General features: G+C 41.6%; 2 protein-coding genes and 1 pseudogene across 14 annotated transcripts; 2 read left to right on the top strand and 1 right to left on the bottom strand.

The window, feature by feature from the left end:
• The first annotated feature begins 23,347 nt into the window (after window positions 1-23,347).
• AKAP13 (A-kinase anchoring protein 13) lies at window positions 23,348-350,081 on the top strand. 13 transcript variants are annotated; one of them, XM_047797872.1, is made up of 40 exons: window positions 23,370-23,607; window positions 64,974-65,141; window positions 65,262-65,331; window positions 111,092-111,135; window positions 146,465-146,612; window positions 159,110-159,406; window positions 168,499-168,682; window positions 194,043-194,241; window positions 195,443-198,530; window positions 202,396-202,529; window positions 254,438-254,513; window positions 259,491-259,627; window positions 270,318-270,688; window positions 273,147-273,200; window positions 276,826-276,891; window positions 278,701-278,887; window positions 282,327-282,435; window positions 291,878-291,920; window positions 293,499-293,631; window positions 300,587-300,761; window positions 314,638-314,705; window positions 317,170-317,236; window positions 321,085-321,220; window positions 322,314-322,426; window positions 323,016-323,168; window positions 323,753-324,003; window positions 326,212-326,337; window positions 326,454-326,571; window positions 327,526-327,774; window positions 330,792-330,868; window positions 331,466-331,647; window positions 331,768-331,850; window positions 334,337-334,531; window positions 337,738-337,899; window positions 338,346-338,416; window positions 338,858-338,902; window positions 342,003-342,053; window positions 342,761-343,180; window positions 344,401-344,740; window positions 345,551-350,081. In XM_047797872.1, exons 4-40 carry the CDS (start codon window positions 111,103-111,105, stop codon window positions 345,598-345,600), a joined length of 8,391 nt encoding a protein of 2,796 aa, XP_047653828.1. In that variant the 5' UTR covers window positions 23,370-23,607; window positions 64,974-65,141; window positions 65,262-65,331; window positions 111,092-111,102; the 3' UTR covers window positions 345,601-350,081. The 13 variants fall into 13 exon arrangements, with proteins under 13 accessions (XP_047653827.1, XP_047653833.1, XP_047653832.1 ...); XM_047797875.1 differs by lacking the exon at window positions 64,974-65,141; XM_047797871.1 differs by lacking the exons at window positions 64,974-65,141; window positions 65,262-65,331 and having other exon boundaries at window positions 23,348-23,607.
• A 26,118-nt stretch (window positions 350,082-376,199) lies between these two features.
• On the bottom strand, window positions 376,200-392,947 carry KLHL25 (kelch like family member 25). The gene is made up of 2 exons (XM_047797890.1): window positions 391,090-392,947; window positions 376,200-378,018 (listed from the first exon to the last, which is right to left on the bottom strand). Exon 1 carries the CDS (start codon window positions 392,881-392,883, stop codon window positions 391,114-391,116), a length of 1,770 nt encoding a protein of 589 aa, XP_047653846.1. The 5' UTR covers window positions 392,884-392,947; the 3' UTR covers window positions 376,200-378,018; window positions 391,090-391,113.
• A 96,375-nt stretch (window positions 392,948-489,322) lies between these two features.
• On the top strand, window positions 489,323-489,913 carry LOC125136934 (60S ribosomal protein L19-like; annotated as a pseudogene).
• The last annotated feature ends 35,774 nt before the right edge of the window (window positions 489,914-525,687 follow it).

Consider the following 525,687-nt stretch of genomic DNA (forward strand, 5'->3'; position numbering starts at 1 on the left):
GGTGCCTCTCTCTTCCCTTCTGGGTGTGAACCTGGCAGAATATTGACCTACAATTGACAGCAGCGATTTCACCTCTGTGTGGAGCTAAAGAACAAAGTCACTACAGAAGAAAACAGAGATACTGCAATGGATTCAATGTTTGTGTCCCCCAAAATGTGTATATTGAAATCTTGACCTCAGTGTGATGGTATCAGTTGGTAGGGCCTTTAGAGAAAGATTGGGTCATGAGGCTGGAGTGCTAATCAGTGGATATACCTTTGATGCCTTTATGAAGGAGACCCAGAGAGCTCTCTTGCTCCTTCTTCTATATGATGACACAGCAAGAAGACAGCCATCTAAGAACCAGGAAACAGGCCCACATCACACACTGAAGTTGCCGGCACCTTGATCTTTGATATCCCAGCCTTCAGAAATGGGAGAAATAAATGTTTGTTGTGTAAGCCACCCAGTTTATGATATTTTTGTTACAGCAGTTCAAGCAGAATAAGACAGATACAAATGAAGACGGTTTTGTCCTAATGACACTGTGGGACCCCTGAATCCAGCCTGGACTGGGCTTTTCAGTTTCCTGGGATAATATATTCACACTTTTTGCTAAAGTCCATTTGAGTCTATTTTTGTACCACTTGCAAGAGAAAAAGTCCTGACACCATGGCTTTTCAAAAAAAAAAAGCTACTCCAAGTTTTGGGGGCTTCAGACTTAATGACAGTCTGGTAGAACTTAATCTTTATCTGAGTTCCCATCAAGGCTCAGTGGTTAACAGATCTGACTAGCATCCATGAGGACGCAGGTTCGATCTCTGGCCTTGCTCAATGGGTTAAGGAGCTGGTATAGCGGTGAGCTGTCGTGTAGGTCACAGATGCAGCTCAGAACCTGCGTTGCTGTGGCTGTGGCAGAGGCCAGCGGCTACAGCTCCAATTTGACCCCTAGCATGTGAACCTCCATATGCTGAAAGTATGGCCCTAAAAAGAAAAAAAAAATTAATCTTTTTCACCCCTTTACCAAAGTGTCCCCTCGGTAAGGCCTTTCCTGACCAATGTGTTTTCAATCATGACTTCCTCTAACCCAGTAATCCTTGTCCCCCTCCCTTCTCTATTTTTTATGTATCACCATGTGATATACTATTTATTTTTACTTGTTTTATTCGTTGTCTGTCTTCCATAACTTGAAAGTAAATCATAAGGGCAGAGATTTTTTTTGGTCTGTTTTATTTCTTACTGTATCTCCATTGTCTATGCAGAGCCTGGCACATTGGACAAGTGGTACAAGAAAGGACTCTGGAAACATCAAAATCTTCCCAGAGCCTCTGGACTCAGGTAGACTTGGATTCAAATCTGAACATCCAATTACTGGTTACCTGCTATAAAAATTACTGGTCTCAGAGTTCCTGCTGTGGCACAGTGGAAGCAAATCCAACTAGGAACCATGAGGTTGTGGGTTCGATCCCTGACCTCACTCAGTGGGTTAACAATCCGGCATTGCCATGAGCTGTGGTATAGGTCACAGACACGGCTCGGATCTGGTGTTGCTGTGGCTGTGATGTAGGCCGGCAGCTGTAGCTCTGATTTGATCCCTAGCCTGGGAACCTCCATATGCCACAGCTGCAGCCCTAAAATGCAAACAACAACAAAAAAATTACTGGTCTCATTGAAATTCAGTTTCTCACATTAAAAAAAGGTATAATAATTTATATTCTCAGGATTATTGTGGAATTAGGTGAGATTATAACACCCAGCATGTGTCCACCACATTGTAGGCTGCCATTATAGGTTGTCTTCACATAGGGTAGCAATCCAGAATGAGAAAGAGAACTCACCAAAATGGGAGTCACATGGGCTCATCAAGAGACCTTGCTCATCTTTTGTGAATCCATGATAACTGAAGAACAACAAAGGATATATATTTGGCTCAGGCTGACAACCAAGATTTTTCATGTAATGCTAGCATGTCTACCTAGTTTTAGAATGGCTGACCCAAGAAAGGAGACTTTTGGATGGTGTGGGAATTCTTGTAGGTCACAGATGATAAATTGCTGGCTCCTGACAAAGGATGACATGATTTGTATCATCTGCTTATTTATTTAGTGCTATAATAGGCTGAATGTTTTGTGTCCACCCCCAAATTCCTATGTTGAAGTCCTACCCCCAAATGTAATGGTATTTGGAGATATGGACTTCAGTAGGTGATAGAGTTAGATGAGATCATAAGGTTGGGGCTCTCATGTTGGGATTAATACCCTTCGAAGGAGAGACACCAGAGAGCTTGCTTGTTTTCTCTCCTCTGCCACCCCATGAGGAAACGGCAAGAAGCTGATCATCTGCAAGTCAGGAAGAATGATCCCACCAGAACCTGACCATGCTGATACCCTGACCTCAGACTTCCAGCCCACAGAACTGTGAGAAAATAAATGCCTTGTTTAAGCTACCTAGTCTATTTTGTTATGGCAGACTAACGCAGAGTCATATTTAAATAAGACCTTAATAAATGCATCATGATGAAAGAGAAGCAATAAGTTTAATTAAGTCTTTATGTTCTATTACATACCTAGGAAACCCACCCTTAAACAATATTCAAGGTAGAAGGGCATGTAGTTAGTTGAATTTATCCTCAGTATATCAATGAAATGCTCTTCCTGGATTTTCATTGGTTGACTTTAAAGTAGGTTTGAATAGTAATCCCAGGAAAGGAAACTTTTGATCTAACCAGATGAAGAAATAATCCCATTAGCGTTAAAGCAAGGAAGACATCACTTGTTCTCACAGCCAGCATCCACTAGATGGATGCCTAGTGATGCTGGATATTGTGGTAGATTCTAAGATACACTAATAAGATGCAGCCCCTGCCCTCAGAGAGCTCGTAGTCTAGATGGAGAGACAAACAAATCAAACATGGACTGATCTTGCTATATTGTGTGGGCACAGGTGCTATGGGAGCCCAGAGAAAAGGAATAAAATCCAGCCTAAGGTAGTCAAGAGGAGAGAAAGGGGCAGAGCTAAGAGCTTAAGGATGAGTTGGAGTTAGTGATAAGGTAATTCAAGCGCAAAGACTAAATCACATGTGGGAAAGCATCTTAATGAAGAGCACTACGATGGAATCGGGGACCGATTGAATCAGGCTAAACGAGGAGTTTGGTCTGGCTTAAGTGAAGAAGGGGAGAAAAAGTTCAAGACGAAGATGGACCAGATGATGACAAGCCTAACTAACCAGCTTATCCTGGGAGCTCTAGGAGCCATTTGAAGGTTGTAAGCAGAGGAGACTTGGATTGCTTGACAGTGGCTGCCAGGAATCCCCTGTGAGGGCTGCTCATCTCCATTCTTAGGACTTTCCCTGAATGCATTTGGCACCAGAGCAGCAGCTGCGATTACTGACGGCTAGAAAACAGGGTCTCTCTGGCATGTTATTCGGACGACTGTAATTACAGATAATGGACCTCAATTTGCCCGTCAGGAATTTGCACAGTTGGCTCCATCACTGGAATTTGAATATTTCACGTCCTGCTTGTGCACCAGGGTTAGACAGCAGAAGAAGCAGAAATGGCCATGGTTTCTCAGCAACTCATATGTTGACCCTGGAAGCAGTCCCATGCCTTTCTGAAGCAGTGGCCCTTCCTTGAAGATCGAACTTTCCCTGAGCAAACCCATCCCCTCAGAAAAGGTTTGGAGCTACTTTCCTCAGGCAATGGCTCTGGGAAGCAAAGCAAGCAGGACCTGCAATTAGAGTGAGGCCATGATACTCTCCTGGAATCCATGACTAGTTGGAAGGACTGTGTCCACTCAGATCCTGGTCTTTAACCAAGGCTGACATATCCTCACACTTCACTGCCTGCAACCAATTTAAAAAAAAAAAAAAAAAAAGTGCCTTGAATGTGAATATTTCAGCTCCACTTAGAGCAATTGCCTTGGAAGCTCTTGCTTCATTACTGCTTTTGTTCTTTATGCCCCTTTCTGGACCAGGGTCAACCAATTTTGTTTTCTACTGCTCTGGTGGTGTCTTCTGTTCTTGTTCCACTGATAGCCCCTTTATCTGTTTAACAAATATTTGTGTAGTATTTGGCTATATACCAAGTAATGTTCTAAATGCTTGATGTGTATTAACTCATTTATTCCTCATAAAAAAGTATGTAATAAATACAGATAAGAAAGCTACTATTATACCCATTTTACAGCTGAGAAAATAAAGCAGGCAGTAGTGGAAGTCAGATTTCAACCAGGCAGTTTTTTGTTTGTTTTTTTTTTAAGTTTTTGTATGTTTTTTTGTTTGTTTGTTTGTTTTTTGTCTTTTTGCCATTTCTTAGGCCACTCCCGCAGCATATGGGAGGTTCCCAGGCTAGGGGTCAAATCGGAGCTGTAACCACCAGCCTATGCCAGGGCCACAGCAACTCGGGATCCGAGCCGCGTCTGCGACCTACACCACAGCTCATGGCAACACCGGATCGTTAACCCACTGAGCAAGGGCAGGGATCGAACCCACAACCTCATGGTTCCTAGTCGGATTCGTTAACCACTGCGCCACGACAGGAACTCCCCAGGCAGTTTTGCTTCAAAATCTGTGCCAAACTTCACTTGAACTGAATCCAGCTTGTCTCTCTTTAACACCTAAGATAATTTTTTTTTTTTTGTCTTTTTAGTGCCACACCTGCAGCATATGGAGGTTCCCAGACTAGGAGTCGAATCAGAGCTGTAGCTGCTGGCCTACACCACAGCTCACAGCAGTGCCAGATCCTTAACCCACTAAGTGAGGCCAGGGGTCGAACCTGCATCCTCATAGATGCTAGTCAGATTCATTTCCACTGAGCCATGACGGGAACTCCTCGGATAATTTTTTACTAAGAACTTTTTTTTGCTTGAGTGACCCCCTCTAATCCTCAGGATAACCCAAAAGGACAGATGCAAATAAAAGAACTAAGTCATAGGAGTTCCCCTTGTGGCTCACTAGTATCGACGAGGACTCAGGTTTGATCTCTGGCCCCACTCAGTGGGTTAAGGATCCAGCATTGCAGTGAGCTATGGTGTAGGCGGCAAACGCGGCTTTGATCCAGCATTGCTATGGCTGTGGTGTGGCTCTGATGTGACCCCTAGCCTGGGAACTTCCATATGCAGCCCTAAAAATAAAAAAAGTCGTTGTGATTTAAACAACTTGCTCAAGATAATTTTGGTAGTAAGTGGGAGAACTGCTAGCCACTGAGCCAGATAGAGCTCTTTACCACCCACCCCCCATCTATTACTAATTCTCTCCCATACTGATTGTTTTGGGTATTCTCACAACTTGAGTCAGTCCTTGGGACCCTACTACCATGGCACTCGGGGGGAGCATATGCCACAACCTGCCACAGTCTCAGAGGAAGGAAATGTAAATTCACAGTCTACTGTGTGAGGCCTCATTCTCACTGCTTCAAAGGGCCTCAATAAAAATAGCTACAACAATTATCTTTGCCATTTATGAAATGCTTTCTAATGTGCCAGGCACCTTCTATACAATAGTCCTAACCAGTATGGCAGTCCTACAGGGTCAGTATTATTGCTGTTTTACAGATGAGGAAACAGAGGTTCAAAGCGATCAATTTGCCCACCATCACACGATTATTCAGATATGCTGACTCGAAAATCCATACTTTTTCTACTACACCTGGCTTCTTTTCTTGTGAACTAGATCCAGAACCAGCTTTTTAAGGGCTGAGAGAAAATATAGAAGGTGGACGAGAATAGATTTCAGCGTGGGTTGTTGACAAACTCCTTCGGTGCATTCCAGTCACGTCAAGGCCATGTAATCCACTCACTGCAAAGTTCCTGCAACAAAATCCATGACAGTCAGCTAGTGTTTATTAGCACACTTCTGGTGATGGTGGGATTTCTCTCCTCTTGTTTTGAGAGAGGCCATTCTAATTGTTTGTTTCTCTCTTTCGGCCGCACCCACAGGCATACAGAAATTTCCTGGGCCAGGGATTGAATCTAAACTGAAGCAGCAGCAACACCACATCCTTAGCCCACTGTGATATAGCAGGAACTCCTGAGGGACATTTTTTAATTTTCTTTTTCCTTCCTCCCTCCGTGCCTCCCTTCTTTCCTTCCCTCTTCTTTTCAATTAAGAAAAGTGACCCAGTGAATAACAAAGCTAACAGAAGCCCTAGACTTAACCTCCCATCATCTTTAAAATCCAAGTTCCACCCATGCACAATTATGACTGCTGACAATAAAATCCCAGCCCAGTGTGAATCAGCATGGAGAAAGAGCAAAAGAAGGCAGGGTTAGGGCTTGGTGCTCAGAGTTAGCCCCAAAGTTATGAGTCAGAGAAGTCTCAGGATAACCTCCTGCCAAGTTAATCCCAGGCCAGGGCTTGCCAAGGTGCAGCTGCTCTCACAAACTCCAGAGGACCAAAGTGGACTGCCCTGGGGAGAAAGGGTGGTTCTAGTAGGCCTGAGAGAGACCACTGGGCAGGGCACTGGAAGTGTTGTCATTGACTAAACTTCATTGGTGCCTCTGTGGCAGAAGACAGTCCTACAGTCACATAGGTGGTAGTATACCTGTTTAATTCTCCTCGCCACTATACCCAAGTACTCAGTAAAGGTATGTATAATGCATCCAAAATGGAGGCACAGATTTATTTATATTGTTGCATAACACCAGCAATGTAGATTAGCCAAAAATAAACTGTCAATACAGTGCCTGCCTAGTATTCTAAAAACAATGGCATGGGTTTGTAGAGGCTTAAACAAAAAGAAAAAAGGTTTATTTATTTATTTGGTCTTTTTAGGGTCACACCCATGACATATGGAAGTTCCCAGACTAGGGGTTGAATCAGAGCTGTAGCTGCCGGCCTACACCACAGCCTCAGCCACAGCAATACCAGATCCGAGCCATGTCTGTGGCCTACACCACAGCTCATAGCAACACCAGATCCTTAACCCACTGAGCAAGGCCAGGGGTCGAACCCGAGTCCTCATGGGTACTAGTCGGGTTTGTTAACCACTGAGCCATGATAGGAACTCCAGAAAAAGGTTTATGATAGCTAGTCCTTGGTCCAGGTTCTCCCCCATGATCTCCAGGTCCACCTCAGGATCTGAAATTTGTGAGTAAATTCTGGAGTCAGATATTGTTAGGTCCCCTTGTGTTCCAATCCCAGGCAAACCTAGACTCTTGTAGACTTCAATAATCTGCACTTCTTTCTTTCAAAACACAGAAATCAGGAAATTTTCTATTCACTCAGATCTTCCCAGAGAAATAAGAGGGACTTATGCATCCATGCTACATGTAAAGAGAAGACGATTAGAACGATGAAGATCTGGAAACAAACTCTGCTACTTCCCACCTCCATAGGCTTTGGGCAGCTTTTTTGTTCTTTTTTTGTTTTGTTTTGTTTTTTAAGGGCTATATGTCCAGCATATGGAAGTTTTCAAGGTAGGGGTCGAGTTGGAGCTGCGGCTGCCAGCCTACACCACAGCCACAGCCACAGCAACTCGGGATCCAAGCTGCATCTGTGACCTATGCTGCAGATAGTGGCAACACTGGCTCCTTAACCCAGTGAGTAAGGCCAAGGATCAAACCTGCATCCTCATGGATACTAGTTTGGGTCATTACTACTGAGCCAAAATGGCAACTCCTGGGAAGCTTATTTATATGTAACAATGGAGAAAACAAGACTTACATTGGAAAGTTGCTAAGAAGGCTAAGTGAGAACATGCATGTTTCAGTGCCCAGGACAGTGTCTGGCTCATAGTTAATTAGATCTTGGTCACCAAATCTGGGGCTGAGCTGTGTGCTTTTTGCTGTATTACCAAGTCCTTCTGAGAGCCCTAGGGCCACTTATTCCTTCTAACATTGATCGTTGATCAAAAATGCACTGAGGCAAGTTCCCATTGTGGCTCAGTGGTAATGAACCTGACTAGTATCCATGAGGACATGGGTTTGAACCCTGGCCCCACTTGGTGGGTTAAGGATCTGGCATTGCTGTGAGCTGTGGTGCAGGTCACAGATGTGGCTTGGATCTGGTAGTGCTGTGGATGTTGGCATAAGCCACCAGCTGCAGCTCCGATTCAGTCCCTAGCTTGGGAACTTCCATATGCTGAAGGTGCGGCCCTAAAAAGAAAAAAAAAAAAGAAGAAGACAGAAATGCACTGAAGTCTAGTCCAGAATACTCTGTGTTCCAGAAACTGAAATGGGCAATTTGATTATTCTTGGATTCCATAAAATGAATTCTGTGTTAGGGATGTATTCTGTGTTAGGCATGTATTCTGTGTTAGGGATCGAACCAGGAGCTGGGGATATACATAAATGAGTTGTGGGGCTCAGTTCAGAGGGAAAAACAGAAATATAAGACTGGAGTTGTGAAATCTATAAGGACAAAGATAGACTCTGGGCATGTCCCAGGAAGAGTATCTTAAATGAGGTGTGTGTGTGTGTTGGGAAGTAAGTCGAGAAGGGGAGTGGAGCATGTGGGGGCCTGAAAGGGCAAGAAAGATTAGAGCAGGTGAGAAAGGAAGGTGAAATTGGCTCTGCCTGCCAAGGGAACAGCATATGTCTAGGCACAGAATATGAAACCAAAGGGACCAGGGGATTGTGGGGGACGGGGCCAGGGCAGAGGCTGGAGAGTTTGGGTCAGACCACAAACAGTCTGGGGGGGCTAAGCTATGAAATGTATAATGAGTCCTTGAAGCATTCGAAGCAGGAGGGTAACACGATCAGATTTGCTTTTCTAAATTGCCATGACAATTCATGTCCACAAATTTGACTTGTTTTTATGAGCCCCTGACACTACCTACCCCACCACCTCCCCTTCCCCACTGAAAGAGAAAATTATATCTTTAAAAATTTATATTGTCAAAAAGCCACATGCTAGCAGTTCCTGTTGTGGTTAAGAATCCTACTCGTATCCATGAAGATGCAGATTCGATCCCTGGCCTCACTCAGTGGGTTAAGGATCTGGCATTGCCTGGAGCTGTGGTGTAGATCGCAGACTCTGCTCAGATCTGGCATTGTTGTGGCTGTGGTGTAGGCGGGCAGATGCAGCTCCAATTCAACCCCTAGCCTGGGAACTTCCATATGCTGAGGATGCAGCCCTAAAAGACAACAACAAAAACAAACAAACAAACCCCACATGCTAGATGGGAATTTGATCTTGTGTTGACGGTGCTGTTAGGGGTGGAAGAAATTTGATTTAAACAGGAATATTGACAATGACCATTTGGCTCCCCTTTTACCTGCAGAGCCAATTCCATGGTTCTCACAATATTAACAGGAGTTTTGAGACTTTTACCAAATCTGGAGACAATGATCTTCACTCCAACAGACAAGTTCTCAGAGGCCTCTCAGGAGTGAAGAAGCAGGAGGGCTGTAACCCAGCCCTGAAATTTATTAGCAGAAGCAGTTTACGACTATAAAGTCTCACAGTTGAGGCACCCCAGTGCGTGCCTTCTATTTCTGGCCCTAACCAAAGCTGTCAGCTTCTCACTTTCAAATGCATTTAGTTCATTTAATTTAAAAAGCATTATGAGTGTGTGAAATCTATAGAACTGCCCTGAAAATCTGATGACCTCATCTTTTGGTAGCTCCACAACATTTGTGGACATTTGTTTTTAATCACTGTTACTTCTTTTGATCAAATTTACTGTCAGGGTTTTGGAGTTTCAAGGGCAGTTTGTTCTACGAATCAGGACCCATTTATCTGAGGCTCTGTCTCTGTGGCTTAAACACAACACGCCTGCATATAATAAAAATCCCACCAACCTCAGCAGCAGGCAAGATCTGGAAAGCAGACTTAGAAAGTGGATTAAAAGAAAAAGCTAGACTTTTCTGTGTTGCAATCCTATATTGCCCTCATTCACTGGAAGGCGTTTCTAATATGACATTTGTCTTGGCAGATAAAGTGTCACATACTAAGCAGGTGATAAGTGGCATAACTCAATGGAAGCATTTGGAAAAGCAAGTCAAGTCAGAAACAAATGAGTAGCTGGAATGTGTAACCATCAGCACAGACAGGCAAGGTCCCAACAAAAGTTATTGTGAAGGCTCCTCTCTGATTTGGCAACCCTGCTGAAGTTGGACAGGTTTGAGCTTTCTTTTAAAATCAGTCTTTTCGTGTGTGTGTGTGTGAGTGTGTGTGTGTGTGTGTATCACACAGCTGCTGTCTTTTTGTCACTGAATTCTTAAAGTAGAAAATCAGGAGGTAGTGTTGTCCTTGAAAAGAGAGAGAGAAACAAAGAGAAAAACAAAAAGAAGTAAAGCAGATTTCTACATAGACCTGATATCTACTTCAAGAGAACAGCTAAAATTACCCCAGCTAAATCAGAGTGTCTTGTGTCACAAGTTTTGTCCCTAACATTCGCTGAGGCCAAGGCCTACCCAAGTAATGTTCTAGTCACAGCTCAGCTGGGAATTATACACCCTCTGGGGTCTGCAGGTCAAGATTTAAGTACATTAACAGAGGGCCTCCTCCAGCTAGTGTGACAGAGACCATCAAATCTGAATGGAAGCCAGAAAGGGGAAAGAAAACAAGATTAAATAGTTCTTTCATAAGCTTCATGGACGTTTCATGAAGTGAGACACAGATGTGAAATATTTTAAAAATATTCTCAGATGCCTTCATTCTGGATGAATAGGTTTCTACATTTAGGCAAATTGGGCATTTGCAAGGCATTTGCTTTGCGTGAGGGGGAAGTAAATGTGTGGAGAGGAAAAAGAGAAGAGAGAGGTGAAAGGCCAGTTTTTTCCCTGTACCTGGTTCCAAGCTTTCCTAAGTTCCAAAGGTCTTGGTTTAAGAGCTCTGTTTAATTGTGAGAGTAGCTCCCAAATAAAAGTGAGACCCAGAACTATCTTCCTATAAGTCGGTGACTAACCTGACTCCTCCTAAGTTGGGAATTTCATGGAGGTGGTGTTCTTGAGCTGGCTTTTAAGACTTGTGGAATTAGCCAGGCAGTGATGCAGTGGGAGGAGATTCTGGGTAGAGGTAACCATAGCAATAAGGGCGGGAAAGAAGAAACCTGAGGACATGTACTGGACATGTGAAGATAGAGAATTAAAAGGACTTGGCATCAGTCTGGATGTTTGGGGCCCAGCAGAGCGAAGTGTCCGAGGTGACTTGGCAGTTTTCAGTCCAAGTGGTGACCTTGACTGAAGGATGGAACAAAGGAAAAGGAATGAATTTGGAAGGGGAGGTGATTGAGGTGGATATCTACTAATTTTGCCTTCTCGGTGTCCAACCCACTTGCTTCTGTCCACAGTACTTCAGTTTTCCTTGAAACACACACCCATCCTGCAACCTTTATTCATATGGCTCAGAAGTAACTGACACCCTCTTTGGGTCAAAGGATGGAAACATGACCCAGGCCTGACTAATCAGAACATTTCATCTTCTAGGCCATCAATGTCGATTCTATATATTTTACATAGAATTGCTTATGAATACTAATATAATGGTGGGATGGTTGAACTTTAAGTTGTGTTTGCATAGCAATTTAAGATTAACCAAAAACAGAAGGATGATACTATTAGAAGGGAGCCAAGTCTTCTCTCTTTTTTTTTTAATGTGGAATTTCCTGGGCCAGAGATTGAACCCACACCACAACAGTGACCCTAGCCACTGCAATGACAACTGGAGATCCTTAACTTACTGCACCACTAGGGAACTCCAGAGCTAAGTCTTCTTTAGTAACCTACCCGTAGCACTATGGTGCCATTACTATTGATTCAGGGATGAACATGCAATCAAACTTGGACCAGTGAAAGAGAGCCCTGAGACTTTTGATCAAAGTATTGGGATACAGAAACCCTCATTTCATTCAGGGTACAAAGCTGATACAATAGGGGCCTGGAGCTTCTGGTAGTTGTATTGTTACTACAAGTGAAGAGCTTTCTGAGGAAAAAAAAAAAAAAAAGGCATTGGAGAGCAGAGCTAAGAGGAGATGGGGAGAGACAAAGAAGGTGATGGGGAGAAACAGATTCATAATGACATCACTGAATCACTAAGGACCAGACTTGATTGAAATCTATCTCTGGATTTAATTTCCCTTTTTCTTTTTCCCTTGAGCCAGTGAACCAAAAGAGTCTTAATGAATATAAAGATACTATTTTTGGATATATATTTTTTAGATACTAGGAGTCATCCACACATTTAAAAAAGAAAAACTATTGCCCTGAACACTAGATAAAGTGTCTTGAGCACTAAGATAAAGTTTTACGAGTCATTCACATGGTTAAAACAATATTAAGAGCCAAAAGTCACATTTTTCCTAGATGTTAAGGGTTGTTCTAAAGGGAGTATTTATTCTAAATGAAAATATTTATTCTCTCATTTCACCTCACAGCAACTATGTGAGTTAAAAACTGTTATTTGTGTTTTTACAGATGAGGACATTAATGCACACACAGGAGAGGTTAAGTGGTTTGCTTTGGTGGCCAGATGCCAAGATGACACTAATGAAATCTGCTTCTTGGTTATTGGTGCCATTATTTCATCCCCTCCCCTTTGGGTTGGACCAGTGACTTGCTTCTGATGAATAGAATAAGACAGAAGTGATGGTGTGGAACTTGGAGATAATCATTAGAGTAGAGTAGCTTCCACTATTTGCTCTCTCCCTCTCTCTCTCTTTCTCTCTCATCAATCACTCTGAGGAAAGCCATGCTGTGATCAGCTCTATGAAATGTCTCATGAGGTGAAAAACTGAGGTCTCTGGCCAACAGCCACAGAAGTGAGTTTGGAAGGGGATCTCCCAACCCTAGTCAAGTCTTCAGAGACTACAGCTCCTACCAACAGCTTCCCCTCTTGATAAATTCTGAGCCAGAACCACTCAGCTAAGTCATTCTCAATTCCTGACCCTCACCATTACTGTGTGAAATAATAAATATTTGTTGTTTTAAGCTAATGGGTTTATGGATAATTTGCCACACAGTAGCAGATAATTAACACAGATTTCGTACCAAGAATGGGGTGCTAATACAATAAAAATCCAAGATGTTCAAGTTGTTTTGGAAACACAAAATGAGTGGAGACTGGAAATGCTGTAAGGATTTTGAGGAGCATGTTAGGGAAAGCTTAAAGTGCTTTAAACATACTATTTGAGAATTATAGACTTCAAAGAGCCCATCAGAAAAGGCTTAAAGAAAAATGGAGAAAATCTTATTAGACACTGTATAAAAGGAGATCTTTATTATGCAATAGCAGAAAGTTCAGCAATATTGCTGTCTATAATGACGTGGGTGGTAGAAAATGTACCTGATTAACTGGGTGATCAAATTAGGGACATTTCCAGTCAGTGTGTTGAAGATGCCACTTAGTTTCTCTTTGCTGCTTACAGTAAAATGCAAGTGGGTGGGATAAACTAAAGGGATGATTGTTAATCCAAAAACAAACTGAAAGGTTTGAAGATTGTCATTATCTCGATATGGCAAATGATGTTAAAATTTTAAAATGACTTCTGAGAAAAGATAAAATCCAGAGTACTGCTGGGAAAGACTGGTCCAAAGATAAAGCCAAGGGTATATCTGCAAAATGCTTTGTTAATATACTTCAAAAGCCTAAAAATGTTGCCTCACAGTAGATTCAGGCAAACAGAAAGCTCGCTAAGATGTTAAGGGTGTGACTAAGAGATCCTCTTAATCAATCAGACTTGTAAGAAATTTAGGTTATTGTCTTTCTTCCGTAGAAGTCCAAAGTAGAGAAGAACTATATCAAAGAGATTTGTGAGTGTGGCTTTATTTTAAGGTAGTGGAGCCCCTCCCCCAATAAGATGCACAGGAGACCCACTAAGTATTTAAAATAATTATATCAGCTTGGACTAAAAGAGGTAAATACGGTATGAAATGTAGAAAGGACTTTGGGCTCTTGAAATTCAACTAGATAGAAACAAGACAAGGAAACTGCTTAGTTGCAGATTCATGCTACTGTTCATAAAAAAGGAAAATAACTCAGACAGTGGAACCAAGAGCTATGAGAATCATTCCTAGGTAGAAATAGGACTGGGTCCTAATTTAGGAACTCACAGTATTTTTCAAGAATTGCTATGGACCAGCAATGACTTTATGCCCCTCATTTCCTCCCTTTCTGAGCAGCTCATCTGTAATGAAATCCTATGCTTCTTTCACCATACTACATTGGAGGTGTACTTTGTAGGAGGACAGATAACGTGTCTATATCATAAGATTTTCACAACTTTAAAGATTAAGAACTGTACTCAAGGAGCTATACTTAAGGACTACATCTAAAGAGCCACAATCAGGAGTTCCCATCGTGGCTCAGTGGTTAACGAATCCAACTAGGAACCATGAGGTTTCAGGTTCGGTCCAGGGCCTTGCTCAGTGGGTTAAGGATCTGGTGTTGCCGTGAGCTGTGGTGTAGGTTGCAGATGCGGCTCGGGGCTCGGATCCCATGTTTCTGTGGCTCTGGCCTAGGCTGCTGGCTACAGCTCCAATTAGACCCCTAGCCTTGGACACTCCATATGCTGAGGGAGCAGCCCAAGAAATGGCAAAAAGTCAAAAAAATAAAATAATAAAATAAAATAAAGAGCCACAATCACACACATGGATTTCATTTAAATTATGAAATTCTGGGTTTTAATGTTACAACGGTCTGGAGATTTCTGAGGGCCTTGAAATGTTATGAATATGTTTTTCTCAGCCTTGGGATATAATGAATATATTTTTCACATGAGAAGAATGTGAGTAAATGGGAGGTTGGAGAACAGAATATATATGTGTATGTATGTATAGCAGTACAGTTGAACATAACATCATCTATGTAGTATTCTTTTTTCTTTCTTTTTATGGCTGCACCTGTGGCATATGGATGTCCCCAGACTAGGGGTCAAATCAGAGCTTCAGCTGAGTTTTATGCCACAGCCACAGCCACAGCCACAGCCACACCGGATCTGAGCCACACCTGCAACCTACACCACAGCTGGTGGCAATACCAGATCCTTAACCCACTCAGCGAGGCCAGGGATCAAACCCACATCCTCACGGGGACTACGTCAGGTCCTTAACCCAGTGAGCTACAATGGGAATTCCTTTATGTAGCATTCTTGCAGAAAAAGTTACCTGATTCTACCAAAGAGGGACCAATCAAACAAATCTAAATTGTGCAAACTGACTACAAAACAATTGACCTAGACTCTTCAAATAAGTCAATGTCATGGAAGACCAAAAGAAAAAGAAAAAAATGAGGAAAGCTTTCTAAATTACAGAAGTCTAAAGAAATATTATTATTATTATTATTTTAGGGCCACACCTGCAGCATATGAAAGTTCCCAAGCTAGGGGTCAAATTGAAGCTGCAGTTGCCAGCCTACACCACAGCTACAGCAACCCTAGATGTGAGCCATGTTTGCGACCTACACAACAGCTCACGGCAATGCTGGATCCTTAACCTACTGGGCGAGGTCAGGGATCGAACACACATCCTGATGGATACTAGTGAAGTTTGTTACTACTGAGCCACAATGGGAACTCCTAAAGAAATATTATTAATAAATGCAATCATGAGCCTTGATCAGATCCTCTAGGGGGAAAAAATAAGCACAGCTATAAAGATCCTTACTGGAACAACTGGAGAATTTGAGTATAGCTGCACATTGGATAATATAAAACAGGGAAAAAAGATTCTGATCAATTACATTCTATTGACCAGGTCTTTCCCAAATTATCTGGGAATCCATGTACTATAAGACCTAAAAGCATGAAAATTATATGATACCTTTGCCGCATTAAAAAAAAAAAGTGACTTAAGCTGTTCTGAAACTGAAGTTATTGGTAATAGCTGTGTGCAAATAAATATGTCTTTAATATTGCAAATTCCATATAATTTAGGGGAAAAATAGTATTAAGAATGAAAAATTAAAAAAAAAAATCTGCCCAAGAAAACCTGAATTTAGGCCTCACATGAATTGTTGGAGTCCTTTTCTATTAAATAGTGTTTAAGTCTCAAAAAACATGGTGTTTCTTTAACTCCAGCCTCAGAAACCTACCATTATAAATAATTGAGGATAATTATGAGTGCAGCTGAATAAACTGGAAAAGCCTGGGCATAAAGAGTAAAGCAATAGGATGAAATGTGCAGTCCTTGAGCCAGCCCATAAATCTCTCTGGAGTCAGAATAACAGTCCCCACCTTCTCCAAACTGGCACCTACATTTAAAGTAAACATCAGACCAAATCTAACTGAATCAAAACTATGTTACCTCCAAAAGTGAGTCAGTTTTTTTTTTTTTTTTTTTACAGTTATAGGGCGAGAATCTCTAGACCCTAAAATTAAATCCCCTTGACTCCAGACTAAGAAATATGGCAGTAACATTTTTTGAGGTTAGGGTGCTCCTTTTGTGATTCCCTTCCTTTCATCAACCTAGCAGCCCCCTAACTCTACTACAATTGGAAATGTAATGACTTCAGAAGTTTAATTTGACCCCTTGAGCAGCCATCAGCAAACCTATTGCTGGAAGGGTCATTATGGAAAAAATCAAGGGTTTCAGAAATTAAATTGTTTCTATCATTAAGGGGTGCATCTGACCTATATTAATGAAAGATTAGGAAACTCTGCGGTAAGAGACTAGGTGGCTGCCACATCTATTGGAAAGGTCAATACATGACAATATTCCAATTAGTTGGAAATTCTCTATTACAAGTGAGGCAGGGTCCTTGTTTCTCTAAATTTCTCTAACAGCGTTTTTTTCTGCATGATCAGATCTACGTCTGGGGTGTGGTTTCCTTCTTGTCTCTAAAGAGAGAAGAGGAGGAGGGAGTTAAAGTGGGCAGAGCACTTGGCTTGTGCCAGGCAACGTGCTAAGGGTTCTGCACAGGGTTATTTTTATGTATTTGTCATTGTGTGGCTATTGGATTGAGGTGATCACTTTACAAAGATTCTGAGCATCCAGGATCTAAACCCAGAACTGGATACTTCTAAAGTATCTTTTTCTTGAATACAAAAAAGAGAAGAACTTAAATCAGGGAGTTTAGGCTCTCCAACACCCTAACAAGCACAATCTTTCTGGAGGACTATTTATAATTAATGGACATCAAGGTCTCTAAAAATGTTAATACTATCTGAGCTTGTAATGATCATAAGGATAAATGCCTTTTTCTATGCATTTATCTGTTATCCAGCAAATAGCTCTAATCCTTTTTTTTTTTTTGACATTGTTTTGTTTGTACCTGTAAAATTCTGAAATGTGTTAGAGGAATATATTCTGAACTAGGAATTTCTTGCTTAAATAGCCCTTTACTGAGGACTTACTGTGGAGTTAGGCTAAGCACTCACAATTCTAAATGGAGAAAGGGAGGGGAGGAGCTAAGGGAGCCCAAGTTGGGGATGATCCTAGCCAGTGTGCCATTCTAAAGCGGATTTAGCAATTTTCCCCTAGTTTTCAACCCTTGGAAGACAAGTTGTGTCAGTTAGTAGCTATGTGATTTGGAGAAAGTTTTTTAAATCTCCCTAACTGCAAGTTACCTTTAAATGTGAATAATAGTACCAGCCCAGGGTTGTGAAAAATAAATGAGATAATCAAAGTGAAAGAAGTATGGTGAAGGAATTATGGCTCAGGCACATGCTATGGTTTGGAACAAACACTCAGAAACTCTATCAGAATCAATCAACCAGAACTATGCTCTTCAGAACAGTAGGCACCAGCCACATGTTTTTGGACATTTGAAAGGAGGCTAGCCTGAATTGAGATGTGTGGTAAGTGTAAAACACACACTGGATTATTTTGAAGACTTAGTTTGCTAAAAAAAAGAAAAAAAAGTATTACCCAGAGTTCCCACTGTGGCCCAACGAGATTGGCAGAGTCTTGGGAGTGCTCAGACACAGGCTCAATCTCCTGCCTGGCACAGTGGGTTAAGGATCTACCATTGCCTCAGTTGTGGCTTAGGTCTGCAACTGCAGCTTGGGTCTAATCCCTGGCCTGGGAACTCCATATGCCCCTGGGCAGCCAAAAAGAAAGGAGAAGAAAAAAAAAAAAAAAACCTGTTGAAACTACAATGTTTGCAATATATTTGGTTAAATAAAAATACCACTAAAATTAATTTTACCTATTTCCTTTTTTATTTTTTGGGTTTTTGTTTGTTTGTTTTTCGGCCATGCAGTGCACGCAGTGGCTTGATGTGGCATCCCAGTTCCCAGACCAGGGATTGAACCCGGGCCACAGCAGTGAAAGCACTAAATCCTAATCACTAGACCATCGGGGAATTCCCCTCACCTGTTTCTCTTTACTTTTAAAATGTGGCTTTTGGAGGATTTCCTGTTGTGGCACAGTGGATTAAGAATCCCACTAGTATCCATGAGGATGGGGGTTGGATCCCTGGCCTCACTCAGTGGGTTAAAGGATCCAGCGTTGCAGCTAGTTGCAGAGAAGATTGCAGACACGGATAGGATCTGGTGTTGCTGTGGCTGTGACGTAGGCCGGCAGCTGCAGGTACAATTTGACCCCTAACCTGGGAACTTCCATAAGTCAGGAGTACGACCCTAAAGAGACAACAACAACAACAACAACAACAAAAAAAGTGGCTACTGGAAAATTTTTTTTTCCATTTTTTTTTATTACTCAAATGCTACTGGAAAATTTTAAATCACACGTGTAACTCACCATATATTTCTATTGGATAGCTTTGGGCTTGATATTGAGAAAGGTTCTCTCTGCCACCCAGGAAGTGAAAACTCAGCTCTGGACTGTAAAACCTCCTACCTGGAGCCAGGTTTGTCTTAGAGATGCCTCTCTCCCTGGCCCCATCTTCATTCTCTACTTAAATTCAGCTTAAGCACATGGTTCAAAGGTGATCTTTCAAGATGAAAATCTGGTCTCATCCTTGTTCCATGGCTTAAAATCTTTCGAAGATTCTTCTTGGCCTTTCAGGCTAAAGGCCACACTCCTGAGCAAAGCAGTGTAAACTAGCTGTGGCTAATTCCCTTCAGCTTCACCTCTTACCCCTTCTCGCTCCAGTGTCATGTGTGTTTCTGATACCTCCATGTCTTTGGATTGACTCTTTCTTTCCCTGGGAATGTCCTCTGCTACCTGTGCACCCACACCCAAGCCTCCTGCGCAAACTATACTACCATTCTTTACCCCTTTGGATTGTCTTCCAAGACCTGGATGCCTCCCCTGGACTTTCACCCTCTAAATAGAGGTATTCCTCTCTGTGCCCCCAGTACCCTGCATCCACCTCTGTGGGGGTCCTTACACTTCTGATTTCCTGCTGGTTTGCTCACTTGTTTCCCTCATTTGACTGAGTTCCTTAAAGGCAAGAACTTTATTCTTTATTTTGAATCCCAGGACCAAGCCTAAGCCTTGAACACAGTAAACTCTCAATAGCTACTTTCTAATTGAATTGAAAGGCAGTCAGAGAATTGACCAGGGATCATCCACACCTGGGTGGTGTATCAGTTAGGACTCTTTCAGATGCAAGTGATAGAAACCTCCCCTCCGACTGAATTTATTGACATATAATTGAAAAGTCTGTGGGTTGTTCTAGCTTCAGGAACTGCTGGATTCAGCCATCCAATCAATGTCACCAAAACATCTTTTTTCTTTGTTTCTCTACCTTTCCACTGTGCTGACTCCACGTTAAAGAGATTCTGTCCACATGGTGACCAGATGTCTCATAAGCATATCTTCCTTTTCAGCTGAGAAAAATAATGTCAGCTACCCTGATAGTTTAAACAGAGGGTAGAATTAATTAATTAATTAATTAATTTTGCTTTTTAGTTTCCAGATGAGGGGTTGAATTGAAGCTGTAGCTGCTGGCCTATGCCAATACCACCAGATCTGAGCCACATCTACACCACAGCTCACGGCAAAGCCAGATCCTTAACCCACTGATCAAGGACTGAGATTGAACCCTCATCTTCAAAAACACTAATTGAGTTCGTAACCCATTGAGCTACAGTGAGAACTCCCCAGAGGGCAGAATTTACTCTTTTGCCCCTAATTGGCTTGGCTGGCATCATGTGCCCAACTCTGAATTAATAATTGTTGACCTGTGGATAGGATGCTTTGATTGGCTCAGGTTTAGATCAAATGCTGAAGCCACGGAATTGAGGTTATGGTGGAGTTGGCTTCTCTCCAAGCAAGGGGCCAAAAGTGGAATTTCCCTAGGGCAACAGCAGGGTATTATTTGTACCACAAAAGGAAGATAGTGTCTACTGCTATGAAAGAAGAACCCTGGGGCAAGTTGGTTTCAATGCTCCTCCTTTTACAAAAGTAGACATTTTAGGGACTATGGGTCTCAAGAGAAATTTGTGTTCTTATAACTGTGTTGGTTTATGTTTCCCTTGCTTTGGCATTTCCAGAGGCTCTCTGTAAAATGGGGTTTATCCTTGCTATATTTATAGGTATTATATCCTGTGTAAATCAACTGGAGAGCTATAAGTTGACTGGAGAGACAGGTTAGAGATGGTTGAGAGAGGCAAAATCCTATTGCTTCTTGATAAGGCCCTGATATCTTTCCTGGCTTGAAAACTTACTCAGGAAAAGAGAGAAAATTACTAAACCCCAATCTCTTTCTGGTTAAGAGGGGTATGCTGGATAGAGACATTTGGTGTCCCTCGGAAGAACAAGTCTTTAGTATCAGGCACTGTCAGTTTGAGGGCACCCTCACAGTAGCTCCTTCTGTACAAATTCATTCATGCAAAACTTCTGAGTGCTACTGTTCCCACAGGCGCTCTGATAGGAGTTGGAGGAGGGGTTAAACAAAACAAACTTTGGGAGCTTACATTACAGAGGAGGAGAGAGCCAACAAACAAAATAAGGTACTTTCAGACTGGGATAAATGCTATGAGAAGATTTGAGTAATATGAATGAGAGGAACCAGGTGAAAGTTATTTCAGATAGACGTTTTCTGTGAGTTGGTGCCTGGATAATGAAAAAGTACCAGCCATGTCGATAACTACTTAGGACTTCCCAAGATAGAGGGTTTAGCTGTCTGGGGTATGCAGAGTAGACCTATGCTCCTCAAAGCAGGGTCCCAGACCAGGAGTATCAGGATCTCCACCTGGGTGATTGTTAGAAATTTAGAATCCCAGATCCCACCCTAGACCTACGGACTCAGAATTCACATTTAACAAATTTCCCAGGTGGTTTGTAGACTCGGTAAACTGAAAAAATGCTAGACTCTTGAACTTTTCTGCAGCTCACTAGGAAGGTATAAATCCTGCTGAGGCAGAGAGCAGGGAATGTTGTTGTCAGCAGTCACTAGAAAGATGACATAGTAACATTTGTTGCTGCTTCTGTAACAGACCAGCCAGGTTCCAGCAGAAGACCATGATTTTCTAGGTCTTCTCTGCTTTACAGGAGACATTCTTTGAGAAGGGGTGGAACAGAGTCAGAGCTAGGATCTAGGAGTCTCCTGTCTCTGGGCCACCTTTCAAACATTGACAGGACAGATTAAAGCGAGTGTGGAGGAGGGAATGATCAGGTGGTTGGGAAATAATTTCACATGAGGCACTGGAAAAGTTTGGCCTCAGTTTTTCATTCTGTGAGTGTGAACTAAGAAAATACATGTGAGAACCAGGTTCACTTCTTACAGGGAAGCAAATTTCAGTTCAAAGCTAGAATTACTTCTAAGATTTAGAGCCAAACAACAATGCAAGTACCTGATACAGGCAGTAATTATTCACATTACCCCCTTTTGGGTATTCAGTCACTGGTAGGGAGCTTTCCTGGATCAGAGTTTGCCAAAAGGCATTTGCCTATATCTTCGCATTTTTGGGGGAGGGCATATCCTATAAAAAGTATTTTAAGTTGATATGACATACATATATAAAATGTGTAAAGTGCACTAATCTTAAACATACAGCTGAATTAACTTTCATATGTCTATACCTTTGTAATCCACCATTCAGATCAAAATACAGAACATGCCTTACACCTCCCCTGCTCCTTCCCAGCCAATAATGCTTCTAGAACAATCTAGATAATCACTGTTCTCACTCCAGTTACTATCAATTTGCATGTTTTTTGTTTTGTTTTGCCCCCTCTGCCAAATGTGGAAATTCCTGGGTCAGGCATTAAACTCATGCCACAGCACCTGTGGAGCCACTGCAGTGACAACACTGGATCCTTAACCCGATGGGCCACAAAGAAAAGCCAGTCTGCACGTTCTTGAACTTCATTTAAAGTGTGCCCAGTTTTGACTTAATTTTTTTTTTGATCTTTTTATGGCGGCTCCCAGGCTAGGGGTCCAATTAGAGCTGTAGCTGCTGGCCTAAGCCAGAGCCACAGCAACTCAGGATCTGAGCCATGTAGGGCAACACTGGATCCTTAACCCACTGAGTAAGGCCAGGGATCTAACCGAGCCCTCATGGATGCTAGTTGGGTTCGTTAACTGCTGAGCCACGATGGGAACTCTTTACTTGAATTTTTTTTTTTTTTCTTTTCTTTTAGGGCCACACTTGGGGCATATGGAAGTTCCCAGGCTAGGGGTCTAATCCAAGCTGCAGTTGCCAGCCTACATCATAGAAACTTGGGATCCCAGCTGCATCTGCGACCTACACCAGGGCTCACAGGATGCTGGATTCTTAACCCACTGAGCAAGACCAGGGATTGAAACTGCATCCTTATGGATACTAGTTGGGTTCACTACTGCTGAGTCACAATGGGAACTCCTAAATTTTTTAAGTAGATTCACTCTTACAACTTCATATTTCATCTAAAAAATAACATCAATGAAATAATTGTTTGATGTGACAGGCATTCTCCCTCAATACACATTGAAATAAACGAACACCGATGAAAATGAGTTTCTTCGTGTACCAACAGACCATACTTTGTTTCTCAAAAGCCACCAAGGTGATTTCAGAGGTCCTTGCAAATTGAAGATTGCATGATTTTGCGGTGATTGAAAAGCCAAAGGTTTATGGAATGACTTGCCATAATCCTGATGCCACCATCGAGCCTTTCATCTATGCTTCCAACCATGTAACTAAAAATATGTTGAATATTTAGCAATGATTCTTTTAGGCACAGGACACAGAAAAGACCCACTTTCTAATTTCAAGTGGAGGGAAATAAAGAGTAAATGATTTCACTTGTGTTACAGCAAGTGCTACATTTTAGGTAAGCATCTCCCCCCGACACACACACACACACACAGAGGAAGGGCGGTTTCCCGAAACAGGGCAGAGAGGTGAGGGTGGATGAGCATTTCAGTCAGGCACCTCTACACGGTACCCGACTTTGATCACTTTACCGCAGCGGAGCGGCGGCGGTCAACCTCAGCCTTCCTTAGCAACCTGAGGGCACCGCCCATGTACCTCACTATTGGTCTCACGGATCTTGATGGGCAGCTCTGCCGTGCAATCCCAGCTCGCGGCCCCTGGCTCCGCGCTTATTCATGGGAGGGCGCTTAAGCCTTACCGTCCTCCTCCGGTGCCCCGCCCATTCCCGAGCGGCTTGTGGCGCATGCGCGGGCGGGTTGGGGCTGTGTGCAGGGCCAGCCCCGAGCCGGAGCCGCCGCGGTGAAACGCCCGCGCTCCGCCGAGACCACCGTGCCGGCTCTTTGCCTCGGTCGCCGCAGTTTCGGGCCGTCGCCACCACCGCTGCTGCTGCCGCCGGAAGAGCGGCTAACTATTGTCTTTCTCCGCGGCGAGGGTGCGGAGCTGCTCCGGCTTGGCCCGCGGGGGAGCCCCGGGGCGCCTCACGGTGAGAGTGCAACTTAGTTGGCGGAGTTGGGGGAAGTTTTGTGATTTGAGGAGGGGTCGCGGGCGGGGGCCTGGGCCCCTCCCCTTGCGGCCGCTCCTCGGGGCGGGGGCGGGGGCCCGGAGCTGCCGGGGTGGGGCGGGGGCGCGCGCCGGCGGGCGGGGATGAATGAGCGGCTGGGGAGTGCCCCCCGGCTCTGCAGCCCCCGCCTCCCTACGCGGCCCCCTTCACGCATTGTCTGTCCCGGGGCTGGGGCGCTCCTTCGCGCTCCCAAAGTTCATCTTTGGGGCCGCCTCCACTCCCGGAATAGGAGGCGCATCCGCCCCACACAGCTGGGATGCCCCCTCAGGCGACCCCACAGCCCGCAAGGCTTGGAACCCCGGCCCCGGCTTCCTCGGTCGGCCTCTCTGGGAGCAGGGGCCGGGATCGCCTGGGAGCTGCAGCTGCTCTGTGGGTCCCTCCTGTCCGATGGAGTCGGCGAACAAGTGCTGCGGACGCGAGGGAGCGGCTCCCGGGGGCCAGCGCCGGCGGTAAACACGCCGGGCCGCGCCCACCTTTGGGGGGCGCTCTCGGCGCCTGTTCCCGGGGGCGCGGCCGGGGGACCTGCGCGGGTCGGGGACTTGCAGCCGGAGGGGACCCGCTTTGGGACCGTGCCACGGCCTCAACGTTGTCGAGTTCAAGTGCAGCCATACTTTCAGACCAAACAAAACTTTTTTTTTTTTTTTTTTGATAAATCTGGTTTAGTGAACTTCTCTCCGTTCTCCTTTTTTCACACAAAGTCAACTAGTGTGTGATTTTTTTTTTTTTTTAATACGGGGGAAATCCAACTTTTTCCATCAGAAGAAAGGATAGACTTTTTGTTTTTGCTTTTTGGAATGGTTCTTAACAGCAAAATGATTCAGTCACACTTAAAGTCTCTAGATCTTACTGTGAACTGAGGAGCTCACAGTGTTAAGTTGGATTGAGCAATATTTTTGGTGTTCGTCGTCTTAGCTTTTACTCTCAGTGAAGTTATTTTGAGTTTGTTGCTGCAGGCATATAGAACTAAAAGGAAAAGCAGTGTACTTTTTTTTTTTTTTTAATTCAACAACTACCCCCCGCTCCCCCAGCCTCATTTTCAGAATAAACTTTTTTTTTAATCGTTGGGTTTTCCAGATCAGGACAAATGCTGGCAGTTTTGGAGAGGTTTTTTTGTTTTTTGGTTTTGTTTTTTTTGCAAGTTTGTAAAGGAGTTCTGATCAGCTGAGATAAATAATTGTTACAGTCCTGTAAGCTTTCATGGTCTCTGGGGATTTGCAGGCTGCAAGAAGTACAAGCCTTGTCAAGCTTTGGGTACATCGGTTCTGCCAAATTCAGTTCCTTTGGATGTGAGAATGATTCTGTATAACACGCCCCCCCGCGGCCTCCCCCCCCCCCACCGCGCGCAGGTGGAACAAGCCTAAATGTCTGTCAAATTGCGTGGTGGAACAAAAGGACCAGAATGTGTTGCTTTCAGTTGTTGTGTCTCTTTGCCATTTGCTAAATTAACAAGAAAAATATGAGCATTACCGTGTGGGTCGTTATCGTTGATTGGTTTCTTATGTTCAGTGAGCAATGTAGAGAAGTGTTACGTGGGTTTTTCTAGTTTGGTCAGCTTCATTTTGCTTTGAAAAGCCAATTTTCTTCACCTGACAAAGCTAAAGAGAAATTCTCTGATGGCATAAGCTTGTACTTTTAAAGTACAATAACAAGGTCATTTTTAGGAATCATAATCCTTGCACTTAGGGCTTTCCTTCCTGGTTGTGTGGTTGTGTGTGCCTGCGTTGGTGGTGGTGGGGGTTGTGGAAAGGGAGGTTGACAAGGTTGGAAGGGGTTGTCAGGGAGGAACAAAATATAAACAAATACTATTTAGAACCTAATGTGGCAAGTGGGCCGGTTGCTTACCTTCTCTGATAGCATTGTTTTTTTGTTTTAGGATTTCTCACACTTCATTTATTTGCTTAATAGTAACTGTATAAGTAAGTGTAAATGGACTCCTCTTCTAGTCTTCTAGTCTGGTAACTCCTGGAGGTCTGTGGTGGGTCTTACCTCACCCAGCTCTGTGCCCTCTCTGCCAGGAAGGAGTCTTTAACACTGCGCAGGTGCTCAGGATGCATTTGAATTGAGTGAAGTGCTTGATACCTCACCCTTGGTCCTTTGCAAGAGAACCTCTACCTCTGGGGACTTGTCCACAATGACAGTTCACTTGCAGGTCTGTGATGAAATTTGATGTACTCCATAAGGATTTCTGATCTTTCTTTTTAACCTGTTAATTACTTCTTGAAAATGATTGAGGTTTAAATAGTGCACTGCAGATTTCAGAAAGTGGTCCTGTTTTAGGAAATTTCTCCCTTTTTTGGTGAAATGATTAAGACTGTTGGATAAATCCATGAGCTCTTCTGCCTCTTCGTTCCTGCACTGTGAAATGGGGCAGTAGCACAGTTTAGGAAATGTATATTCTTAGAACCAGATACGTTTGGGTTGAAATCTCCACTCTTCTGTTGACTAGTTGGGTAGCCTTGAGCAGGTCACTTATCCTTTCAGAGCTTCAGAGTCCTGTAAGGTGTGGTAACATACTTTGCAGCGTTCTTAGGAATAAATGAAACTATGTGATGTACATACTTAATAGTGTGCAGAACATTAAGTAGGTACCTGTTACCTGCTTAACTGTAATGACAATAATTTGGATACTTTTTTTTTTTTTTGCTTTTTAGGGCTGCATCAGCGGCATATGGAGGTTCCCAGGCTACAGCTGCCGGCCTAGGCCACAGCCACAGCAGTGCAGGATCCAGGCTGCATCTGTGACCTTCACCACAGCTCACAGCAATGCCAGATCTTTAACCTACTGATCGAGGCCAGGGATCAAACACGCAACCTCATGGTTCCTAGTTGGATCTGTTTATGCTGCCCTGTGACGGGAACCCCTGGATACATTTTTATATGGCAAGAAAGCATTTTTTGAAAGTCTGATGCTTCTGAGTATAGTGGTTCAGTTATTTTCTTTCATAAAGAAGGAATGTTTTGAAAATTGGGAGTCTTAAATGCATTTTTTTTGTTTTTTTTCTTTCTTTCCTTTTTTGGCCACCTCGGAGCATATGGAGTTTCTGGGCCAGGGATCACATCCAAGCCACAACTGCAGCAATGCTGGATCCTTTAACCCACTGTGCTGGGCTGGGGATGGAACCTGCATCCTGGTGCCGCCAATCCCATTGCACCACAGTGGGAACTCCTTAAATGCAATTTTTTAAAGGTGCTGATTGAACTGAATGTTAATAGAAAACAGCTGTTTTAGTTTCTTAATCAGCTGTTAGTCTTTGAGTGGGCTTGCAGCATGGCTTAGGCTAGAACTCTGCATTTATAGTGTTTAGGAAATGGTGAGAAATGGGTTGTTTTCTACACTTGTAATAGAATATCTGAGTTATAGTTCCAGCTTTTCTTCCTTATTTTAACTTCCTTTTGAAAAACACTAGATATGAGTTATGACTACATTTTTCCAACTTAAGATGAAACTGGGCTGTGGGTTTATATAGTGTTAATACAATTCAGAGGCTTGAGCAAATCATTCACTTCCCCTTCAAGGTAACACATTTGAAGGTGCCACCATTTGGGGAAGGAAACTGATTTAAATCAGTTTTACCAGCTTAGTTTAGAATATTCACAATACCGAGTAGAATATACATATTCTAGAAATACTCATCTGTAATGGACATTTTTGTATATTGAATCTCATCTTTCCATAAATAAGCGTAAAAAGTTAAGCATAAAGGATTATTATAGTGAATCTTTAAAAATTATATTTGACCAGGCTCACAGATTGAGGAAAAAAACAAAGCTGGCAAAGTTAGATGTACAGACTTGGATGTTTGATAATCCCCTCTTTTATTTTACTTTATTTTTTGGTCTTTTTTTTGTCTTTTCTAGGGCTGCACCCTCGGTATATGGAGGTTCCTAGGCTAGGGATCCAGTCGGAGCTACACCACAGCCACGGCAATGCAGGATCCGAGCCGCGTCTGTGACCTACACCACGGCTCATGGCAACGCTGGATCCTTAACCCTCTGAGCGAGGCCAGGGATCCAACCTGCAACCTCATGGTTCCTAGTCGGATTCGTTAACCTCTGAGCCACGACGGGAACTCCACCACCAGGCTTTCTTACCTGTTCATGGAAGAAGGTTTGTTTCTTCCTATGTCCTCATGTTTATGATCTTGTAGTCCACCTCTGGGCTGACTGGGACGTAATAAGTAGAAGATGGGTAGATAACACATTTTTGTCAGTCCTTGCTCAGAGGATGGACCAGCAGACCCAATGCTGAGATACTGTGATTGTATGAATAGTTATGTGGGATAGTGGTGTGTTTTCCTTTTTTCATTCAAGAACTGTGTTCAGAAACTGGGGCAGGTGAATGTTAGTGTGTGTGATGTGACTGTTGTGGTGGGGAGAAGGAAACAGTCTGAGGGATTTACCATTTATGCCACACTGTAGGCTCTTCTATTAGAAATTAGTCCTCTGAGATTTTCACTTCTGATCATATAAGCCCATATTTAGCCATAGAAATAGCCTTTACCACCCCAAAGGCTAGTTATTCCTGAATGTTTAGGAGTTAAGTATGTCACACTGTAACAAATTAGTCTTTTAGACACCCAAAGATGTCAAGGGAGGGAAAAGCACCTAGGAGTTAGGTAGCGTTTCACAGAACCCAAGATAACTAACTCTGTGATGGTGATGTCTGCTGAAAGCTCGTGATAGGGAGCCACATGTATGACTTCACATCTGAACTTTGCCAGTTACTGGCAGTGTGTTCTTGAGCATGCCCCTTCATCTGTCTCAAACTGAACATCCTGACTAACAAAACAAGAACACATTTGATAGAAGTCATCCCATCTACTATATAGTGCTACTATAAGAAATACAAGATAAAGCACTATACAAATGCTGTGTCATTTTGTAGGGTTTTTTTGTTTGTTGTTTGTTTTTGCTTTTTAGGGCTGCACCTGAAGCATATGGAAGTTTCCAGGCTAAGGGTCAAGTCAGAGCTGCAGCTGCCGGCCTATACTACGTCTCGACAATACGGGATCCGAGCCTCGTCTGTGACCTACATCACAGCTCACGGCAACGCCAGATCCTTAACTCACTGAGCGAGGCCAGGGGTTGAACCCACATCCGCATGGTTACTAGTTGGGTTTGTTACCACTGTGCCACCATGGAAACTCCATGTCATTTTGTAGTTTTATTGGTTGGCTGTTGGTTTGGTTAAAATTCAAATCTTAATCTATAAAAGGGGAAAACATCTAAGTTTATTGGTTTTTCTTTATAAATATTATACCATTTCTTTAAAGAAATTTTTTTTATTGAAGTTTAGTTGATTTACAATATTATACCATTTCTACTGGCCTTCTCCTTACTTGGGAAAATGAATACTTTTTTTTTTTTTTGCTTTTTAGGTCCCCACCCTTGGCATATGGAGGTTCCCAGGCTAGGGGTCTAATCAAAACTGTTGCTGCCTGCCTCCACCACAGCCACAGCAACGCGGGATCCAAGCCACATCAGCTACCTACACCACAGCTCATGGCAAACCAGATCCTTAACCAACCGAGCAAGGCTAGGGATTGAACCCGAAACCTCATGGTTCCTAGTCGGATTTGTTTCCACTGCACCACAATGGGAACTCCGATACTTCTTCCTTTTGGCTTTTGTCTTCTTAGATTTCCTTTTATAATATATTTGTCATGGAATATTTTTCTAAACTCAGTGCTTGCTGTGAGACCTAAGTTACTCTGAAATCACAGGAGCTGACATTGGATGCTAGTGCCTAAAGTCAGGTGAAACCACAATAAACAGTAGGCAAAGAATGTTAGAGTATTTCAGCAGAGAACAAGAGAAGCTAGTGTAGTTGTCTGATCTTTACTGACTCATTTTCTTGAATTCTTAAAAAATTGGTTTACTCAGATCAGGGGAGTATGCCCCTTATGTGCCAGATCTTATACAGTGTATATTTATTTATATTCTTACATACACTTATTTCATTGTTTTTTAATATATGAAAATATATTTTATTATTACTATATAACATGTTAGTTAATATACCCAATTATATTTTCTCAAATGGCACATGAGATGCAGGGTAACATTTCTCTTTGATTCCTTAAAACTTCAGTATCTGTTTTTTGGAGGATTCACTTTCCTACGATGTCTGTGATAGGTTTTGAACTGTCCACAGAAGGGTGATAGCATGTTATTGTCCTACCATCAGATGTCAGAGCAAGCTCTACTTTGCAGTTATAGTCATCCGGAAGAGAAGAATATGTAGATGTATGACAAAAACAATATGAGGCTCCATTTTGAATTAGAAATGTTTCAAGATAGTTCTGCTTGGTATCACCCATTTTACTGCTGCCAGTGGCATGGTGAATCAGGGTGCTTTCAGGTGGTATGGAAGAAGATGATTTAAAGAGGAACTAAACTTTTTAAAGTCTGTTTTTGGGTATTTTCGTCTCTTGACTGATGCTCATCACTAGCCTGCCATCTTGCCTCAATCACGTTTATTTCATTTTAGAAACAAACCTATGAGGTAAGAATTATTAACCTGTTTTGATTTAACCTGTGTCAAATCAGCCACAAAAATGATTTGACAGTGGTCACATAGCTGTTAAACTTTGGTGCTAAAATTTGAACTGAGATTATTCTGGCTCCAAAGGGCATCCTTTTCACATCACTGACGCTATCGCCTGCAAAGGGTACATTTTAAAACAAGGAGTTCCCATCGTGGCTCAGTGGTTAACGAATCTGACTAGGAACCATGAGGTTGTGGGTTTGATCCCTGGCCTCACTCGGTGGGTTAAGGATCTGGCGTTGCCGTGAGCTGTGGTGTAGGTCGCAGATGTGGCTTGGATCCTGCGTTGCTGTGGCATAGGCCAACCTGCCTCAGCTCTGACTGGACCCCTAGCCTGGGAACCTCCATATGCCATGGGTTCGGCCCTAGAAAAGAAAAAAAAAAAAAAAAACAAGTTATTGAGTTATTACTTGCATGATAAAATACACCCGTTTTAAGCATATAGGGTTTGATGAGCTTTGACAAATGTATCCATGCCTGTCATTTAACAGCACAGTCAAGGTATAGAACATTTCCATCACTCTGAAAAAGTTTCTTTGTGCTGTTCTCCAGGCAGTTCCTCCCCTCAACCCTTACCTTGCTGTCTACCTCACCATAGGCAGCCATTAATCTCTCTGTCACTGTAGTTTTGTCTACATCAGGGGGTTCTCAGACTGTGGCCTGCAGGCCAATACTGCCTTTTTTTTTTTTAAATGAAGTTTTGCTGGAACACAGATTCATTTGTTTTCATATTGTCTGTGGCTGTTCTGGTGCTACAGTGACAGAGCCATTATAAGACACCTTGTTAAAAAGTTTAAAAAAAAAAAAAGTTCACACTGTGGCACAGCAGGATCCTTGGTGTCTGGGTAGTGCTGCAATGCAAGTTCCATCCCCAGCTTGGCACAAAAAAAAGCTTTGGACGTGCTGGATCCTTAACCCACTGTGCCAGGTTGGGGGTAAAACCTGCATCTTAGCACTGCAGAGAGGCTGCCTATCCTGTTGTGCCACAGTGAGAACACCTTATCTCACTTTTTATAGAAAAAGTTTGTTGATCCTTGTTCTACATAACCACATTAATGATAATATCTAAAAAAATTTAACAGTTCTATATTATTCAGTCATATTCAACTCTCCCTATTCGCCCTTCAGATATCTTTTTGTAGTTGATTAAAATTAAAAAAAAAAAAAGGGTAATACTCCATTTTGTGTATGTATGTGTAAGATATCGCATCTTTTTAAACCAGTTGTCTGTTGATGGGCACTTGGATTGTTTCCATGTCTTGATTACTGTGAAAAGTGCTGCTATGAACATTGGGGTGCATGTATCTTTCTGAATTAGAGTTTTCGTCTTTTGGAGTTAGAGTTGTTTGCTTTCATTTTAATGTCCCATCTAAGAGCACAATGACTGCATGTATCTTTCTTTTTTTTTTTTTTGTCTTTTGTTGTTGTTGTTATTTCTTGGGCCGCTCCCTCGGCATATGGAGGTTCCCAGGCTAGGGGTCAAATCGGAGCTGTAGCCACCAGCCTACGCCAGAGCCACAGCAATGCGGGATCCGAGCCGAGTCTGCAACCTACACCACAGCTCACGGCAACGCCGGATCGTTAACCCACTGAGCAAGGGCAGGGACCCAACCCACAACCTCATGGTTCCTAGTCGGATTCGTTAACCACTGCGCCACGACAGGAACTCCTAGCTAGCCCGTATTCTTTAGGGATATCTACAAACGATACCCGGAAGAGTAGGTATCCTCTAGTTGACGAGGTATTTATATAGTACCCACCTGAGATTAATCAAAGATGTGAAATATCTAGTGATGAGAAGAAAGATTACTGTGATTGGATGTTTTTGTGTAGAAATGCTTTCTTATGCATTTTTGTTTCCTAGCCTATGTTTAGAATTCCCTTTTAGGGGACAAAATGGAGTGGGTCAGTGGGTAGAGTACTGGCTCTTTCATGTACTTTTGGTGACTTACTTGCTCTGTGGCTTTAGGTAAATTATTTGTCTCTGAAGCTCAGTTTTCTCTTGTAAAATCAGCATGTGACATATCTTGTAGCGTTGTTTGTTAATTTATGCACATATTTGGGTACCTTTTGTACATCAGGCATTGTTCTGAGCAATAGGGATTCAGTGGCAAATCAAGGGACTGCTATTATAGAGAGAAAAGCAGAAAACAGGTGAAAAAACAATTTCGGTGATGTCTGGTTGTGATAATTGTAGAGGAATATGAAGAGTGTTAGCAAAATTTGGGCGGGGGGAGGTCAAGCAGTACCTTTCTGAGGAGATGAGATTTGAGAGAGACCTGAAGGAAGTGAAGAGAGCAAACCACCTGAAGGTCTCTGGATGGTCCAAGTGGAAGGAACATCAAGGGCAAAGAGCTTAAGATGGGAGTGTGAGTAAGGGAGGCTAGTGTGGCTGGAATAGGGCAAGAAAGGAGAACAATAGGAGATAATGTATATGTAGGTAGAGGGTCCATCAAATAGGCTTAAGTAAAATGGGAAGCAACTGAAGGACTTCAGCAAAGAATGACAAGAGCTGATTTAGGTTGTAAAAGTTTCACTCTGGGTGTAGGGAGCAGGAGCGGAAACAGGAAGACTAGTTAAGAGTTTTGTACTCATCACTCTAGAGTAGGTTGGTGGCTTGGATTAAGGTATGGCAATGAAAGTCTGAGAAGCAACATACCTTTGAAGATAGAACTGATAGGCTTACTTATGGATTGGAAAGAGGGTTTTGCACAAAGAAAGGAATCAAGGATGTCTCTTAGGTGTTTTGTTTCAAAAACTGGATGAGTGGTGGTGTGGTTTCCTGAGTGGAAGAAGTGGAGTGGTTTTGCTGGGAGGAAGAAATTGCAATGCCACTTCAAATTCATGCTAAGTTTGAGATCTGTGTGAAGATTCCAGTTAGCATTTAGATACTCAAATCTGGAGTTCAGGGCTGAAGCCTGGACTTGAATATATAAATTAAATTGGAGCACTGTAGCTGGAGAGGGAGGATGGGGGTTATTGTGTAAGAGATATACAAAGCTCTTGGCACATAGTAGGGTCACATACATTGGCAGGTAGTAGCAATAATGCCAGCAGCAAACAACTGAGTATGACGAAGGAGGGCTAAATGTGAATGAAAGAAGATGGCATTTAGATGACCTAAAACAACACCTAGTGTATTCTACTAGGTTAGTTAGGACTCCAGACCTGCTGAACATTTTTTCCTCTGAGCACAAGAATACTATTAGTGAAATCTGTTGTATAGTTTCAGTCTCTAAGGATATCTGTGATCTTAAATTTGATGCAGGGGTGTCATTGTGTGTACTTTCTTTATACATGTAATATTACAAGGTAGTTTGGAAGGGAGCTTTCACAAAGTGTTAACTGTAATTTTGTTTGAGGAGTGACATGATGGTGGGGTATTTCTTGATTTTTCTAAATACTTTGCAATGGGTATATATATATATTTTTAATTTAAAAAAATTTTTTTTTTTGTCTTTTTGCCTTTTTCTAGGGCTGCTCCTGAGGCATATGGAGGTTCCCAGGCTAGGGGTCTAATCGGAGCTGTAGCTGCTGGCCTACGCCATAGCCACAGCAACACGGGATCCGAGCCGTGTCTGTGACCTACACCACAGCTCACAGGAATGCCTTAACCCACTGAGTGAGGCCAGGGATCAAACCCGCAACCTCTGGTTCCTAGTCGGATTTGTTAACCACGACGGGAACTCCCGCAATGTGTATATTTTTAATATTCTTTTTCTAATAGAGAGTGAATACATTTGGAGAGTCTACTCAGTTGGTTAGCTGGTCTGATGTGTTTGTGCTTGCTGACACTACTTCTTCCTGCAGATGGGTCTTTGACTGTGGTCTCTTGTCTAGAAAATGTGAGTCTTTTATCACGGGGCAGAATCAGGGGAAAGCGTTTGGGTGGTTTTTAAATGAATCCGCAATAGCTCCAGGGTAAATTGTTAGCATGTGTTCTTCCCACCAGGCTAGTTTTGGCACCCTTTTGTTCTAAGGAGACATGTTGCATTTGCATTGTGGTGGGCAGATTACTTCAAAAAATTGAACTGAGCATGCATTTTTTTTTACCCCCAAGTCTAAATTGTAACTATCCTCATTAAACTTAGATTTTTTTACCTTTTCCCAGGTGAACTGTGCCAGTGGTGACAGGGACTTTTCACAGTTTTGACATTTTCTGTAATTTATGAGTCACTTCTAAAAGCACACTTAGTACAAAGTATAATTTGAAATGATATCTGTAAATTAATCCATCTACTTGATGTTGCCAGTTGAGTTCTCTCCTGTTTAAAATAGTTGTGTGTCTGGAGTTGGAGAAAGGAGACCCACTGTGGCATTGCATGGATTAATTTCTGATACTTTTCATGAGCTGGAGGAAGCCTCTGGGATAATTTGTGCACTGAGTGGCTGGACTCAGAATACAAAGGAACTCTGGATGTGGCTTTGCAGTTTGGGAGTTACTTAGGGGGAAAATGTGGCAGCAAAATTTGAGAAGCAGAGTTCTAATTGTTCATTTGGTCACATGAAGCCTTGGGGCCTGGCTGAGGTGCTTTCTCTGTGTGAGGATTAAGGATGTATATGGGTCAGTGGACAGGAATGACCAGAGCTTTTGCCTGGGCCCTCCTGCTAAAACAGTGCTGTATGGATGCTTAGAGCATAGGGTAGTGTGTATTTAAAGGACTTTTTCAGTTTAGAGAGATCTTTTCCTAAAGATCAGGCCATTTCCTAAAAGATGTTTTCTAAAAAGTCACTAAGGGAAAGAAGAAACTTTAACTGGGTGCCTACCTGTGTATTGGGTGTTCATTTACATTCTCTCAGTTCTTTACAGTAACCCTATAAAATAGGTATTATCCTTCCTGTGTTTTTTGATGAGAAAACTGTGGTTCAGATATTTCATTTTAAAATTATAATTTTTTCTTTTTTTTTTACTGTGCCCGTGGCATATGGAAGTTCCCAGACCTGGGATTGAATCTGAGCCACAACTGTGACCTGTACTGCAGCTGCAGCAATGCTGGGTATTTAACCCATTGTGCCACAGCAGAAACTCCTGTGGTTCAGAGATTTTAGGTTCTTTCAGGTCAATGGACTATAATTTTTATCCAGGACTCTGTGACTATAAACATACGCTAGTTTTATTATATAAGCCACAAGTCACTTTTTTTTTTTTTCCCTCTTTTGTCTTTTTAGGGCCACACCCATGGCATATGGAGGTTGCCAGGCTAGTAATCAAATCGGAGCTGAAGCCCCCGGCCTGTGCCAGCACAGGATCCGAACAGCATCTGCAACCTACGATGCTGCATCCTTAACCCACTGAGCAAGGCCAGGGATCCAACCTGCATCCTCATGGATGCCAGTCAGATTTGCTAACCACTGAGCCACAATGGGAACTCTCCATAATTCACATTTTTAAATTCACTCTGGTGTGATTATATCCAAAATAGCCAGCTTAGAATTCCAGCTTGTTCTTGATGTAAATAGAAGTCATTGTGGTCTGCCTGTAAAGTTTTCCTAGAATTCTTAAAAACATGCTGGGCTTCCATATTTGTGCCTTGAAAGCAGCAGAAACTTTGCCAGAAGAACTGTGTTTTACTTCACATGGAGGAACTTCATGGATCATATTAATAATTAACATTTACATACTCTTTGACATCTTCAAGGTGTTTTACAGTTAATTAGTTCATCTTTAACTTATATTGGAAGTTGAAAAACCAGTTTTTTAGGTGTGTTTTAGCAGTACTGAAATGTTAGGGGGATAAGGAGTAAGTCTTCATTCAGTAAGAAAAGTGTAGGTATGCACCGTGCAGTACTAGATATCTTTCCTCAATCCCCCAGCGTTGTGCCCAATTTAGCTCAATTCAGACATGTATTTTGGATGCACACATCTCCTGCTTAATGCAAGGGAATGGAATTATTTGGACTGAAGGAAAGACACAAGATTCAGGATTACTGGGAAAGGACCTGGATGATTTAATGGACTGTATTGCAACTTTCTTTTCTGTAGTCCCTTAAGTGGGAATTGTCCTTAATTCTTAATGGGGATTTTGACAGAAGGGAAGTGATTGGCCCAGAGACTTAGGCAAGTGGACGGAGTCATATACATGCTAATTTCTGGGAAAAACTTTTTTCACTCTGGCTTAAGAGATAATAACTCTGTAGTGGAATACTTTGCTAATTTCCTCACTTGTCACCTGATTCCATCTCCTCTCCCCTCCACCCCCAATAAAACGGCTTTTGCTTGGGAAGGTTGTGGGTTGGAAAACGATTTGGAATGAGACACATTAGTCTCAGTTCAGCTTTGTTGCTGTCACCTAACTAGCTGTGTGACCTTGAGCAGGTTACTGCTTTTCTGTTGCCCTTGAGTTCTTCTTTGAAATAATGTGTTAAATTCACCTTTCATCGAGTCCTTGGAGGGGTGACTGGAGGAAGGAATAAAACTTATTGTGTTCGTGGACATAAAATGGAACAGGGTTCCCCCCCCCCAAGTGAAGATTCTTCAGTTTACAATGACTTCTTCCTTCCTACTTTGGAGTTTGTAATTTATTTTCTTACTATTGTTGTCAGCCACATTGCTATACTTTAAATATCTTTTTTTTTTTTCTTTCTAGTATAGAGCAATAAATAGAATGCTTTGATAAATATTGTGTCTCAGTGATTTCCTAAGACAGGACATGCAAGTTCCTTTTCATCATTGCTTTATAGCCCTGCCATTCAGAGGGACGTGTTCATGGATTTTTGTCTAGATGACCTTGCCAGAGAAACCTTAGTGTGGATGACAGAAAGGAGAAGGATCCTGAGAGCTGGGCATATTTATTGAGTAACATTTTTCTCATGAATGGGAATCTGTTATTGTAATGGGGCAGAGAGGAATGGCCCTGAGTTTTCCCCTCTGTCACATAGTGTTGTTTCAAATCTTTGTCTCCCCCCCACCATTGCCCTTTTCCTTCACTTCTTGAAAATCTGAAAACTTAGAAGTGAGATGAGTTGGCTTTTGAACCTTTTTGTAACATTAAATACACTCAGGTTTAAGCTTTTTATCCTTTTCTATCAAGATTTATGGTAACTTGGAAGGAATGTTATACATCTGGACCTTGAATAATAATGCTCTAGGTGAACTTTGAATAATTGATGTAATTAAATGTTTAAAGTCACCTTTTTATTTTAGAGGAAGTCTGTAGTTACCATATATTTACATTTTTGAAAAAGACTTGGCCAGGTTTTATGTAAATTACACAAGATCGAAGTTTTCTTCTAGAAACACTTAACAGATATCTTAAATTACAGAAATAAATGGTATTTCTGAGAGATTCTGCCAGTAACTAGGATAAATGATTATTTTTCCTATTTAGGTTAGGTATCTCGGGTGGTAGATTTTCAGTTACCTCTTTAATTTTTCTGTATTGTCCCCTCTCCCAGTTAGTTCAGTAGGATTCATTTATACATTGCTCACTTAGCAGGTGCAGATTAGGTAAGCCCACATGTCTGTATTTTCTTTTAGATTATAAGGTCCTGGAGGACAGATTTTATCTGTTTTGTTCATTGCTGTATTCCCAGCACCTGGCATTGTGCGTGGCACACAGCAGTTAGTTGCTATTCAGGAAATATTTGGATTGATGGATGAATGACAATTATATATAAATAATAATGCATATTATTAAAATATTAATCAAATCTATTTTTTGAGAATAAATCAACATAATTTATTTTATTTTTTTCTCCCAGCATCAATTGTAGTTTGATTTTGGTGAGTTAATAAGTCGGCCCTCTTTGGGGAAGAGAAGATAACATGTTAAGTGGAAGACCAGGTCTGGCAGTAAAATTTGTTCAACCAATCCCTGGTTTTTGTGCTTGGGTGGTGTTGGTCTCCGTCTGTCACTTTTAACATTTTACCCAGTTCACCAGCTTCATAAGTGACATGTTAGTGTGCCTCACATATACATGTAGGTGTGGCTTGCTGGCCTACTTTTTTAAAAATGTAGTTAAAAACCATTCAAAATAGTACAGTGGAATTGACATTACTCAGATTCTTGGGAATTAGGAAAATCCTGCCATTCTCTGCAACATCATTTTTTAAATAATAGTCGTATTGTGATATAAACTGTATATGATGACATTTACCCCTGTCGCACTTTAATGTGTTTATTCTAGTTGTTTTGAAAGTTACTACCAAACTACTATTTAATAGGGACTCTTAAATTTTTTTTTTTTTTCACTCCAGTGTTCAATACTAAGCCACGAAATGTCTCTCTAAATCTTGGCATGATACGTTTCTAGGATACAGAGCAGACAACTTTAACTCAAAGCAAAGGAGTGCTGAATAGCCTTTTTTCCTTTTAACAGAATCATTACAGAAATAGGACCATAAACCTTCTATTAATCACTTTTATATGAAATCTGAGGTTTCTGTCAAATTAGACATGGAAAATTAAACAAAGCTGCACAAATTACTGATCTGTGCAATTTTTGAGCTCTCCCCTATGTTAGGCTTTCCCTCCCTTTCCTTTGGATGATTGTTTCTCTTAAACACTAGTACAGGAATGTTACAATGTATACAAAATTGTTTTTGGTTTCATGTGGGTAGTTTTTCACCCCCCTATAGCATTTAATGATTCTTTTTTCTTTTGAAAATCTATTTTTCTTCCTAAAATGCATTCTTGTTTATTTTGATTTTTGTGAAGCAAATACTTTTTAGGTAATTGAACACCTTCATAAATTTAGTACTTCCTTAATTCATTTGGCAATGTGCATAAAATAGTGTTGATTTTTCTCATGCTTCCTAATTCAGATCATCATCTTAAAAGCTTTCTTTTGAAGCCCCAAGAACAATTGATCTACTGTTTTTCATGGTCCCTATTTGTATATATTATGTCCTAACCTCCTGAATTGTCTGAAATATCATACTCTTCTCCCTCCCCCCCCATAAAGTACTATTTGACTTGCTTTGCCAAAAGTGCTTGTGGCTGTTTAAAGATTACCATTTTAGTAGTTGACTCTCTAGGATGTGTGCCTGTAAATGGAGAACTTTCTTGAATCTAAATAAAAGTAATGGTTTAACCATAAGATACCCAAATACTAAAGGAAATTCAGAGGGGAAATTAACTCTCTTTTCTCCCTTCAGGCTTGATGCCTGTTGAACTCTATAGGGCCAAGTTCACTAAGTCAACAGATAGCCTTTTTTGGAAATCTCTCTTGAACTAGGTGTCTTATATTTATCAATCCTCACCTCTGCAAGGTGTTTTTATGATTTTGCCAGAGAAGGAAATTGAGGTGCAAGGAGGTTGTAAAATATATATATATATGTGTGTGTATATACACACATACATATATATATATTTTTATTACTCAAATGAATTTATCACATCTGTAGTTATATAATGATTATCACAATCCAATTTCACAGGATTTCCATCCCACAACCCAAGCACATGGCCCCACCCCCCAAACTGTTTCCTCTGGAGACCATCAGTTTTTCAATGTCTTTGAGTCGGCATCTGTTCTGCAAAGAAGTTCCGTCTGTCCTTTTTTCAGATTCCACATGTCAGTGAAAGCATTGGATGTTGGTGTCTCATTGTACGGCTGACTTCATTTAGCATGATAATTTCTAGGTCCATCCATGTTGCTAAAAATGCTGGTATTTCATTCCTTTTAATGGCTGAGTAATATTCCATTGTGTATATGTACCACATCTTCTGGATCCACTCCTCCGTTGATGGACATTTAGGTTGTTTCCATGTCTTGGCTATTGAAAATAGTGCTGCAATGAACATTGGAGTACATGTGTTTTTGCGAGTCGTGGTTTTCTCTGGGTAGATGCCCAGGAGTGTTATTACTGGATCAAATGGTAGTTCTATGTTTAGTTTTCTGAGGAATCTCCATCCTGTTTTCTACAGTGGTTGCACCAATTTACAATCCCACCAACAGTGTACTAGTGTTCCTTTTTTTCCACACCCTCTCCAGCACTTCTTGTTTGTAGACTTTTGGATGATGGCCATTCTGGCCGGTGTGAGGTGGTACCTCATCGTGGTTTTGATTTGCATTTCTCTAATAATGAGTGATGTTGAACATCTTTTCATGTGTTTTTTGAAGGCCTGCTATATGTTTAAGGTCACTGCTAGGTGCTGGGATCCAAAAATAAGACGTGGTCCCTGCTCTTAAAGTGCTTGTGATGTTTGTTTCTTTTCTCTTTTTCTTTCTTTCTTTTTTTCTTTTCTTTTCTTTTTTTTAAAGGGACTCACATACCTGTGGTATGTGGAAATTCCCAGGCTAGGGGTCAAATAGGAGCTGCAGCTGCCGGCCTACACCACAGCAATGCAGAATCTGAGCCGTTTCTGAGACCCACACTACAGCTCATGCAACACTGGATCCTTAACCCATCAGGTGAGGCCAGGGATCAAACCTGTGTCCTTATGGATACTAGTCGGGTTCATTACTGCTGAGCCACAATGGGAACTCCCATGCTTTTGTTTCTTCATTAATATGATAGTAATAATAATAGTAACAGCTGCCATTATTTATCACTACTTTACACGTGGCAAGCTTAGTGCTATGTGCTCTATACACCCTTATTTCATTTTAATCCCCACAGCACTGAGAAATAGGGTCTGTTATCCATATTTCATGGATGAGGAGACCAAGGATTGGGGAGGCTAGATAACTTGCTCAGGGTCTCACAGCATGTGGCAGAGTTGGGACTTGAATATGGAGCTCTGACTGTAGGGCCCAAACCCTTCATGCATCAAGAACATTTTAGCAAGAGTTGAAATAAGTAATTATGTAAAAGGAACATCCACTGTGAGCTGTGATTTTGGCAGAACTTCATGTAACTTTGACTTTGCCAGAAGATTTATTTTTATAGTTAATTTTCTGCTATATAATCTCTTATTCTAGAAGTCAAGAGATATTTTTCATGATTGAGAGATATTTTTATCTCTTATTTTTGTTAACAACAGTGATGTATAGTCCCTCCAGAAATTCAGGAATTACGTGTAAACAAAAATAGTACATGTATGAATAAATGACACTACTTGGACAATTTTTTTTTGGTACAATTAGTGTTTTTCTTTCCCAACTAAATTTGTAGAGGGTGTGCCTGTGTTGATCATATTTTATGTTCTTGAGTGTGAGTAGATTATAAAACATTTCATGATTATACCTCTATGTGGTATCAAATAACCTACCTAATCATTTTAATGGCTTTATAGTATTTCATTATCTGGATTTAGATTTATCCTCAGATCACTCATTACCTTCTTATTTGAATATTTAGGTTGTATTTCTTTTCTTTCCCTTCCCTTCCCTCTCTCTCTTCTTCTTCCTGCAGTTGTAAACATTGCTGTGATGAACGACCATGTACATAATCTTTGAATTTTTTTTTTTTTAATTTTTTTGAAATTAAAATTTTTTATGGCTGCATCTCTGGCATGTGGAAGTTCCTGGGCCAGGGACTGAATCTGAGCTGAAGGTGTGACCCACACTGCAGCTGTGACTTGTGATCAGCTGCTGCAATGCCATATCCTTTAACCCACTACACCACACCCAAGCCTCCCCAGTGACCCAAGCTGCATCTTTTTTTTTTTTTTTTCCTCTTTTTAGGGCTGCATTCGAGGCATATGGAAGTTCCCAGGCTAGGGGTCAAATTGGAGCTACAGCTGCTAGCCCACGCCACAGCCATAGCATGTGAGCCATGTCTGCGACCTACTCTACAGTTCATGGCAACGCCCGATCCATAACCCACAGAGTGAGGCCAGAGATCGAACCCACATCCTCATGGATACTAGTCAGATTCATTTCTGCTGAGCTACAATAGGAACTCCCTGCAGTGGGATTCTTAACCTACTGTGCCATAGCAGGAACTCCTTAATCTTTGTATTCTTGTTTACTTCTTTCTCACAGAAATGAAATTGCAAAGAAAAGGCTCTGTTTCAACAGCTTTTAATAGATACTGTCAGGTTGTCTACAAAAAGCTTATTGCATTTACACTTCCATTGGTAGAGTGTGCCTGTTTACTGTTTATTTCTCCATTATCTTTAGAAAGTTGAAAAAAATCCAGCATTTAAAAGGACATTTTAAATGCTATAACAGAATTACTAGTAGAATTACTGGACTACTGGCAACCAGTTATAAATAAAAGAACTCTGCATTCCTGAAAGAATACAAAGAAACTCATGAAGCCTAGTCCCTATTCTCTTAAGTGCTGAAAGTTAATCTAAGATCAGTTCTCAGCATTCAGAGTCACATGAGGGAAGTTTCAAGTAAAAAAAGTCACTGATAATCATATTCTTTTGGCTACTCCTTAACTTCCAGTTCTAATTAACTTCAACAGTAAGATAGAGATGTGTTTGAGATGAGATATAAAGGTGATAAGGAGTAAGGTACTCTTCGGCACAAAGTGCTCTGTGAGAGAAGATCTGTGGCCATTCTCTTCCACAGCAGATGCATGTAAGAAGCTATAAAAATTAATATTACATCTAATTTAATTAAGAACATGTAAAATTCACGTGTTCCCCAAATCACAAACGTGTTGATACTGTGGTTTAAATAACCAAGAAAATAATCAAACATTGGTCTGTGCTCTGACTTACTAATACAGCTAAATATTTTGCTTTGAGACAGAGTTAACTGGTCTCAACTATGATAGCAGTGATTTTTTTTTTTTCTTTTTGCTCTTTAGGGCTGTGCCGTGGCATGTGGGGGTTCGTAGGCTACGGGTCAAATGGGAGCTGTAGCTGCTGGACTACACCACAACCACAGTAATTCAGAATCCGAGCTGTGTCTGCAACCTATACCACAGCTCACGGCAGCACTGGCTTTTGAACCCACTGAGCGAGGCCAGGGATCGAACCCTAAACCTCATGGTTTCTAGTTGGATTTGTTTCTGCTGCGTCACATTGGGAACTTTGATAGCAGTGATTTTTAAGCAGATAATGTTTGTCAGGATTTTCTGTACTATAGGTAGGGAGAAGCAGTTGCATAGCAAGTTATAAGTCAGATTAGGTGCATAAGCTTCTCTCCTGACTCTCTTGATAACACTGAAGTGTCTCTGTTGTATTGGGCGTTCTTAGGGTTTCGATCGTTAGCCTACTCCTGGTTATGGGGAAAGATTTGCTGGTTAATTTAGTAGATATATTGTATCACCAGACATAGAAGAATTGATTTTTGATGGCTGTGTAACAGTGTTGTCCTGGAACATAGAGGTGGTTATTCATTTGTGGGAGGACTTCTGTGGTCCTCTTGGAAACACCCAAGTTTTTGTGTAACGCACCTGAATCTTTAACTGTTCAGATTTCATTGATGTGTCTGGGTGTTACTTTGGTTTGGTAGGAACACGCTTATGTGGAATTTTGGGGACATTCGCTCTGCTAACCTGAATTTTCAAAGGTCCTCTGTTTTGGAAATCTTTTGAGATCAGAGGAGCTTTCTACTTCTTCTCCCTCTCCTCCCTCTCCTCCCTCTCCCCCCTCTCCCCCTTCTCCCTTCTCCTCCTCCCTCTCCTCCCCCTTCTCCCTCTCCTCCTCCCCCCTCCCCCCTCCTCCTCCTTCTCCCTCCCCCCTCCTCCTCCTTCTCCCTCCCCCCTCCTCCCCCTTCTCCCTCCCCCCTCCTCCCCCTTCTCCCTCCCCCCTCCTCCCCCTTCTCCCTCCCCCCCTACTCCCCCTTCTCCCTCCCCCCTCCTCCCCTTCTTCCTCTCCCCCTCCTCCCCCTTCTTCCTCTCCCCCTCCTCCTATTTCTCCCCTCCCCCTTCTCCCTCCCCCTTCTTCCCCTCCCCCTTCTCCCCCTTCTCCCCCTTCTCCCCCCTCCCCCTTTTCCTTCTCCCCCTCCTCCTATTTCTCCCCCTCCTATTTTCTCCCCCTCCTCCTATTTCTCTCCCTCCTCCCCCTCCCCCTCCCTCTCCCCCCCCTCCCTCCTCCTCCCCCTCCTCCTCCCCCTCCCCCTCCCCCTCCCCCTCCTCCTCCCCCTCCCCCTCCCCCTCCTCTTCCCCCTCCTCCTCCTTCTCCTCCTCCCTTGAGTTGTAATCTGTTTACCAAAGAAGCTAGTCATTTTTATCCCAGCATTCTTTTGACAAACTGCCCTTTGGAGATAGGAGGGGGAGTAATAACATTTAGCAGGTCAGACAAGGAATAGGATCTCAGCCTCTAACATTTCAGAGGATTCTCCCTTTGAGTCTCAGCATCTCTTTCTTTCTTGGCTTGTGAAGAATCTGGCATTAACATAATAGGCTTGGTAATACAGCAGTCCTAGGAGTTAAATGTTTCACTGCAGTTGTTCTGGGACACATGACAATATTAATGGGGAACAAAGTAATATGAGAATGTAATATGAAGTTAATAGAATAATAAGAAAGTGAGGAAGTCAGATATAAAATCAGAATTGAAACTCAATGTGATAAAGATGATAAGGTGTGGTAAATTTTGATACAGAACATTCTTTGGCTGAGAAAAACTTGATAGTGAACAGTCACTGGATTCTGATTCAATATACTTGGGTTCTAGACTTAGTTTGCTCCTGATAGCCTTGGGCAGGTTACTTTGATGCACTCTTCCCATCCCATTTCTGCTATTAAAAAAAGTGCTTTAGATTATGCCAAGGACTGTTAATTTTAGGGCAGACATGATTTGATCAGACCAAATATATATTCTTTATCTCTTATCTCCTTGTAAATGAGGAATAAATGAGACATTTATCAGATGAGAGCAGGATGAGATAACCTGTATGAAAGCTTGGAAATTATTCTTGAAAGATAATAAGTATGAAAACCAAAAAAAAAGTGTATGATAGATGATGCTAAATTCTTTAAAGTCGGAGTTCCCGTCATAGCATAGTGGAAACAAACCCAACTAGGAACCATGAGATTGCGGGTTCGCTCCCTGGCCTCGATCAGTGGGTTAAGGATCTGGTGTTGCTGTGGGCTGTGTTGTAGATTGCAGACACGGCTTGGATCTGGCATTGCTATGGCTCTGTCGTAGGCCAGCAGCAACAGCTCTGATTAGACCCCTAGCCTGGGAACCTCCATGTGCTGCAGGTATGGCCCTAAAAGGACAAAAGACCAAAAAAAAAAAAAAAGAAAAATTCTTTAAAGTCAGTGAACTTTGGTCAGATTAGATTGTTTCATAATCAGTATGGTATTCATGATATCTGTAAGGCCACATGGGAAGTTTGGTGATAATTTTGATGCTATGAACAGGTTTACTTTGATGGTACCTAATTGCAAAGATACTGGACATTTCTTTTTCTTCAAAATGTAAGAGTTGGAGTTCTCTGATGGCCTTGCAGTTAAGGATCTGGAGTTGTCAGTGCTGTGGTTTGGGTTTGATCCCTGGCCTGGGAACTTCCATGTGCCACTGGTGCGACCAAAAAAAAAAAAAAAAGTAATAGTTTATTACTGGGCATTGTAAAGACATTGTATTGTGATGGCCATTAGTGCTGCTAACCAAGGTTTCTGGTTCTCCTTTCATGTTAAGGATCCATTGCCCAGTCTCTTTCAAGTCCATGTAGCCATGTGACTTGCTCTGTCCAGTGAAATGTGAGCAGAAATGGCATGTGTTACTTTTGAATGGAGGTATTTAAAAGCTGCTTTGAAATCCCCTCTCTCTTTTTCCCTGCTGATGGGATCATACCATTGACTAAAGCAGATTGAATGCTGAGTTAAGGCATGAAGGACAGCTGCTCTAGAGTTTCCTGGAGCCATGGTGATTTCTGAGTACGAGAAGTAAACTTTGTTGAGTTTACCCTCTAATACCTTCTGGTTGGTGGTTTCCATAACAACATCCTAACCTATGCTGATGCTACCACATGCATTGTCAATACTCATTAGTATAACAGATTGCTAAGGAGAGGGACTGATCAAGCAAAATTACTTTGAATGTACATAAGCTTCCTGACATTTAATATATATTAAATGGTACGGTTTCTCTTTCAGTTATCATTTGTTTTATATTCTGTCAATTTATTCTTCCCCAAAGTGCGGCTTTGGTCATATAACTGCCCTGTTTGAAAACATTAATAGTTCCTCACTGCTCACAGAATAAAATCTGAGTAAGGCCTGCAACATGCTTTTAAAATTGTTCCTCCAGCATGCGCCTTTGCCCATCCATGAGCCTTTGCCCATCCATGCATTTGAGAAACACTTGTTGATCACTTTGCCTGCCAGCACAGAGATTGGACTCTGGGGACACACAGAATGTTCCTTCCCATCTCTGTATGTCCACATTTGAGTTAGCCTTATGATATGAGCCTTGAAGGATATTTCCCTTCATTCTTAGAGTTGGATATAATTTTATTTCTGACTTCTTAAGCTTTTTTTTGGCATACTGCTTTCTTTCCTGTGTTATAAATTTTTATGTTATGTCTTACTCCTTATCCTGGGGCACTGTCATGCCCTTCCCTGGCACCTAGCTCCCAGCATAACTCAGAAATATTTACCAAGGGAATGGTTGTTAGATTATCATTGTGTTGGAAAGTCAATCACTGGTTAATTTGCTTTTGTTTGACAAATTGTGTTTAAGTTCTGTCTTCCTTGCTTGGGCTTGCTTCCTTCTGCCTGTTATCATTGTATTTGAATATTGTTAGCAACTTATGTAGGGTTGTATAGGGCCTTATGTGGCAGTAGCATTAAAAAAGTATCTAGAATTTTGTATCTTAGAGCACATTGACACACTGATGAGTCTTCTTTACCATTGGGTGAGGTCTGTTTTGTACGTTTTTTTAAAGAGTTACTTTTTTTTTTTTTTTTGCTTTGTAGGGCTGCACCCACAGCATATGGAGGTTCCCAGGCTAGGGATCCAGTCGGAGCTACAGCTGCCGGCCACAGCCATAGCAATGCCAGGATCTGAGCTGTGTCTGTGACCTACACCACAACTCATGGCAACACTGGATCCTTAACCCAGTGAGCGAGGCCAGGGGTTGAACCTGCAACTTCATGGTTTCTAGTTGGATTCATTTTCACTGCGCCATGATGGGAACTTCCACCATAGAGTTTCTTAATGTGACATATGGGGTAATCTACGGCATAAGAATGTATGGGTCAAATGTTTTAAGCAATTCAAATTGTTTTGTCTTGATTGTTCTGCTATTTCTACTGACCATCTCCTGAAAGATGTGTGCCCTTGATTAAAAATTTTGAAATGGGTAGTTAAAAAGACCCAGATTCTTGTCTGGTTGGCTGTTAGCTAACTTTGTTAGCTTTAGTTGTGAACTTTGTAACCACAAAACAGGTGGGTTTGACAAGAATCAGTGATTCTCTCCCTAATTTTACAGAGAACCAAGTATGTTATTTGAATTCTAATCTAGTATGCAAAAATTGGAGACAGCATTGTGGTAGGGTTGGGATAGGCTGAAAGAGACCTTAGGTTTATTGAGTGCTTACCACATGCTGGATGCTGTTTATTCACTTTATTCACTCTCTTGTGAGGGAGTTTTTATTTCCATGTTTCAGTTAAGGAATCTGAGGCTCAGAGAAGCTAAGAATCCTTGTATATGCTGCATAGCTGGTAAGAGCAAGGATCCAGAACATTGGCCAAAATCAATCTCACTCCAAAGCCAAGGTTCTTTTTGTTGTGAATCTCACCAGTAGCAGAGTAGCCTGTGGGAAAAATGAAGGATGGTTTGGGTGTGTCTTGAAGAAAGCGCTGGATATTGCATATAATACTGTTTGTAGACTAATCTTATGATACAAAGGGGAGTGACTGGATAAACTTTTCCTGGATTTTCTGTTAAGTACTCTATAATAGTGGAATAGTTCCTTTTGTTTTTGTTCATGTGCTTTATGCCCTGAGATGAAGGGACTTGACTGAAATTCCCAAGCATTATGTGGTTTCATGAGTGTGGGTTCAAGTCTTGCTTGCTCTTAATTGGTTTTTGTGACCTTGGACTAGATACTTAGCCTTTTTGAACTGCAGTTCTCTTGTGTGTGTATATATATCTGTTGCTGGATTTCATCTGTAGTTGTAGCTGTTACTGGGAAGAATTTTTTAAGTGCAGATTGTGATAGAGGATTTCGGAAGGTAAAAGAAGACTTACACATCAGGCACTGACCTTCCCAGTGTGCATTCCTCTTAAGGAGTAGGTTAGTTATGATGTTTGTGTTTTCCTGTTTTAGGATAGTGCATTGTCTAGTGCTCTAATAAGTTGTTTTGTAACTTTGTTTCTTTGCTGATTTTTGTAAATGCAATTAAATTTCATAATCAACATTTTAAAGCAAAGCATAGACACTTTGAGGGGAAAATATATAAACTTGAAGTTAATTTGTCTTGTCTTAGGAGCAAATTATCTTGGGATTCTGTTCAGCATGTTATGGGCTAGGCTCAAAGAATCAGTGGAGAGTAGTGCATAGTCCCATTTCACTAAAAGCTTATCTCTGGAGGATAAGCATCTTACAAAATAAAAACAATGTTTTCCCAGTTATAAGTACCAAGAGTATTCATTGAAAAAAAAAATGAGCAAAATGAAAGGAGCCAGTCAGTAGGAATGCAAAGATCATCTTTGGGCGAGGTTGAAATTTGGGTATAACCGTGATATATAAAAAGTTCCAAGGCACACAGATGAGGGATGTGACATTTGGATTGGATCTTAAAGCATGAGTATAGGAGTTTGTCAGGCGTGGCGAGGACATGGAGAGGAGAGAAGGAATGGAAGAGTGGTCCTGCAGGGGTTGGGTCTGCAAAGAATGGTCCTGCAGGGGTTGAGTGGAGTGGTGTGCTTGAACAGAGTGAGCAGTTGGTGGGGTTATGTAGTGTGGGTGGGGCGTATCACAGAATTAGTTGAAAAGTTAAGGTGGAATGGGAGGAGTGTCTGTGTGTTTGTTCTTCTGAAGCTAAAGGGAGGATTGTCTGTTTCTATTTTGGACAGTTCATTCAGGGAGCAGTATGGATAGTGACTTGGTGGGCGACAGGAGCACTGCTCCTTAAGAGGTGGGAGAGACGGTTATAATAGTTTAGGACAGAGGTGATGAGGGCCTGGATAGAGCACTGAGAAGTGTGTCAGCAGATCTACTGGACTTTGTCATGGTCCGGTGGATTAAGGTTGGTGAGTAGAGGGTGGGAAGGAAGGGGTAATGGTTGTTCAGGAAGACTGGAAGTTTCCAGCTTAGGCTGCTGAGTGAATGATTTTGTACTTAGGGGCATGATTCATTCTGGCATCGTGGGTGTGGAGGAGTAGGCTTCATGGAGGAGGTAGCTTTTGAGCTTAGAATACCTCTTTCAAAGTGGTTTTTGTTTCTGCTTCAGTCTGTTTTGCAGTTCATTTATTTACTCAGAAAACACCATCTGCTTACTGTGTGCCAGTAATTTTTATTTTTGAAATTAAAAAGTCTTTGAAGTACATGAAATTGAAATACACATAACATGAAATTTACCATTTTAACCATATTTAGGTGTACAGTTGAGAGGTATTAAGTGTATTTACACTGTTATGCAACCATCATCACCATCCATCTTCAGAACTGAAACTCTGTACCCATTAAATAGTAGCTATCCATTTTCTCCTAAACCCCAGGCCCTGGCAACCTCATCACTTTCATCCTCTCTTAATTTGGCTGTTCTAGGTACCTTACATAAGAGGAATCATTAAGTATTTGTCTTTTTGTGACTGGTTTACTTAGCATAATGTCCTCAAAGTTCACTCATGTGTCAGAATATATTTCTCTTTTGAGACTGAATAGTAGGGATATACCATATTTTGTTTATTCATTCATCAGTTGATAGACACTTTGGTTGCTTTTGCCTTTTGGCCATTGTGAATAATGCTGCCGTGAACATGAGTATGTAAATATCTCTTCAAGTCCTGGTTTTCAGTTCTTTGGGTGTGTGTAACTATAAGTGGAATTGGTATATGGTAGTTATATTTTTAGAGTTCTATTTTTAATTTCTTAAGGAACCACCATACTATTTTACATAATGGCTGCACCATTTCATATTCCTATCAGCAGTGCACAAGAATTCCAGTTTCTCCACATCCTCTCCAACACTTATTTCCTGTTTTTTTTTTTTTTTTTTTAAACAGTAGTCATCCTAATGGGTGTGAGGTGGTATCTCATTATGGTTTTGGTTTATATTTCTCTAATAATTAGTGATATTCAGCATATTTTCATGTGTTTATTGGCTATTTGCATATCTTTGGAGAAATGTCTGTTCAAGTTCTTTGTCCATTTTTAAGAAGTTGGGTTGATTGAATTTTTGTTACTGAGTAGAAAGTTTTTTTTTTTTTTTTTTTTGCTATTTCTTGGGCCGCTCCCACGGCCTATGGAGGTTCCCAGGCTAGGGGTCAAATCGGAGCTGCAGCCACCGGCCTACGCCAGAGCCACAGCAACGCGGGATCCAAGCCGCGTCTGCAACCTACACCACAGCTCACGGCAACGCCAGATCGTTAACCCACTGAGCAAGGGCAGGGACCGAACCCGCAACCTCATGGTTCCTAGTCAGATTCATTAACCACTGTGCCACCACGGGAACTCCAGTAGAAAGAGTTTTGTATGTATGTTGGCTATTAACCCCTTATTGGAGATAAGATTTACAATTGTTTTCTCCCTTTTTTTTTTTTTTTTTTTGATTGTGGTCTTTGATGTAGCCAGTGTTCTTTTAATTTATGTTAAATTATGAGAGAGAATTGTTGATTCTGGAGAGGTAAGTTTACTGACTTCAAACCAAGTTGTCAGTTTCATCCCCTTTCCTTTAGAGGAGGATGTATTTTAGAATTTGGTTGGAGATGGATTGGAGTTCTCTTTTTCTGGAATGTTGCTTTCCAGATGTGGTTTACTGACCTAGTATCTATTGAATGGTGTTGCTTCTTTTTCTTTTTCATGGCCCATAGTTATGGTGGTTAGAATAAGCATCGCAACGTATATCTTTGGCTGGACCAGCTACTCAGTTAGAACCAAGTCCTGCCATAGCTTCTTTTGTGTAACATGCTTTTACTGTTGTAGTTGGCTTGAGGTCTGCTCATGCCTTCCTCATTAACTTTCACCTGATCATGGCACAGGCTTCCAAACTGATCTTCTGAATCAGATTTCTTTTACCTTTATTCTTACCTGTGTGTTTTGTTTAGACTGGCCTTGCCAAAACACCTCAGAAATTCAGATTGAACCTCTTTCAGGGGGTTTGTGATGCTTCCAGGATCAAGTTCAAACTACTAAGCTTGGCACTCAGACTCCTTCCTCCTTAACCAGATAATCTTCCTTTCCAGCCTTTTGACTTCCCAGGTCACTATTCTGTTGGAGTTTTTCCGTCAAGGCATTTTATTTTCGTTGGCTGGGCTAAGGAGCTTGACAACCGGGATGTTTGTCCTTGTCTTGGACTTCAGATTTCCCCACTAGGCCCTGAGCATGCCTCTGCCCTCTGCTTGCAGTGCTCTCACCTCTTCCTCTTGCCTTGCTTTTCAAAGTCTGGTTCAAATCCGTTTCCTCCCTGAATCCTTTTACTGCTGCTGCCACCCATAGGGATCATCGCCCTTCTTGAGAATAATTATGGCATTTTCTGTACTCTTTCATCAGGCAGTTGATTTTAACTGTGTTTATTAGCTTTTCACACGTAAGTATGTGTGTGTGCACGTACACATGTGCATATCTTCTGTCCTTTTTAGTTTCTTGAGGTAGTAATCATGTCTTATTATACTCTATACAGTCCTTTATACATAGGTCTTTGATAGCTATTTATTGATCTGTAACATTGGTTCTCAAAGTAAGAAGTGGGTGACCCTGGAGGATTCCTGAGACCCTTTCAGTGGGTCTGTGAGATCAACACTATTTTCATAATATTAAAATCTTATTTACCTCTTTATACTGTGCAGACATATGTATTTACCTTTCTCTACTGTGCAGACATATGCACTGGCAGTGCAAAAGCAGCACTGGGTGAAACTGCTGATGTGCCAAGGCGGGGGCACTCAGCTGAACTTGAATAGTCGTGGTAATCAAATAGTTGTGTACTTGGAGTGAAAAATAAAGCCAGTTTCACTTAATATTCTTGAAGGAGCAGTGACAATTATGAACTTTATCAAATCTCAGTCTTTTAGCACTCATTTTTTTAATGGCCTCTGTGACAAAAAGGGAAGTTTGCACAAAGCACTCTGCACACAGAAGTGTTACAATTGTCTAGAGGAAAAGCTCTTGTGTGATTGTTTAACTTGGGAGGTGAACTAACTGCTTTTTTTCATGAAACACCATTTTTCCATGAAGGGAGGACTGAAACTATGGTCATTTAGCACTTGGGTATTTAACAGATATTTTCTTGAACATGAATGAGAAGCATGGGCAGCATTTGTTGCTAATGATGAAAATTGAGCTTTCAAGTGAAAATCAGAAATTTGGAAAACTTGCACTTGCCACCATGAGCTCGATGGCCTTCCACTATTGAAAAGTTTCTTATGAGTTGGTAATGGTATTAACAAATGTACTTTTTAAATATTGTATAATGAGAGGCGTTGATGTTTGGAGGATCTGCATGACTCAGAGAACCAGTATTTTCCAAATGATCAATATGCGATGTTGGAAAAATCACACATGGGTGTAAAAGATTCATTCACAGTGAAAGAGAGACCAGCGATTTTGATGTAATGGAGTACATATCACAGCTAACTTGAGAAACTACACTTGTCAAGTTTTAGTATAATATCAAAGAATAATATTGGTAATTATTTGAAAAGGCTGTTAAAATACTCCCCACTTTTGCAGCTGTGTATCTTGAGGCTTATTTTTTTTTTTTTTAAATATACACTTCAACCAGAACATTGTATGTTACAAGTTGAATGCAAAAGCAACTATGAGAATCCAGCTGTCTTCTATTAAGCCAGACATTAAAGAGATTTGCAAACATGTGAAAGTGTCACTTTCTTATTAAACTTCTGTTTTGTTTTGGAAAATATAATTATTTTTCCTAAGAATATCATGAGTTCATTGATATTTTTAAATTAATTGATATTTTATAAATTTCTCAGTTTTAAATTCTGATATAGTAATTACCAATGAGTATAACTCACATAAAAGCTCTTTGGGATCTTCAATTTATAAAAGTAAAAAGTGCCTCAGAAAACCAAGAAGTTTGAAACCACTGATTATAGGCTATAGCGAGTTGAATGAAATAAGCTTCTGAGGAAATGCCTCAGATTCTGGTTTATTTAAAAAATCTTGGAGTTCCCGTCATGGCTCAGTGGTTAACAAATCCGACTAGGAACCATGGGGTTACAGGTTCGATCCCTGACCTTGCTCAGTGGGTTAAGGATCCCGCATTGCTGTGGCTCTGGTGTAGGCCAGCGGCTACAGCTCCGATTGGACCCCTAGCCTGGGAACCTCCATATGCCGCGGGAGCGGCCGTAGAAATGGCAAAAAGATTAAAAAATATATATATATATAGGAACAATACATAAGAAAAGAGAAATAATTCATTTCTATTTGTATTGTACTGAGTTATTGGACACTTAACACATGTCTGGCCCTGTGCCAACTAAGTATCTATAATTCTCTAAGCTTTATTTTGCAAATGTATATGTATATTCTCAGTTTCACAAATCAGGGAGCAAAGGCATAGAAAGAAGTTAAGTTATTGGCTCAGACTTACTCAGCAGGTAAGTAGCAGAGCCAAGTTTTAGGCCTAGTTCAAGTCGGAGTGAAAAGCCTGAGCTCTTTGTCATGCTCTACTACCTTACAGAGAAGTGTGTTATAAATTAATACTGGATATGCACTACTGATCAGTCATTAGAATAAAAGTGCATAATCTGAAGGTGGTTCACACAGGGTTCAAGCAGTGGCTTGCCGGTATTTTCTTCTTTTTTCTATTTTTTTTGTCTTTTCTAGGGCCGCCCCTGAAGCATGTGGGGGTTCCCAGGCTAGGGGTCCAATTGGAGCTGTAGCCGCCGGCCTACGCCACAGCCACAGCAACGTGGGATCTGAGCTACATCTGCGACCAACACCACAGCTCATGACAACGCTGGATCCTTAACCCACTGAGCAAGGCCAGGGATCGAACCTCAGTCCTCATGGATGCTAGTCAGATTTGTTAATCACTGAACCACGACGGGAACTCCTGATATTTTCTTTTTAATCCAAGCTGTAGTCTTGTACTGTTTTGTGGAACCACCTTAGAAGGTGAGCAGTACTTCACAGCAGATCCTTACTAGAAGCCTGAAAGAAGGCTTTACGTCTTATAGATTGGTAGTAGTTAGTGTGTAAATATAGTTGGGGAGATTTACAGGATGGCTGAAGTTCTGAGGCCACTGCTTGGGTTAGTAGCCCTTTTTGATTTCATTCGGGGATCCAGAAACCTTAGGCCATTTGAAAGAGTTATTTTGGATCAGAAAGGAGTTCCACCACTGGCAGAAAAGGAAACAGGAATGGAGGTGAAGGCAGGTGAGTGTGAGTATATATAGTACAGTCTGTCTGACCCCAGGCTCCTGGGTTATTTGCTAAGAGCATCAGGTGGCTGAGAGGAAAGCAGGTGTGAAAGCAGATTGTGAAAAGGGGAAGCTACCCCACCCAGGCACGCTGTACAGGATCGTGCTTTGCCATGGTTGCCACCCCAGATGGTGTGTGGTCAGGCCTTCTCATTTGAGGTCATCTGCAGAACACTTGTGTTTCTGTTTGGTAGGTTTGCTGACTGAGAGACGTCAAGTGTCCCAAATGCTCTATCTGCTTGACTTTCTGCTTTTTAGATACTACAAAATTGTCTCTAAGTTTTTTGTTCGTTTATTTGTTTCTTGTTTTTTGTTTTTGCCTTTTCTAGGGCCGCTTCCTTGGCACATGGAGGTTTCCAGGCTAGGGGTCTAATCGGAGCTGTAGCTGCCGGCCTACCCCACAGCCACAGCAACATGGGATCCGAGCTGCATCTGCGACCTACACTACAGCTCATGGCAATGCTGGATCCTTAACCCACTGAGCAAGGCCAGGAATCAAACCTGCAACCTCATTGTTCCTAGTTGGATTCGTTAACCACTGAGCCACAACGGGAACTCCTGGAAGTTTGTTTTGAAATTAGTTACATGAACAACTTTACTTATATTACACATTAACACTTCTTTAGTAAAGAATATGTATATTTTTATTATACTTTATTATAATTATTAAATGCTTATTGTTTTTCCTTTAAACCACTTCAGTAGAAATGGAAATATGAATACTTCTTTTAGCTCAAAAAGCTAAGGAAAGGAGATGTAATTCTTTTTTTTCATATTTTGAACTTGACCAGCTCAAGGTTTAGTCCCACATTTCTCTCTGACATTTATACTGTGCCTTCAAACCCAGGTCTTCCCTTTGCTCATCACTGCTCTGGCCAGTAATTGGAACTTGTCTTTTGGATTTGCATTGTGTAAATAGGCTTTGACAGGGGGCAAATTTAAACTGTTGTAAAGATTGCCTATTCATTTCTAAAACTGTATTTTGTGGTAGAATTGAATTGCTAATTCTGTTGAGGGAGTTTTAAAATGAGGGGAAAACAAAAAGAACTTATGGAATAGTTGCACATTACAAAAAATAGAATAGGAATATGAACATTGTGGGGTCTTTTTTTCTGAACTAGTCAGTAGCTGTTTATTCTAATGATAATTAACAAAAAAGATTCCCAGAAATAAATGAAAATGAGTTTTAGTATGATGTAGCTGATTATATATAGAGTGGAGATGGAAAATGTACTATAAATACAAATGATTTGGCCTCAGTGTTCCTTTATTTAGTAATTTGGGAAGAGTTAGGGAGCTCCAGAACTGGATAAGCAAGTTGATGGACTACATGTTTTGTTAAATCTCAGAATGCCTTTTCTTGGTGTGGATGCATCTAAGATGAATGGTTAATTTGTTCTTGGTTCTTTTCAATGACTGTCGTTGAGCAATGACAAATTGAAAAGATGTCCTAACTCTGAGACTGTTGGCATCTACTCCAGCCTTCTTTCAGCCTTCCCATTGTATTTGGGAAGTATGTGACTGAATGTGGCCTGGGAGGAGGGTTATTTTCTGTTTTCTAAAGTTAATTCTGGGCTTGTGTTATGTAGAATTGCAGCTTTTTGATAAGAAAAAAAAAAATCTATGTGTAACCTCAGTGTGACAAGGCAGATGCCTGTGACTTTTTTGGCTGGATTCTCTGGAGTCGGAATTTTTTATTTGTTAAATTTTACCTTCAGGTTTGGGGTAGTAGTCAAGTTATGGGTCATTTTTCTTTGGTTAGTCTCCTGAGAAATTTCAGAGAGAAATGACTTTTTAAAGTGAGACATGAGTAGATGAATATTAGCTTCTAAAACATGACAAGAGGTTTATAAGAGAGCTGATGCTTTGAGTAAGCTCAAAATTCATGGATCAAGGCAGATTTGTAAACAAAATGTTAAGTTAGTATGGTAAAAGGCTTTAGAAAGATTTAAACAAAGGTGGAAACAGATAATAGAGAAACTGTATCCACTTGAGGAGTTGGAAGAGGGAAGAAGTAGAGTTGACCCTTGAACTACACTGGTTTGAACTATGAGGGTCCACTTGTATGTGGATTTTTTCAGTAGTAAATGTTACAGCACTGCATGGTCCATGAATGTGGGAACCATGGATACTGAGGAATGTGTATGGTGGCCAGCTGTAAGTTATATGTGGATTTCAGCTTTGTGCCCCCAACCTGTGCATTGTTTAAGGGTCACCTGTACAGTCTAAAACTTGAGAGTGTTAAAGAAGAATGGGATGAAGTTACCCTTTTATAAACTCAGAGTTCACTGGACTGCCTATTTATGCGAGCAGACAATTTAAAATTAGTCTAAACAGGTATTCGTTGTGCAGTTTATGTTTAGCTCTGTGATAGGTGCTTGTGGAGGGAGTTAAAAAAGAAATGTATGGTGGTCCTACTTCAGTAATTTTGCGGGGGAGCCACCTGTGAGCAGCCTGATGAACTTTTGGTTTAAGACCCAGGTGTGGGTAGCCAGGTACTGTGGCAGGCTGGTGCCTTTTTGTTCATTCTGTGAATCTCCCACTTCCTGCTGTTAAATCACTTTGGAAACAACCATCTCATTAATGTAAAGTCATACCTTGTACCTCTTCCCATTAGTGCACGTGGGTATGACTGGTAGCTGCAGTAATTTGGGGACTCCGGTAGTCAATGAGTATGTCCAGGGTGCTTAATTTCTTCTATGGCTAGGTAATTTTTCAGTGGGGAAAAGGAAATCTGAGAGCATTTTTGTAGTTTACTATAACTTGAAGGACATGTGAGGTATCACATCATATCATAATAGATTATGGGAATTTCAGTTGTATTGGAACGTTAGGGTCAAAGTCATTGAAAACTGAGCCATCTGAGAACCATTATGTGCACTCTAGTTCATCCTCTCCAAGGCCATAGTTTCCTTGTCACGCTTGTTCGTTTCCTCTCCTGCCCTCTCCATTAAAAGATAGTAAACTTGAGGCATCCTACACACACGCTTCTTAAAATTGTACCATAACGTGCAGGATGACCTCTCCTCTGAGGGTTATAAACATGAATTGACATTTGTTATCCATGCTGGAGTCTGATATGTTAGCATCATGTGTTTCAATATGAAATATGGGATTTTATTCACCGGTCAAACTTCCTTCCTTTCTTCCCCCAAAGAATACCAATTAACTCTAAAGTTGAACAATTTAAACTCGATTTTTTGTAATAGGTTTTTCTTATAACCTTGCTAAGTTACAAACAGCAGGTTACTTTTTCTTGCTTTCTGTTTTTTTGCTGATTAAGTTCTAGAATGGTGGTATTAGAAATATTAATATGTTCATCCTCCATAGGAGCCAAGCTTTTCTTTTTCTTTTTAAATGTATTCCAGGTGAGGTTCCAATAGCTTTTGGACTTTCTGAGATTTTGAATTTTAAAAATTTCATTTTTGAGAGGGGTTTTTACTTTTCTTTGTCTCAGTTTAAAATTGCTATGTATGACCAGTTAACATGGTCAGCTCTGATATGATTCTTTTTGGTAAAATTGGAACTGCATTCAAACAACAGACCTTTAAGTTTAAAAATATTATTTTGTAAAAATAAACCAGAAATCATTGAAATATTTTGGCGTATTGGAGTCAATGTCGTAGAGTTAATTAGTATGATTCAAGGGTATTTGTCAGAAATAGAAATGTTGAAATGTAATGACAAATCATGCAGTGTTAAAGAATAGTTCTTTGTTAACCCATTGACAGACTTTTTTCCTTTTTTTTTGTCTTTTTAGGGCCGCACCCTCGGCATATGGAAGTTCCTAGGCTAGGGGTTAAATTGGAGCTGTAGCTGCCAGCCTGTGCCACAGCAATGTGGGATCCAAGCAATCTACACCATAATTCATAGTAACGCCTGATCCATAACCCCCTGAGCAAGGCCAGGGATTGAACCCGCATTCTCATGGATACTAGTCAGGTTCGTTACTGCTGAGCCACAATGGGAACTCCACAGACAGACTTTTGATAATCATTTGAGTGTAGTGGCATCATTGGCAGAATTTGTTATATCTTTTTTTTTTTTCTTACTGCCATTTATTGAGTTTCTACTATGTGTTAGCTATTATATGCTCACCATGTGCTCATTATTCCTCACTATGACCCAGTGAAGGTGACATTGTTTTCGTTTTACAGATGGGGAAATAAAGTTCAGATATTAATCAGCTGTTCAGATGGAACAAAGCCAAGGGAATTACTGGTATTAGGACTTGAGCCCAGATCTGTCTCACTCTAGCTTAGCACTGTCCAGTAGAAATATAATGTGAGCCATATATGTAATTTCAAATTTTCTAATTGCTTCTTAGCCACATTAAAAACTAAAAAGAAGCAAATCATACTTTTTTTTTTGTCTTTTTGCCATTTCTTGGGCTGCTCCCAAGGCATATGGAGGTTCCCAGGCTAGGGGTCTAATCGGAGCTGTAGCTGCTGGCCTATGCCACAGTCACAGCTACGCCAGATCCGAGCCTCATCTGCAACCTACACCACAGCTCACGGCAACACTGGATCCTTAACCCACTGAGCAAGGCCAGGGGTCGAACCTGCAACTTCATGGTTCGTTAACTACTGAGCCACGATGGGAACTCCAAATCATATTAATTTTAATATTTTCTTTAACTTGAAATTTACAAAATATTTCAAAATACAAAATAGCATAATATGTAAAGTATAAAAATTGAGATATTTTACATTCTTTTTTTGTACTAACTCTGGAAGTCAGTGTGTACTTTGCACATCTCAGTTTGGAATCTGGGCTTTTCTAGAGTTCATTATCCTCATGTAGCTGGTGGCTACTGTAGTGGACAGTGAGGTCCTAGCACTTGTGCTGTTGCTACTGCTCCATTCCACTTGAGTATAAGGGAATGAAGAGAGTTCAGTGTCAACTTGTGTTTTGCCTGGTTTTGATTGATTGCAGCTTACAGCATATAGTTATAGCATTGGCTAGTTTAATAAAATCTGATCTTAGAAAAAGTGGCAGAGTAGCCTTGTGGTAATGCTTTTTGGTTGTCTTTCCCATACTTAGAAATTCTCCTCTGAACAGAAGTAGATGATGTGAGTTATAAAAGTCAAGTAGTATTTGGAGTTCCCGTCGTAGCTCGGTAGTTAACAAATCCGATCAGGAACCATGAGGTTGCGGGTTTGATCCCTGGCCTTGGTCAGTGGGATAAGGCTCTGGCGTTGCTGTGAGCTGTGGTGTAGGTTGCAGACGCGGCTCGGATCCCGCGTTGCTGTGGCTCTGGTGTAGGCTGGTGGCTACGACTCCGATTGGACCCCTAGCCTGGGAACCTCCATATGCTGCGGGAACGGCCCTAGAAAAGGTAGAAAGACAAAAAAAAAAAAAAAGTCAAGTAGTATTTAAAAAGCAAGTAATTGCACTGAGGCTGGAGATTTTAAGGAATTCAACCAGATGGTTATCCTTAATAATAAAGGCCACAAGTGGCTATGGACACTTTTAATCACAAAAGGGAAATAGTTGAGATAGTATACATGGGTTTAAGGTAAATAATTAAATTCAGCACTCTCATTTCAGTGCCTGCTACGTGCCAGGTATTTTTAGTTAGGCATTGAAGTAAGAAAGGGACCCTTATTCAAGAGTTTCAAGGTTTTAATTAGAACACTTGTTTTCAGGAAGGTATATTTTCCCCCCATCCGATTGGTGTTGAGAAGAAAAACTGGAGAGTGATGGGAAGAGTCAAACTATATGTCTTTTGGGGACATTTCATCTTGATGGGTATTTGCTTTAGTTACAAGTTTTGTCCCACAGCATTGTAGGATTTCAGGAAGGTACTTTGCAAACGTCTTTGTGTGCATTTTAAGAAAGAGGGTTAAATTGTAAGAGCCCCAGAACAAGTTTAAAATATACTCTCCTTTGACAGTCTGTGACTTGCCTTTTTCTTTTCACATTTCTGTTCCCTTTTTTTCCTTCACATTCCTGATAAAGACCCATTGATCATGCTCATTAACTTGGTATGCATTTTTGACCAAGATTTTCATACAAGTAATATCACCTGGAATATGACTGTATGTCAGTATTGAACTGGATATTATTATGTATAAAATTGCATGTATAAGTTGTAAGATAGATAGAAACATAGACATTTAATCATTTAAAGTTAAAAGTTTGTTGACATTCTAGTTTATTTGGGTTGCAAAAGAGAATAATGTTTTTCCAAGTTCAGTGATTTTTGGGGTGGGGGAGAAATGGAGAGAATTGATTAGTGAACTAGTGTTGTTGTTTCAGAAAATTGAAAGCTCTTAAAGGTAATATATGCCTTTTGTCAGTGACAAATATGTATGTATGTCATATTTTCTGTTGCTAAAGGTCATTGCCTTCAGGGTTAATGGGGCAGTGAGAAGGGAACTTGTTTTCTTTCTGGGGTCTCAGAGTGAAGACGATAGGAGAAAGAAGACACTTTTTATATTGTCATTTCTAGCTGCTTAAGCATGTCTGACGATTGAAACAATGTGCTTGCAGAGCAGTGGTACCTTCATCAGGCAGACTCTTATCACTTCATCTTTATGATGATCTGCAGAACAACTTCTTGGAAAGTCTGACCCATGACTTTGGATGCAGTTATTGGGCTAGTTAGCTCAGTCTTCCTGCTTGAAAGAATGGATGCAAGGTCGTGAACCTCTTATCTAATGTGAGGAACATTGCCCGCCCAGTTATTTATAAAGTTATCAGTTGACCATCTCCTGAGATAGAAAAGGCAAATAAATACAAGTTGAAAGTTGACACTTAAAACTTATATCTTAACTGGAACATGAGGAGGAATACCTTATTTTACCAGAATATAATACGAGAAAATTTCGTTGAGGGTAAAAATGTAGGGACTGGAGCTACTTTTTTTTTTTTTTTTTTTGGTCTTTCTTTTTAGGGCCACACCTGTGGCATAAGGAGGTTCCCAGGCTAGGCGTCCAGTTGGAGCTGTAGCCACCAGCCTACACCAGGGCCACAGCAACACCGGATCTGAGCTGTGTCTGCGACCTACACCACAGCTCACGGCGAGGCCAAGTCCTTAACCAGCTCAGCGAGGCCAGGGATTGAACCTGTGTCCTCATGGATGCCAATCAGGTTCGTTAACTGCTGAACCATCATGGGATCTCCCGGAGCTACATTTTGAAGGGGCTCAGGAGCTAGCTATTTTATGTGAGGGAAGTTATGTGATCAGCATGGAATTGTAGGAAAGGAAGCTGAAATATGGAAGAACTTTTCTTTCCACTCTCATCTTCAGTATTAGAAAAAAATTTTAAAGGGCTACACCTAAAAAATTAGATTTCACATTTAAAGGGGTTGTGACCTATTCCTTGCTGCATAGATTAGGAAACAAATTCTGTGGAAGTCTGCAAACTTTCCAACAAAATCTCATAAAACAAAGGTGCAGACGGACAATGATAATGATTTTGATTATGTTTGTGTGATTTTTCATGTTTTAAAAAATGGAGATCTCCCCCAAATAGGGTGACAGTCTCATAAGTCTTTGGTGAGATATCTGGGTGTCCATGGTCACATAGAATTGGGATAAATTAAGGTAGCATCGTTTTAGATTGAGTTGGAGCTCTTGTCAGTGTGCTAGAAACTTTTAGAGGGTGGGCAGAGCTAAACCTAAAAATAGATGTAGGCTTATCTGCACATTTGAACTTTGGGAGCAGCTGGAACGGGTCTCTTAACTCCCTTACCCCTCCCAGCTAAATAATTCTCCCTTTCTGATAGCAGCTTTATGGAGAAGTCTTCACTGGCTCTGAGGGTGTTTTTGAGAAAGATGTGAAAGGGACTTGGACTAAAGCACAGAAAATAGAATGAATAAATAGCATGGAACATTTGATGATTTCTTCTACTGTCAAAATAAAAGTAAAATTTGACTGAAGAGTTTGGGAGAGAGTAGCAGCCCATGTTTTGATGGAGGGGCGTGTATGTTCATGTTTATATTCTTTTTCTTTACTTTTCTCTCCTCCAGTCTAAGACTCTTGTCCAGACTTTGACAAGGTAGTAGAAGAGGCAAAGACTCTCCTTCCTGTGTAAATGAGTTACAGACTTTCGCAGGTCTAAGGAGGGTAACAGAGGGAACTTTTTACTTTATAGTGTTTTTAAAAATATTTTTTAATGTTGTAATAGAAGTTCATTTTCAAGATTCTGTTTTTCAGTTTGTATACATTGTTAAATGACTGCAGATCAATCGAGGAATATTTATTTTAGTGATGCTGCTTTTGCTGCTCTGAGTGAGGTCTCCACTCTCCCCCACCCCTTTTTATATTCAGTGCCTAGAAAGCACTACCTGGGCACTGAAATAGATGCTTCAGTATATATCAGCATTTCTAAGGGCTTTGTTGCAACTAAAGCTAGAGGACTGATACCAGTAACTCAATGATAGAGGGCTCTGTTATTGTCCATCTCTGCAGGTAACTCATCCACAGCCATTTGATTGCTATATACCAATCAGAGTGTGTGGTCCTGGGGATATGCATTTTTGAGACCTAATCTCACCCTCAGGGAACTTATATTTTAATAGGAGAGGCTAGACTAGTCAACTAACAACTATAGTATGGAGGTACTGTGTTAAGTTTGAGAGTGCTTTGGAGAGTGTGGAGGAGGGCCTACTTGACCCAGTTTTTTCATGCATTGAGAGTTTTAGGTGATTGTTTTCTTGAAGGAGGTGATATTATTATTACCATGTTCTAAAGGATGGGAGGAGTTAGATAGGAAAAAGTTGAAGTTAGAATAGAAAAGGCTTGGAGGCACCTGTCCCTTGAAATGTACAAGTATTATATTCAATTTTCAGGTTTTGCACCATTTTGACTTATTTGTAAGGAAGAATAATTGGCTTACTTCAGATTTAACTCCTCTTATAATTTGAACAAAGTTTTTTTTTTTTTTATGGAGCAGTTTAAGAAAACTTAATTTTATCAATCCTACCCTAATCTAATCTCACTTCACCTCATCAAACCAAACCAAATGTTGCATCCTTCCCAGTATATTTCTGTACATGATTCTAAATTAAGGAAAAAAACCCATCTCAACATTATTACAGATAGAAATTGACGTTACTGTACAGTTTCTTCCTCCCTCCCTCCCTCCCTCCCTTTCTTCCCTCCTTCCTTCCCTTGTTTCTTGCCACATCTGCTGCATAAGGAAGTTCCTGGACCAGGGATTGAATCCACGCTGCTGCAGAGACAGTGCCAGATCCTTAAACTGCAGCACCACAAAAGGAATTCCTAAAATTTCTCATATTGGCAACAAATCCATCTCAGTAATACAAATGCTCTGTAGTAAAATGGATGGCTGAAAAATACTTCACATTTTATTAATACAGTGTTTTCTTATTTATACCTTATTAATTGCCATATATTGCATGGCCAACATACAGGTGAGCTACTTCCATATAGTACAACATAATATTTTCAGATTTATTGTATTTTTATTGAAATTGCCTTTATTGAAATTGCATTTATAAAGAAAAGCCTGGTTATAAATGATACTTTTCTGGGCATGTTTAAATTTTGAAAGATGAAAACTTTCAGTTCTTGGGAAGTAATTCTTAGAATATCAGACAATATTTGTTCATTTAAACAAAGCCCTCTAAAGGACTTAACATTAGGAGGGCTCATCATCTTCATTCCAGGACAAAGGTCTTTTGAAAGTATTGATATTAACTGGTGGGATAGATAGTCTTTTGGGGGTGAGAGATAGTTTTGGTTTTTAAAAATAGCCCCTAAAATATTTAGAAACAAGATTGATAATAAATTGCAAAAAACTGTTCTGTGTGAAAAAAGAAAATAAGAGACATATCTATAAATAGCTAATGCTATTTAAAGATCCTTATAAACCAGACGCAACTCCAAAAATACTTTGAACAATGGCAGTGTTGGTAGAATAGGCCTCCCCAAAAGACTTAGAATAGATAAATCCTTGGTTCATTCTGTAATTTCCAATTTTGACTCTTAAGTGCTTGGCATGGTAAATGGCTAGTTTGCAAATCAAGTGTGGTTCTCCAAAAGGCTTCCCATTTCTATTATAATTCTGTATTATCAAAATGTTTAATAGTCTCTGGGTTTAGTGAGTAATGTTAACAGGTTGTCCCCTTAATCTAAATGTAAGGTTTCACTATTGTATGAAACCTTGATAATTATTAAGCCAGGTGCTAATTAGGGCAGTGGGCAAAACAGTGTTCAGCCAGTGAGGTGAGAACTTAATCATTTCTTACAGAGAATGAATAAGCCTTTACTGTTTGAGCCTGCAGCCTTACCATCAAGGATCGTCTAAGATGAAAATGGGTAAACACCTAAGAGAATTAGGTTTTCATTTAGGTACTTGTATTTATATCTTGAGTTAACAGTCTGTGGATAATTTTTTTTTTTTTTTAATTTTTTAGTGTAACCAAAACAACTGCACAAAGTTGAAGTGTATTTTCACATTTGGGCTAAGGAAAACATCAAGTGATCATGAAAATGTAAAGAAGAAAAAATATTCTGAGTTCTCACTGCCACTCAGGGGAAACTTGGTGGAAGATCATACATGATGATTTAGGCTTACCTGACTAGTGAGTGCAGTTTCTACTCAGTTACCATGTTTTTTCATTTTAAAATCCTAAGAGGAAAGATATTCTAGCTGCCATCCTGTTCCTGCCCCTAAATGTTTTTTTTTTTTTTTTTTTTCAAAGGAGGAGTTTTTGCCATCCTTCCAGATCATACCCTCTCCTTCATGACCATCTCTGAGGAATTTTCTTTTAGGTAATTCTTGTGGCTGTCACTTACATATATAGAGTCATGTAGACTAGAGATTTAGATTGTACATGTTTGAAATCCTGTTTCAACATGATCTCTGCTTTATAGGAGTTAAAACCTTGTTCTTCATTCCTCCATGCCTTCATCTATTCTGCTTTAATATGAGTAAAGAAACCTAGTCATTAGAAATGTTGGAGTTTGTTGTTCTTCCTTTTTCCAGTGCTTGAGGTTTTCAGAAAGCTATGCTATCCTGAACTAAAAGCTTGGTAAGGTGGTTTTATGACAGGAGCACGAGTGGCATGCAAAGATAATGACTCCTTTAGGCAAAAATGTGTAGCCATTTGTGGTTTGAAGAAAAAAAGTCCATTGAAAATCCAGGTGGAATAAAATTGCTTTGAAAGTAAAATATTAGCCATAAATGTTTGGTAAATGTCTGGGTATAATTTTAAAATTGGAAGGAATCATTGAAATGATCTTGTCCAGTTTGTTTATTTAATAATGAGAAACCTGAGGGTCAAAGAGGTGGAAAGAAACTGAAATTCAGCTTGCTAGATCTGATAAGACTAATTGTAGTAGAAAAATGTAGAAAGTAGAAGATCTGCATTTGGTTCCAAAAAACCAGTTATGCAAGTGTAGATGAAGGAGGTCATGATTTAATGAGAGCATTAATTGAACATAATAGACATATTTTAGTCATGAGTGATGTGCCCCTCAGAGTTGCTGAATTGATCTTGAGTTGCAATAATAATAAAAGTATAATGTCAAAAAAGAGGATATTGGTGATCTCTTAGAGAAGAATACATCTGAAGATTCAGACTATTATTGTGTTTATCAGACTATTAATATGTTCGGTCCTGGATTATCTGTTTCCAGAGTAACATTGACAGATTAGTGTGTCTCATCCATCCAATTTGTATTCCTGAGCACTGTTTGAAACCACAGGTAGCTAACTTCCATTGTTTATTCCCGGCCACATGAGTGAGGCTGGCTTTTTACCTGTTTACCTTAACATTATCCCTTTGCCTTTCCTACTGACTAAACACTACAGTAACACTTTTTACTTTCCTCCAGGTCTGCTTAGGACGTGGTACCTTTATTTAAAGCTGTGAAGGATCTAAGTGGTTGTTTGGCAGTATCTTGCAAAGACAAGCCCTGAGCCTCAGTAAAATGAGGCTTCTCTTTTTTTCAGAATAGCTTGAGGGGGTTTAAACGGTCATTTGTGGGTTTGTACTTAGACTATTAAGGTTTTGTTTCTAAAAAGGACTTAAAAGATTTATGTGTCCTACATTTAATTTTCAGCTTTCCTGTGACTTTGCATAGATCAGAGATGGTAGCTGAAGATAGCACCAAGGGCTACGCAACTATAGGAATTAAAAAGACAACAAACACCTAAGAAGGCTTACATTAAAAAATGGTGCTAGAATGACCAAACAGTCCTTTTCTACTAGGTTATTATCATTTTTATTATCTTACTTTCTGGGTTTCCACCTGAGGAGGAAGGGAATTAATCTTTATTGAATACCTAGATAATGACCTAGATGCTTTGCACCTATCTCTTTTTCCTTAAGTTATATATAGTAAGGGGGTAAGATAAAGAAACAGCGCATGAATGAAGTAATGTCATATGGCTGATGGAACTGGAATTTGAATATAGTTGTGACTTGAGTCAGAAGATCTTGTGCGACAATTTATTTTATGACCACAGAAGACAAATTAGTATATTTTTCTTGTTTAGAATGGCTGAACAACAGCATTCTTTTCTATTTGATTATTTACTTTTATACTTAGGCCCTTTATCTGTGTTTCCCCTTTTTCCCTAGTGGATTTTCTTGAGTTCTCAATTTTATTGAGTTTCTAATTTAGGATCATGTGCAGCTTCTAGAGTTTCCCCAGGTGAAGTTCTCCCTTGTTAGACCAGTGGTTCATGTGGAAGTTGTTTTTCAGGACAGGGAAGAAGGAAGCATGGCAGGTAATTTCCTAAACTGCTTCTTAGTATTTTGTTTCTATAAGACTAATTGAGTATCTCTTAGAGTGCTTCTTATTGACATGATTTGGTGAGAGGTGCCCAGAAAAATAGTAACCTCCCTTCTGGCCCTGAGGAGATGTAGGTTTTAATTTGGGAGCTCAAGTTTGCACAGCTGGAATTGTGATAGTGTCACAAGGCCGTAGATTGTCCAACCAACCAACCCACCAGCCCACCCACCTAAAACCAAACAAAACACTGTCTGTTTAGAAGCGGGAGAGAGCACAAATTTATATAGATGTTATAGGGAGGCTGTGGTTCTCAATACTGGCTCAGGATCAGAATATCCTGGAGAGATTTTTAATTCAGTATGTCTGGGATGGGTCAGGAATCTGTGATTCTGAGATACACAGTAATTTATGCCAACAAGGGGAACTCTTATTTACTTAGTTCTCAGAAACTGGTTTGTTCTTCTGAATAAACCTTTGCCTTTTCCCCAGTCTTGATCCTGTACTTGAAAGTGGGAATAATTGGACTTGGGTGCATTTTGACTCATTCCCCTTGTCTCGTCAGTAGATCTGTGAATATAACCTGTAATTGACTTAAGCAGAATTTCCAAAATAGAAGTAGTAAATTCAGTCTTTCTAGGAGTTACTTATAAAACCTAGTATAGTTCATTTATTTGTATATCTTTTGGGATAAATTTGTGTATTTAATAGCTAAGTACTATCATATTCTGCAAAATCTCATTAATTTGGACTCAATTTAAATTTGTATGTTGTAGGCAGATGAGCTCCATTGTTTACTGAGTGTGCTTGATTACATTTAATCATTGTAGCAGGTCAGAGAGAATAGAATGTATTATTGGCTTCCCATTTCAAGTTATCTACTTGAAAATAGTAAAAATTTTCTAATTCATTAACATTTGCCACTAAATCATCTTTCCCAAGCAGTTTGAAATTGAAGCTATAAACTGTTTTCTGTATAGAAATAGGCTGATTTCTCCTCAGCTGTAGAGAGTGATTGTGTATGACTCAGAACCTCTCCGTCAGGGGGAGATAAGTGATATGTATTCTGGTGGCTATGGTGGATTTGTTTTTTTTTTTTGCTTTTTAGGGCTTCTTCTGCAGCAAATGGAAGTTCCCAGGTTTGGGGTTGAATCAGGGCCGCAGCTGCCGGCCTATGTCATAGCGATGGCAACACAGGATCTGAGTCTGCAGCCTAAGCTACAGCTCACGTCACTGCCAGATCCTTGACCCACTGAGAGAGGCTCAGGATCGAACCTGCATCCTCATGGATACTAATCAGGTTCATTTCCGTTGCGCCACAATGGGAACTCCCTGGATTTGTTTCTTAAAAGCTCTAAGTTGTATTTCACTGAACCAGCCTGTCTGATTTCCGTTTGTACAGTTGTCTCCAAGTTCCTAGTCATTTCTACCCTTCTGCTTAAAGTGATAGTGTAGTGTTTCTGCTTTTCATCCTGTTTTAACATGTCTGACAGTTACTGTTTATCTAGCCTTCTTCATTCCTTTCCTACATTATCATTATATGTAACAACTAGCATTTGAATACTTACCATATACCAGACATCGTGCTTGATGGCTTTACACTTATTAGCTTAATATTTGTAACAGTACTTAGGTGAGTGGTACAGTTATTCATATTTTGCATATGAGAAGGTTTTAAATGCTTGCATTAGGTCACAGAGCTAACAAATTAAAAGAGCCTAGATGCAAATCCACATCTGCATTAGGAACCCATCCATAGTTTTAACTTGATTATACGACGACCAGGCCAGATCCTCACCATCAAGCTTTCTCTTTTCTGATCAAATTGGTAAACACCTATGCTTCTTCCAAGTGGGTTCTGATGACACTGACAGGGAAAGATCAGAGTCTATGACAAGTCAGTTAGCATTTTTTATAATCACTAGGGATTGAAATGGGGTATCATTAAGTGTAGTACTTCCCCAGACATTCATACTGCTAGTGTAGAGGCTCATACTCAGCCGAGGACAGCCACCATTTATAAAAGTTTTTAGATGCATATTTGTTATGAATTTAGGAACCAGATGTATCAGGAAAACCTAAAATGCCACTGGTCATACCATTGTAGTGATTAAGAGCTTAGACTGGGAGCTGGACTGTTTACACTAAACTTTAGCTCTGCCGGCTCTGTGACCCCAGGCATGTGATTCAACCTTTCCAGTCCTTGGTCTCCTTACCTATAAAACAAGGGTAGTACTAGTACTTTCCTCCAGAGAGAGATTGTGAGGATGAGGTAAGACAGTATGAAGTACCTAGCAGAATATCTTACAAATAATAAGCTTCAAAGGTTGCCTTACTGTTGTGAGCCAATAGGAAAATCATAGTAGCATTAAATTTAGGAGTTCCCATTGTGGCCCAGTGGAAATTAATCCGACTAGGAACCACGAGGTTGCAGGTTCGATCCCTGGGCCACGCTCAGGCGTTGCCCTGAGCTGTGGTGTAGATTGCAGACCTGGCTTGGATCTGATGTTGCTGTAGCTGTGGTGTAGGCTGGCAGCCATAGCTCCGATTCAACCCCTAGCCTGGGAACCTACATATGCTGCTGGTACAGCCCTAAAAAGCAAAAAGAAAAAAAAATTAGATTATATGAAAGCTCTGAGGTGGAGATGATCAAGTAATGAAGTGCTGGTTACTTTGACCCTTAGGGTTTAGCAGACTGTGTTAATGATCTTGCAGTCTGTTTCCACCCTAGATAATTACTTCAGGAATGTGAAAATTGCAAGTTCTGAAATACTTGAGAAAATTTAAAAATGATTTTTGTTTTAAAATATTCTAGCTAATATGAAACTGAAGTAGATGATAAGAAAGTTGATTACCAGATTATTTTAGCAGATTGACTTTAGGATAGATAAAACCTGAAAAATATGAGGTAGAGTTGTATGTGCTTGTATGCTTATGTTTGGTTGGAGGGATGCAGGTAGAAGGGGTATCAAATGATGATGATTATTTTTTTCTTTCTTTGGCTGCACCCAAGTCATATGGAAGTTCCTGGGCCAGGGATTGAATCTGAGCTGCAGCTGCAGCCATAACCTATGCCAGGTCCTTAACCCACTGCACCAGGCCAGGGACTCAATGCAAGCCGTTGCAGAGACAGTGTCAGATCATTAACCCGCTGTGCCACATCGGGAACTCTCTCAAGTGACAGTTGTTGATCAGAAGGAAATTATTGATGTAATTGTGCAGATCTCGTTTTGGTGTATGAAAAGATGCCTTTAATGTTAAAATGACTTTGAGAAATAGCATTTATCTAACCAAATGCTGTCTTGTTTAGTCTTCTCTGTAATATTTAAATACATAAGTTTTCAGAAGAAAACCATTAAGGAAAACTTTTCGTGTTTGCATGAGGTAGGGGTGAGAAACCATTTACTTTTTGATGAAAGCCTCTGAACTGTGCAAAAATTCATTGTAGGATCTCTGAAATAAATGATTTAATTGATGAGTATTTCAATTTCCATTTTTGAATTTAGGAACATAGACTGTTGAAAACTATTTAAGGAGCAATGTACTTATGTTATATATTCTGGTGAGGTCAGGGAGAAGGAAGTGGAGGGTGAGGTGGGTAGATTGTTGGAAACTGTTGAGTAAGTTTTCTGTAGAATGGTATATGTATTCACAACCTTCTCCTGGGTAACTTTTCTGTAGAGTGGCATTCTCGGGACCGAAACGTGAGATGGTGCAATTACTCCCATCTTAAGGTCTTTTGTATTTAAATTTATGTTGCATTTTTACAACTACTGGAAAAGTGACATTCTTCTTTAGTTGTATCTGGATCAGCTGATGAGCTGAAGCAGATGGTTTCTAAGAATTTTTCTAGGTCTGAGATTTTATGATTCTTTGTCATCATTTGATGGAGGTAATGGCTGAAATAATAGCTGAGCACTTGAAAATTCCAAAGTTCTTCAATTGATAGAATACTTCTTTTATTAATTATTTCTGAATTTCACTGGAAGGCAGTTTACATGCAACTCTATTTCTGAGATTTTGGGTTTCTGAGTATTGAATGTTATATAGCAGATTAGTTTTCATTTTTTCCTTTTCCGGTAGAATATGTTCTTTACCTAAGAACAATAGAAAACAGCTTTTGCTTTTAGCTGTTTCAACTCATTCTAACCTCCTAACTTAGCCTAGCTTTGCAGTTTATTTTGGCTGCAAAATCCTGCCCACTTTTTATCTACTATAAAAATGTATTTTTTCTTCGATGAGGGGAAAAAATACAAGCTAACACATTTATCTTGGATTATCTTTTTTCCTTATTATTTTCCTAACCCCTTGAGCTCTGTTCATGCCTCTGCCAGTCTTTAAAAAAGGTTGGTTGAATTCGAGGATAGCTGAAACAATTTTTATGTAGGAATGGTTTGTAAAATGTGGGAGAATTCTACTGAATTGCCTCTCAGGGCATCAGTCAGTAGCAGTTTATTGGTGACAGAGATTACGGTTGATGGCTTTACTATGCTAGGATAGTTCTAGATTTTGAAGAGTCTCTGAGACTTTCACTTCAATAGAGAAACCATCTGTTTACTTTGTCATTTGAAAGAGACCTAGGTGGATATAAGCCTCATTATGTGACTATAGTGATTGTCATTCAGTCTGACAGTTTGGACTTTATGGAGGTGAAAAAGTAATCTACAGTCCTGCCAGTGTTGCCACAGACTGAACTCTGTCAGGCAGAATCATATTACTCTAAAAGAGCAGTAAACTGTTGAGAGAGTCTCTGGGCAGCTTTTCAACAACTTTGTTTCTTATGGTGGAAAGTATTTGCCATCATACTTTTATAAGGTGCTGGTGGTGGGGATCTCTCCTCCCCCTGCCACCTCTCAATTATATAAGTGATACATAGAATTTGGCACATATATAAAAGAGGAAATAATTATCCATAACGCCATTACCTAGAGATAGTATTTTGGTTTTCTTCTAGTCTTTTCCTAATACATGGTTTAAAAAATATATTGTTGGAGTTCCCCTTCTGATGCAGTGGAAATGAATCCGACTAGAAACTGTGAGGTTGCAGGTTCGATCCCTGGCCTTGCCCAGTGGGCTAAGGATCCGGCATTTCCATGAGCTGTGGTGTAGGCTGGCAGCTACAGGTCCGATTAGACCCTTAGCCTGGGAACCTCCATATGCCATGGGTGTGGCCCTAAAAAGACAAAATAAATAAATAAAATAAAGTGTAAAAAAAAATACATTGTTGATCAGATTATATGTACAGTTTTCTGCTTTTTTTTCATTTAATAGCATGTTCGCATGTAATACAGGTTTTGAATATTATTTTAAAGGATGGCGTAATTCTAGCACTTGGAGCTGTCACTTTTAACTAATTCTGTTAAGAAAACCAGGTTGTCACTGAATAGTTAGGCAAGCATTTGGAAATTCCCTGTGAAGGAAGAAGAATACCCAACAAAGCTGTCCATGTTTATGGTGTTCTGTACTCATCCTTATATATAGTTAGCAATTACTTTGGCTGAACCAGTTTGTGCATCCAGAAGAACCAGTCCAGATGTCTCCACCCTTCTTCTCATCAAAGCAAACACCTGGTCATCCTCTTCTATTGCCTTTTTCTTCTGACTGTGACTAGCAGGTTCCCAGTTAGCTTACAGGTTACATACCAACTTGTTTATTCAACTTTAACTCCACATTTTTTAGGCATCTTTCTGTTTTATAGGTGAAACTCAATTAAAATTTCTCGTTTTCTGGAATTTATTCATGTATTCTGAAATGCTTCTTTTATTGTAACTGAGAGTATTGTAAACTCATGGATTCTACCCAGGAGGGACTTGACTTTGATACTGAGGAGAGAGCTGATGCAGAATCTTAAAACAGGCAGTTGTTGTAGAGATAGAATAGCTTTCTTCAATGTTCATCAGTATAAATGAATTCCTATCTGGTATTGCTCAGGTGGATCTTTTCTTTAACCTGTTTTCACTTACCTTGAGGTCAGTTAAGCCCCAAAAAGGAAGGGGAGGTCTAAACTGTCACAAAGGTGTCAACATGTTGGTGGATCAAAGCTCTCGCACACTTTTCTTTATTGTGGGAAAACTACTTCCTCAGAGCTATTCTGTCGTTTATGCAATTTGAAGAAGGTTAGTTACCTCTTTTCCCAGCCTCTAGCAAAGTAATGGTAGCCATTCAGAAGCCAAGGGTTATGTTCAGGGAAGGAAGAAGAATACTACCGCTACTACACTAAGCCTTCTTAGTGTAGTAGAGGTTATAAAAAGAAACTCTAGAGCGGTTTAAGCAATGCAGGTGGGTTTCACTACAGGGGCTGAAATAGTCATAAGAGCCAACGGTTTGATAGCGACAGAAACTGCAAAAAGCATACTTAAGAACTCTAAAGCTCACTCAGTAGTCTGGTGCCATTTGAAAGTTTGAAATTTCTGTTCAGGTCTTTGTGTGGTTATGTTTTCACATATGTAGATATTTAGGAATGAATTGCTGGGTTAGACTTTTCCACCGTGGCTATACCATTTTACATTCCCACTGGCAGTGTTCGAGGTTTCCATTCCCCCCCCACCACCACATTTTTGGCTAATACTTGGTATTTGTTAGTTGTTTTCATTATAGCCATCTGGTGGGTGTGTATTGGTAATGACTATTGGTGTTGAGCATTTTTTCTTATGTTTATTTGCCATTTAAAAATTTTTTTTGGTGAATTGCCTATTCAGGTTTTTTGCCCATTAAATTGTTGTTGAATTGAGTTCTTTATATATTCTGGATACAGATTTTTTTCTGAGATTTTGATTTGCAAATATTTTCTCCTTGTCTGTGGCTTGTCTTAATGGTGTCTTTTGAAGAGGAAAAGTTTTTAATTTTGAACAAGACTAGTTTTATCATATTTTCTTTTGTGGATTATACTTTGATGTCATTATCTAAGAGATCTTTGGCTTAGCCAAGATCAAAGATTTTCTCTCACAATTCTTCTAAAAGTTTTATCCTTTGAGCTGTTACATTTATGTATGTGATCCATTTTGGGGTTAAATTTGTGTGTGCTGTGTGAGCTAAGGGTTTAAGTCCCCCTTTTTGCATGTGGATATTTGTTCTTGTGCTGTTTGTTGACAAATTTATAAAAGTTCTTTTAAGTTTTGTTACTACCTCTCAGTCTTGGATATGCTAATGAGAAGAAGCCTTTATTTTCTGTCTGTGTTAGAGAAAGGGAGAAGGAAAGGATTTGTCTTGAGTCTTGGCCTTATTGTAGGGTGGTCTTGTACCATAGTTTGCTTTGCTTGATTCTGATTCTATCTGTTAAGACATCCACAGAGTCTTTGTAAACAGTGAGTAGAGTTTTAGCCAGCCTGGCTTTGGTTAAGACGATGCCCTGTTATCTTTTCCCTCTAACTTTGTAAGTAAAACATGTTTATTACAGAAACCTGGAAATTAATGAAGTATAAAGAAGAACCTTTCTTTCCTCATCACTACCATCCTAATTTTGGTGCAGCAATACTTAAAATTTTGTGTGGTATATGGACTCTGTGTAGTAGCATAGTTTCTTGGAATAATGTTTTGATCTACTGATGGATTCAGGCCTGATTTCTTACATTTCTCATGGTAAGGGAAAGGTTAGGAGCCAGTATTTAATGAGCATCTATTGTGAGCCAATTCTTGTACCTCCTAAAGCTCCATGAAGTATTAGAATTATAATATTTAAAATATTAATTAAATTAAAACATTTAATATTAAAAATGTATTCTCTCGCCATATTCCCTGCTTTCTCACAGGCTCGGGTTAAATAATTTGCCCAATGTCATTCTGCTAGTGTGATAGATCTGAAAATTGGAGAAAATGTATGCATCTTTCATTTAATAAAATAGTTAACTTGTGTTTTTGTTTATGGTTTGAAAGTCTTTAAAAGAAGAGAGGATGAAATAGTTTTTTTCGTTTCTGGCTTATGTGGTTTCCCCTTGTATTCTCTATCAGAATTAGAAATTCCAAGATCTCCTTACTTTGTGCTCAAAATAAGGGCTTATTTCTTTCTCTTCCTGTGCTGTGCTTTCAGCTCCAAGAACCTTAGTGGGTTTGGGGTTTTTTGTTTTTGTTTTGTATTTTCTAGGGCTGTGCCCTCGGCATATGGAGGTTCCCAGCCTAGGGGTCTAATTGGAGCTGTAGCTGCTGGCCTTCGCCACAGCAGCGCAGGATCCAAGCCATGTCTGCAGCCTGCACCATAGCTCCTTAACAACACCAGATCCTTAACCCACTGATTGAGGCCAGGGATCGAACCCGAAACCTCATGGTTCCTAGTTGGATTCGCTAACCACTAAGCCACGACGGCAACTCCAGTGTTTTTTATTTTATTTTATTTTATTTTTTGGTTTGTTTGAGAGCTGTGGTTTTTAACAAGGAAAATCCTTTGACTTAGATTGATTGCATTAGCAATTTTAATGTATTGAGCGTTAACTAAATGAGGATTACCACAAAGAGGAAACTGCTCAGTTTCTTCATCTCTAAAATGAACTCAACAAAGATTTTTCTATGGTTTATCAACATTTCTAACTTTTTGTGTTAGTGGAACCACGAAATAAGTTTCTGGTGATAGGGTCAGGAGTAATGCCGTAGGGATCAGTATTAAAAGGGACCTCTGTTTTGTCCTAAATATTCTTAATTCTCAAATCATCAAACCATTTGCATTGGAGTTAAAGGGTAAGAAGCATCAATTGTATTGTACTCTGTGTGTTGTGTGTATGTGTATGTATGTGTGTTGGGTATTTGTAAACCTCCTTCCTCTTTGTAGGAGGTGTTTATGACTTATCAAGGCCTTCTTGACAGCCAGAACTTGCCGTTGACACCCTCACTTTATCCAATAGCGTAACTTATTCTAATCTGTTGCTTATGTTGTTGCCATAGTATCCCGTCTGGAAACAAAACGATGGTTGATATGTTTGTACAGAAATTTAGATTTTATTCCCCCCTCATTGATATTTGCCAGCAGAAATTTTTTTCTTGTGATTCAGGTTTAGGCTTGGGGGGTATAATGAGTGCAGAGGGAAGTGGGATGGTTGGACTCTGGACAGTTAAAAGCAGAGTTCTTTATATTAACCCACTCTGTTAATATCTAAACTGTTTCGTTTAGTAATTTAAGGCTTTCCACTTGAGCCAGCTACCTGTTATATCAATTGTATTCCTGACAAATGTTATGTTTGGCCTGAATGTAGAACGCAGTCTAGAGCACAGCATCTTATTGCTTCATTAGGCTCATTAAAACAAACAAACAAACCAGAAACCAGCCGAAGGTGGCAGCTTCCAGTGATCATCTTAACATATTTGGACCAATGAATCAGGGTGAAAATGATAAAAGGTGGCTTAGGGAGTGTGGAAAAGAAATCCTAAAGGAAATAAAAAGTGAATACTTTTCTCTCTGTTAATTCTAGTGCCACTGACTTGGTTGCAGATGAAATCCACAAAGGAGTAGGAAGTTTAGAATGAAATCTTCACTTTGCATTGATTGTTATTTTTGCTTTTCTCATGTACAGAAAAATTGGAAAGAAAAGCTGTTAGTGGTTGAGTGAAATACCAACAAACAAAACATTATTCTTTTAGGATATCTGAAGGGAAGTGTAGAATCAAGTTTTATCTGTTTTAGAAAACATAGACTTTGTGGGAAAGATATAACAATTTAGTTAAATTTTAGTGAGGTTAACACCAGGATTCCAGCAACACTTCCTGGTGAGTGGATTTTGTTCTGGGCAACCTTCTACTTTCCATTTTGGACCTTTTTAACTTCCCTGAGGCTCTCTCCCCCAGCTCCCTTGCCTTGCGGAATTCTGTTACTACAGAATAGTTAACTCTTCATATGGTACAATCATCAATCAGCTGTTTAGAAAACTGTCCCATAGCTGAGGAAATTAAGGTAGAGAGAATTTCTACAATGTAATGCATATTGTTTTTCCATTTAATGTTTTGTCTTCTCTTAAAGTATGTGAGACTTTAAGTGAACTCTTCCTTTCTTTCCCCTCACCCTTCCTATGCTTACCCAGCCAAAGAGCCTGTATCTGGTGATCTCTGATAAGTACTGGGAAATTATCTGATCAAAACAGTTCTTTGGAATGAGCCTCTTTGAGGTTATTTACATTTTTTAAAGATGTTGGATAGTTTTAATGAATACTCAGGATAGTTTTAATGAATACTCAGCATAGTTTGTGGGCCTTGTTTTTGAGCTGGCGGTGGGGTGGGGAGTAGGTGCTTGGAAAGGTGGGACAGGTGACATGGAGGGGACAGGGCCTGCGCTGCAGTCCCCTCTCTGCTCACGTAGTGCCTGGTGCCTGGGACACCTCCAAATTTCTCTTTTTGTGCACTTCTTCAGTTAAAAGAAACCCTTTGCTTGTGAAAATACACAAAACTCTTGAAAACTAGCCTTCTGGAAACCATGATCTCTGCTTTTTGCTTGGCAATGGTGGCCACCTCCATAGCTCAGTCCACCTTCTTGCAGATCTTGTTGGCATGCAAGGTGATGAAGTTCTTGCACCAAAGAAAATGGTTAACTACTTGGCACTTGACCACTGAAAGGCACTTCATCTGTAATCCTACACTTCTAGAGCTCACAGCAAAGTTAGAGGTTTTGATGACATCCAGAGAGGCAGCCTAGAGAAAACTGATTGATGTGTTCTAATTTTTGGAGACAGAACGGTAAAGCGATATATATCTTAGGATTTTTAGTGATCATTGATGCAAGAAATTTGTTATATAAGGTGATTAATGTCCTGAAATGTCATTAGATTCTATTATCCGCCTGTCATATTATGGAGGTAATTTATATAGAAGTGTGCTCTGATATAAGTTCATTTGATTACATCTTCCTCTGCGCTCCCATAGTACCGTGATTTACCTTAATTGTAGTATTTACTTATAGACTGACTTGGGGAGAAAGATATTATCAACTGTGGGAAAAAAAGCCAGTTTATAATTAAGTTAAATAAGGCAGGGACAGAGAGAGCCAAAAATCATTCATAACTGTCTCACTGTAATGGCACTGTACTTAAAGTTTTTCTGTTTTCTTGCCTTAGTTGTAGAAGTGCCATGATTGGTGAGCAGCCTGGTATTGCCAGCATTGTGATGGCAGCAGGATATAAAGATATAGAAATAATTTGAGTCCAGGAAGTTTGATCTTATTATGGAGAAAGCAAGGGATCCTTGGAAGGATTTGATCAGGGAATCGACATACAAATCATATCTAAATTGTGGGGGAATTGAGCATTGAGGTGACGTGGGAGAACAGTAGGGAAGCTGTATGATATAGTCCAGGAGAGAGGATGAAGACTTGGGCAGTTGGAACAGATAAAGAGACATTGTAGAAGTAAAATAAATAGGGTTTGTTGAGATACATGTAGGAGGTAAAGGAGAAGGAAATAATTACATGAGAGTTTGAGGTAAGGCCACGAATGAGGATGTAGGACAGAGAATGAGGATACAAAAGATGGGTTTGGTGCAAAGCATCCATGGGGAATAGGATGTCTAGCAGGCAGTTGGCAGTTAGGGTGTGGAACTTAGGAGGGAAGTTAGAGCTAGAGGGTCAGGGCTGAGAGCAGTCTGCTTATGAGTGGTAGTTGGAACTGGAAATGGAGTGGAAAACTGTTGGAAGTGAGGGCTCTCTGGAGGTATTAAGTTGCCTAGGTTTTTTGGCCGTTTAATCATGCCTTTTCTTACCTCCTACTTTACCCAGCCCTTCCTAAAGAGCTGGGCTCTGATGAAGAGAATTTAACTTAAAATATATCCTATCATCAAACATTGTATAAATATATGATAGCATAAATATTTGGGTTTCACAATATATACTGTGAGAGGCCGTACTGCATGGTGAGTAAGAGTGTAAATTCTAGAGCCAGAATGCCTAGGTTTCTAAACCTTCCTCTGTTCCTTATGAGCCTCTTCTTACTAGTTGTGTATCTTGGACAGTGTGTTGCTGCATTGCCTCTTTTGTAAAGCTGAGACAGCCTTTATGGTTACTGTGAGGATTAAATGATCTCTTATTTTAAAGCACTTATAAAAGAGCTTGATATGTCATAAGCTCAAGTTATAGTTATTAGCTGTTATTATCATATACACTTATATCTGTTTTAAATGGTTCCAGATAGTAATTTGGTACATTTAGAGTCCAGTAACTCATCGTTAAAAATTCTCTACCCAAATCTTAACCTTTGCTACCAGTAATTTTACAACTAATGAGCAGAAGTTGATTTGAATTTCTTTTCCTCTTTTCCTTGCTCTGGCTTTGGGGGAATTTGGAGCAGCTTTGTTCACTTTTTGGTTGTAGATGAGATAGGAAGTGTAGCCATAGCAGTAGTAGAATTTGAGCCTTTTGCTTTCTTCTCATCCTACCTTATTCTGCTCATAGCTGTGTGAATGCTGTTGTCAGTGCCCCACATGGGTTGTATTGGGGCTTGAAGATGAACTGCAGTTCATTGAACTTCCTATTTCCAATCCTCCAGCCAGCTGCTATAATCATTAGAAATTTTTAGAAGGAGGCAATTAAGTAAAAGTAATATTTTATGCTGGACAGACTTGCCTTGGCAGTATGTGTGGGGGGAGGGTGGGGGGGGACTGGGCTGTTTCATCCAGCTCTACCACTTGAAAAAGTTACCTCTTAGAGCCTCAATTTCCTTCCCGATAAGAGAAAAGGGACTGGACCTTTATTATCAACATTTCCTTTTAGCTCTGATAATGTCATTCCTAGAAACAGATCTCAAAAGTTAAGTGTATTCTAGCAGTATGCATAGGAAACAAAGGACATTTAAGCACAAAAGTAAAATGATTAGTGTTTTAAATTTTTATTAGAGAATGTCACAATAGCTTGATTATTTAGTATAAGAAAGAAGATGGTTTGGGGCACGAGGTAGAGTGCTGGCAGCAGAACTCCAGCGTATGAAACTTTATGGTTCTCTGGTGTTTTGGGGGGATACACTTGGAATTTTTAGTGTGTGCTTTTATGAGGCATGCCTTTAAAACTGCAAAGTATGATAGTCACTCAGCTTTAGTTCAGTTTTAAAGTTGTTTTCATGGAGTTCCCATTGTGGCTAAGTGGTTAAAGAACCCGACTAGCATCTATGAGGACGTGGGTTCGATCCCTGGCCTTGCTCAGTGGGATAAGGATCCAGCTTTGCTGTGGCTCTGGCGTAGGCTGGCAGCTACAGCTCCAATTGGACCCCTAGCTTGGGAACCTGCATATGCAACAGGTGCGGCCCTAAAAAGACCAAAAAATAAAAAAATAAAGTAGTTTTCATGAAAACTCTTTTCTGTTGAGCAGCTAGAATTTTTCAGAATATTGACTCAGAGAAAAATCACTTAGGGCTCTTGTAATTAGCATTTGGGGATCCATTTTGTGACTATCATAGAGTCAAAAGTTTTACTGGGGAAAAAGACAGACCCACATGAATTCATGAGTCTTTCTTTTCCACTCTTGATAGATGGCACCCCATTAGTCTATGTCATGAGAGGCAGAAATCTAGACATCATCCTTGGTAGTCCTTTTTTCTTAATCCCTACACATACTATGTTTAACCTCCAAATATCTGTTATTTACTCCCTTCTTTCCATCTCCATCGCTGATGTGAGCCCTAGCTGTTCCCTCATACCTGAATTATTGCCACAGCTTTCTAGCTGGAATCTCTGTATCCACTTCCTGCTTTCACTCTTCTGTCCATTATATGAACAAATGATCCTTAAAAACCTAATTGTGACCTTTACTTTTAAAATAAAGACCAAACAAAAAACAACAAAAGGAAAGTGGAGTTCCCTGGTGGCTCGGTGGCTTAAGCATCTGGCATTGTTACTGCAGTGGTTTGGGTTGCTGTTGTAGCATGGGTTCTCTCCGTGGATTGAGGACTTCTTCATGCTGAGGGTGCAGCCAAAACAAGTAAATATGCCAAAATGAAATAAAGGCCAAAATAGTTGACAGGATCTAGTAGGCCCTAAATGGTCTGGTGCCTATACTCTTTTCCAGCCTCATTTCACACAATATGCCCCTCCCCAACCCGTTCTCTTTACTCTAGTCATGTTTGATTTCTTTAAATCCTTCATATTTACCTACTCTCTTTTGCTAAGGTCTGTGTTATTTTGTTTCTTAGCTCTCAGTCCAGACATTCACTTCTCAGGGAAGTTTTTCCTTGACTTCTCTGAAGAGTTAAAATCTCCCTGTTATTTGTTTTCATAATATGGTGTACCTCATCTTTGTGATACTACTGTTGCACTTCTCTATTTATTTGTGTGATTATTTGATTTTTGTCCCTCAGTAGACTCTAAGCCCTCTGAGAGCACAGAGGACCCATCATTGTCTCCACACTACCTGGTGTTTCTCCTAGCAGGTAGTAAGAACTCTGTAATTATAGGTTAAATGGATGTGTGAGGTTTAACTAATTAGAGGCCACATTATGTAAAAAGTACAAAATTATGTGTTTTGGATGGAAGTGGAGTTGGGGGATAGCGGCAGGGGCAGGGCCTGTCTTGAATCTTTTGACTATGTTGGATAACATTGTGGACTGTGGACCTTGTCAAACTCTTGGAAATGCAAGTCAGGTAAATGAGATTCTCTTTCTGTTTGGAGCACAATGAACACCGGATAAACAATGTGTGGGAAGACTTGAGCCATAGTTTCTGTGACTTCTCTGGGTTTGGCATCTACTGGAAGGACTTAATGTTCTTTACCCTGCTTTCTGAATTCTGAGGAAGGAATGGGGAATGGGTTAAGATGAAAGGAGATATGTAGTCAGAAAATGATAGAACCTGATTTGTTTTAAAAATAATAGACTTTTTTTAAAAGCTCTTTAGTAAAATGGAATGAGTATGGATCTGGGTTTGATTTTCACCTCTCTTCTAAGCAGTTTGATTGAGATGTAATTCGTATGCCATGTAATTCACCCTTTTAAAATGTACAAATCGGTGGCTTTTAGTATATTCACGGAGTGCTGTAACAGTGATTTTGAAACATTTTCATCACTTCCCAAAGAATCCCTGCACCCCTGAGCTGCCATCTTGATCTAGCATTAATAGATGTTTTATCTTAACTCACATATGCTTTCTGAGGCTCGGTTCACTTTTCTTGTTTGGTCTCTTAACAGTTCTCAAGAAATTGAGCCAGGTTATTGCCTTCCTTGACCTGAGAACCTTAGTTTTTATTTTATTGACAGGAAAGGTGGTTGGTTACCAAAAGTCACAAATATCTTTCTACATATGCCAAAAGGATAGATTTCTTCTCTCTCCTCTCTGTTCCTTCCTTTGGATGTTTTAATGGAAGCTCTGGGTGTTTTGAGGTAGAAGTGAAGGGTTCGTTTGTATCTGTATTAAACTTCATCTTGGTACATTTGGTCTCTTGTGTACATCCTTGTTATACCCATTTTATAGCTATTTAAGGGCTTTGGATCTTCAGTCTTAACTTTCAGTATATTAGTGTTCTTAATGAATCTCAGTCTGTATATTTCATCATCAGTTGTTTCTAGACCTTGGTAAAAGTGTTCATCAGAATTGGACAGTGGTGCAGTGGGGAAGAGTTGCCTTTGCATATGCTAGAAACCTTGTTTCTTGGAGATGTTCATCAGTTATGTTTTGCTTTGTCGTTGAAACAGAGGGTTAAGATGGCAACCCTGGGGTATGGGGCCTATTCTCTCCCACCCCCAAGGAGTCCCCAAATTCCTAGAAAGTGCCTTAACCTGGAAGCACAGATAAAATTATGTGCTGGGGGAGGGAGAATTTTAGTTACCCTATGCTTAGCTGAGGCTACCATGTTCTCACAACCCAGATTTCTTCATTTTATTCATGACAGTATCATGGGAGATTTGAGCAGGTGTTTTCTTGAAATTCAGACATGATATCAATCCCTAGGATGAAAAAAGTTACTAAAAAGAAACCCCATAGTCTGTCTGGTGTGTCTTAATTGTGACTGTATGCCGAGTTTCTAGATTGTTGATTCCCTTTCTGAGGCTTCAAACCATCCCTTTAGCAGTTCGTGTCTGATATTGAGATAACTCTCTAGTAGATTACAATTTATGGAATCTGCTTTCTTACTGCTGAACTGCTGCTCTACATCTCTTTTATTCTAATACAATCTTTCAGGACTCAGGAAGTATCTTTTTCTGGCCTAGGACAAACTCTTTTAAGTCGGGCATTGATGGTGTCTCTGTATCTTGGGCTGTTAATTTTTTTCTTTGCTGTTATTTATTTTATATCATGTAGTCTGAAGTTCATTCTGATAGGGAGAAAAGGAGGAAATAAGATAAGGAATTCTTTTATGTACTTTTGTATGCCACCACCCCGAGCAGTAGGTCTTAGATCTTCCTTGTCTTGCCTCAAATATAGAAAGCCCAAAAAATCTTTTTGGAGTCCATGGCATTTTTCCAAACTTGAGGTAATTTTTGGAGAAAAGAATCATACCTTTTGTGCCTTTCTACTCTAAACTATTAAAAGTTCATCCTTCTTATTGTAAGCAAAATCAGAAGTGTTTAATTGTTTACTCCCTGGCTATATATACTGAACATTTTAGTTAAACAGGCCTTTTCTGCTTTGGGTTGGAGATGACTATTAATAAAGTGTTAGAGATGAAAACTAATCCTGATCACTCCTTAATCAGAATCCAGATGCACTGCCTCAGTCTATAGGAGACTCATTGAACTCACTTTCTCTTTTCTTTCTTTTTTCTGTCTTTTTAGTGCCTCACCTGTGGCATATGGAAGTTCCCAGGCTAGGGGTCCAATCAGAGCTGTAGCTGCCGGCTTACATCACAGTCACAGTAATGTGGGATCTGAGCCTTGTCTGCAGCCTACACCACAGTTCACAGCAACGCTGGATCCTTAACCCACTGAGCAAGGCCAGGAATCAAACCCATGTCCTCATGGATACTAGTTGGGTCCATTACTTCTGAGCCAGGATGGGAACTCCCCTCACTTTCTCTTTGCTTACAGCTCAAGTTGGCAGCTTCCCCCTGCACAGTGAGTCTAGTCAGCTCATGGCACACTATTGGCTGTGAGCTTTTGCTGTCCTCATGAGTTGTCCCTCAAAGTTCCATGAGGTTATGGCTCTGGGGAGATGTTTCTCAGTCCTTTCAATACTTGAAACAGTAACAATTATCATTTATTATCTACTCTCTGCCAGGCTTGCTTAATCCTCCCAACAGTGTTGTAAGAAAGGTATGATCTCCTTTTTTCTGACTGGACTAGTAGCTTCCAGATTAGAATTGCTCCAGACCTCATGAAATACTTTGATATTTGTGTTTTTATCAATCTTTAAAAGTAACTTATCTAAAATAGTAAGAGATAGGTCTATTTGATCTCCAAAGTGAGTGATTTTTCTCAGTACTGTTGGGACATACTGTGATCTGGTGCTGTGTGTGCCAGGTGCTTCGAAGGCTATGAAATAGAAGAAGACACACTCCTGGCCTTTAAAGACTTTTTGAAAAATAAGGGTGAGGGGAGCACTGAGAGTTTGATAGTGGAGGATCTGCCTTTCTGTTGGGAAGTGTGTGTGTGGGGGGAGATTTGGAGCCATAGTAGACGGAGGTGGAGATTTCCTGTCCCAGCACCATGGTGTTAGTTGTAGCCCTTGACTCCTTGTGGTGGTCTGTATGTTAACCCTCTACTCAGACATAGCTGTTTGCTCAAGCTTTGTCCTTTGCAGATATCTCTTGTGTAGTAATGAAGTGATTTGCCTTTATTTTAGGCTCTTCCATTTACTCTGTCTTCATGTACAGAACCTTCGATGGACGGTGACTTTGAGTTGTGACTACATTGCTAAATTGCCATGACCTCCCTAGCCCTATTTGACCTTTGTAGGCCACAGGTCAAGAAAGAGATTTGAATGTTTTTGCCAGATAGAAGCAGATCCCTTTAATGTGTAAGGCATCTGCCTTAAGCAGTTTTTAAGAAAATACTAACTTTTAAGTATTCCTTACAAGTAAGTATTCCCTTTATCCTGATTTTTGGTAATATATGCTCATTATGGAAATTCTGGTATATGTAATACAACTCATTATGGAAATTTTGGAATATGAAGTAGAAAAATAAAAATTACCTGTAATTGCACCTTCCAGGAATAATTACCAGACTTTTAAGTCTGTTCCCTCCCCTCTACTATGTGACCACTCCATATCTATATTCTGATTTTTATCACTTTACATTATAAGCATTTGCACATACTATTAATTTCCCTTATGGTTGTAAATGACCTTAATCATTTTCCTAATGTTAAATAGGTTATTTCCAGGTTTTACGTCATAAACGAAACCCTTGTAGATTCAAGTATTTTTAAAAAAATATTCGATTTTTTTAAGTGCATAATATGGACAGCAGGAGCCAGATTTCTGCTGCCTTGAAACTTGGGGAAATCATTTTTGAATAGTTAATTTCTAGAACTGACAAGTTTTTCCTTTAAAACTATTTCAAGCATTTTGGGCCATTTTTTTTCCTGCAAAGCATTATGTACTGTTACGGGTTACTTAATAGTTTAAATTTTCCTTAATGATTAAGGGCCATGATTTTATTATAAGCATCAATCTTGCTGTTACTAGAATAGTCTCCTCTTTAATGGCTTTTGTTACACCAACCTCTTGTTTCTCCAAACTTTCTGGCTTCTTTCTAAATATTTGTTTTCCTTAAAGTGTTGGTTTGGATTCTGCTTTTCTGCATGTCCTTGTCTATGTGATTTCATATCTGCTCTGACTTAGACTACTACTTACATGCTAATGATTTCCCAATTTATCATTCTGACCAAGACTTTCTCATTAACTTCAGATCCATGTATCTTTTCTTTTTGCTCATTGTCAAGAACTATTGCTTTTGACTGTATCAAGGATACCTCAAAACCAACATATCTAGAATTTAACTCATTGATCATCCCCCTAAAATTACCACCTGCTCATCTTTCTTTCTTTCTTTCTTTCTTTCTTTCTTTCTTTCTTTCTTTCTTTCTTTCTTTCTTTCTTTCTTTCTTCTTTTCTTCTTTTCTTTCTTTTCTTCTTTTCTTTCTTTCTTTCTTTCTTGCTTTCTTTCTTTCTTTTCTTTCTTTTCTTTCTTTTCTTTCTTTTCTTTCTTTTCTTTCTCTCTCTCTCCTTCTCTCTCTCTCTTTCTTTCTCTCTCTATTCCTCTCTTTCTTTCTATCTCTCCCTCCTCCTTCCTTCCTTCATTCCTTTCTTTCCCACATCTGTGGCATATGGAAGTTCCCAGGCTAGGGGTTGAGTAATAGTTACAGTGGTTGACCTACAGCTGCAGGCATGCCAGATCTGAACCAAGTCTGTGACCTACACCACAGCTCACGGCAACACCGGATCCTTAACCACTGAGCAAGGCCATGGATCGAGTGTCCTCATGGATACTAGTTGGGTTTGTTACCACAACGGGAACTCCTCTTTTTTCTTAATCATACCACCATGTAGGTAGTTGAGGTAAAAATCCTTCTAGATTTCTACTTAGTCTTTACTCCTGAGTGTGTATGATCACTAAATTCTAGCCATGCTGCCTCTTATACAGACCTGCTTCCTCTTTTCTTTTCTTTTCAGCCATACTCATAGAGGAAAAAAAAGATGGAAACAAAAATGAACAGAACCCCAGAGCTCTAAAGGACAATTTTGAAAAGGCCAGAAATCTGCATGCAGTTGAAGTTCCAAAAAGAGAAGAGAGGGAGAATGGGACAGAAGAAATTACTTGAGGGAATAGATTTAAATATTTCCTAAATTTAATGAATGAATTGGGTAGAAATCATTACTGTTTAATATTTTTTATGAGAAGAGAGGGGAAAGGTTGATGAGCATAGACCCGAGGAAGAATTGAGGCTTGCTTGTCCTGGTTTTTCCTAAATGCCTGGTTGTAACCAGCCTGACTGATTTCAGTCACTACAGTGTTTCTTTCTGGGTCTTATAGATCCACACTGTTATGAGATCAGTAGGTTAAGTTGCAGCCAAGACTGAATTGCACAGAATGGTAGGATATGGTGGTTTTTGAAGCGTGCCAGGGCTGGTTTCTTTTGGAGGTCTGCAGTGAACACTGGGTCTTTTTGTGTGCGCTGCTTTCCCCTTTGCCTTTCTTCTTTGCTTTCCTTTCCTGCTACCCTCTTGTTTCTGAGAAAGGGCAAAAAGGAGCCTGATGCATTGGAGCTAGACAGGCTACATCAAAGGCAGTTAGAACTCAAGAGTCAGCTTTGGCAGAGAGCATCCTCTGGGGAGGCTTTTGTTGGGTCTTTGCTTTTTCTCTCCTAGATGATGATGCTGGTGGCAGTGCTTGGAATCACTTGACAATGAGTTGTTGTTAATGTGCCTTGATTGAAATGTGGAAGCCACATTGTGATTTTTTTGCTTGTTTACTCCATGAGTTTTTTCTTAAAAAAAAAAAAAAAAATCATCCCCATAGAACCAGTGCTTTAGCCCTACTAAACTAAGATTAATTATACCCCTAAACATCTGTGGTCGCACTTGCCTCTGTGAGTGTGCACAGTTTTATCTTTCTAGAAGGACCCCTCTTCTCTCTTATCTTCGATGTGTTTCATCTCTTCTAGGTGTTCTCCTGTAGTGCAGTGAGTTAAGGATCTGGCATCGTCACTGAGCAGGTTGGGTCACTGCTGTGGCTCATGTTCAACCCCTGGACCAACAACTTCCACATGCTGGGTGCTTGGCCAAAAAAAAATCACCCCTTCTGCAAATTTCAGCTGGTCTTTCTTTCCCATACTCTCTTGTCTTGTGTCTTCCTCTAGCTGGATGATTAAGATATATCATTCCATTTATTTGCTTTCCTCTCTGTTGCCCTTGGAATGTACATACTTTGAGAGCAATGCTGTATTTTTATTAGTACTTCTGTCCGCAACATCTAACACAATATGCCTAGCAGTAGCTGTGTAGTAAGCTTTTGTGAATGAGTGAACGAATGAATAAACAAATGAACAGAGTAAGGGCCTGATGTTTCAACCTGTAATCTTTTTAGATGCGAGTTCTGTTATCCAACCTGTTACCCATTATTTATTATTATGCAAGTTTGATTAGCGTGCTTTCTCTGGCTTCAAGTTACTCACTTTGTGTTGACTAAAAGCAGGGTTGAGGAAATAATTTCTGATGCCTGTTTCTAATATCTTTAAGGGCTAAAACTTACATATTTTTCCTCTACTTTTGTCTCAGAATAATATGAAAGAAAAATAGTAACAAAAACTTACTATTTCATGGCTTACATGGTATAGGAACAGCCTAGAAGATCTGTAAGCCAATTGAGAGTCAATTTATGATTATTTCCTTTGAAAATATTGTGCAGGGAGATGGTTCTTGAATATTGAATAGGGCAGTGAAAAGTAAGAGCCCATGTTAGGAAAGCTTTCTTGTATTTTTCCAGGTAAAGGAAGTTTTGAGATGTTCCATGGAAACCTACTAAGGCTGCTAGGAACTGAAATTGGAAATCCTGTTTTTGCTTTCTAGTTTATCTCGCCTGCCTCACAATTTTCATTACATGTTTAAATTAGCTTGATCATATTCTCTTATGGTGTGTCACCCTTCTAGAAGTATAATGACATTTGAAAATAACACTGTTTTATGACTGACTATATTATGATTTAGTAGTGCTGTAAGTTTGGACTGTTTTAATCTCGGTAGTAGGTGGGAACTAATGTCTTTGGAAAAGGACTAGGAAATGAAATTGTGGTAAAATAAAATCAGTTGTGACTTGTAGCTTAAGAGTGTAGTTACATAAGCATTGTAACAGTATAGCTTGGATATTTTAAAGAAGATTGGGGGAACTAAAGAGGTTCTTGGTTCTCTCAGATGAGTTCCATTGTATCACTTTCAGAAGTTTGTTCTGAAAAGACTCAAACAAAGCAGAACAAGTATAAAGTGCTCAAGACATGACCTAGATTTGTAGAACTGTGTATGAAGTCTTCATGAAAATGTAATTCAGTTACTGTTTGGGGAAAGAGTTTAGTCTTTACAATTTTTTTTTTTTTTTAATAAGGTCAGAGAGTATTACCCATCCTTTGTCCCTTGGTAAATATCTGTGGAGTGATTATCACTGCCTTGCAGTTAAGTATGTACATAGCTCTTTAACAGGGTGAGAACTCCTTCAGAGCTGTAACAGTTGCTTAATTTGTGTCCCTGGAGTAGTACAGTCTCTGGCCCTTATTAGATGCACAAATCTTTTAAGAGCATAGATGAGAGACCCTGTACCTTGTATGTGTTCTATGCAAACAGCAAGTGCCTCTGCTAATAAGAAATTGCATGTAATAAAGGAAGATCTGAAATTACTACCTGTAGTTGCTGTGTATGTGTGTATCATCATTGAGTGTTACTGTCGTCAAGGCCACTGCTTTCCAAGTTGCTCCAAAGTGACAAACAGCTTAATCCGATTTAGACAGGTATTGTTTTAGGTGTAAAAGTTCAACATTTATCCCTAAGCATACTTCCATGCTTGAAAGAATGGCTGCTAATATTTCAGTGATTGAAATGACACGATTCTCAGTTAATCTCTTGCAGGTTATTTCTGGAATACTTGCTATCATTAAGATACAGATTTAACTAACCTCTTTTCTTTAAACCCAAGGACACTGTGACTATTAAGTAGCATGTCTTAAATAATACACTTGACCTATCTGTTTTAATAACTATGCATATAAACTTCAGCCAGGACACCTTAGACTCCTGAACAGAAAGTCTTAAAATATTAGCATGGGGATTATAGTTTTGTTTTTATAGAGGTACAGTCCTAGAGAGAGTAAGTGGGTTGCATAGGATTCTTCCAATTCTCTCTTTTTTTTTTTTTTTTTTTGGTCGTCTTTGCCATTTCTTGGGCCGCTCCTGCGGCATATGGAGGTTTCCAGGCTAGGGGTCGAATCAGAGCTGTAGCCACCGGCCTATGCCAGAGCCACAGCAACGCGGGATCCGAGCCGCGTCTGCAACCTACACCACAGCTCACGGCAATGCCGGATCTTTAACCCACTGAGCAAGGGCAGGGACCGAACCCACAACCTCATGGTTCCTAGTCGGATTTGTTAACCACTGTGCCACGACGGGAACTCCAATTCTTACGTAGTTTTTTAAGCCATACCCTTGACATGCAGAAGTTCCCGGTCCAGGGATTGACAGTCAAGGCACAGAGTGTTGACATCAGATCCTTTAACCACTAGGCCATCAGGGAACTCCTAGCTTATAGATTTTTGAAAATAGTTTTCCTTCTTTTCAAATAGCTTCTCTCATCCCCTTTTGCCTTTGATATTATAACTAATAAAGTTGGTATGCCCTAATCTTTCTTTTGTTCTGAGTACCCAGTGTACATTTACCCAGAAGACAGGCAATTAGACAAAGGCTCAGAGCTTTAAGCATTGACAGTGAAGAGAATTCAGTGATTGGTGTCCCTGTGGAGATGTGGTGAGAAATGCCTATTCATAGGAACATTCAATTTTATACTCTTCTGTGGGCATTGACATCCTGTGGCTGCTGTTGGTTAAGTGTCCTTGTAACTTTACTCATCCTTATTATCCAAGTGCTTTTCAGTGCTATGTAAGAGAAGTATGACAGTGTCTTAGTTACCTAGCTTTATGTGCTTTCTATTTCCAAGCTCCTTGTGACTTCTTGTTGGCTTCTTGCTGCCAGCCAGTTTTTACACTCATTATGAAAAGAAGCTGAGACTTTGTCATCTTGGCCCAGCCCTGGAACAGGGATAGTTTATGTTCAATACAGTGACATAGAACAGTACAGCTTTTTTTTTTAAATAGGCCCACCCACTGTAAAACTTGTAAAGCTTAAAAAAGCTTTATTCTCTGAGAAATCAGTTTTGGGAAATATCCCCCCCCCCTTTTTTTAAGGGCCCCACCTGTGACATATGGAAGTTCCTGGGCTAGGGGTTGAATCAGAGCTACAGCTGCAGGCCTATGCCACAGACACAACACCAGATCCTAGCTGCATATGTGACCTACACTACAGCTTGTGGCAATGCCAAATCCTTAACCCACTGAGTGAGGCCAGGAATCAAACCCACATCCTCACAGATACTGTGTCAAGTTCTTAACCCACTGAGCCACAATAGGAACTCCAGAGCATTACAGCTTTTTAAAGAATTGTTGAACTGTTTGAAGAAATGAAAAAAAAATTGTTTTAAAGTCTGCTTCAAGAGTATAATTTTCAGGAGTTCCTGTTGTGGCGCAGTGGAAACTAATCTGACTAGGAACCATGAGGTTGTGGGTTCAATCTCTGGCCTCGGTCAGTGGATTAAGGATCCGGTGTTGCCGTGAGCTGTGGTGTAGGCTGGCAGCTGTAGCTCCAATTCAAACCCTAGCTTCCATATGCTGCGGATGTGGCCCTAAAATGGAAAAAAAAAAGATCCTTTTAAAGTGTATACATTAATTCATACTGTCAACTGTATACAGTCAGATAACCACCACCCCAATCAAGGTGTAGGTCACTTCTGTCACTCAAAAAAGGTTCTTCTTGCCCCTTTGTATTTAGTCTTCTTGCTACTTGCCGCCCAGGCAGGCACTGATCTACTTTGTGTCTCTACAGTTTTTCATTTTCTAGAATTTCCAAAGAATGGGGTCATACAGTATATAGTGTCTTGTCTGGCATTTCCATAATACTTCTTTTTTTTAAATTTTAAATGATTTTTATTTTTTCTCCATTATAGCTGGTTTGCAGTGTTCTGTCAGTTTTCTACTGTACTGCAAGGTGACCCAGTCGCACATACATGTATACATTCTTTTTTCTCACATTATCATGCTCCATGATAAGTGACTAGATGTAGTTCCCAGTGCTATACAACAGGATCTCATTGCTTATCCATTCCAAGGCAACAGTTTGCATCTATTAACCCCAAATTCCCAGTCCATCCCACTCCCTCCCCCTCCACATAATACTTTTGAAATCTATGTGACTGCATGTATCAGTATTTCATTTTTTGTTGAGAAATAGTCCATTGGATACTTGGATATATCACAAGTTGTTTACCCATTCACTGGTTGGATGGACATTTGGATGGTTTCCGGCTTTTAGCTACTATGAGTAAAGCTTTTGGAAATATTTGCATATAAGTCTTTATGTAGACATGCATGTTTATTTCTCTTGAGTGAATACATAAGAGTGGGACTGCGAGGTCATATAATTAGTATATGTTTAATTTTGCAAAGAACCCATCAAACTTTTTTTCAAAGTGTGTATTCATTTTTACATTTCCACCAGCAATGTATGAGGGCTCCAGTTACTCTTGTCAAAAATTGGTGTTGCCAATCTCTTAAATTTAAACCATGCTGTGGGTGGCTAGTGCTTATCTCATGGTGGTTTTAATTTCCATTTCCTTGATGACTACTACTAATATCCTTTTTGGTGAAGGATCTGTTATTTTTTTTTTTTTTTTTGAGATATTTGTCTTAATTGACTTGTAAGAGTTCTTCATATATTCTGAATACATATCCCTTACCAGATATGTTTTGAAAATAATTTCTCCTTTTCTATTGTCTTTTAAAGAATAGAAAGAAGTTTTTAATTTTGTTAAAGTTCCTTTTATTCATTTTCTTCTGGTTTCTGCTTTTTGTGTCTTGATTAAGAAATGTTTGCCAAACCCAAGGTCACAAACATATTCTCATATATTTCTTCTGAGAAATTCTCTCTTAGATTGAGGTTTGTGGTCTTTTGGAGTTGACTATTATAGCTAGTGTGAGGTAAGGGTTGGGGTTCATTTTTTGCTGAAAGGCACTTGTTTCAGCACCATTTGTTGAAAAAAAACTTTTTTTTATTTAAGTATCTTGACCTATTATTGAAAAATGAAGAGACCGTATATGTATGGGACAGTTTCTGGATTCTTCTGTTTTATTGCTCTTTATATCTTTCTAGATCAGTACTACCCTGTCTTGATTATAGTAGCTTGGTTGAGCTGTTAAATCTTGACTTTAGGTAGTGTAAGCCCTCCAAATTTGTTCTTTTTCAAAACTCATATGAATATTATAGGTCATTTCCATTTCCACGTGCGTTTTCGAATCAGCTTGTTGATTTCTGTAAGAAAACATACTGAAGATAAATTTTTATTGGAAATGCATTATATCTGTAGTTCAATCTGGGGAGAGTTGGCATTTAATTATGGTATATCTATTTTAAAGTATTTCATGTATGTGTTTTTTAAGAGCATATTTTCAGTTGCAGCATTTCGTTAAATTTACTCTTAGTATTAGGTGGTTTTGGTACTATTTTAGATGTTTGAAATTTCAAGAAATACAGTGGATTCTTGTTTATTGACTATGACCTGCCACTTTGTCAAAGTAAAATCACTTGTTATTTCTAGTAGCTGTTTGTAGATTCCTGATGAGACCTAATGTTCTTGTTATGTATTTTAGGGGTAAGCAATCAAACTTTCATCGTTCTATATAATTTTACCTGAATGTAGGCTTTTTGCAGATTCCTTTTGGTAGGTTGATGAAGTTTCCTTTTTGTTCTTAGTCTGCTGAGTTTTTATAATGGATTCGTATTGAGGTTTGTTAAATGCTTTTTCTATATCTAATGAGGTGTTTGTGTAGTTTTTAATGCCATTAATTTACAAAAGTTAAAGCAACATTGTATCCTAGAATAAACCCAATTGGGTCATTGCATATTATCCTTCTTTATATTTCTGGATTTGAATTGGTAATACTTTGTTAAAGGTTTTTGAGTCTTTGTTCATGAGGGGTTTGGCTAATATTTTTTTCTTGTAGTGTTTGGTTTTAGTATCAGGGTAATGTTGACCTTATAAAACAAGTTGGAAAATCCTCCTCCTCCATTTTTTGATATTGGTATCGTTCCCCCCCCCCCCCCCCTTAACTGTTTGGTACATGTCACTTTGATGCTATCTGGGTCTGGAGTTTACTTTGCGATAAAATTTAAGAATTCAAGTTTTTTTAATAGAGTGAATCTGCTAGACATGCATCTCATTATAGTTTTAATTGGGTTGTTCCCTAATGACTAATGGTGTTGAGCATCTTTTCATGTGCTACTAGCCATTCACGTATCTTCTTTAGTGAAATATTTCCTCCATTTTTAGTTGGGCTCTTAATGTTGAGTTAGAAGAGTTTCTTAGAAATCCTGGCTATATGAGTACTTTATCAGATATCTGATTTGTCAGTATCATCTGTGGCTTCTCAGAGGTAAAGTTATGACTTATTCAAATACAGGATGAACGTGTGTCGAAGATTTTATCTAATTCATTTATTAATGAGGTATCCAGTAAGATGTTAAATGTGATATGTGATTCCACATACCTAGTAATTTTTTACTGTATGCTACACATTTTGAATGATATGTTTTAGAGACCGTGTCGACTTTTACCATCTTCTGAAAAATGTTAACTTTTGTTCTGGCAGGCAATAGTTGGACTCAACCTCTCACTTTAATTTGATCTCTGTTCTTTCAGCCACATAGACTTGCTTTTTGCTGGAAATCTTGGACTCTCCTCAGTGTATTTACAATTCAGGGGTTTACCAAGGATTTGGAGAAAGCTTATATGCAGATTTTTTTTTTTTTTTTTTCTTTTCTGAAAAGACGCTACACCCACGGCATATGGAGGTTCCCAGGCTAGGGGCTGAATTGGAGTCGCAGCCTCTGGCTTATGCCACAGCCGCCACCCTACACCACAGCCATAGCAACGCCGGATCTGAGCTGCATCTGTGACCTGTGCCACAGCCTGCAGCAAACACCTGGTCCTTTATCCCACTGAGTGAGGCCAGGGATCGAACCCACATCCTCATGTGGGTTCTTAACCTGCTGAGCCAAAATGGGAACTCTGCTTATATGCAGATTTTAAGAATGTAGCTTTCTGCTTGAGTTCTGTCTACTGTATCAAGTGATCTGGGGAGAGTACCCTTAGTTGAAAAGCAATGTAAAAGTGAACCTTACCCGTGCTTTTCTTTTTCCAGCTTTCTGTCTGCTTTTATCTCTTTCCAGTGCTTTCACAGGTTAGCTTTTTATATTTCATGCAGTTATATATAATTGCTTGTCCATAAGCACAGTAGTCTAATACAGGGAAGTCCACTTTTACTTTTTTGTTGACTTTTTAAATAGTAGAGCTCTTTTTGGTCCTCTCCAGTTAACTTTCCATAGTATCTTTCTTCTGATGAGATACTGGAAATCTAACTCAAGTCGCATTTTTTAAAGTAAAAGGAATAGGTTGATTTGGTTGGCAAGATTTGAAAAATGTTTTCCTTGCTTCTGTTTTGACTGTTTTGACTAGAGTCCTTGAAAGGCAGCGCTTGTCCTGGGATTGCTAAGTGCAACTACTGCTGACCCTGAACGGGGTTTTTGGTTGTATTTGTTAAAGCTCAAGGCTTGAGGCTGTTAATAGCCCATATCTGAATATCAGCTAAGAAGGAGTGTCTCCTTGGAGATTCCATAACTGAGTTTTTAGATTCTCCAACTATGTGGTGTACTTTTTTCTTCTTGTACTGGGTAGGGAGGCATTCTGTGGGTGGCTGCATTCTTTACTTGTTCCTCGCTCTGACCCGGGATAGCAATCAAGGTCTATAATGGAAGGTCGTAGTACACATGTCTCTGGTCTGTCCATCTTGCTTTTAACTACTTTGTTTTTTAATTTTCTGTTTAGTTTAATAGCAGACTTCAAGAATGCTAATTACTTGTATGAAAAGCCATTGTACTTCCCAACATGTGCAAGGAAATGATAGGATAGTGTACGTCTTATTAGTACTTAAGTTTATAAAATTTAATATAGTACTGACAGAAGCATTATTCACTTTGATTGCAATTTTGATTTTTTTTTAAAGTATAGTTGGTTTTGCAGTATTCTGTCAATTTTTGCTGTACAGCCGAGTGACTGAGTCATACACATATATATATATATTTCTTTTTCTCATATTATCTTCCTCTGTTTTTTTTTTTTTTTTTTGCTATTTCTTGGGCCGCTCCCACAGCATATGGAGGTTCCCAGGCTAGGGGTCCAATCGGAGCTGTAGCCGCCGGCCTACGCCGGAGCCACAGCAACGCAGGATCCGAGCCGCGTCTGCAACCTACACCACAGCTCACGGCAACGCCGGATCGTTAACCCACTGAGCAAGGGCAGGGACCGAACCCGCAACCTCATGGTTCCTAGTCGGATTCGTTAACCACTGTGCCACGACGGGAACTCCTGATTGCAATTTTGAATGTGAAATACTCCCTGTTCACTCTCTTTAAGCTTGGGCATTGGCTTCGAAGATTGATTATTTACTTTATCAGATTTTTGTAGAATTTAGGGGAAAACATTCTCAGAAGTTCTTGTTGCTTATGTAACAGCAACTAATTTGGGGGGGGGGGGGCCAGCAGATTTCAGCTGGCAGATGTTAGCCTGTATTTGTGTAGAAGGGACTCTCTTCATTCCCAACTGATTCTCAGGCTTGTAAATATTTCCATTTGGATGTGGGTAGGAACATGTTGGTCTGTTGAGTTGCTTTACCTGTTGGGTAATTACACAGCTGACTTTTTCTGTAGGCCATTACCTGCTACTGCGGACAAACAGAATAGGGCACATCTGTAAATTAGTCTAAAATGTTTAAGTTTTGGGGAAGATTAATTAGTTTACAGAGAAGTTCTAAACCAGCATGTCTTTGCCTTCCTCCTCACCCTTCAGTCTTTTATGCTGCTTCCTCTAGCATTTTCCATTTACGTGACTGAGAAGAATTTCTCTTCCTTCTCATCCTCACCGTGTTTGGTGGTCAGCTCACAAAATCACCTTGACTCCTTTGTTTTTATACATACCTAAGGCACACAGTATTTCTCTACGTGAAATTAAGGTGTGTTAGAGTTGGAAGGAACTTTCGTGATTACCTACTCCAACCCCCTCCCTTCACAGAGTAAGAAATGGAGGTCATGAGGCTTGCTACAGATTAGGAGAGGCATCAGTGTAGTAGTTTAGAGATTAAGATCTGGGTTCTGGCTCCCACTGTTTACCAACTGTGTGATCTTATACACGTTACTTAACTATGACTCTCTTCATTTGTAAAATGGATTAATGTGAGGATTAGCAAGGTGTTTGGAACAGAGAGAACTCTTGTAAGTGCCAGTGAAGATGATGATGGTGATCGTTATGTCTTCATGGTTAATAAAGCTGTAAGATGTCAGAGCTATAGAATTACAGTGTCTGCCTTTTGGATGAACAAATAAGAACAACACTCATGAGAATGAAACAGGAAGCTCTCAGTTTACCTGTCAGTGAGGTACATATACTTTGTGTGGTTTGGGGGAGTGTGAATTCTAAACGCCCGTGAGTGCTTGTTTATCACCCGGTGTATTTCCAGTGTATGCTGAGACAATGAGGGAGGAAGGAATATTTTTAAAAATGCCCTTGGTTGAGTTTCAGAAATGGATTTCAGATGCCAGGAAGCAGCTTGTAGCAAGAGGATGAGATCAGTTGGTATAATTGGGGCTAGTTGATAATCCTTTTACTCTGTTCTCTGAACATTTAGTATTCCTATTTCTGTACAGGCATATGAGCTAGAAAATGACTAGGTCTCTCCATAGATATGTCAAGTATCAAGTTGGGGAGGGAGAAGCATAGGGTGAGGGGAATGTGGAATGGAGCCAAGAGTCAGTGTTCAGCCTTCATCTTGGCTTAGCTTTTTCCTGTAGTAGGTACTGTGGCAGTTTTGTTCTATTTAAATGCCTCTGGAGATTATTTTAGAATGTGATCTTTAGTTTGTTTCATTATACCAGCATTTAGGGAGGGGAATAGAGGGAAAGAAAGAGGAATCGGGGATATATTTTTAAAACTATGAAAAAAAATTGACCTGCGCTTTTACCTCATGGGGTAGAGGCTGAGACTGTTAGTGTGTGGTTTTCACCATTTTACCTCCTGCTGATGAAAAACCAGCCACAAAGTCAACTGTTCTTGAGCCCAAGTTTGATGGTTGGAAACACCTTTTTCATTTTAGTCAGGTCACTTAGAGGGAGAATTGGTGTCACTGAAGTTTTAACTCTAAAGCTTCTGAACTGGTGATTAGTAGACTGGGCTCTGTTTCTTAAGGATTCTGCTGTTGCTGCAAGTGAGGAGTAAGGATTTTGTCTCCTAGTTGTTTCTGTCTTACAGTACTGTATTCTTCCTATTGGCTGTCCCAAGTCAGGTGTGCCTATTGGCTGAGTGTGTGCCAGTGAAAGTCAAGAGTTTATAGAACAATTGCTCTGTCACCACCATACAAAGTGCTGCGGACATTCGATTGACCCACAGCAGTTCTCAGAGGCACATGATTACCAGCTGCTTCATGCGGAGGAGAAAGCAGCCAGCAAGGGCTTGGACTTCAGTGTCCTCCTCCCTGTGGCCCTCTTGCTATGGTCAGAGAGGTTCACCTATTCATCACTTGGCAGGGGATGTGTAAGGAATTGCCTCTTCAGTCCGCCCTCTCAGATCTTTGGAGTAATGTTCTGTCTTTCAGATGGGTTTGAGTTCTAGCCGACTTCTAACCATGACTAATCTAGCTCTGGACCAACTGTTGCTGTGATGGGGGTGGGGCTTCTGTGGGGCTTATTTAATTTATGTGGAGAATCAGAAAGCCAAGGATCTTGAACTCTTTGGAGAGTTTATTTGCACTATTTATAGTTTGTTGTTCTATCCACAGTCTCTGTCTGGAGTAAATACTCAAATACTTGTTGAATTGAATGATTTCCCTCGATGCCTTTCAAATACCTTTTGTTTGCGTCCATTACTTCTCTTCTTCATCCCTTCCACATTGAGTTGCTTTCTGGATGGCCTGGGTTCTTGGAAGACACATGTTCAGATACCTGCTCTTCAGTCCCACCCTCACTCCCAGTTAACAAAATCTGCACAGCAACAGTTTTACTTTTGGGACGGTAGGCCTTGAAATCTTTGCTCTTTTCCCCCTACACTAATTCACTTTTTTTTTTCTTTTTTGGCCACATCTGTGGCATATTAATTTATTTTTTGATTGTAAAGGTTTTCAGGAAAAGCAGTCAGTTGAAGTGTTGGTATGATCCAGTTATTAGCACTTGGGTCATTCTATAATACTATTGATTTTATGAAATAGCTATCTATATTTTTTGTATTTTGAGGTGTTGAAATTTTAAGGGAAAGAGTACTGTGTAGTAGATGCCTAACTTTCTGTAGCTACATTTTTGTGTATATTATAAATATATTAAGTATTTGAAGCTTCACGTGCATAGTAATATTGTCTGTTTCCACATTTACTAGAAACAGTAGTTCATCATGCATTTCTGTTATGTGCCGTTTATATCCTCACACTTAGCTAGAAATGCTAGATTTTTTAAAGCAAGAGGTCTTTTTTAATGACAGTCTTATTTTTTAACTTATTTCAAGTGGAGAAATTTTCCTTTTTTTCTTTTTTTGTCTTTGTCTTTTTAGCATCCCTCTACCCCCCCCCCCCCCCGTCCCCCCCCAGCATATAGAAGTTCCCAGACTAGAGGTCAAATTGGAGCTGCAGCCACCAGTCTACACCACAGCCACAGCAATGCCAGATCCAAGCCACATTTGTGGCTTATATTGCGACTTGTGTCAATGCTGGATCCTTAACCCACTGAATGAGGCCAGGGATCAAACCCCCATACTCATGGATACTAGTTGGGCTCTTAACCCACTGAGCCTCAACAGGAACCCCTAATTTTCCATTTTTTATTGTTTGAGTTAGGTCACATATGTGACCCTCTAAGAGTTTCCTATTAAGAGAAATTCAGAAAATTTCAAATTCAGGGAATTATCTCTAAAATTTCTCTTAACTCTGTTATTTGTAAATCCAGAACAAGTGTAATGTCCCAATTTAGCTGGGTGATAACCTTTTAATAATTTGATGAAAAGCTGCCTTTTGAGTCATTTTTAAACTATTTTCAGTGAACTGATGGAGTTCGGAGAATTTGCAGAACACGTTGTAGTTCATTTTCAACTCAATTGAGATCTCATCTTACCCATTCTTTATCTTAGTCTCGTCAAACATGTGTGTTTATCTTGTGAAGCAGTATGTCTGAATTGCAAGTGGATTATGTTTATTAACATCCAAACAGAATTAGCCAGAGCTCTTATAAATCACAGTTTTCAAAATGTGGAGGCAAGTGCTTCTTCCTCTACTGTGGAGGCTCTGAGTGTGGATTGTTTCCTTTAGATCCAACCCCCCACCCCACCCCCACCCCTGCCCAGATGACTTGGAGGGAAGACTACTGAGCAATACCTTTCCCATATATTGAGAGGTTGAGAAACAGTAGTTATGTCACAACACTGAGACATTTTGGTCTTTAGCTACTTAAATTCTCTGCTGAAACTGCTATTCAAATTAGCACATGTTCGACATAGTATGTTATTGTTCTATAGGGCATCTAGATTGTTAGAAGTAGGGGTGATGATTTTCCTGTGCTTTTATTGGTTGATTGACCCTAGTTTGTTCCCACCCAAACCAAGTTTATCAGTAATTGAAAAAAAACTCAATCTGCTCATTGTGTGTTATAAAAACAAAAATGACTCCCCAAGGGGTAACTCTAGCCAGGAATGTTTTATGAATAGAAATTTAACTTTCAAAATAAAATTTTTCACTTAAGTTAATAAAATGATATTAAAAAATGAATAGAGGGCTGCTGAAAATATTGGAGTTTCCTTGACTGTAGAATTTTCATTTAATTATAAAATAGATTTCTTGCAGTCTTTACTTTTTCTTAAAAAAAAAAAAACACTACTAATTTTTTGAAATGCCATTTTTCTCCAGATGTTAATTAGAGACTTAGTACTGGAGAATTAAAACATTGAAGAGAGTATTTATCCTTGAGATTTGGGAATCATTTTAATAATTTAAAAGCTAACATTGACATTTCTAGCATCTGTTTCTAATAACCTCTGCTGCCTGCCACTTATGGGAGTGATGTGCAGCGCTTTTGTCATGTAATGTGGCCAGGAAGGTGGGCTATGTGTCACTGAAATAATTTCTGACAAGTAGCCACTCCAGACCTTGGGCTTTGTCCGGGTTAGGTCATCCAGCTCAGTAATGTCTGCATTTGTGTGAGAGCCTACTTGCCTGTATTTAGTCTTTCCAAATAGTTTATAATTGGTTTAGCCCTTTGGATTGCTTGCTTTTTGGATGATAGAGATTGGGGAGGATGAAGGAAGTATAAAGGCTTGAATTTGGCCTTCTCTTTGGCAGATGTCTCTTTTAACCCCTGCTGTGGTTAATTTACATAAAAACCCAGCTGTGTGTGAATTTTTTTTTTAATTTAAAGTTTATTCTTATTACCATGGGAATAAGATTGTCAGCACTTATTGAATTTATGGCTTGCTCTCCTGTATCTGGACCTCCTGGCAGCTTACAGTTCCGTTTCCTTTGGATAACAGGATACAGCTGGCGGCAAAATTCTCACCTGTAGAATAGCCATTTGGAGTTTCCTTCTCCATATAGGTCTCTGCAAAGCAGCAGAAACCATTTTTGCAGGAAACCACAAGCCTGTGTTAAACACCAAAAGAGAATTGAAATAACATGTGCATGTGTTCCTCTTCCCCAGAGGTACCAAGCATCATGTGAGAGCCTAAGTATAGTGTTAGGTTGCTCTTTGCCTTCCGCTTTGCTTTGAGGTTATCCATTTAGGAGATGAGAATTCCCCCACTGTGACCCCTGTTACCTTTCTGGCCCCATTGAGCAAATTGATCCAGACTGGATTTCTTAGCAATTTCTTAACACAGCAGGATCCATACTGTCTTTAACTATCTACTAGATAAGCCTTTTGGGATTAGACTGATCTTAGATATTTTTATAAGATTGATTTTTGTTCTTATAGCTGTGGATTCTTTGCCATCAAATGGTGCAGAAAAGCTGATTAGTTTCTGTCTCTGATGTTCATGTCAGTCTTGTCTTTAATATTTATTGAGTGCTCAGTACTGTGCCAGGTGCTATGGTACAGAGGAGTGGGACAGAAGACAACTACAGTGTGGTAGGCTAGAATAAACAAGTTAAGGAGGAAAAACAAGCACAGGAATAAAAAAGAAAACCCAGTATATGACTCATTGCTGATCGTGTGGATTCGTTTATCAGCAATAATCCTATTTAGCAAGGTAGAGGACATTATCTTGAGCAAAGGAGTGAGGAGTGTACAGAACACGGTGCGTGTAGGTGATGTGTATGGATGGTATTTAATTAGGGGTTAGTAATTCTTAAATACTGGAAAGTTGTTTCTACAGTCCAGATGGGGACTCTGTAATCATCTGTCCCTTTAATCTTCATTATACATCAAAATCAGCTTATAGAAAGTTGATATAAAATAAATGATACTGAATTTTTGGCAGAGGAAATGTAGTGAGTTGTTAATCTTTTTGCTTGCAGCTGCCAGCCCCACGCTGCCCATGTTTGTGAATGCAGCATCTAGGCTTATAAGCCCCAGAGTGGAGGGCTCTATCTTTGGAAAAACTAAGATGGGTTAAGTGTATTCCCCAAACTGAGATCACATCTTGTTTTTTTAGGTTTCTTCCTCCCTTTCTTGAGTCATGGCAATCTTCGTGCCGTTGCCTAGAACTTTGTAAAGAAAGAAGGTTGGTGCCCCAAAAGAACCTTTCTAAGAGATTGCTTATTACTGTGTAGGCAGAGAGGAAGCTGCAGAATGAAAGTAGCATTTTAGGAAGGTTGAGTCAGAGGTGCGAATGGAGCATGGAGAGATTTTCTCAAGGTGATAAGGCCCTGGCACTCAAGTCTACAAGCAGAGGCAGGTAGACTGGCAGTGATTCCTTCTTGGGGAAGGGGGGTAATGTGGGCTGTTAAGACCCCTTCTAATTATAAAGTTCTGTGGCGGAAAGGATTTGGCTAGGGTTTGAGATGAGGACCTAAGGGCCTGTGGAAATTGATTGGGGGGCTAGCCTTTGCTTGTTACACCGCAGGGAAGCCATGGTAGGGTTCTGGCTTGGTCTTATTGGTAGTAACCCACAACAGACACTTGCTCTGTCCGTGTTTGAGTTTAAGCTACATGATTACAAACCTCTTCCAGTGCTGCTTTTTATAAATCTTAAGACCTGAAGTTGGGAATGATCAGACATTTGAGCTTAAAAAAGGGGACAAAGGAAAGAAAAGATAGTGAAAAAGGAAAAACAAAGCAGAGATTTGTTGATGGCCAGTGCCATTGTGTGGCTGTATTTCTTTAGGGTAGAGCTGTGTCACTGCAGTTTGTGTCCTTGGCTTCCAAGGCCAAGCAGCTTTAAGGAATGTAGATTTACTTGAGTGCCTCTCCTGACTCTTCTCCTGTCATCCGCTTGTACGTTTCATTCTTTTGTGTGGTTCTTAAGAACTTAGCTGTGCTGTCTTGTCTTTGGTTATGCTGTTCCTTCTGACTACACTTCTCCTAGGTTAACTTGGTGAAGCTTGCCCCAGGATTGGCCTCTTCCAGTAAGCTTTGTCTGGGCCTCCACCTTCTAGAGAGTTTATAGCTCCTTCCTGATCCTTGTAAAAATTTTATTATTGCACTTACCATACTGTAGTATAAATTATCTGTTTACATATATGTGTCACTTATGAAATTGGTAGGGGCCATGTATTATCCCTAAAGTTCAACATTTAGCTGTACACAATTCTAAGGGCACAGAAATATGAGATCATCTGCCATTATTGAGTCTTTATGTGCTGAGCAGATAATATACACATAAAGAAAAGGAGGCCCTCAGCACTGAAAAGACTGTCTGTGATGTACTCTGTCATATGAATTTTAGAGCAAGCTCTAAGATGGAGGAAGTTAGTTTTAAAATGAATTAATTTCTTTAATTATTTTAATTAATTATCGGGGTAAGAGTTCTGATTTTTTAAATTCCATAATAATTACTTTCATTGTTTGTGTGTATATGTTTGCCCTATATTGAGGATCATTCTGCCTATTGGATGATCCAACACTGATAAAGAATAAGTTAAATGAGTAAATGTGGGTGTTAGTGTTTTGTTGTTTGGGTTTTTTAGTTTGCTATATCCTTTTGTTTTACTGTGAGTATTGCCCTTTGTTGGACTTTTCATTCTCTTCATGTCTTGCCTACCTGCTGTAGGCCCCCCCCTCCACATCTCACGCCAATTCTTACCAGTGCTTGGGTTTCTTGGTGCATTGCAAGTACTGTATCAGGAGACAGTGGGACAGAGCAAAATTGTGCCATGGGAGAATCAGGCACATGGTATGGGTCTCAATACCATTGTTTCCAAAAGTGTGGGCCATGATTCCAAAGCAAAAACATCACAAGATCTGGTCTCCTGATTTGGACTCTGATGGTAGAAGTGGGGGCAGGGGCCAGGGTACCAACTGATGCTCATGTGCAATAAGGTTTGAGAATCACTGCTTAAAGCAGTCTGCTCAGTCATTAATCAGTGCATCTTTAAACAGAAGAATTCAGATTTTTAGGAGGCTTCTGTAAGATTTCCTCAGTCCCTTATTCAGGAAATATATTTGGTATATGAGTATTCTACATTTTTTGTAGAACTTGATGTCCTCACTAGGAAAAAGCCTATCTGCTGTTTGTACCATGCTGCTTTTTCTATTGTTCAGAATTCCTGGCTCCCACCCCCAACACGTTTATAGCCACCAGCCCAGACTCCTTAGGAATGAAGGAAAGAGTCTTTGGATCCTGTTATTTTCCTTGAGGAAAAGCTGAATGTTGACTGTTTTACAAGAATCTGGAGTATGTGTTGTCATTTCCATGTTAACTCTCACCCCAAATGTTTGTGGGTTTCTAAGGATTTACTGTAGCCCAGTCTTTGCAGGGTCCCTGGCCATGGAAATTCATTTGAAGCACATGTTGCCCTGGAAGTACCCTGCAGGTAAAAATCCTCTATTTACACTTGGCTTCATCCCAAACAGCTGTACTCTCCCTAATGAGACTGGGGGCGGTTGTGGTGTGTGTATTTAGAGGGTGGTTTGCACATCTTTGTGGATTTAGAAGCTTCCCTGTTGTGAATGACAAAAACCATGCCAATTGAAGTGATAGGTTTGTCAGACATGGACAGCTGGTCCTTAGGAAATGGGCTGAGATCTCCAAGCTAACAGGTTCTGGAGAGTTTGCATTTTCCAGTATAATTACTTGATACAGTGTTGGGGGCCTGTGATTCTCCCCTCACCTTCCCTGGGGCATTTCATTAATGGTGGAGCACCGGTTCAAGGCTTCTCTAGTCTAATGTGTGGCTCTGGCTAAAGAATAGTGAGTTTGGTTTATGTTTACATACATATGAGTGCAGACATTCTTGTTTGAATTGCTTTGCTTTTATCACCTCTAGGGACATTTAGTAAAGATTTTAGATTTATTCAGTTTGCACTTTTAGGAGAAAATGTCTTTACCCATTTATAGTTCAGTTGCAGGGGACTTAAGCCTGATGTGCTGTGTATAATGTTATCTTCCTGGTTGCAAAAGTAGTATCTGTTCATTGTTTGAATAGTTGTAATTAAGAAACAGATAATTTAGGAATGAAAATTCCCTGTAATCCCTAAGAATATATACACTTAACATTTTGATATTTGTCCCTCCAGATTGTTTTCTATGGTTATTTTGTTATGTTTTACAATTATAGTTTACTCACCAATGTGTTTTGAGACAGAAATGCATCTCTCGGTACCTGAAGCCTTTCATTTAACCATTTATACTTTTCAAAGTATTTTATTTGTTTTTTTGTGTGTTTTTTTGCTATTTCTTGGGCCGCTCCCATGGCATATGGAGGTTCCCAGGCTAGGGTTCTAATCAGAGCTGTAGCCACTGGCCTACGCCAGAGCCACAGCAACGCAGGATCCGAGCCGCGTCTGCAACCTACACCACAGCTCACGGCAACGCCGGATCGTTAACCCACTGAGCAAGGGCAGGGACCGAACCTGCAACCTCATGGGAACTGTGGCTTCTAATCTGTGCCTAGCAAGTGTGCTTAAGTACTTTACTTGGAACTTTCTTTTAATTCTTTCATGAACTCCATAGTATACGCAGGAGTTACTGTGCCCTTTCTACATATACGGAGACTGAGAGTCAGACAAGTTAAGTGACTTGCTCATATAGTAAATTAATGAAGAACTTGGAATGCCTATGCATTTGATTTGATTTCTCCTCTAGAGAATATTGTACTACACCTTACGCCTTCCCTGTATTGAGAAGTCCTTTTTAGATGAAAATATCTTTGAGACATATAAAACTGTTGAATGAGGACATAGTACATCTTTGATATATTATGAGATATTTTGTTTTTTTTTCTTTCTTTCTTCCTTCCTTCCTCCGCACCCTCAGCACATGGATGTTCCCAGGCTAGGGATCGAATTGGAGCTACAGCTGCCGGCCTGTGCCACAGCAGCTCCAGATCCGAGCTGAATCTGTGACCTACACTACAGCTCACAGCAACGCCATATCCTTAACCCACTGAATGAGGCCAGGGGTTGAACCTGCAACCTCATGGTTCCTAATTGGATTTGTTTCTACTGCGCCACGACGGGAACTCTAAGATATTGTTAGTTTTTGACTAGGAGTTGGAATTCTGTGGCTCACAGACTGAATCTAGCCTGCTGCCTCTTTTTGTAAATAAAGTTTTGTTGGAACATGGCCACGCCTGTTAATTTACGTTATATAGCAGAGACCATGTGACCTGCAGAGACTAAAATATTTACCATTTGACTCTTTCTGAAAATGTTTGTGGACACCTGTTTTGGATGCCAATTTTTGTTTTATTTATTTTTATTATTATTATTGCCAATTTTTATTTAGATGTGTTTTTTTGTTTTATTGGTAGCTTCTAAGGTTTTGGATTTGTTTGCTCAGGCCCATTAGTTGGTGGAAGTCCTTTGTGTCCTTGCCGTCCCCCAAACTAATCAAACAGGTTTATCACTTCATGCCTGAGTTTCTGTGTGATCCTGTATAGTAACATATCTGCGTAGTTGTTTTCAGGTAGTGATTTGCAAAAACCCCCAAAACTTTTGCTGTTGTTAACTTTTGTAAACACTGCACATCCAGTGCTGACTGGTACATCCTGATGATGGTTTGTGCATTGCACCCTTTGAAGAAAAGGCTGAAGAGCAGGAAGAGATTACTGCCAACAGTTTTTACTTCTGTAATCAGCAGCGCCCTGAAACGTCTCATGTGTGGGTGTGGTGGGAGGATGTAAACTTGTATAATTGAGATTGTTGCATTAAAATTGAGTGAGTTTTTTTTTTTTTTTTAAATTAGGGCTGCACTTGTGGCATATGGAAGTTCCCAGGCTAGGGGTCGAATCAGAGCTGTTGCTGTCTGCCTATACCACAGCTGAAGCAATGCCAGATCCAGGCCACATCTGTATCCTACACCACAGCTTTCATCAATGCCAAATCTCCAGCCCACTGATCAAGGCCAGGGATGGAACCTGCGACCTCATGGATGCTAGTCAGATTCATTTCCTCTGAGCCACCCCTGGAATTCCAAGTGAGTCTTATTTTGACATGAAGTGAACATGTTACATTTATACAACAGTAAACTATTAAGTTTGGAGTTTTTTTGGAGCATTTTGAAATAAAATGCAAAATGTGTGGGGGGAATAGAAATATGTAATTACTGTGCTTGTTTACTTCATACCCCTCGAATTTATGATTCCTTTGAGCTCTAGCTGGATACTTTTGAGTGGCGGAGTTGGTGAACATACATTTGTCTTGAGGGTTTTTTTGGTGTGTGTGTCTTTTTTTTAGGGCCGCACTCTTGGCATATGGAGATTCGAAGGCTAGGGATCAAATTGGAGCTGTAGTCGCTGGCCTATGCCGCAGCCACAGCAACAGCCAGATCCGAGCTGCGTCAGTGGCCTACACCACAGCTCATGGCAATGCCAGGTCCTTAACCCACTGAGCGAAGCCAAGGATTGAACCTGCATCCTTATGGATACTAGTCAGATTCATTTCCATTGGGCCACAACGTGGAATAAGTCTTGAGTTTTGATGTTTACCTTTCTTCATGTTCTTTCAAATGGCATCAGCCTTTCCTGTTTGCTGTGTCTGTCATGTCGTGCTTGTGTTTACGTGAAAGCAGCCTGATAAATGTGTGAACTTGTGCAGAGCCATTCACTAGTTCCTTGATGAAATGATTGGATGGACATAGTGCCTTTCTTTAATTTTGCAGTTGGGAAAGCTTGACAAAGCAAAGGCTCCACAATGTTCTCCAAATTGGTCTTGGAGTATAGGTTGGTTTTTAAGTGCGTTTACTCTGACCCAAAGACGACCTTCCTATAATATTCTCCTTTTTAAAAAAAAATTTTTTTTTAAGAACACAGTTTTCAAGTAAAGTAAGTTTGTTTAAATGTGTGAAAGTTGGTGCATTATATGTAGCAAGTTTTTGATGGTTTAACATCAGGATTCTTGAGTTCTCACTTTAGGACTAGTTTGAAGATCTTTTATCTAGTACTTGCTTTCTTAATCTCTTTCATTTTTTGGGGGTGAAAGTCATCTCTGAGAGACCTTCCCTCACCACCATATTTAAAACTGTATCCTATTCCTTCTGTGTGATTATCTTGTTCATGATGTTCACTAATAACTATCTGAAAACCATTTATTTTAATGTTTAAAAATATATTTGTTACTCCTAGAATAAGCCCTGTGAGTTCGATGCCTGATGCATTATAGATGAATTAAAAAAAGTCAAGGGGAATCTATACTGTTTGTAGAATGAGGGCTGAAGGTAGTGGAAGGCAGTCGGTGGTGTCAGACTGGATTTGAATATGGGTTCTCCCACCCCTTGATATCAATATTAATTTAATCACTAAAATAATTTTTTCACCAATGAAATGGGAAAAATATTTCTAATGGGGATTAAATATGATTTGGATATAAGGTTCTATAAATGTTAGTCCTCTCTTTCACCTATTATGTCAACATGGAAGAAGCCTAAAGGCATTCTGAATTTACCCATCTATGGTTTCTGGGGTCATTACTTTTGACAGATTTATTCTTTCAATAGCTTGTGTTGCCAGGACAACAGTGACCCATCCCTTTGACCACTGTGAGTGGCTAGATATTTTGTTACTCCTCTTTAATCCTTATATCAAAATAACTTGTATGGTTCTGGTTTTAAAATAAGTTTAGGCAATTTATGGTTTCAGACAATTCATTTGGCATTAGCCCTTCCTTAGAGGCAAATGAGTTTCGTCAGATCTTTTGTCCAGATGGAGTGGGAGCCACTCAGGTTTATGTTTGTGATTGTTATACACATAGTCATTCTAGGTTTTTTGGCAAGTCAAGAAACATCAGAGGGCTGATAAGTCACTAGTTTGCCTCCATAGAGCTCTCCAAACCTTATGAATTACAAAGTGTTAATTCCTGCTTTGGTTTCCACTGATACTTCTTTTGCTTGGTTGATAGGAACACTTCAGAAGTTACTTAAGGCAAATTGGCTCATAAATTTATAGGTTGTTTCAATCTTCTGTCCCAGGCAAGTCTGATAAGGACCTGGAAAGCTGATTAAACAGACTGCTGAGCACAGTGGGCTTAATTTTAACTTAAATGGGTATTTAATGTGTTGAGAAAGTACTTAATCTTCAGTCCTTTTTAATTCATGCTTCCTATTTGAATCTGATGGGCAGGAATTTTTTTTTTTTTTTTTTACTGAAAGAGTTGGCTGCTATATTTCTCAAGCTTGGATTTCAGTGTGGATTTTTTTGCGGGTGATTTTAGTGCCTAATGGTACAAAATCCTTCAATGAAGAAAGGTAGGAAGGAAAGTGCCCTAAGCCAGGAAGTCTGTTGTGTTGTTGAGGGGTAGACCAGAGAATGAACGGGGCAGGCAGGGAAGGGGTCAGTCACTGGGAGCCACCTGGCTGTGAGCACGACTTCATGCAGAAGACAGAAACCTGGGGGCTGCTGCTGGTTGGGGATGGTTGTTTTTAGGAGCCTGGTTATAGTTTTCTTTTCCACAGGTGTGTATTAAGTGTTTTTTTAGGTGAGCCTTGATCCTCAGACAGCCACAGCCTGACCAAACTGACAGATTTGTGAGAATTTTAATATTGAGAGGATTGTGTTATTTGGGTTATGCATTACCAAGTATGAGATTTTATCCTTTTTTTGCATGTATGCATGACATTTCTGTACCGTTTTTTATATTGCTGGTTAACAATGTAATCCAGTCACCTGTCATGGGTAGGACTCTTAAAATCAAAATGTAATGAAGTCACTTAGGTCTACTTCTCTCTCTCTTATGAAGGTGGGATTAGCTTATTCTCAGATTCATTTTATTTGGCAAAAGACCTGCCTTCTGAAGCATGCAATTCTGGACCTCGATAGCTTTAGCCTAGATGAAATCCTGGTCAAATCATCGTGCTATTGTGATTATTCGCAAGTGTTTTATATAACCCTGGAAGTCTTCTCTATAAAGTTCTTTTAAAGATTTTTGTGAGAATTCATTTAGTGAGGGTAGCAATAGGGAATCCAGCTATTCACTTTGAGGAGCGTGACAACTGCACAGCTCTGTTGTTGGAGGCTGGCAGTAGCCTCCCTTCTCTGAGAGGAGGGCTGAGAGGAAGAGGGCTCCTCGCACCCCCTGCTCTAAGCACCCTGGTGAGACTGGGAGGACCCCTGGTTAGGTAGCGTTTTGTGAGTTTGGGAGATTATATAAAAGCATAACTGAACATACACTGTTCTTGCTTTGGTAACTGCTTTTAATATCCTGTTGGTTGGTTGAAACGTCTTCTATGACAGTGAAGCCTTTTGTCTTTATTTTTCAATTGGGAAATCTTTTCCCCTACTTGAAAAGATTGAATCTGGGCTATAAGCCATACTGCAATCCTTGACCTTCTTGCCTTCCCAAACCTCCAAAGAAAGCTGGGTATCCAGTAATCTCCGACTTCTGATTGTGCTTATGTAACCTCTCTTGATATTTAGGACTTTCAGTGGGTTTTAAATTTTTGACAGTAACTTTTGATTTTATTCTCATTTATTTCTCCTTTTTCTGTTTCAGTGTCCTGGGTCATGAAACTTAATCCACAACAAGCTCCATTATATGTGAGTAAATCACAAGATTTCATTTTGTACTTATTTTTTTGCTGTTTAGTTCTTATAATAAACTCAAAAACCGCTCTTATGTGATTATCAAAGGCATTTTAAACCATCTACACATGAATTTATTGGCATAATACACTTCAGAAATTGAATTTGATTTAGTAAGTATTAAATGACTAATACATGCATGGTACTGAGCTGAGAACAAATAGTACCTGTAAAATTTGTGAGGTACATTGACCAGGGTGATAAGATGTATGTATAAAACAATTACATTGCCCTGCAAAATGATACTGTAGCTTTTTATTTTTACCTACAGTGCATTTCTGTAAAAGTAGTATGCAGAGCTTTCAACTGCCAGGGCGAGTTACCCTGTGCCACAACTAGGTGGCACTCTGTCATTGGCAAAAGTGCTGTTTTAAGAATCTGGGTGAAAGGTGGTGTATCATCTCCCTAAAGTGAGGAAATTATAAGGTGAATGGATAAATGAATGAATCAAGACTGGAAAAAGTAAATTCTAGGTGTGTTAATAAATAAACTATTGTAAGAGTGAATTAGCTGAATCAGGATGGTGGAAAATACTTGGTTGCTTCGTGAGATGCAGGCTTGGAGGTGTAAAGGATTAGATTTGTTGGGAGGCCAGAGGGTTTGGGGTTGATATGGTCTAGAGAGGTAAAAAAATTATTTTTGATGAGACAGGTCTTCAGTCTGGTCTTAAAGATTAAGGATCATTTTGTTGGCTGAAAAATCCTCAGAATTTGTTGAAGACATAAGGCAGATGGTGGAGGGATGAGTGGCAATGAGCATGGTGTTCAGTGAGTGGGGAGAGAGTGGTAGTGGAAAGTCTGCCCACCACCCTGAATTTGTGTTAGGGGCAGTGGGAGCTAAGTATGAAAAGGTAGGTGAAGCTCAGTTGTGAAGGCACACAAAGATGTGTGAAGTTTAGTTTGTGACCACTGAAGAGCTTTTGATGGTGTTTATCTCAAACCTGCTGTTCATTTTATACATTTATTTATTTTTAACCATGCTGTTTAAATAAAAATCATATACCTTTCTAACATAAGAATGTTCATACGGTCATTCTTTATAGATTATTTCTATTTTAAATATAACATACAAAGAAAAAATTTTTGTGTTCTTAGAAGATGTTTTATATTTTCATTTTCTTTTCAGACTACCTGGAGACAATTTATTTTGCTCACCAGTGGGTTTGCACATGAATACTTTAGGCTTAAAAAACAACTTTGAGATAAAACTCACACACCATAAAATACATTTATTTGAAGTGTACAATTCTACAGCAGAAATTATCACAACCTTGTAAATTAACTACACTTCAATAAAATGTAAAACCAAGTGTACAATTCTATGGATTTTAGTGTATTCACAGTTGTATGATCTAAACTTCAGAACATTTTCATCATGCCAGGAAAAAACCCCATACCCTTAGCAGTCACTCCCCATTTCTCTCCTCCCAGCCCCTGGCAACTACCATCTACTTTCTGTCTTTATGGTTTGACCAGTTCTGGAAATTTCATGCAATATGTGACCTTCTGTGACTGATTTCTTTCACTCAGCGTCATGTATTTAAGGTACATGTTAGAGCAAGTGTCGGCACGTTGTTCCCCATTTTCACTGACAAATAATAATCCATTGTATGGACATACTTCATTTTTATTTTTATCCATTCATTATTTGTTAGCCTTTTGGGCTGTTTCCAGTTTTTGGCTATTACGAATAGTACTGCTCTGAACAATAATTTTTTTGTGTAGGCATTCAACTTCATTCCTTTTCCATTGAATTTTCTTGGGTACCTCTGTTGAAAATCAATTGATTATAAATGTAAGGAATTATTTCTAGACTCTCATTTCTGTTCCTTTCATATAGGTCATCTTTAATTACATCAATTTCTTTCTTTAATGATTTATAGTTTTCAGTGTATATGGCTTTTATTTTTTATTTTTATTTTTATTTTTTTGTCTTTTTAGGGCCACACCCATGGCACATGAAGGTTCCCAGGCTCGGGGTCTAATTCGAGCTGTAGCTGCCGGCCTGCACCACAGCCACAGCAAATCGGGATCTGAGCCGCATCTTTGACCTGCACCACAGCTCATGGCAACACTGGATCCTTAACCCACTGAGCGAGGCCAGGGATTGAACCTGCAACCTCATGGTTCCTAGTCGGATTCGTTTCCACTGCACCACGATGGGAACTCCTGATACTGTTCTCTTAATTTCGTTTTTAGATTGCTCACTGCTAGTGTAGAAATACAACTGATTTTTGTACATTGATCTTTTAATCAACAACCTTGCTGAACTTGTTTATTAGCTAATAGTTTTTTAGTGGATTCCTTGGGGTTTTCTATATACAAGATCATATCATCTGAAAATGGATAGTTTTCTTCCTTTACAATCTTTGTATTTTTCTTTTTCTTGCCTAATTGCCCTGAGTAGAACCTCTGCTGCAGGGTTGAATAGAAACAGTGAGAACAGATATCCTTGTCTTGTTTTTGATCTTAAAGGAAAAGCGTTCAGTCTTTTACCATTAAGATTAGTATGATGTCTTTAGCTCTGGATTTTCATAGATGCCTTTATCAGGTTGAGGAAGTTCTATTTTATTGCTAATTTGAGTGTTTTTATCATGAAAAAGTGTTGAATTTTGTTGCGTGTTTTTTCCCTCTGTTGAGATGATCGTGTGGGGTTTTTCTTTCATTTTAGTATTATATTACCTTGACTTTGAATGTTAAACCAACCTGTATTCCTGGGATTAATCCCATTTGGTCATGGTATATAATCGTTTTTGTGTTGCTAGATTTAGTTTGGTAGTAATTTTTTGAGGATTTTTTTGTCTGTTGGTGAAAGATATATTTTATAGTTTTCTTCTGATGTCTTTGCTTTTGGCCATTAAAGTGTTTGGTTAGGGGACTGATGTAACAGGTAGTTATGGTAAGCAGAATAACGGTTCCCCAAGTGTACCCATATCTTAATCCTCAGACCTTTTGACTATTTATCTTAGGTGGCAGAAGGCACTTTGCAAATTTGAGTAAGTTGAAGATCTTGAAATGGGAGATAATCTTTTAATTGTCTTCTAGCCCAGTGTAATCACAGAGATTCCTATAAGTGAAAGAGGAAGTCAGGGATTTGCGGATAAAATGCTGCTGCCTTTGAGAAGTTTTCTGATCTTGCCATCATGGAATCTGAGAACTTTGGACTTCTATAAAACTTTAGATGATATCTGCTTCAACCTGTCTTTTGTTGTTGTTGTTGCTTTTTGGGGTTTTTTTGTTTGTTTTTTGGGGGGAGGGGCCCCACCCGCAGCATGTGGAGGTTCCCAGGCTGGGGTCCAATTTGAGCTACAGCCGCCAGCCTACACCACAGCCACAGCAATGAGGGATCCAAGCTGCATCTTGGACCTATACTTCAGCTCATGGCAACACCAGATCTCCAGCCCACTGAGCAAGTCCAGGGATGTAACCTGCATCCTCGTGGATACTAGTCGGATTCATTTCCGCTGCGCCCCAGTGGACACTCCATCCTGTCCATTTTAGAGATGAGGAAATGTGTTCTGAAGATAATGTGATAAAGTCTCACAGCTCATTGGTGGTAAACTGTGACTTAAATCTGTATTTTTTGGGCTTAGTTGTAGAAACCACTGTAAAGTTTGTGAAGCTTAAAACTTCATTCTGTTAGGGAAGCCAGGTTCTTTTAGAAGTCAATTCTGGGAAATATTCTTTTATTTATTTATTTATTTTGGTCTTTTTTTGGGACTGCACTCGAAGCATATGAAAGTTCCCAGGCTAGGGGTCACATAGGATCTGCAGCTGCTGGCCTACGCCACAGCCATAGCAACACCAACACCATATCCTAGCCATATCTGCAACCTGTGCCACAGCTTAAGGGACTGCTGGATCAGGTTGCTCCTGTAGCTTGGGTTTGATCCTTGGTGCAAGAACTTTGATATGCTATAGGTGCAGAAGTGTCCAGAACAAGCTGCAGTAGTTAAAAATGTAAGAAATGCTCCAGATTGTACAGGTGGCAGTGCTGTTGAATGTTAAAGCTGTTGTAATGAGTTAATTTTGATGAACTTCACAGGGGAACAACGAATATGCAGAACCTGGAACTTGGGACACCAGTAGCATAGCCTGGCTGTGCCTTGGTTTCTTTGCCTGTCAACTCTTTCCACAAGTACACTCTTTGTGTCAACTAGGCTAGTTATACCACCAGGTCAAGTATTGCACTCAGCCCCCACAAATATATTGATTATTGTCAGATAAATTTCTAAGAATTGCAGTTTCAGGACCATTGTGTTGGTGGAGGTAAAAACTTTTGACAACTTTAATAATACCCCTCTAAGTGATGAGAGCCTAGATTGTTTACTGGGAGTAAAAATGGAGAGGCAGTGCCAGATGCAAGAAATACTTAAAAGAAGCATTATTAGACATGGGAAATGGGAAAGAAGCATGAATGACAGTTGATTGAAAACTTGAGCCTGAATGACGACAGCTCATGCCATTGCCAGATGTGGAAAAGAAAGAAGGTGGTGACTTTGTTCTTTAAATGTGTTGAAGGGCATGTTGATATTCTGTTGACAGGTGGAGATGTGGGGTTGGAACTATGGGACAAGAAAGTTGGTTTGAAGTAAGAGAGAGTTTGAGTCATCTTTAAGAAATTGTTCTTTGAGAAGATGAAAGTGGATGGAATTAGTCTCTAGACTATGGCAGAGAAGGCAAAGTTGAATCAAGAGAGAAGTTGTTCCAGGAGTTCCCATCATGGCACAGCAGAAATGAATCCCCTAGGAACCGTGAGGTTGTAGGTTCGATCCTTGGCCTCACTCAGTGGGTTAAGGATCCAGCATTGCCATGACCTGTGGTATGGGTCGCAGACGCAGCTCAGATCTGGCATTGCTATATGGCTGTGGCGTGGGATGTTAGCTGTAGCTCCAGTTACACCCCTAGCCTAAAAGTGGAGAGGCAGTGCCAGATGCAAGTGTGTCACAGGTTCGGCCCTAAAAAGGCAAAAAAACAAAAAAGAGGAGGAGTTCCAGAAATTTGGATAGCATTTGTTCCTTTAACTTGTTATTCTTGGAATTTTAAAATTTCAGTCACATTAATATTAGAAATGAATTTTGGGGGAGTTCCCGTCGTGGCGCAGTGGTTAACAAATCCGACTAGGAACCATGAGGTTGCGGGTTCGGTCCCTGCCCTTGCTCAGTGGGTTAACGATCCGGCGTTGCCGTGAGCTGTGGTGTAGGTCACAGACGTGGCTCGGATCACGTGTTGCTGTGGCTCTGGCGTACGGCGGTGGCTACAGCTCCGATTCAACCCCTAGCCTGGGAACCTCCATGTGCCGTGGGAGCAGCCCAAAGAAATAGCAAAAAGACAAAAAAAAAAAAAGAAAGAAAGAAATGAATTTTGGGGTGTATCTGGGGGACTTCTTTTGTGCAAACCCCTTTTTTGAATGCTGGTAAAAATATGGCCATGAACAGAAACAGAAGGTTCCCTGCACTTGTGGTATTTGCGTTATAGTGGGGAGAAGGCAGATAATGCATAACAATAAAACATCAGGAAGAACAGTTTTATGAAAATGAAACAAGAGGATGTGATGTTGATTGTGTCTGAGTAGAGGCTATTTTATTTTAGGTCGAGTGCTCAAGACCTTTGAGAGGTGGGCCTTTTAAGCTGAGACTCAATTAACTAGAAGGAGCCAGCCATGTGCGGTTTTGGCACAATGTTCTAGCTGAAGGGAACAAATGCAGGAGCTCTAATCCAGGTGGGGGATCCATGTGGGGAACAGGAAGAACAGGGGCAGGACTCAGAGCACAGAGGGGACTGGGTATGTTCTCTCCTGGATGATGTGGAGACTCAGGGAGGAGAGGGAAAAGCCTGATATTGAAGGATTTCACAGAAGGCTGAATGACCTCCCGAGGGGCCTGCCTTCTGTCTCATCTGAATACCAGCACAGCACCCACCTGTAAGTATACTCCTAACTTTTAGATCCTCCAGTGGCTTGGGGTCAAGTCAGGCCTCTTGGGGATATTGGATTTATCCTAATGTAGAGCTGCAGCCTTAGACAGACTGGATTCTTAGTTTAAATGAAATATTTTGGACTACCTCTTTGAGGAAAAATAGTTGTATTACTCTGTAGTCATCTTTAAGATCCATGTTTTAGGAGGGCTCAAGGAGCTAAGAATCCCATGATCCATGAGGATGCAGGCTCAATCCCTGGCCTTGCTCACTGAGTTAAGGATCTGGCATTCTGCAGTCTGCAGTGTAGGCTGTGGATGTGTTTTAAATCTGGTGTTGCTGTGGCATAGGCCTGCAGATGCAGCTCCCATTTGACCCCTAGCTTGGGAACTTTCGGGTGCAGCCCTAAAAAGAAAAAAAAAAAAGGTCCATATATTAGATGTAAATTGGATGTTCTTGTATTGAGAAACTTTTGTTGTTGCTTTTAAATAGCAAATTTGGATCTCATTTATCAGAGGACAGTGTAATTTAAAAATTCTGCTTAGTTTTTTATATTCTTTCACGCTTAAAATTGCTTCTTGGGAGGAAAAAACCCCGAATTTCTAAAATTTGCTATTAGTCCCTTTGTGAACCTAAATGAACAATGTATGATAACGATTTCATAGTAGGCCTTTCATTTTCTTTCTCGCTCTTTTTTTTTTTTTCTTTTTCTTTTTTCTCTTTTGTCCTTTTAGGACCGCACCTGCAGCATATGGGGGTTCCCAGGCTAGGGGTCTAATCGGAGCTGTAGCCACTGGCCTACACCACAGCCACAGCAACGCCAAATCCGAGCTGCCTCTGCAACCTACACCACAGCTCATGGCAACTCTGGATCCTAAACCCACTGAGTGAGGCCAGGGATCGAACCCACAACCTCATGGTTCTTAGTCAGATTCGTTTCTGCTGTGCCATGACGGGAACTTCCACTTTCTGTGTGTGTGTGTGTGTGTGTGTCTACTTCACCTACTGGTGTTAATACCAGTTTGCATCACCTATCACCTTTCTACATAACTCCTTAAAAATAATTCACACTCATGTACCACCTCCTAGTTTGAAATGCATATTTGCATGTGTTATGTCAGCTGGTTCTCAATGCAACCTTCTCATGCAACACATGCAACCTTGTGAGGGTGGAGGTACCATCATTCTTTTTTTTTCTTTTTTGCTTTTTAGGGCTGCACCCGCGGCATATGGACGTTCTCAGGCTATGGGGTCAAATCAGAGCTACTGCTGCTGACTTACACCACAGCTCATGGTAACACTGGATCCCCAGCCTACTGATTGAGGCCTGGGATGGAAACCACACCTGCACAGAAACTAGTCTGATTCCTTTCTGCTGTGCCACAACGGTAACTCCCTCATTCCTAAATTAACTTCAGAATACCTGAGGAAATAAGAGCTCAAGATGGTTCATCTAGTATATGCAAAAATTAGGACTTTAGCCAGAAATGGTGACTCTCAAACTCCTTGACATTATTCTTCTGTATGCCAAGCTGTCTTAACCCAGTTGCAATCCATAATTGTTGCATAAAACACCAATTTCACAGCACTTAATAGGATAGACTTGGACAAATAAAGTCCTTTTTAAAATAAGTAACCCGGAGTTCCCGTCGTGGCGCAGTGGTTAAGGAATCCGACTGGGAACCATGAGGTTGCAGGTTCGGTCCCTGCCCTTGCTCAGTGGGTTAACGATCCGGCGTTGCCGTGAGCTGTGGTGTAGGTTGCAGACGCGGCTTGGATCCTGCGTTCCTGTGGCTCTGGCGTGGGCCGGTGGCTACAGCTCCGATTCAACCCCTAGCCTGGGAACCTCCATGTGCTGCGGGAGCGGCCCAAGAAATAGCAACAACAACAACAACAAAAGACAAAAGACAAAAAAATAAAATAAGTAACCCAAGGCTGATCTTCTATTTTTCATGTTTTTTAATTTTTAAAATGTTTTATTTAGAATAAATTGACATTTACAGAAAAGTGCAGTTTCATCTCTATTCATCTTTTATTAAAATTTAGAGAGTTCCTGTCGTGACGAAGTGGAAACGAATCTGCCTAGGAACCATGAGGTTGTGGGTTCGATCCCTGGCCTCGCTCAGTGGATCGAGGATCCAGGGTTGCCGTGAGCTGTGGTGTAGGCCGAAGACACGGCTCGGATCTGGTGTTGCAGTGGCTGTAGCATAGGCCGGCACCTGTAGCTCCGATTAGACCCCTAGCCTGGGAACCTCCATATGCCATGGTTGTGGCCCTAAAAAGGCCAAAAAAAAAAAAAAAAAAAATAGGTCACATTTGCTCATCACTTTCTATATTACATATATTTTTTGAACTGTTGAAAGTTGCAGACATTATACCCTATACCTGCTAGATATTTCAGCCTTTAGTTCCTAAGAACTAGGACATTAGCTTTCATAAACCAGTGTACAATCAACAAAAACAAAAATGGTAACATTGATGTAATAATACTCTTGTATAATGTAAATCCATATCCAAATTTCTGTAATCATCCCAATAATGTCCTTTTATAGCATCCTCCTCCCCTCCACTCCCCCATTCAGGGTTTAATGCAGGATTACATGCTGAATTTATTTATATTTCTTTAGTCTCTTACTCAAGAACAGTTCATTTGCTTCTCTTTGCTTTTCACGATATTGACATTCTGGAAGAATATAGGCCAGTTAGCCAGTTATTTTGTAGCACTTTTGGTTTATATGACAATTTTTCTTGGATTTGGTCAGGAATACTACATAAATTGGTAAACATGCTTTTCCTTTCATTTTCCTTTCCTTTACTTTCCCGCTTCCACATTCCCTTCCCTCGTGGCATGTGGAAGTTCCTGGGCCAGGGGGTCGAACCCGTGCCACAGCAGCGACCCGAACATCTGCAGTGACAGTGCTGTATCCTTAACCCGCTGAGCCACAAAAGAACTCCAAAGCCCCCTCCCTTTTTTTGACAGAACAACTGCCTTTTAAAGTTGCTCACTTGTGTCCCAAGTTTAATTATTAAATTTACTTTGTGTGGGTCTTGGTTAGTAATCATCTTTGTGATTAATAATGTTGCTAAGGAAATAAATGTGATAACGATGTCTTTATTGTGCATATGCTGTAAGGGAATATGTGCCGCAGCCCCAGGGGGAGTGTAGCTGAGAGTGTCCAATAGTGTTTTATTCTAGAGATGTATTCTGTGAAATAAATAACCTAGTCTCTTAGCAGATTGAAAAGGTAATGCTAGACATAATTCCTGTATCTCTTGAATCCTGAGTTATTATCTCTAGCCTTTATGGGACTTATGGTCTGAGCTTTTCTTTTACAGTAAAAAACTTAGAGCAAACCAAGTGGCTGCTATATTTTTATGCACATAGTACATGTACCCTTTGGCTGTAGAGCCCTTCTCAGGATAAAAGCATAGACTTCCCGGAAGGGATAGGAGATGGGGAATGTTATCAGATGATAAAAGAAAAAGGCAGGCACATGAAGCAAAAGTTCGTATTTATAAAACAAACAAAAAGGCCCACCCACACACACTGATCGTTAGCGGACCTAGCAACCTAGCAAGTGGACATTAGCAACAGTAAATAAATCCTCCCCCAGACTAACAGCTGAAAAGGAAACAAGATTTTTAAACTTCTGAAGGAGGAGAAGGGTGGGGTCTTTGGTTGCCTCTTATCTCAGACCCCAGGCTTATTCTAGAAGAAATCTGGCCAGGCCAGGCTGGAAGCTCGGTGAGGTACAAAGAGACAGTAGGGTCAAGAATAAAGTACTGGATTAATCCTGTAGATTATAAGCTAGAGAAAGTCACTTCCTTTCTCCTCTCATCACTTTACTTTTCTAGAGAAAAAGTTGTGATGATGCACCCAAGTAACTGTCCCACAGGCAGCTCTCTGTGTGGGAGTGAACTTTGTGGGAGAGGTCAGGGGTGGAGGACAGTTTGATGAGTCATAGGAATCATTGTATTTTAGGGGCAGTTGAGCTCAGTCTTCTGGAAGAGTGAAGAAACTGAGCTACAGAGAGATGGAGGGATTTGCTTGAAGCTTCATGGGGGTTGTGGTAGATCTGGTCAGGTAGCAGAATCCAAAAATAATTAGCCCAGCCTGTTTGCAGGAGGCAGTGCTTTAAATTTAGGATTCAGAGTACGTGTACAGAGAAGTCATGGTGTAAGTCTGGGAATAAGTGGGCTAAGTAAGAGAGAAGAAGGTAGCTATGGGATCACTGAAAGAAGAGAGGAATGTTTGAAAAGATAGCATTGAACTTTTTTTCAGAGGAGTAAACAGGTAAAGATTAGATAGCCAATGTGTATGCACTGTAGGCACGTTGGAGAGTAGTTTACAGTTACTAATTGAAATCCCTCTTAAGTAGAAAAAAGAGTCACAATGTGAATTGTAATTTTTGATGTAGGGAAGTCAGTAATAGCCATCCTTTTGAATTACTTGGTGAAACACTTACTTTATACTTAGAGCTTCTTCAGGAGGATAGGCGGGTTTTTTTTAGCCTGGGACCGGTAAAAGGAAGGGAAGGCGAAGATCCTGAACAGTAAGGCCATTTTTCTTGTCCATTGCAGCCCCTGTGGCTCTTTGATGCTTTTCTCTATTAGAATAATGTTCTGGAGTTCCTGTTGTGGATCAGCAGGTTAAGAACACAACATAGTGCCCGTGAAGATGCAAGTTCGATCCCTGGCCTTGCTCACTGAGTTAAGAATCCAGTATTGCCACAAGCTGCAATAGCTCACATATGTGGCTCAGATCCAGTGTTGCTGTGGCATAGGCCTCCACTGCAGTTTCAATTTGACCCCTAGCCTGGGAACTTCTGTATGTTGAGGATCTGGCCGTAAAAAGGGGGGCAGGGAGAAGAAGAATGTTTTACCAATTGCCGAGATGTTCCGGGGGCATTGAGTACTTTATGGTTAAGAATATTCTACAATTGATTGCTGTGGCTTTCATACTGACTTGAAAGGTTTATACTGGACGCTGATGATTTGCTAACTAAAATGACTGTAAGGACATATTTAAAGAGGGAAAACTTGGGGTTCATTTCCCAGATTATTCAGTTATAAACTCGTCTTTTGAGGTCCCCAAGATTGGTGGTCCAGGTGTCCCTCAGGAAAACCGAAAGTTTTTTTTCCTTAAAAAATGAAATACTTTTTTTTTTTTTTTTTTTTAAAGCAGAGAGATACTAAGACATGACATGGAAATTCATTTCCAACCGTGCTGTGAGGTTATGTAAGGGATGGTTACCATTACACACCATATGATTGGGATAAAACCCACATATATTAGATTTTCAAAGGGATGAGCCATTCTAATTACAAATTTCCAGACCCCAACAGATCTGTTTGTTTACGTCCTCCTTCCTTTCTTAGCACTGAGTGTTTTTGCATGTAATTGCTTCTGGGAGGAGGCAGAAACATCTTCACAGTAGAGAAACATCATAAGAAAGAATATCTTTGGCCCTGGATTCTTTTCATTTAAAATGCACAAAACAAACCAATATCTATTTCTATAACTTTCTTTTAGAAGAAGGACCATTTCTTTCTTTTTTTTTTTTTTGTCTTTTTGCCTTTCCTAGGGCTGCTCCCTCTGCACATGGAGGTTCCCAGGCTAGGAGTCAAATTGAACTGTAGCCACAGGCCTACGCCAGAGCCACAGCAACGTGGGATCCGAGCCGCGTCTGCAACCTACACCACAGCTCATGGCAACGCCAGATCCTTAACCCACTGAGGAAGGCCAGGGATCGAACCTGCAACCCCATGGTTTCTAGTCGGATTCGTTAACCACTGCGCCACGATGGAAACTCCAAGGACCATTTCTTAGGATGATGTTGCTGTCTGTTTTCTCAAGGAAAGGAAATGTAGGTTAGGGTACTGGTATTGGTTGAGAACTTCCTCTAGGCAAGGTACCCTGGTCATCATTCCCTGATTAACCTTCACAAGAGATGTAAAAGATTTGGTCAGTATTTACACTTTAGAGCCAGTGAAGTGAGAGTTCAGAACGGTAACAAACTGGTCTAAGGTTCCAGCTATGGTGGACCTAGTGTTCAAATCCTGTGAATGACTCCCAGGCCCATTTAAAGAAGGGAAATCAGAAGAGCATATCCATTTGACTCCGCATTTAGATCTTGAAAAAAACTTTGATTTCCTGCCATCACATTCAATTCTTTTGAGTCTCGATTTCTGTGTCCCTTGGTGAAGACTTGGACAGTCGATTAATGTGCTCTGTGTGTGCTAATTGGAACCAGCCTCAGAGCCTGAACAGAAATAGAAGATGAGAGTGCAAGTGGAGTGATCAGAAAAAAGTGAGCTTAACATTAGCAATTAAAATAGTTTATTCTTGCATAAGTATAATTTACATAGATAATCAAAGCTGCGAAGGGCTGCAGAATTTAGGTTACCCTGGCCTTAATGTTCTCAGTTGCTTCATTGTAGGAAAGAGGACCTGTTTGGTAATGGCAGTGTTTTATCTCTTCCTAGGAAATGTGTTTCCATAGCAGGAGTTGAAAGAACCTAGCTATGCCTCTTGCTTAGCTATTACTATGTTACATTTTGCTCCTATAAAGAGAGCTTTATCAGTCTTCTGATCTCCTAAATGAATTACCTGTCTTTGCCTTAACAATACATGTCTGATGGGTCAGCTCCAACATTTTGTAGACTAGAGGCCCTTTTTAGCCAGATCTGAGGATTGTTTTTAAATAATGTCAACATTGTTGCTAGTGCCAGAAGAAATAAGGAAGTCAAGTGTTCCTCAATCTAGCTTTTGGTGGTTTTACAGACCCAGAATTTTGGTTTCCTTTTGTTGCAGTTTTTAATGTCTCCAGAAATTTGCTTTCAAGAGAACACATTTTGCATTTGTAGGTAGCATTTCTTATTTTTCTTTGGCATTTTCAGAGCAGATAAATAAATTTAGAGGTCAGAGACTTTTCAGGGTCTGTCTACAGGATGATTCTGTAATAACTTGCTGTTTCCCAAGCATCTGAATATTGGGTTGGTGGTGGTGGGGTTGAGTTAAAAATTCCAGTTGGTTCTAGTGAATAGAAGTCTTGCTGTCCAAAGAAGACCAAAACATAGTGCTCTATACCCTTAATTCATTCAACAAATATTTGTGAAGCACCTGTTAAGTGAATGGAGGACCTGTCTCAGAGGAATAGATTGCTTCACAGGGGCTCAGATGCTTGAGGAATTAGATGACAGCACAAGCAGTGCCTGTTCGGGTGGTCGGTGAATTATACAGGCACTGCTGGTTCATAGCAGACAGGGAGAGGTATGAGATGTTGGCAGATGTGATAGGGAAGCCTTCAGGAAAGTCTTCAGGTAAAGATGGAAAGTTTGGCCATGGAGAAAGGGAAGGGTAGAGTGAGAAAAGGAAATACAGTCTTCAAAGTAAGGTGTGGTGTTTTCATGGGTGGTGAGGGGTCTGGCTTGACTGGAGAGGACAGTTCACATGGGAGAATACTTGGAGATGCACTTGTATAGATCTACTGTGTTCATTATAGTGCTCACCTGTAGCTATTTAATTAAAATGAAGTAAAATTAAAAATTCAGTTCTTCTGTTGCAGAGTGCTTAGTTGCCACATGTGGCTGGCTGGTGGCTACCATATTGGACAGTGAAGATAAGAGGCTGTCTCCATCATTGCAGAAAGTTTGTTGGCCAGCCCTGAAGGAGGGAGTATGACATTTTACAAGCAGGCCAGAGTGCACCTGGAGGTCTTCTGACTAGGCAGATGATGAAAGTAGTACCCAAAGAAACACAGATGGAGAGGTGTAGAGAGCAGAGAAGAGCAGTGGGGGATGATAGGGACTATCCCATGAGTTGGCCTCTTCACTGTTACAGTGTAGTGAATGGGATGTGAGGACAGTTAAACTCTTCCAAAGAACAAATGAATTTTGTCTGGTAGAATGACTGAAAGCATCAAAGAACCACAGACATGACCACTGAAGATTTTACTATGAGAGACAGCGGAAGAACGGTGTAGCACCCACGAGTGAGGAGTATTTAGTGGGAGGAGTGTATAAACATTATATTGTGTGGCTTCCTCTTGTCTCTTCAGCACATGCACTTGTGTTGACAACTCTTTCCCTTGTTTACTTGAAAGAGGAGGGGAACTACCACTTACTGAAGATGTATGGTGACTTATGTACATTCTCCTCACCGCAACTAGTAAGAGGTTAGGCAGAGATTTGAACTCAAAGCTCTTTCCCTTTCTGTCTAGTCTCTCCAGGTAAGGATGGTTTCCTACCGGTTCCTCAGATTGCTCCCACTCTCTCTTGACCTGGTAACTTGAAGCCTGATGCTCATATTACATTCTGTGTTTAGAGTTCAGCTTTGGCACTAAATTCCCCTTACCACCCCTTTTTCAAATGTCAGATGGAGATCCTGTAAACATTTTTTTACTCAGCAGTCACTGGTGTGAGGAGTTACTTGGAGTGACTTTAAACTGGATTGTTTTAAAGCACTGGTTTTCTAGTGTGGTTCCTAATGACCAGTGTGAGTCAACAACTAGGAACTTGGTAGAAACAAAAAATTTCAGGCCCTACCCAGAACTTATTGAATCAGAATACTTGGGGAGAGGCCCTACAAGCCATTTTAAAATCAGTTCTTCAGATGATTCTGATGTACCCTAGCATTTAAGCATGAACCGAATGACAAAAAGGATAGGTTTTTTTTTTTTTTTAAGCTGCACCTGTGGCATATGGAAGTTCCCAGGCTAGGGGTCGATTAGGAACTACAGCTGCCAGCCTATGCCACATTCACGGCATCTGCGACCTGCACCACAGCTCACGGTGCAGGATCCTTAGCTGACCGAGCAAGTCCAAGAATCGAACCTGCATCCTCATGGATACTGCTAGTCAGGTTCGTTAACTGCTGAGCCACAAAGGGAACTCCAGAAAGGATAGTTTTAAAAGCTCCTTTCTTATGAATTAAATTGGAGCATTTTGGGAGATTTAGAACTTCCAACCTGTCTGACTGTTAACCCACCAGCAGTGGTTGACTGTGGAAACACATGGGAAATTACATGCACTAAGTAGGATGTTATTTCAAATGGATGGGTCTGTGGTAGCTTTCTAAGTTAATTATTACTAGATTATTGACTCAAAATAACATCAAGATGTATAATATTAAACACAGGGCTGCTTATTTCTTAGCAGGAAGTAGTAATGATTTTCAATTAAGAGAGTTAATACTTTACATTATTTTTCACAGTATTTTTATGTCATTTAAGATTTCTCTTATGATTGTTGAACAACTATAAATGTAATAAAATTCATTGAATTAAAAAAAAGATTTCTCATGATTTCTTCCTTGTATGGTTGTGAATAATTAAAATCAGATTGGCTTTATAGTTGGTAGAGCAGTTCATGATGCAAATGGAACTGATAAGAGCACCTGGGTTTTGAAATGGTGGTGTAAACTAGCTATTATAATTGATTTTTGGACAGGATAAATTTTTAAAAATTTGAAGTCAGCATTTGGGAGTTTAAAGCTCCCAAGCTCTGGGCCCCATGCCAAGTCGGCAGTGCTGCAGGGAAACCAGTGACAACTCAGTGTGTGCCAGCCTTCAGCCGTGTAGAACAGTTGGTGCATCTCTCCCTCTCTCTGAAATACAGTAAATCCCCCTCACCACCCCCAACACACACAAAGACAACTGCTCTTCTTTCAGGATACATTTCCTGTCCCTTGTGTCTATGGAGCCCTTCCTGAGCCCTCGGCCTCCTGGCCCCAAGCCCTCTACACAGACTTCACTATAACACCTCAAGCACTTTAAGTGAGTGCGCTTTTGCTTACCTCCCTTTTTTCCATTATCTTGTACTTCAATTGTTTTTACTGCTCTCATTTTAACTCCAGCTTCTATCACAGTACCTTGCACATAATAATAGGTTCTTAGTGTTTTTGGTTAAATAGAATTAAAGCTGTTTAGGAAAAGCTTTGCCCCAGGCCTGGATGGTTATAAATGTCTGATTAGTCAAAAGTGAGACTTTTTGTTGTTGTTAAGATTTATGACCCAAAGGGTAAGCTACTATAGATCATCACTCAAAAGATGAAAGCACACAGGGGGCTTTTGTGACCTGGAACCAGTGACAGTGTCGTTTTGACCCCTGATGTGGGGCCTCTAGGAAAACTAAGGAATGATATTTGATGAGAAACCTAATTTCAGCCCAGATGGTTTCATACTTTTGTGTATGGGCTGTTTACTTGGAGCTTTCTGTGTTTGCTTCTTTCTGTACTAATCTCATTTTATTGGCTTGACAAACCTATGAAATAGGAATTGTTTTCTTATTTTATAGATGGGGAAACTGAGACAGCAAGATTTATATTTTAAAATTCTGTCACAAACTATTAAGTATAAAATAAGGTACAAGGGAGTAGCTTTTGTGACTCAGTGGGTTAAGAACCTGACCGAGGATACGTGAGGATGCAGGTTCAATCCCTGGCCTCACTCAGTGGGGCTGGAAGCTGTGATGTAGGTTGCAGATGTGGCTGGGATCCAGCATTGCTATGGCAGTGGTGTAGGCTGGTAGCTTCAGATCCCATTCAACCCCTAGCCCAGAAGCTTCCATATGCAGCAGGAGCAGTCCTAAATAAAGGGAAAAAAAAGCTACAAGTATATATTGTACAACAAGGGGATATAGGCAATGTTTTATTGTAATTATAAATGAAGTATAACCTTTAAAAATTGTGAATCACTGTATTGTACAACAGTAACTTATATAGCATTGTGCATTAGATATACTTTAGCAAAAAAAAAAAAAGTTCTAGTCTTTATGGTAAGACTATAAGATTTTCATTGCCCTCTTGGAATTTGCTATGCCATCTGAGATGAAACTGGTAGGAAGATTCACAGAGTCACCCCACTAAATCTGTAATTCTGAAATCCATAAATAGCTCCATACAGATAGCACATTAGGAATATATTTATATCAGCAGGGATGTAGAAATTACATTCTCCTGAAAGGTATACTAATTTATTGATTGATTAATGAACTGGTGACATGCATCTTTATAGTACTTTTCTTATTCCTACACATTTCTCCTTCAGAGTTTCTGATTGTTTCTTTTTATGAGGGTCCTTATCCTTAAGCATAGGGAACATCATCTATACTCTCAGAGATTTGTTTGCTTGTTTACTCTTTTTTAAACCAAAAAAAAAAAAAACAAAACACCCCAAAACCTACTGGCCCTTGTGCATCCTTGGAACCCTTTACCAAGCTCTGTGTTTGGATTAACTACTGACCCCATGTGATATACAGAGCATCTGGCAGCTGGGGTGGAATTTTCAGCTGTCTCTTTGTTATATCCACAGAAGGAAATGTGAGTTTTATCTTGCTACTCAAGCAGTGGTACATTCCTTTTTTGGTCCATGGAACCCACCAGTCTGATTGTGGACTTATTTTCTGCCATTCCTGTCTTCTTAAACTAGTTAAAGCCTAGGGGTGATCTTAACCTATTCACATGAGTGTGAATTCTACTTTGGTCACTTCCTACATAAAACTTACTAGGTTTTGCCAGCAGAGTCTGGTTCATCCTGTCTTGTGTGGTTAAGGGATCCCAGGCAGCTTAATATTAAGCTACTACTGTGGGTATTTCCCATAGGCAAGTATCTCTTGTCCACAAATGCCCATTTTCCAGCTCTCCATAAAAACCGATTGTTTTATCCTTGTCAAATACATGGGTGTGATTATATGTTGTCCATATCTTACTAAGTCTCAGAATTACAAAGAGGGTCTCATTTATGATGAGACAAAGGTGAGTGTTTTAAGAAAAGGTATACTGAGATTCCAGTCTCAGTCTTCCCGTTGATTATGGGGTTGTGGTCTAGATTTTTCATTTGCTGTAATTTATGTGTATGCAGTAGAAGGCAGCAGAAATGCATATTGTATTAAAATGGTAATCCTAAGAGCCTCCATTTAGGTTTTTGTTTTTTTTTTAAATTAAAAAGTTGAAGTATAGCTGATTTACAGTGTTCCAGGTGTGTAGCAAATGATTCGGTTATGCATATGTATGTATTCTTTTTCAGTTTCTTTTCCACTGTAAGTTATTACAAGACATTGAATATGGTTCCCTGTGCTATACAGTAGGTCCTTGTTAACTGTTTTGTATATAGCAGTATGTATCTGTTAACCTCTAATTCCTACTTTATCCCCCTGTCCTTCCCCTTTGGTAACTGAAAATTTGTTTTCTATGTCTGTAGAGCCTCCATTTATTAAATACCTTCTAGTTCTTAGCTACTGTGCTATGCTAAATATAGATTTCCTACTTTCATTTTCTCATTTTATCACCCCAACAATCTCATGAGATTGCTGTTGTTTTCTGTATTTTAAAAGTGAGGAAATAAGGCAGAGAGTTTCAGCTACTTGCTGAGGTTATACAGCTGGTAAGTAAGTTGAAGTTGGCCTTTCTTACTTGAGAAGCCTGGGTTCCTTATGTCACTGTGCTATATAGTATGTTGGCTCTTACCCTCCATAGTGTGGGAAGAAGTGGGCTGTTGCTGAGGATTTGTAAAATGAGGGTTGATGGGATTACTGAATGCAGAATGAGACAGCGCAAAGTGGCATTGTTTGGGAAGAAGGGGAACCGTTTGGGGACAGACACTAGGCCTCCTGTGATAACTGCTCCAGTGGGGCTCAGTCCAGTGCAGTGTGGGCTACTGGTTCTCAAACTTGAACCTGCTTGGAAGTCACCTGGAGGCCTTGTTAACACACAGATTGCTGGGCCGCAGCCCCAGAGCTTCTGATTTACTGTGCCCACGGAAGGGGGAAAATGGGCAGTTCTAATGAGCTTCTGGGCGATGCTTTTGGTTCAGGGAAAACGCTTTGAGAACCCATGTAGAGAAAAGCGACTCTTATTTAGGTGTTACGTAGCTTTGGGTTTAGATTCCTACTCTAGTACTAAGCAGCTGTGGGAACCTTAGAGTCTTTATTTGTAAAATTCAGCAGGGTGATTAATACTTGTATTATAGGGTTTTTGTGAGGATTAAATGTGATTTTAAAAATGACACTATCTAGCACTTATTGAATACTTACTGGGTACCAGATACTTTGAGAAGTGCTCCACATTTATCTTTTATTTTTTACCAGTTAAATATTGTTGTTCCCACATATAAAAGTCCTAGCTCATAGTAGTTGCCCAGTCACTACTCCTGCCCTTCCTTGTGCATGTTTAAGAAGGTGCAGAAATGTGTAATATACTTCAGTTACACTTTCATAAAGCTAATTTTTTTTTTTTTAATTTGGACATTTTAAAAGGAAAACTTTTTTTTTTCTTTTTTAAAAACATTTTTTAGGTCTGTACCCGTTGCACATGGAAGTTCCTAGGCTAGGGATCAAACAGGAGCTGCAGCTGCCAGGCCTACACCATAGCTGCAGCAACACAGGATCCGAGCTGCGTCTGCAACCTACACCACAGCTCACAGCAATGCTGGATCCTTAACCCACTGAGAGAGGCCAGGGATCAAAACTGTGTCCTCATGGATGCTAGTCGGGTTCGTTCCTGCTGAGCCATGGTGGGAACTCCAAAAGGAAAACTTAAACAAATAAAACCTGGATATTTATATGCAGTGGTTTGTTTTGGTTTGTTTTGTTTATTACCAGTAAGGCTAGATAAGAATAATGTTCCCATCGTCTGAAATGGTAGAATGTTTCTTTTTACTGGTTTATGGTTTTTAAGTATTGTGAATCGTTTAATGCCCATATAGCTCTTTATCATTAGTTAAAAAGCTTAATCAGCTTTATGAAAGATTTATAATTCACTTTTTTTTTTTTTTGCTTTTTAGGGCCACACCTGAGGCATGTGGAAGTTCCCAGGCTAGGGGTCTAATTGGAGCTACAGCTGCCAGCCTACAACAGAGACACAGCAACATCAGATCCAAGCTGCATCTGTGACTTACACCACAGCTCATGGCAACGCTGGTTCCTTGACCCACTGAGCAAGGCCAGGTATTGAACCTGCAACCTCATAGTTCCTAGTCAGATTTGTTTCCACTGTGCCACGATAGGAACTCCTATAATTTACCTTTAAAACTAATCAAGTTTTAGTTCTTTCTGCATTCTCTTATGACTGCTTTTCAGAGGGTGTCATAATTTTGCCATCAAGTTAAAATCTTCACTCACAGGTAAGTAAAACCAAAAAATAGTAAAATTTATTACTTTATTTGGCTTTGGGAAATAATACATTTTACTAGAAAACAGTATAAAGGAAAGAAAAGTGGAGATTCTGAAAAGTGAGGTATTTTTATTTACTTATGAGTGACTGGGGACATTTATTTTGTGTTGCTATGTGCTAGATACTTGTTAAAATACCAGTACTTAACGGGATTAAATAGTAACCTTAATCTGTGTAAGACAAAGTGCTGTTGGTTTATAGTTAGCATTTGATGGAAGAGCCATTATTGAATTACTTAATGCACTTCAAATATGTGAATATAATAGATACAGTTCCTACCTTTGTGGAGTTTACAGTCTAGAGGTTGAGGTAGTTCCTAAAAGAACCACAGAGCTAACAATTGAAGCTGGCATTCTGAGTCATGTGGCTTCAGAGCCAGTGATCTCGACTCCCACAGTGATGCCTCCCATTCAGTATTTGTGTCCTTCCCTCCCTAATATTGGTGTAGTTGACAGTATCCCCATTTGCCAGTTTTGAATACCTCTTTTTGTGGTGTCACAGTTTGTCATATCAGTGCTAGGAATGAGAATCGAGCAGGTGTGGTTCAAGTTGACTTGCTGGGTTCCCTTCCTTAGCATTGCCCAGGCACGTGCTCATTGCACAAACAGAGCAGGTGCAAGAAATTGGAGGAGACTTTGACCTCTATGTAGTGAGTGAGGCATAGGGTGTTTGATTAGGTAAGGAGGCCTTTCACCTGAAAAAGGAGACTAGGCATCTCCTCAGGAAAGAAAGCAGGACTTACTTCATGCTGTTTTCTCTCTTGGTCCATTCATCAGTCAGGTGAGAGGAGGATGTGACAGGTACAAGGAGCAGCACTGCCAAGTAATGAGCCATGTAGTAAGAGAGAGGCTTAAACCTCTTGACATGTTCTGGAACTGTCCGTGGTTTGATATGATGGTTGTGGGTGAGTGGGGAGAGGCTGGAGAGGTCATCAGGGGCTAGGTTTTGGAGGGCCTTGCTTGCCACCAGTCGAAGAGGCATGCCTGGGAGTAGGATGTTATCCTGTTGGCCATCCATGAGTTTCACAGGAGTAACTTGATCAAATTGTATTCTGGAGACTTGACTGCTTCCTCCTGTGCAGAGGGCTAGCCTTGGAAGCCTGGAGACTCAATTTCATAGATGACCTCAGAGGAAAGCCAAGAGAAATGACCAACGAATAACCAGGGATATTAGGTGAATAAGTACGGGAGGTGGGTAGAACAGAAGTCAAGCTGTTAATTATAGAAGGCCCCCACTTTAATCATCAGCTTTCTGGGAGGGCATAGAGGGAAGAGAGGAATGTTTTATCAATAATAAACATCCTTATGCTCTCTACGTTTTAACCAAATATCTGTCTGCTCCTGCTAGCAAAGGGGGACTGACTGTCTCTTTAAGTGTTGACCTAATTACGCTTGCATTTCCAGAGAGTTGTGAAACATTTGTGAGAGGGTGAGGCTATTTCTTTTTTAAAGCTACCAGCCAGCAACACCCTCTGACTAATTTAGCTTTGCTTATTATTAGTAAGAATAGACTGAGAGGCAGGGTTGTACATTGAAACAAAAAGCTTATACTCTTAGAATTCTAAAAAACTCTTTTTAAAGTAATACTTCCCATTAAAGGGGCCATACATTAAACATTTTCCAGACTTTTTGTAACTTGATTTCTTTTCCAGCTGAAGTTTCAAGATTCTTCCTCATTATAGAGAGAATAGTCCCTAAACCATTCCCTACAAAGGACTCTACAAACCGTTTGAGCGCCATCTGCTGGTTTTATTTCTAAATTATTGTTTCTAAAAATTTTATAGCCACACCCACGACATATGGAAGTTCTGGGCCAGGGATTGAATCTGAGCCACAGCTGTGACCTGCAGCAATGCTGGATCCTTTAACCCACTGCACTGGGCTGGGGATTGAACCCGCACTGTCACAGCAATCTGAGCTGCCATGGTTGGATTCTTAATTACTGTGCCACAGTGGAAACTCCTGCTGGTTTTATTTTAATGGACCAAATAGATGGTGCTTGGAAATCTTTAAGAATTTGTGTATATCTTAGTGTTGCAAAATTATGAAGCTGGAAGACAGCAAGAATTTTGATTTTTTTGTGTTAGCATTGGGGAGGGGGATGCTTTTGGCTGGAATATAGATGTATGTGATTAAAAATGAAGAAGGCACTTTAGGGATTTCATTGACCCATATCTTTTTTTTTTTTTTGCCTTTTCTAGGGCTGCTCCCATGGCATATGGAGGTTCCCAGGCTAGGGGTCCAATCGGAGGTGTAGATGCTGGCCTACGCCAGAGCCACAGCAACGCAGGATCCAAGCCGCATCTGTGACCCACACCACACACAGCTCATGGCAATGCCGAATTGTTAATCCACTGAGCAAGGCCAGGGATTAAACCCGCAACCTCATGGTTCCTAGTCGGATTTGTTAACTACTGCGCCATGATGGGAACTCCAACCCATATCTTTATCTGACAAAAGATTAACCTGTTTGAAATAAAAAATTAACTTCAAATGTCAAATGAAATGGCTACATGTTTTCTAACATTGCAGTCAACCAAAGCCTGTTCTTCTGGAATGAATTTAGTTTATGCCTCCCGATTAGTAAATTTCACAATTGATTTCTCTTCATGTTACTTGAGGTGCTTTGAGACATTTTCTAAGGAAAGTGTTATTAAAAGGGCTTTGCTGGCCAGTCTGGAGAGTGGGCTTTATTAGAAGGGGTATGGAGAGAATCTGATTATCTTTCCACTAAAGAGAGAGATAGGTAAAGCTCCCAGGGTAAGTAAGCAGGGATGATGGTATTATAGTCTCTTGTCACTGGTCCTTTTGGGCCTTAGTTTTAAGTGACTGTTTATAAGGACTACCGAGCTGAAAAAATTGTCATAGCCAGACCATTAGATTTAAGATCTTTTAATTTCTCATCTAGTCATCTTAGGTGTTTAAATGAGTTGAGAGAGGCAGTTTTTTTGCAGGAAGAAAATCCAGTTTGGCATTCATGCATTCATCTAACATCTGTTGAGCACTTAAAACAACCAGATATACTTTTAGGCCATGATACGGCATTGAATAAAATAAATATGTTCCATGGCCTCATAAAATTTACATAATAGTTGGAAGGAGAGGAAGGAATCAGGGAAATACATAAATATTGACTCTTAGAATTTTACATATATAACATATATGTAAAATATACAGTGTATATATGTAAATGTGTGTCTGTATATATGTGTGTGTGTGTATATATATCTGTATGTGTATACATACATAAGCATGCAAATAAATGCATGCCTCAGATAGTGAAAAGTGCTATGGGGGAAAGTCGGTCAAGATGAGAGTTGGGACAGGGGAGTTCATATTTCATTTAGAATAGACTGATAAGGGACAGTTGAAGAACAATGATTATTAACATAAAAGTTTGTTTATGATTATCTTCTTTAATCTTCCAACCATGCATAGGAAGTACATGGGGGAAATAATGTTGTTAAGTGTTCCATGGCTCCCCTTGGACTAGAGTGTAAGCTGGAATCTGTGGCATTTCTTTGTGTCCTCATCTCCTGCTTGTTCTCTATGTTCAAGCCATGGTGCATTACTCCTCAAATGGGCCATGGTTGTTCAAAGTGTGTAGGCGTCGACTAGGCAGACAAAGGATTGAGTCTCTCTAAGGAGAGGGAACCATAATGATTCTTTTAAAACATGAATCAGATTATGTCACTTTTTTTCAGAATCTTCCAAGAGCTTAGCATCACACTCGGAAAAAATCCACACTCCGACCTCATCTCCCATCCAGTGTTTATTCACTTGCTCCTCCAAACTGACCTTTGTTGTTCCATGTTCACTTTGGGTTTGTACTTGTCTTGAAATTGCTGTTCTCTTGGCCTTGACCACTTATAATTTGCTGCGTCTTTCAGATTTCTGCTCAGATGTGACCTCTCTTAGTAGCCTTCCCTGACCACCCTACCTGAAATAGCCTGTCACCCCACTTCTGACATGCTTTAATTCCTAACCCTGTCCTGTTCTTTTGAAGAGAACTTTCCCCCAGTGTTACTTCTTATAATTTGATTTTTTTACCTGCTAAATATAAGCTATGTGAGGCCAGAGGCCTTTTCTCTTTCATGCTTATTCCTTAGTTCTTAACAATATTTGACACTTCGATGATCAATAAATGTTGTAATGAGTAAATTCATTTTGCTGACAGACAAAATGAGTTTTAAGTGGCTATTGATGAAGTCTGTAGCTATTAAATGACTGATTATGATCTTAACTTCTGAGCCTGTGTTTTTCCTACTTTGCCTTTTCCACACTACCCTTTGGGGTGGCACATACTCTGTTAATGAGTAACGTGTTGCCTTGAAGAAATAGTGGATGCTGAGAAATATTGAAGGATTGTGTATGTGTGGGCACACTTGTGCACTCATTTGCTCTCACTTTCTCATATACACACGCAAATGCACGTGTGTGTGTGTGAGAGAGAGAGAGAGAGAGAACTACCACTTTGTGATAGGTGTTAACTGCCCAGAAAAACCAAGCTATTTTGAGACCCGTACAAGTTACTTGGGGAGGTATTAGGAGGTATTAGAAAACCAAAAAAACTGAACAGCCTTGGTCCATTGATTTGAATTTGAGATTTTTTTTCTTCTAGTAGGTCTTCTGTTTTTAGCCTGATGGCAACAATATCATACATTTATGTTAATTCTTATCTTAAAGGCACTCAGGGTACTAACTTATGACTGTGCCTTATAAATTTGCCTTTTATTTTCCTAGAACACCCAGTAAATTAGGTAGCACAAATGTAACTAATGTGCCCTCCCATAATTAAAGCTTGTAGTAGTCTCCTTTTGAATGAATCCCAATATAAAGAAAGCCAAATAACAGCACTTTGAGGTGCTCACCAAGGCAGAAATACAAGATTGCTATCTCTTTGAGGTTTGCTAATACTGTATTGATTTTTGTTAGCTTTGTTATATCCAGTGTTTGAAGTCTTTCTGATCTGGTAGCTATTTCCTAAGTGATTTTTGGATTCATTTAGTTTGTAGCCTCTTTCACCTCCTCCCATATGCCTATCCACTCATTGCAACTATTAGCCTTTTTCAGACAGAATTTGAAATCAGGCAAGAGGGAATTCTTGTTCCTTTGGCTCCTTGCAGTGTTTGAGATGACCTTGTGGGAAGCCTCCCTGCCCTGACTTTTGCTCAGTACAGTGTCCAGTGCTTCCTCTAATTCAGGTGTACCTGATCTTTGCTTTTCTTGCAAAATTTTTGCGGCGAAATGTTTGCTTTATGTGTCCCTTTCTCCCTTAAACTGTGAACTCCCAAGAGGGCAGGAATTGCCATGTCTTTATATCCTCAGTATCTACCATAGTACCTTATCCAAGTGCTCAACCAATGTTTAGTTAAGTGAAGGAAGTGGTAAGTGACGCAGACTTAGTATTTTGCTTAGCATTTTATTTTTGTTTTTTAAAAAGATGAACCCAGCAGTCATTTCACATTTGCTGTATATCAGGCTCTTCGAAGGGATGTTGCGTGTACAAAGATGAATGAGAGACAGTCTCTTCCCCAGCTTCACTCTAAATGGCTAAGCTTTCAGAAGATATTTCCTGCCTAAGGTGATCTGTCGTAAGCCATGAACTAGTTCTCCACAGAAACTTTCCTAGTGTGCCCCTTGAGGCAAATGTTTAGGCATCCATCTTCTCTGCACCTAGAGACACTGTTGTTTATACTAATTTTGGCATTTATCAGGTGGCATCCTATCTAGATGCATTTCTGTCTGGGCTTCTGGAGGCAGTATTTACAATTCTAGTAATATGTTGATAGTAGAGACAAAATGTATTAAGCAGAGGCACCTGTGTGCTTGTTTAACATGGGTGGATGAGTAACTTAAGGTTATAGTAATGGGAACAAAAGGAAGGTAACAAACACATTAAATATTGGCCTATTAAATATCTTTCTGCTAATTAACTTAGCTATTTGATGGATAGACTGGAATAAAAATTTTATACTAGAGGTTAAAATTATGAAATAGGCTAAAGGAAATGTTTAAAGTAATAAAATATTTTCACACATTTTAAAGCCCATTTTTACATAGCAACATTGATATTGAATTAATATAATCATATTTTAAAGTATTATTTTTATTAAACTATAGTTGATTTACAGTGTCATACCAATTTCTGCTGTACAGCAAAGTAACCCAGTCACATGTACATACACATTTTTTTCCCTCATATCTTCTATCATGTTCTATCCCAGGACACTGGATATAGTTCCCTGTGCTTTACAGTAGGCTCTTACTACTTATCCATTCTCTCTTAGAAATTACAGTAGAGAGTATTACTCTTTTTAGTTATCATGTCTTTTTAAGCCTTCTTTAATCTGGGACATGTCCACAGCCTTTATCTTTTACGGCATTAACTATTTTGAAGAATACAGTACCCTTTTTTAAAAATTTTTCATTTTAACAGAACATTTCTCATTTTCTGTCTGATGCTTTGTGTTCTTGGTTAGAGTACCACACACATAATTTTATGTCCTCCTCAGGGTAGCATATCTAGAGGCACACAGTGTGTATTTGTCTTTATTGGGGATATTTATTTTGATTACCTGGTCAAGGTGTTGGTAGATTTCTCCACTGAATACTTTTTTTTTTTCTTCCTTGTAACTAATAAGCAGAGATACTTTAAGACAATGTAATGCTCTTGTTCCCCATCAGAATTTTCCCCTAGATTGAGCATTCATTGATATTTTTTGCCAGAATCAATCTCTCCCATTACGGTTGCCAAATGGTAATTTTACAACACTATCTTCACTTGGACCAGTCAGCCTTCATCATTCCTCTGTACCTCTGAGTTCTCCCTTTTCCTCTCTTTGTCTATTGTTAGTATGGACTCATGATTTCCTATTTTTTTGTTGTTTATAATTCACTACTGTTCTTAATTGACAATTTGGTCTAAAATTGTCCCAGATTTGGCCAGAGGAAGCTACTTCAATGTGCAGCATGTCCCCATCCTTTTTTGAGGTGGGTATTTCCTTATTTTTTTGTCAAAACAAAATGTTATGGTTACATCTTGTACATACCCTGACCTAGGACTGGAAACAGCCATTTCTTCGAGCAGTCTTGGTTCCTTTTAGTGAAGAATGGTATTGGTGACCGAGATCTGAGTGTTTGGTATGCTCATTACTACGGGGGTTCTCTCTGTGGTGTGAGCCTTTAGTGAAATTAAAAACCAGCTGCCCTAAGTTTCCAAAGGGTAGACTTTGCATTTCAGACAGTGGAAAAGCTGACTCAGTATTTGGTTGCTTTAAGAAATGGTTAGGCAAAGTGGTAGGTCAATTTCCTATACTCTTGTATTTAAAGGTAAGAGTGAGGCTATTTGCATGACTGTCTGAATTACACAAGGACTCACACTGGAGTTATTCTTTTGGTACTATAAAATTGCCACTTCATGAAAGATAGTACTTTGGAGTAATGATAAATAATTAGTATTACTTACTGTCTTTGTTTCACTTTTCCCATATGAACATTGGGTAAATCTAGTCATTTTGGCAAACTAGGAAATTGATTTGGGAAAGGCCTGTAAAACTCTTTACTAAGATTCTTGAGTGAAAGCAAATTTTGTTATAATTTCATAATTCCTGGACCCTGTAAGAATATGCTTCTAAATATTTGTATCTGCAAGATGTAAAAAGCAGCCTCAGAAATGTAACTTATTTTTTACCTTTTTTCTGCTGTATAGCACAGGGAACTGTATCTAGTCACTTGTGATGTAACATGATGGAGGATAATGTGAGAAAAAGAATGTGTGTGTGTATATATATATGAATGACATACATATGACTGGGTCACATTGCTGTAGAGCAGAAATTGACAGAACATTGTAATCAGCTATACTAGAAGAGATAAAAATCTTAATTTTTTTTTCACCTTTTAACTTTGAGTATCTGTTCATATAAATTATTTGAGAAATTGTTTTTTGGAAACTTATTTTTTAATTTTAAAAAATTTTTAGTGAAGTATGGTTGTGTTAATTTCAGACGTACAGCAAAGTGATTTGGTTATACAAACATATACCTTTTTAACATTCTCTTCCATTATAGGTTATTTATTACAAGATATCTAGTATAGTTCCCTGTGCTATACAGTAGGTCCTTGTTGATTATCCAGTGTTTGCATAGTAGTGTGTATATTTTAATCCTAGACTTTGAATTGTTCCCCACCCCACATTTGGTAACCATACGTTTGTTTTCTATGTCTGAGTCTTATTTCTATTTTGTTAGTTTTTTTTTTTTTTAGATTCCACTGGAAACTTATTTTCATGTAATTTGAAAAAATTTTTAAGTTAAATTTACAGGAAAGTTTTAAGAAAAGTACAAAGAAATCCGATGTGCCCTAAACCTAGATTCACAGACTATTAACATTCTACCTCATTTGTTTAATCATTATCTCTCATTCCCACCCCCCCACCACGAATCATTTGAGAGTAATTTGTAGACATGCTCCTTTACTCCAGATACTTCACTCTGTATTCCTTAAGAACAAGGATATCCTCTTACATAACCATGGCAAAATTACCAAAAACCAGGAAAAATTTAACATTGGTACAGTGTTAAATATGTAAACCTCGCAAATCTTGACACTTGTCCCATTAATGTCCTTCATAAATAGCAGTTCATTTTTATGGTTCAGGATCCAGTCCAGGATCATGTATTGCATTTAGTTGGAAAGTCTTTTCAGTCTCCTTTAATCTGGGGTAATACTTCAGTCTTTGTTTATTTTTTTCATTAGTGACATTTTTTGAAGAGTACTGGCTGGTTTTTTTAATAGAAATCCTCTCAATTTGTGTTTGTTTGATGTTTTCTTCTGACTTAGCTTGAAGTTATGCACTTTCATTAGGAACACTAAGTGATGCTGTGTCCTGGTAGGATCAAGAGACCGGTGATGATAGTTTCATTATTTGTGATGTTAACTTTTTTGTTTAATCACTTGATTTAGATAGTGTCTGCCAAGTTATCTTACCCCTTGTAATTTACAATTGAGCAGATAATTTTTAAAAATAATTTTTTTTTTTACAATAATCCATCTTTATTTTTAAGAAAACCAAAAGCACGAAGTTAGTTAAAATTGGCCTCAACTAACTACCTCTTAGGAATAACTACTATTAGAGTTTTGGTGTTTCCTTTTCTTCCTTTTCAAATGTCTGTTTTTGAGCAGCTGCTACTTACTGTTTCTAAAGAGAGTATCTCAGTGAATAAAACATGTTCTCATGGGACTTAACATTTTGGTAAATAATAAGGGCTATCATTTATTTATTGAGATATAATTAACATATAACATTGTGTTAGTTTGAGGTGTACAACAATGATTTGATATATACACATATTGCAGGATGATTACCATGAGTTTAGTTAACATCCATGACCACATATAGTTACAAATATTCTTCTTCTGATGAGAACAGTAAGTTTTTTCTTAATGAAAGGAGCTCTTTATTCCACGTCATCGGAACATATCAAATGTATTCTTAGCAACTTTCAAATGCACAATATAGTATTATTCACTAGTTAACTATAGTCATCATGCTATATATTATATCTATTATAGCTCTTATTTATTGAACATTTATTATGTGTCATACACTGCTATACATGCTTTACTTTTATCAGTCATTTAATTAACAACCTTGTAAGGTTAAGTGTGACTGTTGCTCTTATGGCAGAGAATTTGGTATACCCCAGGTTAAACAGCTGGAAAAGTGGCATGCCATACTGTGCACAACTCAGGCAGAGACCATCCTTTTAACCATTGTGCTATCCTTTTAAAGGCAAGTTTGAAAGTTAGAAAACAAATTGACTTAAGGTGGCGATACTGTTGAACTCTTGGAGCAGAACTATGGGAGTGTTGCTGTCTGTAATCTGCGATGCTTTGTAATTGCCTAGGGTTTTCTCTTACAGCAAGCCCTCCACTCTCGCTCCTTGTAAGCAGTGACCTCTCTTGATTGGCCCTTCCTAAGGAAATTCTCTTACTTTCCCCTCTCCCTTTCTGCTGACCTGTTCTCAATGCTGTGATGGTTAAAAAGAAACAGAACTGTGATTTGCCAATTTCAGTGGTATAAATACTCCCATAATAGCTGATTTTAAGAAATCAGTGTCGGAGTTCCCATCGTGGCTCAGTGGTTAACAAATCCAACTAGGAACCATGAGGTTGCAGGTTCGATCCCTGGCCTTGCTCAGTGGGTTAAGGATCTGGCATTCCCGTGAGCTGTGGTGTAGATCGCAGACGTGGCTCGGATCCCACGTTGCTGTAGCTCTGGTGTAGGCCGGTGGCTACAGCTCTGATTAGATCCCTAACCTGGGAACTGCCATATGCCACAGGTGTGGCCCTAAAAAAGACAAAAAAAAAAAAAAAAGAAAGAAATCAATGCCACATCACTGAACACAGAGTTGGCAAAAGATGTGGGTTAGGAAAAGATGTGCAGTAGGGCACCACCATAACATGCAGTAGATGTAAACCTCAGATAATAGTGTGACGTGGCAAACTAATTAAAACATGATGAGTCTTGAGTACTTATTACATCTCTTTTTAATTTATTTGTAAGCTCTTACCATTTACTTTTAATAATAACAGCTAGCTTGGGAATTCCTGAAAATACGATGCATTCTCACAAGGCTCTGCTGACCAGCTCCAGCATACCACTGCAGTTATGAACATTTATTATCTTGCTGCTGACTGGGCCCACCTTCACAAACCTGATGACGGACTCAGAGATCAGTGCTATCCCTTCTTTTAACATTCCTCCCACAAAACTCCTTAAGTGTCTCATTCCCCTAATCTCCATCTAACATCTTCCCTGTTTCCAAGGCCTTTTGTTTGTTCCTACACTGTGAGTCACTCTTTCCCATCCCTCAAATGCTTTTCTCTTTTCCATGTCATTTTTTCCCTAATCAAGGTATGGTCCCCAGTTAAAGGAAGGCCCAAAACATAACTAATGTCTTGGGCCATGGAGAGTCTCTAGCAATATGTTACATCTAATGTAGAGAGAGAATCCTTGATCTAGAAAAGGAAGATCTATTCTTGAAATTCCAAGTTAGAAATCTAGGTAGAAATTTTTTTACTTATTAATAACTACATAAAGGTGACTATAGTATTATCAGTACAGGTTATTTACTGTATAAATAGTTGAAGATGGGGAGCTGAGATTCTAGCTACCATTTACAACCATGTAATGATTGGTGGAATTTAGATTACAGGACCTTTATATTTTGAGAATCACCTGTACTTACAAAATGAGGTCTAATATAAATTGTCTTTTCCATTTCTTGTGTCTCGCAAAACTAATTAGGACCCTAGAAAAACTGTCAGGTTCAATGATCCATTTCTCATTAATAGAGAAACATGGAATTTTCTTTGTAAGGGTAGCACTCTGTTTCTTGAGTTCAGATTACTAGCAAAATGGAGATGTAGATGCATTCTGTTCCTTGGGTTGGATCAAACTAAAATTTCAATCAAGAATTTCTGGTCATGGCTCAGTGGTAATGAACCTGACCAGTATCCATGAGGGTGCGGGTTTGATCCCTGGCCTTGATTAGTGGGTTAAAGATCTGGTATTGCCATGAGCTGTGGTGTAGGTCACAGATGAGGCTTGGATCTTGCATTGCTGTGGTGTAGGCCGGCAGCTGTAGCTCTGATTAGACCCCTAGCCTGGGGACCTCCATATGCCGTGGGTATGGCCCTAAAACGCAAGAAGTAAAAAAAAAAAAAAAAAAAAAAAGAGTGTCTTGAAAATTGCCTTTGTTAAATAAAGTTCATCTGTTGTAGTAAAAAACACTTCAGACTTGTTAACTGGGCAGCCAGATTAATTTTATTGTTTATTATTCCTTGGGGCTTGTTCTTCCCCTGTGAAGCAGCAGCATTTGCTGGGTATTCCTCAGGGAGGATGTGATCAAAGCAACCACCTCAGCAGAAATTGCTTGTGTAGATCTGTTTTTTATTTTTTAATCACCACTCTGCTCAAATAACTTTTTAAGGCCGTCTCAAGTAATTCTAAATGCCTGGTACTACTGCAGTAAGATAGGAGTCACGTGGCTGAAATGCAGAGTAATGTTTATTGTTTGCTCCCAGCGGCTCTATCAGAGTGTGGAGAATTCTCCTTCAAGGAAAGCAGGTACTTTAATTCCAAGTGTTTTTGAAACCTAAATTTCAAGTGAGTTTGAAGTGAGGGAGGCGTTTGTGTTCCCTTCTATTTAATATTTTGGGTAGTTGGCTTAACATTAAAAATATATATATATATTAAACAAAGCTATGAAAGCAATTTATTTATTTATTTTTATTTTATTTTATTTTTTTTTTGGTCTTTTTGCTATTTCTTGGGCCGCTCCTGCAGCATATGGAGGTTCCCAGGCTAGGGGTCTAATCAGAGCTGTAGCGGCTGGCCTACACCAGAGCCACAGCAACACAGGATCCGAGCCACATCTGCAACCTACACCACAGCTCACGGCAACACCGGATCGTTAACCCACTGAGCAAGGGCAGGGATCGAACCCGCAATCTCATGGTTCCTAGTCGGATTCGTTAACCACTGCGCCACGACGGGAACTCCGCAATTTAAATTTGGTTTTGCCTTAGGAGTGAAAAAAAAAGGTTGATACTGAAAGCTTTATTAAAAGGATTATTAGCCATCTCTTCTGACCCCCAGGTCTCACTGGTCTTTTGGGCACAGAGACTCCTGGCAAGATTTTGGGTCTCCTCAGGAAATTGTTGATCTTGAAAAGAAGGATATTTTCTTAGAATTCCAGGTTAGATATATAAGTGAAAACTTTTTTTCTTCTGTAGAAGTCTACATTGTAACTAGTTCAGGCTTGCAAGTCCTATAGTCTTATTTCCAATCACTCAATTCATCTGTGGCCAATTGTATTGCACAAGTATCCGTGGACACTGTGTAAACAAAAGGGTGTGACCGTATTCCAATAAAACTTTATTTATAGATGCTGAAATTTAAAGTCATAAAATTTTCACATATTAACAGATAATTTTTCTTTTGATTCTTTTCAGCCACTTAATGTAAATACCTTTCTCAGCTTGAGTCATAAACAAGCAGAGGGGCTGGATTTGGCCTGTGGCTCATAGTTTGCCAACCTGTGCTTTAAAAGATGAAACTTTAAAACTTTATACCTTTTTTTAAGGTTATAGTCAATATCTTGAGAAATTGATTCTCCTCATATGTGCTACAGACATTTCGACTGGTTGTGGTTTATCATGCCAAAGAATATTCAAACATTTTACCAGCCTAAGATTTTCAAAAATGTTTCCAAGATAGGAAATTATATACACAAGCCCTAAAGTATAATTCTAAGTAGTGCCTGAAGTCCATGATAATTCTGTTTCACCAACTGTGCTGTTCCTTGCGTTAGGGTGCTTGGGAGCTTTCCATTTCAGCAGTCCTACTAAGTTACAGCTTATTTGTGGTTGATTCTGACTTCTTAAAACAGATTGGAATCCCTCCCATCTACAAGGCACTGCACAGGGCCCTGGGAATAAAGTAAGAGAGAGACACTCAGGGCTATGGGAAATATTTTGAAGATGGTTTTCAGAATCTACCTGTTACAGCATTTCTATTACTAGACCTAATCCCAACTTTGGCTTGATGATTTTTTGTTTTCATTATTTAGTGAAACACTACCTGCTGCTCCATTATGCTGCTGGCCATTAAGTTGTGGCCAAAGGGTGGCATGGTTCTCTAATAGGCTTTATTATTGCTGAAGTAGAAGGGAAAAAAAAAATGCTGTAAGTAATGAGAATTCTCTCCCCTATTTAATGTTAAAATGGCCTGGCTTTCTCAAAATTGGATTTTCCATAGTGCATTAAGATTTACACAATGCTTAACCTCAGTGCTTTAAAATCTTTTGTTTATGGTTACAGCATGAACTAATAATGTTTATGATTGGGAGAATGGTAATTAGGGCCGTATTTTATACAATAAATTTAATTTATCCACTGGCTTCAATTTTTAAAAATTAATGTATAAAAATTGCTAAAAAAATGTGCAGATGAAGGACAGAGATGCCTTAACTTCTAAATAGTTGCAAAGTCATGGGCAGAGTTAGTGGCACAAAATTAATGTCGATTCCATGGGCTTAATGGAGCAGTGGATAAAGAAAAGTAATGATTCCAGATGGTCAGGAAACACAAATTGTTGGAAAAGTGACCCTCCCATCCTGATAGATTAAGAATATTATCATAGGAGTTCCTGTTATGGCTCAGTGATTAATGAATCCGACTAGGAACCATAAGGTTGTGGGCTCGATCCCTGGCCTTGCTCAGTGGGTTAAGGATCCGGCGTTGCCATGAGCCGTGATGTAGATAGCAGATGCGGCTTGGATCCCAAGTTGCTGTGGCTGTGGTGTAGGCTGGCAGCTGCAGCTCTGATTGGACCCTTAGCCTGGGAACCTCCATATGCCATGGGTGTGGCCCTAGAAAAGACAAAATAAATAAATAAATAAAAAGATATTATCATAGACTGAGAGGTGAGTATGTTTCAAGCGTTCTCACATATTAGCTGTAGGAGGAGAAAGTATTATCTCCATTTATACAGTCAAGGAAACAGATTTAGAGGATTTAAGTAAAGTCTTTGTAGATGGAGATAAACCCAGATTTGTCTGGAACCCAAGCTTATACTCTTTGCAGCCTACCCCTTCCAGGCCAGCTCTGTTGGAGGCTCTCCACGTTTGTCAGAGGATGTGTGGACTTGGCAGTGATTTGTGGGATGTAGAAGTTAAAGAACTATTGCTGCAGCTGGAACACAGAGGTTAAGGGGCACTCTCAGTATAATAAGGATGTAACTATTTAATATACTTCCTCCATCCTCTCTGCCTTATTTTTGGATTTTCCTGGAATTTTTACAGAGCTTTCTTAGGGAGCTCTTTTACATTCTTCTAAAAACTTTTTCAAGTAAACATACTGTTATCTCGATGGTTACTGAGTTGTCTAGCCACCCCCACTGAAATGTAACCTTAAAGAGGACATCTTTTCAGGTTGTTTTGTGTTCTCAGTGCCTCAGATACTTTCTGGAACATAAATGCTCAGTCAGTGTTTATATTTGTGTAAACGTACTAGAATGGGCACAGTTTAGATGATTTTCCCTTAAATTTGATGTTCCGAAAAGAGAGACCCCCCCCACAAAGGAACCTTACTAATTAACGTAAACTGGCTTTATTCTCCCCCTTTCCTAGGGCGATTGTGTTGTTACTGTACTGCTCGCTGAAGAAGACAAAGTTGAGGAGGATGTAGTTTTTTACTTGGTATTTTCGGGTTCCACCCTCCATCACTGTACAAGTACTCGGAAGGTCAGTTCTGATACTCTGGAGACCATTGCTCCCGGTAAGTATTTGAGTGAAATCATTGCTTCAACTTTACTTTTATTCTGTATTCATTAGTATAGAGTGATAGGAAGAATGAATCAGAGTGATAGAACCGAACTATTGTTAGATCTTTTTAAAAATACATTTTAAAATAAAGTATTTTGCTTATTTCTTGCTTGTTCCCCCCAAATCTGAGCCTAACTAGAAATAATTGAAATAAAATGGTGTCATAAATTGAAGGCAGTAATTAGGATCAGCAAAAATATTAATTTATTGGAATGTTGAGGAAAAAACTAAAACACTTTTGGAAGATAAAGGTTCTCATGTGGTTACTATGATATGACTGCAGATTTGATTCTGAATACCATAGTGATAAAAGCAAAGGTGAAACACAGTTGGTAAAGCATTCCTCAGTATCTGTGAGGGAAAGACTTCAAAAATCTTCTGTAAAAGATTTCCTGGTGAAATGAGTACTTAATAACTGTTGCACTTACAAGTTTAACAGAATTAAAAGGAAAATGCTTACTTATTAAAAAATCTTTACAAAGTTATCAAGTCATTGCTACTTCCACCAGAAACAACTGATAAAACTGACGACCATCTCTTGACCTATCCCAGGCATCTGGAGGTGTATTGATTCGTGTTTGGAAATGAACCTTGCTTCAAAGTTAATAATTGACCAATTTTGATCAGAATACAAAAGAGGGAACCCTTAACTGTCAACTGTGTTAACAGTTGAACCATTTGCCCTTAGAGAATAAACTGATTTTAGTTCTTATTGAACTATTTCCTGTTATGAGTGTTTCTATATAATACTGATTCTACTTTGTTGCAGTACGTGTGAAAAGAGATTAGTTTATGAAGCACTTTAGATATCTGGTCTTGCTGGTATTGGATTAGATTGCCAGTTTTTGTTGCTGTGCCGTTTTACGTAAATAACTTCATGTCTGATACCTCTAAATCCTGGAAATTATATCACATTCAGGAACTGAGATTATGATATTTGAAAGTTGTATTTATCCTCCTACTTGACAAAAGTGGGTTGAAAATATGGGATTTTAAGATTCTTGTTAAATAAGTCTTTTGTATATTTTTCACTTTTGGGGATAGGAAATTTAGCAAGGAGTTCTGGGTAGGTACTGATTTTTAAGAGTATTAAGTATCCTTCTCTGAAACTGAAAGCTCCAGTCTTGTTTCCTGTAATGTATATCATGTCAGAAAGGCTGATCTGGAGCTTGAGGTCCGCTTTCTAGCAGGTGCCACCCAGCACTACCACTGTAGACATTTACTGTGTATGGGGGATGGTGAGAAACAGCTACTCAATTAGACAGGGTCAGTCAGTCCCTGACTGTGCTCTTTATTAGAAAGGAAGAGAGGTAATTTTGATAAACTTATCTTTTTCTGAATTAAAAATGCTTCAAGAGTTTAAAGTGTGTGTCTGTGTAGCATATATCTAGAGAGTGCGAGGGAGCATATAAGTGGATATGAGGAGAATGTAAGAGGAGGGACAGCTATTACAAGGATATAGCCCTGTACCCTCACTTCATCCTCTGGCACAAGTACCAGGAGAGTCCAGCCTCTTGGTGGAGAGGATGCGCCTGGCACCTCTTAGACCTTCAGTGGCAAGGTACTTAAATGAAAGTGGGCTGTAGGTAGTCACTCTCCTGGGATCCACAAATCCATTGCACTTGTTTGACAGACAGGAACTCTAGGTTTGTACCAGATCCTTGTATACTGTCCCCAGCCTACTGTTCTGAACCCCAGTTCTCTTGCCTTGCTTTTGGTCTGACCTCTTTAATATATGTCAGTAACCCCCCCTTTCCAGCCCCACCCATCTCTGGGTGTCCTTTTGTACTTATCAATTCTGAGTACCCTAATCCTGCTGACCCCAGCCAACGAGAATGAATATTGTATTCTGCTGTTCCCCTGTAATTTGTTCGGAATCCTCAGTAATCATCCCTGACCCATTTGATTGGGGTTTGGGGGATGAGTCATAGAAGCTGACTTCTCCTAATTTTCCATTAATCAGCTCTTCTCCCCTCAAATTATGATCTTGCGTATTTGCCATATTCTCACAGCCTGTCCCCTTTGCCCCTGAGTGGCTTGAATATTCTGCTAGCCCCCTGATTTCGGTCACACTGTTGCATGAGGTCCCACATCACAACAGAGGTGACAAGGATTAAAGTCCTTGAAAAGACCCTCTTGTACAAACAAGCAAGCCAAATGAAGAGTAAGGCAACACGTAAGCCTTTGATATGTATGCAGGGATACTAGTGAGCCTCTCTTCTTGGTGGAGTTGAGCTCTGTTGTTCTTTTGAAACAAAGGAGATTTCTGAAGGGCCATTACTGATCTAGTCATCATTTGCGAGACTTTTCTGTTCACTTGTCTTTTCAATTGCTGTTTGGATTGATTCAGTAGTTGTGGGAGGTGGTGGTGAGTAGAAATGGGGAGATTTGGGGGGGGTTAAGGTAGTTTTGAATTTCTTGTTTATATCATGGAGTTAATATATTTGTGTAGAATTAAACTGCCTTAAAAATCTGGGGAATTTCTTTGACTTGTTCCTTACTTTGCTTGAGGTCTTTACTCAGATCACCTTCTCAGTGAGGCCTTCCCTGATCTATCCACTTTATAAAAATATACAACTGCCTCCTCTTCACACTTGCTGTTCCCCTTCCCTGCTTTATTTTTCTCCATTGCACTTTTCAACTTCTAACACATTATATTTGTGACTATTTTGTTAACTGATGTATTCTGAGAAGGCTTTTTCTGTGAATTCCTACTGCTTGATGGGACTGTGTTTCCGCCATGTTGAAACTCATTCTGGTTCTCAGAAGCCGCACACACCCCCCTTTCTTTTGAAAACTGCAAAAGGATTCTCTGGCTTCTTGAATTGAATTTTCAGCTTGGGGGCAGGAGTCTATTCTCTTTACAGAGCTACGTCTGATGATTCCTGTGCATCAGTTAGCAGTGTTGATAGGCTTTGGTTTCCTGTTTGCTGAGGGCTGTGTCAGATTAGTCCAGATTCCTCACAGAAAGTCTGTACTTGTTTTGGGCATCCCAGTTACTGGGTAAGTGTGCACGGTCTCTTGGCAGCAACTGCTGCTGGGAGAGATGCCCCTGTATCCTTTCTGTTGCTGTGTGAGGCTGGCGCCGCAGTTCCTGATTGTTTTGCTCACTATGGGAAGAAAAAGGGCCTTGTGTCTTGATCTTGTTTTTAATGTCATGTTTTATCTAGCTTGTTGGCTTTGATTTTTGAGTTCTCCTTGTGTTTTACTGTCAGTGTTCTGTAACGTTTTAGTTTTTACTAAAACTAGATGATTGATTGACATCCTAAAGACAGTCTGTATCCTTTCATTATTTGCGTTGGTGGGGAGATGAGACTTTTTTTTTAGATGACACATTTCTTAGTAATCACCTCAAAAATCCCTCCTTGGCTTTAGATATAGAGATTATAGTCCATTTTCCCCCTTTTTTCATATTTTCTCACCCTTTTGCTTGTTTTCTGATGAGAAGCTTACAATGAGTTATGTATGTATATTTAGTTATAAAGAAATTGTAAAGGCTTTGTTATTGTTGTCGTTGTTGGTGTCGTTGTCTTTTGTCTTTTTAGAGCTGCACCTTCAGCATATGGAGGTTCCCAGGCTAGGGGTCCAATCCAAGCTGTTGCTGCCGGCCACTGCCACAGCCATAGCCACGCCAGATCCAAGCCGAGTCTGCAGCCTACACCACAGCTCACGGCAACACTGGATCCTTAACCTGCTAAGCGAGGCCATGGATTGAACCTGAAAACTCATGGTTCCTAGTCGGATTCGTTTCTGCTGTGCCATGATGGGAACTCTGTAAAGGCTTTTTAAAGTAATTACTTCTTGCCTTCCCACCATAGAAAGCCTGTAGACATAATAAGTCTCCCCCTTTTAAAAATGAAATTATATTAAGTGTAGTAACATCTTAGGGCACAGTTACTTGGAGGCTTTATGAGCCTTTGTTTTTTGTGTGTGTGTTTTTTTGTTTTTTTTTTTTTTTTGTCTTTCTGTCTTTTAGGGCCACACCCATGGCATATGAAGATTCCCAGGTTAGGAGTCAAATCACAGCTGTAGCCTCCGGCCTACGCCACAGCAACGTGGGATCTGAGCCACATCTGTAACCTATACCACAGCTCACGGCAACTTCAGCTCCTTAACCCACCGAATGAGGCCAGGGATCGAACCCACGTCCTCATGGATACAAGTTGGGTTCATTAACCACTGAGCCATGACAGGAACTCCTTTATGAGCCTTTGAATTGTTTGACTGCTTTACAGTGAGCATGTTATTAACACACATAGTAATTTTTAATAAAAGCATAGTGAAGACTTTGAAAACAGTGTCTTCTCTTTTGAAAATAAAGCTGTATCTTTGTGTAATTAACACTAGACAAAGACAAACAAGTTTTATAATAAAATATTTAAAATATCTATGAATTGGTTGGTTTAAGAATATAATTTGCTGTGAAATACAGCCTGATGTGAAAATATCTCTCTAAAGAGAAAAGGTGTTGCCTTTGTAATAAATGAAAATAAAATGTCTCTATTTTCTTCTCTTCATATAGAACAAATCTAACCCCAGATCTCATTTTAATTAAATAGCGCTTTTTCTCTAGAATTGAGGCTGAGAGGTTTTCTTTAAAAGGCTATAGAACTGGCAAGTAGCATAAGTATATCTGAGTATCCTTAGAAGATAATTCTTGGGGGGATATGAGGTTCTCTCTTACTGTGCTCATTTTCCTTAAATAAATGTGTGTTTAGACCAAGCACGTAGTAATTGTAGAATGGAAAATGAGACAAGATTTTTTGGTAGATGCTGTCTACAATTTTTGTGAAAGGCTTTAGTGCAGAATTTTTCATAAAACAAAATCTTTTTCTTCTTCAGCATTGTAGAATTCACAGCAAGAGTTCTTATTTGACGCAAAAACTAAACATTTGTTGACCCCAAATTTGACTCCTCTTTTGTATTTTTCTTTTCCGTTTCACTCATCGGAGACAAGGTACTATATAAAGTAGATCTGTTATCAAAATAAAAAAAGAAAAAAATATATTTTGCATCATCAGAAGTCCTTTGGGGCCTAATTAAAAATCAGTGCTTACAGCTCAAGTCTCAGCAAGAAGTCCTGTGGTTTCTAGCAAGCAGCAGATGTCTAGAGATTGTCAAATCGACTAACATGTTTGAAAAGAAGTTCTTGGTTTTTAACTGGACTGATCAGAGAATTCTGGTGCCCTCTCTCTCTGCCAAAGGGATCAGTTATTTTTTTTATTTCTTTTGGTTTGTTTTTTGTGATCAGTTATTTTTTAATGGGTATTTTCTAACCATCTCCCTATTCTAAAATACTCTTACTATAAAGGCTATCTCTAGACAGACATGGTTTGATGTTTTAAAAGACTTAGATTACTGTTCCAGTGCTAGTCAGTATATATAGTGGCTATCCTGGTAAAACATACTAAGAAGGGAAGTGTATCTGCTGTCTACTGTCCTTTTGTAATGCCTATATGGAAATTGTGGTATACCTCATCACTTGGGATCTATAGGCACAGCCCTAGAAATGAGCACATGCATTACAGTAGGGCCAGTATCCTCCCAAGGGGTCAGAATTGGTTCTTGGGGAAAGGGTTAAAAAGTCTTATACTTTATATATAAAGCACGGGTATGTGTGGTATATCTGTGGTGTTAAAATTTTATGGGTCGGGGTGGCAGATAGAGAAAAACCTTTGAAAAGGCTCCTTGGGGGTTGACAGTGAATAAAAGGCTGAGATACACTGCCTTAGAGTAATAAGCTGGATTATTACAGGTCAGATTTTTCCTTAACATTAATTAGTCCCTCCCCTCCCCCAAATGTACATGATTCCTCTGTCGGCTCTTTTTCTCTCTCTACTTAAATGCTCCTATATACACTTTGTACATATACTAGATTTTCACATCTACCTTTAGACCACTGAAAACTATAGCAATAGATGAATACTTTTGCACATAACTCTATCTCCTATTAGAGTGTGAGTCTGAAGACTGAAAATTTTCTTTAACCCTACATAATCACTTCAATGGGAGGAAAAAGACCAAATTCTTAAATACTTTGATGCCAAACTGAGGTAGTAAAAGGCATTATTTTTATATTTTCCACCATGATTACTGATGGAGCCTTTCTTGTAGAAGATGATCAGATGGGACTGGGCTTGGCTGGCCCAGCAAGCGCTTTCAAGGTTCGTTTTTGGATAGTTAGTGAAACAAAGTCCCATTTGTTCCATCCTCAAAAGAGAAGGCCAGGATGGGATGTATGCCACTTTTAGCCTAATAGGAAATGAAGTAATTCTTGGGTCATGCTTTAGCAGCTTTGTTTATTTGCAGCAATATTTCGTTTCCATGGGTACGGGTGCCTCATACAGTGATAAGGAGCCTCAAAAAAGCCTCTGACCTCAGGAGCACACACCTCCTGACCTGTGTGCTTAAAAAAGGTTTGGATTAGATACTTTTAAGAGGACCATCAGCAGTTAAATTTTTGGTTCTCATGTAGGTGCTCCTGCTTGTGCTTTGTTTATTTGGCATTCTTCCCCTTGCCTTTATTTTTTTCAGTTCTGCAGTGTCTAAGGGCAGTGTATAGCTCAGAAGCTGTGTTGGGCCCTGCTGCAGAAGTTCTTGGTAGAGTATTAGGGATGTTTTCCTTGAGTCACCTGAACAGGAGCATTTTAGTAGCTAACAATCATACTAAGTACCAGTTTTAAATGCTTGATTTATGCCAGGTGCTTTGTGTACAGCCATCTCTGATTTTTTTTTTTTTTTTTTAGCAATCCAGAAGGCTAGTGGTAGTCTCATTTTGCGCACAAGACACACAGGCTTCAGGATCGTGTGTTTTTCAGGGTAACTAGCCTGTCTGCAATGGAGGTGAGATGCAAACCTGGTATTTTCTGATTCTGTGGCTAATTGTCAGCATACCTCAGGGCTCCTTACAATTCACTCAGTTAGGGTCAGATTTCCTACCCCATAATTTACTTCAAATTTATGTTTTAAATCAACTGAACCTGGTTGTGGGATAAATTCAGAAGTCAGTTTTGAAAAGTGGAACTAAAGTTTAGCCTCTGTTTCTTTAACCGTTCATTTCTCTCCTCCCCTGTGTCAGTTCTCTGGGGGTATTTCCCTCAGAAGCAGCTCAGGAAAATTTTCAGAACTTCCCCTTTTAAAAGGACTTGTGATTATTATTTTCTTTCTTTGTTACCAGGAAATTTAGTGGGAAAGAAAAACACCATGGAACTAGCTGAAAACCTTACAACTCCTCTTTTGTTTTCATGTAAAAAGAAGTGAAGTTGTAGTTGCTATGTCAAATCAGATACGGTTTCCCATCCCCATGTTTTTGCCCTAAAGATGTAGACATCATTGATTCCTTGCATTTCGTCTGTACAAAGGCAGGCATAAGACTAATTGTTTCTGAAAATATCATGTCTCTAGAGCTAATTTATGGTAGTAAGAGATAACTATGTGTGTAGATGTGATTTCAGATTTATTAATGGTCCATATTACCTTTGTGTGTGTGTGTTTTTTTTTAAATTGGGTGTTTGTTTGTTTGTTTGTTTTTCCTAGATGCTTTATCTGAAAAGTTGTAGGGATTAAAATATAATCCTGTGGACCACTTGAGCCTGAATGTGAGAGAGAGTGTCTCCACCAGCCTCATGTGGTGGATTTCCAGACGGTAGAGTGAGGCAGTTTGTTCACAATCAGTAGTAACTCTTCCAGTTTACTCAAAGTTTAATAAAGACTGAGCCAGGAAACCCTCAGTTCTCCTCTCCTCTTTTAACCCTCAGTTTTTCTTTGGAAAAAGAAGCCTGTAATCATACCAAACAAATTCCAGATTTATGGCACATTTTACTTAGGATGATTCATAGTTTCTCCTTTAGATTGTGAGTTCATGTCTGAAGGGAAAATATTGGGGTAATGATTGGCTTCATCTCCTGGGTATCTGTTTCATGGCCTTTTCTGACATTCTGCCTTCTGTAATGCATGGCATTGTTTTAGTTCCACGTAAATAGAGCAGACAGTAGCTCACTCATCGACCCATCTACCTCCTAACAAATGCTGCTGAAGCAGCAGAAGGAAATATGCATGCTTATGCTGCTCAGCACACGTGCACACACACACAGCCATACTCCCAAATCACTTGCTATTTCTGCCCCTCTTGTTGTCTCCACTTTGTCCTAGCCAAGTAAAGAGTCATTTTAGCAATTCCATATAGATTTCTGTGCAAAGACATTACTCCTGCTCTTTCCAGTTTTGAGTTGGGTGGTGTTGCTTCACCATGGCTTTTAGGTGTGTGTGTGTGCATGTGCGCGTGGAAGTTGAAGATCTGGACTATGCCCTGAACCCTGTGTATACACAGGAGGTGGTTTCACAGAGCAGTGATGTTCACTTTTAGTGGCATTGTGACTCTCTTTCTGGCTCAAGCTGTCATGTGTCTCACCTTTGCACAGGCTTAGGAAAGGAGACAAGTAAGAAGGAGTAAGAACTGTTTGGATAGACGGAGCAGTGGATATTATTATAGGTTAGTGTAGTATCTCTTCCAAGACTGTTTCAGCTTTGCAGGTAGAATTCAATTTGAATCTCACATTATTCACATTCTCATCACTGAATTGTGAAACTTGTAATTTTAGTGTTTATTGACATGTATTCATATCTACCTCAAAGGACTGTCAGGAGTTTATAAATCAGCTTAATCCTGAAAAAATGGGAAATGTTAAAACAGGTGAGATTCATGAATGAGAACCACAACCATCTTAAGTACACTCATCTCTCAGTATCTGCAGGGGAATTGGTTCCAGGACCCCCATGGGTGCCAAAATCTGCAGATGCTCAAGTCCCTTAGTCGGCCCTCCATATCCATAGTAACCTATCTGCGGATTCAACCAGCCATGGATTATAAATACAGTAGTATATATAGTAGTATTGGGGCGGGAGGAATCCACGTGTATGTGCGGTTCAGACCCGTCTTGTTAAAGGGCCAACTATAATTATTCTGACTGAAACACATACTGTTACGTCTGTCCATCTGTCTGATTTTAACTGGAAATGAAATGATGCTGTGTATGTTGTTGTGGGTGACAGTATTCAAGAATTTGAGAGGAGTCTTCTAAATTATAGCTCTTCACTTTACAAGATTAGGACACTCTGTCGATTTAAAAGTGTTAGAGAAGTTGCATTTACCTCAGGCCACATAGCTAGGAAGTAACAAAATAGATTTGAACCCAGGTCTGTTCTCACTCTGATCATCTAGATATAGCCTCGCTAATGTCTTCCTAAAACTGTCTCTTGCAGTAGTTACTCTATCCCTTGAACTTATTCGCTGCTTCCATTTTTATATTTTTGGAACCATTTCATATTCCTAGAATCTCTTCCTTAGTTTTTCTCTCTCCCCAGCTTTTGCCTGGTAGAACCCAGAACCTGTAGTGCCAGAGAAACCGTAGAGCCTGTAGAGGTTGCTCCTCATGCTGTACCTCAAGTGGAGGCCCAGGGAAGCAGAGGTGATCTGAGGTCACATAGCTTAAGAGGCATATAGCCAGGGTTTGAACATAGTGTTTTTTCTTCTTTTCCCATTGATTCTTCTATGGTGCCCTTATTTCCTTCCCCGCCCCCCCCCCCCCCATGGCTTGTGGAAGTTCCTGGGCCAGGAATCAAACCCATGCCACAGCTGCAGCAACGCCAGATCCTTAACCCACTGTGTCGACAGGAACTTCCCTTATTTTCCTCTTTAAGCCGCCTTATCTCCGTGAATCTTGGGTGAAGGGACAGACATGAAAGCAAGGAAACTTGGGTTCAGATTCTAATTGTGCCACTTTGGGGCTTTATTACCTTGGGAAAATTATTTAACATTTTGTGCCTTGATTTCCTCATCTGGCAAATGAGGATAATAATAATAATAACAATAATATATATAATATTAAATATAATAATAGCTACTACTTAGGGTTGTTGTGAGGAGCAAATGAACTGTAATTTGGAGAACACTGAGAACCGTGCCTGGCACAGAGGAAGTATTAGATAAGCGGTAGGGAGTAAGTAAGTAGGTAGGTAAAGATAGGCTAGGACAAGGGCTGTGTTCTGAGGGTTATGTGAAGAACCACTGGGGCTGGAGAGTTGGGAGCAGAATGCCTATCAAAAACTGCCACCTCTCTGGGAAATCTTCCCATTTTTGCCCACCTGTGAAATGCACTGCTTTTCTCCCATGAGTCGCGTAGTGTGTGTTTCTCCAGAACCCACCCCATTTTGCAGTGATCTGCAGCTTGTTTGATTTCTCCCCATAGACTGTAAACCTCTGGAGGGCTCAGAGTCACTGTGATTGGCCCCTAATCATAGTGCCCTGGGCTTGGCGGATGTCCGGATGTGAGTTATTAAATGTTACAGAACCGTTTTAAAAAAAAAAACCCACTACTTTCTGTCAGAAAAATACCCAAACCTCTACTCCCTGAATCAGTTGACCTGTTTCTGCTGACATTTTCTTATGTAGTTAGGCTGGCTGCCCTTCAGAGAATGATTAAGATTTTTTTTTCTAATTTCATTTCATGTAATTAAATGTGTAAATTCAACATGTTTATTGAATTGAAACACATACGTGAGTATATGCACATAGCCACACACCTGGGCATGCCACAGGATGCTTATGGTTTCCAAAGCCTTCATAGAAAGAATTCAATTTGGAGGGCACTGGGTGTGCCTGGTGGAGTTAGGCGTTTGTATGGAGACTGAGCTTGGTGGTTTGAGAACCTTTTATTCTTGCTTTATAGTCATGCTGGCTTGTCATTCCAAAGATTGGAGTATTGGGCTCCTTGCAGACAGGGGTGTAGTCTTTACCCCTCTCTCCTTTATTTATAAGCAATGTGTTACAGAACTCTGGCATCGTGATACAATAGGCCATGACCTTTGGCATATGACTTAAATTTGAATGATGGATTCTGCTTCTTTATATCTGTGTCATCTTGGGCAAGTTACTTCTTGAAGTCTCTGTTTCCTCATCTGTAATGCGAAGACACTACATACCTCATAAATTTGTTGTGTAGAGAAAATGACATGTCAGGTATGTAGTAGGTTCTTGCTTAGTAACTACTTGTTACCACCCTCAGATTATACAACAGGGAGCGATTTCTCTTGTTACAAAACAAAGTGCTTAAGGAGGCCCCTGGGGGAAAAGTATGTGGAAAACCTCTTTACTCGTTATTTTCGTTGGTCATATGGAAAAAGTGATTGTTTTCTCTCTCAAAGACAATAGAAAGCCTAGTTTTGTTCTGTCTGTTGTGAAACCTCTGTTGGCCTACGTCTATAGTCTGGAAAGTTGGATTTAGGACCTTGCACCTCACTCCAGATTTGGGAAAGCGGTCTCTGCATGTGGGTGGGGGTCAGGGCAGGCGGGTACTCAGGTGCCTGCAGTTCATGAAGCAGAGCACCAGGGGGCGCACCTCAAACAATACGCCATGTTTTTTTCTTTCCTCATCAGAAAGATATTTATGAAGGAAGTGATGATGTTAAGAGCATAGTTCCAGCTAGTTGAGATCAGTGCCTGCAAGTGGAGGAAAAAAGTGTTTTGATGAATATATTCTGCATCTTGGAAATACTTAATTCTGTGAGGCTTTTGAAAACCCAGAGAAAGGCTGATTTTCCAGGAAGGCCTCCCCCATGGGAACAGTGCTTTTGAACCTTTCTGATCTTACTCAAGCCCTTAGGGATGGCATGAAGCTTGCTGCCTAACGTAGCAGCTCATGAGGTCTCTCTCTGCTGCTCTGTGCAGTGGACACTGCAGTCTTTGGCATGCTTTCTTTTCCTGAACCAGGCCTCCAGCCACAGCATTGTGTCATTCCTATGCAGATCAGGCTATTTCATTGAAGTCCTCCCTATGTAACAGAAAAGAATGTGTATTTGAGAGCAAAAGTTATTTTATGGGCCTTGAATTGCTTAATAATAGTAAAACAAAATGAAATCATTTTGTACTTTTCAAAGTGCTTCATCATTTCATCAGTTGTACTGGGATGATAATAAGGCAGGTGTTGGGGAATCTACAGTTCCTGCCTTGTAACCTGTGTGAGTGACTTTTTCCCCAAAGGTTTTCAGATCCAATGCAGTCCAGGAAGCATTAGACTTCCCACTGTGTTCGAGGCCTTACAAGATTGTTGAGCTTTCTTTCTTTAGTTTGTTCAAATTGAACAGCTGTAGTTCAATGTATATTGAGATTTTCAGAGACTGTTGTTGCCAAATGGTATGCCGCAGGCATGGTGGCGACTGCAATACAAAGTTTTTTGCTGCTTAATAGGGTAACCATTTCAGAGTTGCAAGTAACAATTTTTAAAAAGACCTGGAAATGGAAGGTTGCTGTCAGAGCTCAGAGGAAGGAGGAGATTCTTTTAGGAAGGGGAGTTTGTATGTCCACAGGAAGAGCAGAGTGGTACTCCCCCTCCCAGTATCTTCTTCTCAGGAGGACTCTAATCCTGTCTTCCTTGCTATGCATGTTTCTTTTAGGTCATGACTGCTGCGAGACAGTGAAGGTGCTGCTCTGTGCTTCCAAAGAGGGCCTGCCTGTGTTTGTGGTGGCGGAAGAAGACTTCCAGTTCATCCAGGACGAGGCCTATGATGCAGCCCAGTTCCTGGCAACCAGTGCTGGAAATCAGCAGGCCCTGAACTTCACCCGTTTCCTGGATCGATCAGGGCCCCCGTCTACAGACGTGAACTCCCTCGATGAGAAAGTTTCCCTGGCATTCAGGCACCTCAAGCTGCCAGCCGAGTGGAATGTGTTGGGGACAGATGCGACTTCACATGGTAAGGACTTAAATGAACCACAGTCTTTGGATGGGGCTGCTTTTATATGGTGATTGTCTTCACGTCTACCCAGTGGCTGAAGAGATTTTTGTGGTTGCTGTAGCAAAATGACCTCTTCTGGGTTCTTCAGCTGAGCTGTTAGTCCTGTTCTTGCAGTGAAGTGACCCTAGAGAGAGCTTGCTGTCCCTCGTCGTCAGCTCTCATTTAAAATAGTGAGTGGCACATCGCCTTTCTCTGGGTCTCACCTGTAGAAAGAGACTTGTCCTTCATGAGGAGAGTACCAGAGCAACTTTTGTTACTTTTTTGGTCTTTAGTTATCAAAGACAGGTTTTCATTATTGTACTCTAGAGATTCTGTGAAGTTGGACAAAAGGAAAAGACTGAGAAGTGAGTGGGTAGAGGCCTAAGAGCAGGCTGAGCTCTGGGAAACCCACATGTTTTTAACCAGAGTATTTTTACTCTCGTTTGTTTTACCTACTGGCTTTTCCATATGAGAGTTCATTGAAGGAAGGACTCCAGTTTTTAAAAAACACTGATGAAGTAAATATCTGTATATGTTCCTCTTACTCAGACAGGGGATTGCCCACATAATTATTCTTGTGGCAAGCGACATCAGCTAGGTGTTGTGAATATGTATGTGTACATACGCACACACACATATTTAATGAAGCAGTATATATCTGGAGTCCAATAAATAACATCTTTTCCTGCTGAGTTCAAATCTAATAGATTTGGGAGTTACACAGATAGGCCAAAACCGTTGGCTTTGTTTTGGAGCTAGATTGGAAGGCTGACTTTAGATGGCCTGCTGAAGGGGTTGCTTATTCTTTCTGCTTTATCTGAAAGAGCCAGACCATCACAGGACTGCCCTTCAGAATTCCCCAGCTTTGATTACTGTGTTATGTAGGGAAACAACCAGAAGTCACCCTCGCTGCAGGCAAGCAGATACTGAGGAGAAATGCTCAGAGGAACTGTGTAGGGACACGCTCAGTTCCTGCTCTCACAGACTCTTCAGATAAATGCATGCTTCCCCCCTCAGAAGAAGGGCAAAGAGGTATTTGTTAGTTTTGGTTTTCTTAAACCCACTGAGTTTAACCACTTAGGCTGTGGTCAGTGCAGGCATGGTGCTACATCATTAGGGCCTTACTGTGGAGATACTTACCAGGGCACTCCTGGCAGTTAAAATACAAAAGAAAGTGTGGACTCTAAAATTCAGGAAAAAAGCATTTGTCCTTTTTTCTTTCTTATTCATACAGGGTCTAAGAACACTATATTGCTAAGATCTAGAGATCAGAATATTTGCCGTGATACAGGGCATGGCACCTTTTCAGAAACCTCAAATTGGGGTATAATATACCTCTAGCCCCTGCTATTTCTGTATTGTGATGGGAATGGTTATTCCACTTGCCATTTATATAAATCAGTACCAGGATGGATTGCATTAGTTATTTGTGGGGTTTAATAAGGTTTTTTTGTCTTGTTTTGTTTTTGACGGCACCCTTGTCATATGGAAGTTCCTAGGCTAGGGATCGAATCTAAGCTGCAGCTACCACCTACACCACAGCTGTGGCAATGCTGTATCCTTAATTCACTGTGCCACACATACCTTAAAAAAAAAAAAAAAAAAACCCTCCTAAAAGGCATTTGGTTGGTTGGGTTATTTTTTTGTTTGTTTTTGTTTTTGTCTGTGTTCGTGTAGTTTTGCTTTGTCTCCTTTAAAGAAGGCACAGGAGTTGGATGGTTTGTTCGTGATACATGATTAGAAAGAACTATTAGAAAAGCACAGGTCTAAGACTTGAGGCATATCACTTCCCCTCTCTGGGCATTAGCATCCCTGTCTTTAACAGGGAACTCAATAGCTTTAGTAGGGAACTCACCAGCTTTAATATTTTTTGGACTTTCCATGTGCTTCTTCAGTTTCTGTTGTACAAAATTGCTCAAGCAGTACTAGTAAAGGCTAAATCAGATTTGAACACTTAGGGAAATGCCTTAAAACACAATAAGGTGCCATTACACACCTATTAGGAAAGGCTAAAATTAAAAATACCAAATGCTGGCAAGATGCAAAACATCATCTCATACATTGCTGGTAGAAATGCAAAATAATACAGCCACTCTAGGAAACAGTTTGGCAGTCTCCTGTAAAGTTAAATGTATGTTTACTAAGTAGTGATAATCCCACTTTTGGCTCTTTATCCTAGAGAAATGAAAACTTATATTTACTCAAAATAATCTTTACACAGATGTGCCTATGGCAGCATTATTTAGAATCACCCCAAACTAGAAGCAACCTAGTTCTCCCTTACTGGGTAACTCTACAAAACAAACTGTGATATATCCACACAATGGAATACTACTCAGCAATAAAGAAGGAACAACCTATTGACATGTGCAACAACTTGGATGCATTGCACTAAGTAAAGAAGTCAGTTTTCAAAGTTACTTACTCTGTGATTCCATCGATGTGATATTCTAGAAAGGGCAATACTAGGAACAGAAAATAGATCAGTAGCTGCCAGGGAGTAGAAGTAGGGGAGATGTCTGACTGCGAAGGGGGTATCATAGGGGGATTCTTCAGGAGTTGCAATGGTTTTGTGTCTTGGTGGTGGTGGTTATAAGAATCAATGCATGTGCTCAAACTGATAGGACTGTACAGCTCCCCAAAGTGAATTTTATTGTACACAATTAAAAACAATCGAAAGAACACAAGAAATTGAACAAGTTAGATGAAGGAGAAATAACATGCAAAAGACTTGATAGACCTGTCTTTGTTTTTTGTGTGTGTTTTTTTGTTTGTTTGTTTGTTTTTTCCGCTTTTTTGCCTTTTCTAGGGCCGATCCTGCAGCATGTGGAGGTTCCCAGGCTAGGGGTCGAATCAGAGCTGTAGCCCCCGGCCTACACCAAAGCCACAGCAACGCAGGATCCAAACTGCATCTGCGACCTACACCACAGCTCACAGCAATGCCGGATCTTTAACCCACCGAGCGAGGCCAGGAATCAAACCCGAAACCTCCTGATTCCTAGTCGGATTCATTAACCACTGAGCCACAATGAGAATTCCTTGATAGACCTGTCTTTAAGTCAACACTGGGATCCAGAATCTGATTTCAAATTCTGGAGTCACATTCTGCAGTTTAAATTGTTCAGTTAATTGTGAATTAGAATCTACAAATGGTAGGTAATTTAAAGGCCAAGTAGCATCAATTAAGAGGTCCTTGCTTGCTGTTGAGGGACACATGCAAAGGAACATTCTGCTTACAGCAAGTGCACATCAAGTAATTTTTAAAAATATGTTTAAAGGAAGAAGGTACAAAGTACATTTGTTGCCTGGGATAATAACACAGCTAAATAGAGCACTTCTTACGTAACAGGACTACTTGCTGTTGTTGAAAGCTGGGGTATTTACAGGTGTTCCAGCCTAATACTTGTACAAAGGAATCATGTAAGATTTATGGTTAATCCTCCCCTCTAAATGTTTACATGCAGTACTTTTAAACTTTTTTCAGGTCAGTGACTCCTTTGAAAATAGCTCACATTTCTCCTCAGGAAAAAAATATACATAGGGGCCTACCTGCAACAATTTATTATTTCAGGGATTCATAGTTGTCCTGAACCACAGGCATGACCACAAAGTTAAAGTACCTTAGGTGTAGACTTGATATTGTAAAGTGGAGAGATGATAGGCTGTGGAGTTGCTGTGTTTGTATCCTAGCTTCATAGCAAGAGTTTGGACAAAATAGTTAATCTCCTTGTTTCTTAATTTTTTCCATTTGTAAAATGGAAGATAATATATCTGATAGTGTGTGCCAGCATACAGGCTCTTTATTTTTAATGTACCATGAGCAATATCCAGTAACCTTTTAGAGATGAAACATTAATGAACTCTGATGAGAGAAAGTAACATGTCCTATAAAAGGATAAAACAGTATAGCACTTTAAAAAAAAAAAAAGCCCTCCTCTTTGAAGCAGAATGAGACTTTTTACAAAAACTTATTTCAGAAGTCTGACATTAAACATCAGCAAGAAGGAGTTTGTCCATTTTATTCTTTTTTTTTTTTTAACTCACCACCTAAGTTTTGTCAGCATTTGCCATGCTTGAGCTCTCCATCTGTCCATTCCTCATTCAGCCATCATTCTATCTTATTTTTTGATGCATTTCCAAAAAAAAAAAAAAAAAATTGGGGATATCAAGATACTTCTCCCTAAATACTTTAGCATGCATAGTATTAGACTTCAATTTTTATTTATTTATTTATTTATTGTCTTTTTATCTTTTCTAGGGCCGCTCCCTCGGCATGTGGAGGTTCCCAGGCTAGGGGTCGAATCAGAGCTGTAGCTACCAGCCTACACCACCAGAGCCACAGCAACGTGGGATCCGAGCCGAGTCTGCTACCTACACCATAGCTCACGGCCATGCCAGATCCTTAACCCACTGAGCAAGGCCAGGGATCGAACCCGCAACCTCATGGTTCCTTGTCAGATTCGTTAACCACTGCACCACGACGGGAATTCCTATTTATTTATTTCTTATTTTGACATTGAAGACTTGCTCTGAAGAAAGCAAGGAAGGAAAAGATCCTGGGAGAAATCTGCATTCTTGTTTAGTCATGGTGTTGTATAACCAAATGAAAAGAAGATCTGGTCATCTTTGGGGTGGAAATCCTCCCCACATAGAGAAATTTGGGTGAAGAGAGGTTGAGATGGGTTTAAGAAAGGCTGCATGAAAAACAGCCTGTGTGCTTTCAGTTCTGTGTATATGATGTTGGTTAATAGAACCTCAACAACAGTCATTGGGTATTTTAATTCTTAACACCTTTTCCAGATTGTCTGATAGATTTCCATAGAAATTTTTCCTTAGCTACACTCACTAGTGTTTTTGAATGTTTTCAGCTGTCATAGATGCTAAAAAATACAATATATAAAAATACTGCGAAGGGATTGATTACAAGTGATTCCTCATAATGGCAGCACTTCAGCTCCAGAAGGTTTTGTTGCCTCTCAAACCTTGATTCTATCACAAGGCCACATGTGTCATTTTTTTTCTCACAAGTTCATTCTCTCATGGGCCTGTTGTTTTCCTTCCGCATAAGGCATGAGAATTTCTGCATCGTGTAGGACTTTTGGTTTATTTAAGACGCAGTATAGAATGGTAGAAAGAATAGTCTCATAGGTGCAGATTCAAAGAGTACTGTGAGCAGCGCATCTGGGTGGATTGATGGGGAAGGAAAAAGTACATGCAGTTTTTGATCACTATTTTGTTCGCAGAACTTAGGACCTTTTGCTTAGGAAGTCTGATGATTTGAAAAGATGCATTTGACTAGCATGCTCATTGTCGTTGAACGATTTCTAGGCCACACTAGGCACACCAGCTTTCTCTACAGATCCGAGGGAATGTGTGTGGGTGTGCTTCCAGCATGTGAGTAGATACAAGCAAACTTAAGACATTTGCTACTACCTTCTCCATAGGAAGCTGGGCCCACATAGAGATTTTTCCAGTTGAGTATGGTTAAACATCAAACGAACCAACCAGCATATGGCCTATGAAATAATATTACAACATCAAGGAAATGGAAAAGTATCATGAGTATTCAGATGGAAGACTCTATGAGAATAATTTTCATTAAGAAACCAAAGACAGAATTAGAGGAGGTTTTTCATTTATCCTGTGCAGGATCGAAGAAGTCAGACCTATTATGAAATTAGAGAAGGAAGCAACAAGGAGAAAAAAAGTTTTAATGATTATGTCAATCAGGGTCAACCAGAGAATCGGAACCAGTTAGAAAATATAAAGATTTATCTCAGGGTATGGCTTACACAATTGTGGGGCTGGCTAAGCAAGTCCAGAATTCATAGGGCAAGAAATAGAAGAGAAAATCATCCAAGCTCAAACCCAGTAGCATGAGCCAAAGCTGTCACCCTCAGACAAGAAGAGGAGCTCCTGGCTAGATAGGACTCCATGAGCAGAGGCTGAAGCCCTGCTGAATTCTCAGGCGGGATTTCTTCTCTCCAGGGGAAACCTTAGCCCTGATTCAGTTTGCCCTACCCAGATTAGCTAGGATAATCTTCCTTATTAAATCAACTGATTAGGCAGTATAATTACATCTGCAAAAAAAGCCATCACAGTGAAGGCAAAGATGGAAAGGGAGTTGGCTTAAATGATGCAAGGACATCCAGAATCCCATAGCATAATTAAATTCAAACTGGGGACAAAGGACTCAATTGACATCATAGGAAATGCAGTTAGTAATGTGAAAAATAAAATTGAATAGCTCTCAGAATATACAGAGAAAAAAATCAAAGGATCATAAGAAAGGGAAAATACAGACCTAGAGAGTAGAGAACAGAGGTTGAACCTAAATTGTAGGTGCCGTGGAGTTTAAGACAAAAGAAACAGAAGCAACAATGGAAGATTAAAAAAAAACAAAACTATTTTTGCAGTTTCCTTGTGGCACAGCAGGTTAAAGACCTGGCATTGTCACTGCAGGGAGTTGGGTTGCTGGCATGGCACAGGTTCATTACCTGGCCCAGAAACGTCCACATGCTGTGGGTGTGGCCAAAAAATTATTTTTGGAGGAAAATATTGAAAAGGTGCTTTTTAAACTACAACATGAGATTGCTTGCATGATTGATTTTTATAAAAAGAAATGGGGTGGAATGATGGAGAGGGCATGGTTTCCAGACTCAAGACAGAAGAATTTTCAGATCTTGCTGGGTTTTGCTGTGGACAAGTTATTAATCTGTCTTCATCTGCAAAGTGAGGATAATGAGACCTTGTAGGGTTATTGCGAGAATGAAAAAAAAGTGAATACAAACCACTTAGTCCAGTGCATGGCACTTAGCAGGTCTTCACCAGGTGTTGCTTTCTTATGGTCTGTTGATTGCAGAGAGGGGGCCACCTAAAAGCAGATGTGGTACCTGCTGCTAAGGACCTTCGGATGAGATTTGGGAGTCTGCACGTGCTGGAATCGGGGTGCCAGGTTTGAACATGTTGTCGGAACTCTGTTCTTAAAGGCTGAACTGACTCAAGCACATAAGAGATGAGAAAGGGTTCAGTTGTAGAAAAAACTACTCTTAAGGAGGTTCCACCTATAGTAAGGTGGGAATTAACCAGTCTTTAAAAAATGGAGTAATTCCTGAGAAGTGCCTTACTAGCTTTTTTGTATTTGATAAGGATGTCAGAGTGCTTGTGAACAGCTGTAAGGCACAAGTCAGATGGTGATATCTGATCTTTTGTGAAAGTTCTTTCTGTCCTTTTCACTGGCCTGGCCACCTGCTCTGAGGTGTTGATTATTAAAATTTGTACCTACACATGCAGTGGTTTCTTCTGTGGTGTTGATTTTTTTCCAGCCTTGTGCCTCTACTGAAACTGCAGAAATCCTGAATTAGTCAGTGTGCAGAGTTCTGTAGGGAAAATGTAAAATATGAAAGATGACTTTTGCTTCCAAGGACATTTACCCTGGCAGTAAGGAGACTAGACTAAGGCACATTTGACTTAAGACAATTTAGTGTAAAACCACAGGCTCAGAGATGCGTTCATCTTTCTGTGCTGTTCCCATGCAGAAGCCACTGGGGACATCAGTGTAAGGAGAGAACACTGGGGTCCAGGAAGCCTGAGAATGCTCATTGAGGAAGTTGAGGCCTACAGAAAGCCATGGAGAATGAGAGATGGGAGCTCAGCTGAGGGGCAGGCACAACTCCAGGGCACCATCCCCATTCCAGATTCTAAGTGGTGCTCCCTGGGGTTACATAGTGCACAGCAAAGCCCTGCAGTGGCTATAGCTCCCATCATCACAGGGTGGGTGCAAGGAAGGATGCCTGAGGCAGAGAGTGTTGCTAGTGGACCTAGAATGTGATTGGAAGTTGGGAGGAACAGGAAGGAGCCTGGCATTCGTTCAGTGAGTCCCTGCTACAGCCCATCATCACACTAGCATCTCACCCACCCCTCTCATTTGTTACTGCAGCCCTGGGAGTGAGGCGGTGGTACCCCACCCTAGGGGTGAAGAGAGTGAAGCTTAGGCAAAATTATGCCCAGTCACACAGATGGTAAATGCCAAATTTGAACTCAGATTTGTCTGACGCCAAAGCCCTTCCTCATTCCGCCACTTTCAGAGTGACTCACTATACGAAGAAGGGGGCCTTCTCTTCAGATGGAATAGGCTCAAGCACTTGCTTTTCTTTCTGAAGTTGGAGTTAGTCTTATTATGCCTGGAGATGTATTTCTTTCATTCATTAAACAAACAACAAAAAAGCTGGCAGTGCCAGCAGTCTGATTTGCCCTTAATGTGGGGGAATAAAAAGACCTGTATGTACTTAACAAGCAGAACCTGTTTTTAGTGTTTAACTAGCCAACTCCTCTCTGGGTGTTATTTTTTTAAAGTAATTGTATCCTTTTTGATACACCCATCTAAGCCCCAACAGCTATTCCTTTTGGATCCTGATCCCCATGTTGTGAGGCTGCATTCACTTCTTTTCTTCTACTACTTTTTTTTTTTTAAAGTAAAAGAACATAGGTGTGAAGTCACCCTTAAAATCTGCCTGTATAAATTTGTTGAACAAATGTATTAAATCAGAAATATAGAAATGGATCCTCTAAGACTGTCTCCTTTTGGAGATTTTGCTTCTCATGCTTTTTTTTTTTTTTTTTGGTCTTTTTAGGGCCGCACTCACGGCATATGTAGTTTCCTAGGCTAGGGGTCAAATCGGAGCTGTAGCTGTTGGCCTCGCCAGAGCCACAGCAACACGGGATCTGAGCTGCATCTGCAACCTATACCACAACTCACGACAACGCCGGATCCTTAACCTACTGAGCGAGGCCAGGGATCAAACCTGCGTCCTCATGGATACTATTCAGATTCATTTCCACTGAGCCGTGATGGGAACTTCCCTCAGGCTTTTTTTCTAGCTTTATTTTGTCTTTACGTGAGAGCTGATTGTACTCTGCTACAATAAAATTGTTCATGCTCTATGTTGGGGCTTAACTTTAGGATCTAAGATACTTGGAGTCAGTGGTGTTTACCTGACTCATCTTTGTGTTTGTTTGCTCTGTGTTTTCACATTCTCCTCACTTGTTTTCATTTTCTCCTCCATCTACAGATGGTGGTCCCCGGGAGACGTTGATGCATTTTGCTGTGCGGCTAGGACTGCTAAGGCTGACGTGGTTGCTGTTGCAGAAGCCAGGTGGCCGTGGAGCGCTCAGCATTCACAACCAGGAAGGAGCAACACCTGTGAGCTTGGCCTTGGAGCGGGGTTATCACCAGCTGCACCAGCTTCTAACTGAGTAAGTGCTCCTTCTCCCCATTTCCCTCCTCTCAGCACCAGCTCCACCCCCGGATTCGTGGTAGCCCTGCCCACTTGGCATCTCAGTGTGTGTTTGCCAGGAACTGAAACCTCTGCTCTGTGCCTTGCCTTTTGCTGGAGGTTTATAAGCTTGCTCCTGCTAACCACTTCATTGTCTGAGAGTGACACGCGTAAGTCATGTTACCGTTTTTATTCTCCTCTGTCTCCCTTCCCTCACTGCTTAAATTTTACTGAAAACTCAGAGTAAGTCTAGTCTGTGGGGATACTGTTCCATTACCAAGGTATCCAGTTTTTCCTGGGTTAGTACAAGAAGAAATGGTTTTTTTATGCTATATACTTTTTTTTTTTTTGGTATGTCTTCAAGACTTGAAAGAGAAATAAATAATAATTGCAAACGGAAAGTACGCTGAACCACTGAGTTTTGGTTTGAATGTAATTTCTAAAAATAAAGTCAAGAGCAGTGGTCCCTTCATATGAGTAGCAGTAAAAAGCAACTGAGTTGTCCTGGAAACGTGCAGTAGGAAATCCTGTCTTGTGTTTGTGGGTTCAGTTGTTATACATTCTGACTTGTTAGAGAGTCCTTTGAAGTAAGGTTGCTAGTCAAAACATTTGAAGAGGGTGGTTTTTTTTTGTTTTTTTTGTTTGTTTTGTTTTGTTTTTGTATAGAGAAATAAATGCATTGTAGTAGCCAGCCCTTTTCATTGGAATATTTATAAAAGCAAAAACATTTCAAGTGTAGTTTCTCTTCTTTAATGTAGTTTTTACTGTTTTATGGTCATCATCATCTTTTCCACCACATAATCCAAACAAGAATAAATCCCATTGGATCTGTGTTCTTTAGCAGTTCAGGGACCCTTGTAAATTAAGTCAATATTCCCAAATCCTTAGATAGTGTGTCCATGCTAAATTTAATTTAGTTGAATTTTATTTTTTACCATTTTAAGCTGTGTATGGGGGTAATCTGGAAGGGCCAAGAAGAGACCTCAGAATGTAATGCTACTTACTTATGTTATATAAATAGGGGGATTTTGTTTGTTTTTCTTTACCTACTACCATGCTTATAACTTCCCCAGTCAAGACAAACAGAAGGTTCTTGCAGAAAGCTTTCTGATGGGTGCTGCAGATACAGTGATATGGTAGGAGGGGCACACTTCATCTCAGATGAGCTTTGGATACTTGAGCTCTCCTATGACAGTATTCCAAAGAGTGATAAGTCCCATGCCTTCGTACTTCCCATCTGGCCAGTTGGATTCTTTCTGCTTGTTTGCCTCATGGCCTTAGGAAGACCTGCTTTGTCCCAGAAGTTGAAACAATTAACTCAGTATATAACAACTGTGAAGATAAAGTGCAGTTTTACTGCATTCAATCTTGGAGCTCAGAGGTTTTGCTGGGAAGCAGAATTGGTTAAGGATTGCCATCCAAATGGGGAAATAGAGTGATTACAACAGCTTCATTATATGCTGGGTGAGGATGTCACAAGACTGTTATTGCAGCACAGCTTTAAGGAAACGAGTGTGTTCTTGGAGAAGATTTTTGTGGCTTGCTTTGTACTTAGATGCTCTGTTACATGTGGAAAGCCACTTATCTCCTTCTGAAGGGAAATAAGTGAAGGGAAGCCCTCTTGAGAAGTCTTCAAAGAGAGGACTGCTGCAGAAGCATAGGAGCACCTTGCATTCTTGTGGCTGTTTCTGTTCTGCAACCTAGCAAAAGTGCTCTGAGTCATAATTAACAATTTAAAAAATGATTAGGAGGTGAGTTTACTAAATCTCTCACTCTTACTGTGGTATCAGTAGACTTAGCTAGAATTTCAATCATAAAGAGTCAGGAAAGATCATCATTAACAGATGAGGAAACAGAGATCCAGAAAAGTGAAGTGACTGGATTAGAGTGACAGGGTGGCAGGGACAGAAACAGAAGCCACATATCCTGAGAGTCCGTCCAGAGTGCCTTCCACTCCTGGGATTCAAGGAGCCCAAGAGTAGATGTCATGGGGTCTGCCTCCTTTGAAATTACAGGTAAAAGTTTATGCATATATGTTTCTGAATAGTTTATTTTGTGAAATTCACAAAGAGATTTGTGGACAGTTAAGAATTGCTCCACTTTCTCGTAGTTTACTAAAATCTTTACACTTGGATGTTCTTACCCCTCCCCTCTTTCAAATGGAAAATTTCCTTATAGGCCTGTTTCTTATCCTCTCTTTTTAGTTAAGACGAAATTGAAGTATGATTATAGACATAGTACATTTGCTAACTGTTTATAGTCCAGCTTTAACTGAAACATTGTTTAACTCCTTTTATACCTTTTCCAAAATAAATTTGTTATTTTTTAATTCTCTACTATTTATGCCAGTTTTTTTGAGGAATGGGGAAAGGGGGAGGGTGTTGTACTCATTAGGGTCCAAATTCTTTTTTTTGTGTTTGTGTGCCCCAGGCTTATTTAGATAATCCATTTTGAGAAATGAGTCATTTTGATATGAACATTCATTCTGTTGTTCTTAGAGGTAGGAGACTTTTCTGCATGTCTTTAGGGAACTCGATTCAGGACATTTAGGAAGTTTCTCTTTTTTGTAACCAGTTACTGTTAACTTTCACTTAGTTCAGTGACAGGGAAGAGAGGGTTTTGTTGACTTAGTGCTCTTTTGCTTCAGTGCTCTGACTCTTACATTATGAACATAGATGGATTTTTTGATCTGAAAGTGCATCTTAAACAAAATGTTACCAGTCTTGCCTGAGAAATCCTACCCTGTGCTTTTAGGTAGGTGCGGTCATCTCCCCTGTTTTGAAGAAGAGGTGGTTGAATACCCTGCCGGAGGTTCCTGAGTTAGCACTGGACAGAGTAGGGAGAGGACCCGACTCTGCAGGCTCTTAGTTCAGTGGGTGCTGATGGGGTGTGTGTGACAATATTAGATGAGTGCTGCATTGGAGTCCTTTCGTAAGAGAATTTCAGAGCAGATGCTATCCGACATCGCACTCACATACGCAAATGAGAATCACGGAACCTGGACCATCCATGAGTCTGAAGGGCAGTTCCAGGTAATCGCTAATTATGCAGACTTTGGAGTCAGACTTCATTTTGCATTTTGGCTCTGCCATTTTTAGCTGTATTACTTTGGACACACTAACTTTCTGCTCTAAACTTCAGTTGATTCACCTGACTTTTTTTTTTTTTTTTTAAAAGAATAATAATGTCTACTTCCTAGGATGTTAACTATGGGCTAGGTGAATATAGTGTGAAAAATCAGGGTTTGTTTATCACACGGATTATGGTTATTTATTGGAGCAAATACAGAGGTTACAAGTATTTCCTCTCAAAGAGAGATGGTATGGTATGGTGGAACTGCTTAGGGATGAAAGTTTAATTAAAATCTAAGTTTTCCCACTTAGTAGCCTTTGTGACTGAAAAGAAGTCACCTATCCCCTCTGATGTTTCTCATCTTTTATGGATAATATCTAGTCTGCCTATGTCACCAAGTTGTTAGAACTGAGTGAGATTTGTGCAGATGCTTTGTTAAACTCCAAGGGGCTCTATGGCAAAGTTTCCTGTGTAGTCATAAAATCAGTGAAATGATAGTTTGTTGGTCAGTGAAACTCAAATTCCAGTTGATTGATCTACCTAGACTGTCTTTTTTAGAATATTTATTCTCTGTGAATTACAGTTAGTAGAAAGGTTGGGAGAATTGTAGTGAGGCAGGCTAGTTTGAATCCAGGATCCATCTCTGTGAAGCTGTTTGATCTTGGGTGATTCACTTCACCTTCTTATCCAGGCCTCAGGGCCTTGTTTGTGACATGGGAAGAATCAGAGGACTGTCTCCAGTGGGTGGCTTGGAGAAGTGAATGAGAGAATGCATGACATTTCCATGAAAGAAAGGCATAATACAGTAACTGACATAAATGTTACTCATTATTGCACTTTTCTTAATTTTCCTTTTCCTTCTAGGCCCATATCAATTTTTCATACACTAAGAAAATTTTGCCAAAATCTTTTAAGTATTTTCAGGCAGCATTTGGACGTCTCTATGTGATAGGAGTTTAAAATAATTCCCCAGTGTAATAGATAACACTTTAAAAAATTAGTGTAGCTCTCTGATACATGTTGTGGTGTTGATGGAACTGGGAACTCTAGATTGATAAGGAATCATTTACAACACTGCCACCCTTACAGGAAGAGTATTTCTTTGAAGAATTTTAACTCTGGAGTGTTGACATAAAAGTGCTAAAATATTTTATTTGCCCTAAGAGTGACTTTAAAAATATTTGTCCTCATACTTCATCTCAATTTCATTATCAGTTCAACAAATCTTTATTGGTTAAATGCTACAGTGCACTAGAAATCATGGTTGATGGCTACAGATTAATTTCATTTTAACCCTACTACAAGCTTTTGAAATAGGTAATAACTTTTACAGATGAAATATGGACTTTCAGAGGATTGAAGTAACTAGCTCAAGCTGCTAGTGCTCACTCATCTGTGGAGTTCTGAGGCCCATATTTGCTTCCCTCTACAAAAATTTGTAGACAGGAGGAAAGAGACTTGGGACAGGGCCACTGGGATGCTGGATGAATAGAACTTAATTAGGAAAAAGTAACAGGCTTTCTGTTTAGTCCTAGCCTCTGCTTTCTGGAGGAGAGCAGATTTCTCACTAAAATAACTTCACGTTGATATTTCCTGTCATAAGGGTTTTTTTGTTTATTTGTTTGTTTTTGGTTTTTAGGGCTGCACCTGCAGCATGTGGAAGTTCACAGTCTAGGAGTTGAATCAGAGCTGCAACTGCTGTCCTGCACCACAGCAACATGAGATCCAAGCTGTGTCTGCGACCTACACCACAGCTCATGGCAACGCCAGAGGATCTCCTACCCACCAAGTGAGGCCAGGAACCGAATCCACATCCTCATGGATACTAGTCGGATTGTTTCTGTTGCACCACAACGGGAACTCCCCCATCATATGATTTTAAAAGTGTGTTTGGTTACATCTAGGCTGTCTTTTTACATTTTTACTCTCCCAACAGCCTAATGAGTGAGTAGGGTATTGTTATACCTATCTTATAATTGAGCAGACTGAGGCTAGGGAGGTGAAGTGTTGCCTGACATCACAAGGCTACAAACCAGGCTCAAGCTCAGAGTCCAGAGAATGATCTGCCCAAGGTGAGATGACATATGTGCATATGCAGAACACAGACCGAGCCTGGCAAACACTAGGCTCTCAGTCAGTGGTTTGTTATTACAGTATGTAGTGTTGGCCCTCTCATAGAGTTTGTGTCTAGAGTTCCCAAGTCCTTCTTTTGACACGTTTGCACTTGAAACCTGGGTTCAGGGTCAGGTGGTAGAGTCTTTAGTACTTGAGTGTACATATTTCACAATGGAACTCAGTCCTGTTGAGCAAGATTCTGTTAACATAGTGACTGCCTTTTTAGGGTCCTCTTCAAGTGCTTGACGAGTGGGTCCTCAGTTGCCCATCTGGTGCAAAACAAATTTGGAGCCTTTGCTTTTGCTTAGGAGGGGAAAAGATGAAGCAAATGTACAAACTTACCTTCAAAATAATAGCCAGAGAGAAAAAATATATTTTTTTACACTTTTACGTTTCTCTGGCCTAAGTCCTATCCGTCCACCCATTCATCCATCCATCTATTTATCCATTCACCCATCCTCCTTTCTCACTGTGTTATCTGGTTTTTCATGTTTTGGTGAAGATAAGGTGGTAGTACTGAGTGGAAACTAAAAAGAGGGGAAAGGGTACTAACACTTACTGAATATTGAATATCAGCTGCATTGATGTTTTACTTGTGTTCTTATTTAAAACCTCTCAGCAAAAGTCTAAGATGTAAATACAGTTAGTGTGTTTCTACAGATGGAAAAACAGACCCAGAGAGGTTAAATAGATTGCCAAAGGCCATATAATTAGTAAGTTGCCGTTATTCACAAGCCTGTCCTTAGGTTTTTAAACTCCCATGGAGTTTTGTGAGGAGGTATGTTGAATAACATCGACAATGACTCATAGTTCTGATTTTCAGTGATTTTTTTTTTCTTTTGCAAAATTTTCAACTGAAGCTTTTTTTTTTTTTTTTTTGTCTTTTTGCCATTTCTTGGGCCGCTCCTGCAGCATATGGAGGTTTCCAGGCTAGGGGTCGAATCGGAGCTGTGGCTGCCAGCCTACACCAGAGCCCCAGCAACGCAGGATCAGAGACGCGTCTGCAACCTATACCACAGCTCACAGCAATGCTGGATCCTTAACCCACTGAGCAAGGCCAGAAATCGAACCCACAACCTCATGGTTCCTAGTCGGATTCATTAACCACTGAGCCACGAAGGGAACTCCTCAACTGAAGCATTTTAAGAATTGTGACATTGCATAGTTTTTTGGTTTTTTTTGTTTTTTTGTTTTTAAAAGTCATTTAACTGCTAATCTTAGGATTATCCTACCTGGCAACCTGTTGGAAAATTGTGAAATGCACTTTCTGAGGATAATGTTTGTATTCATATTTATATAATGTTTGTATTAACACTAGTTACTGTTGATTGTATTTCTGTTAGGGGTATATTTTCTCCTTTCTCAAACCCTTTTGGATGTGGGCACATTATCCTCATTTCACAAGGTGATCACCACAGCTGGTAAATAATGGAGCATTAGTTTAAACCAGGTTGCAAATCCAAAACCCATGGACTTTTTTATCCTTCCTTGGACTTTATAAGAAGAAAAATGGGTATTAGAAGTTGGGTGGGGAGTTCCCGTCGTGGCGCAGTGGTTAACGAATCTGACTGGGAACCATGAGGTTGCGGGTTCGGTCCCTGCCCCTGCTCAGTGGGTTAACGATCCGGCGTTGCCGTGAGCTGTGGTGTAGGTTGCAGACGCGGCTCGGATCCCACGTTGCTGTGGCTCTGGCGTAGGCCAGTGGCTACAGCTCCGATTCGACCCCTAGCCTGGGAACCTCCATATGCCATGGGAGCGGCCCAAGAAATAGCAAAAAAGACAAAAAAAAAAAAAGAAGTTGGGTGGAATAACATAAGCTGTTCCATATGTCTTGTGGTTCCTACTTTTTCCTCCCTGCTGTATGCAGCAAATAGCCCCAGCCTATGTTTGTTCTTGGTGTGTAACATTTAAGCCTGGGAGAGTTTCTTTAAAGAGTAAAGTTACATAGCTTAACCTGTGGTAACAAATTCTCTATGGCAACAGAATGTGATTTTGAAAGCATTTCCGACTTCACTGTAGACCCAGGTGGAAGAAAACAAACCCGGAGCATAGGACTTGATAGGCATATGTGGGAAAAAGAAGGATCATTTGACACCTTCTGCTCTCTAAAAAATACAAACCTTTAATAACCACACACATTACTTTTTTATTTTATTTTTATTAAAGTATAATTGATTTAGTGTTGTCAGTTTCTGCTGTACAGCATAGTGACCCAGTCATACAAATATATATATATTCTTTTTCTCATACTGTCTACTTTCATTTGATCAGTTTTTAAGATTCATTAAAGCATACCAGTAGAAAGAATAACTTGAAATTTTTACCTCCATTTATTTTTAACAGAAATGAACATGATTTTTAAGCAAGGAAAAATTAAGGCATGTTAAATAAACATTTTGACTAAAGTCACTGTTTGGCCAAAGCAGAATATTACCATTGTAGAATGAAGTTGTGTCAAATAAGAATGCATAGGAAATAGTATAAAATTTAATTCACATCTTTATTAAAATTTAATAGTTTTAAGTTTGACCTGATAGTGAAAGAACAGTCCTTTCTCAACATTACTGTCTTCTAGATTGCTCTTAATTCATGAAACAGAATACTGACTTTCTCCTGGTACATTATCTCAAACCAGCTGTGTGCTATAGAAAATTATAATTTAGGAAGTTTTTCCAGAATATGTTTTCTAAAAGGAATTTTGTGCTTAGGATTCTTTTTTTATTTTGACTGTGCCTGAGGCGTGTGGAAGTTCCTGGGCCAGGGATTGAACCCATGCTGTAGCAGTGACTTGAACCACTGCGGTGACAACACTGGATCCTTAACCCACTGTACCACAAGGAACTCTTATTAGGATTCTTGATTTAGTGAATTTTGAAGGTACTTTAGCTGCTGAAATTAGTTAGCACAGTAAAACAATCTTTTGGACTATGTTTTGTTTAAATGTTTTCTGTCTACATACACTTGCAACTACACAACACACCATTTTATATAAAGAACTTGAACATCCGCAGATTTAGGTATTCGTGGGGGGCTCTTGGAACCAGTCCTCTGAGGATACTGAGGTACAGGTATATATAGTTATATTCTTGACATATTCTTAGCAAAGTCTATTGTCTTTGACATTTGACTAGCAAAAATGAAATGTGTTTGAGGTATCTCATTTTTTCTAATATATTTCTTCATATATTTATATCTGGATTGAGGATAATTTGTCATACTTGTTATATACATGGTTTTGGCCATTTTTAGTTCTTGAAAAATTTGGAGGTGGTGGTACTTTTTTTTTCCTCTAATGTGAGTAATAGAATTCTCCCTTGAAAGACACATGACTTGAATGAGATATGTACAATTTAAAAAATTGGAGTTCCTGTTGTGGTGCAGTGGCAATGAATCCGACTGGGAACCATAGGTTGTGGATTTGATCCCTGGCCTCCCTCAGTGGCTTAAGGATCTGGCGTTGCTATGAGCTGTGGTGTAGGTCTCGGATGTGGCTCGGATTTGACGTGGCTGTGACTGTGGTGTAGGCCAGTGGCTACAGCTCTAAGTTGACCCCTAGCCTGGGAACCTTCATATGCCATGGGTGTGGCCCTGAAAAGACAGAAAATTTTTATAGTGAATGTTTATTCAACATTATGAATGATAAAAAGTTAATCAGAATTAAGTTTTTATATAATCTAATATCTATAATTCTTTCTCGTGTTAAATTTTCATAAATAGTTGTGGCTCAGAAAAGTAAAATAATATTCCTAGAGTTATCTAGCCAGTGCACTCTATCTCTTTATTCATATTAATTGTCAAGCTAGTTCTTTATTAATTTAATCATTTGAAAAACTCTTGTATTGTCCATAGCATTAACAGTTTTCACAATCACTAATTGTTGTAGTGTTTTATTTAATCTTACAGTAAGTACACATTTTTGTTTTAACTGGCCTTCAGAATTTTCGCATCAAAAGCGTTTAAGGAGATTTGTACTTTAAATTGTGTACTTGATCCTTGACCACATAAACGTTCAGTAGGCATTCAACTGTTTGGCCTTAAAAATGGCAAAGTTGAACTTGAGTGCATCCCTACTGTTTACCATCTTTGAATCTTGGTTTCCTCATCTGTAAAATGCAAAATGACAGCATGTACCTCATAGGTCTGTTAGGGTTAAAAGAGAGCATTCTTGTAAAGTTCTTAGGGACTTAGGGACATCCCTTTATTTGGAGAGCTAGGAACGAAGATTCAGTGGAAGATGATTACTCAGCTTTATATGAGTATGACGTCCCTTTGCACGACCATCCAGTTTCTGACGTATTTTTTTCCTGGTCAGACTTATCTGCAGCAGTAATACTCTCCCTTGAAACAGCAGGGCATTAGAGCCCTGCTTTCTTCTAGTGGGAGGGTGATTTGAGGGAATCATCTGACAGTTATCCCACAAACAAGGTCCCTGTGCCTCCCCCCCTTTTTAAAATATCTCCTACTCAGAAACTACCTTCTGTTTTGCTCATTAGAATTACACCAGCCCTGGTGTTGCATATACGCACAACTTACTGAGGACTTTGGAAGAGCCAAACATTATGCTAACACTTTGCGTTCAGGTTCACTTAATCTTAGTGAACCTAGTACTCCCACTTTACAGATAAGGAAATTGAGCTGCAGAGAAATTTAAATAAATAGCCCAAGATCCCACAGGTGGTAATGTCAGAGTAAGGAATCAAACCAAGTCTGCCTGACATTCCAGCTCACATTCTAACCATAAGAATTTTGTTTTTAATCATTTAACAACATAGAATTTGTACCAAATGGCTAATACATAGTAGTTGCTCAATTTATCTTCCTTCTTTGCATTGTACTATTGCCATTCTAGCTGTTAAGGGAAGAGTCTCAGTACTATGTCAAAAAAGGAAGGAAAACAAAAACTGAGAGCATCAGTGCTAAAATTTTCTCTAGTGAATCTGCATGTGTGTGAATGCATAACTAGTCTAGCAATGAGTTCCCTACAAACACCTAAGGTAATAATAGCTTCCTATTCATTTTAAGGTGAATCAGTGAATCCCCTCTCTCTCCTACCTTCTCCTTCCCTCTCTTCCTTTGCCTTCTCCCTCCCCCTCCCCCTCCCCCTTTCTGGCATTTAGGCTCTCCCACTCCATCTCAGTGGAGTTGTGGGTGATTTTGTAGGACTCCTTGAGTTTTGGCACTGTTAGGGTGACGTGGTTTCATGGAAGACATTGCAGTAACCCTTAAATAAGGAACTAGATGCTACAGTTCCTGTCAGAAGTAGACTCAGCAAAACATGCCTTTTGGGAGGGCTGACCTGGTGGTTTTTCTCTGCTCTTAAAGCCAGGACCCAAATAGGATGGGTTTACGATATTCATGGTGCTTGGGCAGCCGTAAGTGAGTATCAGCTTCTGAACAGATGCATTCTTGACCTTGATTGTTTCTTCTCTGCCGTTTGATCTGGCTTTTTACTATATCTCAACAAGGCATATCTTTGAGCTTCCTCCTGAACGACTAGTGTCGTTAGTACTGGAAAATTGTTTTCCCCTGCAGTTGATTTGACAGGGTTTTACATGTATGTTAGTATCAAACTGAACTTTTCTTAAGTTGCAACATACTAGACTAGGTAAGAAAACAGAGGTTGATTGGCTGTTGATTGTTGCATAACAGCTGGAACGCTGGGAAATTAGTTGAAGTCCACCCTGGGCTTACTGAATTTTGTTGTACCACATACATAAACTTTGAGGTTTGGGGTCAGCCGTGAATACTCACTTTGGATGCTGTAACTCCCTCTCTGAGGAATAGCCGCTCAATTTGTGTTTTTCTACAGTTAAAAACTTGCTGTGGATACTATTTAAAATGTATGATAACAGGAAACCTAATATACCTGATTAGCTTCTGATAAATATTATATATCAGACTTACAGTTGCATAATTTGAATGTGTGCTTGTAGTTTGAAACTGTTAGAGGATAATCATTACTGCTGATAGCATAAAGATGTGCAGAGTTTTGAAATTAGATCTAGGTACAAATTCTGGCCTTTTCACTTGTTAGCTGTGAATGGGGCAGTTTATTCCTTAAGCCTCAGTTTCCTCACATGAAAAATAAAAATATACTGGCCCATGCCTCAAAGTGGTTATGAGGATTAAAAGTAATACTCACCTGGTGCCGTTCTACTCATTAGTTTCATTCTTTTGTTTTTTTCCCCTTTGCCGCCTTCTTTCTAGTATGTTTTCACCCCACTAAGAATACAATCCTAGTTCCTACATGATCTGCAAAGCTCTGTGAGACCTGAACTCTGCAACTCTCAGACCTCATTGCATAACATTCCCTTTATCTCTTTATTTCCGTTGCTTTCTGTGCACAGCTACACTGGCCCTAGCCACACCAGCCAGCTGGTTGCTACCTCAGGTTCTGTGCCTTTGCTGTACTCATAGCCTGATACATTCTGTCCTAGTAGCTCCACATGCTAGCTCTTTTATATGATTCAGAACAGTTGTCATATCTCCTCTGAGATTTTCCTGACACCTGTCTACAGAAGCCACTATCTCCTCCACTCCAAGGAATTCTCTGCCGTAAGCACCTTGTTTTATTTCCTTTGAAGCGCTTACCTTGAATGGTGTTCATACCCCTTCATATTATAAGCTCTGTTAGAGTAGGAACCTTAGCTGTCTTATTTATTCAGTAATATATTTCTCACACCTCGGAATATAATAGATACTGCATGAATATTTGTTGTTTAAATGAAAAAAGTAACCTAGACCATTAATTTTTTGAAAAATTTTTTAAAAAGATATCTTGAAATATATCTTGAAATATGATAGAGAAGACCAAATTCCAGGTAGAATGCATTTGTAACAATGCATCTCATCTGTAGTGTTATCTTTTTTGATGGACTTTTGGAAGCGATTTATTTGGTAATAGAAAAATTCCTGTATGAACATTTGAAAACAAGTATTTGTACAGAGCTTAATACATTTTCATATATTGAGAAATAGTATTTTTGTAATTGCTATGTATAATACCTAATTTCCTCCTATTTAGCTAGGATTTAGATTTGCATTTTGAACTTACACAAATTTCTTTGTTTATGCTGTAAATATCTTCTGGGATCTTTGTATAAATATACCTTTTTACACAGTATGTGCTCATATGAAAGTGATTTTTGTTGGTTAAGATATGAGTGTTCAGCAGAGTATTTCTTAGTACCTTTTTAAAAAAGGTAATCTAAAGGAACATTTTGCTTTTAGTTTTTTATTTTCAGCTCATTAATCTATTTGAGTTACTGTGCTGAGTTGCTTAGGAATAGACTGCTTGGAATGAATAAAAAACTTGTAATTTGTCCCTCATTCATCCCTTAACTCTGTGAAACCTTGGTTGCTTTACCTGAATTTTGTTTTCCGTCTATATTGCAGAACATCAGTTTTGTCACGGAGTATTACAAATGATATTTATAATGGAAGCACTCTGAAAAACTGTGTCTGTAGGTGTTAAGAATGTAAAATGTGGCAGTCTGGAGAGGTCTCATAACACACTGCTGTTCAAAATGAGGCAGACCCTGGATCAGGGCTGATCTGCTCTTTGTCACTGTCCATGATGAGAGAAGTATAAAGAATAATGAGAATATGTTTTTAGTAATTTGGCAGTGTAAATTTATATCTGTTGAGTCTGTTAAAACTTTGGGCTTAAGTTTAGTATCTTGTAAATTTCAATTTTGTCCCTAGGAATTTTTAGAATTTTTCCTTCTATGCTGAATTGGAAATTAAAAAAAAAAAAAATCTGGTCCTTCATGAAATAGTTTGAGAAGTTTTTGTCTGACACATTTAATCTGCTTACAGTACAGTGCACTAATCAGGGATAGTAGATCAGTGTTAAATGTTTCTGTGAAAGTAACAAATTAGAGGAGAGAGACCTGAAAGAAGTCACATCTGGTCTGTGAGAGACATTGTCCCTTTATTTTGATCCATTTTACTTGTCTCACTGCTTCTAAATAAGATTAATCCATTTTATCAATTGAATTAGGAAAAGTGCTGAATAAGGGCAGTGGGGTTTGTACAGATATACGAGATCATTAGAAGCCTATTGAACTTGTTAAGTATGGGTTCTTAAATTTTAATAACAGTAACCTGTCAAGTGAACTTCATGCCTGAAGATGAGAGTCCCTCGTAAACTAATGAGCAAAAATTCTTTCTCTTTTTCCTGAACTGGAAAAGCTCATTTACAGAATGATTTCATTGTGATCAAAGTTGTTAGTTTTTGTAAAGTAGAACAAATAGCTTATCTATAGAATCATGGAATCTTCACAGGTTGGAGGCCTGTTAATCAACTGATTGTAATGGTCACCAGTACATCGGAGTTTGGGATATATATTTAGCTCTTTAATCTTTCTGTCGTTATTGAGTTTCAAAGGCTTCTCAGAAATAAGGCAGGAAAACATAGATGTGCTTTCCTTTCCCTCCATTATGACTGGGATATTTGAATTGGTAAACCATAGGGTTGCTCTTTGATTTTGTTTTATGTGTTGGCTACATGAGAAAGCTAAAGAAACTAGCATTTTGAAGATGTGTTATCTCTCTTCTAGTGGTTGGATATTGGACTTTTCTTCCTGATCACTTTTCTGTAATCAATCTGAAGTTACTTTATACAGTACTGTTTTTCTTCCCAAGTTTCAGGTAATTTTGTAAGCTCTCTCTTTCCCCGTCTGAGAATTTAATTTTAGTCAACAGTGATAATATTCTCCCTTTCAAAATAATTCTTTTATGCCTGTGTTTCTCATTCTCATTAAGTAACAAGTGTTTTGTAGGCAGAGGACATAAGTAGTTATTAAGCTAGTAACTGTCATGAAATAGGTGAAGAATCATAAGTCTGTGTGAGATCAATCTAGCTTTATAAATCCAAGTAATACTTCAATAGGAATCTCTGCCTTACTTAGCTGCCCTCAGTCACCTGAGAGCGAGAGTGCTGAGAGAGGGGAGGGCATTACTTGAGTGAGTAGAGATTGGTCTGTCTTGGTTGTTTCTTGACTGAAGTTCTGTTTGAACTGTCTGGTATTGTTCTGGGAATGAGTTAAATGTAACTGTCCGAATCCAAGCTCAGACTTCTGTGTTGTGCTTTATTTCTCCATGTTCCCTTGCAGTAGCTCTTGGTGACACCTGCACTAAGCAGTCTCTGTCTTCTGACTTAGGCCAGAAGCAAGAATGATAACAGGGAGGGAAGAATTAACATTTTTAATTATTTATTTATTTTCTTATTTTTTTGTCTTTTTATCTTTTCTAGGGCCGCACCCACGGCATATTGGAGGTTCCCAGGCTAGGGGTCTAATCAGAGCTGTAGCTGCCGCTGGCCTACGCCAGAGCCACAGCAACGCGGGATCCGAGCCACATCTGCGACCTACACCATAGCTCATGGCAACACTGGATCCTTAACGCACTGAGTGAGGCCAGGGATTGAACCTGAAACCTCATGGTTCCTAGTCGGATTCGTTGACCACTGAGCCACGACAGGAACTCCAAATTAACATTTTTTTAAACAAGTTATGCGTAACAAAATCATTCACAATGTTGTCACCACACCACAGGTTTGTGTCATTATCACACAGTACTTCCCAGGTTGCATGAAATTTCTTAAGTAGTTGCAGCTGATATTCCATTTGGTCTTCTGATATTTTCACTTCACGATACTCATCTGTTTCTCTGGTCTTTCGTATTTTGAGGCCCTCTGAAATACTTTGCTTATCACGAGTATTTAAGCCATTTGATATTGAATGTTAATTTTAACCTTTAAAAAAAAACTAGAAATTAATGAATGCTTCAGTGAGCCTTGGTTTTTTTCCCTATTGATTTTCACTTCTGTTAAACTATAGAATAAATTCCAGGGAATTGTATAATTAGGTCAAAGGGTATATAACAACTCCCAGTATTCATTGCAGTCTTGTCAGCCTTAACTATACATTTCTTTTTTAAATGAATTGGCACCTGAAGGTTTCTTTAATATGATGTTTTACAACCTTGGCTGTGCATTAGAATCACATGAGGATTCTAATTACACATTAGAATCTCCTGGGAACCTTTCAAAAATATTACTGGCTCTGGGCCACCCCTAGAGATTTTTATTTAATTGGTGCGAGGTGTGATGTAATCTGGACATCAGGCTTTTTAAAAAGCTCTCCAGGTAGTTCTGAAATGCAGTTTAGATACGAACTTTGCTTTAGTGGGGAAATCAGACCTAACATTTTATCTGAAAATTAATTCCCAAGTTATTTGTTGAATCAGGTTGGTGGCTTAAACCTGATTAAGAAAGAATCAGTAACTAAGTAGCTTGATCATATCAATAAATATTTAGATGTCACTCTAGTATAAACTTTAATTTTTACCGACTCTGTGGGTATTGGTCTATTAGCTATTGATACATGTAACTAATATGGTAGGATATTAAAAATTATTTTTTAGGATCTTGAAAGCAGTGCAATAAAGTGACACTAGAAAATATGGAACTCTAGCTATTAGAGGATCAGGATATCCCAGAAGTCATGAAACCATGGAGTAAGAGAGCCCAGGTGGCCCCTCAGAGTGAAAAGCAAGAGAGAAAAATGACCATACCCCATGGCCATAGTACACAATATAGAACTTGCATCTCTAATACTTAGATCCCCTCCCCAAGTACATATATTAAAAATATTTGGTTTGTTTCATGAGTCTCCATTTTCTAGTGCAAAATAGGCAGCAGAGGTAGTTTTGTGTTGTGGTTTAGAATGTCAGCCTAAATTCTGGCTTAACGGACTATTTGGCAAGTTATTAAAGTTCTCACAGTTTCAATTTTGTCATCTGTAAATTGGGGTAATAATATCTTCCCTCACAGGATAGTTAAATAAATATAAAACACATAGCTCAATATTTGATAACCTTGTCAAATAATTAAATTTAGCAATAAAAGAGATGGGTTATGGTTGTACCCCTTGCTTGTGGAAGGAAACAGAACCTAATATTTAATGATTTACTTTCTAGTCTCATATATATATATACACATATACATACATACACACACATACATATGACTGTCTTTATCCACATATCTTTTAATCCTTGAAACAACTCTGTAAGAAAGCTAATGTTGGAGTTCCTGTGGTGGCTCAGCAGTTAAGAACCTGACTAGTATCCATGAGGATGTCGATTCGATCCCTGCTCTTGCTCAGTGGGTTAAGGATCCGGCTGACTGTGGATGTAGGTCCCAGATGCGGCTTGGATCCCGTATTGCTGTGGCTGTGGCGTAGGCTGTGGCATAGGTTGGCAGCTGCAGCTCTGATTCAATCCCTAGCCTGGGAGCTTCCATATGCGTCATGTCATGTGTGGCCCTAAAAAGAAAAAAAAAAGAAAGAAAGCTAATATTATTTCTAGTTTTTTTTAAAAAAGCAGGTGAAAAAACTCTGGCTCCTAGAAGCTAAATAATTTGTCTTAGATCAAACCATGGTATAAATTAGATTCTACACAGACTTCAGTATCCATGCTTTTTGCATCATGCTGCCCAGTGATTATCCTCTGGAGAAATCTGAATTCAGTGTAATTGGATAAATTTTGGTGATTTGTTATGGTGGGTAGAATATTTTTTCTTCTTAGGAAAAGATAGTTTCTGATTTGTCTCAGTTTTACGGAAAATATGGTGAATAAGTTGGGTGTGTCATATTTTAAGAAGAGTAAAGGAACAAATGCCCAAGTTGATACTGTCCTTCATGTGAGTAGAATATGCTCATTGTGAAAATAGCTAAGTAATGAGAATGTGGGCTGTGCCATTTGTCCTACCTGCACTTGGTCAGAGTCTCATCAGTGGTTGATTTGCTCATTCTGTGAGTAAGCTCGGCAGGGGTCAGACTTTAGAACTTTTCACCAGAGGATGCTTGTGTGTTGGCAAATATTCTGCCTGGGATGGACGTTGTTTTAATTTGTGAAGAAATGTTTTCCCTAAAGGCCCTTTGCGCCATGCTGCCTTCAGGTGACCCTCAATACCTCTTGCTGTGGCACCTAATGAGTTCCAGTAAAGTCCAGCCCCTTTCCACATGAAGCAGTGCAGCATTAAATGGTCCTGCAACAGGGATCCAGATCTGTTACTCCTTACCTATTCATTGTGCTAATGTTTATTGACTGCCTCTTGGGTTACAGACATTATTACTTTGTTTTCTGTCCCCTTTAATTATTACAGCAACTCTTTCTGTCCTTTTACAAACCATGTTACATACTCAAAGAGAGTACATATCTAATACCAGTTCTCACTTCTTGGAAGTTGGTAAAATTTGTTATTTGAGATGAGGTTTGTCAAAGTCTGATGGGTGTATTATATCTTGAGCAAATGAATTAATGTTTTTGAGTCACAATTTCCTTTCCTCTGAACTAGGAATAGCACTTCTCTGAAAGACTGATATGAGAGTTAAATTGTATGATATATCAAGGTGCCTGTCTCTTAGTAGGTACCCAAATACTAGTTTCTTCTCTGCCTTAGGTACTGGTAGTCATCGAACAGTGCTACCTCTGTCTTTTTAAAAATTAGTATTTTATATTTTTTTTGTTTTGCAGTTTTTCAAACTCATGGAAAAAGTGCAAGAATAACATAGTGAACTGTTGTGTATCCTTCATCTAAATTTACCAGTTGTTAACACTTTCTTATATTTGATTTATCTGTGCATGTGTAGCTAGATGAATTAGAATTTTACTGAACTTTTTTGAGAATTAAGTTGGCAATATCATGCCCCTTTATCCCTAAATATTTCAGCATATTCTTATAGCAGTGCAGTTATCAAAATCAGATAGAAGATTAATATGATTATTTAATACATAGTTTATATTCATTTTTTCACTAGCAGTGAAAAATATCCTTTCCAGCAATGATTTTTCCTCCTGATCTTTATCATACACTGAATTCAGTTGTCATAGCTTTTTAGTCTCCTTTACTAGCTTGACCTTTTAAGACATTACTGTCACTGTCTTGGGTCTTACTAAAATTACTGCTACTTTAGGTTATCTGTTCCTTCACAGAGAGTGAGTTCTTAGAGATCTCAAACCATTCGTAAACATCTTGAGGATAATAGAAGCATCTCTCTACCCTTCTGCCTGGGAGTGAAATCCCAACAAATATTTGAGTACCTACAACATTGGGTTGGGCGATGGAACAGGGTAGTGAGACCCAGCAAGTCAGAAGGTCCTCCCTAGGGGTCACAGGTGAGTGGAGAGAAGGTTACAGTGTGGGGCAACAGTCTTTGAGAGCTCAGAAGAGAGACACTGCTTTTTGTGTCCTGCCAGGCACTCAAGATAAAATTTCAGCCCAAGAATGGCTAAAAACAATATAAATTGCCTTATTGACAGGATGATTGAAAGTTTCCAGATAGTCATGACGGCAACTCTTTGTATCTTGAAGTCTGTTCTGGGCTCTGGTTGAATGTAACAATTTAAGCAATCCTAAGAGACCCCAGTGCCATCCGATGTCATAGTAATGAAATAATGTCTGTACTGCACACTTGGCGTAATTGACAGCAAAAATACCTTTTCCTCCCTTCAAAGTGGTGGTGTCCTCGTTGGGGTGAAAAATGTAAGGTAGTAGAGATCTCTGTAAACCTTCCTGAAGCCTTTACACTCCTTCATCTACAGATCTTCCTTTCACTCATTATTTAAAGAGCCTCGGTTGAGGCTGCAGCGCCTCTCGATTCAACAACTGAAATAACCAGAATTTCTAGTGCATTTGTGGATGTGCTTTTCTGGTCCTGCCGGGTTTGATTTGATTATGTAAGGTGTGTGTGTGTGTGTTTCTAAGGTAAATTTTAGATACGCATAGTCCTCTCCTTGATAGAAACACAAGGCTGAAGGCCAACTTAATTACTAACTGTGGGCCTACAAAAGGCTTCTAATGACAAGAATGCAAAGTAGTTATTCTACAAGTGCAAAGAAGACTAAACAAGGAAAATGCCTTTGAAATGGGAGATGTGGTACATAAAGAAAGTCTGTACTTTGGAAATTACAGAATGTTTTTGTATCCACTCCATGTGGTCTAGGTGTGAGCCCCCCAGGGGGAAAGGAAGATGGAGGGAGGGCTGGACTTGGCCTTTCCTTTCCTGTCCTGGCCCCATCACCAGAGCAACTCTGTTTCTGCTTAAGGTTTGTGTTTGAACCTGTTTAGCTACTTAAAGGTTTAAACACTAGTGTCTTGGGTGTTTTTCATTGAAATCTATATAGAGTGTCTGTGCTGCCTTTTCTCCTGTACCTGTTGTCCATTTGTTGCAGGCTTGGGGACCCCAGGCAGATGTTCACATTTGCTTAAGCAGATGATGCTGAGGCTGGCTGTTCACTTGAACTGCTTATATCACCCCTACTAGTATCCAGAGGGATAGTTGACTGTGTTTATACTTTTGTGTTACCTCTTTTAAGATGTACATTTTCCCAACTTGTATCAAAATTTAATTCACGAGGGTTTTTTTTTCCCATCTTAGTAGTATGTAAAATGATGTTACTTTTACAAGCAATGATAGCATTGTAATTTTGATGAAATATGGTAGATTTAGTGTATAAAACGCCACTCTCATAAGGGTAAAACTCCCATAAGATTCTTTTTGCTTTTTGTTTCCATGGAGGTGACGGCAGCACCAAGAAGCCAAACTGACCATCTCACAGTAATATACGTTTTACCTTAGGATGTGTATTCACATTTATCCCTGAGAAAGGTAATCATGCTTTTTCTGGTAGCCCTGACGTCTAGCACAGTGCTTCCCATTTAGCTGTTCAGTAAATGTTTCATTGAATGATCTTTGAATATCACGTTGTGGGAGAAGACCATACAAACAAGATTCTAGTTAGGAGTAATTAGAAAAACTCAGTTGTATGAAGAAAAGTAATCATAGCACATTACTTGGATCAACTGTGGACAACAGTTCTGGCTGCATGAGGAGGCAGACACTGAACACTGATGCAACCAGAATTATAACCATTATGAGGAGGAAAGGACAGGATATATGCGTATGTTTTTAGGGAAGGGAAGCAGATAGTGAGCTGAGTCCTCATTTCTGTATTGGAAGTCAATTTGAAATGCCTCATCAATCTCAGTTTCCTCATTCCCCTTCTGTGCGCATGTTTATGCTTTGAGATTCTGTTGTTTGGAGATGTGTAGTTTTACCCCAAAATGTTAGGCCATGTTTTCATTTGTTACTAAGCCAAAAAAATTAGTAATAAGGAGAAATTCTTCATATTCTCTTACTTTTGTATTCTGTACTTTGTCTTAAACCTTCTGTAAATTGCAGTTATAAGAGACACCCTCCCACACTTAAGGAGCCTGTAGTCTAGTGAGGAGGATAAGAACATAAATAAACTATTAAATAGGCCAAAGAGGTTTCTTTGTTTGTTTTTAAGCAACAAGAGAGTAATATAATATGTGTATTCGGAGGGGAGAAAAGATTCTGTGTTTGCAGGGAGAAGAATGAAAAAAGAGATCAGGAAACCAGACTCTAGAAGAAGGTGGGTTTTGGATAGGCTGGTATCCCTGGCTAATGAAGTGTGCTCGAGAAATGCATATGTACAGTCGGGCTGCAGAATAGGATATAAAAAGATTAATTTATGAAAAGAACATCAGTGCTTTAATAGAGATGTTGCTGACCTTGCAGAAGCATGGCTGATATAGCATGGCCTGTGAACATACCAAGAATTGAGTGGCAAGAGAGAGTTGTAGTTCTGGCTCTGCTTATTAGCTGAGTGGCCTTGGCCATGAAATTCTGTGGCTCTCTGCTTTATATATCCATACAGTAGATCTAGGCTGCTCTGCAGAATGTTTAAGAGAGAAAGCCTTGGTGGTATGGGGTCACACAGTACATGCTTCACTCTCAATGCAAAAAGAACAACAATGAGTTTTGTTTCACAGAGCAAAACTGTTGATCAAGAGAATGACTTACTTTAAAATTTTCTTTTTTGTGTGTTATTGCTCTAAAACAGTGACTTGTGGTAGACTCGAAGAGTGATGGATATTCTAGGGCAGTTAGGCTGTCACAAGAGTGGCTGCAAGAGTCCAGATAATTCTAAGTCTGAACTAGAGCAGTGCATATAGGAATTGAAATAAGGTGTTGCATGGGAGAAGCATTGCAAACACAATATCAACAGAATGTTCTGAACAAGGGGAATGGTGTTACTAGGGATAACAGTGGTTTCATTTATGGAAATAAGTTTGGAGTTGCTGCTGCTTTGGGGAGTGGGAGAATGTAGAATTGAGTTTTTGATCCCTGGCCCTGCTCAGTGGGTTAAGAATCTGGCATTGCCATGAGCTGTGGTGTAGGTTGCAGACGCGGCTCGGATACTGTGTTGCTATGGCTGTGGTGTGGGCCAGCAGCTATAGCTCCAGTTCGACCCTAGCCTGGGAACTTCCGTATGCCACAGGTGTGGACCTAAAAAGACAAAATAAAATAATAAAATAAAGAGTTTTGAAATTTGAGAAAGCCCACTGGAAGTCCTGGTAAGGATGCTTATCCAGGAGTCAAAGGGTGGGGCAGTAGCTCAGGGATACTTTGAGGCTAGAAAGAGAGGTTTGGGAGGTGAACTGGGGCTGTGGGAAAGGATGAATGAGAGAAGACCAAATTGAGGAAGGTGATGTATGTTCACATCTAAGAAGTGGGAAGAAGAAAAAAAAAGTCAGAGAAAACAGTGGATGAATAGGATGGTTCTTTATGGTTGACGAGTGAGAATAAATTTCAAAAGAAAAGTCAGGTCACGATCTTTAGATTATATGGAACTCAAGGACAGTGGGGACAAAGAAAAGCCGCTGGACTTGGGGATTTATTTTGTCAATGGAGACCTGTGGCAGAGAAGTTTAGTAGCAGTGGAAGGGAGCAGGGGCCAAATTGCAAAGCCTTTAATTGTTTAAATGGCTGGGAAGGAGGTGGAAAGATGGGGAGGGCAGGCAGAAAGTGGTTCAGTGGGTTTATAGCAGAATTTCTCAACACCAGCACTCCTGACACTTTGGGCTTGATGATTTCTTTGTGGCAGGGAGCTGTCCTATGCATTGCATTTTCTCCCCCATGACAATGAAAAATGTCTCCAGACATTGTCAAATATCCCGTGGGGTCCAGATTCCTCAGCAGACTGCTGGTCTGCAGGGTTCTGTCATACACCGCAGGAATCCTTTTTCCTGTCATTGCTTTGTCTACTGCTGAGGTTTTCATTGTACTTGTAGGCAGATGGGGAAGGAGCTAGTCCAGAAGCAGGTGGAAAACCAGAGGCATCCAGAGGATGATTACTGAATCAGACATCTAACGAGGGTGGGAGGAAACAGAGCAACCCACTGTTTAGAGAGGCATCCTGAAGTTAAGAGGGGATGGACAGAGGCATTTTCTGGTGGATGAAGATGGAGTTAGCTCATGTTAGATGGCCGCAAGCTTCTCACCAATAAGGGAGAAAAGGTCACCTGAGAATGAAGTAGGAGAGGTTCATGTTGGGCCTTTGAAGAAATTATAGAATGTTTTGGTAACCCCCATAGGGATGGGTTAACACACATGAATAAAAAGCATTACAGTGCAGCAGCAAGGCCTGACAGAAGGGTGACTTTAAAATATTATTTAAAACATTAATTAAAATCCTAGAGAAGAAGGAAACCTATAACCCAACCACCCTGACACTATTTTTATTTGTGTATTTTACCTATCTATACTTAGATTTTTCTCCCTTTTATTTTGCTGAATATAGATGCAGTGTTATTGAAGTGTTATTTCAGTTGTATTTAATAGCCACATAAGAGTCAGTACATCTGTTCTTTAATTTACCTAACAGGCCACTAATTACTGTCTTGGTTTGGTTGTTTCTAATTTTTAACACTATTGTTTTTAATCTTGCAGTAAATCTTATTCATAGAGCTTCGCCACATTTTATTAGTGGACCCTCTAAAGGTTTTATACAATGCCGGATAAGGAGGAGGAAATATATTGGCTTAAATGTCATCTCAGTGAGGTTTTCCCTGACCCCCACATTTAACATTTCAACCCTCATCTCTGCTTTGTTTTCTCCACCACACTTGCTGTCTTCCAAAATACTAAGTGTCGTATTTATCTTGATTGCTTTTATCACCTTTGCTAAGTTTATAAGCTTAAGCAGGACAAGGATTTGGATTTGTATCACCAGCACCAAGAATACTGGTACCATAAATACTTACTGAATGGGTGGGGTTTACCCAGACCTACAGGCGAGATAGGTTTGAAGAGTGTCAACAGCAGCAGATATTCTTGGAAACCAGTGGGAGAATAATTGCACTGACTAGTCTTTGGTTTCTGGATGGGCTAGGAAGCAACAAAAATACATAGGGATGATGAATTTGGAGATCGAAGGATTAGCCCTTGGGCAGCAAAAGCACATTCCTCTGGAAGAAGAGCATAGGAGAGACAAATAGACAAATAGTTAGTGGTTGGTTACAGAGGGAATTTCTCAAGGTTTAGATATTAGAAAAGAAGCAGTTTGAGAATTAATAGTGGTGGGGTTGGTATAAAACCCCATTTGCTGGGAATGAACTATATCACCGTTTAAAGACAATGTCAACCTGAGCTCCAAAGCTAAAAATTGGAGTGTCCTTACAGAGACGTTGCCTTCTCCTCATTTGATAGAGCTTGTTGGCTTCTTAACTGAGTCATTTAATTGAACTTTTAAGCGACTGTTGTACAGATACTTTTCTATTTGAGATCACTTTACTCAGTGTAGAGCAGCTTGATAAATATGTAAAACATTTAGCACAGCATGTGTTAAGTTCATTTTAAGCAACTGTTGGGGGAGTCACTGTTGAGTATGAAAATGGTACTGGTTTTCTTTTGAAGCAGCCTTAATTGTTACAGCCAGTGTGTGACTCTCCAGTTTGTTATAGGTGTTAAACTATAGATATTTTTAGCTTTTGAATTCCAGTGATTCTCTGGTGAATTGTTAAGGACTGACAGGTATGATTTAGTAGACAAAACACTGGAGAAAGAGTTGAAGTAATGTTTCCTTTTCATATTTGTCAGCAGTTGGCATGTCTATTATGTCTTAATTCTCTAGTTTCTTCTATTTTAAAACATAATAATGGGAGTTCCCTCTGTGGTACAGCAGGATGGGCAGTATCTTGGGAGCCCTGGGACGCAGGTTTGATCCCCAGCCTGGCACAGTGGGTTGAGGATCTGGCATCGCCGCAGCTGTGGCTTAGGTTGCAACTATAGCTCAGATCTGATCCCTGGCCTGGAAACACCATATGCCTTGGGGCAACCAGAAGAGTAAAAAGAAAAATAAAGGAAACAACAACATGATAATGATCTCAGACACAGCCTTCTGCCTTCTTCTAGAATCTGAGCTACTTTACCAGGGTACTGGTTTATTAGAACCACATAAAGAGATTGAGACCTATCCCAGAAATGCCTTTTTTTTTTTTTTTTAATACCCATGCCTTTGTTGGCTTTATTTGAATACGAGATATATCTATGATGTAGTGATGTGAATTGAGCAAATTGTTCATTTCTTTAAAAAGTTAAAACTTAAAGTTCTTGGAACTAAGTGCCTCATTCAGAATAGGATTTGATAATTATATTGACTAGTATGATAAGCATAGTATTAGTTTTTCTCTGTATAATCAACTTTGAGAATTTGAGGGTGCTTCCTCCACCTGTTTTAACAAAAATGGGAGTGTCCTTACATGGATGCAAGTAATTAGTTCTTCCCGTCCCGATATTATCAACTGCAGTTAGCGTATGGTATAACCCATTTTAAGAGAATGCCATGTTTTTTGTTTTTTGTTTTTTTTGAAAACCAAGCTAAAATCATCCTCCTTACATTTCTTCATTATTTCATTGTCGGCATAATAATAACTGTTTTAGAATCCTGGTCTTCTCTTTATCTTGATCAAAAGAAGATCCTTAGGAAGGAATCCTGTAGTTTTCATTTAATCCATTTATGATCTCTGGTGAAGAGGATGGAACAATAAGTTAGATGCCTGAATTACTGGGGAAACTGTACAAACCAAATTTCTGCTGCAGAGCCTCAAAGAGCATCAAAGTTAAAAATTTTACCTGAGACCTCAAGGGTTAAACCTATGGGAAGCAGAATATATGTATTATATATTAATGTATTATGTGATAATAGTGTATATATGTAATTTATGTATAAATTACACACACACACACGTAAATTAACCAGAGTTTGCTTATTTCCAGGGAGAATGCTGGAGAACCAGACTCCTGGAGCAGCTTATCCTATGAAATCCGTTATGGAGACTGTTCTGTGAGGCATCACCGAGAGCTGGATGTCTATACGTTAACCTTGGAGTCTGAATCACACGGAGAACCCCCGCTTCCTGGAGATAGTTGCACTGGACATATTTTTAAACTTATGAACATCCAACAGCAGCTAATGGTAAGGAAGAAAATTTCCATTTTCAGTGCTTTTGTGCCTCTCCCCACCCCTTAATGAATGTTGTTGTGATTGAAACATAAAGCTGTTTCCCTCACAGCTTGTGAAACCTGTAAAGTAGTTTTATCTGTGTTATATGTTACCACTGACAGAGGCAGAGCTACCATCGGGGTTGTAGCGGGAGACAGAATTTTTTATTGGTTTTTGCCAGGCTTTTAAAACAATGAAAGATGTACACATTGTAGATACAGAAAGATACAACAACTAGAACTAAAGTTTCCTGGCATAAAAGGAAATTTGTATAACTATAAATTTGTTGGTTTAACCTTATAAAATGAAGAGCGCTAAACAGTTTCTAAGGTTGTTGCTAAAGAACAAGAACCAAATTTATTCAGAAATAGAGCTTTTTCACAGCTACTTCAATGAGTGATGATTGTGTTACTATATTTAAATTGATAGTTGTATGGTAAAAAGATCACTAAAAAATTAAAGATTTTATAATCCACTCAAGCCTTCAAGATAAAATTGTTGCTAGACATAAAAACATTACAGACTCCCTGGTTGCATTTATTATGGATAATAAAAACGTCATATGGGTACATCGCTCTTGGCCATAACATCTGAACGACTAAGTTTAGATAATTTTTCCACCCATTTTATTTCAGAGTTGACTTGATTTGGAAAAAGCTCGGCAGTAATTTCATTTAAGGGCATCTAGGGTCAGCTCAATGCCTGAGGCTTCTTTGGGAGCAGGCTTTATTTCTGTGACCAGCAAGCCAAGAGACTCCATAGCAAGGTTGTGTGATGCACCTGCCTCTGCCTCTCTGAATCATGTTTGTTCCAGAACAGGTCTCACTTTATTTTCCTCTGAAGGGACTGCCAAAAGGTCAGGTTTTCCTTTAGAGCTCTTCTTACTGGATGAATGATAGTCCATTTGAAAAGAGCAGTTTGCAGATGCCAAAGCCGCCTGTAAGGTATGGGAATAGTTTACAGGAAACCCTCCTCTGCTCTAGATCTTCAGCCTGGCATGGGGAAATTGATGTCAAGAACAAGAGAGAATTTATTTGTATTAACTTAGGTTGATTTCTCATGTGATCTTAGAAGGGCTGGAATGCCAGTGAGTTCTCTCCAACAGAATTGTTGCTTATAGGTGACATATTTTCCACTGGACAGTTTTTAAAAAATATCTTTCATTTCCTCCTAGAAAACAAACCTGAAGCAGATGGATAGTCTTAAGCCTTCAATGGTGACAGCAGAGGATCCTTCAAGTCTGCCCGGTGACCATCCCTGTGCATCAGAGCCCCCAGTCAGCCAGCAGCATGCTTCTCCTGAAGATGCAGAGAGCTCTCAGTGCTGCCATGGGAGCACAGTGGGGCAGATTGAAACTTCCTTTGATTTATCAAGTGGGGTTAAGGAGGACAATGCAGACTGTTTCTGTAGCAAGAAAAATAAAAGCCTGGAGAAAGGAGATGAGGTGGAGCCGGCACCTTTTGTGGATGCTGGGACTGTGTCTGATCCTGACAGCTGCCTTCAGGGCACACCTGATTGCAAAGGAAAGGGCACAGAAGATCTTCCATCCTGTGGAATCAGAAATGAAGACACTGGAACAAAATCTTCAGCAGTGGCCACGGACCAGGAGTCTCCAGGCGGTGGAGTTAGTGTCCTGCAGGGAGGCGTGGTCATGAAGCCTGGCACGGCCCAACCTTTCTCTGCAGGTGAACTAGTGGTTAGTTCATCAGATGCCTGTGTCCCAGAGACTGCAGGGGAAATGGAACCTGGTCTCATGAACCCCGATGCCACCATCCAGACCAATATGCTTGAAGTAGAGGGGAGTACAAAGGAAGGATCTGAGGACTCCAGTATCAGCACAACCGGAGCCTCTGACCTAAAAGTCACAGATGAGCCTGTGGATAAAGCCAGTGTTCTAAACGGTGTCTCTGCTGCAGGTTCCCTGGATGCTGACAAACCTGCTGAGTCTTTATTTGCAGTTAGTAATGGAGAAACTGCCACTGAAAAAACTGTAGAAACTGAAATGTCTAGAAGTTGTGAAGAGAGTACTGATACTCCAAGAGCTCAGAACTCTCAGTTAATTCTAACTGCTGCAAAAGACGAGATTTCAGAAGGGTTCAAACCTGACACTCCCTTAGCAGGCACGTGTGTGGCAGTGTTACCCTCTGATTTAACCTTTACCGGCCCACAAAAAGACGTTATGCTAAACCAGAAATCAGAAACAGATTCATCTCATGTTCAAAGCCAAAACAATATATCACCCATCTGTTCTACAACTGGAGTTGATAAACTTTGTGCTGCCTCCGCATGCCAACAGAACATGGTGACTTCTAGTGGTGTGTTGGCTGCAGAACACCGTGATGACATAGTTACCAAGACTGAAAGCACCACCACAGGACTGCCCAGCACACACCTGCCCACTGCCAGCTGCTCAGAAGGCCCAAAGGCTCACCCTGTGAGAAACCCTCAGGAACATGTGGATTTTTGTCCTTTGGAAGTTTTGGATAAAGAAAGCCAAGGGGAAAATTTGAAACTAGAAACATCTTTAACAGATATGCCTGAGGTAGTCCCACATCCACATGTAATTGTCTCCAAAGCTGAGAAAGAGTGGGAGTCAGACCACGCAGGGACATCAGGCAAGACTTTCTCTCTGGCAGGCAGTCCCGGCAGTGAATCAGTAACCAAAGATGACGCGCTTTCTCTTGTCCCCTCCCAGAATGAAAAGGGAACAGCAACTCGTGAACCACATACAGATTGTACAGATGGCCCAGACGGAGACTTGAATGATCCGGAGAAGCAGCCACCAGAAGACAGTGCAACAGGCCTGTGTCTACGCTCCTCTGCCCTAGATCTTCAGCCTAGCATGGGGAATACCAGTCCTGTGGGACTTGGTGGGGAGGACGAGGATCCCTGCCTCTCAGCAGCCCCTGAAGTCCTAAATATCGAGGGGGCCGCTGACTCTTCACTACTACATGCGGGTCAGGCCACTTTGGCCTCTGATTCTGTTTTGACTGAAGAAGGAGAAAGTCAGGTGGTTACAGAAAGCCCTGCAGCTCGGGGACCAGATGACAAGGATAAAGCAGTGACCTGTTCCTCCATTAAGGAAGACACCCTTTGTGCAGGAACGTTGCAGGAAAAGCAGAGAACACCACCTCCTGGACAAGAGGCCCTGGGATTCCGTGAAGAACCTAGTTCAGCTGCCTGTGCTGAGGATAGAGCTCCTCAGCATGGTAATTCACTGGGCACACCCTTGGCTCGTCTTAATGCAGAAACTAAACATAACAAGGAAGTGGCCCCACCAGTCTCACTGCTGACTGAAGGTGGGGCTGCCCAGAGCCTGGTGCCACCAGGAGCAAGTCTGGCTGCAGACTCAAGCCAGGAAGCCTTGGGTGCAGAGCACAGCAGCTCACCTCCATTGCCAAGTCTGTTACCAGATGGGTCTGAGACTCTTAACGGCAGTCAATCTCCTGCTCTGGATGTTGGAGTGAAAAGCACTCAGTCCCAGGAGACCACTGCTTGTGAGGTGAGTGGAGATGTGGCGTTGGATGGTGCCATGGTCAGTGCCCTACAAGGCACCGTTGGGGCCAGAAGAAAGGATATGTCATATCACACCGAGGACATGCCGATCCCACCAGTCTTGTTGAGCCCAGAGAAGAATATGATCCTGGGTGTGCCAGGAGCTTTACTAGACAAAGGTGTGACTGGTCTTGAGGACACTGCAATCCCAGAGCTGGAACCACTGGGCCGGGAGAAGGGGAAGGTGGAGGGAGCAGGTGGCAGCTGTAGTCTGGGCGACTCCAAGGAGGCACAGAGGGGTGAGGAAGCGTATCACATCCCGCTGCAGCCTGTTGCCAAAGATCCCCCCACAGAGACGGGGCCCCCAGGCCGTAGTGACCAGGCCCCAGGCAGGGAAAGGGGTGCTGTCCCTGTGCTCTGCGCTGTCTCTGCTGAAGTTGCGCTGCCGCCTGAGAGAGCAGGCTCGATCGAGGAGGCTGCTAGTCGCATAGTGGATGCTGTCATAGAGCGAGTCAAGGCCTCAGGAGCACTGATGACAGAGGGGAAGATCAGTCACGTGTTCCTGTCCAGTCCTTCCGAGTCAGGCCCAGAGACTGAACAGCTAGAGAGTGCTTCTCCAGGGAAGGCGCATGCTGTCCAGCCTGCGGAGACCCCACCAATGGGCAGTGTTTGCAGAGAAGCCTCTGAGAACCTTACAGGATGCTTTGCTGGAAGGGAGGAGCCAGAGAAGATTATTCCGCCTGTCCTGGGATCTGGGCCAGCAACAGGTAAGCACAGCAGAAAATAAAATCAACTGGTCGAGAAGCAAATTCCCTTAAGAGTCTCTGTGATATGCTGGTAAAAATATAGGTGTCTTTTTTGTTTAGAAGCCTTGTATTCATTAGATAGGTTGCCAAGTTACTAGTCAGCACCACTCATAGAGGCACGTCATCTCAGGGTTGGACAGATTTTGCTTCCTGTATCCTAAACTCCTGGCTTGATTACTTAAAGCCTATAAATGCTCTGTTGTCACATTGGAGCAATTGTGACTTTCCTAACCTGGAAAACAGCAGCTAGATCCCAGGTGTTCTACAATGATAAAGGAATTTAGCAGATGTTTTTATTCACATGGTTTAGTCCTTTTTCTGGAGAACCACAACAAACATTGTTGAAAAAGTATATTTTAATATCAAGCCTGAAACTCCTTTCTTTTCCTATCATTCTAGTCTCTGTCCTGAGCAAATTTAGAGTCAGAGTGGTTTCATGAACAGCTGTAAGTATCATTCTGAGCCAGTGGCCCAGCATCCCAAATGGTGGTATTAGGTCATTGGTGGAGGCTGAGGGGGAAGGGAACTCCCTCCTTTTCCTGCCTGAGGAGCAGACCTCCAGTTCCATTGCCTGTTGCTCTTGGGCAGCAGTCTGGGAATTCAGGACCCTGCACAGCACAGGGGATAGGATGCAGGATTTCCGCCCAAGCCTAGTCTGCTGAGCTGCTGTCACAGGGCAGACGTTGTGTCTGCTTATCTTGGTGAAGCAGCTGCACCGAGCAGATTGCTCACACAGCAGCCTGTTCCATCTATGGGTAACCATGTCCAGAGAGAGCGAAAAGAAACCGCTATTGCTCAGTGGAAATAAACGATCTGAATAAAACTTCTTATTGGGGGTTGAGGCTGAAGCTCAAACTGGAGTCTGACTCGGTATTGACTCCTGAAGTCGTTCAAGGTCAGTTTGATTAACACTTTGAGACCACCACCTGTTACCAGGTATAGTCAGAGGACCTATCTCCATGCTTGCCCTAGGCTCTTGCAGGTAAGAAACCTATTTTATTCTTATTGTTTGATTGTTTTTGCTGTTCTAATTTTTGAAAACCACTTTACTGTAGTATGTGTTAAGAATGTGGGGGTGGGATCATGTAGAGAAATGAACAAAAAGAATAAGGAAAGAAGTTGGTTTTGAGAAAGAGCAATTTAAACACAGTGGTCATTTTTGCTGATAAAGGGTTTTTAACCACTTATAATCTATTTTTCTAGTTGAGGGATTTCAGAAACCTAGCAGTATTTTTAGTGACTTTAGGCTTTCTATTTTATTAATGTTTTGGATTGTTTGCGACAGAAATTTGTTGGCCGCTCTCTCAGAATTTAAGCAAGAATATCTCTAATTTTTAAAATAAGGCACAACAACAAGTCTATTTTGGGGGACCTGGCAGGTTGACATTTTAGAAGAATGGGAGTGGCTGTAAGCTGATGCCTGGCTATGTTCTTTTCATTTGGTTGCTGCGTCTTTGGCCACATGGGCTGGAATTATTTCTCTTTCTGGCTCTGTAGTCAGATTAACCCAAGGAAGTACGAACTGTATAAGGCTTGTGCTAGAGGTACCTTATGAAAAAAGACAGAAACCAGGAAGTTTTTAGACTTTGATTTTTTAATAGTCCACAAATACCATAATGATGCAAAGAAATTATTTTTAAGATTTTAAGGTTTTAGGAAGGAGAATGAGAAGAAAATCAAGTTTCAACAGTATCTCTGGGTTTGGGGTTGGCTCATATGTGTGGGCGAGTTACTTCTTCTGCTATGAAGAGTCATATGTGCTCTGTGCTTATGGCTTCAAAGAACAGGGAGAAGTAGCCAGTGATGAAGAAATTGGTGCTTTCTTCAGAAAATAGCCAGGATTGGGGAAAGGCCCCGGTCACATTGCCCTCGAGAAAAAGCACCTGAGTGTGATCTCAGACTAAAGGGTGTTTTCTAGGAAGTTCACATTTCATTCATGAATTTAACCACACTGTTTTGTAAGTGAGGAGACAGGGGTTAACTCCTGACTTGGAAGGAGCCCCATGGCATTGGCTTCTGTTTTTATATACTGCTGTTGGCAAAGCCAAATAGAAATTGAGGAAAACACAAAACTTTGAGTTAGAATGAGGGGATGTGGCCCTTCATCCATCGAGAGTGTTGACCACAGTGCTTTGGAAAGTTAGATGTGCATGACTGAGTTGGGCCAGCACACCCCACAAGTCTCAGTAATCTCTGTTTACCATTGTGAGTGGTTGCCACTTGCCAAGACACACATTTTCAGTTGATGGGTATAGGATAGTAAGGATGTACCAAAAATCACATCCTCAAATAAAATAAAAATTATCAACCCTCTCTAAAAAACAAAACAAAAAAAACTATAAGAAACCTATTTTACTCACTTAGAAATGTTTCAGTCAAGGAGTACTTCTAAGGGGATTGCTTAGTCATATATTTTTTTTAAACTTTAATCACATTTTATGAAATGTAGAAGAGATTTTGGTTCTTTGCATAAGGAAGAGTGCCCATTTTTTAAAATGCTGGTGAGGTTATATAATTATGAATAAGGACAAAGAAAGGAGACTTGTAAATGTTCAGTTATAGGAATGTAATTTTCCTAAGTCTAAAGTAGGCCTTTATTACAGGTCACAGTATGCAGTTAAAAAACAGTGGTCATATGTATTAATATAATTAATCATGTATCTTAATATAATTTATTCTTTGGTAAAGAACCATCTCTGACTTTTGGTATAGGGAACTCTGCTAGTGACATGACTAGATTACTAACAATCACAGAAAAGTATTTTCAAATGAAATTGAGATCATGATTTCATTTGTATTTGGATTATCAAGGTGAATTTTGACTGTTCAGCCATCATTTTCCTTTAAAGAAGTATCAAAGCATGATTTTGCCTCAGACATCATTTTATCACTTCCTTCCTGTATATGCTTGACCATATGGTAGTTATTAAATTTTGGTCTGTTGAGCTTAATTCTAAAGACAACATGAAAAGACTTTTCCTTGAGAAAAGGGATTGCTTGTTTTTTATTGTTTTGGTTTGGGAAAAAATAAAAGTGAAAACAAAACATAATTTACTAGAATAGTTCAGTCTCATCAGTTGCAGTGATGGGTAGATCAGTATGTATAAAATGTTTTAAAGAAAGTGAGACTCTTTCCAAAGGCTTTGTCTCATTCTCAGCAGCTCTTTTTGTTCTGTACAAATACCTGCAAATGTCTCTTGCCTCTTTGATGATGATCCAGATGGACTACTAGCTTAAGCTGTCAGTCTCTTCCCTTCAAGCTTGTGAGTGTACTTTTCCACATGCTGGTCAGCACCACACTCATTTGAATTGTCATTAAAAGTCAATAATGGGAGTTCCCGTTGTGGCGCAATAGAAACGAATCCAACTAGTAACCATGAGGTCACGGGTTCAATCCCTGGCCTCGCTCAGTGGATTTGGGATCCAGCATTGCTGAGAGCTGTGGTGTAGTTCACAGACGTGGCTCGGATCCCACGTTGCTGTGGCTGTGGCGTAGACTGGCGGCTGTAGCTCTGATTCCACCCCTAGCCTGGGAACCTCAATATGCCACAGGTGCAGCCCTAAAAAAAGTCAGTAGTGAAAATGGAAATTCAGTGGACATTGAACTGGATCTTCGCTTAGCTACAAACCCACATAGAGGCTAAGGAAAAACCATACAACCATGCCATTAAGGACTAGCTTAGCACTGGTCACTGGCTCCAAAGCAATACTTCTGTTTAACACAAAAGCAAGAGCAAACATATGAAATCTGGGACATGTTGTGTAAATAATAAGATCCAGGAATCAATTTTTCAAATGCACTCTGGAACTGCCTTGTTCTCTTCAGAAATGCCAGACGCAAAAGCTGAAGATGAAGTGGATTTTCTGAATAACCCTGGGGAAAGTTCAATTTCTGAAGAGGTGGCTATCAGCAACAGAGCTATGACACCTGAACTGAAACAAGGCCTGAAGACACAGGTGGTAAGTGGCATCAATTCTGTAGGAGCACAAAATGTATTTAGCCTGCTCTGCTATGTCTGATATAAGGCCTTGTTTAGGAGATTTTAAAATTCACAATAGATTTTTTCCCCCTTTCTCTCATATTCCCTCACATACAAATGTGGACATGTTCAGTGAAGGTTTTACACAGCGTAGACTTGGAACAGAACCTCGTGCATCGATCCCTTGGAGATTGTAATGAAAAGGTTTTCCCTGTGAGCATGAGACTTTCCAATTCGTCATGAGGTTTAACATGTCAGAAAATGGGAATTGCCACAAAAAGAGGTCTTAAACCTGACTGTCCTTTCTTTGTATAGAAACTGAGAGCAAAAATGAGATTTAAATGTAAAGATCAATACTGACTAAAAATATGAAGTATGCCATTTTTAGAGATGAAAAAAAGGTTCAATAGGTTTTCCTGACAGTTTTATTGAGAAGTAATTCACATAACCATAAAGTCTGCTTGTTAAAGTAAAGTGCTCGGTTTAGTAGTTTTTTATATATTTACACAGTGGTACAGCTGTCACTACTAATTTTATAACATTATCACCACGCCATAAAGAAACCACATATTCATTAGCAGTCCACCCCCACACCCCCTCAGCTAATAGTTACTAATCTCTTTATGGATTTGCCCATTTTGGAACCATGTAATCGGAATTCTAAAATATGTAGTCTTTGTGACTGATTTCTTTCACTTAGTATTATGTTTCAAGGTTCATTCCATGTTGTAACATTGATCAGTATTTCATTTCTTTTCATTGCCAAGTAATATTCTGTTGTAGGGATATACCACACTAGTACATTTGGCTTATTTCTACTTTTTGGTTATTGTGAATAATTATTGCTGTGAACATTTAGGTGTTGGTTATGGACATGTGTTTTCATATTCTTTGGGTTTTCATGTGCTTTGTAGGGGGTTTGCTGGATCATAGAGTAATTCTATATTTAATATTAATTTTCAAAAATGGTTTTCTTCAGGGTCTTGATTATTTTCTTGTTTAAATCTATTAACTTGTAAAACAAGAAGTCTTAAATTTGTCAAGAGAAACAGTGCTTTAAGCTTTAGATTCCATGCTTGTTTTAAAAAAAAAGAAAACTTTTGGAAGCTGAAAAATCAGGTTACTGGAATAAATCACTTTGCCCCTTCAGAAAACGGTGCTGGAGTTCCCGTTGTGGCGCAGTGGTTAACGAATCCGATTAGGAACCATGAGGTTGCGGGTTCAGTCCCTGCCCTTGCTCAGTGGGTTAACGATCCGGCGTTGCCGTGAGCTGTGGTGTAGGTTGCAGACGCGGCTCGGATCCCGAGTTGCTGTGGCCCTGGCGTAGGCCGGTGGCTACAGCTCCAATTGGACCCCTAGCCTGGGAACCTCCATATGCTGCAGGAGCGGCCCAAGAAATAGCAAAAAGACAAAAAAAAAGAAAGAAAGAAAGAAAGAAAACGGTGCTTCCTTGTCGAGACTTGAGGGTGCACTGTTTTTACTCTTTAGAGAACTAAAAGTTATTTTTTCTTAAAGTCACCCCAGTAGGTAAACAGAACTGTACCCTCCCAAGCTGCTTCAAGTGTATGAATTGTGATAAACAAGCTTCATTTTACTGGAGTACAGTGGTAGGGAGGTGCTGGCTGTTCTAACCCACCCCTTATTACAGATAATATTCATGACTAATGCCTGGGTGGCTACTTGTACAGCAGGCATTATTCAGACAAATGTTGCTTTTGCCCCTGGGGAAAGAAAAGAGAACACACCCTGCATGGGTACATGTGTCTTTTGTTTCTAGAAGCCCCTGAAAAAGGGAAGGAACAAACTCACATCCTTGAATTGAAATGCCTCTGTTTCTTAGTCCTCCATATTAAGTCCTGGTGATTAGTGTCCTTGAGTACAGCCTCGTGCTTGGCAATAGACCCTTAGCTTTCCTGTGAGGATATCTCTGTCCTAATTGTTTCTTGACTAGTATAAAGAAGAAAACAAAGCATTATTTTTTGATTTTTTTTTTTTTAAGGTTCCTCCTCTCCTTGTCTCTTTCCTCTTTTCGTGTTCCTCCAGTTTTAGAAAGATAATAATTTCTCTGATTGGTCATGGAGCCTCATTTTATAGATAAAAGAGTTGGACTCTCAGTCACATGACTGGCTCAAGGTCAGAGCCTGCTAGAATAGGAGCTTGTAGTTTTACTCTAACCTCCAACTTGCCCAGCAAGGTGCCTTCCTCCCTGACTCTTACCCTAGGCTCTGTGACTGTGGGTATATTCTAAGGAGCATCAATATGTGAGAACCATGTAATTTGTCTGTTGCAGGGGGGTATCTGTGATTTGTGTCTGCCTCTACGTAGTAGAGAAAGCATGTATTAATGGGATTTTTCATTCCTGAAGGTGTTCAGGTCTGCACAATGGAGAATTCTGTGTTCACAGTGTTCTTAAAGTGACATGAGATCTGACCACTGACATCCCTCCCTGTTGCTCTGTCAGCCTTGTCTTACCTGCTGTGGAGTGAAAGGCTGAGAGGTGGACATACGCTTTTTAATCTTCCCCGTGTCCCATTTCCGCTTTTTTCCCATTCTTCCCATGCTCTGTTCATTGAAAAGTTTGCAAACGTTTTTTGTAAAGGATGGGGAGTAAATATTTTAGGGTTAATGGGACATAGAATTTCTGTCACAGCTAATCAACTTTGTCACTACAGTGTGAAAGCAGCCACCAGCTGCGTGTAAACAAGAATGTGACATGTTCCAATAAAACTTTATAGAAATTTGAACCTCATATAATGAAATTATTGCATATCATGAAATACCTTTTTTTGAATTTTTTTTCAATTACTTAAAAATGTAAAATCTACTCTTAGGGTTTTTTTTTCCCCATGGGCTATATAAAAACAAGTGGTCGCCCCCTGGCCTAGAGAATAGTTGTGCATCAGTGGATGAAAAGAAAGAGAAAGCTGGAGTGTGCATTGTGGCTCAGTGGAAACAGACCTGGCTAGTATCCATGAGGATGCAGATTCTATTCCTGGCTCTGCTCAGTGGGTTAAGGATCCAGCATTGCTGCGAGCTGTTGTGAAGGTTGCAGATGCAGCTTGGATCTAGCGTTGCTGTGGCTATGACGTAGGCCGGCAGCTGCAGCTCTGATTTGACCCTGAGCCTGGGAACTTGCACTGTGGCCCTTAAAAACACACACACACACAAACACATATACACAAGTACAGTTCTTTTCTAAGTTGTTTTGGCTTGTGGTAAAAGCTCTGGTTATTAAACTGCACGTTGGAAGGCAGAGAGTTCCAATTCTATGTCTCTCCTGAATTCACTTTTTGACTTAATCTCTCCAGGGCCCAGCTTCTTTACTCCATTCATCTTCTATGCTTAACCCTCTAGAGTCTGGATTGGCAATCTGAGAAGGGTTACTTGAGCTTGTGATTGGAGTCGAGTATAGAGTGGCATTTGTTTAGTATTGTTTAATTTGATTTTTCTGACACATACCCAGTCCATGTATTAGCCTTGGGAATAAGACGGCCACTGTTTGACTGACTCATTGCTTCACTCATCCGCTTCCAAATGTAAAACAGAAAAAAAAAATTGTGTATCATGTGCTTTGCTACTGTCTCGAAAACCTAGAATGATGGTGTATTTATGGCAATTTTCTAGTAAATATAAATGAAGAAGTCACTTTAAATCCTCATAGAAATCTTCCTGTTTGGTAACCTTTTCTAAATATATATATAGATGTCAACACATAGGGAACTCTGTCAAATGTGTCCTAAATATTTAAAGAAAAAAGGTAGTTGGGTTATTTTCTTTAGTGCGGTAATCTGATATCTATCATTAAAAACTGAGGAGTAGTTTTTTATTTTTTAACCTGTTTGATACATTGTGCTATAAATGAACCCTTACTTTGAGGTCATTAATGCTTAAAATCATGATTCATAATGAATTAGGCAGTATCAAGAATGGCGATTGCTTTTATATCCTTGGAGAAAACACATGTATGTGTTAAATGCTGCAGCATTCTTGAAACATGATACACAGTCCTAACAGATAATTTCTTCACTGAATTGAAAATAGTTCACAATTCAGGAGGCCAAGTTTTACACACAATATGGTCCATTCTCATTAGTCATTTTATCAGCATTTTATAGTTGTGGTTTGTTATTAAGTACTGCCAAAGCCTCAATACTAGTTACAATTTAATATTTAACATTATCCCTTTTTACATATATTACTGGTTTCAAGGTTCTCAGATTATCTTTTATTCTCTTTTTTCCCTCAATAAGTTAGTATATATCAAAGTACTTAGAGCCTGGCAGGCAATAAGTACACCTTAGCATATTAATTAGTTTCATAACTTCAGATTCTAATATCCTTTTTACTCATTTAAGTAATTGGTGGCATATGGTGGTTCCCAAAACAATCAAAGTCTCTGTTCTGCTTCTTGAACATTGTTATACAAGCTTCAGGAAGAGCATCAGACATTTAAGTTGGGAGACATGGTGCTTGTTTTAATTCTGAGACCTTTAGAATTTGAGTTGAATGTTAAAGATTATCTAAAGTCTAATACCTTTGCTGTATAGGAGAAATATGGTTTTTGGAAAGTTAAGCGACTTGCCTCATTTCACAACTAGTTAACTCTGTAAGCTGGACTAGAACCTCACTTCTGGGTCAGTAGTGTGTCTGCTATACTGTGGTTTTCAGAAGAGTCATCCTGAGGGTAGACTTTTGGAGAATTCATTTTACTTGGGTGGGTTTTTGCATTTTATTTTATTTTTATTTTTATTTATTTATTTTTATTTTTTGTCTTTTTGCTGTTTCTTGGGCCGCTCCCGCGGCATATGGAGGTTCCCAGGCTAGGGGTCGAATCGGAGCTGTAGCCACCGGCCTACGCCAGAGCCACAGCAACGCGGGATCCGAGCCGTGTCTGCAACCTACACCACAGCTCACGGCAACGCCGGATCGTTAACCCACTGAGCAAGGGCAGGGACCAAACCCGCAACCTCATGGTTCCTAGTCGGATTCGTTAACCACTGCACCACAACGGGAACTCCGGGTTTTTGCATTTTAAACACGTATCCTTGAATGATTCACACACACACACGAAGATTCTAAAACCATTGCGTTATACTCTTGGGCTTCAGTGACAGTTGGAGAAATTCCTTTGGCTGATTTAGGACCTAAGCTGTTTCGCTTTAAAATAAGTCTCATGTTCTTAATTATAATTTGTTTAGGTGTAGGTAAATAGCACCAAGATGGTGTTTGTCCAAAGAATTTGCTTTTGGTGCAAAAATTACTGGATTTTCCAGACCTGCCCTGTATTTCCTAAAGAATGCTATGATCAGGTGTAGCGATGACAATGACATTAAATACTTAAGTCCAGACCAGAAAGCTTTCTGGGACCATTCACCTTGAGAATATGCTCCAGGGTGGCCAGGAAAGAATTCTGACTCTTATTTCCCTGCCCCATTGCTGCAAACCAGCACATTCCATGTCTTGTATGAATCTTCTCTCTTCAAGATGTTGCCAAGTTCATTATGAAGGAGTTTGCTTCTTTGGGGTATCTGTTCATTGAGGTATTTCTGGAGTAATTCCTTTTCCAAATGCTCATTGCAAAAGCTTATTAGCCATATAGAACAGTTAATTCAGCAAGCCAGTATATCTTGTCAGGATGCCCATGGTCCTAGCAGCCAAACACTCAAGAACAAATATGTTCAAGCACAGCTATAAAATCCCATATGTTGAGTATTGGGTTACTGAGAAAGTCTACTCTTCATTTAATATGCACTCCCCAATCAAGAAAGCACTTTAAACCAGAACCACACTCCCCTTTAAAAAGATAACTACACAGCCAAACATTAAATTAACTGGATTTCCATTCTTAGTTATTTTCTAACAATATTAATATTTGTTTCTTCAAGGTTGTGGTAAGGGCAGTGTTGGAAATCTGGTTAAAATCTTGAATTTTCTCTGTACTTTTATTTTCTGTGTTTTCTTTTTCTTGTCTCAAGGGGGCGAGCTTGCATTTCCATCCCTAGTCTAGGAATCTCTCCTTAAAAGTTTTTGCTTTGTGTGGCTCATGCTCAGCCGCCATAGGAAAATATGGCAGCTTTCAGGCTATTAGGTAACTAACTGGGCGAGCCATTGTAATGTGTAATGGCTTACATATCCTACTCACTTATTTAACAGTTTTCAGTTTTAAAAAAGGTCCCTTAAAAAAAAAAGGTCTCTGCTCTCATATTTTCATATATAGTTTTGTGGTGTATATGTCACCCAGGAAAAGCAAAGCGGCCTCTTTGTGTCGCCAACAAGTCTTCTCTGCATGTATTTGACATTTAAGAGAACCAGATGCACCCCCACCCCCACCCCTTAATTATCCCTTTTGAGTCCAAAACTAGAGCTAGATTCAACCACAGGGAAACTTAATCTTCAACTTTTTCACACAAAACTTTTGGAGATACTCTGAACATCTCTTCTGAAATGGGGAGTTAACAGGAAGTTCTGCACATATTCTTCTAGAGAAGGTAGCTGCGAAAAAGAAGTGCCTTGAAGAACCCCAGACCATAAAGCCACAAGTAGAAAAACTACAGCCTTAGGGTAAAAATATCTGTAGATAATAGATGTAAGATACCTGGCTATACATTTTTCCCTTTTTAAAAAAAATTGAGGTATAGTTAATGTATAGTATTATATAAATATCAGTTGTACAGCAGTGATTCACAATTAAGTTATATTTCATTTGTAGCTGTTATGTTAGTTATATATTCCCTGTGTTTTACAATATATCCTTGCCACTTAGTTATTTTATATGTAGTAGTTTGTACCCCTTAATCCCCTGCCCTTATCTTGCCCTTCTCCTCTTCCCTCTCCCTATTGGTACCCATTAGCTAGTTCTTTTTGCAGGGGCGGGGTGGCCTGCGCTTGTGACAAGTGAAATTACCTGGGCCAGGAATGGAACCCATGCCACAGCAGTGACCATGCCGGATCCTTAACCTGCTGCACCGCAGGGGAACTCCTAGTTCTTTTTATCTGCAAGTCTGTTTTTTTGTTATAGTCACTAGTTTATTTTTTTTAGATTCCACATATTAGCAATATCATCCAATACTTGTCTTTGTCCTTGTCTGACTTAGTTCATCCATATTACTGCAAATAGAAAAAATTCATTCTTTTTTTAATGGCTGAGTAGCATCCCATTCTATGTAACTATACATTTTTAAGTGACTTTGAGCAAGTTATTTAGTTTCTCTGGTCTCTATTTTCTCATTTGTATAATGGTTAGACAATCTCTAGTATTTCTTCTAGTTCTTAGTTTTTGACCAGTGTGTGATTCTAAAATGATAGGAATAGGAGTTCCTATTATGGTTCAGCGGTAATGAACCTGACTAGAATCCATGAGGATGTGGGTTTAATTCCTTGCCCCACTCAGTGGGTTAAGGATCCAGCATTGCCATGAGCTTCGGTGGAGGTCGCAGACATGGCTTGCATCTGGCATGGCTGTGGCATAGGTGGGCAGCTACAGCTCCGATTCAACCCCTAGCCTAGGAACTTCCATATGCCGCAGGTGTAGCCCTTAAAAAATAAAATAAAAATTAAAAAATAGAATAAAAATTAAAAAATAGAATAATAGGAATAAATTCATGAACCTTAAGGTGTACCTCTTACTATGTTGGAGTAAAAGGACAATCACAAGGGATTTTCTAAAATCATACTTTCTTTAATGGCAGTTCTTACTAATCACTTTTTCTTGGAACATTTTCCAAGATGTTTTGCTCTGCAGTCTTATTTCTACTAATAATCCGCTCCTATCTCTCATAAAGCTCCTCTTTTTTTTTTTTTCCCCCTTTGGTCTTTTTGCCTTTTCTAGGGCCACTTCCTGCGGCATATGGAGGTTCCCAGGCTAGGGGTCGAATTGGAGCTGTAGCCGCCAGCCTACGCCAGAGCCACAGCAACGCGGGATCCGAGCTGCGTCTGCGACCTACACCACAGCTCACGGCAACGCCGGATCGTTAACCCACTGAGCAAGGGCAGGGACCAAACCCGCAACCTCATGGTTCCTAGTCAGATTCATTAACCACTGCGCCACGACAGGAACTCCTTATCTCTCGTAAAGCGTCTTAATCATAGGTCATATGTACATCTTGGAGAAAGCATGTGTGCCCCTTTTTCCCACCTATTTGGACAAAAGAACCAAATCTGACTCTTATTCCTCTTTCAGCCCATTTTTCTGCATTCCTCCTTTCACTTTTTTTTCATTCTTTCTTCATATTGACAGCCCAGGTTAGTAGCGAAGCACCATGGAACGATTATGGAGCCCAGTAAACTCAGGTTTTAATCCTAGTTCTGCTGCTTGATCTGCCACTTTGATCCATTTAGAGGCTCAGTTTCCTCATCTATAAATTCAGAATAATGATGCCACCTTCAAGGGTTATCTTTTCTAACTAGAGTTGGTGTAGTGTCTAGCATGTAATAGGCATTTTATAAGCAGTAGATGTAACACTAGTCTCATTTTAAATTAACTCAGAATTATCAGACCCACTCTTAGGACTCTGTGGATAAATGATTTTAAATAGGTAATGGTTAAATGGTCTTGTAAGAAATTAGCAATCATATCAGGCCATAGTGTTACTCATTTAAATTATCATGTAACTTTGTTTACTGTGAGGATGTACTAATTTATTCAGTACTTGATTCAACAAATGATCATTGAATGCTGCCAGATGTTAGAAATGCTGAAATAGAATAAGCCTGTCTCTGTATTCAAATTCATATTTCAGTGGGAAGAGGTAATTATTAAACAGTAAGATAGAGTATGGTAAGTGTTAAAATATAGATTAACTTAGGGTTACTTTTGAACAGATATCTTTAAGCTAGATAAATGGTAAATTCCTCTCTTTAAGTTCCTGTACACCCTCTGGGAGGAGGAAGTTTCTTAAAGAGTGGTGTATTATTTTTAAACTGTTTACTTCAAGTGGCTTTCCAAGTTTCATTTTAAAAGCGGTTTGTCTTTTGTGGGAGTGAAGGTATGTGCATTTTGTGTCAGAAATATGTGCTTGGGTGTAACTATTATTTCTGCCAGTAAACTCAGAAGGGCCGCCAGCCAGCCATCTCTCAGGAAAACTAGTGCTTGCTTCTGACCCCAAGTTCTGTGTTCAGCTTATTGACACAAATGTGACCTAATGGCTGCTTGGTTTTGCCTCTTGAGAGAAGAAGCTTCCATAGTAGAAGAGCTAGAAGAAAAATGTCATTTGCTCTGTGAAGCAAGGTCTAGGTCCTTCTTGGTGATGCACATAATTGGGGCAGTTATGGATTTCTCATATTAGGTTTTGATTGTATTTTAAGCAGTTGCTTTGCTTTATCCAAAAAGGATTTCAGGGGTACTGATTTCTGATATTTTTGGCCTCTTAGGCTGCTCAACTTTGTATTACATCCTGTGGCTTTGATTTCATTTATCTATTCATTTAATAAACATTAATATTTAGTAAACATTAAATGAATGCCTTTCCCTCTCAAGGTATTGATTCAAATATGTAGGGGATTTAAAAGAAGTTAGATATTGTTTCTGTCCCCAGGGTGATTAGAATGTCATTAAATAAAGCAAGCACATACAGGCATAATCACAGTCTGTGGTTGCAGTATGTGAGACACACCATAGATGCTGTGCTGTAGGAGTTCACAGAGAGGCAAATTCTTCCTGAGAAGTGCTTGTCTGAAATGTGGTGTTTCCTTGGTGATAACCTTGTTGTAACACATGTGATATAAGTATTCATTAGAGAGTAGAGATAGATTCAGGGAAGCTTTGATGTGCTTTCCAGCTCTATAGTTCTTTATTGCTTTCACAATGTACTTGGCCCTTCGAAGATCTTGGCATTGCCAGAAACGCTTCAGTTTGCAAGGTAACTGATCTGGTTATAATATAGGTTTAAAAAAAAAAATCCCACTAGGAAACTGAGGAAAGTAACATTTACCAAGAGAAGCATGAAGAATGGAAGTATTTGGTAGTATGTGAATCATATAGGGATTAAAAAGAGTAGTGTTAATTGATTCCATTTATCCAGTATAAATCTTTGCTCCCTTCCTGCCTCTTTCATGCAGTGATATAGACATTTTGCTTCCATTCTGAGAACCCTTAAAGTCCCATCACTGCTTGTAGATCCAAAGAATGGTGGTCTTAGGTCAGTGCCACATGCTTCCAAAGAAAGTTAGTTGATGGTGAAAATACCTTCCATAAAGTTCAGAACGGAAAATACTGTTAGGAGCACATTTAAGATATCTTGTATTTGGAGTTCCTTCTGTGGCGCAACATGTTAAGGATCTAGTGCTGTCCCTGCAGTGGCTTGGGTTGCTGCTGAGGCACAGGTTTGATCCCCAGGCTGGACCAGTGGGTTAAGGATCCAGTGTTGCCGCAGCTGTGGCATAGGTCACAGCTGTGGGTAGGATTAGGTTCCTGGCCTGGCCCTGGGTACAGCCAAAAAAAAGAAAAAGAAAAAGTCCTGTGTTTAAGCCTTACTCAGAAGTCAGAGTAAGCCAAATATTTATTATATTGATCTTGCTTATCTGTACAGCAATTGGCATTCTATCCTGAATCATCAGGATCAATACATAGTTGAGAATTTTGAAAGCCTAGTCATTCTGGGATTGGAGTTTGGGGCCCAACTGAAGTATAAGAATGAAATGGAGTTTTCATATTTGGTTCCTGAATTGCCATTGAAGATAGTTGCAGGAGATGATTTCTGAACTGTTTGAACTGATTATAGTAGGAATAATTGGAATAAGTGTATAGCTTTCTAAAGTGGATACTGTGAAAAATATTTATTTGAATGTATAAATTTGACTTGGAGCTTTCATTTATGTGAGATATACAGTAGTTCCTCCCCCCGCCCCTTATCTATGGGGCATATGTTCTAAGAGCCCCAAGGGTGCCTGAAACCTTGGATAATGCCACACCCTACATATACTGTTTTTTCCTATACATACATTCATATCTATGATAAAGTTTAATTTATAAATTAGGCACAGTAAAAACTAACCATAATACCTAATACTAAAATAGAACAATCATAACAGTATACTATAATAAAGGTTATGTGAGTGTGGTCTCTCTCTCAAAATATTTTGTTGTACATTTAATGTATTTTCCACACTGTGCCCATGACTTTTTCAGTTTGAGGTACACCAGCAAAACTAGTATTTTCTTTTTCCTTTCTTTGCATTTTCACAGATAGAACATTTCTTCTTACCATAGATCTTAGCAACCTCAGTATATATATATTTTTTTTCTTTCCCTATTAAGATTAGAACTTTCACCTTTTCATCTAAAGAAAGCACTTTACAGCTTGGGCAGATCCGAATTGCCAGCATCACTGCTCTTGTGCTTTGGGACCATTATTAAATAAAACCAGGAGTAGTTGAACACCACACTCCAAGATAGTCAATCTGATAACCAAAACAGCTATGAAGTGACTAACAGATACCCTGGACAAAGGAGTGATTCATGGCCCATGTGGGACAGAGGGGGATGGTGTAAGATTTCATCAGGCTACTCAGAAGAGCAGACAACTTAAAATGTATAGAATATTTATTTCTGAGATTTTCCCATTTAATATTTTCCAACCGTAGTCGAGCACAGGTAACTGAAACCATGGAAGGAATACTCAGATAAGAGGGGACTACTGTATACACATATGTGTGTGTGTTTCTTTCATTACACAGAATGTGAGATACTTTGTGAGCATCACAACATCTGGGAAAACTTAAGCACTTTCTTGAGGCAGTTAAAAAAAAAATTGGAGTGGTGGATGCATGTGAAATACTATGACTTATTCTCTTGCTTGGAGTCTCCTTGAAGAAAGGTAGACCACTAGAAAAATGTGCCTGAGTTGGAGATACCCCTTTGGTTTGTTAGCAAAAACCAGAGAGCATGGGATCGTAAGATTTGTAATGGGACCATTTAAAGGTCTTTTCTGTTTGTATTCCAGATTCTTCAATTACAGGGACTCAGAATCTTCCAGAACAAATTGTTCTCATTGTAGAACCTTAGAGTAGGGTGGCTTCATAGCCATTGCCATGCAGTCTCTACCTTGTAGTTTGCAGGGAAGGGGCTTGGGCCCCAAGTGCTCTGGTGCTCAAAGGGCCTTCCATTGTTTGCCCAGCTGGTTAGCGGAGTCGAGTCTAGGACCCTGGACTCTGGCGCCCTGCTGTGCGCCGGCCCCTCCCTTCCTGCCCACCTCTGCCTGCTCTGCCGGAGAGATCACCTCATCTCGCTGAAATGGGCTCCTCGGTGTCATGCAGTAAGCTGAGGCGGCCTGTGCTTCCTCTGCTGGGGAAAACCTTAAATAGGACCTCCTGGCCAATGACCCTCTTCTGTTTCATGAAATCCTTCTCCTACCCTCAGACGTAGAAACATGGGGAGGGCACAGCTGAATCTGTATACTGAATCCTGTGCTGTGGGCATCTGCTGTCTGGGCAGCTCTGCATGGCTTCCTTCAGCAAACTGCCATCTCGTATGGGTTCTTGGAGGCCTGTGGTGGGTCCTCATGCCCGTCACAGTGCCCGGCCATCTGGACAGGTGTAAGAGTCTCACCTCTTGTTGCCTTCAACTTTCCAAAACATGGCATCTTGATTTTGACACATGCTTGCTCCGGGTTGCCTTCCCTGTAATTTAACACAGAGTGGAAGGAGGAAGGAGCATCTTTGGTTCCAAACCAGCCCATGTGAGTCACTCAGGATTCCACATTGGTTTAGTGATGTTTCCTGGCTGTGCCACCATAGATAAATGACGTGAGACAGGGAAGAGCCTTGTGCTTGCGCATCCTTCACTAGGGAGCCATCCTGGCAGCCCCGGGCAAAGCGGTAATGTAGGATCTCCTTTCCAGGGCCCTTTATCTTTCTGTTTCTATGAAAATAATAACTTATGGAAATGTGTTTATGGTCTGCTCTGTTTCCAACATCAATTTATTTCTTTACCAGCCTTCCTCCTTACTTTACCACCCCACATTCTCTTGCATTCATTTCCCCCATGGAGTCACTTACAAGCCAGGCTCCTTTTAGGCAGAAGGGCCTCGGGACACAGTGGGTTGATATCGGGCCTTTCCCTACCATGCTAGGCCTAGATGGCAAAAGAAGAGCTAGAGCCACCACCTCAGCTATAGGCCTTTTGAGATTGGACCGGAGCCTGGACCAGTCTGGAGGGGATGCATGACAAGTACCAGAACCTGTGTGTTGTGTGACCTCCACTTTGTGGGCAGCAGGACATTTGTTCCCAGAGGCTCATTCCACCCCTATGAGGCCAGAGATTGTGTGAAGCCACAGACTGACTTGTCAGCACAGATATATCCATGCATGAGTCCCTTATTTTTCAACATTTATAGCAAAAGATTCCAATGGTAAATGACACTGGTAGAATGTATTCCCTTCCTGCAGGAGAGAGTTACTGTTATGCATTTCTTTTCTTTTTTTTTTTTTTGTCTTTTGTCTTTTTGTCTTTTGTTGTTGCTATTTCTTGGGCCGCTCCCTCGGCATATGGAGGTTCCCAGGCTAGGGGTTGAATCGGAGCTGTAGCCACCGGCCTACGCCAGAGCCTCAGCAACTCGGGATCCGAGCCGCGTCTGCAACCTACACCACAGCTCATGGCAACGCCGGATCGTTAACCCACTGAGCAAGGGCAGGGACCGAACCCACAACCCCATGATTCCTAGTCGGATTCGTTAACCACTGCGCCACGACGGGAATTCCCTGTTATGCATTTCTAAAATGAAATTGAACCTTTAATTTGCAAACATCTACTGTTTTGTGTGACAAACATAGTAATAGAAACTGGGGGTGCCATAATGGGTAAAATGAGTAAGATATGTCCCATCCCTCAAGAAGCCCTGTTGGGAGAGACAAAGAAAAAAAAACCAGAAGTGGACACATGGGAAGGAATCCTCTCACGTTTAGGCCATGTATACCAGCGTGACTTATGTTTACTTTCAGTGGCATTATACCAGTGTGACTTATGTTCACTTTCAGTGGTATTATGCCATTAAGCCTTAAGGGGAGTTCTGCTGAAATGTGTCATTCAGGAGATTTTCCCCTGTTGACAGCCCCACTGGCCTAAAATAGGGAGCTGGTCGTTTCATTCCAGTTCCAGAAAGTGATGCTTATGTTGTGATTGTTTTGCGTAATAGTTCCTGTCTCTATCACCATCGTACACAACACAATAGGCTGTGTTCCTTCCTAGGAGTCATTAGCTTTCCCTAATGGGATGATCTAGAGGAAGAAAATAGAGCTCTGGCCCTCTTCCTTCGTTAGTGCTGTGTCTGCTTCACATCAAGCTCAGTGAATTGTTTTCTCCTGTCTGAGGCTGCTCTTTCCTCCTTGAGACAGGCGAAGGTTTTAAATCCTGGCTTTCTTGTCGTGGAACTTAGTGCAATTGCTGTTGCACCTGAACCAGACCAGCAAGCTATGAGGAGGAATACTGTTTCAAGATTGGCATATAATGTGGACAGTGGTCTTAGGTTTGCTTTTTAAGTCAAAACACTGTGTCCTGTAGGCTTTGAGGAGTTTCTCATTGGCACACTCCATCTGAATAGCCTCCCAGGCTCTATAAAGCCAGTGGAGGTCTTAAGACTGCTGCTTAGGGTCGTAATTACCATGTATTTCTACCTACTTATTTGGTTGTGGTGTCATAACGGGAGCTACTGTTTTCATTGTCCCTGAAGGGGTAGGGGCTGGGGGTGAAAAGCTCATCAATGTCTAATAACGCTGAGTTGTCTTATCTTTGTTTTATTCCCAGTGAGGACCTTTATTGCCAACATGTATATCTCTTGGCATGGCTCTTCAAGTAAAAACAAGATAATGCATACCCTTTCAAGACATAATCTCTAAAATCAGCCTTGTTTGGTTTTTTTGTTTATTTCTTTGTTTTTAACTTATGGTGCCTATGGTTACCTAATTCCAGCCACTTATTACTGGACAAACATGAAGAGATGCCCTGAAAGTGGCTGATGTAAAAAGTTGCCTTGATCCTCCTTCCATAAGGCTAGTTAATGGGAATGTGAAGCAGGAAAGGGGCGGGGGGGGGGCAAAAAGGAAAGGGAAGTTGAAGGAGAACTTTAATGTGGGAGGTGAGGAAGCAGAAGGATAAGGAAAAAAAAAACTTGTCTCTTTGCAGCATCTGCAATTTACCAAGCTTTAAAGACATGAAATGGCAACAGCTGTGAAAAGACCAAGTTGTCTAATTCTTCTAGCATTGTCCATATAAGTTCTTATTATTTATCACTCAAGTGTAGAGGGGGGAGGATGAGATTGTAAAATGAGATATTAAAAGCAAGTTTCTTTGTTTTAGATATACACAGTTACTCAGGAAATTTCAACAGCTCTTGCAAAGTAGAGTCACTTCTGGGACTTTAAATTTTGACATTCCTTTTCACAAAACAAATGTTTCTTCAGGAACTTCTTTTTAATAAAGAAATTGTAGTGGAATCTAAAAAAAGGAGACAGTGAACTTCTTTGCAGAACAGATAGTGACTTAACAGACTTTGAAAAACTTACGGTTTCCAAATGAGACAGGTTACGGGGTGAGGGGGATGCACTGAGGGTTTAGGATGGAAGTGCCTTAAAATTTGGTTGTGGTGATTGTTGTACATGGTACAACAATCACCACAATGAATAACAATGTACAACAATGTATAATGTACAACAATGTACAACAATGTACAATGTACAACAATGAATAAAATTCATTAATAAAGAAAAGAAATAGTAATTAAGACATTTGATAAATGGTTGTCATTGATTTTACATTTTAACAAGGTAGCCTTTAAAATGGGATATATATCTCCCCCTCGCCCCATGTATATATGCTCTGATGACCGCAAGGAGTACCTGAGCCAAGAGGGAGAAAAACACACAGAGTCTACTATCATGTCTTGAATTTCCGTTCTTTAGGATTGTGGCTTGTGGTTCCTCATGTTACCTGCCCCAGGAGTGAAGACCATCTTATAATTTGATTGGAACATTTCCATTCCATGGAACCTGTAACAAATGAATCTTTTTTGGAATAGTGGAATTTTCAGATAGCTGAAGGTAAAGCCTTAAAAGCTGGAGCTTCCACTTGGAAGCTTTTGTGATAGTGTATTTCTAAAATACCTATGCACTTGGCTGGCTTATTGAAAAATGTGTGTTCTTGATCAGAAACATCATTATGACTATCAGGACGGTTACGTAATAAATTCGTACATCAGTGGGCACTAATCCTAGCAGCAGTATGGAAACTTGGATTAAGGAGTTACTCATTTCAGTTTTCCTTTGGTCATTTGCCTCAGTCTCTCAAAAATGGAATGAGACCCAGTCTCATAAGGCCATATAGTCTCTTAGAAAGTGCCTTTCAGCTAAATTCATTCACAGATAGATCATGGAAACAGTCTTTTCTGAAAGAAAACAATTTTATTTGCTCTTTGGAAAACCATCTCTGCTTTTCATTCCTGCTGTAGTTGCTTTTTTTTTTTTTTGGAGGGGTGGGGCGCACCTGAAACATGTGGTAGTTCCTGGTCCAGGAGTTAAACCCATGCCACAGCAACGACCTGAGCTGCTGCAGTGACAATGCTGGGTCCTTAACTCACTGAACCACGTGAGAACTCCTTCTGCTATAGCTACTCTTAATTCATCAGCTTCATTTAAAATATCATGGAATTGTTTGGGCTTCACTTCACATTTAACTAAAGGCACCAGCTTTTATACAGTCCCTTAAGATAGAAAGCTTTCACCTTTCATCCCAGATTTCTTGTTACCACAAACCAAAGAAAATTTTTTCTGTCAGATGTAACATCACTTCAGACTGCCAGTTTAGATAGTTCATGTCCATGTTTTCTCCTACTTGCACTCTGGTTTCCTTACCACTAATTTCTTTCTGCCTATATCCCAGCAGTTGTTGAACTGGTTAGTCTTCAGATTTCCCTATACTTTAAAAATTACTAAGAACTATGAGGAAATACTATTTATATGAGTTACGTCTGTAAATTTTTACCGTGTTAGAAATTAAAACCGACACATTATACCATATTTATTAACTCATTCACAGTAACAATAATAAACCCACTACTTATTAACGTAAAGAGTGTATTTTCATGAAAAATAACTTTTCTAAAACATAAGAGATACTGAGTCCGAAATTGGAGTAAAAAAAGTCACTCTTTGTTTGACTTTGTTTTACTCCAGCTTTTGGCTCAGTTTCTCTTACGTATTCAAACTGTTGCCATAAGCAAAATCCGGCCTAACACACATATGTTTAAAAAGGAAGGAATATTTTATTAATTTTCTCTTGTAATTGTTATCTTCTTCTTTGATACTAGATAAGAATTGACAAGTGGTAAATTCTTAAAAGTTGTTTAGGAATTCCCTTTGTGGCCCAGTGGAAATGAATCCAACTGGTATCCATGAGGATGTGGGTTCGATCCCTAGGCTTGCTCAGTAGGTTGAGGATCTGACGTTGCCATGAGCTGTGTTGTAGGTTGCGGACGCGGCCAGCAGCTGCAACTTGAATTTGACCATTACCCTGGGAACTTCCATATGCCACAGGTGCGGCTGCCAAAAAAAAAAAAAATTCTTTGTAGAATGGAATCTGAAATCATATCATTGAAGTTTTTGTACTTTAGCACATTAAAAGCCATTGATCTGTCTTCTACTCTGAATGGATCTTTTATCCAGGCATGATTTTCTAACATCAAGCATTTGTCATTTGGGAAATATTGATCCATTGAGTAACACAACTCTTCTAAATGTTGAACATTTCATTCTGCCATTCAGAGGAAGTTCCCTTGTGCAGTGGGTTAAGGATCTGATGTTGTCACTATAACAGCTGGGGTTGCTGCTATGGCTTGAGTTTAATCTCTGGCCCAGGAAACTTCCACATGCCATGGATGCACTCCCCCTCAAAAGAAGAAAATCACATTTGTTAATATCACAACCAGTCTTATCCCAAACATCTTTAAGTATTTGGTAAACTGGCAGGTTCACAGTGGCAGATACAAGTTTTCCCAGAATCTCATTTTCACTTGAAAGTATGAATTTTATCATCAGCAATAAATACTGTCAGTTGCTGCTGCTTTTATTTTTTTCCTTTCTTTGGCAGCACCTGTGGCAATGTCAGATCCTAACCTGCTAACCCACTGTGTTGGGCCAGGAATCAAACTGGCAATGCCATAGAGACAAGCCAGATCATTAACCCACTGTGCCATAGCAGGAATTCTACCAGTTGCTTCTTTTGAGAGAGAGGTTCATTTGGTTCAGTCCCAAGAAAATACCCAGGTTCTGAATATCCATCCTTTGTTCATCAGTTCTTCTTTCAAATAAAATGACGTTCCATGAAAAAAGTGTCTGCCTGCATTGGCTCACAACTTAAAAGAGTTGCACAAGTGATTTTCCTCAAGACAACCATCATACCTCCACAAAAGTATTTTATGTCTACTTCCCATTTGTCACACAAAGTATTAAAAAGATGAGTACCTAAAGCTTGAAATTGAACATTAATGTTTACAGCTTTATCACAGGCATTCTGTGTGAAAAAATTGTTTAAAGTTTGTTTTTATACTGTAAGAATATGGTGACTACTGGTTCACTTTGGTACCAGTGCTGTGGTTTGTGCTAAGTCCTGTCAGTGCAAATGTCAACACAGTGAAAGGGCAAATAACATCTTAGCGTTACTGTGAAAATAGTTTTGACGCCACAGATGCCCTGAGAATGTCTCTGGGCCTCTGAAGGATTTGCAGACCACATATAGAGACCGCTGCTCTAGCTCCTGTTAGAGAGTCTTGCTAAACTGTGGTGTGGCGTGGACTTCACAGTCTGGCTCCTGAGATTACATTCACATCTGCTCTGCTGTTCCATTCCATAGTGCAGCTACCAGCCACACCAGACTCCTCTTTATGCAGTAAAACCATCGCTCTCCTTGCTCCGTGGTACGCTCTGCCTGAAATGCATCCTTGAACCCTACCTGCGTACTCTCTGACTCTTTGAGCCTTCTCAGATGTGCTGTGTTGTCCTGTGCCACACTCTCCATCCTCTCAGGCCTCCTGTGCACCCTTCTCTTAGCTCTCACTGGAACTGTCCTGGGGACTGTGAGGCCCGCATAGGACGCCACCTGGAACTCCACTGCCTCCTGCCAGGGATGCTGCCTTAGCCATGCTCCATGCACAGTGATCTGTCACGGTGTCTCACACAGGACAGGTGTTTATAATGTAGGGTGCATGGTAGGTCTCTTGTTAAAAGGACAGCAAGAACTTTGGCAAGGCTGCTTTTAGTTAATTGACAAATTTTCGTATAACTTCAGTCAACTTTACCTAAGAGTATAATGTTATTTATCAGTTTCTTTCCTTGGGGCTCTGATAATCTTAAGTAGCTCCCTTTCTTTTAAAATTCTGTTTGCTGTTTTCCATAGCAAATATGTTTGAGGCTTTTAAGTTTTGTTAGTTCAGCTCCTTTAAAAAAAAAAGATTTAATCAGTATGGCAGGAGTTGCAGCTAAAGACTAGGTAGAAGAGAGAAATTTCTTCATTGATAACTCATTTATATGAATATTTGGGATTGAACCAAAAAATATGGTTCATCATTCTGTCTATGTAGAATTCAGATAGTTGATTTTGTGGTGACACAGAACAGATCTTTGGGTTTATCAGTATAAGAGTTAGAGGCATAGAGCTATTAGAATTCAGACCCAGGAAAACTACTTGTATGAAAGAAAGTACCAGTAGCCATATTAAATAATACTGTGCTCTTTTGAAGACTACTAATGCTTACTATGATAACATTCTCATAGAGGAGGCAAGGGAGAACAAATAATAGTCTTACAGATGGCAAGTTGCAGGAACAGAGCAAAGGCCTTCTATGTGTCCTTCCTGCTCAGTGCTGGGAGCTCAGAGGGTAACCCTAATAATGCTTTGTTGCCCTACCAGTTTTTTACACTATGTTCATGGGTTCCCTGATTTGTTAGATGTACTGTCCTTGACAGGGTACACAAATGGTCAGTGCTGGGCAGTCTTCTGAACTGTTAAACACACGTTCACGAGCACACATGCACATACACACACGTATCTTTGGAGAAATTATCAAAATGCTTCCATGAAACTTGGTCCTAAATTGATTGTTTCACTGGCAACAGTTTTTTTGTTTTTTTCTATTTTCAAAGTTTGCATTAAAAGTATTCACATTAGGTGTTCCTTTGTGGTTCAGTGGGTTAAGGATCTGGTGTTGTCGTTGTAGCTTCTTGAGTCGGTGCTGTGCCGTGGGTTCAGTCCCTGACCTGGGAATTTCCACTGCCACGGGCTACTACAGTGACAACACCAGATCCTTAACACGTGGCACCACAAGGGAACTCCCAAAGTGAAATTTTTATTTTACTTTTTACAATTTTTATTTATTTATTTATTGGTCTTCTGTCTTTTTAGGGCTGCACCCATGGCACGTGGAGGTTCCCAGGCTAGGGGTCGAATCGGAGCTGCAGCTGCCAGCCTGCACCACAGCCACAGCAGCATAGGATCCGAGCTGCATCTGCGACCTACACCACAGCTCATGGCAATGCCAGATCCTTAACCCACTGAGCAAGGCCAGGGATCCATCCTGCATCTTCATGAATATTAGTCGGCTTCATTAACCACTGTGCCACAATGGGAACTCCTGAAATTTTTATTTTAAAAAAGCATTCAAGGTAGGCAGAGAATTCTGTTCTTTTACTTGCTGATTAATTTTTGATATATCTAGTTAATAAAAAGGTCTAACCACTAATGCCATTCATTTGTGGTGAGCAGTGTAGATGCCCTTTTCTCTCGTGCATGTCTGTGTATCAGAATTCCATGGCTTATATAAATCTGTGAATAAAGGAGCTTCTGTATCTAGGTTGCCTGCACCAGTTTGATCTACTCCTGAGAATTGGTTACCTTGCCTGAAAATTCCTCTTCAGACAGAAAGATGGATATTTATTCATTCTCGTAGGAACTATTTGCTAAATGCTAAATAAATAAGCCCAAGAACCTAAAGGAAATCCAAAGAAGTGGATGTCTTGTCCAAGAGACTCTCATACAACAGATACCTTGATAATTGTGATCGTTGGTGAGTGATTTAAGTGTGGTAGGAGTGCTGGCACAGTTCAGTAGAGTGAGAGGAAAGACAGGCAGGTTTTTTGACTGAATTATTCAGAGGAGGCATCATGGATGTGATGGCGTTTGAAGGGGTCTTAAGGACTTGACCTGTTTTGCTTCTATGGGGAGGAACGTGAAAGCAGAATCAAGGACATGGGGGCAGCCAGAGTCGGATCTAATCTGAGCACAGTAGGATGACTTGCATGATGGCAGTGGAAGAGTCTTACAAGGAGAGGTGAGAGACCAGAGAGGCTGTCCTGGTGTTATGCTTTCCTCCCAGAGTCACTTCCTGGAGCTGCATGCTCTTTATCCCAGTGGTCACACTGGTATTTTGGCTGTCTGGGTGGGGATTGTTCAGGGACACTCTAAGTTCAGTCCAAATTAGGCAGTTGGGGATTGGCCAGGAAAAAAAATCTATAAATATCTGTCTTTTCTTCTTTCCTTTTGCCTCAGATGTAGAGGCTTTTTTTTCTTTTTTCCCAAGGCTAACTCTTCCATCTGAGCCCCCAGTCCTATCTTGACCTCAAGTTTTAAAGAACTCAGCTCGGCTTTCAGATGCTGAATGACTCCTTTAATCTTAGTTTCTGGAGCAGCTACCTACCCCCCTCTCCACTTAGTTTCTGGAGCAACTACCTACCCCCCTCTCCACTTACTAGAGGAAAGAAAACCTAACTTTTCCCCCCAGTCCAGCTTTCTTGTCATGATACAGAGTATTTTCAGAGGGAACATGGTGGTCTGATTCAGAGCAAAGGTGTTTTGTTCTTTCACTTAAAACTCGAATCAGAATTTTCAGCTACTTGTTTTTTTTCTTATGTGTCTTTTGCAGGCTAACTTAAATATCGCTTTGAAAATAAGGCAAAAAATGTAATAACGATAACAAAGTGAAAATATTATAGCCACTAATACTTATATAGTACTCATGTCACAGGCACTATATACAAAGTACTTTACCTGTATTAATTCATTTATTCCTCATAGCAGCATTTTTCTTTTACTATATGTTTCTGTTCTTTTTATCCTCTGGCAGTAGTGTTTAAAAGTAGGTTTCCTTCTTGAAGGATTTTTCTCTTTTCCCTTTGCTTTGTCTTTTGGGCAACTGATAAATTATGAGCAAGTTATACCTCTACATTTTTCTTTGGAAGGCATGACTGTACTAGTGTGTTTGCCTTGGAAGGATGAGGGAAGTCTTCCATGGGAAGCTGAATCATTTTTTGGCTTGTCTGACTGTGTGACTATGCTAGAGCTATTCTTTTTGCTGTGAAGTAAAATAAATAAATAAATCGGGTAATTTCCTAAAGTAACACATTTTCATTTTATGTGGGATTCAAAACTTTCCTAAGGGTATGGCTATTTTGAACATGAGTTTTCTTATCTGGCCAGGGCTTTTATCCTTTAAATCAGGAACACTTTTAAGACTCTTCACCTTTTGTGTATGTTAACACTGACAGACTTTTTTTTTCCCTCTTGTTTAATAAATAAATCTGGTCAGTTATTTGAAAAGTCTTAAGATTATGATTGTGGTATTAAATGAATGCATAATCAGTTATTCATTTAGCCTTTGGATGTCTAATACCATTTTTGACACCCTTAGATTGAAGAAGCACCTGGGTTTTAAGGAACTCATCATTCTACTTAGAGGCAGATTAACACACAGCATCAAGGGACAGTATAGAACAGAAACCATAAAGTGAGTCTCTCACAGTCTAAGGACCATCATAGTTCATAGCATAGTTATAAGGAGTGTTAGAGTAGGCAGAGCACTTAACTAGAAAAGTGAGATTTGAAGGGTAGATTTTGGTTAACGTGGAGAGACAAGGTAGGGTATTCCAGAAACCACGATTGTCCTAAGAGCCAAGGACATTGAGGTAGGAAGAACCATATCCTAATTGTGAAACTTGAGAGACCAACCATCTACCTGTCTTGAGTATAATAGCAAATGAGACTGGGTAAGGATCATGGAATATGGCGTGATGTCAAAGGAGATTAAACTTGATGAAGCTAAAGACTTGTACATTCTTCCTGAATTACAGCACAACTCATACCACTTCTGTGCATCTTCAGTGGCTCCCAGCTGCCTCTGAATAGAGACTAAACCTTTTAGCATAGCATCATATGCTTTTATAGTCTAGGCTGTTAATGCTTTTCCAGGCTAATGTCATAGCACTCTATTACAGGAATTTGATGCATATAACTAGACAGCTTGCTAGTCCTCTCATACGTGTCACTCATCGACACCTGTACCTTCACTTACAGTCTCCATAGGTGATGCCTGCCTCCTCTCTCCTGTTTTCTCTCTCTGTCCCTTTAAGTTAAACCACCACCTTCATGAAACCTTTCTACTTAGTCAGTGCAGAGATTCCTTATTCCTTGCTGAAACCCTGAATTTCATTTATACTGTCCGCACTGTCTTATATTTCATGCCATTGATTGCTCCTGCTGTGTTTCCTTGAGGTCCCAGAAATCTCATCCATCTTTATATCTCTCGTAACATCTTACAGAGCACCATAACTGCAGCAGACATTTAAAATATTTGTTGAATAGATAGATAAATTTAGCCAATATTTGCTAATTTGCTACTAATTGGCCATGATGTGTTGGTGGTGACAGACTTCCATGACAAAATTCTGGTCCATAATTGTCAGTGTTGTTTCCCTGACCTCATTGCCTTTGTTTTATAGAATGAGGTTTGTTCTTATTTCCATAGATGATCATATGGAAAGGGAGTTTCTTACTTCTTGGCTGTTCCCTTCTGTTTCCATTTCCTTGCCAAAACACTGTCCACCCTGCTTCCCTCCTCTGGCTGTTATGAAACCTTTGTCCATATTCCTAACCAAGATTCAGTGTGTACACTCAAGTGTTCTCTTTTGGTCTCTATGACAGAATCTCTTGGAAAGTATTGAAAGTACATACAAAAAAAAAAAAAAGAAAGAAAAAAAGCAAGCATAGAATTCAGTTTGTGTAAATGGTCCTTTTTCTCTATTAATGTTTCATTTACTTCTCAAAGTTTTTTAAACACTAAAATATTTACTACCAGCTTAGCCATCCTATAGTAACCTATTCTTTAATGATTCCCTAAGGCACTTTGTCTAAAGGGTGAAATGGGAGTTCCCATCGTGGCTCAGTGGTTGGAGAACCCGATTAGTATCCATGGGGACATGGGTTCAATCCCTGGCCTTGCTCGGTGGGTTAGGGATCTGGCATTGCTGTGAGCTGTGGTGAGGCCTCATACACAGCTTGGATCCCACATTGCTGTGGCTGTGGTGTAGGCCGGCAGCCGCAGCTCCATTTCGACCCCTAGGGAACCTCCAAATGCTGTGGTGCAGCCTTAAAAAAAGAGAGAGAGAATAAAATAAATAAATAAAGCGTAGTGTCTTAAGAGAAAACTAGAAAAAGTGGCATATATAGGCAGAACTTAAAATTTCCCCTATGAAATGGTAGAATATTGAAATTCTACTTTCATCACTCTGCTCCTATAGCAGAACTTGCTCTCACCAAGGTCCGTGAAACATTTAAATGGTAAAATCCAGGCCTCTTTTGGCTTGACTTTTCCACAGCATTTGGCACTGTTTACCAGTCTTTTTGTTTCCTTGATGTCACGTGTGTGTGTTGACTTCCAAATATTTGTGCCTAGTCCCATCTGGTCTCTTGAGCTCCACACAGGTTCATTTGCTTACATGGCTCTGTTTAGGTATCTCTGAGAAACCTCTGTGTCCAAAACCAAGCTCATTATCTCATCTCATTCTGCCCCCTGCATGTTTTCCATTCCACCGTTTACCTAGTTGCCCCAGGCAGAATCCTAGTCAAGCAGGACATTTGTTTCCCTCCTTCTCCCACCCACCCCCATACCTGTTAATGTGGATATCTTTGGACCCTCAGTTTCTTTTCCTTTTCTTATCTTTTCTTTTCTTTCTCAGTTTCCTTTTTTGATCTCCACTTTCATCACCTGAATTCAAGCCACTAACATCTCAGCCAACTTCTTTAACACTTTTATAACTAATCTACCTGCCTCTGATCTTGCTCCCTCCTGTCTATTGAGTGTGCTCTAGAAAAAAAAATTTTTTTTAATTTGAAATGCTGAGTCAATCATGCCTTTCCCTTGCTGATAACCCTCCATGCATTTTTTTTTCTGTTGCAGTGATTCAGACTCCTGAATACACTTAGGGTGGTCATCTCAGACTGGCCTCTTGTTGCTGCCCAGGCCTCGTCCTTTGCCCTTGCTCTTTCTTGCCTGTGGGCCCTAGCACTCAGTCCTCTGACCCAACCTGTACACAGAGTCCCCTGCGCGCCCCTGCACCACCTTAGGTCACATGCACCTTTTGCCTGGTTAACTTCTACTCATCCATCAGGTCTCCAGTTAGTCAGCGTTTCCTCAGCCCACCTTTTCTGGGTCTTAGAGTATGTTACATCCAAAGGCAGATGTCCTTCTGGTATACCTGTCATCCCTCTATTCTGACACTTCTCACATACATTATTGTAGCTATTTAAGGTCTGCCTGGTTCACTGCTGTGTCCTCTGTGCCAAACACAGTTCAATAAATATTTGTCTAATGATTCAACTACTTTCATTTATTGAAAAGCTGTTGGTTTCAGCTCAGTGACATGTGAGAAGTTGTAGTATGACAACAATACCATGGATTTTCCGTGTAAAATTTCTTGGCATGAGGAGCAGGTGTGGGAATCATGATCTGGAAAAGAAGCTTTGAGGAGGGTGGTGAGTCGTAATAGGTATCTTTAAATATTTGAAATGGTGCCGTAAGAAGTAACCGATGTTTGTTCCCAAGAGAAAAACTATAAACAGTATGCCCATTCATTCTAAAGAAGACCTGGAGAACAGATGTCAGTATCCAGAAATCTTTTATTCTCTGTGTTGTATGTGTTCATTCTGATTTTTGTAACATATTTATCATCATGAGAAGCAATTAAAAAATTAAATGTCTAGTATTAAAATGTTGGCAAAAAAGTTGAGTCTGTTTAATGTAATGACACACTGTACTTTCTAAAATTAGGAACTATTTGTCATTTTTATTGAAAAAATAAAATTTTTTCCTTTGGCATTTGTGTAAAATCAGATGTAAGAATGCCCAAGACATGAGTAACGAATTCTAAGTTTTCTTTCCTCAAATTTTAACTTGTATTTTCTTCATGATAGTTTCATTTTTTTTAATTTAGGGGATTACTCAAGGCAAAATAAGATTTATAGGGAAGGAAAGATCTACAGAACTGAGTTTCTGTTTGTCTTTGGTTTTATTTTGTTTTGAGTTCTTTTGGTCATGCCTGCAGCATGCGTGGCCAAAAAATCCCCGGGCCAGGGATTAAACCCATACCACAGCTGCGACTGGAGCCACAGGAGTGATAATGCCGGGTCCTTAACCTGCTGAGCCACCAGGAAACTTCCAGAACTCAGTTTAATGCAGACCTGTTTTATTAGCTGTGTCACCTGATGCAACTGACTTAAACTTCTGAGTTCAGCTTTTCCTCATCAATAAAGAGACAATGCTGTTTCACTTTGTAGCTTTTTATGAAGGATAAATGGAATTGTACCTGGCAAACAGGGAATACTCAGTTGTTGTTTTTGTTATTATTATCACTATTATTATTGGCTGCATATAGTGTTCCATGACTGGTGATCAGATCCAAGCTCAGTTGTGGTAACGCCAGATCCTCTAACCCACTGTGCCAGCCCAGGGATCGAACCTGCATCTTGCCACTACAGAGATGTTGCTGATTCCATTGTGCCACAGTGAGAACTCCTTCCTTTTTAAAAAAATATTTTACAAAGTGTTTTTGTTGTTAATAAATCTTGCTCCAGAAGACCTGCCCTAGAGATTAAACTCTCCTGTCACCAGTTTTCCAAATGAGATTCTCATTCACTTCTCTCCCTTTCTTTCCTCCTCCTCTTCCCTTCTCCCTCCTGTTATGTCACCTAGCTGTTGGTAATTTTAGTAAAGTTTTTAACATTTGTGTTCTTGTTCAGTGAGATCTATTTCTTGGGAGGAACACAAGTTTGTGAAGATACATTTTTTAAAAGCTTTGTCTGTACTTTTCTTTTGTCTTTTAGTGCCACACTCACGGCATATGGGGGTTCCCAGGCTGGGGGTCCACTCGGAGCTGCAGCTGCCAGCCTGCACCACAGCCACAGCAACGCAGGATCTGAGCCTTGTCTGCGACCTACACCACAGCTCATGGCAATGCCAGGTCCTTAACCCACTGAGCAAGGCTAGGGATCGAAACCGCATTCTCATGGATACTAGTCAGGTTTGTTAACCGCTGAGCCACACCAGGAACTCCAAGCTTTGTCTTTTCTTACTTTGGTCCATCTTAATTACTTTCTGCCATTGTTGTTAACCAATCTGCTGCTACCAGCTAGATTGTGTTCTGGTTTCTTCTTGAAAGAGGCAATAAAGGGTTAAAGCAGTGGAGCTACTTGCTGCTGCCAGATGCTTATTTGGAGAGAATTGCTGACTGGCTGATGACTTGTCCTTAAGGCCTTCTTCTTCTCCTTTTACTCTTTTATCTTTTAACCATCTTGGAACCTCCAAATCTGAGTGGAAGAAATGTGGGGTTTGGGGGCCTTAGGCCTCCCTCTCCTGGACCAGTAGTGCTTAAACCCCTAAATTGAAATTAAAAAGGAAATCCTAGCTGGAAGCAATGCCTTTGCAGCCGTTGTCAATAATTTCCTTCTTCCTCTTCTCAAATACTCAAGCATTTTATTTGAAGCAGACTGTTATTTTAAACAGACTGGGAGATGCCCAGATGGAGGTTTGATAATAAAAATAATGTATTTCAGTAAATTTTGCCATCAAAAAATGTGTAGCCCTTGACGACTCACTATTTTTAAGTAAATGAAATCATAGATTAATGAAAATTGACTGTGGTAGACATTTCCTTCCTTCTCATTTCCTGTGAAAAGTAGAGGTGGAAAATAGAATTATGCAAGATTATACTACCTGTTTTCTATAAGAGATTTTGAGAAAATTTCTCAATTCCTTTTTCTTTCTCCTATGCATCTACCCACATCCTATGAGATATATGGCAAGTGATAAAGATTTGTTAGTCTCATACTGACCATATCAGATCAGGAGAGAACTTCAGATATGATCTAGTGTCCAACCCTTCTCATGTTCAGTTCTACAAACCCAGTCTGTCAGAGTCAAATTAATTATCCCAGGATGCCCAGTGAGGTAGGTAGCACACCTAGGAATGGAAAGAACCCTTGAGTTTCACCTTGGGCTCCCTACAGAGACCAAGTTGGTCATTGGTGGGTCTTTCAGCCAGTGACACACTATTACTTTATAAGTTCATTTTGGTGTTACAGGTCAAATGTTTAGTAGCAGTAGATACTCTTTCTCCCTCCACTGTCCCCCCACCCCCCTGCCATGTTTACTGGTTTTTGTGTTCTGTTTAAGTCTTTAGTATACCCACTAGGTGGTGTCCCAATTCAGAAACTTTGCTATGGTACTTTAGATAGGGTTCTGTGCAAGCTGAAAGAAAAGGAGTCAGATAGAGTTGACCCATAATAATGCTTAAATACTTTGGGTAAGGTGTTAGATCTTAGAATTAAATATCAAAAGAAAGTTTAATTTGTGAACAGAAATGCTAGAGTTAAAATGAAAATGTGTAAAATATTTTTACACTTCAGTTTCTTGAATCTTTAAGAATATATGTTAGACCTGTGGTATGAACAGACTTTAAGCACTGGTTGCTTCAAGAATTTAGGATTCCTTGTTGTGGTTAGAGAGTGGGATGAAGGACACAGAGAAAAGAGAGATTATAATTAATCTTGTGAATAATTACTTTTGTAAGAGGTTGTAAATAATAAACATGTTTTACTCCAAGCTCAGAGAAGGAGAAATATTCTAAAAAGGAAAATCCATAGGTTGAGACTCTCGTTTGGATATAAAATGATTGGTTTTTGTGTTTCAAAATACTAACAATAACTTCAGTGGTTCCAGATGTTTTTGATAAAAATTTGGAATTGTCACATCAGCAGCAAAAGCACAGGCTGCAGACTCTCTGCTGTGGAGAGTGCTGAACAGATCCAGAGAGGAAAGCAAAACAGACTGTGTTTCCCCACCCAGAGCATTTGTTCTCCAAGAAGGAACAGAATACACAAGAAAGTCCTTTTAATGTGTTCATGTGTACAGAAAGAGTAGGAAATCTAGATATCTAGCCTGTAGCACAAAGCCAGCATATATCAGAAATTTTTAAAAGTTAATTTGTCTCAAAACAGGCATCTGGGCCATTTCAGACAATTATATTTTGAAACAGGTTTCTCTCTAATTATATAAACTTCATCTGGACAGAGATCTTGATCTTTGTTTTCTTTTGTTTGCCTTTGCTGCAAGGCACAGTATATCTGTTAAATCAGTATAGATTATCTACATTTAAGTCAGCAGTTAGATGAAGTTGGGAATAGAAAGACTCTATGGTGATTAAAGCATCCGTGATCCCTAGGGAGATGCCTGGGAACCTTGGAAGCAGGAAACATTTGATTCTAATTAAAAACCAAAGGGAGTGGCAGTGAGGAATAAACCATATTGAGGACAGAGGGGAGGCAGCTTTGTGTTTATATGGGGAGGAGGTGGAGTTCTAACTTATAGCTTGGTGAAAGTTCATACAGAAAAGATAATGAGCTCTCTGTTTTTCCCCACACTAAAGCCTAAAGGAACTTTGTGCCCTAGACCACATAGTTTCAAAGTATTTGTAAATAAAAATCCCTGGCCAAGTCCCACCCTTTTGATAAGCCTGAGCTAGAATTTTACTTACAACTTTGTAATGTCTCTAATCATCTGGTTTCTACCGTTTTCCATATTACTCTAATGAAAAGCAACATGTTTCACCGTGCACATTAGTATCATCACAGAACCAAGGGTCACTGGGGGTGTGTGGGGAAGGGGAGGGGCTGTACACCTCCTGCCTTGGATGAGGCTGTGAGGATTAGGGGGAGAGGGCCCCCCCCCCCACCGAGGCTCTGAGTTGGTTAGAGCCATAGCTGTGGTGTGTAAATACATGAGACAAATGCTTGCATTCTAGCAGGGTTTGCTGCATTGCTCTGCTTTGAGCTGGTTAGCGACTAGAATGCCTGACCCAAGGAAATGGTGACTCACCAGACCTTCTATACCTCTTTTATAGCTCCTGGAGAGCCTTATCACCAGCTCTGTGAGAGTGATAGAAATTTAGATATTGAGTCTCTCTTTCCTTCCAGTTATGGTCTTTGAGCCCCTCATTCACACTCTCTCAGTCTAGCTAAGGACTCCTCTAGCCTCTTGGGGAAAATGTCTGCAGCCTAATGCTCTTAGGAGAACATCTTTTCATTTTTTCCTCTCCCCACTCTTCTTCCCTTTCTGTTTCACTCAGTTCCTTCTCCTTTCCCTCCCAGATCACTTATGACTCAAGTGAGAGGATGAATTCTAGAACAAGTCTGCCCCTGAGAATCTTGGCTAGGGTGGGGCTGGAGGGCTCCCAGATGGTAAAACAGGCCAGCGAAGTAACAGAGCCACAGTTAACATGAATGGAGGCTTTGAAGGGGGAAGAAGTCCCAGCCAGGTGACAGTTCTTAGTCACAAAAAGTGCTGACACACTTACCCATTCATCCCACTCCTTTCCTCCTAAGTTTTCTTTAAAGCCCTCCCACATCACTTCTCTCCTCCCCACAAAAAAAAAAAAAAAAAAAACAAAAAAAAAACCCTGACCTTTTGATGATTTTAAAGCCTTGTCACACAAGGCTTTTGTAACCTCTTCTGGATCCTAGAGACATAGCCCTGAAATATCTGGCTAGCATTTTTCTCATATTAAATCACTGGTTTGCATTTGGCAGAAAGATACAGTGTGTGCCTTGGGTAGTTTCAGTTTCCCCAACTTCATGGGATAGATAAATATGTTGTACTTGCCTGTGGTGTTTAGGATGACACCCCCCTCGCTTTATCACCATACTGCCCAGGCATCAAAGCACTCAGGGTGCATCTGGAAATGCCTGACAGAGCCTTTTTCCTAGGGAACAGCGTGAGGAGGAGGGGGGAGGAAGCGGGTTGGAAAAGGAAGCCTTGTTTTTCTCTTCTTCGTCTGTGGATGAATCATGTTCCCACCACTGCAATTAGGTTTTCAAGCCTCTGGGGCTGCTGGTGCAGAGCTGAAAGGGCAAGTAGTGACGTTCTTGAGAGTGAGGGAAAAGGGGAGAGGGGGCTGGGGTAGGGAAGGGCCAGCGCCCAAGAAGGGAGGGAGCAAAAAGGAGGAGTGGTCTTTTTTTTTTTTTTTTTTTTCCTTCCTCTCCTCTTTTCCCTCTGCTGTCATTAGATATTTTTAACTGAAATCGGAATCAAGCCCTACTGCCTGGTAGGCAAGAGGCTGACTAAAGACTCTTTACTTTGAACAGAATCTCAAAGCTTCAGCTTTTTTTTTTTTTTTTTTCCTCGTAAAGGAAAAATTGATTTTCCTTGTCTTCGTTTTTCTTTTTTAAACAAGAGGATTTAATGAACAGATTTTTTCCTAGCATCCCTTCGAAATAGAGTTGCCTTCCCTTTTTCTCTTTCTCTTTTCCTGACAAAGTACATACTGGATTTTTATTGCCTGCTTTGGGCTATTCCTGCACGTGTGTCGGCCATTATGCGCAGCCTGTTAATTCTTAATTTTTCTACTGGAGTTATCGCCAGTGATGAAAACAGTGTGTGCTTTTCCTTCCGTCAAGATCTGCATAAAGTATAGCATCAGGAGGCATTTACTGTTTATGTTGTAAATTCATCATCCCAGTGCTCTGAAGTTGCCAGGAAGTTCTTGGTTCAAGGAATTGGGATTCTGCTTGGTTTCTTTTTAATTCTTTTTTTTTTTTTTTAGCCCCTTGTGGGTTTTATGCATAGAGGAGTCTGGAAGGCACAAGTCCCCTCCAGCTCACTGTGAGAAATTTGGAACTCTGGACTTGGGTGAGCACACTGGCCCCCCAAGTTGACAGTGGGTACATCTCTTGCATCTTGTTTCCTCTCTTCTGCATTTGGACAAAATGTATGAACGGCACAAGAGGCGCTACAGCCTATGTGACATCTCCAAGGTGCACAGGACTGTGGACGTGGTGTTGCTGAAGGTAAGGGGCCACACTTCATCCATTCCAAAACTCAGGCTCTTGTGTCTTCGAATCCAGTGACTAGGTCCTTGGGAGAAAGGCTGAGAAGTGTGTCGGTCAGAACAGTGAGGAGTCAGGGAAGGGAAGGGCGTTGGGTTGGTGATCTTAAGGTTCTTGAGAGAATATCTGAACAGAAACAGTGGGTGCTTGAGAATCAGCATTGAGCCCCTTAGTGTTTCAGTGTCATTTTATTTGCCGTGAAATGGATTCTTATGCTTAGGAGAACCTCATACCCTTGAAAATCATAGAGGGAGAAATTCACCTTCAGAGTTGCTCTTTCCTGAGATGTCTCTGCCTATTGCTCTCTCCCTGTCATCCCCAGCCCAGGCCCCCTATCTGTGGCATATCCTTCTCTGACTCTCTCCTTCTGCCTCTGTCTCTTAGTCTGTCTTTTGCCTGAATCTTTTCTATCTGTTGTTTCTATAGTCTCTACTCACAACTCTTTAGGGGAAAGATAGTACTTACTTCCTTTGGAAGGATCTCCGGTCAGTCTATTTATTAAAGTGGCAAAGTGACCCTTTCCGCTTGGTTTGACTACTTTTCAAGTCTAGCCTCTGACTGTTAATAGCTGTATTTGTTTGTTTTCTCCCATTAGTAATGTTGGTGTCTAAGCAGGATGGGGGCGGAGACTCTGGATGGCTAATTGCTCACAGAAGGCATCCTGGAATCTAAAATTAGCAAGGACTCTTCCAGCCATAAGATGGGAGTCTGGGAATGTTGGACTCAAGGAACACTTTTTGGAAGTTTAGCAGCTTTCTCACAAAGGCAGGGGAAATTGGAAGCCAACCAAGTGTTGCACAGATGCCAAAAGAACTTCAGTCCCTGAACCTGTGAGGGTGTGGAGCCAGCAGAGTCTAGGCAAAGTAGTAATGTACTGCCCTGGTTAGGGAAATAGAAGCGCTCTTGTATTGATTTATCAATTCAGCTTATTACTTGAGACTCCTTAATTTTTTCCCCCTTTGGTCCATTGAGGCCAAGAAAAATGGCTCAGAAGGCTAGACACAGAAGCCAATGAATAATAACACCAAGCTGTGCGAGGGGCTAGGTAGAGGAGCCGTGATTTGTGGTGGAGTGGCATCACTGTCCCATATAATCACTATCAGGTGGTGCTTTGACTTTCCAGGCCTAGGCTGAGAGTAGTGGGCAACTTGGCATAGTGAACTTGATCCAAGTTATTCATTTTACATTCTCTGAAATGTGATTTCACTATGAAATCACAGTAATGTTTCAAAATTTTTGTCCTCATATATTTAGGAGAGCCTAGTTTTTAGGACCTTTATTTGCTTGACTCTGTGATCTTATCTGTCTAGGGGAAAAGCAAAGAAGGAAAAAGGGAAGGAGGATAGAAAAGACCAGTCTGTATATTGTGAGGAATGTGCTACATTTAAAACAAAATGTGCGGTGCTCTCTACTCGAGGGGCACGAAGGCCTTTACTAGTGGAGCTAAATCAGCACAGGCTTATTGGCCTTGTAGAGACTGTTTTCCAGTTTTAACAAAACACTTCCATATACATTACTCATTTGAGACTGGCTTGTCAGCGGCAACTGTTTCTCCCATTTTCCTACGAAGAGTTTGAGGCTTCTCTTGAGCCAGGGTAAGGGATGTGAAGGACTTGAGCCATGTGAATTTTTTTTGTCCTACAAGGCCACGGCTATTAAAGGACATAATTAGTTTTTTAGATGTACCTGTGTTTGGTTTTTTTGCACCATGCTGCCTTTATATAATGAAAGATTTTTAGTAGGGAAATCTTCACTTCTCAGAAAACAGGCATTTATTTCAACTAAGTAAACATGAGGAATCCTGAAAATACTGTTTCCAGCTTGAAATGAGGCGGGTCAGTTTGGTGTTGATTCTTTGCTGTGAAGATAGAGAAGAAGGCTACAAGAGGGCGACAGGAAGACAGTGTTAATAACCTGCTCCGTGCCGGACTTTGTGCTCGGTCTAAGGGGCACACGGGTCTTCAAAGTCCTCATGTTGCTTAAAGACAGACAGTTAATAGAGAAAAAAATACAAATTATTGTACGTGATTTGATAGAAATAAGCAGTGTGAGACTACAGTATAGTGCAATATAGGAAATAATGGGAAGATCTATTTCAGATAGATCTTTCTGAGGTGCCTTTAAAAAACTATTCTTTAGAGGATAAAAAGATGCCAGCTCTACCAAGGGAAGAAGGTGTGTTCTAGAAAGAAGGAACAGCAAATCCAAGAGGCCCTGCGGTGGGAAAGAATGGGTAGGGACATTGTGATGAGAATCATGAGCAAGGCTTAAAAGAGTAGAGCCGTGACAGCTGTGGTGAGGGGTTTGCTTTGCTTGGCCATGTTACTTCTCAGTTTATGTTTTTAAAAGATGATTCTGGGATGCGGGCATCATTTAGGTTGCCATTATGGTAGTCCAGGCATGATAAAAATGGTTTTGTGGTCTGAAGTGGGATGAAGTGGATATAGGCATTTAATCTGTACATTCCCAGTATTTGTCTCATTTTATATATGGAAAAAAGCGATGTAGAGCATCAGTAATTTTCCAGAGATCTCACAGTTCAGCCTGGTAGGTAGTAGGATGCAGCCCCAGGTATGAATGTTTTCAGAGCTCTTTTTTTTCTTGCTATCCTCTTATTACATGAATGTGTGTTATCAGTTTTTACATATATACGTGTATTTTTTGTTTTAAATTTTTCATATTGGAAGGAGACTTAGAAGTTATCACAGTCATATCTCAATCACTTCTTTCCCTTTGAAGGTATTCCACCTACAGCACTTTGGACAAGTGCATGGTCTCATTTAAATTCATTTTGTCACAGACTTTTTAGCAGATTTCCCCCACAGTTCTTTAAAAAAAAAAAAAATCATTCAGAACTGGTCTCCAGTTATCTTCCATTTTGAATTTCAGTGTTTGTTTGTTTGTTTGTTTGTTTTTAATCAGTGTTTTAAACAATAATTATTGGGCATATAGGCCACTTTTTTTCAGGTGATGATGTATATGTTCTCACTCTTCTTTTCCTGGGAAAGATTACTTTTTTTACACTGAGGAGTTTGTAATTTTTTCATCTATTCACTATATCTAAACACTCAATAAGCAGTGTCCCTAAGTCATATTAAACGCTCAAAATGTTTTGTTAATTGAGTGAGTTAATCTTTTAAGATTTTTAAGTATGGATTCAAAAGCATTATGTTGTGTAAACTGTATTTAATATACTGATAAGGTTAAGATAAGAACAAAGAGATGAATTATGACAGTCATCACATAATTTGGATCGTAAGCCTGTCCCTTTGGTGTCACATGTTTACCACTCTAGTCCCTTCCCTTGACATCCTAATAGTTCACTGTAGATTAGCTTTGAAATTCTCACTCTCTGTTATGTCCGTATACTTTCTTTGGCTCATTCCGCATTCTGATCTGTTCCCTTCATTAGCTCTGTGCACTTAGTTCATGGTAGCCCTTCTGCATCAAATCCTTCTCTTAAGATTTCCCTAAGGCTAGGTACATTGGTCTTATCTCCAGATCAGCTCTTTATTCTCATCATCAACCTACAACATCCTCTGAAATCTTATCTTCTTTGTGAATTTTTTTCTAAATAAAAGGCCGTAGGTTGATAGTATTCCTTGGTCACCCACTCCTCCATCCCCCAGCCCAGTACACAGCACACATACACACTTTCTTCCTCCCCATATTGGTTATCCGTCTTCCCCAATGCAGATATGACTTCTGGGTCTTACAGTAAGTGGTTGGTAAGTATGAGTCACAGGGACAAAATGAGATAATGAAGAATTTTAATTGTTAGAAGAGGCCCCTTGGTATCAACATGCCCACTTTCCCCAGGATCCTTCAAAAAGCTAGTATTGACCTCACAAGTTGGTGAACAATAGGAGCCTTTATCTAATGCAGTTCAGCAGCTAACTCGATAATATTGAGTAGGAGACCGCTCTTAACACAGGAGGACATCAAGTATCAGGAACTTACTGCAAAACTAGCATACCAAGAAAAAGGGGGTCAGAATCTAGGACTGACTGCTAACTTAAACTGATTTTAGTTTAGGGAGCATTCCTGTTTTACTAGTTTTATAACTTTGCGTACTTGGAAAAATACTGCCTCTTAATAATGACATGATTCTTCATGTTACTGATGACTTATTGCAAGTATAATTTGTAACTAGTAATTCAGAGTATCAGATGAATGGTTAAAAGATTTGTACATGTTTTGTGTACATTGAATGAAAATATTTACAGAGCAGGACAACCCCCTCCCCATCCATGTTTGGGCAGGCCACCTGAGCTCATTAGCGAAAGTGCAGGAGTAGTTTGTCTTTAGTTCCAGTGTTTATTTCCAGAGAAACTCACATCATCCTTTAAGAAGTTTACTTGCTCTAAGATGCTTGCATATCCCTTCAAACAAAAGGCATAAGAAGGCTAAGGATTGAAGACAGTAATGCCTATCTGCTCAGTTATAGTCTGATTCCCTGAAAAGATTTTGACTCAAGCATTGGCTTCTCTGTCCAGATGGTGGGGTTTTTACTTCCTTTTGTTCAGCCTGTAACTCTGGCTAGATCTCCTGAGACAGTTGCAGAGGAAGTAAATACAGGCAATGGCTGGGAAGGCTGGGTGTAACCATGAGCTGTAATTTATTAGGATGTTCAGATATATAAACAGTAGCAGAAACACTGCCAAAAACAAAATACAGTTCCCTCTCTGCTGAAAATATGTCCAGCTCTCTTTTAAAACTGATGAGAACACAGCATGGGTCCCAGGCTTCATGATAGGAACCAAAAATTACCTGCATGGGTCTACGTTTCTTTTGAATTAACTTCTGTTATCCCATGTTCTGTATGTACTGAAACCCACCAGAACTTTGGATGTTCAGTATCGTAGTGTCCATGATCATGGACAAAGGGCTAAGTTTGTTTTTTAGCTAAAGAATCGTAAATGGAGCCAGAGCCGGCAAGTGGTTTTTGGTAATTTATTCTTCCATGGGACATTGATATTTAATGGCAGAGTCTGTTTTCCTCGTTTCCAGCTACTTACTAAACAGAATTTCAGAGTCATTTTGAACTATTCCCTCTCCTACTCATTCAGTTGCCAACCCTGTATTTTGCTAATAGTTCAAAGATTCCATAGGGCAAAACGTAGATGAAGGGGCTTATTAATCGTTATCTTAGTTTTTCTCTTAAAATTCAAATGATTAGCAATCCCAACACTTGTTGCTTTCTAGTCTTCTGATTCTGCTGGTGATCAGAATCTTCTGCCAGGCCTAGTCTCAGACCTGGCCAAGAAAAGTGTCAATAGTACAAAGAACCAGCTTATCATCCAGTAGTGCAGAAACCTCTGTCTTCGAGGTCACCTTTTGGAAAAAGAGACTAACATGAGGAGAGATGTTACCATGTATATAATCAGGGCCTGGCATTTTCTCTGACCTATAGCAAGCACTCTGAAAATGTTTCAATTGGAGCCACATGGTGTGGCCTTTAAGTTGCCTCATTGTGTGAGAAACAGTGGCGTTGTTGAAAAATAGACCCGAGACCAGGGCAAATTTATCTGTCACATCAGTGAGTCTGAAACTAGGCAGGAGGGAGAGATGTTTTGTAATCTAATTTATACCTCTTAAACAGCTGCTTATATAGGAAGCACAGTATTTTTCACACATGAATATGATCTGCTTGGCATTACTGTCACTGTATACAGGATGTGGTTGAAAATGCTGATACATGTTTTGACATTCTTTCCACACTCTGTGCATAAGGAGTTTGTCCTCTGGTTAATGGCATTGACCATGATTGGTCACATCTGGCCCAGATTACCGTGGGCTGACCGTGGGCTGCCTGACTTCTCTCCAAACAAGCTTGCTTGTCTGTAACTATTGCACACTCTTTTTTTTTTAATGTGGAAAAATGTATAACAGTATTTACCACATTTAAATGTACAGTTCAGTGGCTTTAAGTACGTTTACATTGTTGTGCAACTATTATATACCACTATCTATCTCCAGAACTTTTTCATCTTTGTAAATCTGAAACTGTGTACCTGTAAAACAGTAACTCCCCATTTCCCCCTCCCCCTAGTCCCTGGCAACCACCATTCTACTTTTTGTCTACAAATTTGACTACTCTAGGTGTCTTGTTTAAGGGAAATCATACTATATTTGTCCTTTTGTGACTGTCTTATTTCACTTAGCATAATGTCTTCAGGGTTCATCCATATTATAGCATATGTTAGAATTCATTTCTTACTTTAAGGCTGAGTAATATTCCATTGCATTCATACTGCCTTTGTTTTTGTTTTTGTCTTTTGAGGGACGCACCTCTGGCACATGGAAGTTTCCAGGCTAGGGGTCCAGTCGGAGCTGCAGCTGCCGGCCTACACCACAGCCACAGCAATGCCACATCCAAGCTGCATCTTCAATGTACACTATAGCTCGTGGCAATGCTGGATCTGCCAGATCCTTAACCCACTGGGTAGGGGCAGAGATCAAGCCTGCATCCTCATGGATATTAGTTGGGTTCATAACCCACTGAGCCACAATGGGAACTCCCTGCATTTTGTTATCCATTAATCTGTTGGCCATTTGGGTTGTTTTTCCCCTTTTAGTTGTGAATAGTTCTGCTGTGAACATTGATGTACAAATATCTTTTCAAGTCCCTGCTTTCGATTCTTTTGGGTGTGTATGCAGAAATGGAACTGCTGGATCATATGGTAATTCTATTCCAAGTTTTTGAGGAACCCCCTTACTGTTTTCCACAGCAACTAGGCCATTTTACACTCTCAAGAGCAATGCACAAAGGTTTCAGTTTCTCCACATTCTCGACAACACTTGTTATTTTCTGGGTTTTTTTTGTCTCTTCTGGTGTGTGTGTGTGTTCAGTAACTCTCCTAGTGGGTGTGATGTGGTATCGCTCCATGGTTTTGATTTATTTGCATTTCCTAATACACATTTACTTTTGCTGTTTGTGTTTTTAAGAAGCCAGCTAGTATGAGCTTTCCAAGCTACTCCACCTCCAGATGTGTATTACCTAACATGAATGCTGCCTTCCATGTGTCTTTTCTCTTGGTGTGTTCTGCCTCTGCTCTCTTACACATTCTTTTCACCTTTTACTCAAGAATAGATGAGGCTAGTTCCAGCCTTTCTCTCAAAATCCATAACTTCATTTAACCATTTGAAAGATGTCTTAACACTTCAGACTCAACACAGTCAAGTAGACGGCATCATCATCGTCTCCTCTGGATTTTCTATATATCCGTTAAATTGTAGATTTTTTTTAGTCCTCTTTCTTCTTTTTTTTTTTAGGGCGTAGTTTATGGAGGTTCCTAGGCTAGGGTTGAATAGGAGCTGTAGCTGCTGGCCTGTACCACAGACACAGGAACACCAGATCTGAGCCACATCTGCAATCTACACCATAGCTCACGGCAATGCCGGGTCCTTAACCCACTGAGTGAGGCCGGGGCTCGAACCTGCATCCTCATGGATGTTAGTCAGATTGATTTTTGCTGAGCCACAACGGGAACTCCTCCCTTTCTCTTTCATCTCTGTGGATTCTGCCCTTCGAACCAGCTTACTGACCGACCTGCTGCTGCTTCCATGCTCCAAAGGCCATGTCCCAGTCTGGGCACATGCTGCCTCCAGTCTAGATTAGTCCAGGCTCCTCCTGACAGGTCTCTGTGTCCTGGATGTCCTATGCTTCCTCCCTCCCCGCTATCCCATCTTATTTATACACTCTACAGTTGCATATAGTTCATAGAATAATACTTATTTTTTTCACTCTTCTTCTTATATAATTGGGGAGTGGGGGTGTCCGCCCTAAAGCTTGGATTCATTGTAGCCATATCACCCTTTTTCTTCTTTCCTCTGTTGATACTTCTAGACACCTTTGGGCTTTGTGTGCTCCTCAGAAACATCTAAGGAAAAGTCCTTATTCTGGGTTGTAAAGCTGTGCTCCAGAACCACTGACTGGATGCACATGTGTGTTTCTGGTAAGGGATCCATGGCTTCCCTTAGATTCTTGAAGGAGTCTGTGCCATGCAAAACTATGAATTCCAGCTCTGAAGCATCCTGACTGCTTTGCTCATGTTCTTTTTCACATGGCTGGACTTCCCTGCCCCACCAGCTCTCTCTTAAGCACACTTCCCCCTTGTAGGGCTTCCTCACATACCATCAGCTTTACTAAACTTTATCCAAATCTCTGAACCAGAAATATCTTTTTTTATTATTATTATTCTAAAGACTTCCTTACCTCTCAGAGTTTCAAGTACTTGTGATTCTATTGTATTTCACAAACTAATCAGTGTTTCCCAATCTGTAGTCCACAGTTTGCGGAGTTATTTCATTAGGTCTTGTAATCTGTAGACCATATATATACATCTCTCATCCTGGGATGTGGTGGGATATGATCCTTGACTTTTTTTTTTTCTCTCTCTCTCTCTTTTTAGGGCCATACCTGCAGTATATGGAGGTTCCCAGGCTAGGGGTCTAATCGGAGCTGTAGCTGCCAGTCTATGCCACAGCCACAGCAACACAGGATCCGAGCCTCGTCTGCGACCTACACCAAGCTCAGGGCAACGCCGGACTCTTAACCCACTGAGTGAGGCCAGGGATCGAACCCGCAACCTTATGGTTCCTAGTCGGATTCGTTTCTACTGTGCCATGACGGGACCTCCAATCCTTGACTTTTTTTAAGGAAGGAATTTTCTATTTTATTTTATTTTACTTTATTTTATTTTATTTTTTACCTGAGCCACCAGGGAACCCCAACCCTTGATATTTTAAATGAACAAAGTTTCCTCATACTTTTAAACTGTGAGATCTATAGTGCAGATTGTCATCAGGATCATGATTTGTCTGTCTATTGCTGAACCTTGATGCTATTTCTTGCATAAGGTGGGTACTCCCTAAAAGCTGACTGGCTAGCTGTGTAGATAAATCAGCAAGATAGCCATAGAAAGATTTCTTATACTAGATTTCCCCATCCTTTCCTGATGGGGAAGTCTTTGATTTACCTGAAATACTACTATTTTTCAGTATAGGTTTTACTTTTAAATGTTTGTGTATGAGTCCTAATTCCAAAGAAGGAACTGACTGGAACTTCATCATTGGCAGATTTCCTTAAGGTTTTTTTTGTGTCCTTAGAGACAGTGAGCCTTCTCAGCACATCATTGTTAATTAACTGTTAGTGATTGAAAACGCAGGCTCCTGGAAATAGACAAAGCCAAAACAAACAAATAAAAGACATTTCTTTCGATTATAGCATTTCATCGTTCAAAAAATTGGCACCCACGGTTCCATGTTTTAGTTGTTTCATTATGGTAATTTTCTAAATATTTTTGTCTAAATTAAACAGCAACTCTTATTTTCTAACAAATCTTCTCCAGAGATGTCAGATGCACTTTGTCAGACTTATTCAATTTAATGTTGCTATTAAAAATTGTTTAAATAATTGTTGGATTCTGAGACAAAGTTAAGAACAACAGGTACTTGTGGGAATGAGGAAAGAGCACTGGACCAAAAGTGAGGAAAACTGGGTCCTCACTCAGTCTCTAAATGTTGTGTTACCTTCTTTGAGTCTCATTGCCCCTCTCTTGCTCTCGCTCTTTTTTTTTCTTTCTTCTTTCTTTTATAAATGGCTTTAGTAAAGGGAGGCAGAGTGACAATCCTAAAGGTTCTCCCAACTTTTAGCTCTCTGTGAAATCACTGAGGATAATGAACTCAGAGATAAATCTGTAAGCATCTACCATTACTCATTGAAGAGATCCATGGAATAAAAGATGAGGTCAGGTTCTTAGAATCTTACAGTCTTTTGAGCAGATAAAATTACCAGTACAATACAGTTCACACACAAATGTATTATGACAAAATCTAGCCTCAGCGAGTGTGTGGCCTCTTCCCAAAAATGACAACATGCCTCTTCATGGATGGGAAAAAGGTCAAATCTAGGTGACAGTACTTTATAAATTTTAAAGCACCATGAACTTAGAAATATAATGGGATGCTTTACAGTTTTCATTCTGATCTCACTTGTCGTGTTAAAACTGACTTTTCCAAAGACACCGTAAGCCTCCCGGTTGCCCAATTCAGTAACTTCTTTTTTTAAAATTCATCAGTTTTGACTTCTCAGCAGCAGCTGGCACTATGGACCTACCTTCTCATTTTAGCCCTCTTCCTTAACTTCTGTGAAACTCTAATCTCTCAGCGTTCTGCTTCTCTGCAAGGATGTGGCAATCTCTGACTTCCTCACTCTGTGTTTTGTGCAATGCCTTGTATGAAGTGAAAGAGAATAGTTGTTGGTTGGTTACTCTGGCCCTGTGTGTCCGTGTGTAGCATCTGTGACCTGGGCAGGAATGTATAAAGCATTTAAAATATGCTTTGTCATTCCAGTGTCGCATTTCACTCTAATTCCCATTTCTGTTGGTCATACCACACCTTGTCCAAGTCAGCACACATTTCAGTGTCTGCTGTGTAGAAAATGCTATGGAAAGCTTTGTTTACTTAGTATTTCCACTTCTTTCTCACATAAATTGTGACTTCTTTGAGAATTCCATTCTTTTACTACTTCTGCTTTTAAGACTTGACATGATGTTTTGATACATAAAAGGTATTTAGTACATTTTTTAAATAAAAAGGAAGGAACAAATCTGGGAGTGTTTGGTATTATGTCTTCATAGACTCTCTCTTTCCTAGAAAGTAACCAATAGATTGAAAAATATTTCCTATTTTATTCTTTTTTTTTTGCTTTTTAGGGCCGCACCCACAGCATATGAAGGTTCCCAGGCTAGGGGGTCAAATTGGACCTACAGCTGCCGGCCTGCCCCACAACCACAGCAACGCAGGATCTGAGCCCCGTCTGCAACCTACACCACAGCTCATGGCAACACCAGATCCTTAACCCATTGAGCGAGGCTAGGTATCGAACACGCAACCTCATGGTTCCTGGTCGGATTTGTTTCTGCTGCGCCATGACAGGAACTCCAGTATTTCCTATTTTTAAAAGAAATATATACTCACGTGAGATACTACTCATACCTGCTAGGATGGCTGTAATCAAACACAGACAAGAACAGTGACAAGGGTGTGAAGAAATTAGAATACTCATACATTGCTAGTGGGAACGTCAGCGTAGCCACCTTTGGAAAAGTCTGGCAGTTCCTCAAAATGTTAAACCTGAAGTTATGATACAGTGGTTCCACTCCTAGGTATATACCCAAGAGAAACGAAAATATGTCCAACAAAAACTTGTATATGGATATTTGTAGCAGCATTGTTCGTAACAGCCAGAAAATGAAAAGAGCTCAAATGTCCATCAGCTGGAAAGTAAATAAAATGCAGGTATATATCCATACAGTGGATTATTATTTGGCAGTAAAATGAAGAACTGGCATATGTTGTGACACCAGTGAACATTGAAATCGTCTTACTAAGTGAAAGAAGCCGGTCCCCAAAGACCACATATTGTTTGATTCCATTTGTATGAAATTTCCAGAGTAGGCAAATCCATAGAGACAAAGTAGATTAATGATTGCCTAGAACTGGGAGGTGGAGGCTGTGGTGGGTCTGACTATTAAGGAATACAGAGTTTCTTTTTGATGCCCTAAAATGTTCTAAAATTAAGTAGTGGTGATGGTTACATAACTGTGTTAAGGTACTAAACCATTGACTCATACAGTTACATGGGTGAGTTTTAGAGTATATGAATTACCTTTCAGTAAAGATGTTAAAATGCAAAATTGCACATTCAGAATGCAGTGTGGTATCCTGGACTGGATCCTGGAACAGAAAAGAACATTAACGGAAAAATGAGTGAATTCCAAAGTCTGGAGTTGAATTCATAGTAACGTACCAGTGTTGGTTTCTTAGTGTTGACAAATGCATCTTGGTTATGTAAGATGTTAACGTTGGAGAAATTGATAAGGCCCTGTATATGAGAATTTTATGCTAGTCAAGTTTATAAAAATAAAAAAAAAATTAAGAAACATAGGAGTTCCCTGGTGGCCCAGTGGTTAAGGCCTTGGCATTGTCACTGCTGTGGCTCAGGTTTGATCTCTGGCCCAGGAACTTCCGTATGCCACAGATGTGGCCAAAAAATATAAAAGTAACACATAATCATTAAGGAAAATTCAGGAAGCTACAGAAAAGTTAAAATGGATATTGGTTGTCCCTTTGTGATCATTCAGGCATAACCAGTCAATAAAAAATTGAATCAGATTAGGGTTTTTACCACATAGGTGCAGTCAGATTTAAACATAGATGCTGTGTTTAAATGTTTTAATACTGTTTAATATATACTAACTGTCAAAACTGTGATGGGTTTGAGATTTTTAATCCTTGCAAGCTACCAAGTTAGTCTAACAATTTCACAGCTGTTAGCTGAAGAAGTCACAGGACTCCTGGGTCAGAAACAGATTACTCATTGTTCAAAAAGCACATTGAGCATCAGCGTCTTACTGATTGTTCTTGCTTCCCTAGTCCCATGGGGGCAACATGGAGGGGCCCAAGTAGATGCTGTGTCACAGCCGGGAAACCTAGCCTTTGTCCAGACTTAGGTATTGTCTTTATTATATTAGGCAGTAAACATATTTTCCCTTTGCTTTAGAAAGAAACATATCTTGGAGTTCCCATCGTGGCACAGCGGAAACAAATCCAACTAGGAACCATGTTGGGGGTTCAATCCCTGGCTTCGCTTAGTGGATTCAGAATCTGGCGTTGCCGTGAGGTGTAGTGTAGGTCGCAGAGGTGGCTCAGATCCCGTGTCGCTGTGGCTCTGGCGTTGGCCGGTGGCTACAGCTCCAATTAGACCCCTAGCCTGAGAACCTCCATATGCCATGGGTTTGGCCCTAAAAGGACAAAGAAGGAAAGAAAGAAAAGAAAGAAAGAAACATCTCTGTCTTCCAAAGCTGTTTGATATATAGCTATTCTTGAAAAGATAGTCTAGAACAAAAGGACAGTCAATGTCGTTTGCTCACAAGACATGCTGAAATAGGGGAGACCCATGCAGAATTGTCTCCCATAACTAATATGTTCTCGTCATGGTTATTCAGAAATTAGTGTGTATTCAATTTTAATTTCACTCTTTCAGTCAGCATTATATATTATTTTAAATAAATATTTAGCTATTATTTATGTTACTTTGCAAAATGCAAAATGTGTGACTCTGTGTAACATGCAAATGCCTAAAATGACATGAAAAGTATAGTCTGTTAGTCCCCCAAGTTATTGAAGGCAAAGAACGTTCAGTTCACTCATTGGCTGTGGAATAATATGTGGTATTGAAAGGTGATGAAAAACATTCTAAGATAAAGAATTTTAGCAAAGTTTCCTAAAATGTTGACTGGAGAATTGTTGAAGGTCACGGAATGGGAGAATGCGATGTCTTTGTAATTCAGAGCGGCTTAGCATTCTTTGCTGTTATTAAAGGATCTGCTTTTTTTTTCTGTTAACATTTAAATTTGTTGCCATATTCAAGGAGCAAAAGTACATAAATTCTGGACTCTGGCTTTTCCTCTTAACAGAGAAACTTACCTTAGTGGAAGTGAAATTTGACTTATTTCAAACGGGATGCAGTTCACAGTAGGAAAGTCCTCCTCTAAATGAAAGGTTTTTTTTTAAGAGGGAACTTTGCTGTTTCAGTTCTTTGAAAGATGTGGATAGGGTTTGTTAAGGTTACTGAATTTGAGGTTACTTCCTTATGCACACTCAAATTACATTTTGAAAGGGGATATTTTCCATAATCCCGAGGAACCTGCTGAAGGTTCTTTTCCATTCAGTATCACTTTCAAATTTTTGGCATTATTTTGTTACACACCAGGAACTAAAACGTTAACGGCTCCTCCTCGTTCCTGCCTCCTCTCCTTCTTAATGTAAAAAAGATGAAATTAACAAATGATTTGGTGTTTTTGTTTCATGTGGTTCTAGGTTGGCATGGTTACTTGCAAGAAGTTTAATTCCTTTTTCTTCTTTTTCAAACAGTTGTAATTTGAAAGAATGCCCATAGCTCTCTACCTTGTATCCTTTAGCATATTCAGTAAACTTGGTCTTTCTCACATATATAGTTTAGTATCTTCTTACCAAAGGTCGGAAATTTACTAGTCGGTACATACTGTATGCTAGAGACCGTTAAATAAAATCATCTTTTGAGCATTACAAATATTCAACTACTTGATAATTTGTTTAGATAACTCCTTATATTGTTTAGACTTAGCGCTGAGTATTTCCGTGCTAGGGAAACTAAAGTGTTATAATATTAAGGTGTTGGGGAGTTGCCTGATGAAGTTAGGACTTGGTGCTTTCACCACTGCGGACTGAGTTCAATCCCTGGTCTGGGAACTGAGATCCCATATCAAGCTGTGGCCAAAAAAAACCCCCAAACATTATGGTTTTAGGAGTTGTGAAAACGAAAACATTTATTATACTTGGGAGATATATTTTTCAATTTTATTGATATAATTTATATACACTAAAACTCAGCATTTAAATTTTTAATTCAGCTTTAAGTTCACTGCTTGGTAAGTTTTGACATGTTTGAATTGTGCACTTACTGCCACAGTCATGATAGGAACATTTCCATCACCCATACAGTTCCCTCCTTTTCCCTTGCGATCATTCTCTTTCTCCAGCCCTGTTAATCACTAACTAATACGCTTTCTTGCACTAGTTTCACCTTTTCTAAAGTTACTGTGTAAGTGGGACCATACGGTATGTAGTCTTTTTGTCTGGCTTTTTTTTTTTTTTTTTTTTTAATTTAGCATAATGATCTTGAGCTTTGCCCATGTTGTTTGTATTAGTACTTCATTACTTCTTATTGTGAGTCTGTTGCATCAAATGGATGGATGTGTAACAATTTATTTATCTATTTACCCATTGATGGCAGTCTGGGCTCTTTTCAGGTTTTGCAGCTGTCATGAATTAAGCTGCTGTGAAATTCCAGTAAAAAGTCTTTGTGTAGAGATATGTGTTTTTTTCTTTTTCTTTTTTTTATTGCTTGAATTACATTTATAGGTATACAACAATCATCACAAGCAAATTTTACAGCATTTCCATTCCAAACCCCCCACCCCCCACCCTGTCTCATTTGGAAACTGTAAGTTTTTCAAAGTCTGTGAGTCAGTATCTGTTTTGCAAAGTTCATTGTGTCCTTTTTTTAGATTCCACATGTAAGTGAGAGCATTTGATGTTGGTGTCTCATTGTCTGACTGACTTCACTTTACACGTTAATTTCTAGGTCCATCCGTGTTGCTATAAATGCTGGTATTTTGTTTCTTTTAATGGCTGAGTAATATTCCATTGTGTATATGTACCACATCTTCTTGATCCATTCCTCTGTCGATGGACCTTTAGGTTGTTTCCATGTCTTGGCTGTTGTATATATATAGCGCTTCAATGATCATTGGAGTATATGTGTCTTTTCAAGTCATAGTTTTCTCTGGATAGATGCCCAGGAGTAGTATTGCTGGATCAAATGGTAATTCTATTTTTAGTTTTCTGAGGCCTCTTCATACTGTTTTCCACAGTGGTTGCACCAATTTACATTCCCACCAACAGTATAATAGGGTTCCTTTTGTGTAGAGGTATGTTTTGACTTTTCTTGGATAAATACCATAGTGGGATTGCTGTGTTGTGTGTATGTTTGACTTTATAAGAAGCTGCTAAACTCCTTCCTAAAGTGACTACACTATTTTCGCATTCTGCCAACAATGTTTTCAGTGTTTCATTTGCTCCATCTTTGTCAACGCTTGGAATTATGTTTTTAATTTTAACCATTCTGATGGACATACACTGTTATTTTCCTATCAGTTTTAATTTACTTTTCTCTCATGATAATGATGTTGGGCATCTTTTCCTGTGTTTATTTCCTTTCATATATCTTCTTTGATGAAATGTTTATTCAAATCTTATGTCCATTTTAAAAAGCATGTTGTTTATCTTTTGGTATTATTAAGAGGTTTTTTGTTGTTATTGTTGATTTTATTTTAATATTCTAAGTACAAATCCTTTGGAAAATAGATGTTTTGTAAATATTTTCTCCCATTCTCTGGTTTGCCTTTTCATTTTCCAAACAATGCATTTTTGAGGAGCAAAAATTTGTTTAAATATTGATGTAGTCAAATTTATGAGTTTTTTTCATGCTTTTTAAATGCATGCTAGGAAATCTTTGCCTAACCCAAGGTCATAAAAAACACTCCCCTATGTTTCTTTCTAGAAGTTTTGTTGTTTTAGTTTTAACATTTGGATGTATTTTGAGTTCATTTTTATCGATGATATAAAGTTTGAGATTTGAGGGAGATTTATTTGTTTTCATATGAATACCCAATTGTTGCAACATCATTTGTTCAAGAAAACTAGTCTTTTCCTCATTGGAATACCTAAACAACTTTGTCAGAAATGAATAGGTGATACTGTGAAAGTCTGTAGATTTTCTCTTGTTCTGTGGGTGTTTATGTCTGTCTTTATAGCTATACCCACACTGGCGTTATTAATACAGCTTTTATAGTAAGTCTTGAAATCAAGTAGTGATGAATTGGGGAGAATTAACAATTTAACAGTATTGAGTTTTCTGACTTATGAACATGATGTCTCTATTTAAGCCTGCTTTAGTTCTTCTCAATTTTGTTTTGCAGTTTTTAGAGTACAGGTCTTGCTCATATTTTACTAAATTTATACCTAGTTATTTTATATTTCTTGATGCTGTTGTAAATGGTATTACTTTTGTTTTTAAGTTTTAATTATTCACTGCTAATATATAGAACTAGTATTGATTTTTTTATACATTGACTTTGTATCTTATAGCTTTGTGAAACTCATTTATTCTACCAGCATTTTTGTAACTTCCTTAGGATTCTCTACATAGGCAGTCATGCCATCTATGAATTAAGTAGTAAAACTGCTTCTTTTCCAAATCTATGCATTTTATTTCTTTTTCTGCTTTACTGCATTGGCAAGAACCTCCTGTATATATTGAACAAAAGTGGACATTCTTGCTTTGCTTTTGATCTCAGAGTGAAAATATTTAGTCCTTAACCATTAAGTCATTAAGTTTGGTGTTAACTATCAGTTTTTCTTGATCAGCTTGAGGAACTGCCTTTCTATTTCCAGCGTTCTATGAATTTTAAATGTTGAATTTTGCCAAATAGTTTTCTGTACCTTATTTGGTGTCAGGTTAATGTTAGGCTCATAAAATGAGCTGTCTGTTGTTCCCTCCTCTTCTATTTTTCGTAAGAGTTTGTGTAAAATTGGTGGTATTTCTTCTTTAAATGCCTTGTGACATTCACCTCTGACACCTTATGGGCCTGGAGTTTTCCTTATAGGAAAGTTTTAAAGTATGAATTCATTGTCTTTAATAGAATAAATGCGTTTGGATTATCTTATTTCTTTTTCTTTCTTTCTTTTTTTTTTAATTTTATGGCCACTCTTGTGGCATATGGAAGTTCCTAGGCCAGAGACTGAATCTGAGCCACAGCTGCGACCTACGCTGTAGCATTAGCAACACCTGATGGAACCTTTAGCGCACTACACCGATTGCATCAGGCTGGGGACGAACCTGTTGCCTCCACAGCGACCCATCCTGCTGCAATGGGATTCTTAACCCATTGCACCATGGTGGGAACTCCCAAATTATCTGTACCTTCTTGAATGAATTTTGGTATTTCTTTTTTGATGTTGGGACTCAATATTATAAATTTTGCTCTCACAGATTTTTATAGGCAGTGTTTTAATTTTTATTCACTTTGAAATATTTTCTGATATTTAATGTTTCCTTAAGATTTTTTTTTTTTTTGATTCCTGAATTCTTTTAGAAGTTTGGTTTTTGTTTTTTTTTGTCTTTTTTTTTTCTTTTTTGCAGGGCTGCCCTCAAGGTATATGGAAGATCCCAGGCTAGGGGTCGAATTGGAGCTGTAGCTGCTGGCCTGCACCACGGCTTGCCGCAATGCCAGATCCTTAGCCCACTGAATGGGGCCAGGGATCAAGCCTGCATCCTTATGGATACTAGTTGGGTTCATTACTGCTGAGCCACAACAGGAACTCCCTACAAGTTTTTTCGTTTTTGTTTTAATTTTTAAAATATTTACAGTTTTGGAGTTCTCGTCATGGCTCAGCAATAATGAACCCAACTAGTATCCATAAGGATGCAGGCTCAATCACTGGCCTTGGTCAGTGTGTTAAGGATCTGGCATTGCTGCAAACCATGGTGTAGGTCGCAGACATGGCTCAAATCTGGTGCTGCTGTGGCTGTGACGTAGGCCGGCAGCTACAGCTCTGATTAGACCCCTAGCCTGGGAATTTCCATATGCCTCGGGTGTAGCCTTAAAAAGAAAAAAAAAAAAAGAAAAGAAAATACTTATAGTTTTTTCCAGGTAACTTCTTGTTTTTGGTTTCTTGTTTGATACTGTTGTGATCAAACAACATACTTAATATGATTTTTAATCCTCAAATATGAGACTTGTATTATACCACAGAATAGAGTCTGTCTTGGTGAACATACTATGTGCACTTGAAAAAAATGTGTATTATTGTTGGATGAAGTGCTCAGTATTTGTTGATTAGATCAAATTGTTTACCAGTGTTTTTTGAGTTTTCTGTATGTGTCCGTACTGTTGTGTCTACTTGTTTTATCAGTAACTGAGAGAGGACTGTTGAAACTAATGATGGTTTTTAAAATTATATTATTTTTAATCTAGTAAAAGTAGAAAGTTATAATGTCAAGATGGTTAGGAGTTTTTAAAATTATATTATTTTTAATCTAGTAAAAGTAGAAAGTTATAATGTCAAGATGGTTAGGACTGTTGAAACTAATGATGGTTTTTAAAATTATATTATTTTTAATCTAGTAAAAGTAGAAAGTTATAATGTCAAGATGGTTAGGAGTTGTAAAGGCTAAGGTTAAAAAATTATTTTAGGAGTTCCTGTTGTGCCTCAGCAGATTAAGAACCCAACATAGTCTCCATGAGAATGCAGGTTTGATCCCTGGACTCACTCAGTGCTTTAAGGATCTCTTGTCGCTACAAGCTGCGGCATGGGTTGCAGATGCGGCTCGGATCCAGCATTCTGCGGCTGTGGCATAGGTTTGCAGCTACAGCTCTGATTCTACCCCTAGCCCAGGAACTTATATATGCCACAGGTACAGCCTTAAAAAGAAAAAAAAATTATTTTAGGGTGGTGTATTTGATTCTTAATATGCTTTAGAATCACATAGACATGTGTTCTATTTCCAGTCCTGCTGTTAATTACTGTAGCAGCTCCTCCAAACCTAGTTATTCTCTGGGTAGAGATAATACAAACCTCTTGGAGGTATTGTGGGGGTTAAGTGAGATAATGTACGTAGATTTCTTAACCTGATACCCAGCCTATAGTAATTCTTAAATAAATAGGAATTATTTTTGCATTTTTCTAGCTTGCAAACTAGAATGCCAAATATGTATTTTAATATTTAGTCCATGTTACCTGTTAATAACTTTTTTTATTTCATCCTTGCCCTGCACCATGATCTTCCTCTTTATATATCTTTTTCCTCTTGCCTTCTAACATTTATAGACAGTCTTTTGAGCCTTAATTGAGTATAGATTGCCTTGTTGTATTGTCAAGAAAACAGTTTTTCTTGACATAATTTTGCCTGCTTTGCAATAAAGTATTAAAAAGATAGGCGTGTTGGTATGGTAGATATACTTGTAACAGCCATGAAATCATTACACACTTCCTCACTATGTGAAACTCAATCTCTTTTTCTTTTCCTTCAGATAAACCGAGAAAGCTGGTGTACCATTGAGCCATGCCCTGATGCAACATCTCTTTTGGCTCCCACACAGAGCCCAGGTACGCAGGGATTTTCCAGCTTCCAGTTGCTTGAATAACTGCATCCAAAATGTCCGTTTTCTTGAGCCACAATCTCACTCTGATAACGGATACTTGATTTGGAAATCTGTCCTTTGTTAGCATGTTATGGGATAAATCAGAAGAAGGGGCATATGTGATTTGGGTTTGTGGGCATTTTGTCTCACAGTTAAAAATGAACATTTAATATAATACCTAAATTTCATTTTAGTGGTAGGTTTTCACACATGGCTTTATAATTTATTAAGTCATCTGTGAAGGCATGTGTGCTATGCATATAGGTAATGTGACAAAGGTTTCTTAATCTGGTAAAACTATAAATATGTATTTTTAAGGACTAAACCTTCAGCTTTCAATTTTGGCTGTGCTTTGAAATTATCTGGGCAGCTTTAGCAGTAAGCTAATGCCTGGATCCTACCACCAGGGATTCTGATTTAATTGGGCTGAGGTGTGGCCTAGGCATCAGAGTCTTTAAAAGTTCCTTTGGTTTCTCTGCTCTGTAGCCAAGATTGAGAACCATAATCTTTGGAAGTATTGTCAGCAATTGAGTCTTTCCTTAAGCATCATGAAGTATTAGTAGCACTAGTTGAGGGGAAAATGCACTTAAGACCTTATTGGTTAATGACAGAGCACATCATTTGTGGTTACTTAGGAGTCTCAACTTTTTACCCAAGGTTAGCCACTAATGCACTGTGACGTAAGGTATGTTCCCTAATGTCTCTGTGCTCTATTTATTGTCTTCCATCCCTAAGCATCACTGGCCTTCCTTAAGGGGGCAAGGGGTTGGGGGGAGTCCTAGTGACATGATAAATAACTTAAGTCCCTGTGCCTGTTACTGAAGCTGGTAATATGCATTTTGGGCTCTTGAGGCTACATTACCTAAGAAACCTCTGTTAACCTTCCTGATTTTTTACTGACCTGCTTTAAAAATTACTGGGTCCTCACTTACTGGTCTTTTTAGAAACAGTTTAGCTGTGGCTATGTCCTGCAGTAGTATTAAATTTTAAGACAAATGGTTCAAATCCTGTTTCCAGAGAAGTGTCCTACTGGTTCTCAACTCTCTGACTTTGCTCCAAAGGAAGTATTGGAAACAAATATAAAAAGAGTTTTGTTTTGTTTTGTTTTTCTGTTTTTCTCTCGTATGGAGAAAGAGGTGAAAGGGTATTATTATGTTGTATTTAGGGTCTCTGAATATTATAAGTTTGACCCTGTTCACAGATTTAGCTGGCACTTCCCCCATCTAGCCTCCTAGAATCTTCTTCCTAAAAGTATACTACTTACTATGTTTTGGTTCCTTAAGCTGTTTGGAGCTTTTTCTAAAAGTATAATTACTCTCAACCATTCAAGCAGTGAAACTGTCTGCCATGTAGAGGTTGCCCCATGATTTAAATATTCACAGGAAATTTATCTACATGCTGCAGTTTGTTTTACTCATTTAAAGAAATGAATTTTGAACCCCTGAGCATTTTTCCCAGGGCGTAATGTTGAATTTTATTGATTTTCTCCATACCCCAGCCCCCAAAAGACGGATCTTTTCAGTGATTCTTTTTAAACCTCAGTTTAACAAAATCCAAGATCTGGGTTTTGTTTCCGAATTTCAGGCCTGAGATTTTCATTTTAGGCCTAGTTTCTTATAGATTCTAGGTATTCTCAAACTTTTGTGGGTTTCTTTTAAACATAGCTCAATAAAGCGATAGTGTTAAACTAAGTTTTTTTTTGTTGTTTGTTTGTTTGTTTAGTCTTTTTGCCATTTCTAGGGCCGCTCCTGCGGCATATGGAGGTTCCCAGGCTAGGGGTCGAATCGGAGCTGTAGCTGTCGGCTTACACCAGAGCCACAGCAACTCGGGATCCAAGCCGCGTCTGCAACCTACACCACAGCTCACGGCAATGCCAGATCCTTAACCCACTGAGCAAGGCCAGGGATCGAACCTGCAACCTCATGGTTCCTAGTCGGATTCGTTAACCACTGAGCCACAACAGGAACTCCAAAACTAAGATAATTTTTGAAATCATTCTGTATACTCTTCAATCCCAGATAAATGCATATTATTTCTATTTAAATACAAATAAATACAGATGCATTATGATTAGCATAGTTCAGCTAAAGCCCAGTGAGCGGGCTGCTGGTAAGTTTTCCTACCCTTCTTCAACTATAATTTGTTTGCATATATATAATTTAGACCCAAATAACTAGATAGCACTTTAAAAGTGCATATTTTGCTAGCTTTTAAGAAGCTAGCGGTTCAGGACGCAAAAGTCATAGACACATTTACATATGGGTCAAAAAATGGGACTGACCCACCTCAAGGTGTAACATCCCTCACCAGATACTTGTCAAATCCCATGTAATCGGTTAATGAAGCCTTAACTCCATTAGGCATGTTTATCACATACCTGCTGTGTGCTGAGAGGCAGATTTCTGGTTACTATGTGTATAAATTATTTCCAACCGTCACTACAGTTATTTTAAGGAGGTACAAAACATCCCAGTTTCACTGGTATGGAAATGGAGACTTAGAGGGTCAAATTACTTCTCACCTGGGATCTTTTTTCTGTAAATTGTCAGATCTAGATTTAAGCCACATCACTCTAACTGTAAACCAGGCTCGTTGTTCCTGTTTATATTTTCGTTTGCTGCTCCACTTCATTCATTAGGAAAGGGCACATAAGAAGAAAGCGGAGATTCATCCATGTTGAAAACTTGGCAATACATGTGACATGGGGTATAGATTAGCTCTGCCTTAGCCGCCCCTATCCCCACTTCCATTCGAGGGGTTTCATAATGGCTTCTCTCCCTTATTCCTTGTTTTCATACTCTTCCCTCTACCTCAGTTTAACCGTCAACTTGTATCGTAACAGCAGATTCTCATCCCAAACTTGGTTTGTGGTCCCACGTAGTCCTGGTTTGGATTTGTTTTGTGGGTGAGGTATTCCTCCCAGGGCTGAGTCTGGATCTTCCCTGTGAATTTTCCATTAAAATGTCTTGAGCCGTTGTGTTTTCCAGTCTGGAATTTGGACGTGGTCTGTTTGACTGCCAGCTGGATAGCTAGCAGCTGAGCATAGTTGCTGTGACAGCCCTTTCTTTGCTTGGCCAGCCCCCTATTTTCCCCTCAACCACGGAATGGAGTTTTTGATTTTTCCAAGTGGGGAAAGGGGGGGAACAAGTAGAATAATCACACCCACTAACTCCACCTAAGTTAGTACTACTCTAAAAACAACCTCCAGAATACCCATGATTTCCAAGCTTTTAAAGGCAGGGCTATTCCCATTGAACTAACACACTTAGAAATAGTTTGGACCAAGATTGAAACAGACTAAGGCAATTTTTTTTTCCTTAACTGAAACATTTTCAGATTAATCTGTGGGCCCTGCTTTGGATTCCTTTATGTATGTCCGTGTTGAAATTACCTCTTAATGTGTTCGTTTCTGCTCCAAGGTTGTAAGCTCCCCTACTATGACACACATATACAACTCTTCCTCATGCATGGACTGTAAGAATTAAAAGAGACATTGGGGGTCATCTAGTCCAGTCTCCACTTCCCCATCTTTATAGACAACTTTTTCAAAACCTCTTGCTGCAGTCACTGCGGCCCTTCTGGTGAAGTGAGCCTCATGTCTTCCATGGCCTGGAAGCTCAATTATAATTATTGTAGTGAAGCTCTGTGGCTTCCAGTCAGCCGCTTTGTTCTCCCTTTCAAACAGCACAGAGCAAATCTGAAGCTGTCCTCAGACACATTTTCTTCAAGCTCCTCTGCAACTTGAAAGTATCCTCATGTTTTTCCACTGCTGTGACCTCATTACCATGCATGCATTTTTGTTTATCGGTATTTTGATTTAATTTACTTAGGAACAAACACAACTATATAGGTGCAGTGTAAGTGGCGCATCCTGGCTGGAGTGTCCCTATTTTGGGTTTGGGTATGTTGTCTATCAATAGAACCTAAAACTATTATTGGTTTTTCTTAGTTTTGCCACCACCTTATATTGTCAATTCCTCTTGAATTTACTTTCAAGCAAAACCTCCAGGTAGATTTCTCATGAATTGCTAGATAGTCAGTAGCTACTCTGTCCCTCATCACTTAGTATAACCTGCAGATTTGATAAACCAACCAAATCACACATAATGCTGACTAGAATGGAAATGCTTCATTCTTCAAAACTTCTTGAAGGAGGTTGGTATCTTGCTTGGTTTTACCATTATATGCAAATATTTTTATCTCGTTGCTGTCAGATCACATGGCTTTTGTTCAGAGAGTTAAAGGAGAGAATGGGTTACATGCTTTGCTGACTAAGTCTTTAGAATCCCCCGATGTACGAATGTGGTATTTTTGTCAAGGCCCCCTCCGTCTGGTTCTTAAAATCCATATCCTAGCTTTTGAACTGAAAACAGATTCTAGATGATATTTTTTTAAAATCACATTGTTCATCCAATGACAGATGTATTTAAGGTAGGAGAAATTAAATAATTATAATTCTGTTATTACTTAATAGAACCCATAGGTTTAACACATTGATATTTTTATTAGCTTTGCTCTCCCTTTGTCTTTTATCATAGTATTTTGATGAAGTAACAAGTTTCCAGAAAGAAAAGGCACCCTGTCACATAGTTTCCTAATAAAGAACTTCTGATTTTGGTAGCAAAAACGAAAAAAAACTTCTCTACCAGGAGAAAAAGATTACTATTTGCATGCCTAAACATAGGTAGAATTATGGTTCTAAATCATCATTTTATCTTTTTGTGCTTATGGTTTACATGACAAACTCATGATTGTCCTGTAGTAACTATATCAACTGAGAATTGGAATACCATAGTTGAAAGCTACTAATTTGTGTCCTTTATAGTTTAATATGGGAAGGGAAGGAGGTTGGTTAGCTGGTTGATTGAAAAGGCTGATTGTTGGAATGAGAGGTAACTGATATTTTTTTAAAGCAGTGGTTGAATAAATTTTCTTTTTTCAGATTGTGATAACTTCCTGGATGTCGGACTAGGCAGAGAGTGTGCCTCAAAACAAGGTGTACTTAAAAGAGAATCTGGGAGTGATTCTGACCTCTTTCACTCACCCATTGAAGAAGTGGACAGGATTATCTTCTCCAAGGTACTGTTTGCCTCAGTATGTGACCCCTGCTAGTTAAGTTGTGATTCCTACTAGCCTTATAGGGCTTCTCTCTAGCTCTTATATGATCTTAGAGAAGTATAAATCTCCCTTTCAGAGAATGAAGCTCCAGGTTGCTGGGCCTTAGAAAAAGGCATTTTCTGCAGAATCATAGGTCTTGTTTGCAGGTTTTCAAATTCACATTGAAGCCTGAAGAAATGGAAGTTCCTTTAATGTGAATTAAATCAGATGACAGTGACTACTTCTCAGTGGGTAGGAAAGGACCACAGCTCAGACTGAATGACGTCGTGTGTATAAACTAACCACAGAGTCATTCTTGATTAATATGTTTGGGCTTTAAGCTCACTGCTGGTCTTAGTGATGTCACCCCTTCTCACCGAGCCTGCTTAATTGGAACTTTCTAGAGCTCTCCTCGGGAACCCAAGCTTTCTCCCTAGTGAAAAGCCAAGCCCATCCACATGAATCATTTCATATTTTCATATAATGTGAGGTTCTGAGACGGGGGTGGAGGTTGCTCTCTTATGCTTGTATTTATATCTAGTTGCAGCAAGGTTGGTTTTGTCTCCTAAGAAGAGTAGAGCCTTTGCCACAGCAGGATCAGCAGATGGTATTTAGTTTATGTGCCACAGTGGTTGTCTTTGTAGGGAGCAGATGAGGGGTAGAAACATGGCAGCAGTGCATACGCCTTTGTGAGGGTTCACAGTAACTTAGGAGACGTGATGAGAGTGGTGTGTTAGTGGCTGAGTAGGATCTCCAAGGCAGTGTGATGATGCGGGTTTAAAAGTTCATGCTAGACAAATGGAGGCTTAACATTCCAGAATTCTGGTCTGGAATGTATATAAGCCTCTGTGAGTGTACCTTCAAACATTTTGCTTTCATTTTTGCTCGGTGGCTCTCATGTGCCCTTTTGGGCTTCCCTTACCCTTTTCCTTCCTTGTTCCTTTTCCTTCTACTTATTACCTTCCAGAAGTCCTTGGAAAGACTTAAGGGACTTTGACATTCCCATCAGTCATTGTTACTCATGGTGATTTGACTTGGAAGACCTATCCTTCTCTGAAGTTATTTAGGGAAAGGGACGCTAGTATGATTTTTTTAAAAACTAACAGAATTTAGGTAATTTCCACTGTGATTTTGAGGTTTTCACTGTAAGGACCTCTAAAGTGTCTGCCTGCCCTCCAAGGGGAATACCATTCCAAAGATAACATGCCTCTAAAAATGTATTGCTTTTGTCTGAGATAAACAGATCAGATAGTATCTCTAAGTTCCAGCTTTAAAATAGAATCTTCAGTAATCACTGAAACTGGGTCATGGATGCATGGGGATTTGTTAAATATTTTTATGTGTATGAAATTTTTCTTAGTAAAAAGTTCTTTACAGATTGGGAAGTCTCCCTTAAGAAATACTTGCTTGAACCTCCTAGGTGCATAACTGCTTACCCTGGGTGTTACCATCTCTACAGAATTATTTCTGGGCACTAAATTGCATGATTTTCCTAGCTAAGGAGAATTAATATTTCCTATAATTTACCTAATTATTCAAACTATCAAGAGCATCTAGGAGATTGTTAATACAAAGTACTAGATTTAGCGGTTTTTTAAGGATGACTAGACAGGTACAGTTTTTAAATTTGAAGCATATCCCCGAATAAACTACTACACTGGAGTGCCTCAGGAAGTCCAGAAATGGCAGATGCCACTTTCATCTCTTCATGCACACATGAGAATGTCTGACGGCCTGGGATGAGATTTGGAGGGTCCTTCTTCTTAGTATTTCTACTGTACTACAGCTGTTTGTGACCAGGGAAGGTTTTGCAATAATGTTTTCTGTAGTATTCATAAAATCAAGGGTTCACATGTGAAAGGAAAAGGAGACAGACTGATGTTTACAAAATGCCTACCATACACTAAACAAAACCTTTTACATATATGATGTCATTCCATGCTCCTAGCAACCCTGCAAGGTGGGTGGTTTTATCCTCATTAGACTCCTGAGGAAATAGAGGTCCTGACTAGGAAGGAAGTTTACTCAAAATTTCTCAGTCAGTAAGTGACAGAATTGAGATTTGTACCTGCAATCTGTTCATTTTCTGTGATTTTACTCTCATTCGCCAAACAGCTGCTTTAATAACCAGTGCTTTATATAGAAGCATGGCAGTGGCAGACAGACCATCAGCTACTTCCTTAAAAGCCTTTCTCTGTGGTCACCCACCCAGCATGTGCTACAAAACATCAGACTGTCCCAGAGGTCCTTCCCAGCTCCACCCCTCCTACTCTCCCTTCTCTGTAGGCAAGACATTGCAACATCCTTTCTGTGAACCATGAGTGGTGCATTAGATCACTTCCTGCAGCCACTTGTGTGACTCTGGCCTTACAGAGTCTCTTTAACAGCCTGCAGTGTTTGTCAGAACTTTGCACCTTAACCTTATATTTCCATTCCTCCTGGCAAATATGAGTCTTTGGTGAGTGTTAATGAGTGTCATATTTATTCTTATGAATATTTTCTGGTTCCTAAGATCTTTCTTTTCCATAGATCAATAGCATAACATTTAGATCTTTCTTTAAACTGAGAGAAATCCTGGAATTTTTTTGGCACTGGCTAAGAAAGAAAGTGAAATCATAAAATTTATGATCTCAGGCCAGCCTGTTATCCAAATGGATAATTGAAGTCAATAGAAAGTAGTAATAGTTGCTGCTTCTTTTCCCAAAGATAAAAATAAAACCCATACACCTTGTTTTTCTCTGACTTATATAAGATGTATCCACAATTAAGAAAATCATAGTAACCTTAAGATGCTAATCCTTTGAAGGAAGATCCACTATTTCATATGCTGTATTTTGCTCTCAAGTACTTGATCACCAAGCCAGAAATGTACCTTTATAATTGACCGTCCAGGGATGAAAGCAAATATATTGATAGAATCCAAATTAGAAAAACTATAATCACTTATGCATAAGTATTGAAATGATCAAGATTTTTAGAACTGTGAAGCAAGGAGAATACTTGCTATCAGATACCTAAGATTTTTTAATTAGTATTACACATAAGTGGATTAAGTGATTGACATACATTAGGTGTTTAAAATATGAACTTTTATTTTCAAGGTACATGGCAGAGTGCCTTGTGTATGATATAATAGATAATTATAAATACTTGATTACTAAATGAATGAAAATTAACTAGTATTTTGGCACTATTTAGCATAATTCAGGTAGAGTAATAAAATATAAAGTGCATAGCTGTTTCTATATTTCTGTGTATATAAGTATATGTAATTTTTATGCCTCTCTATATACATATGTATAATACCTCTGTGGTGTAATTCTGGTTAACAAAGCCAGTCAGGAAGTTCCCATTGTGGTTCACTGGAAATAAACCTGACTAGCATCCATGAGGACACATGTTCAATCCCTGGCATCACTCAGTGGGTTAAGGATACAGCGTTGCCATGAGCTGTGGTGTAGGTCACAGACTTGGCTCGGATCCCACAAGCTGCAACTGTAGCTCTGATTTGACCCCCAGCCTGGGAACCTCCATGTGCCAAGGGTGAGGCCCTAAAAAGACAAAAAAAGAAAAGAAAAGAAAGCCAGTCAGGCTCTTTCGCTCTGTCTCTGTCTTTCTCTCTCTGTTTCTGCCACCCCTATCTTGCATTTTCTCCACACCTGTTTTCTCTCTCTTCTCCCTTTAAATAAACCCTTACTTGCAAACAAACAAACAAACAAACAAAAAAAGTCAGGTATTTTTTCCCAACACTTTATTTTTTTAAATTCTGAAACAGAAAAGTTGGAAGAGTTGGCAGCGAACTCCTGCCACCTGTATTCTACAGTTAACTATTATATTTGCTTTGTTACATAATTATGCATCTGTTCGTCATTCTTTCCATCTACCAGTTCATCTAATTTCTTGGGTGCATTTCAAAATAAGTTACAGATATCAATACATTTACCCCTAAATATTTAGAATTTGGTATTTGTTCACAAGGTTTTTTAAAATAAAATCTCTTAACCAAAAGTTCCATTACCCACCCCCGCCCGTGGTAACTACCATTCTACTCCCTGTTACTATGAGTTTGACATTTTCAGATTTTGTGTGTGTGTGTCTTTTTGCCATTTCTTGGGCCGCTCCCGCAGCATATGGAGGTTCCCAGGCTAGGGGTCAAATCAGAGCTGTAGCCGCCGGCCTACGCCAGAGCCACAGCAACTCGGGATCCAAGCCACATCTGCAACCTACGCCATAGCTCACAGCAAAGCCGGATCCTTAACCCACTGAGCAAGGCCAGGGGTTGAACCCGCAACCTCATGGTTCCTAGTCGCCATGACAGCAACTCCGACATTTTCAGATTTCACATAAGTAAGATCATGCAATATTTGTCTTTCCATGTCTGGCTTATTTCACTTCCCTTGATGCCTTCACGGCCCATCCATGTTGCTGCAGATGTCAGGGTTTCCTTCTTTTTTAAGACTGAATAATTCTTCATCCATTCATGCATCATTGGACACTGAAGATATTGTCATATCTTGGCTACTGTGAATAATGCTGCCCTGAACATGGGAGTGCAGGTATCTCTTTAAGATAGTGACTTTATTTCCTTTGGATATATACCCAGACATGGGATTGCTAGATCATATATGGCAATTTGTTCTGCTTTTAATTTTTTGAGGAATGTTCATACTGTTTTCCATAACAGATGTACCTCAGTGACTTTTGATGAATGCTTTCACTCATCTTTGTAACCCAACTCCCCTTCCTTAAGGATATATCACTTTGGAAAGATTCCTTAGGCCCCTTCCTAGTCTGTCTCCTCTCCAGCCCCCTAAAGGCAATGGCTGTTCTAATTTTTTTCCTATCACAGGTTAGATTTTCCTATTTCAGAACTGTACATAAATGGAACATAAGTATTATCATTTCTCTTGGATAAATGGGAACCCATTCTGTGGCTGTGAATTCCATTCCCAGGAGCGGAATTGCTAAATCATATGGGAGCTGTAGGTTTAGTTTTACAAGAAATTGCCAGGCCTTTTTCCAAAGTGGTTGTGCCATTTTTCATTCTCCCGAGCAAGAATGAAAATCCTTATCAAATGTGTAGTTGTTTTGTTTTGCTCTAACTTTAGCATTTCTGGTATGCTTGTAGTGGTAGCATATTATGCTTCTGATTTTGTTTTTCCTTGACGACTATTGATTATGTTAAACACATTTTCATGTGTTTATTGGCCACTCATGTGTCTTCCTTTATGGAGTGTCTTTTCAAATCTCGTGCCCATTAAAAAAAAAAAAAAAAAAATAGGGAGTTCCTGTCGTGGCGCAGTGGTTAACGAATCCGACTAGGAACCATGAGGTTGCGGGTTCGGTCCCTGCCCTTGCTCAGTGGGTTAACGATCCGGCATTGCCGTGAGCTGTGGTGTAGGTTGCCGACACAGCTCGGATCCCACGTTGCTGTGGCTGTGGTGTAGGCTGGTGGCTATAGCTCCAATTCGACCCCTAGCCTAGGAACCTCCATATGCCGCGGGAGCTGCCCAAGAAATAGCAAAAAGACCCCCCCCCCAAAAAAAAAATCGTTTGTCCTGTGTTGTTGAGAAGTAGGGGTTCTATATAAGTATCCTGGACACCAGTCCTTTGTTAGATTTATATTTTGGAAATATTTTCTCCCATTCACTTTCGTAATGGTGTCTTGTTGAACTGAGTTTTTCAAATTTTGATGAAGTGTCATTTATCAAATTTTGTAGTTCTTCCTACCTGTGTCCTATCCTGTTATTGATCTGTCTGCCCCCAGCTGCAGTATCAGCTCTCTAGTTTTTAGCAATAGGATTGAGTCCTACCTGTACCTAAATCACCTGGAGAGCTTGAAGAAGAAAGAAGACGACAAAAAAGTCTGGCCTTTACCCCAGACCAGTTACATTAGAAACCTGAGTTTATTCTATAACCTCACTAAGCTTCAGTTTTCTCATCTGTAAAATGGGAATAAGAATAGTTACTAAATCTAATAATTGTAGGGATTAAAAGAAATCATACATCTAAGTCACTTAGTATAGAGCCACACACATGGTGAGGTAATTATTATTCAAATTTATATAATAGTTATACTGCACATCTATTTAAGTAATAGTTTCTCAAGCTTTTTTATAAACATCATCATTTTTAATTTAGACTTTACATTTTATTTATGTAATTTCATTCTCCCTAGTTTATTTGGTCTTAAATGAAGGAAAGCCCAAGTATCCTTGGTTTGCTCTGTTGGCTCAGCCCTTGCCCCTGAAGCCAGAACTGTGTGTATAAGGCTGGTCTTGGAAAGATCAGGCACCCTCACACCTTTGTGGTGCTCAGGGAGTATTCTCTCTGATGTTTAGTGGGTTTTGCTAGCCTGATTACCATTTGCAGATTTTCAGAATTATATAAACCAAGGAAAAAGAAGCTGTTGGTGGAGAAAATGTGTGTGTGTGTGTTCTCATCCTCATATATGCATAAGGAAAAGCAATTACGAAAACTCAAGGGAGAAAGGGTTTGTGTGTTAATCTCATATACAGACTCAGTCGTAGTTTCCCTGGTATTCTTGCTTTCTCATATACATACACAGCTCCCAGTCACCCCTTTTCTCCTATTTCTACTGTTTTGTTTGTTTGTTTGTTTTTGTTTTTGTTTTTGTTTTTAAGGGCCACACCTGTGGCATGTGGAAGTTCCCAGGCTAGGAGTCGAATCAGAGCTGCAGCTGCTGGCCTGCACCACAGCCACAGCAACTTGGAATCCAAGCCACGTCTGTGACCTGCACCATAGCTCATGGCAACGCCAGATCGCTGACCCACTGAGAGATGCCAGGGATTGACCCCTCATCCTCATGGATACTAGTCACATTTGATTCTGCTGTGCCACTACAGGAATGCCCTATTTCTGCCTTTTAATCTCTTCTACTTCTCTGCCCTAACCCAGTTTTAATGTTCATCTTAAAACAAAAAACTTCTGTTAGCAGACAGTTGTGTTTTGGCCATTTGTAAATATATAAATGTATAAAATGTATGTATGTATAAATAATGTATATTTATATTTTCTCATATATATACTTTCAAGGACTTGGGATATTCCTAATTGTTTAGAAGAATGGTACCATGGAATCAGTTTTACTAAGTTTTAAAAAATGTGTTAGTTAAACTGATCCCATTGCACTATTTCTCCAGTCAGTCAGTAATGATTTCCTAAGTCTTGAAAGTCATTTAATTAGCAGGCATTTTAAGAGAAAAGACCTCTCTAAAGAAAGACTGACATATAACTGAAAAACTCTTAAGGGCTTCAAATATTAGGCACAGAACATTCTGTTTTGTGTCAGAAGGCATAATTTTTTCCCCTTCTGATTTATGTAAATGGAAAAATTGGAAAAATAGCATCCCCAAAATCTAGTACCTTTTCTGAGGATGGAGGAGAACGATGGAAGTAATATTTCTTATATCTGTTATTTGGCAGACATCCCTAAGAACTTTAATTTTAGCACTAAAAATTCTGGGACCGGAAAAGGAATATTGCCCAAAAAAAATCCAAAAGTTTTTAAAAATCCTGCTTTTCTTCTTTTCTCTATTATCCACGATTTAAACAAAAAAATTCCTTTCAACAGACCTTATATTAGTTTCTAACTTCTTTAAAGATCATTGTGTTAGATAGACAAGTTAAAAAGTGACTTATCCATAGCTAGCTCTAGAAGGGGTATGACTATATTCCAGGTTTGAGTTCTCATTATATCACTGACCTCTCTAGTCTTCAAGATGATGTAAAGACATGATGAAGCTGGAAAATTCTTTTGAGAACACTGAAAAAGCTTGGAAAAAGTAATTTAGAGCCTTCTTTAGATTGAAGGCTATTTGCTAGACGGATTTCTCCTTTTTACAAAGAAGTACCTGTGCTACCATCTGCAAGCCATTCCATACTGGAAAGAGCTAACTTGTAAGAAGAATGGGAGAAATGGAAACTTCAGCTCAGAGCTTTCATTTCTTTTGGAGCCTTGCTTGTGTGTTTTGAGAATAGGCTTGTCCCACAGTTTGCCTTATTTATGGCCATTGTGTTTGTTTATTTTAGTATTAGAAATTTAGGCAGATTAAGGGATGAGGGGTGAGTATATTAGTTTCTTATTACACTGCTGCAACCAATTACCACAAATTTGGTAGCTTGAAACAATATAAATGTATTCTTTCACAGTTCTAAAGGCAGGAGAACTGTGAAACCAGCAGGGGCTGCTGTCTCTTCTTATACAGACATTGCTCCTATTAGATTTGGAGACCACCCTACTGTAAAATGACCTCATCTTAACTAACTACATTTGGAAAGACCCAATTTCCAAATAAGGTGATATTCTGAGAAGGATGTGAATTGGAGGCAGACACTATTCAGTCCAGTACAGTGAGAAAGCCAAGACATCCTAGAAGTGGCTTCTAAAGTTGGTATTCATGACCGATAGTATTTTCCCTTTTTGTGGAGAGTGGCCCCATAAATAGAAACTTTAGGATGCCCAGCTCAATCCTCACTGACTTAAAAAGAGTAATCAGTAATTTTATTTTAAAATAGCACCTACCCTGTTTTAGAATATACTTGGTGAAGCATGTAGTTTATTTTATAGTGTAGCCCAGTGAAGAAGAACACTGAGGACTTTTCTCATACAAACTTTGCGATCTTGTGGTCATAGGGCTTTTTTTTTTTTTTTTTTTTTTTAAGGTGGTGAGGTAACTGTACAGGGCAGTTTTAGTTGAAATCAGTCTTCTTTCAGATCTTGCTTCTGCTTCTCTCTGCCTGTTTACTTGAAGGAGCCCTTGAGATGGTCTGGGCCTCAGATTACTGACTGTCCAGTGGTCCCCCTGGCATCTTCCACTAAGTCTCATCCCTTGCTCATCACTTAAAGAGCATTAACTAAGGAAATTGAAGTGAAACAAACAAAACAACTCATATAAGCTGGTGAGATCCAGCCCCAAAAGTATAAAGACTGCTTCTGGAAGATAGAGTGCTTTTGAAGTGTTATGCAAAGACTTTAAAGAGAAACTCTCTCTAGTATAGGAATCGTTTTCTATTTTAAAGCTTATCGGGGGAGTTCCCATCGTGGTGCAGTGGTTAACGAATCCGTGAGGTTGCGGGTTAGGTCCCTGCCCTTGCTCAGTGGGTTAACAATCTGGCATTGCCGTGAGCTGTGGTGTAGGTCGCAGACGCGGCTCGGATCCTGCGTTGCTGTGGCTCTGGCGTAGGCTGGCAGCTACAGCTCTGATTCGACCCCTAGCCTGGGAACCTCCATATGCTGCGGGAGCGGCCCAAGAAATGGCAAAAAGACAAAAAAAAAAAAAAAAGCTTATTGGTCATTAGTTCCAGTAATTTTTAAAACCTTTTTTGAAGAACTGTAAGTTTCTTTACTCCTAATTAAAACTGAGTAGACTGGCTAATTAGGGAAATACTGTGAAGAAGTGGGGAGAAAAAATCACAGAATGCCCTTCTCCGTTCCCTGCTCCCTATCCTATAAGAATACAAAATAAAGACTTTAAGATAGTATGGTGCCCACATTTGTAACTCAAACTGTGATCATGCATCTTTTAAACACTTACCTTTTAGAAAAATTTATGTTTTAAATGCAGCAAAGCTCATCTTTCTCTCACCCATCAAATTATGTGCTCTGGTGTCTTTCAACCAGCAGAGAATGTGTCAGGCTACTGAGATCAAAATCCTATTAGGCTCTAGAGGATGGCCAAGGAAAGAGCAGCATCACTTTATCAAAGACTCCATTAAGAGTTCCCATCATGGCTCAGCAGTGAACAAACCAGACTAGTATCCATGAGGTTGCAGGTTCAGTCCCTGGCCTTGCTTAGTGGGTTAAGTATATGGCGTTGCCGTTGCCGTGAGCTGTGGTGTAGGTCGCAGACTTGGCTCCTATCGCATGTTGTTGTGGCAGTGGCATAGGCCAGCAGCTGCAGCTCTGACTCAGCTCCTAGCCTGGGAACCTCCATATGCTGTGGACATGGCCCTAAAAAAAAAAAGACAAAAAAAATTAAAAGAAAAAAAACAAAAACAAAACAGATTCCATTGCCAGGACCGATTATTCTGTGTACAATTAGGCTCAGTAACACTAAGCCAGCTCTCAGTTAAATGAGAAAAGGAGATAGATTTCTTCCATTTATGTATTTATGGCCAGAATTGGGGCATTTGTGGCATAGTTTAGGTGGGATCAGAAGCTATTCTGCATTTTTCAAAATGCCGCTGATAACCATCAGACGTGCTTGTGGAATACATCATTATTGTGGCCAAGCAAACTACCTTGTTTTTAGTTAAGGCGTCTAAAATAAATTAAACCTAATTATGATATGAATTTAGAGTTTTCATACAGCAGAAACTCCAGAGACAGTTTCCTCTCATTTCAGTTGATAGTATTGACTGAAAAAACTGACTTGAAATAGACCTTTTCCCCTATAAGAAAGGGGAAGTTATGTACTTCTTGTCTAGCACATCTAGTAAAAGGGTAGAAAGAACATAGACCTGGACCCCACCTTTGCTGGAAGTTGTTTGAATTCAACTGTGATCATGCCTTAAGAAAAAAATTTATTTGTTTGAAGCTGATCATGAGCTTGTCTGTCCTACCCACTATGAAGGCATGACTTGATGGGGAATAACTGAGGCTCTCCACTTGGTCCTGCCATGTTCAACCATATGTGATTCTCTATTACAGCCTGAGGAAGAGCAGTTGGCCTGTGATATCACTGGATCTAGTTCCTCCACCGATGACACAGCATCTTTGGATCGACATTCTTCGCATGGCAGTGATGTGTCCCTCCCCCAGATTTCAAATTTGAACAGGTCCAGAGACCAGCAATGTCTTAATGGCTTCTACAGCCATGGGGTGGGAGCTGAGGGTCGAGAGAGTGAGAGTGAGCCTGCTGGCTCAGGTGAGATGGAAGAGGAGGAGATGGACAGCATCACCGAAGTACCTGCGAACTGCTCTGTCCTGAGGAGTTCTATGCGCTCTCTGTCTCCTTTCCGGAGGCACAGCTGGGGTCCTGGGAAGAATGCAGCCAGTGATGCAGAAATGAACCATCGGAGGTGAGACCCCAGGCTGTCTGTTTGGTCTCTCAGTGTCTGCTTACTTTTGTCTGCTTACTTTTGATTTGGTGATTTGGTGTTATTGTTGGTAAAAGATTTTAGGAAACGCCGTGTAATAAATGAAAGAATATAGGTTACAGAATCAGGAAAATCAGTGTTACAGATTCCAGCCCTGTAACTTACTATGTGTAACTTGACCCATCTGAGCCTTTCAGAATATTTGTAATAAATATTACAAGTAAAATTTATCAGTTACATAGTGGGTATTTAAGAAATAATAACATTTTATCCAGGCCAGATTTGTCCATGAAATTCAGAGATTCGAAAATTTGAAGGGAATAAATAGTTCATGTCAGTTTTGAATGAAGAAATACGTATAAAATCTCATAGTTTCAACACTTCTGAGTTTTTCACAGTGCTTCGTAGGAATTACCATCTGCTCCTAATGTAGAGAATTTTAATAAAGTCTAAATTATCAGTATATAGTCCTTGCAAGATCATGATAATCATTAAATTATTTGTAATTTTCCTTGTATCATCCGATCTTGGGGATCTCTCCTAAGTGTGACCCAATTTCACACCTACAGTTTGGAAGCAGGCTGTAAGAATAGAAGTTGGATTTGGCTTCTGACCACTGGCTGCCTAGATGCTTAAGCAGGTGGTTTTAAGTCTGAAAAAAAAGTGCCGTGATGCCTACTATATGTACACAGGTGTGCTTACACCAAGGCTACATTCTTTTTTTTTTTTTTTTTTTTGTCTTTTTGCCATTTCTAGGGCCGCTCTGGTGGCATATGGAGATTCCCAGGCTAGGGGTCGAATTGGAGCTGTAGCCGCCGGCCTACGCCAGAGACACAGCAACGAGGGATCCGAGCCGCATCTGCAACCTACACTACAGCTCACGGCAAAACCGATCCTTAACCCACTGAGCAAGGCCAGGGATCGAACCCGCGACCTCATGGTTCCTAGTTGGATTCGTTAACCACTGTGCCACGAAGGGAACTCCAAGGCTACATTCTTAATGAGGAAAAGCAGCCAAGGGAGTAGACTGACCGTTTTTGTAAGCCCATTGATATAAACAGCTCCCTGGAGCAATCATTGGTTTGGTTTGTTGGCTTTTAAAAAAAAAAAAAAATCCTTTACCTCATAATATTTTGGCTCAGATTTCATAGCTGTTAAGTACATGTAATCTTAGTAAATTGATTCACTCATTTATTCTTCTAGTTAACCAACCTACATTAAGCAACCTCTGCATTCCAGGCAGTTCTAGGTTCTGGAGACAGTGGCGAGCCAAAGTCCCTGCTTTCATAATACCTCATACCTTCCTGATTTGCTACTCTTTCACACTCCTTTAAAGACACATTTTCTCATGTAATTTTCCAGTCCTCTTCATGAATGAGGTGGTATTCTCCCCAATTTTTCAATTGAGACCGGTACACTTTTACCCAAGGTCGGTGGAGTCCAGGTTTCAGTCTCCTGGTCAGGCATTCTTTCTACAACTCTGGATTCCTCTAGATTGGAGGCAGGATGCTAACCTTAAACAGTTGCTTTGTCTGATGGGCTGATTTTATACACATTTGAAATTCTAGGTTATATAAAAAGCATTTTCTAAAAGCTTTCCTTTTTAGCTTTTTTCATGCAGTACTTTTTTTTTTTTTTTTTAAAGCATTCATACCCAAAGGAAAAATAGGGATGGAGGAATTTCCTTCCTGAAGCAAGAGAAGTTTCTTGACAGGACATACTTGTCTGAGGTGATAACAATAGAGAGAAATAAGGATTTATTTTCTAAATAATCTGTTTTTCTTTATAAACCACTGTGGATCCCTTTGCCATGACTCCTATTTCAGAACTAAATGTGGCTTTATGGATCATGTAGCTCTGATGAGGGAACTGAAGCTCAGATTAAATGATTTGCCTGAGATCAAATGGTGATTTTAAGACTGAACTAAGATTAGAACCCTATCACCCGACTCATTTATGTTTTCAACATATATAAGATCATGGGGTCTCCTGTTTGATTTCATCATTAAGGATTGCCCAGCCCCACTGTCCCAATACCTCTGGAGATAATGTGATGAGACTCAGGGATCACTTTAATTAGTTTGACTAATTTTTAAGCATTGTGTTCATATAGCATATTCTGGATTTTAAAGTCTTAAAACCCTTTTAAGGTTTTGAATGGCCTCTTTTTAAAAACATTCATTTTACTTTTAAAATTTAATAAACCCCATTCCTGGTAAATTTCTTGGAGCAAGGAGGAAGCCAAGTAGCCTTTCTCAGAAGTTGTCAGGCCTTTTTGGTTGTGATATTTTCCTTATCCCATATTCTTTCATTCTCCTACTTCCTGTACTATTTCTCTTTGGTGATTGTTTGTCTTTCCAGCGTGATGTCTGTATGTTTCATGCATTTTTATCCATTTTGTTTCACCTCAACACTGACCTCTTCCACCATTCATTTTCAGTTCAATGCGAGTTCTTGGGGATGTTGTCAGGAGACCTCCCATTCATAGGAGAAGGTACAGAGTTCACTCACTTAATGGACTAACCATTTGCCTCTGAGCTTATACTAACAAGCATCTCATTTCGCTTCATCTGTGGTTAAACAGTATATTTTAAAATAGTGTCATGTCTACTTCAGACAAATAAAATATAAGTACTTATTATACTAATAAGCAATTGCTAATGTCCATTCCGTATGAAATGGTTTCTCAAATTTGAAATTTTTTCCTATTCTCTCTCTTTTTTTTTTTTAAATAACAAAAAAAAAAAATGTTTTACATTGTGCGCTTTTTGGTGTTCAGATCACTTTGATAATAGGGTCTCTCCAACTTTATCCAGAAGAATTCAAAGAAATATTTGTCTTGCCTATGTAATGGACCCTGGGGTGTACTTTTTCTTTCTTTTCAAAAAAAAGTGGAAGAACCAGAAATCAGTGTGCTCATATGCACAGGCCCTAAAATATTTTCAACACATACTTTAATAATGCGATGAAAGCCTCTCTTCCTAGGCCACACCTGGCAGTCTCCATTCCATTGCTGATGTAGTCGTTCCTTAAAGCAAGTAAGAGCCGTCAGCTGACTTCTTAGGGGCCCCTCAAAGTCTTTCAATTCCTAATTATTTTTTGTTACATAAAATTTTGAAGCTAAAAATTACAGTGCTTTATAAAGCTAAAAAGTCATTTCTAGCCAAAAAATGCTGATCTGCTTTTAAATTTTTCAAATGCTGAGTTTTATATTTATTGTTCGGAAGTCATTTGTGGCTTTTTCTTCCATTGTTTGGGAAAATATTTAGAAATGTAAATATGGTTTGATTACTTTTAGCTTCTCATATTAGGAGATACTTGTAAAGAGGTATTTTTAACTATTACCTGAAGCTGTTTTTTTGGGAAGCAGGCAAGTAGTGATCTTTCTTTCCACTTTGTCTTTTTCAAGTGGATGTTGCCTTTAATTCTAGATTTTAGCTTGAGCTCAAATACAAATATTCTCATGACTCTCAGATACTCACGAGTATGGTTAAGTTTTTTTTCCGGGGAACAAGTTGTTAAAAGCCCTTTTCAGCAGAAGTATCTAAACCTTGAGAGACATTTGTCTGACTCTTCTTTAAACTCTTCAATATGGACTTAGAAAAATATGCTGTAGATGACACTGGATGCAGTTGCTGGATGCAGTCCAGGTTTGCATATAGATAAAGCCTTCACAGCAGCTCCAGTGATTTCATCTTTAGCCGTATTTTTGTACGAAGAACATCAGGTATACTTTTAAATTTTGTATTAAGCCTTAGCTAGTAAAATTACAACATTCCAACAGTATTAAAAGGTGGAGCAGGGTACTTGTTTTTTTGTTGTTGTTTTTTTTAATATAGAACTATCTAAATCTCAAAGCCAAAAACAAAAAAACAAAAAAAACAAAAAACAAAAAAAAAGGAGTTCCCGTCGTGGTGCAGTGGTTAACGAATCCAACTAGGAACCATGAGCTTGCAGGTTCAGTCCCTGCCCTTGCTCAGTGGGTTAAGGATCCAGCGTTGCTGTGAGCTGTGATGTAGGTTGCAGACGCGGCTTGGGTCCCGAGTTGCTGTGGCTCTGGCGTAGGCTGGCAGCTACAGCCCTGATTAGACTCCTAGGCTGGGAACCTCCAATATGCCGCAGGAGCGGCCCAAGAAATAGCAAAAAGACAAAAAAAAAAAACCTCAAAGCCTCAAAATCTTGAAATGTTACTTCTCTTAATTGTGAAAGTTTTTCACACCTTCCTTCCTGAATCCTTAGAAAAGCTTTTCTGTCCCTCTTTCTGTCTCCCTTTTGCTCTGAGAGTAAAGGGATGTATAAATCTGTAGAAGGACATTTTTTATTTTTAATGAATGGTAATTTGGTAATGTATATTCAATTACAAATTTTTCCACATTCTGTTTTTAATAAGTTGGCTATGTAGGCATAATATGCCTTTTTATTAACAGTTTAGAGATATAAAATTATGTTAATAACTGCAAAAGAATGAACTTCTGAATCTCATGTCTGTCTGTAAATTATATCAAGGCTTGCTTCCCTTACGCAAATAAATTATTAGTCAGCCTGGTCTCATCAGACTAGTAGAGACATGTCTTCACTGTGTATTTCCACTTTGTGCTTTTGCACAAAGCTTTATACTATTCATGTAATCGGATTTAAATGTTTACCACTTAAATTATTTTTAATGATATTATTTTAAAGATTTACCTTTAGGAGTTCCTCTGGTATCTCAGAGGGTTAAGAACCTCACTAGTATCCATGCGATGTGGGTTCAGTCCCTGACCTTGCTCAGTGAGTTAAGGATCCAGCATTGCTGCAAGCTGCGGCATAGGTTGAAGATATGGCTCAGATCCCACGCTGCTGTGGCTGTGAAGTAGGCCAGCAGCTGCCGCTCTGATTGGATCCCTAGCCTGGGAACTTCCATATGCCATAAAGCAGCCCTAAAAAGACAAAAAGAAAAAAGATTTTACTTTTAGAAGAGTCATAGGGGTAGCCCATATTTATTCTGCCACCATTGTCTTTTTCCCTCTTTCAAAACCCCCCAGTTCGCAGCACATCAAAATTATTAGGTGTATTCAAGATAAAGTGGGATTTTTTGGTGTTTGCAGGTCTTTCCATTTGAAGGTTCAGGAGGGAGCTGATTGGTTTTACTGTTATCTCCCTTCTGAAAACAAAAGCATGTCACTTAGAACTTTAAGACCAAAATAGTAGCAGTGTATTTTTTTAACGATAGTTTTTGTTAATTAGAAATCCTGACCTATAAAGCTCCTTTTACAGAGTACCTGATGTTTTAATTGATTATTTGTTAGCTGGTTGTATCTACTTAGCATTTCCAACCCGTTTTTCTGTCCTTGCTGCTTGAGAATAAATATCAGTGCTGAGATAATCAAGGAAGTAGATGATCAAATGGATTTTTTTTTAATCTTAAGGAAAAGTGGATACAAAGCTTAAATTAAAAGATACATTGTTAACTTCATTATCAGTAAAATGCCAGGAAATTTGACCATTGCTATATGCTTTTATCTGTAGCTTATAAGCCTAGTGAATAGGTTTGAAGATGAATGTAAGTGTTGATTGGGTATCATTATGAAAGATGTATGAATTGTTTGGCTTAGATGGATCCTTAATGGAAACATATGGGGAAAAAAAAAAAAAAACCTGATGACTCAGTGAACCTATCCCAGTTCAATTTGTTGACGTTTCTTTTAGTTAAGGATTAGAGATGCTGTGGTAAGGGAGATGTGGGAGTGGTGGGCTGTGTAGAGAGATTGTCCCTAAAAGTGGAGGTTAAGACACATCCATGAGGGTGCCCAAAGAGGAAGCTACAGTCTGGTTCGGTTCTCTGTTCAGAGTTCACTAGGAGGGATTCTTGGGTTTCAGATTGGATTTGTTATCCTCTAAAGAGCTCACATAGTCATTTCCAGCCTTCAAAGGGTCATCAATTGAATAATTATAGGTTTCCATGGTTTTTATTCCAGTCATTTCCTAAATTCTGAATCAATATTACATTCCTAATTTTTTGATGCTCAGATAAATCCATCTGTCTCCAACTATACCCTTTTTTTTTAAACCCAATAACCCCATCCCTGTTTCTTCTTTTCTTCTTCCATTTCTCTTTCTGCCTTTGATGTCATCCCCAGTATGAGCTGGTGTCCTTCTGGTGTGCAATACTCTACAGCCCTGAGTGCTGACTTTAATTGCAGAAGGTATGGTATTGTTATGTGTCCAGCCACCAAAGGGGGAATCATAAAATATGGCACTTGGGCTTTTGGCTTGGAGCTGGCTTCTTTGTGACTAGAATGCGTATGGTGCCTGCTTTGTTTCTGAGCACAGTGCTCTATTGTCTCTGCTATGGGCATCACTAACGCAGTTGAAGGGGCGCAGCCTAGGAGTTGGATGGTGTGTGGTGTTACATCCTGTTGGTCTCAAGTGGCTGTAGATTGCTGTTTTCTGCACAGACTTGTCTCCATGGTATGGTAGACCACTCTTTGTTTTGATATGTCCTAATTCCCAGATCCTAGGAATTCCCACATCCTGAGGAAAGCAATAACAGAAACAAGACAGCTAATAACATGCACTTTCTTCTTATTACACTTTCAAATCCATCAGCCTCTTTAGAATCCAAGCTTACAGATTCCTCATCATTTCATACTCTTCTCTCAACTGAGCAGCCAGATTTAATCACTAAAATATTTTCAGGATTAAATTTTGTGGTAAGCATAGATCTGGCTTTCTCAGGCTTTATAAATAATTCATAATAGAAAACTAAATTTCTTCTTCTTTTAGCCTGTCTTCTTATCCCTGCTATTGAAAATGAATTTTACAGAGACATTTACTTGTAGTTAGTCATGATTTCTATTGTCATATGGAAATAAGAAAAACAAAATCCGTTGTTTAATTTACTCATTAGAGAAAATAGAGACGTATGGTATTAGTTCATAAGTAATCCATGGGGAAAAGAGCCAATACAAGCCCTTCTGGACTGAATTTTTTTTTTTTTTTGTAGCAATTAACTTTGAGCAGAGATAACCAAATACCTTTATTATACCTTCAAATATAGTCCAGATGCTTATCAGTGAGGACAAGGTCTGCTACAGTATATTTTGAAATCCAGTTATGACAGATACGAATTATTCTGGCTAGCAGTCCCAAGGGTTGGCTAGCATCTCTCTATAGGTTCCTGCTTACAAAAAATGCTTTACTCTGCAAACCACATAGTCTGTATTCCAAGGATCCCATTTTAGATACCAGACCCTAAGTTTGTTTTTTTCCCCTTTGTCAATATCAAGACCAAATTAATTAAACCTCTTTTAGACTCAGTAGCCTTTCAGCTTTTGCCCTTTAAGGTGTCACATGTGCCCGTCTGCAACTAACACTTCTCAGGAAACCAGCCAAAGCAGCTGTTGTCTGGGCAGTTGTGCAAGCTGGTAATGCTCATATATAACATGGGTTTTCTGGAGTGGATGCATCCCTGTGAAACTATAAAGATCTCCTAGACTGTAGTCGAGTGACATGTTATAAAGGTTCCACTTGATGGATGCAAGGGCAAGTCTAAGTCTCCTTGTTTCCCTTCTGAAAGTTAGTTATGTAACTTATCTCTCTGTGCCATTTAATTATTTGGCATTGGCAGAGTTAGATTCTGACAAAGATTATTTACGTGATATCAAGGGAGAAAACACACATAAATGAAAGATCAATAGGATAATATGGTCTGTCCATATGATATATTGAAAAATATCTGAGAAATTGACCTTAAGTGGTTCAACATTCAAATAAATTGAATGATGTAAAAGTAAAATCTGAGTGCAGTATGTGTCTCAGCATACCAAGATCTTGGGGTCGGAGGTGGGGGTGAGTAGCTGGCTCTTATTCGGCCATGCCCTGTAGACAGTTTTACTAAATGACATAGAAATAATGAAGAGCAAGGAAGATACAACTAAAGGGATTTTGTATCTTCCTTCCTTTCTGAGACTCAGAAATAGAATGAATTAATAACTCTTGTGTTCTGTGTTCAGTTTCAGTCTAGAGGGCTTAACAGGAGGAGCTGGAAACAAGCCGTCTTCATCTCTGGATGTAAACCCTTCAAACACCAAAGAGCTGAGGCACCCTTTTAGTGGCGAGGAAAGGGGTGACTCTTTGGTGTCACTTTCAGAAGAGGATCTGGAATCAGGCCAGAGAGAACATAGAATGTTTGATCAGCAGGTAAGGTTGAAATGGGTATGTGTTGCTAATTTGGAAAAAATTGATTTTATTTCCATAAATACATCCTCATATAAGGAACAAAGAAGGCAAGACTCACTGTTAATATGAAAGCAAGACTTATGTTAGTATAAGGCTAGTAGTCTATGATTCCTTATCCATGCTATAATGTACTCAGTGTAGAACATGGCAGTATTTTAGCTCTTTAATGCTAACCAAAGAAAGTTACTAATCTGCATAGATTTTCCAGAAAAGCAAACTTACTTAAATTAGGAAAGTACCCAGGATGTTAAATTGAGTTTTGTCTTCTCTGAAGTCTTCAACCATTTACACACCATTAGAAAACTTCCCAATTCTCAAAAACATAGTCCAAGTTTCTCCTTCTTGGGAGAAAAAAAATTCACATTCTTTGTCTCATTGTTGCATTGTGTAGGCAACAACTATGTATTCTCTCTGCTTCCTATCACTGCCCAAATTCTTGAGACAGATCTACACTCCCCACCTTCTCTTTCTCCACCTAATGTACTCTTTTTTTTTTTTTTTGCCTTTTCTAGGGCTGCACTTGCAGCATATGGAGGTTCCCAGGCTAGGGGTCAAATCAGAGCTGTTGCTGCCAGCCCACAACAGAGCCACAGCAACTCGGGATCTGAGCCGCCTCTGCAACCTACACCACAGCTCACAGCAATGCCAGATCCTTAAACCAGTGAGCAAGGCCAGGGATCTAACCTGCAACCTCATGGTTCCTAGTTGGATTCATTAACCACTGGGCCACGACAGGAACTCCCTCATGTACTCTTAACCACTCTTCTGTCATGCTCTTGAAACACCTGTCTTGAAGGTCTTGGGCTTCCTTGTCAGCCAAACCAAGTGACTTCTTAGTTTTCATCTTTTCAGGCTGTTCATTATCACTTACCACTTTGACAGTTCCGCAGGGAGTTTTTGAGTTGAGAATTGGAGTTGTGTGTTTTTCTAGCAACTTACCCCACTCCCAGTGCTTTTTCCTCCTCTTGGGCCAAGGAGACTTTGGATTAACTTCTGAGAGGATTCTGGGATGCACATTCAAATGAAACATTTCTAAATAAACAAAAAAGTTAAATCCCTGTCTCTGAATAGGTGACTAGCATTTTAGGTAGAAATATAATGAAACATTTCAAATTAAACAAAAATTTTAAACAACTTATTCTTGGAATCAGTGACTGGTTTTGTGTAGAAATTTAATTTTTTACTACATCCTGCTCCATAGCGATGATATGACCAAATATAAATTTGGCACTTGAGGATTACCTTAGTAATGAATGTATTATTTATGCATATGTGAAGGCCTAAGAGAATTTAGGCCTAAGGAAAATTAATTTGAAGGTCTAAAGAAATTTTATCGTCTTTTGCTTCCTCCCTTCCCCACCATGGCTTCTTGGCTTGATACTTTAGAAAAGGTTAGGAAAAGTAACAAGAATTTGGAGAATATATTTATTGAAGTAAATAGTTTAGATTTATTCAGCCTAATGGTAACGGGAAAAGGGAGGAAAAAATTAGAAAACAGTATTTCAGTGACTACTACTATTTCTGATAAGTGGAAAGTCTGAAAAATACATTGTATTTTATGTGTATAGAATCCTTTAGTAATCATTTGTAAGATCAGGTAAAGTACCAAAAATTGTGTGTTTGTGAATAGAATCAAAGACTTAGAACCAATATACCCCTTCCACTTCTGCTTAAACCTTTATATGTGAGAACTTCAAGCCCATTTAAGTGACTTGCCTAAAGCCTCATAATGGGCTATTAGCTGAATAATATTAAACTCAGAATTGCAGGCTGTTAACCTCACTGTTTCTTTCCATGTCTTTGAAGTAGATGCGTTTTAGTGAGGAAACAAGAATATTTTAACTTTCTTAATATTGTTTATGTGATAACCTTTTCCTAAACTGATGTTCCTAGGAATCTGAGTGGTGACCCTGTCTTTTAGTAAATGTCTAATGGCCTTTCTGATGGAGTCTGTCCAGATGAAGTTGTTGACACTGTCGTGCCTTGTGTGCTTAGCCTGCTGGGGGCTCTGCTTACCTGTAGTTTTCCATCTGTATGCAGCCTCAGAGGGATATTCGCTGCTTGTGTCTGATCTGCACAAGTCGCCTGCATCAACTTCCTGTTGAAGGTCCTTGCCTTTCACTGATGTCATTTTTCAGATCTCACAGTTATATTTGAAACATAGCAACTGTTTGCCTCAGACTCCATGGTTACCTATGGAACAACCTCTAAATAATCAGTAGTCTTTGGCGGAGTTGAGTCAGTTCATGCAAGTCATGGATTTTCATTGCTTCCCTTTCAGCATATATAAAAAGTTAGTTAATAATTAGAATGGCCTCTCAAAACAAAAGGAGAGAAATCCCATCATCACCAGAAGTGTGATAGTAGGGAGTTACGTCATGGCTCAAGGGTAACAAACCCGGCTGGGATCCATGAGGATTCGGGTTTAATCCCTGGCCTTGCTCAGTGGGTTAAGGATCTGGTGTTGGCCATGAGCTGGGGTGTAGGTTGCAGACGCAGCTCGGATCCTGTGTTGCTGCAGCTGTGGTATAGGCCTGCAGCTGCAGCTCTGATTTGACCCCTAGCCTGGGAACCTCCATATGCTGCAGGTGCAGCCCTAAAAACACAGACAGACAGAAAGACGTAGGTAGGTAGGTAGGTAGGTAGGTAGATAGATAGATAGATAGATAGATAGATAGAAAGAAAGAAAGGTGATAGTAAACACTAGTTCAACTGTCAAGAATTTTGTTGTAGGAACTTCTGCAGTGGGTTGGATTATATACATAGCCTTCAAATGGCTGTGAACTTACCGAGGGTGTTAAATTGTCAAATTTCAGTGGCCCTCATGTTCATGTAGCAGCAGTCTAATTTTAGAAGAGGAAATGAAAGTAATTTTGGCATCTGCCCATATGCACAGCTACTTTGCTTGTTATCTTAAAACACTTGCTATTTGCATCCCTGTGTCCAACTCTTTAAATTCAGGCTTATATTACTGGTAAGGTATCATATCTCTCTGAGTGATACTCAGATTTTCAAAGAGCAAGAACTGTATGTAGTTTGATATTTCCAGTGAAATTATTTCTATCTGATTATGCATTCATAGATGTTTATTAAGCACTTAGGAAGCTTGAAACAGTAGTAGGCATTGTAAAGGATACAAAACTGTGATAAAGGAAGGATTCTCTATCCCTATTTTAAAGATAAGACTAAGGCTGATGAAAGGTAACTTCTCTGAAGTTGAGCAGCTGTTTTGTGACAGGGGAGACTTGATTCCAAGTCTGTCTAACTCCAAAGCCTGTGCTCTTATTCCTCTTGTGCACTGCCTTATTCCCCTTGGTTGAGTCGGAATGTAAAGTTTTGTGCTTCTCTAGAAATATGAGTGCATGTGCTCAGAACCTGTTTACTTTTTTTTCCTTCGCAGACGTGTCACAGATCTAAACAACAGGGATTTAATTACTGTACATCAGCCATTTCTTCTCCATTGACAAAATCCATCTCATTAATGACAATCAGCCATTCTGGATTTGACAGTGAGTATATTACTTTTTAAATTAAATATATTTTAAACATTTTGTTTTCACTTTAAGACACTGTGATGTTACTTTACAGAATTTGCCTGCCTCTTCCTCTAATGAATGGCTCATCATTTACAGAAAAGGTGACCTAGAGTTCAGTTTGGGGATCTTCCTCCTTTTACTATGTAACAAGCTCCTTAACACATAGAATTCTTTGTATTCTTGGGCTTAAACCTGACAAATTTTTTTTAACTTTTTATTTTGAAATAATTTGATTTTAAAAATAACTTGCAAAACAGTACAAAGAATTACCATGTACTCTTCACCTGGAGCCTCCAAATGTTATCTCAACATTTGTTTTATCCATCTCTCTTCTTCTCTTTATCACTTTCTTTAAAGATTTTTCTGAAACACGAGAGTAAGTTACACACATAATGTTCTTATATCTCAAAGATATTTTCTTAAATTTCCACAGTACAGTTTTTTGTTTTGTTTGTTTGTTTGTTTTTCGCCATGCCCATGGTTTATGGAAGTTCCTGGGCCAGGGATCAAAGCCTTGCCACAGCATTATCCCAAGCCACTGCCGTGACAACACTGGATCCTTACCCACTGCACCACAAGGGAACTCCTCCTACAGTTCAATTATCCAAATTTTATCCAGTACTAGTTTCTTGAGCTCTTCAAAAATGTCAAGCTCACGAAGAACAAAGAAAGACTGATACATTTTTAGTTAAGCAAATGCCAAGAGGATTATATCTGAAAATGATTAATAGAGCCATATGCAGATTCAGGATCCATGGACTATGAAAGTTACGTAGAGACATCTGGCATCCATAGAAACAGAATGTTTGCAAATTAAAGATGCTCAAAAACGTATTTGAATTGAATCCAGATGTCTCCAACAGAAAGGTTTCTTTGGGAAACCCCACTTTTTTTGTTTTATTTTTAAAACAGACTTTCATGCATAGTTGCAGAGTGGGATCTTGATACAAAGATTTAAATTCTCATCAAAGAGGGGTCTTTGCTGAAAAATCATGTATTCAGAAGGCTGAAGCAAAGGCATAAATTCTCCTGGTGATTCTACTGTGTCTTCAGTGTCCCCTAATATAAAGCTCATTTTAGGAGAGTTGAAGGCATAAGTGGCTGCTGCCCTGCATTAATAGGATGTTCTGTCTCCATTCATGACTTAACTCTTTTTCATTTCCACAGTGGAGTTAAGATGTAATGGATAAGTCTCTTTGTCCTTGTTTTCATGTGACTATAGTACTTCAAATACAAATCTGGCCTGTTTGACTAAAGGTGCCTAATGACTTATTCTCAGAGATAAAAGGTACAGCCTCACAGCATCGTGACTGAAATAGTTGTTCCTGGTTTTGTTTGGGTTTTGGTTTGGTTGGTTTTGATTTGGCTTTGGCTTAGTGATTTTGCTGGTATAAAATGACAGTTATTGTAAAAAATAGTTTATAATGGCTTTGAACTTGAAGTAGGAGAGCTCGATAACCAAAGACAGACAAGAAAGCACTGGGCAGTGAGGCATTTGAGCTCTGCATCCCCTGTTCCACAGCGGGCAAGTGTTGTGATTGCCTGGTGGGGGGCCTGCTCCTATAGCAGCCACCCAGTACCAGCCAGATGGGGCCTGGAGAGAGGGAGATCTGTTTCCTCTAATTCGTGATGATATTCTCTTGCCTTGTGGCTGAAACACTTCATTATTTTTCGTCCAAAAAGCAAGGTGGTTTTTGTCTGTGCCCTCAGTTGCTAGGCAAACACTGCAAATGATGCAGCTAATCCCCCAGGAAACTGTCCTCAAGTGCCAGAGGCTCAGGTACATCAGGCTCTTCTTGTTGCTGGCAACTTGAGGCTCAGTTCATTGAGGGGCCTGAGGTAGGTAGCTGACTGCTGTGAAGAGTGGAGCTTGAAGCAAGAGTTTAATCCTTTTCCTCAAAGTGGAGTATCCTCATCCTGATTTATAATGTACATATTATGTATATACTATAATTGGAGGGCTAATCAACTTTAATGACACTATTTCTCCTTATTCCTCCCCATATACAATTAAATTAATTTTCCTAGCTGTATTTTTAAAATTCTGCTCTAGAAACATACATTTTTTTGGAGATATAAAAATTTTGGCTAAACCAGAAACTTCTGTCCTTGTGCTATGCCTTTAAGCCTCAGGATAACTAGATGGTTCTTGATTTGCCACAGATGCAAATCTTCAATTTCAGATCGCTTAAACACTCCACATGATTCATCTTTGGTTATGGTCTTCCTTGCTGAAAGTTTCATAATGAAAACCTACCCAGCTGTTTTCAAGCCTGAAGTGTGTGGTACACTTAAGATATTTTAATTACTGTATTATTGTAAGCACACTTAGTGACCTTGGGTCCTTGAACTATTAAACAGAGTTAAAATTCACATTAGCATATTTTCTGGCTTTTTATAGTAAGCACTTGTTATTGTTATAAAGTGAGTTCACAGTGTCCAGACAGTGCCAGGGTCCCTTTTTCTCTGACCAGAGTTTTAAGCAATGTCGAAAAACTAGAACATTTGTCCCTTGTTGTCTTTAAGTGGCTGTGTCTTATGAGCAGGCTTGTCTAGGAATGAAATACTTCCTAAAATCAGCCCTTCCTCACTACTCCAGCTTTTACTTGTATTCTAGCTTCTTTATTTAAAGAAATGAGCTGCTTTTACCACAGTCTTTTACAGCTGTTAACATCTGAAGATTTCTGAAAATGTGTGTCCACTGAGCTGTTGTCTGGAATGTCTTGTTGTTGGGTCATTGGGTAGATTAGAAAAACTCAGCATTATTACTAAACTGGAATCTGTTTCAAAAATTCGGAGTTCCCGTCGTGGCGCAGTGGTTAACGAATCCAACTAGGAACCATGAGCTTGCAGGTTCGGTCCCTGCCCTTGCTCAGTGGGTTAAGGATCCAGCGTTGCTGTGAGCTGTGATGTAGGTTGCAGACGCGGCTTGGGTCCCGAGTTGCTGTGGCTCTGGCGTAGGCTGGCAGCTACAGCCCTGATTAGACTCCTAGGCTGGGAACCTCCAATATGCCGCAGGAGCGGCCCAAGAAATAGCAAAAAGACAAAAAAAAAAATCCATTGATGTAGAGGAAAGTACTGGGTTAAAGTAGTGACTATATTATTTCTGCGTCGTTTTCTGGGGTGGAAAATAGACGGGTGACAGCAGCTTTTTTAGAAACCATAACAGGCGGGAAAGCTGTCCTATCTCATGTCTTCCATTTGCTGTCTTAGTGGTGGGAGCTTGACAGAGGCATCTTGCCGACTCATCTTTTTCGAAAATCAGAACAGCGCTCAGGCTGCCTGTCAATGTGGGAAAATGCCCAGCAGGTCTGCCCTCAGGGAAACTGCTCCAGGAACTGTGTTTACAGCATAGGGTTGAGTGGAGACTCCCAATTTGCCAGGAGACTTAGATGGTTTCTTGGTAGAACTTAAGAATAAACTTCATTCTTGCATATACAGAATAATTCACTTATTACAGTCTCTTAAGACTATATTTTTAAACTTTTCACTGCCTGCACCCAGAAGATGCTTATAAGCAATAGAGAAAACTATTTGAGTGACTGTATCCCTGCTAAAGAAATTAGTGACAGTAATGATAAATGGAGAATGGTACCAATTAGATATCTTAACCTCAAGAGCTTCTTAATATGAGATTTCATTTTGCTCTTCATTTTGCGTGGTTTTTTTTTTATCACAAAGAACCATGTTCAGAGATGGCACTTGTCCTTGGAATTATCTTAGACCTTCGCTCATGGTGTGAGAATTGGCCAAGTTCCTTATGCATGCTTCGATGGGAACGCTAACCTGTAGTTGTATAGCTTTCATTAGACTTTGAAAGCTTAGTGAGTCCTAAGACCCAAAATATGGCATTGATGGATATAAAATGCACCAAATTTACCAAGCTAAATGATCCATGTGACCAAAGATCAGAGCAGGCCTCTGGAAAGATAGGCATTGATGCTAATGACAGTATATTATCCCTACTTACTGTGCTCAGTTTCTCTTTCTAACTGGACAGTGAGATGAGACTTTATTCGGACACATTTTCTTAGAGTAACCCTATTTGGAGAAGATACAGTTTGACAAATTTGTCAAAAATTCGGTCAGGCAAATAGACTTTTTATATTGTCTTTAGATTAAATTTCAGGGCTGAATATATGCATATTCATTAAATTTGAGCACATTATAAAATTGAATCACTGTGTTAACAACATATTCTTTCCATATGTGTTGAAGATACTCCTTATCATACAAGTAGGTTTTCCTTTATGATCCATGATTGTGTGACAAAAGGAGGGAATACTCTTAAATTTTGTGTAAAAAGAGAGCTCATTTTCATTTCCTAAATTGGCTTCTCATTTGGAAATACTTCAAAACACATATTAAACTTTTGTCCGAGACTGTTGCTGCCTAAAAAGCTAGTGCATGTGAATTTGTGCCAGGAGTTATTTGATCTCTGTTATATGCAGTGGCCGTACCTAGCAGTCTGACATCATTTAGCATTTATCTGGGAGTGGCTTTTGTAAGGACAGGGTTTTTGTTTGTTTTTGTTTTTGTTTTTTTTTCATTTTATTTAGGATATTGAACTTCCAGAAAGAAGTTCATTTATAAATTTATTTATTTATTCAATAACTATTTGAATACCAACTGTTGCCAGGAGCCAGGCTACACAGTCGTAGGAGAGGCATAAGCTTACAGATCTGGTTCCTTTTCTCACCACACTTAAGCCAGCAGACGTGAGAACAATTGCATGTAATAAAAGATGATAAATGCAACAACTGAAACATTGGGTATTTAGGAGCCTCAGACTTGAGGGATCAGTGAAGGTTTACAGAGGAAAAGTGATATCAAAGTTGAGACCAAAAGAACATTAGGAATTTGCTAGGTGGATTAATATGGGAAAAGCCAGGCTGAGGAATTTGGGCTTCTTATCTGAGGAAAACAGAGCAATTTAAGTTGATTGAATTGATTAGTTGATTCAGACACATAGAGACCACACTGCAGAAAGTACTGGGGAGGAGACTGATAGATCAATAGAATGCTACTGCAGTATTCAAATGAGAACAGATTCAGAGAATTCTAGAAGACAGTATCAAAGGACTGAGGGGAATATGATAGAAGGATTCAAGAATGGTGCCCAGACTTCTGTTTGGGGTAACTAGTAAGAGGTTAGCAAACAAAGGAATAAAGAAGAAGGAACAGGTCGGGAGGAAGGGGTAAGTTGACTTACGTACTGATTCAGTTTGCGCTGCTGTGGGTTATCCACCCACTGGTGAGCAGTGAGATGAATGAGGCTGGAACTCAAAGGAGAGTCCTGGCTTGAAATAGAAAGTCCTAAGTCACCAGCATATCACACACAGATTATATTTGAACAGATGACAGTGAATAAGGAGCTTTGGGGTGAGCAGAAAGAGAACCAAATACAAAATCTCAAGGAACCTCATTCCAGGCACTTCCTTCACTTTGAAGGAGGGGGAAAAAATAGCTGTAAATGATGACTATGAAAAGTAATGTACTTCTTATTTTCATAATCTAACAAGTACTTGTTGGATGAATTTTTCTTAAACTGCCTTAGAGTTCTGTGTATTCAGAAATAAAGATGAAAATGTGCAGACATTACATTGTCCACCTAGACATCCTTTTCTGGAACCATTCAAGCCAGTGACATTATTTGAAGCACCATGTTTGAGGTGCCTTTCTCTCTGTTCTGGTATAATCTGCATGCTCTAATGTCTTCTGTCAACCCACTCCTCAGCCCAGCAGCAGATGCAGCCAGCAAGGCAGATCTCCTTCTCCGTCAGCATCTCTCCACTCCTCCTTAAATCTAAAACTCTCTTTTCTCTTGGCTCTTCTTATTCCAGTGATGAGGAGGAGGAGTTGCATAGTAAGTAAGCAACTTTGGGGTCCAATTGCTGTTCTCCAGGGTCTGACCAGCGCTGAAATGCTATAGGCTTGGTACTAAGAAGTTGTTTGGAAATGTTTATCCCCTTGCATGCCATCATTTCTAAATCATTTGTCTTCATGCTTGGCTTAGAAAATTAATTGGGATATAACAGTTTTTGTCTTCTGGATACTACCAGTGCTGACTGATCCAGTGGCCTGATTCCAGGGCCCGAGACATCGTCCGAGAACAGATTCCTTCAAAGGCACAAGAGGTTCCCACCCCACCTTGTACTTTTCATAATGCTGGGTACCACTTTCAGGAAACTTTCCATTTGATCATGTAAATTTAATTTTCATCGTTTCCCTTTTTGTCTCATGGGTCAAATATCTAAATGTCTATCTGTGGTATTTAAAAACTAATGTTAAACTTTTTTCGGATTTCCCATTGTGGCTTAGTGGGTTACAGACCCAACTAGTATCCATGAGGATGCAGTTTCGATCCCTGGCCTCGCTCAGTGGGTTAAGTATCTGGTGTTGCCCACAGTCTGTGGTGTAGGTCATAGATACAGCTTGGATCTGCTGTTGCCATGGCTGTAGCATAGGCTCGCAGCTGTAGCTCTGATTCGTCCCCTAGCCCAGGAACTCCCATATGCCACACGTGTGACCTTAGGAAAACAAAAAATTAAAATTAAAGGTGTTTGGTATCACTTTATACCAGTTGTAATAGGAAGGAAATTGCAAAAATCCATCAACTGAGTGTTCAGAAATCTTCAAGGGTGTTTATCTCTCAAAATATTTGTAATATGCTGAGAAATAGTCAAGTCAGTATGGCAAATAAAACAAAAGTCCTAGTAGTAGTTCTTCCATCAATAATGTAAAATTATGGAGAGCTTCTGTGCCTGGCCTCTTGCATCTCTCACAAGCGTCCTATTTTAATCTATTTCTTGCCTAAAAATAATAATATAAAATTATGATGGCACTGATTACTCAGTTAATCCAACATGATGGAATCAAAAAAGTATAGAAACTTGAAGAAGCCTTTGAATCCGATAGCCTACATTCTTCAAATAGTATTTTTGAGTGCAAATTGTTGGGGAATTGGGGAGGGGGAAAAAAAAATGAAAGTGTTGGTTCTTGGCCATACAAATTTAGGAAACTCTGATTTAAACAGGTTTGAAAGGCTAGTGAGTTCCCAAGGCAGTGTTCAATATGCTGTGTCTCACAAATTTTTTATTAACAATACATGCATGACGATGTATAGCATTTCATGAGACTGGTGTTCCATAGAGCACACTTTTTATTAAAAATACTGTGTCCATCCAAAGTTCCAGTCCTAGAATGTTACTGTATTGGACCTGCGGGTTACTTCATGCCTTTAAGAAATGGTCTAATTGAAATAGGCTATTTACTTGCAATAATATTTCGCAGAGTGACATCAATGACAGATTTCCTTGTTTTTGTCTATAATTATATCATGGAAGTAACATCAGTTATATCATATTCTTAGATGCTCTGAAAACTTAATGGCACTAGAAGTTTCAGAGGCATTGATTTTAGAAACATTGGTGGGTTAATATTGTTTTCAGAACCACATCTGAGAGGTCCTAATAGATGAATTAAAATTTCTTTCAACAGCAGAAATGTTGGAAATCCTTATAGGAGTCATAGATTCTCCCTTTTCTCAAATCACAAATTTCTTAAGTTTTTAATTTATTTGACAGAAACTTACTGGGAGTTTATTCTTGGCCAGGCTCTCTGCTGGGTGGTGTTTTCTTTATGAGTTTTATTTTTACTTTGTTCCTATTACTAGTGAAATAATTGATTTTTAGTGTACAACAGAATTCTGAGAGAATTTAATGTTGCTTGTATCATTCAAGCTCCTTGGGTGGAAAAAGTTTTAAAGCCACTGACGTAAACCACACTCTTGATTTTTGTTAAAATAAATTAAGGCATTCTGAAGTTTAAATGCTGATGATTTCACATCTAGACCATATAGAACTGGAAGATAGATGCCAGATCTTACTCTACATCTTTCTCTCTTCTGGCTATTGTTATCATGGATTATAAGTGAAATAGAAGACCTGCAAATTGGTAAAAGGAAAAATTATAGAAAGAAATATGTTAAGGACTTAGAATTCATTTTTAAATTTCTCATGCATTATTTCCACCTCTTGGCTATATGTTAGTTATAACTACAGCTTTGCATTTCTACTTAGAATCTTGAACAATTTGAGAATTTTAGGAGTTTCAGATGTTGGTAATCTAGTAGTGGAACATTTTCAGATCTCTATCCAGGTTTTACTCATAGTAATCTCAGGGATCCTTGAAACCAACCTCAAGGAGAAAGGATGTGTTTTATCCACATTATAACAGTAGTTATACAGAGCAACCTTTGTTTCTCTGGAATCATACACAGTAAGTGTGGCTATACCTGATCTTCTAAAATTTGGAAACCACGTAATCATTGTATGATTACAGCCTTTCTCTCATCTAAGTCCTAAAGTAGCTCAAACTTGATTAACACGTCCTAAATAAAATAATGGTAGTGTTTCTTCTATTTGTTATGCTTATTGCCCTACCTGACTTAGCCTTAGATTTAATGACCCACTTCAGTTTATGGTCTGATAGTTATGGAAGAAGGAAAAATCTATCTGCCCTACTCATTTGGTCAGTGTCAGCATAGAAGGGACCTTAGCATCTGTTTTTATCTTCCTTATTTCGTAGATGAGGAAATGAAATCCAGAGCTCTCACCTCAAGTTAGTGACAGGGCCTAGACTTTATAAGCTAGGTTTGATGCTCTTTTCTGTTCACTAATCCATTTCCAGGAATGCTCAAGAAAATACCAAACGTACATTAGCTAGATTTTTAGTACAGATATAATTGAAAGCAGGAGTTCCCGTAGTAACAAACCTGACTAGCATCCAAGAGGACAAGGGTTCGATGCCTGGCCTCACTCAGTGGGTTAAGGATCTGGTGTTGCTGTGAGCTGTGTTGTAGGTTGCAGACTTGGCTCAGATCCTGTGTTGCTGTGGCTATGGAGTAGACCAGCAGCTGAAGCTCCAATTCACCCCCTAGCCTGGGAACTTCCATAGGCTGCACCTGCAGACCTAAAAAGCAAAAAAAAAAAAAAAAAAAAAGTGTGTATATATATGTGTGTGTGTGTATATACACACACACATATATATAATTTATATTCCTCCTCTCACATCATCTCAGGCAGATGGTCCCTGAACACTGAGCAGGAATTAAATATGTATTTGAGCAGTTTCTTAAAAGGTGATTTGGGGTCTGTTCAGTTCTTGAAACCTGTATTTAAATTTTTTTTTCCCATGAGAAATTCACTCCCTATTGCTGCCAATTTCCAGTTCTAATTTGAGGGTTTCATTTATCATTTTTCCCCCTTCTAACCCTCAGGAGGACAAGGCATCCCACACTGGCTTTCAGAGGCTATTTTTGCTTTATCTGTGTGATTATAAAAACATTTTATCTGTTATCCAGGTAAACATTACTTTTGTTGTAACTTTTTTTTCTGCTATTTTTGTTTTCTAGATTCACGACCCTTCCACAACACCAGTGCTAATCTGACCGAGAGGTATTATACCTTTGATTTAATAACTCCTTTTCCCAAGATAGTAAAGAAAATCCAAAATGTCTTATAGCATTTACACATAATAAGTTGATTGACTTATATTTATCAACTTTGAATGCTTTGCTTATGGGAATTTTAATTCCCATGTCTAAGAACATTTTGTTGCATAATGTGTGCGTTGTTTTCATAAGGTATTACTTACCTTCTTTGCCATTTTAAGCTTTAAAACTATTTCCCTCTGTGTACATTGGTACAGTACAAACCTCCGTCCAAGTAAGTAAATTGGTTCTTTACTTAACAGCAGGCAAAAGATCGCTATTTTGACTCATTGTTTACTTTTATATTCCTCTTTTTAGGCTTATGAGATTAAATATTCTAATTTAAGCATAATTGGGGTTCTGATTCTTGCCCTGCATTGTTTTTTAAGTTTCCTTTTCTCAGAGGCATTGATTGTGACCCAGTGATCCAGAACTCTCTCAATTGGAATGGTCTTTGCACTTCTGCCATGTTTTCTTTGTTCTTCCTAGAGCAGTGATTTTCACACCATTTCCCCTTTGTCCTAGTTACAGACTGCTCTATATTGTAAATAATATTTTATATATAAATAGACTTTAGCTACTGAACGGGATCCTTGTGTTTCTGTTTGTCCTTGAGGCAGACACGACTTCACAACTTGTCTATGGCAAAGTTCTAACATAACTGTTCTAGAACACCTAGGAAAAGTAGTATGAATAGATTTATATATAATAGGTTATGTATACAATTATACATACTCGTATACAAGTGATTATGTATACAAGGGCCCAACATTCTTGTTGTGAGCCACACGGGAAGTCCATGGGGCCCAACATTCTTTGAGAAATCAACCATTGTAATTTCCTAGGGTCCAGACACAGCCGTCATGAATAAATGTAGAATACAGGTGTTATAAACAAATAAGTTAGTACATCTGGATCTACCTGCAACTCCTAGAATGAATCTTTCTACATTCAACATCAATTCTGCCTGCCATTCAGTGTATTCCCTCCTATAATTGTATGTATCTGAATTCATACATTGATTGTTCAATGTGCCAGAAGATTAAAAAAGAGATATGACGTCTCAGCTGTTAGGGAACTTAGCTGTGCATTCAGCCATAAAAATTCCTTGGTCTGCATCATATATGTGGGTTTCTTTTTAAACACCTATTTAATACAAAGAAGTTTATAAATTGAGTACTATTTTCAGATATTTCAGATAAAATAATTAAGTAATTGATAACTCTATTTAACACCAGATCACTGAAAGCCTGTTAGTAAAACAGTAATAACTGAATAGGAAAACTTAGCCAAGTTTTGGCAGCAGAACAAGGGCATTGTGGTATATGCTGTGTTCTCAGAAATGACTATAGAAAACCATTCAGCAGCCTCTGTTCACCTCTTATTCCATTTCCCATTTGGCTGTGAGTTTATAAGATGGCTGTAACTTGTAGCCCAAATAATACATGGCAATGATGACTACGAAGAATTATATGTAGGATGTTTTAATTTTTAAAAATTAACTTCTATAATCTTTTTAAAAACTCTTCTTTTTTCTATTTAGTATAACAGAAGAGAACTTCACTTTCCTGCCACCAAGCCCCTCCAAGAAAGATTTTGAATGGAAAAGTGGAACAAAAGTCAGCCGTACATTCAGCTACATCAAGAACAAAATGTCCAGCAGTAAGAAGAGCAAGGTGAGTGTTCCTGTGTGATCACCTCACCCGGCCCTCACTTGGCTCCTGTCACAGTGTGCACACCCAAAAACTACTTAAATGATGGGAACACATGGAAATGAGTTCAGAGATGCTCTTTGAAATAACCTAACATTTGAAGAAAACTAACAGTAATTTGAGTTGTTACTGTATGGTAAAAGCTTCCCATAGTATCTTATTTAATCCTTTCCACAACCCTATAACACTATAAGGTTTTTAGTAACCTTATCTGGGAAAAATAAATGAAAGCTACCTGTTGTAATCCCACATAGTGATAACTACTAAAGCTAATTTTCTTTGCCCCATCCCTTGGCATATGGAGTTCCCAGGCTAGGGATCAGACCTGAACTGCAGTTGCAACCCAGGTGCAGCAAAGCCAGATCCTTAACCTACTGTGCCAGGCTGGGAATCAAACCTGTGTCCCAGCACTCCCAAGATGCTGCCGATCCCATTGTGCCTCAGTGGGAACTCCTAAATGTATTTTTAAAAAGAAAGAAAGGAAAGGAGTTATCTTTCTTATCCCAATTCCCAGTTCTAAACCAAAAGATTCAGTTTCAGCTCACTGGGAGAAAACTTTCTGCCTCTCACTTCCCTATGCTCTATTCACTCACCCAACCGCCAACAAAATAAATTTTTTAAAAAATTGGACATCAATTAAGGAGTTTCTACAAAGAAATCACTATTTATACATTTGTGTTATACACATTCACACAAGTACATACATACTTACTCAGAAGTATGGGAATAAACAAACCTTGGACTCAAGGATTTTGTTGTAAAAGTATATCCCCACCCTCAGTCCTCGCCAAATACAATAAGCTTCTTAGGCCTTTAGTTAAGTTGGCTTGTAGAAAATAGAGCCAGTGTACTTTATTCAGTTTTGAAAATACGATCTCTTTCTTTTAGCAAATACTAGGTTTGGTCATCACTCAGATGAATTTTTCCACCAAAACTTGTCACCAAAATTGCATTTTCTCTTCTTTTCTTCAGCCCACGTGCAGAATGGACAGAGAGTGGGCAAACTGAAGAAGACCCAGAGAGTCTAGCAAATTATTTCTAGAATAGTCACCTATTTAAGCATTAGCTTCCTGCTCATCCTTGGTTTTTTGGTTTTTTGGGTGGAGGGGGTTGTCTTTTTAGGGCCACACCCACGGCATTTGTAGGTTCCCAGGCTAGGGGTCAAATCAGAGCTGTAGCCGCCAGCCTACGCCACAGCCCCAGCAACACCGGATCCAAGCTGCATCTGCAACCTACACCACAGCTCGTGGCAACGCCAGATCCTTAAACCACTGGGCAAGACCAGGGATCAAACCTGCATCCTCATGGATACTAGTCAGATTCGTTTCTGCCAAACCATGACGGGAACTCCTTACCCTTGTTTTATAATTCAAAAATATTAAGATTAAAGAGGACAGAATCCTTATCAGTATTCTACATGACAGCAAGGCTTAAAATAGAACTGTATGTATTTTACTTATCACTTCTGGCTTGGCCATGGTTGTTATCAACAAAAGAAAATCTCGAAATATCAGGATAAATTGGCCAAATATTATTGAGTGATTTCTATAGTTAGCATTCTGCCAGGTGCTAGCAAGCACCCGAAAGAACTAAAGCACAGTCTTTTACCTTGAAAATTTTTATTGTTGGGATGATTTCAAATGTTTCTTTTGTTTTTTATTTTGTATTTAAACTGTGGAACTTTTTCTTCAAACTTTTAATTGGAAGACAAGTCTAAAGAGGGAATTCCCCTTTCCATCCATCTCCCCAGTGCTATTGACATAAGAGCAGAGCAGTGAATACACCACTGATCTCATTAATGAGGTATTACAGACAGATGTGAACGAAACAACAAAAGACAGAATTTAGAAACTGAAAACTTGACTTTTAAAAACGTCTCAGCCCAGCCTCCTTATTTTACAAACTGAAGCACAGAGAAATATGCTTCAGGTCACAGACTAAATAGTAGTTTGTGATCTGACTTCTAGCAAGTAGGACTCCTCATTTCATGTTCACTCAGAGCAAGATTTAACTGTTATTACGCAGTATCTTTTCCCTATTAACTTTTTTAATAAGCTTAGAAGGATTGGGTTTACTAGTAGGGGGCTGAAGAGAAGGGGTAGGAGAAGGTAGCTTGTGTCCGGGTAAAGCCTTATCATCAGTGGCAGGACTGTATCAGTTGACCTTTCCAGCCCATGTTCTCCTTTGTCAAAGTGACAACACTCTTTTGCAATGAGACTGCTTCCTCTTTCAGACTTGGCCTCAAGATTTGCTCTCTGGGGGCTTATGCTATCTCTAGCAATGGAAACTCAAAAAATTACAAATCTATAACCCTGGATTGCAATCTGTTTCACATAGTCACAGGTGTTGAGTGCCCCAGTAGCCAAATATATTAGGAGCGTAAGAGTCACCTTAGAGAATTATTACCAGTTCACTTTTTAAAAGATTGTTTTAGAGTTTTTGTCAGTGTACCAAAAGGTAGAAGAAATATGGGAAATGGTGACATAATGCATTTTATGTTAAGTTATATTAAATGCCTTGTCTTTCTTTGCCATTGTACCCGCAGTAGAGCTTTACCATTCAGAAGTGTTTTATTCTCTAAATGATAATCCAGAAATAACTGAATATTTTCTTGGTATGATGATGCTAGCTCTTATGTTTTTCTAACTGTTGTGGACTTCCCTGGTGGCCCACAGCTTAACTGCATGGCATTGCCACTATTACAGCTCTAGTTCAGTCCCTGGCCCTGGAACTTCCCAGATACCGTGGGCTCTGCCACCCAAAACTGCTGGATAATATTACTTTTCCATAATGCTTAAAAAATTGAAAATGCTGATATAGATGTTAGAACTAGTTTTTTGTTGTTGTTGTTTTTGTCTTTTTGCCTTTCCTGGGGCCGCTCCCGCGGCTTATGGAGGTTCCCAGGCTACTAATCGGAGCTGTAGCTGCCAGCCTACGCCAGAGCCACAGCAACTTGGGATCTGAGCTGCGTCTGTGACCTACACCACAGCTCACGGCAACACCAGATCCTTAACCCACTGAGCAAGGTCAGGGATTGAACCCACAACCTCATGGTTCCTAGTCGGATTCCTTAACCACTGAGCCACGACAGGAACTCCTAGAACTAGTTTTTTTAATGTTAATTAGTGTAAACACTCTATAGTATATATAATATACTTTATATATAACATAATATATGCTATATAATATATAGTCTCATACCTGTAGCCAGTGTATAAGAAATTTTTGAGAAATTGAGGACTGAGCTCTTATGTGTCCTTTTATGAATTATCATTAACTGGCATGAGTTGTTAATAAGATAAGTATCGGAGTTCCCGTCGTGGTGCAGTGGTTAATGAATCCGACTAGGAACCATGAGGTTGAGGGTTCGATCCCTGGCCTTGCTCAGTGGGGTAAAGATCGACGTTGCCATGAACTGTGGTGTAGGTTGCAGACGCGGCTTGGGTCCCGAGTTGCTGTGGCTCTGGCGTAGGCCAGTGGCTATGGCTCCGATTTCGACCCCTAGCCTGGGAACCTCCATATGCCACAGGAGCGGCCCAAGAAATGGCAAAAAGACAAAAAAATAAAAATTAAAAAAAAATTAGGTAAGTATGTTGAATCTTTTTTGAAAGAGGGAGAACCTTAAACAGGAAGTATAACAGGAACACTGGCAGTTTCTGCTTTTGTCTTTTGGTATCTTCAAGAAGTAGTGCTGTCTCCTGCTGAGTAAATTTGCTTGCTGTGGAGTATTTAACAGCAATATGCATAATGTCTGCATTCATAAAAGGTGTAGGGTGACCCTCTTTAAATCATCCTGTCACACTGATTTTCTTTCTTCCAAGCTTTCCTTTTTACAGACAACTAGGAGATGGTTAGAGATGTTTTAGACAAATTCTTAATTAACTTGAGAAGTAGGCATTTTCAGATGCAAGGATCACATTCCTGCACAGCTGCTAGTATACTCTGTAACTTCATAACAAGACATTGAGCTTCAACTCCTGCTTCTGTGGTATGTCTAAAAAAGAACTAAATCCATCAGCGTTTCAAAGGTGCCGATTAGGGTAGAGTAGTGTTTGCAGAGGCCTGCATCAACATTAAATATAATTATCTCTCTCATTCCGTCTTTGATTAAAGATCTGCAGTGTGACAGTTGCTTTAATCACAGCATGTTTCACAGTTTTCCAGAGAGTTCTCTGATTTTTTTCAATTGTAATTACTTGTCTAAAATGGTAGGTTTAGAAAAATGAAAAATCATTTACCCCTCATAGTATCATAGTGTAGTTTTTACCTTCATCTTTCTCTTTAAATATGAGTTTCTATTTCCCCAGCACACCGTTTTAAAGCATTTTGGGAGGTGTTGAATCTGGAAAAGTCCAGCTGCAGAAAACAACCAATCACCACTTTACCACAAGCCACCTCACTAAAAATTTTCTTAGGAAACTAACTGCTTTTTATAAAATGAGGACGTCTGTTTAAATAGATGTGTTCCTTAACTTCAGGTGTTAAAAAATTGGCCTCAATCTTGCCAGAGTTCCCATCTTGCAACGTAAATACTCTCCACACAGTGTGTTTGGAGAATTTGTTCTGTCTCATGTCCTGTGTCTTTTGTAACAGGGTAGTTGGCTTTACCGGCAGCATTCAAATAGTTAAGCTTGTCTTAAGGAAATAAGCAACCTCAGCCCTCCCTCCTTCCCTTTCTCAACCAGTCTACGGCTTCCTCTTACAGTTTCTGTAATGGTTGTTCTCATGGCAGCTCAAAGCTGCTGGGCTCTGCCCTGCTGGCATGAGCCCTTCCTTCCGTGAGAGCACACTTCCTGGCATGGGGGTGGAACCATGTCGGTAAGATGGGGTCGGTTTCATGAAGCACCCCTCGTGACAGTGAGAATCATAGGACCAAAACATGGGGAGGTAAGAGCCTGACTTCTTTAAAGCACTGAATTCTAATAAACACAGGAAGAGATGGTAGAGTTTATTGTTTTGTTTTGACCCTTGGAAGAGCTAGTTTGGATTGTTTCAAAGAGTTAGGAAATTATTAATTTACTCAGATTTTAAGAGCATTGCAAGGAAGGCTTGAGAGAATAAGTTAGTTGCCGTAGAAGATTTTCTTATTTCTTGAAACATGCTTTTTAGCTTTCTTCAGCAAAATGTCAGGTGCTGTTCAGTTTAACATTTCATGTGTGGAGAAGCCTTCATCAAAAGGTAGTTAAAAGAAAAAAGTTACATGAAAAAACTCAATTTTCGTGGTTGATTTTTATTAAAGTTTTACATACTTTAACAGTTACTGATTTTTACTCAGAGCAGTTTCCTGTTTTGTAAAGTTGAGGGAGTTTGTTTTTCTCCCTTCCTCTGTTGTTGTTTTATATAATTGTGAAGCAAAGCAATTTGGCTCTTGGATTTTTATTATGTGTATTCTGTTCACAAAGGGCTTTATACAAATCAAACTTAATAAACATTCACCATTTCAGTATAGTGCATGAGTTCTGAATAGGAAGTCAGAAGACCTGGGTTCTGATTTTAACTGCAGATCGTTTGCTGTGTGACCTTCTGTGAGTCAACAAACCTCTCTAGCCCTTGACAGTAGAGCATAGGAAACGAGAGCCCAGCTGTAGAGTTGGCAGATCTGGGTCTTAATTGCAGCTAGGTTAGTTATTGTTATGCAGCCTCCACTGCGGTATCAGACGTCTCTAAGCATCAGCCTCTTCAAATGCGAGGTGGAGATAGTAGCTGGTACGTGCTTCATTGAGTCGTTACAGGAAAATTCATGTTATTGGCTCACTGCAGTGTTTGGCACATAGTAACTGTTCAAACTTAGAGCTGTTCTTTATACTTTTTCTTATCAGTTAGAAAATGAGACACATAATGCCCGCCCTACTCACTTCAGAGTTATTGAATCAGAGGAAACAATGTACATGGAAGGCATCGATTCAAAATGTAAGGCATGTAGTAGTTGTCATGACCACTAACTTCAGGGTACCCATTTTTCAGGAGTTTTTTTTAGATTATGACAGAGGTATTCTATGCCCTGGAAAATGGTACCCCAGAGTTAGCGATCATGACAACTGCTGAATACATTCTTCCTGCCTCTGTGAATTGTAGTTCATGGTCAGATTACGTTGGAAGGAAATGATTCACTTGATGTTGATTAACCAGCTGAGTGTCTCCATAACCATGCTTGCAAAGGATCTTTGATGGAGAGCATATAGTTTTACCCCACAGCCCTAGTCGCCCAAGAGTAGTGTGCACTGGAAATGTCCCTGACTGCTTAGGTGTTTTGTCAAGGATCTAGCATGCATTAATATTTCTTAAAGTTTGCATGGTTTAAATCCCTCCTCCCTCACGTTTGAAAATTGGGCAAAAAAAAAAAAAAACCTTGAAATTCTAGTGAGTAAAAACAGAACATGTATATGTGGAGGATATTTCAGTACTTCTGGCTAGAGTAAGGGAGGAAATCTCAGAGAGGTGCCCTAACTTTAGGGGTATGTGATGGGTGGGAGGCAGTCAGAGGAGAACTTCAATCCCTTTTCTTGCTGCACAGTCATCTTTCCTCCCCTTGGGGCTGGTCCCAGACTGTTACCATCCTTCTTCTACTCGTTGCCTGCTTCCCCAGTGGCTGAGCTATGGCTCGCTGAGGAGACTTGGTGGCCACTGCAGACTCCTCCTTCTCCAGCACCAGAAGCCTCTTGCTCTCCAGTGTTGGTCCTTGTATCTGTTGTCATAAATAACCAGTGAATAAGCCACTAAAAGAACTGTTTAGCCTGCACAGTCCTCCTAAAACTTTTTCTAATGCTCACAACTTAATAAAAAATTTTGTCCAGGACAGTGCTCCTAACTTTTATCCAAAACATTAACCAGCTACTGCTGACCACATACCAGGTGTGTATCCTTCTAGAAGGGAAGGCCTTCTAGTATTCAATTAAATGTTGATTCTTTTCTTTGGCAGGAAAAGGAAAAGGAGAAAGATAAAATTAAGGAGAAGGAGAAGGATTCTAAAGAGAAGGAGAAGGACAAGAAGACCGTCAACGGACATACTTTCAGTTCCATCACTGTTGTGGGTCCCATCAGCTGTAGCCAGTGCATGAAGCCTTTCACCAACAAAGATGCCTACACTTGTGCAAGTAAGAGATGTGCTTCTTCCTGTGTGATGGAACTCCTTGGCTCAGAAAAGCTTATTTCTAATTTCTTGCCTCCTATCCCTTATCTGTTCCTTGTTTATGTGGAGAAGTAGCCCTCCTTATATCGTTTTTTAAACATCATTGGATGAAATTAATTCTAGATATATAACCTATAGCCTATAATTTTTTCAGACAGCCCCAGTTTCAGGTATTCTGTCCTGTTGTCCCTAAGCCACTGTCTTATTCACACAAGTCCATGTCAGGGTTGAAATAGTCTCAAACCCCCCAGCTACCCAGCAGGCTCTCGTCATGTCATATATGCTCATTTTTTTCTTTGGTACTTTGGTGTGAGCCTCAGCCATTGACCAACATCACATCGTGGTAACTGCCAAGGGAGGGGAGAGCACCTTCATGTGCAGAGGTGTCCCGTTATTGACCTCCTTAAAGCCAACTCTGTCAACTGAATGTGGCTTCTGGTTTTGATAAGATGCTCTAAGGCAGAGGTCAACTAACTTTCTGTTGAGAAGCAGGTAGCAGATATCTTAGACTTTGTGGGCTACAGTCTCTGCCACGACTACTCAACTCTTGCTCTGGAGTGCAGAAGCAGCCATAGATAATATGTAAACCAGTGAGCATGGCTGTGTTCCAATAAAACTTCATTTACGGGTGCTAAATAAATGGGCATTTATGGGCAATGAAATTTGAATTTCATGTAATTTTCACTTCATGGAATGTTAATCTTTTCTACTTTTTTTAACCATTTAAAAATATAAAAACTATTTGTAGTTCACTGCCACACATAAATAGGCTATGGGCCAGATTTGGCGCACAGGCCATCATTTGCAGACCCTTGCTATAAGGCACTGCATCTCAAAATTTTGTGGTTGCCCAGAGATAGGGATTAATAATATCCATAGTGCCCTAGAGGTAAATCAGGGAGGCTGCTTGTTGTCAGAAGTGACTAGTGTGCAGGTCCAGTCATCCAGAAGGCTGAGGTGAAAGGCATCATGTTATACCTGTAACCATTTCAGACAAAATAGTGACTAATTCAGACTCCAAAAAGCATTTCTCCCAGACCATGATGTCACAACATTGTCTTGTTTTCAGTCATATGTGTCAAGTATCCCAAGTTATTTACTAAAGACAGTTAACTTATTGAAATATGAAAAATGTTTAAGTATTTGCACAGACTCGGAGTTACTGCAATAATAACTTCTACTCACTTTCTTGAGTTGAAGAGAAGTAGTGGAATTACACACAGCTAGCACACAGCCTAGCTTATCCATGCTACAGTTGTTAGGACTTTTAAAAAGACTGATGTTACACTCACACTCTTCTAAAATGCCTTTTATGGATATATTTTATCCCAAATGTTGTCTGCAGCCCTGTTTGTTTTACTGTCCAGTTTCTTTGTTGTTGTTGTTTTTGTTTTTGTTTTTTTTTTAAGATAACTTCCGAGGAGCTCGGTTCTCTTTATTGATCCTCTTGAGCAGATTTCACACACATTTACATCCTCCTTCATGTGTGACTTACCATGGAATTGAGAATGACTCCAGCATAGTAATAAGTTTTGTGTGACCTCTAGGAAACAAAAGACTGTCACTGTCTGGTGCTGCCCCAGCATTTTACTCTGTAACCCAGTTCTAATGACTCATTCTTGTGACACGATTCAAGTGTTATCAGTTTAATTTCTTAGCCACTAATGCAGCTTCTCAGTACTGGAACAACCTGGTTGCCTAGGACAGTAGTCACCAAGCACCTTTCAGTATGCTTATCTCTCATTAAAACATTTTTAATCTACTCACCCAGGGTATATACATTTAATGTGAAAATTACATATGTGTCCTATACTGTACCTATAAAGAGCTCCTTCTAGGAATAAGAGAAGTTAATTTTGACATTTTCTTGTTTGCTTGTTATTTATTGTCTTAATGTTATCTTAGATGAGTAGTTTCTTGGCAGGCATTTGTGTCTCTTTTTCATTTTATTTTAGTTGAAACTGAATGTAATTTATAAAGCTTACCTTATTGAGCGCCTGAAAGTTTCCATTTATCACAGCATGCTGAGAATAAACAAACAAGGAAGGGCACCACTGTTACCTAGCTGTAGCCCACCTTCCCAGTGGCTCCTCTGCCCTGCAGAATCTTCTAGGATCACAGACGACATGAGGCTGCCTAACATCAAGCTGAGTGAGCCACCGGTGTATCAGTCTAGATGCTAACCCCACTTCTTGTTTAAGTCAATATCCATGAGAGCTGTAAAAACCTCCTCCTGTATTCCAGAGATAATTTTGTGCATCTGTCCTGCGAAGTGCCTCTTCTCCACTTGGGGAGCATTGGCCTCAGAGAAAAGCAGGGAGAGATCATATTTCTTGACTGACAGCTTGAAATTGATATTTGAGGACCTTCATCAGTACAGCACACAATACCTGCTTTCTGCTATAAAACAATTTTTAGATATATATATTTTGTAAAAACAACAACAACAACAAAAACGAATACATAGCTGACCATGCAGGAAGGAAAATACCCAAGAGCAGTAGAAAGCAGCCCCCTCCCTGGGGACAGGATATGTGGTCTCAGGGCACGTAGTGGGAGCTGGAACTGAGACCGTGGGATAAAGCCAAGAGCTTTAAAAGACTGTAACAGTTGTGTTGAAGGGTCTGGAAAAACTCCACCCACTGGCCTTTCAGAAGCAGCAAGAAAACTTGTCCTCCCCCCAGGACCCTGAGTGAGAATTCTACATCATAGTGAATTCAGTGTCCAAATTTATAGCATCCATACCTACTGGAACCCTGAGTTAAGAAACTTTGGCTAGAGGTTTAATGAAATTCCAATCTAGGAATGATGAAACCAAGAAGGATCCCAGCTGAAACAAATTCAGAATTGCTGCACCATAGGGTCACTTTGACATGTGTAGGGAATCTGGAAGTTCCCGGGGAGGGGGTAAAAGGCTTATGAAGCTGAAGTTGAGCTTACAATTAAAAAAAAAAAAAAAAATCCAGATACCATGTAAGGAAGTAAACTGCTATGAAGAAGCATTAGCAAACGCACAGGCAAGAGAAGATGTTGAGAGTTATTAAAAGGTTAAAATGAATAAAGTCCCTAATAAAAGAATAAGACATAGCAACCGAAGGGTAGATTTGAAAAATTACTGAATAAGGAGTTCCCGTTGTGGCGCAGCGGAAACAAATCCCAACTAGGAACCATGAGGTTGTGGGTTCGATCCCTGGCCTTGCTCAGTGGGTTAAGGATCCAGCATTGCCGTGAACTGTGGTGTAGGTCACAGACTCAGCTCGGATTTGGCATCGTTGTGACTGTGGTATAGACCAGAGGCTATATATCCGATTTGACCCCTAGCCTGGGAACCTCCACATGCTGCAGGTGTGGCCCTAAAAAGCAGAAAAACAAACAAAAACTTACTGAATAAAACTTTAGGAATGAAGGCAGTTCTTGAACAATTTGATGGAGATTTGTCAAATATTTCAGTATTCTGCATCATCAGTAGGTTTTTGTTTTTGTTTTGTCTTTTTGGTCTTTTTCTGTGTGTGTGTGTGTGTGTGTGTGTATACGTACGTACGTAAAGGAGAAAATGGCTTCCAGTCTGTGTGTGTGTGTGTACGTGTGTAAAGGAGAAAATGGCTTCTAGTCTGTCATCTGCTTCAGTCAAGGAAGAACTGGATAAATATTCTAGCAAATCATGATGGCTTCACACTGGATTTTTTTCTTTTTTTTGCACTTAACTATCTGTAATTTTGCATTTGAGTTTCTTAAGGGAAGTTATTCAGCAATGATCAGTTGTCTGAATTCTGCAAAGTACCATGGGATTCATTCAACAATGGTTCTTCAGCAGATATTCATTGAGCAACAGTAATATGTCAGGCAACTTTCCCTTATCCTTTTTTTTTTAAATTGTACATATTTGACATATAATGTATAAATTTAAGGGTATATAACATGTTAATTTGGTACACTTATATATTGTAATCTTATTGCCATTGTAGCAGTATTTAGCACCTCTGTCACTTCACATAATTATCCTTTCTTTTTAGTGGTTGGAATATATAATTAGAGGCATCTTTCTCAAGTTGCCAATTACACAGTGGCTTATAAAGAAGAGTTCTCAAGGTATAATCCTTGGTATTTACTCATTTCACCATTATTCATGATGTAGAAATTTTAAAGGAACTAAATATCCGAAATGGAAAATTAACATATTCATGAGATGGTATATTAGGCCAGTAGTAAAAAGAATAGGATTGATGATGAAAGGTCGGCAAACTTTTCTATGAAGGAGCTGATAGTAAATCTGTTAGGCCTTGCAGGCTATTAGGTCTCTACTCAGCTCTTGTAGCACAAAAGCAGCTGCAGACAAGGCATGAAAGTGAACATGACTGTGTTCCAATAAATCCATATTTACAAAATAGATGTGGGCTGGCTTCAGCCCTCAGGCCATGGTTTGCCAGCCACTGGGATAGGTCAGCAGTCACAAAAAGATCTCCAAGACATTTTCATAATTTGGAAGACAATAAATATAACCATTTGTATGATTCAGATTTATAGAAAACAAGTAAATAGTAATTGTTTACATAGACATATGAGTATCTAAAAAGGAATACATCAAATTAAACACTAAGATTAGGAGAGGAGAGACGGAAGGGAGCTAAGTTTTTATTTTACACTTTCATGTTTGAATTTTTAAGACTACTTGTACATTGTTTGTATGAGTAAATGTGAACATTAGATCACTGGTAGTTTCAGAGGCTTTTCCGATTGTCAGCTGATCTCTGGTGTTCTCTGTATTAGGTATCCAAAACTAAATACAGATAATAAATTATATGGTGAGGTAGATATGAGAATTGCAAGTACAATATGCACCCAATTTCTCATTTTTGGATCCATTAAAACAGCTTCATTGTTCTCATTTATTGGCTTTAAAAGTAGATGTTAAAATGATAACTCTGTCGTCTGTACTACATCTTTTATATATTTGGTAGTACACAATACAGCAGTATTTTATTTAAGACTTTAAAGTAGAAAACCAGTAAAATAGAAGTTAACTACTAATTTTATACAAACGGTTTATGATAAGCAGGATGGGAGTTTTTGGTTTAATTTGTAGTTTTTAATACAAAGTCACCCAAGGTGTCTACTTCTCCTGGAAGCAAATTATTTCATGGAGTCCACTGTGTCATCACAACATTCTTCTCTGCTTGGAGAGTTAGTCTGGACGAGGAAGTACCATCATAATGTCCTCTAGCAGTGGTTCTTTAGTTTATGGAAATTGCTTGATCTTACTAGAATTTCACAAGTTATCTTGGTTCTATCTGCTCAGCAAAACAAGGAAGAAAAGTTCATATTTTTGAAGTTTAAACTGAAAAAAAACTCAACGAAAAGGATCTGTTCGATAGTGCCTGATTGTTACCCTAATATGCACCTAAGTTTCAAAAATGCATTTTTAAATTGCATACCACCCCACCTCAGAAACTTAGGAGCTCCCTGTATCAGTTGTAGCTTTGCAGTCAGTCAGCTCCAGAGGTAATGTTAAAATAAACTCAACATTTCGTGGTGCTCTTAAGGTCTGTGTGTGACAGTGTGCAGGGGGAGAAAATCAAGGCTTGAAAGCAAAGGAACAACATGTAGTCATCTTCCCAAAGGAACAAAAGTAATGGGCTGATTCTCCCCAGCTTTCTGAAGAACAGTGCCGGCAGTGAATGTTTGTGTGTATGAAGCACCATCTGTAATCTTGGCAGGAAGGGGAAAATGTGAAGATGTGAGTAATTTGGGGACTCAGAATCTTTTTTCCCTTCCCTTCATCCCCTCTGATGTCCAGGATCTTCCCCAGAGTCTCAGGAAATGTAGTGTCCCTCCTGTTTACCTTCCAGTAAAGCCCCTGTGCTCTCAGCTTCCCTTTTGGGTTTATCATAACCCTGTGAGCTGACCCTGGAGCCTTATACCAAGTGGTTGTTAAGTCAGTTGGAGCTTGTGGTTTAGAAAGATCAACCACATGGCCCGTCATGGTTATGTGTCCTGACAACTGATGATGTTTTTTGTCTGTCTTTCAAATGTCTTTAGACACTTTAATATAGTCTTCCACATGCAAATAGTAAGAGATTCAGCGGGATAGAATTTTTTAAACAAATCATCATCTCTTGGCCCCACTGGAATACACCTGGACCAGTCTGAAGTTACAGTGGTGAAAGCTGAGTCCCTTATGTGGACTTAAGTGGAAATGGTCAAGATCACAGACATGAGAAATGGCAGGGAGCAAAGCCTCCATGTAGGTCCTTTGCAGTCTCCTCCTGGAAAACAAACAAACAAATGGCGAAAGCAAGCACTGAAGCTCCTTGTCAGGACTCATTCAAAGTAATTTAATTTAGGAGAAACCTTGTAGGGTTTTTTTTTTCACCCCTCAACCAAGATTTTCCTCTTATTTTAGGATTTTGGAGATTTTAATGCAGACGGGAGAAGAGTGTCTTTCCATTTCTTCTTTCTTACAGTTATGTAAAGCTTCCCTTGAATAATCAGCTGTTCTTTCCAGCTGCCACAAATAAATTGGTCTTTGGAATGCTTAGTGGAGTTCTTGAGAGTAAGGAATCCGTTATGTTTGGGTTTTGGATCTTGCCAGTGGTTTTGTTTTGTTTGCTTTAAACAGATGTAAAACGATATTGAAATTTTTGTTGATTTATTTTCTGTTGTGTTAGCAGCTTCTGAGTACTTTTGTGGTAGGTTGTTTCTATTGGTTAAAAAAATAAACAAGTAGGAAACATAAGAGTTTAGAATGTGTGTGATGGTTGGGTTTTGCTTTAGATTTTATCCAGAAAGGCAGCTCTCTAGATACACAGTTTTCTCACATTTAGAATTCATTGCTTATATGAGATAATAAAATACACATCACTGCCTTTTATTTTAAAAAAAAAAAAAAGTTGTGGAGTTCTTGTTGTGGCTCGGCAGGTTAAGAACCCAACTAGTATCCATGAGGATATGGGTTCAATCCCTGACCTCTTAGTGGGTTAAGGATCTGGCGTTGCCACAAGCTAGGTTGCAGATGTGACTTGGATCCCAAGTTGCTGTGGCTGTAATGTAGGACGGCAGCTACAGCTCCGATTCAGCCCCTAGCCTGGGAACTTCCATGGGCCACAAGTGCAGCCCAAAAAAGGAAAAAAAAAAAAAAAAGTTTGATTAGGGAACAGGAAGGTGAGAGAAGCACCTAAGCAATAAAATCGATTCTTACTTAAACACAGCACTTTCATTTCTTTTTTGTTTGTTCATTTACCAGTGTTAGGAAAATTGCTGTTAGGTGAACATTTCAGCTAAGATGATGTGGCTCTTTTTTGTGGCTTTCCTTTTGTGCTGTACATCAGCATTGTGGTTATTACACCAAATACCAAGAGCATCTTACCTTTTGTATCTAGGCTCTGTCAGGCCAGAACAGGCAGTGTCTCACACGCCCCAAAGAATTTAAACACGAAGTTGCAAAATTATTTTGGAGCATGTGTTTCTAAATTGTTGGTATTTAAATTTTGTTTTGTTTTTTGTTTTGTTTGAGTTTTCTTGGTTAGATTTGGCATGGTAGGAAGAAGCTGCACCTTTCTATCCTTAAAGTTAAAAAATTCCTTCAACCTGTATCCTTAAGAAGGGTCAGGGAGTTTTTCTCAGATTTTGCTGCTCAGTTCTATATGTAATTGGCAGAGTAGTCAGAACTTTTCAGCATATTCCTCCTGGATTGAAGCATTGGAAGAGCCCTTCAGATCCCCAACAGCAACTCAAGAAGGTGAATCCTGGAGTTCCCCCTGTGGTAGAGTGGGATAAGACTCCGACTGCAGCAGCTCGTGTTCCATGTGCCGTGTATGTGGCAAAAAAAATAAATAAATAAAATAAAAGTGAATCCTTCCTTAGCAAGCAATCATGAATATTCATGCCATTCTGTAATTTCATTTCAATTTGGCATGGCCACTCCTCTTACTCTTCTATAAAGCTGATTTCCTTAAGCTAGTCTCCCCAATGGGTTGTTTAGTTTTTCTGCTGAAAGAGAAAGCATGTATAGTATATAACAGTTCACCAAAGATCTGGTGGTAGGGGTTTAAAAAAATGCAGCAACAAATAGATGATAGCTTCCAGTCATGTGGATTTTCCTTCATATTCTTTTGTTTGATGCCTCCTTGTAGCAAGAAAAGAAGTTGAAGGCTGGGGTTTATGCTTTTAAGTTCAGAGGAGTCTAATTAAGGATCAGCTCTGTTCCCATAAACCACTGTGCCGAGACCTTTTTGAAGAAGTTTGAAAAATGAAAGCATATTGCTTACTGCTATTAGGAAATAGTTTTGAAAAATAAAAGGAGACCAAATAAATCTTTGATCTCCCTAACAACACTGTATGGTTTGTGGCAGAGAGCTTGAAAGTGTATTAGATTTGTCTTTGGCCCATGTGTTCTTGGTAATTGTCTGTTTTCAACAGAGGTTTTAACCTCATGGCTGGTGTTAGTGGGGCCAAAGTTTCTAAATCGCCCATGCACACCACTAAAACTATTGCCATGAACTGAGTCCAGGACAGCTTGGTAACAAGTTGTGTGTTTTTCAGGTAGGTACTTGAGTATGTTAAGCAGACGTCCATGTAGACTACTTATCTCTAAGACTTGTGACCATGTCATAGAATATATTAAAATCTCAGCTGGGTTGTGTGGGTTTGGGGCCATGTGTCAGTTAACTGAAGAAGTGGATTTGTGTGAAAAGTTGTTTACCAGAAGTACATTTTAAATATTAGTTCTGCTTTTATGATTCATCAATTAGAGTTGTCTTTTAAATCTCAAACACTGGCCTGAGAACTTGAATATTGCTAGAGTCTGTTTAAAAGTGATGGCAACCTTCCCTCAGAAATTGCCATTGCTTAATTCTCTGTAGCATGGTGGAACTGATGGGGAGGAAAGAAACAGGAAGAATGCAACTTGGAAACAAGTTCTGTCTATAGTTGGTCACTTTTGTAGATCAGAATTTGTGGCAGGTTCTCTAGGAAATCCACATCCACACTGTGTTACCCATTGCTGTCTAAAATGTTGATTTTCGTTACAGCAAAGGAGAAAAATGCTCTTTTGTAACTGGAATATAAGACAATAAAATCTAATTGAAAATTGTTTTAAATTTATCACAAATGTGATTAATCGATTAAGGATAAGGAAATCCAAAGAACTTTGAAGGAATTAGGATCTAGGTTTTAAAAAGAACAAACTAATACAAAGTAGTACATGGATAATATATAACCACCACTTAGGTACCCATTATTCAAAACAAAAAAATGAGTAACATTTTGTCATATAGCTTTAGATTTTTTCAGTTTTGAAGAAATAAACCATTATAGTTAAGTTTGAATTCCCGTTTCCCTTTGTAATCCCTTCTTCTTCCTTCCTCCCCAAGAAAAACACTGTCATGCATTCAGTGTATATGTAGCCTGTGTTTTATAACTATCTCATATATAAACAGGTTATTTTAGTTTACGTAAGTGGTACCATAGAGTATATCTCATTCTATAACTTACTTTATTCTCCTCAACGTCATATTTGGGGGATTCAGGCAGGATATTGAAACAGATTCGTCTAGATTACTGACTTCTCTTTTATAGTGTTTCATTTTAGGAATGTATCAAAACTGTTCCACTGCTAAGTCATTTGGGCTATTTTCCACTTTTATGAGTTACAAACAGTACCACAGGGAACATCCTTATGTACTTGAATCACCAAGCTATATACCAAGAAATTGCTAATTGTTGAAGTGAGAACATTTTCAGCTTCATCAAGGTGTTACCAAATTACTCTCCAAAGTGAAGGTGCCAGTTTCTAGATTCATCAGCAGATGATGAGAGCTGCTGTGCCACCATATCCTCTCCAGCACCTAGAACTGGCAGGCTTTTATTTTGGCCAATCTGGATGGTGTCAGTTTGCATTTCTCTAATTTCTAGGGTGGTTGAGCACCATATTGTGTGTTTTGTGAGTTGCCTGTTCATGGTCTTTGTACCACTTTTCTGTTGGGTTCTTTGTCTATTTCTTACTGTTTAATGAGGAGTTTTAAACATTCCTGAGATAGTGTTATTGGGCGTGGTACTATGGTTAATTCCATTTCAAAATGCGTGGTTTTCTTTGTCCTTGATATGAGCTCATTATTTTTCCTCATCTACTTATATTGCCTGTGTTTCAAAGAGTATTTTGTTTAAGTAAAATGGAGTGAAACAAGAAGTTCTCCTAAAGGTACCTAAGCAGGGTTCTGAGAGAAGGTGATTAAAGGGGTGTCTTTAAAGGGATTAAAGACAATGTATGTGAAAGACGGAGGGAAAAGATGGAGAGGGAGAGTTCCCGTCGTGGCCCAGTGGTTAATGAACCCAACTATCATCCATGAGGATAAGGGTTCGATCCCTGGCCTTGCTCAGTTGGTTAGGGATCCATCCTTGCTGTGAGCTGTGGTGTAGGTCACAGACGTAGCTCGGATCCTGCATTGCTGTGGCTGAGACATAGGCCAGTGGCTACAGCTCTGATTGGACCCCTAGCCTGGGAACCTCCATATGCCTCAAGTGCAGCCCTAAAAAAAACAAAAAGACAAAAAAAAAATGGGGAGGGGAGGTGAGAAACCTATGCATGAGAAAGAGGCGATGGATAAACAAGACTGCTACATGGTCCCAGGCATTAGTGTAGCAGGGGAGGAGAGGAGAGGCATGTATCCTTAGGATAGTGGTGCCGATGGGGAAGCACATTCTCTTACTAGAAAATGAATACAGACGTGGCCTCAACTACTTTGTTAATGCTTCTTGCTGTGGGTCCAGCAGCTTGGAGCTGCCCTGTTCACCCCTCTCTATTCTTTAGACATTTAGTGACTATTATGGGCCTGAGGCTGGGAATAGAGATGTAAAGTTTAAAAAGACAAATTAGATTCCCTCCAGTAATTTTCTGTCCAGAGGAAGAGTGTGGCCATTTCAGTAGAGTATCGTGATGGAGGCAGACATGGGATACCAGAAGTGTGGAGGTAGGGAGTCAGAGAAGACATCATAGAGCCGAGTCTGCCAGCCCAGTCAAGGAGGGCAGAGAGGGAAGGGCTCAGGTGCAGGCAGCGGCGTGTTCAGAGCTCGGAGGTGTGACAGAACATGGCAGGGGGTTAGAAACATATGCAATACCTGACAGGCCACATGAAGCTAAGTGAGAAGTTGGAGCTTTATACTAAAGATGAAGGGGAGCCATTAAAGAGTTTCTGGGAATGAAAGGCAAAAAAGTTGTAATACAAATCATTAAGGACAAATGCTTCAGCCTCCTTGACTCTTTCCAGAAGACTGTTGGTTAGTGAGGCTTAAAGTCTTTAGTCTCTAATTCACTAGAGTCTAGACCCTGGAACATGAGTTCTGTTGCATTATGTGCGGAAGGGCATAAAGGCATTGAGTTTGGGGGTAGGTGGTGTGGTTTCAAGAGTCGTGTGGGTTTCTGTTTGCAAATTGCAATTCTGCTTTTTTCCTCTTGAGCAGTTAAGACGATTTCTTTGTCAAAATTTATCCTTATTTCCAAGTAGCAGAGAACTAGACAAATTAATGAGGTCCAGTGGTTTCTGGTTCTTAAGAAAAATATCCTCAAAATGTTCCCCTTTGCTGATTAGAATGAGTCACTCCTCAAGGGTCTCTTTCTGCAAAGGCTTCCTAGTGCCCAGAAAGGGATGTTGGTGAGAAACTCCGGCATTAACATTCAGTGATATATAACCCTTTCATAACTGCTGGCTTCTAGAATAGTTTCACGACTTATATGGAAACGGTCATGATCACAAACAGTAGAAATTACAAGGAGCCTAGCATCCATGTAACTCCCTTACCGTGTACTCCTGGAGAGGAAAACAGTGGAAGCAAGAATAGAGTTGTGACTGAGATAACACCTTCCAGGTTTTTTCCTCTTGAGATTCCCTGAATGAGCTTTTCCCAGAAGAGTCTCTCATGCTGCTATTGGTAAATGAACTTGGATGTCTCTTCTGATTGATTAATATCAGGAAAATGACCAGACAGTGATATTGGCAAGAGAGGAACCCTGATATGCCCAGGAGCGGGAGTGAAAGACCAAGGCCCAGAATAGTTTCACTCTGCCCCACTTCCAGACAAAAGTGGAATTGCTCCTGATCGCCACTTTTATGGCAATAGCATTAGCCAGGATCCCTCCAGTTGGCCTGTTGATTACTTAGTCCCTCTCTAACCATGCCCTGAAGGATGGTCTGTCCTAGTGATAATTTATATGACTAAGAAATTGAAAACTCTTCTGCAACATGAACCTTATAGAACAATCCAGTGGATTTACTTCAAAAAAGTATCTTTCTTCAGGAGATGAAGCATAAGGAAGGAGTCTTGTAGAATCACAGAGGAAGGGAGCCTGTGGAGAAATGTGGTCCTTGCTTTCATTTATGGATGAGAGAACTGAGGCCTGTAGAGAAGGAACTTGCATAGAGTCACATTAACTAGTTAAGAGAGCCAGGACCTAAATCCCATTTATTGTGACAGCTGTTATTCTCGTTCTCCTTTAGTGTTAGTAAGTTGGTATTTGATATACTGTAATCAAGGTTGTGTCAGGGTGCTTGTCTTTTGGATTAAATAGACATAAGATCTAAAACAGACATTTGAATAGGTGGCATGAGCCAGGCCCTGTGCTGGAGATGTCATTGAAGATTCAGCAGTAGGTAAAGGGACCCTACCCTGGAGGAGCACCCAGTGGAGGAGAAAACCGAAAGATGACCCAACACATTGTAACTGGTGTGTTAGGAAAAGACCTGTGAACCAAGTAAGCATTGAGGAAGGAATGGGAAAAAAAGCTTTGGGGTCTGGGGTTCTGGCAGTCTCCACTCTAGTATCCTGTAGCCCATACCTCTGAGCCAGCAGAGCATCGTGGCCCATGATTAGTGGGTTGCCATAGGCAGGGTCTGTGGTGCTTCCTGAATCAACGTGTGAAGTGTTGTGTGGATGGTGTCTGTCCGATTTTCTCAGGGAGCCTTTCCCTGGAGGGGCTCTTGCATGGGGTGTCCCCACAGGCAGCTCTTTTATTTGTTTCTTCTTCACCTCTGGCCTCCTGACATAGTTGTTTTATGACATCATAGCAGCAGTATGAGCTGACGACAGCCCTTTGGAGGCACAGAGGGCTGGGCTTTTACATCAGTGGCCCTTGTGGACCAAGAAATGAGAAATAGAGTTGAGATAAAAATTATGTCTTTGGTGTATTGTGGGCTCTGCTTCATCTTTTGGGGAAATCTCTGCTTCATCTTTCAGGAAGTCTCCCACTTTCTCTTGACTCAGGGTTCCCAGAGGTGCTCTGGGTAGTTCTGATGATATTTCTTCGGAGGCTCTTGACTCAGGGTGCTGAGTTGCAAAAAGCTCAGAGTAGTTAGGATCCCAAGTTGAACTACATAAACAGGTAGATTTTCATAATCATACTCTACTTTTGACAGAGTCATACAAATTTCACAACCCCTTTTAAGGGGCTGTGTGTATGTATTATTTGTGGATGTTGTTATTGTGTATATATGTCAGTGCCCATATGTGTATGTATAAATACTTATCATTTGTGTATTATTTGTGCCTTAGACTTACCTACCGATGACAAACACTTTCACTTTTAGTTTTGGTAGCCTTTCAGCTTCCTGCCCAAGAAGTTCCAGATGTCTAGTTTTCATTAATCGGAAATCACATCTGCTCTGTTTCTCCTCCAAATGACATCTCATGCCTGCTTCCTGAAAGAGGCCTCAGACTGTAATTTCAGTTAGTCACATTCACACATGCAAGTGGCTTCACCTGGAAGTCCAAAGGTTGCTGTGGCAGGGGAAGATCAGACTCTGGGATCTGTTTGCTGGGTATTAATGTCACCATGGATTTTGCTCTCCTTTCAGATTGCAGTGCTTTTGTCCATAAAGGCTGTCGAGAAAGTCTCATCTCCTGTGCAAAGGTCAAAATGAAGGTAAGACATTTCTGGCTAAACCAATAAAATCCTCAGACCTGGGATAACTTGAGGTTGTAGTTTTTGTTTATTTTAATTATTTGGTGCCATTTGAGACCAAAATAACCAAAAATGACTTTTCTTTTCTTGATGAACACATATGGGAAGTTGCAGCTTTTGGAAGGTAAAATACTTTGAGAATTTCTCCACATTAATAATGTACACATTTCTCTGTGATGTTAATCTGTGTCACTGTTGAAGTGGCTTTCTTCTCAACCATGTCTGCACACCTGCTCTGTTATTAGGAGCCTGGCTTCCTCCTCGAGGACTGTGTGGGCAGCAGGTGGAAACTGGGGGGCTCTGGCGGGCTGGTGGTCTGGGGAGTGCCAAGGGTAAAGGAGCCTGTCAGGCACCACTTTACTCCGCAGGTTCCTGTGGATGGCTCTGATCACATGACAAGAGTGGGGAGTGTATGGTGTATGTGCTCTGAGTATGCAGGCCATGTGGTAACATGCACTGCTTGTCAAGAGGCCCTTAAAGAGTGTGGGAGTAGGGGCAGATGGACATTTAGATGGCCTCTGTGGTTTTCAGCATTGTAGTTACTCATAAATGTCATTTTGTTCCTTGTCAGAAGAGTAGTCTCCACCTGTGTCTGTATAGATGCTCAGCATACTGTGTGCTTCACCAGTAACCAAATACATTTCTCTAGTGCAGTGGTCTCAAACTTGAATGTGCATCAGAATCACCATGGACACTTGTTAGAAAATGACACTGGGCCCCACATCCAGAGGTTCAGATTCTGGGTAGGGGTGAAATTCCTAGATGATGCTGATGCTTCTCATGAAGCTGATGCTGATGATGCTTAGAGAAGTATTGAACTAGTGTAAAGATGACAGACTTCTATACCTGGACCTCATTCGGCCCATGGACATGGGTCTTGTTTGGCTCTTGGCATATTTTTTTTCTCGTTTGAATAGTATATTTATTGAAAAAGCAGACTTTACATCAATTTGGTTTTCTGATTTCTCCTGAAAATTCAAATGGAAGCTCTCACAGGCCTGATGTTTCCCCTTACCCAGCATTCCCAATTCCCACATTGTGGTTTATGGTGTGTTTTTGGTTTGTTTGTTTGTTTTAATGGCAACACCCAGGGCATATGGAAGTTCCCCTGCTAGGGGCTAATCAAACCCATGTCTCCTCAGCGATCTGAGCCACTGAAGTAGGATTCTTTTTTTTTTTTTTTTTTGGTCTTTTAGCCTTTTCTAGGGCCACTCCCTCGGCATATATGGAGGTTCCCAGGCTAGGGGTCTAATCGGAGCTGTAGCTGCCGGCCTGCACCACAGCAACACAGGATCCGAGCCGCGTCTACAACCTACACCACAGCTCACAGCAAGGCCAGGGATCAAACCTGCAACCTAATGGCTCCTAGTCAGATTCGTTAACCACTGAGCCATGATGGGAACTCCTGGAGTAGGATTCTTAACCTGCTGCGCCACAGTGGGAACTCTGCCCTTTTTTTTTTTTTCCATGGTGCTTATCACCTTCTCAGGGCTTATCTAACAGTATTTACTACATTTACTTTTTATGATCTGTACCTTCCCCCAACTAGAAACTTCCCAAGCCATGTGAAGTCAGGAATGTTTGATCCACTGACAGATCCTTAAGCACCTAGAACAGTCCTTAAATGTTGAAGAGAGGATGGCAAGTGGTAATCAGCTGTGGCTGAAGATGTACTGGTCCTAGATTGCCATTTCCTTCCTCCTCTAACTTGCCAGTATCATTCATTACCTGCCTGACCCCATAGGCATTTGAGTTTGTGATCTCTAATAAGGCAGTAGGTATTTGTGAATGTGCTATAGAGAAGGATCATGTAGCATATCCCAATAAGAGATTATATCCTAAAAGGGGGAGTTTCACTTTAAATTGAGCCTTTTTCACTAATGATTTGTCTCAGACTAATTGCTTCAACCTATAATTTCTCACACAAAGTGTCTCTGTTCCATGCTACAGCAAAAGTCTTAAAATTAGCACTTTACATGAAAATTATTTAACACTTTATAAGTGCAGTCATCAGAGAAACAGAAGCGAAAAAGGCACAGATGCTGCTCATAAGGAACCAGCATTCTGGTGGGAACAATGGACATGCAGACAGTGACCGTAAATAAAGAAAAACCTAGTTTAGGGGTGTGCAGAGGATCTGAGGGGGTGCCAGTCATTGTCTCCAATGAGGAGAAAAAAGACGCTGACGGTGGAGAGAGGTGTTACCTTGAAATAGAATGCCAGGCCTGTGAAGGTGAGACAGGAGGGACAGCATTTGCAGGTCAGAGTGCTTGGCAGGTTCGGAGGGAGCTGTGGCTGGGACTTAGGAGTCTGAGGACCTTTGGCAGGAACAAAGCAGGACAGTAGGAGCAACAGGCTTTCTTCCTACTCTAGCCTCTTAAAACGTGACAGAAGAGAAATTGTGAATGAAATCTTTTTCTTTCAGCAGCCCAAAGGGTGCCTTCAAGCACATGACACGTCATCACTACCCACAGTCATCATGAGAAACAAGTGTAAGTAGCTCAGCCCACTTCTATTAATTCCTTTTTGCCTCTGGTTCAAGACTTTAAACATACTTTTGTAGTATTCCCTTGTTATTCTTAAGATTTAAATACCTATTTTGGGATAAAGTAGGGAAGGCTGCAGATTCATTGACCAAAAAGCTTGACATCCCACCATCAGACTCTCTTGGAAAGTGCTAGAATAATGTGTGTCAGCTTAAAAGGCAGCTCCTTAGCCCTGTGTTGTTTAGGCAAGAGACCCCTGTGTGTGTCTATAACTTCCTCTTCCACGAGTGGACAATAAACTTGATTTTAGTGCCCTCGCAGTTGCATCAAATAAGACCTTGCTTATTTATTAAACTTCTTGATAAACTAAGTTGTATAAACAGTTCTTTTTTTTTTTTTTCCAAGGACTTCAAGTGGTACACAAAATTGAGTTGGTCACACTCTCCCATTCACATTTTCACCAGTCTGCACAAGGCTTCTCTGTGGTTTCACTTAATACTTTCCCCTTTTCACTCTCTGTTCCCTACCTCTTTCCTTTCCCCTCTTAGCACCCACTGCAGGATATGTAATGTAAATCTCTCCAATCTGCCATATCTTTAGACATTTATATACCTCCGAAAATATCTTACTGTTTTATGTGTTTAATTTAAATTAGATAATATGCTTATCCATTCTACTGGTCTTTTTTTTTTTTTTTTTTTCCCACCCCACTCAGTATGGTTTTGAGAACTTTACATTAAGATGTAAACTTTTGTTTCAGGAGTTCCTGTTGTGGCGCAGTGGTTAACGAATCTGACTAGGAACCATGAGGTTGCGGGTTCGGTCCCTGCCCTTGCTCAGTGGGGTTGACGATCCGGTATTGCCGTTAGCTGTGGTGTAGGTTGCAGACGTGGCTCGGATCCCATGTTGCTGTGGCTCTGGCGTAGGCCAGTGGCTACAGCTCCGATTTGACCCCAGCCTGGGAACCTCCATATGCCACGGGAGCGGCCCAAAGAAATGGCAAAAAGACAAAAAAAAAAAAACTTTTGTTTCAGATTGTTACATGATCTTCTTCCATAAAAATATACTACATTTTAACTATTAGTTCCCCCAAAGAGAGATATCTTGAGTTGTTTCCAACTACTACCATAAATAATGCAGCAATAATATCACCTTGATTAGCTCTATGGGAACCCCTGTGAGACTTAACCCCAAGGCAGTGCTTTTCAAAGAGTAGTTCCTGGATCAATTACAAGTGCCAATTCTTGGGCCCTACCCCGACCTACTGCATCAGAGATTCCAGAGGTGGAGCCTGGTGGGGTGAGCCTGACTGCTCTGAGAGCTTGCAGACGGCTCCAGAACAGCCATATCATCTGTGCTGCTGCCAGGAGGGTGTGGAAGTCTGGTTATTATCCACAGGTTAATGGCATGCAGGTTACTAGAAGAGTTTTTACCAGACTGTCACCCAATTAACCAGTGATCCAACCCATTCCGATACCTTTTACAAGTCTAATCTTCCTTAACCTTTTTTTTGTTCTGTGATGTCATCCCTTATTTCAGGAAGTTGTTTTCTTTCAAATCAGATAAAACAACATCTTTCCAAAAAAATACCTGTTATATTACCTCCGACCCCCACATGTATTCCTGTTCCTGTTTTACCCCACTGAGGCAGCATACTTGGTAAGAGTATAGATGGTGGATTCAACTTGTGTGGGTTGGAGTCCTAGCACCCCACTTAACAGCTGCTTAACCTGGGACATTTACGAAATCCCCTGTACCTCGTTTTCCTGTACCGTGAAAGGGTGGTGAAAGCATCAGCAGCTGATAGTGGAGCTGTGATGAGATCATGCCTGTGAAGCACTTAGGCCTCCTTTGCTGTTGGCACCATTACCATCACCATCACAGTTAAGGATACTGAGGTTCAGGGACAGTAGGCAGCTTCCCTGAGTGGAGTGGGGTGGTTTCAAACGAGGAAAAGCTGGTATTTTCACAGACACACACCCCGAGGCTGCCTTTTGGATACAAGTTGTTCTTTATAATTTTCAGGGCTCTGCATGACATGACTTTGTTCTGCTTCTCCTGCTGTTTCACTGATTCCTTATATTTATCCTCTACCTGCTTCCTCTTCCTTTCACACTAACACTACCTGAGGATTTCTGCCTTCCTTCATGCAGTTCTCATGAGAATGTCCTCTTTTCCACATCCTTACTGTTCTTCAGGAGCCAGTGTTTCTTCCTCCATCAGATTTGATCCGCTCACTGGCTTCCCTCGCGAGACACCGAGGGTGTGCTCCAGGCCCTTGACCGCTTGGGCACATTTTCTTCGCCACTTCTCTGTTGGGGCAGGACCCACACATCTAGTTCCTGTGTGCTTCCTGAGGGAAGGGTCTGGCCATGTTGTAATATAGCATGTTTCTGGTGTTTATTATATCACCTTCTTCCAAACAGGATTTTCAGTTGGAAATTGACGATTTTATTAATTAAGTCAGAAACATCCTGTAATACTGTGACGCTATAACAGCTGCCTTGTTCTTATTTCCTTCAGCTCCTGCTGCTCCTGGGGATGGGTGGATAATGCAGCTCATGTCCGGGGCAGAAGCTCAGTTGCCAAGGAAAAATAGTGTTACCCAGATGCCCGTGTGACTACTTTAGCATAAAATTAAGAGTTCCAGTTTCCTCTGTGGTCACATTCAAGAGAAATATGTAGTATGAGGACCAGTCGCTAAAGGAATGGGTCAAAATCTGTGTCCTCAAACATTGAGCAGTCAGATCATCTGGGGCGCTGGTAAAATGTGTAGACTCCCAGGCTTCGCCCCCCACAGGATGAGGAGGCCTGGGAATTTGCACAGTTAACAAGCCCAGCAGGGGTTCTTAGTAGCAACTGCCAGTACCACTGGCCTCACTTGTCTATCTCCCAGGTTCCTTTTATCCCTATATCTTTCAGTCTTCTTTCTCTTATCTTAAATTAGTTTAAATATATGATACTTTGACACAATTCTTTATCCTCAATGCCTAAGTTCCATCATACCCCTCAGGCAACCACTTTATGTTTATCTTGAAGTTTCCATATTAAAATCAAGCAAATACCAATGTGAATTATTAACTTTTTTAAAACATAAAAAAGACTGTTGTGTACTTTGTGTGAATTTTTTTTTTTCACTTAATGTATTATCCTGCAGATCTGTGTCAGTTCATGGAGAGTGTCTTCATTTTTGTTTTTAAAGCTTCATAGTATTCAGATGTAGCATGTACCATAATTCCTTTTTTTTTTTCCCCTTTTTTTCGCTATTTTTAGGGCCATACCCGCAGCATATGGAGGTTCCCAGGCTACAGGTGAAATCAGAGCTGTAGGTGCTGGCCTGCGCCACAGCCACAGCAATGCAGGATCTGAGCCTTGTCTGCAACCTACACCACAGCTCACGGCAACACCGGATCCTTAACCCGCTGAGCAAGGCCAGGGATCAAACCCGCAATCTCATGGGTCCTAGTTGGATTCATTTCCAGTACACCACAATGGGAGCTCATAATTTCTTAACTGACCGTCTTTTGATACTCAGTTTGTATCATTTCCAATCTTTTGCTTTTACCAAACTTTGCATTGAATAACTTTGGACATTTGTCATTTCAAACATAAACAACTTAAGCTTGGCAGAGTAAACATATCCTAAAATGGAATTGCTGGATCAAAAGGGATAGGCATTTAATGATTTCAGTAGCTTTTGCCAGATTGTCCTCGGGAGAGTTTTTGTACCCATTACACTCCCAGGGTACGTCTCTTGTAGAGCAGTTTGCTTCTCTTTGGCGTTTGTCTGGGGAGTTGGCACTGGTGGGCACGGATAGCTGAATCTTCACTTGATGTCCTCTCTTCCTTTACAGCCTCCCAGCCCAAGGAGCGCCCTCGGTCTGCCGTCCTTCTAGCCGACGAAACCACTTCGGCCCCTGTGTTTGCTAATAGACGGTCCCAGCAGAGTGTCTCGCTCTCCAAGAGTGTCTCCATACAGAACATTGCTGGGTATGTGGGGATGTAAAGATAGCACAGTTGACATCTAGGTGACAAGAGCATAGTGATTATACCATTTATGAAGAGATTTTTTTTTTAGAAAAAAAATGCATAACTTCATGAGGAGGTGCAGAGCTAAGCGATACAGATGCGTGGAACGAGGGTTCCATTTTCATGCACCATCATTACTGTTTTGTAACAAAGATCCCCTATAAACATCATTTTCAGGCCAGGTGTCCCCCACTTTTTTGTTCATAATCAGCCCTGCTTTTAAAGAAACTACATTCTAGAAGGATGCTTTTTAGATCAAAGCTAAAAGTGGGAATAGGATAAAAGATGATTTAATTCTGAATTTTTAGTTGGCAACCATTTATATCTTCAGATGTCTCATTTTTCTGTTGGTTGGATGAACCTGGACAGGAAGAGGGGCATAGTTTTGTTTTTTTTACTCTGTTTTCTGTCCTTAACTCTTAAGTCATGGGAATGACTGACGGGCTGGTATTACAGTTTCCAGTCACTCATTTGCACTGAGTTCCTTTTGTGGTCCCTATAGAAGTTGCCGTGACCCCTGACTATTCAGGCCTCGGCTGTCTGTGGTTAGCACAGGGCTGATTATGATGTTGTTGGCTGTTTGGGGTAAGATGCCTGCCTTCCCATCAAGCAAAGAAGTCATCTCAAATGTAGGACTCAAAACATCTCTTGCAGCTCTCTTAACCTAAGCTGGAGGAAAATTCCCATCTGAAGGATGCAAATCTGCTTTTGGCTGTATTTCCTAACCTCTGTGCTGGCTAATGTTCCTTCCTCCTTTAAAAACAAACAAACAAAAAAATTTCAGGTATTTTTATATTGTTTTTGTCTTTGTTTTGTAATTATCCAAAGGCCTTTTTTCAAAGTTATGTTATCAAAATTTGTTTATTATGACTTTTAAAAGTTGGCCTTAAATAAAATTTAGTTCTAAATGTTTCTGGCTTAGTTTTGTGTCATACCACAAACGTTTACTGGGTGCCTAATGTAAGGTCTTAAGATCCTCACTTAAGGCCACAAACTATGGCTCATCAGAATGTATTTGACAGTGTTTCTTTTTTTTTTTTTTTTTTGTCCCCAGAGTTGGCAATGATGAGAACATATCAAACACCTGGAAATTCCTGTCTCATTCAACAGACTCACTAAATAAAATCAGCAAGGTCAATGAGTCAACAGAGTCCCTTACTGATGAGGGTAAGAGGAAGTTATGGCCTGTATCACATGCCTCTGAGACACGGTACCTTTACCTAGAATGCAAGTGCTAATAGAATAATGAATGACTCCTGCCTCTTCCTTACTCGTGTAAAGATTCTCTAAATTGTCCATAAAGAAGTGCCTTATAAAGAGTTGGTAAACCAGCTGTTAGATAGCTCTCCACTGAAGAATGTATGTCGTTGATTTTAATGTGGTCAGACTCTGGTACAATTGCTTTTTCTTCACCTAGACTCTGGTACCCTTTGAGTTCTAGCTCTTGGCACAGTCGTAAGCCTGTTCAAACAAGTAAAGTCATCAGGACCCTTGCAGTTCCTACTTCACGATAGGAATCATGTCTTAATTGTGTTTGATTTATGTGCCATTTACGGTCCTTAACCAAAGTCTTGAATATAAAGTATGTCACGCCCAAACAGAAAATGGCATTCTTTTCTAATAGAATATTGGTTCATCCTTGTGTTAGTGCAGAGTGTTTGCATCTCATGAAATTATCACCCTGAGGAAAGTTCAGTATAGGTTTTTGAGAGGTCACAGATCCAAGATTCTGATGTTGATCTTTTGGTATTTTGAGGAGTAGGGACAGACATGAATGAAGGACAACTAATGGGAGACTTTGAGATTGAGGCCAAACAGCTGGAAGCAGAGTCCTGGAGTCAAATTGTGGACAGCAAGTTTCTGAAACAGCAAAAGAAAGATGTGGTCAAACGGCAAGAAGTGATTTATGGTGAGACTTCATTTGTTCTGCTAGTATGTGATTTGCATTATTTGCATTGTTTATCAGGTGATTTATTGGGCTGTGGAAAGTTGATTTTCCAGTATGTAGCCTAAGATTTTCTTTTAAAACTTTGAGGTATAAAGACTTGATATTTTTTCTTTAATTTTATTGAACATCTTATTTAACATGAGTTCTCATTTATGCAACAGTCCTAGAAAAAGATCTCTTGTGACAGTACAGTTTACTTCCTCAGCTACAGTAGAAACTAGACTAAACAAGTCATTTCTGAGAAATAAGAACACAGTAAATTATGAAAGGTCTTGAATCCAAGGAAGACCACTTTGGAAACTGGCATTTAAGAGTGATTGAGTCCAAAACGCCTGTCAGAAAGTAGTGTGAAGTCCCATGAAAAATAGAGAAGTCAAATGAAAACACTTTAGGGAGGAGACAGCTGTTGATCCAGTTTTAAAGTTTAAATTGGGTTCTAAGTAGCCTTAGGACAAAATTGGGTTCCCAGTAGCAACAGACACACTCTGAAGGAGCATCCTCAAGGAAGAAAGCGTTCTGGACTGTAAGCTTTGTCCCTCCTCCAGAGCTGCTGCAGACGGAGTTCCACCACCTCCGCACACTCAAGATCATGAGCGACGTGTACAGCCGGGGCATGATGGCCGACCTGCTCTTCGAGCAGCAGATGGTGGAGAAGCTGTTCCCCTGTTTGGATGAGCTGATCAGTATCCACAGCCAGTTCTTCCAGAGACTCCTGGAGCGGAAAAAGGACTCTCTGGTGGATAAAAGTGAAAAGAACTTTCTCATCAAGAGGATTGGGGATGTGCTTGTGCACCAGGTGAGCAGTAGGTGGGATCTCGGGTACTTCTCTCACGCACTGGGGGGCCCCATAACTGCGCATTCACATCCCAGCTCTGCTGCTTAGGATCTCTGTAAGCTGAGGCAAGTTCTTCAGTCTCGCTAATCCTCAGTTCCCTTTACTTTATTTAGAACAGTAGATTGTCTCTTTTAATGCTATTTTAAAAGTTAAAAGATGATGTATATATACAGCACCCAGCATACAGGCTAGATACCCAGTATAAGTCCATTTTTCTTCCTCAGAGGCTGTACCAACATCAGAGATACTATATAGTTTAAGAAATCAAAATAGTCCCAACTTCTCCCTATTGCATCAAATCAAATGGAACTCATTTATCTAAAAGCCACCTGAGGAGTTCCCATTATGGTTCAACAGGTTAAGTACCCAACTGGTATCCATGAGGATGCAGGTTTGATCCCTGCCCTCGCTGGGTCAGTTACGGACTTGGTGTTGCTTCAAGCTGTGGCGTAGGTCACAGATGTGTCTCGGCAGCTGCAGGTCCAATTTGACCCCTAGCCCGGGAATTTCTGTATGCTGCAGGTGCAACCCTAAAAAGAAAAATAGAATAAAAAATAAAAATTACCTGCGCCATAAAAATTGACTAAGAAATTGTCTATAAAATAATTCATAAAATGTCTTTTGCCAGCATTTTCATCAAGGTGTGATATGGTTTCCATCCCATATCAAAAGCAATTTGGCTAAAAATTATTGTGATACTTTCAAGATGTATATGTCATAGACAATTTCTAATGTTTCTTATTAAAACATTCTTTTTGAAAAAATAACATTGCTAGTGTAACCTTAGCAGACAGAGGGTCATAACATCCATCTGACTAGCTCTTTTTCACCAGCAAATCTCTGCCTCACTGCAGAAGCAAGAATGACTTATTTGCTGACATTTGCCTGTGAATTGAAAATGTTGTCCTTTCTTCATAACCTCCTCACTTCATTAATTCATTGGTACACTCACTCATTCATTTTTCACATATTTACTGGGCGTTTACTCAATACCATGTGGAACCACAAAGGTCAATATAGTTTAGGCCTCTGCCACGTAGAACTCTTGTTCTAGGAGTAAAAATAGCCATGCTACAAAGTAAATGCAGATGCAGTGTGGTGCAAGCTTTCACACTAATGGTCAGGGCCTCATAGAGGGAGCAGTCAACTCTGCCAGTGAGGACCTTTCCTCCCAGACTCTCCCCCTCCTGTCCTTTTCCACATCTCTCCCTCTGCCTCTGCCCCCACCCTGCCTTCAGACCTGCAGGGTGCCCCCTCTGACCTTGTAGCTCCTTGTGTTTGTGCACATCCTCTAGTCAGATCTTTGATGGTGGGATTCATGTCTTAGCCCCATGCTGTCCATTTGTTGGCTGTGAGTGACAGCACTGGAATCACCCTGTTAGGGCACTTGCTTTGTGATGGGAGCAGATCAGCCTCTCTGTTGGTAAAGGGGAAAAGGAAAGGCTGCCTTGAACATTGTTTCAGACTTGGGGTAAGGATCAGTCAGCGTTGCCTCCAGAGATTATTGGCACGGTGGAAATCGAGGCTTATTTACTGTGTGTCAGATGGACCACATACAGAAGCTCAGCATTTATCCTAAAGCGAACGTAGTTTCAGATGAACTGCTGAGACTGCACACATTTGGGAATGGTTTAAGGGCCGTGCAGAATTATTCAGCGGCTAGCCTGAGGTAAGTTGGATAAATAGATCTCTAAGTATACTGACAGCTATTTCTGATGTCTTCCTAACTTACCATGGTGAAATTTTTAAAACTGATGTGTCATGAAAGACTTCTAGTGGGTCTCCTTGTTTTCTTACTATATTTATAACAAATGGAAGTTAGAACATCCTTTCATTTCTTATGTACACAGTATTTAGATATTTCTGTGTTTATTAGTTTTTAAATATATATGATGGCCTTATTGAAATGTAATCTGTATACATGGTTTTATGTGGATATACATGTTTATGTCTAGGAGTGGAATTGCTGGGTCGTATGATAACTCCAAATTGAGCTTTTTGAAGAACTGCCAGACTGTGTTTCAGAGTGTCTGCACCATTTTAATCTTTTGGGGGAATTATGAGGAAGCTCTCTAGAGATTTACAAATAGACTGGAAACCTCGTACAGGATGGTAGTAGGAATTATAATGCTGAGTTGCGGCATAACCTCTGTTCTCTCTCCTCTGCAGTTTTCAGGAGAGAATGCAGAACGCTTAAAGAAGACATACGGCAAGTTTTGTGGGCAGCACAACCAGTCTGTAAACTACTTCAAAGATCTTTATACCAAGGATAAGCGTTTTCAGGCCTTCGTGAAGGTATTGATTTGAATCATGAGAATCCCCGTCGTTGTCCAGGGCATTGTGTCCCTGTGAGCTTTAGAGCCTCCTTCCCCACATGCTTCCTTCCTGACAGTTGGTTTACTCCCTTGCAGAAGAAGATGAGCAGTTCCGTCGTACGGAGGCTTGGCATCCCAGAGTGCATATTGCTTGTGACCCAGCGGATCACCAAATACCCAGTTTTGTTCCAAAGAATATTGGAGTGTACCAAAGGTGAGGGTTGTTGTGTTGTTGTTGTTGTTGTTGTTGTTGTTGTTGTTGTTGTTGTTGTTTTAAGGGCTGCACCTGCAGCATATGGCAGTTACCAGGCTAGGGGGTTCAGCTGAAGCTGAAGCTGCTGGCCTACGCCATACCCACAGCAACTCTAGATCTAAGCCACATCCGCGACCTACACTATAGCTCACAGCAATGCTGGATCTTTAACCTACACTGAGCGAGGCCAGAAATCAAACCCCATCCTCATGGATACCAGTTGGTTTTGTTTCTACTGAGCCACAACAGGAACTCCGTGAGTGGCTCTTTTGACTCAGTCTTACTTGCCAATGGACTGTTTTCCTGTGTGTCCAACAGCTCTAAGGACCCCATAGACAAACTCTTTCATGTCTAAGAGGTCTAAAAGAGATTGTTGTACCTTAAAAACCATTTTCTTGAATGAAAATGTGAAATGTTATGTCACCAGACTTGGGGTAAATGATAGCAAGAAGGGAAGGAACCACTTAGTGATTCCATCAAGAACTCAGTGACCTGAACAGCTCATCACTTAGCTCTAGACTAGGAGATGCTTCCCACCTGCAGGTGATGGAATCACTGCGGTTTCTTTCGTGTCTGATCCTGCTCCTAGGCAGTTACATCAAGGATTAGCTAAATAACAGCATAAATGAAAAACTGCTTGCTCCTTCTCTCCCTCCCTAAAAGTGTTGGGTTCCTTCCACTTGAGAATATAGCATACAGTTGCATGTTATCTATATATCATTGAATTGTCTGTTTAGAATTAAAGTATGACGGAGCAGGGGGTAGGCACGTGACCTTTGCTGTGTTGACTTTGCTCTGCCAGGGGGCCCACAAAGGGAAGACTTGCTTCTTGTGGAGCAAGAAGGTAGGCTTTCCCCTCCTCCTACCCTTGTCTGGAAGGACCCATTCAAAACAGAATTGTTCTTTCCTTCTCAGACAGTGAAGCAGAGCAGGAAGATCTGGCTCAGTCCCTGGGCCTGGTGAAGGATGTGATTGGAGCTGTGAACAGCAAAGTGGCAAGTTATGAAAAGAAAGTCCGTCTCAATGAGATTTATACGAAGACAGATAGCAAGTCGATCATGAGGATGAAGAGTGGTCAGATGTTTGCCAAGGAGGATCTGAAGCGGAAGAAGCTTGTGCGGGATGGGGGCGTGTTTCTGAAGAGTGCGGCAGGAAGGTTGAAAGGTGAGGCTCACTTTTGTCTGGGGCTAAAAGCACGTGCCAGAGGGGAGCAGGCAGAATCCAAGTGCGTTTGTTTAGTAATTCACCACCAGATTGTTCCTAGGGACCCATGTCCACACATCACACAGAAGCAAGTCATTTAATTGTTCCTAATCTTGTATCAAAAAGGACAGGTTTGAGAAGGCTCACAACACTGTACAAAATGCAGTAAGATAATGAGGAAGCGATGTAGGCCTAGGAGAGGTGGGTGACGCCGTTGGGCTTGGGATGTGGCAAAACAGTTGCCAAGAGGGAAACACCGTCAGTTGCACAGTTCATAGACTCTGAGATTAAAAATACATCACTCATTCCAAAGAGATGTCAGATGAATTTTCAGTTCCTGAGACCTTAGAGAAACGTAAGTTTAACTCAACAGCAACTAGATTTATTATTAAACCTTGTTACTCATATCCTTAATCTTTCTCTAAGCAAAAGAGAGCACAAAAGATACTCTTGTCCGTTTGATTTTGGTTTTTACTTTTTAAGTGATCAGCTCCTTCACGTTAAGGAAATTAGGTTTATTAACTCATCTGTACATCTGGGTTTGCTTTAATAATTGTTTTTATCAAACCTATATTTTCTGGTGCTGTCTGGTAACTCTAACCTCACCAGTAGCCTTGGGTATACCCAGCCCCCCTCCCTGGCCTTAGTGAGCTGAGTACACAAAGAAGCCCGGTGCTGTCAGCCCACTGGCATACAGCTCAGGTGAGTGAAACGTGTGCTTTTCTCATCTCCGAAGTCTAAGTGATGCTGTAGGTCGCTACTGTCAGAACTCCCAAGAGTCCTTAGCTAGCGTTTCACCATGCTTAGGCCAACTATAAAGAAGTCCCAGGCGATCAGCTGGTCTCAGAGGTGAATGAAGCAGGACACCCTGCATTCTGAGATTGGGATCAGAATGAAGACGTGTAAAGAGGTTCTTGTTCCGCAGTATGATGGGACTGGAAGAGAGGCGTGGACTGGGGACTGGGAGAGGGTTGAGAGGTCCTTGTGAGAGCCTCGCTCAGCCCCAGCGAGGGTGGGAGGTGAACATGAGTTCAGTCTCAAAGGATGAAGAGGGAGCCAGACAGGTGGGAGGAGTAAGTGGAAGTGCAGAGATGAAGGGTCTGGCATGTGGAGGAGGGCGGGTGGTCAGGGTCTGGGACAAGCAGCAGAGTGAGACCGGGAGGGACAGGAAATAAGGCTGCAGCATCACCTGGGGGCCAGGTTGGAGCGGGTGTGTACTCTGGACTGCTGGGCTGACAGTGATCCTGGTGATGGGAGTGGGCGAAGAATGGGTTCAGAATCGAGGCTTTTAAGTAGGAAAAGGGTGGATTAGAGTGCATATAATTGAGCTGCCGGGGGCGGTGTAGCTACAGCGAGAGTGAAGAGGGCAGTCACTGTTACAGGGGCGCTAGGAAGGGCTTATCCAGGCAGGGCCATTTCAGAGAGAAGAAATACCCCTTCTTGCCACCAACCAGCCATGTGTGTCACTGCTGCGTGGTGCACTGGAACCGAACGGTCCTTGAGGACCCTGCCTTCACTGCCACTTCAGGACCAGCTTTGAGGCAGCCTGGCAGTTGAGAAGCACCTCCTCTCTCTTCTCTCCTGTAAGGATGGGTTTCCTAGAGCTGCTGCTGCCTGGAGCCAGCACTGTGTTCTTTCCTTTATACAGCATTTTATTGATTCATTCCCAAAATAAAAAGTAATAGATCCCAGCTGTTGGAATAAAGTTGTGGTCAAAGCAATGGTAGAACGATACATTTTCTGGCCTGAAATGTCTCCAGTGGAGATAGGAATTGGTGTTTAGTCATTTTCACCCAAGTGAACTCGTGCCAAGAACAGCCAGTACTATGTTGGGTAACCTTTGAAAGGGATGGGATTGTTTTTCTCTGATCTACTGACACTGATCATATAAACTTCAAGATCTAATAAAGTTGAAACTTGTGTTTTAGAACCTTTTTTTTTTTTTGGCAGACACCTGAACTATTTAAAAGTAAACTTTTAAAAAATTGTCAAAACTAATGATAGTACATGGAAAATTACTCTAGTCCAGGCTGAAAAACTAGACCTCCCTAGGAATGAGACATTTTTGCTTCCTTTTTCTTCATAGCTTCACAACGAATTACACAGAGAGGGGACCCCAGTTTTGGCAAAAGTGGTAGAAAAGGCCAGGAGGGGCCTGACCACCCCGAAGGGAACTGCATATAAGTCAGCCCGTTCTTTCTCTCCAGGGAGTCAAAATAGGCTCCCCTCTCCAGAATGAGGGTGGTACAGAGGAGCCGGCCTGTTAGATCTCAGTAGATGGCCCACCCCTAGGAACAGCACAGTTTGCCCTCAAGGAGGTAGTGGAAAGTGCCACTTCATACTCCTGAAGAATTAGAGCAAGAGTTTGTGACATTCTTTTGATTCCTGGGCCCAACTAGAGATGTTCATCTGGCTTTTGTTCTGTTTTAACTGAGATGCAGAGAGGTTGAGGTTGTCTGTGGTGTGCTGGAACTGGGGCTCAGAGAGGCTCTCACAAGGACTTTTGCTGCCAGTGGCCATTGTCCAGCCATCCCGTCCTCCCGGGGGTATGGAGGAAGTCTGCCTTTCATTGAACCGAGATATTCTTCTACCTCACCTTCTGGCAGCCTCCCTGTCTGCTGTCCCACGCCTTTCCCAGTACTATGATCAGAAGTGGAGAGTTAGTGACCTGAGCATTTTGTAGCATATGTTGTCATTAACATCTGTTGGAGTCCTGCTTCCCAACTTTTAAAAGTATTTTGTTCTAAAAACCTTGCTCATGGGATATATCGTTCCAGCACAGAGTGCTTTTAAGCCTTCCTACAACAAAGCTTTGGTGATAAATCCCATTTTAAAATGCTTCTGAAAGTCTAAAGACCAGATCCGGGAGGAGTGATCTCCACCCCATGTGCCCGTGGGTGTGCTGCTGAGTTAGTCTCTAATAAAGCCTGAAGGCTCTTGCTGGTTCTGCTCACCGGTCTCTCCTCTCCACTCTGCAGAGGTTCAAGCGGTCCTGCTTACTGACATTTTAGTTTTCCTTCAAGAAAAAGACCAGAAATACATCTTTGCGTCACTGGTAAGTGGAATTGTTCTTCTACTGTTTGTAGTTAACAGTGCTCAGTTTGCAGTTAATACAGGGAGGGTGAGTCGTGAGTGTAATGCAGTATTACTGCTCTCCCACCCCTCAGACTTAACTGGCCCAGGACAGAGTCCTCCAAGTTATTTCTTACATGCTCTTGCAGTTTTCTGTCCACCTCCCCCCACCCCCGAGTCTCCCAATTATTTTTCTTTTTCCTCATAATCCTTTTGAGGGCCTTTGGTATTTGATCTAAAAAGAAATCTGTCACTAGAGTATTGCTCATAAATTGTTTTTCAAATTGTGCCAATTTAAAACATTTCCAACCAGATTCTGTGATGAACCTGAAAGGGCTCATCATGTAGAAAACATGATTCGAACCTTTATAGCCTTAAATTTTCATTTCCTTTTTGGAAATCTTTTTTCTGTTTGATAAAGTAAGTGAAGTAATGAGTTACTTCTTTTTCTCCCAAATCTGCCATTGTTTGTTAAGCCATATGCATTTAAAGGGCAGCTAGTCTTACCTTAGTTGGAAGCTGTCATAAGAGTTAGACTATTGTATTCATGTCTTATGTCCGCCCTCTCCCCTTTTTCCAGGACCAGAAATCAACAGTGATCTCTTTGAAGAAACTGATTGTAAGAGAAGTGGCACATGAGGAGAAAGGTTTGTTTCTGATCAGTATGGGGATGAAAGATCCAGAGATGGTGGAAGTCCATGCCAGCTCCAAAGAGGAGCGGAACAGCTGGATTCAGATCATCCAGGACACAATCAACACCCTGTGAGTCAGACCCCAAGCCCATCCTTGCTTCCTGATGCCCCTGTGATTTCATAATGGCCTGGGCAGCCGTCAGGACCATTGACATCTTAAGAGTCTTCTGTTTTGTTGTGGTTGTATTAGGAACAGAGATGAAGATGAAGGAATTCCTAGTGAGAATGAGGAAGAAAAGAAAATGTTGGACACCAAAGCCCGGGAGTTAAAAGGTAAAGCCGGTGGAGTGGTCTGAGGCCCTGCCTGTGGGCAGGTCAGCCACACAGAGCCCCGGTTGCGTCTCGGTCCCAGAGCCATCCCAGCAGGAGGGGAGCACCCAAATCTGAACTGATACAGGTCCTGGTGAAGAGCAGCCATAAGAATGGATCTGGGAGTTCCCGTCATGGCGCAGCAGAAACAAATCCAACTAGGAGTCATGAGGTTGCAGGTTTGATCCCTGACCTCACTCAGTGGGTTAAGGATCCAGCATTGCTGTGAGCTGTGGTGTAGGTCTCAGAGGCGGCTCGGATCCTGCGTTGCTGTGACATAGGCCGGCAGCTGTAGCTCCGATTTGATCCCTAGTCTGGGAACTTCAATATGCTGTGGGTGTTGCCCTAAAAAGAAAAAAAAAAAGAATGTATCTGATGCTCAATGGAGGGGATGTTGATTCTCTTGTGTCAATATCAGCGTCCCTGGACCCTGGTGACAGTCTTTGTACTTTGTCACAGAAGAATTTTCCAGAATGCATGGTCACATCTAAGATTAAAACAGGAAGGGGAGAAAGTCCTTGGGGGAAAGAATTTTCCAGCTAATATGTGTATCAGTCACCCATCACTGTGCCATGCATCCCAAATGTATTGGAAGTGGTTTGGGGAGAAGTGTGCTTGTGGGTTATGTTTGACCACTGTCTGTTGAGGCCCTACTGTTTCTTATAGTCTTGTAAGCATCCTGGAAGACCTGTATGCTAACCCCCCACTGTGCTGGGGGGAAAGCTGAGGCCTACAAGGGCCAAGCAGCCCAGCAGAGCCCGGCCTCTGAGCCTGGTGCTCATCCCTCTTTGCTGTCGCTAAATGAATGTTCTGAAGTCAACACATACTATGCTTTGGGTAGAAATGAGGCCCAGAGTCAAATAAATGTAAGTACCCAGGCAGTTCAGTTAGTCCTTCAAGCAGGGTGAGGTGATAACATTCTGCCTCAGAAAGGAGGAAGAATAAAGATGGACAGATTCAAACTGAGCCAGCATCATGTCAAATTTCTTGGCCTGTGATTAGGATGACAGAGATCGAAACTTCCCTCTTTTCACGTGTGTGAAGCACCTGGCCAGGCGTAGTGCTAGGTGCTAGGGATGCAAGGATTCCTAGAACTAAGTCCCTACCACTCGGAAGCCCACACTCTGGCAGAGGAAGCATACATAAAAGACAGGCCACCAAGTGGTTTAATAGACCATAGGCACATAGAAAGTGTGTGGGACCCGTGAATCCTGCCTGTCCTAAGTCTCGCAGAGAAGCTGACACAGGAGCTACATCTGAAAAAAATAAGCTCACCAGATGAAGAGTTAGGTGAAAAGTGGAAAGGAACTTGACATGTCTACCAGGGAGTGCCATGTCCAGAGAGATGGGGCTGAGTGATGAGAGATTAAGCCAGGAATGCACCACATCTTGAAAGGCAAATAGAGAATGATAGCAATTTTTAGCAAAATTTAAACTTAAAATTTTTTAAATTGGTATTGAAGCCAATTAAGAGAATTGCTTGGGGGATGGGGTTGGAGGAGCCCACTGGGAGTGGAAAACCCAGTCAGGAGACTCTTGGGATACGTTTGGTGAGAAAAGGTTGGTGTGGCGTGGATGTAAGTAAGACACAAGGAACTGCTGGGGGCGGTGGGACAGGGGAGAGGAAATCTGTCCCAGGTTTCCAGCTTGGTTAATGGGGGTGAAGCAGTTGACTTGAGAAGAGGTCACAGGTTTCAAGGAGGAGGTGGGGTGGCAAGAATGGAGGACAGAGGTTTCTGACCTGTAGAGAACGAGGTGTCTGGGGAGAGATAGCCCTTGACGGTGGGACACTGTGGTCTGGTGCTCAAAAAGTGAATAGGATTTGCTATGCTTCTTGTGAGTTATCAGCACATAGGAAGTAATTGAAGTCATGGGAGTGGATAAGATCCCCCAAAGGAAAGTCTGTAAGGTATAGAAGGCAGCCTAGGATGGGCTACGGGGGAAACCCAGATACTCATTCGGGGACAGATGGCAGGTATGTGAAGTGCCGGAGAAGGAGTGGTAGGAAAAGACTCAGCAGTGTTCTCCAAGCGAGGCGGGAAACAGTTTTAAAAGGAGGGAGGAGTCATCCCATGCTGCAAAAAATGAAAGACTTCATTGGATTCAGTATTGAAGGATAATCTTAGGACGAGCATATGCATAGTGATGGGCAAAAGCCAGAGAAGAGTGTGGGTTAAGATGTAAAAAAGGAGACAGGAGAGTGGAACAGAATGCAGACTTGTTACATCAGAAATTCTGGTGTTTTCCTAGAAAGACCCAGAATAATTTTTCAGGTAGAAATTACAGCTGAAAAACTTGATAACTGCCTTCATGATGAAGGGGTGTGGAGGGGGTGTGTGTGTCTGTGTTCTTTGTTGTCCCATGCATTACCACAAGGTGGCACTCGTGTCTTAGTCATCGCTTCATACTGACCAGGCAGCTCACCAGACCACTTGTCCCTCCACTTGCAGAGCAACTTCAACAAAAGGACCAACAGATCCTGCTTTTACTGGAAGAGAAGGAGATGATTTTCCGGGACATGACTGAGTGCAGCACTCCTTTGCCAGAGGATTGCTCCCCAACACACAGCTCTAGAATCCTCTTTCGTTCCAACACAGAAGAGTCTCTCAAGGGAGGACCGTTAATGAAAAGTGCAATAAATGAGGGTAATTTACATTCAGCATCACCCACTCTTTTTCTTTTCCCACGTTGGTTTACATACTAATATCTACCAGTATTTTCTTTTGCAAAATGAAACACAAATACAGAAAACAATCCAAAATATATTTTTCTTTAGTAAATGATTATCAGGTGAGCATCCTTGTATCTACTACCCAGGTCAAGAAATAAAATGTGGCCTGAAGTTCTCTTGTGGTGCAGCAGGTTAAGGATCCAGTACTGTCACTGCAATGGCTCAGGTTGCTGCTGTGGCTTGAGTTCTGACCCTGGCTTGGGAACTTCCACATGCCATGGGCACCACCAAAAAAAAAAAAGAATGTGGCAGACCGCTAAAGCCCTTCCACATGTCCTATCTCCCTCAGAGCTCTCTCCCTGCCTCCAAAAAGGAGAAGGTATTAAGACTTTTTACAATAATCACTTCAGGTTTCTTTGTGGTTTTCTGGCCAAGTGCCTACTCACAGACACCATGGTTTAGTCACACTCATATGTTTTTGATAATCCTTTTAAGATTCTTCATTTACACTCCTACCTACCCCCCAATCCCTTTATCCTTGGGCTTTTTAACCTATAAGTTTCTCTTTTTGGATTTTATTTATGCAGTAATTCTGTTTTTCTGTCTTATGTTTCTTTCAGATTCACAGCTGGGTTGCGAGGCTCAATTGCTCAGACCCAATACCTTTGGCAAACTGTGTTCTCACAGTGTTGTGCTCTTTCATCTGGAGACACAAAGTGTCTCCTTTTCTTTCTTTTCTTTCTTTTTCTTTTTCTTTGTGTGTGTGTGTGTGTGTGTAATGAGCAAGATAAAGGGATAGATGCTTGGGTTTACCAGTTTTCAACATAGTTGATTTATGGTCATTCTCTGAAAGTGACCAGAACTTTTTAAATATTATTATAGTCTCATGAATTTAAACACATGTGACTGACTTCAAGTCATTGCATTTCTTGTCCTTATTAAAAGTTCCAAAGCTCTTTGTGTGGCTCCTGAGTCCTTTTTTGGATGCGACCCCAGTAGTCTTTGAGAGCATCTTTGCTATTTGGTATATTAAGATGTTCCAGGCCTCTCTTGTTTTCTGGCCATATCTGGAATTAGCCATTTCTCTAAGAAGTTCTGGTCTCTCTTAGTGGAAAGTGATGTTTTGAGACCACAGTCTAGGTACTACGGATGGTTATTGCTGCTGGGGTTTTCGTTGTTACTATGTTGAGCCTTTTCAGTGGACCACTTGGGAGGAAGTGTATGTGGGGGGGGGGGTAGTGTATTCAAACTGATACATGTTTAGTTCAAATTGTGGACTATAGCATTTTTACATAACTTCCATATTACGTCCATATCTCCTTTCTTCCACATTGTGAATCCTCGTCCTCAAGCATATATCATAGAAATAGAATATCCTGTATTTACTGGCTTTGTCCTATCTTAACACACACATCAGAAGAACAGTGCTAATACTGTTATCACTGTGTAGGACTTTTATATGCTATCCCCATCCTTCTCCGCCCTTTTTTTTTCTTTACCGTTATACTGTGTCTACACTGTTAACTTTTAGCTCTGACCTATAATCCTCACTCTGCAAGAACCACCACCAGCTTTTATGTGAGTGTCTCCCTCCAGTCATTTTGGATGTCTGAGGCATATTCTTTAGTAGGTGTCTCAGGAAAAGCTCGTGAGGATAATATACCCTAAGTCCTTGCGTATTGGCAATAATTTTGTACCCTTTATGCTTGAAAGTCTATTCTGAATATAAACCTTGGTTGTGACGTTTTCTTCCTTTGGATATCTTTATTCTCAGATACATCATTTTTTTTTCTGGCATAAAGAAAGCATTGCCAGCAGAGTCTGATCATCATAATTTGATTTTCTTCATAGAAGTCACATGCTCTTTGCCTAGATGCCCAAAGGATTTTTTTCCCCTAAATCCAAGTAGTTTGTCTAGAATATGCCTTGGTTTTGGATATTCTGGGTTGATGTTCTCAGGTTCAGAGTGTTCTATTTTGATATGTCATTTCAGATTTTTCAGATTTCAGAAAAGTCTTCTTAAATTACAATTTTTTAGAATTTTTCTTCTTCCCTGGCTTTGATTTTCTTCACGAACTCCCACTATTCATGTGTTGGATCATCTTTGGCTGTCTTTAGTACTTGCTGCTTTCCCATAATACTTTTTATATCTTCATCTTTTTAATGTTTAAATAGTCTTTCTTTCACCTATTTTCTTAGGTCATTTTCTTTTGGGTTTATTTGCTCTCATATTCTAGTTTAGTTTTCATTTCTAAAGGAATATATTTTTTCCTTTGGTTTCCACTGAGTTTTGCTGCCTCCTTTCTGTGTTTTCTGATTCTGACTTAGGTTCTTTCATGTCTATGTCATTTTCTCATGTTATTAGCGCACTTTTTTTACAGACATGTCCTTCTGATGTGCTTTGATCATGTGTAGGGAAGTTGTGCCTCTTGATCTTTCTCTTGCTCCCTCTTTTCTTAACTTTGTGTAGGATTTGACTTTGCTGTTTCTCTGTTGCCGATTTTTGTGTGAAATAAATTTCTCCAGTTATTAGGCTCACATGAGGTTTTTTCACTTCACTAGACTCTTCTATTGTTTTCAATGTTTCTAGAAAATGCAATGACTCATCTTAGGAGATTCCCTACCTCTGTTTCCTCCCTTATTCCATCTGGACCTTTTTTTTCCTTCATCTCTGTTGTTTCTCTCCTGCTCAGTTTTTATTCTAGTTTCAGCACTCTCTCCTTTCTGTGGGACATTGCTGCTCTAGAAAAGACTTTGAGAATTCAGATGCTTAGACTGTTCTATCTATGGGAGGGGTGACAACCTTGGCAGTTTTAGCTGTTGGTCTCAAATTGGCTCACCTAACTTCCTAGGGAATTCCGTTTAGCTGCTTTGGATCTGATTCTAGGAGCCAGGAGCTTTCCAATAAATTACTCTGCCTTCCCTGTACCGTTTCCAGTTTCCTAGGTCTCATATATATATTTTTTTTTTTTTTTTTTTCACTTGACTGATCTCTGCATTTCCAGTAGATCCAACTAAAACGCATATCCTGAGCTGACAGCTTTGTCTGAATGAAGGAAATCCCGTAGCCACTTTGGAATATTCTGATCATGTTCCCTGTACATATAATGTATTACCGTGAGATTTTCTATTTCTCACTGAAAAAGGAGATGTCAGTTTTGTGTGTTTCCTTTCTTCCAGTGGAGATCCTTCAGAGTTTGGTGAGTGGAAGCCTGGGAGGCACCCTTGGGCAGGCTGTGAGCAGCCCTACTGAGCAAGAAGGCATGGTGGGCCCTGTTTCCCTGCCCCGGAGAGCAGAGACCTTTGGAGGGTTTGACAGCCATCAGATGAATGCTTCAAAAGGTCAGTGGTTTTGAATTCGTTGCCCTTACAGGCAGCCCTTGGCTATCAAGCTAAACATGATCTGTACTCTGTAGCACCATTTCCTCTGTCTTCTGCCCCCCCTCAGTCAGTAAATGTTTTAGTCAGAGCCTAGTAAGTATATAGCTGCTAAAACACTCAGGCACCTCTCCCAGTGTTATGTTTATTTTGAGTAATAAAAAATTTCCCTGGGATCTCTGCTAAGCTATAGCCAAGTAACATTTGTTCCTTTCTGCTTCTAGTTCTGCATCAGTGAAATCATTAACAATCACTCAGCTGCCACCAAGGGGCTGCCCCTTTTTGGCATTAATAGACGTCAGAAATATTCTGTCCTTGAACTATGTATATTGTATTTTCTTGACTAATTGGTTTCACAACTTAAAAAACAAAAACAAAAACAAAAAAAAACACCTTGTTTGTTTGTTTAGGTGGTGAAAAGGAAGAGGGAGATGATGGCCAAGATCTTAGGAGAACAGAATCAGACAGTGGTCTGAAAAAGGTATTTCTTTCTAAGATATACTCTCTAAGTCCTCCCTGGCCTTTCCTCTGAATTCATAATCTTTGAAATTAGTCCATTCTGATTTTGTTAGTCCAGTCTGATTTGCTGTTTTCATTTCCCACTTTAAGAGGAAAGCACATATCTAAGCAAACCGTACAATTAAGAGCCCCACGCCCTTGGCCATTGAGTCTCTCTGGCTTTGGACAGTGTTGACACACACAACTCTGCCACTGCCCTGGCTGGACCAGTGTTGTTAAGAGGCTGTTTAAATGCCCCACATCCACCTGAACCCTTGGCAAAGCCTCCATGACAGTTCGGCCTGCAGTGAGAGGCTACTAGAGAAGAACAAAAATGGGAAGTCACAGCATAACAGACACACTGACTGTTATTTTTGCCTCAGAATCTTCGGGATTTTTTTAATGTACTTTTTTTGTTTTATAGGGTGGAAATGCTAACGTGGTATTTATGCTTAAAAGAAACAGTGAGGTAAGAATGTTATGAGCTATTTAACAGAATATGTTTTTGTCATAATTGTTAGGTTAGGAATGCTCATTTCTACTTGACTGATGAGCAAGCTGGCTCTTGGCTGTGACCCGGGCAGTTGTCAGTTTCCCTTCCCCAGGCCATCGACTTGTCATTTTGCCAGAGTACTGCCCACTAAAACGGCCTCTGCTTCTCTGTCCTTGAGAAACCCCTTGCTTTCTCTAAACATGGGCTGTGACACTCCCATCCATGCACACTGAGTAGAATTTGTAGCCACCCTTGCTGTAATGCAAGCCTGGCACCGAAGGCCATGGTCTAGAACCTGGCAAATTACCTTTTTGGTAATTCTGCATAGTAATTTCTTATACTACAGCTGAAGTTGGGTTTTCTTCTTTGAGCATTGCTTTTTACTCAAAAGGTAGCCTTGGCATCCCCTGGCCAGAGAGGAGGTTGCCATGCCCGTCTTTCACCCGCCTCCAGCTGAGTTCCACTGACTCTGTGGGATAACCCATGACTTGCATGGTCTCCCTCTCTCCTTGGGTCCCTTTTAGGAAGCCTCCTGCAGGCACTGCCGCCTCCAGACTTAGTTGACTCTGAGCATGTAACTGAGTCAGGAGGCTGGAATTGGACGCAGGACAGTGGTGCTTTGGGGTGTACCTCTCAGGATGTTCTCTGTGTTTCTCTCTGCTTTTAATATGCTTTTAATATGATGTCTTAAATCCCCAAGAAGCTTTGTTTTGAAATTTCAAATTAAGGGGATCTTTGCCTTTTTTCCCCCAAAACACAAAATGATGTTGTTTTCTGTTTGTTGACATGTTAGTCTACACTAACTATCCTGAGGAAATAATCAGAGCCATGCTGAAAAATGTGTGAAGGAGTTCCCATTGGGGCACAGTGTGGTATCCTGAAGGAACTCCTTTCAGTGTTTTCATCCTGAATGAAGTAAAGCTGCTCCACACAGGCTCTGGTGCCGCTTAAAAAGTAGCCCTTGGTTAATTTTTCCACTTGCCAACTTTTCCCTCCCATATTTATTTAGTGAGAAGAGTCAGGTAAGAAATAGTACAAGACCAGTGGTTTTTAGGCATTTCTGTATGGATTACACACCACAGATGCTCAGCCAGAGTCAGCTGATCTGCTGTGATTTCTCTCTCTGTTCATTAAGAATAAACTTAAATGAGGAATGAAAAGTATTCTCAGAAAGGCTAAGCCTGATAATTAAGTTTGTGTGTTTTAAGTATTAGAAAAAGAATACATGTTCATGGTAGAAAATACGAAAAATGCCCAATAATATAAAGGAAAAAAACGAACATTCTATAACTGAGATATAGCCACTATTAAGTGTTTGGTGTTCATATTTCTAACCTTATCTTCTACAGGACATATATTTATGTGTCTAAGTTTGTGAGTGTGAATCATTTAAAAATAGTTTTATAGTTTGTATCAGTACTCCCTGGAGAGTACTGCTTTTTTTCTCTTAACATGTGAGAATCATTTCCCTGGGGCATATTTGTACAAAGTATGCTATTTAACAGCTGCATATTATTATGTGCCAAAATTTATTTTATCTTTCCAGAGGTTCTTTCTCTGCCTTTTGCTTTTTAAATGATGCAGCCAAGAGCATGCTCACACTTTTTTTTTAACAAATTTTTAATTTTTTAACTTTTTTTTTTTTTGGCTTTGCCACTCCACAGTATACAGAGTTCCCCGGGCCAGGGATCAGATCAAGTCTGCTGCAGTTGTGGCAACTTCAGCTCCTCCCACTGGCCCAGGTCAGGGACCAACCTGGTCCCAGCACTTCAGAGACACTGCTGATCTCATTGTGCCCCAGTGGGAACTCCCTCACACATTTTTGGCATGGCCCTGATTATTTCCTCAGTGTGCCATCCACTCTCTAGAAAGGTTATGTAGTGTTCTTCCTGTCAGGTCAAGAGTACCCATTCTCGGAGTTCCCGTCGTGGCGCAGTGGTTAACGAATCCGACTAAGAACCATGAGGTTGCGGGTTCGGTCCCTGCCCTTGCCCAGTGGGTTAACGATCCGGCGTTGCCGTGAGCTGTGGTGTAGGTTGCAGACGCGGCTCGGATCCCGCGTTGCTGTGGCTCTGGCGTAGGCCGGTGGCTACAGCTCCGAGTCAATCCCTAGCCTGGGAACCTCCATATGCCGCGGGAGCGGCCCAAGAAATAGCAACAACAGCAGCAACAACAACAAAAAAGACAAAAGTCAAAAAATAAATAAATAAAAAAATAAAGAGTACCCATTCTCATCTTGCACCAATACTGGGAATCATTTTTTAATTGACATTTTGTTGGCTTGATAAGTTCAACTGGTTATTTCTTTTATCTGGCATTTTTCTGATTTCAGATAAGGTTGAATCATTTTTAACATATATAATTGGCCATTTGTAGCTCTTTTTGTAACTTGGTGTCTTTTGTTTATGTTCCTTGCCTGTTTTTCTACTAGGGGATTCTTTTTTTCTTACTGATCTGTTTACCTTTCTGTTTGGTTTGTCCTCTGCCTTTTAATTTTATATTTTTACATAGTAAAAGTTGAAATTGTGTGTGTGTGTGTGTGTGATTTCTTCCATTGTTTCTGTTTCTGAAAAGCCTGTTTCAAGATCAGAAAACATTCTCTTATTTTCATATAGCTCTTTTAATGGTTCTTTTCTACACCTAACATTTTAGTCTATTTGAATGGTTTTTTTCTGTGAGTCTAGATACCAACTGAATTTTTTCCAGAGATTTAGCCTATTTTCTCAGAACAACTCACTGAATATTCTTTCCTTCCCCTTTGACTAGAAATGCTACTTATATACTAAATTCTGCAGTTTGCCTCTGGGCTTTCTGTTGTGTTACACTGGTATGTGTGTGTGAGATTTTTGCGCTAGTCATACAATAATTGGAACTTTATAATACCTTTTAATGTGTGCTAACGTCCCTCCTACACACACAGTTACTTTGTTTTGTTTTTCTTGGCTATGTGTACAGGCATCTTCTCTGTAGTGCTTTCACTTTGAAAATACTTGATTGAAATGCAAGCCCGGTGCTGTTGTATAGTAAAGGGGGTTCTTGTCAGATGGTGTGATGGTACATTGATTTTCTTTTACAGCAGGTCGTCCAGAGCGTCATCCATCTCCACGAGCTCCTCAGCACTCTGCAGGTATGTGCCCTTCTCCTTTATCCCTTCACTTCCTTATTTCAAGAAAAACAATGAAGAGAGTACTGTTGGCCTAGATCTTTTGAGGTTTATAGGTTTTTTATGGGTAAATGGAATCTTCAGACTAGAGAAGACTGGCTGTCATAATGAGAAAGGTTACAAAAATACAGTGGTAGAGTATGGTCAGTTTTCTGTGACTAGACGTGAGCAGGTGGGATGCAGGCTCCCATTGACAGCGGAGCTCTGCTGTGCCAGTGTGCACAGAGGGGATGGTTTCAGTCTAGGAGGGCTGTGCGGGATTGTAAATTTGCATACTCCAAGTCTCCATGTGGTGAATGGGTAGAATAGCCCTCCTCAAACAGCTACTATTTAGACCTTTCTGGAAGTAGCCTCAAATTCCGCTCACTTCCTTTCTTGAAGATCTAACCAATCCTGTTCATACTTCCTCCCACCTCAAAACACACACTCCCCACCCAGAGAAGGCTGCCCACTACAAGCAGCAAGTGACCAAGTTGAACCAAAATCTGAGTCCGGGCACCATTGACATTCCTGTTTGACAGCCGCCTGGGGTTATCCCGGAGCACTCTTCCCAGGGCAGCTTAGAAACCAGGGCAGGGATATAGTCTGTCCTGCCCACTGACCAGGGTGCGGGCAGCCTGATGTCCTCCAGGCAGAGGCACATTATCCCCCCTTTTTGTCCCCTGCTGCAGGGTGTGGTGCTGCAACAAGACAGCTACATCGAGGACCAGAAGCTGCTGCTGACTGAGCGGACGCTCACACGGACGGCATCCCGGCCCAGCTCCCTCATCGAGCAGGAGAAGCAGCGCAGCCTGGAGAAGCAGCGCCAGGACCTGGCCAACCTGCAGAGGCAGCAGGCGCAGCACCTGGAGGAGAAGCGGCGGCGGGAGCGCGAGTGGGAGGCCCGCGACAGGGCGCTGCAGGAGCGCGAGGTGCGGCTGGCGCAGCGCGAGGACGAGCTGCGGCGAGGCCGCCAAGACCTGGAGCGCGAGCGGGAGGAGCTGCAGCAGAGGAAGGGCACCTACCAGAGCGACCTGGAGCGCCTGCGCGCCGCCCAGAGGCAGCTCGAGCGCGAGCAGGAGCAGCTGAAGCGTGACCGCGACGCCTGCCAGGTACCTGGGGGCCTGTCACCATGGGGGAGCTGGTCCCTGTCAGGGCCCAGGTCACCTTGGGCGACCGGTTACTGGTTATCATCCAGACAGGGTCACGACCTGCAAACCCAAAAACCCTTTGTGTGCTGAGCACCAGAGAAAAGTGAGTAGATATACAAAGGCTGACTTTCTAGCATCTGTTTACATACCCCAAGGGGCAGGTGAGGAAGTGAGTCTTTTTCTCCTTTTTGCATCTCTCAGAGGTTGAGGGGAATGAACTTTGGGGTTTGGCCACTGGAGTTAATGGGCATCAGGGCTGACTGGTGCTTCCCTCAGCCATTACTGGCTTAGGCTAGAGTAGCCTCAGCGTCTCTGAGGATGGCAGTGAGCCGGCCAGGTTTTCGGGAGCATCGCCTCTGCTCTGTGCCACGTAAGAAATCAGAATGGCCCCACCTAAAGAAACTTGTAGCTGGACACCCCAAGGACACAGCCCTTCCCCCCAGAGCACAGTGCCTGTGCCCACAGAGAGCAGTCATGATGCTGACAGCCGAGTTATTGAAAGAACTCGTCCTAGGCCAGGGGCCTCAGCTACAGGGAGGAGCCCCTCCCAGAAACCATGGGAGGCAGCCTCTCTTACGGAGAGGTGATACGTAAATGGGAAGCACACCGATTCCTGAGTTTACTTTAGGGATGTTCCATTGTTATTCTGGAACAGGGACACTTGTGGCAGGTGGGAAGCTTGAGTGTACAGATCCACCTGTCTCTTGATGCGTATGTTGCCATTTGATAGACTGACCTTGGACAAGGAAAGAAAAAGAAACTGACATCTTTAGGAGGGCTTGGTTTAGCCTCTTGGGGAGGTTTTCACATATGGGAGTGCTGACAGTGACACTGCTGTGCTCTTTATGACACAAGGATGGATTCCAGCTCCATCCCAGTAGTTAGTAGCGGGGCTTCCTAAAGTCGCAAGGCTCAGAGCACGGATTAGACTGATGACCTTGCCTTATCTTTGGTTTAACCTTTATGATGCTGATAATAAAAACTATTAATAGTATCAAAAATATTTTTAGCATTTTCATAGATGCTACTTTGGGGAGGGAATAAATGGAACTGAGAAGTTCAGGATATTTTTGCAACAAGTTTTCGTGGGCTGACACACTGATCTCGGGCAGTGTTCACTGAGTGTGCGCCTCAGATGCTGCCAGCCTCCAAGTCACACCTCTTCTCTTGACCATGTGCAGGTTTTCCATCAACACACCAAGATGATGAGAATCCCATCCTTCTCACCCAGTCCTGAGGAGGCCCCCTTGCCATCTGCACCTTCAATGGCCAAATCAGGGTCATTGGACTCAGAACTCTCAGTGTCCCCCAAAAGGAACAGCCTCTCTCGGACACACAAAGAAAAGGGGACTTTTCACATACTGGGTTCCACGAGCCAGACGAGCAGAATACCAGAGGGTCAGAGCCAGACGCCAGTCTGCACCTCCACATCCACCTCCACCCGCCTGTTTGGGTTAGCCAAGCCAAAGGAGAAGAAGGAAAAAAAGAAGAAGAGCAAAGGAAGCCGCTCGCAGCCCGGTGGTGAGTTCCACACATGAGGTCTTCCTCTGGCCACGTAGTCCCTGAAGAATGGGTGGCTTTAGCAGCATAGAAGGGATAAAAATGGTGCCTGCCATTCAGGCATATAAAAGCTGAACCACATATGTCTCACCAAACTCACTTGCTCTGCCCACAAAGGACTGTTGGAACTTACACTAAGAACACTAATTCACAGAGCATTTACGAACCCACTCTGTGTAGCACATGTGCAAAGTACAAAGGTGGATTCATTTCTCAGGCACTTGCTGTCCAGGTGAGGAGCTAAAACTCACTTGAAGGCAGCAGCCACAGCCTTCCCTGCCTTTTAAGACCTAGCCCAGTAATTATAATAATGGTACCTGATGAGCATCCTCCAAGTGACTGTGAGATGGGTGTTGCTAACTCCCAGACACCCTGGGAAACTGAAGCTCAGTGGAGTAACCGACATGCCTGCTGCCACAGGGCTCACGATCAAATCACACTATACAAGGGTCTGAGTACTTCTTGTTAGGATTGCTCTCCCTCTTCTGTGTGGGAGGTTAAAGGGAATTCCTATTTCTGGGCCTGTTTATAAACAGCAAGCGTAGTGTCTCTGCAAAGTTAAAGGGAGCCATAGACCAGGAGGACGTCGCTGAGGACCTCGTCTCCTGCATAGCTGGGGAGCCCCAGGTGCGGGAGTGGATTGCCCATCAGCCCATTCTCCGTCTGCATTCCAGAAGACGCATGTTTGCATGGGGAGGAAAGGAGGGAATTTACCAGTGAAAAGAGCAGCTTTTTCTGAATTTCTTCCTGTCTTGGCTTCCTTTTTTCCAGATGGCCCTGCCTCGGAAGTATCCGCAGAGGGGGAAGAGATCTTCTGCTGACCTGCTCCTCTGCTGAGGCAGCTGCCTCCCATCCCGGCCAGCGGCTGCAGCCCCGCCTCCTGCTGTCCTTTGTGCACACTCTCCGACACTGACGCCCCAGCTCCAGCATCCGGCCCTGCCACGCTGCCCCAGGTCCTGGGCCAGAGCAGCACATGGTCTTGGGGATCAGGGTGGGGAAGGAGGCCCGGGACTGGCAACCCAACAACTCGTGGGTTGGGGCCGGCCCTACTGAGGATGTTATACCAAGAGTAGTGGCCCCAGAAGTCCAGGCAATGGTTTTGGACAGGAATTCCTAGAGGCTGAAAGTGTTTCCAAATGAGGTCTGAACTCTGATTGCCTTTTATTTTGGGGAACAGAACCAAAAATCCAACAGCAGAGAGTTTGAACTTTACCTTAATGTGTACAAGAACCCGTCTGCATATACAGGGGTATGCGGAACTGCACAGGTCTGTCCCAGACACCTGGCAGGCTCAGCTGTGCGCAAGGGGCGCTGCCCAGCACCAGTCAGGGAACGCGGCTCGGAGACTCACCCCCTGGTCCTCCAGGCTGTCTCCCTGTAAACCCACCCTGTGCACACCTCATCCTTTTTTTTGTGTGTATGTCTCATTTCACTTTAGAAGGGACAACAAACATTTGTGAACCCCAGTGAGAGAAGGCTTGATGTGTTTAAAAAGCAGATGATCTGCACCACCTTAATTTTGGTGTTTCAGTCACTTAAAAAAAAAAAAAATAGCTAATCTCATCAAATCCAGAAGAAATCATATAGTTTCAAGGATATTTGCCCACATGCTCTGGGCATAGATGAAGGAGACAGCCCACCTCACCATCACCCTGCAGTGTGACACTTTTTGGTTGTCACCAGCCACTCAGAAGTGGCAGTATTCCTGAGACCTCACGGTGGCTCTCCAGGGAAGCCACTCCTACCTGGAGCTCCCCATGGGAGAGGGTGGCCTGTTGGCACGACTTACCCGCCCAGGTGGGGCCCCCGGTACTGGAGAGCTGGCTGAGAAGCAAGTTCAGCTGGGTGTTAGTCCCATACTTAGTGGATTCCACCAGTGCAGACCCAGGGAAGAGCTGGCCCAGAGATGTGTGGCTTGGGAAAGTTCTGCTGTCAGGAGGCCTGGCAAGATTTCATTCCTCAGAAAATTTTTAAATCTGGAGGTCTATTGGTTATTGTACTTCACCCTTTTAAGATGCTGCCTCTTTGTTCTTTTCCTTCTCTCTCTCCTGTCCCACTGTGTCTTGGTCTGTATTCCCTGAGGCTTATCACCAGCTGGGAGGTGCAGGGCGTGTCCCCTCCAGAGGCCGCTGCCCCTGCCATGTGGTTACCCACCTTGAGGGGAAACCCTGGTAAAATTCTCTGCTTTAAATGTGGCCTTCGATTCCTGCGTTTGCCCCTCAGGAGTATGGGTCTTTAAACATACTTTTAAAAACAAACAAAAAAAATCTGTAACTTGGTGCTTGTTGATGAATTGCAAGCTGGCCTTGCAGATGGAGATATTTATCTTTCAGTTTATTTGAAAGAGGTCTGGTTTAAAATTTTTAGCTTAGACTCGTTTTATTTATTTGTGTGTGTGTGTGTGTGTGTGTGTGTGAAAGGCAAACACACCAGCCCAACGGTTTCAACCATCTTACCCACGCAGGAAGTGAACAGCAGCCCACGTTGCATCCCTACCCTCCCTGTCAGTTAAAGTGCCTTGCAGGCCCAAAGGAAAATGAAGGATTGAGGGAAGAATTTCCTTGCCTCCTTCCACCCCCACCTCGTCCTTTGATCAAGGGATGTCTTCTTCTCTCCTTGAGAATTAAGAAACTTGCTACCCAGGGGCTAGATGTGCCTAGTTTTGTCATGGAGATTTCTTACTTTTCAGAAATATACTTTTAGAACAGAACCAACTGATTTTCTCTTGAACCGCAGAAATAGACCACTGACAAACCCCCTTCGCCAAAGACCCTAAAGAGCAAAAAGTTAGATTGTTTCCTGCCACCAGTCCAGCTCCATAAGGCCGACCTGTCCCACTTTTCCTCAGATCCAGCCGGAGCTCAGCCATCTGTCTTTGTCACAGAGTCCCCTGTGTGGGTCCCTGTCCCACAGAGTGACACTCTGCTGGGAGGCACGGACCTGCATCCTCCCTCTGTGCACGTGGGCTGGGCCTCCCTGGCTCAGGGCTGGTGGGATTTGCTCTCACACGAGAGCTTCACAAAAAGCGCCCTGGACACTGAGTTTTTGTACATCTCTGCACAGCTGGCTTTCAACTTTAGTGTCTTTTACCCCCAGCCGGTTATAAGGTTTTAGTTGCCTTGGTTGTTTGATGGTAGTTTTTTTAAATGGAAATCCCCGCCCCCCCCATGCACAGTCATTGGCCCAGGTTCTGTTTGGACAGGTTTAGGGTCAGTCTCCCCAACACAGTCTGCAGCACAGAGAGAACCACTTACCCAGACCCTTTGCCTTGACATGGGACTTGGGGGCGTTGTGGCCACGCTGGGGAGCTGCCTGGGGTTGTTGCTGCTCCTGCTTCTGCTTATGGCCTCGAGGCCCACCCTGGTTACTGAAGTTTCTTTCCTGTGAGAAGGGCTGCCTCCCAGGGCAACTCCCACCCAGTCCTCCCCAGTGTCCCCCGGCCAGGATGCTGTGCTCTCTACCACGCATGAGGAATCAGGCGCCTGACCTTGTGTTTAGGTTTGGGGGGACAGATGGAGCCACCATCCAGAGCCCCCAGATTTCCGGAATCTAAGTTTCTGGAAGAGGCCACATCTTCTCTAAAGCTTCATCTCAGTGGTTGTCATCCCAGTCGGGAGACGCGTGCACTTTAAATGCCTTCAACGGTTGGCTTCCCCTTCCAGACCATCAACCATGTTAGCTGTGTGCTTTGAAAATGGAGAGGGTTAAAGACATGCCAACTGCCACAATCCAGCCTTTGCCAGCATACCATCTCCTACCCCCTTAAGAGCTGTCTTTGGGGAAGAAATCTTCATCAAGATGTTTTTTTGTAAAGGTACGAGTCTTTTTTTTCCTCTCGTGTCTCAGGGTAATACCACTAAGAGTTGTTCCTCTGCTGATAGTCTCCCTATTTGTTCTCTTCCCATGCCCCTAGTACTAGCAGTAGTGAGCAAAAGTTTTCGAGACTCTTGGAATTTGCTGTATCTTCATGGGGGGAGGGGGGCGGGTATTAGTGGGTAGGGGTTTAATAGGCCCAGCCTTAAATAAAAGGTAGCACCGTAACCTTAGACTTCACCCAAGGGTGCCATTCACAGAGATACTGTATTTGTCATCTGTTGGTCCCAAAGCTGCCTTTTCCATGGCCAGTTCTTTCTCCCCAAGGGCTTGGTGTTGGCCTTGGAGCTGCAGTTGTCCATACAGTGTTGATGGGGACGCCACTTGTTCCCTGTGGACAGGCTGTTGAGAGAGACAGTCCTGTGGCTTGGAGGAGACCCTGGACTCTGCCAGGGGGGCATCAACCCCCCACGCCTGGACACCCTTGGAATGCGGAAGCCCAGAAAGAGCTTTAACCCGTGGTTTCCGAGGCTGTGGTGGCAGTGGTTGGCTGAGGAATGTGTGACTTGCCTTCCTGCAGCAGGACCACGGGACACACAGGCTGTGGTCCTGGGGTCCCAGCCCCACCTGGCGCAGTTGCTGTGATTGATCCTCAGAGACAAAGAAGAGGGCAGAGCATTTGTTTGTTGTGGTTCTTCATTTTCCTTCAGCATAGCGTAACATTCCTAGTTAACCAGCGCTTTGCAATCTGCTGCCTGCTGGCCAGGTTTTACAATGAAAAATCTTCTAATGCTGCCGTAATGGGGGAAAAAGGAAGGGAAAAAAAAGGCTTCTCTCCACGTACCAGTCTAATTTAGTTTGTGAAAAGCTTGACAGACCTTGAGTTAGTTCTCCATCTCGCTAAGGTTTAAAGACGGCAGACCCAACTGGTTAAAGTCTTTCCTGCCACAGACCGTGACGGCCTGCTCCAGACACGCAGGCGGAACCCGGCCTCTGCTCACCCCAGTCGTCACCCCGCTTGAGTGATTCTGCCTTTCGCGACCACCTGCCAGGTTGGGCGGCTTGAGGGCACTGACAGGGACCTGCTGGTTGGCTGGCCCGCAGTCACAGTGTAGTCTGTGGATTCCTGCGTGTCACCCCGTCAGCGCGCAGGAGACCAGGAGACGCCAGGGTTTATGCAGGAGGGCGATTACCTACACCTCATACCTCTGCTCTCATTCGTTGTTTCCAGATGCTATAGGAACATTTCTGTGCTGAATCCTATTAGATTAAAAAGGGGTTAAAACCCAAATGCTGTATATTAATTTGTAATTATGTATAAAGTAAAGCAGTTTTAAACTGTAAAGATTTTTTTTCAGTGTGTTTTCTGAAATTTTGCCACAACATACCGGCTTTGTATTTTATTTATCATCTTTTCTAGTTATTGGCTTCAGACTCTTGTAAAGTCTCCCTCCACCCTTTCAAAAAATAAATGTCCTTTAAGTCTCAATGTGACTACAATGTATTCCTGTCCCTGTGGGTTACCTGAGGAGTCCCAGGAGACTGCATTCCTGCTAAAGGGACACCCCCTCTGCAGCTCTAAGAGAGCCTTCTCCCCAGGGGAAACTTGCATCTGTCCGTCCCTCCAGGAACAGGACTCAGGAAGACAGCCCAAAGCAGCACCTGGGAGCCCTAACCCTGGGGCACCAAGGGTCAGAACCATTTCCAGATAAAATCAACAAGGTAAGAAACAGCTTCTGCTACAAAAAAAGATGAATGTCGGTTTGCCTTTCTTTGCCAACTTTTTTCACCCCACCCTACCCCCAAACAAGGGCAATAGCCAAAAACTAATTCAGGAAGAAAAATCCCATTTGCACATAGCTCCAGAGGGATTTCCTAGGTCTAGTGCACTGAGAAATTGCTGGAATGCACAGAGCTATTGCTGACCCTGCCTGTGGGTGCCTGTGCCTGTTCCCAAATTGCTGGCTGAGCCTGGCCTCCTGTCCCTGTGAAAGGCCCCTCAGTCCATTCAGCTGTGGGGAGCATGCCACGTGGTGTGACGCAGAGCCACCCAGGTTCCCAGCTCTGGCCTCCCAGCGCCCTTTCCCTCCCCCAGCAACAATCAAAAGAAGACAGTCCTGCCAGGATTGCCAAGTGTCTTCCCTCGCTCATGAACTTGTAAGTAGCCAGATTTCTAAAGAGCCTGTAGCCCTGGCAATAGCTGCCTCCCACAAGCCAGTGAACACTGGTCCCTTCTCTCTGCCGCCCAGCCTTGGCCTTCACAGCTGCTACAGCCTCCCAACACCCCCAGCAGGGCCAGGAGAGTGGTTCCCATGGCCTCCCTCCTCCACTCGCGCCCTCCTTGGGTCTGAGCCAGGGACAGGCTCTGTCTGGGAGGCAAGAAAGACGGAGGAGGTGCTGTTTGTTCCAAAAGAACAGCAACGGCACAAAGCACGCAGGGCTCCAGGAGAGCACTGGACAGCCATCCAGCAGGGCAGGGAGTCTCCGCCTGCTCCTGAGGGAGAAGGTGCCACTGATAAAAGGGGCCCACTCCCATCTGAGGACACCCCTACCCAAGGGGACGCCCGGGTTGGGGCAGCCGTGTGCAAACCAGCCTGGGTAGAGAGTGTGCTCACTGATGCACCAGGCAGAAACCTGAGTGACAAATGCAGGGAGAAGCTTGCAATGCCAAGGAGTCCAGAAAAAGAGCTTGCAGGGGAGGGAGGGAACGCAGGGCACAGGTTTTGATACTTCCCTTGAAAGCAGGAACAGAGGCAGATCTTGGTGATGCTGCAGAGCGTCAGAAATGAGATCAGAAACCTGCTACTGGGGCCACCTGAACGGCAAGAAGCACCTCTGAGGCCCTCTAGGCTTCTTGGGAGATTCTGTTTTCCTTAACTTTGCCCCCATTTCCTCAGGGAGCTCAGGTCACCACCAGAAGGTCAGAAGGTGGAGCAAGGAGTCCCAAGTGGGAAGGGGGCAGAGCTTGGTGCACCCCAGACTTGGGAAAAGTGGGCCGCAAGGTCCCCCCAGCCTCCCTCCAAGTCATTTGGTGTCCAAGTTACAGCCAGGCTGTCCCTAGGCCCCCTCTGGCCTCTTTCTTTCATATGTTAATCACCTGCTCCACAGCTATAAACTGTCCCACTGAAGTTTGGGTGGCTCCTCCCTCCAGGCGCCTTGGTGAGACTTATTCTTCCTGGGAAACTATCTGGAGCCTCTGGATGGGGGCTGGAGGGGGAAGAGGGACCCGGGACGGCCTCTAGTGGGGAACTGCTGGCAGGGGGTGGGAGGGAGTGACAAACTGTCTCCTTAACAGATCAGCTGGGAACAGGGCCTGCTTTCTCTCCCTCCCTCATCACCATGTCCCGTGTCCCTTCGAGGGGCCCTGAACTTCCTGTCCCACTCCCAGCAGCTCGGGGGGGGGGGGGGTTGCAGCTGGGCGGTTGCCTGGACAACCCCATGCCTCCCAGTCCTGTCCCGTCTTTGCATCCAGAGAAGCGGGTCCCTGGTCACCTGAAACAATGCTCCCTCCACCCACAGGAGCCAGGCAGGGTGAGGAGCTGGGGAGAGGGCTGGGCTGGACTCCCGCTCCATGGAGGGGGCAATGGACAAAGGCTGGGGAGGCCCCAGGGGGGTGAACGAACATACACAGTCTTCAGAACAGAGTAGGCTCAATGTCCAGTCCAGCCACCTAATGGCCAAGTGATCTTGGACAAGGTATTAAACTCATTTGTCCCCGTTTGCTCTCTCATGTGGAACCAGGATATCTAGCTTGCAGATCTGCCCTGACGAGTCAATGAGATGCTGAATACTGATCCCCAGCACACAAGTCTTAATTCCCGAACCTGTTCCTACATCAACAGCAGGAGCCTGCAGAGTAGCAGCCCCCCGAATCTCACCCCAACCTCTGTCTCGGTAGCAGGAGGCAAGTGCCTGGAAGCAGAAACGACCTTCTCCATTGTCTGGTAGCAGCGCCCAGCACAGGGTGTGGCTGGGAACTCCTGGTCTCTGGGCCTCTGGTTGGGAATGCCTGTCCCCTTTTCCCTCACGTGGCTCAGGTGAGCTGGCACTTCCTAGAGGAAGCCTTCGCTGACGGCCCAGGCAAGCCCAGCCCTTCCTCCTGTCTGCCTTTAGCACCTGCAACCCACCAGCCTGCACGGAACCATATGGTGGCTGGACCCACCTCGGCTTTGCCACCAGCATCACTTCCCTTGGTTTCAAGGCCAGCATACAAGACTGAGCCTGATCTTCCTCGCCTGGAAATGGGCTGAAGCCCACCCGCTGCACACACCCTCATTCCAAGACCGCAGTGCTGGGAGTAAAGGCCAGGTAGGATGGTCACAGGGCCTGGAAGAGGCAGGAGCATTGCTCTGCCAGCAGGGCAAGGCTGGCAGGTGGCCTTCAGCTCCCGTTGTTTCTGGGAAGGTTGTCTCCATCGGGGGCCTCTGACTGAACCATCCGGAGTCTTGCTGCAAGGGCTGGGATGGCTGCCAGCCCCCTCCCCTACAAAGTGGCTGAGGCCCACCACCACCAGGTCTTGTAGCCAAAAGCAAGCCAGGCCACTCTGTTCTGGGAACAGGGAGCTCAGAGGCTCTCTCTCGCCCTCTCCAACTGGGGATAAGAGTGGTTCCCAGGAAGGCAGGCTGGGAGAGCTGAAGCAACAGGATCTGGAAACAGATCCACTCAGGAGTTCATACCCTGGGGCCCCACTCCTGTGTGTCCTACACCAATGTGCTTAACCTCTCTGAGCTAGTTTCCTCATCTGTAAAATGTGGATGATGGCACCTACCCTACTGTTACTGCAGGGAAAAAGGATTAGTTGTCCCTTCTTTTTCCTTGGTAGATAGAGACAAGGTAGAGGCATGGATCTCGTGAATGTGCATACAGGTGAGCCTGCAGGTGCAGCATTTACTGAGACTTCAGTGCTCCCACATTGTTTCAGATTCATCGAGTCAAAGAAAGTTTGTCTTGGAGTTCCTGTCGTGGCATAGTGGTTAACGAATCTGACTAGGAACCATGAGGTTGCAGGTTTGATCCCTGGCCTTGCTCAGTGGGTTAAGGATCCAGCGTTGCCATGAGCTGTGGTGTAGATTGCAGGTCACAGAAGCAGCTTGGATCACGCATTGCTGTGGCAGCTGCGATTCCAATTTGACCCCTAGCCTGGGAACCTCCATATGCCACGGGCTCGGCCCTAGAAAAGACAAAAAAAAAAGTTTGTCTTGGGATGACTTTCCCATGGAGGCCCAAAGCGAGGGGCAGTCACTGGCTGGAAATCCACAGGTCTCATACCTGCAATGCTGCTGAACCCAACCTCCTAACACGGGTCCAAGTACCCCTTTTCTGGATGATCCCACCCAGGCTCATGGAGTTAGGTGAATGGCCCAGCCAGAGCCAAGTCTGACATGCAGGCCCAAGATTCACCCTTAGACCAGTGTTCCTCTAAGGACAGTCTTTGGATCCCTGCATCTGCTGTTTTGTTTTGTTTTGTTTGCCTCACCCACAGCATGGTTCCCAGGCAGGGAACCTCTGCCACAGCAATGAAAGCGTCATATCCTTAACCACTAGGCTACGAGGGAACTCCAGGATCTCTGCATTTGAGTTATCTGAACTGTTTATTGAAAATACATCTTGACCCCTAGCCTGGGAACTTTCATGTGCTGCATTTTCAGCCCTAAAAGGCAGAAAAGCAAAAAAAAAAAAAAAAAAAAAAAAAAAAGAGAAGAGAAGGAAAGGAAAAAAGGGAAAGAAAATGCATTTCTGAGTTCCTGTCGTGGCTCAGTGGGAACGAATCTGACTAGCATCCATGAGGACGCAGGTTCGATCCCTGGCCTTGTGCAGTGGGTTAAGGATCCACCATTGCTGTGAGTGGTGGTGTAAGTCGCAGACACGGCTTGGATCTGGTGTTGGTGTTGCTGTAGCTGTGGTGTAGGCCAGCAGCTACAGCTCCAATTCAGCCCTCAGCCTGGGAACCTCCATATGCTGCAGGGGTGGCCCTAAAAAGACAAAAAAAAAAGAAAAAAAAAGAAAAAAAAAAGAAAAGAAAATGCATCTCTGCAGGTTCAACCCCAGATTTATTGAGTCAGGGTCTTTATTCTCCTGGGATGAAGCTAGAGAAGTTGCAGCTTTAACTAACTCCCTGGGGAATTTCATGCATTCGCATAGATCAAGAGACTCTAGGTGCACCCTAATGCTCCTGTCCAGAAGAATAGGGTGCAGAGAAGTCCTTGCCACTCTGCAAACCCAGGTTCCCCTCCATGGAATCCTGCTCTTGTTCCACAGATAATTAATTCTCCATGAACATTCTGGCACAACCAAAAAAAAAAAAAAAAGAGTTCCTGCTATGGCCCAATTGGAACAGTGGCATCTCCGGAGCCCTGAAATTCAGGTTTGATCCCCAGACCTGGCACAGTGGATTAAGGATCTGGCAATGCCACAGCTATGACTTAGGCTGCAACTGTGGCTCAGATCTGATCCCTGGCCAAGGAACTCCATATGCTGTGGGGTGGCCAAAAAAAAATAATTGGAGGGAAATCTATCAACTTAGAATTCTATGCTCAGTGAAAACATTTTCAAAACAAATACTTTTTCAGATATACAAAAGCTAAAAGAATTAATCCTCAAGACCCTCACTACAAGATATTTTAAACTGAAGGAAATGATTTTTTTTTTGTCTTTTTGCCTTTTCTAGGGCCGCTCCCGCAGCATATGGAGATTCCCAGGCTAAGGGTCTCATCAGAGCTGTAGCCACTGGCCTACACCAGAGCCACAGCAACTCGGGATCTGAGCCAAGTCTGCAACCTACACCACAGGTCACGGCAATGCCGGATCCTTAACCCACTGAGCAAGGCCAGGGATCAAACCTGCAACCTCATGGTTCCTAGTCAGATTCGTTAACCACTGCACCAAGATGGGAACTCCTAAACTGAAGGAAATGATTCTAAATGGAAATAGGATCTATTTAAAGGAATAAAAGGCACTGGAAATAGAAAATACATAAGATTTTTTTCTGATTATTTAAAACTCTTTGAAAGATGGATGACAGTTTAAACAAAAATAGTAACAATGTAGTGTAGGGTTTTTAATATATACAAGAATAAGATTATGACAGCAATAACACAAAGGCCAATTGGAGAGAGATGGGAGTAAACTATCCTAAGATTGTTGTACTATACATGAATTTGTATAATATTACTTGAAGACTGTGAGAAGTTGAAAAAACTTAAAGAAACTGAGAGGAGAAATGAATTTTAATCCATACCTTACATCATATACAAAAGTTAACTCAAAATGGATCATAGACCAAAATGCGAAAGTTAAAACTATAAAGGTACAAAAGAACACATAAGAGAAAACCTTTTTGACTTTGGGTTATGCAAAGAACTCTTAAATACGACACTAAGAGCACAATCCACAAAGCAAAATGATAAACTGGAGTTTATTAAAAGTAAACGCTTATGCTCTTCAAAAGACACTGTTAACAGAATGAAAATGCAAAGTGCAGACTAGGAGAAAATACATGCAAATTATATATCTGATAAAATACTTCTATCCAGAATATATAAGGAACCCTCAACACTCAATAAGAAAGCAAGCAATGCAAACAATGTCTGGGCAAAAGATTTGAACAGATATTTCATATAAGAAGATATACAGAAGGCAGATAGGCACATGAAAAGATGCTCAACAGCACTGCATACTAGAGAAATGCTAAATAAAACCATAACAAGATACCACTATACACCTCTTACAGTGACTAAAATTCAAATGACTAATTATACCGACATTGCAAGGATGCAAAGGAACTGGAACTCTCAAACTGCTGGTGGGAATGGGAAATGGTTCGAGCACCTTGGAAAACAGCTTAGGAGCTTCTTAAAAACTTAAATATACGCCTACTGCATGATCCAGCCACTCAACTCCCAAGAGAAACTGAAGCATATATCCACACAGAGCTTTCACATGAATATTCATAGCAGCTTTATTTGTAGTAGCCCCACCTGGAAACAACCCAACTATCTATGGACCGGTAAATGGGCAAAAAGGAGAAACTGATATACACAACAAAACCAGTGAATCTCAAAATTAGTATGCTGAGTAAAAGAATGCACACACACAAAGAGCACACTATATGATATCATTTATATAAAATTCTGCAATATGCAAGCTATTATAACAAAAAATAGAGCAGTGGTAGCCTAGAAATGTAAAGCAGGGAATTGGGGAGAGGCAGGAGGGATGGATTTCAAAAGGGACATGAACCCTTCTCTATTCAACATCGTGCTGAAGGTGCAGGAAAACTGAGCAAAAAAGGGGAAAACAAGCATTCCGACTGGAAAGGAAGAAATAAAACTCTATCTGGAGATGACACGATCTTTTACATGGAAAAATCCTAAGGAATCCACTAAAAACCAATTAGGACTAATAAAAGAATTCAGCAGGAATTTCTGTTGTGGCTCAGTGGGTTAAGAACCTGACTGGTACCCACGAGGATGTGAGTATTCAATCCCTGGCCTCACTCATTGCTTTAAGGAGCTGGCATTGCTGCAAGCTGCAGTATAGGTCGCAGATGCAGCTTGGATCTGGCATTGCTGTGGCTGTGGGGCAGGCCAGCAGCTACAGCTCCAATTTGACCCCTAGCCCAAGGACTTCCTTATGCCATGGGTTCGGGACTAAAAAGAAAAAAAAAAAATTCAGCACAGTTGTAAGGTAGAAGCTCAATATAAAAATATTAATTGTATTTCTATATATTAGCAATGAAAAATCTGAAAATAAAATTAAGAAAAATCATTTGGAACATCTTCCTCAAAAAATTTAAAACCAGGAATAAATTTAACAAAAGAAGTGAAAAACTGATCCTCTGAGGACTACAACATATTGTTGAAAGAAATGAGAAAGAAGACCAAAGTGGAAACACGTCTGTTTTCATGGATCAGAAGACTCAAATTAATCTACAGATTCGCACAGTCCTTATCTAAAGGCCAGATGGCTTCCCTGCAGAAACTGACAAGCTGATTCTAAACTTCATATGGGAATTTGAGAGATCCAGAATAGCTTGAAATGTCTTGAAAAAGAAGAGCAAAGTTGGAAGACTCGCAATTCCCAATTTCAAAACTCACTACAAATCTACAGTAATCAGGTCAGGGTGTTACTGGCTTCCAGATAGACATGGAGATCATGGATAGACTTGAGAGTGCAAAAATTATTCACATTTATGGTCAATTGATTTTCGACAAAGGTGCCAGGACTATTCAATGTGAAAAGTCTTTTCAATAAATCATGCTGAGACAACTGGATACCCACATACAAGAGAATGAATTTAGACACCCCCTCCTCACACCACGCATAATAACTAAGTCAAAATGAATCACAGACCTACTGTAAGTGCTAAGAAAAAAATATAGGAGCAAATCTTTGTGACATTGGGTTGGGCAAAGCCTTCTTAGATATGAAACCAAAAGCCTAAATGACAAAAGAAAAAATACATAAACTGGGCTTCATCAAATTTAAAAATAATTGTGCTTCAAAAGATACCATCAAGAGGTGAAAAGACAACACAAAAAGTGAGTGAAAATATTTGCAAATCATTAATCTGATATGGGAATTTTATCTAGAAGGTATAAACACTTGATAATAAAAAGACAATCAAATTTTAAAATGGGCAAAGCATCTGAGTAGACATTTCTCCAAAAAGGATATAGAAATGGCCAATAAACATAGGAAAAGATACTCAACATTATCAGCCATCAGAGAAATGCAAATCTCAACCACACACAAAGTGAGATATCAATTCACACTCATCAGGAAGAATATAATGAAAAAAGAAAATATGGAAGTAATTGCTGCAGAGGATGTAGAGAAATTAGAACTCTCCTAGACTGCTCCTAGGAATATAAAATGATACAGCTGCTTTGGAACAAGTTCTGACAGTTTCTCAAATGGTCAACTGACCACAGTGAACTGATACACGCTACAAGGATGAACGCATCATGCAAAGTCAGAGAAGCCCGTCACAGAGGACCACATTTGTTTTATTCCATTTACACAAAATGTCCAGAAAAGGCAAATGCACAGAGAAAAAGAGTAGATCAATGATTGCCTAGGACTGTGGGCAGTTGGCGGGAAAAGGGAGTGACTGTTCATGAGGATGAAGTTTATTTTGTGGGGAATGAAAAAGTTACAACATAGACTGCGATGATGGTTGCATAACTGTGACCAGACGAACAGCCATTGAATCATACCCTTTATGTGGGTGAACCATACGGTATGTGAATTCTTTATTTATTTTTGCTTTTTTAGGGCCACACGTGAAGCATATGGAGGTTCCCAGGCTAAGGGTCCAATTGGAGCTGCAGCTGCTGGCCTACACCACAGCCACAGCAACACTAGATCCAAGCCACTTCTGTGACCTACACTGCAGCTCACAGCAACACCGCATCCTTAGCCCACCGAGCGAGGCCAGGGATCAAACCTGCATCCTTATGGAGACTAATCGGGTTCGTGACCACTGAGCCACAACAGGAACTCCCAGTATGTGAATTCTGTCTCAGTAAAGCTGTTAACGTGTACATACCGTGTGTATAGATAAATTAACAAGGTGGCAGGAGGAAAGTTTTGTGGCTGATAGCTTTATCACTCCAGGGACTGTGGTAATTTCACCATGTATATATATCTCAAAGTTTATAAAATTATACCATTTAAATATGTGCAGTCTACTGTATATCTATTATACCCCATAAAGCTGTTGCTAAAAATCACCTATAGGCGTTCACTTGTGGTGCAGCAGGTGAAGGATCTGGCATTTGTCACTGCAGTGACTTGAGTTGCTGCTGTGTTGAGGGTTCAGTCCCTAGCCTGGGAACTTCCACATGCCACAGGTACAGCAAAAAAAAAAATAAAATAAAATAAAATCACCTATAGTAAACATCTAAAAATAAGCACATTTATGGACAAAATAAAAATCATTTTTTAAATAATAAATAAAAATAAGCACATTTCACATTATGATGTAACCTTCCAATCTCTTTTCCATGAACACACATGATTTATTTTACAAAATGGGGTAACTAACTCTGCTTTTTTCCCACTTGGTGATATACCCTGAGTACCTTTCCAGGTCATTAAATACTTATTAACTATTTAATGGCCGCATAGCCTTTTACGTTCAATAATGCAGTAAATTTTGTTCAAACAGGGATATCCAGAGTGAAGTTGCTGAGCCTTTCAGCCTACAGGCGCCCTTTCTGCCCCAGCTGGGACAGACTTCCAAGGCTACGTCCTCTACCCAGGATGGCCTGGCCTCCTCTGGGAGCCTGTGGGCAGCAGCCTGGCAGCCCCCACTCCCCACATTCCTGCCTCCTCTTGCTGCCCTGGCTTGGTACAAGGTGCTCAGAGGGTCTCAGGCCAGCTTTGGGAACAGGCTCGATGCTACCGCCTCTTCCTCCACATCCAGGCATCAGCCACATGTGGGCCCAGAAGCTAGGGAGAAATTCTCCAGAGTCCTAGGACAGGGCAGGACAGGCCCAGGCAGTGGTCTGCAGACTGTTCAGGTCACATGTCCTCCCCAAAATAATTGCAAAACAATCACGCATCTTTTGTTTTTTGTTTTTCTCTTTTTTTTTTTGGCCACCTTGTCAGGGATCAGATCTCAACCACAATTGCAATCTACATCACAGATGTGGCCAAATCCAGATCCTTAACCCACTATGTCAGACCAGGGATCAAACCGGTGTTCTTGTGCTTCAGAGACACCCCTGATCCCACTGTGCCACAGCAGGAACATTTGCGATTTTAAGCTGATCTCTAAAATGATATCACAGGTTTAATAGTTACAAAGTATAGAATTTGGGACACAATAATTTATGTGCTTTAAATGTATTTGGGTCTGAAGATTGAAGTTCAGTTCACAGAAAATGTCCACCATATAACCTGTTTGGCAAAGCCAGTCCCTACTGGCAAAGTGGCCAATTTGGAATTTGTTTCCACCAGAAAAGGTTTGATTTTGTTTTTTACATTTAAATCAAAATTGTTAACCTGTATCCCAGTGACTTTGCTCTCATTTTTGAATTATGATTCAAGCCAAGAATTGTCTAGAGAGGTAGGTGGGACGGTAACTAGGTCAGATGGATGGATGGATGGACAAACAGACACACAGAGGGAACGCAGTCACGCATTTGTCAGTTGAATTCCAAAGGCACCTGCTTCTTTCATAACTGTGAGTTTGCTGCCAACCCCAGCCTCTGTGCTGCCCACTCTTCATGTCCCTTTGCTGGCCAGTAGATTCTGCATGCTGGGCAATGCGGCACAGCGAGTTTCATGCCGGGGTGGGGTGTGTCTTTCCTTTTCTTTTTAATTGAAATATGGTTGATTTACAGTGCTGTGTTAGTTTTTAGGTCTACAGCAAAGTGATTCAGTTATATATACATATACGTCTCACTTTTTCAGATTTTTTTTTTGCCCTTATAAGTATTACAAAATATTGACTGTGGTTCCCAGTGCTATGCAATAGGTCCCTATAAAATACATATATATATGTATATATATATTTTACATATAGTGGTGTGTATATGTTAATCCCAAACTTCTAATTTCTCCAACCCCCACTTTGATAACCATAAATGTGTTTTCCATGTCTCTGGGTCTATTTGTAACTATTTTTAAATAAGAATAAATTCATTTGTAGCTTTTTTTTTTTTTTTAAAGATTTCATATATTCCACAAATTGTCTTTCTCTGTCTGGCTCACTTCACTTACCTCAGGTCAACTTTCTGAAATGAAAGAAGGCCGATGGAGGCAGGAGGTGTGAAAGCAGGAGCAGGCACAGGCGGCATCTCTGGGGACCGGGCAGCTGGGCTGTAGGCCACTTCTCCTGACAGAGCTTCCAGCTATTTCTCCATCACCACTGGGGCTGAGAGCCCTGGCTCTTACCTGGACAAATAAAGAGATGCCTCCAGAGCTGCTCACCCTGACGCCTGCTCAGACAGGCCTGGACATACCTGTTCACGCCCTGGGAGCCCTGAGGTCTCCTGGGGGAAGACCCCTGAGCGGCAGCTGGACCCCTTGATGCTGGGCGTGTGCTGTGCAGGGTAATGGACCAGAACACTCCTCTCTCAGCATCAGATGGAGGCCTAGACCTGGAGGGGATGGTGCTGCCAGCAACATGGGAGTCACTCTTCCTGGGGGCAGTCAGCCTTCCATGGAGAGAAGTCTCAGAATCAGGAGCCAGAGCAAGTTTCTTAAGACCATTTTCCAAGTGGGAGCTGAGGTCCTGTGCTTGCAGCAACCATTAACTCATGAAATGAAAATCTGGTCCGTGGCAGCAGGGGGAAGCACGTGTGCCAAGTAGAGGGAGATCGTGGCCTCTGTGCGGGGCCTCCCATTTGGCACTGGGCTTCCTGGCAACCAGGGCTAAAAGGGAAACACCTCTCTCTAATGGAGTTTTCTTTGCCTGCCCCCACTCCAAAAATCTGGAATGCTTTCTCCTTTCTAATAATTTTTTTCCTAACCCAGACCAAAAAATTACTCAGTTGGAAGCTTACATGGGGCAAAGGATGTGGACTTTGTTGAAGGAAGTCTGTAAACTCTTCTCTTCATCTGAGGAGTAAAGGGACCTTCTTTCTGGAGGAAGGTCACTGCATGCAAGGGGGTGGCCATCTGGACCCCAGATCCCCTGCCTCGCAGTGTGTCCCCACCTCCCTGTGCTGTGCTCCCTGAGGGCTCCGCTAGTGGGAACAACGCACGCTGTCTGCGAGGCCAGACTAGGACCCCGGAGCACAGCTGAGACTCCCCTGGGAGGGAACAGGGGCGGCAAGGTCAGAGGGGCCCACAAAGGGCGCGAGAGCGCCAGTGCGCAGCCGCAGGGCAGCGCTGCGGGGCATGGTGAGCTGAGTGTGAGCGGGACCCCCGAGCACCCAGCGTCAGCGCCTGGCTTCACAGCTGACTCAGCAGCCCAGGCTGTGGGGTGGCCTTTCTCTTCTCAGGTGAAAAGCTCACATTTCTCCCTGAGACGTGGGGAGCCGGAGAATGGACAAGACTGTCCCCTAGTCTGCGACGTGACCCTGGCAGGAGCATGGCGATGTGAGCCAGAGCCCCGGCACCCCCTCTGTGAAGTGGACACAGGTAGAGTGGTTTTCAAGTTCCTACAAAGCTGAAATGAGCTCATGTGTGGGAACAAGCCCCTGGGTCTTAGAGCATGCCTTCCCCCAGTGCCGGGGTCCCAGTAAGTATGGAGTTAGGGGGAGGGGCTGGCACCCCCTGCTCCCACCTCCCCAGGTTTCCCACCTACCTCCCTGCCTTCCCCACCTCTGCAGGTTCCCTAACTCCCCCCCTCCCTGGGTTCTCCACCCCACGCTGATTCCCCAACTCTCCCCGCATCTCCTACCTCCCTTGCTCCTGCCTCCCCCTGCCCAACCCCCCCACCTTCTGCACCTCCCTCGGTGCCCCCCTCCCCCCCCTCTTCCCCCCTTCTCCCTCTCTTTCCCCACCTACACACACACACACACACACACACACACACACACACACACACACTCCGGTTCCCCCCCACACCCCGTTCCCCACCACAGCTGAGCTGCCAGGGAGGGACGGCCCTGGGTGTGACAAGTCCACTTGCAAAGTGCTTTAGAGCCACGGAGGGCCTGGCTTGGGGGCAGAGCTCGTGGGCCTGACACCCACAGGGAGGGCTGGGCAGCTGGATCCCAGAGGGATGGGCACTGGAGTGGAGCCAGCACCCCACCTGGCATTGGTGCCCTGTTGTACACCAGATGAATTAGCTGATTATACAGTGTCTGGAAGTGGGTGTCTGGAATTTTCTTCTGAGTTCCCAGAGCAAGACTCCTCCTCTCCCTTGGCCAGGAAAATGGTCCCATCTTAGCCAGTTCAGCTCAACAAATCAGTTACCAAGCGCCTGCCTGTGAGGACAGCTCCTGTGGGCAGTGTGTGTAATGAGCCCCGTGCAGCAGTAACCGGCCCTCTTTATGGATGCAGGATCTGGAAGGTCTACTGCTGGTGTGGAGCTGGACCGGCACGAGGGTCTGAAAAAGCCACTATTCCCTTCTCTATGAACCCAGGGCCCTGAACTCCAGCTGCAGTGCCCAGGTCAGCCCCAGGCCCAGAGCACGGCTCCTCGGCTCAGGAGGCCAGGGGCCAGCACAGTGGCCGTGGGAAGAGTGACCAACTGTCCTGGTCTCTGTATGACTTTCCTGAATCCTGGGAATCCTCAGCCCCCTGAAAATAGGGCACAAATTGCCTGTGTTCTCTAAGCCAAATCCCAAGTTCTTTCCAAAGCAAAATCCATCCAGCCCCACACATGCTGCCAAGGCTCTCTGCTCCCACCCAGGTACTGGCCGCTGTTGTTTTGCTCTGCTCAGCTTTCTTCTGAAGGTAATGCCTAGCCTTTGTAGCCCACCTGAAAAATGCCCCAAAGTAGACAGAGCAGAGACACCTGGGGCCCCAGGTGACAAGCAAGTTCCCTGATGGCTGGTGGGCATGAGGTTTGAGTCCTGAGGGCATCCCAAGTCCCCCAGGGAGCCTGAGGCCAAGAGGATTCTGGATACAGGGCTGGATGCTGCTCATCCCATCCTCTTAACTCCCAGATTGCTCCCAACTGAAGTAATTTTTTTTTCTTTTTCAAAAATTTTTTTATTTTAAAATTTTTATTGTAGTTGATTTATAATGTTCTGTCAATTTCTGCTGTACAGTAAAGTGACCCAGTTATTTCTACATATATATATTGACATATGAATGGATTAAGAAGATGTGGTACATATACACAATGGAATACTACTCAGTCATAAAAAAGAACAAAAGAATGCCATTTGCAGCAACATGGATAGAACTAGAGACTCATTATAAGTGAAGTAAGTCAGAAAGAGAAAGACAAATACCACATAAAACCTTTTTTTCTTTTCCTACCGCTCTGGTGGCATTTGGAAATTCCTGAACCAGAGATCAATTCCAAGACAGAGCTGTGACCTACACCACAGCTTCAGCAACACCAGATCCTTAACCCACTGTGCCAGGCCAGCAATCAAACTGGAGCCTCCACAGAGGCAATGCTGCCTCCTTAACCTGCTGAGCTATAGTGGGAACTCCCTGCCCCACTCATTTTTTTAAGGAAGGAAAGAAGTGTGCATGCATCCTTACTTAAAGCCTGTCAACAATCCTTCCAGGTAGGTGGGAGGGTTCTTCTTTGTTTAACAGATGAGGAAAATGAGCCTCAGACAGAATGTCTTGCCCAAGGCCAGGCTGCTGTGGGGAACAATGCCAGATTCCAGCCTGGATCGGCTTGGCTTTGAAGCTGGAGGCTCTTCTGATGCAGACCCTGTCCTTTAGCCTCAAAGCCTGTGCCTTTTCCATTAAAACCATACTGCACTCTGACCTCAAAAATTACTCTGGGGTATAACATGGCCCAAAGCATTGAGAGAAGGCTGACATGTGCAAAAAATGTTCATGGTGATTCAACTGATAACCACTAGCTTAGAAACCATGGTCAGGAATCAACCCCATGGGTATGTGTGTGGGGGGTTGGGAGGAATGCTGAGCTGGGGTGGGGGTCTCAGACAGGGAAAGGTCACCGTGCTTGGCCAACAAGAAGCACACAGTAAAAATCACAACGATTCACCTTTGCCGAGCATTTCCTGAGCAGCAGGTACTGTTTCAAGATTTTGTCTAAATTCTCCTAGGAACTCAGTGAAATGGCCACTTGAGACATCTTTTATTTACACATATGGCAATTGAAACACAGGGGCCTTAGTGGCGTGAGAGCCGTGAGGTCCTGTCTGTATGGAGCAACAGGACATGGAGACACAGAAAAACCAAACGGTATGAATGCTGATGCTGGTGAGGGTTATCCCAGAGCTTGGCATCCAATGGATGTGTGTCTGGGGGTGGGGATGGAGTGGGATGAAGGAAATCCCACGTCAACTCGTTCCTCCTCCTCCTCTTAAGACCATGTCTTCCAAAGCTGGCCAGGAAGCCCTGCAGGGATGAGCACCTGGTGGCCAGGTGAGTAGATACAGGAGGATGATGGGTAATGGGGATGCAGCACAATTCCACCCCCTGGTTCTGCCCTGGGGAAGGGGCTTTTGGCTCTGGGTGGCCTGAGGGTCCCCATTGTCTGGATTTGGGAAATGGGATCCTGACCTCCTGGACCCATTACAAATGTGTGAGTGGTATCCAGGGCTCCCAACAGGCACAGCCAGCACTTCTTGGACCCAGGGTCCAGGGCTGGCCTCCTGTCCTCAGGGAGGATAAGACTGAACATGAACCCAGGAGCATCTCTTTGTGGCCATGGCCTGGGAGCACCAAGGGTCAGGAGGGGAAGGCTCAGCATGGGAGCATAGCCCGGGGATGCCTGGATGGAGTGGCTGGCGCTTGGGCACATAAACTGAAGTCTAGCTGGGGCCCTAGAAGCAGTTCCAGTTGAGCTGGCGGGGAGGAGAGTGACCCACTGCCAGCAAGGCGGGCCCATCCTGACTGGCAGTGGGTTCTGGTTCTGGAATGAACCTCGAGGCTGGGCAGGTTCTGCCAGTCTCGTCCTGGATGCTAGTGGGGCCAGGAGGGTTGCCATGCTGGGTCCCAGCTGAGGGCACAGCACTGCTGCAGCTGCTGGCCTCCCTCCAGGGAGCCGGGGCCATCAGCTCCTGTCCAGATGGGACCCTTCATCCCTGTGCAGGGCCCTGTGCCCCTCAGCTCACTCTGGGTCAGGGCTTCCTAACATTTTCTGTGTTCTGAATCCTCTATGGACTGATTGGGAAGGTTTTTTATTTTTTAAACATTTTACTGAAATATAGTTGATTTACAATGTGTTAGTTTTAGATGTACAGCAAAGTGATTCATAAATATATGTACTTTCATAGATTCTTTCCATTATAGGCTATTATAAGATATTGAGTATAGTTCCCTATGCTATTCAATATGTCCTTGTTGATTATCTGTTGTATATATAGTAGTGTGTACTTTTTTTTTTTTCTTGCTTTTTAGGGCCGCACTCATGACTTATGGAGGTTCCCAGGCTAGGGGTCAAATCGGACCTGTAGCTGTTGCCCTACGCCACAGCCACAGAACGCAGGATCTGAGCTGTGTCTGTGACCTAACCACAGCTCACGGCAACACTGGATCCTTAACCCACTGAGCAATGCCAGGTATTGAACCTGCGTCCTCACGAATGCTAGCCAGATTCGTTAACTGCTGAGCCTTGACGGGAACTCCTAGTGTGTATATTTTAATCCCAAACTCCCAACTGGTCCTTCCCCACCTTTCCCCTGGTAACCGTAAATTTATTTTCTATGTCTGTGAGTCTATTACTGTTTTGTAAAGAAGTTCATTTGTATCATTTTTTTTTAATTCCACATATCATAGGCTATTTGTCTTTGTCTGACTTACTCCACTTACTATGACCAATTTCTAGGTCCGTTCATGTTGCTGCAGGTGACATTATTTCATACCTTTTTTTCCCCTTTTTCAGCCACACCCATAGCGTATGGAAGTTCCTGGGCCAGGGATTGAATCCAAGCCGGAGCTGCAACCTATGCCACAGCGGTGGCAACGTCAAATCCTTTACCCACTGCACCAGGCCAAGCACTGAACTTGTGCCTCCACAGAGACAGGCCAGGTCATTAATCCAGAACACCACAGTGGGAACTTCTATTTCATTCTTTTGTATGGCTGAGTACTATTTCATCGTGTATATATATCACATCTTCTTTATCCATTTATCTGTCAGATGACACTTAGGTTGCTTCTGTGTCTTAGCTATTGTAAATAGTGCTGCAGTGAACATTGGGATGCATGTATCTTTTTGAATTATGATTTTCTCTGGATATATGTCCAGGATTGGGATTGCTGGATCATATGGTAGCTCTATCTCAGTTTTTTTTCCGGCATCTCCATACTGTTCTCCACCATAGTGGCTGTACTAACTTACATTCTTACCAACAGTGAGTTTTCTCCATACCCTCTCCAGCATTTATTATTTGTAGATTTTTTTAATTACACAATTAATTTTATTAGTTTTATAGTTGTACAACAATCATCACAACCAGCATTTCCATCCCAAACCTTCAGTGCATTCTTCCACCCCCTCAACCTGCCTCATTTGGAAACCCTAAGTTTTTCAAAAGTCTGTAAGTCAGTATCTGTTCTGCAAAGAAGTTCATTGTGTCCTTTTTTTTAGATTCCACATGTAAGTGATAGCATTTGATTTTGGTGTCTCATTGTCTGACTGACTTCACTTTGCATAATTTCTAGGTCCATCCATGTTGCTGCAAATGCCGTTATTTCTTTCCTTTGTGTGTGTGTGTAGTTTTTTAGGGCCACACCTGCAGCATATGGAGGTTCCCATAGGGGTCCAATCAGAGCTACAACTGCCAGCCTATGCCACAGCCACAGCGATGCCAGATCCGAGCCTAGTCTGTGAACTACACCACAGCTCACGGCAACGCCAGATCCTTAACCCACTGAGCGAGGCCAGGGATCGAGCCTGCAACCTCATGGTTCCTAGATGGATTCGTTTCTGCTGTGCCACGATGGGAACTCCTATTTCTTTCCTTTTGATGGCTGAGTAATATTCCATTGTGTATATGTACCACATCTTCTTTATCCACTCCTCTGTCGATGGGCATTTAGGTTGTTTCCATGTCTTGGCTATTGTATATAGTGCTGCAATGAACACTGGAGTACACGTGTCTTTTCGAGTCATGGTTTTCTCTGGATAGATGCCCAGGAGTGGGACTACTGGATCAAGCGGTAATTCTATTTTTAGTTTTCTGAGGAAGCTCCATGCTGTTTTCCACAATGGTTGCACCAATTTACACTCCCACCAATAGTGTAATATGGTTCCTTTTTCTCCACACCCTCTCCACCCTTATTGTTTGTAGACTTTTTGATGATGGCCATTCTGGCCGATGTAAGGTGGTACCTCATATTGGTTTTGACTCACATTTCTCTAATAATTAGTGATGTCAAACATCATTTCATGTGTTTTTTGGCCATCTGTGTGTCTTCTTTGGAGAATTGTCTGTTTAGATCTGCCCATTTTTTGATGGAGTTGTTTTTTTTTTTTTTTTTTTTTGTATTGTGCTGTAGGAGGTGTTTATAAATTTTGGAGATTAATCCCTTGTCAGTCGATTCATTTGCAAATATTTTCTCCCATTCTGTGGGTTGTCTTTTCATTCTGTTTAGGGTTTCTTTTGCTGTGCAGAAACTTTTAAGTTTAATTAAGTCCCATTTTTTTTGTTTTTGTCATTACTCTAGGAAGTGGATCTGAGGAGATGTTGATGTCATTTATGTGGGAGAGTGTTTGGCCTGTGTTTTCCTCTAAAGAGTTTTATAGCATCTGGTCTTATATCTAGGTCTTTAATCCATTTTGAGTTTGTTTTTGTGTATGGTGTTAGGAAGTGTTCTAATTTCATTCTTTTCCATGTGGCTGTCCAGTTTTCCTAGCACCACTTATTGAATGGGCTGTCTTTTCTCCATTGTATATTCTTGCCTCCTTTGTCATAGATTAGTTGACTGTAGGTGCGTGGGTTTTATTTGTAGACTTTTTAATGATGGCCATTCTGACCAGTGTGAGGCAATACATTATTATGGTTTTGATTTATATTTCTCTAATAATTAATAATGTTGAGCATTTTTCTTGTGCCTGTTAACCATCTATATGTCTTCTTTGGAGAAATGTCTCAGTCTTCTGCCCATTTTTTGCCTATGTTCTCTTCTAGCAGTTTCATGATGTAATGTCCTATATTTAGGTCTTTAAACCATTTGAGTTTATTTTTGTTTATGGAGCATTCTAATTTCATTGATTTATATGAGGCTGTCCAGCTTCCCCAACACCACTTACTGAAAATGTCTTTTCTCCATTATACATTCTTGCCTCCCTTACTGTAGATGAATTGACCATAGATGTGTGGGTTTATTTCTGGCCTATTATTCTGTTCCATTGATCCATAGGTCTCTTTTTTCTGGCAATACCATACCATTTTGATTACTGTAGCTTTGTTGTATTGTATGAGATCTGGAAAGGTGATACCTCTAGCTTGGTTATTTTTCCTCAGTATTACTTTGGCAATTCTGGGTCTTTTGAGATTCTGTATACATTTTAGGACTATTTGTTCTAGTTCTGTGAAAAATTTCATAGATAATTTAGGGATTGCACTAAACCCATAGATTGATTTGGGTAGTGTGGTCATTTTTAACTATATTAATTCTTCCAATGCAAAAAATGTGGAATATCTTTCCATTTCTTGAATCATCTTCAATTTCCTTTATCAATGTATTATAGTTTTCAGCATGCAGGTATTTCACTTCCTTGGTTAAGTTTATTCCTAGGTATTTTTTATGTGGATTTTAAATGGGATTTTTTATTTTTATTTTTTTTAATTTTTAAATTTTTAATTAATTAATTTATTTATTTATTGTCTTTTTGCCATTTCTTGGACCATTCCTGTGGCATATGGAGGTTCCCAGGCTTGGGGTCAAATCAGAGCTGTAGCCAATGGCCTACACCAGAGCCACAGCAACGTGGGATCCAAGCCACATCTGCGACCTACACCACCACAGCTCACAGCAACCCCAGATCCTTAACCCACTGAACGAGGCCAGGGATTGAACTCACAACCTCTTGGTTCCTAGTCGGATTCATTAACCACTGAACCACAACAGGAATTCCTAGTTTTTATTTTTTTCCACTGTACAGCATTGGGACCATGTTACATATACATGTATATATGCATTTTCCTCCCATTGTTGTATTGCAGTGTAAGTACCTAGATATAGTTCTCAATGCTACACAGTAGGATCTCATTGTAAATCCATTCCGAAAGCAATAGTTTGCATCCATTAACCCCAATCTCCCTATCCCTCTCTCTCCCCCTGCCCCAGCAGCCACAAGTCTATTCTCCAAGTCCGTGGTTTTCATTTCTGTGGAAATGTTAATTTGTGCTGTATATTAGATTCCAGTTATAAGTGATATCATATACTATTTGTCTTTCTCTTTCTGACTTATTTCACTCAGTATGAGAGTCTCTAGTTCCATCCATGTGGCTGCAAATGGCATTATTTTGTTCTTTTTTATGGCTGATTAGTATTCCATTGTGTATATATACCACATCTTCCTAATCCAGTCATCTGTTGATGGACATTTGGGTTGTTTCCACGTCTTGGCTATTGTGAATAGAGCTGCAATGAACATGCAGGTGCATGTGTCTTTTTTAAGGAAAGTTTTGTCCGGATAGATGCCCAAGAGTGGGATTGCTGGGTCATATGGTAGTTCTATGTATAGATTTCTACGGTATCTCCATACTGTTCTCCATAGTGGTTGTACCAGCTTACATTCCCACCAAAGTGCAGGAAGGTTCAAATGGGATTTTTTTTTTTTAATTTCTCTTTCTGATATTTCATTGTTAGTGTAAAGAAATGCAACAGATTTCTGTATATTAATCTTTTATCCCAGTACCTTGCTGCATTCATTTGTTCAAATGGTTTTTCTGTGGCGCTTTGGGGTTCTCTATATAGAGAATCACATCATCTGCAAACAGTGACAGTTCTACCCCTTCTGTTCCAATTTGGATACTTTCTTTTTCTTGTCTGATTGGTGGGCTAGGATTTCCAATATCTTGTTGAGTAGAAGTGGTGAGGGTGAGCATCCTGTGTTGTTCTTGAACTTAGGGGAAAGGCTTTAGTTTTTTACCATTTGAGTGTTATATTAACTGTGGGTTTGTCATAAGTGGCTTTTATGATGAGATTTGTTCCCTCTATACCCACTTTGATGAGAATTTTTATATGAATGAATGTTGAATTTCACTAAATGCTTTTTTTGCATCTGTTGAAAAGATCATGTGGTTTTTGTCTTTTGTTAATGTGGTATCTCACATGGACTTGTGTTTGCTGAATTATCCTTGTGACCTGGAATGAATTCACCTTGATCGTGATGTATGATCCTTCTTATGTGTTGCTGAATTCAATTTGCTAATTTTTTAATTTTTAATATGCTATATTATTATTAGTCTCATTTATTGTTTATTTCTCCTTGCAAAGGGGGAAAAAAGGTCAATTTTCTCCATGCACAAAGGGTGTCTGATTGACAGAAGTTGATGCAGGAAGGATGTCTTTCAGTTGGCAAAAATTTCTCTATGTGCTTATAACTGGCTGAGGGTGACTCTGACAGGATGCCTGCAGTGAAACTTCATAGTGAATTCTGATGCCAAGAACCAGCCCAGCATGGATCAGGAGGCACACTGGGGAGGAACAAATCCCCCCCCATCCCCAGCAGTGGCAGTAGTAGTACCTGGCCCAGAGGCATCTGAAAGAAATTTCCAAGTTCCCTGGCCCCAGTCCCTAAGGAATATGCACCAGAGGATTGGGACCAGACTGTGTGTCCAGGGATCCTGAAGTGAGTCCTCACTGCCCAGCAATCCTGATGCATCCCACTCACTAGACTGCTACTTGTCAGGGTTTGGCTAATACTTTGTTGAGGATCCTTGCATCAATATTCATCAAAATATTGACCTGTTTTTTTTGTTTTTTCTTTTCTTTTTTTTTTTTTTTTTTTTTTTAGTGTCTTTGGTTTTGGTATCATGGTGATGGTGACTTCACAGAATGACCTTAGAACTCTTCCCTCCTCTTTTGGAAGAATTTGAAGTTTGGTTTAAGTTCTTCTTTGTATGTTAGGTAGAATTGCCCACTGAAGCATTTGTTTGCAGTCTGGACTTTTGTTTGCAGGGAGCTTTTTTTTTTTTTTTTTTAAATTACAGATTCTATTTCACTTCTTATGATTGGTCTGTTCAAATTATCTGGTGGTTCTTGGCTCAATTATGGCAGGCCGTATGTTTCTAGAAACTGGTCCATGTCTTCTAGGTTGTCCAATCTGTTGGCATATGACTGTTCATGGTATTCTCTTTATGATTTTTTGAATTTCTGCAGTATCAGTTATTTCTCCTCCTTCATTTCCTATTTTATTTATTTTGGTCCTCTCTCTTCTTTTCCATGAGCCTGGCTAGATGTTTGATTTGCTCTTTTCAAAAAGCCAGCTCTTTGTTTCATTGACATTTTTGGTTTTTTTTTTAATCTCTATTTTATTCCCTCTCTGATTTTTAGTTCCTTCCTTCTGCTGACTTTGGGTTTTATTCTGGTTTTTTTTTTCTTCTATTTCTTTTAGGTAGTAAGGTGGTTTATATGAGATTTTTTTTTTCTTCAGGAAGACCTGTCTTGCTATGAACTTCCCTCTTAGAACTACTTCTGCTGCGTATCGATTTGGTAAGGTGTTTTCATTGTCGTTTATCTCAAGGTATTTTCTGATTTTCTCTTTGATTTGATTGTTGCTACCTTGGGTTTTTAGTAGCATGATGTTTAGTCTTGAAGTGTTCATTTTTCCCTTGCTTTTTCTATGATTGATTCCTAGTTTCATACCAGTGTCAGAAAAGATGCTTGAAATAATTTCTAGTCTCTTAAATTTGTTGAGGCTTGTTTTGTGACCTAGTATGTGGTCTATCTCAGAGACTGTTCCATGCATACTTAAAAAAAAACAAATGTATTCTGGGGGTTTTTGGATATGGTGTCCTATTGACATTAAAGTCCAACTAGTCTCTTGTGTCATTTATGATCACCGTTACTGAATTTCTGACTGGAAGATCTCTCCATTGATGTGAGGGGAATGTTAAAGTCTACTATTTGTATACCTGTTAATTTCTCCCTTTATGTCCATTAGTCTTTGTACTAATATATACATGTCTTTTGTTTTTTAGGGCCACACCCATGTCACATGGAGGTTCCCAGGCTAGGGGTCCAATTGGAGCTGTGGCCACTGGCCTATGCCACAGCAACACCAGATCCGAGCTGCATCTGTGACCTACACCACAGCTCATGAAAATGCTGGATCCTTAACCCAGTGAGCAAGGCCAGGGATTGAACCTGCAACCTCATGGTTCCTAGTCAGATTTGTTTCTGTTGTGCCACAATGGGGACTCCTGTACTATATATATTTATCACATATATATGTGTGTGTCTGTGTGTGTATATATATATATGCTCCTAGATTGCATGCATATATATATTGGAGTGTAATAGCCTTTTCTTGTATCAATCCTTTTATTATTATATAATATCCTTCTTTGTCTTTTTCTATGGACTTTGTTTAAAGTCTGTTTGTCTGATATGAGTATTGCTACTCTCACTTTCTTGTTTCCATTTGCTTGAAATATCTTTTTCTATTCCTTCACTTTCAACCTGTCTTTCACCCTAAAGTGAATCTCTTGCAGGAAGCATATTTTAGTTTTGTTTTTTTTTTAATCCAATCTGCCACTTAATGTCTTTTGATTGCAACATTTAGGCCATTGACATTTAAAGTACTTATTGATAAGTATGTACTTATTACCATTTTAAACTTCATTTTCCAGTTGATTGTTTAGTTCTTATTGTTCCACTTTTTATTTTTTCCCTTTGTGGTTTGATTTTCTTTTGTATTAGGCAGTTATGCTTGAGTTCCTTTCTTTTCAGTTTTTGTGAATCTATTCTAATTTTTGATTTGTGCTTACCCCAGTTTTCAAGTAACTCCAAACTATATCTACTTGCTTTATTTAGACTTACAGCCACATAAATGCAAATATTCTAAAAGATCTTTTTTTTTTTTTTACTCCCCTCCCTCACATCTTGTGATTTTCATGTCCTATTTTAAATCTTCACGTTTATTCTTTTGTTGTTAATTGTGGTTATAATCACTTCTTAAAGTTTTTTTATTGTATTTAAATGTATCTACTGGTTTATTTAAGTGCTCTTTAATCCTTTTATGTATTTGCCTTTCCTATTGTGATTTTCCCTTTTCTAGAAATTCTTGCTTCTTTTAGATTATGTTGAATATTGCTGTGTTCTTTTAGTGTTTGCCTGACTGAGGAATTCTTTCTCTCTCCTGAGTGATGGTCTTGTTGGGTAGAATACCCTAGCTTGCAGTTTTTTTTTTCCTTTTTAGAATTTTAAACATATCATACCACTTACTTATGGCCTGCAATTTTTTTTCAGAGAAATCAGCTGATAGCCTTCTGAGGGTTCACTTGTAGCTCTTTTTCTCTTGATGCCTTTAGAATCTGTGACTTTTGCCATTTTAATTATGTCTTGATGTGGGGACACTTAATTATGTCTTATTTGGGACCTTCTGTGATTCCTGTACCTGGCTATGTTTCCTTCTTTAGGTGTGGGAAGTTTTTAGCCATAATTTCTTTGAATATATTTTTGATTCCCCCCCCTTTCTGGAATCACTATTATGCCTAGGTTTGTATGCTTTATATTATCCTATAGATCTCATGTTGCTTTTTAAAAAATTTTGTCTTTTAGTATGCTGGTTGTTTTTTGTTTGTCTTTTTAGGGCTGCACCCTTGGCATATGGAAGTTCCCTGGTTAGGGGTCTAATTGGAGCTGTACCTGCCAGTCTACACCACAGCCACAGCCATGCAGGATCTGAGCCACATCTGCAACCCACACCACAGCTCGTGGCAACACCAGATCCTTAGCCCACTGAGTGAGGCCAGGGATCAAGCTTGTGTCCTTATGGACATTATTCAGATTCGTCACTGCTGAGCCACAACAGGAACTCCCAGTCTGCTGTTTTGCTTGGGTGGATTTCCATTATTCTCTCTTCCAGATCACTTATTCATTCTTCTGAGTTATCTAGTCTGGTCTTCACTGCTCCCAGACTGGTTTTTATCTTGGCAATTGAGTTGTCTAATTTTGGCTCCTCTATAGTTTCTAGTTCTGTTACAATGATCTGCATTTCTATCAATTCTTAACTGGTTTAGCATTTTTTATTACCTCCTTATTGAACTCAAGGTCTAGTAGACTGATGAGGTCTGTTTCATTAATTTTTCTTTCATAGCTTTTCTCTTGTTCTTTTAACTGGGGCTAGATCCTCTGCTTTTTCATTTACTAAACTTTCTCTGTCTCAATGAACTTAGGAGAAATAATTATCTACTGTGGTCTTGACGGGGTGTTTCTATGTGGGAGCATCCCTGTATAGACTATGTGAGTACAATATTTTTGTTATGAAGGCTGTTTAGGGTATGGATGCCAGCCTCATCTTTCCTAAGCATGTGCTGGTCATTGTCCCTTTGATAGGGGATGTGTTTGGTGTTGTGGTGTCCAGAGCCTGCAGTGGGATTTTGGGCAGGGCCTCCTCTTTGCTCTGTGGCTGTCACAGCCTGTCTAGGTCCATGTTCATATTATGGTTCATAATAGCTATGAAAATGTTTGAAAGGAGAGCAGCTGAACATGAGCAATGCAGAGGCTATGTTGTGATAACTGATACCACTACTGGAGTAAGGATGTCTGCCTTAATGGAACTTGTAATCATCACACAAGAGTATCAACTGGTGGCTCACAGCATAAAAAGGAGCATGTGGAAATCAACAGAATTATACCTTCGACTTAAGAGTTCTTCACACAGGGGGTTTTTAGGAAAGTAATCAGGGTTCTACATGAGACTCAATGTAAAGGCTTCTGATGATGAAATAATCTGAGGACTGGAAGCCCTCTCCACTGGCTCCTGCACCCCTAGAGAGGCAGACTGTGAGCTGGCTTGGAGAGGGGAGTTATCTGAGTCTGCCTGTGCCTTATGTCCCCCAAGACTGACCTCTGCATCCAAGGAAAGCAAGATTTTTCTCAACTCTTTTATTAAGTTAGAAACAGACAAAAGCAACACAACTTCTAGGGAAAGCACCACTGCAAGGTCCTTTATGCTGTGAGATGGGTGCTTATCTCAGCCCAACAATCCAACAGGCCACAGAAGCCCTCAGGCAGGGTGAGCTCTGGACCGAGAGATGCTGCTTCCCTACCTCAGCCCTGTAGCTTCTGACACCAGCCCCAGGGCCTCCCTGACTTCTCAGGCAGAGCCGTTTCCTCGGACACTCACCTGGCCTCTGGGTGGTTGAAACAATGCACTGAAAGCCAGAGGCTGGCCTCTGATATAGGTGAGGTCCCAATAACCTGGAAATGCACCTTCTGCTTTTTCCCAAGTAGATGCTGATGGCCTATGGCTGATGCTCATCCATGGGTGATGCCAGCCACCCACTCTCGGGCCTGGGTGTCAGTTTGCTAATGAAGCCTGTGGCCAAAGGCTCCTATGCCCCAGGAGATGCCCACAGGAAGAGCACCAGCATGGAGGCGCTATAAGGAGCAGAGCCCAATTATGGAAAGCAGCTGGCCTCATCAACAGTTAAGTCCATGTTGAAGCCCAATTCTGCATCACTGCATATGGCAGCCAGCCTGGGAAGTCACAGGTTTTAGCCCAGGCACCAAAAGCCTTGTCCTGTCCAACAAAGCACTGAGGCCAATGAAGGACCAGCCTTAACATTAGGTATGAGGAAGGCTGCTGGCAGGCACCAACCTCTCCACAACCCCAGATGCTGAGGATGTATCACGGAGGGACCCAGTGACTTGGTAGGTGGGAAAAGCTATTCTCTTGGGACCAAACTTATTTTTGAGCTCAGGGGGCAAAAGGGTTAGATCCAGTTACCAGCTGAAGACCTAAAGGCCACAGGACAGGGGGCACTGGTTGGGGAACTGTCATCATGGGCCTTGCTGTCATCCTCCAAGGTGAGATGAGGCTGGACCTGGTGGGATCTATGGTGGGTGCCCTGGAGACCCATCTACACACCCCAGCTCAGATCTGCTCCTGGTCTTGGAGGGGAGGGTCCCATCCTCGGGCCAATGCGGTCTTGTGAGGAGATGGGGTCATTGCTGCCTCTTGGCTGGGCTCTGAGGGGAGGTGATGGGGCAGCCCCAAGGACACCCCTCATTTGACAGAATGTGTCACTGGGGACCACCATGTGCACTGGTGTCTCTATCTGGGCACAGCATCCTGGGGTGTGCTGGTGTGACCAGGAGGTGGTGAGGTCACTGGAGGCAAGGCCCGACTCTCGGGCCTGGGTGTCAGTTTGCTAATGAAGCCTGTGGCCATCACTGAGGTCACAGAAGGGTTCCCTCCCTTCATGTGTAGACTTTCTCCACAGCACCTTTTCTGCTCTCAGCCCTGGTGCACCCATTTCGCAGAAGCCTGAGCCATCCTCCATGGGGAGACATTACAACACTGACAGAGAAGCCCTGAGCCAAAGGCCATGCCATCGGTGCTGCCACCCCCACCTTCATCCAGGACTTGCTGAAACAGGTGACCTCAAGGCTTGGCAAATCTGTCCTTCTCCTGGAGGCCGAGGGGGTCCTGGTATCCGTCCATTCCCCACTGGAAGGTCCTCTCCCCCACAAACCACTGCAAAGCAGGAAAGGCCTCAGCTGGACACACAGGGCACTGGAGACACTTCTCTTCTCTGAAGCTCAGGGCTGGAAGGACCGGCTTCTGGCCACTTAAAGTGCTGGCCCAGGGCCAGACTGAGCTTCCCACTGTGGCAGACAGGGTCAGGGCCACCATCGGACAGGAGGGCTGGAGCCATGGGGAGGGAAGAAACACGCAGAGTCTGTAGAGGAACGAGAGAGAGAAAATGTGAATCAGGCCCACGCTGTTCTGTCCAAACCTGGAAGCAGGTGATGATTAGGAGGCCACGTGTAAGAGCCGGAACTCAAGCCTGGGTGTGAGAATTACCAGCAATGCAGCCCTGAGCAATGCTGTCACTGCCTCGAACCATGCTTTCTTCACCTAGACCATGGAGACTACTCATTAGTTCATTCAGTCCCTCTGGCCATGTGCCCTCAGCACCCTCAACACAGCAGGCACCATGCCAGGCCCAGGGAAACAGCCAGACACAGCTACTATCCCAGAGTGTCCTCCAGTGGGAGAAACTGCAGGCTTGTATGAACAACTGTATACAGCCATTGTACAGAGAGAAGAGCTATATGTGAACAACAAAAAATTAGAGCTTAGAACCAGGATTTTTAGTTTGGTGGAATGTGTGGGAAGGAAGTAATATTTAACCTGAGCCCTGAAGGACAGACAGATTGCAAGAGGGGCAAACAGCCGTCTAGGCAGAAGGAATGGCATGTGCAAAGGCTCTGGGGGTGGGAATCTGGCCCTTTTGAGAATCTGAATGTAGGCCAGTGAGGGGGAAATAGTGCAGGAGGGCAGACAAGGTTATAGCCAGGAGCCATGCCATCAGGAAGAACAGCACAGTTGTGGGCAGCAGCCTGCATGTTCATTCCTGCACTCAACAAATATTTTGTGCACAGCCTCTCAAACCAGGCCCCACAGGACAGAGGCAGGGGTGAGCTAGGCAGGACAGTCCCTGTGGTCAGGAAGCTCACCCTCCAGTGCTTGGTTCTCCATCAGTATGGCATCTGCGTTTTCCTGCGGAAAATGAGCATAGATACCTGCCTCCCAGAGCATGGCGGAGTCACCTAATGCAGGTGAAAGGCTTGGTATAGAATGCCCTGGAGACCACTAAGAAAACCACCTGGCCAGTGTGGTCATTTCTAAAGTCTAACCCACAATGACTGTGCAGTGTAACCCTGGCCCGACTCTGAGCAGGGATATGCCCTTGGCTGGAGCAGCAGCTCCAGGGCTGATCACCTGGAGAAGAAAGAATACAGCAGGCCCAAGAAGGACCAGGAGGGGTGGGGGGGGGGGATGCTCAGGATAGAGATGGAGGGTGATAGACAGCTGAATCCCTGTGGGCTTCTATTTTAAAAACAGGTTATCTGAGACCTGTGGCTGCCAAGGGGGAAGAGGGGTGGATTGCTGCATTTGGGATTAACAGATGGAAACAAAAGGATGGATAAAAAGGTCCTACTATATAGCACAGGGGACTATATTCAATATCCTGTATAAATCATAATGGAAAAGAACAGGAAAAAGAATATGTATAACCGAGGCCCTTTGCTGTAAAGCAAAAATTAACACAAGCTTCTAAATCAACTATACTTCAATAAAATAAAAAAAATACAAAACAGGTTCTCCACCCCCTTACACCATGCACAAAAATAAACTCAAAATGGCTTAAAGACTTAAACATAAGACAAGACACCAAAAAAACTCCTAGAAGAGATCACAGGCCAAACATTCTTTGACATAAATCATACCAATGTTTTCTTAGGTCAGTCAGTCTCCCAAAGCAATAGAAATAAAAACAAAAATCAACCAATGGGACCTAACCAAACTTTCAAGCTTTTGCACAGCAAAGGAACTCATCAACAAAACAAAAAGACAACCCACAGAATGGGAAAAAATATTTGCAACTGATGTCATCTACAAAGGGCTTCTCTAAAAATACACAAACAGCTCATACAGCTCAACAATACCACCACCAGACAACCCAATCGAAAAATGGACAGAACACCTAAATATATTCCTCCAAAAAAGAAAGACAGATGGCCAGTAGGCACATGAAAAGACAGATGCTCAACATCACTATTAGAGAAATGCAAAGCAAAACTGCAGTGAGGTACCACCTCACACCAGTCTGAATGGTCATCCTTAATAAGTCTACAAATAAATGCTGGAGAGGGTGTGGAGAAAGGGAACCCTCCTGCACTGTAGGTGGGAATGTAAGTTGGTGCAGCCATTACAGAAAACATAGGGCAGATCCACAGAAAACTAAAAATAGAATTACTTCATGTCCCAGCAATCCCACTGCTGGGCATGTATCTGGACAAAACTATAATTCAAAAAGATACATGCACTCTTATGTTCACAGCAGCACTCTTCTCAATAGCCAAGACATGGAGGCAATGTAAATGTCCACTGACAGATGAATGGATAAAGAAGATGTGGTATATATATACTATGGAATACTACTCAGCCACAAAAAAGAATGAAATAATGCCATTTGCAGCAACATGGATGCAACTCGAGATTATCACATTAAGTCAGAAAAGGAAAGGCAAACACTGTATAATATTACTTATATGTGGAATCCAAAATGTGGCACAAATAAGCCTATCTACAAAACAGAAGCAGACACACAGAGAATGGACTTGTAGTTGCCAAGGGGGAGGGAAGTGGGGAAGGGATGGACTGAGAATTTGAGGTTAGTAGATGAACTATTATATATAGAAGGGATAAACAACAAGGTCCTACTGTCTGGTACAGGGAACTACATTCCATATCCTGGGGTAAACCATAATGGGAAAGACTATAAAAAAGAATGTGTGTTCGTATATAACTGAGTCACTTGGCTATACAGCAAGAAATCAACCCAACGTTGTAAATCAATTACAATTTTTAAAAACCCAAACAAAACCACCAAGTTCTCTGGAGTTCTTGGAATGGGGATTCTTGCCAAGGGTTTTCTGTCCTCCTGTGCCCACCCCTGCCCGTCCACGTGCCATTTCCGAGGCAGAACCGCACTATACATGTCACAGGCTTAAAGGCAGCCCTAAATGAAGGAGGCAGGTTTGTGTCACAGGACACAAATGATGTCCCCTCCTCATGCCCAAGGAGGCTCTGAAATGAAAAAGAGAAGGTGGCCCCCCGACATAGGCAGGCCGAGTTCTCCTGAAGCCCTCACATCCAGACATCCAAGATCAGAGACAACACAGCCTCAGCAAAGCATCAGTTAATAGTGACTGCGTTCCGGGTGTGACAGCTTTGGGTATGTTCACCTGTCTGTCTGCCTTGGCTTTATAGCTGTGAAAGCACTCTCAGCCTAGGGGAGTGACTTTGAAGTCTGTAGGTGTTTCAGTAACATTACAATGACAAACGTTCAAGCCAGCTCTGGGGCCTGTGGGACCTTTATCCTTCGAGTGGGGTGCACCCCTCATTCCCAAGTCTTCTGGAAGGTGGACTCAAGCTCTGCCAGAAGTCAGTCATGCCCAGGGGGTCGGCCAGCTCCCAGACTCGTGGGCTGGGCGGGGTGACCAGTTTCCTCATGGGGCGGGCAAGGGCCCCCTATATCTTGCTAAGCTCTTCGCAAGCCAGAGAAGCTGGGTCGGAGGAGCCTAAACATCCTGAGATGCTCTAAGGTGGTGAGTCCAAAGCTCAGGTGCCTAGGCCCCAGCACGCCAGGTGGACATGGGGTTCCCCTAAACCAAGCCTTAGAGCCCCCTATGCTAGGGGTGAGGGGCTGTGGGACCCTGCCCTGGGGTGTGCCCCTCTAGGCTGTCCTGAGTTGCTGAGGAGGTGGCTCCCTGAGGATAGAGGAGTTGGGGAGCCACACTGCCACCTCCTGGACTCCCTCCCAGATCACTCAGGTGCATCTCAAGCCCATCCCGAACTGGGCCACTGGGATTCTTGGCAGCTGCTTCTCGACGCCTAGTTTTCTCATCTGTGAAATGGGACCATCCATGAAAAATGCTGCCTGCCATATCAGCAAAGAAAGGATGTTGCCGCCACGAGGCCATCACACTAGAGCCAACAGTGAGCTCTGAGGGAGCTCAGAAACAGGATGCCTGCCATCAAGCCATCAGCCACTGCGGCCACCCCTGGAAAACGCACCCTGAGGAGACTCTGGGTGAGAAGCACAGGATGCTGGCCCCAGAGATTGAGTCAAAGGAATAATGGCAGTGAGCCACACTCTTGCATCTTCCCATACATAGAAAATGCTACTTTCCTTCACTTGAGATGCCTCGTTGTCTTGAATTAACAGTAGTCTTTCGATGCTCTGACTACTGCGTCTGCTGCAAAAACCCCTATAGCTCCTGGCTCCCCCCTTGCCTCTTCAGAGCAGGTGGTCTCTGAGTTCTCTCAGATGCTCTCCTGGGCTCAAGTCCTCAGGGTTTTTCTTTTCTTTTTTTTTCCCCCCTGGTTTTTAGGGCTACATCTGTGGCACATGGAAGTTCCCAAGCTAAGGGTTGAATCGGAGCTGTAGCCTCCAGCCTATGCCACAGCCTTGGCAATGCAAGAACCAAGCTGTCTCTGTGACCTATACCACAGCTCACGGCAACGCCAGATCCTTAATCTGCTGAGCGGGGCCAGGGATAGAACCCTCACCCTCATGGATACTGGTCAGGTTCATAACCCGATGAGCCACAGTGGGAACTCCTTTCTTTAAGTCCTCAGTTTTGTCCACCAAATAAAACAAGATTCTCACCCTTTAGCTTTTTTCAGTTGACAGGACTCTCCACTACCTTGCAGAGCAGACGTGGGGTCAGTGGTCGTCTGGCACCATCTGTGCGCAGCAGGCCCAGGTCAACCTCATAACTGCCCTCGCTGGCCCATGGGTTGTTGGAAGGGGGCCTGCTTTGCGGACTGTACCACCAATGGTGGTGGGCACCTGATCATGCCCCTGGTGAAGGCAGGCAGAATGGGAGACCAAGTGTGCGGACAGATGGGCAGACGTGTTTCAAAAGGCCTGACCTCCCACCCTGGGCTCCCTCCTTGCCACACCAGGCCCAGCCCTGAATCCTGGGCTCTGGGGTTTCCTCTTGGCAGTGATTTCTTTTAAGGCAGGACAGAATGTGCTGAATCATCCCCCCTCACCACTTGCGGCAGCGACCGAGCCCCTGTGGGCCCCACAGGGGACTAAAGGGCTGAGCCTATCCCAGAGCTGGGATGGAGCCCATGCCCCAGCACCTCAATCGGCTGGACCCGACAATGCCCAGGAGGAGAAGAAGGGCTCCTGGCAGCCTGGCCCTGGCCCCAGTGTTCTAGAGACGGCAGCCCAGGCGGGGCTGGGGGAGCTCAGTGGGGGAGAAGAGGAAAAAACGTTCACGCCAGTCTACACCTGGCGGGTAACCAGGGAGGTGGGTGCCACCCCAGCTCCAGGGGCCTCCCAGCCACCGTCACCTAGAGACAAGGATCTGTGACGTGGGAGCTAAGGGCTGGCTCTGGAGATCCTGCCAGCATTCAGCTTCCAACATAGCGCTCCACACCCACCAGCGGGCAGCACCCATGCCGGCCCATGTCTGCTGCCAGGGTGCAGACGTGGGGCTGCCAGGTACTCAGGCCTCTCAAGACACCTGCAGGTCTTGGGCACGTCTGGGGCTCAGATCCCGCTCCAACTCTTATGAGCTGTTAGTCTGCTGCCAACCACCCACCCTGACTCTCAGGTGCCAGCTCTGTGACAGCAGCGCCTACGACAAACGCTTCCTAGAGGACTGAATGGACTCAGGACGGAGGCACTCAGCATGGACGCAGGCACCACCCAGAATTCTCAGCTGGTGTCCAAGACGAGGAAACAAGACCCTTGGGGACAACCAGGGAAGTCACCAAGGGTGACAAGGAGGAGCCGCAGAGCACAGGGCACCTCTGGCTGGTGGTCCCTGAAGGGATGGACAGAGTGATTTGGAACCCAAGAGGCACTGCAGGCAGGACCCCTGGCCGATCCCATACCTGTAGGGATCAGGAGGGGCACTTAGAAGATGGGCTGGGTACAGATCCCATTCTCTGGCCGCAGCTCTGGACCCAAGGGATTCCTAGCTGGCAGCCAGGCTGGGGGCAGTGGGGGAGTGTGGGTGGCAGGCACAGCAGGCACGCCACATCTCTGCTCATCCTCACTGAGAGGGCTGGGGCCCAGCCCCTCACCCACCACTGCTGTCCCAGGACCCCTCCCACCCCCTCCACACCCATCACCAGGGCAGCAGCCACACCGGGCCCATGTCTGGTGGGCAGCACCCACACCAAGGCCACCTGCTGCCCCTCGCTCCTGAGCCCTTAGAACCTGGTGTGGGGCCTTCCAGGTGGGAGCTACTCCTCCAGCGGGTCCTGGCAGCACTGACAGCTGCCTCAGCAGCAGCAGGGAAGGGTGGCCTTTCTGCCAGACGGCCCCATTTCCCGGGAGCCAAGGGAAGGCTGGGCACACCCAAGCGTCAGCCTCCTGTCCCAGTGCTCTGTCACAGTCTCACCCCTGGGACCACAGCACCCAAGCCATGGACCAGGGAGGACCGAAGGAACAAGCCCGTGCGGCCCTCAGCCAGGCTCAAGGAAAGCATGATCCCGACCGCGGAGGCTGGACCCTTCCAGGAAGGGCTGGCCCAGGGCCCCTGCCGCCCGAAGCATCCTGAACCCATTCTCAACCCCCCTTCACCCCCACCGACCTCGTACAAAAGCTGACTCTGAACCCAGCCTCTCACTTGATCTCTTCCACTCAGCCACTATGAGGAATGTAATTTTTATTCCTGTTTTCCAGATGGGAAAGCTGAAGCTCAGGTCAAGCCCGCAAGAGTCAGAACCAAAAGTCAATGTCTGCTTCCCTTCCATGTCCCCAGAAGGAAGGGCAGTCTTGGAAAAGGGGCTCAATGGGTCCCGCTGAGCTGTCCCCCTACCTGGCCCACTTGGAGAAGAACTGCCCTTCAAGGTCCCGGGGATGGGCAAACACCAGACAAGGTCAAAGCCACCGGGGCTGGGCAGCCTGAGATGGGAGGTACCATCAGGCCCCAGAGGTGACCAGTCCAGCTTCCTCAGTTCCCAGGGACTCAACAAGGAAACTCCAATGTTCCATTTGAAGCCCAAGATATTTGGCCGGCCAGACTTTTCTCCCAAAGAGGATGAGAGAAGATAATAACAAAACAAGGCAGAGACACCTTAAAAGAGAACAGAGCCCCATTCCCATCCAGGCTGGCCTTTGTGACAGCAACACCCTAAATGCACAGAGCTGATGCCCTCGCCAGGGCCTGCCTGGCCTGCCGGCGTACGTATCCCTTTAAGGGCCTCGAAGGCCCGGCTGGATTTGATTTAATAGCTGAAACATCAGATTCCATTCAGAAGCAATCCCAGCTAAGTATGATTGCTTTTGCCGTGTAGAGCTTTCAGCATTCTTGTCAGCAGCCACTGGGTCATTGAGGAAATTAATTTTTCAGCTCAGGCTGGCTCCTGACGGGGCTCCTGTGACCTGAACTGCACAGGGCTGAGGGCTGGCTCCTCAGGGCTGCAGGAGCCTGGGGTGGGTGTGGGCAGGGAGGGACTGGGCAGAGAAGCACCTTGGAGGCCAGGACCAGCCGGGGCCGGGGTTCTCCTGCATGACCCTGGCTCTCCCATCCTACCCTGCTTCTCTGAGCCGCCTGGACCCACATCTCCTGCCTCCCATGAACCTGGGGTCCCCAGACATTACCACCCCAAGGGCCAAGTTGCTGAGGAGGGCTAAGGGCCAGAACCTGGCCACGGGGCACCTTCTCTGGTGCCTACAAGTCCATCACCTCACTCCAGCCCCGGAGCCCCTGGCGGGCTGGCTTGGCACACCCTAATCTAATCTCTGTACCTGCACGGATCCTGCCCCAGAGAGGCTGCAGGAAAGCTCCCCCTGCCCCCCTCGGCCCCCCAAAGAGGTCCTCGGGGGACAGGCTGGTCCTTCCTTCCACCCTCTCCCTTCCTGACCTAAGAACCTGGGCAAGTCCCATCTCCTGTCTCCCAGTTCCTCAGTCACCCACAAAGAGCACCGAGATATGTCCCTTTGCTCCCTGCATTGTTGTCACCTCCTCTTTTCATATAATGATGGTGCTAGGAACAGGGAGTGAGATAACTCAGGGTAACTGGGGCAGCACTGCAGCAAATCCTGCAGGGGGCCTGCCCTCACTTCTCATGACGCCTGCTTTGAGAAAGGCCTGTTCTCCATCTTGCAGGTGGATAGGAGATGGGGAACGGGGGACAAGAGGCTCCCTCGCACACCGGCGACCACGCAGCTGCCTCCAGGAGAGGCAGGACCCAAGAGCCCTGGTACACCAGATGTCTGGATGTCTAGAGTGGCACCGGACCACAGAGCCAGCACGTGCCCCCCCTCCGAGTGCTCCACCCACTCCCCTCTTGTTCCTTCTCACAGGCCCCCGGTGCAGGGCTCTCACCTGGCTACGCACTGGACTCACCTGGAGCCACAAAGGCTACTAAGGCCTGGCCCCCAGAGGCCCTGACATACGTGGTCTGGGGCAGCACCTGGGCTTCGCATTTGCGTAGGGAAGAATTTAACCTTGGGGAGCGATCAAGGTGGTGGAGGAGCAGGATGCGCAGCACACCTCCTCCCACAAATACATTAAAAACACATCTATGGAGTTCCCATCATGGCACAGTGGAAACAAATCTGACTGGGAACCATGAGGTTGTGGGTTCGATCCCTGGCCTTGCGCAGTGGGTTAAGGATCCGACGTTGCTGTGAGCTGTGGTGTAGGTCGCAAATGCGGCTCAGATCCTGCCTTGCTGTGGCTGTGGTGTAGACAGCTGCAGCTCCAATTAGACCCCTAACCTGGGAAACTCCTTAAAAAAAACCACACACACACATCTACACGTGGAACAATTCACACGGAACATCTACGGAACACCGGCAGAAAACCTCAGACTTCTGAAATGGCAAGAAACCCTCCACGTAACCGGGTCCGACAAAAGGAAAAAGGAAGAAAAGAGAGCGAGAAAGGAAGGAATAGGGATGGAGCCTGCACCCCTGGGAGAGGACTGTGAAGGAACAAAGGTACCCCACATCCTGGGAAGTCCCCACGCCAGTGGGGAGATCAGCCTGCATGGAGCCAGCGCTCCGGAGCCTGGGAGGAGAGCACAGCAGCTGGTCTATGGAAGGCAAATCACAGAGTGGCCTGCACAGAAGCCTGGCACTGCTGCCCTGAGCTCCCGCCTGGGACACCTGTCCACTGATATGGGTGGGGGCTGGGAGCTGAAGCTCAGGCTTCAGAGGTCAAACCCCGGGAGAGGGAGGACCAGGTTTGGCTGCTTGGAGACTGGACTGAGGGAGAGGCTGGACTGAGGCAGCTGGGGGTGTACTAGAAACCTGGGTCCTCCAGAGAAGCAAGGCACCATTGTTGGGGGTGTGCAAGGAGAGGGCCGGGGCTGCCATAAGAGCTGCTTTCCCTGTCAGGGCGCTCAGGAAACAGGACACCATCGAGGAGAGCTCGGTGCCACCGCCATCGTGGGCTCTAGAGGCAGGCACGGGCTGCTGCTGCTGCGGGACTCACAAGCAGGTACCAAGCTGCCCCCACTGTCCTGAGAGTATGTGGGTTGCCACTCCCTAAAAGACCCACAGGCAGGTGACAAGCGCTATCCCTGCTGTCCCGGGTGTGCATGGGCTGCAGCCACCACCAGGAGACCTGCAAGCAGGTGCCAAGCACTGCCCCTGCCATCCCGGGAGTGCACAAAGGCTGCTACACCTGCACAGCCCATAGCAAGGGGATAACAGACAGCACACACTGAGGAGACAGGCAGCAAACATCCAAGCTAAAAGCAGCCCCTTGATTCTGGACAAAATGGTGGAGAAGGACTTGGACTCACCTCCTCTCACAAAAACACCAAAATCACAACTAACTGCTAAACGATCATCAACAAAAAAAATTGGAAAATAACAAAAAAGATGTTTTACATCCAAAGACAAAGAAGCCACAACAAGATTGGGGAGTGGTGCTTTCATGATATAATCAAATCCCATACCCGCCAGGTAGATGACTCACAACCTGGAAAATAATTATATTGCAGAGGTTCTCCCACAGGAGCCAGAGTCCTGAGCCCCACATTAGGCTCCACAGTCTGAGGGTCTGTCACTGGGAAGAGGAGCCCCCAGAGTATTTGGCTTTGAAGGCAGTAGGGCTTGAGTGCAGTAGCGCCATAGGACTGGTGGAAAAGAGACTCCATTCTTGGGAGGGCGCACACAAGGTTTCATGTACACTGGGACCCAGGGCAAAACAGTGACTCCATAAACATCCGGGCCAGACCTACCTGTAGATCTACCTTGCTTCTGGAGAAGCGAGGGTCAGCTGTGGCTCATTGTGGGGACACTGGTGGCAGAGGTCCTAGGGAATATTGATCATGAGCCGTCCTGGAGGTCGCATTTTGGCACCAAGACCTGGTGCCATCCAACAGCCTGCAAGCTCCAGTGCTGGTAACCTCAGACAAAATAACCATCAGGGCAGGAGCAACCCCACCCATCAGTATACAGGCTGCCTAAGGTCATAGTGAGCTCACAGCCACCTCTAAACACACCACTTGACACGGGCCTGCCCACCAGAGGGACAGGACCCAGCTCTACCCAATAGTGGGCAGGCACCAATCCCTTCCACCAGGAAGCCTGCACAAGCCCCTGGACCAATCTCACCCACCCGGGTGCAGACACCAGAAGCAAGAAGAACTACAGTCCTGCAGCCTGTAGAAAGGCGACCACAAATACAGAAAGTTAGACAAAATGAGACAGCAGAGAAATATGTTCCAGACAAAGAAACAAGATAAAATCCCAGAAGAACCACCAAGTGAAGTGGAGACAGGCAATCTACCTGAAAAAAAATTCAGAGTAATGACAGTAAAGATGATCCAAGATCCTGGAAAAAGAATGCATGCACAGACCAAGAAGATACAAGAAATGTTTAACAAAGACCTAGAAGACTTAAAGAACAAAACAGAGATGAGCAATACAATAGCTGAAATGAAAAATACACTAGAAAAAACCAATAGAATAATTGAGACAGAACAAGTAAGTGAGCTGGAAGACAGAGTGGTGGAAATCACTGGCATGGAACAGAATAAAGAAAAAAGAATAAAAAGTGATGAAGACAATCTCAGAGACCTCTAGGACAACATTAAAATTAAATTCTATCAAACATTTAGAGAAGAGTTAAGACCTATCCTTCTGAAACTATTCCAAAAAACTGCAGAGGAAGGAACACTCCCAAGCTCATTCTATGAGGCCACCATGATACCAAAACCAAAGATACCACACACACACACAATTACAGGCTAATATCACTGATGACACAAAAATTCTCAACAAAATACTAGCAAACGAAATCCTAACAGTATATTAACAGGATCATACATCATGAGCAAGTGGGAGTCATCCCAGGGATGCAAGGATTCTTCAGTAACTACAAATCAATCGGGGTGACACACCATATTAACAAACTGAAGAATTAAAACCCGTAGGATCATCTTCATAGATGCAGAAAAAGCTTTTGACAAAATTCAATACTCATTTATGACAAAAACATTCCAGAAAATGGGCACAGAATAAACCTACCTCAACATAATAAAGACCATATATGACAAACCCACAGCTAACACCATTCTCAATGGTGAAAAGCTGAAGGCATTTTCCTCTAAAATCAGGGATGAGACAAGGATGTCCACTCTCATTGCCTTTATTCCACATAGTTTTGGAAGTCTAGCCACAGCAATCAGAAGAAAAAGAAATAAAAGGAATCCAAATCGGAAAAAAAGATATAAAATTGTCACTGTTTGCAGATGACATGATACTACACATGGAAAATTCTAAAGACTCCACCAAAAAACTGCTAGACCTCATCAATGAATTTAGTAAAGTTGTGGGATACAAAACTAATATGCAAAAATCTGTTGCATTTATATATACTAACAGTGAAAGATCAGAAAAACAAATTAAGGAAAAAAATCACATTTACCATCACATCAAAAAGAATAAATAACTAGGAATAAACCTAAGGAGGCAAATGACCTGACCTCTGAAAACTGTAAGATGGATGAAAGAAATCAAAGATGACACAAACAGATGGAAAGATATGTTGTGTTGTTGGCCTAGAAGAATCAAGAATGTCAAAATGACTATATTACCCAAGGCAATCTACAGACTCAATGCAATCCCTATCAAATTATCAATGGCATTTTTTGCAGAACTAGAACCAAAAAAATGTTTAAATTTGTATGGAAACACAAAAGACCCCGAACAGCCAAAGCAAACCTAAGAAAGAAAAATGAACCTGGAGGAATCAGGCTCCCTGGTTCAGACTATACTACAAAGCTACTGTGATGAAAACAGTGCAGTACCAGCACAAAAACAGAATGTATAACTGAATCACTGTGCTATACACCTGAAACTAACACAACATTGTAAATCAACTATACTCAAATATAAAATAAAAATTAAATTGAAAAAAAAATATTTTAGCCTTGCCCAAAGGTTTGACCTTTGCCCTTGGCTTTTGGGAGGTGATCTTCATGACACCTGATAGGAGTGTCTTTGTTTAGGGTCAGGGCGGCCACATCTGTGTGACTTAGGGTGAGGGCTTTGGGACACACTGGACCAGCTGACTTGACAGTAACCATGCAGACAATCCATCAATCATGCCTGTGCAATGATGGGGCCCTGATTAAAAACTCTGGACACCAGAGCTTGTGTGAGCTTCCCTGGTGGGCAGTATTCTGTGTGTACTGTCACTCATTGACGCTGGGAGAATAATGCTGTCTTGACTTCAAGGGGGCCAGACAAGGGATGCCTTGCATCTGGACCCCCATCCAGGACTCTGCCCCCTGCATCTCTGTCCTGTGCTTATCATAATCTGTATCCTTTCCCCATAATAAACCACAATTATAAACATACACCTTCAGTGCACTCCTGAGTCCTTGAGTGAGGGCTGGATCTGAGAAGGTTCTGCACAACCCCTCCCTCGCAGTTGGTGTCAGAGAGAGGATGCCCTTGCCTAGAGGCCGTCTCTCCAGAGTTCATGGGTTGGCCTAAACTCCACGGAGGATTAGCAAAGATCCCCAATGACTGTAACCTGCAGTCATGTCTGGGACATGTCCCTTTTGGCAGAAGGAGTACATGCTTTGCTCAAGATCAACTTGCAAGTAAGGGACAGAGCCAGACTTTGGCTCCAGAGTGAAAAAAGGCCCCCAGAACCCCCCAGTCACCTGCTGTCCCACCCAGCCTTCCCTGGAAGACACAACCTTTACCCCAAGTGGGAACAGGCCTGGGAGGAAAGGGGCTCACCTGGCTGGGCCCTGCAGTTGCTCCTCACGCAGGCAGGTGCTTCCAGGTGCTGACAAAGGCCGTGGGGATGAGCGAGTAGGGCACAGTGGTGATGCAGTTCCACGTGTCCGAGGTGGGGTCATAGCAGTCCAGGGTCTTACACCGCTGGGTCCCAAAGTAGCCCCCCACCACGTAGAGCTTGTTGCCCGAGGCCAGGGCATGGCAGGACATGCGTTTGGCTGTCATGTCCCCAATCCGAGTCCACTGGTTGGTCTCGCAGTCGAAGCGGTAGGCTGAGGCAGCCGTGAATTCCGTGTCACCTCCCATGATGAAGATCTGGCTGCCCAGCACGGCGGCGGCGGTGTACCGCCAGGGCTGGGGACACTCAGCCTTGATTGTCCACCGGTTCTCCGAGGGGTCATAGCACTGGACTTTGGACACCATGTCCCGGTGGATGCTGGTCCCCCCGAACACAAAGAGCTTCAGCTTGGCGCTCACGACAGCGGCGTTGCTGACGCCATCTCTCAGCGGGGCCACCATCGTCCACTTGTTGGCCCCGGGGTCGTACTTCTCCACCTGCTTCAGGGAGACAGATGGGGAGGCTGGGAAGACGCCAGCCAGGGACGTGTGACCCCCGACCACGTAGAGGCAGTTCTCCAGTTCGGCTGAGCCGTGGCCGAAGCGGGCGATCAGCATAGGCGCTGCCTTGGACCACTCCTCGTGGACGGTGTTGTACACCCACACGTCCTTGGAGACCCCGTTCTCGGAGCCCCGGCCCCCTGTCACATAGACCTTGCAGCCGATGGCTGAGGCACTGAACTCCTTGCGGGGGCTGGGCAGGTCTGCCTTGGGGATGATCTCCTTGGCCTTGTGGTCCACCTGGTAGATCTTGTCACACATGAAGGTCTGGCCGCCCAGGATGAGCAGCGTGTGGCCGGCCTTGCGCGGCCGGGCGCAGGGGCTGGTGACCACGCCGTCGTTCTGCAGGATCCGTGTCTTACAGCGCAGCGCCTCGTCCACGATGAGCCGGGTGCGCTCATCAGCCATGAGCAGGGCCTCGCCGGACACGGCCTCCGTCAGGCAGTCGGACGGCAGCAGGGCCAGCCGCACACCACGCAGGAGCTCAGGCAGGTGCGCCTTGCGCTGCTCCGGGTCATGCTTGACCCACTGGAGGATGGCCTCGAAGACCACACGCTCATCCTCCGCCTCCAGCTCGTCGCTGGAGATGAGGTCCAGCAGGGTGTCCTTGGACAGGCTGTTGAAGTCCTCGCTCTGGCGCACAGTCTCGAAGTGCACCAGGCACATGCGCCAGGAGAACTCATAGAGCCGGCGGCACTGGTGGGCGTCGGACAGCAGCATCATGCCCAGACAGTTGGACGGGAACAGGTTCTTCTCCAGGAACTCGGCGGCCGCGTCGCGCACATCGTGGAACTGCAGCATGTCGCCCGCCTCCAGCAGCGACTCTGCGTTCTCCTCGTTGATGACGATACGGGACGAGTAGGCGAAGTCCAGCAGCAGCTCCAGCACCTCGGGATGCAGGTTGTCCTGGAAGTTGACCGTGTCGTCACGGCTCTCCCGCAGGCCGTGGCTGAACATGGCCTCAAAGTAGCGGCTGGAGGCGGCCAGCACGGCGCGGTGGCAGGGGAAGGCGCGGTCGCCCGCCCAGAGCGTGACGTCGGTGAACATGCAGTGCTTGCGCAGCGTGTTGAGGTGGGCCAGCACGCAGTCGGGGTGCGAGGCCTTGTGGAACAGCGTGATGTTCATGGAGCCCGTGCTGCTCCGCGACTTGCGAGTCTCGTGGACGCTGACCGACATACTGAGCTGACCTGCTGGGGAGTGGGGGATGGGGGGAGGAGGCCACAGGTGAGAAGGGCCAGACCCAGTGCCCCTCACAGCTCCCCACTCACCCCATCTCCAGGGGCCCCGCCCCTTCCACCCCTACTCTCTGTTCAGCTCTGCCAAACCCAGCCCAGGACCCGCTGCTCAATCAGATGGCCAAGGACTCAGGTGCAGAGGCTGAGGTGCAGCCCAACTGCTTTGGGACCAGCTCTGGATATGCAACTCCTTGGGTGACCTCAGCGCTGTGGCTGCCTCTCGTGGTTTTGAGAACAAGCAAATGGTGTCTCAAGGCGGCAGGGCGATACAAAGGAGTGCAGCCCTGGGCACCTTCCACTGCCTGGGGATGTGTTCTGTGGCCCCATCCTGCAGCCAGGCTCCTGCATGGGCTGTCCAGTCCCAGCCCAACCTCTACCCCACACTGGCCTAAGGAGACGCAGGCTCCTGTAGGGAGACTCTGGAAAGTGTTCCTGGAGTTCTCATTGTGGCTAAACAGAAAGAAACCTGACCAGTACCTCTGAGGACACAGGTTCGATCCCTGGTTTCGCCCAGTGGGTTAAGGATCCGGCATTGCCGCAAGCTGTGGTGTAAGTAAGTCGCAGACTCAGCTCAGATTCCACGTCGCTATCGCTATGGCTATGGCCTAGGCTGGTAGCTTCTACAGCTCCTGTTAGGCCCCTAGCCTAGGAACTTCCATATGGCCCTTAAAAAAAAAAAAAAAAAAAAAAGGTTCCCAAGCAGCCGTGGACCCAAAGCAGCACCTTACTCCCTGCTCTGCTCCCTGCTCAGCCCAGGCCTGAGCTGGGCTCCAACACCACTGGCCACACCCCTCAACCCCCTTGCCCTTGGAAAGTTCCTCAAGAGCTGAGCCCAAGCCCTCTGAGCAGACATGTTCTGCAAACCCAGGGCTTTCTAGAGGCCTCTTGGCCCAGCTGGGATGAGAGAGGGTGTGGAGATGTGGCCAGCTGACCAGTCACAGCTCACCCTTAGGACACCTGCTCAATTTCGAGGTCCCGACCAGAAGCCAAGACAACGGCCTTAGTGACAGAACACTAAAGCAATCCAGATCTGCTGCAACCAAAGCAGCTGAAAAACCTGCAGCCGTCAGGGCCCCCCTAGTCCCTCCGGGTGACTCCAGGCTCCTGGACCACAGCGAGCATCCACACGCCCCCTCGTCTGCCCTCCTCTGCCAGGTCTCCCCTAGTCCCTCCTGGACTTGGGGCTCAGAGTGCTGGTCCCCAGAGCAGACAGACACAGGGCTTGTCACCTGCAGGGATTCCAAAGTACTTTAATTAAAGCCCACCCAATGGCACGACCCAAGACCCCACTCTGGTGCTGTGGAAACAAGGCTCAGCCAACAGGCAGGCAAATTCCTAGGTCTCCAGCGCAAGAGGCCAAAAAGCAAGCTGTATGCAGTGTCCTGACCCCAAAAGCCTAGCTTCCTCCTTCCTGCTGGTAATAAGGTTTAAAAAAAAAAAAAAAAAACAACCTTTTTCATTTTTATTTTCAAAAGTATATAACTCCCCTCCCTCCCAACTCCAAGTCAATCTTGTGCTGAAGTAATAAGCAGGTGAAAGAAGGCTGCAATCTCATGCTCCACTGGACTGGATTGTAAATTAGGGTCTAAGTGCACCTCTCTCTCTTGCTCACTCCTCTCCTGGCAAAGAACAAGGGAAACCACTGCTGACACGATCAGAGCTGCCCGGGCAAGGCCCTTGCTCCCAGGCCCTGGCCAGGAAGGCACAGGGGCCAGGCCTGGCCTTGCTGCTGTGGCCCCCGAGCCCCAGCAGACCATGCTTGGTGACCTGCTAGGGACATTGTTGTGCAAACCTGCCACTGAGGGCCACTGAGCTGTGGGGCAAAGAGTTAGGCCTGAGGGGTGTGAACGTGTGTCTGTGTATAGCCCGCATGAGTGGCAGAGTGCCAGACCCCACGTCCAGGCGGTACACGGTGGTCCCAACGCCATCACCCTCCCTGGGGCACCTCTCCCCTCCGTTGCAACTTGGTTTTCTCATCTACCAAACAAAGTTCTTGCCCTGCTCCAGCCTCTGAGAGTCCCTCATTCCTTGGCAATTATTTATAGAGCTTGACTCTGGAGCCTGGCCCTGGGACCAGGCATCACAGAGATGATAGGCTGTGCTGTTCTAGCCTCTAAGGCTTACTGGCGGTGTGTCTGCACTGTCCCCAAGATCTGAATTACCCAACCCGAATCCCAGACTGTGTGACTGCTGAACCCTCATTGTGGCTTCTGATCCCTTTCATTGGACACCCTCCCATGGGCCATCCACTGGGTGACTCCATCCGTCCTGCCCCCACATGCCTGGGCTGTCCACGAGATGCGGTGTTTGATCTGTGTGCCAGCTGGGGGACCAGCTCCAAAGACCCCAGTTCAGCACCCTGGTACTGAGGCTCTACCTCAAGCACCTGCTTTTCCATAGGCACCACCGGCTCTGGGTCCCTGGGCACCTCCCTGCCTCCTGCCTGGCAGCAACCCCCACCCACCCAGCCAGGGAGCCAGGCTGCTCTGAGCTCCAGCTGAAATGTGGTCTTGAATGCTGGGGCTTAGACACCTGTGTATGATGCCAAACTCATCCCGGGCTCATTTTACAGGCAGCCCTGGGGTGCAATGCCAGCTCTTTGCCTTATGAACTACAGCCATGTAACAGGATGTCATTACCTGCTCCTAGGAGGAGGGGGGAGGCTGGGCCAGTGGCTGTGCACAGGACCTGGCCCAGGGCCAGCCAGAGAGTGGACAGCCCCTTTCCCTGCACAGTCACAAGTCGACACATACTCTAAGCCTGTCAGGAGAAGGCCCTCTGGGGTCATCTGGCCCCATGGGGCCCACTTCCTCCCTCCCAGGCCCAGATCCACTTCTGAGGCAGCCGGCACTGGAGCTGTGGGGTTGTGCTGAGTCCACCTCCACTCTGGGTGCTGTTAACAAGGTTGCCCTGGGAGTTCCCGCTGTGGTGCCATGGAACTGGCAGCTACTCTGCAGTGCTGGGACGCAGGTTCAACCCCCAGCCCAGCACAGTGGGTTAAAGGACCAGGTATTGCCGCAGTTGCAGTGAAGGTTGCAACTGTGGCTCAGAACTGATCCCTGGCCAGGGGATCTCCACACTCCATGTGCCGTGGGGAGGCCAAAAAACAAAATAAAAAAATAATAATAATAAGGCCACCCTGGAAAGGACCCAGGTGGTGACTCCCTTATGAGGGAGTTGAGGACGGAACAAAGCAGGGCTCAAAGACTGAGCAAGTACCCCACAGCAGGGCAAACCCCAACAGAGCAGCCACTTCTGCCCTGAGAATGAGTCAAGGGGGCAACTTCTCCAGGTCAGCCTGGGGCCCCGCAGCTGACCGCCATTCTGCTGGGAGCAGGATGCCTGCCCGCTGATGCCAACTCCTGTACAGGGGGAGAGCCCAAGAGGGGTGGACACACCCAAGCAGTTCCCACCACCAGATGGCTGCCAGCCCAGGCTCCTCCAGGCAGAGCTGAGAGCATTGGTCCCTGCCTGGTCTCCTGTCTGTCCCACCTCCTCTCGGGAGGCACCCAATCCTGGGCCCATCTCCCAGTGTCAGCCCCGAAGCCCCAGGACTAGAGGGTGCAGAGTCTCACCTGCCCCGGTTTACAGATGAGGATGCTGACCCCAGACGCTGGGAGGGAATCGCCCGCCAGTCTCCACCCAGGCCTGCGGGTCAGCAGGGCTGCCCTTCTGCCCCAGGCTGGCCAGTGTGGGCGGACAGCCCAGGGCCCTGGGTGCTGGTGCCCCATCTCGGGCTCCTCACCTCCACCACAAAATACCTGGAAGCCGACTTGTTACTCAACTGTAATGGGTCCAGGCAAGTTCGTGCTGATCCCCCACAAACCTGCTCCTCCCCCAGCCCAGGAAATGGCACGGACACCCTCCGTGGTGCTGGAGCCAAGTCCCCTCACCCAACATCCAGCCCACCACACATCCTCACCTCCTATGGGAGTCCTGGGTCTGACCATCACCTCTGCCCCCACCCTGGACACGCCGAAACCCCCTCATCAGCCTCTGCTTCAGTTCGTGCCCTCTGAGGTCTGTATCCTCAGAGACCAGAGCTGTCTTTTAAGAAGCATCACCCTGAAGTTCCCGTTGTGGCTCAGCAGTCACAAACCCAGCCAGTATCCATGAGGATGCGGGTTCGATCCCTGGCCTTACTCAGTGGGATTTAAAGGATCCAGTATTGCCATGAGCTGTGGTGTAGATCCCAGACGCGGCTTGGACCCCATATTGCTGTGGCTGTGATGTAGGTCGGCAGCTGTAGCTCTGATTCAACCCCTAGCCTGGGAACTTCCATATGCTTGCGAGTGTGGCCCTAAAAAGGAAACAAAAATCTTTTAAATAAATAAAAAATAAAAAGCATCACCTGCCCAGCCCAAAACTCTACAGGGCCACCCCAGCACCCTCAGCAGACTCTGGCTCCCCACTGTGGCCTCCCACGCCTCACTAGCTAGCCCTCTGTCCTTGTATCCTGCCACTTCCCAATGAGCTGGTCCTCAGGCCACACTGGACATGTCGCTGGGTCTCAGGACCTTTCCAGGTGCTGGCCTTCTGCCTGGAATGCTCCCCTGTCCATCTCATTTTTCCTGAATGGCTCACTCTGCTGCCTCCTGAGAGTGTCCACCTTGTTGAGGTCACCCCCTCCCCACAGCTCCCCAACTCCTGCCTTCACAGCATCCGCACGACTTAGCACTATGCACTTCCTTGCCTCTGTCTCCCCGGCCCCCAAAGGGTGGGATCATGTATGGTGCTAACCGACGGGACCTGACAGAGTGGCCACTCAACTGGACTGATGGACAAAGCCAAGACATGTGTGGTGCACAGAGCTCACCTCACTGACATCTGCTGCGGCGCTCACCCAACTCCCTCCAGGCCCAGAGAAGGTGTGGGCCGGGACAGCTGTGGACGCTGCTGGGGAGGCTGTGACAATGGACGTGCGTGATAGACACCCCCCACTCCCCGCCTGCTCTGACACCCAACTGTTCTCAGGAAACACCTTCTTCCACTTCAGGCTGTTTAGACATGGGATCCAAGGCAGGGCATTTGACTGGCTGGCCAAAGCGGTGCATTACTGGGCCCCAACATCCTCCCAGCCACCGTGACGGGCCCCACACCCAGGATGGGCCCCCGGAGACTCGGTTGCGGGGGAGGGTGAAGGAGGTCCCAGACTGAACAAAGGCTGGGGCAGGAGCTGCACCAAGGAGGAGAGCAGGGCCTTGGTGCCTGCTGACCTGAGCCCATTGGCCTCTATCTAGATTTCCTTCCTGTCACTTGCCACCAGGAGTCCTACCTAGTACAAGGACTAGCTGGGACATCAGCTCCTGAATTGGGGATCAGGGTTGCTGGTCTGGGTAAGGGGCCTTAGCTGTGTGGGTGCCGCCCCCCTTTCCACTCCAGGGGAAGCCACCCCAGCCAGCAAGAACATTAATGAAATGACTTCCGTGTCCAGTGCCAGTTATGCACCCAGCCCTATGCAGAAGCTGAGGGATCCAAAGAGATAGAAGGCTCCCGGTAGCCGGAGGGGTGAGCATTAAAATGTATGTGTGCAGCTGTCCAGGTTTCCCAGCAATGCTTGCTGAAAAGACTGTCTTTTTCCCATTTTATGTTCTTGCCTCCTTTGTCAAAGATTAATTGACCATAGGTGTTTGAGTTTATTTCTGGGTTCTCTATTCTGTTCCATTGGTCTCTATGTCTGTTTTGGTACCAGTACCACACTGTCTTGACGACTGTGATTTTGTAATATTGCCTGAAGTCTGGGAGAGTTATGCCTCCTCCTCCTTGGTTTTTGTTCTTCAGAATTGCTTTGGCAATTCTGGGTCTTTCGTGGTTCCATATACATTTTTGGATTGTTTGTTCTAGTTCTGTGAAAAATGTCATGGGTAATTTGATAGGGATTGCATTGAATTTGTAGATTGCTTTGCGTAGTAAAGCAATTTTTACAATATTAATTTTTCCAGTACAGGAGCATGGAACATCTTTCCATTTCTTTACATCTTCTTTAATTTCCTTGATTAATGTTTTACAGTTCTCGGCATTTAAGTCCTTTACCTCCTTGGTCAGGTGTATTCCTAGGTATTTGATTTTTTGGAGTATGATTTTAAAAGGCATTATATTTTTGTATTCCTTTTCTAATATTTCATTGTTAGTATATGGAAATGTGACTGACTTCTGAATGTTAATATTATATCCTGCTACTTTGCTGAATTTGTTGATCAAGTAGTTTTTGGGTTGAGTCCTTAGGGTTTTCTGTATATAGTATCATGTCATCTGCATACAGTGACAGTTTTGCCTCTTCTCTTCCTATTTGGATGCCTTTTATTTTTTCTGTTTGTCTGATTGCTGTGGCTAGGACTTCCAGTATGATGTTGAATAACAGTGGTGAGAGTGGATATCCTTATCATGTTCCAGATTTTAGTGGAAAGGCTTTCAGCTTTTCTCCATTGAGTATTATATTTGCTGTGGGTTTTTCATAAATGGCTTTGATTATATTAAGGTATGTTCCCTCTATACCCACTTTGGTAAGAGTTTTGATCATGAATGGATGTTGGACTTTGTCAAATGCTTTTTCTGCATCTATTGAAATGATCACGTGGTTTTTGACTTTTGTTTATGTGGTGTATGACATTGATTGATTTGCACATGTTGAACCATCCTTGTGCACCTGGAATGAATCCCATCTGGTGGTGATTTTATATGTTGTTGCATTCGGATGGCTAAATTTTTGTTGAGCATTTTTGCATCTATATTCATCAAAGATATTGGGCCGATAGTTTTCTGGACAGCTGCATGTAAATCAATGAAACTAGAACAAACCCTCACACCATGCACAAAAATAAACTCAAAATGGCTTAAAAGCTTAAATATAAGACAAGACACCATCAAACTCCTGGAAGAGAACATAGGCAAAACATTCTCTAACATCAACCTTATGAATATTTTCTCAGGTCAGTCTCCCAAAGCAACAGAAATAAAAGCAAAAATAAACCAGTGGGACCTAATCAAACTGAAAAGCTTTTGCACAACAAAGGAAACCAAAAAGAAAACAAAAAGACAACTTACAGAATGAGAGAAACTGGTTTCAAATGATGCAACTGACAAGGGCTTAATCTCTAGAATATACAAGCAACTTATTCAACTCTACAGCAAAAAAGCCAACAACCAAATTGAAAAATGGGCAAAAGACCTGAACAGACATTTTTCCAAGGAAGATATACAGATGGCCAACAAGCACATGAAAAAATGCTCAACACCACTGATTATTAGAGAAATGCAAATCAAAACTATGAGATACCACCTCACACCAGTCAGAATGGCCATCATTAATAAATCCACAAATAACAAATGCTGGAAGAGGTGTGGAGAAAAGGGAACCCTCCTACACTTTGGTGGGAATGTAAGCTGGTACAACCACTATGGAGAACAGTATGGAGATACCGTAGAAATCTATACATAGAACTACCATATGACCCAGCAATCCCACTCTTGGGCATCTATCCGGACAAAACTTTCCTTAAAAAAGACACATGCACCTGCATGTTCATTGCAGCTCTATTCACAATAGCCAAGACGTGGAAACAACCCAAATGTCCATCGACAGATGACTGGATTAGGAAGATGTGGTATATATACACAATGGAATACTAATCAGCCATAAAAAAGAATAAAATAATGCCATTTGCAGCAACATGAATGGAACTAGAGACTCTCATACTCAGTGAAATAAGTCAGAAAGAGAAGGACAAATACCATATGATATCACTTATATCTGGAATCTAATAAAAGGCAGAAATGAACCTTTCCACAGAAAAGAAAATCATGGACTTGCAGAATAGACTTGTGGTTGCCAAGGGGGAGGGGGAGGGGGTGGGATGGAGTGGGAGCTTGGGGTTAATAGATTCAAACTATTGCTTTTGGAATGGATTAGCAATTAGATCCTGCTGTGTAGCAGCAGGAACTATGTCTAGTCACTTATGATGGAGCATGATAATGTGTGAAAATAGAATGTGTACATGTATGTGCAACTGGGTCACCATGCTGTACAGTAGAAAAAAAAATTGTATTGGGGGAAATAACCATTAAAATAATAATAATAATAAAGAAAGGAAAAAAAATGTATGTGTGCAGTTAGGTCTGTCCAGGCTCTTGGAAGCCTGTCTCCATGGCCCCCTGCCTTCACGGCCCCAGTAAATCAGATGCTCTCATGCTGTATGTATCTCAGGACTATTTTGATTACCTAAGCGTCATCCCAGGCTTTGATGGATTTAAGGCACATAAATTAACTGCACGACACTGCCATGCACCAAATCAGCAATTTATCATTCTGCTAAGAGGTATTGATCCATCTCTGATGACTCTTGGCTCCCGAGACTGCCATCCTTACCTGCAGCGAAGCGCGCGAAGCGCTCAAAATGCAACCAAACAACAATGTGCTCAGTTCATTCCTCTCATCCTCCTTGGAAAGTTAACTAAACACAAAAGGAAACAAAGTAGCCAAGAGGTAAGACCTTCAGAAGAAAACCAGACATGCTCACCCTCAGATTCCACTGACTAGGAGCTAAAAGCTTCTGTTCTCTGAGAAAAAAGCACCAGAAGTAATTGAAGCTGGATTTGGTGGGGCGGAGGGAGGTATCACTCTGGGGGAGGCCCGGCTTTTTCCTGCAGCACTAACCCCCTCCTAAGCCAAGAGGTAGCCATTTTCAAAATGGGGGTGTCAACCCCATCATTCTTTGCTAGAGGCCAGAGGGAGTGGGAAAAGCCCAGCGCCCAGGTAGAGGGGGATTTGCAGGTAATGTGTTTCTAACTCACTCATCCACCAGAAGCTTCCCGAACAATTCCCATGCGTCAGGCCAGGCACAGAGAGAAAGGGTTCCTGTCCCCCCCACAGGGCTGCACTCTGGGATTGGCAGTGTGGAAGGGGTGGGGGGGAGACAGACCAGCGAGGAGGAAACAAACCAGGAAGGAAACTCACTTCCTGGGAGTTCTGGGAGGAAAAAGCGGCACCAGGCCACAGAATGAGAAGAAGGCCCCTGTGAAGAGGGCACATGTGAGCTGAAACTGAAGTGACAAGTGGAGCCAGGATGTGACGGTGGGGAAAGGAGGGTTCAGGTGGAGAAACAGCAGGTGCAAAAGGCTGGGAGGAAACCACTGGCCATTCAGGGAAGAGAAAGGCCAGGGACAGGTAGGGGCACCATCACACAGGGCCGGTGGCATCTGAGCCCCGGTGCCAGATGTGTGGGCGAAGACTTTGCCTTGGACATTCAATGGCAGCAGGTGGACCCCAGCCCGGAGAGGGGAGGGGCAGCAGGTGTTCCGCCCCAGCTGTACTGGCACAGCTGTGCCAAAAGCAGCCCTGAGGAAAGTCGAAGCTCTGCAATGCCAGTGTGTAGGAACAGAGCTCCTGAAAACAGCACAGCCCTTACTGTGCAACCTGGGGAAAAGTGACTCACCTCTCTGGGCCTACTTTTCTCAACCATAAAGTGAAGAAAATGGCTGCTACGTTATAGGTTTGCTGTGAGAATTACATGCGACAGTCGACGATGAGCATTTAGGACAGCCTGGATCTCTCCTGCTCACTGTCAGCTATTTTATTATTGTTGCTGTTGTCATTACCGCTGTCACTGAATAGAGAACAGAGCAGGCATTCCTGATCCTGGCTCCACCCCCACCCTCCAAATTGAAGGGGATTTTCACCGTCTCTACTCTAGTCATTTTTAAGTTGATTTTTTTAAAAAAATGAGTAATATTTTTGTAATCAGGAAAAATGCCGAAGGTTTCCATCGAGCGTGCTGGATCTGGGTTCTCCTGGGACCATAATAACAAAAGACTCCAACACTATCAGATATCACATCTGTGCAGGGCCGTGGACTGCAATGCTGTTCTGGGGGGCAGCCCAGGATGCTGCAGCTCAAACCCCACCCCTGCCCGTGTCTGGTGGACACACACACCTCGGGGAAGACCATGGAGTGCAGGGGCAGCCAACCGCCCAATTTTCAAATGGAAAACAAACTAAGCACCTTATGAAGCAGATAAATCCAATTGTTAGTGGAAAGTAAAATCAGTATGACCACTGTAACTGAATCAGAGGCAGAGATCATTCTAGATAAAAGTGAATTATCAGACAATGGGTTCTTTCCCTAGATGCTTCTACCTTCCAATGGTCTTTTCTTTTAAAAGAGAACAGGAGTTCCCATCGTGGCGCAGTGGTTAACGAATCCGACTGGGAACCATGAGGTTGTGGGTTCAGTCCCTGCCCTTGCTCAGTGGGTTAACGATCCGGCGTTGCCGTGAGCTGTGGTGTAGGTTGCAGACTCGGCTTGGATCCTGCGTTGCTGTGGCTCTGGCATAGGCCGGTGGCTACAGCTCCGATTCAACCCCTAGCCTGGGAACCTCCATATGCCACAGGAGCGGCCCAAGAAATAGCAAAAAGACAAAAAAAAAATAATAAAAAATAAATATAAAAAGAGAACAGAAAACAACTATTTGTATTTATTTAAAAATTGCACGTACCTGATTACTGAAAATGCAACAGGTTAAAACTGTTTTGTTTTTGTTTTTTTTGGCTATGTATTTATTTATTTTTGATCTTATTTTTTTCTACTTTCGATAGTGAAGGACTTCAGACCTGCAGTAAAGTTACGGGAATTGTGTAACGCACGCCTTCTGCGCTCATGCCATTTGTCTGCTGGCTGCTCTGCCCCACTCGACCCCTGCCTCAGCTGGAGCCCCATCCCTCCTGCAAGGCTGGCCATGGGGGAAGTTCTAGAACAGAGGGAAGCTCAGGGAAGCGGGGGAGGGTGTCTGCTTCACACACTGCTTGGTAATAAATGGGGTTTCTCTTCTGGTAGCACCAGAATGTCCTGTGTCAAACAGCTCCCCACAAAGGGTGGATGGTGGGCCAGCCAGCCCCTAAGCTCACCAGAGCAGGGCAGAACCCCACCCCTTTCACACTCTCTCACACTGGTTCCCACCTGCTGTTCTAAGGTCGTGATCAACACTGCCACTGTACCCTCTCACAAGGGCCACACACACACACACACACACACACACACAGTCTCGGGTGGGCAGTGAATTTGGGGACCACCCTACACATGGCCCAGACACCTGCACCCAAAGCCAGAAAGGGAAGATAGACCCAGCAGACCCAGAGCGCAGGCAAATGCTGCAGTGCCTCCTCCACCAGCTCTGGCATTTTTACTTAATGCACACAAGTGTTAAGCACATTTAAGGAAGCACAGCCACTTGAGCTTCCATGATTGATAGCCAAGTCTCAAGCTGACAGCAGCCTCTGGTTGTTAAGGAGCCAGAGTTATTATTACGAGTTGATAGATGCTACGGGGGATGGATGCCAACTCCACCAGTGTGGGCAGGCCACTACTGGAGGGAGGGTCGGATGCTGCACTACCCTTGCCTTCCCAGGGCAGAGGACAGGAGGTGAGGGGTCAAGGCCTGTGAAACTCTGCTGAAAGATGAAGCAACACCTGTTGCAAAGAATCAGTAGGGAATTCTGGTTGGGAAGGAAGCCACATTGGGCATGTGACTGCATGTACCTATACTGTGCTGGGCACCTTAGTTATGATTTCATCCTCACAACTAAGCCCGACCAGATTATGACTGTATAGTCCAGATGGGCAAGGTTATGCTGCAGCAACAAACAGCCCCAAATCTTGGTGACTTTGGAGACAAACCCTTATTTCTTGCTCATGCTCCACGCACTGTGCTTTAGTTGGTGCTTAGGGTGGGGAGGGGAGGAGAGAGCTCTTCTCATCACTGTCACTCCCAGGGACCCACAAGACAGAGCAGCCACCATGTCACCAGATCATCATGCCAGCGGGAAGAGAGAGAACCTCTGGCAATTCAGTGCTTGACCTGCAAGGTCACTCCCGTCTCATTGGCCAAAACCAGTCACGTGGCTTCACACACCCAGGACAGTGCCTGAAGGGTAATCCTATCCTATGGCTACTAGTTCTGTACTTTGCAGATAAGAAAACAGCAGCTCAGAGATTGATGGTCCTGAGTGCTACTACTACTAAGTCATAGAGATTGAGTACTTCCTACATAGGAGGCCCTCCTCTGAGTGCTTCTGACAGGCTGGGCCACTGGGCAGGGAGCGTGGGCAATTACTCCCTGCCACAGGGGGGACTGCCTGGGCCATGCTTCCAGCCCAGCAGGCACAGCCACAGACAGTCAGCACCCTCTTTTCCGCCCAGGTCCTGCTCTTCTGAGTGTGAGCTCCATGACCCACGTGAGACAGGCCAACAGGCACAACCAGGGGGCTCAGTCATCCTGACAAGATACTACAAAAATGAAACAAAAGACGAAAATCCCCAGAAACAGCCCCTAACAGGGATATTTTCGGGGGCAAGGGGGTAAGGGAGGTGGTGGGCGAGGGACACTGCCCTAAGGAGGCAAAAACTGGTTCTTGGAGGGCAGAAAAAAAAAAATCTTATTTCCGTACAAAGCACGGATCTACATATAGAACATCGACAGACTTACGGTATATCTGGTATTAAAATGTATTGGTGGAGGCAGGATTGAGTGAAGTTAGGAAAAAAGATCTAAGGTTTAGCCAGGGGAAAGTGATACGGTTGAGAAACACTGCAAACAAAATAACTATTTTCACTTTGGCTTCTTATTTTCAGCTTTTATCTCCAAACATTTTACAGTGCTGCAATCACAGAATACCATTTTACATTCTTTTTCCCGATTTCACCTAGTTTGCATATATCTACCCCTCATTCACCACTGAACACAGATAGACTAGGGGCCTCCGGCCTGCAGACCCTGGGATGAATGGGCCCAGGCTCTCTGGGGTTGTCAGCTGTGATCTTTAATGTCTATGAAGTATACAGCCACCATGACTCACTAATTCATTCATCGACAGTGTCGGAATTTGTACCCAATGAACAAATAACACCTTTTGCTTGTGGTGAATTATGAATTACTGTATTCTCTTGAGAAAAAATCTTTGGAGAAGAATTACAGATGTTTGATGTCATACTGTCCTAAAAGCTGTTTACCATGCTTAATTAAACCACCCCTGCAACAAAGAGGCTTCTTCCAGCTAAAGGAGGAGTGGCTCAGACACCTCCAAACACGGCGGGGAAGGGCAGGGAGAAGCTGCCGCCAGGCCTCTACCGCTGTGTCCTGCAGCCGTTCGGTGGGGCTGCCTGGACTGTCTCTGGCCCCTGAAGCTGGGCGTCTGCAAGCCCAGCTGTTGCTCCAGACGGGAGCAGGGCCAATGAAATGGACACCACTGCTCTAATCACAGAGGGGACAAAGAACTTGGCGCTCAGGTTTGCCCATCTGTTGAAATCACTCGTTTCCTTTTACTTATTCAGAGCGAGACAGAGAGAGAAAGTGGGCAGGGGAGAGCCCCCCACCCCTACTCCCCGCAAAGCAAACATCGTCGCCTCCCAGTCCTGGTTCCTCCTTCTTCAGCAGGACTGCTGGGGGGGCGGGGTGGGGGGGCCTGGAGGGAGGCTGTCTCTCTTCCTGTCTGTTACCCTGAAAGATTCGCAAAGGCCTACAGATGGAGCCATTAAAAGCACTCTGGCCTAGATATCACTTTCAATGAGCCACCTGGAGTGACAGGCTGGGAGGAAAATGAACTGCAGAAGAGGGGGTGGGGGGGAACAGTCAAGCACTGTTGGCCACTTACTCCCTGTGCTCTAGAAGCTTCGTTCTACTTCAGCCTGTCAGTGTGGGTGTCAAAACAGAATGGGAATGTCCCTCCGTGGCTAAAGCCCATGGAGAGGGCAGAGGGCAGGGGAGTGTAGCTGGAGAGCAATTGGGCAAGATCTTTCAGAGTGACAAAGGCACATGCCCTCTGCCCTAGCCTCTCCACGTCTAGGAGTCCTGCCCTCCATTGTCACAGCTGCATGCTTCCTTTTGGCTGAGAGTGGAAAAGGCTGGAAACAGCCTCAGCGTTCATGGGTAAGAGGCCCAGTTAAATACACACTCGTTCATTCATGGAGTGGAACACTATAGAACTATATATAGAGAGAGATAGATATACATACACACACATATATAAAATAAGCAACTGGCTTTCTCTGCTACAATGAGAGGTGCTGTGAATAGTTTGCCGTCTCCTACATCTGTTAAAAACCAACCAACTAGTTACACACACAGACACGCAATACACACACCTCCTGGAGATGCACAGGCTGTCTCTGGCAGGCTGGCTAAGAAACTAGTCGATAGTAGCTACTGCTGGGGAGGAGGGCAGGGAGGCTGTCTTCGCCGCACACCCCACCGACCCTGCCAGACTCTGCACCACAGGCAGGGTCACTTTTTTAGACCTTGCTGGACGTAAGCCTATGTGCCAGGCACCACTCCTTCTTTCACCTCATCTTTAGGGCACCCCTTAGAGGCGCCGATGTTCCTCCTGTACAGATGGGCAAATTGAGGCTCAGAGAAGATAAGAAATGCGCGTATGTCCTCAGTATTCAAAGCTGTTTGGCTCCAAAGTCCCTGCTCAAATGTCAAAATTGGGGCTGTTCACAATGAAGAACCACCTTCCAGGCTGCAAAGGCCACATGGGCCTGAATGGGAGATGCTATTTTAAATGAAAAACACTTGAAGAGTTCCCATCGGGGCTCAGCGGAAATGAATCTGATTAGTATCCATGAGGACACAGGTTCGAGCCCTGGCCTCACTCAGTGGGTTAAGGATCCGGCGTTGCCATGAGCAGTGGCGCAGGCACAGACGTGGCTTGGATCTGGCGTGGCTGTGGCTGTGGCATATGCTAGCGGCTGCAGCTCTGATTCAACCTCTAGCCTAGGAACTTCCACATGCTGTGGGTGCAGCCCTAAAAAGACAAAAGAAAAACACGTGATTTCTCAAATACTTCGCTGTCACTTAGCAAACCCGAATCTTCCTTCCTGGGCCCCAGGAAAGCAGAAGTATGTGGAGATGTGTCTCCCCACCTGCCCGGCCAAGTGCCACCCTGAACAGAGCATTCAAAGGATGTTGGTTGACTTAAGGACACAGACCAGGCCTGCGTCACAAGCTCTCTCAGGCATCTGCCTTTCCTCCCTGCCTGGAATACTGGGGCCCTTTGCTGGCACTGCCACCTCCATGCTGCAAGGCCTGTGCCTGGTATTCAAACTCTCAGGGTCTCAGTTTCCACACTTGTAAAATGGGCGTGAAAATAATCACACCAACCCTGCAGGATTGCTGAGGGACTAAAGAGGGTTAGCAGAGTACAGAGCTGGGCTCGGGGCCCAAGCCCAGGTCCCAGCTTGCAGGAGCTTTGTGTAGCACTGCTGTTTCCAAACGGCTTGGTCCCAGGATCTTTTGACAATTTAAACACGGTTGAGGGAGTTTCCATTGCAGCCCGACTAGTATCCCCAAGGATGTGGGTTTGATTCCTGGCCTTGCTTAGTGGGTTAATGATCCAGCATTGCCACAAGCTGTAGTGTAGACTGCAAATGTGGCTTGGAACTGGTGTTGCTGTGGCTGTGGCATAGGCCTCAGCTGCAGCTCCAATTCAACCCCTAGCCCCAGAACTTCCATATGCTGCAGGTGTGGCCATAAAAAATTTTATTAAAATTAAAAATAAATAAACATGGTTGAGGACTCTAAGGGGCTTCTATTATGTGTGGTTTGACCTATTGATATTTATCACATACAAAATTAAAACTGAGAAAAAATTAAAATGTATACTAGTTAACTTTAAAACAATAATAAGCTCATTACAGGTTAGCATAAATAACAGTTGTTTTTCCATGAATCTCATTTCCAAAAAAAAAATCTGTATTGAGAATAGTGGCTAGATTCTCATGTCTGCTTCTGCATTCATTTTGCTGTAAAACTTTTTATTTTTTATTTTTTTGTCTTTTTGCCATTTCTTGGGCCGCTCCCGCAGCACATGGAGGTTCCCAGGCTAGGGGTCTAATCGGAGTTATAGCTGCCAGCCTACACCAGAGCCACAGCAACGCGAGATATGAGCCTCGTCTTCAACCTACACCTCAGCTCACGGCAACGCTGGATCGTTAACCCACTGAGCACAGGCAGGGATCGAACCCGCAACCTTGCGGTTCCTTGTAGGATTCGTTAACCACTGTGCCATGACGGGAACTCCAAAACTCTTTTTTTTTTTATTACAGTTGATTTATAATATTGTGTTAGTTTCAGGTATACAGCAAAGTAATTTAATTACATACATATATATTTTTTAGATTATTTCCCATTATAGGTTATTATAAGATACTTAATACAGTTCCCAGTGCTGTACAATAAATCCTTATGGCTTATCTATTTTATATACTGTAGGTTTTTTATCGGTTAATCCCATACTCTTCAACATTGTAAAAACTTTTTTTATTGAAGAACAGAAGAAAAGCCAACCACACACTGATAGGGAGTTAGAAAAGGAAGGTGATTTTAAGAGCCTTCTCAGGTCATTGTGGGTCTTCCTCTTTGATAAAACACCAGGACTTGACAAGCAGTGGATTCTTAAAGATTAGCTGCACTGTGCGACCAGAGCCCATGCAGTGACCTTGTGCACTCTGTGACCTGCCTGTCTCCCGGTCTGTCTTGCACTTTGGCTCTGATTTGGGAACTTTGTGCAATGGTCACTTGGAAAACATTGGTTCACGGAGTTATGCCCTACGAGAGAATGGGTGAAGAAGGCAAATAATAGCTGGGTGTTACTGTGAAGAGTTTTGACCTTGTGGACCTCAAAAGAATCCCAGGGACCCTCCTGGAACACACTCTGAGAACCCTGGGTTAGCACAACTTCCTCTACAGTAGCCATGGTTTTTAAAAAGAACTCAGAAAAAACTTCCATGGAAAGCGATAGGCAGTGAGTGTGGGATCACCTGCCCCCCCGCCCTCGCATGGACAGGAGCCAGTGGCCTCCCTTCCGAGAACCTCCCCCCTACCCCCCCCACCCCCCTGCTCTGCTCCTCCCTCCATCACCAGACGCTTTCCTCTCACCACCTGACCCCTCATTTCCCCCCAAATAACAGACCTCAGTGGTTTGCCGAGGGCAGGGCCTGAGCTGGCAAACTACAGGGGCCGTGCGTGGGCTGCTGCCCTTGGATTTTGCAGTTGATAATTCTTGGTCTCTTAAAATTACACGTGTAATGTGTATTTATAGCCAAATACATGGGTGCCCAGAAATGGCAACTCCTTCATATACACATTTTTAGCAAATTGTTCGGCCATGAAGTTCCATTAGCTCCTTTCCGGGCCCTTTGTGTGGCTGGTCCCACAAGGTGAGGTCTTCAGCACGGCAAGCTGGGCTATGACGGGCCCTGGCCCCTGTCTCTCCCGCTCCCCCAATCTGAGGCCAAAACTTCTCTTTTGTTCACCAGGCTCTCGTGCGCAAAAGCCTTCAGTGAGGCTTTGACATCCAGCCTTGTTCAGTCTGCTCCCCAGCCCTCTCCTCCACCGCCTCCTGAGATGCTTGCTGGCCTTTCTACCTCTCCTCTCCCCCCATTCTCCCTGCTCAAGCCCCGCTCCCTCTCCCCCTAAGCCTTCTTGTTTTAAAGTCACCCCCTCCTCTGGACTTGACATCTGTCTGGCAGGTAGGGGGCCTTGTACATGGTAGATAAAAAATCAACATGGCAAGTAATTTTTGAGCACCTTCTATGGGCTAGCCCCTGTGCTATGTACCAGGAACATGACAGAGAGTATCAGAACATTTTTGTCTCATCTCCTGCAATTAACATTCTAATACTCACTGGCTCTTTGCTGCAGTGCAGTGATATTGCTTCTCTAATTCAGCCTTATTTATTCCTTCAGGTCACTTCATACTCTGCCTTTATTTTTATTTCCAACTCCCCGAGGACAGTATTCTGTGTTATTTTTGCTGCTTAGAATACATTAGCTGTTCAATAATACTACAGATTAGCCACAATATTCACTAGAATAAGAGTCAAAAAGATCCTTGTGAGAGATGCCCAGTGTCTGTTGTATTAACTTGCAATATGATTGGTGTGTTTCATGTTTAGGTATTTTCTTTTCTTCTATTTTTGTCTTTTAAGGGCCACACTCGCAGCATATGGAGGTTCCCAGGCTAGGGGTAGAACAGAAGCTGCAGCTGCTGGTCTATACCACAGCCACAGCAACTCAGGATCTGAGCTGTGCCTGCAACCTACACCACAGCTCATGGATACGCTGGATCCTTAACCCACTGAGCGAGACCAGGGATCGAACCTGTGTCTTCATGGATACTAGTCAGATTCGCTTCCGCTGAGCCATGATGGGAACTCCATGTTTAGGTATTTTAAATGCTGGGTGGGAAAGAGCAACCTCCATTCCTGTCCCAAATCACAGGAATCAAACTGGAGACGCTGGCCTCAAGCAGCCTGATGAGATGGTTAGGCACTAAGGCCCCAGCACTGCTGTTTCCACCTATACGATTGGCTCAGATACTAACAATCTCTGAGCCTCAGTTTTCTCGCCGCAAAATCAGGATGGGGGAACAGGTGTCCCTATGTCAACATGTTATTAAATGAGACGGTCCATGTAAAGAGCTCAACACAGCAGGACACAGGGAATCCACTCTGTTCAGGAGAGCCGAGGTTACCAATGTTGTGACAGCCCCTGCCGGCATGAGCCTTTGGTAAGAAAATTCAAAGATGGTTCCATGATTGCCATCCCTGGTCTTACTCTGTGACCATGTTACCTACATGGTAAAGAGATCTGCAGATATAATGAATGATGTTTACTTACCCTAAAAGAGGGAAATTCTCTCGGTGGACCTGAACTAATCACATAAGCCCTTTACAGCAGCGTTCGCTCTAGTTGACTGTAGAAGGGGATGTCAGATATTTGAAGCAGGAAAGGATCTGATGTCCTGCTGCTGACTAGGAGACAGAGAGGGGTGTGGCAAGGAAAGCAGCAGCCAGTAGGAGCCAAGATCAGCACCCAGTTGACTGCCAGGGAGGAGAGGGGGACCTCAGTCCTACCACCTCCAGGAACTTGATTCTGTCAACAACCTGAATGAGCCTGGAAGCAGATTATCCCTAAGAGCTTCAGGATAAGACCCCAGTTCAGCTGGTATCTTGACCTTGGACTTGAGATACCCAAGGCAAAGAACCCACTCGAGCCAGGCTTCTCACCTACAGAACTGTGAGCTAATATATAGACATTGCTTAAGCCACCAAGTTTGGGTGATCTGCTACGCAGCAACAGAAGCTAACATAAACCCTGCTTGGCTTCCAGCAATAATGCATACAAATTGAAAACACAACAAGTGCTTGTCCGAAGGGTTTGGGGATTGGCACTTTCTGCATCCTTAATATGCATGGGTGACACGTGAGGGCTGGGACTGTCTTAACCTCTCTAGCACTTAGCAGCGTGACTATCATATTGCAGATTCTCAATAATTTCGCTTAACAAAATTTCAACTTCCTGGGCAGTCAGGAATGGTTTATAGCTCCCCAGGTTTGCTTCATAATTGCAGAACCAGCCAATCATAAGGTGTTCAGGTGCACTAATCTGGACAAATCCCAGCAAAGGTCTCTTTTTTGCCTAGAGAAAAACTCCAGACACTGCAAGTGGTTCGGAGGAAGCCACCCGGTACCCAAGGTAGGTATGTGTCCACGTGCAAACGAATCTCACTTTACATGCCCACTGACCGTGCTGCAGTCCCTGACTCGGCCTGCGGCAGCCTCCCAAGACTCAGCGGGCCGGCCAAACCCTGACATTCTGCTGGTAATTGTATCTTCCAGTAAAGAATCCTAGTTGGTAAAAATAGCAGCTGCAACTTCCTGCAACACGGACAGACCAGTTGATCCTGGTGCCTGAAAGGAAAGCTGGAGACTCACTCCATCTCACTCTGACTCTGAGAAGCCTCTGCAAGCTGGGCTGGGGGTGGCTGTGGGGTGGGACCCACTCTGCCCCGCCCCCATGGACCACCTTCAAGCCAGTTCCCAAGTGAGTTGCTCCCTTCAGGAAAAAACCCAACGCTCAGAATCAGGGGATACCTAGTAAATGCAAAAACATGCCTGCAGCCAAGAGGCCTCCCGACCAAAACTATCTGGTGGGGGGTGGGGTGGGCCACTGTCCCTCGTTTGGCAGCTATCACCCTCCCATGTCTGTCCACCTTCCTGTCTGTAGCCTAGTGCCTCCCCGCCACTTCCTTCCCCCATCTCCAACTAGGTAGGGCTGCTGGTGATACAGAAGCCTCCACCCCGGCTTAGGTCCCAGGTGGCAGCCGGGGAATCCAAGCCAAGCCCAGACACTGCTCCCCATGGTGGGGCCCTGCTGCTGTGTTAGAGCCCACCTGGGGAAGGACAGGAGAGCCTGGCTAAAATGTCCCCAGGCACCTGAATCCCAGCAGTAATGAATTCCTCCAGGGGCTTAGGCCACTGGGCCACCAGCCCCTGCTCCCCCAGCATGGGGCCTGAGGACCACATGGGTCTGGATGCTGTCTTTCCTTTGTCGGTCTCCATAGGCTCCCCTCCTTCTATCTCCACATCAAGTGTGTGGGCCTTTTTCTCAATCTTTTGCTTGTTTTAAAGCCTCCTGTTATAGGAAAACAGACGAGGACCCCCAAAGTAGCAGACATGGAAATTCATGAAGTTCTAGGAGCCCCAACCATTGGCCTCTACCTACAGATAACAGGCCATCAGTCTGTGGTGACCAATGCCCCTTTCTGAGCCTTGCCATGGACCAGCTAGAGGACTTTATCTTCTTGGCTCATTTCTCTGACTCGGCTGGGTGAGGCCCTCTGCATCTCAGGGATACGGGGCAGACGCCCCACCTAATGCCACCCCAGCCCCTCCCCTGGACACACTGGCTGCTCAGAAACACTCACATCCATTCAAGTGTTTTGGGCTCCAGATAGTTGCCTTTCACTAGCAAAACCCATGATGTCTGCAGAGCTTTTCAGCATAAAATGAACTTTCAGGAATGTTTTCCCATGCACAACACGCAGCAGCCTGGCAGGGGGGAGGGCAGGGATTAAAAGGGCCTCATTTCACAGATGAGTATGCAGGGCGAAGGCTTTGCTGAGCCCCCAGCTACAGTCAGGAGATCAGCAAGAGGCAGTGCCAGCACTCGATAGACCCGGATCTTCTGGAAAAGCAATGGTGGATTACAATAAAAAGAGGAAGCCTCGATAAACTGATCACTTTAAAAAAAAAAAAAAAAAGGAATAATGAGATCATTTTCCCCTATCACACTAGCTAAAAGGAAAGACATGGATAATATCAAATATGGGTGAGGATGTGGGGAAACAGGCTCTCAGACATCATCAGTGGGAGAGTAACCTGGCTTAATAGTCTTTGCAAAAGGCATTTGGTTTTTGACAATGAAAATTTCAAGACCAGAAAGGTGTCTATCAAGGATGCACATGATTTTGTGGACTATAGGGGGGCAGAACTCAGACACAATTCATCTCCAAACATCTCCTCGAGGAGACTGTGAACAGAAAAGTGGTGGTTTGGCCACACTGTGGAATAGTATACAGCTGTGAAAAGGGAAAGAGCACCACCACATACTAAATGATAGTTATGGAGTACTGAGTATGATCTGGATTATAGGAGAACAAAATCTGCATATGAAAAGGGACGAGAAGAATATGCACCCAACTGCTGACAGATACCAAGGATGGGGCCATGTTCATACCATGCTCTGTTTTTTCTTACACTGGTTATAAGAGGAATCTACTGATGCATGAGTGAAATTAAAGATAAGACAACTTAGGAGTTCCCGTCATGGCGCAGTGGTTAACGAATCCGACTGGGAACCATGAGGTTGCGGGTTCGGTCCCTGCCCTTGCCCAGTGGGTTAACGATCCAGCGTTGCCGTGAGCTGTGGTGTAGGTTGCAGACGCGGCTCGGATCCTGCGTTGCTGTGGCTCTGGCGTAGGCCGGTGGCTACAGCTCCGATTCGACCCCTAGCCTGGGAACCTCCATATGCCGCGGGAGCGGCCCAAGAAATAGCAAAAAGACAAAAAAAAAAAAAAAGATAAGACAACTTAAAAGGAACCCGCTTTCCTTAGCCTCCCCACAAATCAGAAGATTCCAGAATACGAGGGCTACAGCCTATCTCTTGGTCTCATCTCCACCCCATCACCAGCCTGGGATGTTCCCTTGTTTGGAGCACCCTTTCTCACATCTTCCCACAGCTGCCTCCTGCAGTCTTGGAAACATCACCAGCCCTCAGAGGCCTACTTTAAGGCCCCCTTGTCTCGGCGGATGCTTGATCCTTTCCCTCACACCTCCCCGTCCTCCTCCTGCAGCCCAACCATAACTCTGTTTATCTTGTCTGCCTTCCCCAGGTGAATGGGGGCTCCAGGACGGCGGGGATCTTGTCTATTCTCTACCACATCACAGAACCTGGCTGAAAACAAACTGCAAAAAAGACTCATTGGACACATGAGGAATGGAGACACCAATGACAGTCCATTTCTTCACATGGCCAATGGTTCTGGCCACACCACCCCAGGCCAGCACTGAGCCATAACCACCCGACTGCTGGGCTCACCGGCCAGAGGCCAAGCTTCCAAGCAGAGACCCTCTTTGAACCTGACTTTCTCTTCCCAGGTTCTGAGCCATTCAGAAGGTGCTAAATAAATGGTTGCTGCCTGAATGGAGCCATACATCTTGCTCTCCCAGATTTCCCAAACCGCGAACAAGAGAGTCACTCACAGGTCAAGAGACTTGGTGCCCAGGGTCTTGCAAGCCCAGCTAGGATGCAGCAGAACTTGAACTCTGGAGGCTGGATGCAATGGCTTTCTAGAAAAAGAGCTCCTCTGTCTCTTGGCCCTCATTCCTGCCTGGAGAAATCTGGCTTGGCCACCTGCAAACCTGGAAGGCAGCTCATCCTGGAGTTTGATCGAGCAAAGCTTCTCTTACCTTAATTAGGAAATTAATCCCATTCAGCCTAGATTAATCTGTGGTCAGCCTCGCCTTTGGGGACCAATGGGAACAGGTGAAAAATAAGCAAGGTTTTTGGTTTCCATTCTTTCCCTGCATCCTAGTCTGATAGGCGGCTGACAGTCAAAGGTGTCTTCCTGGCAGGGGTGGGTGGGGAATGACACTCTTGGCCAATGTGGCCCTCCCTCTGGCGACAGCTGACATAGTTCTCCCACAGCCCTGCTCTGCCCCCGCCTCCTCACAGAAGGAGCCATCAGACTGGTCTGGCAGGCGCCTCCTTGGCAAAGCGGCAGTGTGCAGAAGTCTGGCGTGGCCCTCCGTCCCCGTGGGCTCATCATCCCTCCTGCTCCTGGGAACTCTTTGTCAATCCCTCCTCTTGGAGATGGCCCTGGGCTCTGTGCCCATGAGACACCCCAGAGGCTAGGTCTCCCACACCTGCTGCCCAGCTCCCTGCCTGGGACCAGCCAGAGCAACCTTGGGAATCGAGTCACCCACATGCCACCTTCCCTTGGGCCCATCTTTGGCACAGTTTTATCTTTGACCCAGTCCTCTGGCTTCACCAGCCTCTTATCTACGAGCACCCAGTGCCTGCAGGCCCTTCATACCCGAACCCTAGACTCCAAGGCAGTGGGCAGAAGCAAGGAACCAAGGGAGGAGAGCCCTCTCTCTCTGGAGATAGTCTGACTCAGTTTCCACTCACCAAGAAAGGAAAGGAGACACATGCCTAGTCAGACCTCTTTCATTCTACAAGAAGGAAAATGAGGGCCCAGAGAGGGAAAGCGACCTGCGCAAAGGCCAACAGCACACATCAAACGCAGAGCAGAAACCAGAATGCCAGACTCCTGCCTTCTAATTCAGCCCCTCTGCACTCTACTGGGCCTGTTGCTCTTCCTGCTCATGAGAGCTATGCAAGTAACTCAGGCCTTATAAAACTACCTAATAGCAGAAGTTGCAAGAACTTTTGATATTTTACACCAAGACATTTAATAGAAGCATTGCACAGAAGAGCAAATTGAGGCCATAGAGCTAAGGGGACCTAGGGGAAGTCACACAGACCAGCAGAGGCAGAGCGCAACTCCCAGACCCCCACCGAAGTGCTCTTTCTGCCAACTCGTCGCAGATGTGAGGGTTCCAATCACAGGATAGTTGATGAAGAGGTGGAACTGGCCATGGACCTCAGTCACATTGAGACCAGGTGGAGCCCAGAGAGCTTCCTCCAAACCTTGTCCAACTCAGGGATGCAGGAGACCATTGTGGTGGGGGGGAAGAATGGCTGGGGAGATTTTTATGTATCTGCAGAAACATACTGCCAAACTTCCCAACTAAACTAGATTTCTGAGAACACAGAGCTAACACTTTTAAGAACAGGTTAATGAGCCACACACGTCTACCATTTTCCATCCAAAAAGGCACTGACAGAGCTGGGAAGGAAAGGTTTAGAAGTAAGAAGGAACAAAGTCTGCTGGCACTAGACGGAGGACACAGGGGCGGTGCGGGTGGCTGGGGCCCTGGAGAAGGCTAACCACAGACACACAGGCAGCATCTGTACCCAAGCATGGTTCTCAAGCCCAGGCTCTTGCCCCCGACTCGGTGCTGAAGAGAATTAACAGGCGCTCTCCCATCCCTGAGCCCCCTCTGTCTCCATCCTCATAATCCCCCTTCCCTGCGCCTAACAGCCAGGGACCTGGAGTCAGTCTGGCAAGGTGAGTGCCTGAAGGAACAGGTATCAGCTTTAGCTACCTTTACATCAGGGTGGGAGCAGTGCTGCTCAGGGGCCAGGTGGTCCAGGAAAGGGAGCAGGACCTGCTGGGGAGGCTGGGCTGACTGCCATCACCTGGGGACAGACCCAGGTTCCTAAGAGGGAAGACCTGATGGGATGCTGTGAGTAAAAGCTGTGGATGCAACGCTCTCCCCACCCCCCACCCCCAGCTGTCCCAACTAAGTGTTTTCTGGCTGGGAAAACGCTTCAACAGCCCTGGCTGCCTAAGGCAATTCAATTATGAAATTTACCACATTAGATGAAAACCAGCATCTCAATCAGCCAATTCATTTGTGTCTGGCCTCTCTGTTTTCTCATGCCAGCTCTACGGGCCCCCTCCTTGGCCAGTCCACACCCACACTGAGGGCTGATCCAGAGGGACTAAGGGCTCAGGCAATGGGCTGGTCTTTTAGTGCTGGTGGCCGCGATTCTCCTGGGATCCCCGGGGCAGAGAGGCTGCATCCAGAAGCCACTCATCTTCCCGGGGAACTCCTGGAATAGCTGACTCCACAGGTCAGACCACTGCAGTTTCAGGTGGTCTGAGGCTTTGCATTGCCTCCCACCTGACTTCTCCCCGACCCCAGCCTACACCTGCCTGAGGTCACCAATGAATTGGTCGGTCTCTGGGAGAAGTTGGAGGGGATGCGGGGAGGGAGTGGCCCAGGACACACCTTTCTCATCTTTACTTAATCAAGGCATCCTCTCTCCAGGAAGCTTTCGCCATCTGTGCCCCTATGTCCCCCTCAGCTCCCCTTTCTGCCTTTGTCACTGGGGTACTGTGCACACACCTCGATGTGTCAGGGCCCCTAACACACTGGTCCTGGAGCTCCCTGAAGGCAGGGTCCCAATTAAGACCCTTCTAACCATGAATCAACGAATGAATGAAAAACTATTCACTAAACGACACTCCCTCTGACCCTCCTTATGCATCACAGTGATAAATGCCAAGAACCAAGCCTACTTTCCCAGCAGACCAGGAAGGCTGAGGCTTGGGTAATGGTCCTCTTCCCTTCCTGCCCGCTTCTGCCACATCAAGCCCCTGCAGGTTTAAGATGCTATTAAGGGGCATCAGGCTGTAGGAGCTGCCTCTGGCGTGGAGTGTGCAAATTGCCCGCAGCTCCCCTCTCTGCACCACAAACATAAATCTGGCTGCTGCCTGAGCCCCAGGACGGAGGTCTCTGCCATTTCTACCTTCCTTTTTAACAGCCTTCATGGAATCACTTCCTGACAAAGGGAATGACTCAAGATTGAGACAGCTGCCAGGCCTGGAAGAAGACTGACTCTGTCATCCTCCAAAGGCATGGTTTGGGGCCTCAAGGACCCCGTGTTAGAAGGACACCAAACCTGCCCCTGCTGGGGTGAACCTTAGGTCCTACTCCTCCCCAGTCCTCAAATGCAAGCGTCCTCCAACATCCCCTGGCCATCCCAACAGCAGACCTGGGCTCAGTGAGCATCAGTACCACCTGCGAATGGGGAGAGACTAAAGCCCAGGGTCCCCAAGAGCCCGACCCCAAGTCACAGTCATCAGAGTCTGGCCCATGATAAGACCGTGGGGCTTCTGCGTCCTCTTCCAGTACCATGGCAACTTCCCTCCCTCCCTCAGGCAGCCACAGTGAAACCAAAAGGCCCAGACACCTGGTCTTCCCTGCCCTGAGTCACCAGGAAGGGCCAAAGCTCAGGGAGTCTTCCCCCTACCTAATGCAACCCAGCAGGACCAAGAGCGCCCGCATTAAACCTGCTGCATTAAACCCGCGGGGCGCCTGGGTCTGCCCCCACCCCAATCCCTTTGTTAAGATCTCGATAAAGATTTCTCTGCTCAAAGATAGTGGAAATGAACTTTGGGGGCTTTGAAACAGCAGCACAAAAAGAGTGTACGGTGCCCCTGTGGGCACGTCTCCCAGCAGGAAAGCTCCTCAAGCAACCACAAGGGGGGAAAGGAGGGGGCGTGCCTATGTGCTGTGGGGTCGCGGAGCCTGGGAAAGATGGGGTGAACAGGGCAACCGGGGCGGAGAAGGCTTGCTCTGGCGCTCTAGGGTGGCAGCCACCCCGGGGTGGGGAGTGGGGAGGCAGGTGGGCAGGATTTAGAGCATGTGACCATTCCTCTGCTGCTCCCCAGTTCTCTAAACAGAGAGGAGGGGCCCTGTCAGGTGGGACAGAAACGGCCGGGGCAGAGAGGCGGCGGCCTCGGGGTTCGGGCTCTTGTGGACGACCTTTTCCTAGTTAAACCCCTCGGCCCTCACTCAGCAGGAGACAGGCAGCCATCTGGCCCTCGGCGACAAGTGTGAGGGGACTTTGTCCGGCCCGCTCAAATACTCAAAGACAGGCAGCCCGCTCTTTCCAGGATCGATAGTAATTTTTTCAAAAGAGAGTCTTCGAACTCAATGAATCAACCACTCCCAGGGGAAAGAGTTGCAGCTCCCGCGCGCAACATCCATTTGCAAAACAATTCATTCCCTCGCTCGGAGCTTTCAGCAAATACCCTCGCCGAGTCCCCAGGCACGAGGGAGGCGGGAGGAGCGGGGTAGGGGAGGGGGTGGCGGACTACAGTCCCCCTCTCCCCACCATTGTCCCCGACTCAAGCCCCCACTGTATCCCGAGGTGCCTGAGGCGGTTCCTGGGACCTGAGCCCAGCTGCTCTGCTCCGGGGCACGCAGTCCCGCGAGGCTCACTTTGCCAGGGGCTCCCAAGGCAGGGCGCGCAGGACCCCGCGCCCCTGGGACCGGGGTGGGGGCAGGTGGGGGTCGGGGAGTGACAAGTGCCAATGCCAGCGGCCGGGCGCGCTGCTAGACCGGCCCAAGGACGGCGTCCCCAGCACAGCCCTGGTACTCACTACTCCGGTGGTCGCCGTCCACCGCGCTCAGAAACCACTAGCAGCCCGCGCGAGGCTCCGCAACCCTCGCCGCCGCCGCCGCCGCTCCCCTCCCCCGGCTCGCCGAAGCCGCGGAGCTAGCCGCTGCTGCGGTACAGCTCCGGCGCCGCCAACAAACTAGTTTCTCCGGCCTTCCCGCCCCGCCTCCCGGCCTGAAGCCAATCAGAGGCGGCGCCTCTGTGATGGATGGCCTGTCGAACCCGTAGTTTAGTCCGAAAGAGGAGAAAGGGGTGGGCACTGGGCTGCGCCGGCTCCGCGAAAAGGCGGGGCGGGGAGAGGAAAAGGACTTCGACCAGATTCTTAAAGAGACAGGCGTCTGCCCGCCCCCGCGGCCGAAGTTTGAGAACAAAACCCAACGGTGTTCTCTCGAGCTTTCCGAAGGATGGAACTTTGTGAATTGCAAATGCCTCTTCTGTACCCGGTCTGCGACACACTTTTAGTTGTGGAAGTGTTAAGGAAACCTTTTCTTTTTACTCTGGGGTTGTTTCACTGTTTGGGATTTTCTTCAGCCACTGAACCCCATCTGAACTTGAAATATGTATTTTTCAGGGTACTTCAGCTCTCCTAATAGTCTCATTTCGCGCTGAGTTCCTTTTGTAAGCCGACCTTCAAATATTCATTCATCCATTCATTCCACAAACATTTTCTGGACGCCTGCGCAGTGACCTAGGTTCAGAGTGGGGAAAATGATCTATATTCTCATTCTCGACTTCTCCAGGTTGCTGTGTATTCAACTTCTTCACCTTTAACATGACAGGTAAAAAATCCTCATAGGAATATTCCCAGAATTAAAGGAGAGAAACTCCTATGACAAAGTAAGTGCACAACAAATGTCCTTTCTTTCCTCTCTCCCACTGAAAATGGGTAATTCAAGTAGATCACTTAAGGATACAAAAGCCCTGGTCAAGTAGAGTGTTATGATAAGTGTTATAAGAGCCAAGAAGGGGGCGGAGAGAATTCCTAGGAAGCAGAGGTCACACTGACGGAAGGTGCAAGGAAGGTTTATGAGGAGGGGAGATTGCACAAAAGATTGAATGAGGGCTAGGATTTTGGCTGAGGGAAACTGGGCAGGAGAGCCCCTGGGCAGAAAGCTGTTTAGAGTGTTCAGAAGAGATCCCGGGATTAAAAGGCTGTAAAATGATAGGGAAGATGGCAGGTATTTGGGGGGAAACAGTATGGTGTGGAGAAAAGAGTTCAAATCCCAGTTCTGCCTGTCAAGACCTGTTTAGAACTGAAGGCAGAGTGCTCAGGCTCTCTGGGTGTTGGATTGTTACTGGTGGAAGGAAGGTTCTAGAACCTATTTTTCAGGGTTATGTAAAGATTAGATGAGAGAGCTTATGTACTGGGCCCAGCATCTAGTAAGTGCTCAGTATAGATTTGTATCTTCATTTGGGTAAAATACAAGGACTCTTTTTTTTTTTTTTTTTAATATGAGGATTCTAATGGTCAAGAGCAATCTTGGCCAGAGGTAAGAAGCTAGCCAAGTGTGCCATTAAGGTGCTTTCCAAGGGGAAAAGGTGGCATCAAAATAATTTGGTCCATTAAAGAAATGACACAGATCACATTTGTAGTTTTAGCCTCCTGCCAATTTTCTAGAGCTAGAGTATTTATATAATTGTAGGTTTAGATGAAGTTCCACATACCAAATTGATTCTTAGCAAGTTCATAACCATTGCTTATTATTCCATTCAGGTTCTCTGTGAAATTATAAGTGCTAACCGTCTACAATCTGGTCCACATTATCATTTTCACCCCTCCTCAACTCCAAGCTTAAATTAGGTACTGGAATATATTAAAATTAAATGTAGGCAATAGAATAAAATCAGACCAAGAACACGTGTTGAGTCATTGAATTTAGATATGATTTGGAAGGAACAGAGGGGATGGAGCTTGCTTTGCCATCTGTCTCAGTTTTTGCTGTAGACCCTGGAGCATAACCACTGTCATGGCCCCTACCAGCCAATGTTGTAGGGACCCACATACCTGTTAGTCCACCCCACTGCACAGGGAGTTCTGGGAGGGCAGGGACCATGACAAACTGTGTAGACAACTTGGTTCCTCAGATAAGTTGTCCACACAGTTTTGAAGTACTATGAATAATACAACTCAGAATTGGACTTTGCTGCATTATGAGAGAAAACCTAAAATAACTGTGAATTTTAAAAAGCTAGAAGTTTGTTTCTAGCTCATGCAAAATAAATCTAAAGTTAAGTAATCAATGACTATTTGGCAACTCTGCAGTTATAAAGAGCATGGGCTCTTCTGCCATCCTTAATGCTTGGTTTCCATTTGCTGATGCTTCATGATTCAAGATGGCTGCTGCAGCTCCAACTCTCACACCTACCTTCCAGACAACAGGAAGGAATCCAAGTAGAAGAGCAGGTATGTGCCTCCTAACCATGATAGCTCCATTTAAGTAGGTTGCAGAAGTCCCATGTGATGCTTCCATGTACATTTTATGTAGACATTTATATGCATGTGTTGCCTCTCCAAACAGAGTCAGGGTTCTCTTACCAAGAACAAGGGAGCAGGTTCTTGGTTGTCAACCAATAGTCTTGGTCCACACCTTTTTTCCCCCTCCTGGCATTGCCATCTGTCCAGTATCCTGGTAGTTCAGGATCTAAAGTCTTAGAAATTCTGAGATGATGTACAGAATCCCATACCTCTTTGTTGCTGGATGATTGAACTCTTGGTTCGTCTACCTCGCTGGAGGTTCCTTTCCAGTCTCCTCTGCTGATCCCTCCTCAGGTCCCAGATGTCCCAAATGTTGGAGTAGCTGAGAGTGCAGAAAAGCAAAACCTCTTCCTACCTACGTTCATAACTCTAGGTGGTTTCATCTAGGCCCGGGCCTTATGTTCACAGAAAGAGGGGCAGCTTCTGAATCAGTCCTCCTATCCAACTGCTCTGTGAACTCCAGGCCTGAAGGTGCATCTGGTTACTCGACATCTTGGCTTGGATGTCTCCCCTTAGCCCCAGCTGAGCTCCTGATATATTACCTTGCACAAGATCTCTTCCAGTGGGCTTCCCCATCTCAGGAAGGGACGACCCAATCTTCTGCTCAAATAAAAAATCTTGGCACCATTCTGTCTCTCCCCACCTCCCATCCTTGTCCAATCTGAGCACTTCTTACCTCTTTTCCTGCCACCACCAAACTGATCCAAATCACCATCACCTCCCCCCTGGACCATTACAACAGCCTCCTTAAGCATCTCCCACCACTGCTTCCTGGAGTCTGTTCTCAACACAGCCGCCAGACATAATTTGACTGTGTCCATTGTCCCCTCGAAATCCTCCAATGGCTCCCCTCTCACTCAGGGTCCTCACGTTGGCCAACAGGCCTGACCCGATCTGGCCTGGCCCACCCCTCACACTTATTTCCACCTCCCTGCCCCTCACTCTGCTTCAGGCTCACTAACCCCTTTGCCAGGGGTCAAGCAAGTCAAGCCCACTCCCACTGTGGGGCCTTCACTGATTCTACCCAGGAAGCTCTTTCCCCAATATCCTTGTGGTTTCCTCCCTGCTCCCTCAAGTTTCTGCACAGATGTTACCTTCCCTAAGGTCTTGCTGGCTACCTGCTTCAAATAACCACATTCCCCACCCTGGCAACCCCTAGCCCTCCATGTCTTCAAAGTACTTACTTCCACATGAAGTTCTGTAGTTATCATGTACACAGTGAGAGAGATTGACAGGGAAGCAGCCCTGACTTCTGGGAGCTGACCCTGCATGCAGAGCTAGGCTTTGCTGTTCAACACAGACAATTTGGCTACATTACCATCAGACAAGCTCTCTGGATGACCATGATGGGTCAAGACAAAAACATGATCACTCCAAAATCATGTCTGAACACAGCAAAGCACCAGCATTGTCCAAGCCACAAAAAAACAAAATCCGTAGCTCCTGGTCAATGGAAGTGACTGCTGTTTCTTTATTAATTACAGCTTTGGTCTCCATCTGATCTTCCCCCTTTCAGATGAGATTTACTGAGATACCCTATCTTAGATTCACTACTGCTTTCTGGCAGCACCCAATCCAGAGCGAAGTCGCACCCCACTGTAAGATCCTTGTGCCGAGATGCCCTTGGTTGCCCCGTGGTGTGTGGGCTCTCTCTCAAGCAAAAAACCCAATTATGGAGTTCCCGTCGTGGCGCAGTGGTTAACGAATCCAACTAGGAACCATGAGGTTGCGGGTTCGGTCCCTGCCCTTGCTCAGTGGGTTGGCAATCCGGTGTTGCCGTGAGCTGTGGTGTAGGTTGCAGACGCGACTCGGATCCCAAGTTGCTGTGGCCCTGGCATAGGCCGGTGGCTACAGCTCCGATTCAACCCCTAGCCTGGGAACCTCCATATGCCGCGGGAGCGGCCCAAGAAATAGCAACAACAACAACAACAACAACAACAACAAAAGACAAAAAGACAAAAAAAAACCCAATTGTTCATGTACAGGTGTTCGTGGTTGACAGTACAAATGCGTGCACGCATGTACACGCAGACACACACACACACACACACACACACACACACACACACACTTTATTTTGCCTGGGGAGATTTAATTGGCTGCCTGCTCTCCCAGGATATAAACTCCAGGAGAACTAGGGTTTGCATTCACTGCCCCATTTCCAGACCTAGAACAGTGCCTGGCCCATAGCAGGCTCTCCATCCATCTGTATTCAATGAATTCAGAATGAATTATTGAATGTAGCTTCAGAGGCAGCATTAGCTACCGTGAAGTCAGTAGTTTCTGATCTCAGTGCTGGAGAAATTCAATCAAGTTTCCCATTTTGGGTCAAGCTCCCCACAAATGGAACCCTGGGTCAGGTGGGGCCCACCCAGGGCAAGGCTGTGGCAGGAGATGGCTTGGTCAGCTTTGGTTCCAGAGGGAAGGGCCGGGAGTGAATGATTGCCCTCCTAGGGGAGGAGCTGGGATCAAGGTCACTGGTGAGTCACCACTTCAGCTCTGGGAGTACAAAGGAGCAGGGCAGGGCTGGAGCTGGTAGGGACGGAGGCTGCAGGAGGTGGGACAGTGTCCTGCCCTCATCTGGTGGCAGGGTGTGGATAGCATAAGGAAGATACCCTCTGAATTTGCTGCTTTTTTTTTTTTTTAATTTTTTTGGCTTTTCAGAGCTTCCCCTGTGGCATATGGACATTCCCAGGCTAGGGGTGGAATCACAGCTGCAGCTGCCGGCCCATGGCACAGCCACAGCAATGCCAAATCTGAGCCTTGTCTGCAACATATACTATGGCTCATGGCAATGCTAGATCCTTAACCCACTGAGGGAGGTGAGGGATCAAACCTGCACCCTCCTGGATACCAGTTAGGTTTGTAATCTGCAGAGTAACTCTTGAACTTGCTGCTCTTTCTCCCTCAAGATTCTGCAGCCACTTGGCAGTCTCCATTCAGCAGTGCCCATGAAGCCTCTTCCCCAAAGGTACCTGCCGGCACTGCCAGAAATGCCACCATTAGACCTTTGCTTGATATAACAGGACACTCATCTTGATCACTGCATCCTGGTGGTATGGGAAGGGCCAAAGGGGAGACGGCATTGGTCTATGGGGAAGCAGGCACCTGCAGAGACACCAGTGGGGAGGTTCAGAGGTCCAGGGCCCAGCAGTGGAGGAGCTGGACCAAGGGGGTGGGAATGAGCTGCAGGAAAGAAGATAAGAAAACATCACAGAACAAACGCCTTCTTTGAGAAATGTTGGCGGGACCTGCCCCACTCCCTTCTTTCCCACAAACCAGAGTCAAAACACAGTGCAGAGCAAGGGTTCATAACAACTCTTGAAGATGCAAAACAGGGTGTAGAGTGTGCTACCTTTGGCACCCAACGTGGGAGAAACCAGAAAGTGGACTTGTCCATGCCCTTGTCACTGTGTATGTAAATGAAGATGCTGTGAGAGGACATTGAGAAAGTGGGCCCGGTGGTCCCCCACGAGTGAGGAGAGGAGGTGAGCTGATGCAGGGCCAGGATGGAGACAGGGCCGGATAGTTAGAGACTTTGACTTCTGAGCTGCACAAATGTATTGTTTGTCCAAAAAAAAATTTTTTTTAAACCAATCAGAAGCTTCAAAATGACATAAAGTCATGTATTTCTATACACAGCAAAGGATGGGAGAAAAGGAAGGATAAAGAAGATTGGTTCTCTCTGTATATAGTCTGGAATTTTAGAAAATAGGTACAGGTTTTCTTTGTATAATAAAAAAAAATAGTGTTTAAAAAAAAGGGAGTTCCCTGGTGGCTCAGTGGGTTAGGGATCTGGTGTTATCACTGCTATGACTCAGATTGCTGGTGTGGCATGAATTTGATCCCTGGCCCCAGAACTTCTGCATGCAGTGGACACAGCCAAAAAATACATAAAATAAAAGAAGGAAGGAAGAAAGGAAGTGAGGGAAGAGAAAAATGGCATTTGGAGACAGCACAACAAGCTGGGTTTGTGTGACCCAGTATGAACAAACTTGCTGTGTAACCATGAGCAGATGATTTTGCCTCATCTGAGCCTCAGTTTCTCCATCAGTAAAGTGGGGATAAAAAAAATAGTACAACTAATACAACATTGTCAATCAACTATACTCCAATAAAATTAAACTTAAAAATAAATTTTTAAAAAATAGCACAATTCAGATACTACTAGTACCTACTTCATAGGGTTCCTGAAAAGTTTAAATTAAGAAAAAAAATCTGTGAGGAACACTTAGCCCAGACTAATAAACCCTTACATATTAGCAGCTGTGATTAAGCCTAAGGCATTTGGGAGTTCCCATTGTGGCTTCGTGGAAAAAAAACCCAACTAGTGTCCACGAGGATGCAGGTTCCATCCCTGGCTTTGCTCAGTGGGTTAAGGATCCAGTGTTGCTGTGAGCTGTGGTCTATGTAGGTCACAGACATGACTTGGATCCTGCATTGCTGTGGCTGTAGTATAGGCCAGCAGCCATAGCTCTGATTGGACCCATAGCCTGGGAACTTCCATATGCCACAGGTGTGGCCCTAATTAAAAAAAAAAAAAAAAAAAAGACTAGGCGTTTGTCAGGTACCAAGGAGTGTCCCTGAGTTGCTTATCCTAAGTGTTCAGTTAATTGTAATTGTTACTTGGTAATAATACCATAACTCTGCAGGTGGTTTCTGGTGACTCCCCCGCTGGAGGGGCAGGAGCCTTATACCTTTCACTTGCCACCACTGAAAATCTATCCCATTTAAAGTCCTGATCTCTCCTGGATGTTGGGGCCAGGTGTCCACCCCTCAGGCCTCTCCCTAAGCATCCATGAAATCAGTGGGTGGGGGTGGGGCGGTATAGCCAGGACAAGACCAAAGGATTCCTGGGCCTGGCTCCAAAAAGGCATCGCCAGGAAAATAGACAGTGTGTCCTGTGGGATCTTCTTCCACGCTCAAATGAGCCCATGCATAGCCAAATGGGAGTGGTATCTAGAAGTTGTTTAAAGGCTATAAGCTTTTTTCATTGATGTGCTGATTTTAAAAAATGTTTATTGAATGCCCCGCAGGTTCTATCACAATGCTGGAAGCCAAGTAGATCTGGAGGGAGATGGGGCACAGAGATGAATAAATCATTGTCCTTGTCCTTAAAAATAGCACAACTAGGAGTTCCCACTGTGGCTCAGTGGCAATGAACCTGACAGTATCCATGAAGATACGGGTTTGATCCCTGGCCTTGCTCAGTGGGTTAAAGATATGGTGTTGCCGTGAGCTGTGGGGTAGATCCCAGATGCAGCTCGGATCTGGCATTGCTGTGGCTGTGACATAGGCTGGCAGCTGCAGCTCTGATTGGCTCTTTAGCCTGGGAACCTCCGCATGCCACAGGTGCAGCCATTAAAAAAAAAAAAAAAAAGCGCAACTAATACCACATTATCCATCAACTGTACTCCAATAAAATTAAACTTAAAAAATAAATAAAAAATAAAAATAGCACAATTCATTCCCAGTAGCACAAATCAGGAGCAGACGATACATATAATGTGAAATAAAACTGAGAATGTTCTAGAGATTCAAATCAAAGTCTGTAACAGAACTGGGGAGGGAAAGGGGAGTTTTGGAGGCAGAATCTGCCCTGGGCCTGGCTGTGTGAGGAAGACTCAACAGGGGTAAAGAGAGCATCCCAAGGCATAAAAATAAAGACCTGGCATGGAAAACTACAGAGACAGGTTCCAGGAAAGAAGAGCCCCCAGAGGGAGTGTGGCATTTAGTGGGAAGACAGGGAGAAGGGACCTGGGTGGTATGGGGAGAGGAGAAAAGACTAGAAGGAGGGGAAGAGAGTGACTAACTCCTTCGCTGTCCTGCCAACTATCCTGCTACAAAGCCTACCCAGGCCTGTAAGGTAATGAAAACTCAAGACAGGAAAAACCAGGCACGAGAGTGAATTTGTTAATGTGTATTCACACAGAGGGTTACTGCACAGCAGTTAAAAGCAATGAGGTATCTTTATGTGTCAACATAAATACATCTAGAGAATGCAGATGTTGAGTGAAAAAAGCAATTTGCAAATGGATACATAGGAAACAATCACATTTATGTACATTATAAAATCTTACAAAGTTATAAAGTATATAGCTTATGCATAGCATGCACATAGTTTATATTGTATAAATATAAAACCACCATGTTTGCATATACCCACACAATATGCTTCAGAATAACAAAATATTTTGAGATCCTCAATGATATTGAAGGTTTCTGGGAAAATATACATTGTTAAAATGACCTCAGAGAGGCATAGGAAACATGAAGGGCTCACTAACAATAAAAGGGGTTTTAAAAATTATTGTAGGAATTCCTGTCCTGGCACAGCAGAGACGAATCCAACTAGGAACCATGAGGTTGCAGGTTCGATCCCTGGTCTCGCTCAGTGGGTTAAATCTCTAGCGTTGCCATGGGCTGTGATATAGGTCACAGACGCGCCTCAGATCCCATGTTGCTGTGGCTGTGGTATAGGCCGGTGGCTACAGCTCTGATTGGACCCCTAGCCTGGGAACCTCCATGTGCCATGGGTGTGGTCCTGAAACGACCAAAAAAAAAAAAAAAATATATATATATGTATATTGTAAAAGGGTCAATACACTGGGAAGATATAATGACTCTAAATGCATAAGCACCAAACAACAACAACAGATCCTCAAAATAGATGAAGTAAAAGCTGATAGAGGTGAAAGGAGAAATAGACAAATCCACAATTATAGGTGGGGACTTGAACACTCCCCTCTCAGCAGCTTATAGAACTGCTCGAGTTCTAATCAACCTTTACAATCACGGATGTGGGTGATTTGAACAGTATAATCAATCATTAAGCTCTAACTCACATTTATAAAATATCTACCCAACAGCAAAGTAGACTTTCCTTTTCAAGGGCCCATGAAACATTCACCAGGATAGATTATGTCTTGGACCATAAAATAAACCTCAACAAATGTTTAAAAGATGAAATCACACAGTATTCTCAGACCATAATGGAATCAAACTAGAAATAGATAACAGAAAGACAGCTAGAAAATTTCTAAACATGTAGGAATTAGTACAGTTTCCAAAAATCCATAGGTCAAAAAAGAAGTCTCAAAGAAAGTAAAATGCATACACACACACACACACACACACACACACACACACACACACACACACACAATCAATCTCAACAAGACATCTTTCAAGATAACACAATATTAAAAGCCATGGAAGTCCAGTCCCCTGTAAAACTGTTGTCAGCAGAGAAACCCAGGTCCTTTAAAGATGCTTTTCAACATAATGAAAAGAACATTGATTTTTTGTGCACCAGTTGGTAAAGGCCTCGTATCTTCTCCCTCACAGAAGAGCAGATCTTTAGGAAACTCACACGTGGCTGGGCTGACAGCGTCCGCTCCACCCCTTCTTCCCACATAATTTCTTACTGCCTTTCCTCCAAGATTGATGTGCAGACTTTGAATTGTTTCCAGATGCACACTCAAGGTTGACAGCTCTTCTGCATATTTTGTTTTTTCTTTTTCACACAGGACATGGCTGAGAACTGCCTGTAAACTGAAGTTCTTTGTGGCATCGTTTGTAGAAGAGTGGATCATGGACAATGAATAATGTATGCCTCTGACTATTAAACTGAATTAGAACTGAATGAAAACAAAAATACCATGCATCACAATATGTTAGGATGGTAGGGAAGCAGTGCTGAGAGGGACACTGATAGCACTGAATGCTTATATTAGAAATGAGTTAATAACCTAAGTTCCTACCTGAAGAGACTGGAAAAAGAAGAGCACTATAAACCCACAATGAGAAGAAGGAAGGAAGGAATAAAGACAAGAGCAGAAGTTGACAAAATGGAAAATAGGAAAACAATAGGAGAAATCAATGAAACAAGCTGGTTCTTGATTGATCAGAAAAAAAGTCCATAAAATTGATAAGCCTGGAGTAAGACTGACAAAGCAAAATGAGAGAAGACATAAATCAGCCATAACAAAAATGAATAGGGAATATCACTACAGATTTTGTCAATCTTTTAACATTCACTAGAGTAACAAATTTTTTTCATTATGTTTCCAAAAATCAATGTGGATTGTTACAGAACTAATGAAAGGACGTAAATAACAATCACAGAAATTATGGAGGTCCCATTGTGGCTCAGTGGGTTAAGAAACCGACATAGTATCCACGGGGATATGGGTTTGATCCCTGGCCTCGATCAGTGAGTTAAGTATCCAGTGTTAGCACAAGCTTGTGCTGTGCATTGCAGATGCAGCTCCAATTCGACCCCTTGCCCATGAACTTCCATATGCAGCAAAAAGACAAAAAAAAAAAAAAAAAAGGAGTTCCCGTCATGGCGCAGTGGTTAACGAATCCGACTAGGAACCATGAGGTTGCGGGTTCGATCCCTGCCCCTGCTCAGTGGGTTAACGATCCGGCGTTGCCGTGAGCTGTGGTGTAGGTTGCAGATGCGGCTCGGATCCCGCGTTGCTGTGGCTCTGGCGTAGGCCAGTGGCTATGGCTCCGATTCAACCCCTAGCCTGGGAACCTCCATATGCCATGGAAGCGGCCCAAAAAAATAGCAAAAAGACAAAAGAAAAAAACAACAACAACAAAAAAAAACAAACTACTTCCATATGCTGCAGGTGTGGCCGTAAATTCTTTTTTTTTTAAAAAAAGAACAAAAGAAAGAAATTATAATGCTTCTTTGAGGCTGCATAATAACTTTCAAAAAAAATCATTGATATCATGCTTATAGGGTACACACCTTAGTGCACCCGTGAGCATGAATGTTAATTTTTTTTTTTTTGTCTTTTCTAGGGCCGCACTTGCGGCATATGGAGGTTCCCAGGCTAGGGGTCGAATTGGAGCTGTAGCTGCCGGCCTACACCAGAGCCACAGCAACTGAGGATCTGAGCTGCATCTGTGACCTACACCACAGCTGCGATTTACACCACAGCTCACAGCAATGCCGGATCCTTAACCCACTGAGCAAGGCCAGGGATTGAACCCACAACCTCATGGTTCCTAGTCAGATTCGTTAACCACTGAGCCATGATGGGAACTCCTGAATGGTAATTTTTAATACCAAATAATCCAAAGTAAAAACAAATTTGAATTAGGGTCGTGCCATATAATACAAGGTGCTTGTCGGCATATGTCATCTTTAAACTACATTCCACAATCTACAGCTTTCGCAGCATACAATAGAATGGCAAATTCTTTCTCTCTCTCTCTCCCTTTATTTTTTTTTAATAAAAGGCACTGTAGATCTTTTACTATGAAGACAATAAGGGTATACAATGAAAAACTTTACAGTGATGAATCTGACAACTTAGAAGAAATGGACAATTTCTTCAAAACCCACAAATTACCAGAACTTGACCAAGATGAAATAGACAATCTGACTAATTTTGTAGCCCCTAGAGAAATGGAATTATTAATTTAAAGGCTCCTGAAAAAGGAATCTCCAGGCTCAGATAGATTCACTGGGGAATTCTACCAAACATTTAAAGAAAATACCAAGTCTACATAATTTCCTCAGAAAATAGTCGAGAAGGAAACACTTTCAATTTGTTTTATGAAGTTGGTATTACCCTGATACCAAAAACAGTACCAAAAAAGAAAACAATAGATCAGTATCTCTCATGCACTTAGACACAAAACTCTTCAACAAAATATTAACAAGGAGAACTTAGAAAAATATACAAGAATTATATATCAGAACAAAATGGGGTTAATTCTAGGTATTCAAGGCTGGTTCAACATTCAAAAGTCAATCAATGAAATCCACCATATCAACAAGCCAAAAATCATAGGATCATATCAATTGACACATAAAAAACTTTTGACAAAATCCAATACCCGTTTGTATTCAAAACTTCCAACAAGTTCAGAATAGAGGGGAATTACTACAACTTGATAGAAAGTCATCTATGAAAATCCCATAGCTAACTTTAAACTTAATAGTGAAAGACCGACCTTTTCTTTCTAAGATTATGGACCAGGCAAGGATGTCCACTCTCCCCACTCTTACTCAGAATGTTATTGGAAGTTCTAGCCACTTCAGAAGAAAAAATAAATAAAAGGCATACAGATTAGGAAGGAAGAAATAAAACTATCTGGAGTGCCCATCGTGGTGCAGTGGTTAACGAATCCGACTAGGAACCATGAAGTTGCGGGTTCGGTCCCTGCTCTTGCTCAGTGGGTTAACGATCCGGCGTTGCTGTGAACTGTGGTGTAGGTTGCAGATGCGGCTCGGATCCTCTGTTGCTGTGGCTCTGGCGTAGGCCAGTGGCTGCAGCTCCGATTCGACCCCTAGCCTGGGAACCTCCATATGCTGTGGGAGCGGCTCAAGAAATGGCAAAAAGACAAAAAAAAAAAAAGAAATAAAACTATCTTTATCTGTAGATGTCATGATTGTCTACATAGGATATCACCTCCAAACCTCTGCGAACCAATAAGGATATTCTCCAGGGATACAAGATCATTCATAATAATAAATTCCATTTTCTGTATAATAACAATGAACATGTAAAATGGAATGGAACACAATACCGTTGTTATTCTAATGGCTCTAATGAAAATAAAATACTTAGACCATATACTTAACTAAAGATGTTCAGGATCTGTGCCCTGAAAATTACAAAATGCTAATGAAAAACATCAAAGAAAAACTATATACATGGAGAGATAAAACTGTTATGGATTGGAAGACTCAACATAGTAAAGATGCTCATTCTGGAGTTCCGTCATGGCTCAGTGGTTAACAAATCTTACTAGTATCCATGAGAATGCGGGTTTGATCCCTGGCCTCACTCAGTGGGCTAAGGATCCAGCGATGAGGTGAGCTGTGGCATAGGTCGCAGATGGAGCTTGGATCCTGCATTGCTGTGGCTGTGGTGTAGGCCAGCAGCTACAGCTACAATTCCACCCCTAGCCTGGGAACCTCCATATGTTGGGGGTGCGGACCTAAAAAGACAAAAGACAAAAAAAAAAAGAAAAAAAGAAAAGAAAAGAAAAAGAAAAAAAAGAGAAAAGAAAAAAAGCAGCTTATTCTCCCAAATGGATTGAGAGGGATTTAATACAGTTATCAATATCTCAGCAAAGTTTTTTGCAGATATAGAAAAGCCTATTCAAAAATTTATATAGAAAGGCAAAGAAATACATAGCCAAAATAATTTTTAAAAGGAAGAATAAAGTGGGAAAAATCAATCTATCTGATTTCAAGACTTATTATGCAGCTACAGTATTCAAGACGCTATGTGAATGTCAGAGGGATAGGCATAAGTCCATAGGGAACCCAGAAATGGACTCATACAAATAAGCTCAACTGTATTTTTTTTACAAAGGTGCAGAAGCAATTCAATGGAAAAAGGGTAGACTTTTCAATAGATGGTGCTAAAACAATTGGACACCAAAAAAAAAAAAAACTTGATTGACCTAAACTGTATACCTTATACAAAAATTAATCCAAAATGGATCATAGACTTTAAATGTGAATTACAAAGCTATAGAGTTTTAGGAAAAAAAAATCTTTAGGATTTAGGACTAGGCACAGAGATCTTAGACTTGACACAAAAAAGCATGATCCATAAAAGGAAAACATTGATAAACTGGACTTCATTTAAATTAGAAATTTTGTTCTGAAATGTGAAGAAGATGAGCTACATCCCAGGAGAAAATATTTGCCAACCCATATCCAATAAAAGACTATTTTCTAGAATATACAAAGAACTCTCAAAACCCAACAGTAAAAACAACAAATGATCCAATTAGAAAATGAGTAAAAGACATGAATTTCATTGAAAAGGATATAAGATGACAAATGAGCTTATGAGAAGATATTTAACATCATCAGTCACCAGGGAAATGCAAATTAAGAATACAATGAACACCTGAAACTAATATTATATGTCAATTATGTCTCAAAGGAAAAAAAAAACCCACAATGAGTTACCATTTACCTATCTATCATAATGACTAAAACAAAAAAACGGTGACAATGCCAAATACTGGCAGGGAAACAAAGAAATTGGGTCACTCTTACACTTGCTGTAATACAAACTGGTACCATCAGCCTGGGAAGCTGTTTGGTAGTTTCTTATAAAATTAAATACATACTTACCATACAGCCCAACCATCGTGCATTTATCCCAAAGAAATGAGAACTTATATTCTTACAAAAAACCTGTATGTAAATGTTCAGAGCAGCTTTATTTGTAATCATCAAAAGCTGGAAATACTCAGATGTTCTTCAGCAGATGCCTGGTTAAACAAACTGTGGAACATCCAATACCATGGAATACTATTCAGCAGTGAAAAAGGAACAAGCTGTTGATACATGCAATGACTTGGCTGAATAGCCAGGGAATTATGCTGAGAGAGAAAAGCCAATCCCTAATGAAACACACACACACACACACATACAAATAGAAATGAGGGACAGGTTAGTGGTTTCCAGGGATTAGAAATGGAGAGAGTGAAGAGGTATCAGGAGGGGTGTGGGTATGACTATAAAAGGGCCACATTAGGGATCTTCGTGGTATCGGTACTGTTGAGTTGCCTGATTGTGCTGGTGGATACATGAACCTCCCACAGGTGATAACATTGTCTAGAACTCACACATCTGCACTCATGCACACACCACACATACACACACAATAAAAGTAAAACTCAGGAAATCTGAACAAGACTGATGGATTACATAAATGACAATATCCTGGTTCTGGCACTATACTCTAATTTTGAAAATGTTACCACTGGGGAAAATTGGCCAAAGGGTACAGGGAGCCTCTCTGTAGTGTTTCTTATAATTGTCTGTGAATCTACAGTAAGCTCAATAAAAAAAAAAAAAAACTCAATTTAAAAAGTTTTCAAAAAGTTACTCTTTCACTTCTCCCCTCATTAAAAGGATCTGAGTTCAAATGATTTTTAAAGAACAGGACAGATTCTATGCTATTTAAAGTGTTTCAGCAAATATGAAGAGATGGAAGACCGCCCAATTCATTTCACTGAAATAATGTTAACACGAAAATCACACATGGAACCTCAGCGTTTAAAAAGATTTAAAACACAAAGCTGGCTGAGGCAGGGTGGAGAGCTTTTAATCAGCTACCTGCTGTCCCCTTCCCCCACCCCGCTTCCTTACCCCCCAATACACGTGGGGCCTCCCTAGAAACTAAGCCCACTGTTTGAAAATCACTACTATTGCAGTGCCCTAATTACTGAGAATCATAGTTGGGAAAATTTCAGATGAAACACTAGCAAACTGAATTCAATTTAAAGCAATTAATGAGTTCCCATTGTGGCTCAGTGGAAACAAATCTGACTAGCATCCATGAGGACGCAGGTTTGCTCGGTCAGTGGGTTAAGGATCCGGTGTTGCCGTGAGCTGTGGTGCAGGTGGCAGACCTGGCTTGGATCTGGCGTGGCTGTGGCGTAGGCTGGCAGCTACAGCTCCAACTCGACCCCTAGCCTGGGAACCTCCACGTGCCTTGGGTGTGGCCCTAAAAAGACAAAAGCCAAAAACAAAAACAAAAACAAAAACCCTATAATACTCATTCCTGATTAAAAAAAAAAATCTATTTGTTTATGTAATTGAGGTATAGTTGATTTACAGTATTGTGTTAGTTTCAGGTATACAGCAAAGTGATTCAGATATATATACACACACACATATATATATGCTTTTCAATTTTTTTCCATTATAGGATATTACAAGATATTGAATACAGTTCCCTGTGCTATGCAGTAAATCCTTATTCCTGATTTTTAAAAAATTGTTAGTAATAGAGAAAATTTCCTTAACCTGACAGACTATCAGGTAAGGAACTATCCCTGGATGTTAATAACATGAACTTCAGCTTAGGAAGCATCATCTGTAAGAGTGTTAAGGACCAGTGTGGTTGGGCTCCAGGTGGAGGGGACCACCCAAGGGGAAGGATTAACAGCAGTGCTTGCTAGGGAGAGGTGGTTCACTGAAGATGTACCTGATACTGGCTTGAGCCACGAAGGAAAAAGAGGTACCTGATACTGGCTTGAGCCACGAAGGCAAAAGAGAAATGGAAAGAGGCTCCAAGTTTCAGAGAGTGAATCAAGGAGCAATTTCAGACTCAGAAATGGAGCAGAGGAGGAAGAGTAGGTTTGGTGGGTAGGGAAGAAAATTCCTGTTTCTGTCCATACTTCCATCACTCCACAGAAGGTGATGTGCAGTGTGGGGAAATACTTCCTCCTTAAAGAACACCCATTGCAGAGTTCCCGTCATGGCTCAGCGGTTAACGAACCTGACTAAGAACCATGAGGTTTCAGGTTCGATCCCTGACCTCTCTTGGTGGGTTAGGGATCCGGCGTTGCCGTGAGCTGTGCTGTGGGTTGCAGACTCGGCTCGGATCTGGTCTTGCTATGGCTGTGGTGTAGGCCAGCAGCTGTAGCTCCAATTAGACCCCTAGCCTGGGAACTTCCATATGCAGTGGGTGCTCCCTAAAAAGACAAAAAACAAAAACACCCATTGCTTTAGACTCAAGGTCTTCTAATACTCCAGGGATTTTTTTTTTTTTTATCGTGAGCAAAATTTGAGTTTATAACACCTTTTCTAATAAGTGCTACAATTTGACAATATGGATTCTAAAGTCCAAGTGGCTGCTGGAGAAACTGCAGATACAAGGTGTGATCTTGTCCCTTAAAAACAAGTCTACTACACATGGCTGCACCGTCAGAAGACTGGAGAAAGTTGGAACAATAATTATTAGCATCATCATTATCATTACCATCCTCTGCCCATGAATTAACAATAATGAGAGCGTATCTTGCTTCTGGAGAAAAGAGCTTTCAAATTCAAATGATAGGAAGGAAGAGAGAAAGAAACACCTCTTTTCTTCAGACATGGAGGAAATTGAGAGCTAAGCATGCCAGGAACATTTTAAACGGTCAAAGGAAGGGTTTCAGCCAGAGAGATAACAGGGGGATGGGGCACTGAGGAGACAGATCCACGTAAGCCCAACTTGCCGCTATTAATCTTGGTTCCCAAATCTTGCTAAATCAATCGCTGATTCCCTTAGCAGGGGTAGCAAAATGACAGTTGAAAACCTTAGAAAAATCAAGTTTCTACAGAGCACAAGGAATGACAGAGAAAAGTTTCCCTTACTTGAATTTTGTCTGGGCTCCTGTGGCAGATTTAGAGTGGGATTGGGTTGGCGGAGGAAACAGGAGTAGGAGGTGGGGATGAAAGTGGCTCTAGGGAATCATGACTCATCCTCTGATGTTGGAAGAGAAGAGGGTAAAAGAGTGACAGAAGAGATCCTCAAAGAACCTAAGAAAAAATTCTACTGGTGCTTATGCAGATATTTGTTCTTTCAAAGCAGTTTACTTTCTATGGTCTCATTATCTTCAACTTGTGAAGCTCCCTGCCAGCCCACCTTGGAAATTCTGGAGGATCACTTAAGACTTGAGAAGGTCACAAGCACCTGATTTTAGAGACTGCATCTCCCCCTAAACACATAAAAAGAGATCGATTAGACTTACTGAATGTAACTCATATAGAGCCAAGGAAGGGCCAGGGGAGTTGAAATTGACTAGCTGCCTAGGTTATATTTTACAGACATTTAAACACATATTCAGATTGATTTTTGAGGTGCCCTTTTCTATTTTAGAGCCCATGCATTGTCCCTGGTTTCTAACGTTCCAGTACGTCCTTTAAACCTTGTCAAACTTAGTCAAGGAAACCAAAGTTTCCTTGGATAAATGAGCTTATCTATGAAACAGAAGCAGATGCCCAGGCACAGGGGACAGACTTGGAGTTGCCAAGGGTAGGAGATGGGGCAGGGATGGAGTGGGAGTTTGGGGTTAGTAGATGCACACTATTATACACAGAAATGGATCACGACAAAGTCCCACTGTATAGCACAGGGAAGTATATTCAATATCCTGGGATAAACCATAATGGAAAAAAATATGAAGAATGTGTGTGTTTATATACACATATATGTATATATTTATGTATATATGTTACATGTGTATGTATAACTATATGTATATGTGTATATATATGTATAACTGAGTCACTTGATTGTATAGCAGAAATTAACACAACATTGTAAATCAATTATACCTCCATAAAATAATTTTAAAAAAAAAAGGTGCCTCGTGGACAAAATGCCCCAGAGCTCTAACAAGCCTACATAGGCTCCTGAAGTTCCAAAGAAGGTCGTCCCTGAATGTGACAAAGAATGTGGGACCAGTGGTTGCAACACCAAACTTGGAAAACTTATCTTGTGCAAACAGACAAAAAGGGGCTGTGGGCATTATGAGTGGAGGGTGACAGGCAGGTCTGGGGCTTTGGGTGGGAAGGTGGATGACGGTACTCAAATAGCTTCCAGCCAAGCCTAGGGGAACTGCTCCCAGATTCCTCAAAAGATTGGTTTCCTCTTCTGCAGGGAGAAGAGCTCTTAGGGATTAGCAGATGCAAACTATTATACACAGCATGGATCATAACAAAGTCTGTTTGACTGACAAAGCTGTAGAACAGATCTTCCCACCCCCAAGTCTAAGTGGAAGGAAAGGAGGGCCAGAGGCTCCACCAGGCAAGGCAGTTTGTGAGGTTCTGACCTCTTGTCTCAGACTCTAGCCGCCAGGTGCCCTGGAAGAGTCAAGCTCCTCCTTTGGCTTTTCCCCCAGGGGGCCTCTGGACTCTCTGGTGGTGTTTACTCTACCATTCATATTTATCTTTCACTCTGTGGGTCTTAACACCACTTCAATCACACCTCCCAGGGACAGATGCTGCTTTACACCAGACCTGGTTTAGGCTGGAGGGAAATTGACAGCATGGCTGAAATGAAACAGACATGGAAATCTACAGCTCCAGAGTCCATTGGGCAATTAGTATTTTTGCTTTGTTTTGGTTTTTGTTTTATTTTTGTTTTGCTTTTAAGTAATCAGCCTTGAGCTACTTACCCATGGCCTCCAGAGCCATGCAATATTTGGTGGTTTTTGGTGATGGTGGAAATGGCATTTGTTTAAAAATTAATTTCCTTTTCTGTTGGTTCGTTTCCCCATGTGGAAATAAAATTGATTTTTAAATGGACTTTTTTTTCTCCATGGTCCCTAATAAATTCGCTTATTAATGCTCATAGTTCACCTATAGATTCTTCGGAATTTTCTAAGTATGCAACCGTATTCTCTGTGAATAATAACAGCTTTTTTTCTCTTGTCCAATCCTTATAGTTCTTATTTCCTCCTCATGTTTTATTAAACTGCCTCAGATCCCCCGGTACATTGTAGATAGAAATGGTGCTCACGGCATCCTTGTCTTCTTTCTGGCTTCAGGGGAAAAGCATTTGATATTTCACATTTAAGTGTACTGTTTAGTGTAGGGTGATTTTTTTTTTCCTTTGATGATGGCAACTCTCCATTTTATCTTATTTTGTTTATTTAAAAAATTCAAGTACAGGAGTTCCCGTCGTGGCTCAGTGGAAACAAATCTGACTAGCATCCATGAGGATGAAGGTTCCATCCCTGGCCTCACTCAGTGGGTTAAGGACCCAGCATTGCTGTGAGCTGTGGTGTGGGTCACAGACACGGTTCAGATCCTGAGTTGCTGTAGCTGAGGCGTAGGCCGGCAGCTACAGTTCAGCTTCCACCCCAGCCTGGAAACTTCCATATGTCGAGGGTGCGGCCCTAAAACAGCAAAAATGAAATTGCAGTATAGTAGATTTACAATATTATATTAGTTTCAGGTGTACAGCATAGTGGTAGATTATACTCCATTTTAAGTTATTATAAGGTAATGCTATGATTCCCTGTGCTGTACAATATATCCTTATTATCTATTTTGTACATAGTAGTTTATACCTGTTACTTCCACACCCTTAATCTGTCCTCCTTCCTTTCCTCTCCTATTTGGTAACCACTATTTTGTTTTCTGTATCTATGAGTCTGTTTCTGTTTTACATACCCCTTCATTTGTATAATTTTTTTAGATTCCATGTATGAGATATTATACAGTATTTGTCTTTTATCTGTGACATTTTACTAAGTATAATATTTTCTAGGTCCATCCACATTGCTTCAAATGGCAGAATTTCATATCCTTCTTTTTTATAGCTTAGTAATACTCCATTGTGTGTGTATATATGTGCATATACATATATCACATCTTTTTTTTTTTTTTTTGTCTTTTCAGGGCTGCACCCATGGCATATGGAGATTCCCAGGCTAGGGGTCTAATCAGAGCTATAGCTACCAGCCTATGCCTCAGCCACAGCAACGCCAGATCCTAGCCGCATCTGCAACCTATACCACAGCTTACAGCAATGCTGGATCTTTAACCCACTAAGCTAGGCCAGGGATCGAACCCACAACCTCATGGTTCCTAGTCAGATTCGTTTCCGCTGAGCCATGACGGGAACTCCAATATATCACATCTTCTTTATCCGGTCATCTATTGATGGACACGTGTTGGTTCTGTGTCTCTGCTATTGTAAATAACACTGTTATGAACACTGGGATTCATGTATCTTTTCAAATTAGTGTTTTCATTTTTTTATGGATATCTACCCAGGAGTGGAATTACTAGATCACATGGTAGTTCTGTTTTTAATTTTTGGAGAAACCTCCATATAGTTTTCCATAGTGGCTGCACTAAATGTACTGTTCAGTGTAGGTTTCGTAGATACCCGGTCTCAGCCCCTTCTATGAACCATCTGGAGTCTCTGCCTCAGAGGTCACTTTCTAGCTGTTGTTGCTAGACGTGCCTTTTCATGGACCCTGGCCACCATCACACGTGCCCAGACAGCACCTTCCTTCACACCCATGCTGTGTGATTCTGTCCTCATGCCCAGAGAGCTGATTCCAAGGTGGGAGAAATTGCCAATCCCTGCTGGGTGTCCCCACAAGTACAACTCCAGGGCCTGCTTTTGACCCACGGAGATGAGGCCAGTTGGTCAATTCTCCTCACTTTATCCCTGCCTAGACAGTCCGTGCTGAGAACTGTAAGGTCCCACATGACAATGCACCTTAACAGGCAACAGCCAGCTGCCAATGCATCCTTGTGTTGGCTCTTCCTCCCTCCTGCCTCATTTCCCTCCCCCCTCCCTCCACCCCACCCTCCCTCACACTCCAGCTCCTTGGGATCACACAGGCGTGGCTGTCTGGGAGGCTCAGACAGAGATAGTTGATAACAGGTGTGACCTTAGAAAGCAGACAGATGTTTGGAGCCGAATTACCCACTGAAGCCTTAAGGACCCCATTATTAGCGATAAGAGGGTGTGATTAACACCTGGCGTGCAGTGGCGTAACAATTATTTAAGTCTTTAACCTGTGGTTAATTTATGGCGAGCGAGGGCTGTGGGAGTTGGATGCTGGGAGCAATGATAAGCATGAGGACTGTGGAGCACACTGGCATTGTTAATAGCATGAGAGGCCTTAAAACACCTGATAACTCAGGGCAGCCAGCTGTCAACTCCAGGAATACGCCTAAAGTGACCAAGGAGAGCCCCCTCCACCCCGCCCCGCTAAAGTTTCAGGGAACTGTTCTGAAAACCAGGTCTGTCCAATTTTCTTTCATGTATCTGGGAGCTGTGTTACGAGGTGCATGTCTAGTTAAGACTGTTATATTTTCTTGATGAATTGACCCTTTTGTTGTAATGAAATACCCTCCTTGATCTCTGGCGGTATTCTTTTGAAGTTTACCTTGCCAATTATTTTTAGAATGGCACCAGCTGTCTTATGCTTAGTGATTGTAGATCTTTATCCATTGTTTCACTTTCAACTTGTCTTTGTCTCTATGTTTAAAGTGGATTTCTTGTAAAGAATACAGGTAGGTCTTTTCTTTTTAATTGAGTGCCGATCTCTTCCTTTTGTTTAGGTAAATGACTTTTATAATTGGTATTGTTTTATCCTTCCATTATTAAAGTGTTTTTTGAATTCACATTTCCTCCCTTCTTACACAAAACGTAATCGGCTCTAAACATTGCTCTGTACTTTCCTTTTCCCCCTACTAACCATGCATCATGGAGATGAACTCAGAGCAGTTTCTCAGCAGCTTCCTCATTTCTCTTTCTGTTTGGAGAGCTCCCCATTGTTTTGCTATACCTGTGTTTATTCACCTCATTCCTGTTGATGATATTTGGGTCCAGGCTTTTGCGTTTACAAAAACAGTTGCAGGGAATAGCCTTGTGCATCTGTCTTTTTCATTTTGTTTGGATAGAAGGGGACTTGCTGGTTAGAGAACCCTTCGTATGTCGTTTTGCTGGGTGTGGCTAACTTCCCCTTGGTAAGGAATATACTCCTTTCTATTTCCTAGGTGAGGCTTCTCAAGAAGGATGATGAAGAGGGCTGTTGTCCATTATCCTGGGCCCCTAGATTCCACAACACAGAGCTTCCCCCTGCCCCGCTCCCCTAGAACTTTCCATTTCTTTAAGGAGAAGTTGTCTGATTGTTTGCCTAAGGGAATAGGTATTGCTTCCAGGTGTCTGCGTTTCCACATGTGTGTGTAAGGCAGGGTCATCAGGGGATAGCAGTGGTGAGTCTGTAAGTACATCTTCTGTAATTTTCTGTTTCAGTCTCACATTCCACTTGCACCAAACATTTCTTTCTTTTTTTTTTTTTTTTGGCCACATCTGCAGCAGGCAGACGTTCCCAGGCCAGGAATCAAACCCGAGCCATGGCTATGACCTGAACTGCAGCAGTGACCAATGCTAGATCCTTAATCCACTGTCTCATCAAGGGAACTCCTGCGCCAAGCATTTCTGAATCCCAGACCTCTCTAAGTGTCTTTTAAACAGGCTGAGATCCTCTCAGAGCGTAATGCCATCGAGGTTACTCTCTGGACTTCGAGTCACTGTTGTGTCTCGGTGGGCTCACCAAGTGGCAGAACTTTGCTGAAATCTCTCGTCTCTTTGTGTCCCACCCCTTAATCTCTTTTCTATTGAGCGTTTGTACTTTTTAAATTAACTTAGTACCATCTTATTGGCCTGAGATTGGAAAGGAGATACATTTGTGATGTTATTCTACCATTTTGTTCCAGAAGTGCTCCCAAAATGTATAGAAGGTGATGCTGAAACTTTTGCCAGACGTGAGGGCTATGGTTAGGGAAAGAAAGGAGTTTCTCATAAGGGCTTCCCTGGGCTATGTATTAAGCTCCACTTTATGGTTTTTGAGAAACACAAGTGAAGGATTTGATTTATTGTGAAATTTGGTTTCCAGATGGGTGTATCTTTGGCTTGGCCACCTGGGTTCTCCATTCATGAAGGATTACTGAAAAACTGAGTTAATTCTGAAAATTGAGCAGATCGTATGCTTAAAATTTGGGACCTGTTAAAATGTTTGAATCAGCCATCCTGTTTCCTGACATACATATGAGGCCTGAATTTCATTATAAAGCAGTAAAACACCCCCCCCCAAACAAACAAACCAACCAAAAAACCCACAAAACATCTGCAGAGCTATGTTATGGTTCTGACAATTTACTAGGGCCCTTGTGTAGCCTGTCAGTTTTCTCTGACCACTTGCTTCTTCTAAGACTAAGATATGAAACGAACATTTGTCCTTATGGATGATACACATCCCACTTGCACAATCAATAGTCTAATTACCACCTATCCAGGATTGTACTTATATCAGCTGCTGTGTTAGGTACTGGAAACAACACAATCTCTGCTGTCAGGGAATTTACAGTCTGGTGGAGGAGGAATGGGAGACAAGCCACAAAGTGATAATTATAAAATGTTGTGATATATGCTATTATAGTGGAATGTACAGAGGAGTCCAGGATTTAATTATCATAGTTAACAACATACATTTTTATACATGCTCACTTTGACAGTGCATATATTAAAACTGGAGAAGTACAGAGAAAACTGGCTAAGTTCCTAAGCAGAGATGACTTAGAAACTCATGAGGCGTGTATATTTTTGTGAAGTAGCCTGTCTAGTGGAAATTGGTCTGTACTTGGTTCCCTAAGGTCTGGGTTTGATCCCCATTTCTACCTTTTATTTCTATGAAACAAGCCCCTTAACTGTCTCTGGGCATCAGTGCCCTCATTTTTTTTTTTTTTTTGTCTTATTAGGGTCTCACCTGAGGCATATGGAAGTTCCCAGGCCAGGGATCCAATCAGAGCTATAGCTGCCAGTCTACACCACAGCCATAGCAACACAGAACCTAAGCTGCATCTGCAACCTACACCACAGCAATGCCAGATCCAAGCTGTGCCTGCAGTCTACACCAAGCTCATGGCAACACCAGATCCTTAATCCACTGAGCGAGGTCAGGGACCTAACCCGAGTCCTCATGGATACCAGTTGGGCTCGTTACTGCTGAGCCACAGCACGAACTCCTCCATGTCCTCGTTTTTAAAAGCAAGGGGGAAGGTTTAAGGATGGCTGAGGTCCTTGCATGTTGAGAATCCTGAAGGGTGAATTCCAGCTCTTCCCTGATGTGAACTGGTGAGGACACCACTGACTGTACCACAGAGCTGGGCTAGATTTACCCAAGCAACCAAGTGGGGTCTTCGTTAGGGGTCAGTGTTAGATAACACGAAGTACCTTTTTGGAGAATAAACTTGACAAGTGTCACGGCAGTGGGGTTCTGTTGCTCTTCATGTCTGAAGCCAGAGACGCTGCCTCCTTGTGCAGTTCTGCCTCGAACACATGTGCAAAGCAGAGAAAGTTCACACTCCCAAATATTCACGGGCCAGGACAGGCCACCAACTCCAATTAGGCTGGTGAGTCTATCCAGGGGCTGTTAAAACATCCTGGCCACTGTAAATTTGGGGATGGAGGTGCAAAGAATTGTAGGGAAACTGGTACTCAATATGATTTAGTTACTTGAGAGAGGAAATGTGTATTTTGGTTTAAGAAACATTTTTTTAAAATTTATTTTAGGAGTTCCCATCATGGCACAGTGGTTAATGAATCTGACTAGGAACCATGAGGTTGCGGGCTCCATCCCTGGCCTTGCTCAGTGGGTTAAGGATCTGGCGTTGCCATGAGCTGTGGTGTAGGTTGCAGACACAGTTCAGATCCTGCGTTTGCTGTGGCCGTTGGCTACAGCTCCAATTAAACCCCTAGCCTGGGAACCTCCATATGCTGCAAGAGCAGCCCAAGAAATGGCAAAAAGACCAAAAAAAAAAATTATTTTAATGGCATATACTTGATTTTCAATGTGATAATTTCTTCTGTACAGCAAAATGACTCAGTTATACATATATATGTCTTTCATATTCTTTTCCACTAGGGTTTATCACTGGATATTGAGCATAGTTCCTTGCGTTGTACAGTAGGACCTTGTTGTTTATCCATTCTATATATAATAGTTTCCATCTGCTAATCCCAAACTCCCGCTTTGTCCTTCCTCCTCCACCTCTTCCCCTTGGCAATCACAAGTCTGTTCTCTAATCTGTGAGTCTATAAGAACCATTTTTGCAGATTGAGCATCTACCTTGCCCCATTTCCTGCTCAGGCCTATGGGAAACTTAGAGGTGAACCGAGGTCTATATCATTTCAAAGTATAGACTCGTAACCATTCCTCAGTAGTCTACCTGGGTCAGCGATTGAGTGATGCTCTCAGTGGAGACTTATTTATTTAGTATTTTTAATTGTAGTTAAATACACATAACATGAAATCTTCCATTTTAACCACTTTAAAAGGTACAGTACTGTAGTGTTAAGTGACAGATTGGGCAATCTGTCCTCAAAACTCTTTATCTTGCAAAACTAAAACTCTGTACCCATTAAACAATAAACCCTCATTTCTCCTTTCCTCCTAGGCCCTGGAAACCGCCAGTTTACATTCTGTCTCTGTGACTTTCACTGCTCTGGTTTCCTCTTGTAAGTGGAATTACGTCTTTACATGACTGGCTTAATTCACTCAATTTAACGTCCTTAAGATTCATCCATCTTGTAACCATGTCAGAATTTCCTTCCAGTTTAAGGCTGATAATTATCATTTACTGAGTGTTTGTGTTTCCCCTGCTCTCAGATTCTTATGTTGAGCCTTAACCCTGTATTTGGAGTAAGGAAGTAATTAAGTTTAAATGAGGTCATAAGGGTGAGGCCCTGATCTGATAGAATTAGAATTTTAAGAAGAGATACCAGAGCTCTCTGTCTCTGTCTCTCTCTCTCTCTCCACCCCCCACCCCAGGAAAGACTGTGTGAGAACATGAAGAGAAGGTGGTCATCTGCAAGCTAGGAGGAGAATCCTCATCAGAAGTCAAATTGCCCAGAAACTTGATCTTGACTTTTAGCCTCCAAAAATTATGAGAAAATAAATTTTGGTGTTGTTTAGGCCACCCATTCTATGGTATTGTTATGGCAGCCTGACCAGGCTAATAGAATAGTACTCCATCGACCATCTACACTACATGTTGTTTATCCATTCATGCTGATGAGCAAGTTGGTCACTTCACATCTTGGCCATTGTGAATAGTGCTAGGAACATAGGTACACAAATATCTCTTCAAGACCCTGCTTTCAATTCTTTTACATATACTCCTAAGTGGAATTGTGCGATCATATGGCAATTCTATTTTTAAGTTGTTTTGTCTTGTTTTGTTTTTTAGGGCCATACCTGTGGCATAGGGAAATTCCCAGGCTAAGGGTCAAACTGGAGCTCCAGGAGTTCCCATCATGGCACAGTGGAAACGAATCCGACTAGGAACCATGAAGTTGCAGGTTTGATCCCTGGCTTCACTCAATGGGTTAAGGATCCGGTGTTGCCATGAGCTGTGGTGTAAGTCACAGATGCAGGTCAGTTCTGGCGTTGCTGTGGCTCTGGTGTAGGCTGGCAGATGTAGCTCCAAGTAGATCCCTAGCCTGGGAACCTCCATGTGCCATGGGTGTGGCCTAAAAAAAAAAAATTGGAGCTATATCCTCATGGATACTAGTTGGATTTGTTTCTGCTGTGCCATGACAAAATCTCCGTATTTTTAAGTTTTGAGGAACAGTTATGTTTTCCACAGCAGCTGCATAATTTTATATTCATACCACAAGGATTCCAACATCCCTTCATCTTTAACACTTTTTTTTTAATAGTAGCCATCCTAATAGATGTGAAGTGAGAGGCTTTTTTTTTTTTTTTAATGGCTCCACCTGCAGCATATGGAAGTTCCCAGGCTAGGGGTTGAATCCATCAAGAGGACTTATTTTAAGAAATAGAAACTATAGTGGTTCTTAAGCTTTTCCATAGCAGAGAATTTGAGAATGGTGAAATCTCTGTGCCTTCTCCCCAGGGAAACACCCATAAACATTCAATTTGGGGAGTTCCCACTGTGGCTCAGTGGGTTGAGAACCTGACTAGTGTATCCATGAGGATGCAGGTTTGATCCCTGGCCTCACTTAGTAGGTTAAAGGATCCAGTGGTGCCGTGAGCACCACTGTGTAGGTTGCAGACATGGCTCAGATCTGGTGTTGCTGTGGCTGTGATGAAGGTTGGCAGCTGCAGCTCTGATTTGACCCCTAGCCTGGGAACTTCCATATGCCACAGGTGTGGCCATAAATAGAAAAAAAATTCAATTTTGCATAAAATTAAAGTAGGTCCCTCTAAGGGGCCATGAAGCTCAAATTATAAATCCTTGATCTACCCCAACAAGATCACTAAGATACTCAGTTATCTATCATCCCTGCCCTGATCATCATCTTTTCTGTTTCTTTCATATATTTGGCATTTGCCATATGCCTAGTGCTGTGCTAAATGCTTAATATATATTTTTAACCTTCAAAAACACCACAGAGCAAATACAATGATTATTCCCATTTTACAGACGAAGAAACAGGCTGCCTAAATTTCCCATAGATAATCAGTGGAGGAGCTGAGATTCTTTGAGCTTTCAGATTTTAGTGTGATTTGAGGAAATCTATGGATACAGGATGAGGCAGCTGTACCTATGTCAGGTGCCTGGGACCAGTGGGTACCTTTTTGTCTTTGCTGGAAGAAGGTAGGTATTGGCAACATTTGACCTTGACCAAGCTTATGAAGAGATGCCTAATCACTGACCTCTGTATACTTTTAGGAATCCCGTGTTTCCAAACTTCCTCAATGCTTTAACTACACCCTTTCTTCTTCTAGGATTCCAGGGTGGGTAGCACTGTGTTTCAGTGATGAGGTCAACAGAGAAAGACCATCCAGAACCAAATCAGGATGCCCTGTATCATTGAGATATATCAGATGCAGAAGTGGGGGATAAAAGGAAAAATAACATGGAGCTTCCTGTTTTCACTTCTGCTACCATGGCAACCATTCAAGGGTTCACAACTCATAAGGTGAAGCTACCCATTTCTCACCTCTCAGTATGTTCCTGGAATTCTCCTTGTGGAAATATTGTCAGGCTCTCAAGATTAGTTTTGGCCATTCCTATTCAGAGGTAGCTGAGTATTTCTGAGTCAAATGTGGGCATCTTTGGGGGTGTTTCTCTATTATCTACTCAGTTTTTATCAGGTGATTTTGTCTTTGCCAAGAGCAATGAAATTGGACAAAGATGACTGCTGCTAACCTCGCTGATAATCTGGCCCAGTTTCCCCAGCTCAACTGAGAAGAGAAATACCTGCAGAGACAAAGACTGAAGCGAGCACAGTTTTATGTGGCCGCTTCTTGAGATCCCTTTTCACTCGGGCTGAATGCCACCAATTCACCATTCCAGGCAGACAACATGGGGTAAGGACCATCAGATCAGTTACTCTATATGTTGTGTGGTGGCCCTTCCAGGAACACTGAGATGCATCCTCTCTCTGACATTGCAGGTTGCAAAGTCTTTCTTTGTCAGCCTAGATTTCTGGCTTTTTAAGATTCAGTATCCTTTCTTCTTTTTTACCCCAATGTTTATTGATAGATATGCATGAACATACTAAAGGACAGATATATATGAACATACTAAAGAACGTGGTCCAGAGAAGCCAGTATTCATGGACTAATGACTTAAAGAGTAGCTGCAGTGGGCACCTGTTACTCTAGAAATTCCCCTTTATTCCCCTTCCCCATCCACATGGCTGCTTTGAGAACTGTCGTTCTGGTGCAATGTCACTTTCCCTATGGCCACAGTTGTTTGGTCCAGATTTATCTCCCAAGTGCAGCTGGGCCAATTCGAGTTCTTTCCCAGAGAATTCTATCCAGGAGGCAGAGAGGACTGCTCCTCTTTTTTGCAGCTTGATTGACACGGGTCCAATCTGCAAGCTCTTGGCAGCTAGGTGGATTAAGGATGGAGAGGTTGGTCCATAGCCACACGGAAAAGAGAAGCTGATGTAAGCAAAAGAGTAGAGGGTATATTTGTTTCCAAGGGCAGCTGTAACAAATTACTACAAACTGTATGGCTTAAAACAACTGACATTAATTTTCTCACAGTTGGAGGTTACAAGTCCAAAATCTAGACATTGGTGGGGCCATACTCTATCGGAAGTCTCTAGAAGAGGGTCCTTCCTTATTTCTCTTCTAGCTTCTGTTGTCAGTCCTTGGTGTTTCTTGGCTTGTAGACAGATCACTCCAATATTTCAGTCTGTCCTGTGGTGTTCTGCACTGTGTGTCTTCACAATGTCTTCTCTCTGTATCTTTCTGTGTGTCCTCTTATAAGGACAGCAGTCATTGGATTCAGCCTTACTCTAATCCAGTGGGACCTCATCTTTTTTTGGCCTCACTTGCAGCATATGGAAGTTCCCAGGCTAGGGGTCAAATGGGAGCTACAGCTGCAAGCCTACACCATAGCCACAGCAAGGCTGGATCCTTAACTCACTGAGCGAGGCCAGGGATCGAACCTGCATTCTCATGGATCCTAGTTGGGTTTGTCAGCCACTGAGCCATGAAGGGAACTCCCAGTGAGACATCATCTTTAATTTTAACTAATCACATCTCAAAGATCCTGTTTCCAAATAAGGTCAATTTTTTCTTTTTCTTTTTACTTGCAGCATATGTTGTGAGCCACACGGGAAGTCCATACCTGCAGCATATGGAAGTTCCCGGGCAAGTGGTCAAATTAGGGCTGCAGCTGCCGGTCTATGCCACAGCCATGGCAACACTGCATCTGAGCCATATCTACGAACTACACCACAACTTGTGGCAATGCCACATCCTAACCCACTGAGCGAGGCCAGGGATGGAAACTGCATCCTTAACAGAGACAAAGTCAGGTCCTTAACCTGCTGAGCCACAACAGGAACTCCTCAAATTAGGTCAATTCTGAGACATGAGCCTTTGCGGACACTACTCAACCCAGTACAGAAGGGGTGTCCTGAGGGCATCTGGAACCTTGGTTCCAGTGTGTTCTCAAGGCCAAAACCACACTCCAAGCTTTGGGCATTGTCAGACAGGCCCATATTCTGACAATAAATTCTCATTAGCATTTAAACCTTCTTCAAGTTGGCTGACTGTTCCATGCAACCAAAAATATTTTTAATGTAAGTAAAAGAATACAGAACCCCATTGTTGCAATTCTATTAGCTGTCCCTATGAATAAAGTAATAACATTTCTTTCTATGGGCCCCAGTAGGGGTGGGCATGGTATTAGTCAACTTGACCAATCATACATAGTATATCAAATAGGTACCTGCATGGCCAACCTCAACTCAGCTAGCTTAATAGGAAGGTCATAGGCAGGACAAGCCCAGGCGGACACCTGCCTCTGGTTCTGCTTCTCTGCGAATCTCTTAGCTTTGCACTTCTCCATGTGTCTGAACCATCCCTAGGCTGCCTGGTCACAAGGTTGCTGAAGCAGGTCCAGGCATCATATTTAGATACAAGTTTATGAAGCAGCAAGAGGCCGTCTCTCCTTTAGGTCTCTTATAAGGACAAGGAGAACTGTCCCAGGAATCCTCAGCCAGGACAAGTTTCCCACCCCTGGCCTGCCCCTCCCCCAAGTTATTTCTTCCACCCCAATCCAGAGGCCCCTGCCCCAGGCCTGCAGATCACAGGAAAATGGCTGAGGCTCCCCATATAAGGACTGGGTCCAAAGGAGACTCACTTCCTGCTGCCAGAGCTCAACGGCTTCCCACAAGTGGACCTAAAAAGGCCTGGGCTACCATCTTGGTGGCTCATGCAGAGCATGCAGTGGATAGAGACTGACCACAAAGAACAGGCAGATTTTGTGGATCTCAGCATTTAACAGTTGCTTAACGAGATTTTATGGAGTTAAACCAACTGGCCTGACTGGAAGCATGCTCTCAGGCCCCTTTCCTGTTAAAAAGGTAGTAAATGGGATTTTCTACTTTGGGGCCGACCTGGAGGGCACCTGAGAGGCTCTGGCCAAGAAAACCAGCTATTGAGTGCTTTAGGAGCATCGTCCAGGAGCCTGGCCCATGGACTCACAGCAGGGAAGTGTGCCTGCTTTTTTCCCCCCAGTTTTCCTAAAACCACCTTTCAAAAAGCCACTTCCCAAGTTATGCACCCATTAGGAAAGCTGACTGAGCTGTTTGTACCCTTTGTGCTACTGACGTCAGAGGCACAGACCAGAACATTGGTGGGTTGCTGCATTCTGGCACCTCTTGCCAAACTTTGCCTACGACATGGATGGATGTTTAGGCGTGATCTAAAAGGTCTGGTGGAAAGAACCCTACAGCCATATGGGGAACATAAGCTTGCCAGGTGTAGCTGATGCTGCTGGTTGCCCACTCAACATGCATTTCTCGCCCACCTTCCCCTCCTCTTTGGATTCAGAACAAGCATCTCCCACCTTCACTCTGGGCTTCAAGGGGTGTTCATCTCAGCCCCAGCCAAGGAGAACATCCTGATGGGTCCAAGTCAGTCATGGGTTCCCAGAACCTTTGTTGTTGATGGATGTTAATAGGGGCCTATTTGGGGCCATCGAGGCATGAGGGGAGGTCTGGGGACTCCTGGGACAGTTCTCTTTGTCCTTATGAAGAGACCTGCCTGCCTCACATCCCATCCTAGAGATTTCCTGCCACTCAGGAAAGGGGAATGAGACTTTTCTATTTATCTCATGGACTCACCAGTAACAACTAATGATACGGCTGTTACCTGCACCCCACTTCCCACACACCAGTTTACATTCAAGGAGCCTGAGGTTCAGACTGGTTGAGAAGTATACCCAGTTCACACTGCCAGCGAAAAGATTCAGAGCCCGTGCAAACCCTGGGGGAATGGGACACAAGAGAATCTGTGATGGAAGAGGAAGGTCAAGGGAAGACCTGGACCACTAACCACTAAGGGAGCAGAGGGGACCATGTGCCTGGGAGCACAAGAGTTAGCAGGAGGCATTGCACGAGGAGGAGAGAGGTAATTGGCACCCTCTGGTGGTCACTTCTGGGAAAAATGGCAGGACCAAGGCTGTGCTCTCAACAGAGAAGCCAAACTAGTTGGCTGGGATGGCAGGCTGGGAACTGTTCTCGGGAAGCAGGAAAGCCCTAGCGACTGCTGGGATGGGACCATGTCTCGAATGCAGTTACCTACAGATGTGGATGCTGTCTTGGGAGGGGGAGGGGGCGTTGTGTAGGGAGGAAGCCAAGCATGGTCAGGAAGATTAAAGCATGCGCCACATTCAAGGAGTGAGGCCAGGACAGACTGGGAAAAGGAACAATGAATTGGAGGAACGAGGGCTGGGCCAGCAACAAGGTGAAGGCCCATCACCAGGTAGGTGGAGGCTTCTAGAAGCCCCCTCAGGATTCTGAGCAGCTGGGCCCGAGGATGCTGGATGAAGGGAGACCTGGGAAGCTCATGGAGGGAGGGTCCCTTTTGTATGTTTTATTGAAGAGGGCTCACAATCTGGGCATCCAATTCTCCATTTTATAGCCAATTCTGGGAGGGGGGGGAGGGTGTATGGAATCCCAGGGGCTCCCCAAGGGGGGAACTGTGTATGGAAGTGAGCCTGTGCTGACCTCATCTCTCCCCCTGAGTGGAAAGGTGGTCGGAACTTTGGGTCCAGGCAGGCTGGCTTCCCTCATGTCTGAGATGGAACAAAGAATCTCCAGGCCAAGTGGAAACTCAGTTCCTTTTCTGGTGTGGCCAAGGGACACCTTTAATTGCAAAACTCAACTCCAGCCCTTGAGGGAAATTGCAACAAGGCCAAGGCCATATGGGAACATTTGTTGATGGAAATGAGCATCTGCTCTTTATAAGAAATGCAAATGATGCTTAATTATGCCTTCAGAGGAATGTATTCTGTCCTCAGCGAGGCGCCCACAGGCAGGGTAATCTGACCACACTTCAAAGCCCTCAGCTCTCTACCCACCAGATGGAGGCAGCACAGAACCACACTGGAGTGGCCCAGATGGAGGGACCCTAGAGAAGACAGTGCCCTCTGTGATGTCCCATCCAAGTACTTGGGGTATAGAAGAGGACAAATGCATACTGGGTTCCACCATGTTCCAGGTTCTGGGCAAGGCAGGGTTCATTTAATGCAGGCAAACACCCCCCTACACCTATGGGATCCACTGCTTTACAGACAAGGAAACCAATGCTCAGAAAATTTATGTAGTTGGCTTGATGTGTCATACAATATGGTGGGACAGAAGCACAGCCAGGACTGACAGTGCGAATGGTCTCATAGAGTCTTCTAACACTTACTGAGCACCTAGGCCATGTCTTGAGCAAACGTTCTTGTATTTTGTCTGTCTACCTCTCCCTGTCCTGAATAAAGGGGGCCTGCTTAGGAAAGTTGTATTTCTTCATAATGACAACCCCATTTCCTTCTAAGGCATTACAATGTCTTACAATAAAGAGCACTTATAAGCACTTATATTATTATAATAGGACTGACAAAATGAAATAGAAAACGGTTTAGAGGAAGCAGCCATCCCCTTCAGGAAGCTGAGAGATAAAGCGTTTCTGTATCATCACCACCATCATTGTCATCATCAGATTTGATGACCCTGGAATCAGGTATATTTGCCTTCCAAGGAGCCAATGGGACAGCTCAGCACAAATCTTGGGCTCCGGAGTCAGCCCATGTGGGAGGGAAGTGACATCCTTCTCTGTGCTCTCCTTCTCAACTGTAAAACAGGATGATGGTTCCTACTTCAGGGGTTTGCTGCCAGAATTAATGTGCTCATATTTTTAGAAGAGTGCCTGGCCCACAATAAGCACTTAATTAACACTAGGTCTTATTACTTTTCAAGGTCTCACAGTTAGCCCTGCTCAGGGTTTGAGAAGTCCCTGGAGGTCCTGGAGTGAGGTGTGGTTACTGCCCTTGCTTCTGCAAATAGAGACATCAGAGCTTTTATCTTTTCTACATAGCAAGCTAGGTTGCCTACACAATATCTGAAAATTGCCTTAGATTATAGGAGTTGTATAACCTCTCTGAGCTCCCAGAGATGGTAGGGAATTTTTCTTATTTATGCAATGTTATGGGCTGAATTATATTCCCCCAGCCGAAATTCATATGTTGAAGCTCTAACCCCCAGCATCACAGAATGTGACCATATTTGAAGATGAGGTCTTTAAAGGGGTGATTAAGTTAAATAAGGCTATTAGAATGGACCTAAATCAAATAGGACTGGTGTCCTTATAAAAAGAGGAAGAGCGACCAGGGATGATTTTGTGGGGGTGACTATGTGAAGAGGCAACGAGAAGGAGGCTGTCTTCAAGCCAAGAAGAGAGGCCTCAGAGGAAACCAGCCCTGCCAATACCTTGACCTTCGACTTGAAGCCTCCAGGACGGTGAGAAATGAATATCTGTTGTTTAAGTCACCCAGCTTGTGGTATTTTGTTATGATGGTCCTAGCACACTAAGACACAGTATATCTTCTGTGCCTAGAAGATCTCTGGCACCAAGTAGTTAGTCAATGAATCCATGCCAAATTGGATGTCGCCTCTTTTTCCTTTTCTGGATAAAAATGCCTGGGTTCTGGGAGGGTTTAATCTCCAAAATATGCCAATAAGTCATGCAGCTCAATACCAAACAACAACAACAACAACAACAAAAAACCAAGCCAATTAAAAAATGGGAAGAAGTTCTAAATACACATTTCTCCAAAGAAGACATTTGGCCAAAAAACACTCGAAAAGATGCTCAACATCACTGATTATTAGAGAAATGCAAATCGAAACTATTATGAGGTAACACCTTACACCATCCAGAATGGCAAAATCATCAAAAGTCTGCAAACAATAATGCTGGAAATGGCATGGAGAAAAAGAAAGCTCCTACACCATTGGAGGGAATATAAGCTGCTGCAACCACCATGGAGAACAGTATGGATTTCCCTTAAGAAACTAAATACAGAAATACCATATGATTCACTAATCCCATTCTTGGGCATATATCCAGAGAAAACCATAATTTGAAAAGATATATGCACACCAATGTTCATTACAGCAGTATTTACAATAGCTAAGACATGGAAGCAACCTAAATGACCATTGTAAGAGGTATGAGGGAAGAAGCTATGTTATATATAAATAACTCAGCCATAAAAACATGAAATAATACTATTTGTAGCAACATGGATGGACCTATAAATTATCATACTAAATGAAGTCAGTCAGAAAGACAAATATCATATGAGATCATTAATATGTGGAACCTGATAGAAATGATACAATAAAACTTACAAAACAGATTCAAAGATTTTGAAACCAAATTTATGTTTACCAAAGGGGAAACTGATGGGGGGAAGGATAGATTAGGAAGTTGGAATCAACATATACATACTACCATATATAAAATAGAAGAGGAAGTGGGATCAAGATGGCAGAGGAATAGGACATGGTGCTCACCTTCTCCCAATCCAAAAAAAAAAAAATCTACATTTAGAATGATTCACACAGAACATCTACTGAAATCTGGCAGAAGACCTCAGACTTCCAAAAAGGGTAAGAAACTGACTACATACCTGGTAGAACAAAATGAAAAAAGAGAGAAAGAAGATCAGCTGGGATTGGGGGGAGCCTCAAAGCCTCAGAGAAAAGTACAATAGCCAGTCTAAGGAGGGCAAAGCAGAGAGAGCTGCACAGACCATCACCACCGCCACCCAGAGCACCACCGCCTGAGATACTTAGTTGGAGCCTGGGCTCTGAGACTCTGACTTTAGAGGTCAGTTTGAGAAAGAAGACGAGGTTGGACCATGTGGAAACAGCCTAAGGAGGCTAGAGAATGGTGCACCACAGCTGAGCAAGTGCAAGAGGAGGCCTGGGCCCATTGGAGAAGCAAGGCACCATTGTTGGGAAGGGTGAGGGGAGGAGGGGCAGGACTGCCTTAGGAACTTCTTCCTCTGCATACATGCAGGCTCTCAGGTGGTGGGGTACCTCTTATGAAAGCTGCAGGGGTGGGTGAAAACTGCCACAGCCATTTTGGACTCCTGAGGTGGGTGCAGAAATCGCCCCCTGGAAGCACGCACAGGCTGTACACTGGCACACCCCCATCAAGGGGACAATGGCCTGTGCACATTGAGGAAAAAGACAGCAAGCATCCAAGCCAGAAGTAACCCTCAAGCCAAAAGAAAAAAAAAATAGAAATCCCTCGCAAGCTACCCAGGGACACTCCTGCATATAGATAGCCCTCCAAGGCTATGGAAGATAATTGTTTGCCCCAAATCCACAGAATAAGAAAAATATAAGCAAAAGGAAGAAGCACAGGAACCATTCCCAGTTAAAAGAACAGGAGGATTCCCCAGAAGGAGCAAGCAATGAAACAGCCTCTGCAGTCCAACAGACACTGAGTTTTAAAAGAAGATAATGAAGATACTGAAGGAATTGAGAATGGATATCAAGAGTAAATGCAGATTACTTAACAGGGAACTAGAAACTATAAGGAGGAGCCAAGAAAAATTTAAAAATTCATTTGCATAAATTAAAGCCAAGTTAAAGGCACTGAATAGCAAAATGAATAATGCAGAGGAACGAATAAGTGATTTCAAAGATAGAATAATGGAAATCACCCAATCAGAACAGCAGAGAGAAAACCAAATGAAAAAACATGAAACAATATAAGAAATCTATGGGATAATATGAAGTATGCCAACCTAGGCATAATAGGGATTCCAGAAGGAGAAGAAAAAGAAAAAGGGATTGAAAATATATTTGAAGAAATTATGGCTTCAAATTTTCTAAATCTAAAGAAAAAAACAGATATCCAGATATAGAAAGCCCAAAACAAATTTAACCCAAGCAGACCTATACCAAGACATATTATAATAAAAATGGCAAAAGTTAAAGATAAGGAGAGGAGTCTAAAGGCAGCAAGAGAAAAACAAAGAGTTAATGATAAGGGAACCCCATAAGGCTATCAGCTGATTTCTTTACAGAAATGTTACAGGCCAGAAGAGAGTGTCAAGATACATTCAAAGTTCTAAAAGGGAAAATATTTCAGCCTAGAATACTCTACCTGGCAAGATTATAATTTAAAACAGAAGGAAAGGAATATATTTTTAAAAAGAAGACTGTTGTGGCTCAGCTGAAATGATTCTGACTAGTATCCATGAGGACACAGTTTCAATCCCTGGCCTCACTCAGTGGGTTAAGGATCCAGCCTTCTGTGAGCTGTGGTGTACATTGCAGATGCAGCTTGGATCTCATGTTTTTGTGGCTTTGGTGTAGGCCAGTGGCTACAGCTCCAATTTGACCCCTACCCTGGGAACTTCCATATGCCGCAGGTGCCACTCTTAAAAAACAACAAATAATAATAATAAATAAATAAAATAGAAGGAAAAATAAAATATTTCTCAAACAAAACCTAAAAGAACATAGCAATACTAAACCCATTCTAAAAGAGATATTGAAAGGTCTCCTCTAAATATGGAAGAAGTAAGAAAATATATGATGGAGGAAATTGCAATTGGAAAGTAATTACCTAAATAAGCCAGTATACAGATTAAAAAAACCCAACACTTTATTAGTGAAATTGATAAACACAGGAACAGCAAAAGTATAAACATGAAGATGTAAAAAAAGGACATCAAAAATCATAAAATGTAGGGAAGGAGAGTAAGAAAATCTAGACTCTTATTTTAGAATATGTTTGAACCTATATGATTATCTGTCTAAAGCAAGCAGATATAGGAAGGGGTTAACATACTTGAAAAACAGAGCACCACAAATCAAAAACAAACAGTACTTTTACAAAAACAAAAAAGAAGAGGACACAAGCATAATATAAAAGGAAATCATCCAAACAAAAAAAAGAACAAGAAAGGAAAAAAGGAGAAACATAGAATCAATTGAAAAACAAGGTTTAAAGTGGCAATAAATGCATATTTATCAAAATTACCTTAAATGTCAATGGACTTAATGCTGTAATCAAAAGACACAGAGTGGCAAACTGGATAAAAAAAACCAAGAACCTATAATATGCTGCCTACAGGAGACCCACCTTAGGGCAAAAGAAACATAAATTGAAATTGAGGGCATGGAAAAAGAAGATATTTCATGCAAATGGAAATGACAGGAAAGCTGGAGTCACAATACTCATATCAGACAAAACAAAGAAAGATAAAGAAGGATACTATTTTTTTGTCTTTTGTATTTTTAGGGCCATACCCATGGCATATGGAGGTTCCCAGGCTAGGGGTTTAATCAGAGATGTTGCTGCCAGCCTACACCAGAGCCACAGCAATGCCAGATCTGAACTGTGTCAGCAACCTATACCACAGCTCACAGCAACAAAAGATCCGCAACCCACTGAGCAAGGCCGGGGATCAAACCTGCAACCTCATGGTTCCTAGTCAGATTTGCCTTCACTGTGCCATGATGGGAATTCCAAGAAGGATACTATTTAATGATAAAAGGATCAATTCCAGAAGAGGATATTACACTCATCAATATATATACCCATAATATAGGGACACTCAAATACATAAACACTAACAGACATAAAAGGAAAAATTGATGGGAATACAATAGTAGGAGGAGGAGGCTTTAACACTCCACCCATATCAATGGACAGATCCTCTAGGCAGAAAAATCAACAAAACAACAGAGGTCCTAAGATCAATAAAGCAATAGAGATCCAAAACAGAATATTTAGACTTGATATTTTTAGGACATTCTATTTAAAAAAAAAAAACAACCCACAAAAAACAAAACCCAGAATATACAGTTTTTTTGAGTGCCCATGGAATATTCTCTAGGGTTGACTGTACTGGGGCACAAAACTAACCTCAACAAATTTAAGAGTATAGAAATTATTTCAAGCAACTTCTCTGACACAATGGCATGAAACTAGAAATCAACCACAGGAAAAGAAATGAGAAAAAACTCTCTTTAGCAAGCAGTCCTGGGAAAACTGGACAGCTGCATATAAATCAATGAAACTAGAACACACCCTCACACCTTGAACAAAAATAAAGTCAAAATGGCTTAAAGACTTAAACATAAGACATGACACCATAAAACCATAAGAGAACATAGGCAAAATGTTCTCTGACATCAACCAATCCCACTCCTAGGCATATATCAGGACAAAACTTTCATTCAAAAAGATACATACACCCCTATGTTCATAGCAGCACTAGTTACAATAGCCAGGACATGGAAACAACCTAAACGTCCATTGACAAATGAATGGATTAAGAAGTGGTACACATATACACTGGAATATTACTTGGTCATAAAAAAGAACAAAACAATGCCGTTTGCAGCAACATGGATGCAGATAGAGATTTGCATACTAAGTGGAGTAAGTTAGAGAGAAAAAGATGAAATACCATATATCATTTATATATGGAATCTAAAATATTGCACAATGAACCTATCTACAAAACAGAAACAGATTCATGGACATAGAAAACAGACTTGTGGTTGCCAAGAGGAGGGGGAAGAGAGTGGGATGGACTGGGAGTTTGGGATTAGTAGATGCAAACTATTACATTTAGAACGGATAAACAACAAGGTACTACTATACAGTGCAGGGAACTCTATCCAGTCTCTTGGAATAGAACATGATGGAAGATTATATGAGAAAAAGAATATATATATACACATATATACACATACCTGGGTCACTTTTCTATACAGCAGAAACTGGCACAACATTGTAAATCAACTATACTTTAATAAAAATAGAAAGGTAAAAAGCTCAAAAACAATAAAATAGACGGTAACAAAGACCTACTGTATAGCACAGGGATATTTAATACTGTGTAAAAACCTACATGGGAAACTAATCTGAAAAGAAATGGATATATGTATATACACCTGAAATTAATGCAACTTTTGTAAGTCAACTAAATTCCAATAAAATTTAAGAAAAAAAAAAAGAACACCTGGGTTCTGGGACTCTTCACCCTAGTAAGAAGGACCCCCACCAGGAAAGTCTCTTGAGGACCCTCGAAGTGGCTGTACAGATGCTCTGGAAACTGGGCAAGAGATCCTTGACTTCTCTGTTGTGCAGGGCTTCCCACCGCCCAGGGCGTGTTGCCTGGCTGAGGAGAAGAACCCAAGCCTTTCAGGAAAAGTAGGTCCTGGGTGTGGCAAAGAAGCCAGAGGGAGTGAGAGATGGAACAGAAAGAGACAGGAGGGCCTGAATGGGAGCAGAATCTGGGAGAACCACCCAGAGCCTCCAGCAGGCTCTCAGGAGGATATGCCCAGCAGGTTCTCAGAAAAGGGAGGTCCTAGGGCATCCGAGGGGGTGGGGGCTGGAATTGCTACAGGCATAGAGAGGCCTTGTGTAGTTGCTTCCAATCTCCCAGGGGAGCTGCTGGCCAGCAGCACGATGTGACTATGCTAGAAGAAGGGCCGGTGTAGCAGGCGCCCCACCACCCCAGCTCCATCCCACTTGCCACAGTTTTCGGGAGAAGTCATAGCTCTGGGGCTACTGCTCATCTGATCAGTGATTCTACTCAGGGGTCTTCCTGGAACCTTGAAGACTGTGTACTCAGAATGTCATTCCCCAGAGAAAGGTTATGGGGATGTTGGAGGTCAAGGCAGATGGGATACACAGACCTCTTCCCTTGTTTGTCCTGAGGAAGAGTGTATTCCTGTCTTACAGATGATACAACTTAGGCTCAGAGACATCAAGTGACTTGTCCAAGGTTATACAGCTATAGGAATTTCAACCGAGTTTGGATGAGACCAAAGTCTGGGCATTTTTTTCAGGATGCAAACACTGGCCACTCTCAGACACACAGGTTTATATTCTGTTTCTCAGCCTCTACCTTGGATAAAAACCACTCATTTCCCCCATCCTCATGGTCTGTTCTGGGGATTCCCTGGCCTGTCTCACCATCTAGATTCTAGCCACTGATCTTCTCAGCCCCAGACAGTAGAGATTCGGTGAAATGCAGAACACGTATGCCAGGGCCCCATCTGTCCATCTGACCATGACTGCAAATCAAGGACACGTTTACAATGATGCCCAAATGACAAAGGTCCCAGACCACTTACCTCTCTGAAACAAGAACCCTAGCTGCCCCGGTCCCCTGCCTCATCCAAGTTCCTCCAGTCATTTTGAGGAGTTCTCAAAGGGAGCCTCACGCACACCCAGTCTGTTAGGGGCACCCCCACTGCATCCCCCCATTCCTTGTCTGTTCTTGTTTTCTCCACAATTCCCAGCTTTCCGGTAGTGAATTATTAACCATGCTATGGTTGTAACCACATTATTGTTAACCATGAAAGTGGGATGACTGAAGAGTGATCTTTGCACCAGTGTCTGTGCCAGTGGGGCTCATCCAGAGCTCAGAAGGCCCTCATTCATTGGCAGAATCTCCCAATGACTCTGATGAAGAGACTTGGAGCTCCCACCTCAAAGGTCTCAACTTCTGCCAGAGGCTAGGTGGGCACAGGTGCTCTGCCATTCTCCCATAAACCTCCAACCTCCTGATGGCATCTGGCCATAATCACTACCTCCTCTCCCTGGCAGGTTAGTGGATGCAAAGAACTTAGTGGACACATTTCTACAAAGGTCTCCAGAAATTTTTTTTCTTGTGGCTGAACCTGCAACATGTGGAAGCTTCTGGGCTAGGGATTGAATTTGAGCAACAGCTGCAGCAATGCTGGATCCTTAACCCACTGTGCCAGGCTGGAGATCAAACCCTCCTCTGCAGCGACCAGAGCTGCTGCAGTCAGATTCTTAACCCACCATACCACAGCAGGAATTCCTCTGGAATTTTTTAAATTTCACATTTCTATCAGTACATCTAAAAAGCATATACCCCTACTTGATGCAAATCTGTTTTTCATATATCACGTATAGACATAGCACTGCACTTGTATGTGCACTTGTATTAATATAATGTGTATTAAAACCATGCACAAAATAGAAATACACAAGGATTTTTTTCATGAATTAGAAACATTTATGTATGATGTCCATGAAAACCATATGTGAAAATAGAAAGGTAAAGAAAAGATGGAGAATAAATATAAAAGAAGGTCTTACTTTTTCTTCTTCCCCTCCAGCGCATCTGCTCCCTCCATACCCAAATATATGCACCTCATTTTAGAGATTATACCCTTTGTCCACATCTGCACTCTAGATGCTCTTTTCACACGATTCACTCAAGCATCATGACTGCCCTGGGTGGGAGGTGTTTCTTCCTCTGTTTTTTGCACCAGTGCTGAAGTTCAGAGCCTGGGGTCAACTCCTACTCAGGCTGCTCTACCAAAATACCCTGGATTGGGCAGCTTAAACAACAGACATTTATTTCCCACAGTTTGTGATGTTGCAAGTCCAAGATCCAGCATGGTTGGTTTCTCCTGAGGCCCTTTTCAAATCTTTTCTCTGTGCCTGTGCATCCCAGGTGTCCTCTCTCTCTCATCAGGACATTCATCAGACTGGGTGAGGGCGCTACCCTTGTGACCTCATTTAAAAGGCCCATCTCCAAATACAATCACATCCTAAGATACTGAGGATTAGGGCTTCACCATGTGAATTTGGAGGACAAGTCAGGCCATAACAACACTTAAGCCTATGCTCTCTGAGTCATTAGGCTGCCCTGCTTGACTGGTCTGGTGGTGCGACCTGGGAGCACTCACCCAAAATGTCACCTTGCTATGTCCTCCCAGGGGTCAGGTTCAGCAGCACCTCCACTTTCCCAGTGGGAGCTCCTTGATGCCCACTTCCAGATCCTGCTCCACCAACCCCTCTGCCTGGAATTCCCTACCCTCTGCTCTCCTTACCCCCCACTACCCCCCACCTCCACCCATCAAAAGTCCTACCTGTCCTTTCTTCCAGGAGACTCAAATGCCACCTCCTCCATGAAGCCATCCACAGAGAAGCAGCCTGAATCTGGCCCCGGGTGGGGGCGGGAGAGCTGAGATGGTGAGGAGAGGGATGATGCTTAAAGCCAGCTTGCCCTTTGTTTGCTAAGCCCAGAGCCTGTTACCGAGTCCATGCTTGTCCCGTTTGTCACACAACAGGTAGTAAACGGAGAGATGAATTGTTGGGACAAGGAATAGTGACTTTATCCAGAAAGCCAGCTGAGAAAATGGCAGACTAATGTCCCACAGAACCATCTTCACCAAGTTCGAATTCAGGCTTCTTTTACACTAAAAAGGATAGGAGCTGGGGAGTCCTGGTTCTAACCGGACTCTGGTGGGGAAAGAGTGATGTGATAATCCTGCCCGCAGCCAATCACAGGTGGGCCTGGTCAGGATGTTTCCTGAGAGCCAAACAAAGAGGTATTTTAGCTTAACCTGCATTACCTGGGATGCTGGGTTCCCAGAGATGGGCCATTATGTATAATTTAAGCTTATAGGTAACATCCCTTTAGTGATTAACTTGTAATGGAACACAAAGTGTCTTCCCTATTGCAGGCCCAAGTTTGTTGAATGAATATGTGAGTGAAATGTTCCCTCTGCCTCATGGGCATGTTCTTCCCATGTCCTGCCTCCCCAGTCATCCCTGCTCATCAAGCAAGTCCCCAGGGTTAGAGCCCCCTGGGGCATCCAGGCAGCGTCTGTGGTCAGTGAATGTGGCCATGCCCAGGTGCTCCTCTAGCTTCTTCAAGACCACAGTTGCTTTCTTTCCCAAAGGCAACCAGCCCTCATTCTCCAGGGGCACCCCTTCCCCCTGCTCCACGTCCCTCCCACCTGCAGAGGGTAGTCTGTTTGAGCAGGTGGTGTAGATAGAGTTCCGTGTTCCCTCAAAGGGTGGGCAGAAACTTGTGGGAGAAGGAGCCGTTCCTTATAGAAAGAAAACAGGCAGGAAATGAATGCTGGTCTTGGGGTGGGATCCTAGCTTGAAGCAAATGCAACTGTGCTTTGCTGGGAGTTACTAGGAAATAACCAAAGCTGATAGCTGGGGGGTGAGGGGGGGCAAAGAGAGACAATTTCACTCCAAGTTAAAAGCACTGTGTCAAAGCACCCCATAAACAAACAAACACCAAACCAGTAAGAAAATTGATTTTGTTCAAGCTATTGCAATAGGCAGGGTACCCGAGATTCAAAGACTCAAGAACCTGCTGAGGCAGAGAATAAAAGTCCCTTAGGAGTTCCTGCTGTGGCGTCTCTCCAACGCTGGGAGGATGCAGGTTCGATCACCAGCCCAGCATGGTAGGTTAAGTAAGGATCCGGCATTGCTGCAGGGATCTGGCATCGTCACAGCTGCAGTGGCTCTTTGCTGGCAGTCTATTTGTTTCTGTTGTTGCTGTTTTGGGTTGGTTTTTTGTTTATTTGTTTCGGTTTTTTGTTTTGCTGTTTTTTAGGGCTGCACCTGCAGATTGTGGACGTTCCCAGGCTAGGGGTCAAATGGGAGCTGTAACTGACCGCCTACACCACAGCCACAGCAATGCCAGATCCCAGCCACATCTGTGACCTACACCACAGCTTGCAGCAACACTGGATCCTTAACCCACTAAGCAAGGCCCGGGATCGATCTCACATTCTTATGGATTCTGGTTGTGTTCGTTAACCACTGAGCCACTAAAGGGACACCAACAGTCTATTTGTTTTAGGTCAACAGAGCATACAATGTCTGAGTCAAATCAGACTTGAGAGTCTGGACTTGAGGGAGGATTCAAAGTGGGTTAGAAAGCAGCTTATAAAGGCCATTTTTCAACATGTATCAGACACCTTGGAAATGTGCGCATCCTTCCCCTCAGGACTTTCATTTCTAAGAATTTATCTGAAGGAGTTAATTAGATAATGTCCAAAGATGTTCATAGTAAAGGAACTATCCCTGCATTCTTTATACTAATGAAGAATTAGAAGTCCAATAACAGTTTGCTAAACAAGTTGTAGATATAAATACAATAAAAATATGTGACCATTTGAAAGAGAGCACTGAAGTATAGTTGTTTATACAGCGTAGGGGAAATGTGTGCCTCAGTTGAGCACAGCCAGCCGGGGCAACTGATGCTGATTCTACGGGGTTCTTCACCTTTCATGGCCTTTGCGCCACTTTGTACCTCCACAACCGATGGCACTGCAGATACATTCTGTCCAATGGAGGTGCATTTGACTACCCTCCTCCCCAGTAGAAGAAACCACTCTTTCCATTTGCAAATCCATTTCAGTATTCCTCATCTATAAACGTCTGCTTTCTTGACTCCTCTTCTGAACCCTCTTAACAGTTCCCTCACTAATAATGGCTTAATTTTTTTTTTTTTGGGTCTTTTCTTAGGGCCGCAACCTCGGCATATGGAGGTTCCCAGGTTAGGGGTCTAATCGGAGCTGTAGCCGCCAGTCTACACCACAGCCACTCGGGATCTGAGCCATGTCTGTGACCTACACCACAGCTCATAGCAACGCTGGATCCGTAACCCACTGAGCAAGGCCAGGGATTGAACCCGCAACCTCATGGCTCCTAGGCAGATTCGTTAACCACTGAGACACAATGGGAACTCCTAATAATGGCTTAATCTTTAACACGTGTTCACTTTCTCTATGTAGGAGAGTCAGAATTTCACCTTTAAAAAATTATCCTTTAACCATTGAAAGGGACTTGTGATCATTGTTTAATAATAAGAACAGGTTACAAGCAATGTGTCATATCTTTCAAAGAAAAATAGCACAGAAATAAAAAGAAATAAAAAGTTCAGTTCAGTATACACTAAAATGTAGGAGTGTTTATCTCAGAGAATCTTCATGGAAGAATTTAATTGTCTTCATGCTTATCTTTTTCTTAGGCCCAACATGTATTACTTGTAAATAAAAATAAATACCAAAGAATCACTAATCAAAATCTGATACATACTATCCTTTCTAACCAAATTCCCATAGGATTCAGATTTCTTCTCATCCTCCCAGTCTGGCAGACTTAAAGTGAAAAGGCGACTTTTCTGGCATAACCCAGCTTCCCTTCTAGAGGAGGTTAAGGCGGCTGAGATTTGAGAAGCCCTGAGGAGCCTTTATGGCTGGGGCTCCCCTCTGGTCTGCAAGCTCAGAGGCTCTGGGTTGGCCTGTTGGGGGAAGAGATGGGGGCATGGGTGGGGGCTTCTGAGGGTAATATTTGAGACTCTTAGGCTGTGGCTACACACACACACAAATTGAGTAAACCACTGGTTCATATGGAGTGATTTTAAGTGATTATGATTTAACAATACCAAGTGATTGATAATTTATGCCTGAATTTTCAGTGGCTGTGGTACCAGGCAGACAGTCTCAGAAAATGCTTCTGAGAAATAAAACATTATCTGCCACATCAGTAAACAAAGGATGTCATAGTCATCAGTGATTGCAGCCACCTTTGACACCAGTGACACCTGAGGGAACTCCGGAAGGAAACAAAGACCTGCCATGTAGCAGCCACTCTGACGGTGCGCCCTCAGGATGTGAAAGCACAGGATACTGGCCCTGGAGAGTGGAGGTGCGTATCAAAGGAATGATATCAATGAGCCCAAGCTTTGCATCTTCCCAAACAGAAAAATGCTAAATTCCTTGAGAAATCTGGTTTTCTTTGATTAAGAGTAATCTTTTGTTACTGCTACCTGCCCTTTGTTGCAAAATTATATATATCCTAGCTTCCGTCACCTCCTCCAGGTAGTTTTCTCAGGATTACTTGAGATGTTGCCTCCCAGGTTTAGGGCTTAAGTTCTCAGTTTTGTCCAATAGAATAAAACATAACCCTCAGAGTTTCCTTCATGGCTCAGCAGAAACGAATCTATCATCCAAGAGGATGTAGGCTCGATCCCTGGCCTTGCTCAGTGGGTTGAGGATCTGGCCTTGCGGTGAGCTGTGGTGTAGGTCCCTGATGTGGATGGGATCCAGCGTTGTTGTGGCTGTGGTGTAGGCCGGCAGCTACAGCTCAGATTGAACCCCTAGGCTGGGAACCTCCATGTGCCGCGAGTGTGGCCCTAAAAAGACGAAAAACATACACACAAACAACACTCCCCCCAAACATACCCCTCAACTTTTAGGTCATGCTTGTTTTTTGTTGTTTTTTGCTTTTTTTTTCTTTTTAGTAGACATATCCATCAGAGGTCACCATGGATGGCGTGAACTGAGGAAGGATGCAAGGTTCACATACTGCCCTAACCACACAGGGAGAAGATGGTAGGCAGACCTGGGTTGGATGGGTAAGCTCTTTGAAGACACTGAGTGAGGTCATCAGAAGCCACCACCAGGCGCTATCTCAGCCCAGGGAACACAGGTATTTTGAGTCCCTTTGCTGGAAGGGTGTGGGATGGGGAGGAACCATTAGTGCACTGAAAAGCTACTCTGCCCTGGGAGAACCTGGGAGTCCCTAATTGAGCAGTCTCTGCCAGGAATTAAATGTATGTCTTTTGCACTTCAACTTCTATTTTCAGACTGATTTATACCTAATACATGAAATACGTGATGGGAAAGCATTTAGCACTGTCTGATGCTTGCTCAGCGCACGTTACTTCGCCAGAATCTGTGGGGCCAGACGGGAGGCGCTGACTCTCAGGGCCCTGTTCGAAGGGCTGTTTTCTGCAGGTAATTACAGGGCAGCGGGTCCATGGGACCCTTGTACCCTGGAGAAGAACCAGCCCTGCTCCTGGCTCCCTGAGGCTCTATCCACGCGGTCCTTTGAGCTCAGGATGGCACGAGCGCGCCCTCTGGCGGCGAGAGCCCCGCATGTTCTCAAGTGGCCAAGGTTCTGTCCTCTCCAGAGGGCTTAACCGCAAAACTTTGTGAGCAGACCCAGGTCAGCCTAGTACTGTCCTGCTTTGAACCAAATCACTGAGCAGAACTGCAAGATGACTTGCTAATGCCACCAAACAAGAAAGGAGGATGTGTGGAGCTGGAGAGGGAAGGGAGAAGCATTTTCAAATCCCTTAAAATACAAGTGGAACCGCTTCCCTGTTCCTCAAAATTTTATTATGAAGAGTTTCAAAGACACTTAAAAGTTCAAAGAATTTTACAGTGAGCAAGCATATATCTATCACCCAGATTCATTCATTAACATATCATTCTACCTGTTTCATTGCATACCTATCCATCACCCATCTGCACCCATCAAAACATCTTATTTTTCTGATGCATTTCAAAGTAGGTTGCAGATTCTCCCCTGAAACATCTCAGCCCTATTTAATTTGCATTTTCCTGATGGCTAGAGATGTTGAGTGTCTTAATGTGCATCAAATCCATTTGCATATCTTCCTTGGAGAAAGGTCTATTCAGATGCTTTGCCCAGTTTTTTAATTGGGCTATTGGTCTTTTTATTGTTGAGTTGTTTCACTGTGGGTTTTAACAAGGGGATATGGGGCTGGCTGAATTAGTTCACTGTCTGAACTGAAACTAAAAACACTTAGGACTTGAAACCAGCCTAAACCCAGATTGGAACTCAAACCCACGTGCAGGACAGATTGGGACTTGAACTCAGGGTTGTTTTTTTTTTTTGTCTTTTCTAGGGCCACACCTGTGGCATAAGGAGATTCCCAGGCTAGGGGTCTAATCAGAGCTGTAGCTGCCAGCCTATGCCACAGCCACAGCAATGTGCAATCTGAGCCAAGTCTGCGACCTACACCACAGCTCACGGTGAAGCCGGATCCTTAACCCACTAAGCCAGGCCAGGGATCGAACCCACAACCTCATGGTTCCTAGTCGGATTTGTTAACCACTGAGCCATGACGGGAACTCCATGAACCCACAGTTTTTTAATTAGAATCACTCACCTGGTGTCTGGACTTAATGAAGTTCATGTTCTTTGTGTCTCAGCACAGAAGGAATTCAATGAGAGACAAAATGATAGGCAATAAATAGATTTATTAAGATAGGATGCTTGTGAGAGATATAAGCAGGCAGGCAAAGAAGCACTGCCCCAAGGATTAGGTGGGCTACATTTTTATAATCCAAGGAAAAGTGCGGAAGGGAAAAGACCACCTCTTCCTTTTTCTTTGCGTAGACATCAGGCTTACATCATTAGCTCCTCCTTTGTACCCAGTAAGAGAGTCCTAGTATGACCCTAGGACTGTAATGGCACTTATTCAAATCAGCAGAAGGGTGGTAACGTATGTTAAAATATGTTTCCCTAATGACGGTCTCCTTTCCTCTCCTCTTTATCCTCTTCATCTTCCTCCTCCACAATCACCTCTTTCTCCTTCTCTCTCTATCTGGTATTGGGAAGTAGAACTGATCCCTTTGGGTCAGGCAAACCCTTAAAGTCTTGGGCAATTTAAGCTGAGGATAGGGAGGAGGGGAGTAAGCCTCGAGGGGAGTAAACCTCAAGAGGGGATGCTGGAATTCCAGCTAATAGGATCAGGTGAATTCTTAAATGGGTCACTAGAAAAGTGAAAAATGAAAGTTATTTTCATTTTATAACTATTGTTCTTATCATCCATGAAATGATCTTGCCACAAATCCAAGCCCCTGAATAACTTGACTGCTCTATCAGTCAGGAAATGTTAATTTCTTTAACAAAAATCCCCAAGTCAGTGGACTTTAAAAATGTGTGTGTGTGTGTGTAAAACATGAAAATAGTGGTACAAAGAACAAAGAGTGGTTAATTAAACTGTAATATTGAAAGTTTCTTACATTTTATGGGAAGTCACTAAAGATGTGTGGCTCAAAAACCAACAGGAGAATTAAAATGGAAGACTAAAAAATAATTGATTAACCCAAAAGACAATAGGAAAGGAGAAATAGAGGATCAAAAAAGAGATAGGAAAAATAGAAAAAAAAATAAAATGATAGCCCCAAACCCAGTATATCAATATTTATATTAAATATAAGTGGACAAAGCAGATCAGTCAAAAGGCAGAGATTGTCAGAATGATGGTAAAGCAAAACAGGTATTCCTACTTTTTGAAAGTTCACCTTATGCCACTTTGGTTTTACAAAAACCCTATATCAGTACATGTTTTTATTAACTGAAAGAAATCTGAAGAGGACTTTTGCTTTAACCACAAAAAAAAAAAGAAAAAAAGAAAAGAAAAAAAGTGAAAATAGTGCTCAGCATTTATTCTGCAGCAAGAAGTTATAGAGGCATTGTGCACCCTGAGCAGTGAGAGTAGCACTACCAAGCTCCTTCTCTAACTATACTCAGCATCAAGCCACCACAGCTTTGAACTGTGTCTATAAGCATCTGTACTTTATCTTAGTTTATTTTGTGCATCTATTAGCAAGATGTGTTCTGATCTTCTTTGCTTCAGTTACTTTGTAAAGCAAAGAATGAATTACTTCTTTGCTTTATGCCATTTCAGCTTTTGAAAGGTTTTATAGAAATGCCCTACTTTTAGACAGCAGGGGAAACCTGAATTCCTCCTTATGCTGTCTATAAAAGATACACATAGGCACATGGGAAAAGATTGTGTAAACAGTAAATATAAGAAAGTTGAAGTAGCTATAATAATATTAGGCAAAATAGATGCCAAAGCTAGGAGTATTACAAAACATAAGAAGGATTGTTTCATAATGATTAAAGGACCAATTCATCAGGAAAACACACTCACATGTATGTGCTTAATGACAGAGCTTCCAAAAGTATGAAACACAAACTGGGAAAACTGAAGGGAGAACTAGGCAAGTCCATGGTGACAGCTTGATTTGTAACACTGATTTTTTAGCAATTAATGGAACAACTAGAAGATTAGAACACTCTTAATGGCCTTGACCTAACTGATCTGTAAAGACACTATATTCAACAAGAGCAGAATACACATTCTTTTCAAATTTACCTAGAATATTGGCCAACCCAGACAGTATCCTGGGTCATAAAATAAGTTTCAATAAAAGTCAAGAGACTAGGGGAAAAAAAAGCAAAAACTCAACAGGGCAGGTTGCTGGGCTGATATTCTGACAACTCACTGGGTCATGACCTCAAAGCCAAGTGGGAGAGATGTATGACAGGAAGGGACTTTTACTAGTCACGAGGTGTTTCAGGCAGCATTTGCATAACTGATGTACATAGAAACTGGATTTGAAATAAATCCCTCATATTGTCCAGTCTGCCAATCTCAGTCCCTGAGAATATTTGCCAGTTTCACTGATTTGGGAACAAAGGGAGAGTAAACTGGTCTGATTCTCTAATTTCCATCTCCAGACTTTTCAATATTTTTTCAGCACCTGAGAAGAATACTAAGTATTCATAATGGAATCAATAATGTTGACACAATTTTCAATAATACATGTTTTACTGAAGGAGCACTTTGGGTTATAAAAGGTGACATTTGTATCTCTCTCTATACAGACCTGATATCTTGTAACTTCCAGCCATGGAAAGCCTGCAAATGTTAGTTGATAATTGCTTCTATTTCTTTTTCTCTTTCTCTCTCTCTCTCTCTCTTTTTCTTTTCTATTTTAGGGCCACACCCGCAGCAGATGAAGGTTCCCAGGCTAGGGGTCTAATCGGAGTTGTAGCCGCTGGCCTACGCCAGAGCCACAGCAATGCAGGATCCAAGCTGCATCTGTGACCTACACCACAGCTCATGGCAACGCTGGATCCTTAACCCACTGAGTGAGACCAGGGATCAAACCTGCATCTTCATGGTCCCTTGTCAGTTTCATTAACCACTGAGCCATGAAGGTAACTCCATAATTGCTTCTGTTTCTTCCATAGTGGAACTTTTTTGCCCCAATCCCTACCCATGTCCTCATCTTTCTGTGCTTTAATATCATCATCAGCATGACTGTGAAAAAGTGCTTTGGCTGTTTTAATAATAAAGCTGTTCAACATGATGGATGCCATGGAAGCTAATTCTTAAGGTTACTGGAAATTCATAGGACCAGCTCCTTGGAGTTACTGTAAAGAATAATTTTATTCTAACACTTACACATCATATTCCGTCTTTTTTCCTCCACGTTTCCCTTTCTCCATCTACGTTCTCGCTACCTCCACCAGATGCAGAACCCTCAGTTACTGTGATAATGTGGGAAAATGATAGCAGGGAAAAGTAAAAGTTCAAAGATAATTTCCCACATGGGGATCAGGCTGTCTAGCACCAAAGAGTTTAAAAAGGCAGGAAACCAAAGGAGAGTCTGAGTGTCTAATACTTTTTTTGCAAAAGGCTTTGGAATTTCCCTGTAGTGGGTCCAGGGTAACCTCAGAATGTCAGATCTCTTCTCTTAAAGATACTTTCCCTGTAAACTGACTCCACAAGTGCCTGTGTTTGATTCTTTATCAGCCATGGCATTGGTGGGGGGTGGGGGCACTGTCTCTTCCATGACCTTTCTGAGTCTTATTCAAAGTCATTTGCAGTAGCTATAATGTGATCTATGGACTATTTCCAAATGTAAATAACCAATGTCATGGGGCCAAAGAATGATCAAGGTTTCCTCAATTCCTCCCCTTCCATCTAGACCCTTTTGGTTTGTGTAGACTCTACCACTATTGCCATGTTAATCCAGGCTTGAAGCCTAGCTCCAGTGATAGATAGGAGACTCTCCTGTTATCACAATGACCCCCTCAAGCCTAAGGTCTACCTAGGCAAAGTTCTTATTTATTGGCATATATCAAATGCACACAGGGCACATTTTCATCATGTAAGTGAAGTGTGTTGCAAATGGTATAAATTAAATTATTAATTAAATAAACTTCTCTTAATAAGATAAGAAAAGAATAGCTCCCTTTTATTGAGTTCAGGGCCAGCTTTTTCAACACAAATTGATAAGGTAGCATTGTCCTCATTTCACAGATGAGAAAATGGAAAGTCAATAATTTAAATGATTTGCCAAAACTCACCTAGTAAGCCATCCAGTCATCCAGAACCCTTGTTCTTTCCACCACACCATGCTGTCTCAAAGTGGTAAAATGGGAGTTTGTAAGTTTGTTGGTTACACAAGTCAGTTGATCTGGTCCTTGATGAATTGAGTCATTAATGCTCATCTGGCTAACTAAGCCCCTAAATGGTCCAAGCTAAGAGTTTGTGGGGCTCTTACTTCGCATGCATGCATTAGATCTTTACTGATGTGCCCAGTACCATCAATCCCTTTGTGACAAATGCAATGAGCCCTATTCAGTTCATGAGCTCATGCTGCCTTGAACATCATTTTGATTGTTATCATCATTTTAATTGGTTTCTTCTTTTTGGTTTTTTCGTTTTTGTTTTTCGTTTTCATTTTCCATTTTCATTTTTTGCTTAGTTTCATTTTGGCTTCTTTGTTTTGGTTTTTTGACCGATTTCTTCATTTTGATTAGTATCATCATTTTGATTGGTATCATCATTTTGATTGGTTTCTTCGGTGGAACAGTGCAAAGCCCTGAAGATGTGTGTGATTTGACTTGGCTGCTCCACTGATGAAGAGACTCATCCAGAGGTGGAGAGTTGTGCCTCTAAAAATTAATGGTGGTTCTTCCACTCCTTTTGCCACGTGCTTCAAAGCTTCACTGCCTTGATTCCGATGGTAGGTTATGACAAACTTAGGTTATCACAACAATGAAAACTGATTCTCTCTTAAGAGTCTGGAAGGCAGAAATCTAAGATCAAGGTGTCAGCCAGGCTACATTCCCTCTGGAGGCTTCAAAGGAGAATGTTTCAATGCCTTATTGCAGCCTCTAGAGGCCACCTGCATTCCTTGGCTCATGGCCCCTCCCCACATCCTTCTAATCTCTCACTGCCATCATCACATCTCCTACCACTGACTGTTTCCCTCCTCCTCTCATGAGGACCTCTGTGATGACATGGGGCCCATCCTGATAATCCAGGATCTCCCATCTCTGGATGCTCAGCTTAATCCCATCTGCAAAGTTCTCTTTGCCCTGGAAGATCACATGGTCACAGGTTGTGGGGGACCTTGTTTCACCCATCTTTTGGGGTGTTGTTTCACTTACCTAAACTTTCTGCCCTGCCATGCTGACCAGGCCAGAACTGTATTCACTGTTTTACCTTTACTGCTTAGCACAAGACTGAAGGTGAAGTCAGTCCTTGGAGTTGTCTTGCTGCATTGATGGGAATTCAGAAAGTTGGCACTTACCTTCCTGGAAGCTTTGCTATTCATGCTGGGAGCTCTCTGCAGGTCACAGCCCAGACCCTCTGCACTTGAGTAGATGCCAACACAGAATCCTTCCTGGTTGGGGTGGCTGGGAGGCAAATGTTGCAGGTCAACCAACTTCCTCCATGTCACTTCCGTTTCTTTTCCTGTATCTAATCACTTTCATTAAAATCTACCACACGTTTCCAGGGTATTAAAAATATATTTGGTTTTATGCTGTGCATGTCTTCAAAACCTGAGAAAAAAACCCACGCTGAGCAACTCTGAACCAATAATATGGTTTTACATTCCCACAGTTTGCAAGAAATAGAGTTCTGAGAAGTTCAGGCTGATTTATCCAACTCCAGAGAACAGACATATTTTAGAAATATCCCCCTTCTGCTAGCCCTCCCCCTGGCTCTTCAAACTCCCTCAGCATCTATTTGCAACGCAGGGGGGTGGCTTTGCCTGAGCAGCTGGGGAGCGGGAGCCCAGTTGGCCTGCCAGCCTATGCAGGGGGTGGCCTGCCTCTTAGTGCAGGCAGGTTCTTTTGGGTCTTATATTCTGGGTTTTGGATCCATTCTTCCTGGGTAATTGTAGAAGAAATACTGAAATGGAAGCCACATTTAGTGATGGTGCATGCAAAGCCAAATTAGTGTGTTTTAAAAGATCCAGGTATCAGCTAAATATATTGACAGAGAAGCCAAAATAAATGTGGAGACCCCTCCATCTGCCCCCCCCCCCCCGTTTACTGTTGGAATATTTACACTGCTGCTTTGGAAGTTTCACCAATTCAAGAATTAATGTACAGAAAAAGATTCTGTCTCCTGGCCAGCGTAGGAGACAACTGTTTGTCCCATGAGGTGAAGATAAGGAGAGAAAATGCAAGCACAGGCCACCCCTGAGGGATTCCATCCACTCTCTCTTCCTTTTCACATTGGGGACTAATGTCACCATTGCCCCCACATTTCTTTTATTATTATTATTATTATTAAAGATTAGTTGATTTACAGTGTTGTGCCAGTTCCTGGTGTATAGCAAAGTGATTCAGTCATATATATATTATCTTTCTTATATTATCTTCCATCCTATTCTAGCCCAAGAGATTGGATATAGTTCCCTGGGCTGTACAGTAGGGCCTCATTGCTTATTCATTCTAAATGTAATAGTTTGCATCTACGAACCTCAGGTTCCTAGTCCATTCCACTCCAAATTCTTTACGAATATGTTGCTGTTATTATGGCTAGATGCAGATGTGATTGTATTTGTAGGGGTGTGAGTGGCTGTGACTGAAAAACCTTGAGTAGGTTTTAGCAGATAGTACCAAGGAGAGAAGATGTTGCTCGTATATAAGGAATTTCAGATCTATGGATCTGCGAGGAACTACACAGAATTGTTTTAGAGCATCTGGGGAAATTTACATAGGGGAGAGTGGGCAGTCAGAAAAGGCTTTCTGCAAAAGGGGCGGGGGAGGGAGTTGAGACAGAGCTGAGGTGTCTAAGAGTCAAGGGCCTGGCTTAGTAGTCCCAACACACTGACCCCTTGAGGCTGCTGCCCTACGCTAGGTCGCTATACCTGGCCTCCCTCCATTTGCAAGGCTACCACCTGGCTACCAGACCAGCTCTCACTCCCGGGTCTCACCTCAAACAAAAAATGATGAAAAACAACAATTTTCCTTTTTTGGTGCTAAACCTCATTTGGTGGCAAATCCTGCCTGAGCTGCCATGAAAGTGTCGATCGTCTTTATTTCACTTTTACTCCTCCTGAGTTTTGCTGCAAAAGCATAGGTGTGGTTGATGACAAGTGACATCCCAGACTCTGATGGAGACTGTAGAAAATATACAATATATATACTGGTTACGTTCCTAAAATCCAACAAATTCAGAATTCCAAACCTATCTGGACCAAGAATTTTGATTAAGGCATCATGGACCTGGTCTTCCTCACAGCAAATGCCCCAAGCATTCCTGTACCTTATAGAGATATCTGTCTCCCCAGGAGCCCATGAGCTTAACAAAAGGACTCTATTTTCATCTTTATATACCAAGACCCTCAAATGGGTCATGGCATAGGCATGATAAATATGGGTTGACAGATCATTAATTAGAGATACTCATTGAGGGTGACCCTCTTTTACTGTACCACCAGGGACGATGACCGGGCAGAGGTGCAGGGGGTGGCTGTGGCCATGAGACACTGCATGGCTGGATCAGGCGGATGTAGCACGCTCTGCCCCAAGGGATGGAGATGAGCAGGCAGATGGGGGTTGTGGACCCTGAGGACCTGGCCCCAGACTCACCTCTGCATGAGTCCTCCAGAACTTGGATAGCGAGGGAAGGAAGCCCTGGATTTATTGATGACACCAATCTTCTGCTCCCTGATGGGACGAGTAAGCTCATTTATAGAAAACCAAAGAAAATCTACTTCTTGGGCACCTATGTTTGTGGAGTAGAAGCCACGCTGGCTGAACAAAAGAATAAAATGAAGGAGGACATGATCACTTATTTTAAATCCCCGGTGAGGATTTGTTCTCCTACGTGTCAGGCATCGGTTTATTTTTGTCATTGTATGTGATATCCAGAGGACCGCCACAGCAGTTCCTGACTTATTTAGAGATAGGTGTGGGATAGCAAGGCAGAACATCAGAAAATGAGATGGAATACTAGCACCAAATCTGACGTCGGACCCCTTCTGCACATGGGAAGTAAACAGTTTCAACAACCTCAGTTGAGCAAACAAACTCAGGAAAAGAGATCAGCTTTGTGGTTACCAGAGACAGGAGGAAGCGGGAATCAGATGAAGGTGGATCAAAAGGGACAAATTTCCAGTCATAAGACAAATAGGTACTAAGGATGTACTGTACAACACGATAAATATATGTTATGTAGGAAAGTTGTTAAGAGAGTAAATTCTAAGACTTCTCATCGTGGGGAAAGATTTTTTTTCTCTTATTTTGAACATATGTAAGATGATGGATGGTCACTAAACTTACTGTGGTGATCATTTCATGATGTCGGTAAGTCAACATCTTGAATTTACACAATGCTGTACAAATATTGTTATAGCTCAATGAAACTGGAAGAAAAAAAACCGCTTAGTTTAAGTAGATATTGGTGAACAGATCACTAGAAGTCTTGAAGGAGAATAGCAGATAGCTAAAAAGAAAAAGAAAAAAAAAAGGAAAAAAGGAAAAAAGAAAAAAATCCTTTCTCATCCAACATTGTGTGGTCGGGGGGCTGCAGCGTACCTAATGCCCCACTAGATGGTACTGCTGATCCAGCCTTGGAGTACCCAGGGCCTGTCTCTATGGTAACAAGTCTACAAATTTATCAGAAGAATTGGCCTTGTCCTTTTGGTGGGAGTGTGTGTGTATGAAGCAGTTTTCGGTGTTCAGAAAAGTCGGCTCTGTGCACAAGGGACTCTTGATATGTAGCTGTCAAAGACATAGAGAATCAGGAAAACACCGTATTGTGCAAGGCAATAAGGAAAGAGAGGGCAGAGAAATCGCTGCTTCTATTATAGTTACAACAACCTACCTCCCCTGACCGCTGGGACTCAAGGTCTTTAACGCACGCGGCTTGGAAACAGGGATCCCAGGTTGCTGGGAGCCTGGGGGTGGGCTGCAGGCAGGATTTGCTTTTGTGCAAGATTGCACAGCGGGAGTTCAGCCTGTGGGGAGCTGGGGTTGCTTGAATTGTGGGCTCCTAGATGTTCCATTACATAAAATATTACATAAGCCCAGACATCCAGTTCTACCTGTTATTTTACGCCTCACTGTTTATGATCGCTCTCTGTTGAATGTGGGTTTCCTATGCTCTCTGCATAAAATGTGTTTCCAGAGAGGGGCTCTGCTAGCCGGCGAAACTCCTCTGGCTTCATCAAAAGCGCAGCTTCCTGACCTTTCTCTCCCTCGTACTGTACTTTCTCACCGCAGGGTGCCCGGCGCTCCATATTCACTACGTGCTGTCCTGCTTCTTGGATTCTGGACCAAGATGCCCGGCTGCTCTTACATTGGTGGAGATGCAGAGACACTTCATATGCTGACAACGAGTAAATGCTTCTCTGGAGAAAAACCACCCACCCCAAATCCACCTTCACAGGAGAAGGAGTTTTTGGTGTCTCCTGCATGGGTCCTACCTGGTGCCCCAAGGGGAACAGGTTACTCCTGCAGAAGGCTTGCCTCCGTGTAGAATTTGTGTTGCTTTTCAGCAATAGCAGCCCATTCAGTGGAGCCAAATCATTTTTTAATTTTAGTTTTCCTGGAGAGAAGGGAAAGAGAAAAGAATAAAAAAAACAGAACCTAAGCAATATTTTTGCAGAGCTTTATCTGCATAGCTGGAGTTTTACCTGGATAGCTGTTCTGGATGTTTCCTGGAACATTTTTAAAATTGAAAATATTTTGAGGTAACTTCAGAGTTAGTGAAGTTATAAAAATAGTACAAAGAATTGCCATATATCCTTCACCCTTAGTCCCCGAGTTTTGTCTGCCTCGTGGAATAGATAATCTAATGAGTTATCTAATACTTTTAAGGATAAGAAACACGATGTCTTTTTAACCTCAGTAAAAATAAGGACATCCTCTCATATAACCACAGCACAATTATCAAAACCCAGAAATTAACATCAATATATTACTATTATTTAATCAGTGGACTTTATTCAAATTTCATCCATTGTTCCATTAGTCTTTCATGTCATAAGGAAATATTTTTTAGGAGCCAGTTTAGGAGCCAATCCAGGATCACATATTACATCTGGCTGTCATGTATATTTTTATCTTTGGGTTTTTAAATTTTTTTTATTTTTTGCTTTTTAGGGCCACACCCCTGCATGTGGAAGTTCCCATGCTAGGGTTTAAATCAGAGCCATGGCTGTCAGCCTACACCACAGCCACAGCAACATGGGATCCCTGACCCACTGAGCAAAGCCAGGGATGGAACCCACGGTGTCTTGGATGCTAGTCAGATTCATTTCCCCTGAGCCACAGTGGGGACTCCATATTTGTTTCTGAAAATGATGACAGTTGCTTTTTACTTGATAGTGGTTTTTTATTTTTTCCTTTTCTTGTTATTGTGAGTCAGTAGCTTGCAGTTGAAAATTTTTCTGCTTCTGAGAATCATGGCTATTTCTTAGATGGCTGGCAGATCTGATGGTGGAAAATACATAAATCCACAAAAACGTGGATTCAAATCCCAAACCCACCAGTTCTTAGCCGTGCAACCTGGAGGACACTGCATCACTTCTTTGAGCAACAGTTTCCTCTATAAAATATGGATTGTAATCTGAGTCTTGGAAAGTCAGTATGAGGATACATGAGATAGAAAATGTCCAAAAAAGACTTATCTACCACAGGGCCTGGTGGAAGAAGCTCTATATGCAATTTCTCCCATTCCCAGAAGGAATTCTTCTATATTAAAAATATTCAAGAATATTAAAAATATTTGAAGATGTGTTTTCATTTTCTTAGATTTAAATCACAAAGTACTTGAAGTAAATTTTTAAAGGCTATTCATTCCCTCAACTCTTTCAACCACTGTCACCATCCAAAAGATCTCTATAGCTTTTTTGGGTATCTGTTAATCCCAAAGTTCTCATTTACCCACCCCCCTTTCCCCTTTGGTAACCATAAATTTATTTTCTATGTCTGAGTCTATTTCTGTTTTGTAAATAAGTTCATTTGTGTCATTTTTTGATTCCACATATAAGTGATATCATATATATTATACACACACACACCAGTTTTTAATCCATTCATCTGCCAATGGACATTTAGATTGCTTCCATGTCTTGGCTGCTGTAAATAATGTTGCTATGAACATTGGGGTACATATATCTTTTTGAATTAGAGTATTAGAGTTTTCTCTGGATATATGTCCAGGAATGGCGTTGCTGGATAATACGGCAACTCTATTTTTAGGGTTTTATTTTTTTGGCCACATTGGTTTAGGGTTGTTACTCTCTTCTCAGCCTGAGGCCAAGTGGGAGGATTTAGGTCCCGGGATGCTCTTCCCAGCTCCAAAGTATAACAGGATCAGGCTTGTTCTTCATATTATGTGGATATAAATTGCTCTGTTTTAAGAGGATCTGAGAGATAAAATCCCAAACTATGGAATTAATAAAAGAGAAGGGAAAGAGTCATTGCACCTGCAATAACACATTTATTTGATGGCAATGAATTGGGAAGGTGGTATTACTAATGCAATATATTAGGGGTTATCCCAGCTGCACAAAACAAGGTTCATAAAATAGAATTTGATACTCAAAAGCTGAATTTGAGTAGAGCTCTTCAGGATCATGTCTTTTGTAGAAATAAAAATGAACCTAATATTTATGTAATCCTTCTGGCCCCTGTACCACAATAGGCAGCCCTGCACAGGTTGGTTCACTGTTATTTCATTTAACCCTCTTAACATCCCAGTAGTCATCTCTGCTTTATAGATGGGGAAAATGAGGCTCGGAGAGGCAATTTTTGGTAAGATCACCCACATGCATGTGGCAGAGTGAATGTTCCAACCCAGAGTCATCTCTCCACCTGATAATTCCTTCCTTTCTCTGCTGTTAACCTTGTTATGCTTTTCTTATTTGTTGTGTAAACTGAGGCCTGTTTGTCCTGTAGAGCCCGGGTATTAGTAAATGAATTTTTGCCAAGGTCTTGTCTAGACAATGAGCACCTGTATGTATATTTACATTACTTTATACTTTACTGACATGTTTTTGACTGGAGCCTCTAGTAAGGTGACCAAGGACAGAAGCAGAAAGGTAGACCCAACCTGATACCTGGGCACACAGACCACAGGACAAGGTTACTCTGACCCGCAGTTGAAATGAACCACCTGGGCACCCGGTATGTGCAGTCAGCTCCTTATAAGTCATCCTTACTTTGTTCAGTCTTGGTCTGTGACATTCGCAAAGTAACTTTTTGTCCTGTCTACTGCTGCTTGAAAGTACTTAAATTCCACACAAATCTCTCACATATCTTGAGTTTCTAATTTTCTATCCATTGAAACCAAACAATATGAAGAATATACATTCCTGTCCTCAGCACCAATTCCGATGGAAGCAATTCTCTCTTGTGCTAGAAAAGTAACTAGCGCCTCGAGGTCACTGGCATGAGTGTGAACACCCAGTTGAGAAAGAAAATGTTAAAGAACTGTTAGAAATGGTGGGAAATTGTAATATACAATTTCACAAATGACTCAAATGCAGTACTGGAAAGGCAGCTTCCTTACCTCTCCCAGCACAGAATAAGATAATATTAATAACAGGTCAAACAGTGTAATATCCCCAGAAATAAGGTCAAAATGGAGATATGGTATAGACGGACATGGCTTAAGGGGCCCCAGATTCTAATGAGACTGTCTGATTCCATAGAATTTAGATTTTTTTTTTTTGGTCTTTTTGCCTTTTTCTAGGGCCACTCCTGCGGCATATGGAGGTTCCCAGGCTAGGGGTCTAATCGGAGCTGCAGCCACCGGCCTACACCAGAGCCACAGCAACACGGGATCCGAGCTGTGTCTGCAACCTACACCACAGCTCACAGCAACACTGGATCCTTAACCCACTGAGCAAGGCCAGGGATGGAACCCGCCACCTCATGGTTCCTAGTCGGATTTGTTAACCTCTGTGCCACAACGGGAACTCCTAGGATTTTTTTTTAAACGACTGTTTTTTTTCTACTTCTTATAAATGTATTTGACATTTTCAAGTTCTTTGTTCATATCATGGAAAGTTACCAGAAATGTCTTACACTGTCCTGCAGACCCACATCAACTAACACTCTAGTGATGCACATTGCATTAGTGGCTTTTATAAAAATATAGGCTCTGTCTTTTGTGTACAGAGACAAGGTGCTTCTTTCACGTATCTCATGGCTTGATCTCATAAGCCTCACTGGGGAAAAAAATGGTCTTCTCCAGTGTCCAATCCCCTCCTTCGCTGGGAATTACAGCCAGGAAACAACCTTCTCCAAATAGTTCATACAGCGTCTGAGGGATTGCCAGTGTTGTCAAAGTACTAGGATTCCTGCATTTTCCCCTTTTCTCTCTTCTTTTTACAGCTCTAATCTGCCCCCCCCCCCCCCCAATCCACATTCTGGCAGTTTTGCTCACTAATCTCTCCTTCATGGTTCTGCCCATGTCCAGACCATAAGCTTCCTCATCCTGCTCCCACATACTCTTCCATCTACCAGCCAGAGCTTACTAAGAACTTCTACCCTAGGATGACATTGACTTTTATAGTTAACGAAGCATTTGACTGGCCATGTAGCGCTTCATTTCCACACCAACTCCGTGACAATGATTTTATCCCTGTTTTACAAACGAAGAAACTTACGTGAGTTCTCCACACAGTTATAGGAACCCAGGTGATCAGACATGTTCCGTAGATCCCTACATGCCTCCCCTCGGCAGATTCACTTCCTGCCCTCCAAGCACGGGGGTCTCTGCATGTCCTCTATACTGCTATTGCTCATATCTGCAGACTTACGTCAGCCTGACCCCATCCCTTCCCTCCACCCTTCCCACCCTATCTCAGACGAAAATACCAGTCAAGAGAGAAAATTATTGACAGCTTCTTTAGCGTTTTTTTTTTTTACCTTAAAATTATTCTGACACGACATTACATTTATTCTTTCATAAAACACTCTTTTTTGGAGAATGCTTCTTGACTTTAGGCATTTATGTCTTTGGAAAAATGCCCCTTAACACTGAAAAACAATAATGCTTATACGCCTACCTGAAACACAAAAGCACATGAAGGTGTTTGCTCTCAGATGATGAGGAGGAGGGGGGAGGAGAGGAGGCTATGATTACCATTCATTCAGCAATTGATTATTAGCCATTTATCTGCACTATTTCATTTAATCCTCAAAACAATCTCATAAGGTAGGTAGTATTTATGTTCCCATTTAACAAACGAGAAGGCTAACACTTAGAAAGTTTAAGTAAAAATTGCCGAATATCACACAGCTAGGAAGGGCAGAGGATTCAAACTACGTCTGTTTTAGTTTAATGCCCATTCTCTCTGAAATGTTGATTTCCCTAAGGCTTTATACACTAGTTAAGGAGAAAAGGCAAATAGCTAAGAATTAACCTATGAGACCTGTTATAACTGTTAAGTCACACAAATGAATGGTAGAGATTTGGAATTTTGTGGACATTCAGAAGATGAGAAATCACTTCTCTGCATGTTTGAGTTCCTCTTAGGGAGAGATTTACATTAATCCCCAGAGCGTGTTACCTAAGCTGACTGAATTTCAAACACAGAGGGCATTGATCTCCCTGGGATTTCCTCTGAATTCTACAGGTGCCCAGGCCCAGCTTTGTATCCTTCCCTCAGAATTCCTTATCCATCCACTCTGGCCTCTGGAGTCTGCATTCAGGGCACAGGACTTCCACAGATAGGATGCTGAGTGCAAAGGTACCAGTGCAGGCAGGCCTCAAGAGCGCACAGCAGGATGGTGGCCAGGCTTGAAGTTAGCGGGGCCTGGGTTGGGCCTTCAGCCCAACCACTTATCAGATGTTTGCCCTCAAATATTTTCTGGCCTCTTTGATCTTCTTCTGTAAAATGTGAAGAATATAAGAATCTACTTCATAGGATTGTGGTAAGGATGAAAAGAAGGGATGAATTGTAACATGCCTGACACATGGTAAATTCTTAACAAACAATAGCTTTAAACCAACACAGCAGTCCTTGGAACCAAGGGCTTCACAGGTTAGATTTGGTCTAGGAAAGGGCAAGGAGCTAGCTTCCCAGCTAGAGATGTTTGGGTTCTGAGGGTAGAGGGGTAATAGAGAAATTGCTTTGCCTGGAGTTAGCCCTAGAACTTAGCATACATCTCTTCAGGCAAGCTCAACTGTGAAGTGAGTCAGAAAGACCTACTGATATGTGACCAAATTATAGCACTAATTTAGAGCAGTGTTTCCCAATATTACTGGATCACAGCATGTACCTAGGACACTTGAAAGTACAGATTCCCAGCAGGGGTCTGAGATGGCAGCTAGGTGGACCCTGAGCTCACCTACTCCCAGGGACATGCAAGCCCTGAAGAAGACTTAAGGGCTGCTTGAAGAGCTACTGCATGTAGAAGAACCACACAGTAACCAGTAAGAAAATACAGAGACACTTAATCCATGGGAACACACCCCTCACACAGCAACCTGCAGTAGGGAGGGACATTGCTGAGGGGCCTAACACAAACTTGCCCATCCTGTGACACAGCAAAAAAAAAAAAAAAGTAGAGGGCACCTAAGGGTCCCATTGTGGCTCAGCAGGTTAAGACTCCAACTAGTATCCATGAGGGTTCAATCCCTGGCCTCACTCAGTGGGTTAAGGATCTGGCATAGATCCACATTGCTGTGGTTGTGGTATAGGCTGGCAGCTGCAGCTCTGATTTGACTCCTAGCCTGGGAACTTCCATATGCCTCAGTGTGCCCCTAAAAAGAAAAAAAAAAGAAATTAAGGACACCTAAACTATATTGTAAACAGTTTAATTTACTAAACCTAAAGTTTCTGTTAAACAGGAAGAGAACAGTTGGAGCCTTCTCTGGGGTTAGAGGTGCTGGCAAATGCCATTCTTTAGATCCCCCAGGGTTCCCTCCATGCCTGCTTCAGCTCCAGACATCCTACAAAGTCAGCTTTGGGTGCAGGGCACTTCCCTGGGTTGCATCCACTCCAGATCCAGCTGGTCTGCTAAAGCCACCAGGTGGCAAGCAGTTCATATAGGGTCACTCTTATACAAGTCTATTCCTTCAAGACCAGGAGAGGTAGTTGTTTCACTTAATTAATAGAAACAAAAAAATTAAACAAAATTAAGAGTTAGAGGAATATGTTCCAAACAAAAGTACAAAATAAAAGCCAGAAAAAAAGCCCTAATGAAATAGAGATAAGTAGTTTAACTGATAAAGAGTTCAAAGAAATAGTCATAAGTATGCTCACTAAACTTGGGAGAAGAATGGCAGAATCCAGTGGAAACTTCAACAGAGACACAGAAAATAAAAGTAAAGTAGTTCCCGTAGTGGCTCAGCGGAAACAAATCTGACTAGCATCCATGAGGTTGTGGGTTTGATTCCTGGCCTCACTCAGTGGATTAAGGATCCAGCATTGCAGTGAGCTGTGGTGTAGGTTGCAGACACAGCGGCTGTGGCATAGGCCAGCGGCTACAGCTCTGATTCGACCCTTAACCTGGGAACCTCCATATGCCTCAGGTGCAGCCCTAAAAAGACAAAAAAAAAAAAAAAGAAAGAAAGAAAATATAAGTAAGAACCAATCAGAGATAAAGAATACAATCACTGATATTAAAAATACATTATAGGGAATCAACAGAAGTTTAGATTTTGCAGAAGAAGAGATAGGCAAGCTGGAAAACAGAATAATGGAAATCACCTAATCAGAACAGCAAAAATTTTTGTTGTTGTTGTTGTTGTTTTTTGCCATTTCTTGGGCCACTCCCGCGGCATATGGAGGTTCCCAGGCTAGGGGTCTAATCCGAGCTGTAGCTGCCAGCCTACGCCAGAGCCACAGCAATGCGGGATCCGAGCCGCGTCTGCAACCTACACCACAGCTCACGGCAACGCCGGATCGTTAACCCACTGAGCAAGGGCAGGGACCGAACCCGCAACCTCATGGTTCCTAGTCAGATTCGTCAACCACTGCGCCACGACGGGAACTCCAGAATTGTTTTAAATGAGGAGAATTTAAGGGATCTCTGGGACAACAGGAAGTACAGTGAATCCCAAACAAGAGGAACCCAACGATATCCACACCAAGATGTATTATAACTAAAATGGCAAAAATTAAGATAAGAGAGAGGGAGTTCCTTTAGTGGTTCAGTGGTTAATCAACCTGACTAGGAACCATGAAGATGAGGGTTTGATCCCTGGCCTTGCTCAGTGGGTTGAGGATCCAGTGTTATGGTGAGCTGTGATATAGGCTGGCAGCTATAGCTCCAATTTGACCCCTAGCCTAGAAATGTCCACATGCCATGGGTGCAGCCCTAAAAAGCAAAAAAAAAAAAAAAAAAAAGAGAGAGAGAGAGAGAAAATATCAAAAGGAAGCAAGAGAAAAACATCTAATTACATACAAAGGAAACCCCATTAAGACTATCAGCTGCTTTTTCAACAGAAACTTTATAAGCTAGAAGGGAGCGGCAGGATATATTTTAAAGTGCTAAAAGGAAAAAAACTTACAACCTAGAATACTCTGTCTGGCAAGGTTATCATTCATAAGTAAATGACAGAAAAATAGTTTCCTGGACAAGCAAAAACTAAAGGAGTTGATAAAACAATCATCACTAAATTGGTCTTACAGGATTTTTTTTTCCAGGGCCTCACCCACAGCATATGGAGGTTCCCATGCTATGAGTTGAATTGGAGCTATCGCTGCTGGCCTACAGCACAGGCACAGCAATGCAGGATCCAAGCTGCGTCTGCAACCTACACCACAGCTCACTGGATCCTTAATCCATGGAGCAAGGCCAGGGATTGAACCTGTATCCTAACGGATCCTAGTCAGGTTCATTAACTGCTGAGCCACGAAGGGAACTCCCCTTACAGGAAATGTTAAAGGGTCTTCTTTAAATGCAAAAGAAGTAAGAAATTAGAATGAAAGAAAAAAATCTCACTGGTAAAGGCAAACATATAGTAAAGGCAGTGGATCAGACACTGAAAAGCTAGTATGACAGTTAAAAGACAAAAGTAATACAATCAACTACGACTATAACAAGGGATAGACAAAATGAAAAGATGTAAAATACGGCATCAAAAACATAAAACCTGGTGGTGGGGGCAGTGAAAAATGTAGTGTTTTTGAAACTGACAGTATTAACGGCCTGAACCTAGCCAGAATACAGATTGGGACTTGAACTCACATGCTAGGACTCGAACCCAGCCTAAACCCAGACTGGGACTTGAACCCATGTTTTCACTCACCCGATATCTGGACTTACTGAGGTTCAGGTTCTTCATGTCTCCACGAAGAAGGAATTCAGTGAGAGACAAAGTCATAGGCAAGAAATAGATTTATTGGATAGGATACTTGTGAGAAATACAAGCAGGCAGGCACAGAAGCTGTGCCCTGAGGATCCGGTGGGCTACAGTTTTTATCAGCCAAGGGGAGTGGGGGTTGGAAAAGACCACCTCTTCCTTTCTGGGAGTAGTAGCTCCTCCTTAGTATCAGGTAAGGTGTATATTCAAATCAACAGAAAGGTGGTCCTCAAACTCTGGCCCTTGGTCTGAATATGAATACAGGCCTAATGCCATTCCCCCACCCAACAACCTGAGGCAATTCTCAAGCCTCCAGTAATGAAGCAAACCTGCCTTGTTCTGATGGCTTTTTGAGCAATTTATTTACTTATAGTGATCTCCCAATGTCCCCTAATTTTCCCTCCTTATCTGTGGTCCTTTATTGGGACTTCTAAAAATACCTGTGTCTGCTCCATCCCTATCACTTTTATAATGCCTTTAAATTTAAGCTACTATCAGCCTAAAGTATGTATGTCTATCAGTATGTAGAGACAGCTATACATACTGGTCAATATATATGAATCTCATGGTAACCACAAACTAAAAATTTACAATGGCTACATGAAAAATAATGAGTAAGGAATCCAAACATAATACTAAAGGAATCTATCAAGAGAAGAAACTAAGAGCAGAAGACAGAAACAAGAAGACTACAAAACTACCAGAAAATAATTAACAAAATGGCAATAAGAACAAATCTATCCTGCTCATCAAAAGATCAATCATCCAGACAGAAAATCAATAAGAAAACACTAGTCTTAAGAATATAAAATGGAGGAGTTCCCGTCATGGCTCAGTGGTTAACAAATCTGACTAGGAACCATGAGGTTGCGGGTTTGATCCCTGGCCTTGCTCAGTGGGTTAAGGATCCAGCATTGGTGTGAGCTGTGGTGCAGGTCGCAGACTCAGCTCGGATCCCACATTGCTGTGGCTCTGGTGTAGGCCAGCAGCTACAGCTCTGATTAGACCCCTAGCCTGGGAACCTCCATATGCTGTGAGTGCGGCCCAAAAAAAAAAAAAAAACAGAAGAAGAAGAAGAATATACAATGGAGAAAACACAGTTTCTTCAATAAGTGGAAAAACTGGACAGCTACATGTAAAAGAAAGAAATTAGAACATCTTCTAACACCATATGTAAAAATAAACACAAAATGGATTAAAGATGTAAATGTAAGACCAGATTCAATAAAACTGCTAGAGGAAAACATAGGCAGAACCCTCTTTGACATAAGTCACAGCAACATTTTTTTTTTAGATCTATCTCCTAGAGCAATAGAAATAAAAGCAAAAATAAACACATGGAACCCAATTAAACATAAAAGCCTTTGCTTTCCTTTTGCCACTGCAGCTGCAGCCATGAGTATGCTCAGGCTTCAGAAGAGGTTGCCTCCAGTGTCCTCCACTGTGACAAAAAGAAAGGTGGTTGGACCTCAATGAGACTAATGAAATCACCAATGCCAATTCCCATCAGCAGATCCAGAAGCTGATCAAAGATAGGTTGATCATCCTGAAGCCTGTGACCGTCCATTCCTGGGCTTGATGCCAGAAAAACACCTTGGCCCATGGGAGGACAGGCATATAGGCATAGGTAAGTGGAAGCGTACTGCCAATGCTCGAATGCCCGAGAAGGTAACTTGGATGAGGAGGATGAGAATTCTCTGCTGGCTGCTCAGAAGATATCATGAATCTAAGAAGATTGACCACTACATGTATCACAGCCTGTACCTGAAAGTGAAGGGTAATGTGTTCGAAAACAAGTGAATTGTCATGGAACATATCCATAAGCTGAAAGCAGACAAATCTCACAAGCTTCTGGTTGACCAGGCTGAGGCCTGCAGGTCTAAGATCAAGGAAGCATGCAAGTGCCCTGAAGAGCTGCTCTAGGCCAAGAAGGAGGAAATCATCAAGACTCTGTCCAAGAAGGGAGAGACCAAGAAATAAAGTTCTTCCCCTCTTCTCTGTACATAGTAGCCTCAGCAATTCCATAGATCACTCATTCAATAAAAACAAGCCTTGGGGGAAAAAAAAGCAAAAGCTTTTGAACAGCAAAGGGAAATCATAAATAAAATGAAAACACAACCTCTGAAATGGTAGAAAATATTTATAAACAATGCAACCAACAAGGGCTTAATTTCCAAAATATACTAAGAGCTCATGTAACTCAATATGAAGAAAACAAACAATCCAATACAAAAATGGATAGAAAATCTAAATAGATATTAATGAAGAAATACAAATGGTTGACAGGTACATGAAAAGATGCTCAACAACACTAATTATTAGCGAAATGCAAATCAAAACTATAATGAGGTATTACCTCACTCCAGTAAGAATGGCTATCATTAATAAATCTACAAATAATAAATGCTGGAGAGGGTGTGGAGAAAAGGGAACCCCCCTAAATTGTTCGTGGGAATGTAAATTGGTACAGCCACAATGGAGAACAGTATGGAGGTTCCTTAAAAAAACCATATGATCCTGCAATCGTACTTCTGGGCATTTATCTGGAAAAGACAAAAACTCTAATTTGAAAAGATAGATGCATCCCAGTGTTCACAGCAGCACTATTTATAATAGGAAAGACATGGAAGCAACCTAAATGATAAATGGATAAAGAAACTGTGTATACACACAAATGCACACACACACACACACACACACACATATACACACAATGGAATACTACTCAGTCATAAAAAAGAAAAACAGTGCCATTTGCAGCAATATGGATGGACCTAAAAATTATCATACCAAGTGAGCTAAGTCAGACAGATATCATAAGATATCAGTTATGTATAGAATCTTTAAAATGATACAAATAAACCTATTTATAAAATAGGAACAATCTATGGTTACCAAAGGGGAAGGTGGGGAGGAGGGATAAATTAGGAATTTGGAAGTAACATACACACACTATTATATATAAATAGAAAAACAACAAGGGCCTACTGTAAAGCATAGAATTATACTCAATATTTTATAATAATCTATATGGAAAACAAATCTGAAAAGTATATATACATATGTATACACACATGCACACACATATATATAACTTAATCACTTTGTGGTCCATCTGAAGCTAACACAGCATTGTAAATCAATTATACTTCAATAAAAAATAAATTTTTAAAAAGTCAACATCCTTTTATGATAAAAACTCTCAATGAAGTAGATACAAAGTGGGTATCTCAGCATAATGAAAGCCATCTATGATAAACCCATAGCTCACATTATGCTCAATGGTGAAAAACTTAAAGCATTTCATTTAAAATCAGGAACATGACAAGGATATTCACTTTCACCATTTTTATTCAATATAGTATTGGAAGTCCGAGCCACAGCAATTAGTCAAGAAAAACAAATAAAAGTTACCCAAATTAGAAAGAAGAAATAAAAGCATTGCTATTTGCAGATGACATGATACTATATATATAGAAAACCCCAAAGATCCCACCAAAAAACTCTTAGTACTAATAAATTAATTCAATAAAGTTGCAGGATACAAAATTGATATATAGAAATCTGTTGCATTTCTATATACAAATAACAATCAGAAAGAGAATAAAGGAAATTATAAATCCCATTTACGATTGCATCAAAAATAATAAAATACCTAGGAATAAATTTAACCAAGAAGGTGAAAGACTTGTTCTCTGAAAACTATAAGACACTGAGGATAGAAATTGAAGACAACATAAATAAATAGAAAGCTATAACAATGCTCATGGATTAGAAGAATCAATACCATACAACTACTATGGAAAATAGTATAGAGGTACCTCAGAAAACTAAATACAGAAGTACTATATGATCTAGCAAACCCACTCTTGGGCAGATATCTGGACAAAACTTTCCTTGAAAAGAAACATGCACCCATATGTTCACTGCAGTACTATTCACAATAGCCAAGACATGGAAACAGGCTAAATGTCCATTGACAGATGATTAGATTAGGAAGATGTGGTAGAAATACACAGTGGAATACTACTCAGCCATAAAAAAGAACAAAATAATGCCATTTGCAGCAACATGGATGGAACTGGAGACTCTCATACTAAGTGAAGTAAGTAAATACTTCATATTAAGAGACTCTCACACCAAGTGAAGTAAGTTAAGTTAGAAAGGGAAATATAAATACCATATGATGTCACTTATATATAGAATCTAATATACGGCACAAATGAACCTTTCCACAGAAAGGAAACTCATGGACTTGGAGAATAGACTTGTGGGTTGCCAAGGGGGAAGGAGAGGGGGTGGGATGGACTGGTAATCTGGGGTTAATAGGTTAATAGATGCAAACTATTGCATTTGTGTATAGCACAGGGAACTATATCTAAATCACTTTTTATGGAACATGATGGAGCATAATGTGAGAAAAAGAATGTATATATATGTGTTTGTGTGTGACTGGGTCACTTTGCTGTACAGTAGAAAATTGACAGAACACTGTAAACCAACTAGTATGGAAAAAACAAAAATCATTAAAAAAGAAAACCCTTTCCTATAAGAAAGGAGAAAAAGAAGAAAATGAAATGAGAAATCTAGTACCACCAGGTATTAAAATTAGTGCTACATACTAAAGTAGTATGGCATTAATTCAAGAATAAACTGGTATATTAAATTAAGTGATCATGCAAACTCTGAATTTGATCCCAGTATATATAATAATATAGTGCAAGACAAAGATGACATTTCAAATCACTTGAAGATAGAAAGGTAATAAAATCATGCTGAGTGGACAAGTGAAAACACATGAGGAGTTCCCATTGTGGCTCAGTGGAAACGAATCCGACTAGGAACCATGAGGCTGTGGGTTCAATCCCTGGCCTCGCTCAGTGGGTTAAGGATCCAGCATTGATGTGAGCTGTGGTGTAGGTCCCAGATGCGGCTCAGATCTGGTATTGCTGTGGCTGTGCTGTAGGTGGGCAGCTACAGCTCTGACTAGACCACTAGCCTGGGAATATCCATGTGCTGTGGCCCTAAAGAGACAAAAAGACAAAAAATAAAAAGGAAAAAAAACCAAAAGACATGAGATTTTATTCATGTTGTAAAGTAAAATAAAGTTAACAGGTAGATTTTACATTACTCCAAAAGAACTGTAGAGAACTATTAATAAGTATTTATCTGATCTCAAGGTGAGGAACTACTTCTTTAGCATAAAAGAAAGGAAGAAACCATAAACAAAATTCAAATGTATTTGACAAACTGGGAAAAATTAATTGTATCATATATGACAATGAGTAATTGTCTCTAATGTATATGAAGTATTTTCCAAATAGGTAACTGAGGAAAATATGAACCCAATAAGTAAAGTGCACAAGCAACAGTTTATTTAAAAAGAAAGAAAAACACAGTAGTTGGTAAAATTAGAAGAGTTTGGCTTCCCTAATAAGAAAATGCAAATCGAAACAAGATATATTTCGGCCTGTTTTATTGACAAATATTTTTAATTTAAAATTTTTTATGCACATGAGTAGTGCAGCTATCATTCCTCAGCAAAAACCAAATAGTGCAGAGATACATACACAAACATAGAATGTTTTTGTGTTTTAACTTTGCATTAGCCTAGTTATTACTAAACTTGAATATCTTTTTATGTCTTGGCCATTTTTGTCTGTGTGTCTTTTTAGGGCTGCACCCATGTCATATGGAGGTTCCCAGGTTAGAGGTCAAATTGGAGCTGCAGCCACTGGCCTATGCCACAGCCACAGCGATGCCAGATCCAAGCTGTGTCTATGACCTACACCACAGCTCATGGCAATGCCAGATTCTTAACCCACTGAGGGAGGACAGGGTTGAACCTGTGTCCTCATGGATACTAGTCAGATTCATTTCTGCTGAGTCACAATGGGAACTTTCCTGGTTTCTTTTCTTTTCTTTTTTTTTTAATGAATTACATCTTCATGTTCTTTGTCAACTTTTTCTAATTTTTTTATTATTAATTTATAGATTAAGGACATTCAGTCTTTTTTATATATGCTGCAGATATCGTCCCCCAGACTATTAAACTTTTTTTTTGTTTTTTTTTTTGTCTTTTTGCCATTTCTTGGACCACTGCCATGGCATATGGAGGTTCCCAGGCTAGGGGTCAAATCGGAGCTGTAGCCACTGGCCTGTGCCAGAGCCACAGTAACGCAGGTTCCAAGCCGTGTCTGTGACCTATACCACAGCCATGCAATGCGGGATCCTTAACCCACTGAGCAAGGGCAGGGATCGAACCCGCAACCTCATGGTTCCCAGTTGGATTCGTTAACCACTGCGCCACAACGGAAACTCCCAGACTATTAAACTTAAAAAAAAAAAAAAAAGAAGAAGAATCAATACCATTAAATGTCCATACTATCCAAAGGAATCTACAGATTTAATGCAATCCCTATCAAAATACCCATGGCATTTTTGACAAAAGTAGAATAAATAATCCTAAAATTTATATGGACCCACAAAATATCCTAACTGCCAAAGCAATATTAAGAAATAAGGATAAAGCTGGATATATCACCCTCCAAGACTTGAAACTATACTACAAAGCTATAGTAATCAACAGTGTATGGTACTGGAACATAATAGAGAGCCCAGAAATAAACCCACACTCATATGGTGAATTAATTTATGACAAGAAAGACAAGAAAATACAATGGGGAATTGACAATCTCTTCAATAAACAGTGTTGGGAAAACTGGACAAATACATGCAAAAGAATGAAACTGGATCACTTTCTTACTCCATGTACAAAAATAAACTGAAAATGGATTGAAAACTTAAAGGTAGGGCCTGAAACCACGGAGTTCCCATCATGGCACAGTGGTTAATGAATCCAACTAGGAACCATGAGGTTGCAGGTTCGATCCCTGGCCTTGCTCAGTGGGTTGACGATCCGGCGTTGCCGTGAGCTGTGGTGTAGGTTGCAGACTCGGCTCAGATCCCGCATTGCTGTGGCTCTGGCGTAGGATGGTGGCTACAGCTCCAATTAGACCCCTAGTCTGGGAACCTCCATATGCCGTGGGAAGCAGCCCTAGAAAAGGCAGAAAGACAAAAAAAGAAAAAAGATAAGGCCTGAAATCATAAATTTTCTATAAGAAAAGAGGTAGTAGTAACTTCTCTGACATTGTCTTAGTAATATTTTTTGGATATGTCTCTTCAGGCATTGGCCACAAAAGCAAAAATAAACAAATGAAACTACATCAAACTAAAGAGCTTTTACGCAGTGAAGGAAACCTCCAACAAAACAATAAAGCAACTTACTGAATGGGAAAAATATTTGCAAATGATATATCCAAGAAAGGTTCAATATCCAAAATATATAAAGATCTTGTATAATTTGATATCAAAAAATCAAACAACTCAAAAGATGGGCAGAGCACCTAAATAGACATTTTTTTTTCCAAAGAAGGGGTATAGAAGGCCAACAGGTATATGAAAAGATACTCAACATTCACTAATCATCAGGAAAATGCAAATTAAATTCACAATGAGAAACCATCTCATACCTGCCCAAATGGCTATTATCAATAAGACAAGAAGCAGCAAGTGTTGACAAGGATGTGGATGAAAGGGAACTTTCATGCACTACTGGAGGGAATGCAAACTAGTGCAGCCACTATGGAAAATAATATAAAAGTTCCTCAAAAAACTAAAAATGGAAGTACCATATGATTCAGTAATTCCACTTCTGGATATTTGTCCAAAGAAAATACAAGCACTAATTCAAAAAGATATATGTACCCCTATGTTCATTGTAGCATTATTTACAATAGCCAAGATATGGAAGCAACTGAAATGTCCAACAATAGATGAGTGGATTTACTTTTGTATATGCGATGGATGGTCAACAGGGGCCTTCTGTATAGCATAGGGAACTCTACGCAATATTCTATGTAATCTTTATGGGAAAATAATCTGAAAAAGAATGGATATGTGTATAAGTGAACTACTATGTTGTGCAGTGAAATTAACACACTGTAAATCAACTATACTTGAATAAAATTTTTTAAAATGAAAAAAATTGTTGAAGAAGACATGGTATATATATACATACATATATATATATATATATATATATATATACACATACACACATATATATATACAATGAAATATCAGTCAGCCATTAAAAAAAGAATGAAATCTTGCCATGTACAGCAACAGGCAAGGTCCTGGAAGGTATTATACTAAAGGAGAAAAAAAAATACTGTATGACCTCACTTATATGTGGAATCTGCAAAACAAATGAACAAACAGAATAAAACAGAAATAGATTCATAGAGGAGTTCCCACTGTGGCCCAATGGGCCTGGCTGCATCTCTGGAGCACTGGGACACAGGTTTGATCTCCAGCCTAGCACAGTGGACTAAAGATCCAGTGTTGCCACAGCTGCAGTGCAGGTCACAACTGTGGCTTAATTCCTGGTCTGGGAACTCCATATGCCTCAGGGCAGCCAAAAAAAACAAAAAAAACCCCAAAAAACCAAAAACCCAAAAAACAAAAAACAAAAAAACGAAGAAAGAAATAGATACAGAGAACCAACTGGTGGTTGCCAGAGGGATGGGATTTAGGGGGACAGATGAAATAAGTGAAGGGGATTAACAGGTTCAAAGTTCCAGCTATAAAATGTCAAGGGGATGTAATGTACACATAGTGAATATTTAGTCAATACTATTGTGGCAACTCTGCATGGTGATGAATGGTAACTAGACTTATTGTGGTGATCATTTCATAACATAAAAATGTCAAATCACTATGTTGTATATCTGAAACTAATATAATATTTCTTGTTAATTATAACTCAATAAAAAATTTAAAATAAATTAAAAAGCAGATTCCCAGGCCCCTCCTCCCCAGCATGCTCTAAACCAGGAGCTCTAATGCAGGTCCTGGAAATGGGTATTTTCCACAAGACACTGGGCAATTTTATAATCAGGCGTTCTTGGGGAACATCACTTTAAAGTGTTCAAAGTGCTTATGTGTCCGCTATATAAGAAAATCTGCACAATGGGTGATTTATTGTCCATGTTTTACAGGTAAGGCCCGAGAAAGCACAGCAGTATGGAGGAGCCTGGTCACACTCAGAAGATCTTATTGTTGAATACCCAAGGAATTTGCAGTTCAGTTGTTAATCCTAGCTTGAAATCAGCCAGGGAAGTAGTTACACTACAGATGTCTCGGCAGAGAGGAGTTTAGAGGTGCTCAGGTCTGTTTCTTTCAAAACAAAGCAGGAATTGATTGACAGGAACCCTTCATGACTGCTCTCTAGGTTTGGGTTGATGGCTCACTTTGAGAATTGTCTTTTTCTGGAGGGAATCTGTAAACACTACAAACAAGCAGGACCTTTCTTTCACAGCTGGTTTACTAGCACAGCACCAAGCAAAGGTGATGAATTTAACTTGCCATTTGTAACTGAACAGAGTTCGCCTGTGTCTTCACGCCTAGTCCTCAGCTTTATCCTCCTGCAATTAACTTCCCTTATCATCCCAGATCCTACAGTCCTAGAGAGATTAATTAAAGGCTCAAATTCTACAAAGGATCACCAGCTGTACAGTTGGTCCAGATATTCTAGTTACAGAACCCAAGTGTTGGCTTTATACAACAGGTTCATGTCTCCCTCTAATGGATAGGAAAGAATAAGACAAGTCAGATTCCTATTTATTATTAGATCAGAAAACTTTTGCATGATTTGTCTGCATCATGTGTGATTGTGAAACGTGTTGGAAAAAATATATAGTGGCTTTTTCAGCTAATGTTCAAGAACAGTACGAAACTGTCCTTTTGCTTTCATTCCTTCAATATTCATCATTTATTTAACTATGTGCTAGATGTTGAGGTATAAAGAGATAAATACCACCATGCATGGCAAAAAAAAGAATGAGAAAACTCGCTATATACTGAGATGGAAAGATTGCCAAGATACATTAGAGAGAAAAAAAATCAGAGTACAGGATGAATACAGAATGATATGCTACTATTAGTTTATAAAGGGGGAAGAAACAATACACACACACACACACACTCGCCTGAAACATTTCCCAAAAGACATTTTTTAAAAACTATTAATATTATTTGAATCTAGAAGGGTAACAGTGCATCTGGAAAAAGAAATAAGAGGAGAGTTTTCACAGTATTCCTTTTTATATATTTTAAATTGTGAACCATGTGAAGATATGTTCTAATCGAAACTAAACAAACATTGAAAATTAATAAGACAGAAATGAATGAAGCAGTTCCTGCATTCAGTTACTTGAAAGGAAATTCACATACATGTACAGGAGAGGGCATAAAAGCAGAAAAGGTCATTAGAGGTCAGGTCAAGGAGGACCTTCTATGCCAAGCTAAAGAGCTTTCACTCTGTTTTGGAGACATCGAGCCATTCAAAGACTTGAACTTAGGAAAGTAACAAGTAGATTCACATTTTAAAAGATCATTCTGGTGGCAATGGTGAGAGAGAGATTCAAGGAGGTCTACACTAGACGAGGTAGAGTCAGAGCCCTTTTTGGTAATTTTCCTACTTCTAAGCATGTTATCTAGGGTCAGAATGTTTCAAGATAAGAACAGAAATAAGCTTGGTTGAGTTTAGGTTAAAGGCAACTTACGGAGTCTTTATTCAGATGAGTTATTCATGGTCTGGAGAGGAGAGTAAATTATCCAGTAACTATAATTTACTTAAAGTGTGCTAGGCACACCAGTAAGTACTTATCAAATGACACCTCATCAGTCCTCACAACAATCCTATAAAATAGGTCCTAATATTCTGCTAAATTTTACAGATGAGAAGATTGAGACCCAAGCAGGTTGATCTACTTGCCCAAGGTCAGATAACTAAAAACTGTCAGATGGATTTGAGCCCAAGTGTCTGATTCAGAAGCCTATGTTTTCGAGTATTTGCCTACACATGGCCCCCTTGAAGATGTTCAACAGAAAGCCTCCCCCTCTCTCACCACTAAAACCTGCCTTCTAAAATACCCTCCCTTCCCTTCAGCCCTCAGCAAAATAGCTGAAAGGGCAGTTGGACTTATCTCCTTTCCCAACTCTATCCCAGCTCCCCTCATCTCCATCCTTCTCCCCTCCTGTCCACCCACCTCCCCCCCTTCATCCCAGCTCCCCCATTCTCCATCCTACCACCCTCCTCTCCATCCAGTTCCCTTATTTCCATCCCATCTCCCCTTATCTCCATCAAACCTCCCCTTACTTCCTTCCATCTTATCTCCATCAAACCTCCCCTTACCTCCTTCCAGTTCCTCCATCACCATTACATCTCCCCTCGTCTCTCAGCTCCCTTGTGCCCTGTGGTTCTCCCTCCCTGTTGCCCTGGAAACCCAGGTCCTCTCTGCTCATTGTCTAAATTCAAATCTGCTCTCAGGAAGACAGACTGAAACTTAAAATTCTAAGAGTGGAATTTTATGCATCTTCCAGCCCTGAGGAGAAGTGGGTGGGAACTGGGAAGGCAGCCAGTCCTCATACAGGTGGATGCCTTACAGGAAGCTCTTCCCAGGCGCCTCTTCTGCCACCCCAGAGGCTCCTCACTCCCTTTAAGTCTTTCTTGAAAAGGGAAAGCATATGGACTGATGTCCAGGAGATTCTTTCCCCCTCTGAGTAGTTTTTCAACAACAAAAACAAAAGGGGAAAAAAGGAAGAGGAGGCAATCAGCATGGATGGCTCAGATCAGGTGTTTCCTCAGCAACCACTAGAGCAGACTTGAGACCTGAAGGTCCCTCCTTCACACTGTCTCTAATATTGTCAGGGCCTCAGAAAAGCATACAAATTAAGGCTTACTTGCCACAGTTTAAAATTTTAAGCATGACAAACAAGCTAACAAATTGTTAAGTAAAGTGTATTTTATCATACAAATGTATTTTGCAATTGTACCTTTGAAATGACAAAATTGAAAATTATATGTAAAGTCACATTTTGTAGGACTGAAAGTTGGCAAAATATAAAAAATAACTAAATTTAATTATTACCATGTACATTTGGGTTCTGTTGATGAGACAAAAATGATGGGACAAAAATGTGATAAATAGTAACTTCAAAGTGAATAAAATGTGGATATATATTTACTTAAAAAAGTAAATTAGGGAGTTCCTGTCGTGGCTCAGTGGAAATGAAACTAATATCCATGAGGATGCAGGTTCCATCCCTAGCTCCTCTTAATGGGTTAAGGATCCAGCGTTGCCATGATCTGTGGTGCTGTCGCAGACATGGCTCAGACTGGCTTTGCTGTAGCTGTGGCATAGGCCAGCAGCTGAAGCTCCGAATTGACCCCTAGCCTGGGAACTTCCATATGCTGTACCTGTGGCCCTTCAAAATATATAAAATAAAATAAATTATCAAAGTAGAAAAGTTAAAAGTGTTTTAAATGCTCTCAAAAAATTATTTTCTTCTAAAATATTAAAAGCTGCTAATGAAAATTAATGGGCAAAATACATGTTAATTTAAAAACATTAAAATTTTAAACTAAAATGATGTAAGGCTTAATTTAAAATTAATTATATGAAATACTGTATAGAAATAAAATTTGTCATACATAATTCAAGTGTTTAATATCTATTTGATGAAGTAAAGAAACATGTCAGCTATGCCTAGACCTACCTATATACAAATTTCAGAGCTAATTTGGGGAGGAGATCAAGATGGCAGAGTAGGAAGATGCTGTGCTCACCTTCCCCCACAAACACATCAAAAGTTCATCTACACATGGAACAATTCTCACTGAAAACAATCTGGAGTCTTGCAGAAAGACTCTTACACAATCAAGGAGGTAAAGAAGAGCCACACAGAATTGGGTAGGAAGGAAAGAGGAGTGATCAGGGAGGGACCTGTGGCCCTATGAGGTGACACATAAGAGGAGGGGGATTCCCTGAGGGGTGAGTAGTTTGAACCACATATTGGGCATCCTAGCCCTGGGCTCAGGCACTGGGAAGATGAATCCCTTTAGTTGGTTTGAAAACCAGTGGAACTAACAGGAGGGCTATAAGAAATCTAGATTGAGTCTAAGACAAATGCACACAAGCCTGCTTACTGCCAGGAACAAGGGCAGGAAGCAGACTGAATTGCCCAGGATTCTGGCTAGTTTCCCATGACTGCCACAGTGCACGTCCTGGCCCACGGTGGATTCCCACTCTGGCACCTCTTTCTCCAGTGCAGCAAAGGCTGCGAGGGCCAAGGAGGGTACTAATTAGTGGCAGACAGAGCAGGTTTGAACTTGGTACTGCAAGTGAAGGGGGTGAGAGTAGCCATTGCTGGCACTCACAGAGGCAATGGATTAGAAGTTGTCTGGAGAAATCAAAGAGGAAATCAGAAAATACCTCAAGACAAGTGAAATTAAAAATACAACTTTTGGAGTTCCCGTCATGGCTCAGGAGTTAACGAACCCGACTAGCATCCATGAGAATATGTGTTCAATCCCTGGCCTTGCTCATTGGGTTGGGGATCTGCCATTGCCGTGAGCTGTGGTGTACGTTGCAGACGTGCTTCAGATCCTGAGTTGCTGTGGCTGTGGTGTAGGCCAGCAGCTACAGCTAAGATTTGACCTGTAGCCTGGGAACCTTCATATGCCATGGGTGTGGCCCTGAAAAGACAAAAAGACAAAACAAAACAAAACCCAAAAACCTCCATAAATTTCCAAAGTCTATGAGATACATCAAAAGCAGTTCTAAGAGGAAACTTCATAGTGATGCAGGCCTACTTCAAGAAACAAGAAAAATATCAAATAAACAACCTAACTTACCATCTAAAGGAATAAGAAAAAGAACTTCTATATGCTGTGGCTGTAGCCACAAAAGATTATTTTAAACGTCCATACTACCCAAAGCAATCTACAGATTTAATGCAATCCCTATGAGGATACACAAAAAAAAAATACTAAAATTTATATTTAGAACCATAGAAGAACAAAGTAATCTTTTTTGGGGGTCTTTTTCTAGGGCCACACGTGTGGCATATGGAGGTTCCCAGGCTAGGGGTCGAATTGGAGCTGTAGCTGCCAGCCTACACCACAGCCACAGCAACATGGGATCCGAGCCTCATCTGCAGCCTACACCACAGCTCAGGCAACGCCGGATCCTTAGCCCACCGAGCAAGGCCAGAGATCGAACCCACAACCTCATGGTTCCTAGTCGGATTCTCTAACCACTGAGCCACGATGGAAACTCCAAGAACAAAGTAATCATGAGAAAAAAAAAAAAAGAACAAAGCTGGAGGTATCACCTTCCCTGACTTCAGGCTATACCACAAAGCTATAGTAATCAAAACAATATGGTCTGACACAAAAACAGATGAAAATCAAGGGAAGAAAATAGAAAGCCAAGAAATAAACCCACATAATTAATTAATGGGCAATTAATCTATGACAAAGGCGGCAAGACAACCTCTTCAATAAGTGGGGCTGGGAAAACTGTACAGCTACATGTAAAATAATGAAATCAGAACATTCTCTGATACTACACACAAAAACAAATTCAAAATGAATTAAGATATAAATGTAAAACCAAAAGCCATAAAACTGCTAAAGGAAAGCAGGCAGAACACTCTTTGACATAAATCATAGCAATATTTTTTTTGGATTTATCTCCTAAGTCAAAGGAAACAAAAGCAAAATTAAATAGGACCTAATTAAACTTAAAATCTTTTGCACAGCAAAGTAAACTGTGGACAAAACCAAAAGACAACCTATGAATGGGAGAAAATATTTGAAATGATATGACCAATAAATAATATGATATCCAACATATATAAACAGGTCACACAACTGAAAATTCAAAAAGCAAATAACCTGATAAAAAATGGCAGAAGACCTGAATAGACATTTTTCCAAAGAAGATACACAGATGGCCAACAAGATGTTCAACATCACTAATCATCAGAGAAATGCAAACCCAAACCACAATGAGATATGACTTCACACCTGCTGGAATGGCTATCATCAGAAAGACCACAAATAACTATGGAAAACAGTATGAAGATTTCACAAAAAACTAAAAATAGAACTATCACATAATCTAGCAATTTTATTCCTGGGTATTTATCCAAAAGATTTGTTTTCATAACAATAATTCAAAAAGATATATGCACCTCCATGTTCATAGCAGCATTATTTACAATAGCCAAGATAGGGAAGCAACCTAAGTATTAATGAACAAATGAATGGATAAAAAGAAGTGATATATATATGTATGTATATATACATAAACACACATATACACAATGGAATATTACTCAGTCATAAAAGAATGAAGTTTTTATCATTTGCCACAACATGGATGGACCTGAAGGGTATCATGCTTAGTGAAATAAGTCAGAGAAAGATAAATACTATATGTTACCACTAGTATGTGGAATTTAGAAAGTAAAACAAATAAATGAACACAACAAAACAGAAATAGACTTGCAGACATAGAGAATAAACCAGGGGTTACCAGTGGGAAGATAGAAGGAAGGAGGAGCAAGGTGATAAGGGATTTTTTTTTTTTTTTGCTTTTTTAGGGCTACATTTGCAGCATATGGAAGTTCCCAGTAGGGATAGAATTGGAAATTGGAGCTACAGCAGCTGGCCTACACCATAGCCACAGAAATTCAGGATCCAAGCCTCATCTGCAAACTATACTGCAGCTCACCCACTGAGCAAGGCCAGGGATCGAGCCTTCATCCTCATGGATACTAGTCAGGTTCATTTCCACTGCATCACAATGCGAACTCCAGGATTTTTTTTTTTTTTTTTTTTGGCTGCTCCCACAGTATAGCATATGGAAGTTCCTTGGGCCAAGGATTGAATCTAAGCCATAGCTGTGACCTATGCCAGAGCTGCAGCATCACTGGATCCTTAACCCACTATGCCACAGTGGGAACTCAAGAGTAGGAGATTAAGTGGTACAAACTACTATGTATAAAATAAGTAACAAGGATATATTATACAACTCAGGGAAGGTAACCAACATTTTATAATAACTTTAAATGGAATGTCATCTGCAGAAATATTAAATCACTGTATTGTACACCTGAAACTATTATTGTAAATGAACCATACCTCAACTTTTAAAAAAGGAAAAAAAGAGTTAATCTGAAATGTTTAATATTGCAAAATGTTCCTCAGCTGCTATACGCAGCTATTGTAAAGACTAATTCCTGAATAGCTCAGGAACCATGGATTAGAACATGGAGAAGAATATGGGACTATAGGAAAATACTTCATTAAGAAAAAAAAATTGCATTTTGGCTCTCTGAGGGGAATTAGACAGGCTGATTAGTCTTTTTTCTTACCTAAGTGCTTCTGTTTAACTCTGTCCTATTCTTCAAATTAATGTCCATCAGCAGCAACACAAAATTTCATGGCATTTGGACAAAGTTGAATTTTGCTTCAAAGACACAGGGCCTAGAAAATAATCAAATTAGAGATCTTTTTATATTTCTAGTTTAAGAATTTTTTTTTATTTTCCCACTGTACAGCAAGGGGGTCGGGTTATCCTTACATGTATACATTACAATTACATTTTTCCCCCAGCCTTTCTTTTGTTGCAACATGAGTATCTAGACAAAGTTCTCAATGCTATTCAGCAGGATCTCCTTGTAAATCTATTCTAAGTTGTGTCTGATAACCCCAAGCTCCCAATCCCTCCCACTCCCTCCCCCTACCCCTCCCATCAGGCAGCCACAAGTCTCTTCTCCAAGTCCATGATTTTCTTTTCTAAGGAGATGTTCATTTGTGCTAGATATTAGATTCCAGTTATAAGTGATATCATATGGTATTTGTCTTTGTCTTTCTGGCTCATTTCACTCAGTATGAGATTCTCTAGTTCCATCCATGTTGCTGCAAATGGCATTATGTCATTCTTTTTTATGGCTGAGTAGTATTCCATTGTGTATATATATCACATCTTCCAAATCCAATCATCTGTCGATGGACATTTGGGTTGTTTCCATGTCCTGGCTACTGTGAATAGTGCTGCAATGAACATGCGGGTGCATGTGACTCTTTTAAGTAGAGTTTTGTCCGGATATATGCCCAAGAGTGGGGTTGTGGGGTCATATGGAAGTTCTATGTACAGATTTCTAAGGTATCTCCAAACTGTTCTCCATAGTGGCTGTACCAGTTGACATTCCCACCAACAGTGCAGGAGGGTTCCCTTTTCTCCACAGTCCCTCCAGCACTTGTTATTTGTGGATTTATGAATGATGGCCATTCTGACTGGTGTGAGGTGGTATCTCATGGTAGTTTTGATTTGCATTTCTCTTATAACCAGCGATTGTTGAGCATTTTTTCATGTGTTTGTTGGCCATCTGTGTATCTTCTTTGGAGAAATGTCTATTCAGGTCTTTTGCCCATTTTTCCATTGATTGATTGGCTTTTTTGCTGCTGGGTTGTATAAGTTGTTTATATATTCTAGAGATTAAGCCCTTGTCGGTTGCATCATTTGAAACTATTTTCTCCCATTCTGTAAGTTGTCTTTTTGTTTTCTTTTTGGTTTCCTTTGCTGTGCAAAAGCTTTTCAGTTTGATGAGGTCCCATGGGTTTATTTTTGCTCTAATTTCTATTGCTTTGGGAGACTGACCTGAGAAAATATTCATGATGTTGATGTCCGAGAGTGTTTTGCCTATGTTTTCTTCTAGGAGTTTGATGGTGTCCTGTCGTATATTTAAGTCTTTCAGCCATTTTGAGTTTATTTTTGTGCATGGCGTGAGGGTGTGTTCTAATTTCATTGCTTTGCATGCAGCTGTCCAGGTTTCCCAGCAATGCTTGCTGAATAGACTTTCCTTTTCCCATTTTATGTTCTTGCCTCCCTTGTCAAAGATTAATTGACCATAGGTGTCAGGGTTTATTTCCGGATTCTCTATTCTGTTCCATTGGTCTGTCTGTCTGTTTTGATACCAGTACCACACTGTTTTGATGACTGTGGCTTTGTAGTATTTCTTGAAGTCTGGGAGAGTGATGCCTCCTGCTTGGTTTTTGTTTCTCAGGATTGCTTGGCGATTCTGGGTCTTTTGTGGTTCCATATAAATGTTTGGATTGTTTGTTCTAGTTCTGTGAAAAATGTCCTGGGTAATTTGATAGGGATTGCATTGAATCTGTAGATTGCTTTGGGTAGTATGGCCATTTTTACAGTATTAATTTTCCCAATCCAGGAACATGGAATATCTTTCCATTTCTTTACATCTTCTTTGATTTCTTTGATTAAAGTTTTATAGTTCTCGGCATATAGGTCCTTTACCTCCTTGGTCAGGTGTATTCCGAGGTATTTGATTTTGTGAGGTGCAATTTTAAAGGGATTATATCTTTGTATTCCTTTTCTAATATTTCATTGCTGGTATACAGAAATGCAACTGACTTCTGAATGTTAATCTTCTATCCTGCTACTTTGCTGAATTTATGAATCAGTTCAAGGAGTTTTGGGGTTGAGTCCTTAGGGTTTTCTATGTATAGTATCATGTCATGTGCATACAGTGACAGTTTTATCTCTTCTCTTCCTATATGGATGCCTTTTATTTCTTTTGTTTGTCTAATTGCTGTGGCTAGGACTTCCAAAACTATGTTGAAGAGCAGTGGTGAGAGTGGGCATCCCTGTCTTGTTCCAGATTTGAGTGAGAAGGCTTTCAGTTTTTCCCCATTGAGGATTATATTTGCTGTGGGTTTATCATAAATGGCTTTGATTATATTCAGGAATGTTCCCTCTAAACCCACTTTGGCGAGGGTCTTGATCATGAATGGATGTTGGACTTTGTCAAATGCTTTTTCTGCTTCTATTGAGATGATCATATGATTTTTGACTTTTTTTTGTTAATGTGGTGTATGATGCCAATTGATTTGCGTATGTTGAACCATCCTTGTGAACCTGGGATGAACCCAACCTGGTCATGGTGTATAATTTTTTTGGTATGTTGTTGGATCGGTTGGCTAAGATTTTGTTGAGAATTTTTGCATCTATATTCATCAATGATATTGGGCGATAGTTTTCTTTTTTGGTGGTATCTCTGTCTGGTTTTGGAATGAGGGTGATGGTGGCATCATAGAATGTCTTTGGGAGTATTCCTTCTTCTTCAACCTTTTGAAAGAGTTTAAGGAGGATGGGCACCAATTCCTCTTTATATGTTTGATAGAATTCACCTGTGAAGCCATCTGGTCCTGGACTTTTATTTGTAGGGAGTGATTTTATGACCTCTTCAATTTCATTTCTAGTGATCGGTCTGTTCAGTTGGTCTGTTTCTACTTGATTCAGTTTTGGCAGGCTGTAAGATTCTAGAAAATTGTCCATTTCTTCCAGATTGTCAAACTTGTTGCCGTAGAGTTGTTCATAGTATTCTCTTATGGTTTTTTGTATTTCTGCTGTATCCGTTGTGATTTCTCCTTTTTCATTTATAATTTCTTTTTCTCCTCTTTTTAGTGAGTCTGGCCAGGGGTTTGTCAACTTTATTCACCTTTTCAAAGAACCAGCTCTTGGTTTTATTAATTTTCTCTATTGTTTTTTGAGTCTCTATTTTATTGATTTCTTCTTTGATCTTTATAATTTCCTTCCTTCTGCTGACTTTAGGATTTTTTTGTTCTTCTTTTTCTAATTCGTTTAGGTGGAGGGTTAAGTTGTCAATTTGGGATCTTTCTTCTTTTTTGAGAAAGGCCTGTATTGCTATAAATTTCCCTCTGAGCACTGCTTTCGCAGCATCCCATAGATTTTGAGCGGTTGTGTCTTCATTATCATTTGTTTCAAGGTAGTTTTTAATTTCCTTCTTGATTTCCTCATTGACCCATTGGTTTTTTAGTAGCATGTTGTTTAGTTTCCATGCAGTAGGTTTTTTCTCTTTCCTTTTCCCATGGTTGATTTCTAATTTCATGGCATTGTGGTCAGAGAAGATACTTGAGATAATTTCTATGCTCCTAAATTTATTGAGATTAGCTTTGTGTCCCAATATGTGGTCGATTCTTGAGAATGTTCCATGAGCATTTGAGAAGAATGTGTATTCTGCTTTTTTTGGATGTAGTGTCCTGAAGATATCAATTAAGTCTAACTTTTGTATTGTTTCCTTTAGGATCTCTGTTGCTTTATTGGTTTTCTGTCTAGAGGATCTGTCCATTGATGTGAGGGGGGTATTAAGGTCTCCTACTATGATTGTATTCTCATCAATATCTCCCTTTATGTCTGTTAATATTTGTGGTATGTATCTGGGTGCTCCTATATTTGGGGCATATATGTTGACGATAGTAACATCCTCTCCTTGGATGGATCCCTTAATCATTAAGTAGTGTCCTTCTTTGTCTTTCTTTATGTCTTTTGTTTTAAAGTCTATTTTGTCTGATATGAGTGTTGCGACTCCTGCTTTTCTGTCATGTCTATTGGTGTGAAATATTTTTCCCCACCCTTTCACTTTCAATCTATATGTATCTTTTGTCCTAAGGTGAGTTTCTTGTAGGCAGCATATTGAAGGTTTTTGCCTTTTTATCCACTCAGCCACTCTATGTCTTTTGATTGGGGCGTTCAGTCCATTGACATTTAAGGTGATAATTGATAGATGATTATTTATTGCCATTTGAACCTCGTGTTCCAGTTGATTCTATGGTTCTCCATTCTTCCTTTTTTTTTTTTTTTGGTTGGATGGTCTCCTGTTATTATCTGCTTGAGTGTAATTTTTTTTCATTTTTTGCAAATGCAATATTTGGTTTTGACTTGTGGTTGCCCTGTTTTTTAAGTATGCTAACCCCTTCCCATAATTGTGTGTTTTAGCCTGATGGTCCTGTAAGTTCAAACACTTCATTACTATATTAAAATTAAGAAGAGAAACGTACAAACAAAAAGGGTTATTTACTTCCTAATATCCCTTGCCCACATTTTATGGTTTTGATGACTTTTTTTTTCTTTTTAATTTTATTTTGTTTGAAGCATGTTCATGATTAAATCTGTATGCTGGCTTATTTGAGTGACTGCTCTCTGATTGCGGTTTCCTCAGTCCTAGTTCTTCCTCTTCTTCTTTTTTTTTCTTTTCTTTTTTCTTCCCTTTCCTTCCTTTCTTTTTGGTTTAGAGAAGCCCTTTCAATATTTCCTTTAACCTGGGTTTTGTGTTGCAGTATTCTTTAAGTTTTTGTTTGTTGGAAAAAATTTTTATTTCCCCTTCTATTTTAAATGATATTCTTGCTGGATAGGGTATTCTAGGTTGCATATTTTTTCCTTTTAGCACTTTAAATATCTCTTGCCATTCCCTCCTGGCCTGTAGTGTTTCTGTAGAGAAATCAGCTGATATTCTTATGGGGGTTCCCTTGTAGGTAACATTCTGTTTTTCTCTTGCTACCTTTAGGATCCTCTCTTTATCACTAACTTTTGCCATTTTTATTATGATGTGTCTTGCTGTGGGTCTATTTGGGTTCAGTTTGTTTGGGGCCCTCTGTGCTTCTTGTATCTTGAACCCAGCATCCCTTAGATTTGGGAAGTTTCCAGCGATAATTTCTTCAAATATATTTTCCACCCCCTTATCTTTTTCTACTCCTTCTGGAATTCCTACTATGCGTAGATTGGCCCGCTTTATATTATCCCATAGGTCTCTTATATTGCTTTCCAGTTTTTTGATTCGGTTTTCTGTCTGTTGACTGGATTGAGTGATTTCCATTATTCTATCTTCCATATCACTGGTTCGTTCTTCTGCATTATTCATTCTGGTTTTTACTGCCCTTAGTTCAGTTTGCATCTCTGCAAATGAATGTTCTAGTTTTTCTTGGCTCCTTCTTATATTTTCTAGTTCCTTTCTGAGGGTATCTGCATTACTGTTCATATCTTATCTTAATTCCTTCAGTATTTTCACTATTTCTCTTTTGAACTCCAGGTCTGTCAGACTGCAGAGATCTGTTTCATTGTTGACTGTTAGGTGAGTTCTCTTGTTGGTTTGACTGGGGGTGGTTTCTCAGCTTCTTCATCTTGCTTGTTGTTTTCTTTCTCCTGAGGGAGTTGTAGTCTCCATTATGGGGCAGTGTTTGCCTTGTCACTGCCGTGGAATATTTCCTACAGCTGCTCCACTAAGACACCCCCTGGGGGCTTGGGTGGGTAGCAGGGCCGTTGGAAACCGAAGAGGCTCCTCCCCGGGGCAGCCCGACTCAGAAAGACCGTCTGAGATCTTTTCCCGGCTCAGCCGAGCTTGTTGCAGCTTTTCTGGGCTGCAGGGGGTCCTGCCTGGAGCTGTCAGTCCTATGCAGCTGATCCACTAGGGCACCCCCTGGGGGCTAGGGCGGGTAGCAGGGCCGTTGGAAACCGAAGAGGCTCCTCCCCGGGGCAGCCCGACTCAGAAAAGCCGTCTGAGAATTAGGCAGATCTATTCACAGCCTGGCTATGCTTGTTCTAGCTTTTCTGGGCTGCAGGCCTTTTCTCGGGGGCTGGTGGTGTTTGGTGCTGCTCTGCGGAAGTGTAGCCCCTCCAAAGGGCAAGCAGGCCTGTGCAGGGACAGCCCCTGCGGTGGTAGACTTCAGGCAATTGTTGAGGCCAGCCCTCCTGGATGGCAGGCAGCCCCAGGTTCGGGAGAGCGTAGGAGGTGGCGGGGGTGGCGGGGGTGGTGGGGGTGGGGGGAGGGGATGCACTGGGAAGCACAGCTTTCAGCTAGCTAGCGGGCCTGTAAGCTTGCTGTGGCGTGGGGGGTATTCTATGGGGACCCACCCCTTCTTCTCTCCCCTCCCCAGCACGGGCGCAGACCAGGCTCTTTTCCCAGGTTCCCTCTGATGCGGCTTTCCACTTCCCCGCCACTAGAGTATTGCTCCCTTCCTCTGCGACAGCTTTGTTTTCTAGTCTCCCAGGCAGTCTCTGCCCCATCAAATGGTTTCTAGACCTCCCAAGCAGTTTCTGCTCCGCCCCACCCCCCCAGCCCGGGGACTATCCTCTGAAGCCTAGGTCTCAGTGCCCAGCCGCCACCCAGGCGTCCCCCAGCCCTTTCTCAACGACTAACCTCTGGAGCCAAGGTCTCAGTGCCCAGCCCCCACCCAGGCGTCCCCCAGGCCCTTTCTCGGGGACTAACCTTCGGAGGCGAGGTCTCGGTGCCCAGCCCCCACCCAGGCGTCCCCTGGCCGTTTCCCGGGGACTAACCTCTGGAGCCGAGGACTGGGTGCCCAGCCCCCACCCAGGCGTCTCAATTTTTGGTGACTGTGCCCGTACTTCAGATGGTCCCTTCGGTTCTTGATCGGCTTTTCCGTACTCCAACTTACTGCTACACTCTTCTCTGCATCTGGAGATTCCTCCGGTTCGTTTGATCTTTCCCCCGTGTAGGTGACTTTCCAGGGTGAGGGATCCCTTTCTCCTCCGCAGTTCCCTTTCGGGAGCGCCCGTCCCGCTCGGATTCACCTTCTCTCACTCTCCTCTTTTCTCCCGTTCTGCCCAGTAATGTCACGAACTTCTTGCCGTTATTGGAGTTTAGGTGCTTCTGCCAGCGATTGGTTGCTGTTCTGTGCGAGTCATTTATTCTGTAGATGTGCTTTTTTTGTTGTGTTTGTGGGAGAGGGCGAGCGTGTCCTTCTACTCCTCCGCCATCTTGTCCTCCCTAGTTTAAGAATTTTTATCAGGGGTGGACAATGGATTTTGTCAAGTGTATTTTGTGCATCGGCTATGATCTGAATGTTTGTGGCCCCTTATAATTCATATGTTGAAATCTTAAACCTCAAATCATAGGTATTAGTAAGTGGGGCATTTGGGAGAAATAAGCCATAAGGGTGAAGTCCTCCAGATTAAGACTGGTGCCTTATGAAAGAGACCCTAGAGGGATCCTTAGCCCCTTCCACCATGTGAAGATGCAGTGAGAAAATGCCAGCTATGAACTAGGAAGTTTGTCCTCACCAGACACCAAACTGAATCTGCCAGTACCTTTTCCTTAGGTTTATCAACACCCAGAACTGTGAGAAATAAATTTCTGCTTTTTAATAAGCTACCTAGTCTGTGTATTTGTTATAGAAACCTGGATGGACTAAAATAGCATCTGTTGAGATAATCATATAGTCCTTATTATTTGTTAATATGGAGAATTATGATCAATTTTTTAAACAAAGTCTTATATTCTTGGGATAAACACCAGTTGGTCATAGTACATTATTCTTTTTATGTATTGTTAGACTGGATTTGCTAAATTTTTCTTGGGAATTTTTGCATCTGTGTTCCTGAAGCCTGTTGATTTATAGTTTTCTATTCTCAGAATATTTTTGTCAGGTCTTAGTATCGAGGTGATTCAGATATCCTAGAATGAGTTGGGAAGAATTCCCCACTCTTCAATTTTCTAAGAAAGCTTATGTAGAACTGGTGCTGTTTCTTTTTAACATTTGGTAGAATTCACTACTGAAGCCATCAAGGTCTAGAGTTTCCTTCTGGGAAAGTTTTAAACTACAAATGAATTTCTTTAATATGTAGAGGAGTATTCAGGTCATCTCTTTCTTCTTACACAACTTTTGTTGTTTGTGTTTTTCAAAGAATTTGTCTATTTCTTCTGTATTGTTGAATTTGTTGGTATAGAATTATTCATAATATTCCTTATCATCCTTTTAATATCTGTGGAATCTACCATGGCCCTAAGAAGCAAAAAACAAAAACAAAACTCAAATAAGCAACATAACTGGTCACTTAAAAGTTTTGAAAAAGAAGAAAAAAAAAACCCTAATGTCAGAAGAAGGAAAGAAATAATAGAGATCAGAGAGGAAATAAATAGAATAGAGATTTGAAAAGAATAGAAAAAAATCAATAAAATCAAGGGCTGGTTATTTGAAAAGATAAACAAAATTGACAAACCTTTGTCCAGGCTTACCATGAAGAAAAAAAAGAGAACTTAAATAAACAAAATAAGACATGATAGGGAAATAACTAATACCACATAAACACAAAAAATCATAGGACAATAGTATGAACAACTGCATGCCAAAATACTGGACAATGTAGACGAACTAGACAAGTTTCTATAAACATAGAGCCCAGAAAAACTGAAGAAGAAATAGATAATTTGAATAGACCAATCACTCAAAGTGAAATAAAAGCTGTAGTAATAATATTTTTTTTTTGTCTTTTTTAGGGCCACACCAGCGACATGCGGAGGTTCCCAGGCTAGGGGTTGAATAGGAGCTGTAGCCGCTAGCCTACACCACACCACAGCAACTCGGGATCTGAGCTGAGTCTACAACCTACACCACAGCTCATGGCAATGCCAGATCCTTAACCCACTGAGTGAGGCCAGGATTGAACCCTCATCCTCATGGATGCTAGTGGGGTTCATTAACCACTGAGCCACAACGGGAACTCCAGTTTTAAAAACTCCTTGCCAACAAAACTCTAGGACCAGATGGTTTCACTGGTGAATTCCACCAATATACAAAGAAGAATTTATACTGATTCTTCTTAAACTCTTCCAAAAGATTGAAGAGGAGGGAATACTCCCAAAGTCATTCTATGAAGCCACAATCACCCTGATACGAAAAACAAAGACACTACAAGAAAAAGAAAATTATAGGCCAATATCTTTGATGAAAATAGATGCAAAAATCTTTTATAAAATATTAGCAAATCAAATTCGACAACACATAAAAAGGACTATACATCATAATCAAGTTGGATTCATCACAGGGTCACAAGGATGGTTCAACATACACAAATTAATCAATATGATACACCACATAAACAAAAGAAAAAACAAAAGCAGGTGATAATCTCAACAGATACAGAAAAAGCATCTGATAAAATTTGACATCAATTCATGATAAAAAGCTCTCACCAAAGTGGGTATAGAGGGAACATATCTTCCAATAATAAAATCTATTTATGATAAACCCACAGCCAACATAATACTCAATGGTAAAAGCTGAAAGCCTTCCTGCTAAATTCTGGAACAAGACAACAATGCCCACTCTTAGCAATTCTATTTGACATAGTATTGGAAGTCCTAGCCACAACAATCAGACAAGAAAAAGAAATAAGCAGTATCTGAATTGGAAGGGAAGAGGTAAAATTGTCATTATATACTGATGATGACACGATAGTCTATATAGAAAACCCCAGACTCCACACAAAAACTATTAGAACTTTTATTCTTCCAGCAAGATGGGAACTATCAGAAAGTAAAAAAAAAAAAAAAAAAAAATCCCTTTTAAAATTGTGTCCAAAAGAATATCTAGGAATAAAAATTCCCTTCATAGCTCTGTGGTTAACATACCCAACTAGGATCCATGAGGATGCAGGGTTGATCCTTGGCCGCATTTAGTGGATTCGGTATCTGGCATTGCCATGAGCTCTGGTGTAGGTTGCAGACTTGGCTCAGATCCCATGTTGCTTAGGCTATGGTGTGGGCTGGCAGCTGTAGCTCCAATTTGACCCCTATTCTGGGAGCCTCCATATGCCATAGGTTGTGGCCCTAAAGAGCAAAAACAAAACAAAACAAAAACCAAAAAACCAAAAAAACAGCTAGGAATAAAACTGATCAAGAAGGTGAAAGACATATATTGAGAACTATAAAACATTGATAAAGGAAACTAAAGATGATGCAAAGAAATTGAAAGATATCCCATGCACTTGGATTGGAAAAACTGATATAGTTAAAATGGCCGTACTATGCAAAGTAATCTATAGATTTAATGTAATCCCTACCAAGTTACTCATGACATTTTTCACAGAACTAGAATAAATAATCCTAAAAGTTATATGGAACCACAAAAAGATCCATAATTGCCAAAGCAATCCTGAGGAAACAAGAAAGCTGGGGGCATAACCCTGCCAGACTTCAGACAATACCACAAAGATACAGTAATCAAAACAGCATGGTAGTGGCACAAAAATAAACATATGGATAAATGGAACAGAATAGAGAGCCCAAAAGTAAACCCACCAACTTACAGTCAATTTTCAACAAAGGAGGCAAGAATATACATTAGCAAAAAGACAGACTTTTAAATAAGTAGTACTGGGTTAATGGACAGCTGCATGTAAAATAATGAAATTAGAACATCCTCTAACCCCATATACAAATATGAACTCAAAATGGATTAGGCCTAAATGTAAGACCAGATACTATGAAAAGTCTATAAGAAAATATGGGCTGGACACTCTTTGACATAAATTGTGGCAATATTTTTTGGGGGGGTCATCTCATAAAGTAATGGAAAACAAGTCAAAAATTTTAAAATGGACCTAATTACACTGAAAAGTTTTTGACAGCAAAAGAAACCATAACCAAAATGGAAAGACAACCTATGGAATGAGAGAAGCTATTCATAAATGATGCAACCAAAGCAGGCTTAATTCCCAAAATATACAAACAGCTCATACAGATCAAAATAAAAGACACACAATCTAATCAAAAAATGGGCAGACATATAGTCATTGTTTCAGATCCTTCTGGCCTTTTGACATTGTTATTAAAATCTACAAGTCTACCTCTATTCCCAGTATATTTTGCGGAGATAAGGTGGAAACTGGCAAAATTAAAAGACATACACCTAGGTTCAGCTATTTCTGGTGTATCATGGTCCAGTATTTGTTTCAGAACCTAAAACAGAAACTTGATTGGGTCTCAGATGCTTGACATTGCCATCCTGAAAGACACTGAAGAGAGAATTAATCAGTATCTTTCATGGAATTCATAGGCTGAGAGTGCCAATTTCTGTCTTAGAAAGAATCCTGAGTGGAACTGTTGGCTAGACTGTCCCTAGGGCCTAAATATGGGCTGCCATAAAGCCAAGCATGGGTTCAGTTTCCATCTAAATCTAGAACATTATGTTAAATTATGTACTTCCTCCTTTTGCTTTAAGGAAAAATTTAATTTAGAAGTCTTCCTCCACATGATTATCCACTAACTCTCACTTTTTATTCTTAAAAAGTTCACCTGCAGCAACAACATGATTCCATGGACTCCTGGTTCTCCAAACTGATGACTTATAATTATAAAAGCACTTAGTGATGCCAACACAGGCATGCTGACTCAGAACTCAGGCTCTTTAATCATGATCTTGTGACTTCTCCCATCACAATCCCCTCTCCTTCTCACCATCAGACATAAGCTGGAAACAACAGTAAAACAAATCTTTAAAAGCCTGCTTTTTATAGTCGTTTGTTATGAACTTTTTTCTTCTGGGTGAAAGTTCTGAGGATTTTTCAAAGCTATAAAACAGCTCTGACTTTATATACCCTTAATGACTGATACATCATGCTCAACAAAAGGGAATGAGCAAAATTAGGAGCACAGTTTTATTAAAGAGACTTACTTCTGCTCAGTCCTTTACTACCTCTTACTAGCTTTTTATATTGAGCAAGTAATTTAAACTTCTTGAGCTTCAGTTTCCTTATTTGTGAAAAAAAAAAAGATGGAAATAATACCTAATCATTTTGTGAGAATTAAAAGAGCTAATAAACTTAAAGTATCAGGCACGGTGCTTGATGTACAGTGTTTGGTAAATGGTAGCTATTATTGCCAAGCTCTTCTTTATTTCACCACAATGGTGTAAAAGTAGAATTATCTGGCATTTCTAGATTTCCTAAAAAACACAAGTAGAAATGCCATAACTAATATCCATTACTGCTCTAAAAGTATGTTGTGAAGTGGAAGATATGTAAGCCAAGGGTCCTGTGGTATATTATTTTAACAGGACTTTTTCAGTGCATGCGATAGAGAATCTTGACTCAAGTGGCCTAAACAGAGGAACATGTAACATCACTTAACATGTCTGGGGGTAGGGCAGCTCCCACTTTCATTTCAAACCAGAAGTTCAACACTGCCATTAAGTCCATCCTTTCCATCTTGGGCTTTGCCATCCTTGGTGTACCCCACTTTGTCTTCAGGTCAGCTCATCCAGGATTCTAGACAGTAGCAGCAGCTCAAAGGTCACCTTAAGGCATGATATTTAGTAGGAAAAAAAGGATTATCTCCTCCCTTTGTCTTTGTCTTTTTATGAGAGCAAGTAAATGTTGAGTTTCTCCAACATATTTCTCATGTCTCCTTGGGTAAACTGGTTTAAACTCATACTTCTAAACTAATCATTGGCTAAGAGAAAGGGTCACTTCAACTAGCTTGTACCTATGGGAATTTATCTCTCCTCTGAGCACAGGACTGCAAAGAAAGGGTGAAACTCTAACATATATGGCACTATAGCAGCAAGGGAAAAGGAAATTGCTATTGGGTATGGAACCAAAAGTACCTGCTACACTTAGGATGCCAATTCCTTGAGATCTAATCAGGGTTGCTTAGAATTCCTGCATTTGAATACAGCATAATAAATGATGGATTAACCTCAGTAAGTTTGTGTCCAGCCAAGAGCTGCTAGGGAAAACTGAAAAAAATAACAGTAAAAAGACAGTAAGATGAAAATTAACATCAAGTGTATTTACCTTACAATTATTTCATATATAATTATAAACCACTGTTCTAAAGGCAGAATTATATAAGGGTGCAGTTTGACATTTTCAAGATATTCTGGGGAACTTTACATTCAGCACTTCCATTTGTGTTAGCAGGGCTAAACAAAACAGTAGTACATCTTTCCATCCTGCCTCTATCCTTAACAGTCCGTATTAAATGCAACAAAAATGGCAGATTGATTTCAAAATCTCAGTTACAGTGCATTCAGAATATTTAACAATTCAATCTGTCTGACCAACTCCTATGTCTGTGTTCTTCCCAATTACCTAGTATGCCCTTCTCTGCAAAATGAAGATTTTTTTTTGCATTAGATTTTTGCTCACAGTTCCCCAAAATCATTCCAACTTGCAGATGTGCTTAGGAGATAGAGAAAGAACATTGTAAAATCACTGACAATGATTTTAAAATAATTATGACCAAAGCAATCCTGAGAAACAAAAACCAAGCAGGAGGCATCACTCTCCCAGACTTCAAGAAATACTACAAAGCCACAGTCATCAAAACAGTGTGGTACTGGTATCAAAACAGACAGACAGACCAATGGAACAGAATAGAGAATCCGGAAATAAACCCTGACACCTATGGTCAATTAATCTTTGACAAGGGAGGCAAGAACATAAAATGGGAAAAGGAAAGTCTATTCAGCAAGCATTGCTGGGAAACCTGGACAGCTGCATGCAAAGCAATGAAATTAGAACACACCCTCACGCCATGCACAAAAATAAACTCAAAATGGCTGAAAGACTTAAATATACGACAGGACACCATCAAACTCCTAGAAGAAAACATAGGCAAAACACTCTCGGACATCAACATCATGAATATTTTCTCAGGTCAGTCTCCCAAAGCAATAGAAATTAGAGCAAAAATAAACCCATGGGACCTCATCAAACTGAAAAGCTTTTGCACAGCAAAGGAAACCAAAAGAAAACAAAAAGACAACTTACAGAATGGGAGAAAATAGTTTCAAATGATGCAACCGACAAGGGCTTAATCTCTAGAATATATAAACAACTTATACAACCCAGCAGCAAAAAAGCCAATCAATCAATGGAAAAATGGGCAAAAGACCTGAATAGACATTTCTCCAAAGAAGATACACAGATGGCCAACAAACACATGAAAAAATGCTCAACATCGCTGGTTATAAGAGAAATGCAAATCAAAACTACCATGAGATACCACCTCACACCAGTCAGAATGGCCATCATTCATAAATCCACAAATAACAAGTGCTGGAGGGACTGTGGAGAAAAGGGAACCCTCCTGCACTGTTGGTGGGAATGTCAACTGGTACAGCCACTATGGAGAACAGTTTGGAGATACCTTAGAAATCTGTACATAGAACTTCCATATGACCCCACAACCCCACTCTTGGGCATATATCCGGACAAAACTCTACTTAAAAGAGTCACATGCACCCGCATGTTCATTGCAGCACTATTCACAGTAGCCAGGACATGGAAACAACCCAAATGTCCATCGACAGATGATTGGATTTGGAAGATGTGATATATATACACAATGGAATACTACTCAGCCATAAAAAAGAATGACATAATGCCATTTGCAGCAACATGGATGGAACTAGAGAATCTCATACTGAGTGAAATGAGCCAGAAAGACAAAGACAAATACCATATGATATCACTTATAACTGGAATCTAATATCTAGCACAAATGAGCATCTCCTCAGAAAAGAAAATTATGGACTTGGAGAAAAGACTTGTGGCTGCCTGATGGGAGAGGGAGGGAGTGGGAGGGATCGAGAGCTTGGGGTTATCAGACACAACTTAGAATAGGTTTACAAGGAGATCCTGCTGAGTAGCATTGGGAACTTTGTCTAGGTACTCATGTTGCAACAGAACAAAGGGTGGGGAAAAAAATGTAATTGTAATGTATACATGTAAGGATAACCCGACCCCCTTGCTGTACAGTGGGAAAATAAAATAAAATAAAATATAAAATAATAAAATAATTATGGGCCACTACTGGCTTAGAGGGTGTTAAGACATACTAAAGAAAATTATATTAAAATGCATTAAGAGAAGAACTTACTTTAAAAACCTTCTTACTTTAAAAACTTACTTACTTTAAAAACTCTAACTTAAATTCAGATTTGGGCCTCTTGACATTTCAAAACCTATTGCTTGCTTTCCAGCTAGTAGAACACTTTTGCTCCTAGTTTCTACATTCTCAACTAACTGTTCCACAAAGATACAATAAGTGATGATTAATATTGGAGACTTCAAGAAGTCTCACACCTATGCTGTGAAACATATAGCAATTCTAAGTATAACACAATGCATTGTTTATGAAAATACTGCTATAAAATCTATGCAAACACAGAGGGAGAAGTTTCAAGGCAAAAATAGAACATGGACAATTTCTTAGGCAGAAGAATAGCCATATTTATTCCACAGAAGAAGTGTGTGTGTGTTAAAGAGAGAGAGAGAGAGGGAGAGAAAGAGAGAGAGAGAGATGGTCACTCCTCTGACTAAACTGAAAGGATTTTCAAATACAAATGAACAATCTCAGACCATTTATTTCAGGTTACTGGACCAGTCAATGTAGCTATAAGAAACAGATGTTACATTCATGTCAGGAAGAGTTGAAGTCATCATTTAATTATTAAAGTAATTATTTGAATGCACACCCCTCCTCAATTATTTGCAGTGTTTCTCTTCCATTTATTCATTTGTCTATGAAATAAAATAGAGGTTGAGACATCTGTAATTATACCAAAGCAGATCTGCCTGTAAACTGCCTTAGAAGAATTAAATGACCATATTTTTTTTGTTGTTAAATAAAATTTCCTATACAAATATCTACTCACAAATGAAATTAAGGGCAAATCTTTTGCTATTATAGAAATAGCCTGGTCAAAGTCAATACTTAAAACATTTCCACATGTTCAAAAGTTGTATTCACCAAGCATCTCAGGCCACTGAATGCAATTAAGATGTGCCAAATGGACAACAATGATCTTATAGTAATACTGACATTTTATCATTCAAAAATGATTTTGCCATAATATGTTAGTGAGACATAAACCGCATGGTAACATCAAAAACTTAAGATGGTTATTTGTACTCTGGGAACATAGAGTAGATATATTTTCCCCTACTGTTCCTACTACTTAAGCCCAACTAAAAACCCTGGACATTGTATATAAAACAAAAACAAGAGGACTCTAAAAGGTGGAGAGAAGGAAGTAGACCAGCTAGGGAACTTGGGCCCCCAGGAACAAAATGGTGGTTAGATGCCTGGGTTTTCTTTTATGTCTCCTTATCTCAGACTTAGAACAGAGGAAGTCAGCTGCCCAGAAATGCCCACATCTGAAAAATAACAAAGAAATAGTATTCTCTTAGTTCATTTGGGTTTCTATAACAAAATACCACAGGCTGGGTGGCAACATAATTTTATTTCTCACAGCTCTAGAGGCTAGGAAGTCCAGACTGTCTCCTCATGTGGTGGAAGAGATGAGGAATCTCCCTGGAGCCCTTTAACAAGGACACTAATTTAATTCATGATAGCTCCTCCCTCATGACCCAATCATCTCCCTAAGGCCCCATCACACTGGACATTAGGGCTTCAACATATGGTTTGGGGGGGATGCAAATATTCATACCATAAGCAATTTTGAAAAACTCCACATATATAAGCTTGACAACTTAGATGAAATGGACCAATTCTTTGAAAAATGTAAACCACCACAATTGATCTAATATTAAATAGATAATAATCATTTCCCTAAAGGAAATTGAACTTATAACTTAAACCCCCTCAAAAAAACAAAAACAAAAACAAAAATAAAACATGCCAGGTCCAAATGATTTAACTGGAGAATTCTACCAAATGCTTAAAGAAGAATATACATCAATTCTACATAATATCTTCCAAAAAATAGAAAAGGAAAGAATACTTCCAATTCATTTTTAAAATATTTTTCAATCTTTTAAAAAATTTTGAGATGAAATTGACATATGCCATTGTTTTACATGTACAACACAATGATTTGACCCAATTCATTTCATGAAGCTGTCTGATACCTAAAACAGACAAAAACAAACAAAAAATTACAGACCAATATACGTCATGAATAACACAAAAATTCCTAGCAAAATATTAGCAAATCAAATTTAGCAATATATAAAGAATTATATGCCATGACCAAGTGTGGTGAATTCCAAGGGTGCAAGATTGGTTCAACATTCAAACATCGGTGTAACCACCATGTTAACAGGCTAGAAAAGAAAAATCATGTGATCATATCAATAGACACAGACAACATATTTGACAAAATTCAACACTCACTCATGATAAAAACTCAGAAAAATAGAAATACAAGGGAATTTCCTCAACTTGATAAAAATATCTACCAAAAATATACATCTAATATTATATTTAATTGTGGAAAACTGAATGTTTTCTCTTTCAGATTGGGAAGAGGATATCTGTGCTTATCATTCTTATTCAACACAGTGCTGGAAGATCTAGCCAGTGCAACAAGGAAAGAAAAGTAAATAAAATAAATATAGATTGGAAAGAGAAAGAAAACTATCTTCATTAGCAAATTATATATTTGTCCATATAGAGGATCTCAAAGAAATAAAAAATACTCCTGGAATTAATACACAATTATAGCAAGGTTAGAGCATACAAGGCTAACATCACAAAAATTGGTTGCTTTCCTATCTGCCAGTAATGAAATTAAAAGCCCAATACCACTTAAATTAGCACTAATTAAAGTGAAATACTTAGGTATAAATCTATCAAAATATGTACAAGATCACTATGAGGAAAACTAAAGTTCTTATATGAAAGAAGTCAAAGATCTAACTAAATGAAGAGATAGTCAATGCTCATGCATAGGAAGACTCACTCAACATTATTAAATGTCAGCTCTTTCCAACTTAATTTATAGATTCAACACAATCCCAATCAAAATCCCAGAAAGTTACTTTTGTGGATATCAATCAGCAAACTGATTCTGAAGTTTATACCAAAAGGCAAATGACAGAACAGCCAACACAAATACTAAGAGGAACAAAGTTGGAGGACTGGCTTAAACCTCACGATTTATTATAAAACTACAGAAATCAAGATGGTATGGTAAGGGTGAAAAGTGGACAAAAGAACAAAGGCAATCCAATGAAGAAAGGATAGTCTCTTCAGCAAACAGTCCTAGGTCAACTTAATATCTACAAGCAAAATGAAGTAGATAAATCTGGACACATACCTCATCCTTAAACTAACTCAAAACGATCACAGACCTAAACATAATACACTAACTCTAAAACTCCTAGAAGGTAACTTAGGAGAAAATCCAGGTTACCTTGGAGACAATTTTTTAGATACATTACCAAAAATATAAGTCATGGAAGAAAAAAACTGATAAGTTGGAACTCATTAAAATTAGGAACTTCTGCTCTATGTACAATGCCAAGAGTGAACCATAATATAAACTATGGACTTTGGATGATTATGATGTGTCAATGCATATTCATCAATTGTAATAAATATACCACTGTGATAGGGAAAGTTGATAATGGAAGAAGCTATGCATGTGTGGGGCAGGCAATATATAAGAAATCTCTTTATCTTCTCAGTTTTGCTGTGAAACTGAAACTGCTCTAAAAAAGTAAAATATTTTTTCACATTTACAACTTTAAACAATTTAATTGTATTTTGCATACAGCAAAGTTGCATACAGTTTAAAGAGTTTTAATAAATGCTAGGGTCATGTAGTCACCACCACAATCACAATGCAGACAATTCCATCACCACCCTTCCAAGTTCCCTTTGTAGTTAAAGCCTTCCTAGACCCTTAACACATGGTGTCCTCAATCTGCTTTTTCTTTGTAGTTCCACCATTTTCAGAATGTCATTTGAATGTGATCACCCAGGAAGTAGTTTTTGATCTAGCTTCTTTAGCTCAGCATAATCCCTTTGAGATTTGGCCATGCCTTTTTGTGAATCAAGAGTTCATTCGCTTACTCTGCTGAATAGTATTCCACCCAGGGGATGTATCAGATTCTGCTCATCTATTCTCTAGGGACATTTGAGTTGTCTCCAGTTTTGAGCAATTATGAGTACAGCTGAAATAAACATTCACAAGCAGGCTATGTGAACATAGGTTTTCATCTCCCTTGGATAAGGGAGGTAGCTGGTGGGTCCTCTGGTTAAGTATATGTTAAACTTAGTAAGAATCTGCCAAACCATTTCCCACACATTCTCACCAGCAATGTAGGAGCATTCTGGTTCTTTCTCATCCTTTCCAGCACTGGTATTGTCAATCTGAAAATAAAAAACCAAAAAACCAACAAAAAACTAGGTATTCTAGAAAGTGTGGAGTGGTATCTCATTGTGCACAATATGGAGCATCTTTTCATGTGCTTATTTGCCATCCACATATCTTCACTGATAAAGTGTCTATTCAAAGATTTGGTCCAGTTTTTGTTAGATTGTTAATATGCTTATTATTAAACTTTAAGAGTTCTTTAGATATTCTGAATACAAGTGCTTTATCAGCTATGTGATTTGTAAATATTTTCTCCTAGTCTGTGATTTGTCTTCACTTTTTTAGCGCTATATTTTTATTTTTATATTTTGGCTATGCCTATGGCATGTGGAAGTTCTGGGGCCAGGGACTGAGCTCATGCCACAGCAGTGACAGCACTGGATCCTTAACCAGCTGAGCCACAAGGGAATTCCTTAGGAATATCTTTTGAAAAGCAAATTTTAAAAAATTTTGATATGGTCATATTTATGTTTTTTTTCCATTATGAGTCATGCTATTATTGTTGGACTTTACTAATCCAAAGTCATGGAATTTTCTTCTAAATGTTTTATAATTTTATATTTTATATTTAGGCTTTTTTCACTTGTTAAAGTTTTACTGAAGTATAGTTGATTTACAATGTTGTGATAAAAGTAAAGTATTAGTTAAACAAACTTATGCTCTGTCAGAGACACTGGTAAGAAAATGAAAAGATAAGCCTCTAATTGGGAGATAATCTTTGTGAAATACATATTGATAAAAGATTGACATCCAAAAATACAAAGAAACCTTAATATTCAACAATAAGAAAACAAACAACCCAACTTTAAAATGGGCAAAAGTTCTGAACAGTACGTCACCAAAGAAGATACACACATGGTAAAGGAGCATATACAAATATGCTAAACATCATATGTCCACACAGGATTGACAATAAAACAATGAATGCCACTACACACAACTATTAGAGTGACTGAAATCCAAAATACTGAGAACACCAAATGCTGGTGAGGATGTGGAGAAATTAGAATTCTCATTCATTGCTGAGAATGAAAAATAGTACAGCCACTTTGGAAAGCATTTGGACAGTATCTTAGAAAACTGAAAATACTCTTACCACATAATCTAGTACTAGCACTTCTTGAAATTTACCCAAACAAGTTGAAAATTTATGTCCACACAAAAAGCTGCACATGAATGTTTATTGTAGCTTATTCATTAATGCCAAAAATTGGAAGCAACCAAGATTCACCAACTGGTGAATAAATAACCAAACTGGTATAACCATGCAATAGAATATTATTCAGTGATCAAAAGCAATGAGCTATCCAGCCACAAAAAAGACACAGAGTGACTTTAAATGCATTATTGCTAAGTGAATGAAGCTAGTCTGAAAAGGCTACATGCTATATGATTCCAAATATGTGACATTCTGGAAAAGGCAATATAATGACAATGGTAAAAAGATCACTGGCTGCCAGAGGTTTGAGGGGAGAGGAGGAATAAATAGATGGAACACAAGACATTTTTAGGGCTGTAAGATTATCCTGTATGATATCAAAAATGTGGCTACATGTTATTATACATTTGTCAAAACAACACAAAGAACTTAAGTTAATAACTGACTCATCAATTTTAACAAATGTACCACACAAAAGGAAGATGTTAATAATAGGAGAGCGAGATCCCCTTGTAGCTTCGTGGTAACCACTTGGACTAGTATCCATGAGGATGCATGTCTGATCCCTGGCCTTACCCACTGGGGTAATGATCTGGTGTTGCCACGATCTGTGGCGTAGTTCACAGATTCAGCCTGGATCCCACGTTACTATGGCTATGGTGGGATCTTCTGTATGCCACAGGCACAGCCAAAAAAGAAAAAGAAAAAAAAGAAAGAAACTGCTGTGTATAGGGAATTTGTACTTTATATTCCTTTTTTTTTTCTGTGAACCTAAAACCACTCAAAAAATTCACTATTAATTTAAAAAAAATGTGGTATATTCATACAATGAACTATATTAAGTAATTAAAACACCAAAATACTAATAGAAGAGGCAACGTGGATGAACTTCAGAAATACAACCCTGAATAAAAGAAACTAGATGCAAAA

The sequence above is a fragment of the Phacochoerus africanus genome, chromosome 9 (assembly GCF_016906955.1).
Source record: "Phacochoerus africanus isolate WHEZ1 chromosome 9, ROS_Pafr_v1, whole genome shotgun sequence".
NCBI lineage: Eukaryota > Metazoa > Chordata > Mammalia > Artiodactyla > Suidae > Phacochoerus > Phacochoerus africanus.

Coding starts and splice junctions, on each gene's coding strand:
- AKAP13 (XM_047797871.1), top strand. CDS start 111,103: ATGAAACTTAATCCACAACAAGCTCCATTATAT. Junction 273,201..276,825: donor CCTCCCATTCATAGGAGAAG/GTACAGAGTTCA, acceptor TGTCATCCCCAG/TATGAGCTGGTGTCCTTCTG. Junction 322,427..323,015: donor AGAGTCCCTTACTGATGAGG/GTAAGAGGAAGT, acceptor TGGTATTTTGAG/GAGTAGGGACAGACATGAAT.
- KLHL25 (XM_047797890.1), bottom strand. CDS start 392,883: ATGTCGGTCAGCGTCCACGAGACTCGCAAGTCGCGGAGCAGCACGGGC.